At 39.8% G+C, this 563,449-nt stretch overlaps 1 protein-coding gene, 3 long non-coding RNA genes, 1 other non-coding gene and 2 pseudogenes across 23 annotated transcripts, besides 28 other annotated features; 4 read left to right on the top strand and 3 right to left on the bottom strand.

Moving 5' to 3' along the window:
- Window positions 40,608-40,902: a silencer, noted in NCBI's record as "tiled region #12788; HepG2 Repressive non-DNase unmatched - State 24:Quies". NCBI's record gives its function as "represses a minimal TATA promoter and a strong SV40 promoter by Sharpr-MPRA in HepG2 cells {active_cell/tissue: HepG2}" and the evidence as "EXISTENCE:reporter gene assay evidence [ECO:0000049][PMID:27701403]".
- Window positions 62,426-62,618, bottom strand: MTCO1P58 (MT-CO1 pseudogene 58; annotated as a pseudogene).
- On the top strand, window positions 92,690-92,796 carry RNU6-348P (RNA, U6 small nuclear 348, pseudogene; annotated as a pseudogene).
- Window positions 107,379-108,578: an enhancer, noted in NCBI's record as "CDK7 strongly-dependent group 2 enhancer chr3:171206252-171207451 (GRCh37/hg19 assembly coordinates)". NCBI's record gives its function as "activates an origin of replication core promoter dependent on BRD2, BRD4, P300/CBP, MED14 and CDK7 cofactors, with strong dependence on CDK7, by STARR-seq in HCT116 cells {active_cell/tissue: HCT116}" and the evidence as "EXISTENCE:reporter gene assay evidence [ECO:0000049][PMID:35650434]".
- Window positions 125,864-126,356: a transcriptional cis regulatory region, noted in NCBI's record as "candidate enhancer chr3.4898 targeted for multiplex CRISPR interference". NCBI's record gives its function as "positively regulates TNIK gene expression with high confidence in K562 cells {active_cell/tissue: K562}" and the evidence as "EXISTENCE:mutant phenotype evidence [ECO:0000015][PMID:30612741]".
- Window positions 127,321-137,823, bottom strand: LOC102724479 (uncharacterized). Of its 4 annotated transcripts, none has more exons than NR_189068.1 (3): window positions 137,650-137,823; window positions 128,786-128,957; window positions 127,321-128,325 (listed from the first exon to the last, which is right to left on the bottom strand). It is a non-coding gene; the product is annotated as an uncharacterized LOC102724479 (long non-coding RNA). The 4 variants fall into 4 exon arrangements; NR_189066.1 differs by lacking the exon at window positions 137,650-137,823 and adding an exon at window positions 135,684-136,141; NR_189065.1 differs by lacking the exon at window positions 137,650-137,823 and adding an exon at window positions 135,684-136,141 and having other exon boundaries at window positions 127,321-127,464.
- Window positions 128,366-128,415: a silencer, noted in NCBI's record as "silent region_14894". NCBI's record gives its function as "represses an Ori minimal core promoter by ATAC-STARR-seq in GM12878 lymphoblastoid cells {active_cell/tissue: GM12878}" and the evidence as "EXISTENCE:reporter gene assay evidence [ECO:0000049][PMID:35858748]".
- Window positions 135,435-135,935: an enhancer, noted in NCBI's record as "H3K27ac hESC enhancer chr3:171178895-171179395 (GRCh37/hg19 assembly coordinates)". NCBI's record gives its function as "activates a minimal SCP1, AML or CMV promoter by ChIP-STARR-seq in primed H9 embryonic stem cells {active_cell/tissue: H9 hESC(primed)}" and the evidence as "EXISTENCE:reporter gene assay evidence [ECO:0000049][PMID:30033119]".
- TNIK (TRAF2 and NCK interacting kinase) lies at window positions 136,633-538,627 on the top strand. Of its 9 annotated transcripts, NM_015028.4 has the most exons (33): window positions 136,636-137,034; window positions 227,356-227,421; window positions 368,820-368,876; window positions 385,800-385,925; window positions 402,406-402,516; window positions 406,254-406,344; window positions 408,209-408,339; window positions 419,661-419,715; window positions 421,711-421,789; window positions 429,771-429,946; window positions 435,705-435,771; window positions 439,377-439,581; window positions 456,532-456,642; window positions 457,485-457,571; window positions 458,662-458,850; window positions 468,163-468,327; window positions 470,890-471,129; window positions 473,339-473,445; window positions 486,164-486,327; window positions 488,879-488,976; window positions 489,835-489,858; window positions 495,408-495,592; window positions 503,073-503,202; window positions 509,535-509,699; window positions 511,812-511,923; window positions 512,716-512,886; window positions 514,647-514,790; window positions 517,389-517,523; window positions 525,718-525,818; window positions 528,044-528,193; window positions 530,306-530,465; window positions 530,715-530,854; window positions 533,077-538,627. In NM_015028.4, the coding sequence occupies exons 1-33, from the start codon at window positions 136,978-136,980 to the stop codon at window positions 533,158-533,160; spliced, it is 4,083 nt and encodes a 1,360-aa protein (NP_055843.1). In that variant the 5' UTR covers window positions 136,636-136,977; the 3' UTR covers window positions 533,161-538,627. The 9 variants fall into 9 exon arrangements, 8 of the variants coding, with proteins under 8 accessions (NP_055843.1, NP_001155033.1, NP_001155035.1 ...); NM_001161561.3 differs by lacking the exon at window positions 457,485-457,571; NM_001161563.3 differs by lacking the exon at window positions 468,163-468,327.
- Window positions 136,947-137,006: a silencer, noted in NCBI's record as "silent region_14893". NCBI's record gives its function as "represses an Ori minimal core promoter by ATAC-STARR-seq in GM12878 lymphoblastoid cells {active_cell/tissue: GM12878}" and the evidence as "EXISTENCE:reporter gene assay evidence [ECO:0000049][PMID:35858748]".
- On the top strand, window positions 138,870-155,851 carry LOC124906303 (uncharacterized). Its single transcript, XR_007096168.1, has 2 exons — window positions 138,870-139,095; window positions 146,501-155,851. It is a non-coding gene; the product is annotated as an uncharacterized LOC124906303 (long non-coding RNA).
- Window positions 157,116-157,215: an enhancer, noted in NCBI's record as "active region_20815". NCBI's record gives its function as "activates an Ori minimal core promoter by ATAC-STARR-seq in GM12878 lymphoblastoid cells {active_cell/tissue: GM12878}" and the evidence as "EXISTENCE:reporter gene assay evidence [ECO:0000049][PMID:35858748]".
- Window positions 212,472-213,018: an enhancer, noted in NCBI's record as "OCT4-NANOG hESC enhancer chr3:171101812-171102358 (GRCh37/hg19 assembly coordinates)". NCBI's record gives its function as "activates a minimal SCP1, AML or CMV promoter by ChIP-STARR-seq in naive H9 embryonic stem cells {active_cell/tissue: H9 hESC(naive)}" and the evidence as "EXISTENCE:reporter gene assay evidence [ECO:0000049][PMID:30033119]".
- Window positions 249,507-249,556: an enhancer, noted in NCBI's record as "active region_20814". NCBI's record gives its function as "activates an Ori minimal core promoter by ATAC-STARR-seq in GM12878 lymphoblastoid cells {active_cell/tissue: GM12878}" and the evidence as "EXISTENCE:reporter gene assay evidence [ECO:0000049][PMID:35858748]".
- Window positions 253,031-253,120: a silencer, noted in NCBI's record as "silent region_14892". NCBI's record gives its function as "represses an Ori minimal core promoter by ATAC-STARR-seq in GM12878 lymphoblastoid cells {active_cell/tissue: GM12878}" and the evidence as "EXISTENCE:reporter gene assay evidence [ECO:0000049][PMID:35858748]".
- Window positions 271,077-275,086: an enhancer, noted in NCBI's record as "VISTA enhancer hs2120". NCBI's record gives its function as "enhancer in: somite[6/18]" and the evidence as "EXISTENCE:transgenic organism evidence [ECO:0001131][PMID:17130149]".
- Window positions 311,636-311,695: an enhancer, noted in NCBI's record as "active region_20813". NCBI's record gives its function as "activates an Ori minimal core promoter by ATAC-STARR-seq in GM12878 lymphoblastoid cells {active_cell/tissue: GM12878}" and the evidence as "EXISTENCE:reporter gene assay evidence [ECO:0000049][PMID:35858748]".
- Window positions 329,627-329,736: an enhancer, noted in NCBI's record as "active region_20812". NCBI's record gives its function as "activates an Ori minimal core promoter by ATAC-STARR-seq in GM12878 lymphoblastoid cells {active_cell/tissue: GM12878}" and the evidence as "EXISTENCE:reporter gene assay evidence [ECO:0000049][PMID:35858748]".
- Window positions 340,013-340,062: an enhancer, noted in NCBI's record as "active region_20811". NCBI's record gives its function as "activates an Ori minimal core promoter by ATAC-STARR-seq in GM12878 lymphoblastoid cells {active_cell/tissue: GM12878}" and the evidence as "EXISTENCE:reporter gene assay evidence [ECO:0000049][PMID:35858748]".
- Window positions 341,204-341,253: an enhancer, noted in NCBI's record as "active region_20810". NCBI's record gives its function as "activates an Ori minimal core promoter by ATAC-STARR-seq in GM12878 lymphoblastoid cells {active_cell/tissue: GM12878}" and the evidence as "EXISTENCE:reporter gene assay evidence [ECO:0000049][PMID:35858748]".
- Window positions 345,863-345,942: an enhancer, noted in NCBI's record as "active region_20809". NCBI's record gives its function as "activates an Ori minimal core promoter by ATAC-STARR-seq in GM12878 lymphoblastoid cells {active_cell/tissue: GM12878}" and the evidence as "EXISTENCE:reporter gene assay evidence [ECO:0000049][PMID:35858748]".
- Window positions 361,847-362,036: a silencer, noted in NCBI's record as "fragment chr3:170952794-170952983 (GRCh37/hg19 assembly coordinates)". NCBI's record gives its function as "represses an EF-1alpha promoter that drives an FKBP-Casp9 reporter gene in an ReSE screen in K562 erythroleukemia cells {active_cell/tissue: K562}" and the evidence as "EXISTENCE:reporter gene assay evidence [ECO:0000049][PMID:32094911]".
- Window positions 390,172-390,781: an enhancer, noted in NCBI's record as "OCT4-NANOG hESC enhancer chr3:170924049-170924658 (GRCh37/hg19 assembly coordinates)". NCBI's record gives its function as "activates a minimal SCP1, AML or CMV promoter by ChIP-STARR-seq in naive and primed H9 embryonic stem cells {active_cell/tissue: H9 hESC(naive and primed)}" and the evidence as "EXISTENCE:reporter gene assay evidence [ECO:0000049][PMID:30033119]".
- Window positions 390,466-390,645: a silencer, noted in NCBI's record as "silent region_14891". NCBI's record gives its function as "represses an Ori minimal core promoter by ATAC-STARR-seq in GM12878 lymphoblastoid cells {active_cell/tissue: GM12878}" and the evidence as "EXISTENCE:reporter gene assay evidence [ECO:0000049][PMID:35858748]".
- Window positions 407,302-407,351: an enhancer, noted in NCBI's record as "active region_20808". NCBI's record gives its function as "activates an Ori minimal core promoter by ATAC-STARR-seq in GM12878 lymphoblastoid cells {active_cell/tissue: GM12878}" and the evidence as "EXISTENCE:reporter gene assay evidence [ECO:0000049][PMID:35858748]".
- Window positions 409,761-410,288: an enhancer, noted in NCBI's record as "NANOG hESC enhancer chr3:170904542-170905069 (GRCh37/hg19 assembly coordinates)". NCBI's record gives its function as "activates a minimal SCP1, AML or CMV promoter by ChIP-STARR-seq in naive H9 embryonic stem cells {active_cell/tissue: H9 hESC(naive)}" and the evidence as "EXISTENCE:reporter gene assay evidence [ECO:0000049][PMID:30033119]".
- Window positions 422,897-422,966: a silencer, noted in NCBI's record as "silent region_14890". NCBI's record gives its function as "represses an Ori minimal core promoter by ATAC-STARR-seq in GM12878 lymphoblastoid cells {active_cell/tissue: GM12878}" and the evidence as "EXISTENCE:reporter gene assay evidence [ECO:0000049][PMID:35858748]".
- Window positions 435,879-494,899, bottom strand: LOC105374216 (uncharacterized). 8 transcript variants are annotated; one of them, XR_007096163.1, is made up of 5 exons: window positions 494,756-494,872; window positions 489,666-489,847; window positions 489,125-489,203; window positions 452,068-452,133; window positions 435,879-437,263 (listed from the first exon to the last, which is right to left on the bottom strand). It is a non-coding gene; the product is annotated as an uncharacterized LOC105374216 (long non-coding RNA). The 8 variants fall into 8 exon arrangements; XR_007096164.1 differs by lacking the exons at window positions 435,879-437,263; window positions 452,068-452,133 and adding exons at window positions 487,872-488,060; window positions 488,404-488,522; XR_007096160.1 differs by lacking the exons at window positions 435,879-437,263; window positions 452,068-452,133 and adding an exon at window positions 481,830-482,941.
- Window positions 437,607-437,901: an enhancer, noted in NCBI's record as "tiled region #12227; K562 Activating DNase matched - State 5:Enh". NCBI's record gives its function as "activates a minimal TATA promoter and a strong SV40 promoter by Sharpr-MPRA in K562 cells {active_cell/tissue: K562}" and the evidence as "EXISTENCE:reporter gene assay evidence [ECO:0000049][PMID:27701403]".
- Window positions 439,327-439,621: a silencer, noted in NCBI's record as "tiled region #1564; HepG2 Repressive non-DNase unmatched - State 4:PromP, and K562 Repressive non-DNase unmatched - State 14:Gen5'". NCBI's record gives its function as "represses a minimal TATA promoter and a strong SV40 promoter by Sharpr-MPRA in HepG2 and K562 cells {active_cell/tissue: HepG2 | K562}" and the evidence as "EXISTENCE:reporter gene assay evidence [ECO:0000049][PMID:27701403]".
- Window positions 479,690-480,358: an enhancer, noted in NCBI's record as "OCT4-NANOG hESC enhancer chr3:170834472-170835140 (GRCh37/hg19 assembly coordinates)". NCBI's record gives its function as "activates a minimal SCP1, AML or CMV promoter by ChIP-STARR-seq in primed H9 embryonic stem cells {active_cell/tissue: H9 hESC(primed)}" and the evidence as "EXISTENCE:reporter gene assay evidence [ECO:0000049][PMID:30033119]".
- MIR569 (microRNA 569) lies at window positions 490,282-490,377 on the top strand. Its single transcript, NR_030295.1, has one exon. It is a non-coding gene; the product is annotated as a microRNA 569 (primary transcript).
- Window positions 528,095-528,295: a silencer, noted in NCBI's record as "peak4922 fragment used in MPRA reporter construct". NCBI's record gives its function as "represses an SCP1 promoter by STARR-seq MPRAs in K562 erythroleukemia cells {active_cell/tissue: K562}" and the evidence as "EXISTENCE:reporter gene assay evidence [ECO:0000049][PMID:32103011]".
- Window positions 534,793-535,371: an enhancer, noted in NCBI's record as "OCT4-NANOG hESC enhancer chr3:170779459-170780037 (GRCh37/hg19 assembly coordinates)". NCBI's record gives its function as "activates a minimal SCP1, AML or CMV promoter by ChIP-STARR-seq in naive H9 embryonic stem cells {active_cell/tissue: H9 hESC(naive)}" and the evidence as "EXISTENCE:reporter gene assay evidence [ECO:0000049][PMID:30033119]".
- Window positions 546,886-547,095: a silencer, noted in NCBI's record as "silent region_14889". NCBI's record gives its function as "represses an Ori minimal core promoter by ATAC-STARR-seq in GM12878 lymphoblastoid cells {active_cell/tissue: GM12878}" and the evidence as "EXISTENCE:reporter gene assay evidence [ECO:0000049][PMID:35858748]".

Below are 563,449 nucleotides of genomic sequence, written 5' to 3'. Positions count from 1 at the left end.
CATGTGGGGCTTTTGGAGCCAGTATGCTGTATGTCTCAGATGAAGACAGCAATGTGTGCCTCTAGAGACCTCCTCTGCACACAAGCATGTGTCCCCACGAAGGTCCGTTGTAGATTCAGAGTGCATTACAGAGGCGTAGCTCCCTGGCCCCTGCCCAGGCCTCTCTCACCTTAAGGTGTGCTGATACCTTGATGAGGTGAATTTATTTTAAAAGACCAACATGGCATTCGATAAGCACATACTGTGCAGGGCCCAGTCAGGATGCTGGGGTTGCATCAATGAACAAGTCACACCAGGTTCTCCTCCTTTGTGGTACTCTCCCTTTAGCAAATGGAGACTACAAAGCTATTTCCATTCTCAACATAAGAAAATGCATGAAATAAGATGCAATTGGGTGGAAGTGTAGGAATTTTCCCAAGCTAGGGAGAATAGCAAAGACTGATAAATGCTGAAGACACCAGAGTATGAACCAGGAAGCAACCATGGTATGGAAGACACCAGAGTATGAACCAGGAAGCAAAATATTACCAGTACCAATGACAATAATAATAGTTAAGATTTTAGTGGCTTTGTTGGCCACAGCCTCTTCTAGGCACTTCAGATTTTAGTTCATTGACTACTTTTATAACTGGCTGTCTGCAGGTCAGGGGGCCAAACATACTCCAGTGCTCTCTGAACCCCAAGATTGTCCTCTACCTCCACTTAAAGCCCCTGCAGCCTTACATGTAACCCCCAGGCCCATGAGGTGTAAGTGTGGAACTAACCAGCAAGTAGTAGTGGGAAAAGCATGGGCTTCAACATTACTGAGCTCACCTAAAATCTTGGCCTTGCCAATTGCCAGCACTGGGAGCTCCTTGAGCAGATGAACCTCTCTAAGGTTTTCAGCAGCATGGTAATAAGGCCATGGGAGACCTAGCAAAAAGCACAATATTTGGCATATAGTGGGTGCCTTCTACCAAATCAGTGCTAGCTGCTGCAACTGCCTTTCGTTATTCTCTTAAAGTGAGGGCGTCTTGAAGAGAGAGGACACACACAACCCATGACCACATCTTTGGTCTGGATGTTAGGTCATCCAGACTAAACTGCCAAAGAAACTAGAAGAGCTACTCAGCTGAACCCAGCCCAAAACGCTGACCCACAGAATTATAAGCAAATAAAATTGTCACTGTCTTAGCCACTAAGTTTTAGAGTGGTTTGTGACACTGCAATAGATCATTGATAGAGTCACGCTTCTTCAGGGTATTCTGTTTTTCCTTTTTCACATTCTAATTGCTCTACGATCTTCTGCCTTCTGGCTTCTAGCCACTCCACCTAAACTGATCCATCTCTGTTTTTCTAGTCTTTAGTAATATATAAGTGCAGGAAAACAGTCTGTTGCATGATAAGAATGACACCCTTCTTGAAGCGAAACTGCCATGATGATGGATGTTTGATTCCTGCATATCAAGGTGTTCTGCAGCAAGGTTCTTAAATAATACCTGTAGCATAGATGATAACCCCTCATAAAGATGCTTATCTCACCTCCCTCTAGCCCAGATCTCTCCCCTAAACTCCAGACATGCCTGAAGATTAGATATTTCTACCTGCTTTCTTCACGTGCTCCTCAAACTCAACAACACAGCCTATCCAAAATGACAACCATCATCAGTACTCTCTTCCAGTCTGCGGTCAATGCTCCCACAGGGCTCCTTCTGTTGTTCCTTGTATTAAGGAACAGCCCCACCAGCCACCAACTGCCAAACTGGAAAATAATTATCATTCTTGATTCCCCCCTTTCTCTTACCTTCTCCATATCATTAGCCACCAAATCTATCAATTCCACTACCTCAATGTCTCCCAATTGCTTTCAATTATTTTTCCTCCCAATGCCACTTCCTGCTCCACCTTGGTCACCATCACTTCATCTACATTAACTAGTCTGTCAAGTCTGGTCACTCCCAGATTTATTCACTGCAGTCAGAGATATTTTTAAAATGTAAGTCTGGTCATATCTTTTCCAGTTTAAATTCCTTTGAGAGATTTTGTTTTAGGGTAAAGTCCTAGAAAGGTTCTGCAAGGCTCTTTATAGACTGCCCCCTTTTTAATCCTCCAGCTGAATCACCTCCTGCTGCTGCTCTTCTTTTGAGCAATACTCAGTTTGGCTCCTGTATATCCCTTTCTTCTGACTTTCTTAAAGCCTATTTTTTTTTCTCCTAAGTAGCCTTCTTTGACCCCCGCCCCCACCCCACTCTGGCTTAGTATTGTGGCCTCCTGGGTGCTGCCATAGCATGCTGTCCTTTTCACAGCATTCCCACACCATATATGATGCCTGCTACAGTAGTACCCTGAGCTCTAAGCAATGGGAGCTCATGAACCACGACTGTCTTGGGCATTGGGGCACCTCCAGGACCTAATGTACTTCAGACAGACCATATGCATAATAGATAGTTGGTAGAGAAAATGAATAAATCTGAAAAAGAGACGAATGGAAAAAGAGAAGGATAGCAGATTGCTGCACTTGCCAAGATCTAGGAAGAATAGAAGTGTTTAGACTGTGTCACTGCCTGAGCTAGAAAGGTCACATTTAAATTGACAATAAAAAGAAGGCATATAGTAGGGCTGTCTACTGTGGCAACTTCATTCTCAGCCAGCCTCTCAAATGGTCAAGGGCAACCAGCAAGAGGTGAGGCAAACGGGAACCTGTGCTGATTGCATTAATTTTATGTCTTGTTCCATCGACAGGGAATTGAGAAGTGGTAGAGTTGGAGGGGAAGAAAATTTTGGTTTTACACATCTTGGCATTTGACTACATTCTGTCTGATATGTTTTATTTGGGTTCCCCCTAAAGCAAACCTTGAGACAAAGATTTGAATGAAGGTAGTTTAATTAGGATGTGTTCTGAGGAAGCACATGCACGGGAGTGGGTAAGCAAGGGAAGGGCAAAGCCAATAAATGGTGCATTAAAGAACAAGTTACCACTGATGGCAACGTGGCCCTTACCCACTGAAGGCTCTGAGGCTTGAGGAGACTGACACTGAAGGTCACCCCTGGGGCTGTAAACCCCCAACACTCCTGGAGCTTCCCTGCACACAGTTTCAGCTTCCCTGCATGCAGTTGCTGGGCCAGAGAGAGCCAGCAAAGAAGCAGAGAGAAACCCATTCAGGGCAAAGCTGTCAACTTGGTAGGAACTGGCCCCTGTGGCCACAGGTAAACTCAGAGCAGGCTGAGGGTCTATGTGATTGGACATCAACAACACTAGGTTGAATAAACCTTTAATTTTTCACAATAGTTGGTACAGCTGTTATAGAAAATATTCTGGAGTTTCCTAAAAAAAATTAAAACTAGAACACCATATGACCCAGTATTCCCACTCTGGGTATATATCCAAAGGAAATGATATCAGTATCTCAAAGAGAGATCTGCATTCTCATGTTCATTTTGGCATTATTCACAATAGCCAAGATATGGAATCAATCTAAGTGTCCACCAACAGTTGAATGGATAATGAAAACGTGTTGAATGGAATATTATTCAGCCATAATAAAGATAGAAATCCTTCCATTTGTGACAACATGGATTAACCTGGAAAATATAATGCTAAGTGAAATAAACCAGACTCAGCAAGACAAATACTGGGTGATCTCACTTATATGTGCAATCTAAAAAAGCCAAACTCATAGAAGCAGAAGGTAGAATGGTGGTTGCCAGAGGCTGGAGGGTAGGGGCAGTGGAGGAAGTGGGGAGATGCTGGTCAATGGGTACAAATTCAGTTATAAGATGAACAAGTTCTGGGATCCAACAGTCAGCACAGCATGGTGACTATTAGTTACTAGTACTGTACTGCGTACTTGAAATTTGGTAAGAAAGTGGGTCTTAAATGTTCTCACCACATAGGAAAAAATAGGATAATTATGTGAGGTGATGCATGTGTTTATTGGCTTGATTATGATAATTATTTCACAAAGTACATGTATATCAAATCATCACATTCTGTACCTTAAATATATACAGTTTTTATTTGTCAATTACACCTCAGTAAAGCTGGGGGTGGGGAATTTCACAATGTTGTAATTCTTATCCATTCTAGAAGCATGTAATTTCCCTCATGACAGGAATATTCTAACTTTTTATGCCCTTTGTACTGGGCTTATCACAATCCTGAGCATATTGTTCAAGTTATGCAAAAATTGAATTGAAAAGTTGCCACCTCAATCCTCTTCCCCCAAGGCTTCCTATGCTTATGATATTTGAGATTCATTAGGCCAATTCATAAAGCTCAGGGGAGAACCAAAGAAATAAAAGCCGTTTTTATATTAGAGTGATGCAGTAAGAAGTGGATTTCTAAATTTTCCTGTGGTATTTATAAAGTCTCCATCATTTTTTAAAACATAAAATACAGTTAAAGCTGTGATAATGGAACTAAACGTCAGGTCACAATCTCATTTGACAACAGAAAATTAAAATTATACAGTTTTCCCCAAGATATTTGACTATTTCCTTTCTAGAATAGACAAAAGGGCTGGTTTAGAATTGTACTGATAACTCAGGAAGCAAACGTTTAGTGATTGAGAAACAACAAAAAGGGTACTTTTGAAAAGTCTTTGAAAATAAAGACACTATTTTCTGAGCTTCTTTTTCATATCCCTTCTTCATTAACAAGAAACTTTACACTGCAATGTGTTCTCTACATATAGATGCAAGGACCTTATGGTGGAGGCTAAAATCAGGAAGTTCTTGATTAGCAGTTGGAATCACCCTCTCCAAACCCTGCTATTGATATGCTTTTCATTCCTGGAACAGCAACCCAGATCTGTGTCAAAGACACCACCTTGTTTTGAAACTGGTCTGTGGTGTCGTTGAATGCTCCTCTTCTCTTTTACTACCACGCTTTCATATGCCCTCTTTTTCAAAGTCTAAGTGTATTTTTCCAACTTTTTTTCTTAACTAGTTTTGGACCTCTAGTGCAAAGGATTGAGTTAATCACATCCCTCAATTCAAGGCCTAGTAAGATCCCCTCTCTTGCTTAATTCATTAATTTATTTTTTATCTCCATACCATATTCATCTTTCTTCTTCTTGCAATAGACATGCATTTCAACATATTTTACGTATATATTTTCATGTGAGTATGTCCTTGCAAAATGTATATTGTCATTTTGTGAATTTTTATTTACATGAATGATGTATGTTGCATTCTATTTCTGACAATACACTGTTTTTAAGATCCAACCACGTTGATGTATGTAGTTCTAATCTTTTGTGTTTAATCATTGTATTTAATGTTAAGTGATCACTACACTTTGTCCATCACTTTGGCAAAAATTGACACCTGGGTTACCTCCAACTACCCACTACCACAAATACGCTGCAATGAAAATCCTCATCCCAGAACACATGGACACACTGTGGGGAACAACACACACTGGGGCCTGTCGGGCCCGGGCTGGGGGATGGGGGGAGGGAGGGCGTCAGGAAGAATAGTTAATGGATGCTGGGCTTAAATACCTAGGTGATGGGTTGATGTGCACAGCAAACCCCCATGGCACATGTTTATGCATGTAACAAACCGGCACATCCTGAACATGTACCCCAAAACTTAAAAGTTGAAGAAAAAAAAAAGAAAACAAGAAAATCTTTATCCCATAGGGCTGCTCACAACTGGGCAGGTGGCTTCCCTCAGAGTGAGTGATCTAAGAAAGAGCAAAGCAGAAGTCACAGATCTTTTATAATCTAGCTTTGGAAGTCACAAATTATCATTACAATGATACTCTATTTGTTACACCAGTCAGCCCTACTCAATGTGGGAGAAGACTATGCTACAACATGAACACCAGGAGGCAGGGATTATTAGAGTCATCTTGGAGGTTAGCTGCCACACACATTGGACATGAGGCTCCTTTTTTTTTTTTTCCAGATTTCTTGTTTTCCCATATAGATATTTGAGTGTGTGTGTGTATGTGTGTATGTGTGTGTTTCTCTGCTTTTTGCATGAATTGATTATTGTGTGATAGCTCTACTTCCCAGGAGATGTACCTTCCTGTGCTTACAAAAATTCCAAAGCCTTTGTCTTCATATTCCCACTGAGTTCTATTATAAGAATTGTCAAATGGTTGCCAAATGCTGTTCATAAAAAGGAAAGTCATGATAGGTTTTCAACACCTGGAAAAAAAGCCCATCATATTCAAGAACCTGAATTTGATTAAGCCATGATATTTTTGAACACTTAAGCCAGCCTAAACTCTTCTTTCTATTGTTGCACATAGTGGGATTTGTTTCAACTGATTTTATTTTCATTTTTTGAAATATATTCTTAAATAACATGTATAGATTAGTGAGATTGTTGGCCTTTTATTAAAAGTCAAAAGAAGTATAGAAAGGAAAAGCATCCTTTTGACACTTTTATAGGACAGAAGAACTATAACAAAGGATGGTTTTTAAACAAAATGTTTTATTACAAGAGAAAATGGTTATTACAACAACTCTGAAATAATATCACATGAAAAATGAAAATAAATATTCTTTTTGTTTCTACTAGTCTGTGGCCCTTGAGTTTTTCAACACGACATTTTTGCACATCAAATAAAAGGTTAAGGGATATGAATAATAGCAATACAACAGAGAATCAAATATTCATTTTTCATTAGGAAAATATAAAAAGAAAGAATGTAAGCCGATCCTTACCATTTTTAATTTATTGAAGCAAAAATGTCTTTCAGCATGAATGCAGTATTACCATCCAAAGGAGGATGTGCGTGAGCATTGAGAGTCCAAGGGGAAAAGAAAGTCACTCAATCTGAGTGCTTCTCCCGTCATGTAGGCCAGGGAGATGAATTATTTGCTGAGAAATCCACCTGAATTTATAGAGTTACCACAGTTGAGAGCCTCAGCACTGAAGCAAACCACTGCAACACAATTTTAATCTTGGTTACTAATTCCTTTTATTTTGGGGTTCCCAGTGTGTTTGAGGCTCTCAAAGAGTTCCTCACTGCTCTGCCAAAAAAAGCACATGACAGGCCATTAACAGCCTCCTATGGGAAACCTGCCTCTCGGAAAGCTTGGTACGTCCTTCCCAACTTGTGTTTGACTTGAGTGAGAGAGACACAGGCCAAGGGACCAATGATTTATCCACTTCCCAGACCACGCCGAAACCAGTAAACCTCAAGCAAGACTGGACAGATTTCTTTTTGCCTTGCTTGATCTCTCCAGAGATTTCTAGTTAGGAGTGGAAATTTGGAGAAATGAAAGATAATGATATTACTTGAACAGTCATTACAGGCCATGCTTCTGGTTTACTGTTGGGAAAACTGAGGCGAGGGCTTGTGGTAAGGAATACATGAGTCCTTAAGTGAAAGTGTTCTGAAATTTTAAATGCTCATATAATACAAAGCCTGTGCCCAAGGCCAGAAATAGCTTCAGGATTACTTCAGGATTTTTGTCTTAGGCTTGGCAATTCCAGATAGTATACACTGGACCCAGATACCCTGAATTTTCTCTGGTAAATATATCTCCTCTACTTGATAGCAAGGAGTCAGGGCCAGGAAAAGTTTGGACCTCAGATGGGATGGGCTGATGTGTGATGGGTGTTTTCACCACAGACCATATTGCTTTACATTTTTCACTTCGGGATCTTTATTCATCAGGGCACACTAGGGACACATCATAGATATTGTCAAGGTAAGCCTACGGAAGGCAGGCATAATACCAGTAAATACTTCACCCTCCTCCAAAGAGCTGCAAGCACTTCCAAGTATGCTTTCAGAGTAGCTGCTTATGAAAGATCAGACCAGTTGCTACTTTTTTTTTTCACATTTTATGGAGCAACAAACTGAAAGATTAAATGACACAGACAAGGTCTGAATAATGAGTAGAGAGAATGGAACAGAACTTCCGGAGGCTTCACTCTCACTGAGTAAGACCCCACTACGACTTCCCTACGAGGTTGAGAGAGTGAGCCCAGCTAAAGCAGCCTGTAAGCTCCCTCTCCCTCAGTCACATTCTCAGGCTACAAATAACATTAACCATAGCCCTGGTTTAAATGCTTCCTGGCCTTCTCCATTTCAGCTGCAAAATTTCCAAAGATCTGTTTGATTTTCAGATCTTACTTTCAAAGTATTTGGAGAAATTTTTAAACATATACAAATGCAACTCTGAAAAAAAAACTCCACATAAGTCTATTGGCTCAATTAGTCTTTAGACAAAGGTAGTATTGTTTAACAGTTAAGAGAATGGAACTTGAAGTCAAATCTCAGCTCTGTCAGTATTTTAGTTGGTATCTTCGGGCAAGTTACACAATCACTCTAAACCCTGTTCTCATAGGCTTCTGTTTCTCTGGAGAACCCTGACTACTGCATGGGTTGTTTCTAGGATGTTAGTTCTGCTTCTCTGGAGAACCATGACTATTATATATTATATATATAATCTCATAAGAGATTTCTTATGAAAATTAGCTCACATGTTTATGGAGGACAAGAAGTCCTACTATCTGCTGTCCGCAAGCTGAAGAACCAGAAAAGCCAGTGGTATAATTCAGCTTGAGGCCAAAGGCCTGAGAAACAGGAGCTTGGATGTCTGAGAGCAGAAGCTGGATGTTCCAGCTCAAGGATAGAGAGCAAGAATTTGGCCTTCCTCTGACTTTTGTTCTATTCAGGCCGTCAATGGATTGGATGATGTCTGCCCCCCACATTGGTTAAGTGTGGATCTTCTTTACTCAGTCCACTGATTCAAATGCTCGTCTCTTCCACCAACACCCTGCAGACACACCCAGAAATAATGTTTTACCAGCTATCTGGGCATCCCTTAACCCAATCAAGCTAACACTTAAAATTAACAATCACACTACACAAGTATTTATTGAGCACATAATATATGTGGGGCCTATTCTATGTTTGAAATAGATTAGGGAAACCTACAACTAACAATAAAATTACTGAATTGCCATTGGCATCAACAACACAATGAATATTTGGTGTGAGGAGGACAGGGGGAGGATTTTTTGAAAAAAAAAATCTAAAGACCTAATTTTAAATTTCATTTCTCTCTACTTGTCATCTACCAATCCTTTAGTCACTCCCACCTAAACCACAAAGATTTTTCATCTGTTTTGTTCTTACTCTTAACTAGGATCATTTCATGATCCATATAGGCATAGGAACAACCTTGACCTCTCTGTATCTTGAACCCCAACTCCAGTGTTTGTAAAAATGTTTACTCCACTTTTGTTATCCCTTATCCCTGCTCACAGATGTTGCCTAAAGAGACTCAAGTTTTTAAGCTATGTGCATATTTATAATCATGTATTAATTCACCACATCTTTCACAAGGGTCTGCAACATCCCAGGCACTATTCTGAGCCCTAAGGATAAAGTGGACAAAACAGACCAACTTTTGCCCATGGAGTAAAAAGAGACAGACAATAAGGCAGTTAAAGTCAAAGATCACTTCAGATGGTATAAAGTCCTAAAAGAAAGATACTCGTGGTGTAGGGAGAGTAATAGGTTTGCAAGTCCTGGAAGACAGGATGTTATGTCAGTCAGGGTGATGGAGGAGGGTCTCTCTGAGGAAGAGGCATTTCGGACAGGTCTGAATGTTGAGAAGGGGCCACCATGTAAAAATGTGGGTGAGAATGTGTAAGACAGAACAGCAGATGCAAAGGCCATGAGCCCCACAAAGGATGACCTTGTGTGACTGAGGAGCAAGCAGAAGGCCAGTGTGGCTGAAAGTGAGTGAGGGGACCGTAATGGGAAATGACATTGGAGGCCCAGGCCAGGGCAGTCCAGGTAGGTATTTTAAGCCTTAGTTAAAAGTTTGAAGTTTATTCTAATTGTTAAGACATCACAAAAAGATTTTAAGTAGGGGAGTAACTTGATATAATTAAATTAAGAGATCATTTTGGCTGGTATGGAATAAAGGAAGACATAGAATGGAGTTGACAATGATGCTTACTTATCATAGTTAGTGTTTTTTCAAAAGTAGACCTTGAATAATGGACTTGGATGCTGGTAATTTATTTGGAAGTGGCCCCAGAAAGCACAAGTCAGGGAGTGGGGAAAGTGAGTCAAGGATGAGAGAAATGCTAATAGAGAGTGCATTAGTGCATTAATAGGCAGGCTACCACCATGGACAACAGGGCTCAATCCCACTTCAGAAGAATCATGTGAAACACATACTCCTGTAGCTTGAGAAAGCCCTCAGGGAAAGCAACAGAGGTGCTTTGACACTTAATGTAAGAAACTCTCACTGTGTATGGGAAATGTCTACCACAGCTTTGGGGGAACTCAGAGGTAGACTGAGCAGAACTGAGGCTGCCCTGAAGAAAAGAAATTCCGCCTTCAGATAGAAGCTTCAGCTCATGCCAGAGAGTTCCTAATGCCTGTTGTTTCTGATGGCTTGCCCAGCCCATTTCAGACTCGCCAGGCCCCACAATCACATAAGCCAATTCCTTGCAATAAATCTCCTACTAATTACATTTCTCTGGTTGAATCCTAACAGGAAGAAAGGGAAGAAGGAAACCACCATACTCGTTATTTTCACAGCACATTGCCTAAACAGTCATTGGAGAACTGGAAAGGCAGAATGGGAACACTAATGTAACAGAGATAATATCTGCGGAAGTAGGAAGCAGCTACTGCCCCTGGGGCTGGACAAAGAAGGGAAAGATGAGGTTTTTAAAATGTAGAAGCTTGAAGGAGGGGACCTACAAAGTTAGGACCCAGACCTCTGAGGGGGTGGCATGGTACTGCTGGTGACAGATTCCCTGAGGGGGCTTGATAAGGCTGCTCTTTTTTCTTTATGTAGGTGCAGTGATTTGTCCATTTTCTTGGAGGGAATGTCCTGGCATGCCCAAGAATATTGGATCCCTACAAACTGTACATATGGGGAAAACCCCTGGATCTTGGAGAGGGTTTTCTCACACCTTCTGACACATGTTTGTCTTACCAGGTCATCCAGAGAACTTGCCATTTTCTGCTCACCAAGTCTAGTTAATTTAATGTGACCAATATAGTGGAGTACTAAACAATGTTCTGTGAATGTAAAAGAAATAATATCCCTTTGGAATATGTTTTATCAAAGAAAGCAGGAAAGTTAACTTAGTCCTGGGACAAGAAATTAAATGTGTTCTGTCATTCTTCCTATGTAAGTAAAAACAGTTTTCATCCTCTTACCTGTTGGGAATTGAAAAGAATGTATTCGCTAAATCAATAACTGCATACCAAGTGCCAGGGGATGTGCTGAACCGATCAGTAAAGATGCCATATCTGCCATAGCAGCTGTGACGAGGAGTGACAAGCATACAGTGAGGGTGCATCAAGTGCACAAATTTTGAAGAGTACTGCTTGATGAGTATTTACATATGTTTACACCCATAAAACCATTACCCAGGTCAAGATATGGAACATTTCCACTACCCTAATCAATGCGCTTTTCCCCTAATGCTGCTGTCCTCAAATAACTACTATTCTGACTTCTATCATTATTGATCAGTTTTGTCTGCTCTTGACCTTCATAAATTGTTGGGGTTTTTTGCTTGACATATGTCTATGAGATTCATCCACGTTGTGCCTGCAGCAGTAGTTCATTTTTTATTGCTATGTGGGATTTCATTGTATGAATAAACTGTAATTGAATTATCCACTCTCCTGCTGATGGACATTTGGATTGTTTCCAGTTTGGCACTATTATTGATAAAACTGCTATAAACATTCTTGCATTCAAACTGTACGTTAGAAACAAATCATGATAGTCCAGTGCTTGGCATTCCATGCTTCCCTGCATGGGGCTGAGCCCATTCCTGTGGCTTTGGAGAAAGCCCTCAGGCAAAGGAGCTGAGGGACTCAGGTGCTGAAGGTAGGCAACTTGTATGGGAGCTATTCACTATGGTTTGAGGTGAACTCAGAAGTCGACCAAGAAAATATAGGGTGGAGCATCAATAGCATCTGCCGGACAACTCCATAGGGATGTTTTGAGCCATAAATAAAGTAATGTATGTGGAGCACAAAGCATGTAGTAATCACTTAATAAAAAGGGGTTGTTGCTGTTGTTAAACTTATAACCCTAGACTTTTAAAGCAGCAGGCCTCAGGTGGGCACAGTAGAGTTACTAAGAGTGAGCCTCCATAACTTATTCCACATTTGCAATCCTATTCCATTATCCTTCTTTAATGCTGTACAGCTTTGATACTCAAATAATAGTATATGAGCCAACAGCTTCGCTTTCTACTTGGACCGTAATAGAAATCCAGGATCTTTGGCTTCACTGAATCAGAATCTGTAGTTTTACAAGTTTCTGGGTGACTTGTATGAATATTGCATCTGGATAAATACAATAAAGATCACACAGAAAGCTTTAAAACTTACTGATACCAGGGCCCCACCTCCAGAGCTTCTAAGTTAATTGGCTTGGGATGTGGCTTGGGCATCTGGATTTTAAAAATGTCTCCATGTGACATTAATATGCGTCAATGTTTGAGAGCCACTGGTTGAAAAGGAAAAGTGGGAAAAAGTCAAAATCCTTAAAATGCCTCTTAATTTCATAGCTAACCTTAATTAAAGAAATAATATTACTCAAGCTGGGAAGAAACCACTATATGGGGTTGCTCAAAACCTTTTCTATTCATTTTGAAAATTTTAAAATGTCAGGGCATTAAAGGGAATTTAATTCTCACAATAGCAGAATACAAGTTAGACTTCCATCCTGCAGCAGGGCTGATCTAGCCACCAAGGATAGGAAGAGCAGGTTGTTCTGACAGCAAGACAAATATGACTGGAGGAGTGCAGAGGAGTTCCTCTGGGATAAAGAAGACAGAAGAGTGGCAGCACTGAGAAAAAGGGAATTGTACTTGCTAAGGGTGATTAGCACTTTTCTCTTAAAATACAGTTGCCAGCTTTAACACATAAAAATACAGGACCCCCAGTTAAATTTGAATTTCAAATGAGTATATGATTTTGTAACAGCTTTATTTATATATAATCATATACCACATGATTTATCTATTTATAGTGTACAATGGAATGATATTTAGTATACTAATAGATATGTGCAGCCATCATGATGGTAAATTTTAGGACACTTTCATCTCCTCAAACAGAAAACCCATATTCGTTAGCTATCAACCCCCAAACATTCATCTCCACTCCCTACCCAGCCCTAGACAACCACTAATCTATTTTCTATCATTTATAGATTTGTCTTTTCTGGACAATTCATATAAATGGAATCATATAATATGTGATATTTTATGACTAGCATAATGTTTCAAGATTCATCCATGTTGTGGCATGTATCAATGCTTCATTCAATTTTATAGCTGAGTAATATTTCATTGCATGGAAATACAAATGTTCATCCATTCATCAGTTGATGGACATTTGAGCTGTTTACACACATTAGGTATTATAAGTAATGCCATTATGCTCATTTCTATACAAGTCTTTGCATAGACATGTTTTCATTTCTCTTAGGTATACACTGATGTGGAATTGCTATATCATTTGATAACTCTATCTTTAATTTTTTGAGGACCTTTTTACATTCCCATAAGCATGTATGAGGCTTCTATATCCTCACCAACATTTACTGACTTTTTTATTATAGACTTCCTAGAGTGCGTGAGGTAGTATTTTACTGGGGTTTTCATTTGCATTTTCTTTTTTTTTTTAATTTCATAATTTAATAAGATTTTATTAATTTCATAATTAATTTCATAATTGTCATATATTGAATTCTTTTTTATTATTTCATGACCGTGGACATTGATTTCTTCACCAGATCATCAGAAACTGTTGGAGAAGTTCTCGATCTATAATTCTTTTGTTCTCTGCATAATTTTATGGAATCTGTGGTCAAATAGCATTTAATATGTGTTTCCTGGATATACCTCATAAACTCTTGCAAAATGATCTTATCAAATACTTTTCTTGAATATTCTGGCGTGGGTGCTCCTTGGCTCTTCTCTTCATTCAAGTATTTATTTGAGTATTTATTAATTCACCCAGGAGAGCCACTTGCATAGTCTAGTCTTAGGTATTGATACATCTGTTAAATATTTAGGTACCTTCCTTTTCTTTAGAAAGCTTTCACTCCAATAAAGACAATGAATGCAAAACCAACTACCTAAAATGTTGTCTGTTAAGTGCTAGAGATTTAGAGCTATGGGAAGGCCTAACTCTAGCTGAGAACCCACCGTGAGGTTGATAATTTTAGTGAAGTTGGAAGTTGAGCTACGTCTTGACACATGAGCAGGCATAGAGTCCACGACTCGGAGAGAAAATAAGGAGCATTCTGGGTGAGAAGAAAAAAGACATGAAAGCATGAAAATTCATTCATCTCTGAGAAATATTGATATAAGTTCAGTAAAGCTGAGAAATAAGAGGCTGGAATGAGGGACAGGTGAAGCTGAACATATTTAGGTAAAGGAGGTAAAGGTCGGATTATGAATGAGTTTTTTTTTTTTTTTTTTTTGAGACGGAATCTCGCTCTGTCACCAGGCTGGAGTGCAGTGGTGTGATCTTGGCTCACTGCAACCTCCACCTCCTGGGTTCAAGCGATTCTCCTGCCTCAGCCTCCAGAGTAGCTGAGACTACAGGCACGCGCCACCACACCTGGTTAATTTTTGTATTTTTAGTAGACACGGGGCTTCACCGTGTTGGCCAGGATGGTCTCGATCTCTTGACCTCGTGATCCGCCCATCTCGGCCTCCCAAAATCCCAGGACCACAGGCATGAGCCACCGTGCCCGGCCCATAAATGGCTTTTTAATATGAGCTGGTGATTTTTTTTTTTTTTTTTTTACTTTACTATTCAAAGTGATTAATTTAAGAGAGTGTTGGCCGGGCACAGTGGCTCACGCCTGCAATCCCAGCACCTTGGGAGGCCAAGGCGGGCGGATCATGAGGCCAGGAGATCGAGACTTTCATGCGCGTCGGTGTGAAGAGACCACCAAACAGGCTTTGTGTGAGCAACATGGCTGTTTATTTCACCTGGGTGCAGGCGGGCTGAGTCCGAAAAGAGAGTCAGTGAAGGGAGAGAGGGGTGGGGCCGTTTTATAGGATTTGGGAAGGTAATGGAAAATTACAGTCAAAGGGGGTTGTTCTCTGGTGGGCAGGGGCGGGGGTCACAAGGTGCTCAGTGGGGGAGCTTCTGAGCCAGGAGTAGGAAATTCACAGGGTTAATCACTCAGTTAAGGTGGGGCAGGAACAAATCACAATGGTGGAATGTCATCAGTTAAGGCGGGGCAGGGCCTTTCCACTACTTTTGTGATTCTTCAGTTACTTCAGGCCATCTGGGCATATACATGCAAGTCACAGGGGATGAGATGGCTTGGCTTGGGCTCAGAGGCCTGACTTTCCTGCCTTCTTATATTAATAAGAAAAATAAAACAAAATAGTGTTGAAGTGTTGGGGCGGCGAAAATTTTTTGGGGGTGGTGTGGAGAGAGAATGGGCGATGTTTCTCAGGGCTGCTTCAAGCGGGATTAGGGGCGGCGTGGGAACCTAGAGTGGGAGAGATTAAGCTGAAGGAAGATTTTGTGGTAAGGGGTGATGTCGTGGGGTTGTTAGAAGAAACATTTGTCGTGTAGAATTATTGGTGATGGCCTGGATACAGTTTTGTATGAATTGAAAAACTAAATGGAATAAGAGAAGGAGAAAAACAGGTATAAAAGGTCTAAGAATTGGGAGGACCCAGGACATCTGATTAGAGAGTGCCTAAGGAGACTCAGCATAGCCCTGCCAGCAAAGATTATTTATTTACTTCAAGAGTTTAGAGTGACAGTTTGGGGATAGCACCAGGAGATATCAGCTGTGATGGCTTGGAGAAACAGTGTAAACTGGCAGTGTAAACAAGAGCAGGGCATGTACGAGTAGTTGAGAATGGTGAATAGGAGTATGACTAGACAAAAGATAGTAGGGATGACAAGTTTTTTTGGGGGCACAGTCTAAGTTGGTCTGGTGTCGAATGAGACTGGGGCCTAATAAAAAGGAGCATCTATACAGGAGCTTAAATGGGCTCCTGTACACCTTGTAGCATTCTGAGGACAGGCCTGAATTCTGAGAAGAGAAAGTGGTAAAAGTATTGTCCAGTCCTTTTTAAGTTGGTGGCTGAGCTTGGTGAGGTGTGTTTTTAAAAGACCTTTAGTCCGTTCTACTTTTCTTGAAGACGGAGGACCGTAAGGGATATAAAGGTTTCACTGAATACTAAGAGCCTGAAAAACTGCTTGGCTGATTTGACTAATAAAGGCTGGTCTGTTATCAGACTGTATAGAGGTGGGAAGGCTAAACTGAGGAATTATGTCTGACAGAAGGGAAGAAATGACTGTGGTGGCCTTCTCAGACCCTGTAGGAAAGGCCTTTACTTATTCAGTGAAAGTGTCTATTTAGACTAAGAGGTCTAATAGTTTAGTTTCCTGACTCGGGACATGTTGAGTAAAGCTAATTTGCCAGTCCTGGGTGGGGGCAAATCCTCGAGCTTGATGTGTAGGGAAGGGAGGGGGCGTGAATAATCCCTGAGGAGTAGTAGAATAGCAGGTGGAACACTGAGAAGTTATTTCCTTGAGGATAGATTTCCACGATGGAAAGGAAATGAGAGGTTCTGAGAGGCGGGCTAGTGGCTTGTACTATAGCACAGCCTGCCTTTGCTGGAGTGTGGCGATTGGGTCTGGTGGAACTGCCATCAATAAATCAAGCGTGATCAGGGTGAGGAACAGGAAAGAAGGAAATATGGGGAAATGGGGTGAATATCAGGTGGATCAGAGAGATACAGTCATGGGGGTCAGGTGTGGTATCAGGAATAATGTGGGAGGCCAGATTGAAGTCCGGGCCAGAAACAATGGTAATTGTGGGACTTAAAGAGTGAGTACAGCTGAAAGAGCCAGGGAGCAGAAAGTATATGCATCAGGTATGAGGAAGAAAATAGATTTTGGAAGTTATGAGAAATGTAGAGAGTGAGTTGAGCATAGTTTGTGATTTTTAGGGCCTCTAACAGTATTAAAGCAGTGGCAGCTGCTGCACGCAGACATGAGGGCTAGGCTAAAACAGTAAGGTCAAGTTGTTTGGACAGAAAGGCTACACGGTGTGGTCCTGGCTCTTGTGTAAGAATTCTGACCGCACTAACCATGCCTAGGAAGGAAAGGAGTTGTTCTTTTGTAAGGGATTGAGGTTTGGGAGATTAATCGGACACGATCAGCAGGGAGAGCACATGTGTTTTTATGAGAATTATGCCGAGATAGGTAACAGATGAAGATGAAATTTGGGCTTGACTGAAGTAATGGGGGCTGTCTGTGAAGCCTTGCGGCAGTACAGCCCAGGTAATTTGCTGAGCCTAATGGGTGTCAGGGTCAGTCTAAGTGAAGGCAAAGAGAGGCTGGGATGAAGGGTGCAAAGGAATAGTAAAGAAAGCATGTTTGAGATCCAGAACAGAATAATGGGTAGTAGAGAGAGGTATCGAGGATAGGAGAGTATATGGGTTTGGCACCACAGGGTGGATAGGCAAAACAATTTGGTTGATAAGGCGCAGATTCTGAACTAACTTGTAAGCCTTGTCTGGTTTTAGGACAGGTAAAATGGGGGAATGGTAAGGAGAGTTTATATGTTTTAGAAGCCCATGCTGTAGCAGGCGAGTGATAACAGGCTTTAATCCTTTTAAAGCGTGCTGCGGGATGGGATATTGGCGTTGAGTGGGGTAAGGGTGATTAGGTTTTAATGGGATGGTAATGGGCATGTGATCGGTTGCCAGGGAAGGAGTAGAGATGTCCCATACTTGTGGGTTAAGGTGGGGGGATATGAGAGGAAGATGCGAAGGAGGCTTTGGGTTGGGGAGAAGGGTGGCAATGAGATGTGGCTATAGTCCAGGAATAGTCAGGGAAGCAGATAATTTAGTTAAAGTGTCTCGGCCTAATAAGGGAACTGGGCAGGTGGGGATAACTAAAAAGGAGTGCTTAAAGGAGTATTGTCTAAGTTGGCACTAGAGTTGGGGAGTTTTAAGAGGTTTAAAAGCCTGGCCGTCAATACCCACAACAGTTATGGAGGCAAGGGAAACAGGCCCTTGAAAAGAAGGTAATGTGGAGTGGGTAGCCTCCGTATTGATTAAGAAGGGGACGGGCTTACCTTCCACTGTGAGAGTTACCCGAAGCTCGGCATCCGTGATGGTCTAGGGGGCTTCCGAGGCGATCGGGCAGTGTCAGTCTTCAGCCGCTAAGCTGAGAAGATCTGGGAAGAAGTCAGTCAGAGAGCCTTGGGCCAGAGTTCCAGGGGCTCTGGGAGTGGCTGCCAGGTGAGTTGAACAGTCTGATTTTCAGTGGGGTCCCACACAGATGGGACGCAGCTTAGGAGGAATCCCGGGCTGCGGGCATTCCTTGGCCCAGTGGCCAGATTTCCGGCACGTGTAGCAAGCTCCTGGGGGAGGAGGTTCTGGAGGAACGCCTGGCTTCTGTGGTTCAGGCGTTTGGAAGTTCTTGTGTGCTGGAGATGTGGCTGGGGTTTGTCTCACAGTGGAGGCAAGGAATTGCAACTTTTTTCTGTTATTGTACACCTTGAAGGTGAGGTTAATTAAGTCCTGTTGTGGGGTTTGAGGGCCAGATTCCAATTTTTGGAGTTTTATTTAATGTCAGGAGCAGACTGGGTAATAAAATGTATATTGGGAATAAGACGGCCTTTTGACCTTTTAGGGTCTAGGGCCGTAAAGCGTCTCAGGGTTGCTGCCAAACGAGCAATGAACTGGGCTGGGTTTTTATATTTGATGAAAAAGCCTAAACGCTATCTGATTTGGGATAAAGAAAAAGGAGCATTAACCTTGACTATGCCTTTGGCTCCAGCCATCTTTTTAAGAGTAAATTGCTGGGCAGGTGGGGGAGGGCTAGTCTCGGAACGAAACTGTAAGCCGGACCAGGTGTGAGGAGGGGAGGTGATAAAAAGATTATAGGGTGGAGGAGCAGAGGCTGAGGAAGAATTGGGACCTAGCTCGGCCTGGCGAGGAGCAGCCTGGGGAGGAGGGGAGAGGTCAGATGGGTCTGTAAAAAAGGAAGATTAGAAAGACTCAGTGATGCTTGGGGTTGGTACTGAGGGGACAGGCGGGAGGGAAAGAGGGAAGATTTGGGATGAGTTGCACTGGGCACAGAGACCAGGAAGGGACTGATGTGTAAAAGAATGCCTGGACGTCAGGCACCTCAGACCGTTTGCCTATTTTACGACAAGAATTATTTAGATTTTGCAGGATGGAAAAATTTAAAGTGCCATTTTCTGGCTATTTGGAACTACTGTCGAGTTTGTATTGGGGTCAAGCGGCATTGCAGAAGAAAATGCATTTAGGTTTTAGGTCAGGTGTGAGTTGAAGAGGTTTTAAGTTTTTGAGAACACAGGCCAAGGGAGTAGAAGGAGGAATGGAGGGTGGAAGGTTGCCTATAGTGAAGGAAGCAAGCCTAGAGAAAAGAGAGAGTAGAGAAATGGAGGGAAGGGGTTCGGGGGTTCTTACCTTCCAGAAAAGTGGGAAAAGGGGTTGGGGCGCAGAGATAAGAGGTCGGGGCACGGAAATAAGGGATGGGACTCAGAAATAAGGGGTTGGGGCACAGAAATAAGGGGTCGGGGCACAGAGATACGAGGTTGGGGTGCAGAAATAAGCGATTGGGGATTCTTGCCCCCTAGAAAAGCAGGACTTGCCACTAAGGGTGAAAGAGAAGGGGTTGAGGGGTACTTGCCCCTTCCCCAGGAAAGCGGGACTTGCCGCTAAGGGTGAAGGAGAAGGGGTTGAGGGGTACTTGCCCCTGCCCCAGGAAAGCAGAAAAGGGGTAGAGACAAGGAGAGAAGGGGTTGAGGTACTTGCCCCTTCCCCAGAAAAGCGGGACTTGCCGCTAAGGGTGAAGGAACAAGGCAGGCGTCCCTGCGTGGTCTGACACCCTTGAAACGTGGGTGTATAATCAGAGAGGTGTCCCTGCAATGATTAAACACCAAGGGAAGGCTGCCTTCCCAGTCTGTGACTGGCGCCGGAGTTTTGGGTCCACGGATAAAACGTGTCTCCTTTGTCTCTCCCAGAAAATGAAAGGAATTGAAATTAAGAGAAGGGAGAGATTGAAGAGTGGAAAGGAGAAAGTGGTTGAGGGACAGTGAGAGAGGTTGGAGAAGAAAGTAAGAAGAGGCCGCTTACCTGATTTAAAATTGGTGAGATGTTCCTTGGGCTGGTGGGTCTGAGGACCTGAGGTCGTAGGTGGATCTTTCTCACGGAGCAAAGAACAGGAGGACAGGGGATTGATCTCCCAAGGGAGGTCCCCCGATCTGAGTCACAGCACCAAATTTCATATGCGTCGGTGTGAAGAGACCACCAAACAGGCTTTGTGTGAGCAACATGGCTGTTTATTTCACCTGGGTGCAGGCGGGCTAAGTCCAAAAAGAGAGTCACCCTCATTTGCATTTTCCTGATGACTAATGATGTTGAGCATCTTTTAATACGTTTATCGGTCATTTGTTTATCTTCTTTGGAGAAATGTCTTTTCAGACATTTGGTAATTTTTTAATTGGTTTGTCTTTTTATTTTTGAGTTGCAAGAGTTCTTTATATATTCTAGATATGTGTCCCTTGTCAGATACATAATTTGCAAATATTTTCCCTTATTCTGTGGGTTGCCTTTTCACTTTCTTCATAGTGTCCTTTGTAGGACAAAATTTTTTAGTTTTAATGAAGTTCAATTTATCTTTTTGTTGTTGTTCATTGTGCTTTTGGTGTCATATCTGAGAATCCATTGGCAAATCAAAGGTCACAATAGTTTATCTCAATATTTTTTCTAAGAGTTTTATAATTTTGGCTCCTACACTTAAGTCTTTGATCCATTTTGAGTTAATTTTTATATACAGTGTGAGTTAAGAGTCCAACTTTATTCCTCAGCATATGGCGATCCTATTGTCTCAGCATCATTTGTTGAAAATACGATACTTTCTCCCATTGAATTGTTTTTGCAGTCTTGTTGAAAATCAATTGCCATAGATACATGAGTTTATTTCCGAACTTTTAATTATTTTCCATTAATCTATGTCTATCCTTATACCAATATCATATTGTCTTGATTACTGTTGCTTTGTATTAAGTTTCAAAAGTGGGAAGTGAGTCCTCCAGTTTGTTCTTTTTTTCCAAGAACAAAAAAGTTTGGGCTATTCTGAGTTCTTTGAGTTTCCATATGAATTTTTAGAACAGCTTGTCAATTTCTGCAAAGAACCAGCTGGTGTTCTAATACAGATTGCATTGAATCTATAGATCAGTTTGGAGAGTATAGCTGTCTTAACAATATTTAATCTTCTCATCTATGACCAAGGGATGTCTTTCTATTTATTTAGATCTTAAATTTCTTTCAGCAATGTTGGGTAGTTTTCATAATTTAAGTTTTGTGCTTCTTTTGTCAAATTTCATAATGGATCTTGTTTTAGTAAAAAGTATTCCTCATGCATACTTATCCTAAAGTATAAGACGTACTTACACTAAAAAAATTATTCATTGTTTCTATAAAATTCAAATTGAACTGGGCATTCTGTATTTTATCTAGTAACCCTATCTTAAAAGTGATCAAAGAGTAGAATGAAGCACCTGAGCCTAAAGCTATGAAGGGCATCTGGGTATCCAGGGACTGGAAGAGAGACAAAGATAATTAGAACTATACAAAGGCAAATATTTAGCTTATAGGAGGTTATAACAGTTAAGCACCAGCGAGCTATTTTGTTCCTAGAAAGTGTTTCACTTTAAACTTTACTCTGAAATATCGTGTTTCTTTGAAGAAGAAAGCAAACATTTTGAAAATAAGTGCCATTCATCTAAATTCTCAGAAAAGAATATTTTGGTGTTGAGGTTCAAGACAGTAGTAAACCCTGAGCTATGTCTGCTACTGTCATCAAAATTGCCTTCATTCTCCTATGGCCAGAAACTTTGAATTCCCATGAAGCCTATGTGACACTGGTATGATGTGAGCTCTGGCTGGGATTGTTTCACTTTTGAGAAATCATTTTTTTCAGCCTAGTGTATATTAAGAAATAACTCCTTATGTCAAAATCCTGATTGGAGCCTTACCAGAATTAGCCTGTCCGTGCAAAAGAACAGAGCCAGCAAAAATGGAGTCATGACAGAAAGAAAAAAGATATGCAAAGAGCACTCATAGGAGAGAAAATGCACTTCTGGAGTAACAAGTGGCGTAACAGCAGGAACTTTTGCAGAATAGATTGGAGAAAACAAAGCTATCTTAGAAATCAAATTTAAAAAACAGTACTTCAAGTAAACTTGAAGTATCCAGAGATACAAAATCTATGAATAATAAAGGCGCTGATAAAAAGATGCCACGTCCCAGGCAGATCAGGCTGGGTCAAGGACACCACAAGACTCTCAGAAATGAATCAGTAGAGCTAAGCAATGTTCTTTAGCAGGGAATAAAATGAACCCTCTACAGGAATGCTTCTGTAAGTCACACCGACTAAAGATTCTTACTGTATCTTTCGAGAAGGAACATTGTGTGTGGTATAAACTCTCTGTGTATTGTATACATGCTTATACATAATTATGCCTATGTCGACTTGACACTGCAATTTTCTTATATTTAACTTACAGGTATGGAAAAGCATGTCTAAGGGCATGAGATGGATAGCTATTTGGGGCCACATCAGGAAATTCCAGGCAAAAGGCAGTTTCTTCTTTTCCATTAGAATCCAGAAACTTTGCAGGCTCCTCTGGTAGCCACATTTATTCCCATTCTGATGTGGCATCTTCACACAGACCCCAATATCTAGGAGAGTTCATTTCCTTCCCTGCTACTAGGTTTTTTACTTCTTATTCTAATTCAGTGAGGGGGAGTTCCAAACAAAATATCAAACTTTAAATGCAAGTTTTAAGCTATTAAAAAAGTAAGCAAACATTTAGACCTTAATTTCTAAATAAAAACTCTGACAGAAAGTAAGTGAAAATGGATTTGCATCTTAAATAAACCACCCAAATTGTATCTGCCTTTTTGAAAATAGACATTTCTTGAAAATATGTGTAATTGTATTTCTACAGATTAAAGATTGCAGGTAACAAAATTAATCAAGTAGAAAATAATCTTGAAAATTTTGAAAGAGAAAAATTATTAGATGACAATGAAAATGAAGCTGAGATATGCAAAAATTTCAGGAGATCCCATATAATTATATTAATTCTACAAAAAGAGCAGAAGCCACAGCCAAAGAAATAACAGAAGAAAACTTTCCCAATCCAAAGAAAGATCTGAGTCTATAAATGAAAAGGACTCACCAACCACCAGGCAAGATAAATTAAAAGAGATAAACATCTTAAACCAGTGTTTCCAAGTAGGTAGTCTATGGAGTCCCACAATATTTTAGTAGGTTTCTATAAAAAAAATTAGTGTTTTGTAGGTAATAAAATTTGGGATTTAAAAATTTCTTTACTATAAATATTTCCAGAACCTTAATATAATTATGAGATTATTAATCCATGAAAGGGGGACATAAAATATAGTGTTTTTCAAATTAGTGGACCACTGAATTCTTTTTGTCACAGAATGCCTTTTAACCACCTTTTAAAATACACCTTAGGGAATCATAACTTTTATTTAAAAATCAACTTTGTTTGAGAAATATATACTTCCCAAGGAGAAAAAAAAAGATTAGAATTAAAGATAGATAGTGTATTAGTCCATTCTCATACTGTTATAAAGAACTACCTGAGGCTGGGTAATTTATGAAGAAAAGAGGTTTAACCAACTCACAGTTCCATAGGCTGTACAGGAAGCATAGTTGGGGAGGCCTCAGGAAACTTACAATCGTGGTGGAAGGGCAAAGGGGAAGCAAGCACCTTTTTTGCATGGCATAGCAAGAGACAGAGTGAAGGGGGAAATGCCACACACTTTTAAACCATCAGATCGCATGAGAACTCACTCACTATCATGAGAACAGCAAGGGAGAAATCTGCCTCCATAATCTAATCACCTCCTAGCAAGTCCCTACCCCAACATTGGAAATTAAAATTCAACATGAGATTTGGGTAGGGACACAGAGCCAAACCATATCAGATAGCAAAATGTTAGGAGAGCTTATCTCTAGGTGGCGGTCTTATTTCTGCTTTTATTTTTCTTCTTTATGTTTTCCTGTCTTTCCAACATTCTTATAACACTTTCAGAATCAAAATTACAGGGTCTGTTAGTTACATTAGATGATGGAATTAGATATATGGGATAGCAGTTGGAAGTGCTGGCCTTACAAAGCAACTAGGAATGGTAGAGTTCCAACTCAGACCTGGCTTTAGTCTTTGTCCCAATTCCTGTGTCCAATCAACTCTACCAGGGATTGCTGGGCTGCCTATTTACCTCTCACACTGTCTCCCCTCTTGCTGTAAGCCAGAAGGCCTTGCCAATTCTTAGGGGGTACTCCAGACTTCTTCCACAAGGCTAACAAATGAAAATTAATGCAGCAAAAAAACCAGTTATTTGTTTATATTTTATTTTGTTTTTCATTTCAATAGGTTTTTGGGGAACAGGTGGTGTTTGATTACATGGAATAGTTCTTTAGTAGTGATTTCTAGATTTTGGTGCACCCATCATCTGAGCAGTATACACTGTACTCAATGTGTAGTCTTTTATATCTCACCTCCCAACCCTTTCCAGTCTCCAAAGCACATTGTATCATTCTTATGCCTTTGTGTCCTCATAGCTTCACTTCCACTTATGAGTGACAACATATGATGTTGGGTTTTCCAGTCCTGAGTTACTTCACTTAGAATAATGGTCTCCAATTCCATCCAGGTTGCTGTGAATGCCATTTTTTCATTCCTTTTTATGGCTGAGTAGTATTCCATGTGTGGGTGTACACACACACACACACACACACACACACACACACACACACACACATATCACATTTTCTTTATCCACTTGTTGAATGATGGGCATTTGGGCTGGTTCCATATTTTCACATGGGCTGGTTTCATATTTTTGCAATTGTGAATTGTGCTGCTATAAACGTGTGTGCAAATATCTTTTTTATATAATGACTTTTTCCTCTGGGTAGATACCCAGTAGTGAGATTGCTGGATGGAATGGTAAATCTACTTTTAGTTCTTTAAGGAATACTTAGGAATATACCTACCAAGGAGGTGAACAACCTCTACAAGGAAAAGTACAAAACACTGCTGAAAGAAATCATAAATGACACAAACAAATGGAAACACGTCCCATGCTCATGGTTGGGTAGAATCAATATTGTGAAAATGACCATACTGCCAAAAGCAATTTACAAATTCAATGCAATTACCATCAAAATACCACCATCATTCTTCAAAGATCTAGAAAAAAGAATCCTAAAATTCATATAGAGCCAAAAAAGAGCCCTCATAGCCAAAGGGAGACTAAGGACAAAGAACAAATCTGGAAGAATCACATTACCCAACTTCAAACTATATTATAAGGCTATAGTCAGCCAGGCACAGTGGCACATGCCTGTAATCCCAGAACTTTGGGAGGCTGAGGCAGGTGGATCGCTTGAGACCAGGAGTTCAAGACCAGCCTCACCAACATGGTGAAACCCTGTCTCTACTAAAAAAATTACAAAAATTAGCCAGGCATAGTGGCACATGCCTTTAATCCCAGCTACTCCGGTGGCCAAGGCATGAAAATCACTTGAACCTGGGTGGTGGAGATTGCAGTGAGCTAACATCGTACCACTTCACTCCATCCTAAGTGACAGAGTGAGACCCGGTCTCAAAAACAAGAACAAAAACAAAAAGGCTATAGTCACCAAAACAGCATGGTAGTGATATAAAAATAGGCATATAGAACAATGGAAAAGAATAGAGAACCCAGAAATAAAGCCAAATACTTACAGCCAACTGATATTCGATAAAGCAAACAAAGACATAAAGTGGAGAAAGGACACAAAACAAATGGTGCTGGGATAATTGGCAAGCCACATGTAGGAGAATGAAACAGGATCCTCATCTCTCACCTTATACAAAAGTCAACTCAAGATGGATCAACGACTTAAGTCTAAGACCTGAAACCATAAAAATTCTAGAAGATAACATCAGAAAAACCCTCCTAGACATTGGCTTAGGCAAAGACTTCATGACAAAGAACCTAAAAGCAAATACAACAAAAACAATGATGAATAGATGGGATTTGATTAAACTAAAAAGCTTCTGCACAGCAAAAGAAATAATCATCAGAGTAAACAGACAACCCACAGAATGGGAGAAAATCTTCACAAACTATGCATCCGACAAAGGACTAATATCCAGAATCCACAAGGAACTCAAACAAATCAGCAAGAAAAAACCAAACCATCCTATCGAAAAGTGGGCTAAGAACATGAATAGACAATTCTCAAAAGAAGATATACAAATGGCAAACAAACATAGGAAAAAATGCTCAGAATCACTCGTGATCAGGAAGATGCAAATGAAAACCACAAGGTAAGACCACCTTACTCCTGCAAGAATGGCTATAATAAAAAAATTAAAAAATAAAATAGATGTTGGCATGGATGTGGTGAAAAGGGAATACTTTTCACTGTTGGTGGGAATGTAAACTAGTACAACCACTATGGAAAACAGTGTGGAGATTCCCAGCTAGATTTACAAAGAGAGGACTTCAAATAAGAAAACAAAAACCTGGCAAGCAGTCCCACTCCCAGTCTTCTGACATTTGAGGAGGATGGGTATAAAAAGAAGAAGAGCTTTTTCAGAGTGGGTGGCACGAGGTAGCATTAATTAGCTAAAACAAAAATCAGAGCACGTTTCTTTCCCAACCCTATATAAATCAGTGGAAAACCTGTTGTGTTAGTGCTCCCAAACAATCCGACTATCAATTTTAGATATAGTATATGCTCCTGTTTCTGTAGAAAATTTAACTTTCTATCAATTGTTCAGAAAAAATGTGACCATGAAGACCTGATAGTCCTTAGATTAAGGTTCTCCCAGTCTTTTTTTCAACTAACCCTATAAAACAGCCATCTATGTCAGCCGCCTATTGTCAGAGTAATGCCGCTTGACAATTTCAAAATCCAGCAGCTTTCAACAGCAATCCCTTATTCTTGCTTGCGTATCTGTGGGTTGGCTAGAGGTCAGCTGATCTAGGCTGAGCGTGATTCCAGAACTGTTTCATGTGGCGTCTCTCTTCCTCCTCCTCAGACCACCAGGCTGACCAGAGTATTTTCTTCTCATAACAACGGCAGAAACAAAGACAGCAACTGAAAACACAAATGCTTCTTAAGGATTAAGCCTGGAACTGGTACATGGTCACTCTGCTCGCATCCTATTGGCCACAGGAAGCAAAATATTCAAACCCAACATCAATGCCTCTAGTGGAGGAATTCAAAAGCCACATGGTAATGGCTGTGCCTACAAGGCTATAAAAATTGGAGCCAATAAGTCAGTATACCAAAATGTCTAACATGGTTGCTATTCCCTTACAGTATATAGCACCAAGTCAATAGTTATCTGGTTTGCTCTAAGATATCTGTAGCACTCTGAACTCATCTGTATTTCTTTGTTTGCATTCTTCTGGTGACAAACAAGCACATCTAATAACTGCTCCTTCCTCAGATTCTGGTTTTCCTCAACAGAAAGATTTCTGGAACTCATTCTGACTTCAGCCTTCTTAATATACTGCTTGGGTGAATATAAAAGCAGTTCATGGAAGATTCATCTGCCCTGCACCAGATGAAGTAGGAGCCTTCAGTTTTATGGGGGGGGGGGGGGGGAGAAATTCCCTGATTTAAATATTTTTAAACATGCTGTTTTATTATTTTAGATATGATGGCTTTGTTGAATCTCTGATATATTTTCTTGCAACAGAATATGTATCTCATTCCTTTGTTTTCCCAGAGGCTTAATACAGCTCTGGCCATGTGTTCCTAACTACAAATCAAGGTAGATATGCTGACAAGGAGACTTTTTAAAATTGGCAATTACTGCATTTGACATATTGTCTATTACTGATCATTTGTATTCTTCATATTTCCTCTCACAAGGTATTAAATTTTGATTAAACCCAAGGACCTCTGACTGTCATCCATTAATAGGGAGAATTCTGTAGAGTCCTAGACAACATTTTTATATGCAAAATGAGTTAGTAACCTATCATGCTGATTGGTCCAGTGTGGATCCCCCTAAGTCCTAACCACTCCCTTGAGATTAGCACTAAATCTTTCCACCAGCCTACAACATTCTGGGTGACAAGCAATATTTTTTAATGAGGTTCCACTTACACAAACATTTTTATCATCTCTGAAGAAAATTTATACTTCTTTTTGCCAGAATCTCAGGCCAGAAACATCCAATGAAATGATGTAAAAGGTTCTCAGGAATAACAGAAGTCAATGTCACTGTTCCTGGGTTTGTCAAGCACAATCCAATCTTACAAAAATAACATCAGAACTCACTGTGTGCCAGGCCATATGCTAAGTGCTTTCCATAAAGCATCTTAGCAAATCCTCACAACAGCCTTGTGAGATAGGTACCATGGCCTCCAGGGATACTGATGAGAACTTTGACCTTGCAGTCCTTATAGATATTAACAGAGCCTGGATTTGGACTCAAATGCATCTGACCACATAGTTTATTTTTCACTTTGAAATGTCCCCTTCACCTCTATCTTCATGATGGGGAGAGATCATAATGGTACTTCAATCTCCAACCTCAGATGTGTTACCAAGGTCTGCATCGGCTACATATTGTATTGATCCAACATTAAGAAACACCTTAAAAACTGTCATCAAATACTGCTAAACTATCAGAGCAAATCCTGAATAATTTTCCCCATGCTTCTTCTGTGTCTCTGGAAGAATACGATACCAAGAACTCCTTGGTTCCTGGGTACACATTGAATCCGGGGCCCAGGACCCAGATGCCTTTCCCTTAGGCATCTCCTGATTGTTTATTCTATTTTTTTCTCCTCAATACACATAATTCATATAATCACCCTTCTTCCACATGTTTTATTCACTTCCCTGTTTACTAATTAAAGTTTCTTACTTAGAAAAACAACTTCCATGCAAATATTCATAGCAATATTTTTCAAAATAGCAAAAAACTGGAAACAACCTAAATGTTCATCAACTGGTGAATGGACAAATATAATTGGTATATCAATACAAGGGAGTACTACTCAGCAATCAAAACGAATGAAATACTGATAAATGCTGCAACTCAGATAAACCTCAAAAATATTATGCTAAGTGAAGAAGCCAGATGCAAAAAAACCCCACACATTTTATTATTCCATTTATATGAAATTCCAAGAAAAAGCACATCTATGCAGACAGAAAAAACTCTGGTGACTTCATGGGGCTGGGTGAGAATGGGGATTAACTGTAAAAAAGAGAGACTCTTGGCTGGCACAGTGGTTCATGAGTGTAATCCCAGCACTTTGGAAAGCCAACACAAGAGGATCGCCTGAGGTCAGGAGTTCAAGACCAGCCTGGCCAACATGGCGAAACCCTGTCTCTACTGAAAAATACAAAAATTAGCCAGGCGTGGTGGCAGGTGCCTGTAATACCAGCTACTAGCTGTAATACTAGCTACTCAAGAGGCTGAGGCAGGAGAATTGCTTGAACCCGGGAGGTGGAGGTTGCAGTGAGCCGAGATCATGCCACTTCACTCCATCCTGGGTGACAGAGCAAGACCCTGTCTCAAAAAAAAAAAAAAAAAGAATCTTGTTGGGGGGATAAAAATGTTCTAAAACTGGACTATGGGGATGGTTGCACAACTCAGTAAATTCACCAAAAACTATTGAACTGCACACTTTAAATTAGTTAATTTTAGAGTATATAAACTGTACCTAAATAAAGTTTAAAAAATAATCCATGGATAATAATTTTTGATCACATAAAAAACTGATCAAATTCTTTGGACAGTAAGCCAGCGGAAAAATTGATTTTTTATCAGTACACTAAAGGTAGAAATTCCTACCTCAAAGACAATTATTTGGATATCAAATCAGATATTAAAATTTAAGTGTTTTGAAAACTGAAAAACGGTTAATTGATGAAAGATTCCTTAGGTTCAGTGGTGAATGGAAATTATCTCATTCTGTCCTCTAGGTGGTGCTAGAATCTAAAAATGAGCAGCCTCACGGTAAATGCGGCAGCTTTGTACAAAATTACCTTTCTTTAATAGGTGACATCCCTAAAGGGAGTTCTCAGTCCAATTGTCTTTTAGTCCAGAGCCTTCTCCTGAATTAACCTCAGGATAACAGACATCCAACTTCAGTTCCAGTCTTCCAGCTATACTGATAATTTTTTAATTTTTAATTTTGTGTAGCTTCCTCTTTGTCCTGTTGAGCCATTCATCATCCATTTCTTTCCACTTTTATGAAAACTGTAGTTTCCATCAAAATTTACCCTTCTTTTTAATTGCATTTTCAATACTCTTAGTACTTAAGTGGGGATGAGGGAGTTGATTTGTCAGGCCATTTGTAAAATCAAAGGAAAGCCAAATATTGGGAGGCCAAGGCAGGCGGATCACTTGAGGCCAGGAGTTTGAGAGCAGCCTGGGCAACATCGCAAAACCCTGTCTCTACTAAAAATACAAAAAATCAGCCAGGCGTGGTGGCACATACCTGTAGTCCCAGCTACTCAAGAGGCTAAGGTAGAAAAATTGCTTGAACCTGGGAGGTGGAGGTTGGAGTGAGCCGAGATCATGCCACTGCACTCCAGCCTGGGTGACAGAGTGAGACCCTGTCTCAAAAAACAAACAAACACCCAAACATAGCAAACAATGGCCACATCAGTGAAGAAATTCAGCTGAAGTTCCCCTGCCTGCTCCTGCCATCTGTTAGTGGTAGGAACAGCTGATGTGCTATTACTTTGCTATGTGATGTCCAGTTTTATATATATGAAAGTTCATGCATAAAAAGTTGTAATAAGAGCTTTGATATCATGTTCAGGAGTTCAATGTGAGCCTAGCCCTATTTCTGTACCAAAAACCCCATAGATTTACAGACTGTCTTTTTGCCCTTTATCTGATGGTTTCCAAAAGCATTTGGATCAAGCAGGACAGCCAAGAGTCCACAGCACAAAGCATACTGGCCCTGCTGTACAGCAAGAACATAAAGTGTTATTATCTGAGCCCCTGGGCTTCCATATTAAGCTAATGAGTGGCAGGGCTGGTCCCTCAAGGGAGTAGGAAACTTGAAGTTTGTGTCTCATGATATGTCTTGCAAAAGGAAGCTTACAGAAGCAGCATGCAAACATGCACTGAAGAGTTGTGCAAACAGACAGCTCATTACTGAAAATTCCTCACTGGCGAAAGTAATTTTGCACAAGGGGAAGGGTTTGAAAAACAGCTCTTGCCTCCTGAAGCCCTTTCTGTGGTGGAAACAAATCAGCTTTTAAAATACAATACCATAGTGGCTTTAAAAAGTGGTATTTAAGCAGCATGAAAATAGCCTACGAGAAATTAATGCAAAATCAATTCAGGCACATAATTTACATCTGCTGTGTTACCCAGAATGGCTCTCTTCTATAACTGGAAATCTATGGACCTAATTCTGGGATGACTGGAAGGAGTTTTATATCTTTTGGGATGTAGCCAAACAATCTGTCACCAGGAGGAAAATCTTGTAACCCTTAAGGGCCAGCAGAAGCTAGGGTCCTGTTGTTAGAACAAACATACACTTAAAATTAACAGCCAACAAAATAGGTGGTGTTCACAGGTCTAGACCTTTAAATCCAGCCCTGTGCCCAAACCTGCAGTCTTTCCACACTCATCAGGCTCTGTCCTTCCTAAATATAGTTCATGAGCTGTTTCTGCATTGAGAGTTGACAGTGAATGTCTGGAGGAGACACAATCAACACAATCAAACTCATTGCTGTGCTGGACCTGGCATCCTGGCTTCTCACTGAATCAGTGGGCAAACAGAAGTCCCGCAGTGGGTCTTCCTCTCTATTTCCCATCCCTGCGCTGGGTATGATGCTGATTCAGTTCATCAAAACCATGTGAGTTAATTTGCACAAAGTACACTTCAAGTTCCCAGTTTTGAAAGTCATTATAACGAAAGAGAACAAGAAGGAGCATCCCAGGAGTGGGAGGGGAACGAGAAAAAGATGACCTCAGGAAGTCTTGGGAAGTTGTTAGAGTTTCAATAAAAGGGAATTTCAAGGAATAGGAAGTTGGTAAGCGTGTCAAATGCCACAGGGAAGATGAGTAAGATAAGGACTCCATGTGCCCATTAGGCCCAGCCTTGAGGGCAGCACTTGGGGATGCAGTTGTGTGGAGTGAGAGGGGAAGTCGGGGGTTGAGTGATGAGACAAACAGACAAAGGTGCCTGGCTGCCTTCTCTTGTAAAGAGAGATGGGAGGGACATTGCCATGTGGAGGCAATAAATAGGAGAGAAGTTTTTTTATACTGCAAACTTTTTAAAATAATACTGCCTGCCTGTATCCAGTGCTGAAATCATAGACCGGGAATTCTTATCTTGACTGAGGCACCATCTTCCTGTGAATGGAGTCATAGTAGGTTTTCGATACATATTTGTAGGAAGAAGTGAATCTGCAATCTTGGAACTGGTTATATGCAGCTTATGTTGAAAGCAGGAATACTTTTTAATCAGGTTGAAAGATTTCCACTCTCTTCTTTTTTAAGGTTTTGCAGGTCTCAGTTGTGTGACCTGGGACTAGTTGCTTCACTTCTCTATGCCTCAACTTCTTCATGTATAAAAGTGTAAAAGTGCATAGTGTATGTACATATAAGAGTGCATATGGCGGGGCGCAGTGGCTCACACCTGTAATCCGAACACTTTGGGAGGCCGAGGTGGGCGGATCACGAGGTCAGGAGTTTGAGACCAGCCTGACCAACATGGTGAAACCATGTCTCTACTAAAAAAACACAAAAATTAGCCAGGCATGGTGGTGTGGGTGTAATCCCAGCTATTCAGGAGACTGAGGCAGGAGAATTGCTTGAACCTGGGAGGTGGAGGTTGCAGTGAGCTGAGATCGCACCAGTGTACTCCAGCCTGAGTGACAGAGCGAGACTCCGTCTCAAAAGAAAAAAAAAAAAAGAGCGCATAGTTCAGATTAAGCAGATTACACTATTTGTTATTATTATTATTACTTGTTATCCTGGACCAATGGGAGACAAGTATTATCTGTACTATAAATCTAAATAACTTGGAAAATATTTTTGTACAAGGGGAACAGTTTAAAAAACAGCTCTTCCCTCCTGAGGGCCTTCCTGCGGTGAAAACAAATTGGCTTTTAAAATGTAACACCATAAAACATCTTTTAAAATGCCAAATACAATACCAAACAAGTTTTTTAAAAATAAAATGAATCTGACAGCGATGGCTTGCCTAATTGTGCTTGTGAAGGAAAGAAACCACAGCACCATGTCAGGGTCACAGCAGCCCACCTGTACCAGGGCTGTGTGGCTCTGGAGGATGGAGTGGGGAGACAGCTCACCTGTACCAGGGCCACTATGGCTCTGGAGGGCCAGTGGGGAGACAGCCACCATGCTGCAGGAGAGGCCCAGAGGGAGGGCCTGGGTGTGTGCAAGCCCAGAATAGGCCTCTGGTAGCACTCCAGGAAATCTTGACCAACTCCACGGCAGGATCTTGTCAGTGTTCTTGCACCGTGAGGATCCGGGCAAACCCCCAGGGGGAGCCTCCAGGCTGCATGCCTCTGTCACAGTGAGTGACGAGTCCTCTCACCTGTACCCATGATGAGGTGAACTGAGGGAGTTTCTTGGGAAGTACCCTAAAATGAGACAGAGCGGTAATCTTACAGAAGCAGGCTCTGTCCGTGGCATAGAGGCAGGGGTGCTCAGAGGTTACTGCCCTGCCTCGAGAATCAGGTGGGTCTGGTTTGAAATTGTGGCCTCATCACTTAGCTTGGGCGAATCACTCAACTTCTGACCCTCAGCTACTCATCCGCCAAATGTAGTTAATAATAAGGCCTGCCTCCATGTACACCTACGTAATAAACCTGCACGTTCTGCACAGAACTTAAAATTAAAAATCCCAGCACTTTGGGAGGCCTAGGCGGGCAGACCACGAGGTCAGGAGATAGAGACCATCCTGGCCAACACGGTGAAACCCCATCTCTACTAAAAATACAAAAAAAATAGCTGGGCGTAGTGGCGCGTGCCTGTAATCCCAGCTACTCAGAAGGCTGAGGCATGAGAATTGCTTGAACCCGGGAGGCGGAGGTTGTAGTGAGCCAAGATTGAGCCACTGCACTCCAGCCTGGCAATAGAGCAAGACTCCATCAAAAAAATAAATAAATAAAATAAAAAATAAGAAGAAGGAGAAGGAGAAGGAGGACGAGGAGAAGGAGAAGAAAAGAAGAAGAAGAAGAAGAAGAAGAAGAAGAAGAAGAAGAAGAAGAAGAAGAAGAAGAAGAAGGAAGAAGAAGGAAGAAGAAGGAAGAAGAAGGAAGAAGAAGAAGAAGAAGAAAGCAGAAGAAGAAGAAGAGAAGAAGAAGAAAGAAGAAGAAGAGAAGAAAAGAAGAAGAAGAGAAGAAGAAAAGAAGAAGAAAAGAAGAAGAAAGAAGAAGAAGAAGAAAAGAAGAAGAAGAAGGAAGAAGAAGAAGAAGAAGAAAGAAGAAGAAGAAGAAGAAGAAGAAGAAGAAGAAGAAGAAGAAGAAGAAGAAGAAGAAGAAGAAGAAGAAAAGAAGAAAAGAAGAATAGGGCCTGCCTCAAAGATGATGGGAGGATTTGAGGAGCTAAGGCGGGGTCTCAATGTTGGGCCCACAATGGCTATTTTTTTCCTTCAGTCAGCAGCTCTAGCTCCTGCCATCCTCTACTTTTGTCCTTCACTGAAAAGCAACATTTCTAAATGTAACTTCCAATTCCTGATGTTTTGTCAGCTTCTAGGGAGAGTAACAATTCCCTTCCTTGTTCTCACAAAGATCCAGGATTGAAGTTGGGGAGGGTTGGTGATAAAATTGTTTTTCTTCTTTCAAAAAGTCAAATACTAAGTTCATGTGTCTCTTACTGGTTTCTCTTTGACTCATCTTAGTGCCTGACGCAAATTGTGTATTTCCTGTCTCATTCTCTTTATCTGAAAAATGGGCTTTATTTAATCATTTTCCCTCCCTGCCTTTCAGCACAACCTCACTGTTTTGAGACCTACAATCTATAAACTGCATTCAAATGTTCTGCTTCCAATTCTGCCTTTCAGGAGATAGTCTAGATTCCATTCCAGTATTAAGGAATGGGAGAAATCATTCTCCAGTAGTATCATTGGAGAACAATATCATAGAGCTGTGGTTCTCAATTTGGGTGACTTCGCCCCTGAGGGGACATTTGGCAATGTTTGGAGACATTTTTGGTCATCACAGCGGGCGGTGCGGAAGAAAGAGGATGCTACTGGCATTTAGTGGGTAGAAGCCAGGGATGCTACTCAACATTTTGTATTACACAGAACAGCCCCACAAGGAAGAATTGTCTGGCCTAAAATGCCAATAGTGCCAAGGTTGAGAAACCCTGCCATAAAGGATTTCAATGTGTGAATTTTCCTCAATCACTTTTTCTTTTTCCCTTTACATTGTTGTCCTTAGTTTCAGTTCTCATCCTCTCCTCCCTCATCCAGCCTCTCCTCCTCTCTCCTATCAATCTTTCTACTCCCTCCCCTTCTTACTGCTAAGTTATTTTTCATTCTCCCTACCTTCTGCTCTATCATTGTTTAATGTTCCCTCCAAATATTACCATCGTTTCCCATTTAGTGACCCTCCCTCAAAATTCCCAGCCTTTGGAAAATATTCTCCAAATTGTCATTCCAGCTTGGTCACTAAGTAGCTGGATAGCCCCTTGGGCGAGTCGCTTCACCTCTCCAGGCCTTGGCTTTCTCCCTGTAAATGGACATAGCACTAGATGATCTCTACAGCCCGAATTTGTGATTGACAACTGTCTTGGCAATTTGAATGACTAACAATCCTACAAGAAATATCAGCGTGAGAGAGGGACCCTGTTAAAAAAAAAATGCACTAAAAGCTCATTGGTATACAGTTAGAAAGAAAAAGATGTTTATGCAGGTGTGTGAGTATATGGAAATTCAATCCTGCCAAGGCAGTTGAAGGTAAGGTAAAATAAGTAGGTGGCTAACATTTTCAAAGAAATCTATGGAAAAATTAAATAAGCTAAAACAATATTGATTTCAGCCTTATTTATAATAATAATAATTGGAGACAATATAAATAGCCAACAATTGGAAATTGAGAAAAAAATCATGGTTTTTTATATGATAAAATACCATGCAGCCATTAAAAATAATAATTATGATCTTATTAATAACATGGACAATGCTTACATGCAGATTGCAAAATTATATGTAGTGTGTACTCACATTTACTCATACTCATATTTAGTAAAAAAGGGTATCATGACCTGTAGTGAACATATTTATTTAAATTAAATAATTTTGTCTTTTTTACTTACAGGTAATATATGTTTATTTGTAAATAATTTCAAAAACTCAGATAAGAAAAGGAAAATAAAATTATCTGTAATTCCACCACCAGAGTTGACCCCTGAGACATGTTTGCCTTTTTTCATTCATTAAAATAAAAATGGGGCTATACTGCTTTTGTAACCTACATTTTTTTCCTTGTCATTAAATAGTCCTCTGCAAGGGCATTTATATTAGTTGCACAGTATTCCTTTGTATCTGTACTGGATTTAACTTGGGGTGGGAAGATTGGGGTGGTAAATAAACTTTTAAAAAACGAAGAATATGGGTTAACAGCCAGCAACCTGGTGGACCTGAACTATTGATGCTTCTCTTCATTAGTAATCAATGGACTCTACATGAAGCAGATACTTCAGTAATGTTGGCTTGTTAGCACCTATCACAGAACCATACGTTGGCCTGTTTGGGTGGGGACCATGGAAGGAAAGACCTTTCCCTCCCACTCCACCTCCCTATTAAATGGGTGAATAGGGTCTTCACCTTCCCACTAACCTATAACCTGTATATTTGGTTTGATCAACCCAGAGCAGGAGAATCACCTGTGTGTGTTCCCACTCTCCTCCAATCTACCCCCACTTCCTTGCTGCATCTGGTTGAACTGAAGGGGCTGTCCTTTTCCCAAACCCTTTCTCCAGAATGTTGGGGGCAGGGGGCTCCAGGCCCTGTTTGCCATCAGGTTCCCATGGCACAGGCTCAGTCTGAGACGTTCCTCCCTCTGTGATTCAATGCCAAGTCTGCATTCTGCTTTCGTGTCTGGGGATATTATGATACCAGATTTATCTGGTTAAAGAAAAAATGCTTACCGGCTCATTTCTTTACTGGGGCACAATAGCTACTCTGAAAATCCTCTGAGGTTCACAAAAGCCTTATCTCCAAGATCAAAGCCTCAAGACCCGCAAGGATGGCTGCTCTGGTCAGGCCCACCTGATCACAATAAAATTCCACCGGAGTCAAAACTTTGCTTTGTTTTCATGCCTCCGCCCTCTGAGTCCCTGTCCCATCCCTTCCCAGCAGGCAGAAAATACCGGACAAACTAATTTTCCCATGTTCTTTGGAGATTCAACATGATGGCATTTGTAAAGAGAGGTATAAAAGGGTGATGCTTAATCCAAAGACATGACAGGGTGACTGTGGGGCCTTGGGTGTCCCTGAGGGGCTGTTTGACCAACTCGTGTTTCCACAGCTTTCCGCTGGGGATGCATCCTCTTCATTCCCACTGGAAGGGTTGGAGTAGGGAGGAAACCAAAATTCACTGAGCCCCACAATGTGCCAGGCAGGGTCCCAAGTGCTTTCCACATTTATTCCTCACAACACTGTTCACTAGGCATTGTTATCTCAATTTTAATATAGAATCACTGAGACTTCAAAAAGTTAAGTCATTGGCCCAAGGGGCACAGTCAGGATTTGAACCCAGGGCTGTTGATTTCAACATTACATTATAACCTTCCCATAAGACAAGGACTTATATATTTTTAAGAAAGAAAAAAGTGGGGGAGGGCAGCCGAGCGCAGTGGCTCACACCTGTGATCTCAGCACTTTGGGAGGCCAAGGTGGGCAGATCACGAGGTCAGGAGTTCGAGACCAGCCTGCCCAATATGGTAAAACCCCATCTCTGCTAAAAAACAAAAATTAGCTGGGCATGGTGGCACCCGCCTGTAGTCCCAGCTACTCGGGAGGCTGAGGCAGAAGAATTGCTTGAACCTGGGAGATGGAGGTTGCAGTGAACTGAGATTGAGCCACTGCACTCCAGTTTGGGCAACAGAGCGAGACTGTTTCTTGAGACTCTGTCTCAAAAAAAAAAAAAAAAATGGAGGAGGGAGCCTAAATGAGAGACATTCTGTGCTGTGACTTATCTGTTAATACAAATGTCTTTGCATGCAGTAAGCATTTTTACCTGAGCCCTTTTGCCCCAGGCATTGTGTATCCTATAGATTTAAAGGACAAGAAAAGTCTCCTCCAATCCACGTGTGTTGGTTGCATATTGCCTCTTCTGCCTTCCTTGTCCCTTTGCGGTTGCTTTTGTTCAGTCACAAGGGTGAGCCACAGAGCACCTGGAACAGCAGTCCTGAAAGTGTGGTCCCTAGACCAGCAACCTTGTCATCTCCTGGAAACATGCTGGAATTTGATTTCTTAGTTCCACCCCAGACCTGAATCAGAGATTCTGAGAGCGGGGCCCACAATCTGCATTTTAACAAGCCCTCCAAGTGATTCTGATGTGCTAATGCTTGAGAGCCACTGACCTAGAGAATGTCATTGGCATAAATCCTTGGCTCCATGCCCCCCCATCCAGTTTGTTGCTAAGCTTTGAGAATTCTGCCTCTGCCTCCTAGTTGGGCTGTCATTGTCCTACTTCAGGCCCTGTTAACTCCTACCTGCATTGCACCAGTAGCCTCCCCACCTCTCATCCCTCATTTTCTTCCAATCCATGTCACCCTTTGATACCATATCAGCTCTGTGCTCTGATGTTGCCATGCAACTGTTGGAAAAAAATTCCAACTGCTTAGCTTGATATTCAAGATCCTCCAAACTATACATCCCACTTTCATTTTTAATCTTATTTTATACTTACCCTTCCCTGTTTGCACCCTATACTCAAGTCTACAAAACTGCTTACTGTTTGCCACAGATTTGAACTTTCTCACTCTGGGCCTGGAATTGCCTCTCACTCATCCCACCACATCATTTAGGGTCCAGCTCAAAGACTCCTCCATGAGTCTTCCTTGAACATTCAAACTACAGAATCCCCCTCTTCTTCTTCTTCTTTTTTTTGGACAGAGTTTCACTCTTGTTGCCCAGGCTGGAGTGCAATGGTGTGATCTTGTCTCACTGCAACCTCCGCCTCCCTAGGTTCAAGCGATTCCCCTGTCTCAGCCTCCCAAGTAGCTGGGATTACAGATGTATGCCACCATGCGCAGCTAATTTTGTATTGCTTTAGTAAAGACAGGGTTTCACCATGTTGGTCAGGCTGGTCTCGAACTCCTGACCTCAAGTGGTCCACCCCTCTTGGCCCCCTAAAGTGCTGGGATTACAGGCATGACCCACCGTGCCCAGCCAGAGCCACTGCGCTTGGCCCCTTTCTTAAACTTATGTATAATTTATCTTTACTTCTCTTAGGGCTCTTATTAAATTATATAATATGTTTGCTTGTAAACTTGGTTTGTCTCCCTTGCTACTAGGTGTTAAGGAGTGGAGCTGTGTCTTTTTTCATCTTTGCATCTCCTACAGTATCATGCACAGTGGCAAAGCTTAATGCATAGTAGTGAATGAATGAATGAATGAATGAATGAATGAATGAATTGGATAACCTAAAAAAACCTGAATCCACAGTATGGACTCAGTTATGTTGGATTCATGTTAAAAAACTGATTTTCCACCCCTTATTTTTCTATAAGTTCTTATCAAAATTAATGATATTATTGTTATTTTTCTAACAAGGTATTGCCCATTTTATCTCCTTTCAAAACCAGGCCAGTTAGAAAGCACAGATTACAATATTATCAGGGATAACGGTGTCAGTAGAAGCCCATAGTTGCTCCCACAGTATCTGTGGCTTCAGTAGCAAAAAAGGATAAGAAAATTACATATTTTGTTGCTAACCTTCACCTTGAACAGCGTAATGGATAGCCAAACCCTAGCAGTTTCTCTTGCTAAGAATAAGGCAGAAACAACTCTCAAGGAAATGCTTTCTGGAACTTTGGAAGTCCCCAGTTACAGTCATTGGCCTGGCTTGATTCCAAAGTTGGGAAAGAGACTGCTCAGAGAAAATCACCTATATAGGTAGTGAAATACTTCTGCTCCGTTTTGATATCCCCATTCATTGAAGATCTTCCTCCATATGGGCTAAAAAGGATGACAGACGAGCATTTTTCAGGTCCTCAATCATCAAGCATGTGTGTTCAGCACCAAACAGAAACCAGAGCGGCAATCCCAGGTTTACCTTGCAGCAGGAAGCCTGTTGCTATGGAGACACAGATGTGCCTCCAGAGCAGTCATGATTCTGGCAGGTTTTAAATGTCCTTAGAAATCCAAAAGTTAAAGATACAATCTCCCCAATCACAGGCTATGGATTTCTAGCTCTGTGGGGCTTACCTTGCATCTTCTCTGTCACTTCACAATTGTCATTTCTCATGAAAGACTTTGTAATCTTTCTGAGCACTCACTTTTCAAGAGGGCAGTCAGCCCTTTCCCCCTGACCCTCATTCGGGCGGAGGAAGAAATAGGAAAATGGCACCCTCACCACGGAGTTGTGCCAGCTACAGCTTGACCTGAAGTGGCCTCGTCTGCTTCTGCCTCACTAAGCAGGACGATTTTCTGGCAGTGTGCAGCCCTTTCTGCTGTCACCTCAGCCCTGGGACTTGTCTATGATGTGTGCTGGCTCTAAGTGATAAGTCTCTGGGTGATCCTCTGTCATTTTTGCTTCCTTTTCTGCTGCATGAAGATTCTCATAAAAAGCACATGGATTTCCTAGGTCTGTATTTCATTTTGTGTCTATTGTGAAAGTCTTTTCTCTGAATGTCTTGAAGTGTCTGGACACCCTTCCTTTGCAAAAAACTCCATCATCTTCCCTACATCTCAAGATTAGGTTATAAATGGGAAGTTCATGTTGAGGTTGGTGTCACTGTGAGGCGGCCACCTGTAAGTGCCAAAAAGTACTGTTTGGGAGGAATAAATATTTAATAATATGGAAAGATGATCACTATATATTAAGATACAGGTTATGAAATAATTAACATTATAATACACTACATATACTTGCACATAAATATTTGTAAAAAGGGACCAAAAAGACCAACATGAAGTATTAACAATCCTTATCTCTCATAAGTAAGTGTGTTTTTTTTTTTTTTCATTTTTCTTCTAGGTACATATCTTTATTTTCCAAATTTTCTACAATGGACAGATTTTGTTTTGGTAATCAGAAAAGATGAGCAAAATATATTTTTAATTTTCTAAATAAATCAGCATCCCAATAAATAAGTTTGGATTCGTACATCCAGAAAGAAGAAGGATTAGTACATCTGGGGGTGCAGGTATACAGCATGATGCTTTGTGCTTAGCAATACAGGGCAGGTGAGCATGAACTCCTGGGACTTAGCACAGGCCCCACCCCTGAGGCAGGCAAGGCCCAGATTTCATCCCATTTCAGCCAGAGTTGACCCCAAAGAGCCAGTTGGGTAGCAGGTGATCCTCAGGAGTCAGGCACATGGGCTTTCTGCCTTAGTCAAATTTGGCAACTCAAACTATGGGGTAGGAGTAGTAGTGGCCCTCATTCTGAGGAATGGGAAGACCATCTAAGGAGCTGACAGGCGGCCCTGCCTTCCCTTGGCCCTTCCTTCCCGTAAGGATTGTGTTATGTATGCTTTTTGTCAGGGAACGGGCCAAAAAGGATCATTCCCCTTCTCTATCTCTTTAGGAGCAAACAACATCTCCTAGAAAGGCCAGTTATGTCAGGTAGATAGTGCAATACCCTCTGCTCCATCTTCATGGCCCAACTCACTGGAAACCTTCCTCTATTTGGGCTTAAAAAGATGACAAAGGACTATTTTCAGAGATCCTCATTTTTTTTTTTTTTTTGAGACGGAGTCTCACTCAGTCACCCAGGCTGGACTGCAGAGTGCAATGGTGCGATCTCTGCTCACTGCAACCTCCACTTCCCAGGTTCAAGGGATTCTCCTGCCTCAGCCTCCCGAGTAGCTGGGATTACAGGCATGCGCCACCATGCCTGGCTAATTTTTGTATTTTTAGTGGAGATGGGGTTTCACCATGTTGGCCAGACTGGTCTTGAACTCCTGACCTCAAGTGATCCGCCCGCATCGGCCTCCCAAAGTGCTGGGATTACAGGCATGAGCCACCACGCCCAGCCAATCCTCATTCTTTACATGGAACAATTCTAGAATCTATAGCCCAGTCATGGAGATAGGGTATTACCCCAAACCTCCTTTAGCATTAGAGCAATGGAAAGTCAGCCCCACCTGCTCTGAGGAAAGAGACTTCTGGTTTGGTGAAACTCTGAATGACTGAGTTAGGGGCTGTGGATGACCAGCAGCTGGGTGAATTAGGGAGCATAGGTAGGAGTAACAGGAATCAGCGTGGTCCCTGCAGCACCAAGGGACATCAACTTTTTATGGTAGAAGACATTCCTCAGAATTGGGGCATCTCAGGCCATACCACTTATTTATACCAAAGTCAACCCATTCTAAATCCAAACTCCCTTTTAAGGAGGTCTAAACCAACCTTAAAGGGATGTATTATAAAGATGGTTTAATCTCTAGAGATGGAGACTGAGCATTAGTATTTTTATAATCCTTCTGCTAACTCCAATGGGCAGCCACAAGGTCGAGAACCACTACTCTTGATTGATAGCAGATACTCCATTGAATGGCACCAGTAGGATCCTCACCACACCCATTACACCATGAGATTAGAGGTGGTGTTGTTCCTGTCTGTGTGGCCTGCTAGCCAGGTGTAACAGCTCTTCTCACAATTCTGTAAACAGCCAAGACTTTTAAAGTAAATTTCTTTTCTACCTAAATCAGCTGGAGTCATTTACTTTTACTTACACTAAGAACCTTGACTAACACAAACTCCAACCTCTATGTTGCCAAAACCCAATGTCCCTTTTCTGGCCTCAGCTTACTCAGCCTCTCAGGCTACATCGGACGCAATTAATCCATTATTTTCTTTCTGAAGCACTTCCAGAACACTTGGCATTTTGTGAGCACTCCAAATACTTCTCCAACTTCAGTAGTCCCTCCTTCTGTCTCCTTCTGATTCCTCTTTCTGTACTTTATCTCTAAATCATGGGTTTCCTTCTTTTTTTTTTTGAGATGGAGTCTCACTCTGTTGCCCTGGCTGGAGTGCAGTGGTGCGATCTCGGCTCACTGCAAGCTCTGCCTCCCGGGTTCACGCCATTCTCCCACCTCAGCCTCCTGAGTATCTGGGACTACAGGTGCGTGCTGCCATGCCCGGCTAATTTTTTGTATTTTTAGTGGAGACGGGGTTTCACCGTGTTAGCCAGGATGGTCTCGATCTCCTGACCTTGTGATCTGCCTGCCTTGGCCTCCCAAAGTGCTGAGATTACAGGCGTAAGCCACTGGGCCCAGCCATGGGTTTCCTTCTTAACTCAAGGTGATCTCATCCATTCTCATGGTTTTAAAACCATTGACATGTATGTATCTTCAGCACTGACCTTTCTCCTAAACCCCAATCTTATATATGCCTTCTAATCATACACAATATCTGCTATGGGATATCTAATATATCTCAAATTTGGCATGTCCAAAATGAAACTCTTGAGTTCACTCTTAAAACTGTTCTTCCCCATTTCCCCAATTTCAGGAAATGGTTTCACCATCCACCCAGTTGCTCAAACCAAAAATGCAAGAGTCAGACGTGTTTTTTCTCTTTTTCTTACTCCCCACATATAAACTCTCAAGTACTCTCAGTACAAACATATAATCCTAATTCAGCCTCTTCTTTCTATCTTCATGGTTCCTACCTGGTCCAAGCCACTACCAGCCTCTCAAAGCCTCTTAGCTGACCCTCCTATTTGAACTCTTCATTCCACGTTCCAAATAGCAGCCAAGGTGATAAAAAAACAAACAGACAGATATAAGTCAGATCCAATTCCTCCCATGGTTAGAACCTTCTAACAGCTGAGAATGAGATCTGAAGCTCTTATGTAGGCCTATAAGAGCTATGGTATTTCTACCTCTCCAATGTATCTTATATTACTCTCCCTCTCTACCATTGTGTTTCAGTCATATTGGCTACTTCCTATTATTCTAAAATGTCAAGCCGTCTCAACCTCAGGGCCTTTGCAGTTGCTGGCCCCTCTACCTGGAACACTCTCCCCTCAGTTACTTGCATATTCAACTTCTCATCATTCAGGTCCCAGTTCAAATCTCACTCCTTAGCAAGGCCTTTCATGATCACCTGATTGAATGAGTCATCCCCCAACTTCCACCACTCTCTATTATATATATATTTTCTACTTTTTTCATAGCACTTATCACTTTCTGAAATTATCTTATGCATATGTTTGTTTTTCTCACTGGAGTAGAAGTTCCATGGGAGCAGGATCTTACCTGTCTTACCCATTACACAATTTTCTGCACCTAGAACAGTCTCTGGCATGTACAAAGTAAGCTTTCAATATATATTTTTGAATGAATTAATTGACAATTTCCTAGAAAATCGTTTATCTCATCATCTGGTGAATCTAATTAAACATCAGCCTCTCTTCCTGCCTTATGATGTATAGTGCAGTGAATGGAACTTTTCCTTCTATGTTATCTGGACATCCTGTAGCAAATAAGGGTCACTGTAACCAATCAAATGACCACATGGAAAGGGGATGGATCTCCTAGCCAAACTTGGATTTCAGTCCTGTTTTCACCATTCATTCCTTCAACCCAACAGAAGATGTGGATAAGGGGGTGGGCAGCACACAAGCAACAGTTGAAGTCATGAGCATAGATGAATGGAAAAAAGAAAAGACAATGATCCCCCGGGCGATATCAACATGCAAGGGCTGGACTAGGAAACAGTTTCCAACGAAGTGGTTTCTAGAAGCCAAGGGCAAAGCAGTGTGTAGTCAACCCACCAAATGCACAGGAGGAGTCCAGTGAGGTAAGGACTGAGACTGTAGGGTCAAATAGATTATTTTTAAGTGTGAAGGTGACTTCTTAAGCCTGCTGATAAGCTGAAAAGAAAAACTCTGTGATATGGACAATTGATTTCCCTTCAAAATTCATTTCCAACTTCATATAATGAGGATCTGTCTTATCTACTTTAGATGGCTGTCAAATAGCATGTGTTCATTCAGTCTTCTAATACTGGTGGACGTGTAGAGATTTATTGAGAAAAGTACCTGTGAGGGAAAGGGAAGGAAGTTGGAAGAGGCCAGAAAGTCATCAAGCCAAGATGCACGTCCGAGCGCTATGGAGGAAAGAAGAAAGGATGGAAAGTTGGGTTTAAACACCTTACATCACTTTGCAGTTCTAAGAAAATTTCAGCGAGGCCAGTGGGGAGTCCTCAAGTCTCCCAGAAACAGGTCCACCTTAGCATTTCTGCCTAACTCAGTTGTTGGTTCAGAGCAGGCTGTGGGGCACCTGCTTCATATAAACAGATGGATTTTAGAGCACAGCAGCTGAGGCTGGAGGTCTGTTAAGCTCCCACACTCCAAGATCTGCATTTTCATGGCCACCATGTAGGTTAAAAGGTTCTGAAGTCCTTTTTGAAATGGGAAACAGGTGACTAATCCAAGCTGTCATTTTAAATTAGCAAGTGTTTATTGTTGCTTACAAAGAAGATAAGAGAAGGAAAGAAAGTACTCAATTTCTGTACTCAAGTTGCTTACATTTTCTAATCATGTGCTCCTTCACCTAAAATCAGCATGAGACTAGGGTTTAAGTTAATAGAGAAGTATAAATAGTTGAACTCTGGTTAACAAAATTTTGACCTCAGTGCCAATTGGACCAAGTTAATCAAAATAACTGTTATCCATATTTCAGCAAACCTCTTAAACATTCATGCTCCCTGGGGCATGATGTCCACCTAGTAAATGCCCAGCTTCAGACAAAGTTCTTGTTTTTCAAGGCCTGAGTAAATTAGGTGCTAAGAATTTTGAAAACTGTCATTTATCTGGGCCGCTAGGGAAAGTTCACATAATTGCATATAGTACTCCTTTCCTGATAAAGCAGCTTTGCATTTCATTTTCTCTGCCTCCTTGTTTGCTCTAAATCACTGAGGGGGTCAATGACGTTCATCTCTGTAACTACTCCACAGAAGGACAGTCATCTGTGTGGTTCTGATGCATGTTCCGATTGGGGACGAAGAGCCCTGAACACATTTGCAACCTTGAGAACTGCCTTGTGTGACAGTATCAGGGATCTCTATGCCCTAAATCTGAAGATTGGCCTGGCTGGAACAGAGCAAAAATCAGTACTCCTAGTATAGCTGTCCCTCCATCATTGTAGAATTCCTCGACTAGTGTTCATCTTAGAGGCTCTTCACCTTGAAGATTAGTATAACACGGAAAAGGGGGTTCTAGCTCTCTTGCTAGAGCTCATATTTTCTAGATGGTGCTAGCCAATCTGCTTAAAGCTTGAGGCTGAACATGAGCTTCTTTTTCATTTATTTTTTATTTATTTATTTATTTTTTTGAGACGGAGTCTCGCTCTGTCACTCAGGCTGGAGGGCAGTGGCGGGATCTCGGCTCACTGCAAGCTCCGCCTCCCGGGTTCACGCCATTCTCCTGCCTCAGCCTCCCAAGTAGCTGGGACTACAGGCGCCCGCCACTACGCCCGGCTAATTTTTTTGTATTTTTAGTAGAGACGGGGTTTCACCGTTTTAGCCGGGATGGTCTCGATCTCCTGACCTCGTGATCCGCCCGCCTCGGCCTCCCAAAGTGCTGGGATTACAGGCGTGAGCCACCGCGCCCGGCCTTTCATTTATTTTTAACACCAAAAACACATATTAGGTTTTCATTCCCTTGTGTGTACCCCACTCTCCATAAGAATCACTTTTATTTCTAGTCTCAAGGCAAAATCCTTGGATACATGGGGACTTCTCCCAAGGCTGCTTAAAAACTAGTGGTTCTAAGTCAAATCTCAGAGGTTTGCTAGGAGACAATAACAATAGGAATAAGAAATAGAATTATTTTCCTAAATATTTTTATTAATGGTGAATCTGAACAGATGGCTAGAAGTCATACGTAAAATGTACATGGGCAAGAATTTCAGGTTTTGTTTGTGTGATGTAAGCCCAATAAAGCTACAACTCATGGCATCTTAAAGGAAGTATGGAATACCTATCTTCTGTCAATGGCTAAAACTCTATAGTCCTGGACAGATGTTCCCATCTCTCCTAAATCATTGAAAATTTTATTACAAATAAATTAAGTGAAAAAATTTAGCTTTTAACTTCTCTCGGAGAGATTTCATAATGTCCTGAAAAGGAAAGTGTGACTTTAAGAGATGAGACTAGTATGATCTCAAGTACATTTTTAAAAATATACTTATGCATAGAAAAAACTCTCCAGACTCCAGGTTGTGCTTAAATAAAATTTGGGGGTGGTAAAAGTATGGGTGATTGTTATTTACTCCCTTTATTTTCTATAGTGGGTATGACTGATTTTTATTATTGGGGGAAATTAACTATTTAAGAAAGGAGAGTTAATTACTAAACCACAATAATTATGTGGCTTATGGAAGCAACTTCTTCATTTCATAGGCAGACAAACTCTACATTTAGGCAAATTGATCTGTAGTTGGGTCCTCTTCAATTCTTGTCTCATCTCTTTGACCTTAAGGACATACGACTGCCTGGGTGGTGTTTAAGGGAAATATGTTTTTTCAGCTATAAAAGAAAATTCCAGTTGTCAGGGATCCAAGCCTTATAAAAAGAAGGCTTTTGAGAAAGAAGCCACTTTCCCCACCCTCTGTGCATTCCACCGGGTGACCGGGACCATGTTAATGACAGAACTCCTGTGTGCAGACATGTGTGGAGAACTTCCTACAGTACAGGGTTGCTTTGTACGGAGATCCTGTGCCCCAGAGGCTGACGGCAGCTGTGTGCCCTTAGGTCAACATGAACAAATTCCCCTACAGAAAGGGAGCCCCACCAGATAGCTAAATGAAACCAACTCAACTAGGAAAGGCTAGAGCTGCTGTAAAGAGTCAAGAAGTTTGGAAATCTACAGAAGATAATCCTAGAAGTAACTAGCCTTCCTTTAAGACTCCTTTCTAACTTAAATTTGGTGTGGGAGGGGGGACTCTCACTGCATTTACCTTTTCTTTTTCAGCTGTCTTTGCCACATCACTGATCAAGCCTTGCTCTTAATAAGAGCTTCTTTGCCCTGTAGGTGATAGCCTTAGCTGGCCTTTAAGATCAAGGAGACAGAATTAGAAAAAAAGTCAAGGACACAAGCTGTGTGATATCATTTACTATGAACAAGGGAGAGAAAAGGCTCATTCTGTGACTGTAATGGAGACCCTGGCTTTAGGGGATTTACAGGAAGAGGCCTAGGAGATTACATCATCAGCTTCCAGATGGGGGAGTCTGGAAAGCATTAAAAAAAGAACTCTGGGTGGGCGTGGTGGCTCATGCCTGTAATCCCAGCACTTTGGAAGGCCAAGGTGGGTGGATCATCTGAGGTCAGGAGTTCGAGACCAGCCTGGCCAACATGGCAAACCCCATCTCTACTAAAAATACAAAAATTAGCTGGGTGTGGTGGTGGGCACCTGTAGTCCCAGCTACTTGGGAGGCTGAGGCGGAAGGATTGCTTGAACCCAGGAGGTGGAGGCTGCAGCAAGCCAAGATCACACCACTGTACTCTAGCCTGGGCAACAGAGGGAGAATGGGTCTCAGAAAAAAACACAAAAAAATAAAAAACAACAACAAAAGAACTCCAAAACTTCACAGTGTTGTAATTTTTCTCCTACCTGACTGTTAGAGCTTGGTAACCTCCCAAGACCTGGAGTCTCTGGGTATCAGAGGTGGGAGCAACATCAGAGATTATATATCCCAGGGATTCCAAAACTCAAGGTTTATAGGGGCCAGAAAACTGACATAAACAAGTGAAGAAGACTGGATATACGATAATTAGAAAAAGTAGGGGCTATAGCAAACCAGAAAGAATATGCATTTTTAGAAACACCATGTGGGCCAATGAAAACAAAACTACTGGCCAATGTTTTCATGTAGGTTGCCCATTTGTGACGTACAACTAATCCAAACTAGTTTTGTGAATGAAGAAATAGAGGCTCTGCGCGGTAAAGTGACTCACTGAAGGTCACACAGCCAAGTAGTGACAGAACCAATAATGGCCCCCGGACTCTTACGCCAAGGCTCTCCCCACCGTATCATGCCATCTCTCTACCTGCACCTTGGGTAGAAGTTGGGTGACTGGAGAAAGCATCTCCCTCCTATTATGAAAGCTGATGTTGGGAGCTTTAGTGAGATCCAGGGAACTTTTCCCAGTAACTCTACATAGATTCTGGTTTACCTAACAGGTCATGCCAGCTGTAAATACCACTATCATTTATGACTCTCTCATACTGCGAATTTCTTTCTTTGATAGCATATGAAGAGGTTCCCTTTATGGGGTCCCCCCGGGTATAACTTGGGAACCAGTTGTTCCTTAGTCCAAGACTTCAAGCAACAAAACCGTGATCTGAACATCAGTACAAGTTTTACTGCAGTTATCTTTAAATTTGCCCCTAAGATGTTGGAGGAATTAATTATTAGTTGTGAACACTGTGAAAACTGGGAATAAAGGAATCCATGGATTCACAAAATATTATAATTAATGAATACCTATCAATAAACCGTGAATAATAGGCATTCTTCACAGGTTATCAAGCTAAGGCATCATTCATGAGTAAGTACATCAGCTATTTTGCCAGAAATGTTCTCTTTGTAATTTGCTCATGAAAAGTTTGTCCTATGCAAAAAAAGTGCATTTTGTGCTTTTAAGAGAGTATCATTAATGTTTTTATATACCATGAGTTAGTAACGATGGATAATACATACTTAATTTCCATTCATAATTTCTTACCCTTGAAAATTTTTTCAAATTTCCTCGACCTTGGTTTCAAGGAGAATTTTGTCAGATAATATGTGTTTTTAGGAGGTTTCCTCTCCTACTGGTCTTCCATCCAAGAAATCAGTGCCCTTCTGATTTTCCACCTAGGAGAGACTCTTGATGCATAAATATCAAACATCTGCAGAGCTCAGGGTCTACACACAATAAGTGCTCAATAAGCATGTTGACTGAGTGAGTGACTGGCCACAGTTCCCTGAGTCTAGTCTGGAAGCACGGATGACGTAAGCACTCTAAGGTGGGAGGCCACATTAGCTCTTCAGGTAAATGGACAGAATCCCCTCTGGTAAGAAGACTTGGCTGGAGACCTTGATTTCTGAGACTGGGTTTGGATTTCCAGTCAATTTCTCAAGCCCTTTCAGTGACTGGTAGTGGTCTCATTGCTCAGTGATGATGGAGACTGGGTTCATAACTACAGTTCATTTCCTTTTGGACCATGTGTAAAATTTCCAAAGCTATTGGGCCTGAGAACAGAACAAAGCTATTGGGCCCGACACTCACAAACACACAGGTACAGCTTTGAAAAAGTTTAAATCCTAGCCAATAATTACAGCAAATATTTAAGCAGCAATTACACTGTGCCTGTACGTTATCTCATTGAATCCTCACAACTCTCTTAGGAGAGAGATACTATCAGTATGCCTATATTTAGGGGGAGAAATCAGAGGCAGATAAATAATTTATCCCAAATTATACTGATAAGTGGCAAGAGTTGGGATCTCGGTTCAAGTGTATCTGGTTCTAGAATGTGAGCCTTTAATCTCTATAATATATCGCCTCTCATCAATCATGGCTTTGCCACTTATTACCTCTGTAGTTTTAAATGAGTCCCTTGGCCTCTCTGGGACTTGGTTATCTCATCTTTAAAGTAAAGGTAGTCACATCCACTTTGCAGTGTGTACCTGAACAACAGCCTCTTCTTTGCTCTTCCCTCTGACTCTAACTATAAGGTTCAAAGGGAACTGATGTCTTCTTGCTTTCCCATGCCCGACCCCATTCATTGGCCAAAGAATGAGCACCTCACCTAGAGACCCCAATCAGAGTTGCCTATCGCTGTGGCCATAGATTTTTTTTACTCAAGCCAGGACAATTGAGCCCCTCTCTGGGATTTTAAAACATGGCACCAGAGAAGGTGAGCCCTAGGCCCCTGGTAAAGCGGAGAGATGGGAGCCAGACTACACTTCCCTGCAAGTGGAGAAAGCCTGTCAGAGAGAATGAAACCAACATAAAAATGAAAGCAGAGGGAATAGTCAGAGGGAAAAGAGCCAGGTCCACTCCCAAACTCTACTGGCTCTGCTGCCACTTCTCCAGTAGAGTTACGGAGCAAATAAATCCCCATTTATGCCCACACTAATCTGAGTTAAGTTTTTGTTACTGGCATACACACACACACACACACACACACACACAGATTGAGAGAGAGAGAGAGAAAGAGACAGAGCATGGGGCAGGCGGGATTCTGATAAGTCCATAGCATTGGGCCTAAGTAAGTCATATGAGCACATATAATGGAAATCTATTTATAAAGGATCCAGATTTGAGGTATATCTTTGTTTTTTATTTTTTTGTTTTTTGTTTGTTTGCCTCAAGAGAAGACTTGAGTAAGTTATATCACTATTGGAAATGATGTCGTCTAGAGTTTTCAGAACACAGCCTTTGGCTGCAGTGCCATAGATATGATGGTAATATCTTCCTGGCCCATCTCCTCCCAGTATAAACTATTGCTCTCATCATGGGCCTTTGGAATCTTGGCTTTCACCAACGGTGATATTTTTCCAGAGCGCTAATGTCAAATATCAGAGGGGCAGAAATTAAATAAATGTGAAATTTTCAAAAAAGCAGAAGACAATGATAATATTCAGGATTTCTCAAGATCACAAGTGTCAAAGACATTTTGTTCAATTTATTTTCAGTATCCTATTTCCTTAAAGACACTACCAGGATATGTTTTTATTTCTGTATTGTCAGTACCTGGAATTTGAACACACAAAAGATAGTGAGATGTTTCCAAGGGTCAAGCAAGATTGAGAAGTAGTTCTTTTCATCTCAACCACTTAGTATGTTATTTTTCATAACTCTTCCCTGCTGAAGATAGAAGACATGCATTTTTTTGTTGTTGTGTTTTGAAATTTTATAAATAAGGAATTAACCCAGAGAGGTTGCTCTACAGTCACAGAAGTAACATTGAGGGTATAATCCATGCCATTATATTATGGTTATTAGTCTAATAAACATTAGTTTACGTTTATTAGACTAGACTTGTATGTGTGTGATACATTACACACATACAAGTATCTCTTGCTTTCCAGACTATCACTTTTTGAATTTAAGGACCAAATAGATATGTATAAAATTTTAGATCTATGCTGTCCTCTCCTATTTATTCTCCCTTTGCTCTCCATCCAGATCCATTTTCCACCCTCCAGTGCCTACTCTAAGCCCCAGAGGCTGACAACTAGGATAGCATCCCCTGGGTTGCCTTGCCCTCCAGCTTCTAATTGGGCGTGGCCAATGGGAGATCAATGGTGAGCGTGTTTGGGGTATCTATTTCCCTCCTCTACTGTGATAAACACTGTTGGTGCCACACCCACATGCCTGTTTTTGAGCATCCATTTCCTGGTTTCTATGTCCTTTGTTTCTGTTGGCTGACACCTGCAGCTTTCCTCAGAAGCCCACTTTGGGCCACAGAGCCACTTCACCCAGTACAGGTAGACAGCTGGGGGGTGTCTGGAAGCTTATGTCACCTCTGGACATTAGCCAACCACTGAGGTAAGAGGTTGAAAACCAGCTCCCTTGCCTTGAGGTGGGAAAAACTCTGAAGGGTGATGACTCTGATATATGATTTCACGCCAGAGCAACCTCTGGGGTTGGGCTGGTGCTGGGACATTGCTTGAATCTGTAATTTGCAAGGCTTTCCCTCTTTCCCTGTCTTGGTTCCCTGTTTCTCTCATGTGTGTCTCCAGAGAGCACTTCCTCAATCATTCACTTACACGCAAATCCTTGCTTCAGAGTCTGCTTCTAGGGAACCACAACGAAGGCCTCTCCGATATCCATTTCCTTAGAGCCTGGCCACAACCTCAGCAGGGGCCGAGCCCCTCTACAGCCGCAGATCCTATTGGGTGGCCTTGGGAAAAACATTCCTTCTCTTTGTCCCTTTAGGACTAGGGATGTTAACTGCTTCCCATTGGTGCTAGTATTTGGGTTCCTGTTGGTTCCCTTAATCTTGCCCACCACTCTCTAGCTAACATTCTCTTTTACCCCTTTTTCATTAAACCCGTTGAATTAACCATTACTTTCTGACTGGGACCCTGATTGAGAATCCTCTCTGCTCCCCCTTCCAACTCTGCTACTCACTAGCTAAACGTCGAGAACCAAATTGATTCAGATAACAAGGCATCCCTTGCTATCCAAACTCTCTTGTCAAGAATCTCCCTATCTGAACTCAGAGAACCAACGATTTTGGACAGTGAGGATAATTACACACATACTCATATATACAGATGCACATATACACACACATACACACACGTATCTCATATAATTATTTTGAAAGTTATGCTGAGGACACTAAAAGAAGACAAGTGGTAGAAAATGCCTGAAAAATGTGAAATAGATTTCTGTTCTGCCCATGAAGGAATAGCTGTGACAGAATTACCTCCTTGACATATTCCATTAGAATAATGGACAAAATACATGAAACAACTGTTTGCAGTCTTTGGACAGAAAGCAAAGCAGGACTGTAATCTCTGGGAGAGGGGAAGCATATGATGTGAGCCCTCCTTATGACTACCCCAGTTACTTCCTGGAGGCAGTTTCCAGGCTGCAGGGCAGGAAAAAGGAAACCCAAACAGGTATAGCAGTCTCATTGAGTAAGGAGGTGGAGATCAGGTTTCAGGGAGGCCAGGGCAAAGGACCAGAAATGAGGGAGACACACAGACAGAGCACTGTGGAGCTCTGCAGAAGGGCCCCTTCGAATCTTTGACTGCTGCTGACCTGTGCATGTGTGGGGTAAAACTATGACGCTGGAAAAAGAAAAGCCAGAAAGAAGTAAGCTCAGTAATTCTTGGAGTTTACACACGGCTGGGAAATGTTCGCTTTTCCATCAGTCAGAGTAAAGAGGCCTCATAATACACAGGGAATTGGGCTGAGCCCTCAAAGTGCATTTTCTAGTTGAGCTAAATTAACCCTAAAACAAAGCCAGGACCCAGCCTAACAAAGCTCTGGACCCAGCCTAACAAAAGCTTAAAAACAAGGCTTGAAAGAATTAAACTGTTTCCAAGTAACTTAACTGCCTATCAGAACAAGGTCCACACTTATTAAAAGAATTCAACAAAATCTGGCACCCATAAACAACAACAACAAAAAACAAACAAAATTATATCTACAATGGCTGTCACCTAGTAAAAAGTTACCAGGCAAGAAGAAGAGAAAAATATGACCCATAGTCAGGCTAATAATCAATCAATATGAACAAAATTAGAGATGACAGAGATTATGGAATTAGAAAAGACCTGAACCAGTTATTAGAGGTATGTGCCATGTGCTTGAAAATGTAAAGCAAAACATGAATATAACAACAAGAGAAATGGAAGATATTTTTTAACAGACTCAAGTGGAACATCTAGATATGAAAATATATTCTAAATAAAAAATACACTGAATAAAAGTAACAGCAGACTAATACTATAAAATAAAAAATTAGTGAACATAAAGACCCAACAACAAAAATTACCCAAAATGAAGCACAGGGAGAAAAAAATATTTTTAAAAAATTAATAGGCTGGGCTCTGTAACTCATGCCTGTAATGTCAGTGCTTTGGGAGGCCAAGGCAGGAGGATTGCTTCAGTCCAGTAGCTTGAGACCAGCCTGGGAACATAGTAAGACTCTATATCTACAAAAAATGAAAAAATTAGCTGGGCATGGTGGCATGCACCTATAATCCCAGCTACTGGGGAGGCTAAAGTGGGAGGATTGCTTGAGTCCGAAAGTTACAGGCTGCAGTGACCTATGACCACACCAGTCCAGCCTGGGCAACAGAATGAGACTCTGAAGAAAGAAAGAAAAAGAAAGAGAGAAAGAGGGAAGGAAGGAAGGAAGGAAGGAAGGGAAGGAGGAAGGGAGGAAGGTAGGAAGGAAGGGAGTGAGGGCTCCATGACATTTGGGGAAATATCAAGTTGTCTAAAATATAGTAAATGCAGTTCTAAGAGTAGAGGAGAGAAGGAAAACAAATATTTGAAGAACTAATAAATAATAGTTGAAATTTCCAAAATTTATGAAAAGTGGTAAATGTATAGACCTTAGAATCTCAACAAAACTCAAATGGAATAAACATAAAGAAAAATACATAAAAGCACATTATAGTTAACTTGGTGAAAAACAGTAATAAAAAGCAGCCAGAGAAAAGAAACCCCTTTACGTGTCAAGAAACAAGGTAGCATTAGAGCGTATTTCTTGTAAGAAACTATGCAAGCCAGGAGACAATGAAGTGACATCTTAAAGGACTGAAAGAAAAAACAACGGTCAATGTAGAATTATATTCCCACCAAAAATATCTTTCACAACAAAGACAAAATAAAGACTTTTTCATACAAACAAAAGTCAGTAGACCTCCACTGCAAGACATGCTAAAGGAAATTCTTCAGGCAGAAGGAAACTGATGTCAGTGGAGAATTTGGATCTAACAAAGGAGTAAAAAACAGGAAATGGAAAATATGAGGATATACATAAAAACCTTTTTTTCTCATTCTTTAATTGTAGGAGTTTTAGCACATGCAGCGATAAAGCCAATGACAATAATACTACCAAGGACTAAAGAGGAGATAAATGAAAGAATCTCATACCATATGCAGAGTTGAAGGTAGACTATGATAAGCTAAAGATAAATTCTAGAAGCCAGCACAGTGGCTCATGCCTGTAATCCCAGCAATCTGGGAGGCCAAGGCAGATGGATCATCTGAGGTCAGGAGTTTGAGACGAGCCTGGCCAACATGGCGAAACCCCGTCTCTACTAAAAGTACAAAAATTAGCTGGGCGTGGTGGCAGGTGCCTGTAATCCCAGCTACTCAGGAGACTAAGGCAGGAGAATTGCTTGAACCTGGGAGGCGGAGGTTGCAGTGAGCTGAGATCACACGACTGCACTCCAGCCTGGGCAACAAGAACAATACTCTGTCTAAAAAAAAATTCTAGAGCAGTCACTAAAAATAAGCAATAACAACAACAAAACTAAAGAAGCACAGCTAATAAACCAATGGTGGAGATAAAATGAGATCATAAAAAAATAAAGTTAGAAAAGGGGGTAAAAGAGGAAGAAAGAAACAAAGAACAGATAAGACAAATAGAAAACAAACAGCAGCATGACATTTTAAAACCATATCAATTATTACATCAAACATAAATCGTCTAAACACTCCAATTAAAAGGGAAATTATCAGTGTGGATTAAAAGACAAGACAAATTATATATTATCTGTAAAGAACCCACTTTAAGTAAAACAACACAGCTAGATTGAAAGAAATGGATGATAAAAAATGACTATGTAAACATTAACAAAAAGAAAACTATAGTGACTATATTAATATCAAGCAAAGTCAGCTTTAGAACAAGGACTATTACTGGAGATGAAAAGGAACATTACATAATTATAAAGAAGTCAATTAATTAAGACATCACAATAATCCTTAACATGTATTCATCCAGTAACAAAGTTCCAAAATACATGAAGCAAAAACTGATAAAATTTAAAAAATAGACAAACTCACAATTATATTTGGATATTTTAATACTCTTCTATTGGGAATTGATAGAACAAGTTGGCAAAAATCAGCAAGCACATAAATGACTTGAACAACACTATCAACAAACATGACCTAGTTGATGTTTACAGAATGCTTATACCCAACAACAGCAGAACCCGTCACAATTATAGCTCATATTCTGGGCCAAAAAAAAAAAAAAAAAAAAAAGTGGAAGTCTCAATGGGCTAAATAAATAAAAAAGAATTCAAATAATACAGAGTATGTTTTCTGACCACAGTGGAATTATTCTAGAAATCAAATAGCAAGCCATCTGGAAAATCCTTAAATACATGAAAATAAATAACACACTTCTAAATAACCCATAGCTCAAATAAGAAATAACAAAAAGAAATTAGAAAATATTTTCATAGGATAAAATTAAAAATACGACACATCAAAATCTGTGGGATGCAGCAATAGTGCTTAGAGAGAAATTTATAGCATTAATTACTTATATTAGAAGAAAATAAAAGTCTTAAGTCCATAGTCTAAGTGTCCATCTTTTTCTTTGAAAAGATAAATACAATTATGAACTCCTAGCCAGACTGATCAAGAAGAGAGAAGAAATTAAATAACAATATCAGGAATAAAAGAGGGGTCATCACTCTAGATCTTATGGTCATTAAAAGGTAATAAAGGAATATTGTAAATAAATTTCTGACAACAAATTTCATAACCTAGAAGACATGGAGAAATTTCTTCAAAGACACAAATTGCCAAAGCTTAGTAAAGGAGAAAGAAATAACCTGACTAAATTTAACTCCCAAACTAATTTTCTGTAACCAGCTTTACCCTGATACCAAAACCAGGCAAAGCCATTACATTAAAAGAAAACTACAGGCCAATCTCTCTCATGAATATAAATGCAAAATTACCAAAATTTGATCAAACTGAATCTAACAATTTATGAAAATAATACATCAAGACTAATGACAATTATTCTAGCATTATTTACAATAGCAAACTTTAAAATGATCCATCTATCAACAGGAGAATAGCTAAATAAATTAAAGATATTAGTATAGCCAGTAAATATGACATATAGAAAAAAATGACATTAGGAAATGCTAACAATATAACTAGAAAAAGTAAATATGCTATGCTCTCAACACGTAATACAGTGAACATAGGGGAGAAATATACCAGATGTTACAAAGCCTTGTAGTAGGCCCTGGAGGTGCCCTGCCCAGTTGCCTCTTACCCCAACTGCTGAGAATGTTGGCTAATGGCTTCGTAAGAATTCCCTTTGTCGGCTGGACGCGGTGGCTCACGCCTGTAATCCCAGCACTTTGGGAGGCCAAGGCGGGTGGATCACGAGGTCAGGAGATCAAGACCATCCTGGCTAACACGGTGAAACCCCGTCTCTACTAAAAATACAAAAAATTAACCGGGCATGGTGGCGGGCACCTGTAGTCCCAGCTACTCAGGAGGCTGAGGCAGGAGAATTGCTTGAACCCGGAAGGCAGAGGTTGCAGTGAGCCAAGATTGCACCACTGCACTCCAGCCTGGGCGACAGAGCGAGACTCTGTCTTAAAAAAAAAAAAAAAAAAAAAAAGAATTCCCTTTGTCCACAGGAGGCAGTATGCAAACTGATATAAATGCTCAGCCCTCTTGACTCAAACGAACTCTGTGGTGCCACTCACATCCTAGAGCTCCCTGTGGGATCAGGCCAAGGCAGGATTTCAGCTGAAACTGCTTTAGGATTCTTTCCCTGCTGTAACCTACTTTCCTCACTCTCTTACAGGTTTTACCTAAGAGCACTCCCTCAGTAAATCACTTGCCTCTTCTTAGGCTTCTTCAAGGCAACCTGACCTAAGGCAATGCCCAAAAGTGATTCTGGGACCAGACTCTAATGATGGGATCCTGGAATTGGTTAACTCATCATATAGATGACAATGAGGACTTCCTCATTGGTGGTAGGTATTGGTAACTCCTAGCATGCTGTGATAAAACAATTGCTAAAACTTTCACCTGCAGAGAGAAGGGATGGAATATCGGGGAAAGGGATGCACTAGTTTGTGCCTTGTCTCTGGCACTTGAAAGATACGAAGAATTAACTCTTAAGTACTGTGAAATTGAGTAGCTAAATCAAGGCAAAGTGTGAGTGCCAAGGGGACTCCTGGACATTTCCTTTTCCCAGAGGGCATAGTGAGCTGAATGCCATGCACAATTATTGTAAGAGAAGTAGAATTTTAGGAGAAGCAGAACTCTAAGAGAAGCTGAATTCTGTGTAGGGAAGCCCTATGTCAAAGTCAGAGGTCTGATAGGGAAGGTGTGGTAGTCTGAGGCTTAGGATAGAGATATATAGGTAGACGCCCCTGAGAACCTCGATCCACCTGAACATTCTGGGCTTGCAGAAGTATCCCTCCTCCTTGTTTGAATATTATGCAAATGGCTTATAAGATAATGCTTTTCCTCCTCAGGATCTGCCCTTACCTCTCCTCCGGGCATGCTCACTAATAACTAGGTTCTAAGCTAAATGTGACCTGACTAGGGAATGCTGAGTCTGCCAAGGAAGGAGAGGAGTTACATGCTGAAGGAGCTGCAATACCTGGATTACATTTACCAGCAGGAATCAGGAGTGTTTCCGGGAGAAGATCTTGAGGGTGCCATATCCAGGGGAGTAGAGTGTAATATAAAGCTGCATAATAGCTTGCCAGTATGTGGAAAATTTCCCGTAACACTGGATTTAATATCGCAGGGGCCACAGGAGCCAGATTATATTAATCTGCTGCTAAGAAGACCCCTGGAATAAAAAAGGAATGACCCACCTTAAAAGAAGTATGGCATGGAAGAAGGAATCAAAAAGCACAGCAAACTGAGCCAGCTGGAAAGAATCTACAATATAAGACTAGAAAACCAACTGGCTAACAATGTGTCCTGGAAAAGTGTTATGAACTGAATTGTGCCTGCCCCCCAGACTCATTTGTTGAAGCCCTGACCCCCAGTGTGACTGTATTTGGAGATAGGAAATTTAAGGAGGGAATTAAGGTCAAATGAGGTCATAATGTGGGGCCCTAATCTAATAAAACTGGTGCCCTTATAAGAGGAAGAGACACCAGAGATCTGTCTCTCTCTGCACGCATGCACGGAAGAAAGACCATATGAGGACACAGCAAGGAGGCAGCAATTTGCAAGCCAGGGGGAGAAGCCTCACTAGAAACCCAACCTCTTGGCATGTTTATTGGATTTCCAACCTCCAGAACTGTGAGAAAATAAATTTCTGTTGCTTTAGCCACCCAATCTGTAGTATTTTGCATGGCAGAACTAGCAGACAAATACAGAGGGCCGGCCTGGTGCAGTGGCTCACGCCTGTAATCCCAGCACTTTGGGAGGCTGAGGTGGGCAGATCACCTGAGGTGAGGAGTTCGAGACCAGCCTGGCCAACATGGTGAAATCCTGTCTCTACTAAAAATACAAAAATTAGCCAGGTGTGGTGGCAGGTGCCTGTAATCCCAGCTACTTGGGAGGCCGAGGCAGGAGAATTGCTTGAACCCAGGAGGTGGAGGTTACAGTGAGCCGAGATTGCACCATTGCACTCCAGCCTGGGCAACAAGAGTAAGACTTCATCGCCAAAAAAAAAAAAAAAAAAAAGCAGAGGGCCTGGAGGATGCTCTAATGTCTAAGGCAAGAAAAATGATGGTGAGAGAGCCACCAGCATCACTGAGAAGCTCAGTAGTAGCTGTCCTGTATAGCAGGGACATCCAACCCCTGGGCCACGAACCCGTTAGGAACTGGGCCGCACAGTGAGAAGTGAGCAACGGGCAACCAAGCATTATTGCCTGAGCTCCGCCTTCTATCAGATCAGGGATGGCATTAGATTCTCATAGAAGCATGAACCCTGTTGTTAACTGCACACTCAAGGGATCTTGGTAATGCACTCCTGATGAGAAGCTAATGCCTGATGATCTGAGGTGGAACAGTTTCATCCTGAAACCATCCCCCACCACCTATATCCATGGAAAAACTGTCTTCCGCACAACCAGTCCTTGGTGCTAAAAATGTTGGCAACCGCTGCTTTATAGCTAAGGACTTTACAGCACTGGGCTTCCTAATAACAACAGATATAGGGTCTGGGAAAGCAGAAGCCAAATGGAAACACGACCATCAGAGCAAGGACATAAGGCAGGACATAATGGGCAGTCAGGAAGGTCTGATCCACAAGGATCTATGGAGCTGACAAATAGAATGCAGTGTTCCTAGGGACAAGATAGATAGGCAGCTGGTGAGGATTTCTGTCTATCTATAAATCAAAATCTCTTTGTCATCAATTTTCCAATCATGTTTCTTCCAATTTCCCAAACCAATTCTGTGAGTATTTCCCCAGTTCCAGAATACATAATTGGAGTGGACATATTTAGCAGCTGACAGAAACTCAACATCAATTCCCTGACCTAGGGAAAGTCTATTACGGTGGGAAAGCCTATAGTGGAAGCCATTAAAAATGCCTCTACCTAGGAAAATAGTAAACCAAAAGCAATACATTTCTGGGGGGATTGCAGAAATTAGCGCCATCATCAAGGACTTGAAAGACACAGGCATGGTGATTCCTATCACATCCCCATTCAACTTGCCTATTTGGTGTGTGCAGAAGATAGATGGATCTTGGAGAATGACAGTGAATTATATTGTAAGCTTAACCAGGTTGTGGCTTCAATTGCACTTGCTGTCCCAGATGTGGTTTCATTGCTTGAGCAAATTAACACATCCCCTGGTACCTGGTATGCAGCTATTAATCTAGTAAGTGCATTATTCTCTATACCTGTCCACCAGAGGCAGTTTGCTTTCAGCTGGAAAGACCAGCAATACACCTTCACTGTCCTACCTAAGAAGGTTATCAACCCTCCAGTCCTATGTCATAATTTAATTAACAGATCTTGATTGATTTTCCCTTCCACAAGATATCAAACTGATGACATCATACTGACTGTACCTAGTGAGCGAGTCGCAATTACTTCTGACTCTTTGGTAAGATATTTGCATGTCAGAGGATAGGAAATAAATTCAGCGAAATTTCAGGGGTCCTCTACCTCAGTGAAATTCCTGGTGTCCAGTAGTATGGGGCATGTTGAAATCTCCCATGAAAGGTGAAGAACTAGTTGTTGCATTTGGCCCTTCCTACAACCAAGAAAGAAGCACAACACCCACCGGGATTTTGGAGGCAATGTATTTCTTATTTGAGTGTGTTACTCTGGCCCATTTACTTAGTGGCCTTAAAAGCTGCTAGTTTTAGTGGGGTTCAAAACAAAAGAAGGCTCTGCAGCAGGTCCAGGCTGCTGTGCAAGCTGCCCTGCCACTTAGGCCATATGATCTAGCAGCTCCAATGGTGCTTGAAGGGTCAGTAGAAGTTAGGGATGCTGTTTGCAGCCTTTGGAAGGTCCCCCTAAGTGAATTGCAACACAGGCCCTTAAGATATTGCAGCAAGGCCCTGCCATCCTCTGCAGATAACTACTCTCCTTTTGAGAAGCAGCTCTTGGCCTGCTACTGGGTCTTAATAGAGACTAAATGCTTAACTGTGAGCAACCAAATTACAATGCAACCCGAGCTGCCCTTTATCATGTCTGACCCAACATGCTATAAAGCTAAGCATGCATAACAACACTTCTAAACCCTAGGGCTCAGAGTACTGCAGCAGATCATTGGTGTTACTTCCGTGGAGCGTAGCGAGCCAACTAAATACTTTGACGCCAGTGGGAATGGCGATAATTATAGTAGCGGAGGTGAAGTAGGCTCGTGTATCTACGTCTATTCCTACTGTAAATATGGGGTGGGCCCATACAATAAATCCTAGGAAACCAATTGATATCATGGCTCAGACTATATCCATATATCCGAACCCGTTAGGAACTGGGCCGCACAGCGGGAAGTGAGCAGCGGGCAACCAAGCATTATTGCCTGAGCTCCGCCTTCTATCAGATCAGGGATGGCATTAGATTCTCACAGAAGCATGAACCCTATTGTTAACTGCACACTCAAGGGATCTCGGTAATGCACTCCTGATGAGAAGCTAATGCCTGATGATCTGAGGTGGAACAGTTTCATCCTGAAACCACCTCCACCACCTATCCATGGAAAAACTGTCTTCCGCACAACCAGTCCTTGGTGCTAAAAATGTTGGCAATTCACCAAAGGGAAGTGGTACATATGTGAGTGATCGCAAGGAGGCTCTGAGGGTACAAATGAATCACGTGAAAAAGTGACCCAAATTCCCATGGTTTCCACTACTGCCTTCTCTGTCTCTCAGCCTGTACCTAAGGCCATCTGGGGAGTTGCCTAGAATCAGTTGACAGAGAAAGAAAAGACTCAGGCCTGGTTTACAGAAGGTTCTGCACAATATGCAGGCACCGCCCAAAATTAACAGCTGTGGCACTACCTCCTTTCTCTGGGACATCTCCAAAGACAGGAAAATCAATCCCTGGAAGAGAAATACAGTGGGTGGAACTTCAGACTCTGCATCTGGTTGTTTACTTTGCTTGGAAGAAGAAGAAATGTGCCATTATGTACCAATTCATGGGCTGTGGCCAATTGTTTGTCTGGATGATCAGGGACTTGGAAGGAACATGATTGAAAAATTGGCAATGAAGAAATTTGGGGAAGACGTATGTTTATAGACTTCCCTTAATCAGCAAAAAAAAAAAAAAAAAAAAGTGCTCCATGTGAATGCTCAACAAAGGATGATGATGGTTAATTTTGAGTGTCAACATAACTGAATTATGGGATACCCAGAAAAACTCAGATAGCTGGTAATGCACTATTTATTCTCAATCATTGCATTAATTATTCTCAATGCTTATATGGGCACTGAGCTTCTTGTGCTGAAAGGGAAACCCAGGTGGTTTGGCATTTGATTAGAAAGACCAGGCTACCCCAGCTATGTCTGTGAGAGTGTTTCTACAGGAGACTAGCATACAAGTTGGTGGACTGAGTGGGAAAGATCTACTCTTAATGTGGGTAGAAACCATCCAGTCAGCTAAGGGTCCAGATGGAATAAAAAGCTGGCAGAAGAATGAATTCTTGCATTCTCTTCTGGAGCCTGTATGCCCTTCTTTTCCTGCCCTTGGATGTCCAGATTCTCTGGGTTTTGGACTCCAGATTCTCTGACTTTTGGACTCCTGGATTCACACCTTGACTCCTAGGCTCTCAGGCCTTCAGCCTTGGACTGAGAGTTACACCATTGGCTTTCTTGGTTCTGAGGACTTTGACTTGGATTGAACCATGCTACTGCCTTCCCTAGTTCTCCATCTTGCAGACAGCTTATTGTGGAACTTCTCAGCCTCCATAATCAAGTGAGCCAATTACCTGAATAAATTCATTCTTCTCTCTCTCTTTGTCTCTCTCTCTCTCTCTCTCTCTCTCTCTCTCTCTCTCTCTCTCTATATATATATATATATATATATATATATATATATATATATATATTATGGGTTTTGGACTGATTTTATATATAAAATCAGTTCTGTCTCTTTGGAAACCCTGGCTAAAACAGTGAACTCAGCAGAGGGGGATGTTAATAATCAAATGAATGGAATGACCCATTTTTATGGACATCAGTCAGCCTCTTTCCCTAGTTACCCCTGTCATCACCCAAAGCATCTATAAATAAAGTGGGCATGGTGGCAGGAATAGAGGTTACATATGGCCTCAGCAACATGGATTTTCACTAATCAAAGCCATCCTTCTACAGCCACCACGGACTGTCCAATCTACCAGCAGCAAGACCAACACTGATTCTCCAATATGGCACCATTCCCTAGGGAGATTAGCCAGCTACCTGATGGCAGGTTGATTACATTGGATTGCTTCCCTCATGGAAGTAACAGTGTTTTGGACTTGGATTAGACATTTACTTTGAATATGAATTTGCCTTCTCTGAATGCAATGCTTCTGCCAAAATAACCATTCATGGATTTACAGAATGCCTTATCTACTATCATGGTATTCCACACAGAATTGCTTTTAATCAAAGAGCACACTTCACAGCAAAAGAAGTACAGCAATGGGTCTATGCTTATGGAATTCAGTGGTCTTATCATATTCCCCACAATCTAGAAGCAACTGGTTTGAGGGAACGGTGGAATGGTCTTTTTAAGACTCAGTTACAGTGACAGCCAGGTAGCAATACTTTGTAGGGCTGGATCAAGGTTCTCCAGAAGACTATGTTGCTCTGAATCAGCATCCACTATATGGTATTGTTTCTCCTCTAGCCAGAATTCATAGGTCCAGGAATCAAGGGCTGGAAATGGGAATAATACCACTCACTGTTACCCCTTATGACACACGGCCAGAATTTCTGCTTCCTGTTCTCACTACTTTATGTTCTGATGACCTAGAGGTGACTTTATGTTCTGATGACCTAGTTCCAGAGGGAAGAATGTTCCCAACAGAAAAGACAGCAATGATTTCATTGAACTGAAAGTTAAGGCTGCCAGCCCCACATGTTGGGCTCCTTGTGCCTCTGAATCAATAGGTTAAGGAGTTACAGTGTTGGCTGGGGTGATTAATCCTGACTACCAAGAAGGATTTTGGAGTACTACTCCGCAATAGAGGTAAGGAGATTATGTCTGAAATATAGGAGATAACTTAAGGCATCTTTTAGTATTTCCATGTCCTGTGATTAACATTAATTAAAAACTGCAAAAACTCAATCCAGGAAAGACTACTAATGGGCCAGACCTTTTAAGAATGGAGGTTTGGGTCACCCCGCCGGGTAAACCACAATTGGCTGGATGCAGTGGCGCACGCCTGTAATCCAGCACTTTGGAAGGCCGAGGCGGGCAGATCACCTGAGGTCAGGAGTTTGAGACCAGTCTGGCCAACATGGCAAAACTCTGTCTCTATTAAAAATACAAAAATTAGCTGGGTGTGGTGGTGCCTGTAATTCCAGCTACTCAGGAGGCTGAGGCAGGGAGAATGGCTTGAACCCGGGAGGCAGAAGTTGCAGTCAGCTGAGATCGCGCCATTGCACTCCAGCCTGGGTGACAGAGTGAGACTGTGTCTCAAAAAAAATTAAAAAAAGAACCACAATCAGCTGAGGTACTCGCTGAAAGCAAAGGGAACACAGAATGGGTAATGGAGGAAGGTAGCTATAAATACCAGCTACAACCATATGACCAGTTACAGAAACTAGGACTGTAATTATCATAAGTATTTCCTCCTTATTTTGTTATGAATATATTTGTGTTTGTGTATATGTATGTATCTTTTTTTTTTCTTTCCTCTCTTATTCTCCTATCATCATAAGATGTACGGACTTTATATCATGGCATTTAAATATTGGTAATTTTATATCATAATATTTAAGTTGCAGATCAAGAAGAGTAAATATCACTCAAAGATTTTATCTGCTCTTCTGGCAAAGGGGTTAGTGCATTTTTGGTTGTATCAGGATAGTTGTGTCATGTTAGGCAGAATTATGATCTTCTTAATGTCTTTATTTGGAGATTAGGTATAATTTAGGGAGATGTCTATGGGTACCAGGTCGACAGGGAGTGGACTTGTGATGTTTAATTTTATTTGACAATTTGACCGGGCCACAAGATACCCAAATACACATTTGGGTATCTGGGTGGGTCTGTGAGTGTTTCTGGAAGAGGTTAGCATTTGAACTGGTGAACTGAATAAAGCGTAGAGTCCATATGGTCCTCCCCAGCATGGGTGGGCATCATCTAATCTGTTGAAGGCCTGAAGAGAACAAAAGGCAGAAGGAGGAATCTGTCCCTTTCGTTTCCTGCCTCACTGCTTGAGCTGGAGCATGTTTTCTCATCTTCTCCTGCCCTCAGATTGGGATTTACGCTATTGACTCTTCTGGTTCTCAGGCCTTCAGACTTGAACTGAATTGTCCCACCAGCTTCCCTGCTTGCAGATGGTAGATCATGAGCCTTCTCAGCTTTCATGATCATGTAAACCAATTCCTCATAATAAATAAATATCCTATTGATTCCATTTATTTGGAGAACCCTGAATAACACACTCTGTCTATTTCATTTTCCTCTAAAATAGATGAAGAACAGATGGGTAGAAGACTGTTGAGCTGCCCAGTAAAAAGAGAAAATCTCTTGTCCCATTTCCTGACCTGCGCCAGTTCTCAGAACCAGAATGCGTCAATGAATAGGTCAGTTTCCCATAAGAAAGGATCCTGCAACACCACAGCAGGAGATTCAATAACAATTCCTTCAGTCCTTCCCCCAAAGAGGCTTATGACAATTTAGTTAAGAAACCATACCTTGAGGAAAAGAGAATAACCAAGTCTTTTTGAGCGATACAGGGTCCAGTGATTTCCTGAGAAATCTACTCAAAGAATTTTTTTTTTTTTTTTTTTTTTGAGATGGAGTTTCACTCTTGTTGCCCAGGCAGGAGTGCAATGGCACGATCTCGGCTCACCGCAACCTCCACCTCCCGGGAACAAGTGATTCTCCTGCCTCAGCCCCCCAAGTAGCTGGGATTACAGACATGCGCCACCAAGCCCGGCTAATTTTGTATTTTTAGTAGAGATGAGGTTTCTCCATGTTGGTTAGGCTGGTCTTGAATTCCCGACCTCAGGTGATCCACCTGTCTCGGCCTCCCAAAGTGCTGGAATCACAGGCATGAGCCACCGCGCCCGGCCTATACCCAAAGAAGATTTTATTCAGTCTAGGAATTCTCTTCCTAGGTATTTACCCAAAGAAAATGAAACATATATGTATAAATAGCCCAGTACAATAAAGTTATAACTACTTTAGCCATAATAGCCAAATACCAAACAACCCAAATATCTGCGGTATAACAGAGAATATATCTTGGCTGGGCACAGTGACTCTACGCCTGTAATCCCACCACTTTGGAGGCTAAAGCAGGCAGATTGCTTGAGCCCAGGAGTTTGAGACCAGCCTGGGCAACATGGCAAAACCCCTGTCTCTACAAAAATACAAAAATTAGCCAAGTGTGGTGGCCCACACCTGTAGTCCCAGCTACTCAGGAGGCTGAGACGTGGGAGGATCACTTGAGCCTGGGAGGTCAAGGTTGCAGTGAGCTATGATGGTTCCACTGCACTCAAGCCTGGATGATAGAACAAGACCCCATCTTCCCATATTCAATTACCTTTAAGAATTGGCCTATAAAACTCATTCTGAGACAGCCTCTGTCAAGTCCAGGATGGACAGACAACAATGACTACACAGAGTTAGAGAAGCCTAGTTTTTCCTTGAGATCACAACTCTGTTGCCTCACTCCATCAAGCAGCCAGGGGTGTGCCTTGTAATCAGGGAGTAATAAGTTATTCGAAAGCCCTTTTTCAGTGTTCCTCATGTCCCTATTCACATCATTTGAGAGGATAGCTGATCTTCTGAATGCATTTAATTTCTTTCTGAAGGGTGCTTCTGGGCATAGCAGGATAGCTGCAAGCAATTTCTCCTATACAATCAGGGTTGACCTTCAGAAAGAAGAGAAGCAAAATTTTTTCCCTAGAAAAAGAGTTATGAGAGTTCCCAGATGTATAGATTTAGAAACATTTTGCTAGTCTTTGTCAGCTCAGCAGAATATTCTCTTAGTTATAATTGGGGAGGAGGGGGGTAGGGAGATTCTCGTACCTAAAATGGTTAGCTTTTAGGAAGGCCTTCTAATGTATTTAAGAGTTCCCACCTTACTGTAGCACATTTCAAACCATATTAAAGTTGCCCTATTTTTTCTATATTTTCTTACAAACCTCCAATACAATCAAACAGTTGGTCTGATCTCACCTCTTATAAGAATGAAAGGAACAAGCAGGCAGTCAGGCAAGAAAACAGACAGGCATATAAAGAAAGAAAACTACCATCTACATTGACTATAAACCTTCTCTAATCACATAAAAAATGTTTGCCATTGTGGCTCTGGAGCTAGCTACGCTTGACAGTTGCATTTACCCACTTCTGTCAGATTGCATCACTTGTTTCAAATGCTCTGCCCTTGTTAGATACTTTTCCACTGGGAAACCTTTTGTAATGAGAGTAACCTTATTATTAATAGTAAAGCATGGTGACTCATTTTTTGAATTGATGTATGTTGAAAGGACCAAGCACTGTTATTGGAAGTGAGTGGCTGAGTCCCTAGATCAGACAGAACGAACCCCTCCAGCAGGGCCAGCACATAAGCAGAGGTGTCCATTAATAGATGAATGAATTTTTTAAATATGGTGCATACATACATATACATATATATTTTATATATATACATATATAATATATTATATATACACACACACATACACACAATGGAATACTATTCAGCCTTAAAGAAGAAGGAAATCCTGTCATTTGCAACCTGGAGGAAATTATGCTAAGACAAATAAGCCAGACACAGAAAGACAGATACTGCATGATCTCATATGTGGAATCTAAGAAAGTTAAATTAATAGAAGCAGAAAGTAGAACAATGTTTTCCAGGGATGGATGTTGGGGTAAGAAGATATTAGTTACAGGGTACAAAGTTTCAATTAGACGATATCAGCAAGCTCTGGAGATCTATTGTACAATATGGTGACTATGGTTAATAATACTGTTTTATATACTTGAGATTTGCAAAGACAATAGATCTTGCATTTTCTTATTACATACACACAAAATGATAACTAAGTTGATAGATATGTTAATTAACTGAATTGCAGTAATCATTTCACAATGTATACATATATCAAAACATCATGTTGTATGCTTTAAAAATATACAATTTTTATTTGTCAGTTACACATCTGTAAAGCTGAGGGAAAACCACAATGCCTCTCTCCTATAAGACAAATAGAAATTCAATTGATTCTTGTTATTCACAATAGCTAAGTTAAATAAAGTCACTGCAAATACTGAATTAGTGAATTGTAAACCATTGATCCTAGGGGAAATACAAGGCTAGGTTCCTGCAAGCCTCTGATCCCAACATTTTTGTCAACTTATCAGTATATAACCTTGTTTTCTCTTTCTCTTTAAACACACCTTATTTAATATATATTATTGAATTATTAACATATAAATCACAGCCAACAGCACTGTAACGATACCTGAATAAAGCTTATCTAACACATGAATTTTCTCTATATGACACATCACAGCCTTCTTGCACTTAGGAACACTAGAGAGTACTTCAGCAGTATGCTAGGGGGCCATCTTAAACAGCAAAATCAACAAAAAGCACAAAAATGCAAAAAGCATTGCACTAAATAGAGCAAGAGAAAGACACTGTTTACATTATGAGCTGAAACAAGAATGCAGAGTATTGCCTTGTTTGACCTCAGCTGGGAAAGTGCTTGTTGAGCAACTCAAATTTTTCACAACCCTGTGCACATCCAAGAATGATCAGGAATGTGCTATAAGTGTAAATTTTGATGCCACAAATAATTATAGTGAGTAGGTGAACTTACAATATGGAATCTGTGAATAATGAGGATTGACTGTACGTGCATACTTGTATTTTGTACTTTGGGAAAACCTCCTTCGTATTCACTGCATTCTCCTTTAGATTGTCAAGGGGGTGGCTGGTCCAGTGGCCATTGCATATTAGAGGCCTTTGCGTGTTAGTGGTGGTCACATGGTCACCTTTCCCACGACTTCTGGATTTCTTGTCTGGGGCTTAATTTCTTTATTTCAGGGCTTTGATCCCCAGTAAAATGTAAATCTCCATAAGACATGACATTTTAAGATATCATCAGTCACTCTTTGATATGAATAAATGAAGTTGAGAACTTCTGTGGGTAAAAAGGCTATGAAAGGGAGAGTTTGGACTCAGCCATCCCCTTCGAGTATTGACCACCTTCTTGCCACACTGCCTTAGTTGTCTAATAACCTTCCACTTCTTCCTATCACTTCAATTAAGAGGCTTTCTACAGCCACAGCTCCAGCTAGTAACTATCGTGAGCTCCAAGCCACCCTGTGAATGTATCTCTATCAGTTTAAAAATAGAATACATAGAATGGAATTAATCATCCTCCATCCCCGAACCCAGGTCTTCTGACTACTATCCAAGTAAAAGAGACTTCCTTTTCTTAGTCACCCAGCCTAGACATCTTAGTGTTATTTGCAATACCTTTCTTTTCTCCACATTTACTCAATAAACACATACAACTAGCCCCTTCTCTACGTGTCTCTTCTAACTCACCTTTTCCATTTCTCCTGCCTTTCTACAATAACCCTTTGGTTAACCCTCTTTCCCAGCCCTTGTCTATCCCACGTCTTTTTCTTTTCTTTTCTTTTCTTTTCTTTTTTTTTTTTGAGACAGAGTCTCGCTCTGTCGCCCAGGTTGGAGTGCAGTGGTGCGATCTCGGCTCACTGCAAGCTCCGCCTCCCGGTTTCAAGCAGTTCTCCTGCCTCAGCCTCCTGAGTAGCTGGGACTACAGGCACGTGCCACCACACCCGGCTGATTTTTTGTATTTTTAGTAGAGACGGGGTTTCACCGTGTTAGCCAGGATGGTCTCCATCTCCTGACCTCGTGATCCGCCCGCCTCGGCCTCCCTATCCCACTTCTAATTAATCTGTACATCGATGGTGTAACCTTCTGAAACTGGTGCCACTCAGGTCCAAAAGGACTCCTCACTATACAACACATGCAAAAAGTCTCATTCCCTTTTGTGACATTCAAAGCCCTCAATAATCTCAAGTAGCTAACTTCCCACTCTCTTCTCCCTCCTAACCTCGCCCTGATTATATGTGTTGCAATGCTCAAACAAATGCTAGAGTGATTATTTTTCAAACCTCAAATCAGAACACTTACTTCTATAATGAAAGGAGTAGTTGTGAGGCTATTGAGAAAGGATACTTTCAATCCTTATGGTACTGGAAAAGTCTGGGTCTTTTTCTGTAATTCCTCCTCAGTTCTTTCCTGCCTCTGTGTCACCATGTTTTCTGCCTAGAAGCATCCTTTACGTCCTCATTCTCCTCACTCCCATTACCCAGCCTATTGATAGTCCATGTGTTTGCCCAGGCCTGGATCTAATGCACACTCTCCACTGTATGGTTCAATTTCTCTGTACCGTATGCTCTCAAGTCACTTCCAAAATCCTTTATATATTTTCCTTGCATTAAAGAAGTGTGTATGTGTGTGCATATGTGTTTTATTTACCTTTAAGTTCCTCTTAGCATCTAGTTATAATAAACTATTCCTGTGTCTGTTTTGTAATAAGCACTCCTATTACCTCACTTCATTCTCACAGCAAACATCTCATATATTATTGCCATTTTACAATTGAGGAAATTACATCTCATGATGGCTAAGTAATTTGCCCAGATTCACATGGTTAGAAAATGATGGGCCTGGAATTCAAACCCAGGTATCTGTGGCATCAGAGTTCCGCAGCTGGGCGCGGTGGCTCAGGCCTGTAATCCCAGCACTTTGGGAGGCCGAGGCGGGTGGATCATGAGACCAGAAGATCGAGACCATCCTGACTAATAAGGCGAAACCCCGTCTCTACTAAAAGTACAAAAAATTAGCTGAGCATGGTGGCGGGAGGCTGTATTCCCACCTACTCGGGAGGCTGAGGCAGGAGAATGGCCTGAACCCGGGAGGCGGAGCTTGCAGTGAGCCGAGATCGCGCCACTGCACTCCAGCCTGGGCGACAGAGCAAGACTCCGTCTCAAGAGAAAAAAGAGTTCTGCACACACAGGAAGTGCTGAAAATACGGTCTTTTCAAAAATTGCATCGAATCAGTTGCACCAAAAGAGAAGGGAATCATTCTGCAAAAGACGTTAGAATGGAGAAAATTAGTGGCCTGATATTTTTTTTTCATAACAAGGAAGATACCAAACAATTGATTAGATTTCAAAGGTCATTGTGGATAAAGTATGTGGAAAATGAATGAGAGCAGAGAATTAAAAAAAATAATAAAAGCTTTGTTCAAAATGCATTTCCTGTCTCCTTTATCAGACGTGGACCTTTCCCCTTCTGCTGCTTGCTGGGCAGTTGCTCAGATATCACGGCACACACTGAGTCACACACTGAGTCAGCAGCAGCAGCAGCAGCAGCAGCAGCAGCAGTGTTCTGCTCTTTCAGCAGACCACCACAGGGTGCAGGCCATCACCTTAAGGGCCCCATGGGCCCTGGGCTCATCCCCACACCATCCACTTATCTACCTCCACGTCACATACCTATCCCCAGAGAGAGCTGTCACCTTGGATACAAAATGACCTTCCACCGAAGAGGACCAGACAGCAAAACTTACGCTGCTCCATGTGAAGTGTTCTGGGAAAAAAGGCCAATTGTAAAGGGACAGCAAGTCTTAAGTGTCCTTGGAAAATGTTCTCTGTCTCCTCTTGGCGTAGGAAAGGGCCCAAGCTTTTCTTCCCGGCAGAGACTGAAATGGGGAGCGGTATCACAGTTATTACTGCCATTAATATTAATGTACGGATCCCACTTCTCTCACCCATCTTGATGACCTTATAATGGGTTCATTGCAGGTCTGTCTAGTCTAAGGCTTCCAGAGTGAAATTGCTTCATCAAATTTGGACTTTCTTGATGAGATGCCTCTGGCTTCCTTGTGTGATCAGTTCTCATGAAGTTGAAAGCAGGCTGCTATTCCATTTTAATTTCTTTTTCTTTTTTCTCCTCCCCCTTAGGGATTTTGGATAAAAGAGTTTATTAGCTGGCTTGACTGGCTTGTCTTCCCAAAGCCTGAAACCATACTTCAAACTTAGCTGAGGCCCTTTCTTTGTGAGCATGCCAGTTAGGGAAGCACAGGACAGCAGGTGTAAACTCTGTTCAAGTCATCTTTCCTGCACAAAGTTTGAGAACAAACCCCACTAGGCGAGCAAGTGATGTTCCCAACAGCAGAAAACACTGAGAGAATGATCAGTTTCATAGTCTGAATGCAATTCCACAATCTATTTTCCACAATTCTAAAGTCCAAAAATCTCTGAAAAAAATGCTTCTTTTTTAAAAAAAAGCTTCATTAGTTCATCTAGTCCCAACAAAAAATTTTTCTTTTGTTTTGCTTATAGATCTGTAGCAAGCTCATTTGGCAATAAACTCTGAAACTATTCATAATCTGTACAATCTTTATCTCATTTAGTATGAATATTTACATGTTATGCTGCAAAAATTACTATGTTTAATTATAAGGTGTTCCCTGATGGAATGTATGTGTGTGTGTTCAAATATTTATCTGGAATATTCTAAATTTCAAAATACATACATCTGCAAGAATTATAGGTAAGGAATTGTGTAGACCCATAGTATAAAAAAGAATATCCATTTCACTTGGGCAGTTCTTTAAAAATTATAAAAAATCTCTCCTTAATGCCTGTATCAGCCAGGGTTCTCTAGAGGGACAGAACTAATAGGATATATGTATACATGAAAGGGAGTTTATTAAGGAGAACTGACTCACACGATCACACGGTAAAGTCCCACATAGGCCGTCTGCAAGTTAAGGAGCAAGGAAGCCAGTGGGTGGATCAGTCCAAGTCCCAAAACCTCAAAAGGAGGGAAGCTGACAGTTCAGGCTTCAGTCTGTGGCCAAAGACTGGAGATCCTTTGGCAAACCATTGATTTAAGTCCAAGAGTCCAAAAGCTGAAGAACTTGGAGTCTGATGCTCGAGGGCAGGAAGCATCCAACATGGGAGAAAGATGAAGGCTGTAAGACTCAGTGAGTCTGCTCTTCCATCTTCTCCTGCCTGCTTTATTCTAGCCACACTGGCAGCTGATTAGATGGTGCCCACCCAAATTGAGGGTGGGTCTGCCTCCCCTAGTCCACTGACTCAAATATTAATTTCCTTTGTCAACACCCTCACAGACACACCCAGGAACAATACTTTGCATCCTTCAATCCAATCAAGTTGACACTCAATATTAACTATCACAATGACTTCATGAAAGGTTTTATCTCACCTCTATGTCCATGACATTTCTATTTCTTTCTTTCACTGGGTTGGAACTTGCTTGCTGGCTTAAGAAAAGCCACTTTATTGTCATGAAACCGTCCTAGACTATGAGGTGGGAGGCCTGGAAAAAATCAGGCCTTTAAACTTTAAACTTCAGTTTCCTCATTTGTGAAATGTGAATGAAAATTCCAGTCTTGAATTTCTTCCAGGGCAGGTTTGAGACTCAAATTGGAAGACTCTTTGAAATGAGAAACCACCATAAAAGTATCAGATATAATTATCAAAGCCAAGCCACATGATTATTCAATTGATGTCCTTTACAAAATTCTTCCTGATTTAACAAAAAATACAAGCAGACTGGGTGCAGTGGCTCATGCCTGTAATCCCAACACTTTGAGAGGCAGAGGCGGAAGGATTGCTTGAGTTCAGGAGTTCAAGACCAGTTTGGGCAACATGGCAAAACCCCATCTCTACAAAAAATAGAAAAATTAGCCAAGCATGGTGGGGCATGCCTGTAGTCCAAACAACTTGGGAGGCTGAGGTGGGAAGATTGTTTGAGCCCAAGGAGATTGAGGCTGCAGTGAGCCATGATCACACCACTGCACTCCAGCCTGGGCAACAGAGCAAGATCCTATCTCTAAAATAAATAAATAAATACATAAATAAATAAAATGCTTGTTCAGGATCTGAAGGGAATTAAAATTTTAAAAATGCTTCATTAGTTTGGGCTGGGCGCCGTGGCTCACGCCTGTAATCCCAGCACTTTGGGAGGCCAAGACGGGTGGATCATGAGGGCAGGAGATCGAGACCATCCTGGCTAACATGGTGAAACCCTGTCTCTAACAAAAAAATACAAAAAATTAGCTGGGCATGGTGGCGGGCACCTGTAGTCCCAGCTACACGGGAAGCTGAGGCAGGAGAATGGCGTGAATCTGGGAGGCGGAGCTTGCAGTAAGCCAAAATTGCACCACTGCACTCCAGCCTGGGTGACAGAGCGAAAATCCATCTGAAAAAAAAAAAAAAAAATTCATTAGTTCATCTAGGCCCAACTTCATCATCAATTTGTGAGTCTTGAGGTCCTCTCAGTTTTATTGATCACCATACCTGGAAAAATCATGAATATATCTTTGTATGCACCTAAAAGCACAGGAACATGTGTGCTTAGATTGTATTAGGATTGAAATATTCCAGACTAAGAGCTTCTGGTCCTTTGATTAATAAATGTCTTTGGGGCCGGGCACGGTGACTCATGCCTGTAATCCCAGCACTGTGGGAGGCCGAAGCTGGTGGATCACGAGGCCAGGAGTTCAAGACCAGCCTGGCCAACATAGTGAAGCCCCATCTCTACTAAAAATACAAAAAATAGCCAGGCAAGGTGGCATGTGCCTGTAGTCCCAGCTACTCAGGAGGCTGAGGCAGGAGAATTGCTTGAACCCAGGAGGTGGAGGTTGTGGTGAGCCGAGATCACACCACTGCACTCCAGCCTGGGCAACAGAGCAAGACTCTGTCTCAAAAAATAATAATAATAATAAATAAAACAAAACAAAAAAATAAAAAATAAATGTCTTTGGTAATATCAATGGATTAAAAAATTCTTTTCTACTTTAGAAAGAGAGCAAGAATAAGAGAAAAAATTTTTGCCAACAGACAACTAACACAGCTGTACATGGTAATTAATTGTAAGTGGTTTATGTTAGTGGATCAAAGGAACACCCTCAATAAAGCAGATAAGATCCTAGTCCCAGGCTGAAACTGTAGTGGGCAGAAACCAGCCCAACAAAACCAGATACAAAGAGTTAGAGGAAAAGACTAATAGCAAAGGGCAGGAAATCCAGAAGTAAATCCCTAGGGCTTTTAGCTAATTTAGGTTTACCTTCCACAGGGCAAATACTCTCTTTGTTCTCAGAGTTTTAAAATATGCATGTGTGGGACAGATCCATGAGTTAGCTATCTTACAGAAGGACTTCAAGGAGGCTTAGAATAAAATATAACAACAATGATAATCTGCAATTTATTGTCTACCCACTATGTGCTGGGCACTTAAGTACATTATCTCATGTAATCTTCACACCATCTCTACATGGTAGGTATGATTATCATCCTCGTGTATTCTGCCTATCTATTGCTGTTCAACAAACCACCCTAAAACTCAGTGACTTAAAACAATAATTCCTTATTTTCTGTCATGATTCTGTGGGCTAACTGGGCTCAGCTGAGTGGTTCTCTCTTGGCATTTCAGGCAGCAGGTGTAACAAGTAACTGGGGCTACAGACATCTGATGACTTAACTGTGCCTGATATTCTTGATGGCTTCTTTACTTCTCTCTGGCATGAGTAAACATCCTAAGCTGGGGTAGTTGTAATATCTAGGGGCTGCCTTGGTATCTCTTCTTTCTCCAGGTCATCTCCATAGGCAAGCTTGGGCTTCCCCAAACCATGGCAGTCTCAGGACAGTCAGATTTCCTTGTTTTCTTTCTTTCTTTCTTTTTAAATTTAAGTTCTGGGATACATGTGCAGAATATGCAGTTTTGTTACATAGGTATATGTGTACCATGGTGGTTTGCTCTACCTATCAACCCGTTATCTAGGTTTTAATCCCTGCATGCATTAGGTATTTGTCCTAATGCTCTCCCTCCCCTTACCCCCACAGCCTGACAGGCCCTGGTGTGTGTTGTTCCCTCCCTGTGTCCATGTTGTTCTCATTGTTCAACTCCCACTTATGAATGAGAACACGTGGTGTTTGGTTTTCTATTCCTGTGTTAGTTTGCTGAGAATGATGGCTTCCAGCTTCATCCATGTCCCTGCAAAGGACATGATCTCATTTTTTATGGCTGCATAGTAGTCCATGGTGTATATACGCCACATTTTCTTTATCCAGTCTATCATTGATGGGCATTTGGGATGGTTCCAAGTCCTTGCTATTGTGAAAAGTACTGCAATAAACATACATGTGCATGTGTCTTTATAATGATTTATAATCCTTTGGGTATATACTTAGTAATGGGATTGCTGGGTCAAATGGTATTTCTGGTTCTAGATCCTCGAGGAATAGCCACACTGTCTTCCACAATGGTTGAACTAATTTACATTCCCACCAACAGTGTAAAAGTGTTCCTATTTCTCCACAGCCTCACCAGCATCTATTGTTTCCTGACTTTTTAATAATCACCATTCTGACTGGCATGAGATAGTATCTCATTTTGGTTTTGATTTGCATTTCTCTAATGATCAGTGATGATGAGCTTTTTTTCATTTCTTTGTTGGCCACATAAATGTCTTCTTTTGTGAAGTGTCTGTTCATATCCTTTGCCCACTTTTTGATGGGGTTGTTTGTTTTTTCTTGTAAATTTAAGTTCCTTGTAGATTCTGGATATTAGACCTTTGTCAGATGGGTGGATTGCAAAAAATTTTCTCTCATTCTGTAGGTTGCCTGTTCACTCTGATGATAATTTCTTTTGCTGTGCAGAAGCTCTTTAGTTTAATTAGATCCCATTTGTCAATTTTGGCTTTTGTTGCAATTGCTTTTGGTGTTTTAGTCATGAAGTCTTTGCTCATGCCTATGTCCTGAGTGGTATTGCTTATATTTTCTTCAAGGGTTTATATGGGTTTGGGCTTAATTTTTATATAAGGTGTAAGGAAGGGGTACAGTTTCAGTTTTCTGCATATGACTAGACAATTTTCCTAGCACTATTTATTAAATAGGAAATCCTTTCCCCATTGCCTGTTTTTGTCAGGTTTGTCGAAGATCTGATGGTTGTAGATGTGTGGTGTTATTTCCGAGGTCTCTGTTCTATTCCATTGGTCTACATACCTGTTTTTGTACCAGTACCATGCTGTTTTGGTTACTGTAGCCTAGTAGTATTGTTTGAAGTCAGGTAGTGTGACTTTGTTCTTTTTGCTTAGGATTGTCTTGGCTATATGGGCTCTTTTTTGGTTCCATATGAAATTTAAAGTAGTTTTTTCTAATTCTGCAAAAAGTCAATGGTAGCTTGATGGGAATAGCATCGAATCTCTACACTACTTTGGGCAGTATGGCCATTTTCACAATATTGATTCTTCCTATCCATGAGCATGGAATTTTTTCCCATTTGTTTGTGTCCCCTCTTATTTCCTTGAGCAGTGGTTTGTAGTTCTCCTTAAAGAGGCCCTTCACATCCCTTGTAAGTTGTATTCCTAGATATTTTATTCTCTTTGTAACAATTGTGAATGGGAGTTCATTCATGATTTGGTTTTCTGCTTGTCTATTGTTGGTGTATAGGAATACTTGTGATTTTTGCACATTGATTTTGTATCCTCAGACTTTGCTGAAGTTGCTTATCAGCTTAAGGGGTTTTGGGGCTGAGACAATGGGGTTTTCTGAATATAGAATCATGTCATCTGCAAAGAGAGACAATTTGACTTCCTCTCTTCCTATATGAGTATCCTTTATTTCTTTCGCTTGCCTGAATCCAGGAGCTGACATTTTCAAAAAAATTAACAAAATAGGTAGACTGCTAGCTAGACTAATAAAGAAGAAAAGAAAGAAGGATCAAATAGACACAATAAAAAATGATAAAGGGGATATCACCGCTGATCCCACAGAAATACAAACTACCATCAGAGAATACTATAAACACCTCTATGCAAATAAACTAGAAAATCTAGAAGAAATGGATAAATTCCTGGACACATACACCCTCCCAAGACTAAGCCAGGAAGAAGTTGAATCCCTGCATGGACCAATAACAAGTTCTGAAATTGAGGCAGTAATTAATAGCCTACCAACCGAAAAAAGCCCAGGACCAAACAGATTCACAGCCGAATTCTATCAGAGGTACAAAAAGGACCTGGTACCATTCTTTCTGAAACTATTCCAAACAATTGAAAAAGACAGATTCCTCCCTAACTCATTTTATGAAGCCAGCATCATCCTGATACCAAAACCTTGCAGAGACACAACAGAAAAAGAAAACCTCAGGCTAATATCCCTGATGAACATCGATGCGAAAATCCTCAGTAAAATACTGGCAAGCTGAATCCGGCAGCACATCAAAAAGCTTATCCACCACGATCAAGTTGGCTTAATCCCTGGGATGCAAGGCTGGTTCAACATAAGCAAATCAATAAACATAATCCACCACATAAACAGAAGCAATGACAAAAGCCACATGATTATCTCAATAGATACAGAAAAGACCTTTGATAAAATTCAACATCCCTTCAGGTTAAAAACTCTCAATAAACTAGGCATTGATGGAATATATCACAAAATAATAAGGGCTATTTATGACAAACCCATAGACAATATCTTATTGAATGGGCAAAAGCTGGAAGCATTCCTTTTGAAAACCAGCACAAGATAAGGATGCCCTGTCTCTCCACTCCTATTCAACAGACTTCTTATGTGGCAGCTTTCTTCCCCTAGACTGAATGTTCCAAGGGAACTAGGTGGAAGCTGTAAGGTTTCTTATGATCTAGCCTCAGAAGTCACGCTAAGTCACTGCCATCAATTCTAGTGGTTAAACGTGAGTCACAGATCAACCCCAGAGGAGGGACTTATAGAAAGATGTAGATACTAAGAGGTGTGGCTCATTGAGGGACCAACTTTAGAAACTAGCAAATATATATATTTACTTATAGCAAAAAAATATAAATTTTACATCAAATCATGTTACAAAGGAGAGAATTAAAGCTTTGCAAGATTAGGCTACTTGTTCAAGATCAAAGATCTTGCAAGTAGTCAAGAGGGTGTTCAAATCCATTTCTCTATAATTCTACTATATGCTAGTCTCTATATACTAAGCAAAATTATCAGCAGGAAATGAATTAATTTACTAAAACAGTATTTATTAAAGCATTGTACAAAAAAAGGCATGATATATGATTTGCATCTTTTAAAATCTCTAGCAGGCTGGAGTGTAGAGTAAAAATAACATTGGGTTTAGAGGTAGAAGCTCAGTTTGAATCCTGAGTCTGCAACTCCAGGCAATTCATTTAAACTCTTTGAGACTCTGTTTCTTCCAAGGTAAAATGGAGATAAAAAATGCCTTTCCTACAGTATTGACATTAAAAATAAAATAAAACAAGCTATGTAAGCATGATCTTGTTAGTGACAGTTTAACTGAGAAGAAATCATGGACCCATGAAAGGTTATATAACAATGTGAAAGAGGACAGTGCCTCTTCCTGAGATGTGTACCTGTTGAGACTTGATGGGCATCAGCCAAGAGTATGCTAGAAGTGCCTGGCATGGTGCCTCCATGCCTGTAATCCCAGCACTTTGAGGGGCCAAGGCAGGAAGATCTCTTGAGCTCAGGAGTTCAAGAGCATCCTGGGCAACAAAGTGAGACCCCGCACCCACATCTCAACAACAACAGCAACAACAAAAAAAGAAAAAGAAAAAAACCACCATGAAAAAAATGAGTGCACTAGAAGTGAGTCCTGCAATTGCTGAGACATCGTACTACACATTCTGTGAAGCTCCTTCCATCCCTGTACTGTCTGACACTTTATGTTCCTCTGGGAAATTCAAACAATCCTTGACTGTAGCAAGCATTCCTTTCCTTCACATGGTGGCAAACCACCATTTTGTCAGGAACTATATGATGTGAAAGTCCCAAACAGCCAAGTCTTTAGAAATCCACTCCTTAATTTTATTTTTCACCTTGGCTTCTAAATGTTTCATGTGGATAGATCACTTGAGAATGAAATACTGTAGAAGTGCAAGAGAAGTTGTAGCTGAGCTCTAGTTTGAGCTTGAACTCAAGTTAAATTAAACTTAAGTTGAATTAAACTTAATTTGAATTAAACTTAATTAAACTCAAGCTCAAACTAGAGTTCAGCTACAACTGATTGACAAACGGGGATCAGACTCCAGTAACAAAGTCCTGCAGGCAGAGATGGGTGGAGGCAGAGATGGGTGGGGACAGAGGGGAACAGCCCAAGTTGAATCCCAAGTTGGACCAATCAACCAGATCTGAACTATGGGAAGAGGGTACAGCAGCTACACGTGGGAGGTCAATAACTCAAACTCACAAAGATTTTCTGTGATTCTCTGGGGAACAAGCAGTTGGCTTTCAGGACCAGGTGGCACATGAGGACAAAGGAGGATTTGACCCCTTTCTCCTTTCTTTCTGTAACTCCTTGTGGCTGGCACAGAGAAGCCTGTTTGGGTACTAAGGATGTTACATAGGAAAGGGCAGGAAACTTTTGAACTGTGAGAAGTAATGTGAATGCCACCTTGTTTGCATGGATGTGAGTAAAGTCAGGATACAGAACAGCTGACTTTTCACACAGTTGTAAGCTGTGTATGGCAATATTTCTCAAACCTCTTTCCAAGGATTCACTTTACTCCTTTTCCATAGATGCGTGTTTTATTTTTATTTTATTTCAATAGTTTTGGGGTACAAGAGGTTTTTGTTTACATGGATGAATTATATAGTAGTGAATTCTGAGATTTTAGTGCACCTGTGCACCCATGTTTTAAATACTACTACCCATGACCCACAAAACAACTGTAACTTTTAAAAGTTTTTTATATTTTATATTTCAGTGTTTAATTCAGTGATTTTTTAATTATATTCACAAAGTAATAATCATCATTGCTATCTAATTCCATAACGTTTTTATCACACCAAAATGAAACCCATTAGCAGTCACTCCCCATTCCCCTCTCCCCGCAGTCCCTGGCAACCATTCATCAGCTTTCTGCCTATGGATCTGCCCATTCTGGATACTGCATATAAATTGAATCATATAATATATGGTCTTTTCTGTCTGGATTCTTTCACTTATCATAATGTTTTCAAGGTTCATCCCTCTTGTGGCCTATATCTGTACTTCATCTTTTTTTCTTGACAGGATATTATTCCATTATATGAATATACCACATTTTGTTTATCCACTCACCTTCAACTATTTCTACTTTTGGACTACTATGAACAATGCTGCTATGAATATTTATACACACATTTTTGTGTGGATGTATGCTATCAGTTATCTTGGGTATAAACCTAGCAGTGGAATTTCTGGTTCACGTGGTAATTCTGTATCTTAACATCTTGAGAAACAGCCAAACTGTTTCAAATCAAACACTTTAATCAATAATTTTTATTTTTTTCTTAATAAACCTCTAGATATTAATCAGTCCTTCTAAACAGTATGTGATAATTCTTGTTACTATATTGAATTCTTATCTTTTTAGCCAAAAGCAGAGAAATTTGCTGTATAATCTATACAGGCTAATTTCTGGCAAGTGACAGTTTTTTTAAGATTGTTGAAATACTGACAACAGCTTGAGAACTCTCACTAGAGTACCTTTAAAAGTCCACAGGGGTTGAGAACTCCAGGCTGGGAACACAGCAAAGAGTAAAAACAGGTTCTGGAAACTGGAAATATTTTACTATAATTTAGGACACCCCCTATAATTTAGGACACCTATTCTCTTCTGTCTCTTATTCCTCAACTGAAGGCCTTTTTCTCCCCCGCTAAAAACCTCAACAAACAGTGAATTGATTGTTACCATATTTTAGGGTTTCATAGACTAATAAAAAGTTTTTTTAAACTACGAACTTACATGTTTGCCAAATTTCTATTTTGCCAAATAAAACATTACAAAACTATGTCGTATCACTATGATTTTGTTAAAGAAAAGAAAACCCCCCAAAAGTAGACACTAGACTAAAATACTGTTCTAAAATTTTGTTTTAATAATTAAAAAAAAACAATCATTTATTTTTCTCATTTTGTTATAGACTAGTGAAAACTCATGGACTAGAAAGATCAGATAATACAAAGTAGGCATAGAATAATTAAGTCTAGTGGGTGTATTAAAGTTAATATAAGTATAAATGTCCCTAAATTCACCCACCTTGCTCTTGTTAAGGAAATGCTAGCTCTTTCTAGTGAAATTGTTTCTCCTCTAGCCCTTCCTTTCCTAGAAAGCTAGATTTTTCTGCCACATGATTCCTGGGCTTTTATGATTTGATAGTGTGAAAAACTAGTGGGAGAAAGGTCAGTAAGGGATAATTTTAAAAGGTTAAGTTGATCTATATGACAACTGGGAAGGAGGGAGTGAAGAATATCGAGAAAGAAGAATAAAAATTCTCCTGGCTGAGGATAGTTTTCTTTGGGCGAGGGCGGTGTTGGGATAGATTCCAGAATATGCGTGGTGTGGAACATTTAGGGATCACAATATAAATAAATAAAATATAAAATATTACTTGGATAAAACAGGTTTTCTTTACTATTTTTAGAAATATTAAACAAAAAGATTGGAATTCCTTTCTTTAAAAAATATCTAGACTGGACCTAGTGATCTAAGAGTCATACGGGTCATATAAAATTGGATAGCAGATTATGTTCGGCTTTCAGACTATCAATCTTCTGTTACAATTGGCATTTCTTCACATCTTCTCCAAGACACTTTGATTCTATTCTCTGTCTCCTAAGTGAAATTTTCTCTCAGGAAATTTATTTGTACAAAGATAGTATACATGACTGTGTAGATGTGAATAATTATTCTTTCAGGGCACCAGGCAGGTAATTGTAAAGGCAGTCTTTATTCCTTAATTTATTGATTTGTTCATTCATTTAAAAAACACTTTTGACTGGGCGCGGTGGCTCATGCCTGTAATCCCAGCACTTTGGGAGGCCGAGGTGGGTGGATCACCTGAGGTCGAGAGTTTGAGACCAGGCTGACCAACATGGAGAAACCCTATCTCTGCTAAAAATACAAAATTAGCCGGGCATGGTGACGCATGCCTGTAATCCCAGCTACTCGGGAGGCTGAGGGAGGAGAATCGCTTGAACCTGGGAAGAGGAGGTTGCAGTGAGCCGAGATCACATCATTGCACTCCAGCCTGGGCAACAAGAGTGAAACTCCGTCTCAAAATAAATAAATTAATTAATTAAATAAAAAAAAATAAATAAAAGACACTTTTGAGTATCATCTAAGTGAAAAGATTTTGCCTAAGGGATAGCTAGATGTACAGATAAAATTAATACCTGGGCCTTGAGTTTAAAAATGGTTGTCTCCAGACATGTAAACATAAGAAATTAAAATAACGCACAGTAGCAGTATTACAGTCACAGAAATGAGAAGGTGGGGCAGGGAAGCAGCAGAGTTCAATAAAGACTTCCTGGAAGAGGTGACAACTGAATTTAAGAAGGTAAATAAAAGCATATCAGTCAGCCTTGGGTGCCGAGAACATTCCTAGAAGAGAGAACAGGAAAGAGTGAACTATTAACAGACAGTAAATATAAGATGGAAGATGAGACAGGAGAAGTGTTCAGGCGACAGAGCACGAAGGTGGATGTGGGACTTTTTCAAGGGTCTGACAGTCAGTGAGGAGATTCACTCCAAGGGTCATAATATAATTTGCATTTTGAAAGCTCACTGTGGTAAGGCTGAGAAGGACAAATTCAAGAGCAGATTAGACATGCAGAGGCCAATCAGCAGCTCTTGCAACCTTCTAGGTGAGAAAGAATCCAGAGAAGTGATATAAAGACAGTCAATTGGGATTGAGAAAGGGAGAGATCAATTTTGACTGGGAAGATCTGAGAAGACATCTGGGAAGTGGGATTTGACCATCTTTGGCTGCCTTGAAAGAAGGGGACTTCAAAGGCCCAACAAAAGGAAATGGGAACTCCTTGGAGATAGTCTGTATTGGTGCTAAACCCCCAATGTCGACCAGAGATCAAGTCATGTAGCAGACTCTTAGGTCATGTTTAATGGATGAATGGGAAGGAAATTCAAGAGTGTACCAGTTATCTCTTGTTTCATATTAACCCACGCCAAAACTAAGTGACTTCAAATAACAGCCATTGATTTTTGCTTGCCTGTCTACAGATAAGAGAGATAGCTCTGCTACTCTGGGCTAGGCTTGGCTGATCTCACTTCAGCAGTTATCACTCACTCAAGCAACTGCAGTCCCCTGGCAGGTCCATCACTGGCTGGATGGCTAACCTGTTGAGGGAGAGGGTGACTGTGCCACATGAGTCTTTTTTTTTTTTTTTTTTTTTTTTTTTGAGGCGGAGTCTCTCTCTGTCGCCGAGGCTGGAGTGCAGTGGCGTGATCTCGGCTCACTGCAAGCTCCGCCTCCATTCTCTTGCCTCAGCCTCCTGAGTAGCTGGGACTACAGGCACCCGCCACCCCGCCCGGCTAATTTTTTTGTATTTTTAGTAGAGACGGGGTTTCACTGTGTTAGCCAGGATGGTCTCCATCTCCTGACCTCGTGATCCGCCCACCTTGGCCTCCCAAAGTGCTGGGATTACAGGTGTGAGCCACTGCGCCCAGCCTGTGCCACATGGGCCTTATCATCCCACTAGGTTAGCCTGGCTTGTCCCTGTGGTGACACCAGAGCTCCAAGTGAGTGAACGAAAGTAAGCAAGACTTCTGAACACTTATGCTCAGAACTGGCACTGCATCACTTCTGCTCCATTCTGCTGGCCAAAGCAAGTCACAAGACCACTCCAGGTTTAAGGGGTAGGAAAAAGCTCCACTTCTTGATGAAGTCACATTCCAAAGGATTGTGGATACAGTGAGGATAATAATTGCAGCCATTTTTACGATCTCCCACACAGGCAGAAGGCAGAGGCTGAGCAAGGGTTAGGAGCTGGACCACACTGGCCACAACCAGGAGGGTCTGGACTGACAGTGATGACTTATGTACAGGCTTGGTGGGAGCCAGGGGATGTAGTAGAAGACTGAGCTGGATAAGAATGTAGGGTCCAGACTGTATAGGATGTTGAAGGCCAGGCTAAGGATGTTTGGACTGTGTTCTCCACTCCCTGGAAGGCTATCAAAAGTTTTTGAGATGAGGCCGGGTGCAGTGGCTCACACCTGTAATCTCAGCACTTTGAGAGACTGAGGCGGAAGGATTACTTGAGTCTACGAGTTCAAGACCAGCCTGGGCAACATAGCATGATCCAGTCTACAAAAATTAAAAAGTTAGCTGGGTGTGGTGGTGCACTTCTGTAGTCCCAGCTACTCTGGAGGCTAAGGAAGGAGGATAGCTTGAGCCCAAGAGGCTGAGGCTGCAGCGTGCCATGATCATTTCAGTGCCCTCCAGCATGGGCAACAGAGCGAGACCCTGTCTCTATTTAAAAAAAATAAAAAGGTTTTCAGATTGGAAACACCAACCCAGAAGTAGGTCCAGGTTTACTGAGATCACCACACATGGAAAGATCACAACATTCTCAACAATGTGCCACATATTTGCCAGCCCAAGCTATTTTTAGCTACTTCTTTCTCTCCTTTGGAAGTATCTTGATACTAAAATGAATGCAATTAGCAACTTATATTTGTGGGATATAAATGTTAACCCTTATGGAAGAACGAAGTTGCTATTTTCAAAGCACAATCATAATCAGTTTTGAACTTTAAGTACACTCAACCTGTCCCTTGGACAGCCCTTGAACTAACCCAGGTGTTTCCCATCTCTGCTTTGCAGTCTTAGGAAGTTAAGTTAAAAAAAGCTAGCAACAGAGTAGTAGCTCCTGAGTCCTTGGGATGTGGATAAGTGTGGATCCTAAGTCATCTTAAATGACAAAGTCCTTGCCCTCCATGGATAACCTATCTCCATTGATCCTTAAGGTGTTCATAAATGACAAAATAGATATCACCCATGCTAAAAATGGCAGCATTTCAGACAGTTCAGCTCTGTGAGGTGAAGTCATGGGATGCTCCTCTCCTGACTTTTCATGTAATTGATTCCTGTACCTCTTCCAGAGTTCCACTTCTGCAGTGTAAACTTGGAGCCATGACCACCAGGTTTCCCTGCTTTATCACTAAGGTCTAACACTTGGTGCTTCATGACAGTAATGAATACAAGTGTTAATGTCTGAACCAAAGAAAGTGGGTTAAAGAGATTGATAACATTGAGTTTAGTTCTCAGCCACGCCACTTGCCAACTGTGTTTTCATAGGCAGGTTATTACTTAACCTTTCTGAGCCTCAAATTAGGGATAAGAGACTCTACCTCACTTTTTAGGGATGAAAGTACCTACATAGGGTCTACCACATTGTAGATGCTCAATAAGTAAAAGATTGCAATGGGCAAATTGCTAGAGGAAACATCCCAAATTCTGGCAAGGTATGATTCTATCTTATATTCCAAAATGTGCAGAAGAGGAAATATGGAATAAGCCAATTCTATTTGTCTGCAATTGTCAGGAAGGCATCATAAGACCAGTTTTCACCACTGCATGTTCACCTTTCAGGCTCCTACCATCTCACCAAATTCATTTCCTTCTTTGTCTGAAGGTGGGTTTTTAAAGTACAGCCCATATGTCAGCATGATGTTGATTAGATGTCACCTTACATTCCTAAATAAAACGAAAGCATATTGCAGTAGGTTCAGTGTATCTCCCCCAAAATATATGTCTAGACCTAAACCCTGATCTTATTTGGAAATAAGGACTTTGCAGATGTAATAAAGTTAGAATGAAAAAGCATGAAAATTACTATTCATAGAAGTAAAGAGAGGGGAAAAGAGGATAAGCAAGAGGAGAACACACAAGAGATGGGAGCAAAGGAAAGCCATAAAAGCAAATGTGGGTAACAGCTGGCAGTGTTGGACAGATCCGGCTTCCAGCTTAGTGAAATCAGGTGGGGCTGACTTGACAGTTGCTGCAGGGGACAGGTGTCATGAAGTCTGCCTGCCTAGGACAATTGCAAAGGTCATACAAGGTCAAGGCAGAAGCCAGAGCTAGAAATGCCCATGTTAGGCTCTTGTCAGGCATTTGATCATTTTTCCATCTTACATCTCACGAAGACTCTGGGTTTGCTTATGCTTGTAAAGGGCTAGTTTGGCACACAGATGGAATTTCTACCTAATCCTGGAAAGCTGTGCTTCATGTAAGTTTACATTATCAGTCTGTAACTCCCCTCATCAGCCACTACTGCATCACCCTATTCATGTATTACCTATGGGGACTTGGGTTATTCCTTCCTCCCGACCTTTTATATACTGATTGGAGGCCAAAACCCACAGGCAGGCCGGATTCACCAGGGGTCAGGGCTGGATAAACAGAGCAGCAGTGTGGAAGTACCATTGGCCACTCACAGAGAAGCACAGAGAACTGGTGTAGGATCTGTTATTGCAAATAACTGTGGTTCCTTCCCTATTACCTCAGATAAGGGAGATAAAACTATGGCCCACATGCAGTTTTAACTAAAATTTCAACCTGTACATGGCTATTTTTGAAAGACTCGGGCCAAGAGCTGATTCTAAAATGTTATTTAGAAATTATTCTTGAGGTCCCTCTCTGTGCAGCACTCTGGACTAAGTCTATGGGACTTAGAGTCAGAGATCATGACTGTTAGAGGCTCATAATTTGGTGTGGAAGAACAAGCCATGTGAATGAATATTCAAACACAAAGGTGGATGAAGGGGCAGGAAGAGGCCAATGGGAAGGCAGGTGACGGAAAGGTCAGTCATATGTACACAGGTGGTTTTTAAGTGCTCACTCTGTGCCAGGGGCTGGGGAGACAAAGAAGAAGAAGCAATAAGAATAAGGGTCTTCCATTGGGAGGATCAGAGTCAGAATATGTTCAACGTACACAGTGGTTTCTAGCAACGTCTCTCCTGCCCCCTTTATCCACCCAGTTCTCTGTCTCTGATCACTCTAACCTATTATTTTCCCCCACAGACTTCATTCTCTGAAACAATCTTGCTCATTTATTTGGTCACTTGATAATAGTTTTAGTTCCTCCACTGGAATGTTAGCTTCATAAGAGCGTATTCTATACTAGCCCCAATCCCTAGAATGGTGTCTGGCCACTAAGAGTTACTCAGTGAATGTCGACCAAATGAGATGTAGCCAAATAGGAATCACCGAGGCCAGTAATGAAAGGCATTAAGGGCATTGGGTTTGGATCCAGACTATCTGGGTTCAGACTTCGGCTCCTCCATTTACTCACTGTTTTACTTTGATCTAGTTACTCTACCTTTCTATGCCTCAGTTTCCCTTAATGCCTAATATAACCAGCCTCGTAGGATTATTAGGAGGATTGAGTGAGTTAATACACATAGTAAAAAGCACTTAAATCAGAGGCTAGCAAACATTTTCTTAAAGAGCCAGTTGGTACATACTTTGGGCATTGCACGCTATGTGGTCTCTGTTGCTACGACTCAGCTCTACCTTTTGTGTTGTCACACAAAAGCAGGTGTAGACAACACATAAACAAATGTGTGGCCCAATTCTAATTACAATATTAAGAATTATAGCACGATGTAACATAACCTATAAGAACTATAGCACAAAATAATATTCTGTTGGCCAGGGAACTAGAAGTCTTTCTTTTGTGATTCCAAAGCCTCTGAGCCACAGTTTAGTCATCTGTACCATGGAGATAATAACTACGCTTTGCTACCTCACTGGGTTATTTGGTGATTGCATAAGATAAAAGATTAAATGAAAAGTACAAATGTACTGTGTACAAATAAGGCAAAGTGCTCTATAAAAATGGTTCTATAGTGCTGTTTGGATCCAAGATTGTCACGCAGTAGGTAGGTCAGATATTATTACACCCATTTTACAGATGAGGACGCCAGAGACATTAAATGACTCATCTGAGGTCACACAGCTGATAAATGAAAGACCTAAATTGGAACCCAGACAATTTTTATTCTAGCACAGTGTCCTTAACAACACATTCGGACTCCCCACACACTGAACAGAAACCTTATGCTACAGAGTTTCTCTTGGGATTTTTCTCCTTTACCTTTCTTTCACATGAGTATACCATTTCTCTAGGCACATCCCATACCAAAGAATTCCATAAGTCCTGCAGCACTTGTTTCTTGTCCTTATAGTTATCAAGAAATAATTATATATATTCAAATTATATATTCAGCCCACACTTTGTCTTGTCAAAAAAAAAAAAAAAAAAGGAAAAGAAACATTCAGTGGCATGCCTGTTCCTTAATTAGCTTTCATGCAAAAGAGAAAAGTTCACAACGTATTTCTATCCCTATTCCCCTTGCCCTGCAGTACCCCAACACACACATTTGTAAGAAACACAAAAGTCTGGTCAGTTTGTATGTGGGTTGAGTTGTGTATGTTGTGTTACTGTAAGAAACTTACTTGGCCTATGTCTATAATAACAAAGAGTTGAACCTTTGGTTGTTGATGAAGACTTCCTTTACTTTTGATTAGGATGCTGGAGGCCTGCAAGCATGGAAACTCAAGATCCCAGCTTTGAGCTACCATGTGAATAGAGCTTACAACCGTACTGCCAGCTAAATGCCTGTGAGGGAACAATCCACGTGCTAGATATTTTTTAACCTATCAAAATGGCTAAAATTAAAAAGACTACCAATACCAAGTATTGGCAAGAATCTAGGGAAACAAGAACTCTCTTACATTGCTGGTGGGAATGTAAAATGGTATGGCCATGTTGGAAACAGGTTGGCAGTTTCTTAAAAAATTAAACTTACACTTCCCATATGACTCAGCAAATCCATTCCTAGATATCTATCCAAGGGAAATAAAAATATATATCCACACAAAGATTTGTATGCAAATACTCATAGCATCATTATTCATAATAGCCAAAGTCTGGAAACAACCCAATGTCCATCAACTGCTAAATGGATAAGCAAAATATTGTGTTTCCATACAATAGAACACTACTCAGTAATAAAAAGAATGAATTACTGATACATGTAACAACATGAATTAATCTCAAAAACATCATGCTAAGTGAAAGGAGACAGATATAAAATAACATATGCATACAGTTCCATTCATATAAAATCTCTAACAAGAGCAAAATTATGCAGCAATAGAAAACAGATTGAAGGGCTGGGGTGTGAGCAGGAATGAACTACAAAAGGGAATGAGAGAACTTTTTGGGGATGTTGAAAGTATTCCAAATTTTAATTGTGGTGATGGTTACATAACTGTATAAATTTGCTAAAACTCATATAACTGTACACTTTAAATGGATGAATGTCAAGGTATATAAATTATACTTCAATAAAGCTATAAAACAGAAGTGTTGAGTATTTTTTAAGTTCAGTTGTATTTTTCTTTAAAAATGTATATGTTTATTTTAGAATGTGTGAAAGGTATAAAAATGAAAAATAAAAACCCTAATCCCACCTGCCAGAGATAACTACCACTAAGGTTCTTTAATGAGTTAATATTGAAAACACTATTATACCCTGATAGTTTTCACCTAACGTTACATCCTGAGCATTTTACCATTTTAAATTATTCAAACCTATGATATTTAGTGGCTATATAATATTACATTATGTGTGCTATGGTAGTAGATTTACCAATTCCCCTTTAGTAGACATTTAGATATTTACAATTTTTATTCTTATGAAGCTAAATTCTGAAAGTGTAAATAAGGTCCAAAGTTTATGGATGATTTTTGAGGCGCTTGATAAATACATATTTCTAAATTGCTTTTCAGAAATATTTCATAATCAGTGTAAGAGAGTGACTATTGCACTGTTACTTGGCAGCACTATTGTTTTCTTTCTTTATATATTTAAATATTTTTAATTACTTGTATTTCTGGTGAGATTAATTCTTTCTAAGGTACTACCATGGTCATTGGGGCTGTTTACACATATTCCAGTTCATCTCCCTTTGGAAATACAACAGGTTTGGACTCTTCTCTCCTTTTGAAAATTATGCTTGACCATGGGACTTGCTTTGGCCAATGAAATATGAATAAAGTGACATGTCACTTCTGGCCCAAAACTTTAGGAGCCAGCGCACAATTTGCCACATTTCCCTATTTTGTGCGTGTGTGATGATGAGAGTGTGAATTGAGATGGAGCTTCTGTCAGCCTGGGGCCCTAAGAGACCTGGATGACCTTGGCTCCCCAGTCAACCCACACTGGGAGGTAGCATGAGTAAGAAATAAATCTTATTGCATCACTGAAATTCAGGGCTGGTTATCACTGAAGCATAATTGAGATTATCCTGACTGATATGATTCCATGTATTATTGTATAACAATATGGCAAAAAATTGATCAATGTCCTTTCACTTTAGGAAAATGCATAAATTGATATGAGGGCTGTGTGATTCTGAGACAAAGGGAAAACATATGTCTTCATAGCCTATGATTTTTCAATTTAAAAATAATATTGTAGTGCTTGCTTCAGCACCACATATACTAAAATTGGAATGACACAGAGAAGATTAGTGTGGTCCCTGTGCAAGGATGACATGCAAATTCTTGAAGCATTCCATATTTTTTTAAAAAAGAAAATAATATTGTAATGTATTTCTACAAGTAAAGTGAAGAAAGGAAATTATATGATTCATAGGAATAAAGTAAACCATGAGTTTTGTGAAAATGGCACCAAAAATTCAGAAAGAAAGGGAAAAGTCAACTGAGACTCTAAGTTGATTCGTTCCTGTTTTGTTTTGTGTCCTTCTACTGGTGTTACCCAGACAGCACTGCATGCAATGTGGCTGAACAGGTGCAAACTTGCACTGCTGTGATAAGAAAAGGTATTTAGTAGTGTTACACAAGACATGTTATGACAATCCAGCTTCTGCCAGTGAATGGAGCATTTTGTGTTTGGATCCCAAAGAAGTTACTCTTCTTGTCAAAGGAAAGAAGCTAAATTATCCTTCCCAAGGCCACACATAGGCAGAAACATATACAGGATGCAGAAGGTCAGGTAGAACCACAATGGCAGGGAAACAGAGGCTCAATAAGGAGATAACATTCTGCCAATCATATTTGTGGACAGACCAGAAATATTCTAGCATAGGGATTAAGGACCCCAAAGAAGTGACTTCTCAGAACAAGTAGGCTTAAGATTTGGGGCCAGAATCTAAACAGAATCTACAGAACTTGTACAATGCAAGGAGAAAAATACCAAATGGCTAAGCAATCTCACCTTTAAAAATGATAACAGAACTCTCTCCTAAATAGTATTCTTTGTTGGTATACATAAAATGCTATGTGTATATACACATATACATACATATGTATATATACATGTTATGTGTGTATATATATGTATATATATGTATATATACATAAATGTTATGTGTGTATACATATGTATATATACATAAATGTTATGTGTGTATACATATGTATATATACATAAATGTTATGTGTATATACTCACATACATAAATGTTATGTGTATATACTCACATACATAAATGTTATGTGTATATACACACATACATAAATGTTATGTGTATATACACACATACATAAATGTTATGTGTATATACACACATACATAAATGTTATGTGTATATACACACATACATAAATGTTATGTGTATATACACACATACATAAATGTTATGTGTATATACACACATACATAAATGTTATGTGTATATACACACATACATAAATGTTATGTGTATATACACACATACATAAATGTTATGTGTATATACACACATACATAAATGTTATGTGTATATACACACATACATAAATGTTATGTGTATATACACACATACATAAATGTTATGTGTATATACACACATACATAAATGTTATGTGTATATACACACATACATAAATGTTATGTGTATATACACACATACATAAATGTTATGTGTATATACACACATACATAAATGTTATGTGTATATACACACATACATACATATTAGTAGTAGTTAAAGTATAATCATTCTAAAAAATTATTTTGCCTTCTTCGAAAAGTCCCAAGCTTCAGAACTCCTGTGGGTATTGTTATATAGAGATACAAAAGATATCTTGGTAGTTCCCTTATGTGACCACTATCGTCAAGTTTCTGGTGCCCAGAATGGCATAAACACACACATGCACATCATCTCTATGTCCTCACATCTGTCTAAACAATGCACCACTTTGTGCTGTTTTTATGCAGGTAAAGAGCTATGGCTAAAGCATGAGTGATTTGTTCCTTTATTACCAAAATATTTATAGCAGCCTTGATGTGACTTATGTAGAAGAAAATTAAATAGCAAAGAAATTGTGGCCGGGCGCGGTGGCTCACGCCTGTAATCCCAGCACTTTGGGAGGCCGAGGCGGGTGAATCACGAGGTCAGGAGTTTAAGAGCAGCCTGGCCAACACAGTGAAACCCCGTCTCTACTAAAAATACAAAAAATTAGCTGTCCATAATGGCAGGCACCTATAATCCCAGCTACTCAGGAGGCTGAGGCAGGAGAATCGTTTGAACCCAGGAGGCGGAGGTTGCAATGAGCCGAGATCATGCCACTGCACTCCAGCCCTGGTGACAGAGTGAGACTCTGTCTCAAAAAAAAAAAAAAAAAAAGAATAAAGAAAGAAAGAAAGAAAGAAAGAAATTGTAGCAGAATTACAGTTAGAAATAAGCAATAGACTTAGTTTACAAAATTTAAAAATTGGCAAATACAAATTTTACATTTGGGAAAATTATTGGAAAAAAATCTGTGTTCAGATTTTAAACTTTGGTTTCAAAGCCATTTTAATGAGAACATTAAAAGGGAATTTTTATTTTTCGAAAACAAGAGCAGTAGATTACTTATTCACCAAATTTTATATAATCATAGAACATCTATTAGGCAGTACAATTGAGTGCAAAGGAAAAAGAACCGTAGCTCTACTTCTGCGGGAGAAAACAATAAAGAAACAAGAAAGCATGTTCATTTTCTTCTCCTATACGTATATTAGTAAAATAAGACTAATATCTACAGGTCCTGGGAATTGATTTTGAAGCTATGTCTTAATAATAATAGCTAATATTTATTGAGAATCTACCATGTGGCAGTCAATTTACATGTGTTACCTTACTTCATCTTCACAAAAACCTGATCAAGTCAGCTGTGGTAGACTCAATTAATGGTGGTCCACAATTAATAACACCTTCCAGTATTATACCCTCTCCCACATTGACCATGGGCCTGGCCATCTGATTTGCCTTGTCCTGTGGGACATTAGCAAGCATGATACAAGTAGAGGCTGAATAAGTGCTTGAACATTGGATTTGTCTTCTCAAGATCTATGTTGCCATGTAAAAAGCTCAGGCTAAATTACTAAATCATGAGAGGTCAACTGGAGAGAGGCTCTGGAGAGTGAGAAGCCATCTTGGACACTCCAACCCCAGCCAAGCTCTCAGCTGATTATTGTTGAATAAGAGACCCAAGCAAAGCCAGCAGAACCACCCAGCTAAATCCCAACCCACAGAATAATTTTAATGTAATAAATCATTAGGCCAGGTATGGTGGCTCACGCCCGTAATCCCAACACTTTGGGAGGCCAAAGTGGGCGGATTGCTTGAGGCTAGGAGTTCGAGACCAGCCTGGGCAACATGGTGAACCCCATCTCTTAAAAAAAACCTCAAAAATTAGCTGGGCGTGGTGGTATGCACCTGTAGTCCCAGTTACTCGGGAGACTGAGGTGGGAGGATGGCTTGAGCCTGGGAGGTGGAGGTTGCAGTGAGCCAAGATTGTGCCACTGCACTCCAGCCTGGGCGACGAAGTGAGACCCTGTCTTAAAAATAAATAAATAAATGATAAAAGTAATAGGTCATTTTTGTTTTAAGCCACTATACTTTGGTGTGGTTTGTTACATAGCAATAGATAACTGAAATATGACTAATATAATTTACAATTGATGTATATGTTAATTGTGAGCCAGAGAGGTTAAATACATAGTCAAAGTCTTATAAAAAGATTGTAATTCTGGGCTGGGCATGGGGGCTCATGCCTGTAATCCCAGCACTTTGGGAGGCCGCGGCAGGCGGATCACGAGGTCAGGAGTTCGAGACCAGCCTGGCCAACATGGTAAAACCCCATCTCTACTAAAAATGCAAAAAAATTAGCCGGGCGTGGTGGCACACACCTGTAGTCCCAGCTACATGGGCAGCCTGAGGCAGGAGAATCACTTGAATCCGGGAGGCGGAGGTTGCAGTGAGCTGAGATCACACCACTGACTCCAGCCTGGGCAACAGAGTGAGACTCTGTCTCAAAAAATAAAAAAAAAAAAAAAGATTGTAATTCCAAATGTACCACACAAAATCTCGTGTTCTTTCCACTACACTTTCCTAAATTCCAGGCTTATATATCCAAACTGCTTATTTGACATGTCTCCTTGGTTCTCTAATAGGCATTTCAAACATAACAGGCCCCGAACAAAACTCTTGAGCCCTTCTTTCCAAATTTGCTCTTCTCTCTGGGTTCCCTACCTCAGTAAATAGCACCAGCACCCATCTAGTTGCCTAGTTGCTCAGGAAAAAAAAAACAAAAACCTAGGCCGGGCACGGTGGCTCACACCTGTAATCTCAGCACACTTTGGGTGGCCAAGGCGGGCGGATCACTTGAGGCCAGGAGTTTGAGACCAGCCAGGAGTTTGAGACCAGACATGGTGAAACCCCATCTCTACTAAAAATACAAAAATTAGCTGGGCGTGGTGGTGCATGCCTGTAATCCCAGCTACTTGGAAGGCTGAGGCATGAGAATTGCTTGAACCTGGAGGCTGAGGTTGCAATGAGCCAAGATCATGCCACTGCACTCCAGCCTCAGCAACAGAGTGAGACTCCGACTCAAAAAAACAAACAAAAAAGCCCTGGAATTATCATTGACTTATCTCTTTTACTCACACCCCCTCAACCAATCTATCAGGAAATCCTGTCAACAATAAGCTCAAATACACCTCTGAATCTTACCTCTACTGTTCGTTCCCTCCTCCTCAACCACCCTAGTTCAAGCCACGATCACGCCCGACTTGAACGACCACAATAGCATATGGGGAAGAGAAAAAAGGAAAAAAAATGGCACTATAGAGAGCATGGAGGGTAAAGGGACAATAGAAAAATACTTTCTGATTCAACAGTTCTTGTTGTCACTGCCATCCCCAGCACCAGCCCAAACAGAGGGACGTTCTACAAAGTACCTTGGTAGTACTCTTCAAATGGTGGCTATCTTCAGAGAATGAGTCTGGAATCTGGCAGAACGAGGGGAATGTTTTCTCTCTTTACTTCTCTGCCGCAGCTTTACTCATTTCTAGAAAAGCATAGTGAATTGGTGTTTGTGCATCTCATGCCCTATAATCAATTAGAAAATAAGGTTCTACATGTGATTTTGGAGAGATTACAACTGGAGGAGAATAAGATCTTGAGCAAGCTTGATCCCTTCCTCTGTACACCAAAATGCTGCTTTGTATTTTGGTAGTTTACTCCTCAAGAGAGAAGATGTGGGCAGGAGAAGGTTAATTGAGTAAGCAAAACCATGACTTCCAATAGAGAATGTTCAAAAAAAAAAAAAAAAAAAGCACCAGGATGTGTTAGCCCAATAAATAATTCATTGGACTGCCTATTCACAGACTAATAGAAAAATATTACAGAATACCTACATGTCAATCAGTTAGTTAAATAAACTAACTGCAGTTAGTTAAATAAACACTCTATGTAGATGTCACCTGTAAAACCCAGATTTATACATTCATCGTATGTTTTACCCAGGCAAAAACATAATATCTAGTAACTTGACTTCAAAAACTATTAACATCTCATGCCCTTGAAAAGGTTACCTGACATCTTGTAGGCCAGATCCAGGGTTGAATAGACATGTCCCCTGCCACTGAGCTTACAATAGCCAAACATTCAAATGACACTTTAGTTACTTTTGCTGCCCTTACAGAGAAACATTGAGAGTTGTGATCCTTCCGGGCCTGCTGGAATTCTCCTGACTTCAGGGGGCACAGCTGCAGCAGTGAATGCAAAGGCAAAATGTGGATTTGCAAATGCCCCAACTCCAGCTCAGTCAGAAACTCCCATTTTTACTCAAATAATTTCCTAATTATTTGATATACTTAAAAAAAGATGAAAATGATAAGCCCTGCTATCCCAGGAATTGTGCTTTATATGGCCTTTTTTCTACTCAATCTTCACAACAACTTTGTGAGGCAGGTATTATTATTATGACTCTACTTTTAGATAAAACATCTAGAATATGATAAAACTGAGAGCAACAAAAAGCATCATGAGTAATATGACAAATTGACACCACACAGTGCCTGATAAGAGGCAAAATAAGGAATCAAATCACTTCTGTGATATTTTTAGTAAAAGTGTATAAACTGAACTCAATCACCACCAGACCAACCCGAATTGAGGGACGTTCTAAAAAATACCTTGGCAATACTCCAAATGCATCAAGGGCATGAAAGACAAAGACAGACTGAGAATCTGTTGCAAATCAAGGAAGACAAACAAAACAAGACAAACTAAATGCAACACGTAAATTTGGGCTGGATCTTGGAGCAGAAAAAAAAGTAGATTAGTGAGACTATTGGTGAACTTGAGGACTGTAGGTCAGAAAATAGTATTTTATCAATGTTAACTTCCTGATTTTGATCATTTCACTGTGGCATGAAAAATGTTAACATTTGGGGAAACTATAAGAAGGGTAATCAGAAATTTTTTCTTACTTTCTGTGTAAGTAAAAAATTATTTCAAAATTAAAAGTTGAAAAGTGGGGAAGAAAAGAAAGTAAAAGAAATAAACACTAAATGCAGCATCCCAGTAGGGAATCTGGAGAGACAGAGAAGGTGGTACCGTATTTGGGGTGGGAATGAATCTCTTCTGACAGCTGGAAACCATTTGGGGTTTGTCCTTGGAGTGGTTTATCCAGAAGATCAATTTCTGAAGTGTAAAATTCTTGTGACTGACAGGCTGTTGGAGTTGGAAGAGAATGCAGAGGTACTCTGAGGGCTCTCATCTTGCAGAAATGACATCTGAAGCTCAGAAAGGCATGAGGATGATGGGCCCAAGGTCATACAGCTAAAGAGCCAAGATAAGAACCTAGCTTTTCTGGGTCATGGGATACTATTTCTATGCCACCATTCATTTCTGAAAGTGGACACCTCCCGGCTCAAGCCCATAATCCATGGTGTAGGGGCTTTATCCATTAGGCATGTGATTCTACCCACCTGCTAGAGATTTTCTTCTGGAGCCAGATAGTCATTCACTTATTCACTCATTCAACAAATATTTATTGAGTGCCTCCCAATGCCAGGCATTACTTGAATGGTAAATGATACAGCAACTATCAAAAACAAAGTTCTCAAATTCTAGTGGACAGACCGAAGTACTGATCCAGTGTCCACCCTTAGTGACCTGCATGACCTTGGGCACATTCCTTTACCTCTCTAAGCCTCAGTTTGCTCTTCTGTAACACAGAGAAGATGGAATTACTCAAGGATTATTCTGAACATTAAGTAAGATATTGCATCTAACCTTTTAGCAGAATTGTCTGGTGTGTAAGTACTCAGTAAATATTAAGTATTACTGTTAATGTGTTTTTCTCTCCAACCGGGAGCTCTGTCAGTTACACTAGCTTGAGGAGATATCTGGGTGCACTCAGAAATTCTATACTATATTTCTAAACGCATTGAAAACTCACATTTAAGAAGGTGAGTTTTTCCAACAGAGTAATTTTCCATTTCCCACTCCATTTCTTTGTTATTTTCAAAGGTAGATAAACAATAAAAAGAAAGGGCAAGAAAGGCCAACTGAGAAAATTGGTGCTGAGCGAGGAATTCAAATGGGAATTACAATATGTGGAATATCTGATAGGTTTTATCTAGATTTAAATGAGACTGCTCTTGGAGGCTGGTTGCATCTAGCCTCTTCATGGGCATAATTTGAATGACACTTTAGCCACCCCATGATTATTTCTACAAATGGAAGGAATACTAGATTATCTGACATAAAACAAGATAAGCAGAACTTGCTAGTACTGCTTGGAGCAAGCTTCTGGTGCCTTCCTTACTGCTATATCCTAAGAATATGACCATTAATTCCTCTCTGCCATGTTGCTTGTTGCCTGTCTCCCTAGGGTCAGGTCTTTCCAGATATCTACTTTCTTCCCTTCCCTTCACCACCCCCAGCACCAGCAAAAGGCCTTAAACATAGAAAGTGTTAAAGAAATGTATGTTGGCTGAGCATCGTGGCTCACACTCGTAATCCCAGCACTTTGGGAGGCCTAGGTGGATGGATCACTTGAGGCCAGGAGTTTGAGACCAGTCTGACAAACATGATGAAACTCTACAAAAAAAATACAAAAATTAGCCAGGTGTGGTAGCATGCATCTATAGTCCCAGCTACTTGGGAAGCTAAGGCACGAGAATCGCTTGAACCCGGGAGGCAGAGGTTGCAGTGAGCCGAGATCTTACCACCACACTCCAGCCTGGGTGACAGAGTAAGATTCTGTCTCAAAAAAACTAAAATTAAAAAGAAATAAAAAGAAATGTATGTTGGCCCAGTGTGTGGTGACTTATGCCTGTAATCCCAGGAGTTTGGGAGGCTGAGGCATGAGGATCACTTGAGGCCAGGAGGTCCAGACCAGCCTGGGCAACATGACCCTACAAAAAATTACAAATACACTATATATATATAATATATATATATATATATCTCCTAATAAGTCCAATGGTAATCAGAAATACCAACAATGGTATCAGAAATAAAGTCCAATGGTAGTGAGAGACTCTTCAATTCATTCAAAATTCTATCTATGTATTTGCAGATGTTGGGACTGAAGTGAACAGAAAGTACTTTGGTTTTGCATCCTTTCTATGCAACAATTTTCAATGAGAGGTAGAAAAATTTAAGGGTTACATTTCATATGCTCCAGTCACAAACTCTTTAGAGGAATGATGATAATAAATCCAATCAGTAGATTTATCTGGGAGAAGAATTAATGGGTCACATCCAATGTATATATCTTCAAATTCCTTAATAAGCAGAGATGGACCAGTATTTTTTCAGTGTCCCTGGTGATTCTATGGGGCAGCCAGGGTTAAGAATCAATGCTGCAGATATTTACATAGTCAAGTACCCAGCCTAGCAGACTAGGCATTTGCCACTCCCAATTTCAAATTCCCAGAGGAGAGAATTTGTGTGGCTCAGGTTGGGTTAGGTATATACCTCAATCCCAGTTAAGTTGGCCCAACAGGCAGGATCACATAGTGCAAACAGGTTGACTTGGGGTCTCATTCCTGTGGCTAAGGCAGTTCCTACAGAAAAATGGGGAGAAGAGTGTTATTGTATGTTGGACAGACACCTAAATATGTGGCTTGACAGATATATGGAGTTCTTACTACTTGTTCCAGAACAATTGAAGACAGCTTGCAAAGACACAAACAATGCAGGATGTTAAAAAATCCATCAAATTAAGATACCTATGGAAAATAAAAGAGATTGTAGGAGGAATCAGGTGAAAACGAGGTAAGATTAGTGTTCCAAGTTATGCCCTGAAGGCCAGCACACTCTACTAGAAGTGCATCCCAAATTTGTATGTAAGCTTCCTTGCAGCAAACACTAAAACTGAAAATCAGCTACCCAATTCCCAGTATTCATAAGGTAACATACCAGTCCCCAGGAGAAGGGCAGCTTTCCCTGAAGAGAAAAGAGTGAAGGTGAAGGAGCTGAAGAAGGTGACTTTTCAGTCACTGGAGAAGAATTTCTCTTCTTTGGCTTCGTGAGCCCTAGACTTGATCTTCTTGCAGGAAATAGGGCAATGAATTGTTACGACTTCCCTTGCCCAGACCTGTAGCCCAAGGTAAAGTGCAGAGGGCAGGGTGCAACCTGAGCTTGGTGTGGAGTGCCTGTAACACTGATGAAATAGAGAACAACTTCAGCCGAGACTTCATTTTCTTTTCTGAAGAGAAATCTCCTACTTAAAATTTCCCTTAAACCTGCTTCTCCTCCACTCCAACCACAACCCCAACCATACCATAAACTTTCTGGTGTCAAAGTTGGGTTGTTTACTTACACAAGACTCAAGCACTTAACTAGATGGAAACCACATTAGGGTTGATTCTCTTTAAAGGAACTCTGAGGGAGTTTGAAGTTCTCTATGTGATTGACATCAGTCAGTTCACAGAGGAAAGATGAGCATTTATGAGATGGGGATGTGAGATGAAAAGGAAACGAGAAAAGGAAATGAGGTTTGACAGCCAGGGTGCTGCCATTTTGAGTTCACTTTCCAGAAACTTACCCTACTGTTTATCCTCCACCTAAATCCATCTTCCAAACAGACTTGAGTTCGATCTCATTTAATTTAATCAGGAAATTTTCTATTTCCCTATATTAAGTAGGGTCGACATATCAGAGAAATGAACAAACAAAAACCAACTGTGGCAAAGAATGTCTGTTTTGTTGGCAAACAACATGAAGATGGAGATGATTCAGCCATGGGCCATTTGGAGATCATTTAAACAGCTGCCCATGCCTGGGTTCCACTTCGATGGTGCATCCAGACATAAGACTCCTAATCCAGTGCTCTTCTTTCTCCTTCAGCACTCTATTGGGCCCACTAAGCAAGTACTGAGCCATCTCAGGGCACAGAGTAAAAGGCCATGACATTCAAAGGGGCAGGGCCTTGGAATCAAACAGGTCTGGGTTCTAAACCTGCTCTGTTCAATAACTCAACCTCTCTCAGGCTAAGTTTTAACACCTCTGAAATGGAGTAATAATGCCTCCTGTTGAAGTTAGAGATAATGTAAATATTAGCAACAATGCCAAGTATTAGAAATAATACAGCACATAAATTAGAACCTGGAAGGTAAATAGGAGGAGTTCTATAACTGAAAGTAATTATTCAGTCCACCTGCTCATCAATCTACTTATTATTTTTATTGCTTTTTCCTGTTCTTTGCTAGTTCTGAATATAAGCTACTAAGTCAAGTTGGGCAGAAAGAATGGAGTAGCAATGAGAGATTTCACGGTGGCTCATGCCTGTAATCCCAGCATTTTGGAAGGCTGCGGCGGGTGGATCACCTGAGGTCGAGAATTCGAGACCAGCCCGACCAACGTGGAGAAACCTTGTCTCTACTTTTAAAAAAGTACAAAATTATCCGGACTTGGTGGTGCATGCCTGTAATTCCAGCTACTTGGGAGGCTGAGGCAGGAGAATCTCTTGAACCTGGGAGGCGGAGGTTGCTGTGAGCCGAGATCGCGCCATTGCATTCCAGTCACCGGGCAACAAGAGCGAAACTCCGTCTCAAAAAAAAAAAAAAAAAAAAAAGAATCAGCTTCCTTCAGAAAGCCACAGTTCCAGAGGAGTATTCCACATCTCTAGGAAAGTGAACATAGGGGTTCATAGTTCAGGATTCTGCAATGGTTTTGGTGGTAGGAGTAACGGGAAGTGGGAAGTAAGCTGACTTTGCCCAGTAAAGAGAGGCTGTCACTGCAGCCTCACTGTGGATGTTTGTCTTGTAGCCCGTGCGTTGGCTCTTAGGTGCCAATTCGTCCATCTGCCTTCATCAGACTGCTGCACAGCTCTGGTCAAATACCTGTCTTCTACAGATAACAGTCCTCTGCTCTCCAGTCTCTGGAAACAAAGGATTCTAAAGCTACTTATCTTTGTATTCCTGAAATGTGCCTGTGTGACCTTCTTAGGATGCTTTTAATCCCTCGCTTATAACATCAATTTCTTTCTGATTATCAAAGTTATATGTATTCATTTAAAAATCTGGAAAATATATAAAAACTCAAGGAAGAAAAGAGCAATTCCTGCTAACTGCCCCACCTAGAGCTATTAGGCCTGCTGACATCTCCCTGGCCTTTTTTGTACCTAACATACATACATACATTCTTTCCATCCTTCCCCCACCAAATAGAATCCTATGATATATACTGCGGTATGTGCTTTCTTCACACAACAGTATATTATAAACATTCCCCCCATGCAATGAAATAATTTCTTTTTATTCTTGTTTTAGTCTCTTTACATCCTTAGAATCATCATGAGACCATGAAAGCAAGTCGGGAAACCTGGGTCCCAGCTGGCCAAGCGACACTGGGCAACTTATTCAGTCTTCACCTGGATAATCTACAAACTCCATCCCAGTCTCGAAGGTTTATGATTCCAAGCAGGGCACTAATCTTTTTTAAGAAAAACAAATGGACTCTGGATTTAAAAAGACAGACCCTCGGAAGCCCAGGTTTGCTCAAGCTCATATACGTATAATCTATGTAAGAGGAAAAATTGATGACCATCAGTGATCTTCCACAAATGCCAGACGTTATTCAGGAAGGGAAGAAAAAGTGCTTAAAATTCTCCAGTGCTTCTAATGGCTTGCTGAATTTGAACTCTGATCTCTACCATACCGTGAGTCCTTTACAGTTTATTGGACTGGATTATTTATGGCTGTGGAGGGAGCTGATCAAGGACTCTCTTTTTACTTTAGCACTCTGGCTACTCTCACAGAAGTACTATGTGCATTATTTCTGAAAAATGTTTAAAGGAGCTTTAGAATCTTTGTTTTCTGAATTTAAAAAAATGATAATTCCTGTGATTAACTAAATGTTCTTTTTACAGTGCAGAGTTTTCACCATTAAACCTGCATTTTTTCCTAATTCCATTTCATTTAATCACATCACAAATTTTCACTATTTTTAATCCTTATATTGCAAGGATTATTTCCACCAAAATATGTTCTAATTCATCTGACTAGATTATAGAAGGTTAATCAAAAACAAACCAAACAATTAAAAAGTAGATGAAATAACCAAATAGTATTGCCAGGAGAAAATGGGAAAATAAAAGCATATAAGGCATTCAGATAGATAGATAGATGATAGATAGATGATAGATAGATGATTCCATATACTACATATGTAATCACCACATTTGTTGAAAACAGTTGTTACATGCTACGTTTATTTCACATAAATATTTTGGTGGAGTCCAGTGCATAAGATTTGAAATCTGAAGACCAGCTGGATGTGTTATTCTTATCAAACCACTGAACTTCTCATTTATAGTGTTCTAAATTATGCCTTTTATAAATGTTCCATTTATAAAATGGAACAACAATACTGCCCATGAGAATCAAAAGAGAAAGTAAAAGTAAAAGCGAATCTAAACTGCAAAGTGACATACAAACGTAAAGATAAAAAACATACAGCTTGGTTTCTTTTTTCTTTCTTTTTTTTTTTTTTTAAATGGAGATGGGTGTCTCACTGTGTTGCTCAGGCTGGTCTTGAACTCTTGAACTGAAGTGATCCTCCTGCTTTGGCCTCCCATAGTGCTGGGATTACAGGCATGAGCCACCATGCCTGGTCAGCTTTGTTTCTTCCACTCATGATAGGAAAACTGAAAAGTTGCCAATTCCCCAAACTATTTTATTTTCCTTAATGGGGTTTCCCAGGAATGAATCTTTGAAGTTCTCCTTTTGGGTGCCACTTGCTGACTGAGACAACCTCAGAGCCCAGCATCTCCTTGGCAAAAACCCTGTGCCAGTTCTTGGACCTCAGGTAAGCCTAGTGGGCAGAACTGTGAGTTATGCCTGACTGTCTGACCTCGGCTTTACCGGCCACCCTTGCTCAGCTGGGCTACATATTTAACCTCTGGGTTAAATTCTCTTAGATTCCACTCTGGGACAATCAGCCTCACCATCTACTTCACTCAATAGGTTAAGGTCAAGAAGAAGGTGGAATGACAACTGGGAGCAGAGGCTTTTTGTAACACTAAAACATTTTTCCTCCTGACTGGAGTGGCAGGGAGGATCAGGGTGGTGCAGCGGTGAGCATGCTGGAGCCAGGCCCAAGATGCTTTGGCTGATACCAACTGTGCCTACTATACCTCAGTTTTATTATCTGGAAAAAGAGAATATTTTCAGCTGTAAGTGAGTTAATTTTAATAATTATCTCTGACATTTATATGGTGGTTTATAATTTACTTACATAATGTTGCTTGGTTTTATTCTCAAAAGAATGCTGAGAGATAGATAGTTTGATAGTTATTAGTCTCCCATGTTACAATGAAGATACAAGGGCTAAGAGAGATTATGCATTAAAGTGCTCAAGTGGTTAAAACACTTCAATAGCTCCCTATTGGCTCAATAATTTAGTCCAAATTTGATCATCTCTTCAGCTTCAGCCCTAGTCGAACTACCTGTAGTTTCTCTAAGGCAGGAATTCTCTAAGTGTGGTCCTTAGACAGGGAGCCTCGGCATCATCTGAGAACTTGTTAGAAACACAACTACTTGGGCCCCATCCAGTCCCACTGAATCAGAAACTATGAGAGTGAGGCCTTGTAATCTGTGCTTTCACAAATCCTTTAGGAGATTCTGATGCCTGCTGAAATTAAGCCTTAGAATGCATGCAAGGACTGTAAGGCGTTCCATTTTCTCTCTCATCTCCAGGCCTTTAACATGGTGCTCCACCTACATAGAAGGAGCTCCAGACCTGTCTCAAGCTCTGAATGCTACACTCATCCCCATACCCTCACAGCTCACTCACCCCAATCTCACCCCAGTGTCCCTTGAGTGGATTTACTCCTAAGTATCCCAAGTCTGAGAAGTTGTCTCTGGTTTTGTTGACCTCCTATGTGCCCCTAGAGGAACTTGTCCATTCCTCTAGAGAGGATCATTTCTCATGGCTTACTATTAAATTTTCTGTCTCCCTCAATAGGCCATATGCTTCTCGAGGTCAAGCAATATACCTTATTTATTTCTATATCCCCAGGGTCCAGCAGTGTCTGAAACTTAGCAGGTATCTAATAAAAGTTTGCTGAGTGGAGAAATGAATGATTAAATAAATGAATGAAATTAGTCATTGTGGCCAGGTGTGGTGGCTCATGCCTATAGTCCCAGCACTTTGGGAGGCAGAGGTGGGCAGATGACCTGAGGTTGGGAGTTCGAGAGCAGCCTGACCAACATGGAGAAGCCCCATCTCTACTAAAAATACAAAATTGTCCGGGCGTGGTGGTGCATGCCTGTAATCCCAGCTACTCGGGAGGCTGAGGCAGAAGAATCGCTTGAACCTGGGAGGCAGAGGTTGTGGTGAGCCAAGATCGCACCATTGCACTCCAGCCTGGGCAACAAGAGCAAAACTCTGTCTCAAGAAAAAAAAAATAAAAGAAAGAAAGAAAGAAAGAAATTAGTCATTGGGTGACACAACGAATACTTAAATCTGTATCAGCTGACTCCAGGCCAGACAGGACTGTGTATGAAAAGTGCTCAGCATGATACCTAGGTCATAGTAAGTGGTCTATAACAGTCCATTTTCCTTCCTTTTTCTTCCTCTGAGAACATTTTGCACAAAAAATTCGAGTACTGAACAAAAACAATGTTCTATTTTTGACTGATTGACCATAGGGAGGGTGAGGAATGGTTTCCAGCCATCCACCTAAAAGTCATGGTTTTCAAGAGAATCCTCAATCACAAACAAAATCTCTGACCACCACCAATAATAATTTATCATTTACTAGTTAGAAGATAGATGTCTTCTTTTGTTCTCATAGTTTAGTTTTCATTTCAAACTTCCTTTAGCAAAAGTTTTAAAATATTTTGGACAGGTGAAAGACTAGCAGTGGCACCATGATCATCTATATATCTACCATGAGCTCAGGGTTTCTCAGCCTCAGTGCTATGGCATTTTGGGATGGATAATTCTGTTGTTGGGGGCCTTCCTGTGCAATGTAGGATATTCAGCTGTGTACAGTCTGTTTTCACACTGCTATAAGGAACTACCTGAGACTGGGTAATTTATGAAGAAAAAAGGTTTAATTGACTCACGGTTCTGTGTTAACAGGAAGCATGACTGGGAGGCCTCAGGAAACTTACAATCATGGCGGAAGGCAAGCGGGAAGCCAGCATGTCTTACCATGGCCGAGCAGGAGAGAGAGTGAAGAAGGAAGTGCCACACACTTTCAAACAACCAGATCTCTTGAGAACTCACTCACTATCACGAGAACAGCAAAGGGGACGTCCACCCCCATGATTCAATCACCTCCCGACACGCTCTTCCCCTGACACGTGGGGATTACAACTTGAGATGAGATTTGGGTTGAGACAGAGCCAAACCATGACAAGCAACACCCCTGGCTTCTCACTAAATGCCAGTAGTGCATGCCCATGCACGCATACACATACCCTCCCCCTGACTTGAGACAGACAGAAATGTCTCCAAATGTTGCCAATGTTCCCCAGGAAGTAAAATTAACCCTCTTCCTTTGTAGAGAACCATTAACTCTGATCAGTAATTGTTAGCATTTTGCCATATTTGCTTTGTTATACATTTTCCCATAACCATTTGAAAATAAGTCACAGATAAGCTGGTAGTTCACCTCCACACACTTCACAGGCATCTCTTAAAAACAAGGACATCAACCTACATAACTACAATATTATTATATACATAAGAAGGTTTATAAATCTCCAATATTATCTAATACCTTGTCCATAGCCTTTACATGTGCAAGTGATATTAGCCTAAGTTTGGGAATGCAAGACATATTTTACTATCTAATTCTGGTCCTGTATTTGAAAGGCAAATTAATGATTATACAGTCTTTGCTGTTAGGTTGGAACAAGGAATTTGATTTCAAATGGCTTCCCTCAGCTTCAGTGTTCTGGTCAGGAATTCATGATCAAACTACAACATAGGTGCATCAAGACACTTGGTGATTTTAAAAAATAATAAAAATAAAAGTCTTTAAAACAAATGAACTGCTGAGCACACAGGTTGGCTGGCTGCATGCTTTGGTATTTTTAATCCCTAGGTATTTCCATTGTCTCCTTTCATCATTCTCTTTCTGACCTCATTTTATTTCCAGACAGCTTTGATACCTGGTTCATCATTCTGTGATCAGTTCTCATTTGACTCTTCATCTCCTTTGCCCTGCTATCTTTTACTCACAATCCTTGGCAAATTGATAGCCCTTAAAAAATTGAACCATTGCATTCTTCTCACTTTCACCAAGGATCTCAAGATTTGCTGAAGAAAAATCACCCAGATTTATGTCGTTATATATGCCTGGTCCCCATGTTTAACTGGGCTTCTACTGCCTAGAAATCTCATAGTGTTTTCCATATCTGATCTCTACAGTGGACATTTCACAGACCTGTGACCTCTGCCGACTCTCATTAGATGACCTCACCTCCTATTCACTGAGTCCACAGAAGTCATCTGATAAGAAAGTCTTCAACTTCCAACCCACAAGCTCACCTGCGTTCTCTTCTAGCTTTTCTTCCTTGTTCCTGACTTTAAAAAGTTGCCCCTGCTTTTGCCTAACACTCTTGCCTTTTGCTGTCTTAGGGAGCCAGTCTCTTTGTCATTTCTCAAGGGTTTGGTTTTCTCGTTGAATATTCTTCCTCTCTTCTGTTTCTCTAATCATTTCCTGACTACTTGTCTATCTAAACATAGTTAAGTCTCAATCTTTCTTGACCTCATGACAACCCTCAACTATGTCCTGATTTCTTCCATTTGCTTAACAACCAAGCCCCTTCAGAATGTTTCTGAAGGAAAGGTTCATGGACTTCATCAGATTATCACCCCTTTACTCCCAAGAAAGACTACAAACCTCTTCTCTACACGCTCTTCCTGGGAAATCTTGTCCACTCTCATGGCTTCAGTTACCCTCTATATGCCACTGGCTCCTGATACCTCTTCTGAGTTTTCCTTTTTCTGGATTTCCAACTGCACAGACACCAAACTCGGCAGGTTCCAAGATAAACCTGTTACTTTCCTCCACCCTCAAACAAGTTCCTACTTGATTCGTATCTTAGTAGGTGACACAGCCCCTTCTCCATTGCCCAAAGCTAAGACCTCGAGGCATCCTAGATAGTGCTTACCCTTCTTCTCTATATCCAATCAGAACTAAGCATCACAAAAGTTCTACTTTTTAGATGTGTCTCAGATCCACAGGCTTTATCCCTCTGGTGACCACTCCTGTCCAGATGGCCTGGGAGACTATGACAGCCTCATAATCAACCTCTCCGCTTCCAGTCTTGCTCCTCTCTGGTGCCTTTAGCATGAGGCAAACACCTTAATCTTTTTAATGTGTAAACCTAATGATTTCATTGGCTTAAACCCCATTAGTGGTTTGCTGTTGCCCTTAGGATAAGTCCAAACTCTAATGTGCTCAACTTGTCTCTTTATTACTTGCCTACCTCTCCAGATTCATCCTGAGCCCTTTATCCCAGCACTATCCACTCACAGACATAATGTTCCAAATATAATGGACTTACTTCAAGGCCTCAAATGAGCCACAGAGTCCATCACTTTTCAAACATTGCATATTCTGTTGTCTCCACCTGCAAATTCAAGTAAGCCACCAATTGGAGATTACCTGAGACATATTCCTTTGGCAACAGTTGCATATTATACACTATGACAGGCCAAAGCCACCATATAAGTAATAAAATTCCTTATGGTTTATATGGTACTTCATTTGTTGTAGGAGTAATAAATATTCACCATAGAAAATTTAGAAAAAGCAGATATGCATGTAGTTTGCATATATATGTGTATATGTTTATAATGTGCATATATAATATATATACATAAATTTTAAAAATAGGATCACCCTACACAGATTGTTTTTAAAATACAAACACATTTATTTTTGTGCCGAAAATTTCAAGTAAATAATTTAATAGCTCATCTAATTATATGCCCATGAAAATTAGAATAGTCATAAATTACAAGAAATTTCCATGATTTCACATGAGAACTGTTTTTTCTTTTCACCTTATTAAGAACTACCTTCGTCAACCTTCCAGCTACCTTTTGTTTTATAGTGATAAAATATACATAACATAAAATTTACAAGTTTAACCTTTTCTAAATGTACAACTCTGGCTGGGTGTGGTGGTTCATACCTGTAATGCCAGCGCTTTGGGGGGCCAAGGTGGGGGGATTGCTTGGGCCCAGGAGTTTGAGACTAGCCTGGGCAACATGGTGAAACCTTGTCTCTACAAAGAATACAAAAATTAGCTGGGCTTGTGCTGATAGTCCCAGTTACTTGGGAGGCTGAGGTGGGAGGATTGCTTGAGCCCAGGAGAAAGAAGCTGCAGTGAGCTGTGCTTGTGCCACTGCACTCCAGGCTGGTCAACAGAGCAAGACTCTGTCTCAAAAAAAAAAAATTTTTTTTGTGGCATTAAGTACATTCACAATGTTGTACAACCACCACTACTATTCATTTCCAGAACTTTTTCATCAAACAGAAACTCTGTATCCATTAAATAACTCCTCATGCCCTTCTCTACCCCACTCCTGGTAATCTCTACTTTCACATAAGTGTTTTATAATTTGTTTTTTTCCACTTAATTTCCAACACCTTTAACTATTCTCCAACATAATTCTTAATGGTTGCAAAGATTATAATGATTATGTCATAATTTAACTGGCCCCTCATATTTAAATACTTAAGTCCAGTTCTAATTTTTCAATCTCAAAAACAACACTACACTGAACTTCCTTGCCTTATTGTTTCTGAAGAAGTTTTTATCTCTCAAACCCTGTGAGAATTCAAAATTGATCATGCTATCTCCACATTAAAGATGAGAAGACGGAGCTCAAGTAGATTATGCTTTGTCTAGTGTCTCCATACGAGGAAGGGCAGAACTGGAACTAGAACCCAGGACTTCTAACTTGATACCACTGCTCTTCTATCCTGCCTCAGCCAGTCTCATTATTTCTCAATTTGGCAGAAGATGGCAATTAGGACAGAACAGCGGATTGGGGAATAACAAACGTCTGTGGAGCTGTGGAGAGATGGCCACACAAAGCTGCCAAGTCTGGGTTAAGTGGCATGATGGCTGACTTAAGATAGAGGAAGGAGACTGGGTGCGGTAGCTCACACCGGTAATTCCAAGGCTTTAGGAGGCCAGGGCAGGAGAATTGCTTGAGGACAAGAGTTCAAGATCGGCCTAGGCAACACAGTGAGACTTTATCTCTACCAAAAACAAACAAACAAAAAAATTAGCTGGGTGTGGTGGTGACCTCCTTTAGTTCTAGGTACTTGGGAGGCTTAGGTGGGAAGATTGCTTGAGTCCAGGAGTTTGAGTTTACAGTGAACTATATCACACCACTGCACCCCAGCCTGAGCAACAGAGCAAGACTCTGTCTATAAAGAAAAAAAAAGAAGATAGAGGCAAGGGACTTGTGAAATGTTCAAGGTCTACAAACCAAACTGGGATATCACAAGTCAAAAAAGAAGAGAGTGTAAACAAGCTCTGAAAGCTGCCAACAGCTAGGACCTAGGGATTGGCACCGCTCTATCGCTGGTCCCCAAAACACCCTTCGTGGGAAGAACTTGCTAGTATGGAATTCTCAGCCTCTGGGTTCCCACCATGTGCTGTGTGTCTATTTAAAAAATAATACAGTATAATAATCAGACTTGGGGAACTGTTTTGAACAAGTCGAATGGAACACACACACATAAATATTAAGTAGACTAGTTAAAACTCCAGTCTTCTTTGCTTTTTGGCAAAAATAATATAATCTTGGTGGAGAAAACACTAGTATTAAAAGCAGATTGTCTTTGACCTTAAGACAACATTTATTATTATCTTACAAATACAATTTATTTCATAGGAAAAAATCTTTAAAACATCAGGTCCATGGTGGAAAAATAGCAAAAGGGATTCTTTAAAGTAAATTGTTTGCAAATTTTCAATCAATTAATGCTGCCTTTACTCATTTATCCATTTTTCATTTTCATAATTTTACATAATTTGGGTTTCCCTGAAAGCAGATACTGAGATAAGAACTTTTGAGTGGGTAGCTTATTTTTGAGGTGATCCTAGGAAGCAGAAATGTGGGAGCTGGGAAGTTGAGACAAAGAAAAGAGGAAAGCCAATAAAGTGGTTTTTAAGGAGTGGGTTTCCACTGTGAGCAACTGTGGCTTATGTCTGCTGGGCATTGCTAAGGAACTGAGTTGACCATGCTCCAGAATTGTCCCATCAAGGGATGAGAGGCTACAGTGTTTATCCATCAACTTCTAAACCTTATTGACTGAAGGTTCCCTTTGGGGGTCAGTATTAAAGCTACCCTCCTCTCTTCTTTCTCTTGCACTTTTGGGCTCTAGGATCCAGATGAGCAGCCTTCTATGGCTGTGGAGAAAGCCCTGAGGCCAAAAGCAAACAAGCGCCAGGAGTGTGCCCTCAAGGTGTGCACAGGAAGTGTATGGAATGTGCATTGAAGTTGCTCTAAAGTCAGGTGGGCTGAGGCAGGTGGTTGAGAGACCATCAGTGTCTGTACGTACTTCTTTTGTACTTAAAACCTTCTCCATATAAAAACAAAACAAATAACACATCAAGCACACACACACACACACACACACACACACACACAAACACACACACACACACACACACAAATCTGCAGCAGGAGCAAAGCCTTTCCTTTGGCTACTACAGAAAAGCAAATTAGTATTTTAAATATTATATTAAGTTTAGAATGTGAATTACAGAGGAGAGAAACATTTATCTAGACAATTCTTCATTTGGCATCCACTAAAATTTAGGGATTGTCCTTTTCACACAAAGAACAATAATATAAAATTAGATGGCACTCTCAACATCATTAGTCATTAGGGAAATGCAAATCAAAACCACAGTGTGATACCACTTCATATTCACTCGAATGGCTATAATCAAAAAGATGGATGATAACAAGTGTTGGTAAGAATATGGGGAAACTGGAACCCTCATGTATTGCTGGTAGGAATGCAAAACAGTACAGCCACTTTAGTAAAAAGGTTGGCAGTTTCTTAAAAAGTTAAAGTTCCCATATGACCCAGCAATTCCACTCTGAGTAAGAAGATTGTATACATATCTTTATATAAAAACTTTTAACATAAATGTTTATAGCAATGTTATTCATAATAGGCAGAAAGTAAAAACAACTCGAATGTCCATCATCTGATTAATGGATAAACAAAATGTGATAAATCTGTACAATAGAATATTATTCAGCCACAAAAGGATTGAAGTACTGATACATGCTGTGACATGGATGGATCTTGAAAACATAATGTTAAGTGAAAGAAGCCAGTCACAAAAGGTCACATATTATATGATTCTATTTATATGAAATGCTCAGAATAGGCAAATAATCTTTTTTTTTTTTTTTTTTGAGACAGAGTCTCACTCTGTTGCCCAGGCTGGAGTGCAGTGACGCGATCTTGGCTCACTGCAACCTCCACTTCCCAGGTTCAAGTGATTCTCCTTAGGCAAATTCATAATCTTATGCATAAACATTCTGTACTTGGAGACAGAAAATAGATTAGTGGTTGCCTGGGGCTAGGAGTGGGAATGGGTTTTAGGATAAGACATCCCCAGATTCAACATTACAGGCTCTGATACGTTGGGCAATGTATTGAAAAACTCTTGACCTCAGTTTCCTCAACTATATAGTGGAAATAATAATACCAACCAACTGTGGAGATTAAATTGAGCATGTAAATAAGGAGTCTGATAGAAGAGACACATTTAGAAAATGGTAATTATTATTACTTCTGCTACTACTACTATTATTATTATTATGAACAAAGAACACAGGGTGAGGACCAATGCAGCATAAGAGACACAAAGGCTGAAACACACGCCGGGCGTGGTGGCTCAAGCCTGTAATCCCAGCACACTGGGAGGCCGAGGTGGGCGGATCACCTGAGGTTGGGAGTTAGAGACCAGCCTGACCAACATGGAGAAACCCTGTCTCTACTAAAAATACAAAAAATTAGCCAGGCGTGGTGGCGCATGCCTGTAATCCCAGCTACTCGGGAGGCTGAGGCAGGAGAATCACTAGAACCCAGGAGGTGGAGGTTGTGGTGAGCCGGGATCGCACCATTGTGCTCCAGCCTGGGCAACAAGAGCGAAACTCTGTCTCAAAAAACAAACAAACAAACAAACAAACAAAAAAACCACACACTAGAAAGTGGGCACAGAATCGTTGTGGAGAGATTGTCTGTGTTAATAATTTGATCATTCTAAGGCATTGAGGACTGTTTAAATTCAATTCCAGCTATCAACGAGGTAAAATGTGTTTTAAAAATAAATATGGAGAAAAATAGAAATTTTCATGGAGAAGTGAGGGGAGCAGATCACTTCTCAAAGACTGTAGAGAGACTTTACAGACCTCACGGGTAGAATCTCAGCCTTAGAATTAGGAATTATAGCAACAGCTAACTTGGCTAACCATCCCCCTGGGCCAGTACTCTTACAGACATTATCTCATTTATTCCACTTGATAATACCATGAGATAAATGCTATTATATCCCCGTTTTTCTAAATAAGAAAATAAATACTTCGAAGACTTAAGTAACCTTCCCAAAGTCATACGGCTGGAAAGGGGCTGCCTCAATCCCAAGCATGTGGTCTGCCAAGAAAGGGAGGTGCTGGCAAGGAGGAAGGAATGACAACCAAGAGGAATCTTGAAGAGGAAAGGGGTAACCTGTGGTCATTCCATTTAGATGGCCTCATCCAAGACTGTGACCTTCACACCTCCCAGCTGCATTCCCAATGTGTTCCCTGTGTACCCAACTCCAGGGGCACCATTCACAGATAGTACACTGTGAGTAGCGGCAAAGCAGCTGCCTGCTGCCATCATGTCATCATAGGTAGCAAAGTGGCTTATGAAAAGAAGATTGCAAGGTAAGTGTGTGTAGTGGGTACTGGGACAAAAAGAAAAATTGGAAAGGGATTCTGGGGAATGTGATAAGGAGTGAACTAGAAATAAATGAAGGATCAGGTGGCAGCACTCCACTGAGGTCAGGAACAGGGAAAGATACAGGGTTCGCTTCATCAGGAAGGGAAGGAAAAGGGAACTTTGGTTTAGAGACTTTAGGAGAGATACAAAGCATCCCTTAACAGTTCTAGGACTCTTAGAACAGGGAGAGAGAGGGCTGGGAGTTCTGTGTGAGAAGGGACTGAGAAGGTGGAAGGAAGAAAGCCACAGAAAAACCGTGCCCACTGCATAGTTTCACCAGACTATTTCTGAGCTTTTTTGTTGTTGTTGTAGATGGTGAGGTGGAAAAGAAAACAGGTTAGTGATTGGTCCTTTTACTTAAAAAAGAAATACTCAGGAAGTTTTGATGACTCAGTAATGAAAGTGATAATGTTTTTGAAGTGTGAAGCATGTAAGATGAATTTTTTTGTAGTTGTTTTTTGTTTAAATTGGAAATGGGGCTATTTTTCCACCTATGAAAGATATATTTCAATTATGGAAGATGATATTTCTACCCACAAGTCAGTTTGGCAACAATGCATTGGATTTCACCTTTGATTTTGTTTTTTTGGGTTTTTTGAGACCATGTTTCGCTCCTGTCACCCAGGCTGGAGTGCAATGGTGTGATTTCAGCTCACTGCAACCACCGCCTCCTGGGTTCAAGAGATTCTCCTGCCTCAGCCTCCCGAGTACCTGGGATTACAGGCACCCGCCACCACGCCTGGCTAATTTTTTGTATTCTTAGTGGAGACGGGTTTCACTATGTTGGCCAGGCTGGTCACAAATTCCTGACCTCAGGTGATCCACCCACCTCAACCTCCCAAAGTGCTAGGTTTACAGGCGTGAGCCACCGCGCCTGGCCCTTGCCTTTGATTTTGGATGGCCAGGCTCTAAATGTTTCAACCGACCTCTGGTGGTTATTCTCCTGGTATGCCCACTACAGTATAGATGTGCAGTCTCCACCAACTCACCAAATGACTGACTGACAGACAGGACCAGTCTCAAAACCCTATATTAAGGTTTAGTCCCCAGCTAAAGTTATAATAATATTTTTAAATTACGGTAAACCCAATAACCATATCTGAAATTTCTCAGAAATTCTAAAATAGCTTTTAAAAAGATCTTAAAATGGAAGATGAATCAATTCAAATACATTTGAGAAGACCTATTCACGGTGGCTTAAAATCCAATATTTGCATTCATGGTGAAATTCTTAAGCACTTTTCTGATGAACGTTAATGGGATTAAAGCTTGTTCTGGAAATCATTTACTGACCTATCCAACTGACTACTAGTCAAGGATTGAGTGAACTTTAGACGTTCTGTCTTTTTCAATCTGTCCTATATTGAGTATCTTACCAGTCTCTTTTTCTATAAAATAAAGCAGTGAATATTTGAATGAACTTGTTAGGGGCCTTTTTTCTTGCATGATATAAAAGCATTGTGGTAATAAAACTTCCATATATGTTCATAATTAAATGATCAGAAAAGTTTTCTTAAATAGCACGTAACAAAAATAATAATGATTCTTTAAATATCATCTAATACCAGGTCATATTTGTATTTGTTGCTGTATTCAGGTTATCACTAAGCTTACTAAAATTCAGGAATCACAGGCCTCTGTTATACAGAAACTCAATAAGGTAATAACAAGCTTTGGCTCTTTTCCTAAAATAGGAAAATCAACATCCATGATAAAGGCAAGAACGTCTTAATCCATGAGCTCTAAACTTTTTTTTTTTTTTTTTGAGACAGAGTCTCCCTCTTGTCGCCCAGGTCAGAGTGCAGTGGCACGATCTCAGCTCCACCTCCCGGGTTCAAGTGATTCTCCTCCCTCAGCCTCCCAAGTAGCTGAGATTTCAGGCACCCACCAACACATCCAGCTAATTTTTGTATTTCTAGTAGAGACAGGGTTTCACCATGTTGGCCAGGCTGGTCTCGAACTCCTGACCTCAGATGATCCACCGGCCTCAGCCTCCCAAAGTGCTGGAATTACAGGCATGAGCCACCACGCCTGGCCCACGAGCTGTAAAGTTTTCTTAGTTTTGGAATACTTTTGATAATTTTGAAGCTGTGGACCATCTTCCTCAGAAAAATGCACATATGCAGACATCAAAAATGTCCACAATTTCAGGGGGGTTCATGGAGCACTTGAAGATCATGTGAGGGTCTAGGACTCTGGTTAAGAACACATGCTTTAAATGTTCCTTCTCAGTTGGTTGCTCTGCTGCTGTTACTAAACAAGAAGGACGCCATCAACAGGACTTGCACAGGCCGGTCGCAGTGGCTCACGCCTGTAATCCCAGCAATTTGGGAGGCTGAGGTGGGCAGATTACTTGAGGTCAGGAGTTCAAGACCAGCCTGGCCAATATGGCAAAAATCTGTCTAAAAATACAAAAATTAGCAAGGTGTGGTGGCACACACCTGTCATCCCAGCTACTTGGGTGGCTGAAGCATGAGAATCCGCTCCTTGGAGGCGGAGGTTGCAGCCTAGGTGACAGAGCAAGACTCTGTCTCAGAAAACAAAGAAAAACAGTTTGATAAATGTGTCCCAATGAAATTACGAAGAAGAAGAAAAAAAAAAGCAGGACATGCACATACCCTGTTTCTTTAGGAGAGAGCATGTGTCACTGCCACGCACTCCAGACCTGGTTGGGAGTACAATGTACAGTCACATGATGTAGTGGCAAAAGCAATGTACTTGGTGGCAGAATTAGATTCTGCCAGCCACTCTTTCAATACTTTCAGAAAATCCATTTAGCCCTTTGGGGAGACAAAGATACGGCTAAGGTTAGGAATTTGTACTGCACGGAGCTCTAGAGTATTACTACCTCCATTTTACAAATTTGGAAACTGAGAATTAGAGAGGTTAAGTAATGTATCTAAAGTAACATGCAGCTCATAAATATTCAGCCAGGCTTCAACATCAGGCTTGTCTGAATCTAAAACTCATGTTTTTTGTGTTTTTTTTTTTTCCAAATTACACCTTTAGTCTTTAAACCGTGCATAAAATAACCTCCTGGGAGTGGTTAGCTGCAGTAGTTTGAAGGCAAAGGTTATCTTTGTCCCTATTGGTTTTATATATCTGACTCTTTTTCTTTTTCAACTTTTCTTTTAGAATCAAGAGATACATGTGCAGGATTGTTACAGAGGTATACTGCATGATGCTGAGGTTTGGGATGTGACTGAACTCGTCACTCTGGTATTGAGCATAGTACCCAAAAGGTAGTTTTCAGTCCTTGCCCCCATCCCTCTCTCCCTCTTCTAGCAGTCCCCAGTGCCTATTCCTATTTTATGTCCACATGTGCCCATTGTTTAGCTCCCATTTGTAAGTAGGAACATGCAGTATTTGGTTTTCTGTTTCTGTGTTAGTTCACTTAGTTAGCATAATGGCCTCCAGCTATATCCATGTTGCTGCAAAAGAATGGTTTCATTCTTTTTTATGGCTGCATAATATTCCATGATGCAAATGTACCACATTTTTTTTTTTTTTGAGACAGAGTCTTGCTCTGTGCCCAGGCTGGAGTGCAGTGGCACAGTCTTGGCTCACTGCAAGCTCCGCCTCCCAGGTTCACGTCATTCTCCTGCCTCAACCCTCCAGAGTAGCTGGGACTACAGGCACCCGCCACTACACCCGGCTAATTTTTTGTATTTTTTGTAGAGATGAGGTTTCACCATGTTAGCCAGGATGGTCTCAATCTCCTGACCTCTTGATCCACCCACCTCGGCCTCCCAATGTGCCAGTATTACAGGCATGAGCCACTGCGTCTGGCCCACAATTTTTTTTTAATTGAAAAAAATTTTTTGGCTAGGCACAGTGGCTCAAGCTTCTAATCTCGGCACTTTGGGAGGCTGAAGCAGGATGATTGCTTGAGCTCAGGAGTTCAAGACCAGCCTGGGTAACACAGTGAGATCCCATCTACAAAAAATTGAAAAAAAAAAAAAAAAGCCAGGCATGGTGGCACTGGCCTGTAGCCCTAGCTACTCAGGAGGCTGAAGTGGATCACTTGAGCCCAGGAAATCAAAGCTGCAATGAGCCATGATTGTGCCATTGCACTCCAGCCTGGGCAAAATAAAATTTATTTATTTCAAGACAAAGTGTCTTGAAAATAATTATTAAATAATTAAACTAATTAAATAACAATTAAGTATTTATTATATTATCTTTATTAAATAAACTAATATTAATAGATATAATTAATTACATTTATCAAATATTTTATTATTTAATTATTTTTATTAACTAAATTAGTTAATTTAATTTAATTATTTTTATTAATGGTAGCTCAACTTTTAGTTCTTTGAGAAATCTCCAAACTGCTTTCCACAGTGACTGGACTAATTTACACTCCCACCAACAGTGTATAAGTGTCCCCCTTTCTCCACAGCCTTACCAGTGTCTCAAAAATAATTATTAAACAATATTTAATTTAAATAATGATAAAATAATTTGAATAAATATTAATTAATTATTTTAATTATTTAATAATTATTTTAGTTATTTTTGAGACAATGAAATTATTTAATTTCAAATAATTAAAAAATTATTTTTAATTTAATGTTTATTTCGAGACAGTCTTGAAATAAACAAAAATAAACATTAAATTAAATAAGTAAACATTAAATTAAATAAACATTAAATAAATTAAATTAACATTAAATTAAGTAAACATTAAAATAAATAAACATTAAATTAAAACAATTAAAACAAATTTTTGTAGAGTCTCTCTTGCCATATTGCCCAGGCTGGTCTTGAACTCCTAGTTTCAAGCAATCCTCCTGCCTTGGATTCCCAAAGTATGGGACTACAGGCATGAGCCACTACACCTGGCTGATACCATTTTTAAATCCAGTCCACTGCTGGTGGGCATCTAGGTTGATTCCATGTATTTACTACTGTGAATTGTGCTGCAATGAACATACAGGTGCATGTGTCCTTTTGGTGGAACAATTAATTTTCCTTTTGGTGTATACCCAGTAATGGCAGTAATGGTATTGCTAGGTTGAACAGTAGCTCAACTTTTAGTTCTTTGAGAAATCTCCAAACTGCTTTCCGCAGTGGCTGGACTAATTTACATTCCCACCAACAGTGTATAAGTATCCCCTTTTTTCCACAGCCTTGCCAACATCTGTTATTTTTTGACTTTTTAACAAAAACCGTTCTGACAGGTGTGAGATGGCACTCATTGAGGTCTTAATTTGCATCTATCTGAGGATTAGTGATGATGAGCTTTTTTCGTTTGTTGGCCCCTTGTATGTCTTCTTTTGAAAATTGTCTGTTCATGTCCTTTGCTCACTTTTTAACGGGGTTGTTTTTTGATTGTTAATTTGTTTAAGTTCCTTGTAGAGTCTGGACATTAGACCTTTGTTGGATGCATAGTTTATGAATAGTTTCCCCGAATCTGTAGGCTGTCTGTCTGTATACTTCCTTGATAGTTTTTTTTTTTTTTTTGTGAGACAGAGGCTCACTCTGTCGCCCAGGCTGGAGTGCAGTGGCAAGATCTCAGCTCACTGCAAGCTCCGCCTCCCGGGTTCACCCCATTCTCCTGCCTCAGCCTCCGGAGTAGCTGGGAATACCGACGCCCGCCACCACGCCTGGCTAATTTTTTGTATTCTTAGTAGAGACGGGGTTTCACCCTGTTAGCCAGGATGGTCTCTATCTCCAGACCTCGTGATCCGCCTGCCTCGGCCTCCCGAAGTGCTGGGATTACAGGCGAGAGCCACTGTACCTGGCCCTACTTCCTTGATAGTTTGTTTTGCTATGCAGAAGCTCAGGTCCCATTTATCAATTTTTGGTTTTGTTGTCATTGCTTTGGGGGACTTAACCAAAATTTTTTTGCCAAGCCCAGTATCAAGAGGGGTAATTCCTAGGTTTTCTTCTAGGCTTTTTATATTAATGGTTTGAGGACTTACATTTAAGCCTTTAATCCATCTTGGGTTAATTTTTTGTACTTGGTGATATGTAGGCGCCCAGTTTTATTCTTCTGCATATGTATCCATATGTATCAGTTATGTCAGCACGATGTGTTGAATAGGGAGTCTTTTCCTCATTGCTTTTGTTGGGTTTGTTGAAGATCAAGTGGTTGTTAAGTATGCAGCTTTATTTCTGGGTTCTCTAATCTGTTCCACTGGTCTACATGGTATCTGACTTGATAAGAATTTTCTAGTCTGCAGAACATTTGAAAACCATTGCGATTTACTTTCCTGTTCACTTTCTACATCTGTGAAAGAGTATAATGATAATATCTACTTTATTGTGAGGGGTAAGTAAGAAGGTGCATATGAAACTTCTGTGTAAACTGTTGGTGTTATTCAGATAGGAGGTATTAACGTAATTATTATATGACAATAAAATAGAAAATTTTTCTCTTTAAAAATCTTCACTGCAATCAACCCACAACCTTGACAGCATGTTTCACACACCTGAAAAAGCATGTTGGCTTTCAGATGGTTCTTGGGTACTAGCATATAGTTTAGATTTGAAGGCTTTATTTAAAGGGTGGTGTCTCAATACATTTTTTGGATGTTTAACTATTAATACACTTTGCAATATACATTTTGCAGAAGGTGGTTATGAATTCCACCATGCAAAAATGTTATGTCTGTGACCTGGTTTGGGGCAACTTTTCTTTTTAAGTGTGATAGTAGCACTGTAGTTGTCCTGCTTCCCTTTTAAATAATAAACTTAAAACATTTTAGAGTACCAAAAATTTGCAGATAGTATAGAGTTCCTACATACTCTGTACCTAGTTTCTCCTTTCGTGAGCATCTTACATCACTCTGGGACATGTGTCACAGCTAAGGAACCAACATAGGCACATTACTATTAACTAAACTACACAATTTATTTGTATTTGACTAGTATCTTTTTCATTATATCATATCAAAGATACATGCTGTCCACATGACTTATCACTAATGATGTTAATCTTGATCACCTGACCAAGGTAGTATTTGCTGTTTACTAGGTTTCTCCACTGTAAAGTTACATCTCCCCCCATTTCCATCCTCTATGCTTTGGAAGCATGTCACTAAGCACAGCCCATATTTAAATCCCTCCTTCTTTTTTGAGATCCATACTGAAATATTTAGAAGTAAAATGACATGATGCCAAATATATATATATTTTTTATTGAGATGGAGTCTCACTCTGTCACCCAGGCTGGAGTGCAGTGGCGATCTCGGCTTACTGCAAGCTCCACCTTCCGGGTTCACGCCATTCTCCTGCCTCAGCCTCCCGAGTAGCTGGGACTACAGGCGCCCGCCACCACGCCCAGGTAATTTTTTGTATTTTTAGTAGAGATGGGGTTTCACCGTGCTAGCCAGGATGGTCTCGATCTCCTGACCTCGTGATCCGCCCGCCTCGGCCTAAATATTTGTTTTAAAATGGTTTAGGAAAGAAAAAAAGCATGAGGAGGAGAAATAGATAAAAATAAGTATGATAACACTCTAATGGCTGTTGAAACTGGTGATGTATAAAGGGAAATCAGATATACTCTACTTTTGCATATGTTTAGAATTTTTCAAAATAAGAGTTAAAAAATAAAAGAATCATCAAAGGAATTTTCCTCCTAAACTGCAGAAGGCTTTCAGGCTGAGATTTCAAGCAGAGAGATGCTCATATTCCCAGGACATATCCATCAGAAAACAGAGCAACTGCAGGCTGGGCTCGGTGGCTCATGCCTGTAATCCCAGCACTTTGAGAGGCTGAGGCGGGCAGATCACCTAGTCAGAAGTTCAAGACCAGCCTGGCCAACATGCTGAAACCCCGTCTCTACTGAAAGTACAAAAATTATCCTGGCATGGTGGCAGGCACCTGTAGTCCCAGCTACTCAGGAGGCTGAGGCAGAGGTTTCAGTGAGCCAAGATCGTGCCACTGCACTCCAGCCTGGGCAACAGAGCAAGGCTCTGTCTCATGAAGAAAAAAAGAAAACAGAGCAATTGCAAGGCACAACTTGAGAAGGATGGGCTTGAATTAATTTGTGTCACCTGCTAGAGGGATTTAACAAAAAGGTCGCCATAGAATGGACTCATGATTGTTTTTCCAGGCTGTGTCAGTCTGCGGACAAAGACAAAGGGAAGCATGAACTCAACTTAAAAATGTCCCATGTTCTAGGTATTAAGCTAGAGGTAAAAGGTTCTGGTATGGCTTAAAAGGATGAAATAATAGGACAGCCTGATTGCTGAAGAGCCAAGAGCTCTACTACCTTTCTGGAGCAAGGTTGACTCTTGCTTTGGCTGAGCCTGTCTTAGTGCATCTGGGCTGCTATAACAAAACACCATAAGCTGGGTGGCTTATAAACAACAGACATTTGTTTCTTACAGTGCTGGAGGCTAGAAAGTCCGAGATCAAGATGCCTGCAGATTCCATGTTTGATGAAGGCTTGCTTCCTCATAGGCAGCACCTTCTCACGTGTCCTCATATGGGGGAAAGGATAAGGATCTCTTTGGCCTTTTTTATAAGGGCACTAATCCCACTCATGACCTAATCACTTCCCAAAGGCCCCACCTCTTGTCCTAGGGGTTAGGATTTCAACCTATGAGCTTGGGGAGACACAGAAATTTAGACCATAGCACTATTCAACAGAAAAAGCCTTTGGTCTGGTTCTGTGAGAGCTTTGAAGAGTTCCAGCACGGTGTGGCCAGGCTGCCTCCGTTATAAGTGACAGAGTGGAAGACAAAGGACACTAAGCAACTTTTCAGGGTCTTCCTTACTCACTAACTCACTCATAACATCTACAAGTCACTAGCTCACTAACAACATCACTTAATCACTAACTCATTAACATCTACAAAGGCCTAGAACCTCTGCCCAACCAGCTTTAGGATCCTCTTTTAGTTTCTCCATGTCCTAGACTCTGTCTCTGAATCCTTTCCACCCCTCTCAGCTCTTATACTCTCTGTACATCTTACCTAAGTTTCATTATGTTTATTCCTGAGCCCTGGCCCCCCACACTCTGGGAATCTACATGTTAATCAAGCCCTGCTCCCCTCTTTGATGTCAGTGCATCAGAGATCATACTTTCAGAAACACTGCCTAAATTATAAAGGGCAGAGGCCATCTTGATGATCTTTGTATTCAATCCATGTTTTTGATGAATGAATATATGAATGAGTGAATTAATTTACACTCTGTGACTAGATGAGAAAGATGGATCTATAATTAATTTTTATTATCAGCTTTGGATAGAGTATCAGCAATGGGAATCTTGGTTTATTCTCAGAATCAACTAGCCACGTGAAATTATAACAAACATAAAATGTTGACACTTAGGGGACTTAAAAGATTTGTCCAGAATTTTCTGGCTTCAAAGTGGCTCATTTCATCTACCTTTACCAACTTCACTACACTGATTTATTGATTTATTTTTTAAATACACACCACTTTATTGTGGCAATTATGCTAGGCACTAGAGAAAAAGAGATGAGCAAGAAAGGATCCTTGCAATCAACAGCTCCATGGTAGAAAAGAAAGACAGCAACTACAATACGGTGTCTTAAGTACTAAACAAAAGAGAATGCATTTTCCAGCATCCACCTTAAAAATCATCCATGTAATTGCATGATGAGAGTGTGTTAAATTTCTGGAGAGGTTTGGCCTCTATTTTCTTCGGCTAATGAATCCAAACAACTCCCCATTCCTTACTTTGTTCCCTGAGTTCTCTGGCTTTAAGAACCCACCCAGCCAAGCCTCTCAACTCCATTTTTGGCACTTTCTCCCACCCAAGAGCCAGTACCAGGCATGGCAAACCAACTCATTTAGCTTGGAGCTCTCAGGCAGCCCACACGTTAAGGGAAATACAACAAGTTCTGTACTTGTATGGTTTCCTTAAGATAAAAAGCACAACACAAGTGGAAAGAACTTTGAATGTCTGGGACACAATATGGTAGAGTAGAAGAAACAGTATATGGGGAATCTGGTGGGAGACAATACTGATAAATAAGGCCTTGCTTTTTTTTTTTTTTTTTTTCTTTTTTTAGCACAAAGTCTTCAGTCCCCAAAGCCCTTTCCTGTGCTAAGTCTGTGACACTGAGCAAGTCACATAGTGTTTCTGGACCTTGGTTTCCTTATCTGTAAAATGAGGGGGTTGGAGTTGCTTATCTGTAAGTTCCCTTCCAGCTTGAAAAGTCTGATAAGCACTTTTATCTACCCTATGACTTCATGTAAAGGTCCAGTTAGGCTACTCATCCCCTCCCCTAGCTCTAGCTAACCTGGGGTTATGCCATTCAAATATAGGAACATGAAATAAAAGAACTGAAAATTATTTTGCGTGTATGGTGGGGTATGGGACATTTTAATCCTAAAATTAAACAGGACACAGTTCTGTAAAAAAGTTATATGGGGGCTGGGCGCGGTGGCTCACGCCTGTAATCCCAGCAGTTTGGGAGGCCGAGGCGGGCGGATCACAAGGTCAGGAGATCGAGACCATCTTGGCTAACACGGTGAAACCCCGTCTCTACTAAAAATACAAAAAATTAGCCAGGCGCGGTGGCGGGCGCCTGTAGTCCCAGCTACTCGGGAGGCTGAGGCAGGAGAATGGCGTGAACCTGGGAGGCGGAGCTTGCAGTGAGCCGAGATTGCGCCACTGCAATCCGGCCTGGGCTAAAGAGCGGGACTCCGTCTCAAAAAAAAAAAAAAAAAAAAAAAAAAAAAAAAAAAAAAAAAGTTATATGGGAAAAGTGAAAGCACATTGAGATAGCCAGCAGGGAGCAAAGCACCCCAGACTTATGACATAGTCTGCACAGGCCTTGGTAATCAGAATAAATGTCCTTTCATCATTTCAGTTACAGTATGTTTGGTCATTGACTAGGCATGTATGTACTGTTGCAGGATACTAGGTTAGATCCTGAAAATATTGAGGGGAAAGCAAGCTGAAAACTCAATTACTTGGCCAGAATACAATTACATTTAAAACCGCTTTAGGATTTAAGAAGATTAAGCAACTTCCAAAAAAATAGGATAAACAATTAAACTTTTACAATAAATATTGAAGGATTAAAGCTCTATATTAAAATTTCTATGCATACTTGTTAGGAAATTCTCAAGGAATGAAAACAGAAAAATGCTGTTTTGAAAGTGCTTGCCAAATTTTTAGTAAAAATAGTTTTCTGCATTTAGGGAAAGTGTAATACTGGTATTTTAGATAGAGTGTTGTGTTTGCCTTTGAGTTTAAATAGTACCAGATAATTAAGAAAATTTCTCCAAACCTATTTAATACAAAAGAGATGTAATCACTTGCCATTATTATCCCAAAAGCACTAGGCTTTTAAAGAAAACTCTCTATCTACCTATCAATGAGAAACAAGAAATAAAAACAATAAAACCACTGTTTTATTTTTATTTTTCTATTTTGGGATTTACTTCAGGCAGTTCAACTCCAGGGACCATGCTCTTCACCTCAGATCACATTATATGGAAGACAGCACGTGGAAGTTCAGGCTCCTTCAGGCAGTCTGAGGTCCAGCACAAAATTGGAAAGAGGAAGGGTAAGAGGTAAGACCAATTGGAAAATAATGAAGAATGCTACCAATGTACAGAAATAGAGTCTTTGTAAGGCAGCGGTAATGTCAGTGAAAAACAGCAGTAATGTCAGTGAAGGCTGCCGGGGAGCTGGAAGGGTAGACTAATTGGACAAAGGAAAATTGGAGCTTTATTTTCTAAAGAAAAGCTGTTCAAGATGATGATAAATTCTTGGGTGGGCCTCTGGGAGTAACTTTAAGTATAATGAGAAACTAAAGTCATTCTAGTGAAAAAGTTTCAATAATTGAGAATTACAGATTTAGATGGATCTGTTACATGAATGTTGAAATCTACTAATAATATGGTATGTATGATTGTTGCTTTTGGGAAATTATAAAAAGCGTACTTTTTGGCCTGGTCCAATGTTGTTAATTTTCTGTGAGAGATTTGAAAAGCATCCACATTCTTAATTTATTGGGGTTGCTTTGCTTTGTTTCTACAAATTCTGAGAGCTTCTGTCTTTTAATAAGGAAGTTTAAATATTTATACTTATTCTGATATGTTTGTGCTTATGCCAGCTACATTATTCTTTGGTTACAAGCAAAAGTAGAAACTAACTCTCGCTAACGTGAGCAAAGGGGAGAATGCTGAGGACACAGAATTGATGGTAAGGCTTGAAGAATATGGTAGGCTTTAGTTTCCAAAAATACTGCAATAGTATCTTCCATCCCACATGCTCTTCTTCAGTGCAACTTAGATAATCCTCTTATTGAAAGGTGGCATCTCTGCATCCTCCCCTTGAGTCCGGGTAGATTCATGACAGTGGTGGAAATGAAGTCGCATGACTTCTGAGGCTAGGTCAGAAAAGGAAATACAGCTTCTACCTGGTTCTCATGGGATGCTTGTTCTTGCAACTCAGACACTATGCCATGAAGAAGCTCCAACAGACCGTGGAGAGACCCACCCGGAGAGGAAGAGAAGCTCCCAGCCATCAGCCCTGGCTGAGCACTCCTGATAGCCTAACACCACACTTGCTAGGCATGTGAGCAAGCCATTTTGGAAGTGGGTCCTCCAGCCCTACCTCATGCTCTGTGGAGCAAATGAGAATTCCCCACGAAATCCTGCCCAAATTACACATTTTCAAGCTACAGAAATGACTGTTACTGTTTTAAGTCATTGAGTTTAGAGGTGGTTTGTTTGTTATAAAGCAATAAATAACTAGCACAGAGAACCAAGTTTGGAAACGAACAAGATACAAGGAAACAAGGCTTCCTATTCCTCGAACTAGGAAAGAGGAGTGGTCTCTAGTCATACCTTATGGGTAGGGTAACACAACTGGAATGAATTAACACTAATCATTTTCAGCCCTGCCATTCTTCTGAAGTTCCAGGTTTTGGTGAAGGGTCCTTCCACTGTTCCAATTTCAGTCACCTCCTCACCCTTTGTCTACCAATGAGCAGAAAACCTGAGTGACAGCCACAATAATCTGTAACCAAGGGAAAAGAGACAATGATTTAAAAATAAAAATGGATAAAAGAAGTTTGTATTCATTTTTTTAAATCACTGCTGTGACAAATCACCTCAAAATTAGTGGCTTTACTTAAATAACACAAATCTATTATCCTATAGTCAGAAGTCCAAAATGGGTCTTTCTGGGCTAAAATCAAGATGTTAGTAGGGGCCAGGCATGGTGGCTCATCCCTGTAATCCTAACACTTTGGGAGGCTGAGGTGGGAGGATCCCTTGAGCTCAGGAGTTTGAGATCTGCCTGGGCAACATAGTGAGATTTCATCTCTACAAGAAAATTGAAAAATTAGCCAAGCGTGGTGGCCTGCGCCTGTAGTCCCAGTTACTTCAGTGGCCAAGGTGGGAGGATCCCTTAAGTGCAAGAGATCAAGGCTGCAGTGAGCTGTGATCTCACCACTGCACTCCAGCCTAGGAATGCAGTGACAAGTGAGCAAGACCCTGTCTCAAAAAATAAAATAAAATAAATGAAAAGGGCCTGCTGCAGTGGCTCATGCCTGTAATCCCAGCACTTTCAGAGGCCAAGGTGGGAGGATCATCTGAGGTCAGGAGTTCAAAACCAGCGTGGCCAACATGGTGAAACTCCATCTCTACTAAAAATACAAAAATTAGCCAGGCATGGTGGCACATGCCTGTAATCCCAGCTACTCAGGAGGAGAATCACTTGAACCCGGGAGGCGGAGGTTGCAGTGAGCTCCACTGCACTGTAACCTTGGCGACAGAGCAAGACTCCATCAAAAAAAAAAAGAAAGAAAGAAAGAAAAAAAAATGTTATCAGGGCTGCATTCCTTTCTGGAGGCTCCCGGGGACAATGTGCTTCCTTGCCTGATTCAGCTTCTAGTGGCTGCCCATATTCCTTGGTGTATGTGTGCCCCTTCCTTCATTTTCAAAGCCAGCAATGTTATATTTCTCAGTGCCTTTTTCATATTACATCTTCCTCTAACTCTGAGTCCTTTTCTGACTCCCTCTTTTACTTTTAAGGAACTTTGTGATTACTTGGGTTTACTCTGATAATCCAGGAAAATCTCCTCATCTCAAATGCCTTAACTGAATCACATCTGCACAGTCCCTCTTGCCTTGTAAGGTAACGTAATTACAGGTTCCAGAGATTGGAACGTGGACGTCGATGAGGGGCCATTATTCTGCCTACCACAGTATACCAAAGCAGAATGGATACTGGGTGGGCCCCACCACTCTAAAAACTTGTTCTTCATACTACTCATTCTGGTTGATATTTTTTCTTTTCTTTATTTTATTGAATTCATAGTTACTCTTGTTTCATTTTTTTTCCATTCAAGTAGCCTGTACTTTAAACATCCAATTTGTATCCATCTATGTGGTGACCTTATGTTTATTATGCATAATTGATATACTTTTCTGTGTTTAGAGATAGTATCTATATACATCTCCAAATAAGACAAAAAAATCTTAGCATGCTTTTCCTCCTCTTCTTGCCTTTTATCCTTGTGATAACATCATTTAGTTATAGACTATCATTATTTATTTTTATTAACTAGCAATGATGAAAACAATTAAAAATTTAAAATTTTCTATAACAGAAAGTGGTTGGGTGCAAAAAACAGAATACTCCACTAAAGCTGACTTAAACCATGAGAAAAACTTATGTCACACAAAAAGAAATTCAAAGACAGTTTGTTCCTGGGTTAGTTAATGTAGTGATTCAATGGTGTCATGCAGGATCCAGGTTCTTTTCATCTTTTCACTTTTTTTGAAGCTCCTCCCACCCTGGTAGGAAGAAGACTTCTATAGTTCCAGCTATTATATCCTCACACAACCCTGTCTGAAAATAATGTATTAGTTATCCCTTCCTGCATAACACATCAAGCAACTTAAAACAACAATAAAGTTTATTATTTTAATAATATGATTTCTGTGGGTCAGGGATTCGGGAGCAGATTGGTTGGGTGCTTCTAGCTTAGGATCTCTCATGAGGTTTCTGTCAGAATCAGCTGAGACTGCAGTCATCTGAAGGCTTGACTGGGGCTAGAGATCCACTTCAAAGCGACTCATCAACATGGCAGGCAGGTTGCATGAATATCTGTGGGACAAGATGGCTGGCTTCCCATAGAGCTCTGGTTCTTATTGTGGGTGATTTTTCTCACCAGGGGGCATTTAGCAATATCTGGAGACGTGTTTGGTTGTCATAACTGGAAAGTTGCTATTGATATCTAGTGGGTTGGAACTAGAGTTACTGCTAAACATCCTATATGACACAAGACAGCCTTTCACAACATGAATTATCAGGCCCAAAATGCCAATAGTGCTAATGTTAAGAAATCCTGCCTTAGAGCAAGTGAGCCAAGAGAGCAAGGTAAAAGCTGAAATGCCTTGTATTACCCAGCTTTGGAAGTCCTCTGTATTCCATGTTGGAGGGATCCACACAAGGGTGTGAATACCAGAAAGTGAGGCTCATTGGAAATCATCTTGGGCATAGCTACCATGGGAAGGAAGCTTTTCCTGGCCATTTCTCTTGTTTTGTCTTCTCTTCCTTCCTTCTTCCTTCATTTCTTCCGATCTTCCTTCCCTATTCCTTGTTTCCTTTTCTTTTTTCAACTTTCAAAGAGGAAAACCATTTCTTTTCTTTTCTTTCTTTTTTTTTTTTTTTTTTTGGAGACGGAGTTTCGCTCTCGTTGCCTAGGCTGGAGTGCAATGCCGTGATCTGGGGTCATCGCAACCTCCGCCTCCTGGGTTCAAGCAATTCTCCTGCCTCAGCCTCCCGAGTAGCTGGGATTACAGGCATGTGCCACCACGGCTGGCTAATTTTGTATTTTTAGTAGAGACGGGGTTTCTCCATGTTGGTCAGGCCAGTCTCAACCTCTCGACCTCAGGTGATCCGCCCGCCTCGGCCTCCCAAAGTGCTGGCATTACAGGCGTAAGCCACGGTGCCCGATGGAGGAAAACCATATCTATAAGCCCTACCAGACTTCTCTGCACTTCTCAGTAGTCAGTGTTGAATGATATGCCTATGTCTAAACCAATCATTAGGAGAGAGAATAGAATGGGGCTGGGGAGAATCTATATGTTTTACACACATGGAGGGTAAATTGTCAAAATCGGTGTTTTACTAGTAAGGAAGAAAGAATGGCTTTGAGCAGGTAACAGAGTTTGCTACCTTTGTTTATCATTGTCTTTTGTAACACACACTTTGTTTTTGGATTCAGTTTACTCTTTGGTGGAAGACATTCTCTAAAAGTAATTTCAAGGATGGGCAGCAATCTCAACTCTTACATATCTGAAAATATGTGTCATTATTTTGTACCCTCTCTTAAGTGCTAATTTAGTTTGGTAGTCTAGGTTAAAAACAATTCCCTTAGAGGCTGGGCGTGGTGGCTTGCACCTGTAATTCCAACATTTTGGGAAGCCGAGGTGGAATCCCAGGAATTTGAGACCAGCCAAGGAAACTTACTGAGACTCCAGCTCTAAAAAAAAAAAAAAAAAAAAAAAAAAAAATTAGCCAGGCATGGCAGCACGCACTTGTGGTCCCAGCTCAGTTATTGGGTGGTGGTGGGGTTAAGGTAGTTAAGGTGGGAGGATAGCTTGAACTCACTGAGGTCCTGCAATGAGCCAGCCACACACTCCAGTCTGGGTGACAGAGAGAGACTGTGTCTCAAAAACAAAACAAAACAAGACAAAACACCATTACAATGATTTCCTTAGAATACTGTTCCATTGTCTATTAGCATCCATTGTTGCTGATGAGAAGGTAATCCAGTTAAGATTTACTTTTTATCCTTCATGCTCTGAAATCTCACTGTGAGGTGTTTAAGTGTGTTATTTTTTACCTATGCATTTGGCTCAGAGCTAAATGAGAGCTTTTTACTTAAAGATACTGGAATATTTTCTTTTTTTCATTCTTGTTGCCCAGGCTGGAGTGCAATGGCACGATCTTGGCTCACTACAACCTCCACCTCCAGGGTTCAAGCAATTCTCCTGCCTCAGCCTCCCTAGTAGCTGGGATTACAGGCATGCATTGCCACACCCGGCTAATTTTGTATTTTTAGTAGAGACGGGGTTTCTCCATGTTGGTGAGACTGGTCTTGAACTCCCTACCTCAGGTGATCCGCCCTCCTCAGCCTCCCAAAGTGCTGGGATTACAGGTGTGAGCCACCGTGCCCAGTCAAGATACTGGAATATTTTCTACCATTTTTTGAGTATTTCCTTCCATCCATTCTCTAGATCCCTTATCAGATGAATATTGGGCCTTCTGGATTTATTCTCCATGTTACTTAAATTACTTAAATGCCTTGGACTAGGTAATTTATAAACAACAGAAACAGAATTGCTCACAGTTCTGCGGCCGGAAAGTCCAAGATCAAGATATCAGCGGATTTGAAGTCTGCTGAGGGCTCCTTTCTCACAGATGGCCCCTTCTATGCATCTTCATGTGGTGGAAGGGCGAACAGGCTCCCTCAAGCTTCTTTTCTCAGGGCACTAATCCAGTTCATGAAGGATCTGCCCTCATGATCTAATCACCTCTTAAAGGTTCCACCTCTTAATACTATCACTATGGGGGTTAGGTTTCAACACATAAATTTTGGGAGACACAAACATTCAGATAGAACAAATGCTTAGAAAAATATCTGCAGCATAGTATTACTTATTATTCAAATTTTCTATTCATTTTTATAAAGAGGGTCTCCCTCTGTCGCCCAGGCTGGAGTGCAGTGGCTTATCTTGGCTTGCTGCAGCCTCAACCTCCCGGACTCAAGCAATTCTTCCACCTCAGCCACCCTAGTAGCTGGGATTGCAGGGGTGTACCACTATGCCCACCTAATTTTTGTATTTTTTGTAGAGATGGGGTTCTACCAAGTTGCCCAGGCGGGTCTCGAACTCCTGGACTCAAACTATCCTCCCAACCTGTCCTCCCAAAATGTTGGCATCACAGGTGTGAGCCACCACCGTGCCTGGCAGAAATCTTTAGCAAAAAAATTAGGTATCATTGTTGGAGTCTCCTTTTCCTCTTCCTCTTTTCTCATTATCCTGAAGTTAATCTGTATCCTTACTGCCTGTATCCATGCTTTATATAGTTTACTACATATTTATACATATGTAAACAGCATAGTGTATTATTCGGCAGGTTTTCAAACTGCACATAAATGGTGTCAGTTCTCTTAATCCTTCAGATTACATCAAGAAAAAAATCTCAAGTCTTGAATGTTTTTCCTGGTATTTGCTATTCTCTCTTTTAACAAACTAAGAGTAGGCCTTAGGCTAGAAGCCCAGAGCAGGAATTGATGGCTAGCTAGAATTTAATAATACTTCTTTATTTTCCATTATATTTATTTTAATGGTTTCCTCCCCCCTTTTTTTTTCAAAGCAAGTGTTGTTGGCTTTCCATTTAGAGTAGTGATTTATGTTTTCTTTTATATTAAGTGTAAGAAAAAAGTGTTGATTTAAAGAAAAATGTTAAGTAAGTGGTAAAATAGTACAGGCAATACAGAGACATAGGAAAAAATTAGGAAATTTATACTGGAATAGCTGAAATTTGATACACACTTGACCAAAAGGAAAAAGTTCAAGTTCCTCCTTCTCACCTTCCTTTACCAGTTGGAGGTCCCTTTGATACTGCAATCTCTCCTTTTATGGTATTTCCTGCAGCCCACACCCCTGCCTTCCCCTGGCTGTCTCATCAACTTCTCAGGCTCTTAGGAAGCCCTCCTCCATTTAGCACCTGGCATCATACTGCATCTATAACTTTCTCATCTAAAACTAAACTAAATCTGAATGCCAACTTGGCACCCTCGTGGCCCAAACAGCTCACTAATGTCAAAAAAGTTGATCTGTTTGTGATGTTTCAAATATAATCATGAGTATAAAACGAAGGCTTTCCATGGAAAAAATATTTAACTCATATTTCCTTATGTTTGCAGTTTTAAAAAAATAGTTGTTTATAGATCTTAATACTTGATCTTAAATTATCTTCTTTCAACCCTGAGACAATACATTAACCTGTTGTCTAGATGAACGGTAAAAAAACAGGAACACAGAAGAGAAAAAAACAAAGACAATGATGGGAAATAATCTGTTTTTTTTTTTTCATTTCGACGTGGTGGCTTACTGCACGTTACTTACTATGTCGAACCAGATGATTTTAGTAAAAAATGAGTTTAGTAATTTAGTATAACACGTTCAAATGTTTACATACAACGTTTACAGGCAAAAGCTACCAAACTGTTGTGGCCATTGAGATGTTGGAACAATTTTCAAGTTTCATGGTGCATGATCCACAATGCATATGAATACATACAATATCAGTAACAAAAACAGTACAATGTACACCAAAGGTTGTTTCAAAGTCCTCTAATGTCTGCAGTCATGATGAACTAACTGCACTGGCTTTCATTCATTCATTCATAAGACTTATTTTGAAGCTGATCTTCATACTGCATGATTAAGAAACCATCAGTGCAGTGGTCAGAATTACATTCTGCTGTTAACAGAGGAGCAAAGAATGCTTTCAAAGCTACTGCTGTATTTGGAAAAAAGTTCAGTTTTAGTGTTTTCTTTCTAGGTATTTTGCATGGCTAAGGCGGGAGAAGAAGGGCTGCGCGGGGATTGGGGGAAGCGACTTCCCACTCTTGATTACAGAAGGAGAATCATGTATACCACTGTAAAACATCCAACCTTTAAATGAGAAAGTGAGTGAAGTGAAATCGCTCTCACGTACACATCTTCCGCGTTACTTCTTATCCGCCAGCCAAACTTTCTCCATCAATCTGGGTAGGTCTGCCACGAAAACGCAGCCTGAAAGAAATGCTGAGTCCTGAGGCGGCGTGTGTTGCCTCACCCAGTGTTGGCTTTGGAGTTACCTGAAGCCTTCTAGCTACTGCACCCAGAGAGCAAGCTTCTCGTTTCAACTCGGTTGTTTCCGTGGGGAATTGCGGCACGAGCAAGTCCTGGGTGTGGCGATGCCAAGAGAGCGCTCAGATCTCCCATCTTTCCCGCTTCTGGCAAACCTTCCCAGCCCCGAATCGGCGAGTGACCAGCACCCGGGATCAGCCGTCCGGCATTCCGGGGACCGCGGGTGGACCCGACCCCGCCGCAGCTGCAAACTGCCGAAGCGCCCAGCTGGGTGCACTGTGCGTGTGCGCTTCTTCCCTACTCTTTCCGCGCCTGGAGGCGGATCCCCTTCCTTGCACACAAGTCCTTATATGCACCGGTTGCACCAGCCCGCGTTACTCCGGCCCCACAAATAATTAATGGGGGAGGGAGGGTGTCGCTTTTTTTTCCTCCGGCTTTTTCTCAGCGCGAGAGCATTTGAACCGAGGAGAAACCCCAAGACGCGACTGAAGGGCCATTTTGCTGCAGTGCACGAATTGGCCACACAAAAATAGAGCTTGGGTCCCTATGATAACAAGTCAAGGTTCAGGAACAGCCCCTTCGGGTTCGGCCCGAGGAGCCCGCAAAAGCCTGGGCGGAAAGGGTGCGCGCCCCTCCCCCCTCCACGCTGGTGCAGAGGGACCGGGTCAGGAAGCGCGGCCTCTCCCCAGTCCAAGACCACGCCTCCTCCGCCTCCCCACTCCCCCTTCACTCCTCCCAGGAAGCGGTGATAGACAGTTCTGCGTGGTTCTCCACCCCCACCCTCCCCCTGCTGAGTGGAGGAGTTGATGTGTCTCATTATAACAGCCAATGCAGCCGCCATCCACGCACAAGCAAAGAAGCATGTCCCATTTAAATACACCCACGCAGCCCCAGCGCCCTTAGCCGATCGGGGCGCTCAGCCCACACGCACCGCTGCTCGGGGCTTGGAGATCCGCGCAGGCTGGGCTCCCGGACCCGGCGGACCGACGCGCGGAGGATCGGGATCCGGCGCTGTGGGGCTGGGGTGGGCGGGGGAGGCTGGGCCCGGGGCCTCTGGCGCGACACCCGCATGAGGACGCGAGTGAAATAGACCAAGGTGGAATTTCCAAGGGAAAAGCTTCGGGGTGGTTTTGGTCCATTTCTCCAGCGAAGAAGTAGACATGGCGAGCGACTCCCCGGCTCGAAGCCTGGATGAAATAGATCTCTCGGCTCTGAGGGTGAGCAGGACGTTTTCTGGTTTCTTTCCAGTGGTTTGGGTTAGGGTGAATGGGCTCGGTGCGTGGACTGGGGGCTGGGGCTGGGGCAGGGGGACAGCAGCGGGAGAATGCGTCGGGGAGGGAACCTGGATTCCCGTTTTGATTCGGGGTTGCTGAGGTGCTCCTGGCTGAGCCCCTACGGCAGGGGCTGTGCGGTACGTGTCTTCCTCTGGCCGTGGCTTAGGCTCTCCCGAGGGCTCGTAGAGCTTATGCCAGTTTCATCTTATACCGGTGTAAGAGCATTAAAATGAAAGGCGTGTGTGCGTGTGTGTGTGTGTGTGTGTGTGTGTGTACACGCCCCGGGCAGTTGTCTGGTGCCAAGGCGCGAGACCCGACTGTCCCTTCTGCAAAAAGAATGCCAGCGTGAATAAAGGCACTGGCCCCTCACGTTTTCCAGCTACCTGCAAGATGACATTGTGAGGCTGGCTGTCCCCGCGAAGCCGAACCTGCCGCTCCAAGGGGGCAGTTATTGCTATGCTGGTCTTGTAGATGGCAACTGCCTCCCCCTCCCCCTTTTCTACCTCCCGCGCCCGGGCGCCCTCTCAGCGCTCCCTTAAATGCCAGTCTGCCACTCACCTTTATTTATGGCTTTAACTCAGCCCTGCCTGTTCTTTCTGACTTTGTGGCTGTAACGTTTCAGTTTTATGGCTGAACTTAAGCAGGTGAAAGGGATGTGTTTTCTGCTTTTCCTCAATCAGACCGGAACTCCCTGGAGTGTGTGCGAGTGTGTGTGTGTGTGTGTCTGTGTGTGTTTTCCCCGTGTCTGTGGCCAGTCCTTTGTAGAGCACCTCCCTCCCCCCAGCCCCACTGGTTTGCGTTTACCTTCACGTGAATTACCTCAGACGCCGTTTCATTGTATTGACTAAGACATCACTGATATAGAATCCATTTTGCTGTTGTTTTGAGATCAGAATACCAGGAATCCAAGTGCTGCTTCGACGCTTCCCCACCCCCAACTCCCGATCCCAACACACTCCTTTGGGGAAGGGGGCAGAGCTTTCTTGCCATTTTAATTAGATGCTGCCTGCCTGGAAGGGGGTGAGGGGTGGGGATGGTGGCAGCAGCGGGTGTCTGAGAAGGATTGGACACCAATTTAAGGACTGCTTCTTCCTCTCCCGAACCAAAAATAAAATTAAAAAGAAAGCGAGTGCATATACTTGATGTATGGAGGGTGGATGAGAAGGAATTCATGGTGGCTCTCTACAGGGAGACACCAGGATGGATGAAGCATGGAAGTTCACACGCCCTCCTGAGGAATACATTGTTAGATTGATGCTGAATCTTGGGGCCATTTACCTGGATTCCTAGTACTTCTGACATTGCCGCTATCTGCACTGATATATTAAAGTGCTACCTTTGTGATCAAAGTGGTACTTTCTCTTTGGTCTCCTTAATTAAACCTTTTCCTCCACATCTCTTTGAATAAGTCTTTCTCTCTTCGTCTTAATCTGTTGGGCTAAGAGATGAGGTTTCAGCAAGGCAAGTAAGGAGTTGAGAAGAAACAGAGATGCCGTTTGAAATGGGCTGTTCTGATAGTTGGGCAGCCAAAGCTCATTCATGCATTATTACAGGAAGCTGTCTATTTCCCTGGAGTGGAAATGCCACATCAAGAACCGGCTGCCCCCTGCGCAGCGGGGTGGGGTTGGTAACAGGGTGGGTGCATTGGCCAGGTCTGTGGCTTCCTGCTTTACCGACTGTGTGTGTTCATTTGCCCTACTTTCTACGCTGGGAGTTGCTGCCGGCGAGTTAATCAGGTGGATGGATGGCCCCGACTGGGGGTGGGGTGCTGCGAATCGGTCGGAGGTCGGGGTGGGGGGCGGGAAGTGGCAAAGGGGGAAGGGGTCTGAACAATGCGCAGGGCTTGCGGTGATTTCCCTGGGCCGGAATCTCGACCTTGCTCCTCTACTGGAAAGCAGTCTGATGTGATTTTAAGTTGGGCCGGGACTTGTCCCTTATGGGCTTTTTCCTCGGGAAGGTTTTCTGAGATACCAAGCACGGAGCCTGCAGGCAGGGGAGCAACCGGTGAGGGCCCACTGGGCGGACGACTGCGGTTCACACTTGGGATGTGCTTTCTTGTGATCTGTATTTTGAAAATATATCTTTGCACAATTCACTGAAATTGCTCTTTGTGGCCTGGGCTATCAGCTTAGGGCTCTGCTTCTGTTTTTCTGCCTGCTGGGAGGTGTGGAAACAGAGAGGGCAACAGCTAGCTTGGGGACCAGGAACTGCTGGCTAGAAGACTTAGATGCAGATGTGGAGACAGTTATATCCTGGAGGGCCAGGGTCTTTGACCAGTCTTGTGGGTGAGGTGTGTCTGCTGGAGTGGGTCCAAAGGCCACATAGGTAATCTCCACAAATCAGAGGGCAGATCATCTCCACCTTGCCACATTTGGAGAGGTGGCCTCATCTAGATGAGATGTCTCATTTGTTCCTAAGCCCTTGGTAAAGTCTGCCTGCTGAGCCCCTCCTGGGGAATGCCTGACCCCTGAAATGCAGCCAAGGTCAGTGGCTTCTGGGAGAATTTGCTGCAGACTTACCAGTCCCTCGCTGTTTCGGTGGCTCTTTAATGTACACAGTCAATGCTCTTTTTGTAAACCCTGGGCTCAAAGCATTAAAAGCAGATCCTGTCTAGAGAGGCCTTTATCCTTCTCACTTTGGGGGCTTATTGTTCTCAGCCAGTGATTCCAGACCGGACCCAGTCTAAATTTTCCCCAAATAGCAACAATGCATAATTTAAACCAGAGCAACCAATGACAGCACTGATCATTTAAATTATGCAAGATTTGCATGGTTTAAAAGTGAGTGAAGCAGGATCTTCTTTGGTTAGAAAATAGGTACTTTGAATCCAGTTTTAGCCCTGATTTTTAGAGCTCAGAGATAAACTAAATCTTGAGGGATGGGCTGGAATTGTTTTATAGATTCAGAGCTGGAAAGAGAATTGTAGAACACTCAGCCACTCCTTTCATTGAACACTTGGGAAACTGAAGCCCAGAGGCGTGAAGTAAGTTGTTCAAGGTCACACAGTAACAAGGGGAGGGGACAGCGAGGAGCGTGGTTTGAGGAAATAATCTAGATTTCCTGACTCCTCATTCAGTGCTCTTTTCTCTAAGTCACACTTTCTGTGGTGGAATCAGAAATCAATAATACATTTTCTGCCTGAGTACAAAAGAATAGCAGAAAGGAATAATTTCACCAGGGTCAGGGAATTTTATTTATTGAGAATGGCGAAACTACTTCATGCAAGTAAGCTTGTGATACATGAAACCATGGAGCTCTAGGCCACCTTTGGAATTCATCTTGTCCAGCCCTGGTTCAATGCCTACTCTGCAGGCAAACGACTGTCTGAAATCACCTAGGACACATGGTTGTCCTGCACAGGTAACCTCTCTGAGTAACCTGTGTCCATCAGAGCATGTCTCAAGGGGTCAGTATAAACATACATGTTATTCAGATGGCTCTGCATGTGAGGTTTATAGAGTTGTGTGTATGTTTTGTATTATCTATGTGGATACATATATTATGTGTAGTATTATGGATATAAACCGTATCCACGTGGGTGTATGAAAATGTGTGTATACATACATAGGCTACAGCAAACAATTTACTCATTCAAACCTGGGGCTTGAGTCATTCTTGCTTCAAGACATCTCAGTATTAAAAGAGATGAAAGTTGCCACCAGTGTGCTTTATTACATATGAGGCGAGCTCAGCCCAGAAAGCTTTTTGGAGATTAGCATATTTCTGGACCTAAGCACCTTGGCTGTCCTTAACTTGGCCCACAGGGTAAGGCATTCAAGGCCAGGAGTTGGCTGCTGCTGACCTCATACTCTCAGCTTCTGCCAGGACTCACATACACTTTTGTATTTGAACAAAATTAGATGATCTACACTTGTCTTTCCCCTTAGCCCTCATTCCCTAGCCATTCCTTTCTCCATTGAAACCCAGATTTAAGAATTGACCTCATCTGAAAGCCTTGCATACATCCCTTTGCTACACTTTTCATGCTCATGTTTTACTTGGTGTGTGATTTCCTTTCTGCTTCTTTACTAAACCGTGGACTTCTTGAGGGCAGAGGCTAGATCTTGTTCATCTTTGGAGCCATAGTCTCCATTAGTTGGATGAATGAGTACGTGAATGAATGCTTGAATGAATGGAGTGGAATGAACCCTGTCTCCCCAGTTCTATGTCCACCTCTTATTCACTCTGTGACTTTGGGTAGGACATTTAACCATAGTTAATAAGAATCATCACAACTGTTTGCCTTTCTCACATACTGGTTTCAAAATCAATAAAGTATTTAAGGCAATGCTTTAAAAACCATACAGCACTGTACAAATATGCTATCCCATGGTTAAGTAGAATTTAGTGGGAAAATTGATACCATCAACATTTGATTGCAATGATTTTATCTAATAGAAAATTATCTTTCCTGGGCACAGTGGCTCACACCTGTAATCCCAGCACTTCGGGAGGCCGAAGTGGGAGGACTGCTTGAAACCAGGAGTTTCAGATCATCATGGGCAATGTAGGGAGACTCCATCTCTAAAAAAAAAAAAAAAAAGTCAGTGTGGTGGTGTGTGCCTGTGGTCCCAGCTAATTGGGAGACTGAGGTGGGAAGATAGTTTGAGCCTGAGAAGTCGAGGCTGTGATTGTGTCACGGCACTCCAGCCTCAGTGACAGAGTGACATCTTGTTTAAGAAAAAAAAAAGAAGACTAAGAAAAGAAGGAAAATAATCTTCAGAAAAAGATATCAGAAGGTTCCGACTCTTTTTAACAGTACCTCCACAGACCTTAGCTGCCTTTTTCCTTTTGTGTACCAATGTGACCTTGTATGTTTCTTTGATGGCCTGAATTGAGCTTTGCGCCCCCAGTATTAAGCATTCATTACATATGAGGTAAGTGCAGCCCTGAAGTTTTTTGGAGATTAACATATTTCTAAACTAGTATCAACTATCAGCATTGTTCATTAAAACCTTCTTTTTTAAAAAAAGTTTTCTCTCTTTATGTATTACCGATTATTCAAATACAAACACATTGATCATGACTGTGCCTTCCTAAAGTTTTATCTTTTCCCTTGGGAGATAGAGTGGACACATAAAATGATACACTAATGGCCCAGTATTTAAAACTTTCTGGTGAGAGGTCTCATGGGGCTCAAAGAAATCTCGAAACATTATTAGTTCATTACTCCAGAGCACTTAATTAAATTTGGTCTAAAATGAGATTTTAGTAAAGTTGCATGAGTTGATAACAGTATCTCAAAATGATAACAGCATGGCAATTTTTTCATTAGATATTCTTTTTATTTTTCAGAGATACTAAACAGGTGTTTTCTTTACAATGGCATTGCCTCATAAAAAGTAGGGTGTGCTGGTATTTATCAGAACATCAGAGAAATATGCATAATCATTTTCATTATTCATTATTAACTGGAGTAATCTTTAGTACAAAAGCCAGTGTAAGTCATGGTTTGCTGTTTGCATAATTATCTACTTAGGAGGTCATGTAATATTTTGTTGATGAGAGAGTACCCAGTACATTTCTTTCAGGAAATATTCCTTTTTTCCCCCTTATCTGTAAAACTCTTTGATATCTTATAATTTCGAGTCTTGCCCGTTCGGCCTTTCTTCTTTCTGTGTCTCTGCCCTGGAATTAATCTTCCGTGCCCTTCTTGTTTCGACGCCATTCCTTCTCTCAGTGATAGTGGTTCTAAAGTCCACCCAGCCAGGCGCTCCTGTGATTGAATCATGGCCGCCATGCCCAGCTGAGCACAACCAGTCTCTGATTCCCTTCCTGATAGAATCTGGAGTAACTTGAGTCTGAAAGATGCTTTAATGTCAAATTGATTCTTACATTTCTGTGGGGGAAGTAGCTCTCTGAGAACAGGGCCTAAACTGGTTTGTTAGCAGTGTGCTGAGAATTCTAAGAAAATCTTAATGATATTTTTTGAATGAAATGTTATTCTGCACATATAAATATAAGGTCTCTAGTGGAGAGAGAGGGAGGACTTAAGTAGAAAATGTTGGATGAATTCCGCTTGTGATTCCTTCCAGTCTGGTTGGAAGCTTATTTCCCTTTAGAGAAACATGATTCTATCCACTCTTTTTTACATGTCCTGGTTGTCTCATGGGGGTGCCCTCAGTTTCTCAAAACACATTTTATATCACCCCAACTTAAAATTCTTCCCTTAATGTTTATCATATGGGTCCCCTTGTCTCCACTGTTCCCTGCAAGTGCTGTAGTTACTGTCCCCTGGGCAACACCCGCAACAGGACCTCCCCTCCTCCTGTGTCTCTACCACCAGCCTTCTTCTGACTGGTTTCTCGTACACTGTAGCCACGTGAGTCTTCCAAACGCACAGTTTCAATCTGGTTGTTTTTATTCAAGGCCTTCTCTGTCTCCTTAGTCTACAGACTGAAAACTAAACTCTTTAGCATGTTAAGACCAGCGGCAATTCAGAGGGGCCTCCCACCGAGCTCTGCAGTTTTGACGACCACTCCCCCATTGCGGCAGGGAACAATTTCATTCCCCCATGGATGCTCTGTAGGGGGCGCTCTGTCTTAGTCTCCTTTCTGTACCTACTGCCCCAACGCTGAACATTCGCAGACCACCTTTTCCACAGAAGTCTCTGATTTCTCTCAAGTTGTCCCTCCCACTCATAGACTGTCTCAGAACTGACCTCACACCTCTTTCATAACACTCAGAACTTTCTGTCTTGGATTATATTCACTACTAGACAATTCCTTTTTAGAGGCAACGTTTGATTTTCTTAGGGATCCTCACCAGTTTTCTTTACACAGCAGGCGTTCGTTCAACAAATAAATTTTGAATTAACAAAATATATACTGTGCAACCCTTTTAGAAGGGCTGGAGGTGGTGCTATGTAGAGAGAGTATAGAAACCTCAGAAAGGTGGGGCCTGTTGCTGACCATGGCACAATTTCAGGGATCATGAATTACATTATAGTCTAGGTTGCATGACTCCTGGGGACACTTTTTATGTAGAGTACAATTCCAGTGGATGCTAATTACATAGAGTACAATTCCGGGGGCACCAATTACGAGAAATACTATGCCTGGTCCTGGGTAGGTATTCCTATTTCTAGAATTTTTCTGCCAAGGAAAGTGTTCTCTCCATTGTCTTATTCTAAGTTTTGAGAGATTTAAAATACCATGGGTTAGAATTGCAAGGCGTATGTGTGTGTGTGTGTGTGTGTGTGTGTGTGTGTGTGTGTGTGTTTGGAGTGTGTTTCAATTATTTCAACAATCGGATAATACTTATGACTGCTGTTTTGATTAAACAGTAATAGATGGGCGGGAAAGGGTGTGCTTCTGGGGTGGCCCACTGGAAGACAACGTTGAGTTTTTATCTTGACAGAGCTGGCAGTGAGCGGGTAGAGAGAGTTTGGGAGATGGTGAGGTTTAATGAGGCACACAGCTGGGAGTTAGAGCCCAGCGTCATAAAGCTGGCTCTGACACCTTGCCCTCTAAGCTTCAGTTTTGTCACATGTAAGATGAGTGGTTTGGACTAGAAATTGCTGGAGGTGACTTCCAGCAATTTGTATTGCTGGGATGCATATTCCTGGAATATGTAAGGGAACTAGAGGCAGGACTGAGGGCATTTAAATAGCCATGGATTCTTATTCTATCTGTTGGAGATACCAAGAGATTGCAAACTGTGCACCTCAATGAGCTGGGAATTGCCACTGAACGTAACATCCCTTTCTAATTTTTAAATGAGCTATTTTTTTCCAGCTGTCAGATTCTGATTTATAATTTAAAGTGTTGTTCTAGTTTTTGAAGACCGAGTGATAGGACGAAGGGCTGACTGTGACTTCCGCTGGGTACTCCCTTACAGTGTTGCTGCTGGATACCCGGATTTAGACTCTGAAGTAACCCTAGATTTTAAAGTGCTGTCTCTCTAGTTAGTGAAATTAGAACCTTGGCAGTATGCATCAAGTAGGAAATTTGTAGACTTTAACAATACATTGCATATGTTACAAACATTTGTTTGATTAGTGTATTAGAAGGTGCAAGTTTGGGTGCAGGGTAAATTCAGGCCCAGTATTCTGTGATTCTGTGAAATGTGATTAACTGTAGGGGAAGAAATGCACATGGTATCCAGCATTCATTCATTTATTTGTTTGTGTATATATTCATTCAGTACCTGATTATTGGGTGCTACTAGTTGCTGGGGCTGAGCTGAAGACAACATTGGCATGGTTTCTACACCCATGGTTGGATGGAGAAGAGAGCCTGCACTTGTCTTTTACTACACTCTAGCCACACTGATTTTTTTCTGTTTTGTGAATATGCCAAGCTCATTCTTGTAGTTCTCCGTGTCAGAAATTTCACATGGAGGGCTCCATCTTATTATTTAGGTCTAAGGTGAGATGCTGCCTGTATTATTACTTATGTATCTGCATAGCAGACTACCCTCAAGCTTAGTGGCCTAAACAACAATAACCATTTATTATATCTCACAGTTTCTGTGGGCCAGGAATTCAGAAGTGGCTTACCTGGGTGGTTTTAGCATGAGGTATCTCCTGAGGTTGCAGGAAGATTTTGGCAAGGTGAGCTATCTTCTGAAGGCTTGACTGGAGCTGGAGGATCTCTTTCCAAGATGATTTACTTATGTGGTGCTGGATGTTGGCAGGAGGCCTCAGTTCCTCCCCACGTAGGTGGCTCCATTGGTTGCTTGAGCATCCTCATAACATCGTGCCCACTTTTACCAGATAGAGGAATCAAGAAAGCAGAGCAGAAGCCACTATGTCTTTTATGACCTAGCCTTGGAAATCACACACCATCATTTCTGCAATACCCTGTTGGCTACCCAAGTCAGCCCTATTCATTTCGAAGGGGACTACACAAGAATATTAACTAACACCAGAAGGCAGAAGTCACTGAGGGCCCTCTTAGAGGCTCCCTACTAAACAGAGAGGCTTTCTTTGCAATATATCTGTAAAGTAACACTCCCTTCCACCCTGAAACTGTCCAATTCAGTGCTTTATTATCTTTAAGGCAGTCGTGACTATCTGAATTTTTTAAAAATCTGGCTGTCCCAACTGGAGCCTAATAAGTTTTGTGAGAATAGGGATCTTGCCTGCATGTTCAGCACCACATTCCTGGTGCTTTGAACTGTGTCTGGCACATGATAAATGTTGATTGAATAAATATCAATTGTGTGAATGCAATTAATTCATTCATTTAAAAGGGATCTTATTTATTTATTACACCTCATACCTCCAAAAAGTAAGTTGTGGCACCTTCTGATAAAAGGCATAAATAGGATAAAGCCATAAAACCATGTTAAGGCTAAAATGAAAAGTAAAGGGGGATTGTGTTTGCATATCTTTGTCTATATATCTACTTATCTATCTGTCTGCCTAGGGCTTGGTGATTGGTGATCCAATTTACCTCTTTTGTAGGTAGAAATTTGGGGTCAGAGAAGTTACTTGTCTTGTCCAAGGATGAAATTCGAATGCAGTGCTGGGTCCCGTTATACCACGTCCCTCAACTGGATTGCCAACATCCTGGACATCTTAGTGAATCAGTCATTCCCACAACACAAAAACCAGTCTAACAAAGTATGGATACAAAGATGGTTATAAAGTTGCTTGTATGTACGGAACACACTGAAGATAGCCTGTGCTCCACTGTGAAGAAACCAAATCTAATTAGATGGTAGAGGAGAACTCAGCTAAGTTAATCAATATAGATAAGTAGCAATGCTTCAGATGTTGAAAATAAAGGTTACGATTCTATGTGCAAAGAGGCCACCTGTAGAAGCTGGAAATATGTGCTGTATCTTAACCTGAGTGGGAAGCTACGAAGACTCCTGGGGCTCCAGGGCCCAAAAAATGCAGACTGTGAAAGAAAGCAGACTAAGCCTGCTGAGTTGTTAAAAATTTGTTTAATTTTTTTTTTATGTTTGAGACGGAGTCTCACTTCATCACCCAGGCTGGAGTGCAGTGGCACCGTGTTGGCTGACTGCAACCTCCGTCTCCTGGGTTCAAGCAATTCTCTTGCCTCAGCCTCCCAAGTAGCTGGGATTACAGGTGCCCACCACTACACCTGGCTAATTTTTATACTTATAGTAGAGACGGGGTTTCACCATGTTGGCCAGGCTGGTCTCGAACTTGTGACCTCAGGTGATCCACCCTCCTTGGCCTCCCAAAAATTTTGTTTAATTTTTAAAAGGCTTTTCTGGTTCTCATTGTAAAAGCAATGGTCATTGCAATGGTTTCTGCATGGTCAGTGCAGAAAATTTGGAAAATGGAGAAAAAATAAAAAGAATTCTCAAATTATTTAAACTTATGATTCCTAATGATAACCACATATGCACTTTGGTGTATGGCTTAGTAGTTTTTTCCTATGCATGGATAAATAGATTTTTTTTAAAGTGGAGATAATATTGTACATATTATATGTAACCTATTTTTTAAACCTAATAATTAGCCTTTTCTCATGCTATTAATCTTTTTCTATGGCATAACTTTTAAAACTCTTTTTCATGGGGAATTTAAACTTAAAAGGTAGACAGATTACAGGAAACAACAGATGCTGGGGAGGACATGGAGAAATAGGAACGCTTTTACACTGTTGGGAGTGTAAATTAGTTCAACCATTGTGGAAGACGGTGTGGCGATTCCTCAAAGATCTAGAACCAGAAATACCATTTGACCCAACAATCCCATTACTGGGTATATACCCAAAGGATTATAATTCATTCTACTGTAAAGGCACATGCACATGTATGTTTATTATGGCACTGTTCACAATAGCAAAGACTTGGAACCAACCCAAATGCCCATCAATGATAGACTGGATAAAGAAAATGTGGCACATATACACCATGGAATGCTACACAGCCATAAAAAAGGATGAGTTCATGTCCTTTGCAGGGACATGGGTGAAGCTGGAAACCATCATTCTCAGCAAACTAACACAAGAACAGAAAACCAAACACTGTATGTTCTTACTCATAAGTGGGAGTTGAACAATGAGAACATATGTACACAGGGAGGGGAATAACACACACCGGGGCTTGTCAGTAAATGGGGGGCTAGGGGAGGGATAGCATTAGGAGAAATACCTAATGTATATGATGGGTTGATGGGTGCAGCAAACCACCATGGCACATGTATACCTATGTAACAAACCTGCACGTTCTGTACATGTATCCCGGAACTCAAAGTATAATAATAATAAGTAGACAGAATATTGGAATGCTCCTATATTACTGATAGGAATGTAAAATGGTACAGCCATTTTGGAAAACAGTTTGACAGTTTCTCAAAATGCTAAATACAGAGTTACCATGTGACCCAGGAATTTCACTCCTAAGTATATGCCCAAGAGAACTAAGGACGTATTCATGCAAAAAAAAAAAAAAAAAAGTGTACATGAATATTTATAGTAACCTCAAATAGGAGACAACCCAAGTGTCCATCAACCAATGAATGAATAAACAAAATGTAGCATAGTATATCCTTACAATGGAATATTTATTCTACAATAAAAGGAAGTGCTGATACACACTGCAACATGGATGAACATTATGCTATGTGAAAAAAGCCAAACACGAGAAGACACATGGTTGTATGATTCCATTTATATAAAATGTCTGGAATAAGCAAATCCATAGAGATAGAAGGTAGACTAATGCTTGCTGGCAGGGAGTGACTGCTAACGTCCCAAATTAGATAGTGCAGATGTTTGTACAACTCTGTGAAACATACTAAAAGTCACTTGTACACTTCAAAAGAGTAAGTCTTATGGAATGTGAATTAAAGCTCAATAAAACTCTTATTAAAAAGTAGATAAAAGGGTTAATAATCTCTCTACTGAACAATTATCCCCCATAATGAATCCTGTTTCATCTGTACTCCTACCCACCTTCTCCCCCATATTATTTTAAAGTAGCATATTATTTCATTTATAAATATTTCAGTAGTTTGTGTACTTAAAAAATACATAACCATAATAGTATTATCATGCCTAAAAAATTTAACGTGTAATAAAATATTCAGTCAGTGCTCAACTTTCTAATCATGTTTTTAGACTGCTTAGCATTTTGTTGTGGAGATGGATCATAATATATTTAACCAGTTCCTGTTGATGAAGCTTGAGGTTATTTCTAACTTTCCAACTGATAAATAGTGCTTCAATAAACATCCTTATATATAAGTCTTTGTGTGCATCTCTGTTTCCTTAGGATAACTCCTTAGAAATTGAATTTAGAATGAAAGTGTATGAATGATCTCTAAGGCTCTAGATATTGCCAGATTGGCTTCCAATTTCTTGTGCTGTAGGTGTGTAGCATTTATAAATGAACACATAAGACTCTGAAAAATCAATTAGTTTACCAAAGATCGTAGAGCTACTAAGTGGCTGAGCTTACGACTGACTGGCCCAAAGCCACTGCCAATAGTGACTCACATAGCCATCATTTGATTTATGGACCTTGTCATGACATCAGAATTATCTGTTGTATTATCACCCTGAGGCTCACAGACTTCCCAGAAGCCTTTGGTTTAGGGCACAAGTTGTCTTTCATGAGCATAGTGGTGTTTTAAGAGCTATTTCCAAGGTATTTCTTCCTTGTAACTTTGTTTTGTAAGATGACCAATGTCAGATTATAACGTGTTTTTTTTTTTTTCTTGCCTAAAACCTTAAAAACCTAATATGGTAGCTATTTGGGGATTAACAGTGACATTCTTGTGGAGTGTATCTAGGGGATGTTTGTTTGTTTATTTATTTATTTATTTGTTTGTTTGAGATGGAGTCTAGCTCTGTTACCCAGGCTGGAGTGCAGTGGGGCGATCTCTGCTCACTGCAACCTCTGCCTCCTGGGTTCAGGCGATTCTCCCGCCTCAGCCTCCTGAGTAGCTGGGATTACAGGCGCTCGCCACCACGCCCAACTAATTTTTGTATTTTTAGTAGAGATAAGGTTTAACTGTGTTGGCCAGGCTGGTCTCAAACCCCTGACCTCAGGTGATCCGCCCGCCTCAGCTTCCCAAAGTGCTGGGATTACCGGCGTGAGCCACTGAGCTTGGCTTGTTTACATTTAAACTGTCATTCTTTCTGGAAAATTATCCAGCAAGTGTGTTTGGAGGATGTGTGGAATCAGGCTCAAAGGTTTCAGTTTTTTAAGAATTGGAGACAGCTGACTCTGTGATGATCATAGAAGATAGCAAGGTGAGCTACGGCCATGATAGAATAGAGACTATTCTCAAGCCTTAATCTGCCAGACAATTGCTAAAATCAAAATCTTAAGTTGTGCTTTCAGTTTTTCACATAGGTAGATATTTTAAGATTCTAATGGAGAAAATAGAAGATAGAACAGGAAACCACCAGAGTAAAAAGCTCCGTATTCTGGACTATAATCTACTTTCAACCTGGTTTATAAGTAAGAAACTATTAAAATTGACACAACTTTATGGTAGTTGGTCTTGCAGAGGGCAATTTTCTTGATTTACTACAGTTTATAACCTAATCCTCCATTTAAAATGCCTATAAATTATTTATGTCTAGGGTAAAAATCCAGGGCTTCACATGAATATGGTTTCATCATTTCTACCTCTAGGTATTTTTTTTAAAGCTGCCTGTAATCAAATGATAGCAGTGTGGTGGGTGGAACAGGTTGTAAGCAGTAATTGCAAACTGTATTTAAACAATAATAATAATATTTAGCATTTATAGAGCACTTTATATCTTCAAAGTACTTGCAAACATTATCTAATTAAATACCCTCTCTGATTATAATCTGGATACAAATGCACTTAAACTCAGGACAGGGTCATGAGAAAAGTATGCATTTGAAAGTTGGTGCTAGCTATGCTTTAAAAACCTATACAATGATGGGAAAGTTAGAGTTCAGATTCTGTTGGACTGTTTTTGTGCATTTCAGTTCAGCCTGATGGCAGAATTAGATCATATCTGCACTCGATGACTCTGCTTGATAACTTATCACTGAAATCTGAGTGTTGATCATCACACTGATCCTTACAGTTGCTACAACACGAATAACATAAATAAGCTTTAAAATGAGGTCCCTCTCTACATTTCATGCCCTGGCTTCAGATGAAACTGCCATTAGTAAGTGAAATGAAGTGGCATAGTGCAAGGAAGAATGGCTACGCATTGTGGTTTAGTAATGTCCATCTGAGAGTAATAGATTTAACTGCACCGTAGGATACATCATAAAGAAATGCACTGGAGAAATGAAACATCTTTAGTTTGACTGTATTAACTACTTCTTGCTGTTTTGGATATGTGTCTGTGTATTGTCCCCTCGCACGTATACCCTGTGTTGCCAATTTAGATGGTGTTTGGAGCAAGGACCTGTGCGGCTTACTCAGTAGGTAGTAGAGAGTTCTGCAGTTGGTAGATTCTCAGTAAATGTTATCCTGCATGTTGTGATTTTCTAAAAGCTAGTTGACAGTTTAACTCCCTAAGTCAGCAGTTCTCAAAGTGGGATCCTTGGACCAGCAGCTTCAGGATCCTCTGTTAGGCCCTGCCTCTCTCAACTTTTTTTTTTTTTTTTTGGAGACAGGGTCTCACTCTGTCACCCAGGCTGGAGTCCAGTGGTGCGATCTCAGCTCACTGCAGCTTCGACCTCCGGTTCTCAGGTGATTCTCTCATCTCAGCTCCTGGGGTAGCAAGTACTACAGGCATGTGCCACCATACCTGACTGATTTTTGTATTTTTTATAGAGAAGGGCTTTCCTACGTGATCTCGGATTCCTAAGCTCAAGGGATCTGCCTGCCTCAGCCTCTCAAAGTGCTAGGATTACAGGCGTGAGCCACCATGCCTGGGCTCGCTCAACTATTGAATCAGAAACTCTTAGGATGGGGACCAGCAACTTTTGCGTTAAGAAGCCCTCCTAGTAATTCAGAAGCATGTGGGAGTCTGAGAACCACTGGCCTAAATGTTTAAAAGATAGTTTCCTTGGCTGGGCATGGTGGCTCATGCCTGTAATCCCAGCACTTTGGGAGGCCAAGGTGGAAGCTTCACTTGAGCCCAGGAGTGTGAAATCAGCCTGGGCAACATGGCGAGACCATATCTCAATAAAATAAAATAAAATAAAAAAGAAAAGCAAAATATATTCATGGAAATTTGGGTATGCCTGAAAATGTTGCAGAATAGGAAATAGTAAATTATTTATGGTAAGTGCAACTTTTTCATAAGGCATATGACCTCAGAGAAATTGTGGACAGTACACATTCTTAGGAGTATGGAAGTTAAAATTTTTTTACTAATATTTGCATTTGAATTGTTTGTAAGACTCAAAGATACTTGAAATTGAAAAGTCTACAACTTTCAATTGATAATTCTGTACTTTGCATTGTTCTTTGCATTGACATGTCTTTTTCTTTTTTTTTTTTTTTTTAGCAAGTTTATTCAAGGTGCAGAAAAGCCCCACTCCCTTGATCAACAAGATGCATCCTTCTGATGTCGATTTCCTGTTTTTCCCTATAGGCCTGTAGGGATTGAGTTTGAAGCCCCAGGAGGTGCTGACATTTGCTTGGAAACTGAAAGAAAGAATCCATATTCACAAATTCTTTCAGCCCTACTTCTGTTAGAAGCCTAAAATCTTCGAGTTATTTATTTTTTGAGACCTGGGAAATGGAATGTATATTTGGAATCTAGACAGCAGGTTGAAGATTTCCTTACTGGGAAATCCCACAGACTTTCTTTGTAACAACAACTTGTAAGCATCTCTTACCTAGCCACAAAAGTGTCCCATGTTGCTATTTAATCCACAGTTCTTAGATAAGCACATTGCTTATATTGCATGTCTGTTTATATGGAGGAAAAGTTGATGGCAAGTATGGTTGTTAAAGCAACTTTATATACAACTGATAGTGAGCGTGCATGAAAATTTTATACTCATTGCTGGGGAAAATGCTTTTAAAAATGTAAATTTGAAGACCTCCCCTCATAGAAGAACTATTTTGAAGGAAAAACCGATGGTTAGACAATCATCATCAGACTAGATATAAAAAATACCTGGTTAAAGATTATTAGGTTTTTCCCAGTATTGACACTTAGAGGGATAGCTCCAGTTTTCTCAGAAGAGGTGTTAATATCATTAAAGTATCAGGGAATTGTTCAAGCATTTTATTTTTATTTTATTTTTTGAGGCAGGGTCTTGCTCTGTTGCCCAGGCTGGAGTGCAGTGGCTCAATCATGGCTCACTGTAGCCTCAAACTTCTGGGTACAAGTGATCCTCCCACTTCAGCCTCTTGAGCTGGGACTACAGGTGTGTGCTACCACACCCAGCTAATTTTTTGAAATTTTTTTTTTTTGTAGAGATGGGGGGTCTCCCTATGTTGCCCAGCGTGGTCTCAAACTCTTGGGCTCAGCCTCCCAAAAGTGCTGGGATTACAGGTAGGAGCCAGTGTGCTGGGCCCTGTTCAAGCCTTTAAATCGGGAATACTAACTGCTCTAGATGGGACAATGAATGACATCATTTGAAAACTTCCGTCTGGAACTAAGTTTGGAGCAGTTTCCTTTCTAGTGGTGGTGAAATCATAGACTCTGTCTAAGAAAGCTACAAATTTGAAATGGCTTTTTCACAGCCTGTTTATCTGATTCCTCCAACGCTTGAGATAATATATGTTGCAATTGGCGTGGTTGAAAGGGCCCTTTGAGTTTGGGAGTGCTGCGATTTTTCAATTGAGCTCCAAGACTTTCAGAGCATGGATACTCTGGGTAGCAGTGGAACCAGGTGGTTCTGTTGCTGGTGTCTTACTCTGGAATGGTTGACAGAGTCAAAACTAAGCATTTGCTCTTCCTAAAAGGCCTCTGCTTCTTCTGTCTTCTTTAAATTGGTAGCTCCAGCACCAGTTAGAGAGTACTCAGTTTTCTTTCCATGCAAACAAATAAACAAATAAAGCGCTGTAGTGCTTTCTAGAGCCAATACCCAGATGCTATTCAGGGAAAGAACATTGCACAGACACTCTGTTGTCTGAACAATATGTATATTCTCTCTGGGAGTATTTTAAAGATGTAACTTGTGCTGGTATTGTAGCCATCATTTCTTGAATATAAACAGCTTTTATTTTGGGAGAAGAACAGATGTAAAAGTGTGAAATATAGAAGTTTACACATTTTGGGGGAGGGGGAAAGGGAAGAGGAACAGTATTTCTTTAAAATCATGGTAAACCAATCTTAGTTTTTCCTTTGTTTTCTTTGAGTGACTGAAAATTAGCATGGGAAATCTGCTGGAACCTGACCAGCTGGGTACCTAAACCTCCATTTCACTGATTGCACCAGAAAAAGTGCCAGTGGATAATTATTATAGGTCCTCATCACTGGAAACAAAAAGGGTCCTTCTTCAGGAGGAAGCCTCTCTATGAAGAGAGGAAATCGTAGACATTCAGTGAAATATGTATGATACTTAAAATAAATCTTAGAGAGATACAGAGATCCGAGCCCCAGATACAGGGTTTGCTTTCTAGATTGAAAGAGTCTGTTGAAGGGGTTTGAAGGCTGGGTGTCCCTCTGTGATCTCTGAACCAAAGCTCTTGCCAGTTCAGTCCCCCAACCCCCTTTAATTAGTGTGTATGTTTGCAAAGAGTACCTGGGGGTATTCAAAGCAGCAGGGACATTCCTGTGACTATTAAGTTCTCTGTCCCTTTGAGGCCAGGTCTGTTTCTTTTCTTTTCTGGAAGCAAGGTCTCTTGTATCTCATCACTTGATACAATGCAAGTTGCATCAGATTTAAAAAAATAATCCCCTGTCCTTCTTTCCTGTTTCCTCCGTGTGGCTGCTGCCTTCTATAAGTTGCTGCTGGTTTGCAGGATTCACAATCAGGATTTTGTCCCTGTGGAGATTTTGTTTAGTTTGCAAGGAACATTTTTATTTGAGTTGCATGGTTCCTTAATAACTCCCCTTTGACAAATATTCTGGTTAAAATTTCTATGATCATTATATTTACTTGGTTGTTTAGTATCGCATTTTTATACTGAATTATTTCAACCATGTTTTCAAATGGACAGCTCTCAAAATTTTTTAAGTACATTTAAGTGAAACTTGGAATGTGCATAAGTTGTGAGATCATGTGAACTCTGCACTTCACAGACTTGATAAAGTCAAACCTTTATCCAGGGGATGCTTCCTCCACAATACATGTAAATCTGAATTTAAAAATATACCTAAGAATATGCAGAAACTGGAACTCTCATACATTGCCGGTGGGTCTATGAAATAACTCAGCCACTTTGAAAAACAGTTTGGCTATTTCTGAAAAAGTTAAACTTACTACACGACCTAGCAAGTCCACTTCTGCGTATGTACCCAAGAGAAATGAAAACATAGGTCCACACAGAAACTTGTACAGGAGTGTTCATGAGGAGCATCATTCACAGTGGCCCAAAAATGGAAACCACCCAAATGTCTATCAACTGATGGATAGGTAAACAAAGTGTAGTGTTTTCATACAATAGAATACTATTAGGCAATAAAAATGAAGGAAGTACTGAATCAGGCTGCAGCATGCATGAACCTCAAAATGTTATGCTAAGTGAAAGAAGCCAGACACAATGATTGCATATTGTATGATTCTGTATATATGAAATGTCTAGAAAATGCAAATCTACGGAGGTAGAAAGTAGATTACTGGTTGGCTAGGGTGGAGAGGAAAACAGGGAGTGCCTGTAAATGGGCCGGAGGGATCTTTTTGGGTGATGAAAATGCTTCAATATTGGATGGTGGTAACCTGAGTGAATTTTATGGTATGTAAGTACCTCAATAAAGGTGTTAAAGTATAATATGCCTGAGACACTGCTTCATAGTTGACCAGCTCCACACACCGTGAAGGCAAATTTCCTAGTCAGGTCTCTGTGATATTTCTAGGAAGGCCATCTCTTCAACACCTGGAGAGATAGATGGGTTCTCTGATCCTATCTTCTGCTTTCTACGTATTTTCGTGTCATTCTTTATTCTGAAGCGCTTGTCATATTTTACAAACATAACGATAATCATTTCCTTCAAGATAAGGTAGCTCAAATAACTTATTCCTCCTGTAGAGAAAGGACTTTGGGGCCAGGACTGGGAGAGCTATTCCTGTCTAAAACCATTCCTTACTAACTCTTTCTGTTTTCTTAATGTTCCATGCTTTTCTCACCTCTATGCTGTTATGCACACTGTTCCTGCTGCCTGAAACTCTTCCCAAGCCCCTATCATAATGTGCCATTTGTTCATTTGTTAACAAATTATTTGGTTGTCTCCCTCCACACCCTCTTCCTGCAGAAGAGACTATAAGCTCCACAAAGGCAAGCTATGTTTTGTGTATCCTTGTATCCATTTATTAATGAAATGAATGCCTGCTCGTGACTTACAGCATAGGCTAAACTCCTTAACTTAGCAAGACCTTCTATGATCTAACCATTCCCTATTTTTCTACAGTATCAGTAACTACCACCCCATTCCACCTCCATACACTTTATTTCCTCCACTGTTACCCCTAGAGCTCAGCTCTTTTGTTCCCACAAAGTTGGGGAATTCCTTTTCTCAAATGATCAGAGCTCCTTTTAGCATGTCATCTTCCTGGAATCACAGATACCAGGTGTTTTTCAAATTGTAATGGGTTGTGGAGTGAGTTTAATGGGTTGCAATCAGATTTTGAAAAAAAATTAGAATAGAGTAGAAAAATGTTCCTATGTTTACTGTTACTGTTACTCACCATTACTATGATGGCGAGGGAAGGAAAGGGGCAGTAATCAAGGAGGAATGAGTTGCTGGAAACTGCAGTAGCCACCATGGCCTTGAGAATACCCTCTAGGAAATGTGGAGAAAGGAAGAGGGCTTAAGAGTCTGCAGAACTGGGTGGAGGCTCAGCTCCAGTAATCATTGTGGTCATTCGCCCAGCCTAGCATGGTCTTGGCTATCATAAAAACAGAGGGAGAGAAAAATCATGGACACTGTCATATTATGTACAGGAAAACTGTGCAGGCTTCTACCATGTGCCACAGTGAGGTTGAGTAATGGGGAGAGTATGGCCCTTCCCTCGGAGCAGCTGGGAGACAAGAGTAGAATGTTCATGAAACCAGTGGAAACTGAGCACATGCTGAGCTTCTGAGGGCTGTGTGTGCTAGGTGTTGAGTGAGGGCCAGGTGGGTGGGTGGCACAGGCCAGTGGCACATGCTGGCCTTGGTTAGGGCAAGACTTTCAGCGAGGAATTTGTGGTCCAGGATTTGGTCCTAAGCTTTGCAGTTCCAAGAACTATACTGAAATGTGGCTAGGATAGAGTCTCAGGTCACACCAACATGTGGATGTACCTGACACTGATCTGGAGTGTAATTTATATAATAATAATAGTAATACACATGCATTTAGGCTAGTCGATTGAAGCAGTGGGAGATGAGAAAGAACAAAATTTAATACCAATATTTATAGCTAATATACTTTGTGACCACTGGCCACGTGTCAAGCACTGGGTTAATTATTTTAATAAAAGTCTAGTCTTATTAATGCAGCCACATCTTGTGATATATACTATTCTAATTTTATAGATGTGGAAAGTGAGGCTTAGGTTAAGTGATTTATTGAAAATGATGGAGCCAGTTTTTGAACCTAGTTTGGTCCAATTTTTTTTCTTTTTCTTTTTTTTTTTTTGAGACAGAGTCTTGCTCTGTCACCCAGGCTGGAGTGCAGTGGCACCATCTCAGCTCACTGCAAGCTCCGCCTCCCGGGTTCATGCCATTCTCCTGCCTCAGCCTCCCAAGTAGCTGGGACTATAGGCATCCACCACCATGCCCAGCTAATTTTTTGAATTTTTAGTAGAGACAGGGTTTCACCATGTTAGCCAGGATGGTTTCGATCTCCTGACCTTGTGATCCGCCTGCCTCGGCCTCCCAAAGTGCTGGGATTACAGGCGTGAGCCACTGTGCCTGGCTAGTCCGATTTTAAAACATGAAATGTAAGCATTGTGCTATTGCTGCTTCCCATTTTCTAAATAAATAGTGGGAATGCTTTTCTAATGGTAGAACTACTGTCTGCTCTCTGGGGAACTGTACTTCTGATTTTGGAGGGACATAGGACTCTGAAACTTTGATTAGAAATGTGCTTGACAGGGTTGGAATGAGGCTGGGGTTGAACCTGGAGCGTGGAGTCCAAATTCTGATCCCACCACAAGTGGTGGTTGGACAGGGCTGGAAACCCACACACTCTTCCTTTTGTTAACCTGATCGAGCCACAAAACCCCTGTTACTAAGACACTTTCTTATGAAAAACATATCAGGGAGGTTTGGTTCATCATCTAGGTCCCCTGGTTAATGTTAATCCTTACTTTTGTTTTTCTGCCTTGCTCTGTTCACACTTTTTATCACCTGCATCTCTGTTTTGCTTCAGAATGATTTGTCCACAAGCCATTGGTGTATTTAAATTATAAGCTTCTTAAGGGCAGGAACTTAAGACACTTTCTCAAGTGACTTGTTTACATTTGCATTCTGCAGTGTGCCTAACACGTAATTCACCAGGACGTGTCTTCTGGGAGTCATCGTGTTTGGATCCTGCATCCCCACTATAACTGAGTGGACAGGCGACTTGCTATGCAGTTGTGAAAATACAATTTCATGTGTTTTTAGCCTTTAAGAGGAGGGATTGTGATTCTGGGAAACCAAACCTTAACAAAGTGCAGGACCCCTGGGAAATGGAAAGACCTGTGTCCTAGGCAGCTGTGGGTCTTAATGCTTGCATTGTTAGAAACCTCCTAGGTGCTATGCAAGGGGAAGAAACTGAGAGGGCCCTGAGATGGTGAAATGGCCTCTACTCATTGCTCTTCTATCTCCCCTTTAGACTTTAAAGTGGTTCATTAAGACAACAGACTATAAACCTCTTTATAAGTACAGGCTCAATAAATGAGACACAGGTGAATTTTTATTGGCGACAAGTCACTGTGCAGGTGCAGCAGTTATATTCCCATGTCTGCTCTATGCACTCTAAAAAGCACTGTCTGTGGGGCAGCTTCCCCAGTGGCTAACAGGAAAGTATGGGAAAAGACATTTTGCCGCCTCATGGCGTGGATAGCTAGCTAGCTGATTAGCTGGTTATCAACTCCCCGGATTTCCTCAGCACCTGTCATTAGTGGCACATTGTAGGCCCTCAGATTTTTGTTTAAGTCATCTGGAGCCATCTAATTCTGCTTTTAAGAAGCATGTGAGCAAGAAAGATTCTTTCTAACACAGGGCATCAAATGAAGTTCAAACATGGCCTTGGCATGGGTGACAGATTATAGGTGGATTTCAGTTACCTGATAGGAGTTGAGAATGATGGAATCTACATGGTGGCAGATTTACTCTCACCTCCCTGACTGTTGGCAGAGAAGGGCCTGCCTCTGGCTGGTCCAATCTAATATGGAAGGAGAGGATGAGCTGTTCTTCAGAGGCTACAGGGTTTGAATAAATGCAGCCATAAATCCCAGAAGCAGTTGCATGTATTAGCTTAGACATAGGTCTTGGAGGCACAGGGTAAAAGCCTCCCCTGCCTATGCTTGCATTTGTGTGTTTCTTCGTTTCATTTTTAGCTTCTAAATATTGATTAGCTTTAGTGAGTGCTCACTGGCTCTTGTGGTTATCCTACAGCTATAGGGGGATAAGGCCCATGACAGTTAAATGGCATTCCTGGAACAGAGCAAAGTGGAAGGGGTGGTCAGGTCTGCAAAATGCAGTTCAGCAGCAAATGCTATCCCGATGTCTCCCACGTTCTCTACTGTGTACCTCCTACTAAGCTTGGGTGCTTTTTTCCTTTACAAATGCAGACTGTTGCACTTTACAGTAATCAGCTGATATGACTGCAATGAACTATGACTTCACTGGATAGAATCTTTGAAATCAAATGTATTAAATTGACTCTTCCTTTCTCAGATAATAATGAGTAGACATTCCAGCTATAAAGAAAGAATTAATAGATTCCAAGCTTTTATAGGCTTTGGGGGCAGTAATAAAAAAAGAGAGGAACTGGCACAGATGCCGCTGTGCTTGATTTCATTCTTTTTGAGGGGTGTTAAGGTTCTTGACAGCCTCGCCAAATGATCCAAGGGGGCAAATGCACTGGCTCTGTGTGAGGCTGGGGATGGGGATGAAAGGTAGATACACTGTCTGTTTGATGCAGATTTGTGCTGCAATGTTCAAATCTTCAACCTGTTCTCAGTCTTTTGAAAATCAAGGCATGTAAATGAATGATGATAGCCTCTAGTGTCTGGTTAGGATTCCCCAGATGACACCTTGGCAGAGCATTTAGCCAGAACGTTTTTGGCACCTCAGAGAGTAACGTGTATAAAAGGTGACCATGAAATAATTTGGGCTCATTTGTGAGCTTCTGGCTTATCTCATTTGTTTTCAAAGTCACAGGAAGGAAAATGACTTACGATTACATCAGGGGTTGGACTCTCTGGATTTGAATCTTGGTGCTATAGCTTACTAGCTTTGCAGCTTGTGACAAGTTATGTAAAATCCCTACACTTTTCTACACCTATGAAATGGAGGTAACAATAACAGTACACATAGGACTATTGCTGGAATTAAAAAGACATATTTTATGTTAAGTATTTATGACAGTGCCTGCCATGTTGCAAATACACAATAAATGTTCAATACATTCAACATCAGCATCACTCTTGCAAACAATTTGAGAGCCTACTCTGAATCTGGTGCAGTGCAAGCAACTGGGTATATGTAGGTTTACAAGGTATTAGGTTCTGCCTCCAAGAAGTTCAAAGTGTAGTGGTAAAAACAGATGTAAAAATAGATAAAGAGTATTGTCAGAGCACCAGGGTAGATGGCTAGCTGTATAGGAGTGGGGAAGATGGAGGGAAGTGGACCAGATGGAGGGAAGGTCAGGAGTGGGAGTTTCATGGAGCTGAAATAACTTAAAGCAATTCTCAGTGATTCCCAATGCTATGATGAGAATGCCATTGATGTAAAATATTGATATAGATTAAGTCTGCATGTGTTGTGTCTTAGAAGTAAGCTTTGTGTTCCTTCCATGCTTTCCTGCCCTACTGCCCCCACTCCAGAACAAGCCATATCACTTCATGTCTGAGTTGTTCTGTCTGTCTTTCTTGCCTGTCACCCTCTGATTCATTTCTCCCTCTTCAATTTTTCTGGCTTAGGATCTGGAAACTTTTTATATGTGAAGTATTATTTATTAATAAGCAATAATGTGTGTTTCTTGCTTTGTATGAAAAACCCTAAAAATTGCTAATTAACAGTATGGAACTGAAAACACAGAAAATGCTATGTAAGCCCCCTTATTTCTGTCTTAGGAAGTCTATTAATACAACATATTAGTAGACCAAAGGACATTAATTATGGGATCATTTCAATGGATGTCAAAAAGGTATGGGGTACAACTTAGCAGTTATTTTTGATTAAAAAACAAAGCAAAAACTATTTTTAATAGACTAGGATTAAGGACATTCTTTCTTAACTTGATAATATGTCTAAAACCAATAGTCATCCCTGTACCTATCCTTTAAACACCAGAGACTCTCTGTGGTGCACACTGTTGGTTCCCTACCCGGCAGTCATCCCCATCCTTTTTCTTTCTCACAGAGCTCTGGATGTGTTTTGGTGTTTACCTTTCCACATTCTCAGAGGAAGTTGACCTCCACTTCCCCAGCATGGGGGAGGTAGAATAGATTAAGCCAGTCATTGGGATTCCATTCTTTTTGTTGATGATTGGCTTAAGCAAGTCATGCAACACAACCTGTCCAATAAGAAGGCCAGAGGAAGCCTCACTGGGGGTTCCTGGGAAGGCTTTCCTTTCTTTTACAAGTAAATATGTAAAAAGATATCTTCCCTATCCTGGACTTGGATATTATCTAAAGACTGTGATACTTAGGTTTGCTCCAGCCATCTGACAACCATGAGGGGAAAGCCAGGAGAATCACAGAATAAACGTATCAGGTCCCTACATTATTGAGCATCTGAATTAATCAACCCTGGAACTGGCCTGACTCCAGTCTTCATATTATATAGATAATACAATTTCCACATTGTTTAAGCCACTCTCAGTTGTGTGTTTTTTTTTACTTGCAGTTGCAAACATCCTAATTAATGCATGTTCTTTTTAAAGTGAGGGATGATATCAAGGTGTCAGGAATCAGATAATAACCAATAATAATATATAATGTAATGGAAATGTTAGCCATTGAATAAAGGCAAGACATAAAAGAAACAAGAATTATAAGAGGATGAGGGCCAGGCACAGTGGCTCATGTCTGTAATTCCAGTGTTTTGGGAGGCCAAGGTGGGAGGATGGCTTGAGGCCAGGAGTTCAAGACCAGCCTGGGCAACATAGAAAGACCCTGTCTCTAAAAACAATTTTAAAAAATTAACCAGATATAGTGGTATGCACCTGTAGTCTTAGCTTCTCAGGAGGCTGAGGTAGGAAGATTGCTTGAGCCCAGGAGTTTGAGGCTGCAGTGAGCTATGCTGGTACCACTGTATTCCAGCCTGGGCAACAGAGCAAGACTTTGTCTCAAAAAAAATAAATAAATAAATAAATAAATAAGTAAAAAAGAGTTACAAGATGACAGGGACAACCTTGTCATCATTTACAGATGATACCTCAAAAACTTAGAGAATCAACTAAAGATATATTAGAACAATAACAATTCAGCAATGTGGCTGGATACAAAATAAATATACCCAAATCAATAGTATTTTTGTGAGCCAAGAAAAACAATCAATTACAAAATATATTTGAAAAAAGATACCCTTGGCCAGGCATGGTGGCTCACACCTGTAATCCCAGCACTTTGGGAGGCCAAGGCAGGCAGATCGCCTGAGGTCAGGAGTTCGAGACCAGTCTGGCCAATATGGCAAAACCCTGCCTCTACTAAAAATACAAAATAATTAGCTGGGCACCTATAATCCCAGCTACTAGGGAGGCTGAGGTACAAGAATCACTTGAACCCAGGAGGTGGTGGTTGTAGCGAGCTGAGCTCATGCTTCTGCACTCCAGCCTGGGTGTCAGAGTGAGACTCTGTCTCAAAAAAAAAAAAAAAAAAAAAAAAAAGGAAAAAGAAAAGAAAACAGATATTCTTAATAATAATAAGTGTAAAATATCTAGAAATTAATGTAATAAGAAATCTGCAGGACTTATATGAAGAAAAAATTAAAACCTAACAAGGGACATACTAAAGGCCTGAATTAATGCAAAAATATCTCATGTTTCTGAATAGGAAAATTTAGTAATATTATTCCCATATTAATATGGAATTTCAATAAAAATATCAAGCAGGAATTTGTTTTAGGATCTGAAAAAATTATTTTAAATTTTATTTGGAAATATCAGATAAGAATAGCTTTTTAATCTGCTGTTATAATTTGTGTTTTTGTTGCACACGTGTATGTGCATGTGTGTGTATGTCTGTGTGTGTGTTCTGTGTCTGTGATGCAATATTTGCCGCATAAAAGTTTTAACAGTTATACACAGTAGATTTTGATTTTTATTAATATAAGCACTCTGTTTCAGGTAATGACTTTTCCTAAGAATTACATCTGGTTTCATAAGGTGTTTTGTTTGTTTTACTTTGTGTTTGCTCAATTATGTATGATTTTCCTTTTCTTTCTATAATTTGTCTTGATTTGTTTTTGCTGTATCACTTGAAAGCAGCATATATAGTAAGATTTACTTTTTGAACCCAATGTAAGAGGTTTCTTTTAAAGGAGGAATTTAAACCATTTGGTTTTACAGCCATAAATGATGTGTTTGATCTCTTCTCATTTTATTTATTCTACTTTCTTTAGTGTTTTCTTTGTTTTTCTATATAGACTGTTTTCAAAAATCCAATTTGAATATATACTTAAACCTGTAGTTCTCTAATTATGCAAATTAATTAAAAAAGGAATCCTTTAATGTCCCCATTACATAAAAAAGAGTCAAGTTAAATTTTATTTCTCCTACACTGACCTCATCCTTCCAGTGTTTGTTAATTCAATTTGATGCTATAGATTAAAAATACATTATATTATCTGATATCAATTTAATATTATATGCTTCTTATTTTTTGTTTTAAATTAAAATGTGAAGATATTAAGTACAACTCATTGTTTTTCAAGGATGCTTTTAGCCTTTTGCATTAAATTGGTCATTACATGAAATTAGGCATTTCCTGCTCTATTATATTGAGTTCTTTATTTTGAGTTTTTATTCACTTAGCTGGAATGTATACTTGGAATAGATTTTTATGAGAATGTTATACACGTGCAGTGTTTTATGAGGCTTCACATTGCTTAAAATGTTTCTTTTGCCTTTTTTAAATGAACAATAATTTGTCAGGGAATACAAGGATTTTATCATAAACTTTTGCTACCAAACTTAGATGGTTCATAGGCTAATGGTGTTTAATATTGTGAAAGAGAGGCTTAGGGCTAATTTGATATCTATTACTTTGTAGTTAACCTGATTTTCCGTCTGGTTAGTGCTATGAGTTTGGGAAAATAATGGAAATTACTTTTTTAGGCATAGATATAGGGTTTGTTTTCAGTTATTTTGCTTAGTACTCACTGTAGTTTTGCTCCTGGGAGCAGGTTTTTGTCCACATGTGAATATTTATCTTTACTATTTTTATTTTTGGTTCTGTTCCTTACTATTGAATTTCTTCCTACTTAGTTTGGATCTCTGTGCTGTATGTTCCCTCTCTATCACCTTTTCCTTATTTATTTTTGTATCCGTCTTTTGAAATTGCATCTGGTTGTGATCATGTTTGTCTTTCACAGCATAGGTATTATTTTCCACAAGTCGATTGTGTTCTGTATTGCCTCCAGCTTTCCTCTTGCATCTTAGGCTTCCTTGTATTCTTTCTTTTCATTTGTGTCCTCATTTCAATCTTTTCTTCTCTTTTGGCTATTGCCTCTTGTCTTAAGGAGGCCATCTTCTCTTAGAGTTCTTTTGGTTTGGAAACACTATTAAAAATGCATACTAAAATTTTTATATATTACGTTTTGCATGTTTTCTTCTGAGTTGTCAAGATACAATACAAAATAAGGAAAATCAATCATTTCCCAGTGTCACACAGGCTTATTGTTGTGTTTCTGTGTATGCATTCTCAAAAAGAGGTAATTAACTAGTCTTGGGATTTGCCAAAAGGCAGGATGTAAGTTGCCAGCCTGGGTGGCAGCCTTTTGGTGGGTGACTTGAGCAAACTCTAATGTTAATCTTCATGTGTTTGAATTCTGTGTAGAATGTACTAAATTTCTCTGTGACTCAGTTTTCCTATCTGTAAAATGGGAATAATGATTTTACCAATTTCATAGGGTTGTTGTGTGGATTAAACAAACTGATATATGAAAAAAAAGACGCAAAAGCAGTATCCTCCTAAGTGGAGAAGTAAGTTACTGTACTAATGCATGCATAAAACAAAAATATGGTCCTAAAATTATTTTTAGATTTTAAAACTTAATGTAGGCTCATTAAAAAAATTGAATATTACAAGAACAGTAAATAGAGAGTAAAAAGAACATGTAAAATCTTCACTCAGAGGAATTATCAGAGGAATCCCTGATAATATTTTGGCATATTTCTCTCCAGTATTTCTGTTTATTAGAAAATTATATTAAAAAGAATGTACTTGTATGGAACCCTGGACATTTTGGCAATAAAACTCTAAAGACGCTAAATATATAAAAATACGTCAAGATCTATCATAGCAGCTACCACTGTATTCTGTTTGCAATAGACATGAAGAAAAAGTTTGTTGATATGGGGGATAAATGGAGCATATTATACTATTCCAAGACCTTTTTATGTTAATCATTATTTTCCTTTTTATGTAGGAGACAACATTTTCATTTTGGGCTCTTCTTTTGTAAGAAAGTTCTTACAAAAGAAGATTCTTTGCTTAATTAATTTAACCTTTCTGAAATATAGGTTTCTAAAGAGCCAAAACAAGCAGGACGGACCTATGAAATAAGTGCGTAATTCATTATTACTGGGTTTCTTCAAAGCATAATGTTAAATCTGGTTCAGCTTGGTGTGGCTCTACTTTTTATCTTCTGCAACATGCAAATTGATTAAAATTAAGGTCTACTCTTCTCTTGGCAGGAATTTTTATTTAGCTATCTTCTCCTGTATTCACCATGAAGGTGTAATCTGAAAACTCAACTATATTTCCAAAGTTGAAATGTAAAGGAAATGTAAAAGAAGATTCTCATCCAATTAATAAGATTAAGCTATTTAATATTAAATGATTTATTACTAAATAAAAACATTTATTTTTGTTATTCATTTAATATTAAATTAAATGATTTTAAACAAGCTCTTGATTAAAACAATATTAATTTCATTTCTTTTTTTTTTTTTTTGTCTGTTTTTTGAGACAAGGTGTCACTCTGGGCCAGGGCTGAATGCAGTGGCACAATCTTAGTTCACTGCAACCTCAAATTCCTGGGATCAAGCAATCCTCCCACCTCAGCCTTCTAAGTAGCTGGGACTGCAAGTCCACACCACCACTCCGGGCTAATTGTTTTATTTTTTGAGAGACAGACCCTCCCTATGTTGCCCAGGTTGGTCTCAAACTCCTGGCCTCAAAGGATCCTCCCACCTCAGCCTCCCAAACTGTTGGGATTACAGGGATGAGCCACTATGACAGGGCTTATTTTCTTGGTTCACGTTAAAAAACAAAGTATTTTCATTGTTTAGCGTAAAGGCATTTTGTTTTTACTTTTGTTTTTTAAAATTAGGTGTAGAGGTAAAATTCACTTGATGTATATTGCGATGAAACTACTTGAAACAGTATTGCAAAACTCAAGTTTCTTGAGGGATAGCTATATGCTAAATACCGTATTTGGTGTTTTGCATATTATTTAGTTGACAAGATCAAACAACGTAAGGCGGTATTTCATGTCACTAGTTTTTAAACTTTAGCGTGCATAGCCTTACCTGGGGAGCTTGTGAAATTACAGGGAGGTGGGCTCTATCTACCTCTAGAGATTCTGAATCAGTAGGTCTGGGATGGGTCCCCAAAATTTGCATTTTAACAAAATGATGCTGCTGCTGCTGCTGCTTTCAGGATCACATTTTTAGAATCACTGTGATGAGCCACACAGGAGTGGTAAGGACAGCAAATTGCAGGGTGTTCGGGGGAGGAATGCTGCAAACCACTCTTGGTTAGAATGTATGTGAAAGGCTTCTGGGGCGAGGTAGGATTCCAGCAAGACCTTGATGGGCAATTAACATAGAGTAGAGAAGAGGGGATGGAGGAGAGAACAACCAGAGAGGGAATTGTGTAAGCAGTGATATGGAGGTAAGAATGTAAAATGCTTGTTTGAGGGATGGCAAGACCATCTGAAAGGAAGAAGTGATTCTTGCTGTATTAGGGAATAAGATTGAACAGGCTAATAGGGGCTGGATTTTTGAAGATGTTTAATATCTGGTTGAAGAGTTGTACTGTACTTTGCCTAGGCAAGGAACTGGAGGTGGGGTAATCTAAGAATTTCAAAGGGGAAAATGTACCTAGTAGAAAACATATTTAAAAGGAAAATAGAAATAGCCAAAATCAGGCCCTAGCTAGTATTCTTTTGCTCTCTCTCCCTTCTTCTCTCTTAACTTCTGAAGGTTATGTGGAGCCAATAAATATTATTTATTAGATGAGTGACATGGGCACAATAGTGTTTTAGAAAATTAAGCTGGTGGCATTGTAGAATGAATTGTAGAGGGCAGAGGGAGACTCTAGTAGATATCCTAGGCTTGAAGAGGTGAAAGTTCTTATTTGGGGATCATGATACCCTTAAAATAAGTAGGGCAGTTAAAATAACGCAGCTTGCTTTGTGGAGGGATGGTTAAGATGGAGTGTTTGGTTTTGGCTTGGTGAACTTCGTAGGGCAGGATGACTTCTAACTGGAATGTGTAGCTCGTGGTTGTGGATCTAAAGCTGGAGCTTGGGAGACAGGTGGAAACTAAATATAGGAATACAGTACTTGATGGAATGATAAATTCATTCATTTGTTCAATTAACAATGTCTCAGTCACTGAACTGGGTGCTAGAGACCCTATAAACAGTCATAAAGACTATGAGTGTAAGGTCTTGGCAGTGTAGCTTCAGGGGGACAAGGGACAGAATTCAGAGGATGCTGTGTTTGAGAGAAGAGAAGAAAAAGGAGGAGACAATGAAAGAGAAAGAGGAGGCTATGGAAGGAATGATCACAGCCATCACATGTAAATCAGGATGTTAGATCTCCCACCATGGAGAGAATTTGAGGAAGGAGGTAATAATGGGCAGTGCCAAATGCTGCAGCACAGAATTGCAGCTACTGGCCTGGATGACTAGAGTATGCTGGTTGCCCTGCGGGAGTGCTCTTTGGAAGCAGAGTTATCTGTAGTGGAATGGGGTGGGGGTGGGGGCGGAGCCCTTGAGAAAGTGAAGACCCTGGATTCAGAGCAATTGTTCAAGAAATTTAGTGTCGAGCATTAAGAGAGATTAGGACAGCAGAAAGCTAACATGCTTTCTTTTCTTAAAGTGAGGAAGACCTTTGGTCGGTTGACCACAGGGGGCAGGAAGCAGTGGTGGGGGAGAGATAAAGCTATGACCCTGCAGTCTTGCTTATCTCAATACAGAGCTGCTCCATTTTTCTGGTTTCTGGGGGCCTAGTCCTTGGGAGTAACTTTGACTCCTCTCTTTCTCTGCACTGATCATTAGATCCATCAGAAAACCTTTTTGGTATTTTATCTTCTTGAAAAATATAGCCATAATCCAACTACTTCTCACATCTATGCAACTATCAACTTTCTCCTGAATTATTGAAAGTCTCCGAACTCATCTCCCTTCTCCTTCCTTGACCTTGAGTCTGTTCTCATCCAGTGTCTAAAGTGATCCTAATAAAGCTTAAGTTGGATAATGCCACTGCACAAAATCCACCAGGGTCCCCCTCTCTTTTATTATTCACTAGAGTAAGTATTGAATTCCTTGCAGTAACCTACAAGGCCCTGCCAAACCTGACCTGCTCCCCCAGCCCCCAGCACCAAACACACACCCTCCTCATTCCTCAAGCTCAAGCCCTCCAGGAGACTGCAGCGTCCTCTCACGTAGGAGTGCTCTTCTCCAAATACCTGCTTGGTCTTTCTCCTCTTTTGGGTCTTTGTTCACATGTCATCTTTTAAGTGAGACCTCCCAGGACACTCTTTTATAAGTTGTAACTCCATGGCGCTTATCACCTGACTTAAGTATTTTATTCCTGTCCCTGCCCACTAGGCTGTAAACTTCACAAGGGTGAGCCATCTTTCCCTTGATTTTGTTCGTTGTTATAGTACCAGTGGCTAAAACGCCTTTTAGAAAGGTAGCACTAAGTGAATTTTTAACTAATGCGAGAGAAAGCAGGCATAGCCATTGAGGGAGACAAGGCTTAGAGGGTAATAATAATAGCACTTTTGTTATGCACCCTGCTCTGTGGCAGGTGCTTTAATATGTTGTTGTATTTAAATCTTATAACTGCCTTGCACGGTGGGCATTATACTCCATTTTACAGCTGAGGAAACTGAGCATTGGGCACATGGTTAATAAGCGTATAAGCTAGTAGATTACAGAGGCAATCTAATATGCCTAAGAAAAGGGGATCAAAGGCAGAGGATTTAATCTTAGAAGTTAGGAAGGATTTTTCTCAAATAGGAAGAAAGGAAGAGAAGAAACATAAGAGCTGAGATGGAAAGGAGAATGTGCGAGGAAATCTTTTTTCTGATGACCTTGATTTTTCTTAGTAAAGAAGGAAGCCAGCTTTTCTGCTGAGATGGAGAGGAGCTGACTGGGGATTTCAGGAGGGCAGGAAAGGTATGAAGTAGACCTATCTGGGCAGTCTGATGAAGATATAGATTAACAGTGGGATTCCTGAGATGTGTTTACGGCCCAGCTAGAATAATACATCAACTAACAAAAGGATGTTAGCAATAGATGGTGTCTTTGTGATCAATTAATCCAGCTCCCAAATTTTATGCTTTATCATTCTGTATCCCTTTCGTCTGTGATCTACCAAGACCCTGGGCACTTCCACTTATCTTGGACGATCTTACATCTGTTTTCCATTTGCTCATTGGTTTGTTTATGATCATTTTTTAGTGGTATTTGTCCAGGTAGGCAGCCATTCAACACCTGAATCTCGCTCTTCATTGACCTCTCCAACTCCAGCGACCTTAACCTCTCCTTTCCTCTGTCACCTTTGCCTAAGGCTGGACTTCAGGAGACTGTGGCCTTACCGGGAAAGTAAAGACGGGTTGACAGTGGCAGAGTGTGGTGAGAAGGGGCTAAAGGACAGGTGCCCAGGAGTGGAGAAGCCCTGGAGACTCTGGAGAGGATGGGGCTCCAGTTCAAAAAGGAGGGAGGTTGAAGCAAGGTAGACCTGAATAAAACTCATTCCTGTTTAAAATAATTTTGTATACATTCCAAGATGATTTTATATATATATATTTATTATACTTTAAGTTCTAGGGTACATGTGCACAACGTGCAGGTTTGTTACATATGTATACATGTGCCATGTTGGTGTGCTGCACCCATTAACTCGTCATTTACATTAGGTATATCTCCTAATGCTATCCCTCCCCCCTCCCCCCACCCCACAACAGGCCCCAGTGTGTGATGTTCCCCTTCCTGTGTCCGAGTGTTCTCATTGTTCAATTCCCACCTATGAGTGAGAACATGCGGTGTTTGGTTTTTTGTCCTTGCGATAGTTTGCTGAGAATGATGGTGTCCAGCTTCATCCATGTCCCTGCAAAGGACATGAACTCATCATTTTTTATGGCTGCATTGTATTCCATGGTGTATATGTGCCACATTTTCTTAATCCAGTCTATCATTGTTGGACATTTGGGTTGGTTCCAAGTCTTTGCTATTGTGAGTAGTGCTGCAGTAAACATATGTGTGCATGTGTCTTTATAGCAGCATGATTTATATTCCTTTGGGTATATACCCAGTAATGGGATGGCTGGGTCAAACGGTATTTCTCATTCTAGGTCCCTGAGAAATCGCCACACTGACGTCCACAATGGTTGAACTAGTTTACAGTCCCACCAACAGTGTAAAAGTGTTCCTATTTCTCCACATGCTCTCCAGCGCTGTCCAAGATTATTTTGATGTTTAAAAAGAATGCATTTTTACATGCATGGTGCTGTCATTTCTTCCTTTTTTTTTTTTTTTTTGACAGAGTCTCACTCTGTCACCCAGGCTGTAGTACAGTGGCGTGATCTCCCCTCACTGCAATTTCTACTTCCCGGGTTCAAGGGATTCTCCTGCCTCAGTCTCCCGAATAGCTGGAATTACAGGTGTCTGCCACCATGCCTGGCTAACTTTTCTGTATTTTTAGTAGGAACAGGGTTTCACCATGTTGGCCAGGCTGGTTTTGAACCCCTGACCTCAAGTGATCCACCCTCCTCAGCCTCCCAAAGTGCTGGGATTACAGGCGTGAGCCACCATGCCCAGCTCTTCCCTTTTTTTGGACAAATAGAATCCACATTGTTCATAGTAAAATATTTTTAAAATGTGGAGGAAAAAATTATTGTGGGGATATTTGCTTCACAGAGTTAAACGTAAATACTCTGCAGGAATGGGTAATAAATATAGCATGGTAAATAAATCTGTAGATAGTCTATCTAATTATGTATACTTTTCTGTATATTTAGCCATAGGGGTGTTAAAAAGTTGGCATTTGTGTTGCTGTGAACTAATGTTACTATTTATAACATTACTAATGTTTAGCTGAGAAGAATTGTTAGTTTGTACACCAGTCTTTCAGTATTTGGCAGCTGGCTTAAATTGTGGCTTTTGATATTTGGACATGTATATTAAAAACAAGTATTAATTTCATTTCTTTGCTCCAAAACACGCAAATTAATCATGCATAAATTGAATGGGAGTGCATATAAATGCAACATACCAGTTTATGCGAACTCAGAATTTTAATGTAAAGAGTTCGGTTTTAAATGATTTGGGTGATTGTAGTCATTCCCTCTATTTAGTAACATGTGCCCAGTTTTTTTTTTTTATTATGCTTTAAGTTTTAGGGTACATGTGCACAACGTGCAGGTTTGTTACATATATATACATGTGCCATGTTGGTGTGCTGCACCCATTAACTTGTCATTTAACATTAGGTGTATCTCCTAATGCTATCCCTCCCCCCTCCCCCCACCCCACAACAGTCCCCAGTGTGTGATGTTCCCCTTCCTGTGTCCATGTGTTCTCATTGTTCAATTCCCACCTATGAGTGATAACATGCGGTGTTTGGTTTTTTGTCCTTGCGATAGTTTGCTGAGAATGATGGTTTCCAGCTTCATCCATGTTCCTACAAAGGACATGAACTCATCATTTTTTATGGCTGCATTGTATTCCATGGTGTATATGTGCAACATTTTCTCAATCCAGTCTATCACTGTTGGACATTTGGGTTCATTCCAAGCCTTTGCTATTGTGAATAGTGCCGCAATAAACATCCGTGTGCATGTGTCTTTATAACAGCATGTTTTATACTCCTTTGGGTATATACCCAGTAATGGGATGGCTGGGTCAAATGGTATTTCTAGTTCTAGATCCCTGAGGAATTGCCACACCGACTTCCACCATGGTTGAACTAGTTTATAGTCCCACCAACAGTGTAAAAGTGTTCCTATTTCTCCACATCCTCTCCAGCACCTGTTGTTTCCTGACTTTTTAATGATCGCCTTTCTAACTGGTGTCAGATGGTATCTCATTTTGGTTTTGATTTGCATTTCTCTGATGGCAAGTGATGATGAGCATTTTTTCATGTGTCTTTTGGCTGCATAAATGTCTTCTTTTGAGAAGTTTCTGTTCATATCCTTCACCCACTTGTTGATGGGGTTGTTTGTTTTTTCTTGTAAATTTGTTTGAGTTCATTATAGATTCTGGATATTAGCCCTTTGTCAGATGAGTAGATTGCAAAAATTTTCTCCCATTCTATAGGTTGCCTGTTCACTCTGATGGTAGTTTCTTTTGCTGTGCAGAAGCTCTTTAGTTTAATTAGATCCCATTTGTCAATTTTGGCTTTTGTTGCCATTGCTTTGGGTGTTTTAGACATGAAGTCCTTGTCCATGCCTATGTCCTGAATGGTATTGCCTAGGTTTTATTCTAGGGTTTTTATGGTTTTCGGTCTAACATTTAAGTCTTTAATCCATCTTGAATTAATTTTTGTATAAGGTGTAAGGAAGGGGTCCAGTTTCAGCTTTCTACATATGGTTAGCCAGTTTTCCCAGCGCCATTTATTAAATAGGGAATCCTTTCCCCATTTCTTGTTTTTGTCAGGTTTGTCAAAGATCAGATAGTCATAGATATGTGGCATTATTTCTGAGGGCTCTGTTCTGTTCCATTGGTCTGTATCTCTGTTTCGGTACCAGTACCATGCTGTTTTGGTTACTGTAGCCTTATAGTATAGTTTGAAGTCAGGTAGTGTGATGCCTCCAGCTTTGTTCTTTTGGCTTAGGGTTGACTTGGCAATGCGGGCTCTTTTTTGGTTCCATGTGAACTTTAAAGTAGTTTTTTCCAATTCTGTGAAGAAAGTCATTGGTAGCTTGATGGGGATGGCATTGAATCTATAAATTACCTTGGGCAGTATGGCCATTTTCACGATATTGATTCTTCCTACCCATGAGCATGAAATGTTCTTCCATTTGTTTGTATCCTCTTTTATTTCATTGAGCAGTGGTTTGTAGTTCTCCTTGAAGAGGTCCTTCACATCCCTTGTAAGTTGGATTCCTAGGTATTTTATTCTCTTTGAAGCAATTGTGAATGGGAGTTCACTCATGATTTGGCTCTCTGTTTGTCCGTTATTGGTGTATAAGAATGCTTGTGATTTTGCACATTGATTTTGTACCCTGAGACTTTGCTGAAGTTGCTTATCAGCTTAAGGAGATTTTGGTGCCCAGATTTATATAGCTATGCAATAAATACCTATGCACATGTTGACACAATGTCACGTATTGACTCATTTGCACATTGTCTAAAATACCTGTAATTTTAGCCATGGAAGGTAGTTAAAAAAAGGGAAAGTTCAACCTGGGCTTAAAATGGCAATTAGAATCACATATTTTCACTGGAGAAGGGATGCAACAGGCTGCATAGTTCAGCTTTTTCATTTGTGCAGATGAAGATCCCAGGGTTCTGAAGATATCCATTGTTCAAAGCCACCGGGCTAGGAAGTGTTAGAGCACTAATGAGAACTCACTAATGAGAACTCCTTTGTATCAATGAAGAGAATGTTTGGTTGATTGAAAAATTTGTTTTTAACACAGTTTTATTGGACTATGAGCTCTTCAAGGGTCAAGGCTAACTTAGGGTCCCATGGTATTCATCTTTGTATCTCAGTGCATAGCACAGTTTCCAGTACATAGTAGGTATTTGCTGAATGCATGATTTCCAAAAGTAAGTTTATTTTTTCCATTTTGATAATATTTAAAAAATACATTAACAAAACAAAAAAGGCATTTTGAGAAAGTAGAGTTTAAAAAATAAAATTAATAAATTGAGTTAAAACTGAAGCTAGTGAATTGGTTTTCTTGACCATATAAATATTGTCTTTATGTTTACAGTTGGACTTACTAATTCCCAGAAATAAATGGCCATTTGTAAACAGTGTGTTTGGTTTGAATTCATATGTATAAACATGTGGTGTGTGTAAGTATGTGTAAGGGAGTTTATATTTTATTTATGTATGTCTTTTACTACTTTATTAATATATATTATATTTTACTTAACATTTCCAGAGAGTGCATTAAAATTAATGTTTCCTGAGACTTAATCTTTCCTGAGAAAGGATCTATCCAATGGTTTAGTCAAACTGACTTTACAGGATGTTCTGTAATTGGTGGACACATTGCTAGTTCCTTCTGTATTAATCATGTTATTTAATTCAGTGTCACAATAATATTATTTGTTGTCTTTATTTACAGACAAAGCACAGAAAAGTTAAGTCTCATTTACACAACTGGTCGGGCGTGGTAGGTCACACCTGTAATCTCAGCAATTTGGGAGGCCAAGGCGGGCAGATCACGAGGCCAGGAGTTTGAGACCAGCCTGGCCAACATGGTGAAACCCCGTCTCTACTAAAAATACAAAAATTATCCAGGCTTGATGTCACGCACCTGTAGTCCCAGCTACTCGGGAGGCTGAGGCAGGATAATTGCTTGAACCTAGGAGGCGGAGGTTGCAGTGAGCTGAGATTGCGCCATTGTAGTCCAGCCTGGGTGACAGAGCCAGACTTCATCTCAAAAAAAAAAAAAAAAAAAAAAAAATTACACAACTAATCAGGAGCAGAGCTAGGTCTTCTTATTCAATGTCTCTGCTTTTTATCCAGCAAACCAGCCTGGCTCCGAGGTTAGCATCTTCATATGTTATCTTATGGTTGGAGTACAGCTGGAGGTGAGAATGAACAAATTTCAGGAATATATATTTTTAAATAGCTGAGAACTACAGTGTACAACCACAGGCACCCACACCCAAAAGGGCTGGTGGTACCATGACTTCAGAAGGAAAGTATGTATCCAAGTTGGATCACAGCTCCCTTATACACAGGCCCATGAAGGGGCTATGGAAAGAGGGGCGTGAATTCTAGAGGATAAGCTGGTAGACTCTTTCCCAAGAGGACTCATTTCAGATGGGTGAATTTATCACAATGGGTCAGTTCTGCCAGTCAGGCTCAGGGACCTCACTTTGTATTTTCTGGGGTATGTGCATGTGTGTGTGTGTCTGCAGGGAGTGGAAGGCAGTTTCTACATCTTGTTTAGAACATTGTGCCAGTTTATTAAATTACAGTGAGAACTAGAACTATCAAAGGCACTTAGTTTATGTAGAACTAATATGCATTTTTTGGTCTAGGTGATAGAGAGACTTAGTTTACTGTCTAACCTGGTCTTTCATATCTTAGTGATGGAAGCAGTACAAAAGGGTAGGATTTGTACTGTAGTCCCCCTTATCTGTGGGTTCATTTTCCACAGTTTCAGTTACTCACAGTCAACCACGATCTGAAAATATTAAATGGAAAATTCCATAAATAAACAGTTCATAAGTTTTAAATTGTCCATCGTTCTGAGTAGCATGATGAAATCTCAAGCTGTCCCACTCTGTCTGCCCAGGACGTGAATCAGGCCCTTGTCTAGTGTATCCACACAATAGATGCTGCCCTCCCTTTAGTCTACTTAGTAGCTCTCTTGGTTGTCAGACCAGATTGACTGTTGCAGTCTTGCAGTGCTTGCGTTCGAGTAACCCTTATTTTATTTAATAATGGCCCCAAAGTGCAAGAGTAGTGATGCTGGCAGATTGTTATAATTGTTCTATTTTATTATTAGTTATTGCTACTAATCTCACATTGTGCTTAATTTATAAGTTAAACTTTACCATAGGTATGTAGTATAGGAAAAAAATTGTGTATATAGGGTTCAGTAGTATTCTTGGTTTCAGGCATCCACATATTCTCTACAGATAAAGGAGGAGTCTTGCACTCATAGCTATTCTGTGGTATAGCTGGGAATAGAACTCTCATGTCCTCAGCATTTGGCCCAGAGTTCTTTCCACTGGTTTTGGATTGGAACTGGGCCTCAGAAGTGCTGGAGAGGTGGGCCTACCTTGAGTGTAAAAAAACTCCTTTTTACTGCTTGCCTTCATGTACTGAGCAGTTTTATTGTTTATTCACATGGAGAGTTGGAATAGTGGTAACATTAAAGTAAACATAAACTTAAAAATCAGTTTAGGACTAGATGCTTGAATACAAACTCCTATAGGCAGGGACCAACTCTGTTTCTTCTGCATATCCCAAAAGGCTCCAGAGGCCCAGGGACAGTTGGGCCTGTCTTACCAACACTTAATGAAACATCGGTTGAAATAAAAACCCTCATAAGTCAGGCATGGCTAAGTCGATCAGTCAGCAAATATTGACTGTCAGCTCCGGGCATGAAATAGTTTGATCACTTGGACACTGGTATCTCCCTTGACTAAAGATGCTAAAAAGCCATCTTGGTTTTAGTGACATGCCTCTTCTCGAGTCACAAACATGTTCATAGAACAGCAAGCTTATAGGTAAGTGGCACTGACTCTGTTGTTGGATATTGAAAAATGAGTGCTTCCACTTCTGCAGTAGCCACTAAAAACTTGTGGTCAAATTCAGTGCCTGAGCTTTGAAATCAATTCAGTTCAAAAAACAGATGGGCTATTCTTCTGATGAAATGCTAATAATATTCAACAATGACCATTAGTTATTAAGTGCTTAGGATACTTGTCGGGCACTGTGCATTACCTCGTTTCATTTTCACACCAACTGAGAACAATTGCCATGCTCTCCCCACGTCACAGAGTAAAGGAACTGGAGGTTCAGAGACTGGCCCAAGGTTACACAGCTAATGAGTGGGAGCACTGGGATCTGAGCCCAGGACTTCCTTCAAAAGCTCTTTGTTTTTTCATCCTTAGGCAATCATCTTGAGCCTTGTCTATTTGTTTATTATTTTTTAAACAGTTTTCTTGTGATGGAGAATACAATTCACCCATTTGAAGTATTCAATTCAATGGATTTTTGTATATTCACAGAGCTGTGCAACCATCAGTACAGTCAATTTTAGAACATTTTTGTCACCTCCAAAAGAAACATCATTCCACATTTCCTTCAACTCTATCCCCATCCCAGCCCTAAACAATCACTAATCTACTTTCTGTCTTTACGGATTTTCCCATTATGGACATTTACTCTAAGTAGATTTATACAATATGTGGTGCTTTGTGACTGGCTTCTTTCACATACCATAATGTTTTCAGGTTTTGTCCACGTTGTTACATGTTATAAAATGAATGTTTGTATCCCCTGTAAATTCATATGTTGAAGCCCTAACCTTCAGTGTGACTGTATTTGGAGACGGGCCCTTTGAAGAAGTGATAATGGTTAAATAGAATCAAAAGCTTGGGCCCTAATCTGGTAGGATTAATATACTTATAAGAAGAGACACCAAAGAGCTTGCTCTCTCTCTGCCATATGGGGACACAGTGGAAAGGTGACCATTTGCAAGCCAGAAAGAGAACCCTCACCAGAAACTGACCCTGCTGGACCTCAATCTGGGATTTCTAGCTGGACCACGATCTGAGATTACTGTAAGACAGTAAAGTTCTGTAGTTTAAGCCACCCAGTCTGTGGTATTTTGTTATGGTAACTCTAGCAGACTAATACCTACCAGGTATTAGTAGTTTATTATTTTTTATGGCTGAATAATATACCATTGTATGGATATACCAATCTTGTTTATCTATTCATCAACTGATGGACATTTGGCTATGATCTCCCATCCCCTCATTCTCCCTACGCCACCCTAAAGCAACCACTAATCTACTTTCTGTCCCTGTAGATTTCTCTGTTCTGGAAATTTCATACAAGTGAAATCATATAATCTTGTGACTGACTTTTTTCATTTAGATTGTTTTCAAGGTTCATCCTTGTAGTAGCATGTATGAGTATTTCACTCCTTTTAATGACCAAATAATATTTCACTGTGTGGAGACTGTAAATGTTGTTTATCTATTCATCAGTTGATGGACATTTGGGTTGTTTCTACCTTTGGGCTATTATGAATAATGCTGCTATGAACATCTGTGTACAACTTTTTATGTGTACATACATTTTCATTTCTCAGGAGTAGAATTGCTGGGTCATACGGTTTGGCCCACGTTTTAGTCTCTAAGGTTTTGTAAGTCCTTATGGAAGTTGCCAGGGTACTCAAAATACGTAGAGGTAGCAGAATACAGAAGAATTACCAAAGGGTTTATGCCGTATTTTTGAAATTTGATAATTATGTTTCCCCTTTCTGCTCCACATAGGAACACTCGATGGAATTATAGAATCTTAGAACTGGAAGGCAAGTGAGAGGTGACCTAGTCTCACTGTTTAATTTTAAAGATGAGGAAATCAAAGTTCAGAGACTGACTCACTTCCCAGGATTGTACAGCTGGGTCATGGCTGGACCCAGACCACACATGTAATCTCTTTTTCTCTCAGGCAGTATTTTCCACTGGGGTAACCTCTCAGAGAGGGAGCAGTTCTTCGGAATGAGGCTCAGTTGCTGAAATAAAGATGCTTCGTATATTGTTTCCCACTGGCTGAAGTCTATCTGGAGTTCAAAACTAGGTCATGGTAATTCTTTGGGAAATGCCATGCAGCCTTAGAGAAAGCTTGTCTTTCAAAGCCCTTTGATTATAGGAAGGGGTGAAGTCCCAGTGAGGTGGTGGGCTTGGGGATTGTCACAAAAGGGTGCTAGTAAGTATTAAAGAAACATACTTATTGAAGTTCAGTGAGCAATCTGATTTCAGCAAAGTAGAATGTGACTGTCTCAGAGCCTGATGATCCAGGAGGCTTACAGATGTCAAGATTCACAAATAGAAATGGAAATTTAAAAAGCTAGGCATGAGATGAGAAGTCAAAAGTTAAATGATTTTTAACTTTTTTTTATAACTATAAGTTATAATACCTTTCACAATACGAGAATCAATTCAATAAGTTCTAAAGAAATAAGTAACTATAAAAGTTCTCATTGAAGAGGGTTAGTGAAGATGCATTTAGTATGAATGGGGAGAGGTGTATAAATCATGATACTGGGATGACTTCCCAAGTTACTTGGTGAAACAAGCCTTTGTTAGCAGAGATAGATAAGAGTATTCAAAACAGCTTACTAAATGCTCTTAATGGCATCTCAGTTTCAAATAAGATATGCTACTAATTTATTGAGTCACTTATTGAATATTTTATACATTGAAAGAACATCTTGATTTCATAATTTCTTCAAAACATATTTTGAGATGCAAAGAGTAGTTTTATTGTTAAACATTTCATGAAATATATAAAATTATTGGCAACTGAATGCAAGTTCCAAAATCTGAAAGATGTACAGTGCCTCAGTACATTTTGTAGCACAGAGACATTCAGGGTCATTTAAAAATTGAAGCAAATAAATAGTCATTATGTGGTCTAAATTAAAGTACAGTAATTTCGAAAATTCAACAACCCATTTATGAGCTATGTACTCTATGTAAGCCATTGTTTGCTTCTTAGAAATGCAAAGATTAACCAGGTATCATTTCTACTGCCAGGGAATTTACAATTTAGTGGCTGAAGCAGCATTTAATAAGAACTTTATTGGCAAGAGAAAGAAAGAGAGAGAATAATAGAAGCGTAAAGGACAGGCCTAGGAAATATAGTTTTCATAATCATCTTGTAAATAAGGATTTATAAAGCCTGTCTCCTCCAATTAGTATTAAAGATGCCCTGTGGAGGCTAAGCCCTGCTGAATTCAGGATATAGATATTACTGTGATGAGATGTATGTGATTGGAGAAGGACATGATATATATGGAAAATGCTTAATGATTACTTGCAGGGGTGAATAGTGATAAATTGGACATTGGCTTTAAATATTGTAGAGTAAATGGATGTAGCTGATGAAGCTTTTGTAAACTATGCCATCCATATTCAGCTTTCTCTAGTTTTTCGATTTTCTAGCTTCCCCCTGCAATCCAGGATCCAACTGAGTCTTTTTTTCTTAATCTAGTAGAGCCTCTACATCTTATTTGTTCTTCCCGATACTAACATTTTTGAAGAGACCTGTCCAGTTGTCTCGTAGAATGCCCTACATTCCGGATATGTGATGATTTCCTCATGATTACATTCAGATTACATATTTTTAGCAAGAACATTTCATGGCTGATGATGAGTAGCTCTAATTGTATCAGATTAGGGGCACATGATGTCAGGTTGTTATTCCCTCAGTTGCCAATTTACTGTCATATCTGCAAAAATCCAGGAAATAACTTGGACCTTCTTCTCAAAAAGATAGCCTAGGACATTTATCTGTCAGTTTTTGCTTACTCTGAGGCATGCGATGAAATTGCCTTAGGCAACGAGAGACCTCTTGCCTGGGGGGTAGAAGGGGAATGTTGGTCATTAATTTTTTCTTTCTTTCTTTTTCTTTTTCTTCCTTTCTTTCTTTTTCTTTCTTTTTTTTTTTTTTTTTTTTTTTTGAGACAGTCTCGCTCTGTCACCCAGGCTGGAGTGCAGTGGTGTGATCTCAGCTAAACCTCTGCCTCCCAGGTTCAAGTGATTCTCCTGCCTCAGCTTCCCGAGTAGCTGGGATTACAGGCATGAGCCACCACGCCTGGCTAATTTTTGTATTTTTAGTAGAGACAGGGTTTCACCATGTTGGCCAGGCTGATTTCAAACTCCTGACCTCAGGTGATCTGCCCGCCTCTACATCCCAAAGTGCTGGGATTAGAGGCTTGAGTCATCGTGCCCAGCTAATTTTTTTTTAATCAACTGATTGGCATTAGGTCCAGTGATGTAACTATTGTAACAGTTGTTGGAGTCATGGCTGTTCCAATCCTAGGGGTTCTGTACACTTGTTCTTTGTCCCATCCATGCACTAATTTTTTTTGTGCATTTATCTTAGTTGTGAGATTTGTTTTTGTTCTTTTGGCTTCATGTATAAGAATCTTTTCAAATTGGAAGAGGTAGAGATTTTAAACAGGGAAATTTATAGGCTGCATTCCTTTATGCAATAGGTACTTATTGGGAGCTTCCTATTGTCAGTCACCTTTTCAAGTGCTGATGATACAGTGGTGAGCAATACAAAGCCCTGCCCTCCTAGATCTTACATTCCAGTGCTGAAGACCAGTTATAAATAGATGAAACATTTGTAAAATGTCTAGTAGTGGTTAAGTGCTATGATGAAACAGTAGGGAAAGTGGTTGCAGAGTGCGTCTGGGGTTGTTAATAAGATTAGATGGTTTGAGGACCTCTCTGAGGAGGTGATATTTGTGCAGAAATGTGAATAAGGAAAGGGAGCAGGCCATGCACTGAGAACCACCCATGAATAGGTACTGAGATGGTACATACTCTGTATGTCTGAGAAAGAGCCAGGCAGCGGGTTGGGCAACTGGAGGGCAGTAAGGAAGGGGGAGCCTGGTAGAAAACTGGTGGAAAACTGGACCAAGGAAGACTGTCCAAGTACAGTAGAGGCTGAGTCTGGTATCAAGGAATCCCAGCAGGCTGATGCTGTGTACTCCTACTCTACTTCTAGGAAAACAGGCTCGAAAGACTGAAAATGGCTAGTTTAAAAACAGAGTTTCAACTGAGGTCTTCCACTTAGTCTCAGGTAGTATAGAACTGCATTAAATACCATTTGACAGATTTGCTTTGCATTATATCTCCAAGGTGATACTATAGATACTTTAACCAAAACACAAATTAGCAGTGGGTTACACACTTTCCAGCTGGGTATCTCTTTGTAAAGATATGCGAATAGTTTTAAATCCTGTGGTGCCATAAAATGAACACTGAAGTAGGAGTTGGAAGATCTGAATCAATGAACTGGCCTGTGGGAAAGCTCTTGAACCTTCTCCAGCCTGAGCAGTCCCACTTAGCACACTGAGATAAACCCCCTGGTTATCTGATTGGGGCTGCTGGAAGCATGCGATGAAGGATGTGTATGAACGTGCTTTATAAACTATGATGCATCCAGCAGGTCTAAGGTATTATTATCATTTAGACCTTTGTTATAGTTTTGCTAAACAGATGCAGTCTATTATCTAGCTCTCATTTGGAAGGGGAATGACAAATAGTTACTTCAAGGTACAATGCTTCTTAAAGAGCAGAATCTGATCAATGCACCTGAAAGAACCTCATGAATTACTCAGCTATTCTTCAAACCAGCATATCTGAACTAAGGGAATGATCACTTTTCATTCCCATTTAAAGCTCCTGGAAATCAGCATGCTCTGTGTGAGACCCTATCTGGGGAATCTTGAGTTTCGATGCTGGCTTAATAAAGTAGAAACAGCTTTGTGCTTCTTGGAGAAGTGGAAATTTGAGAAGGATTGGTACGTCTAAGTTAGGCAATTGGTAAAGATTCATCGAGTCTCTAACATAAATGGGTGGATGGATGGATAGATGGATAGGTAGATAGATTATTAATAGATAGCTGGTGCTGTGGGGGATTAAAAACGTGTGAGAAATGGGTAGTGATAATAATTATAGCTGACATTATTGAGCACTTATATATTACCAGGCATGAATCCCCCCTTCAAACAATGTGAGATAACTACAATTATAATCCCATTTGACAGAGAAGGAACTACGATTTGGAGAAGTTAAGTAGCTTCCTCCAGGTCATACAGCTAGAATATGGCAAGGCTGGGATTTGACTTCAGATCTGCCTGACTGCGAACCTGTACTCTTAACCATGTGCTCTCTCAAGTTGCATATAGTATCCTTGAGGAGGGAGGATTTTTCTCTAAGGAAAGTTACATAGTAGTAAATTATGTAGAAATGAAACTGAAAAGTCTGCACAGGTAGGAATTCAGTAGAAAAACAAAATGGATTAATGGGGGCCAAATTGGTCATGGGAGGTCTGCTGGAAGAGGAGGTCCTTTAGCAGGGTCTTAACAGACTGGTAGGACTTGAACTGGAGGAAATGAGCCAGTGGGTGATGCTGAGAGGATCCGGCCAGTGCAAAGATGCAGAGGTGGGAATGAGCAAGATGTTTATGTTCAGGGACAAGCAGGCAGAGAGGCCTTGTCCTTTATAGAAGAGTTCCTGATGAGGCATGGGGTGGGATATGTGTGTGTGATAGCATTAGAATGGAAATTACTGTGAAAGGTAGAGGAAGGTAGGCCAAAGAGACTGGATTTTATCCTATTAGCATAAAAAATCCTCAGATGGCTCTGAAACCAGCTAGTTATTTAATCAGAGCCGTGTCTGAAGGACTTAATTTGGAATCAGATTTAAGGACCCATTAGAGTTGCAAAAGATTGAATGTAAGTAAAAATATGTATGCGCATATGATATTATCATGTATTTGTGTATCTCTAGTTAAAAATAAAAGGAAAATGCACATTGTTTCCCTGAGTTATGAATACTGCATATGCAAAATCTCCCAGAATTATGCCCATTCCGTGTTTAAAAAGAGGAGTTGAGGCTCTGGAGAGGAAATTCTCGCCAAGGTATAGTTTGCCTGCTTGGCAGAAAATGAGGTGTGCATGTTCCTGATGCTTCCAGGTTTCCTTCCCATTCTTGTGTTTCATTTTTGCTAGCTTGGCTGTGTTCCCTCTGGTCTGCATAACAAAAAAATAGTTACCATTGATTGAAAACCTACATTCTGAGAGTTCACAGCAACCAATTATAAGAATTAGATGGTATTATCCCTATTTTGCTGGCAAGGAAACTGAAGCTCAGAAAGTTTAGAAACTAAAGTCACATATCTAGCACAGTAATTGGCAGAGTTAGACTTAGATATCAGTCTTGTTTAGTCAGAAAAGCCCTGCTCCTTCTTCTATACTTTGTGTGGTGGTTAGGAGTATAAACTTGGGTGTTAGCTCTTGCTTTCTAAGTGCTCTTGGGCAGGTTATTAAAGTTATTTGTGTCTCATTTTCCTCATCTGTAAAATGCTGATAGTCGCAGTACTCACCTGGCACATTATAAGGGCTCAATTAATCTCTTTTATGATTTTTAAAAATGATTGCTTTCTATCACCAAGTTGTTCTGTTGGCTGTAACATTCTGGACCTCAGAAAAAGACTTAAATTTTGGCACAAGGAAAGGAGGAACATCTTTGAAAATTCATTTCAGTTTGTGCACATTAATTTGAAAACTCTAATTAGCTATCTATTTTTTCCCTGGGGTTTTCTTAACCCAGTTTCCACGTTGCTGCTGCTCACCTCTTCCTCTCTGTGTACCTGTCAACAGTGATCACACACTGCTGCTCTGGGGTGGACCCTGTCTGCCTAATGTTGGTTAAGCAAGAAAGAACTTGATGTCTGCCTGTCATTCCTGCCTTCTCTTGAACAGGGACGAACTGCCTCTTCTCCAAGAGAAAGGGTTATTAGACTGGCCATACCTTGTTTTTGGACTTTGCAGAGCAAGGACAACTCAAGTAGGATGGTTTGAAGTTTCTCAAGAAGCCCCTCAGCAGGCTTGAAGACCTGCTATAAGAGCAGGCACCCAAGGCAAAAAAGCCACCAAGCAGTCATCAGGAATGGGTAAAGAAAGGATTCAGACAGAACCAGTTCCTACAGGGCTTGGTCACCGTCTAAAATGGAAAACTTCTCGCCCCATCCTTTGTGTGTTCTTCTAGGGCCTAGAACACCAGAGATATTCATTAACAAGTTGCTGGCGGGGATCAGCTTCGGTGTAATTTCTAAGTGGGGCTTTCCGGGAGCTATGTCTTCCTTGCCTGACTTTAATGAGCAGTTTTATATGCAGATATATTCTTTGGTACTAGTAGTATTGATTTCTCATCCTGATTTAAAATAACCTGAAGTTTTCCTGCTCATCTGAATGAATATTCACAACAGGAATTAAATCTGTATGTCCAGGACTGCATAATTATCTATTCATTTCCGCTTGGAAGACCAGTATAAAAAGGTGAGCCATGAAGTCTTTCGGTGACCAAAATTTGGAATTAAACCTGTTGCACCTCCATGAAAATATTAATAGCTTTTTTTTTTACCCAGATGACATTATAAAATACATGCAATAAATTTATATATTTGATGATTGCCAGTGATCAAAGGCAACTCTTTTTTAATTTTTTCTAATAAATTCCCCAAACTTGGAAGATAGCAGTGAAATGAAAACACACTAAATAATTAACTAGCACAGTTGACCAGCACCACTTTCAATCTCCCAACATTAAGATTATGATTTCTCAGCCAGCCTGGTCAACAGAGCAAGACCTTATCTTTACAAAAAAATTAAAAAATGAAAAATTAGCCAGGCATGATGGTATATGCCTGTAGTCCCAGCTCCTTGAGAGGCTAAGGTGGGAGGATTGCTTGACCTCAGGCATTCGAGGCTGCAATGAGCTATATCATGCCACTGCACTCCAGCCTGGGTGACACAGCGTGAGGCCCTGTCTCTAAAAAAAAAAAAAAAAAGATTATTGATGTTTTACAGGAGTGGACATCTACATGTGCACAAATCTGATCCACTGGGGCTCATTCTGCCATTAGCCCTGTTTGTGATGCAGACCATGCAAGGCAATCTGAGTGTAGTGGATTAATGGTGGCTTCCAATTCAATTCTCCTGTTGAGAAGTGGGGTCTATACCTCCTTCCCCTTGCATCTGAGTGGGTTTGATGACTGATTTGACATATAAAATATGGCAGAAATGAGTCTCTACCAATTTTCCAGGCAAAGTCTTTTTTTTTTTTTTTTTTTTTTTTTGAGATGGAGTCTTGCTCTGTCGCCCAGGCTGGAGTGCAGTGGCGCGATCTCGACTCACTGCAAGCTCCACCTCCCGGGTTCATGCCATTCTCCTGCCTCAGCCTCCCGAGTAGCTGGGACTACAGGCTCCTGCCACCACGCCTGGCCAATTTTTTGTATTTTTAGTAGAGACGGGGTTTCACCGTGTTAGCCAGGATGGTCTCGATCTCCTGACCTTGTGATCCGCCCGCCTCCGCCTCCCAAAGTGCTGGGATTACAGGCGTGAGCCAATGCGCCCAGCCCAGGCAAAGTCTTAAAGAGACTGCAGCCTTCATTCATATCCTGAGAAACCAGCTGCCATGCAAGGAGCTGATTACTCTGAGACCTCCATGCTGTGAGGAAGCTGAAGATACTCATCCAGAAAGGCTGTATGGAGAGAGGTGTCAGCCAGCCTTCTCAGGAAGGTGCCAGACATGTGAGTGAAAAAGCCTTCAGATCATTCCAGCTTCAGCTGCAAAGTAAAAGCTACTAGAACCATGAAAGATAATAAAATTACTACTTAAAGCCACTAAGTTTTAGGGTGGTTTGTTTTCTAGCATAGCAAACCAGAAGATGCTTTTGAGTACTGAGAATTGTGTATTTCTCTTTTTACAGATAGGTGCTGGGACCTCTGTAGTTTGATGTTATCAAAGTTCTTTTAGGATTGGCAGAGGGCCAAAGAACCCTGTATAAATTGCTGCTTCTCTTCTGAATTCTAATTTTTATTTAACTTTGCCTTGCTTGTTTGTACAAAATTGTGGTGAATATAAATTTCCCTTTCTCTGGCATAATATACATGCAAAGCAAGTGTTGCATAGGCCAGAAGAAACACTGGGATAGGTAGGAAAAGCCTACAAATTGGCAGAAAAGACACTAAAAATGATTAGAAATTAAGAATAGTATGGTAACCCATAATATACTGCTTGCACTAAAGATGGAGAGAGACAGAGAGAAAATTTAGTCTTGATTATTTAACATTTGGCATCCTAGATGAAATGACAATTGAAAATGATTAGATGCACAGGATTCTCTGACACCCATGTGATGTATGTGGTGTCTGGGGAGGACGGGAATGAGGTTTCATTCCAGGCTTTGTTTCTGCCCAAACTCATCATCTCAACAATACAGGTAATGGGGGTTATAGAGGCCTTGTTTTGGTCTGTTTATTTTGAACAATTTAAAGTTGGAATTCAGAGTTTACATAGTTGGGAGTTGAAGACCATATACCCCTGTAGTGTACCCATGGCCATTCTAAAAATCAATAAATTAGTCAATAGAAACACATATCAGCTAGAGTAATATTCATTTTTCAGGTTTGGTTTTCTGCTTATCTTTTTATTAGTGGTCAGTGGTAGACTGAGGTCACGTTGTTCCTACAGATGGTGTAAATATCGTTTATCAAATACCTTCCATGTGCCGGACACTTTGCTGGGTGTTGAAGATTGTTAGGCAAGTTTCACCCCAGAGAAACTCACAGAACTTTTGTTCTTAACACTTGTTTTTCTTTATCTTACTACCTGTTTTCCACATATTCAGCTCCTTTTGGATCTTTGCAAGGATATGCAAATATCAAGTTGCTTGTTGCTAATATTTGTCTTTAGCATTTCCAATTCTGGTTTTCTCAAATTTTACCCAAGAGTATGAGCACAGAAATAAAAGCATTAATTAAATGCACAAAATGAAAAAGAAAATAACTATAAAACATAGTTCATCCCCCCTCAGGGACACTTTTATATTAGTGTCCCTGAAGGGGGCTGAACTATGCTTTATAGTTAGCAGTATACAGGTGGGGTAGAAAGAAACTCCCTGAGAGATGCTTTTTACTCTTATTCCCTGATGTGCAGTTGCGAGTGAGGTGTACCGATTGGCACTAATAACAATATCTCCTAACATTTGCATAGCGATTTAAAGCTTTCGCATACTTTATCCTTTGTCAGTTTGCAGTTGAGGCGCCTGATATTTAGAGACGCTTAGCTTGCCATACCACTGGGGTTCAGCCAGAGGGAAAATAAGAAGAGGTGAAAGAGGGTGGTTTGTGTTGTATGTCTGGTAGGTATCAGGCCCTTTAGCATGGCACTTCATTTAATCATCACAACAACCTACTGAGGTGGGTAGTCCCATAAACAAGCTTATCTCACCATTGAGGGAATTGAGGCTCAGGAGGATTAAGTGACATGGCCGAGGCAGTCAATGATGCCAGATGCTGAATTGGATCCAGATCGGCCTGCTTTCTGATGTCTTCTGACCTGCATAGAGAATCTTGGTCACCTGACCCTAAGTAAAAGTCCTTCATGGCGGAATGAATCGGATAGCCCTTTCCTCCAGCCACCTTCATTTGGCAAGTCTAGGCCCTGGCTCCTGTTGCAGCTTCCCTTCATGGCTAAATGAGCCACCGGTATCTTTCATTTCCTAAAAGCTTATTAAATAAGATTTGAAAGTCAGGGCTTCCATAAATAAAAGATCCTTTTTTGCAAAATTTTCCAGATTGAGCGGGGGAAAAAAAAGCCCTAATGTGGTATTTTATTTGTCTATGTGGACTTTTTTTCTTTTCATTTATTTAATAAAGACATAGAATCTATACAAGGTACAGAACATAAACATTATGTGAGAGATGTTATATTTACTTTCATCACCTTTTTTAGAAGAAGCTGCCACCAAAATGGTTTTTTATGGAAATTATATCTTGTTATGAGTCCCATTATACTGTCTTATGATTCCCATTATACTGTCTTATGATTTTTTTCTTTTATCTTCAGCCATTTATGGACATTATTATCTCAGAATGTGTGCCTCAGATAGATGTGTCATTGTGGGTTATGAAAGCTGACTCAGAACCATGATTGCTGAAGGGATTGAAGACGGGAAGCAGCCACGAGGCACCTGAATGTCTTTTTTTCTGGACTGTTAAATGATACTTCTGATTCTTGAATGAGCCTGATGAGATAGATGGGCGCCTGTTGAAACTCTGAGATTCTTGTGTGTGTTTCATTCATAGTGGAAGATGCTGTCGTGTCACAAATAAACTTAGGGTGGCCTTGCATGTAGCAAGAACTTCAAAATACTTGTTAGATTAAATTTAAACTTTTAGATGTTTCTGTTCCTCTGGAAAATGGAGATATAATTTCTGCTGTCCAACTAAAGTGTTTGTCTGGTGCTGATTTGCAGAGGGTAGGTGTTGTCTTAGTGGCCCCTCCTGTCTGTCTGCCAACTTAGAACAGGGGCTGGGAGAGTATTTATCCCTCAGTCTGTTTAAAGAGCTATGAGCCCAGTGAAAACACATCATTTTAATAGTGGTAACCAACTGTCCTCCAACCCCATTCCAATTAAAATGAGAAGAAATGGACCAAAGCAACAAGGCAATTTCTATTTTACAAATAAAACGTTTCTAAATTTGGAGCGGATAACTCTGGAAGGTTAATAGAATCTTACCATCACTGAAGGTCATCTAGATGGATGTTTGCATTTTCTGTATGATGTTTCTACCAAGATTGTCATCATCTCTTGTGCCCACCTTCCCCTTTTCCAGCACTGACCTCTGTCAGAAGGCCTCCCCAGTTCTCTTCTACTTCCTTCCGCCATTTCTTTAGCTCATCAGCTCCTTCGACTTTTCCTTCTCCACTTTCACCCACATACCAGTGGAGAACCACCGGACCCCAGTCCCCAGCTCTCAGTGTCCTTCAAGCTCCTCTTGACCATTCTCTCCCCTGATTACTGCTGGAGGGGCTTCTTCCTGTCCCCTCTGCCTCTCCTCACTCCCATTCCCCCACTTCCCCAGGCAGGCCTGAGGGGCCTTCTCTGCCCCTATTCTTCCCTTCTTTCTTCAAGGTACAGTCTCACAGAGTCTACTGTGATCTTTGTCAGCAAATCGCTGTGTTATCTTAGATGTTCAGTACTGAATCAGTGATTTCAGGAATATCACACTTCTGGGTGCCTCTACTGGCCATCTGTAAGATGGGGACACATCCTCTTTCTCTGGGCAGTTAATTCTTGGGCTCTTTACTAGAAAGTCTTTCAAAACTGTGTTTGCTGGGTGGGTGAGGTGGCTCACGCCTGTAATCCCAGCAACTTGGGAGGCCCAGGTGGGAAGATCACCTGAGGCCAGGACTTCACGTCCAGCCTGGGCAACAGTGAGATCCTGTCTCTACCAGAAAAATAAGAGATAATAATAACTGGTGTGGTAGTGCATGCCTGTAGTCCTGGCTACTCAGGAGGCTGAGGCAGGAGGATGGCTTGAGCCTGGGAGCTCACGGTTACAGTAAGCTATAATTGTGCCACTGTACTCCAGTCTGGGTGACAGTGTGAGGCCCTGTCTTAAAAAAAAATAAATAAATAAACCCCAAACCCCAAATGGTGTTTGCTCTCAATATGGAGGGTGCCCTGCTGCATGGCCTCCGAGCTCTGGGTTCTTCTCAATTCCTGAGTCTGTAACTCTGTTGATATGACTAGGTAGCTCCTGCAATGTGCCATGGCATCAGAGTTCCATCATCTAGGGAGGCAGTAGAGTGGACTAGCCACAGGATTCCGAGATTACGGAATGTGTGCTGGCAACAGGGACCACCACTGAACCCATGGTAAGTAGGTGCTCTGGTTTTTTTTTTCACTTCTAGCTCTTCTTTGATCATTAGATATCTAATTATTAACTCAACATGTGTTTGTTTTTCTGGTGTTATAGATCCATATATGCTTACCTACCTATATTGTACCATTGATCATACATTATCATAGAATATAGGCCACATGGAGTTTTACTTATAGCTGTATCTCCTCCCGCCCTTTCCATTTTTACCTCTGTAGAGGTTGATTCTTCTGGGGACTTAGACAGATGATTTCTTTGATAGTTCAGGCTTTTCCCTAAGTTCTTACTTGCCCTCAACCTGGCTACTTTTCAGTATGCACATGGTTTTTGAGGTAAGACTGTGACCCTTTTGGTGTCTTACTAAATTATTTCATGACTATGAATTTTTATATTAAATAGTGTTTCTTACCAAGATATCATACTCTTACTTCTGGAGATTAAACTTGGTTGAAAATAGAATTTTGGGATGCTCTGTAGAAATTTTAGACTAGAAAATTATCAGTCTTATGCATTGGCTATTGGTCATAAGCATCATAACCTCCTATGTGGAATAGAATAATTGGAGTCAACTTCTTATCACTTTTGAAGTTGAATAAAATGAATCTATTTTCTCCAGGCTGTTGTTTAACTCGGTGTGTTGCCTCTGTATGATTTTTGTTGTGATTTTTTTTTTTTTACCAGATTTGGTGATTGAGAGTTGTCTTGTTTCCACAGAAATATTATTAATAGAATAGAAAATTGATGATTTATTAAATGCCCACTACTTAGGCAATTAAAATATTATTTAGTTTGATAGAGGGACAGTTACTTGCTTGTTTCTATATTTTGAGGTCATTTTTACCAGTTGATCAAAAACTTACATAGGGGTTGCTGGTTTTCTTTACAGAGCTAAAGAGACATTTCATTGTTTATCTAAACAATCCACCTGCCAGTTTTTCTGGGGGGTTTATTTCTTAGTTAAATCTACTGGGAGTTTTCCCCGACTTGAGTTTGACTGCTTGCGTTCAAATCCACACTGTTACTTACTAGTGTGTGGCCTTAAGTAACACATTGCTTACCCCTTTCTCTGCCTACATTTCCTCATCTGTAAAATGGATAATGATTGTATCTACCTAGAAGAACTATTGGGAAGACCACACAAGCTAACCTGTGTAAAACCCTCAGTCACCTTTATTGATTTTCAAAGTGTACCATTTTGAGGACCATTATAGTTGACCTGTCAGTTTAAAAATAAGATGCTGGGTTTCAAATTTATAATCATCGTGTTAAAGATTTGAATCAAGCTGATGTGTTATAGGCTTGGCATAGAGAAAATACTGTCTAGAGTAAACATCACAGCTGAGTGGAGAAACCGCCAGACTGACAACCAGAAGTTCTGGTTTCTGCTCCAAGTTCTGTCAATTATGAGCTTGGAAAAATCACTTCACTGCTCTGACCTTTAGACTCCCTATCTGTGAAAATGGGGAAAATAGTATTTTCCTTGCTGAGCTTACATGACTCTTAAGAGAAGTAATTAGCCTTTGTCAATGAGAGAATATATAAGAACTTAAAAAAAATTAAACTGCATACTCTGCAGTTGTGAAGCAGGACTTTGACTGAAGGCTGGCAGGGATTCTAGATTCCTCAGATTTTCTCTAGCTCGGTTAAAAAAAAAAACAAACTCAAGGCACAAACTATCTTTAGTAACACCCAAGCATTTGGAAGATCAGATTGTTCATGATTTCTTAATGAATGTGTTATAAAGATTCATTAAATTAATGAACTGATAAAAATTAGTGGCAGTGATAGGGAAAAAAATTGACAAATGTTAATTTTTAATTTTTTTACTTATTCCTCACAGTGGTTCTCAGTTGGGAGTATGAGCTTCTGGAAATGTGGAGGAGGGAACATTTTTTATTGCCTCAGTGACTGAGGAGTCACACTGACATTTGGTGGACAGTGGCTAGGGATCCTTACTCCTCAAAACGCACAGGGGAATTTGAGGAAGAACTGCATGGTCAAAATTCTCATAGAGCCCCCATTAAAAACAACTTGTTAATACATCTGATTTCTATACACTTATATGGGTTATACTGTAGGTACATAGCCAGTACTATTTTTTCTAGAAAACAAGTGGCTGTACTTCATGCTTTGATAAATTGAAGATGCTTCTCCCACTTCTCTTATCTTCACTGATTTTATTTTCAAGGCTGTAGCCATATCCTGTGACCTCTTTGCCTCTAATTCTCTATAGATGTGTGCAATACAGAAAGCCAAGTGTGGGTCAGCAGTTGATGCTGTCAAAAGAACAAGTAAAGCCTCTGGACACTGTTAGCAGAAAACAATCTTAGAACTTTATTTTTATTTGATTTTGAACAGGTAGTACTTTCACATGGTTTAGAAATTAAAACAACATAGAAAGTGTACTTTAAAAAACCTCACTCTATTCTAGTTCTACTGTCTCCATTATTCTCCATCTCCTGTAAGTTGCTGTCTTTATTAGTTTCTTATGCTTCCATTGTTTCCTTGTGCAAGCAAATGGATCTATTTCTATTCACCCCCTTTTCTTTTCTTTTTTTTTTTTTTTTTTTTTTGATACGGAGTCTCACTGTCGCCCAGGTTGGAGTGCAGTGGCACGATCCCGGCTCACTGCAACCTCTGCTTCCCGGGTTTAAGAGATTCTCCTGCCTCAGCCTCTGGAGTAGCTGGGATTACAGGCGTGTGCCACCACGCCCAACTAATTTTGTATATTTAGTAGAGACGGGGTTTCACCATGTTAGCCAGGCTGATCTCGAACTTCTGATCTCAGGTAATCTGCCTGCCTTCGTCTCCCAAAGTGCTGGGATTACAGGCGTGAGCCACCGTGCCCGGCCATTCACCCCCTTTTCTAAGACAAAAGCTCTTGTTTGCTTGGTTTTCAGCGTACTCATCACTAGTGTAGTTCTACACTCTTCCCCAGGTGTGGGCTGTTCTCTTTAACGTATTTAGCCACAGCAGCTATTCATCTGTTTCATCTTGTTGGGGCCATTTCTTCTGGAGCCTCTGACCAGCCCCAGGCTGGACTATCTGTGCCCTAGGCCTGCCATACTGGGATTTCCTTTCACCGTCATCCTTTTCCCTTTTTGTGCTAGCTCCCATTTCCTGGATCCTCTTTCTTTGTTTACTCCCTTATTTTCATGGAGCACATTTTTCAGTAGCTTTCAGAGAAAGGAAGGAAAACTTTTAGACAGTGCATATCTGAGCATGTCTTTATGGTGTTCCTACAATTTTTAAAAATACTTTGGCTGGGCAAAATAATTCTGGGTTGAAAAATATACTTTACTGTTAGATGAGTGATTATGCAGGTCATATTTAAGTATGTAAACTTATTTCCTCCAAAAAATGGGAACATTAATTTATTTGAGCTGGATATGCTTCAAAATGATTCTGTCTTTGATGGAACATAAGGACTAATAAATAACATAGAAAAAATTCCTAAATTTTGGAGAGCTAACCTTTGATTCTGGTACCATGTCTCTTCTACCAGAAGTTAAGGATGTTTTTTTGAAGCTGGAGGAAGGGTATCTTTTAGTCAGGTGATTAAACCTTGATGTAAGGATATTATAGACATTGTTCACTATATCACGGTCAATCTATGAAGGAAAAAATTTTCACACTTTATTAACAATAATAGCAGTATTTCCCTTGGTTTTGGAAACTGTGAGTACTGTTCCTGTTTCCCTCTTTAGTCCACTGCCAGGTGGTTCACAGCCAAATTCGAGACCCACAACTAGCATTGTGAAAGGGACCTCTTTGCCTGTGCATTGGACACCGAATACATTTTTCCTTACCCTTTACTTCTCTTTAGACTGGTTGCCTTACTTTCTTTTCTTAATTTTGTTTTGTATGCATCTTTGCCAACTTCCACAAATCCTTTTTGAATGGATGGAGGCAGCAGTAATGGAATAAAGGTTCAGAATGTCTTACCTTAAACAGCCTCACATGGGCTTTCTAAAGAGAGCATTATTTTCCATTCAATTTCTTAAGTCTTTTGTGCTGCTGTATTTATAGTAAAAGTGGTACCAGTTATCGTTAGTCATTATTGCAAGAATGCTCAACAACTAGCTATTCAAAACTAAGTTAATGGAAGCCTACAGAAATATATGATTATTAGCATTTCTTGTTTGAGGGGTTTAACACCCCACATAGCTTTCGAATTTTTCCTCTGTTAATTGAGAAGCAACTGCTGACTTCTATTTGATAGATTCCTAAGAAACAGACGTGATCACTTTGCTTGGTTCCAGAAATAAATAACAACAGTGGTTGTAGCAATGACAATAACAGCTAACATTTATTGAGCTCTCATTTTGTGTCAGGCACTGGACTGTGTTTAAATGCATTATTTAATTCTTCCAACAGCCCTATGAGGTTGATATTAAATTACTTCCTTGCTCTTTCATGCCAAATCCCCCTGAAACTCCCACATATAGATTAATCTGACCATCTGCTTCTCACTTGCTTTCTACATTTCTGAACCCTCCTGGGAAAAATCACTCCACGATGTACCTTGATGCTCCTAGACATTTGATAAAGTGTTGCCCCTCCTCCTGCCCCCACATGCCTTGTTCTGAGCAGTGCACAGAGACTATTTTAAGACTTCACTGCTCCCTAAGCCCTCTACTTCTTGACCTTACCTCCTAGTTGAGAGAACCCTGAACCCTCTCCTTCCTCAGTTTCCTGCTCTTACACCTATGAAGCTATTTCCTACCATCATCACCCTTTCCTCCTTTCTAACCAGTGATCGTTAGACAGCATTGTGCATCTTAATTACCTGGGAGCTTTTAGAAATAACTCAGCCTAGTCCTCGTCCTGAAGAGGACCGTTCAGTAGGTCTGCTGGTGAGGTGAGGAGGAGGAGGAGCCCAAGCCTGTGTTGGCTGTAAAATTGCCACAGGAGATTCTGATGGGCTCCCTGGTTAAGAATCACTGGGTCAGGTTCCAGAAGACAAAGTACCTCTTTCATTCAAGGGTGATCCCTCACCTCTCCTAAATGAAAATTCAGGAGAGAAGGAAATATGGAGCTCTGGTTCCCAGCTTCTTCTTTTTTTGTTTTCTTCAGGACTAGATCTGCTCTCATTATTCCTGTCTCTCCTCAGTTTTCATTGACCCCCTTTTCCCTGTATTCTTCACTAGCTTCCAACTAGATATGTGTTTGTCTCAACCCTGTGAGCACTGGCCTGATTCTCCTGCTATTCCCAGGCAAACCCCTTAAAGAAAGATTATAACATCACTCAGGTATACACACCACTTTGTTATTCTGACTTCAGTCCTCCCTGAATCTGGTAGAGATCATCAGCACCAGTAGAAGCCAAATCCGAAGGACGCTTTTGGGATCTGTCTCATCTTGGTATCTTTGGGGGCATATGGTGCTTAGGAGACTCTTTCCTTGTCTTTGTGACACCATCCACTCCTAGTTGTCCTGCTTAATTTCTTTCATGTGTTAAGTGTTTCCAAAAAATATTTTTCAGCAACATTAAGAATAATATGGAACTGTATTTACAAAAAGGAGGATGTGGAAGAATATTCTTGGGGAGGAAATGTCTTTCTGGCTGGGGTCTGGATCTAGCACTTTATTTATTTATTTATTTATTTATTGTGAGATAGGAGGGTCTCACTCTGTTGCCCAGGCTGGAGTGCAGTGGTGCAATATGGCTCACTGCAGCCTTGACCTCCTGGGCCCAAATGATCCTTCAATCTTAGCCTCCCAAGTATCTGGGACTACAGGAATGCACTACCATGCTCAGCCAATTTTTTGTAAAATTTTTTGTAGAGATGAGGTCTCACTATGCTGCCTCGGCTGGTCTCAAACTCCTGGGCTTAAGCAATCCTCTCGCCTTGGCCTCCCAAAGTGTTGGGATTACAGGTGTGACCTACCGTGCCTGGCCTGAATCTAGCATTTTCTATGAGGAAAATGAGAACACCAGGGGAAATTTGGCATGATTTCTTGAAACTCTTGCAAATCAAATTCAGAAAACTAGATTTAGGTCTTAGATTTTTGTCCTAGATGGCAAGGGAACTGTGGGCCCAGAGTATGGTTTCTACCAATTTAAGAAAACCCATCAGGTCCCGGGTCCACTCTGAGTCTAGGGCAGATCTGGGGCACCCAGGGTGTATATTCCTGTGAGAGCCTTACTCCTGCTGTGTCCTGTGATCCTGACAATGGGCCAGCTTCCCAGAACATTGGTGGACAGCTGTATGCAGCCCAGAGTAGAACAGCTCGGCAATAATAACTTTTTACTCCTTTCTGCTTTGATTTTTATTACTTCCCCACCTCCTGATTTTTCCATACAAAAGTAAAGCATACTTGCTACAGAAAACTTGGAAAATACTGAAAGAGAATGGAGAATAAAATAAATTTTTTATCACTATAATGTCACTCAGATATACATGCCACTAAACACGTATATTTTCTTCCAGTCTTCTTACTTTTGCAAGCACACATATATATGTTTTTATAAGTAAAATTTGGATCAAACTGTATATAGTGTTGTTTATTCCTTTTTTGTTTTTTGGTAATAATATTTATTGCCATAAAAAATTCTTATCAACATAATTTTTTTATCGGTTGCCTACTATTCTCTAGCATTGAGATAGTCATAATTTATTTAACTAGGTCTCTGTTGTTTAACATTTAGGCTGTTTCCTATTTGTACTCTTATAAATAATGCTACATTTAATAACCTTGAGCAGAATTGCTTGTGCATTGCTGGTGATTTCTTTAGGACATGTTTTTAGATGCTGAATATTGTTGGATTTCTGGGTGGGACCAGCACTCTTGTGATTGTTTGGCCTCCAGCTAAACCTGCCTCTGGGAGGGAGGGAGGCTCAGGGTCCAAGGGAATTTGCCTGCTCCTGTTTGCATCTACTTGAGCTCTTTTAGACTGCATGTTGAATTTCAGAAGGAGGCATCAAAGCATTTCTCCAGGAATCCATAAATGGCAAGTCCTGCCACAGGTGAAATTGAGCACATATGCTTCAGAATAATTCCCTATTTGATAGAGACTGGTTTTGAATTTTCTCTATTCTCTGCATGCTTTGGAGAAATTCTGAATTATTTCAAAGAACAGCAATGGAGCACCTACAATTTGTCAGACATTGTGCTTACCTCTGAAGTTAGAAAAGTAAGTAAGCTCTCAAGGGGCTCACTTGCAGTGTAGAAGACAGAGAAGTGACCTACTGTGGGTGAGAAGTCCCCTGGGAGCACAGAGAGGAGAGCCTCTGATTCTTGGGGCTAAGGAGGCAGCAGAGGGCAAGAACACCTGTGCTGCAGAGGTGAAGTCTGAGCTGAGTCTTGAAAAATAAGAATTATTTCTTTCGTACGGAGGGGAAAAATGTTCCAGGGAAAGGGAATAGTGTGTGCAAAACTGCAGACTTGCGATGGTTACATGACACGTCAAAGGAACCATGAATACACTCCCATAGGTAGAATGTAGGTAGAATGCCCCTACCTCAGTGACATACCAGGTGATGGGGCTGCATAGACAGTTATCCTTTCATTCCTGGGGCTTGAGCCCAGTTGTTCATTTACCTCAGTGTGCCTTATGAAAAAGTTTAGGTAACACTGATTTGGTACATAGTAGAAGGACAATGGGAGCTGAGCTGGAAAGTTGGACTGGGTACAAATTGTGAAGGGCTGTGTGGGCCATACCAAGAGGAGTTTGGATTCCTTTGTCAGCTGTTTAGAGATAGCCAATCTCTCTGTGAAACACTACTGTGCAGGTACTAAATAGAAGATATGGATTCCCAAGTTGCTTAAAAACACAGAAGCTGGTGTTCTTTTACGCTATCCCAACAATTTCGTAACATGTATTTTTCCCCCTAAATAAAAATGTGATGCTATTAGCTCTGTATACTGACCTGTTTCACACCTCTTTGGGGAAAATATTGCAATGTTGGAACTACACAGTGGAAACTTGCAGTTGTGAAGTCTGTTTTGAGCTGGAAAAAGGTGACAGTCTAAGGAGGAATGATTTGAAAAGTGCTAATAGTAAAACATCAGTTATTTTGGTATCTACAAAAGTCTGTGCTATTTACTGTGACTGGTGTGAAAAGAATCAGTAAATGGGAAAATTGTGTTTTGGCCAACATAAATTAAAAGTATGCATATCACCAGCCTGTTGTATTTTCTTTCTCCAGCATTTCTTATTCATTAAATATCACTTCATATCTAAGGTCTAAGAATTCTCCAGCAGTGTGGTTAAGAATAAGATAAAAATGTTGAGATTCCCCAAGGGATATTAGACAGCAGTTTCTTTTATTATTTGGTTTTAGTTTGTTTATTTTGGTAAGTGTTGTAAATCTAGACCACAGAAATAAGCATAAAAGAAAAAAAGCGTGTATGTTGTATTATAGAAATAGTTTCATTGATAAACTCTACATACTAATATCTAATGTATTTGGATTGCCTGAATGTGTTTGGGTTTTAGGAAATTATAATATACAAGCCTCTGTATATGTGTATGCATTTTCTTTAAGATATAAACATATTACAGTGATATCTCTATATTTCAAATGTAAATTTTTTTGGTAAGTTGTCATTTTGTAAGTTCGATTGTCAATACAAAGAGGTGTTTTATTTTCTCTCTGTTCTTAACTAATTTCACTTCAAGATGAGGGGAATGTGGAGTTCACATGGGTAGCTGGGCAGTCAGCATGTTTTCATTCCAGTCACGATAGGATACTGAGAATTTCTGCTTCCTAGGTCCTCCTAGTCTACATCTCTCTGAGCAATAGTTTACTTGAGTCAAAGACATTCAGAAATACTGTGTTAAAATTCAGAGGCGTTACTGTGTTGGCCAACTTTTTAACCCCCCAACATAGCTAATGTAAAGGTGAATAATGTACTCCTTGGTCCGTCACCTCACTCTGTCCATCAATCTGTCTGTGGCTAACAAAAGGGGAGTGTAGCAGACTGTAGAAAACAAGACAAGTGTTGAGTAGGAAAATCAGAGACAGATGCCCTTCGCACTCTTGTATCAAAGGCTTTAGAGACTGGCACATCAGACCAAAAGTGATTTGTGAGGGTGTGAATAGATTTTCCAGATGCCACATTTCAGAGGCTTTCAGATGAAGCTTCTGCTCCTTAATCTCTTTCCTTCTACCCCTTGCCTGCTTTCTCTTCATGCCAGTGTATTTCTGGCAATTCAGACTCTTGGTGAGAAGTAGATTTAATTTTTATAAACATACTTGCTGGAAGTCATTGGTCTGAAAAAATTGTCTGTACCTAATGCATTGATATTTCTGTAGGTCTTCAATATGAGTCCATTTTTATATTCCATCTTTAGTGGTTTCATCATTGAAGTTGTCAACACAGACACAGTAGACTGAATCAACATGAAAAATACCTTAAAAATGGTAGTCTGAGAGTCAAAAGAATCAACTGAGAATGGCTAGGAAGTGGAAGAGCCTTGTTTCTACTAAGTCTTCTCTTCTTGCTACTGGCTTTCTTTAACTGCTAGAAAATTTCAATTCTTAGAAGATAGGATTTGCACACCTATGAATAATTGATGTGTAACTACTTATGAAGAGTTTTCACTGGCATTGAGGGCCTGCTGTTGGCTGAATAGGTTGGTTTAGCACCATAAGTCACTGACATACTTTTAGCTTTCTGCCACCTGGAGATCAGTATAAAAGCTGGTGAGTTCAGCTTCTCAAAAGGTTAAACAATTGCCATATAACCAGGCAATTCTACTCCTACGTATTGTGTACCCAACTGAAATGAAAATATGTCTATACAAAAAGTTGTGCACAAATGTTCATAGCAGCGTTATTTGTAATAGCCTAAAGACAGAAACAATACAATGTCCATCAACTGATGAATGGAGGAATAAAGTTTGGTGTCTCCAAACAATGGCATGTTGCTTGGCCATAAAAAGGAATGAAGTAATGATATATGCTACTATGTGAATGAACTTACAAAACATTATGCTAAGTGAAAGAGGCCAGTCACAAAAGGTCACATATTGTATGATTTCATTCTTATGGAATGTCCAGGACAGAGAACTCCGTAGAGAAAGTAGATGACTGATTGCTTAGGGTTGGGGGGGCAGTGGGTGGGAGGATGAGGGGTCTGAGGAGTGGTAGCTACAGGGTATGGGGTTTCTTTTTGAGGCGATGAAATGTCCTAAAATTTATGGTGGTGATGGTTGCACATATCTGAGAATACACTAAAAACCATTGACTTGTAAACTTTGATTGGATGATTGTATGGTTTATGAATTATATCTTAATAAACCTGTTTTTTAAAAAGCAAGGAGTGAAAAACACGAGAAACATAAAATTCAAGACATTACCCTGGGCTATGAGAGGAGGGTACATCAGGGAAAGACAGTCAGATGATTTCCAAGTGGTAACGTTCTGTTTCCTAAGTTTCCTAAGCAGGGTGGTGGGTACACGGATGTTCACTCCGTTCAATTTATTATTATTTGAACTGCACGCATATGTCACAAATGCTCATGGTATCTGTATTTCATAAGTTAAAAATAACTGTAATCTAAAAAACCTGGTTAATCGTAGAAAAGATATCTTTTCAATATACAGTTTTCAAATATCAAATGTCTTTCTATGGATACTTACTGTTTTATCTTATTGTCATTTGTCATCACCATGCCTATTTCCTAGTACTTCTTGAGTGCCTGTGTCCATTTCCAGTGTCCTATGCAATGTAATGGGACATATAATGTAGGCTCTGTATTTAACTGGAGAAGAGATGTTATTAATAGTTGTAATAATTGCGACCATTTTTGAGGGGCCTGTTAAGTGCCAAGCACGGTTAGAGGAGCTTTATATGCAATCTTTGATTTGAGTCCTATAATGACCCTATGAGGTGTGCCTGATAATCCCTGTTTTACTGATGACAAAAGGAAGGCTTGGAGAGATTAAGTAAATTGTTCAGAATCAAAGAGCCAGTTAGCGAGGGATAGATCCGGAATTTCACCCCGTGTCTGTCTACTGCCAGAATCTGCTGTTAACGATTATGCCATATTAGCTTTTACTGTGCCAGTTTTTCCTGAACTTCTAAAACTCATATCTCCCTTTGATAAACTTCATAAAAATATCATGTCTTTTCCCCAGTTGAGAATCTCAATCGTTTTTTCTTTCTCCATCAGCCAAGATCACCTTATCAAGCCGTATATTGTTTAGTTTATAATGCAGAGAGCATTTGTTTTCTAGGTATAAAATTAAACCAAATATGTGCTCTCAAATGACGTATTTCCCCGGAGTTTTAGACATGTTCTCTCCTCCCCCTGCAACACACACACAGCTCAAGAATCTTAGGTGCGAGACTGTTTTGCCAATCTGAGAATCCATTTTTAAAAAGGTGCTTCATAGGCAAAGGCAGTATTTGATCAATGCCAGATGGATAGAATAGCAGGTAATTTTCAGTGGAGCACAAATAACAAAATTATAGAATGGAAAGAAACTAAGAAACAATTTTTCTTGAATTCCCATTTGTTTTTTAGACAAAACCCAAGAGTAACAAGAATTGAAATCCTGTTTGGTTGCTGATGATCTCTAAAAGCTAGGTGTCTTATGAACTGAGGATGAGATGTCATAAGGTTTGTTCATCCATCCTTTCAATTATGTTTTGATCTTCAACTCCATGCCAGGCAGTGTCCCTGGGGTTTTTCATCAGAAATGTGCAAGGCACAACCTTTCCCTTTGTGGAGATCTTGGTCTTTTGGGGGACATAGATCAAGAGCCCCAAATTAGAGTGTGGTAATAATATAATAAAGCATAGGAGGCTGTGGGACCTCAAAAGATTGACATTTACTTCAACCTTGGGGATAGAAGTGTCAGAGAAAGTTTTCAGGTAGTCAATACTTGAGCAGAATTCTAAAAGTTATATTGAGTTCAGAGAAATTGGTATATTGAGGAAAATTTATAATTTGGCAGGAGACAAGGGGAGATGAGCTGCCAGTGTTGGTCTGGGACATGTCATGAAGGACCTCTGACTCCATGCTTACCCATAGGTAAAGGGAATTCATTGGCTGGTTCAAACAGGGGGAAGGGTCACAGGACAAGATTTGCCCCAGATAAAAATTACTCTGGTACCAGCCTCTGAGGATGCATTTGAAAGAGGAGGACAAGTTCAAGGGAAAAGATGGCTGTACTCATTTGAGAAGTTTTAAGCATTTCGTCCATGGCATGTGCAATTGATTGTAAGATGCTATATTATTTTATATACTAAAAGAAGAAAACCAGAATCTTAATTTTCAGATGCATCCCAATTCCAGAAATGTCAAAATGTGAAAAAATATGTATTTTAGACTTGATGAATTGCAGTAAGTACTTAATAAATATCGGTCAAAAGAATGCATGAATCTTTTCTGTCCGTGTCCTGTGTAGATTTGGAATAGAATAAATACCTGATAAATGAACATGACATTTGATTTCTAAGTTGTATAGCTTCCCTTAGTTTGACAAATGAAAATTACGAAAGAGATCAGTTACTGTGTTCCTTGAAGGCTTGTCCTTCTGTTGGTATTAACAGTCACTCTTGATAGCAAGAATTTTGGAGAAAAAAGGTTTGAGAAATGGCTGAATGAGGAAACTATGCTATGAGAGGGTAACGTTATTCCCTTTGGATTTCAGGCCTAATAGTGAAAGCTGTGTTTGAGAACCTACTGGCTGCTTGTAGGTCCATCATATGGTTCAAGAGGAGGAGTTTAAAAACCAGTGGTAGGGTCATGGCATGATTGAAAAGAAATATCGAGGGATAATTTAGAGATCTGCCCTTGGGGGCACTTTTAAAGGGAAATTGCTGTTTGTAAGCTGCTCTCTCCTGCAGCAGCTGGGTATTTCCTGAATCTAGGGCCTTTCTTGTCTGTTTTCCCCCTATATTTGCTCAGTGGGATTCCAGCCAGGAATGTCTAAGAGACAAGGGCAGCTGGGTCTGCACTGACCGCGAGATTGTATTTTGCTTCTGCGGCTGTTTTGCTTCAGCTTGCACCATTTGGGGGCACTTCTACAGGCAGAATGCAGCAAGCACTGCCAAACTTAGATAGATTCTTTGCATTCTCCATGTGTTCGTACTTGTGCAACCTGAGAAAGTGCACTGAGCTAGGAGAGAGTGGGCAAGGCAGGTGGTGGAAAGTGCTGTCTGCTCTTAGACATACTGAAAAAGTGGGCCCTTTTACAGTGGTTCCTAGAAATGCCTGCATTGTAAAGGGAGAAGGCTCATTTTTTTTTTATTTTAAAATGTGACAGAAAGCTTGTGGAAGTGCTTTCTTTCAGATAAATGGTTATTACTACCAAGGATTATTACTCTTTTTGCCCAGAAAATAGTTGAAAATTTCCTCACTGATGAGACAAAGTATGCATTGAATACACTGAATACAGTATGATAACTGTATTTTCTTTCTTTCTTTTCTTTTTTTTTTTTTTTTTGAGACAGAATCTCGTTCTGTCACCCAGGCTGGAGTGCAATGGCACGATCTCGGCTCACTGCAGCCTCCACCTTCTGGGTTCAAGTGATTCTCCTGCTCAGCCTCCTGAGTAGCTGGGATTACAGGCATCCCCCACCACACCCTGCTGATTATTGTATTTTTAGTTGAGTCAGGGTTTTGCCATGTTGGCCAGGCTGGTCACGAACTCCTGACCTCAAGTGATCCACCCACTTTGGCCTCCCAAAGTGCTGGGACTTCAGGCCGAGCCACTGTGCCCAGCCTGTATTTTCTTAATAATAAAATATGATCAACGCTGATGGTCTTTGGGAAGATGAAGGAAGTGCTGTTTTCATATGCTGAAAGTGCTACACATTAATTATGTCATTCTGCCTTTATCTGGTCTTGCTGACTCCATCCCTCTCCTCCCCTTTCTCATAGCCACCAGTTTAGACATTGTGACCAGATTAAATTTCTGGAATCACCCTTTTCAATATACAGTTTTCAAGTTTCAAATGCCATTCTCTGGATCCTTATTGTTTTATCTTATTGTCATTTGTATCACTGTCCCTATTTCCCAGTATTTCCTGAGTGCCTGTGTCCATCTCCAGTGTCCTATGAAATGTAATGGGGCATATAATGTAATTTCTTTTTAATGAATTAGCTGATTTTGTGAGGACTTGAAAGGAGATTTTGAGCAATTTGTTAAAATTCTAGTTATTCTTCAGCAATTATAGAGTTTTGGGAACTTCTGGATTATGAAGTTCTTTTCTTGCAGACATTAGCAGGTTTTTCTTGGTGTCTAGGTTTTTCTAAGCATTGTCCTTTACATCTTATGGTCATCAAAAAAAATTGTCCTACAGGTGTCTTGTGACAGAAAACAGAAATAAATATTTTTGGAAACTGAAGGTTGGTTTGCATCTGTTCACTGATCACAGTTATTGTTATATACTATAGGAAAGGGTAAGACTTTTTCATCCACTATTTTAGATTCAGTACTGGGGGCCTACAAGTTAACTGAAAAAAGACAGATTAACAAGAGAAAAGAACAGATTTAATTACATACATATGCATGGAAGTTCACAAAGAAATATAACTTAAGGAAGTGGTTAGAATTGGGGGCTTATATATACCATCTTAACAAAGAACAATAAATTGTGGCAATATGACAAGAGAAAAGAAAGGGGTTTTGGACTTCTAGGGGTACTTATTTATGTGAAGATAAGTATATGGGGAAAACTAATGAAAGATAAGATTTATTACAGTCAATTTTGTTTATGCAGATTGAAGTCAGTGCCATCTTCAGCAATAAGAGTTGCCTCCTCTTCCTGGTATGGGAGAGGAAAGAGAGAACATCTTCACTGAGGAAAATTTATGCCCTGACTTTAGGCAGATACAAGGGGAGTAGACAGCTTTATATACATCTGATGTTTGTCAGTTGCCTTTAGCTCAAAATAATTCTTATGCCATCATGGCATGTTTTAGACTGACAAACATTGATCCCCTTCGGTACAAACACTGTTCCTCTATTACACACACACATGGAGATGATAAGACAGACAAAAATAGTTTTTGTCTTTTGGGCTTACAGTCTAGATGAAAGACAAATCATCCCAGCGAAGGTGATTTATGTGAGATAAATGCATCTCACATATTACAAATGGTAGATGCATCCTCTGGGAAGATGTTAATTAGTACTGGAAAAGTGCCTCAACTTATTCTCAGATCACTCAGGCAAGTCACAGCTCAGCATTTGTTTATTCTGTTATGAAATGGAGGTGAATATACACTTGCCCAGCTTGTGTTGAAGGACCGTTGAAAGGTCACCTAAGATTCTAGATATTAGAGTCCTTTCAGATGATCAGTGTTTGGGCTCCCTTTCCTATAAATCACACATGCACAAAGCATAGTATCTAGTTTTAGCAGGTTCACAACATCCATGGGCACAGGTTAAGAACTGCTGGATAAAATATAGCTCCAGTCCAAGAGCAGAATAAGCCAGCACAGTTATCTCATGAAGGATAGGTGTGAGGTTAATATGCACCCTCTCTGCCAGTCAGAGAAGCAGCTTGATGGCCTTGAACTTTCAGCTGAAAGCTAATGTACCAAGAGGTGAGATCACCAACATCACCCAGCATCATGTTCTTCCTCTGGAGGCAAATGCCAAGTGCAGCATGGCAGTTATTCAGCAGCTTCTGTGAACCTAACCAAGGCATTTAGTTCCATTAATTGAGTGGCTGTGTGCGAGACCCTGTGAAATAGGGGCTTTTCATAGGCATTTGCAATTTGTAAACAACTGCTCAGTCCATGAGGGAATGACGGTGAGAACGAAAGGCCTTAAAAAGAGATCGAAGGTGGTTACTGCAACCAGAGGTACAAAAAGAGGCTGTAACCTTGCATAGTTATTATTTATTTTCTACTTTCAGTCCTACTTGTGCTGCATTCAAACACGGTGTGGCAGTAATTAACACTGAGTGAAGGTTTGACAGTTGGGTGGCATTTTAATAGCTAAACGAAAGTACCGAGAGTAATTACCCGGGATCTCTTCCATATGGCTGATCATGCACTTGCACTTTTGGGCAGAAAGAGGCACCTCACTCACTAGGCTTTGCTCCCCTTTGGTAAATTCGTGCCACAAAGGCTCAGAGGTCTCCTCACATGTTCCCTGAAAATCAAATGTGTTGATAATGGCTTGGCAACTGAAGGTGCATGAGAACCTTAATTACTTTGGTAGTCAGGACCACCTTGTCACACAGCTCCAGAGGAACCAATCAAGATGTATTTGCATCATGTTGTATTGTATATGAAGGGTGCCTCTTGGGGTTGTGTGCAGAGGCACATCAGGTTGCCAGCCTCAAAATAGATGTAATGGGTTGGCAGAAACAAGGGGCTTCTCCAGGGAAAGGTTGTCAGGGAATTTGTTGTAAAGTTTCAATAATGAACGGCTTTTATGTCTTGATGCTCTCTGCTTCACTATGTGGCTGCCATATTGCCATTTCATTGGAAACCCTGATCAATCCCCTAAGTACATGCTGGTAGGAGTACCCCTGTGGGCTGGCTGCACTTCAATTTTAACACAAACATTGGCAAATGGAGGACATTATCTTCCTAAAAGAATCTCCTGTGGCCACATACATGGCACAGAACAGGCTACTCTATGTTCCGTTAAATGATTCATAGATCCCCTAATGATGGGTTTAATGGGCATGTAACATCTGTCCATTAAGATTATGTCCTCCCAGGTGCTCTAAAGTTTCCATAGCAAGTGCTCTACAAATGTTGGTACCTCGTGGTGTCTGCTTCTTGAGACTGGGGTCTTGACTTTTTATTCATAGATCTTTAGTGTACAGTACAGAACTGGCACAGAGCAGGCACTCGGAAAATATTTTTGGGAATTATTAATGTGCAATTGAAAAATCTGTTTATGGTTGCTGACACAGACTTGGTGAAATGAGCTTTTTGTATCAAAATTTTCTAAGTAATAGTGTTAGCCAGCACCAACGGACACAGTTTCTGGTACTTCCATTGCAGAAGTCACATTCCCATTGTTTTCTGGGCAGTAGGAAAAAAGATGGCATTTTTGAGGACCTAATAAGTACCAGGTGGTTGTGCTAGATCCCTTGTGAACAGATTGGAGATTGGGCAAATCCTGACTTTAATCACTTATTTGTTGTTTTGGGGCCTCAGGTTTCTCTTCTATAAAATTAAAATACTAATGTCCACCTTAGAGAGTTCATGTCAGGATTACAGAAAATGCATGTAAGTGCTTAGCACATAGTAAGTATACAAGAAATGAACACTGCTATTAATCAACTCCTTTGTGTAACACTGAGAACTTACTGTCAGTTTTGATACTGTTAAAAAACTAGAGATACCAATAACATTCAAAAACTGTATGTACTTCAAGTAGCTTGCAGTCTAGAGGTGGAGTTAGGCACTTAAACACATAGTTACAATACATGGCAAGTGCTATAGTCAAATACTGTTAGAACACAAAGGAGAAGCAACTAAGCTCTGCTGGGGAGGAGGAAATGGGATTTAGGAAGGGCTTTGTGTACACGATGCTTACTCTGATTTGAAGATGGAAATCAGTTTTTAAGGAAGTTGTTTGTGAACAGACTAACTGAAAGCAGTTGAAGTAGAACACAAAGGTAGTGTGTGTGTGTAAGGATGCCTATGTGAGTGCTGAAGCAGTAGGGAAGAAGTCACCCTTTGTGGGAGACACAGTTCATCCCCAAGACACTAGGAAACTCAACAAAGTAACATAGATTGCTCAGTCACATAGCTAATGCGTGGCAGGACCTGAATTTTAAACTGAAATGATTTCTACAATGACCAGTGCTCTTTGCATCTTTTTATACCTAATTTTAAAAATATGTAAGTTACTACATTTTAAAGTGTTCTTTGTATTACTTCTTAGAGACCCCTAACCTTTTCAGAAGAGTATCTCTATTCAATAATGTGTGTCAATGGGAAGTTGTTATGTTTTATAAAAATAAGATTCTAAGCCAGGCCTTTCTGTGGTGGTTGTTGGACATCTCTGCCCAGAGGAAATTGATTAGGAGGGATAAGATGGCACTAGAACTGGAAGCTGAGGGCAGTCATGCCAGCTCTGGCCCAGGCCAGTCTTTGTATTGAGTACTTTAGGATATATGGAAATCACCAAAATACATACAGGCTGTTTAATTATTTTGTATCACTCCTGGAGATGGTCAAGTAAAATAAACACATTAAATAGTCAATTAGTTCACTGGCAGCAATCTTTCTTTGGAAAGATCTGCTCCCCCCCGTCCCCTCCCCCCACACTCCTTGCTCACCTATATTTTTCTGATAGTACAGTCATTATTTCAGTTCTGTTGGAGTCCAAGTTCTGAACCACTAGGCCATTTTAACTGCAAATTTCTCCTGAGAACATACAATCACTCTATCCCCACCTGTAAGATACCGCAAAGGGGAGAACTAATGTTTCCTGGCCAGTGCTAATTAGAAACTTCATATGCCTCACTCCTAGTGGTTTGAAATTCATAATCCTACAGGTGGCTTTGATTTAAGCCAAATAGTTCTGTTCAAGAGAGAAAGATTACTGTAATGACGCAGATTTTTCACTTCAATTGTTGTCATTATTCTTAATTCATTATTTGACTTAATAATCAGCTGCACAAAATCCATCTCTTCCTAAAAATATCCCCAGACACATACTCCTTAAGTTTCTTATCTCATAAAAGCATTTGAGTATAGTGACTGAGAAGGGCACATGAGAGGGATTTTGAAAGAACTATCCCTAGAAAGATTTGAAACAAAATGTGGAAGATGTAAGAGCCGATGTCAGGTTTTGGAGATGTGGCTGTAGGCTTGCTTTAGTTACACACACTGGCAAACACTGGTATCTCAATGTAGGAGACACTCTATCTACTAGCATTATGTAGTTAGCATTGCACTATAGTATGGTTAATGACTGAGTGGAATTCAGTAATTAAGAGTGAGAATTTCTGCACTAATAAAAGACACTTACCTCTACTGCCTCTCAAGTAGGCCTTCATTTCTGAACTTTGAACCACTCCTAGAACAGGGAACTGATAGTTTAATTGTTGGGTTGCTTATGTCTGTTTCCTCATTCTTCTAAATTGAAGCTGCCCTCTTAATGATTAAATTATTTTTTCAAACTTTTAAATTGTAAAATATGTACTGAAAAGTGCACAAAGCAAACATGCTCAGCTTATTTAATTAGCACCAGTGTGACCATCTCTCTATTTAAGGAATAGAATTGCTCTATTATTTGCCTCACAGAAAAACCTCCCTAATCCAGAGACCTGGGAGGAGCAGGGACATTTTATATTGCTGAAAGGTAAGACAATAATAATTTTTGAAGAATCTTATTCCCTTTTAGGTTTAGACAATAACTGAGAAACCCTGGAGTGGCAAAGTTTTTCAACAGAGGTCCTGGAACACCACCTTTAGCAGAGAACACTGGCTTTGATAGAGATGTCTAATTGTAATTAGCAAGTGACTGGATGTGAATGATACTTGACTGAAGATTTTTAAAAATGAGATTTCCTTTTTTATGTTATTACTTTTCTTGAAATCTATTCTATATGGACAATAGACAATTAAACTTCTGTTCAGCTCTAATTTCAGTAATTGCAAATTCTGAATGAGTAGAGGTGAAATAAGAAGCATTTATTGTGTTTGAAAATTAGGGCTATAAATGGTATAGGTGAGCAATACACTTCTGAATGTCTTTATCAAAACATCCCTGTGGGTAAAGAAGAGGAAACTGGAAACCCTAGAGATTCTGGTGGACTGACTGAGAAACCTCCACTGCAAACCAGAAATTTGTTAGCATCTTTGTGTTTTATTTTTAAACTTGATACAAACTTATTCATGTTTAATTTAACATATTAAAAAACACCACGAACACCAAAGTTTTTATGGAAAATAGGCTTTCCAAAAAGATATGCCGTGGTTGAATGCAGCTTCACAGATTCTCTGGGACCCAGCTGGTACTCTCAGAGGAAGGTATATTTAATGATGTGAAGATACATGTATTCATCTCTCTCCGAGTTATTTATTTATTTCACAAGAAAAAGTAAACAACAACTTATAAATATTTTCTTGTTGTTGATCTTGGTAAAATTATTTACTTAACCAGCATTTATGAAGGTCCCCCTGTAGCCTAGGTACAGTGCATGTAGCTAAAGATATTAACATGAATGGAGCCCAGCTTCAGCTTTGGAAGGAGCAGGAGCATAGCTGAGTGGGGAATACGGATGTAAACAAGTTATTACATCAGAGTCATTTATGTATTTGTTCATTTGCCTGGGAGAAGTGAGGCCTCAAACAGCATTTTGTTCAAAAAAATGACTGGCTTATATTCTTTATCGCATGCATGTCTGCCATTTTGTCATAGCCATGTGTGTTCAATACTTGAAATCCATTTGCCTTATGAAATGCTTACGGAATCCTGATTTCTAGAAATAATTTAAAGTTTGCTGAATGCATATGCTGTCCTATAAGTGATAGGATTGTTTTATCATTTCTGACAGAAATGATACATGCAATTAACATGTGTTCTTTTAAAATAATACTATTAACAAAGCAAGTTTATCCCCTCTACTGATATCTCTGTCTGTGTACCCAAATCCTGCAGGTATTTTAAAGTCTAGCTTGGTGCCCACCTTTTCCATTCAGCTCCGCTTGACTGTGTCAGTTTGTATCGATTTCCTGCCTGTCTGAACTCTCTTTGCATTTATGTTATGTTCTGCTTGTCTGACTTGTTAGAGCAGAGATCCCAAACTCCATCCTTTCTCCTTTCTTGAGCAGGGTTCTTGAGAAATGGATGATGGAGGTTCCTCCAGCAAATGTTTCCTCTGTGTTCCTCGTCAGAGTGGCTGCCACACACCTCCGTCTAGTCTCAGGCCTCTGCCCTGACAGTCGTGAGACTCCCTTCTGATTTCTCTCTTAACCCCTAGGCTGAGAGGGCCCCAGGTTTGCTGTGAATTCCTTTTCTTCTAGGGCCCAGCTGGTGTCCCCTCCCACTCCTATCCCAGTATTTTCAAAGCAGTAGATACCTCAGTCATCAGCCCACTGAGAAGGCAGAGCTACTTGTCCCCTTTGGCTCACTCTTCATTCTTTCCACTAAAACTCCATCCTCAAACCAGTGGCCTTAATGTACCGTTTTGACCTCCGTGTGCCCTTCATGTTTGGCCACCTTTGAGTGTGAGCTCAGTTTGTGATGGGTATGTTGTATTTTAGTGTTACTTGATAAACACCGACTTAATCATTTCTTTGTATTTGGCAAAATTCCTTCATTCTCTTTAGCTCATTTTAACTTTAGAATAACTTTAGTTCAACTCTGAGAGGCAAGCAGGCTGCCTTTATTCTTATTTCTACTTGATAGGAAAAGACACCAAAGGCTAAAAAATATTAGTGGCCTTGTTCAATGTCAGAAAAATTATAAACGATGAAGTCATTTTCAGTCATGTGCTCTTCTAAAACACAGTTCTTTTGCTTCTCTTCATTTATATTTCATGTATTTTAATCTATTTTTACTAATCTGACATGTCACTTGAGGGCCAGCTCATGCCATAAATATCTGAATCCTTTAAAACACCAAACAGTTCAACTTAACCAAACATTTATTGGATATAAAGTGTAGTCATTTCCTCATTTAGTGAGAGTCTTTATGTATTAGACTCCCCGTTGGATGTTTTCTATGTTTCCCCTCATTCTCATCATATCTCTGCTGGGTAGATTTTATCAATACTTTGGTACCATTAATATGCATTGGGATAACTTGGGAATCTTATTAAAATGTTAATCCTGATGCAGTAGGTCTGGGCAGGGCCCAGATTTCTGCATTTGTAACAAGGTTCCCAGATGAGTTGGATGGTCATGGGTGCAGTCTGAGTAGCATGCTGTTTATAGGTGAAGAGACTTTGGCTCTAAGAGATTAAGTGATTTTTCAAAGATAACACAACTGGAAGTGGTAAAGCCTTATTCAAATGCTGATCTTGCTCCCTGGAGAGTTGCCTTCCAAGTGCAGTAAGACAGATACATTCAAAGCGATCTTTGGAATGTACTTTAATGTGGAATTTACTCTAATGGAGTGTAATGGGAGGACCTTAGGTAGGAACTATGATTTGAATCTGATCTCAAAAGACTGGTAAGGCTTTGACTGACAAAGATGGGACAAAAGGACTTTTTGGATAGCAAGAACAAAAAGGGAACAAGGACACAGAATGCGGGAGTGTACAGAACATCTTCTGGGAATGGTGAGCTGGAGGCTGTAGCTGATGCCTGGGGAGAGGTGTGCTGTAGCTTTAAAGGGAGGCTGAGGTTGGATGGGAGAGCAGAGTAGACCGGGGAACCACTGGGAGATTTGGAGGACAGTGTCTGTGATAGCACATTGTAGGTGCTCAGGAAATGTGCACTGGTTGATTGAATGTAATCTAGTTTTTAGTCATCTGTTGCCCATGTTGCACCATTGAGATCTCCACAGAATTCTGTGGCCTGGCTGAAACGCCACAGAATTACCCCAAGATGACCTTTACTGTTGTTTATATAGAGCTTTCTTAATAGTCTCTTTGCCTTTGGCAATATAGGACATATTACTTTTTCCTCCCTTTCCAAATTTTTTTTTGGCTAAGAAAATGCTGCTTTTGCACAGACCAATAATACACATTCTTCTTAAAAGAAGCATTGTTCCTTCAGTAGCAACTTGTAATGGGAAAAGTGGAACAAAGACAAAATGCAATTCTGGTCTGAATGGAGACCAGTTTTTCTTTGTGTGAATAACCAGCATTCCAGTCAGGTTGCCACAGTGATGCTGAGATTATAACTGTTCATGCCAGCAGTCAGAGAACGTTGCCCAATTAGTTATTCTCAGCTGCTAGGTTACCTTGACAGTGGCTCAAAAAGCAGGTTTTGAGTTCAAAGACACTCAAAAAAGAGCAGTCGAGGACTTGCAATTCTGTTGCCCTCAGTGGGGTGCAGAGACCACAAGCTCCAGCATGCTCTGGTTTAGGCCATGTAGGTGTAGTCAGCCTTGTGAACGTAGGCACCTTGTAAAAATTCTGGTCTTTCCTTGCCCCCTGTATCATCAGCCAGCTTTGGAAGGGATTTTACTGTTTCTGGGAGCTGCCTTCAGATATTGCACATGGGAGACAGTGAGGAGAATGTATGTTTTGGCATTGGAGGCTCTTGTAGCCTCGCTTTTTTTCTCTTGTGAGCAATCTACTTCACAGGATTGATGCAGAGATGAAATAAAATAACCTTTGCAAAATACCCTGCATAATGTCTGGGGCATGGGGAGACATTCAGTGTGAAGCAGTTCTTCTCAAATATTGTTTCAAAAGTTACAAAGCATTATACAATATGATTATTATTATCATCAGTTTCTGGTCTTTTCTATTCTTTCAGTCAGAGTAGAGTAGGATAGGATATGGTAATGAACACTCTTAGAGGCTTTATATAACTAAAGTTTATTTCTCGACCATGCCACATGCCTAGAGTGGGTCAGTAGAGGACTCCATTCATCAGCTATCCAAGTACCAGACTAATGGAGGCATCATGTCCACATATGCTTCCACAGTCATCACAATGATTTGAACTGTCAGTCACATATTCCATCTGGAAGTGGAACATCACTTCCATGCACACTTTATTAGCCAAAGTAAATCATGTGGCCCCAGCCAGCTTCAAGAGGGGTAGGGAAGTGCCATCCTATAACATGCCAGCAGGAGGAGAAATAGAACATTTATTCAGGCCGGGCACGGTGGCTCATGCCTATAATCCCAGCACTTTGGGAGGCTGAGGCGAGGGGATTACCTGAGGTCAGGAGTTTGAGACCAGCCTGGCCAACATGGTGAAACCCTGTCTCTCCTAAAAATACAAAAATTAGCTGAGCATGGTGGCATACGCCTGTAATCTTAACTACTTCAGAGGCTGAGGCAGAAGAATTGCTTGAGCCCGGGAGACGGAGGTTGCAGTGAGCTGAGATCATGCCACTGCCCTCCAGCCTGGCTGACAGAGCGAGACTGTCTCAAAAAAAAAAAAAAAAAAAAAAGATGTATTCAACAACCTTAGAGACTGCCACCTCTACCAAAGAGCAAAAGGCTAATGGAGAAGAGTCCTTTAAAGAAGGAATGTTAGTTAAACATAAATGAATAAAAATATCTGAACAGTAAACTTCAAAGTAAATCAATTAGATTTCAGCTGCTTCAAACAGAAAACTCAAAATATTAGTGGGTTAAGGAAGATAGAAGTTTGTTTCTCTTTCAAGATAAAGAAGTTCAGACATAGGCAGCTTAGCGGTAGCATGGTAGCTCCATGATCGTCAGAACCATAGGATCATTTTATTGTTCCGCTATAACAATCTTAGCATAAGGCTTCCATTCTTAAATTCACCTCAGGATCAGAAATGGCTGTAGTGTTCTAGCCATTACATCTGCATTCCAGGCAGCAGGAAGGAGGAGGGAGGAAGACAGAAGAACCCTTCTCCCAGCTAAGTCAGCTCCATTTGGGCAGCCCTTCTGAATGCCCCACACAGTAATTCTGCTTACATACCATTGGCCAGAATTTAGTCATGTATTCATTCCTAGCTTCAGTGGGACAAGGGCATGTAGATTTTGAGCTGGGTGCATTTCCTCCCAAATAAAATTGGAATTTTTGTTAAGGAGCAAGGGGAGAATGAATATTGGGTGGCATTGATCCATCTCTGTTACAGTAACTTAAGATGCAAGCTTTAGTTAAGTAGGAATGACACAGAAAAGATTGCTCTATACACTGTCATTTTCCATTCTATGCTCTGCAGAATATCAGTGCTTAGAGGAGATACAAAGCTTCCTTAAGGAGTGTTCTGTGGCCAGACAAGTTAGGAAAATATGAAAAGCTTTGCCCTGTCTTGGAGATTCACAGGGTACATTAACACATTAAAAGCTTTGAGAGGCCTTGCAGTAAAGAAACCCCTAACCTGCTAATCTTTTTAACCTAGTGTTCCCAAACTTATTTGACAGTGGAAATTCAACACCCATGGAAATCTGGAGGGACAAAAGGACTGGCTTTAGCTTCTTGAGTCTGCCAAAAAGCTTTTAGATCCTTGAACAGATGGTATAAATCCCCCGTTCCAAAATGTTATCTGCCTTGCAAAACTAATAAGCAAGCAAATAAATTTGTATGTCCTTCACGGTGGCCTAGCCATAGATATAAAAGCTTGAAAAAAAAATAGATGCAAATGAAGCCCTGTTATTAACATCTGTATGAGATTTATAAGAGTTGGTATTGGTCAGCCATCTGTACCATTACTGGTGACACCAAGTGATGGACTAAGATTGGTTTGTACCTCTGCCAGATGACAGGTCCCTGCTCCAGGTAGCTATTATTGGGCTCCTGGCTGTTCCTACATGGCTCTGGGCCATCTCACCCTTCTCTGGAAATGGGAGAGTAACAGATGATCTAATCAACCAGCCAATATTTCCCTACTCATAGAAAAGTCCTGGGCCCTTGGCCGAAAGGCATTAACCCTGCCCCTTTCAGTGTGCACAACTCTTGCCCTCATCAGAGGTTCCCTCTGCAAAGGGCAAAGAAGGAAGCTCACTGTATTGTGAAGAGGGGTGGGGACAGGTAGGCAGCTGGTAAAGGGGGCCTCATACTCCTATTAGACTTAGAATAGAGTTAGGTCCCTTTTACCTAAAAGTTTCACCTCTGCCTGTAATCAACTTCATGGTTGCTTATAGGTGTAGGAAGAACAGTTGAAAATTCTTTCAAGCAAATAACGTGTCATTGGTCTGTTGTAAGCAGGTGGTAAATGAGTATCTCTGGGGGAATGGTCCCGTTAAGGCTCTTCTTCCAAAACAGAACCTTGAATTGTTTCCTAATCTTTCTTTCTTAATTATTTAGGTAACCAGCTCTTGTCTTTAAATCCATCTCCTGCAGTTGCTATCTTTTTCTTCATCTAAGTATCTTCAAAAAGGCAAAAGGCCAAAATATTTGCTAGTCTGGTTCCCATCATTTCCACCTCGTTTTGCTGGAAATACTGGAAAGTTACCCTGTCCTGACAGGTCTGGAAGGATCCCATGTTTGCAAATCTTTGTAAACTGTATGATACATTTTCCCAAACAGCTGTATAATCTCTGCAACAACCTGATGATGGGAGGGAAGGGACCAGGTTGAGCAGGGGCTGGGGTTGGGGGTGGTCATGTGCATATTGACCTTTAAAGCAACTTGCGTGTGTGTGTGTGTGTGTGTGTGTGTGTGCGCGTGTGTGTGTGTGTGTTTTGACCAAGTTTCGCTTTTGTCGCTCAGGCTGGAGTGCAGTGGCGTGATCTCAGCTCACTGCAACCTCCACCTCCCTGGTTCAAGCGATGCTCCTGCCTCAGCCTCCTGAGTAGCTGGGATTATAGGCGTGTACCACCACGCCCAGCTAATTTTTGTATTTTTAGTAGAAATGGGGTTTCACCATGTTGGTCAGGCTGGTCTCGAACTCCTGACCTCGTGATCTGCCCGCCTCAGCCTCCCAAAGTGCTGGGATTACAGGCGTGAGCCACTGTGTCCGGCCTGCATGTATGCTTCTTAAAAGACTTTTTTAGAAGAGCTGAGAAAAATTACAGGAGGTGATGGAGAGAGCTATCCTTCTCCAATATCTGTCTTGTGGCTTAGTACCCTGAAGAGTTTTCTTAACTTGCCTTATGGAGTTGGTGTGCCTTTCTCTGACTCTGAATGTGTTAGAAAACAGTCTCTGAACACACAGTTGGGGCTTGTGCATTCCTTGTGTGCACAAGCAGGTTTGTAGTCGTGACTTGGGAATTTCAGGTCAAGAAGCATGAGAAGGGCTGGCCAGTGAATCCCAGCAGCTGACAAAGGATTAAAATAGCTGTGCTATGCACCAAAATCAGAAAAAATATTCAAGTCAGTGTTACAAGAAGTCCTTGGATTGTTCTCTTTTTAGTTTTATATTCTTAGTTGTATATACTTATTTATGCAATGTAAGCTAGTAGACAATAATCAATTTATGTAGAATTATTTGTTTTCATCTGTAAGGAAATAATTTTGAACTGAGCTAACTGTGAGTATGAATATGCTAAGTCTGTGAACCGAGAAAAATATATTTTGAAAATATTATTTATCTTTTATGCTGATATATATGCATGTGACCTACTAAATGGACTGTCAAACTGGCCATGTGCACTAAATCTTCTTACATCATTTCTGGAAATGAATGAAATCGATTTCTTAACCCAACTACCTAGATTTTGCAAAAGAACAGCAGGGCCTGCCCATCCTACCTACTGTCCCTGTTTCCTTCCTTTCCAGGTCCACTTTTTGAAAGGCAATGGGTGATTCCATCGGTTTACTAAAGGGTGAAATCAAACAGAAGGAAAAACTAGAAGTCAAAAGACATAGGTCTTCATTTAACTCTGCCACTAACTAGGATAAGACCTCAGATAAATCACCTAAACTATCTTGCTGGAGAAATCTATAACTGCATAAGTATATAGAGCCTGTCTGGGCCTCTCTTTGCTCTTCTGTAAAATGGGTAGAGATATTTTATTGATATGATCTCAGAAATCCTCGCTGCAAATGTCACAGACCTTACCGCATTGTGGCTGTCGGTGGAAGAAGTGGTGATGTGAGGACTTGCTCCATCCAGATAATATTTATTGAATATCTCTGATGTCCCAGTCATGATCGAGGTATTGGAGATACTGCAGTGGACAAAACCAATAAGAGTTATTCATTCTTGGAGTAAAGAAATTATTCTTTCTTGAGTAAAGAATTTTTAGCGAACACTTTTTAAGCACTTACAATATGCTAGATGTTGCTTTACACATTTTATATATATTAATTATTATATCAAGTAATCCAGCAAAGTGGGTACTACCATTATCAGTATTTTATAGTTGAAGAAACAGGCATAGAAAGATTAAATAACATGCCCAAAGTCATATGGCTAGAAAATGGTGAAGCTGGGATTCGATTCAGGCTTTTGGCTGTAGAGTCTGTGGTTTTCACTATTATGCTATACCGCCTCTCACTGTCAATTAATTGGTTAGCTTAAAGTAATTAGCATTCATCCTAGCTAATGGCAAAGTAGGAAAAAAAGAAACTAGCTTTAGATAGAAATCTGAGAGCCTGTTTGCTCTCCCTCTCTGGGGCTTCTGGCTCTGATAAGAGGCAGGGACACCAAGCAACCATGGTATAGAAAACTTCTATGCTCCCAGCCATTTGGCTCATTGTGGTTTCCTGTCCTGAGGTCACTGCCCATTCTCTGGCTCTATTGTTAACCCACAAGGCCTTCAGCATCCCCGTAACCCCAGGTTAATTTCAGCATTGGCCATTTGTAGAGAAATGAGTAATAATGGACTTGGATTCAAAATACCTGGATTTGAATCCTGGCTCTACTATGAACCAATGTTGTCATCACCTTGGGAAACTTCTCTTAATACCACCAGCAAGAGCAGTATGTCTGTAGCCATTATTTATTAAGCACTGCCATGCATTGTGCTAAATGCTTTATATATGTTGTTTTGGATTCTCAGAACCATCTTCCATGACAGGTATTTTTACCTTTACTTTACAGTCTGGTCTTGGCTGCTGTCTCTACCACTTACTGTTTAATCTTGGGCAAGTTACTTAATTCCTTGACGCCTTAGTTTTATCATCTGAAAATTGGGGTTAGTAATACCTATTTCTCAGGTTGCATAAGGAAGAAATATGAAAATGTATGAAAAGCATTTAGGCTATGGCCTATCCCAATGACAACGATAATGCCTATTATAGCTTATTGTATAGCTTAAGGTTTTGCAGTGATTAATCCGAGGAGTGATGTTTCAAATCCAGTTCTAAAGGCCGACTTTGTGAGGACAGGCTGGAGCTGCAGGGTCTTGAGTGAAGCAGCTGAGCGGGGAGGGTGATCTAAAGCAGTGTCACTGCTGGCTGCTGCACATTAGCAGGTGAAACTAAGCAGACTGCAAACCAAACAGGAGGTGAGGAGGCTCCAGTCTCCCTGTTCTGAGAGATGAAAGCCAAACTGGAAGCTACCAGTATCGAGGGTTAGTTCCTGGAGGTTTGGCTGTGTTCTGCCAGTAGCCAGCTGATCATTGAGGAGCTGGTATTAGTAAGAGGATACCAACACTAGCCAGGAACAGCTCTATCGGAGCAGTTTGTGTCCTGGAATCAGCCTACACTCAGGACAGCCCTTCCCAAAAGACGATGCTTGACACAGGGAGCTGGGGAGTTACCTAGAACATTCATACGCAGGATGCGACATTGTAAAAATGCAGGCCAAAGGGCACTTTCCCAAATTACAGATGAAGAAAACTGGAATATGAGGGGTGAAAGAACTCTAGTAAGGAGTGGAATCCAGACTTGAACCCTAATTGTTTTGGACCAGTCCTGTGATAGGTTTGCATAGTTTAATTTGTCCTACACTGATGATCAAGTAAGAAAAATCAACAATCAGTATTTTACCTACCTATAGCCATATCTCTCTCATCTATCTATCTATCTATCTATCTATCTATCTATCTATCTATCTATCATCTATCTATCTATCTGTATATATTTATGTTTTTTACTTGAATTATCTATTCCAGTTGAGATGACTTCTTTGGGCCAGCAGGTTAATGAAGATATGCTTCTGGGCTATATTCCAGATCTCCTGGATCAATACTCTTGGAGCACCTTTTCTCATATGCTGCTTGTCGTTATGATGATCTAATCACTATGTACGTGTAGTAAGTTGCTCATGTCTGCTTCCTTCCTTAGATTGGAAGCACCATGAAGCAGGGGCCATGTACCCCACTGCCTCTACCTTGGACAGTGTATAACACACAGTAGGTGGCGAGGGAGGGTGCCAGGTAGCAGTCAGGGATTAAATAAATCTTACTGTGTAAAGCAAGACCTTTGACTCTGCAAACCTCTACTGCTTTAGAAGAGGGGAAGTTAAAGTAAAAAATTACCTTTGAGGGAACTTGCCTGGCTGTGAGTGCAGCATAAACTAGAATCTGGGGGTTGTTGAGTCAGCACAGTTTCCTAATGCTGTACTTTCGAAGATGATGTTGAAAAGCCTGAAGCCTCAAGATAAATGTGGAGAGTTCTCCTACTGTTCCTGTTTTCTTTGTTCTGTTTTGCTTTTGTAAGCATATGCTTGTCAGTTAGGGCTGAAACCAAACAAAACAGCTGCTAAATATGGTTCTAAAAGAAATAACATTTTGGTCTTCTTAAGGCCCGTAAGTTTAGAGTAAGCACAGTCGTTTGGCAGATGTCAATAGGGAATCCGGGGGTAGCAGTCATTCTGGGAGCACTATCAGCCATCCGTATTCTGTTGGGTGTATTTTACCCTGCCAGAGGACTGGTGGCCTCAAGTAAAAGATTCTGTCACAGAACGGCTGTGTCTTTAAGAGGCGTTTTGGAGGAGGGGTGTCTAGAGTCTGTGTAGGCCATTTGCTCATGATCCGTGTCAATTTCATTTTCAAAGAAGTGGGGAGGCATTGGAAAGAATATGTATCATCTTTTATGATGTGAAGGAAATAGTCATCCTAGTTACAGACTTAAGTTTGCCTTTTTCAATCTTTGGGATTTAGCCCAGTGGTGTTATTTAGTGTTCTTATAAATCCAGTATCATTCAGAGGACCTGGAGGAATTAAAGCATAACCTAGTGGCAGGGAATATCAAACCCTAGATCTTAAATCTCTCCTCTCTGCTGTGAAGCTGGGCTTGAGCCTGCCAATGCCATCTAAATTTCATCAGCTGAAAGAAAGAGTATTTATTTCAACATCCAAGGAACCCCCAAAACTTAATGCGCCTTCTCAATTGTCTAACTAATTTTTAAAGAGACATACATTTTGTCCATAAATACCTGACTCTGTTTGCTAAGCATGTGGTGGGTAATATTATTGGTTGAAAAGCAATAGGTTTTCGTTTACTGGCCAGATTAGTTTTATTGGCTTTTTTAGTTGAAAATCTATAAAATGCGGACTGAATTTTACTGTGGCATATTCTTTGTTTATTACATGAACTCATTTTCAAAGATGAAAAAGAAAAGGGAGGAAGAAAATGAATATTTATTAAAGTCCTATTACATATCAGGCCCCAAGCTAGTCTAGACACTCACAGTTCTCATTGTATCTCCCAAGGGAGGTAATCCTGTCCACATTTTAAAGATGAGGAAACTGAGGTTCAATGCAGTTCTGAAACTGGCTCAAGGTTAGAGAGCTACCAGGTGGTAAACCAAGGGCTGGGGATTATGGTTCCATGAAGCTATGATATAGTGATTAGGAACTCAAGGTTTGGAGTCTGACCATCTGAGTCAACATCCTGGCTCTGCCGCTCATTAGTAGTGTGACCCTGACTAAGCATTTAATCCCTCCGTGCCTCCATTTCCTAATCTGTAAAACAAAGATAATGATAGCATCCACTTGATAAAGCTGTGATAAATGAGCTATTCATGAAAAATGCTTAGAATCGTTTCTGACACATAAGTCCTCATGAAATGTTCACTATTACTGTAATTTTTATTGTCATGACTAACCAAGTTTGCTTTTATCAGTACTGGCTGAAAAATTACATTTTCTTTCAAGGAATAGTCTACCTTTTGATATGTAGTTATATTTCATTATGAAATAATGTAAACTACTCTACCTTAGAATTAAATTCTCTTCTCACCCTCCCAGCAAAGGTTAAGATCTGAATAAAGGCATGTGTGGCCAACAGGGATTCTTGACTTTGGTAAATGTCAATGATTTGCTCTTTTCTCCTTGGTGTATGTAACTTTCTTCCATGCTGCTCATCCTGGCTTTAAGAGCAGCTAAGCAAACACAAGAGGGAGAATTAAGTGGATTTCTTATCTCTTAGCTTTCCTGTCTTTGTAACATGATTATTAGGTACAGCTTCCTCTCCTTGCTGCACATTCTGTTGGCCACATTCTGACAGCCTGTCTTCTCAATGCACGTGAGGCACAGTTTACTACAACAGGCTCTATGGATTTTATTTTTTTAAGCTGGGAATACTACAGGGGCTTTTACATGTGACAGTTTTGTCCATTTGGGATTGGGGTAAGGAGGATAGAGGGCACAGTGGTAAAACAACTTGTCTAGATTTAAAAGAAATGATGTAAGTTTGCTAGACCTTTGGCTCTACATTCTGATCCCATTTTTTGTGATTTGCACTATACATGTCTTGAAGAATTGGGAGTGGGACATCAACCTTATTCAGTAAATAGTTATATCTAGCAGTTATGTATTGGACAGCATGCTAAGTGCTGGAAATACCAAGATAAATATGTTACAGTGCTTGCTCTTGAGGCATTTGTAATTCATCAAGGGAGAGAAATGTAAGAGAGGCTAGCACTATGTGAAAATGGTTATCATAGAGCTGTGCACAACATATTGCGGCTGCAGAGAGAGAGAGGCAGTGACGCTGATTTAAGAAGGGCTTCAGAAAGGAGGCAGCAAGCTGGGCTTTCAAGGATGGGCTTGCCTCATAAAGAAAGCAGAAGGAATAATCTTGGCAGATGGGCAGTATGAACCAAGAGCTGAGTGTGGTATGTTAGGGACATGAGGGACATGTGTTGGTTATAGTACAGAATGATGGAACACAAGGCTGGGAATCGAGGCCAGGCCTAAGAATGACATGACCTTGACTTTCAGTTTGAACCGTATCTTGTATTATTTTAAATCATGGAGTGTCATGATTAGAAATGTCTGTTTTAGAAAGATCAGTATGGAGAATAGCTTAGAAGGAAGAAAGAATTAACTAAAAGCAAATGGTCCCAGAAAAAGATGATGAAGCCTGTTGTGTGAATGGAGTGGAGTAGATGGATATGGTGGACATTTGGAGATAAGATCATTGACACTTAGTGAACAAAATTAGGGGAGTGGTGGACAAGGGTGGAAACTTAGGGGAAGGTACCTAGAAGGTGTGAGCAGAAGAAATATTATAGAATCTGTGAGAGAGACTAAGAGGTATGATAGAAGATGGTGGAGGGATATATTTTCAACAGGAGTAGTGATGCTCAGGAGTATAAATGCCTCAAAAGGGACAACTAGGACAGGACTGAGAAGCAACCACTATGTGTAAGAAATTGAGGTTCATGGTGACCTTTTGGGGAAATTACTTTAGAGGTACTCTAGAATGGAGAAAACAGCTAAATGCTTATACTGTTCAAGCTGTATCACAATTCTACAAGGATGTAACTAATGATGAAATGCATTTGTGTGAAAGACTATTCACAAACATTCAGCTCTCCAGGCGCTTGGATTGGGGGAAAGAGAGAAGAGAGCCTAGGGTCAGTACTGAGGTGTCACTGAATAATACCTCTGACTTCCATATCTAGGGTTTCAAAGAGCCCCCTCCTTGCAAATACCATGACTCATGCTATTTTGCTTTGTTACTCTCAGGATACTGTAGACTGTAGATGCTTATAGACTTCTCTTTTGATTCCAGACTGGTTCTTATTTCTAGCCATGGTGCTTGTAGTGTATGTTGTGGTATGTCACACAGAGCTCAGTTCTCCACTGCTGAGGCACTCAGTTGTCCACCTTCTGGGAGTGTAGGTAGCTAGGGATGACGTTCATCTGAAAAATGTCCTCAGCTGAACAGTGTCAGTTCACCTAAGATTGTTACCTCTGGGACGGGTATTGGGGGGCATCCCACATGCAGTGACTAGTCAATGGAGATGGGATGCAAAGTCCTGATGCTTCCAGGTAGGATAATTCTCCAGGGCTGTCCTAGCTCCAGCACTTCCATGGATCAGATGAAGTTTTTGTTACCACTACATTTCAGTTCAGCTCTTCCTTTGGCTCAGTCCAGTTCTTCCTTTACTCCCCGGCAGGTGTTGATTCTGAGGCATACCCCAATAAACTCACACAGTATAAATCTCAGGGAGTCTCAGGTTTTATTCCTGGGGAACCCATCTGATATGATGATTCTTTCCAGTTTGGTTGCCTATGCAAGGCCAGTTGCCAGTAGAACTCTTTAGTTCCTCTGAACTTTACTTCTGAGGCCCTTGGATGTGTCCAGCAAAAACCTTCTCCTAGCAGTTTGAACTAAAGGCTCAGCATTAAGCCTCCTTGGTTTTGATTGGTTGGGACATATACCCAAGAATAGATTATTCAAGGAGAGAAAAGAGCCTCACAAGTCAGCTGTCCAGATCTTCCTGAGACCTACCTACTAACCCCAGCTCTGAGAGGGGACCCTGAGGCGAGTGACCTTTGGATGTAGAAGCTGATTCCTGCTCTGCACCTGTTTGTGCTCCTGCCCTCATCTCACATCCCTGTTTGATTCCCAGGTTCCTTGAGGCAGCCACTCATCACTGTCCTGTATCTCTTCTCTTTCTGTTATTTTTTTTTTAGTTAAGAAAAATGAATGTTGAAAACACAATTGAGCTATTTCAAGCAAATGTAGGACTTCTCTCCAAATATGTTGCAGAAACACCACCAAGCAAACAAACTACTGGGAAGCACAGCTTAGAAACAAACAGCAGCTGCCACCATTTATGGGCTTTTTTTTTCTTTTCCTCATTTCTTTCTAATTCCATTTGTAATAAAACCTGCTGCTCTAATGGCCTAGTAGTTTAACCAACAAAATTTTTCTTCCCGATCCTGAGGCCTCCCAGGTGGCCTTGATGGTGTCTTCTAACTATGGGGTGTTGGTCGACTCAGAGCTCTAAGTCCCTTAAGAGTGTTTTCCGGTTTTGTGGTTCTGTCTGGAACCACACCTCCCAGACCAGGTGGGGCATAACTGGAACTTCTGGACTTCTGGATTTTTCAGGACATGAGCATGGAGTGTGGTTTCTTGCCCTTCTGGCTTTGTAAGAGCAGGTAATGTAGTGCTAACTCCAATCTTTCTCAGTGACTAAGTGCTTAATCTGTTGGGTGCTTTGTTTGCTTTTTGTTTTTGTTTTTATTTGTTCTCTGTGTGGAATCTTTGAAGGCACCTACGCAGGGGCTTTTCTTGAGTTTGATTTACCACAGATTGGACTTTAAAGCATCCTGACTTGTCAGATCAAACTCATTTTTCCCTTTCCCCAGAATAGCAGATAAACTCATTTTCCCCTTCCCCCATTTAAATCCTGCTGGTGGTGTGGAATTTCTCAGCTTAAAAGTGATTACTATTAGGTGTTAATAGATTTCCGACTACTTGAAAGGCATTGTGCAAAGCCCACACTTATTCTTCACAAGAGCATGGCTAGGTAGATGTCATCCCTGCAGACCCAGACAATATGTTGCTTTCTCGGGGTCTCCTAGGATCACACAGCTGGTCAAGGCACAGCTGGTATTTAACCCAGGTCTCTCTGAATCTGAAGTTCAGGCTGTTCCCTCCCTGCCTCTTAGCCACCCATTGTAATAATATATGGCATTGCTCTTATGTAAGTGTCCAGTAGAGACAGGCCAAAGGCGCAGTCTATTTTTATTTGTTCCTAAGAATGTTTTTTAAATTAAGTGCCTAAAACTTAAAAAATAGGAGATCTCACATTAAATACAATGTTCAGTTTCTCTTGAAAAATCTTTAGACCTGGCAATATTGTGCTCATATGTTGACAAGACAACAAGTGGCTCCAGCTAAGTAAACTCCACCCCACCCCACCCTACCATACCATACCCTACCTCCCTCAAGGAGGCTCGGGTTGCCCAGTTTGCCACAGGCCCCAACTGGACCACTTTACTTGTTTATGTTACTGGCCTGGCCTCTGTAGACATTTAAGTTTGTGACTCCTAGATTTATGCCTTTAAAGAAGCAATTTCTGTCCAGTTAGGAATCAGTAAGGGGTGAAAGTCAATTTCTGCCTCTGAATAGAATTTTATTGGCTTTGATTTTTCTTTTCAACTTTTTGGGATAGTAATTCAGTTATAATAGCAGTAATTTTGGATATTTATTGAACGCTGTAACATTTAGCTGACTCCTGGGGTTAGTGGACAACTGATTGGTGGTAAGAACTTGAATAATTCTCCAATTTAGTTTGCATTCTAAATCCTGCAGTTACTCAGCAGGTACTGCAGGAACTGGAGGCTATCCTCAAAAGTATATTTTGTAGAGGCAGTATTACAGAAGAGATGAATCCAAAGAAAAACTTTCTGAGAGAGGTAGTTAAGTTGACTCTATTTTCCCTTGGAAACTGTTGACTACCATAGGTAAGATTGCCCCACAATGCACGAACACCCTTCTTAGCTACCAGGGCTCACTCAACACAATGAACAGCTCGGATATTTCAAAGAGAAATACCCTGGAACATTAGAACCTTCTCAGGATGATGAGTCTTTCACTTTATCTTGCTGTAGCTCCTGCAAGTGTGTTTTTCCATTTAACAGTGAGAAATGTGTTACTTCTTTTTTATTATTTCACTTGAAAAAGCATCTCCTTTTGCCTGATTTAAACACATTTCATAGAAATGTAAAATGGAAAGAAAATAGAACTTGGCTAATTTCATAGCTGCAGCTGACTTAAATTTTAAAATTTTGATAGTATTAAATGTTAACACATGAGAGCCCCTGAAGCTAAAGTTGTTATTTATTTGCTTAATTTAAATAAGTATTTGCTTTTGATTAAGGCAATGCCTGGAATATTGTTTTGAATTTTTATTGTTTGTTTATTTTCTTTCAGGACCCCGCAGGGATCTTTGAATTGGTGGAACTTGTTGGAAATGGAACATACGGGCAAGTTTATAAGGTAAGTACATTGAGTCTGAGAGTGGCTTATGTACGGTTTCAGTTCATGAATGACAAATTGCAGTGCTGTCTATACTGGCTCATAAATGGCTCCTAACAAATTTAAAATGAATTAATATACTTGTTGATTGACTCTCCATCTTTTAAAATATATCTGTGGTTATGTTGCTTAAACTGGATTCTGTGATTTGGGTATTTCCCTTCATTATATATTACTGTGTTTGTATGTGACACATGAATTCTGATGGCACATATTTGAAGCTCTTCAAGCGTTCAGTTTCCTTTACTTAATCACTGCCAGAACTGGTTTTTGAAAGAGAAAAGAATGCCATCTACTTCAGAAATTTAAGCTATTAAACTATTACAGCTGGAAAAGTAGATGTGTTATTGGCCTAGGACATGAATTAAATGAGTGGAGTGAACAGTGTTGGAAGAAAACTGGGTTACCTCACAAAGCAAAAGCTTAATAGCAGCGACGAATTTTAGGAAATAATTAAAAGTTAAACTTGAGTTGAGACTGAGCTGTGGAATAAGAAGTCTTGCTTGCCTGTGTACTAATTTCTGCTTACAAATTCACTCAAAAAGTGTTTTTAAAAGGTATTTTCCCCAAGTATAATCTACGAAAAATGGCTGGTTGAAAATGTGAGTTGATTCCTTTTCTGATTGTCAAAAAAAAAAACAAAAAAAATGAAAGTGAACTGTTTTTGGACTGAAACTTTTGGGGTTTCATTGAATGAGCTATTGAAATGCCATCAAAACAAACCAACTGTTTCCTCATGATAATTTCTAGGGAAATATCCATCATTTTCCCTAGTGGCAGCGATATGGGATGGCATTTCCATTACAAATTATCTCGTGTTCTATTTTTAAAAATTCCTCCTGAGCCCTAAACTTCTCTCAGTTAATTAAATTTATTATAGAAATCATTCAGGTTGTAATATTTTCAATTCTGCAGAATGTCAAAAGTATTATTTATAGGGTATTCTCGAGATTCTAAGTGGATACACATTTATATGTTTATTTACGAGAGGTTTCCTTTGGTGTCCAGGGGAAAATTCTCCCTTGCAAGAAACGATTATTTCCTAAATTGTACACCTTTTACCATTAGACAGAATGTAGTCTACCCAACCTGCTCACTTGACGTTGATCCTGTCTGACACAGAAAGAAATGTGTCTCAGCAAAGGCTTTTAAATACTTTCAATGAAGATAATTAGGTTGGAAGATTGTGTTACTGCATTTTGAGAAACTGGATTGAACTTGTGAAGTAACTAATGAATTAAGCTCTGACTTAGGTACAAAATTACTTCTGATTTGCTGTCAATATGAAGGAGCAACTCTGTAGCATGCTGTTGGTTTTATGGTGCCATTTCTTAGAGCCTTTCCGTTTCATTATGTTTCCCACCCATAGAATATACATTTGGGAGACATTTCACAGCTTGGTACACTAATTCAAGAGGTGAAACTCTGCAGTCTTATAAGAGGAGATACCAAGAGATTCAATTAAGGATGAGAATATTTGGAAAATCCAGAATTATCCATAATTTCTTGTTATTTGAAAAAGGCAAGGAAACAAATGGCAAGAGGTCTCAGATCTTTTTAGAGAGGGAAGATATTTAGCAGCTAGGTTGTCAACATTATTATTCTAAAGGATTCCATTCTCTTGGTGGTTGATACAGTACTATGGCACCTTCCAAGTTTAAGGGAGATTCTGCAAAGAATGGTCATGGTGAATGCAGTGAACTTTGGGACAGGAGATTTGCTCTCTTTTACCAGCCCCATTGTTTTGTAGCCACCACAGCTTTTCTGTGTATTAGTCAAATGAGAATGTAGTTAGAGATGCTTTGGGGCCTGGCCAGGTGCGGTGGCTCACGCCTGTAATCCCAGCACTTTGGGAGGCCAAGGCAGATGGATCATTTGAGCTCAGATTTCAAGACCAACCAGGCCAACATGATGCAACCCTGTCTCTACTAAAAATACAAAAATTAGCCAGGTGGTAGTGGCATGCACCTGTAATCTCAGCTACTCGAGAGGCTGAGGCAGGAGAATCTCTTAAGCCTGGGAGGCAGAGGTTGTGGTGAGCCGATATCTTGCCACTGCACTCCAGTCTGGGCGAGAGAGTGGGACTCTGTCCCCTCCCCCCCCCCCCAAAAAAATGCTATGGGGCCTTGTGTTGATTTACTTAAAGAATTATAACTCCCTACCTACCTATTTAAGGGTTTGGTTTCTAGGCAACCAGACGATGTTAGGTGGCACTGCTCATGAGCAGACCCTGTGTTTCCTGAGGCCACTAATCCAGTCCTGCTGTCATTCTGAGTTCTAAAAGATTAAAGTTTAATAAAATAGCAAAATACGAGCTAAAAGATATGTGAGCCTAAGTAAATTACATTAAAAAGTGATTGCACTATAGATTATGCAACTTTTATGGAATATGTATGTTTCTAAAATACTGTAGGTATAAATAGAAATGTTATAGCTCTAGGAGGAGGTCCTTATACATAAAATCATATGATAAGTATTTTCTTTCTGTTAAATACTGTATTAGTCTGTTCTCCCGCTGCTATGAAGAAATACTTGAGACTGGGCAATTTATAAAGGAAAGAGGTTTAACTGACTCACAGTTCTGCCTGGCTGAGGAGGCCTCAGGAAATTTACGATCATGGCAGAAGCCACCTCTTCACAGGGTGGCAGGAGAGAGAATCAGTGCCCAGTAAAGGGGGAAGCCTCTTATAAAACCATCAGATCTCATGAGAACTAACTCACTATCATGAGAACAGGATGGGTGAAACCGCCTCCATGATTCAATTATCTCCACCTGGTCTCTCCCATGACACATGGGGATTACGGGAACTACAATTCAAGACGAAATTTGGTTGGGGACACAGCCAAACCATATCAAATGCTAAGCCTTTGATTTTAATTTTTAAAGTCTCTCTTTTGGCATTCCTGGTTTTCATAAAGTCAGGTATAATTTTATGAATAAGTATATGGACATAGCCCTTATTTTATGGAAAAATTTATTATAAGTTTCTTTTTTATAAGCTGCCCTAAGAGAGTCATAATATAATTTTGTTTACAGGTAGTTTTAAAGAAACATACTTAATATAATAAATAAAAAGTATATGTAGGTATTCAGAGAACACCTTGAAATATATCTGCATGTGAGTCAGGTACATCTAGATATAGAAATATAAATATTTTATATAAAAGCCATTTAATAATGTTTAGTTTTTCAAAGTTGCTTCTAGTCTTACTCCCAATTTTAGCTTATTCCTGTTTTGGGCAAGGTTAGATTTGTTTATCTTTAGCATTTTAGTCCCATCTAATCAAGTAGTGATTCAATGTCTGTTTTTTGCTTTATTTACCGAGGAGCATAGGTAAATAATAAAGAATAGTGATTCACTCTCAGGACTTTTAATGAGGAAACCATCTCCTTCTGTTCATGGCTGCATTAAAAAATAAACCAACAAAAGGCCACATACCCATTTACTAAAGGTCTTGGCTGTTTATTGGCATGCCATCTATTGGGAACCTAATGGAATCTGGACACATTTTTGTTAAAATAGAGTAATTCTTTTAATAAATTGAAATAATTGTTTAATGTTTACTGGTAAGATACCACTACAAATTAGCCACAGGTTTTAAATAAATGTTGGTTTTTCCTGTCTCCTAATTTGCCCTTTTGAATATAGATTGGTTATTACGGAAATGAAGACATATTTTATCCCAGGGTGATAATGTGAATTAGGAATATGAAGGATTCCTCAGTATTTCTCATATTTCTTTTCAATACTTCTTAAGGTTGTAAAGTGCAAAGTAGGGAGGCCGTCGTGGTGGCTATTGTGCTTAAGAGAGACAGATGCTGTGAGTGTGTATATTTCCAGCATGCTATAAGAGTCTTCATAGTCCTCATTCTGAGTTCTCTGCCAGCTGGCTGTTCAGCCCATCCTTCATGACCTCCAGTCATGTGGAACTCATTACTTTTCTGTCAGTCCATTTTCCTGCAGTTCCTTTGAATGTTATCACATTGTGCTGAGATCCTGCCTTCTTAAAATGTTTACCATTTCAACCCCATTTCATACCTCTAGAGCTATTTAAAATTTAAAATTAAATATTCTTTCACAAGAATGTAGAACTTTTGGGCCGGGCGCGGTGGCTCACGCCTGTAATCCCAGCACTTTGGGAGGCTGAGGTGGGCAGATCACCTGAGGTCAGGGGTTCAAGACCAGCCTGACCAACGTGGAGAAACCCTGTCTCTACTAAAAATACAAAATTAGCTGGGCGTGGTGGCACATGCCTGTAATCCCAGCTACTCAGAAGGCTGACGCAGGAAAATCACTTGAACGAGGGAGGCAGAGGTTCTGGTGAGCTGAGATCGCACCATTGCACTCCAGCTTGGGCAAGTAGAGCGAAACTCTGTCTCAAAAAAAAAAAAAAAAAAAAAAAAAAAAAAAAAAAAAAGAATGTAGTCCTTTTGTGTAGTCCTTTTGATATTTGAAGAAAATTTCTCCGTTCTTCCTCCAAACATATACTTACATCTCCTGTTGTCCAGGCAATGTAGCCTCAGTTGCTTGATTCATTCTTATGGCATAGAGCTGAGGCCCTTCATTATCCCCACGAACTATTCTGTCACTAAAAGTCGTGTTTTATGCTTGTAAATAGTTTTATATTCCATAAAACCTTTTGAATATATTATTTAATTTCTATATTAGAATGAGCACCTTGTTCTCACTTCAGGGTCTTTAAAGTCATAGTTCCCTCTACTTAGAACACTTTCCCCCAGCCCTCTCATGGCTGGCTCCTTCTCCTTCAGGTCTCAGCTCAAATGTTACCTTCTCAAGGAAGCCACTTTTCATCCCTGTGTCTATTACAGCTAGCCACTGCCTCTGCTTCCCTCTGCCATAGACTTTCTTTATTACATTAACCTGCTTTATTGTTTTTATGGTATTGCCACTCTCTGAATTATCTTACTTCCTTGTTTATGTCTGTATTTAGCAATTTAAATACATAAGTCAAGGGAAAATTAAGTCAGAGACCTAGTCTGTCTAGGCCATCACTATCCCTAGTCTGGCACACAGTAAATGTTGACACTTCTGGGGCCCAGAATTGAGCTATGTTTTCCTTGATAATTCTTTCTATATTTGTTCCCAGTTTTAAATTTTTTTTAGCATTTTCATAAAATGTTAATCTTTGTACTTTAGAAAAATATATTTGCACAAAAGCAATAAACAAAATCCTCTACCTATTTTTTTTTTTTTATAATGGGATGGGGATGTGGATCTTATGTTTAATGAATTACCAGTAGTCTGCAGAAGCAAGACTATGCTAGAAATTTACAAAATGAGGCAAAGCAATTTTCTGGGGTCTGGTCTCCTGGCAGAGGTCCTCAAACTTTAGTATGTAAAATGAATATTTGGGAAAGGATTTAAAATGTAGATTTCCCGGCTCCAACTTCTGAAATTTTGATTCAGTGGGTCTGGGGTATCCTCTTTGAACATTTAATAAGTATAAATGCTCATTCTGTTGTTCAAGGTCCTGGGACCGCACCTCCAGAAACTGCAAAAATGATTGTATGTTATCCTGTTATAGGTCACTTGAGTGAATGCTAATCCTATACTTTTTGTAATCATTTATTTTAGGATTTCCATGCTGACTCAAACTTACATAAACTGAGAAAAGCAAAAATCAAAGATCTTGCCCTGAGATGTGATACCCGCCTGTTTTGGCTTATTCAAAGATTTGACTTTCAGTGTTTTTATTTGATATGCTTATGATTACAGTTTAAAGCTGAATAATTTAACTCAAGACCTGAGAATCAATATTGTCAAAACTGACCTTATATAGCAAAATCTTGGCCTGTTGGGTGGAGATTTTCTCAAATCTGTATATCACGATCTCTTCATTAACCTTCTGTTAAAATAAGATAAAACATTTCAATAGCAAGTTTATTAATAGTTTATTTATGGAGGTGATTCTATAACATTATCCTGGATGCACTGTAGCTTTTCATAGCCTGCTGCAATGAATCATGTATTATACTATTCACTTATTGTTTGGCAAGGAGTGAGTATGGGAGAATGGTGTGTTTTATAGATAATAGTGGCGTTTGTTTTTTAATCAAGAATTTCTAACATAAAGAATACATTCTTTCACATTTGTTGAGTGCCCATGAAAAAAGCCCTGTGCTTTGTATGGGAATAATGCAGAGCTAACTGAGGAGGTTCCTACTCTTAAGAAGTGCGTAATCAGATTATCTAATTAGGACTGAGTGTTCACTGTGCACCAGAGGTTTTTATGTATATTGTCTCAGTTATTCCTCATGGTGGTTATGGTCTCATTTTACTGGGGAGGAAGAACATTTATTAAATCACATTATCACTGTAAGGCAGGGTTTCTCAGCCTCAGCACTCCTGAGATATGGGGCTGGATAATTCTTTGTTGTGGGGGCTGTACTGTGCATTGCAAGATATATAGCAGCCTCCCTGGCCTCATCCAACTACAAAGCAGCAGCACCCCTAAGTTGTGACAGCTGAAAATGTCTCCAGTTTTTCCTGTGTCTTCTGTGGGGGTAAAACCACTGCTCTAAAAATCACACAGAATGGCAAAACTCTTAACATTGAGGTGCAAGTGGGGATGGTGAGAGTGTAGACTATTTAGGAATTAATGCTGTCCAGGCAGAGTGGGGACCTGAATGGGCACAAGATGTGGGTTTGGAAAAAGCTTAGAGGCTTTGGCATTTCCACTGTATCTGGGAGTGTAATTGAGCATTTTTATAAGTGGAAAGAGTATAATGAAAAGGACTTTGGAGCAGGACTGCCTGAGCTGGATTCCTAGTCTGGTTTTGCTCTGTTCCAGTCATGTGAAGATAATCAACTTACCCTGTGAGCCTGGATTTCTTTATCTTTTATTAATAGTACAGATTAGAGCTGTTAATGAAAACTCAAGTATAAAACATTAATATGTGGAAGCATTCAGCTCAGTGCCTGACACATAGTAGGCACTCAATAACCTTTTCCTCTTCCCAAACACATGTGCCAGTTCTTCCCATGGTCTTGCTTTCATAGAACATTTTATGACCTAAAAGAAACATTCATAGAGGAATGAAGTTAGAAACACATGTCTTTGTGCTCCACATTCTACATTTGATTTATTGGTTTTTATGTATGCTTAGAATGGCATTATTTGTATTAAATATTAGGATGGTGCAAAAATAATTGTGGTTTTTGCCATTAAAAGTAATGGCAAAAACGACAATACTTTTGCACCAACCTAATACCAGTATTACTTTTAATGGCAAAAACAGCAGTAACTTTTGTGCCAACCTAATACAATTCTTACATTGTATTTGGTGATATAATTGCCACTTGGATATTATATTTGGTCTTTAGTGCTTAAAAAAGCCAATGTCTCAATAATGTGTAAAGAGAAGATAGGTTAATAGAGGAAACAGGAATCAGTTGCAGCACTGTGGAACTTTGGTGGGGTGAAAATGGTTTCTGAATAATTTTATATTTCACAAGTTTTGGAGGAGAAGCAACAGTATTTCTTCTTCAGGTAGCATAAGGTCTCAGGAGAGAGTCTTTATTGTGAGATTAGTGAAGGGGTGTGGAGCAGCAAGAACCTCATTTAGATATTGAGGACCCGTTGTATGGTTTTGGTTCTACCCTTAACTTGCCTTAGCTTTGAGCTTGCCATAGATCTATTTGGAACTTCAGTTGTTCTCATCTGTAAAATTAGAATATAAAGAAACAGTTTTCATGATATAACCCATGAAGCTATCGTGAGGTTGAAATCAATTAATGACTATGAAAGTATTTTGTTAAATATAAATTCCTATGTACATGTAAGGTTTGATTACTGCTATTGTCATTTATTACAATAGGAGGTGGCAGATTCCTGTTATCTTGGGGTCTGGGGAAGTTTATTCCTATGTTGTTATTTCTCTTCTTCATCCTCAGGCTTTATTATCTGTTCTTAAAGTGTAGTTTTGCTAGAATTAAAGGTAACAATTTTACTTCCATTCTCCAATAAGTAGGAGAATCATTCACCTTTGAAATATGTTGGCTTGATGAATTTTTCATCCTCATAGATCCCCAAGTTGTTTGCATCTAATTTGTCTGAAGACCATGCCACCTTGTGCTATGATCTGTTGAGTATAATGAATTAGATGGTTGTCATGTGAACATGGAGGGAAGACCTTCGTGGGTGCCTGTGTGCTAGATGCCATATGGGTGGGTCGATTGCTCTACTAGGTAGTTGAACCTGTAGAGTTGCTACCAAAACTTGATACAGGGACTGTGTGGGATTTCTTATTGCTACTAGTGGTTCGCAGCCTTCACTTTTTATAGAAATCATCTGGATAATTTTGCAAAACTATAGATAATTGGGCCTTTCTTTAAAAATTTGATTTTGGTTTGTCTGATGTTGGGCTGGGGAAGGTTTTATTCCAGACCTTCCCAGATGCTTGCAATGCACAGCCAGGATAGAGAGCTGCTGGGCTGAGGCTGTCTGTAGTGTAAGTGCTCTTTTGGGTATCTTTGTCTTTGGAGATGAGTCTACCCCTTTTAGCTCTATCTTGGGGTTTTGTTTACCTTTGTTTATTTATTCAGTGTCAGCCTTCATAAGTATCTAACAACTGCCTGGCATTGCCATCAGGGCATGGTTTATAGATAAACATGTGGCATGGTCCTTGCCCTCCAAGGGTTTGAAGTCTCTGGGTGGAGAGACATGAAAATAGATCACTTCAATGTTGTATTCCATGCACCACAGCAAGAGTATACAGAGCAGAGCCAAATCTGTGGGGGCTGTGGGAAGACCAGGAAAGCCTTCATATAAAGGTGACTCTTGAGTGGAGTCTTAAAAGATGAATAGATGTATGTGGAAGGGGAATTAAGTAGGTACTCTAGGGAGAGGTAGTGTTACCAAAGGCTTGACTGCTTTTGATGGCCTGGGCCAGGGTCAATAACCTGAGGTGAAGTAGGGCTGGGAAGCCTTTAAGACAGACATGGACAGATGGCTCTTCTGGCCTTGAGTCTTGGCCTTGAGACTCATTAGCTGTGTGAGCTTAAGCAAGTCATTTAGCTTTTCTGGGCCTTGGTTTCATGTATAACGAAGAGGTCTGGCTAGAGGGTCTCCAGAGTTCCTTCTAGATATGACATCCTTTAATTCTAAGTAGAGCACTAGTCTGGATAACCTCCACAAGTTGCTTCCATGAATCCACTTACAGCCTGTGCTTTTCCAACTGCAAAACTGTTACAGCAATACTCTAAACCATTAGCAAAATGATTTATACGGAATGCCTAACATTATTAAGGTACCCATGTGGCCTGGTGGCATTGCTTGGTGTAGTTGATGTGTTGAAGGATGTAGACACATGCACATTTTATACCATTCTCTCATTAATTCAGAGCCGCAAGGTTTTAGCAGGTTCTCACTGCCTCAGTGAATGATGATACAAAATTTCTAATAGTGATGAAAAGAGGATGAGATTTTCTGTTAGGGATGGACATGGATTGGCACTCGTGTGCTCAATTTTGATTTGAAGTATTTAGAATGCTTTAGTCCAAAATACTTTCATTCCACCTCATATTGTATCAATGAGTTGCCAAATAACTTGATGCACAACCCCCTCATGACTTGTAGTTTTTAGATCTCATAACACCCTTAATGACTTCGTGATTATAAGGCACTTTCAAGTAATTAAACCATCAATAGTTACTATTCTGGGTTATTTGTAACCTGTAAAATGAAACCCCGCCAGGATTACAGGCACAGAATTTAGGGCTCTTCACGGTTTTTAACTATTTTGTACATGGGAAACATTTGAGACTCTTTAATAAAAAGAATAACCAATTAACTGTGGTATTGAGATTGTATTTCTTATCTCTGTAGTTTAACCTTAAGTATAATTTCATTAAATCTGCTTGGATATTTTGCATATGCAAAAAGAAATATCTGCTGTTCGGCAAGCAAATATATGCTTACTACTACATAGGAGCGTTGTTGGTGGTGAGGGTCTAGAATGGGGTCATTACAACCTCTGCTGCTGGGTGCAGTGGCCTCTGATATTGCTTCGGATCTTGGTCCTGTTGCTCACTTTGCAAGGAGAAGCACAGAACTACTGTGTCCATTTTGTTCCTCTCTACAACAAAGGCAGACAAGTGTAGCAGCTGGTTACACAATTTTTCTAGATAAATTACAAAATGTCTGTTACAACAATCATGATAATAATAACCATATCATCTTTGTGGACAGCAGGGAAGAGTTAGGAACTCCATATGTGAAGAACTCAGTCTCCTTTAAGGAGAAGGTGACTTCTTGTTTTAGAAAACTTGCCCGTTACTGTTTAACATCTTCGAGTTGATACTTCGAGTATGGCTTGAGAAATTCAGTTTTGATCTGTGCATCACATTCAGGGAGGTGGTATGAGGCTCCTAGCTGAATTTATCTTACTGGAAATCTTTTTAGTGGTACCTCTTTCTCTTATCGTAGAACGTACATACAGTAATTACCCCCTTAGCCATTTTAAGTGAGCATACAATTCAGCAGCATTAAGTACATTCACATTGTTGTGCAACCTTCACCACTACCCATCTCCAGAACTTTTTCATCATCCTCAACTGAAACCCTGAACCAGTTAAATATTAACTCCCCATACCCTACTATCCCTCACTCCACCCCATGCCCTGATCTCTGTTTAAAAAAATACTGTTAGTAAACTTAAAACTTAATTATAGAGGTGGTGGTTTCCTGGGTCATGTCCTGCAACACTGGATCTGCAACAAGCTTGAAATGGGTCTGCATGTCTGTCTGTCCTTACGTTGGCGTTCCTCCAAGGTACCTCACCAACAGCCCACTTTATTATCTGCAGGTGACTGACCGCCCCACAACTGCAGGGCTGCATCTTGTTCTAGGAAGCTGAAACCAGCTGAAGCCCTTGATTTTTCTACCCTGTTTATATCTAAATAAAACGATCCTTCTCAGGTAGAAGTCCACAAAAAATACGCAAGCATTTTGTATGAATCCTAAAAGAATATTGTGTATGTTTTCTGATATGGTTTGGCTGTCTCCCTACCCAAATCTCACCTTGAATTGTAATAATCCCCGGTCAAGGGTGGGGCCAGGTGTAGATGATTGAATCCTGGGGGCAGTTTCCCTCATACTGTTCTCGTGTAGTGAATAACTCTCAAGAGACCTGATGGTTTTATAAAGGGGAGTTGCCCTACACAAGCATTCTTGTCTGCACCATGTAAGATGTGACTTCGCTCCTCATTCACTTCCGGCCATGACTGTGAGGCTTCCCCGGCCATGTGGAACTGTGAGTCAATTAAACCTCTTTCCTTTATAAATTACTCAGTCTCAGGTATGTCTTTATTAGCAGTGCAAAAACAGACTAATACATTTTCTATATTAAAATGTCTGGGCTGTGGTTATTTTTATTACAATTTTACAAATGAGATTTCTCTTTACCTTAAATGTATCAACTATTTTTTAAAGCAGCAAAACATTTTTCCCCCACAGGAAACTCCAGTATTTGACACAATAGCAGGATGTTCTGGGAGGATAGTTAGGATCTACCTCATGGAGCCGTCCCTTTGCCGACACAACACTCCCCGATGCACCTCTACCTCCCTCCACAGAGTAGCCCCACACTTGGAGCTCCAGGGAGCACAGTTCTACATCCCCAGTCACAGGTTCCTATGACATGACCTCTGCCTCCCCCTCCAGCCTCATCTACGGCCCATCCTGATTCCCACTGTGTCCATCTATGGTAGCACATTGCGGGGCATTCGTGCACACTGCACACGGTGTCTGTTTATCCGTGCTGTGCCCTTCCTCACCCCCTGTTGGCTAGCAACCATACTATATCCTTAACACTTGGTTCAGGCAGCACCTGCCCAATGGGGTTTGATGGTTTTCCCTGCCTCTTCTCTCCGTACTCTGACCTGTTTGTAATCCTCTGTCTGGCTGTCTCCTATTCCAAACTGAGTCAGGGACATTACCTTACTGTTTCTCTAGTACCAATACAGAGTAGGTAGTTATAAATATGTACCAAAAAAAAAAAAAAAAAAGTACAGAGGCTGAGGCAGATGGATCACCTGAGGTCAGGAGTTTGAGACCAGCCTGGCCAAAATGGCAAAACCCCGTCTCTGCTAAAAATACAAAAACTAGCTGAGTGTGGTGGTCTGGGCCTGTAATCCCAGCTACTCGGGAGGCTGAGGCAGAAGAATCACTTGAACCTGGGAGATGGAGGTTGCAATGAGCTGAGATCATGCCACTGCACACTCCAGCCTGGGCCACAAAGGGAGACTCCATCTCAAAAAAAAAAAAAAATTCTGCTGAGTTTGGAATGCCCTAACTCAGTGAGATATGTTTAGGTTTGCTTCATCTCAACTGTTTGAGTATATAAATTAAGGAGACTGACACAAAATATAATATTTAGTAGCCAACAGCAGTTTGATACCTGATAAGTAAAAACAGTGTCCGCCTACCATCTAATATGACAGAAGAGAATAGGACAAAGAAAAAAATTGTTTTCCCTTCTTTTTAAAACTGGCTTTATGATTCTAAGGCTGTTTTTGTGGCTAAGCACAAAGAACCACAGCTCATCTGAACTTTTAAATAGCCCATTGCACACTTTTGATATCAGAGATGGGTTTTTGGAGGTTGTTTTCCATCTTCTACCATGTCTTTGGGACTGTAGAGTTAAACGTTGACATCACTGATATCAATCATAAAACATAAAACAATGGTTTTGAAACCTTCATATTCATTATTTCATTTGACCTTCACAGTAACCCCATAAGTTAGATAGAAGAGGTATGATTAACCTTGTCTTAAAGGAGAGAAATTTAGGTCTGAGAGTTTATAAATGTCTTCCCTTGAAGCCCCCAGGTAAGTAGTAGAGCATGACTCCTGATCGAGTCGCCTAAATTATCTTACCTCCACTCAGAAGTTTCCCAGGAGGAAATTTGTGTATAACATCTCCTTAAATGTTTGGCAAAGATTGGTTTTGCCCTGCCCTTCCATTGCATGTTTAGAATATTTTAAGTAGATTCTTGATAAGTCTGAATTTATACTATAGAGCAGCGATGCCATAGCCTGTTTCAATATATAGTGCTTCTCATCTTTATAGCAAAAATACTAAAAGGTGATTCATGGCTTGGTGATTACTCATTGATTTCTTAGTAAATGGGGACACTGTGTTTTTGTACAACAAACACAATTGTGTTTTCCCAGAAAGATAAGAAGTGGATTCTTTTCCACCTACAAAAAAGGAAGCGGCATACCTTGGGCTACTTACATTTTACAATATAAAATACATCTGTGTTGATTATTTAAGGGAGTTGGTTGCCTCGTTTCTCAGAAAGGAGGAAGAAATTTCTAGACTTCTTAAAAAATCAGCTCCAATAGCCAGGTGCATTATGATTTTTTTTTCCCCCCAGAAAAACTCTATATTCAGACTGGAGCTTGATAAATGTTTGTTGAAATGAATTGAATTGATTTATTCGCTCAGCTTCAGTTGTGTGATTTTGTGAGCAAATGGATGAATCTTACTGCTCTGGAGACCACGCAAATATTTGCCAGGTGTATAATTTGTACTTTTCCTCTATTCCAAGCAGGGGGAAGGCCAGTTACCTGTTACCTGGTGTGGCATTGTAGCAAGTTGCTTACTCTTTGCTTTTATATTTCCTCCTTTACAGGGATGCCTAGGTTTGTGTGTTTGGGGTTGAGGGTGGGGAGAGACAATGAAATAGAGGATGGAAAGAAAGAATTTCTGGGTATTGTAGAGGAGGATGACCTGGCTACAATACCGAGATGTAATCTCTTGGATAATTTGCATGACTGCAAGTTAGGAATACCTGTGACTCTCTATTTCCGTTTCCATTAAGGATCACATTATTCACTTTTTTCCTTACAGGTTTTAGTTATATAACATCAGTAACCCAGGAATGCTAGAGATGCCTCTATCAGATACTTTCATGACAAGTTTTAGCCAGAGTTATCTCATTCTTTCTCTTTGTCAAAATAGTGAAAGTTAGTGAAAACAGGACAGTGTGTCCTCTTCTTTGGGTGGAGGCAAAGCTGATTTTATATTCTCTTCAAAAGAGTTGCAAATTAGGCAGATTCTGATTTCTCCCCAGCTAACACTTCTGGTGATTTCAGCTGGAGAAAATGAATGTTTTGTGGCCTAAATGTTTAGTACATTTTGTTCTACCATTTTGTACCCACTTGTGAACTTATGAAGAGACACTTCAAATACTTCAGAACTTCAAAACCTTTCCATTCCCTCAAGAAACCTATCACAGAAGCCAATCACCAAAGCCTCCCTCCTGCTCCATATGAATATGCCCCTCTGAGAGTGCTTCAGGGAGGAGGTGCCTGAAGCCAAGCCCTCTGAGGCAACCCCAGCTTTCATGGTCTGCTGTAGGATGGGGAAATGGGATGAGCAGATGATTAATACGGAGCCATGGCTGCTCTGTCCTTGGGGTTCCAGTTTATCTGTTGCTCAGAACAAGATTTGCTTGAATAAGACGAATGCCTACGGTTAATCAGCTGAGTAAATAGTCATAAATTAAGATGTGACCAAGAATCCAGTGTTCACAGGGGATGGGGGAAAATACAAGACAGAAAAGACAAAAACAAAAAAAAGTCTGCTAACAGAACCCAAAACAGAATAGCAACATTGAAAACAGAACGCTCTTTGAGTATTGTTTTCTAGTCTAGAAGCATAGGAGATTTATGGCTACCTGATTAAGTTGATGAGTAATACTATGGTCAGATGTGCTCTTTGAAATTTGGCCTAAGTACTATGCATCATGGTGTTACCTCTCTCTGAAATCTATATATTTGTGAATAGCTAAAAGTAAGATAGGTATTGACAATGTTTTCTTTCACAGCCCAATCACTACTTAAATTATTTCTCCCTCAGCAGTCTTAATCTACATTCTCAGTGTTGAAGAAACTCCTTAGTCTGTGCAACAGTCTCTAGGGAGTATCTTTGCATTTCTAACAATCAACTCTGGAGATTAATTGGGATTATGAGGCCCATTTGCTCATAATCATAAGATTTCAGTGTCTGACTCAGGATCTTGTTTCTCAGGAAGCCCAAGGGTAAGGACACAGAGAACTCCTAGGCTTTAGTCTTGTGTCAGCCGAGTCCTGCTACAAGCTGCCCTTTTGGCCCTCCGAGGTCCTGGAGGTTTTCTTTTGAAATTTCCTTGAGGAACACGGCTCAGGTAGTGGACCAGCTCAGGTGCTCTAATTTCAGTGTGAGTCTGTGGGCAGTTGCACTCAACTACTTCTCCGTGGCTGGTGTCTGTTTCCAAAGTAAATACAGGGGAGAAAATCCCCTTTTTACAATCAGCAATTTGGGTTAGAGCAGAAGCAGTGAAAGTGCCTAATGCTGAAAATTAGTTTTTTAAAACAAGGATAGCTATACAAAGGTGTGTAAATCTACATATATATTACATATATATAATGAATTTGGTGTTTGTGCTGAGTTCTATGCTTTACTGGGAGTGAGTTTCTAAATTGTTATCAGTTCAAGAAAATTTTTTTTTCTTGGTAGCGCAGTGTCACCCTAAGACATGAATGTGGTCTTAAGGGCTGATTTTGCTAGAATAATGGCACTTTATACTAACATACACCTTTTGGGGGCATTTGGAGGGTAGAGGATATCTACAAAAAATTCTCCAGAATAAACATTTTAAGAAATCATAGATATTAACTCTGAAGAAGTACCAGGACCACAATCATTACTGCCTACTATTACTAAGAGAAGAAAAAATAAGTTAACTTTTTAACTCAGCTTGGATGAAGGCTGGGCATCCAAAATAAAAACTTTGATTTGTAGGCAAAACACCCATGTGGAAGGTCACATTGCAGAAGAATATTGCTGTCTTCCTAGACTTGAACCTCAGAGGTTAAGATGAGTTCAGAACTCTTGATAGTTTAAGAGCCATCTCTTTATTTTTTTTAATCCTGAGTCATCTCTTGTAGTCAGGTGTTTCATAGATTTAGTATGTGCTTTGGTTGGCAGTTCTTGTCTTTACTTGTTAATGTGTCTCTTTAAAAGCTCAAGGACCGACCTTGTTCTGTGCACAGTAAAAGTAGCAATAGTATGTAATCCCGTATGTATAGTATATGTATAGAGTAACTATGCCCATTATAGGAAAGGCTCGGTAGCAGGCTTCCGCAACATCATAAAGTAAGCACTTACTGCTTAGTATCCCTGCTTTACAGATGAAAAGTCTAAACCTTGCAAAATTTAACTTACCCTAGGTCACACTGACAGTAAGTGGCACAACCTGGAGTTGAACCCACAACCTTTTGACACCAGTGATTGAAACAGATATAATTCATTGGCATAATGAAAGCATGGTGGGGTCGACTGCTCAGTGCAAGAGTTCAGTCATCTAACCTTTAATTTAAAATTTTCTGGTTTAACTGAAGACTACTATTTCTAGTTCTTAGGATCCTTGTAAAGTAGAGCAGCCACCTTTAGTGTTGTTTACATGCTTTGTTTCTCATATCTGACCATTCTAAAAAGGTAGAAAAGAATTATTCTGCTCACAAATGACCTAGTAATTCTGCCAATATGTTGAAATAAATGTTTTTTAAATTATCCTATTTAGGAGGAGAGGTGACTTTAAGGTAGAAACCCAGCCAAAATATGTTGCTATTCTAGAAGGTTCTTTGGCTTGGGTCAATCAAATAACTTTGATGTTACTTTTGCATTTCTGAATACATTAAAGCCTCATTAGTTTTCAGAGAGGAGACTTGGGCAAAACTTGACCTTTTAAAGTACCTTAGAAGGAGGCGTTTACCAAGCAATTTAAGAGTATAAACAGGAGTTTAAGAAGTTTGTTGAAAGCTTCTGTCCTTAAGTACCCTTGGGTATCTTAAGACTGTTTATTCTTGTTGATATGCTAATCACAAGTCATTCTTCAGTATTAAAGCATTTCCTCCAAGGAATTAATACTTTCACTTAAATAGGGTTCCTGCATGTACTTGGTTCATTAAACTGTACTGTAAAGTAGTTCCTTATTTACATAGTGATACCAACCCTTGCATCCCAAATACACTGAGTTGGAGAGGCTTTGCAGAGTATTAAACACATTTATGTCAAACATTCGCCATTTTGGAAAATCTGAAATTATCAGTTGCTTATTCTTTGGATAAATAACACAAAAGAACATGTGGCTAAGTCACAAAGGGGATGCCTTTAAAGTTATGTATGGAATAATGGTCTCCCTCCATACTTGGGGTGTGGTAGCCTTGTGGAATCCAAAGGCTTAAAAGGTGAATAGATTTTTCTGAGGATTGTCTGGAGTTTTTAATGCCACATGAAGATATGGAAAATTTTATGGATCACCCTGGATGAGAACCCAGGATGAACCTTTCAAAAAATCAAACACTTCTCTTTGAAGCCCAATTTTGCATTTGTGTATGAACTAGACCCTTGATACTCCAGGTGTGGCCTGCTGTCCAGCAGCATGATCAGCACCTCCTGGGAGATTGTTGGAAATGCAGAATCTCAGGCCTTTCCAAACCCACTGAAGCAGAATCTGCTTTTTAACGAGACTCCCAGGTGATTTATATGCCCATTTAACTTTGGGAAGCATGAGATTAGGCCATCTCCTTGGTCCTGAGGACTAGAGATAGCTTGATTAGTGGAATGCCTTTCCTTGGCATAAATCCAGGGTTCAGGATGGGCAGGGTGCCTGAAATGCACCATTTAACTTTTGTGTTGAATGGTTCTCCTGGGAACTGAGAGGGCTCAGGCAGGGCCTTTTTGCCCAGTGTGGTTGGTTTGTCATATCCCACAGAGATGAATCACACATTTGGATAAGTGAAGAGGAGAAGGGAGATCTCAATTCTGGCAGTAACCAGGTTACATGATGCAGAGTCTGTAATACTTAGGTGGAGGGTACATGAAGATTTGCAACATTTGGCTACTACTATGAATTGGAAATTTTCCTCCCAACTCTTACAAATGCAATGATAGCCCTGAAACTCTGTCCTTCAAGATATTTTGGAACTTTCTCTGGTGCTGTTATTTCATATTAAAATGAGAAAAAGAACAAGAACATGAGAATAAATGAATTCTTTTCCTCTCAAAAACAACATCCAATCAAAATACCTAATGAAAAATGAAGATGACACATAATGCAATTTTTGTATGAATAGTTCTTTTGATTAATTATATAGAAGATCTAAGATGACCTTCTTTCAATGGTTGAGAGATCTGTCAAGTGTTTTTACAGTGATAGGATAGAGAATAGTCACTCAGACACACATATACACACCTCCTATATCTGCATGCATTCATACACACACACACACACATATATACATATATATATATATTTTCTCTATGGTTGTTGGGGAAAGTAAATAACATAGTTTGCATGAAGAATACATAGGGCAGCCCAGCCATGGTGGCTCAGGCCTGTAATCCTAGCGCTTTGGGAGGCCGAGGTGGGTGAATTGCCTGAGCTCAGGAGTTCGAGACCAGCCTGAGCAACATAGTGAAACGTCATCTCTACTAAAAATACAAAAATTAGCCAGGTGTAGAGGCACGTGCCTGTAGTCCCAGCTACTTGGGAGGCTGAGGCACGCGAATAGCTTGAACCCAGGAAGTGGAGGTTAAGAAAAAAGAATATATGAGACAGATTAAAGTGTCCAGCAAGTGTTATTATTATGGGAAGCAGCAGGTTAAAAGCATAAAGTTTGGGGTTGTATCCCTTGGGACCAGAATCTTGGCTCTACCACTTATTGGTAGACCTAGGCTTCATTGCTTAACCTCTTTGTGCTTTGGTTTTCTCTTCTGAAATTTAGGAATAATAGTACCTAGCTCATAAGGATTAAATGAGATAATACATGAAATGGCATTTAGAAGAATTTTAGGTATACAGTGAGTACTCAAAAAAGTTAGTTTTTATGTATGCAGTATACTCTGTTATCTGAAATTCAGTTACAGGATTGAGTTTCTTTGGGCATTTTTTTTTTTTTTTTTTTTTTTAGCAACAGAGCTTTAAACTTGTTATATGGAAATCTTTCACTTCCTCTTCCTCTTAATTGCAGTAGTTAATTTTCCTCATGCTAATTGGATTTCAACAGGGAGAAGAATTAACAGAAAATATTTGAATGTGGCATTATCAGATGTAGTCATCTAATATCTTCAAATGTCATAGAGAGCTTTTTCATTCTGGGTGTTGAGATTAGTTGTAAAGAGCTCTAGAAACACCTCAGAATCCTGGATCAAACAGCCTGGTTCCTAATCTAGATTCAGATTCAACAAATACGGATTGGCTACCAGGTTTGTTCTTGGCTACCAGCTTTGTTCCAGGAACTGTTCTGGAACAAATACAGAGGTTAAGACCATAGGTTTGGATCTAAGCAGATCTGAGTTCAAATTTTGATTCTGCTTATTAGCTGCAATATTTTGTGTAAATATTGTGTAAGGACAATGGTATAGACAATATTGGCAGAGGCAAAAGAACTAATTAAGAATCTCATTCACCCTCCTCAAAAACATTTGCTATAATGTTGTATTTTATGTCTTGTTTGTTCTGTAATTCTTCTATATGTTCATTGAAAAATATATAGAATATTTTCCTTTGGGTAGCCCATCTTCTAGCTCCCTGGGAAAGATTTCATTGGCCACTAAAAACAACTTAAGATCTTGCTTTGGGAGTAGATAAGTTCATTCACTCAGATTTAACAATTTTAAGACATACAAAAAAAGCCCTCGAATACTACTTTTAGAAGATCCTGGATACCATTGGCTGCTGCTTATTCCACAATGAATGTATGCTCGGTGTAACTAGAATACGCAAGAATGGATAGCTTTCAAATATTAGTGGGGAAAATATCCTTTACATCAAAACATGACTGAAATGGAATGGATTACAGGAATGTTGGAAATACTGGGCTAAAACATTATTCTGACTTTCCATCATCCTGTTTTGACAGGACCCTAGACAGGCAGTTTTGGGGAAATGTGTCAAATTTGTGTTGAGCTAGAATAAACAATCTAATTGTGTGACACTGCCTCTTGGGAATCAGGAGTCAGCTTCTTCCTCACCCTGAAGTGATTAGTTTATGCCCTGGAGCTGTCTGACCCTTGTAAAATTATCCCAGCTGGTAGGACTGCAGTGGCTGATCTCATTTTTCTGTGAATGTCTTATTCTTGTGGGAATCTTTATCAATCATCTGCCTCTCTTTGTACAATACAAGAGTTATTGTAGGATTGTTTCATGGGCTAGTAAAAGGAGGTGCTTTGTACCAACCAACAAATATTTCTTGCTCTCTTGCCAGTGTGAACCACTAATTCTGAAAAATATGATATGTGATTTAAAATATAAATAAGCACTCAGACCACTATCCAAAATTTCTAATTTTCCCAGTAGATTGGTGGTGGAAGTTCTGGTCATGTTTTACTGTTTTTCTTGAGAGATGAAGGTAGTTGATGATCTATATGGAAACTTTTTTGGGTGTTATAGCTGAGAGTCTGAATCCTAGTATTTCTAGGATTCTAGGATATCACTAGTTTTCAGCCATTCAGCAATACCAACCTCTTTTTTTTTTTCCAAGTTCATCCTAGAACTTGCAGTCTTTTTGCTTAATATTTTTCATTAAAGTATTTTATTTACTTAAATTTTTCAAAAAGAAAATTCGTTGCTACCGTAAATGAGAAACTCAATATTTTCAGCTATATTTAAAAATATAGTACATACTTTTTAAATTAAAATATTTGCCCTTGTCTCACTAAATCATGTTGGTATTTGGACCACTATACTTTAAGAAATAACACTTTCATTTGTGTTTGAGGCTTACCAGCATAGCAGAGGAGAGGGACTCAAACACAAATGAAAGCACTACCCGGTGCTGTAGTATGACTGTTGTAGGCCCTCCCCATTTTTGCCTCCGTGGGCCCCTTTCTCCAAGAAAAATAAAACAACAAAAAGTTAAAAATTAGGCTTTATAACCTCATTGGTGTAAGACAAATATTATATGTTAAAACATTTTCTTTGGCCTAAGAATTAGTTTTTATCTTCTAATTTTAAAATAAGAATAATTTTTTGTTGACTGCAAAAAGTACTGTAGGCTCTAGGTCCTGTGCTGTCTGCATCTAATGGATACGTTCGTTGGCCTGTAACCACCCCATCCTCTTCAAGAGATCTAAAGGCTTCACTCGGTGGTGGTGTGGAAACCACAAAAATGAAATGTATTTGGAATCTTCTGTTATATCCTTAAAATTTAGATGGATTCTCTTTATGCCACATGATAATCATTGTTGCGTCAGTTTAAAATTATGTTAATGAAATTACTATAGAAAGGTTGACTTAAACAAAATCTATGGTTTCCTGCTGCTGTAATACTTGGCATAGAGCTGAGTGCCCCAGGGAGTACTTGTGCTCTGGTTTGGAAGCACAGGCATGAGGCATGTTAAAGTAGAAAAGCTTTTCTTTTTTTCCTTTTAAACTTGTGCTCAAGAGAAGAAATTGGGTTTATAATGGATTTACTTGTTGTCAAAAACAAACTATAGATATCATCCTAGCACTGTGGCTACCATGCACAGACAACCTTAACAGTGAATAAGTAAGTCCATGCAGATTCTTTAGAAGATGGTAGAAGAATCTACACAGCACTATTTGGTTTCAAGCTCATTTGTAAGTCTTCTTTTCTTAGAGCCTAGTGAGTGATTTACACTCTCTTAGCTATTTCTAGCAAAGAGGAAGAACAGTCACTCTTGATGAGTGACTAAAACTGCTGCTTTTACCTCCTTTTTAAGAAGTCACTTCCCTAGGTTTCCTTGGTATTAAGAGGGGGATGGCTTTCCCCTTTTGTCCTCTCATTACTCTCTTATCTAGGACAGGCTATTATAAAAGCTTTTTGTTTGTGAGATCAGTTCTGATTTCTAACTTCCCCACTCAAACCGAAATACCACACTTGAAGTTCCCCCAAATTGCTGCTGCTCCGATGACTCCTGGGTATTGTACGCTAAATTCAAGGATCTTTATTTAGGTTCTTTGCTCTCTTGAAAAGAAAATCCTAATGAGTCACCCAGTTTGCTGATTGCTTTGTAGGTGTGACCAGTTAAATGCAATGATAGTGGAGTTGAAATAGAAGAAGTCATTTGGGCTAGCTCATTTATCCTGAATCTAATGTAGCCTGTTGGCTTCTCTTTACTTGTGTGTGTGTGTGTGTGTGTGTGTGTGTGATAGGCACTTCTCAGCTGAGGGCCAGCTCTGCAGGCACTTAGGACTTGTATACCAGGCATCTAGATGCTACTTAGAACTAGCTTGGCTGTCAAAGAGAAGAGAGTGTGCTCTATGTGTTTGGTGCCTGAGCTAGGGTTTTGTCATTTTTCTTTTCTTTTTTTTTTTTTTTCAGCAAATGAACCAGTGAGTGAAGGGCATTATCACAACTCCAAGAACCAACTAGGAGTCACCCATGACATCATCTCCTGAATTTCATCACCAAGCCCAGCTGATCCTATTTCCTAAATGGTTCCTGATTTCTCTCTTCTGTTTTCTGTCTCTGCCACCACTGTCCTAGCACAGGCATTGCACATCTCTCATATGAACGCCTGCAGGACTGTCCCTTGATGTTATCCTTGCAGCCCCTACATTCCTACTGTGCAGCCAGTAAAGTCATATTAAAATGCTTATTTGATCATGTCTCTCTCCTGTTTAAAACCTTTTGAATGATTTCCCATGTGATCAAGAGTAAACTTAGCCTACAAGGCCCAGGATGATCTGAACACAACCTTCTTCTTAGTGCTGTTCTTTCTCACTCTCTGGGATCCAGACATACTGCTTTCTCTTTACACAGAAAACCTAATTTGCTTCCTCCTGCCTCAAGACCTTTGCACATTCCTGCTCCTGGAATGTTCTTCTCCTGTTATTAACTCCATGTCACTTTCTCACAAAACTGTTCTTCATCCTCCAGAAGATCCCAGGCCCCGTTTGGGCTTTCATACCCCCGGCACATTCTGGTGGGGTGCTAAACTCAGATTATAGTGATACACATTGGTTGAATAATATATTTATCAGACTATAAGCTCCATGAGGCCAGAGACTTGTCTACTTTGCTTACCACAGTATTCCCAGTAACTAGCACAGACCTACCAAAGACTGGCTGCTCAATAATTTAAAGAATAAGTAGAGTGCAGTGCAAGGATGACATGCGCAAGGTGTATATGAATAAATAAGGAATCATACTTACATATCCAAGTCATCAGAAAATGTTTAATTATGGACCATATCTTTAATAGGGCACAAGGTTACATAATACAGCTTCAGTGATTTTTCTTCAAAAATCATAAAATCAGTGTAGAGACTTGAAGGCATTTATCTACAGTGACTCAATTCTGCATAGATTGTTAAGCTTTTAGAGTAATTAATGATCAACCACGCCAAGCAGAGTCTGACTGCAGTGCCCTTCTTCCTGCTGTTTCATCTGCCTGTGATCCTCTTCTCCAGACACCTCTGTTGCTTGTTCCTTCACTTTCTCCAGGTCTCTACTCAAATGTCATTTTATTAGAGAGGCCTTCCCTGACCACCTTATAGAAAATAACACCCCACCCTCTCCATTCCCTGTTCCCCTTACCATGTTTAATTTTTTTCCCGTAGCATTCATCACCATCTACCATCCATCCATCCATTCATCATTCATTCATTCATTTGTTCACTTCAGTCTCTTTTCACTAGACTGTGCCTTGTAGATAAATAAGGATTCTGTTTTTGTTGAGTACTCCATCCTTAGCACCTAAAACAATGTTAAAACAACTAGATGATACTAAAAGCATATTTTTTGAATGCATGAATGATCATAATGAAGAAAAGCTTACTATTTTATCCCCTTGCAACTAAGGAATAAGGAAGGGGAAAAAAAGTCCATTTTCACCTTTTGACCTCTTCTTGCCCTTCACCAAAAACTGAGTTCCCTGGTGTTTTTTCTCTCATATGCTGATGTGGTGCAAATAGCCTAGGCTTGAGGGTGAGGGTGAAGGTCGAGTTCCCACCCTATGATTGTATGCTCCATTGCAGCTCTTGACAGTCTATTAGAAATCCATAACCATAGATACTTCTGCTTCTAGGGCTTTCTTTGTGAGCCTAAGATTTAACTACCAACACCTATGTTGTCATGTGGCAAAAGTAAAGAAAAAAAAAAAACTCGGTGTTTTCACCTAAAAATAACAGCTTGCTCTTTGTCAAGTGGCAGCCTATTGCCTGCTCTTGCATTGAGTCCTTCTCCAGGCAAGATGTAATATAACAAAGGAAGAGACTGGTGGTCACAAGCCAGGACATTGCAGGGCTCATTAATTACTTGGAAAATGGTGCCTGGGCTGCAGCCAGAATCCCAAACAAAAAAGGAAATAGCTCCTGTTCTCTAATTGACAAGTTGATGAGTGAGGTAAGAATGAAAATCATTTCAGTAAGTAAAAGGGGGAAGAAATCAAATGGAAGCAGTAGTTGTGTTGAAGAACAAGTATACAATTAAGACATATTCCCAACCCTGAGAGGGTTGATTCACATCAGTTGAGACCATAGATGTCACTGTGTGCTCTAGGCCATGAGACGAATTCATTATCTCTTATAAAGGATAGGGAACATCAATTTAGGGTAAGTGTTGATAGTGTTGGAGCCTGGGCCAAAGTAGATGATATATATATACAAATGAGTTATTAATCTCGGCAGCTCCTAAATCATTTAGTCCTTATGAGAACTGTGTTGCAAATATAAAGAGAGTTAAATATTCTCACTCCAGAAAATAGGATCTATAATTTTGGCAAGGCTAAAAATTCAAAGCCATCTTAGTGAATTTGTTGTAATTAAATGGGGATCGTTTCAAGCAGGAGGAGTCAGTTAAGAAAAACGAGAATTTCGTAATGTTGTAAAAAGAGGTAATTTAAGAAAAGTACACTTAGTGGGTTAAACACTGTTCCATCTTGGTGTGATTATATTTTGGAGCAATGTTTATAGAACTTAGCCTGTCACTTTCACAATTCTGAGCTGTGCAAAATAGGAAGGTCCGGTCACCTAATACTTAGCAGAAATAAGGTCATCAGTACCTTTCTTGTGTGATATTAATACAGCTTTCCAAATTTGAATGACCATAACATATCTGTCCCATAAAAACACTGCATTAGGAGAAAAAGGAAAATGAAAACACACACACCCCACTGCTACTACCATCACCCCTACTATCACCTCAGAACCCCTACAAAGAAGCAAGACTTTCTTGTGGTTGTTCAATAGCCTATAAAAAATGTAAAGAATATTTATTTATGGAAAGAGACAGCTTTGGAGTTTGCAAGCAATCTCAAGGTCAAATCTTGTCCTTTGGGAAGAGGTAACCAGAATTGCCCACTGAGGGTCAGATGTTTGTAACTCCCAGAAATGTGAACGTAAAATGAATACTAAAGCTGTGCTGCAATCATATAAAGAGAAATGCAAACAGGGGCAAGATATGGGATGGGGTTTAAAGGAAAATTATTTGGTTTTTTGCTTTTTTGGGGAGGCATAGAAAAGATGAGAAATAAATGAAACTTTCTAGGAAGAGACAGAATTTAAGAACTAAGTTGAGCAATGGGAAGGAGGGAGGAAACACATTCAGTTTGAAATGTTGATTTCTGCTCAGACTAGACTGTCGAAGGCTTGGTTTGTAAATTGGTTGAGCAGAGTCATATGAGGAAGGAACTCCCCCTTTTGTTTTACTGAAACAAGTGAGTGAGGCATCTAAACTCATTTATGCCTTTTGGGTAAACCACCAAACACCTCTTTAATAATAACCTACTTGGTTGTGATGATACATTGATTTGGAGATAAATCAAAAGAATCATTGGAGAAGAAAGACTAGAATTCTCCATTAGGATATATAACTCTAGAGGCACTTTGAGAGGCAGGAAAATATGAGATGTGGTATAAATAATCTCTGCCTGGAAACCATGCAGCAGGCTTAGTCTCAATGCCCATTCACCTAGAGGTTGACTCCAGAGAATCTGCAGAACAGCATAAGTGAACAAAGGTTCTGTTTCAAAGAATTGCAAGCAGGTGCTGTGGCAGTCATTGATACTGTTCAAATAGTTCTGTACTCCCTCCATCCTGGGCACATTTAATTACTGGTGCCAGATCCTTCAGGCTTCTCTTTCCCCAGTGAAGGTGACCAACAACCTGAGAGATGGTGGCTGCTCAGGGAGCCTTGGTGTTTTGTTTTGGAATTATAAGTAAGATTGATGCTTTATTGAGATTTCTCTAGTTTAGTCTCATTTTATTGGGATTTCACTAGTTTAGTCTCATTTTCATTACATCATATTGAAGTAACATACTATCAAAATGAGTTATCCCTGTTGAGGCTGATGCAGCAGTGACTGTCAGGTTTCTCTACTGTAAACGGCTCACCCCTCTCCATGCTGTATTCTTTGGCAGGTCCCTATGTGCAGCCCACAGCTAAGAAGTGGGGAGTTAGACTCTACCTTGAGGGTTGTATTAGTCCATTTCAACATTGCTATGAAGATATATCCAAGATGGGTAACTTATAAAGAAAAAGAGGTTTAATCGACTCACACTTCCATGTGGCTGGGGAGGGCCTCATTATTATGGTGGAAGGCAAAGGAGGAGCAAAGGCATGTCTTACATGGTGGCAGGCAAGAGAGCAGGTGCAGGGGAACTGTCCTTTATAAAACCATCAGATCTCATGAGACTTACTCACTATTACAAGAACAGCATGGGAAAAACCAACACCCATGATTCAGTTACCTCCCACTGGGTCCCCCATGACATGAGGGGATTAGGGAGCTACAATTCAATATGAGATTTGGGTGGGGACACAGCCAAACCATATCAAGGATAGAGTAACTGCATACATTATTTGAATTCTTCTGCATAGGAGATTTGTCTTTTCTGCCCCATTTATTCATTCATTTATTCATATCAATATAGATTCATGTGTATTTTATTTTGTACATTGGGTTATATTCTAATACAACCTTATGTATTTTGTTGCTCAAATTTTTCCAGCTTTGGCCATTGGAAACTCTCAGTTGTCTGCTGTGCCCCTTTGCCACAGAGACACCTCCCTCTTTTTTTGTTTTTTTGTTTTTTGAAAGGAATCCTCATTTTCTGGTACCATAAGGTGCTTGAGAGTGATGATTTCTGAGTGATTGCAACAAGCAAAGCCTTTCTGCCAGCCTGTGGAGAACACGTATTCCTACTGAGTAAACAAAACTCTGTTGAGCCACTGAGACTCAGGTTGTTTCACAATTTAATCTAGACCAGTGGTTCTCAAAATATGTTCCTGGGACCACCAACATCAGCATCTGCTGGGAACTTGTTAGATATACAAATTATCTGGTCCCACTTTAGACCTGAAGAATTGGAGACTGTGGGATTGGGACCCAGCTGTTTGTGGGTAACAAACCCTCCAGGTAATTCCCATGCACACTAAAGTTTGACAGCTTTAAAAGCTTTATAGTTTCAGATCTAGTCTTCGTAATTTATATGAGTAACATAAAGAGGCCAAACTCAATGGATCTTTTGGTTATATTTAAATTATTATATGTTGTTCCACAGCAAAACATTAACAAAGTTACTTTAAACCAAGATGGTTGGTTTTCTTCATAATAAAAATGTAAAACATCTTGAAAATACATGGATATGAAGGAATATTACTTTGGGATGGGGTATAGGGCTTGCTGTACACTGGGTCCATTTTTGCAAACTTCTAGCAATAGCTCTGCCAACTTCAGGAGATCTCTGTTGGGATCAAATAAGATGGTGGATTCAACAGTGCTTGGTGAGCTGGAATGAACGTATGGATTATTTTTGAGTTAAGCCTCTCTCCTATTAGACTGTAACTGCCATAAGGATAAAGACTAGGCTACTACCACTGCGTAGACCAGTGCCTGATACAGGGTATGTGTTTAGTGAATGTTTGTAAAATGATCACGTTATTTTTTGGGCTTTTGTTTCCGCATAATGCCTTGGGCTTTCTGCCACATCTGCACAGCACTTGTACTATTATTCTCTTACTTAAAAAACAAAAAACAAAAAGCTGAGATGAAATTTACATACAGCAAAATATATGGCTTTTTTTTTTTTTTTTTTTTTTTTTTTTTTTTTTTTTTTTTTTTTTTTGAGACAGAGTCTCGCTCTGTCGGCCAGGCTGGAGTGCAGTGGTGCAATCTTGGCTCACTACAACCTCTGCCTCCTGGGTTCAAGCGATTCTCCTGCCTCAGCCTCCCAAATAGCTACGATTACAGCCTGTGCCACCAGACCTGGCTAATTTTTGTATTTTTAGTAGAGAAGGGGTTTCACCATGTTAGCCAGTCTGGTCTCGAACTCCTGACCTAAAGTGATCCACCTGCCTCGGCCTCCCAAAGTGCTGGGATTATAGGCATGAGTCACTGTGCCCGGCCCAAAATATGTGATTCTTAAGTGTACATTGTAGTGGATTTGATACAGGTACTTGTACTATACTAACAAAATAGATTTATTTAAATTGACTCTTTTTGTCCCATTTACAACTGCATTAATAGCCATAAGCTCATGGTTTTGTAGTCTGTTATATATTTTCCAATGAATATTAAAATCAGTAACCCCTAGCTACCTCTCCAATAGCTCTCTTCTTCCATCCTTTCAGAATTTTGTTCTTGGAGGAGAACAGCTTACTTATTTCCAAATTTGTAGGCTTTTTTTTTTTCCCTCCCAAATACCAAGAGTCCTCAGGTCATTGTGTTGAAACAGACAGAGGAGTGACTTTTGGACCACAGAAGAGTTTGAGAGATTGTTTCAATTGGACTGCCTGTTTTCTTGTTTTTCTGTTTTCCAGGACAACTTTGGAAGAAGCTGACTGCTTTGAAATCAATTCGGTACACTTCAAAAATTAACTTGCTCCATAGGCATTTGTGGTACACCAGTTAAACACAGAGTTCTGTGTTAGGCACTAAAAGAATATCCTTAGAAAGCTAGCTGATAGGTAGCCTTGTGGGAGAAAGGAGTAAAGTCCACGAGTAAGTATAATCAACAAGGCACGATGCAGGGCACTTCAGAAGACTTGAGTTGTGTGCCATGGGATCAGGCAGTACCCTACTTCAGTCTGTAGATTTGTTCACTAACTTGAAATGGGAGTAAATTAAAATTCAAACTGCACTCATCCTGTTTATGTATTCGGTTTACTGATAATCACAGGTTAGTAATTCAGATCTCAATGGCTGAGATGTTTGGGCTAAGTATTGTCAAGGGATTGTCATATCTGCTTTAGAACTGGTTTACAATACTACACTCATTTTATTTACATTACAAAAGTAATGAATGCTTATTGTGGAAATGTAGAAATATGTAGAAAAATGAAAATGAAAATCCTTAATCACTCATAGTCCAACTGCCTAGAGACTATTGCTGGCCTTTTTGTTAAAAATACATTTTCCCATGGTTAGGATCATACTTCATGTAAAGTATTGTAACTTTAAAAATATTAGCATTTTTTTCATGTCATCAAATATTCTTTATAATATTTTAATGGTAGAATCGAAGTAGATTGTATGTATCTACTGTCCTTTACATGACAGTTTTATCATGCATTCCAATTTCTTGCTGTTATATCTTTGAACATAAATCTCTATGAATTTTTCATAATTTGTGTATATAATTATATGGACACTATTTCTAGATATAACTAGGCTCAAACCAATTAACACAGCCTAATAAGGCAGAGGCAGACTGGGAGGGGCTGGAAACCGGCCCATGAGCTGGTGTATGCCAACAAACACACCTTGCAGGTGCTGCCAGAAGGCCTCGTCTGGCAGCCAAGGCACACAATCTGAAAATTACAGCAACAGACCGGATTCTGGTAGCACTTGGCATCAGGACATCCAGAGAGCTTGTGGAGTTTCCCAAGAAGTCTGCTTAGATGTCTTAAGACTGAGAAAAGAGGGAGGAAGTCTAGTGAGAAGCAGCCTGGCCATCAGCCAGCCTGGGATTCAGCTGAAGGACCTCGGTCTGTTCAACCCACAAGCATTGAGGGGCTACTGTGTACCAGCACTGTGCTGGGAGCTTGGGATACTTCCACAAACAGACGCAGATCTCTGCCTTCATGGAATGCATATTCTAATGACGAAAAGCTTCCATGGATGGGGACTGACAAAAGCGAAGTGGCATTCTGGTTCTAGAGGAACTGGATATTGAGTATATTCAAGATAGACTCAGGTAAAGGGAACAAGGCAGAGGCCAGTGATCAGCACTGGCTTCTCTAATGAACTGAGCTGAATATCAGAGTGGACACATGGCTAGAGCCACACTCATGGCAAGGATGACTTATCAAGTCTCAGAGTAGAGCCTACAAGTGCATCTTTCTGGCCTAAGGCCATATTAGTCCAAACAGTGAAGATTTGCCTCAGCCCACACATGGCAGGTTCAGGGCTGACACCTGAATTTTTACACCTGGTTGTAGGAGATGGGAGGTAACTTAGTGCCAATGAGTGAAATGGAGAAAACAGAAATGTGTATTTAGCCCTCTGACTAGCATGTATTATATTAGGTTGTTAATAAAGGTTTGTTAAAGGGATGCATGAATTTAGGAGAAAAGAAAGACGAACATCATGGGGAAGGCATGGGAGACAGAAAATAATACTAATTGATGTAGCATAGTCATTATGAGCTTGGGCAGAGTCAGACAGTCCTAGATTCAAACGTTAGCTCTTCCATTCTCTGTCTTCAGTTTCCTCACCTGTAAATTGGGCTAATAATAGTACCTTCTGCACTGTACGGTAGTTAGGCAATTCCTATAAAGAGATAAGCACACTTAGGGCCGGGCATGGTGGTTGATACCTGTAATCCCGGCACTTTGGGAGGCCAAGGCAAGTGAATTCCCTGGGGTCAGGAGTTTGAGACCCTTGGGCAACATGATGAAATCCTGTCTCTACTAAAAATACAAAAAAAAAAAAAAAAACAACTTAGCTGAGCATGGTGGTACATGCCTGTAGTCCCAGTGACTTGGGAGGCTGAGGCACGAGAATCACTTGAACCTAGGAAGCAGAGGTTGCAGTGAGCTGAGATCATGCCACTGTACTCCAGCCTGGGCAATAGAGCGAGACATTGTCTCCAACAGAAAAAATAATAAAAAAGAGTTAAGCACATTTCTTGGCACACATAGTAAGCATTCAATAAATTTTAGCTAATAAAAGTAATGTTTAATGTTTGGCTTTTGGGGGATATTAACATATTACACATTCTCTGGTGAGGTTCAGCTTTCTTAACGTCATGAACCTAGAAAACTGGGAAAAATTACTTTCATAAGGATGGTGGGATTTCATATATACACACACCCCTATACATGTCACTTTTGTTGTTGTTGTTACTGAAATGAGGGCTTCTCCAGTTTAGAAATGAGGCAATGAAGAGTGGAAGGATTAACATAAATAATCTTAAAAAAATTGTTGGTTGATTGGAAATCAAAGACTTGGAGTGGGGAGCCATAAGAGGAAGATATCTTCCCGCAATCCACATTACCATTATAATTACCGAAATATAGGTCCACGTAGAAGAGCCTGGTAAAATTAAGAGATTCAAAGGTACGTAGTTTCGATTAAGCTGCTAAATAGCTTCATTCTTCAATCGTGGTTAGAACAGCTTCTCTCCCTTCTGCTTATGCTAGGATGGTATAAGACAAAAAGATCTAGAGCTAGGGTTCTCTATCAGTTTCCTATTTTGTTTGGGCTTCTGCTCATTGGAGCACTATTTATCCTGAGGGCATTTGTAGTTCTCCCTCTGGGCAAAGTCTAGAAATCTTTTCTGCCTCCTGAAAATCTGTTGCTTGCATGGTAATCTTGAGAAAATATTTCTAGAAGTGAATGAAATGGCCAGGCACTTCATTTAAGCAGATTATCTTCTACCTTCTTTGACTATGGAACTCAGGCCTGGATAAATATTCTATTAGGAAAGGTGTGATCACAGAAGATCCAGTCAGCAGGTAAGAAGTATATGTAATACACATCTATCGTTATGGATAAGGAACAGTAAGTGGGAATAAGGGAGCAGAAGTTTCATGGAAAGTCTTGCTGACCAACCTCAAGAATGAAATATGGCATTGTAACTATATCCGCCCAAATAGGATGCCCAGGCTTAAACCGTATTTACATGCAAAGGCGTCCCACAGTGCCCAGTATTACTGTTTCTTTATTCAACGTTTGGACCTCATGTCCCTTCCTCATCTTTGCTTATCTGAGGTCTTTTGCTTTCTCCCTGTTCAAAACCTGCTTTCCGTTCCTCTTGCGACTTCCTCTGTCCAGGAAGCACAGACTATCACTCCATTCTCACTTGGAGGCTCTTACCTTCTCTCCTTCCAGCTAAGGGGTATTCGTGTCTTTGTTTTTCTTCATAGGAACTTCCTGCCTGGCATGAGATTGCCATGGATGCCTGGTGGCCAGGCTTGCCTTTGAGCTGTGATAATGCTGATCTCCTGGAGTCCTGTTAGTGCACAGCACACTTTTACGTTCTCTTTCATGTTTGGTTGGCACAAAGTGCTCTGGGGTGGGCAGTAGGTACTTCATTATCCTCATTTTATAGTCATGAAACTGGCTTAGAGAGGTGAGGCTGTGGGGAAGAGGTGAAGCTGTGTCAGAATCCAGAGGCTTCCACAGGGAAAGGAGCTCTTGTGTTTCTCATCCCCACTAGGATTCCAGGGAGCATGAAGCTCCCTGCCAAAGGGCTGTGCTGTTAAAATGAACAAAAAGGAAAGTTGAGGTCTTACTTTAGAGCACTGCATTAGAGCAGTAACCCTACTTCTACCTCACTTTGCTGACCTTAAACATGATATTTATTTGGTATCACAATTGGAACTGGAAAAACTGGCCCCTTCAGGGATCTATCACTGTTGGTTGGTAAGTACCCACAAAACTTTCTAGTGCACCTGGAAATGCTGATGGAGATTTTTCTCACTGATCCCAAGGACACTTATTAATGGACTTTGCCTACCTCTCAAGCAGAGCCATGATCTGGAAATAAGCCATAAAATGTATGTCATCAGGTCCCTCCGAGGGGACTATGGTCTTTGTTCTTAGACTGTTAGGCCTTTCCTCAGAGCTGTTTATGCTTATTTTTAAAAAATTGTCACAGAAGCTTGACTTATGTGGTCATACAGCAGGTTACAGTGGCACAGAGATAACAGCATATAGTAGACCCTGAGAGAGAGGAGGGAGACAAAAACACTGAAAATGAAACACAGACCTAATTTTTAAAAGAAAGGCACACAGTCAACTGATAGGAGGTTAAGAGTGTGCTCAGTTGTTACAGCACAGTATCAAGGATATTTGGAACAAAAGGCCTTAAGTTAGTGTGAAAATGGTTAACTTTAAGGAGTAAAGGAAGTGTGTAATTCATCTTAGGAAATTTGCCGTGGAAAATGGAGGAAAACAAAAACCCATTTTGTTAGTTTTGACAAGGTTATTAACGGATATCAGTCAAAATATGTTGGAGAAATTTAAATGAGTAATGTAGATTTTATTTCCATTACTAGATACTCAGTTCACCAAAGAAGCTATCTGATTGGCCTGTAAAGGGGCTGTATGAATATGTAAAGATACTTAACATCGGTCATCAGGCAAATGCAAATTAAAATTGCAACGAGATACACTACGCACTGTATGACTAAAGTTAAAAAGACTGACAATATCAATTGTTGCCAATGTTATGAAGCAACCGGAACTTTCATACCTTGCTGATAGGAATGTAAAATGATACATTCTAAAGTGCCACTTTAGAAAGCACTTTCATAGTTTCTTATGGTTATTTATACACCTACCAGATGACCTGGCAAATCTACTTGCAGGTATTTACCCAGGAGAAATAAAACACACGCCAGTACCAAGATCTGTATTGAATGGTCATAGGAGCTTTAGTCATAATAGCCAAAAGTGGGAAATGATCTACATACTTATCAAATGGAAAATGGAAAAACAAATCTTGCCACATCCATATAGCAGAATACGACTAAACAATAAAAATGAATGAGCTACTGATACATGCAACAGCATGAATGAATCCCAAAATTGTTATGCTAAGTGAAAGAAGCCAGCCTCAAAAGGCTGTGTACTGTGATCCCATTAATATCACATTTCAGAAAAGGCAAAACTATAGGGATGGAGAACAGATCAATGAACTAGGATTATGGGGAGGTGATGTGACTACAAAGGGGCATGAGAGAACTTTTTAGGATTAATTGTGGTGGTTATGTGACTGTATACATTTGTTAAAATTCATCAAACTGTACATTTAAGATGGGTGAATTTTAACATAGATTATACCTCAACAAGAAAAAACAAAATTTGGAAATTGCATTACTAAATTAATAAACAACCTATGCATTTTCTTTTATTTGTCCAGCCTTTCAACAAAATTTTCTTGCACGCAAACAGTCTACCAGGCACTGTGCTTATCCCTGGGGATAGAAATATGAATAAAATGAGATCCTTGCCCTGATCACTTTTAGTTCCAGACCCTTTTGCATTAAAAAGATTCTCCAAGCTAATAGAAGGTTGCTAGTGATTGGTTTTCAGGAGGAGACAATTTTTTTTTTTTTTTTTTGGCAGTTGGGGAAGGAAGGGTGCATTGTTTATTTGTATCTCTGAAGACTCTGAAAGTCACTTCAAATGACAGTGATCTGTTGTAAGCGCTAGTAGAATAATAGATTCTGTCATCAAAGGGATTGGCACAGTTTATGGTAAAAAAAAAAAAAAGAAACTTATAAAGATCAACTATACAGGATTCAAGTTTTTAAATTTAATACAAGCTACCTTCCTTTCATACTCTGCTTTTCCCTAAGGAAATTACTGGAGTGTTTGAAGCCCAGAAACTTGCTGTAGTCCCTAGAAACAATGTGGTGATGTCAGACTTGGGTGAATAAACAGTAGCACCTGTTCAAGACTTCATGAGTCTTTTTTCTCCCCCTCTAGTCTTTTTTGGCACAGCCTGAGGTTAGTTAATCTTTAAAAGAAGGAAAACGGAATGAGCCAGAAGGTAGCTTGATTCTAGACTATTTTTAGAAGGCTCCTCCATGCTGCTCCTGAGTGCCAGGTTTTTGAGAGCCTGGCAGGGCAAGCCATTGCTGGATGCCCTAATGTGGCCATGAATCAGCTCTAGGTCCTCGCAGGTCTCTGATGGCCACCAGTCCTCCCGGAAGATGCTTTCTGTGCTGCCCTCTCTTCTCTGTCATTCTCCTCCATCTCCCAGGCATCTTTTCCAACATTCTGTTCCACTCACTCCATATCCTCAGGAAGGCGCCTTCCAGTTTCTACGGTCACAGTGCAGAGGATTGTGTATGTGTGTGTGAACAGAGAGGAGAGAGCGAGAGAGAGCAAGGGCAAACAGGCAGGCTACTTGGGTGATTTTCCTAAAAGCCAAATCTCACATTATTCTTCCAGTTCTTAAAACCCTTCTTTCCATTTTAATTTGTTCTAGGACAAGCACCCTGGTGTCTGGTGCACAGTCATTGTGATCAGCCCCACCCACTGTCCAGTGCTGTACTTGACACTTCCCACCCCTCAGTCAGATACTTTTGTTGGTGGGAGGTGGTTTAGGAGGGGTGATGATAACAGTGGTGGGAGAGCTGGTGAAGAAACAAGGCACTGGTACTTGAAGACTTGCTCTCAGCTCCTGGAACAGGCTCCTGGGTTGTCCAGTGTGGTTGGCCAGGGAAGGAAAGGAAATGATGATTAAAAGACAAATACGCAGTTGGAGAAAAAAACTGCCTTTGGCGGGAGGCGCTCCCTGTGCTGTATCTGTCGAGTAACTGAGTGCTGAGCACGATGGGGAAAGGGAAAGGTTACTATCTGGGGCCTTGCTAAAATCTTTGAAAGACCTTGTAGTAGGATAGGGGTTGCAAACTGATGGCCAGAGGGCCAGGCATGTAATTCTCATGAGTGAAATGGCCAGTTTGCTCAGCCCAAAGGGGACAGCCACTCCTCATTTTCCAATTATTGCCGTGGGAATGGGGATCCAGTGTTGTAGGTTTTTTTTTTTTTTTTTTTTCTTTCTTTTTGAGACATCTGAGTCTCTGTTTCGCCCAGGTTGGAGTGCAGTGGTGCGATCTTGGCTCGCTGCAACCTCTGCCTCCCTGCAACCTCTGCCTCCCAGGTTCAAGCGATTCTTCTGCCTCAGCCTCCTGAGTAGCTGGGATTACAGGTGGCTGCCACCACGTCCGGCTAATTTTTGTACTTTTTAGTAGAGACGGGGTTTCATCATGTTGGCCAGGCTGGTCTTGAACTCCTAACCTCAGGTGATCTGCCCACCTCAGCCTACCAAAGTGCTGGGATTATAGGTGTGAACCACTGCGCCCGGCCTGTTGTCAGATCTTAGATTCTTCTTCTTTTTTTTAGAAAAGCTAGACTTTATGTAAAAGTTCCAAAATATTCATATTTAAAATTAAAAAGAGACACACACACACACTCCCTCCCACCCCCAACACCAACTATTAGGATCAAACAAAATATTTTCAAGCAGAATATAGTTCGAAGGCCATCAACTGGGGCCTCTTCCCTAAGAGTTGTGGCTGTAACATCAAAGAACATCACTGTGCTTTTGGCATTTGGGGCAAAATAATTTTTCTTTTTGTGGCACTCACTGTATATCACAGATTTCTAGCATTTCCACCCCCTAGTCCCATCCAATATTGCTTTTCTGTCGTTCTGACAAAAATGTCCCCAAATTTTCAAGTAACTTATAGGGTCAGCTGAGGTTTTCCCAGTTTTAGTATAGATAATACCCAAGCATCTTTGTGTTTCCTTTGCTGGGAATAATCTCCGGCCAAATATAACACTTCAGTTCTTGGTAAAAGCTAAATTTCACATCATTCTTTTATGTGTCTAGCCTTTCTTATCCTCAGTCACCCTTCCTCTGATTTCTGTGGGTTTTGTTTGGGTGAATGCACCTGGCCTTCAGGTTATAGCTGAATCAGGAGGTAGTTGGCTGGCAGAAGGATTACCTGGAGACAGTTACACATCTCACACCTTTCTCTGGCTATAGCAGCCCTGACTCAACAGCAGATATTCTGTCCTGAGGTTCTTCCCAGGAAGTGCCGTGGTGTGTGAAGCTGGCAGCGTTCCGGCCATTTTGGAAGGTTGTCATAAATGGTGGCACTGCGAGCTGAGGTTGGGTGATGCATGCTCTTTAAGAAAAGGCTAATTTTCTGGAAAGAAGTTTGGCTATGCCTAAAAATGTTCATCCATCTCTGAGGAAATAATGAGAAATATGAAAAGGCTTTATGCACAATTATATTGTTTGTAAAACTAATTCCAATAGCCAAAAACAGTAAACAAGTTAAATGTTCCACGTAGGAAAATGATTAAACAAATTTTGGGCTAGCTATATGATGTAATGATAAGTGGCCTTTTAAAACAAAGTTTATGAAGAATTTTTAATGGTAGGGGAAATACCATATAATCAAAAGATGATAGGATGTATTACTCATATACACACAGTTAGATATAGGTATGCCTATTTTTATAGGTGATTTTCCGTCTTCTCTATACTTTTCCAAATAGTCTACAGTAAAAACAAATATTGCTTTTTAAAAAAATAACTTTTAATTTTAGATTAATTTACATTAAATTAAATACAAAAGTTGCAAAGATAGTAGTGAGTTGCAGTTACCTATCCAGATTCCCCTACACTTTTATTACTTTTAAAAATTAGAATAAGTTACTTTAAAAATAATATAAAATGGGGTTTTCTAGCATATATTATCACGAGATAGCTTTTCATAGTCATTTAGGTATATTGTAAAAGAGGCGTTCAAAGAAAAAAATTACATTATCAAAAAGGCCCGTGTGACTTAGACTATATTTATTAAAAATGCTACATTTAACTGAGATCTCATGCATTTCACACATCCTGGATGGAACACTGGAGCGTTAGAAAACCCTCTTTAAATCATTTGTCCTAAAGTGATTTAAATGAATCCATTGCTTATCATAGGCTTGCTTTTGGATTTGATGCCAAAATAGACTTGTATTTGAGACCAAAGAAGTTATTCATCTTTCCTCCTTGAGCTATATATTTAGTTATTCCTTCTCAGACTTCCTTAGCCATATAAGTCAGTTTTATATGAGTCTATAATGGATATGAGTTTTAGATGCAGTCATCTGAAATTGAATTTACCAAGTAGATGCTATTTTAATACTTTGTTTTGACTGATCAACTCGCCAAAACTGGAAGCTAAAAATAATACACCTTGTCATTTTAGCAAGTCAAGCCATCACAGAAAATATTAAGAAATGACAGCAACTGGTATTTACAGGGCTCTCTTTGCCATATTCCTAATTGGGAACCCTTTAGGAAAGGGCCAGGGAGTGGCTGTGGATCTGGGGTAGAAAGTGGCCTGTTTTTGAATTTATGGAGTAGCGCACTGTCAGGGCCCCTTTCTTCACTCAGAAATGAAAGGAGCTGGTTCACCAGAGGGTGTGAGAACTCATTAACCACCCCCAGTGCTTCCCACCCAGCAAGGGATCAGAACATGTGCTGCTGTTTCAGAGCATCACAAAATCTTGTTTTCATGTGAGGATTTCAAAGGCTTAGATTGTTCAATTTGAAAATTTTGTCACAGAAGCGAAATGGGCACCTCTATAACTCGTGGTGGTGTTATTTTGTGGGAGGACCATCCATGTCTTTTTCCCCTATATTTTGAAATGAGGTCAAACGGACCTGTTCCATCCACTCACTTGGCATTTACTCTTCTTTGGGTGGGGCCCCTGGGAGTGTTTTAATTCGGGGTCGTAGGGTAAGAATAGATTAACATGGCATGACAAATTGGTTTGCTACAATCATAATTCGAAAGGTAGGTCAGGGTCTGAAGGGCAGAGTAGTGGTTCTCATTGGGGTTGGGTTTGGAGGATATAGTGGGAACAGAAGGATCATATGTAAGATTCACCCAAGAAGGTTTTTGGCCGCTAGGTTCCCCATCTGCCTGGTTAAGAATCCCCCAACAATAAAATGCCCCTATACCTCCTCCAGCTTACAAGGCAGAATTCCTGTGATGTGTAGGGCAAAACAACCCCCTACTCTTTTGTTATTAGTATTCTGCTGCTTTCTAAGTAAATGTTCTTAACTAAGAGAAAAATCTATACACTCTATCTCTAGAAGGCCAGCTGGAGAGGGAGAAGAAAAGAAAATTAAGAGACAATTTGGTTGGCTATCATTAATCTTTGTTTAGCCTTATGGGAAAATAAGCCTTCCTTCTTCTATCTTTGTTAGCAGGTAGATTAAGTTGGTTAAAGAATACTGTAGTCCATGAAAGAAAAGACAATGGCCTTTACAAAGGTATTCCAAAGCAGCCGAAAATATTTTTTTTCTTTCAGCTATTTTGCTGTCTAAGACTCAATGACACTTGACTGATTTGGGGTCAGTATCTAATAAGCGCATTTCCCAGATGAAAAACCAGCACAGCTAGGCCTTCTCCACAGAGCCTATACCTAGGTCTATCGAAGGAAGAAGATCATTCAGAATTTTATTTTTGCAAACCTTCAAATGTTAAGATCTGAATAATCTATTTAGGACAGTCAGAACTGCCTAATGGAAGTTGCATAATTGAGTAGAATTAAAAACCGCTTTCCTTCAGGTCCTCCCTCCTTTCCCCCATCTGTGACAACCTTTGACATTGCACAGATTTTCAAAGTCGTACTGTAAGATTAGTGCCAGGGTTCTTTCAAAGGAGGCTTGTAAGTGAAAAATCTGTTTTCGCATCCCTCAAAGCTGGAAGCCATAAAGAAAAGAAAAGAATATGCTTTTAATGAAGTCTTTGCAGGATCAGCTCCTTGCAACTTCAGTTGTTCATGTGAATCAAAAATAGCAGAAAGTAGGTCATATTGTAAAAATGAATTAGGCTTCACTTCACATTTTATTGACTTTACTAGGCTTTTTTCATTCACAGTGGTTGATTGTTAGCTAATGACTGGCATAAATAAAAAGGCATTTATTCTCTTATTTTCCTTATTTTGCCATCTACTTCTTTAGAATATCAGTGGGGCACACTATGTGCTTAGGGATTTAATTTTTTCATGTATCATTTTCACAACAACCCTGAAAGCTGGAATTTTTATGCTCATTTTATATGTGAGGGAACTGAAGCTCACAGAGTTTAAGGTAAATGACCCAAGGACACACAGCTCATTAGAAAAGATCTGCAGTTTGGACACATTTCTCTATCTGGAGGCCCTGCTGTTTTCAATTACATTCTTTTGATTTAAAAATATATATTTTTGATATATATTAGTGGGAAATAATTAAACTGAAGTAATATTGCCAAATCTTAATTGCCTCATGAGACAATGAAAAATACTTACCATGGTATTAAATAATTTTTTAAAATGATAATAACATTTATTTGAGCACTTAGTAGGGACCAGGCATTATGAACGAGTATAGGAAACAGCAAATACACAAATAAGTAATAGTTAACGTGTCAGATAGTGAAGCTACTACAGAGAAAAATAAAATAGGGTGTAAGGAGTGTGTGTATGTGTGTGTGTGTATATAGCAAGGGATTCTTGCTTCAGAGAAGGCATCAAGAATAGTATGAAATTTGAGCAGAAATTTCATAAGGAAAGTGCAGGAGCAGGTCTCTCAGACATCTGGATGAAGATTACAGAAATAACAAGTACAAAGGCCCTGAGGTGGGTGGGGTTGCTGTGTTTGAGGAAGAAGGAAGTGGCCATCTCCACAGCGCCCTCCATTGTTTCCTTAGTGACTTCCTGCCACAGCCACCAGCTCTGTCATTTGAATGCCTTTGTCCTCAAGGGGCAGAGAGACTCCCTTAGAGGGCATGAGGAAAGGCAGGCAGAATCCACCCCCACACTGGAGAGGGTGGGGAGCCAGTTTCATTTACATATTTAAATATCTTCCTCACAAGCAATAAATCTCAAATCATTTTAATTGAACATTTAAATCCTTCTCACTGGTAGGTATTTCAGGCATTCGGCTTTATGCCAATTATTGCGTCATCTTAAAAGAGAAGCTTTTAAATTTATTAAACCCATTACACTTGAATATTTGATTCCTGCCAAAACATAATTTAAAATCCTCACTTTAAAATAATTTGGTAAGGATTAGTAAACCTACCACAATAACCTAAACTGTGTGTCTGCAGAAATATCACCCAGTCTCTGGATAGGGGCAAACTGGTCCTTTGAAAGGGACTTTTCATGGTAGCCCCACGCAGGCGAATCTGCAGTGTCCCAGTCATCTGGGCTGCTGCAACAAAAATATCATGAACTGGGTGGTTTGAATAACAAACCCTTACTTGCCACAGGTCTGGAGCCTGGTGAGTCCAAGATCAAGCCTCCAGCAGATTCAGTGTCTGGTAAGGGTCTGCCTCCTGGTTCATAGATGATCCGATTCATAGTCTTCTCACTGTGTCCTCACAAGGGTAATGGCTTCTCTGGGACCTATTTTATAAGTGCACTAATCCTATGAGGGCAGAGCCTTTGTGACCTAATCATCTCCCAAAGGCCGCATCTCCTAATACCAACAGGTTGGGAATTAGGATTTCAATGTAAGAATTTTGGGGTGCAGACACAGACATTTAGTTTATAACATGCAGTTTGTCTAAGAAGTGGCCTGGCCTGAGTCTTGGAGATTCTGATTCAGTAGGTCTGAAATAGGGTTCAGGGTTCTTTTTCCAAACAAGTGATTTTTTTTTTTTTTTTTTTTTTTTTTTTTTTATGAGCCAGGTTTGGGAGCCACAGATCTGGTATAAAGTTGATATTGGCTCTATGTAATATAGAACAATGGAGTGGAGCAACAGTTTGGTCTGGCTAAGATGATGAAGGGGCACCCGTTACACCTTCCTTTATGCAGCTATATTAGTTGAGGAAGGCTAGGCTATGCTGCGGTAACACATTACACACCCCCCTTTGCTCCCACCCCGCCCACCAAAACTCAGTGGTTTAATATTTTGTGGTCTGTGGCTTTCTCCTGCAGACTCCAGAGCTACTGTTCTGGATGAGCAGCTTTCCTCCAGGCAATGCCACGGGCATCCTGGTAACTTTTGTCCAGTCACACTGTGTCCCCTAGGGCCTCCTCAGAGTTGCCTCCAGAGTCAGCTGAAGAGAGAGCGTATCCATCTTTGTGGGGTGTTTTAGCGGCCAGGCATAGCACTGTCCAGCCCTCCAGCCCATAGGCTATTGGGTAGAACCAGTCCCTTGGTCCCTCCTAGACATGAGGGGACCGGGAAAGGTAGCTCTCCTGTGTGCTCAGGAGGCAAGAGAAATAGTTGGTGAACACCCACATGGCATTGGCTCTACAATTGTAACCCATAGTGCACTGCCTGATGCAATTTTTTGCAGGTCACCAGTGTTTTTCCACTTGAGTCTGCCTGATACTACAAGCCACTTCATACTCAGGATCATTTACCTCTCTGCAACCCTGGTTCAGCTTAGCATGAGGAAGAACCAGTTTGGTTGAACTAAGTCACACTGAGGTATAATTGCATAACAGACCCCCTAATTGTCCCAGAAATCATTTTTATCTTAAAGTAGGAGTCTCATCCCAGGGATAGCTTAGCTTTTGTCTTTTCTTTACCATAGATTCTCTAAAAATTTAACAGTTTTACAATGCTTCTTGCATTATTGGCAGCAGGGGTTTTCAGGGGCAGAGTAGGGTAGGCATCCTGTAGGAGTAGATGATTCTAAGTATGGTGCTTGTGAGTTGGGGACTTTCTGGACAGTCTAAAAATATAAGCAGACTAGGTATGAATCCTAAGAAGAGCACCCTCAAGGGCAGAGGTAGTTTGCTCCTATGGTAGCACAAATCCTAAATACTCAATGTGAACAAATAAATTAAACAATATTATTACCTATAATTGCACAGACTGGTGTTTCTCAAAGGATGATTTCCAGACTAGAAGCATTTGCATTATCTGGAATTTTTTTTTTAAGTGAATTGTTAGGCTGTATCCCAGACCTACAGATTTAGAAATTCTGGTGCAGCAATCTATGTTTCAGGACAAACTGTTAGATTTAAATTTTAGATAAAACTTTGCAGCCCACCAGGTGATTCTGATGCATACCAATGTTTGAGAATCACTGGGATAGATTTTACCTGCTGATTATCATTTTATCAAAATCTAAGTAATTAGGGAACCTCAGTGGGAGTTTTTTTCTTTTTTTTTCTTGTGGGAGAAGGAAATGCACATAAGCCTTTCAGGACACTTGTTATATACGCTTCTGTCGTTTTAGGTTAAATGGCTGCTGCTTTTGTGTGTCTGTCTATAATACTCTGTAACGAGAATCAGTATCTTGAAAGATAAAGGCAATTCAAAGATTAACAATTATTTTTGTATATACTACATAATAAAGCCAAAGAAATACACTAACAAATTTTAAAAACATTTAAAACCAATGGTTGATTCAATGCCTTTGTAGTTTTCCTCTTGGTTTTACTGATCACTTTTGGTAACTTTCCTCTTTTTCTATTCAAGGTTCTGGGTGGGGTAATTTTTAGGGGCTTGAAATATATAATCTTGATATTGGAAACATTTCCAATTCTCCTCTTCCCTGCCACATAACATGCTGTCTTAGTGAACACTTCTAAACAAATTTGAACCCACGAAGACCCAAGGGCATCATTATGGACCTCAGTTGTTATGAATTCTGGATAGAGCAGATGAGGCTCGAGAAGAGTGGGCACAATTCTGCAAGGGCTCTGGGACTTGTTTTCTGACAAAAGTCCCTGATGTCAGCAAAGTTTGTCTCTTTTTCATTCAAGAGGTAGAAGCAGGTTCCCCCGAGTACTATGTACCTCCTAGCCCTTGTGCAAACATCAATTAATGAATCAAATCCCCAAATAAACCCTTTCCAGAGTGGTCCTCTGGCATATCAGAAAACTGTTATCGGCTCCCCGAAATTCTTGATAGTTTACTGACCTTGGCTGTTTGTACTGGCCACAATTAAAGTTGCCAGATAAAATACAACACCCTCAATGAAATTTAAATTTCAGATAAACAATAACATTTAAGGATAAGTGTGTTCCATAACTAAAAGTATGTAATATTTTATTAAGTTGAATTTAGAATTAAGAATGAACATTTGAATTTCAGATAACAGATAATTATACTCATTATAAGTATGTTCCATATTACATAATAGTTACAGGACATACTAACTTTATCTAAAATTTAATTGTGTTTCCTGAAGTTTTACTTGTTAATTAGTTCTTATTAGCCACAACTCATGTGACTATGGCAAAGGGATATTTGGAGGCTACTCAGATGTCCAGAGCTTCTTAATCCCTAGACGTAGCCACTAGTCAGCAAAGGCATTTTGCCTTTGGTCTCTGTTTATAAAACCATCATTACTTTATAATTGCCACTCCACTTTTGGATGTCCTCTCCTTTCTCCTCTGTTGGTGTTTGTCTTCCTGGTCTCTGTCCTGTTTGCAGAGAGAAAGGCTTTCCTGTTAGAAACAGCACCAGCCAATCTGAGTTCTTCTCTTTTGTTTTATTTATTTATTTATTTATTTATTTTGAGACAGTCTGGCTCTGTTGCCCAGGCTGAAGTGCAGTGGCGCCATCTCAGCTCATTGCAAGCTCCGCCTCCTGGATTCACGCCATTCTCCTGCCTCAGCCTCCCGAGTAGCTGGGACTACAGGCACCCGCCAGCATACCCAGCTAATTGTTTGTATTTTTTTTAGTAGAGACGGGGTTTCACCATGTTAGCCAGGATGGTCTCGATCTCCTGACCTCGTGATCCGCCCGCCTTGGCCTCTCAAAGTGCTGGGATTACAGGCGTGAGCCACCGCGCCCGGCCCTGAGTTCTTCTCTTTAACAAACTGGTCTCTTTCTGACGACTACGTAAATCTTTCCTTTTGGAGCTAGATGATATTTGGATATGTGTGGGTAAAAAACAACAACAATAACAACAAAACTGACATTTTCGAAAGCTTAGCTACCTGCAGTCCTCTTCTATGGTTTTTTGTATTTGGTGAATAATAGAACCTTTTTAGTTCTCAGAGTTCTTTGTGTAGGTAAGGGTGGCCCATCTAATTACCAACAATTAGATGAACAAGAACACCTGACCCTCGCCAGCTCAGGTTCTAATGAGAAACCAGTGCAGATAGTGTCAGATACAACAGGGCTCACTCAGCCATTTGTATGAAAATAACAGAAACCTAGTAGCAGCCATGTAAAGTCATTTTGTTCTTTCTGTCCTAGATTCCAGTTGCTGCTTCTCTCTAGAGACCTTTTATGCTTGTTTAGTTCTCTATGAAGTCAACAGGAACATCGGATACCAAGGAAGCCTGTAAGAGTGAGAGACTCTGACCCAATTTAAATGTCCTCACAGAGTTCAGTTACTCAAAAGAATTCAAGCCTTAAAAGCACAGAGCCTTGAAGTTACTAGAGCTTTACCCAAATGCTCCATAGGTTCCTGGATTGCAGAATATTGCTGAAATCTTGGTTTTGCCCTTCCTCCCTCCTCTCTTTCACATTTTATTTGGGTGACGTTCTGCTTGGGAATGACCAGCTGTCACTGCCAGTAGCTACTGGGATTACATTGCAGCATGGGCAGGGTGTTTTCGTTTTGTTTTTTAAAATGCCAATGGATATTTACTGGAGCTACTGTAGGGATTGGCAGTTTCATTTCTGTTTTCTGTGGAGGGGTTTTGGGTATAATAGTTGGATTAGAAACACTAAGAAAATCAAATTTAAACTCTCAATCTATTGATGGTACCAAGCACTAACCATTTGACATTAACTGGAAGGAGATACCATCTTAATCAGAGGCTAAAATGCTCCCTTTGCTCTAGATCATAGCTTATGAAGAGCAGAGTTTGAAGACAGAGACAGTCAGGTGGTGTCAGTTTCTGTCATTCTCACTTGGATTCCTGTGCAGTATCTTCACACTGTTTATTTTTAAAGAATTTTCAATCTGATGATACTGAAATTACTTCAGATCTTCTCTAATCTCATCCACCCTTCAGACTGTGTTTAGTTCCCCTGATATGTACTTTCATAGGTTCGCGAAATTGTAATGAACATATTGGGGTGGGAGTTCTGGAGGGCAGAGATGATGTCCATTTTCTTGACCCCGAAATTGTCAGTGCCCAACACTGACCTCGGACACAGTAGGTGCTCACCAGATAGATGAATGAATTAGATTCTAGGGCAACGTAATCCATGCGGTGTAATCCACAAATCACTCTTATGGCAATACATTACAAGTAATTTTTAAGCCTGATAGAGTTTTCTGAAGGTCTAGGAGGGGCATACGTAAGTTACCTATGTGTTGGGTTATGTGAAGGGACCATTTTCTACTCCTGCCCCCCAGCATACTTCTGTCATCTTTACCCACTGAGTGTCAACATGGAATATGAAGAAAGACTTTGCAAGTAAGATGTTAGGAAAATAAATTTCATGTGCTAAAACAGATATTGGCAAACATTTTTGATAAGGGCCTAGAGAGTAGATATTTCAATCTTTCTAGAAATACGGTCTTTGTCACAACTAATCAACTACCGCTCTTGTAGCACAAAAGCTGCCACAGACAATACACAAAGGAATGAGAATGGCTGTGTTCCAATTAAACTTCATTTATGGACACCAAAATGTAAATTTCATACAACTTTCCCATATCATGAAATTCTGTTCTTTTAAAACGTTTTCTCCCCAAACACTTACCAGTGTAAAAAAATTCTTAACTCACTGGCTATACAAAAGCAGGTAGTGGATCTGATTTGAACCACTTGGCAGAGTTTCACAACCTTGCACTTAAAAAAAAAAAAAAAAAGAAAAGAAAACAACAATAATAACAACAACAAAAAAAACACTAATAACAAAGCCAAAGCTTTGGTGAGGAAAGGGGGCACTTTCATTTTATCAGCCTTATAGCTTTCCTGAGCACTGAAATGAGGGACATAGAGCCTTTTCTTAGTGGCTTATTTTTACACCATTTTGTGTTTTTCTGTATGTTTGCCTACCTGCATATGTGCGTATATGGTAGAAGTAGACCAAGTTTTCAAGTTACGTGTGACATATTTTCATAGCAATTTGGAATGATCAAAGGAAATTGTAGAAAATACAGTATGGTCCCAGTTATTTTTTTAAAGAAAACACATTATACTACAAAAATGATGTACTTTATATATGCTTGTAAAAGGTTCTGAAAGGTATTTACTAAATGTTAACAGTGGTTACCTGTGAAAATTGGGAGTGTCATTTTTGAAGCAGGGGAGATATTGATCTTTTTCTGACTTATTTGACAATTTTAAATGAGAATGATTCTTGCTCAGATAATTTCACTATTTGTGAAATTAAAATTAATTAGTAATGTATTGAACTAAAAAAAAGATATTTATTGAAAGAAAACACTGAGCCTGCTTCTGTGAATCTACAAAAAATCTGTGATTTTAATGACATTGTAATTTTTTCATATTGACCCTTAGTGAAATACAGCTTTTGGAAAATCCCTTCTCTATGAGAGCATTGCTAAATAAGGAAGTGTTTAGGTTTTGTAGGAGTAAAAATAGCTTCTCCAGGGATGTTGATATTTAAAATAATGCAAATGTACAATAAAATCCCACAATCTAAACTCTGGATTCAGCCCATATACCCAGAGTTTTAGAATACATTTCTGACTAAAACACAAAAGACCTTGAAAGCAGGTGCTGTCTTTGTCCCCTGATACCAATGTGTTTTAATAAGGTTCCACCAGATTTTCAAAGTCTTTGGTTAAATTGGAACTGACATTTATGCTAATTAGCTGGGTTTGGGAGTGAAACAGGTAAAATTGAATTACAATGGGCTCCAAACTATATTTATTTTTAAAATAGTGGCTCTGAGGGATATTTGGTTCTATTTGTCAGTTATTTCATATCTCGCTACTTTCTATCATTCCCTTCCCGCCTGGTGTGTTAATCTGGTAATCTGAAATCTTTTTGTCTGCCTGTAACATAATAGGCTGTTTTCCTGTAGTCCATCTGTCTCCTACACGAGGTGAAAGTACTTTTCAGAAATGGCTTGGGTTGATATTATTAATCTTTATAAGCAGAGAATTCCTTGAATAATTTAACAGCCAAATGGCATGAGGGGGACTTGGTATAAAAATGAATTTTCCTGTCAGCTTTAAAAATTACAGCGTGGCCTGCCTTTTATCTGTGCAACTCAAATATCAAAACAATGGATGTTTATGCTCTTTATACAGTTTTCTGTTTTGCATTACCTAAGACCTAAGACGATGAAGAAACATTTAGACAATTTTGGTTTACTTTTTTTTTTCTGCTAGAAAACCGCAATAAGTTAATTAGCCAAAAGAAAGTCCTTCTTGTTCTCTGAAACAACAGATGCTGCCTTTGACCTTGGAATTTAAGGGAAAATCTATTTTTGATTACATGTCTTGAATTTCTTGGATTTGCCAGTGTTAGGGCAGCAGTTGTGATTGAGTGCTTTTGAAAGTATATGCATGATTTTCAAAGAAATCAGTCTGCACAGCTGTTGCTAAAGAAATCGTTGTTCTCCGTCCTTCCAGTTCATTACTATATAAGGTTTTAAAAATTATTTTTTCCCCCTACTTTTAATTGGAGTTATCCTAGTTACAGATGTCACAGCCTCTGAGCTACTGGTCTTCCACCCGACACCCTGCTTCGTTGCAAAGGCCTAAGGTTGGAGTATGCTGCATTTGATTGGCAGGGTAACATTGTTCCTCTATGCTGGGATGGGGAAATACAGCCAGTCCTGTGTTTAGGCAAGCCAGCAGGAGTGGGACTATTAATAGCCAACTATGTGTTTTCTCTCAGACACAGCCTCTTTACAGTGCTCTTTGCTTGCCTATCTTTTGGAAAGTCATGTGAATGCAGCAAAAGCTTTCTAAGAAATATGAGGGCCAAATGGCATTACTCTGCGTGAAGTATGCCCACATGGGATTATTAGTATTTTGTTAGAAGACCATTTAGCAAGTTTGTTTGTTTCTGAATCAAAATCCATAGATGCTCATTGAACATTTTTTGTTTTTTTCCATAAATCATGTATTTGAGAAAGACATCTTGATGATGGGAAACTCTTACCTTGGAGAAACAAAGAATCAAGTAGTGACTTTATCCTCTAGATAGTACTGAAATCAGAAGTACTTTTTCCCTTTAAGTGTCATAAAACACAATTACATTTCTTTCCACATATTTTCAACCTGAGCAAATTGACAGACCAGGTCAGCTTTTTTCCTGGGTCATTTTCCTGTGTATTTTCTTTTTATCTTCTGGATGTAATCTTTTATTTGTAGACCATTTTAGTGAAGCCCCTAGTAACAATTTATTTAATTTTATTAGTCAATTTATAGGCAGAGGGCAAGACACATTAGAATATCATCATGGGTACTAAATTAGAAAATTTAAATCAAAATGTCTATGTTCTTTGAGCTATGCCTGCTAATTAAAGAAGAGGTAAACTGCTGAAATATAATAGGCCAACGTGGAAGGGTCCAGAAGAACCATGGAGGACCCCCTTTCCTCTGGCTTGATCAATTATAAGAGAGCAAATGGAAGAGGCTATACAACTTTCTCCAGAAATGGGTTATTTTGCAGGCATGAGCAGTCAGGTGCATATTGAATAGCCACAGATTAAACTCTCCTCTCCTACGCTTTCGGGGTCATCCTTCAAGATGCTTTTAGCTAACCTCCAAGATTGGGTGAGGGCTGATGCTCTAAATTTCAGTGTTTAGAGACTGACCCTTCCTGTAAGGAGGTACTTAAGACATCCTGTCTTCTCAGATGAATGCTTCTGGAAGGCAACATTGGAATATCTATTAGAATGATTTGATATACAACAAGGTTATGACCTTTTGGAGAATACCTCAGTCTCTTCAGGGCATTTTCCTTCTTAATTTCTGGTACCTTAAAAAGGTCTCGTTCCTTTTGGTTGAATGCCTTGAGAAACGTAAGGCTATAAAGGAATTTTAACAAACTTGATTCTCTAATCAACTGCTCATAAATCCATTTTATTGCTTCAATTATGCAAAATAAATGTTTAAAATTTGTCTGTCGGGTCAGCCAGTTACCCGGTCAACTAACCTCCTAGCCAACCTGCTAACCTCAATGAATATGTTGCTCTGAAACTCTTTTTTTTTCCCCCAAATCTTCCCAAAGCTATTAAAAAATACCAAGGAAGGATGGTTAAGGCATGTTTTATTAGCCGTAGTAGTTAAACTTGTTAATTTATCAGTAAGGGGAAAAACACTCTTTGTAATTTTAACTTGTCTTCATGCTAAATTCCTTCCAGACTGTGGTTAGAACTTAACTGCAGAATTTTTGCCCAACAATATAAACATTTTCTATAAAACTATGGAAAGTTGCCCATTCTGGAAAAAATCTAAAGTACAAAGGATAAAGCGTTTCTCAAGATAGAATTTCATTTCTGGTGTTTTTGCATGTAATTTTAAATTTTATTTTATATTTTATTTTGAGACAGAGTCTTCCTCTGTCACCCAGGCTAGAGTACAGTAGCAGGATCAAAGCTCACGGCAGCTTCGAAATCCCGGGCTCCAGAAATCTTCCCATTTTAGCGTCCCAAGTAAATAGGACTATAGGTGCAATCATCTTTCCCAGCTACATTTTTTTTATTTATGTATTTTAAGTTTTATGTAGACAGGGTCTTGCTATTTTGACCAGGCTGGTTTTGAACTCCTGGCCTCAAGTGATCCTCCCACCTTAGCCTCTCAAAGCACTGGGATTACAGGTATGAGCCACCATGCTGGCCGGCATGTAATTTTTAATACTAAGTCTAGGATAAATTTTCTTTTGCACTCATTGGGATATGTGTTGATACATTGTTAATCTTTGGAATCCCACTGGAATGAAATGTGTTTCATTAGTGCTTAAACTAAGATGTGTTAATTTGAGAGTTTATAAAAGGAGGTTTAAGCCTAGTGCATTTTCAAAGTTGCTTTTTTTCAATTAAAAAAATTTTGATATCTTGGCAAAAGGATAAAATCGATAGACCATGTAAAGAACTGCATTCAGTTTTAAAATAATTAGGTTTTGAAGATTTATTCTACTGTCTTTTATGAGTAAGAACATGTCTAGGGGTTTTAGGAGGATAGGTTTAAACAGGTTTACAATATTTCCTTATAAGAGCTAGATTATGTATACAATAAGAATTAACTTAAGAAATTTTGCTTTGAATTTCTCCAAGATTTTCTAGGGCCAACCAAGCTTATTCTCTTTAAACAGAAATTTAAGACCATTAGTAAATAAAAACCTTAATATGTTTTGGAAAATGATTACTTGGACTCAGTATTTTTTTGTGGTGTATATGCTTTGGCTTGTGTTTAAATTATGTTACGCCTGTGTTTTGATCAGGCATTAAATAATTGAAACACTCATGTTAAATAATTATGCAACTGTCTGATTTAGAAGGCTGGAAAGCAGCAGCAAACCTGTTTCCAGAGACATTTCAATCTATAGGCCAGGTTCAGGCTAAACTATATAGTATGACTCTCCTTCTTTCTACACTGAGGTATAGAAGCAGCATAGGGTTGGGGTGGAGACAGACCTAGTACAAATCTAAGCCTCTTGTTTATGAGCTATTTAACTTCATGTAAGTTATTTGAGCCCCCTGAGCTTTAAGAATTAGATGCTTTCTAAATGTCAAGCACTATAGTAGTAATAAGCACACACGTTTCCTTTCCTTAGGATGGTTACTGTCCCATGGGAAAGGTAGACACATGGGCACAATTTCAATATATTCTCAAGTTCCAAGAAGCATACTCAAAGTGCCATGGAATAGGAACACGCTGCCTAGCAGCTCACTCCTTTTGGGCACACATTTGTCTGATACAACTACGTGCTAGGACCTGGATACCAATGTGAACAGAAAAACACAATCCTAACCCCTCTATTGTCTTATAACCTAAATAACAAAGTGATGACTGTAAACTAGAAAGTCTGGGGCCTAACTTATAGGGTTCGTAAGGGTGAAAAGAGCTTTCTTTCCCTTTCTTGTCATCTTCATTCTGTTCACTCACGCTCTGTCCAGATTCCCAGTCTCCCATTTGCCTAAGCGGGCAAAGAGGTAGTTGTTTCTCTTGGTTAACAGTTCTATATAATGAATCCCTTTACAGATGAGTGACTGAATACTTCTTCCTAAGAATAGTTGCATTATTACCGAAGACTTTTGGTGGCACCAAGACCATAGTACATGTCTCTCCATTTGGCAGCATTTCAGCCATTGAGCAGTCCTCCATGGATAGCTGGAGTGTCTCTCCCACATCCCACTATCATGGTGCTTGGCTGCTATCCAGATGCCTGTGATGAGTGATGGAGTCCCTGGTGCTTCCTGGAGAGAACAACAAATGGTAGTCTTGCACCACCTTGATTGTTAATATACTTGGTCTGTGGACTTCCCATGCTCAAACCTAAACCAAAGAACCTGGCCTGACCCGGAACAACTGCTTTGTTACAGGTGAAAGTCCTTGTTATTACTTTGGTAGTTAATCATCTTCCCCTGGGCCTTAAACTCCAGGTCATTCTCTGGAGAAGAAATTTAGGACCTGTGATATTATCCTATTTAAGTACTTTTCAGATACGATCTTTTAATTATAAAAGATATATAATTATATATTTTATATGATATATATCATATAATTATATATTTTATATGATATATATCATATAATTATATATTTTATATGATATATATCATATAATTATATATTTTATATGATATATATCATATAATTGTGTAATTATAAAATGTAATCGCTTGTATATAGTTCTTAGTTCCTTAGGCAAATCAAGTAAATAGTAGTTGCATGGGTAAATATAAAATACGCAAATACTCCTTATAGTAATATAAGAACTATCATTCAGGCAGGAGGACACAAAAGATCAATGTATGAACCATTCCTATATATTTTTTCCTTTTGAAGCACAGGTAGGAGCAAATCATTTCCCTTCTCCACAAAGCTCAGTGGCTTCTTACTGCACTCAGAATAGCCTAGTTTATAGGCCTCTGTGAGCTGCCTTTCTTCCCCTTTTCATCCAAAGTGTTTTTAAATCCCTTTAGATACTCTTTGCTCCAGCTTGCCTGGGCTATTAACTGTTCTCCCGAAGACCATACTTTATGTCTGCAGGCCTTTGCTCATACTGTTTGGTCAGCAGGGAATAAATTTTACTCCTTATTCATTTATAAAATCCTACCGATCCTCCAAGGCTGAGCTCAAATGCCTCCTCTTTCATGAAACCTTCTATATCCCTACTAATCAGAATCAATTATTTCTTTCTCTCTATTCCTCCTTGTTGGCCTATTGTGTGTACCTTTATTGCCTGTATAGGCTTTTCTCATTTCTGCTTGTATCTAGGTAATTCACTCATCTATCCATACATTCATTCAACGATTATTTCTTGAAAGCTTTATCTTGTACTGTGCAAGAAGATGGGAATGTAATGGGAAGCAGAAAATGGATGCTGCCTGTGCTCTGGGAGCTTACAGTCTTCTGGCAGAGATGGGTGATAAGGTGATAAGCACCAAACCCACAAAGCTAAAACTGCAGCTATGGGAAGAGCGGGGAAGACAGATTTATGGGTCTCTGTCTCTAGGCTGTAAACTCCTTGACGCCAGTGAGAGCCTCTTTCTTGGTTAAGAAGGCAGTAGTATAAAACAACTGTGAAATGCCCTGTGTCATGAGTTTGTATCTCCCCGAATATATGAGGAAGTCCTAATACCCAGTACCTGTGAATATGACTTTATTTGGAAATAGGGTCTCTGCAGATGTAATGAAGTTAAGATGGGATCATACTTGATTAGAGTAGGTCCTAATCCAGTTTGACTGGTGTTCAATAAGAAGAGGAGAAAAGACAGACACAGACACAGTGGGGAATGCCACGTGAAGATGGGAGCAGAGATGGGAGGGATGAGTTTGTAAGCCAGGGAATGTCAAGAAATGTTGGTAACCACAAGAAGTTAGGAAGGAGGCATGGAACTGTTTCTTCTTCAGAACTTCCAGAAAGAACCAACTCCCAATGACACCTTGACACCTGGATTTCAGACTCCTCACTTCCAGAACTGTGAGAGAATGCATTTCTGTTATTTTAGGCCGCCCAGTTTGTGGTAGTTTATTATGGCAGCTCCGGGCAACTAATACACCCTTCTGGAGAGAAGTTCATGAGAACTAATTTAATGCACAACACCATGGTGCACTAATGTGTGGGTCAATGATTGAATTTGGATGAAAGAATGAATAGAGTATTGTGTTTGCTCTCTTCAGTGGTAAGAGATCAGGGTGAGTTCAGGATATTTGTTCCATTTCAGTTGTCTATTAACAGGAAAAAATGTGGATTCACAGTTCACGTCATCATCAGTTGAGAAGGCTGGCTGAATAATGGCCCGTGTGGTTGTCTTTAGAAATAAAGCTGTGTTTTTGTCACTGTGGCCAAGGGGGATATAAATAAGCTAGTCACTAAATGTTAAAATGGTGGCAACTCTTCCCTTTCTGCTTTCAAAGCAGAATCTTAGTCCTCACATCTCCTACCCCTGCTTCCTCAGGCAATTCGTGTTTTTCCCTCTGGTTGAAAGGCTCACTTCAGGATAAAGCAGGAGGGGGGGTTTGTGGTTGTTGTTACTAATGACTTTTAGATCTTGTGTTGCATTTTATATTTTCAGAACATTTTACAGTTGTTGATTGAGTTCCCTAGCACTCAGGAATTTGTGATATTAAAATGCTTTTTGTTTGCAAAGGACAAAGATGTTCAGTGATACTTGAAAGCTACACTAATCAGATATTCATGAGTATGGGGTGCGGCCTGACCTCCCTTCTGCCTCCTGAATCCTTCTCCTCACTCTAGATTCAGGACAGTGCCACCTCTATAAATGATCCCCTCAAGCCTCATAACTCTCTATCGTTTTATTGTGTTTTATTATTTATTTATTTATTGTTTGTGTGGGTTTTCCCTAGTAGATTATGAGGTTTTGGAGGACAGGTAACCACACTCACCCAGCAGGCATGCAGGAACTATCTCTTGAATGAACAAGCGAATTAATGAGTGAATGAAATTACTAGAACTGACTTAGGCCAGGAATTTCTCATCTTTTAGCAGCTACTTCCCATTTTATACATCCAAGATCATATCCGTGAAACCACAGTGAGTCTTTAGACAAATTACAGAGAGGCAGAAATGGGATGGCAACATCAACTTGGAGAACCTCTGGATCAGCCATAGGCTCTACATGGATCTTCTGGTCTCGCTGTCATGGAGGATTGAGTCATATTTTCAAGGCTGTCCTCTTGAGACCACTGCTCAGAGGTGCCAGTCAAAGGTCTCAGGGTCATAGGCAGAGGGGGAAGGCCAGATAGGCCACTGTGGCTCTGAGTATAGAGGGATAAGGCTAAAGTAGAGGTTCTCATAATCCAGAAATCGTCTCTGATGCTGGAAGTCTTCAGCTGCACTAAGAGATGTGGTTGTAAAGGGACTCCAGCAACAGAAAGCATAGCCATCCTCACCTCTTGAGAATGAGCTTTGTTTTGCTTATGTTATTTTACTTTTCATCTATATATCTGCGTGCTTATGAACATCCTGTAATATGGCACCAAGTATTAAACATTTATGGAGCAACTGAAATATTCAGGATAGAATGTTTAAATTAGCGCTGGTCTCTGCCTTCCTTCCTGCCTGTGTGTTTCTCTGTTTTGTACCCTAGCCCATTCCGGCAACGACTATAGAGCATCACACTTATCAGATGATGTCATACCGTGCCCGGATGAAAGCTAGTTCTCAAGGCACTCAGATCATGGCACAAAACAAAGAGGAAAGATGTGTCTTTAAGTCATTCATTTAGCACTATAACTGCATTTTCAGAGGGAACTTCTATCCATGTTTATTCTCAAGATTGAAGGACTCAGTGCAGCTCTCGTGGTGACAGATTGGCTCTTCTTGTGTGTTTTTTCTCTTGCTGTTTAGACGTAAGGACCCCTTTTCTCCCACCTCAACATGGCTACATGTTTGTTATTTCATGATAATTTTTAAAAAAATCATAAGTGAACCTTCACACTGTTAGAATTATTTAATTGTAAGTGAATATCTTATTAGAATTATTTTTACCTGCAAGACTACTCTTTTATGTAACAACTGTCTAATGACAAAAGTGGTAATTATATACTTTGCTACCTACAAATGATAGGAAAACAGAGTAAGCTATTTCTGGGGCCCTCTCTGCCACTCATTCTGTGAGGCCTCCATCACATCACCTGACCCCTCACATCCACAGCTTTCCTAATCTTTAACATGAACAGGTTGAAGTTGAGGATCCCTAATTTCCCTTCCAGATCCACTGTTCTGTGATTCTAGGTATGTGTAACCCAGCTATTTAAAAAAAAAGAAAGAAAGAAAGAAAGAAAGAAAGAAAGCTAAATGTTGGTAGAGAGTATCACAAAAAAATAACAAAGATACACTTTAAAAAATTGGTCAAGCTGCAATCCTTAGAGGCAATATTCCTGGTTTTGAGTTTATAAACTACCTGCTGGTAAAATCTCTTCAGTAGTTTCTACACATTTGCATTCTTCCTTCGTTTTCAAAACACTGTCTCGGTGACTGCAAAGTGATTCCCCTGATGTATAATCTCTTATTCGGCGTAGCACCCTGGGAGGATGCGAGATCCACGTGGAGAAGTTAAGCACACACAGATCTGCAAGGTCAGAAGTACATTAAATGGCACGCTGTGGTCCAAGACTTTCATCTTTAAGCATCAGTAATTGCCATGAATACTCAAGGAGGTGCCCTGTGTGAGAGCTGCTGGATTTGAGCCATAAGCCATAGTTCAGGAATATGAATCTTGTGAAAGCCAAAGTAGTAATATTGTCAGAGACACACAGGTAAGGCCATGAATGAATAAACTGGACATCGTGACATTCCAGCTGAAAAAAGAGCAATTTATTAAGTTTCAGCACCATAGATGAAGGAAACTGGTAAATTTACTGGATGTATTTTAGGAACTTAAAAATTGATGATGAAACAGGAAAGAGACCCCAGCTAAAAGAAAACTTCTGGCACAAACAATTCAAAGCACCCAGTTAAATAGATCTTCTGACCCATTGGATACCCACCAAGAACAAGGCAATTTGGGCACATCCAAAGTGGTTTGTGTGGGTAGTCGTTAAAACCTGAGTATTACTTCAATTATCTGAGACCTAACGGAGGGCAGTTATTCTAAATAGTCAGGCTACCACCCTCTAGATGCAACTGTTTTTTTTAAGTTTGAAAACGGAAATATTTAAAATAATATACTACATATAGTTACATAGAACTATTTTCATATAAAAATAATATTTTTCTGATAATTTTGGAAGAATTAGAAAAACACAGAGCTCGCAAATGGATCATCTCACTATCCAGAGATAACTTTTATTAATCTTTTGATGTATTTCCTTCCAGTCCCCCCATATTTTAAACTTATTATATATTCATTTGTGGACATATTTTTAAAATCAGATATGCCAGTCTAGCCCTTTTTTTTTTTTTTTTTTTTTTTTTTTTAATCTGGAGCTGCCGTTAGGGACAGCTGAGGAAGTGCAGAGCAATGCCACAAAATGTCTCCCCTCCCTTTTTTTCTCCACAGCCCAGATGGCTAAGATTTGTGGTGGGTGGGCAGGCGCACCCGCCCCCAACCCCCGAAGTCACATGTACTCTTGGTGGCTTTGGCACTTCCTGACCTTGCGTGTATGTTTGCTGCTGGAATCCTTCACACTCTTGCCAATGCGGCTATAAAAATCTAGGTGGCTGAGTTTTTGCTTATCTGAATTACAGGAAAGTTGATGATGAAAGAGGGAAATATTAATGATGGGTTTTGTTCTCTAAATTCCTTTGTAAAGAAAGGATGTGATTTGTTCTATTCTTCCACTCACATAACTTGTTAAAATAATGGGAAAGCCAGGAAAAAAGTGTTTGGAGAATGATGGTGAATACTTTTGGGTTAGTTGGGCTCAGGTGACATGCTTGTTTTCTGGGGGAAGGTTCTCAATACTAAGAGATTACTTCCAGGTGGCAACCCAATGTAGAAAAATCAGCGTGTGCTCTGGAATCAGACAAACCCAGATCTGAATTCTGGTTTTTCTTCCCTCTTTTGTGTCATCTTAAGCAAGTTACTTAGTTTCCGTGAGCATCAGTTTCTTCATCTATGTACTACAAGTGATGGATGCATACTTCTCAAATGTTTAGGGAGCTTAAATGGAAATATACTTGGAGTTCCTAGCACACAGTAGGTGCTTACTCGTGAGCTTGTTCCTTCTGCATTTCCCAGCTGTTTCTGGAAAGTGTGCTGTCATCAGCAAGTGAGTGAATAATAATTGTATGCTAATATTTACCCACACAAATACTTCGCGCAAAACTATTCGTATAATGTTAATCAGTGAAAAAGGTTCTCATCATGTATTATGAGTTGAATTTTCTTTCCCGTCTATTAACAAACTTTGAATGGGAAAGCTACTGAATTGAATTTTTTTTCTCTCTCTCTCTCTGCTATACTGTGGGGACATGCTTTTATATTTGCAAATAAAGCTCACATATATCTTTTTATTACATTCTCACCATCCCACCAGAATTTTAATGAGTAGGAGCGGTGAGTGGAGATTGAGATTCAGGGGCCACTTGTGTTTGAGCTGACAAGATATACACATTTGGGGAAACAGAACATGATCTGAATTAACTGGGAAGCACATGTTTCATAAGTGCTTGATATATTCCTGAAAGAAAATTAAAAAGTAAATATTTTTGCTTGTTGCAGCCATTCTAAAGAGTGTGCTATCAGCTTTCTTTTTGTTTGTTTGTTTGTTTTTTAACTCTGCTTATCAACATGTAAGGTGAGGGACTAGTAGACTTTGTATTATAATGCTTGAAAAGAAAAGCTTTATTTAAATATCAAATATGAACATGTAACAAGAGATTGCTTAACAACTGTGTAGAATAGGAAAAAGAATTGGAAAATTTTCATACAAAAAGTAAAAGAAATTGAGGGGAGGGAAACAAATGAATCCAAACTCTTATTTTCTTTTCTCTGTTAACTTTCAGGAAGGCCAAAATGAGATTTAATGTACTGTATGAAGTATCTTGTAGCTTTGCTGTTTTGTTCATTTGCTTACCCTTTTATCTCTCTTAAATTTTAATTTCTAAATCTATAGCCCTACATTCATTAATTGATTTGGTTATCAAACATCTTTTCTGTGCTAGTTTTAGGAGAAAGAAAAATTTCCCCTAAAATTGTAAATTTTGATTTACAATTGTGACTGTAAATCTCATAATCTTGGTGGGTTGCAATCCTGTAAACAAAAATGATGGCTCAGCAGCTCTATAAGAGGCTGCATTAGATTCAGTATGAGCCCAGTCCCACTGTTTGTGGAGGGAGAAGATGCAGTCCAGACAAGTCCATAGCTTCAACTGTGAGTCATATAGTTTGCCAGGCAGAGAGCTATGGGAGGTATTACCAAAGAGGCAGTAGCATGTGTCTTTTATCATGGATCATTTCAATTTTTTAAAAAAGTAGGTATGTTATAAATAATAATGAAAAATGAGTAAAGAAGTAAAGGTGGTAACTAACATGGGAAGAAGTTAAGTAATAGGTAAGGAAGTGTGTGATTAAGAGCTCCAGTGAGTGGCTGTGATGATGGGATTTCAGAAAAAGGATTTCTTTGCAAAAGCAGAGAGGAAGAATAGCAGATGGTGAATGAGATAAAGTTTTTCTCCCCAAGAGGACAACTAGGAAGCAAAAATCCAGAGAAAGGAAAAGTCTGGGCTACTGGTGAAAGCTGGACTTCAAGAAAAATAGTTTAAGGATGTTTAAGTTTTTTAGTTTTTAGACACCCAGCTGCTTGTGTGACACCACATTGCAAAGTTATTATTTAGTAATATTTTGAATGAAAGGTCTCTCTTCATAAAACCCCCACCCTTTACAAACTATTAGTCTCAGAAACCCTTTACATTCTTAAAAGTTACTGAGGACTTCAAGAAGCTTTTGTTTATGTTAGTTATATCTACCAATGTTTATTGTAAGATCAGTAATTGGGAGTTTATTAAATATAATGAAGCATTTTTTTAAACTTTGATTTTGGTTCAGGGGTGCACGTGCAAGTTTGTTCTACAGATAAATTGCATGCTTCAGGGGTTTGGTGTACATATTATTTGTTCACCCAGATGGTAAGCATAGTACATGATAGATAGTTGTTTGATCCTCACCCTCCTCCCATCCTCCACTTTCCAGTAGGCCCTGTTGTCTGTTGTTCCCTTCTTTGTGTCCAGGTGTACTCAATGTTTAGCTCTCACTTATTAAGTGAGAATATACAGTATTTGGCTGTCTTTTCCTGTGTTATTTTACTTGGGATGATGACCTCCAGCTCCATCCATGTTGCTGCAAAAGACATGGTCTCATTCTTTCTCATGGATGCATAGTATTCCATGGTGTATATGTACCACATTTTTTTTTTCCAGTCTACCAATGATGGGCATTTAGGTTGATTCCATGTTTCTGTTACTGTGAATAGTGCTACAGTGATCATAACATGTGCATGTGTCTTTATGGTAGAATGATTTATATTCCTTTGGGTATATATGCTGTAATGGGATTGCTGGTTCAAAATGGTAGTTCTGTTTTTAAGTGCTTTGAGAAATCACCGAACTGCTTTCCATAGTGGCAAAATGAATTTACATTTCCACCAGCAGTGTATAAGCATTCCCTTTTCTTTACAGCCTTGTCAGCATCTGTTGTTTTTTGACTTTTTAATAACCATTCTAACTGGTGTGAGATGGTATTTCATTGTGGTTTTGGTTTGCATTTCTCTAATGATTAGTGATGTTGAGCATTTTTTCATATGCTTGTTGGATGCATGTATGTCTTCTTTTGAAAAGTGTTCATGTCCTTTGCCCACTTTTAAGTGGTGGTGTTTGTTTTTTGCTTGTTCAATTAAGCTCCCTATGGAGTCTGGATATTAGGCCTTTGTGAGATGCATAGTTTGCAAATATTTTGTCCCATTCCATAAGTTGTTTGCTTTCTTGAAAGTTTCTTCTGCTGTGCAGAAGCTCTTTGATTTAATTAGGTCCTATTTGTTAATTTTTGGTTTTGTTTGAATTGCTTTTGGCATCTTTGTCATAAAATCTTTGCCAGGGCCTATGTCTAGAATGGTATTTCCTGGGTTTTCTTCAAGGATTTTTATAGTTTTAAGTTTTACATTGAAATTTTTGATGCATTTTTGAGTTGATTTTTGTGTGTGGTGTAAGGAAGGGGTGCAGGATGGCTAACCAGTTATCTCAGCACCATTTATTGTATAGGGAATCCTTTCCCCATTGCTTGTTTTTGTCAGCTTCGTCAAAGATCAGGTGGTTGTAGGCGTGTGTCTTTATTTCTGGGTTCTCTGTTCTGTTTCATTCATCTATATGTCTGTTTTTGTACTAGTACCATGCTGTTTTGGTTACTATAGCACTGTAGTATAGTTTGAAGTCTGGTAATGTGATGCTTCTTGCTTGCTTCTTTTTCCTAGGATTGTTTTCACTACTCAGGCTCTTTTTTGGTTCCATATGAATTTTATAATAGTTTTTTCTAATTCTGTGAATAATGTCATTGGTAGTTCAATAGAAATAGCATTTAATCTGTAAATTGCTTGGGATAGGATGGCCAATTTAACAATATCGATTCTTCCAGTGATAGATTTTTCAAGTACAAGAATATATAAACATTTCATTAGCTGCAGAGTGATAACGTCATCTCGTGGCACATAGCCTCTGGAAAATTTCACTGTACAATTGTGAAGAATGAGAATGAAAAAGTCTTATAACATTATAGTATTATTATAAAGATGTCTTGACCTCATGGACCCCTGAAAGGGTCTCAGAGATCCTCAGAGGTCCCCAAACCACTTTGAGAACCATCCCAGACCATTGACAGGAGATGTTTATACTCAAGATTTGGGATGATTGTGCTGATTCTTTCATTTAGTCAACTGTCAGTTCTTTTTCCAGGATAAATAGGCTTATACGCAGTTTTGAAAATGAAGGCTGAATTTCACAAATCACTTGTGGTCTGGAATTGGTACTACTAGTGGTAAAAAAGTAAGAAAACTCAAAACAACAAAGAACGAAATTCAATAGTTTCTAATCTTTCAGTAACTATTTTGCACAGATTAGGTTAGACTTCTGAGTCAAATGAATGAAGAGAATGCATATTAATCATATATCACAAGGAACTTCTTGACCCCTTAGAGTAAGTGAACATGGAATGTGTGTGCAGTTTCTAAACATGGAAATATGTAAGAAGAGGCCTTCCCTTGAAGTCCTGGTTGACATGGATGAGGCTGGATGCAGGGTTTCTATTTGATGATCCTGAGCCTGGCATGACTTTCAGCTTTTGAGATTCTGCCCAGAGTGGTAGCACAGAATGGCAATTTTTGCCACCACCAGCCTGTTTTTACTACTCTCTCACCTCACCACCACCCATAAAATTTAATAGAAAAGAAATAAATAGAAAATAGGTTTTGGAAACGTATGTGAAGGACGATTTGGTATTAGGGCTGAGTGTTTTTAGACTAGCTACCTTTTTACTATCAACCTCTGGCCGTGGCCATGAATTTCTCGGTCTAAATCTTTTTTCTGAAGATGCACAGTAGACAAGCCTCCCTAAAACATGAAGCATGCTGTTGACTTTGTTCCCGGGGCTTGTGTCTGCCAAGTCTGACTAGTCAGTTCCCATCGCTGCTGGCTGAGGTTTTTCCCATCACCACGGCAGCAGAACACACTTGCCTTCTCTCTTTAGATGGTTTGTTATTTTAAGAAAAGCCGAGCATGGAATCGCTGGGAATCATTGCTGCTTCTGACCACAGAGAACACGTTTTCCCTACTGGTTGTTTTTCTTTTCAGCTTCCTGGGGCTTTAGTGGTATTTACATTTAGGCCCTGTCATTTTGCTTTTTCATGAAAGCCCATTTGAATGAGGCACTTGGAATCCAAATATAATTTTGTTGTTGTTGTTCAAAAGGAATCCAAACGTTTAAGAGTCTCACCATTGGTCACTGAAATGGAAAGATTAAAAAATTTCATTTGCTTAGTTTTTCTTCTTTAAATTTGGTAAAAGTCATTTTGCATGCCCTGAGAAGCGCAGCTGGCATCTATAACCTGCCTTCCTACTTTATAAAATGTAATTTTGTACTCCCCACTTTCAGATCTGTGATGCAAAGTTGGTGAAAGAGTCCCGAATGAATATCCATATGAAATATTTTCTTTTTCTTTAATTTAAATTTTAACTTTTACTTTAGCTTCAGGGGTACACGTGCAGGTTTGTTACATAGGTAAACTCATGGTTTGGGGGTTTGTGTACAGATTGTTTAATGACTTGAGTAACTGAGCATAGTACCTGACAGATTTTTTTTCTGAACTTCTCCCTCCTCCTAACCTCCTCCCTCAAGTAGGCCCTAATGTGTGTTGTTCCCCTCTTTCCATCTATGTGTTCTCATTATTTAGCTCCCACTTATAAGTGAGAACATGTGGTATTTTGTTTCCTGTTCCTGTGTTAGTTTCCTAAGGAAATGGCCTCCGGTTCCATCCACGTTCCTGCCAAGGACATGATCTAGTTCTTTTTTATGGCTTCATAGTATTCCATGGTATATATGTACTACATTTTATTTATCCACTCTGTCATTGATGGGCAATTAGTGATTTCATGTCTTTGCTATTGTGAATACTGCTGCAGTGAACATATGCATGCATGTGTCTTTATGGTAGAATAATTTATATTCATTTGGATATATACCCAGTAGTGGGATTGCTGGGTCGAAATGGTAGTTCTGTTTTAGGTTCTTCGAGTAATCTCCACATTGCTTTCCACAATGGCTGAACTAATTTACATTCACACCAGCAGTGTATAAGCGTTGCCTTTTCCATGCAACCTCACCAGCATCTGTTAATTTTTTACTTTTTAACAGTAGCCATTCTGACTGGTGTGTGATTGTATCTCATTGTAGTTTTGATTTGCATTTCTCTAATTGTTAGTGATATTGAGCGTTTTTTCATATATTTGCTGGCCACATGTATATCTTCTTTTGAAAAGTGTCTTTTCATGTCCTTTGCCCACTTTTTAATGGGATTGTTTGTGTTTTGCTTGTACATTTGTTTAAGTTCCTTGTGGATTCTGGATATTAGACTTCGTTAGATGTATAGTTCAGAAATATTTTCTCCCATCCTGTAGGTTTTCTGTTCACTCTGCTGATAGTTTCTTTTGCTATGCAGAAGCTCTTTAATTTAATTAGGTCCCATTTGTCAAGTTTTGCTTTTGTTGCAATTGCTTTTGGCCCAGATGAAATATTTTCTTTAATGGGAAAAGAGTGTTTCAGGTCCTCAAATGTTCCTGCACTCATTGTAGCCTTTTCCTCAGTGGTCTGGTTGAAGAAAATGAAAGAAACAAATAATATGTGCTATGTACTGGCCGCATTAAAGTCAGGTTATGCTTTAGCTCTCTAAGTGACTAGTGCTGTTAATCTAGTGTTTATTAGCACTGTTTTCAGGCACCCTTCTCACTTAAAGCTTGTCTGTGGCCCCATTTTCTTTACTTTTTCCTTTTTTTTTTTCCCTGTGGCAGAGATTTTCAATTTCTTTTTTTTTTTTTTTTAATTATACTTTAAGTTTTAGGGTACATGTACACAACGTGCAGGTTTGTTACATATGTATCCATGTGCCATGTTGGTGTGCTGCACCCATTAACTTGTCGTTTAGCATTAGGTATATCTCCCAATGCTATCCTTCCCCACTCCCCCCACCCCACAACGGTCCCCGGTGTGTGATGTTCCCCTTCCTGTGTCCATGTGTTCTCATTGTTCAATTCCCACCTGAGTGAGAACATGTGGTGTTTGGTTTTTTGTCCTTGTGATAGTTTGCTGAGAATGATGGTTTCCAGCTTCATCCATGTCCCTACAAAGGACATGAACTCATCATTTTTTATGGCTGCATAGTATTCCATGGTGTATATGTGCCACATTTTCTTAATCCAGTCTATCATGGTTGGACATTTGGGTTGGTTCCAAGTCTTTGCTATTGTGAATAGTGCCGCAATAAACATACGTATGCATGTGTCTTTAAAGCAGCATGATTTATAATCCTTTGGGTATATACCCAGTAATGGGGTGGCTGGGTCAAATGGTATTTCTAGTTCTAGATCCCTGAGGAATCGCCACACTGACTTCCACAATGGTTGAACTAGTTTACAGTCCCACCAACAGTGTAAAAGTGTTCCTATTTCTCCACATCCTCTCCAGGACCTGTTGTTTCCTGACTTTTTAATGATCGCCATTCTAACTGGTGTGAGATGGTATCTCATTGTGGTTTTGATTTGCATTTCTCTGATGGAATGGCCCCATTTTCCCCCATCACCATGGCTCCTCCTCTGCTTTCCTTGTGGGGCTTTCACATTCTTGGCACCTGCTGACCTAGCAGCAGGCATTTTTCTGCCACTTGTCAACTCTCATCTGACTGTGGCCACCTTGTTTCCCTGCAGACATCCATATGTACTCTTCTGGTCTCTCTTTTTACATAATTCCTCTCACCTCTGTTCCTTCACATATTCCTCCCACCCCCACCTCCTCTCATGGTTCAACTCAGGTCACCCTTCCTCCCCCGGGCCTTCTTCAGTGGAAGTGAATCCATGTTGGCTGTCTTGTTCTTCAGCGCCTCTGCACATATCCAGTCTACACTCTATAAAGGTTCCTTGCCTCGGACTATCTCACCTGACTCACAGTCATAATATAGGTCCTGGTGTTGCCTTCCTCTGAGGATAGGACCATAGGCTAGCAATGATATTTTTCTTAACACCACCAGAAAACAGGTGGAGTCAGGGGGCTATGTATAGAGTGTTTACTCATACCTAGTAGCTTTTGAAGAGTTGATCCTAGAAGAATAGTGAAATATACATGTTTGACAGATTGGAGATGCAAAGGAAAAAAGTCTGAGTTGAGCCTTGGGATGCTCAGTTCTAAGGTTTTTATGTGAAGGCCATGCCATAAAATGCCCCAAATTCTTGATGGAAGGGCAAGCATTTAGTAATATAATTGGAATGTGTTGAAGTGTTACATATTCTATATGCATATGTTTACATATATAATAATTTTCTGTATTTAGTGAAACAAGGATGTGTGATGGGCTGTCAAAAGATGTTTTTTACTTATGTTAATCAGTTCTACACCAGTGTCAGATACTTTGATACCTGAAATATGTGTTTCAAAATTTCAAATAAAATTTATGACATGAAGATATCATAGATTATTAATTGAAATCATGCTAATGTCATATATTAGGCCATTTAGAGTCTGGAATTTGGGGAAGGATGGAAATGAATATTCAGATTCTCTGAAGCATAGAAAGAGGCAGGGCTGACTGTCTCCAACTTAAATTTTTTTTTCCTAGTAGTAACTGTCTATTTACTTTACACTATAATTGAACAATAAAAGGTAAGTGAAGAGTTGTTTTGATTCTGTTTAAGTTTAGGAGGAATATTATTTTTTACGTGTGTGATAAAAACTTTATTTTGCTTGACTTTATAAATGTTGGGTAAGTTGGTGTTAGCTTCACTGGCTTTGTTATAAGCAATTTTGTTATTATATAAAGTAATTACTGACAACCTATAAAGAAAAAATAAGCACATTATAATCTGAATCTGATTTTGCATTGCGTAGACACAACTGGAAAGACTGTTTATGATAAGGAAACCAGATGATTTGAGCAAGAGAGACTTGGGCTGGATGTGGAGCAGATGGTGGAGGAGATGGAGACCCTCAAATGGAAATAGCTCTATATTTCCTGCAGGTGCAAAGGGCTTTATAAAAGGGCAATGAGAGAGGGTAGAAGGTTAGACCTTGAGTTCTCATTCTTTTATAAACATTTAACACCTTCTGATTTTTCTCTTTAGATACTAAAACATTATTTACAAAGAATTAATGACTTTCCTTTAAAACATATAATGAATTCATTCATAGGACTTCTGCCAGAATTTAAGGCCTATGCTCTGGACTATTCAGCAAAGAATTCATAATTCAAAAGAAAATTTTAAAGTCTAATGTTCGGGTTCCCATTGGAGCCAAGGTTTGGTTATGGACCAATGCAAGGATACAGGTACACTTACCCACATTGACCCAAAGATGCACTGACATTGCCCCTGAAGTTGATTACTGAGCACTTCATAGTATTTGAGTTGTAGATTTTGTGCTATTTTACTTTGGTCTATATAACAAGTGAGAAGTTATCCACTTTCTGAAGCATATTTATTCTAAGTCTATAGATACACTAAACAGACAAATCTCTTTGAGTGTGGCAGTTGAAGTGTCTTGATCCATTCCAAACTAGGAATGCACCTCCTGGACTGTCCTGTCATTAAGATGAGGCCTGACCCCTATCAGAGACAGGCTTGTGAGGCCAAGAACACAGGCTTCATCCAAGTGGCCCCTTAGCATTGCCATTTTCCATGACCCACAACTGTAACCCAAGCTCAGTCAGCTGCTGTTTTTCACCCCCACTCCCCTCCACCCCTTTTAAAATAGAACATTTCAAATTAAGCAGAAGAATTGTGAGAGTAATACAATGTACACTGGTAGGCTTTGCATCTAAATTTGACAATGTGAACATTTCGCCAATTTATTGTTTTGTGTCTCCTCCCATACGTATGTATATGTATGTGTATACACAAATTTTTTCCCCTGAACCATTTGAAAGTAAGTTGCAGACATCATGCTATTTCACCCCAATGTACTTCAGCATTATCACTTTAGAACAAGAACATGTCACAGTACCATTAAATACCAAGGAATTTGACACCAATACAATATGCCATTTAAACACAGTCCCTTCTAAGATTTCTCCATTAGTTCAAATGATTACTGTATAGCTGCTTCTTTTGATCCAGGATCATGCATTGCCTTTAGTTGTTCTGTCTCTCTTTAGTCTTCTTCAGTATAGAAGAGTTCCCTACATTTATGTCTTATCTAATAATGCAGTGCAGTGTTGAAAAGTCCAGGCTAAGGCTGGATGTGGTGGCTCACGCCTGTAATCCCAGCACTTTGGGAGGCTGAGGCAGGCGGATCACTTGAAGTCAGGAGTTTGAGACCAGCCTGGTCAATATGGTGAAACCCCATCTCTACTAAAAATACAAAAATTGGCCAGGCATGGCGGTGTATACATGTAGTCCCAGCTACTCGGGAGGCTGAGGCAGCAGAATCGCTTGAACCCAGGAGGTGGAGGTTGCAGTGAGCAGAGATTGTGCCACTGCACTCTAGCCTAGATGACAGAGCTGAGACTCCATCTCAAAAAAAAAAAAAAAAAGTCCAGCTAGTTGTTTGATACAGTGTTCTACATTCTGTATCTGTCTGCTTGCTTTCTCACAGTTAGAACACAGTTAGATTCCAGTTAATTACTATTGCCAGAGCACCATGTAGGCAATGCTTATCCTTCTTGTTGCATCACATCAGGAGTCACATAATGTTTGCTCCTCCCATTCTTGGTGGTACTAAATTGAAATCCTTGGTTAAACTGGTACCCACTAGATTTCTCCATTGCAGAGATTTCTCCTTTGCTTTTTTGTAATTAGTAAGTAATCCATGGGGTAATATTTTGAGGACCCTGTGACTCTCCCGATCCAAACCTTTACCCAAAGTTTTTGACATCCATCCATTGAGAATTCTTGCCTGAATCATTTTTATTTTGATGGTTGCTGAAGACCAGAGCCTTTTAATTGAACACTAATTGTTACTGCAGGAACCAGGAAAGAGTGGAAACGGAGCTTCAAGGCAGAAACCGCATCAAGGAACCAATTGAACAGACATGTGTCCTATTCATCTTTGTGCCCTTTCTGCCTAACATCATGCCTGGCACAAAGGAAGGTCTAGAAAAACATTGTGGTTGAGAAAATCATAAAAAGAACAGTACTTGACGATTTCTTTTTAATGAGGTCTAACAGTATCTGCTTAGAACATTAGGATATTTCCCTCGGAATATGATGGATATTTGAATATTTCATCAATATGCACTGTGAGTTTTATCAGCATGCAGCATTTCTTCTGTCACCATCATTTATATTGAAAGCACAGATTTTTTTTTCACTCACAATTCTCTGCCCAGAATCATCTTTAAAACAGCATATTTGTAGGTCTTATAAGGAAAGGATGTTCTCCTTTCCAGAAATAATGTCAGATGCATACATTTTTCCCTTTCTCTTTCTGAGAAAATTTCTTCCTTACAACCTTCAAGATATGTCATGATGATTCTCACTCTCAGTAGGATATCTGTAAACTTGCAAGAAGCAAAACCATACTCCTGTTCTTCCTGGCCCCATAGGGCATGACCGTGCTGTGTGAGTGCCAACAGAGAATGCTGCTGTGGTTGCACCATTTTCATAGGTACATAGGTTTGCCAGCCATAAAGTTACTTATAAATGTGCTCATATCTAAAGACTCATCACCCAGCGTGTATTTTTCTGGACCTCACTCCCAAGTCAGAAACATTACCCGTCTTAGAGAACTTTGAGTTTGCATCTAAAGATGGAACTCCATTTATCTTTGTGAGACTTCTTTCTCACACAATTCCTGATGTTTAGTAGTTTGTAAATGCATTTGTGTACCATTCGTGTTTATTAATATTCAGGAAATTTAGTGTTAGCATTCCTGTTGGTTATTTAATTTGAAAGATATCATTCATCCCTGTGATAGGTGTTTCTGGTTCCCTGGAATAGCAGAAGTATGAAATGCCATAAATTGTCTCCTTGTACGTTAGGTGTTGACTTTCTCTCATGGGTTCTTCCAAAGCCTGTGGCTACCACTCAGCACACTTAAGACTCTGTCAAGAAGAGGTGCTACCAAATATCTTCAATAGGGCCTGGATTGTTGGAGCCTCCTAACAACTCAGTTTGTAAACTTGATGCTAGCTTTATTAAAATATGGAGGAAGCTGAAGCAGTGGGAAACCTATCTGACTTGTTTTTTTCTCCAACTTCAAATCAGAAAGCTATAGTCCTGGTTGGCCCCATTTTGTTCTTTCAGGCAAAAGAAAGATATCCCATCAGAAAACCATCTAAGCTGAGGCTGAGCAACAAATAGTTATCATAAAAGTCACCTTTCATTGTATCAAGTAGTTAAGCAATGCCCAAGCTGCAGTGTGGTCACTGATAGGGCAGCTACCATGTTGGCTCTCCACACTTCCATAGATCCGTCTGGCAAGGCAACAACAAGCCCAAATGAATTCAGAGCTTTGTTACTTACACAGACAGCAAAATCAAGATCAGTATGCCATCAGCTCCTTGCCTCCCTAGTCCCACACACAGGATGACACCAAACTGGAGAGGCCAGAAGACAGGTGGCATGACAGGTGGGTCACTTTGCCCTAGAGGAGCCACCTCTAAATTACAGCCAAGTAGTTTTATTGGCACAGAAGCCTGCGGCTGTGCCCTAAGGGGAAGGGGGTTTGCAAGATGCAAAGTCCTGTACACAACCAAAACAAGGAAGATGGATGGGAAAGGTCTTGTGCAGTCTCCCACAAAATCTGGAGGTAGATGAGAAACCGCCTCACAGGAGCTCCCCACAAGGCTGCTTGTCTTCCTTCATTTCAGGAGGAATTTCAGGGCATCCCACCAAGACTTCGGTCAGACTGTGGCTAAGCTTTGCCTCTATGGCCTATAAGGGGATGTGCAAGGTCACCATGGTGCCATGATGGAGCCATTCCTTGCATATTGCCCTTCTCATCTATCAGCATGGGAAGAAGTTTGCAGAAATGAAGCATCCAGAGTTTTGTGAAGCTGGTTAGGTGAAAAATTAAGGCTTTTAGACCTTACACATTATTTTTTTCAGGATAGGATAGATGTGCTGCAGGAACAGATAATCCAATTTCTGGTGGCTTTACACACAAAGGTTTGTATTTTGTTTATTGTACATATCCAGCAAGAGTTGGTAGTAGTGTTGTATTCCACACAGTCATTCAGGGACCCAGGCCCATGGCAGCAGTTTCACTATCCTATAGCCACAACATCTGCAACTCATGTCCCCCTCAGTTCACCATGATAAGAAAGGACACAGCCAGAAGATCATGTGCCAGCTCTTTTACACTTTGGCCTAAAAGGGACACAAATCACTTCTGGCCACAAGTTACTGGTCAGAACTATATCACGTGATCTGACATAACTGCAAGGGGCTGGAACATGCGAGGGAACAGAGGGAATATTTAATAAGCATTTTTGTTTCTGCCACAGACATATATTTCCCCAAAGTCAAACTATCAGTCTGGCTAAGTATTTTTACAAGTGAATATTCGCAAAAAAAGTTCCATTTGTTAATGCTTAACATTTTACAAACTGCTTTCACTGTAATTGCCCTTAGAAAAAGGTTTGGGGGAAGGGGCATACCTAAGGCTAAGACCATGAATGACAGTGTTCCTGACCTCAGAAACTACAGTTGCTCCATGTACAGTACTTAGATAGAAACCAACACACACTTTAGCCTGTACTGATTTTGGTGGGGACTCAAAGGATCATTTTGTACTTGTTCATATTGAATGGAAACCAAGTGGTGTTTGGAACACCATCCTAAATCATCAGAGGCACTGTGCTATTCTAGAAGCAGTTTGCATCTACTATTCCAACCCCAGATCTATATTGTAAGGAACTAAATCCCTTTCTTGGAGGAAATGAAATGGTGTTAGTATTGCAGGTGCAGATTTTACTCTCCACATAAGTCAAAGTAGAGATTTAATTGCCACTCTTTAGAAGTGCAAAACAAGAGAATGTAATAATTAGAACTGTCATTATATACTTTTTCTTTCTCTGATGTTGATATTAACTGGTTTTAAATAGTTTCTAACCTTTACTTTGATATAATTATTAAATTTTTAACATAAAACTCAAATTTCATTTTTTACACTTAAAATGCTTTAACAGATCCATGTTAAGTTAGCTGATGAAGATATGTGAAAGAAGTAATAAAATTATATTGTTTAATTTTTCTCAAAGACATAGAGGAAAACTGTCTCCAAATTTTATATGACCTATCAGTGATAAAAGAGACATCAATATTTTGTTGGGATATAATTAAAAACTGATAATTTGGGGGAAAACTTTTAAACAGCCTTTCCCCAATCTGTACAATTTTGACGTTATCATGTGCAGCCCTGACAGGAGTTGCCAATAAAGTTAGTTTTATTAATATCACTTGAGGGAAACCAGCAGTTTCTATTGGCACAGTCTGAGCTCCAGCAGGAAGTCATCTCTTTTTCTCAGTGCATTACTTACATGTGAAAGTTGGGGTGGGGGTGCAAAAGAAAGTATATATTGAGCCCAACATATCGCCTTATTTGTCTCCCCTCTCTATGGGCATGGCATCTGTGTTTTGAAGAGTCAATGGGGGAGAAAACAGTTGTGTTAGTGCTTGAAATAGGATGCAGTACATTCCCTCTCTTCTTGTCTTCTCTTCCTTCCGCCCCCGGTCTTTCCCCTTTTGGAAAGGGGAGTTATCGAGAGACTGAGATCTCAGAGCCAACACTGAAAACGACACCAAATTATAGCTGTGTCCAGATACCTAGGATCTTGACTGGCCTTATCATAAGAGGCAAGGACTGCGGTAAACTGCACATCAGGGAATTTGATTTCTTGGTAGGTTTAAACAGCTGAAGGTAGAAGGAAAAAAAATTAAGTTCTTCCTGTTATATTATTAACTTATGAGAACAGCGAAATCTAAAAGAAATTGTTCTGCATAGTTGAAAGTAAAGATAGAATACTCAATATATTTTCTACAATTCATCTCTGATAGAGGAGAAAGTTGTTTTGTGAGGGAAAGCCTTGGGGAATTACTTGTGTTCTAGATAAAAGTGTCATTTAAGAATTTATTATGGAAAATTTCAAACAATCAAGAGAGTGGATAGAATGAACTGACTTGTACCTTACTTATCTTCAATAATTATCAATATTTTGCCCATCTTATTTCAGTAACTCTACCACCACCCCTTTTATTTTTTGAATGAAGAATTTTAAAGCAAGTCCTAAACATCCTGTGAGGTAACTTGCTCCAAATCTCATAATGAGAAGGTGGTGAATCAGGATTGAAACCTTGGCAGTCTGGCTCCAGAACCCACAGTCCATGGAAAGAGGACAAGTCAGCTGTGAAGATCGCTTAAATGGATTTGTTCTTAAAATCAATGTAACTAACAAGCAAGCAGACATTATCTGGGGAACCTCCACTCCAAACTGTCTTTGAATCTAGGGGTTCCATTTTTAAAAAGGGTGTGTTGGGGGGAAGGGTAGGTTCAGGATTTAGTATCAGGTGCCCTTTTTACTAGAGTAGCATTTTATGGGTGTACTCATGAAACACCAGTTAATTTGCCTTGGCTGCCTCTCTCCAAAACATATTTATAGAAATTAATATCTACCCAGGCACTTCTGCCAACAGTTCAGGAATTTAAAATAGTGGGGGTCAAGCACAGGTCGTGGCTGAGAGAAGGCTGGAAGTCCATGAGTTCTACTGTGATCTGACAAAATATGAGGAGTTGACTCTTTAATTATAGCATTTTGGGAGTAACTAAAGGTTTGACACATACTGTTCTACATTGTTTAAAAATATACTGTTTTTAGAGTACATAGAACAGAACTTAAATGACTGCTAATACCTCAGTGACACTGAATCAATCATTTGAATTCAGTTACATGTCCTGAGCCAAAGCCTAGTACTCGACCTTGCATTAGGCCCTCTGTGATCTGTGGGCGTCAAAGAAAGATCCTGGGAGGGGCATGTCCTGCTTTTAAAGAGCTGGCACTCTCTCTTGGGTGAGGGGTGGCCACGGAGGAACAGGCCAGATATTCAAGAAGTGGGGTTGGTGGAGTTGCCCCCCAGCCAGATGGGGCTACCTCCCTGGTCTGTGGTGGCCACACATTGCTAGGACACACTCAAAACAATACCGTGGCCTCCAGGCAGCCACAGTGTAAAATGTTCTTAATTTCCCTGGAGAGAAGGAAGAAAGAGCTTTCAATTAACATGAACACTGGCTACTTTTTCAAGTTACCTAATTGAACTGTCAGAAAGCAAAGACTTTGTGGAGAGGGTGAGAGGCAGGATTGGTAAATTGTGATTACAAAGCTGCTGGGAAAGAAAGGGCAGTTGGGGGACAGGAGATGTGACAGCTTGGAGCTGCAGTGGGCACCCCAGATTCCCGTGGTGGAGGTCTACTGAAATGGATAGAACACTTTGGAGGACTGCCTGTCAGTCTCTGCATTTCTTGGGGAGGGGCCTGACCATGGGATCTGGAAGGCAGGCAGGAAGGAGAGATGCTAATATCTTAAGTCATCCTTATAAAACAAAGAGAATTTTCTGAGAAATGATGGTTCCTTCTTCTCCTCTGCTTTGAAGAAACATAACCTAGTGCATAGTTCCCCAAATCTTAGGGCAGTTACCTAAACTTTATGCTCATGGAAACCCAAAACACTTTTTCTCCTAGGTCAGACCCATTTCCTGGCCTGCTTCACAGTGAAGTGTGGCCATAGACTCAGTTTTATCCAGTAATATGTGAACAGAAGGATATATATCTCTTCTAAGCCTGGCCCATCAAACTGCCCACACTGTCTGCTATTCTTTTTTTTTCCTCTCTCTCTCTCTCTCTCTCTTCCCTGGCCAGACCTATTCAAAGTGATCTTGAGATCTCTGTTGAAGATGGCAGAGACTTTGTCATCCTTAATCTCTGAATGAACACATGGATAACTACCACAAACTAGAAACACCCAAGTAGCGTTATTGGCATTTTCATGAGTAAGAAATTCTGTATGTAAGCTACTGAGATTTGGGATGGGGATACATCTGTTATAGCAATTAGAACTATTTACTACAATCTTTCCCCATTCTTATCTGTATATGACTTATACTGTCATTCATTATTATTATTATTATTATTGAGATGGAGTTTCCTTCTTGTGGCCCAGGCTAGAGTGCAATGGCGCAATCCTGGCTCACTGCAACCTCCGTTTCCCGGGTTCAAGTGATTCTCCTGCCTCAGCCTCCTGAGTAGTTGGGATTACAGATGCTCACCACCACGCCTGGCTAATTTATGTATTTTTAGTAGAGATGGGGTTTCACCGTGTAGGCCAGGCTTGTCTCAAACTCCTGGCCTCAAGAGATCCACCCACCTCAGCTTCCCAAAGTGCTGGGATTACAGGTGTGAGCCACCGCGACTGGCCTACTATTATTATTTGGAGACAGAGTCTCACTCTGTCACCCAGGCTGCAGTGCAGTGGCATGATCATAGCTCACTGCAGCCTTGATGTCCTCAGCTCAGGTGATCCTCTTGCCTCAGCCTCCTGAAGTATCTAGGATTACAGGCATATGCCATCATGCCTGGCTAGTTTTTTTTGTTTTGTTTTATTTGTTGTTGTTTGTTTGTTTGTTTTGAGACAGAGTCTCACTCTGTTACCCAGGCTGGAGTGCAGTGGCGCCATCTCGGCTCACTGCAACCTCCACCTCCCTGGTTCAAGCAATTCTCCTGCCTCAGCCTCCTGAGTAGCTGGGATTACAGGTGCTTGCCACCACACCCAGCTAATTTTTTTTTGTATTTTTAGTAGAGACAGGGTTTCACCATGTTGGCCAGACTGGTCTTGAACTCCTGACCTCAGGCAATCCGCCTGCCTCAGCCTTCCAAAGTGTTGGGATTACAGGCTTGAGCCACTGCGCCCAGCCGGCCAGTTTTATATTTTTTATTTTTTGTAGAGATGAGCTCTTGCTGTGTTGCTCAGGCTGGTCTGGAAGTCTTGGTCTCAAGCAATCTTCCCACATTGATCTCCTAAAGTGCTAGGATTACAGGTGTGAGCCACTGCACCTGGCCTATTATTTTTCTTTAAATCAAGTTATTTTTTATGAATTTTGATTTTAAAAAGTAAACTTTATGTCATTATCACAAATAAAAAACAATATCACTACAAATAGAAGGTAACTCTAAAAATACATTGAGTGGAAAAAAAATGTTATTCATTTCTAGCTAGATGCTATTTCCTGGAGAAAGTTCTTTGCATGAGACCTGTTGTCTCTGTGTTGAAAAGGGGAAACTAGCCACTATTAGAAAGGTGTCAAAGACATATTACCACAAAACTGAGATGCATTGCTTGGCAGAATCAGAAGAGTTGAAAAAAATTGAAAATAATTTCCCCATAGTTATGTGATTCCATGCTATTTAATGTTCTGTCTCAGTCACCTTAAGTCATCTGGTTTACCAGTGGTGCACATCCTACCCTTGGGAGTGAAGACTTACTAAATGGAGACCAGGTTTGGCTGGAGGCTTGAGGATGAGCTGAAATGCATAATAGAAGATACATTGTGAATCTTGTAGGCGTGGAGTAAAATGAGACTTCTGCAGGCACAGGAAGACTAGCCAACCTATAGTTCATCATTTCAAGTTTGATTCTTGATATATAGATAAAAGATTTTTTTGTTAATCAGGATATTTGTGGTTTCCTCCTCTAGTGTGTTGGAATAAGCTTTGAACACACTAACCTTTCCACAGATAACAATAAACTTGGGACAAAATGCAAAAAAGCAACTACTTGAAGGTTTTTGAAAGTGAAAAAAGTAGGCAAACAGGTTTTGTAAAGCAGTGGGCACCTGGAAAAAAGGACTTTAGTGGGGTGAGTTGTCTGTTTTTGCAGAATGACACAGGGCAGCCGAAGTTGTGATTAAAAACTCCTCACTTTCTTGTCTGAGTGGCAAGAAGAAAGAGTCTAGGGAGCCTGTGGCCATTGGCGAGTGAGAGGGGAAAACCAGAAAGGAGAGAGTCAGACAAGGAGAGCCCAAGATTGTGAGTATAAACTCTGCCCAAGTCTCTGGCTGATTCTTTTTTTTTTTTTTTTTTTTGAGATGGAGTCTTGCTCTGTTGCCCAGGCTGGAGTGCAGTGGCATGATCTTGGCTCACTGCAAGCTCCGCTTCCCGGGTTCACATCATTCTCCTGCCTCAGCCTCCCGAGTAGCTGGGACTACAGGCTCCCGCCACCACGCCCAGCTAATTTTTTGTGTTTTTAGTAGAGACAGGGTTTCACCATGTTAGCCAGGATGGTCTTGAGCTCCTGACCTCATGTTCCGCCCGCCTGGGCCTCCCAAAGTGCTGGGATTACAGGCGTGAGTCTGGCTGATTCTTGAGCCATACATGTGTTGGACAAAATCAAAGCAGCACAGTTAATGGTAACAGAGCTGGACTGAGATTTGATCTGTTGCCTCCTGCACACAAGACAGGGTTTGCAGTTTAACAAAACTAATTGCTTGTTAAAATAAACATTAACACTGTTCAAAGGAAAATAATAGAATCCAGAGTCTCCACAACAATATTCATAATGTTTAGGATACAATCCAAAGTTACTTTAGCTACAAAGAACCTGGAAAATGTGACCCATTCTCAAGGGAAAATGGATAGAAGCCAACCTTGAGATGATCCAGATATTGAAATTATTAGAAAATGATTCTAAAGCAACTCTTATAATTGAGATAAAGGAAAATATTCTTGTACACATAAGTGAAAATATAGGGAATTTCAGCAGGAAAATATAAAATATAAAAAGGGACAAAAGGGAAATCTTAGATCTAAAAATAATATCTGAAATTTAAAAAATCCTCTGTATGGGTTTGATTAATAGCACAGTAGAAGTAATGAGGAAAGATTCAGTAAACCTGAAGATAAATGAGTAGAAAGGATCCTTGATGAATAACGGAGATAAAGGATTTTAAAAAGTGAACAGGATCCTAGACCTGTGGGACAGAATGAAAGCCTAGTATGTGTTTAAGGTTTCAGAAGGAAAGGAGAAAGAGTGGAACAGAAAAAATATTGATGAGATAATGACCAAATTTTTCCAAATTGAATGAGAAACACAAATTTACAAATGCAGAAAGCTCAGTGAAACCCAGATAAGATAAATACAAAAATGTCACACCAAAGCATATCATAGTCAAATTGCTAAAAATTAAAGAGAAAATCTTGAAAGCAGTCAGAGGAGAATGGCACACAACATAGAAGGTAACTGATTTAAATGATCATGGACACGCATCTGGAGCTATGAAGGCCAGCAGAGAGTTTAACAGTATCTTTAAAGTTCTAGAAGGTTTGGGGGAATGCAATCCTGTCGAACAAGAAATCTGTATCCAATGAAAATGTCCTTTGAGAATAGAGGCAAAAATATTTTTAAATAAAAAGAAATATAAGAAAACTCACTATCAGCAGATCTGCACTACAAGAAATGCTAAAGAAAATTTTTAAGCTGTAGGGAAATAATATGAGAGGGAAGCCTGGCTATTTCAAGGAGTAATGTAGAACATCAGAAATGGCAGATATCTGTGTAAATAAAAAATATTTTGTTGCCTCTCAATTTATTTACAATGCATATGATTAATAGCAAAAACTATAACATTATCTTATGGGATTTATTATGTACATAGCTGTAATGCATATGACAGCCATAGCATAAAGTACAGTACTATGGCGGTGGGAGGATGTGTTAATGGAATATATGGTTAAGGTTTGCACGTTTTCTGTGAAGTGGTGCAGTATGAACTCTAAGTAGATTGTGAAAAGTTAAGGATATATATCCTCTAAAACAACACTAAAAAAATAATGCTAAAAGCCATAGCTAAAAAGACAATGGGTAAGTTGAAATGGAATTCTAAAAAAAAATAGGTGGAGTGTTTATGGTATGGGTAAACTAACATACTAAGATCGTTGATCATTTTGGTGCTATGGGCTTGTCATGGAATTCATCATATCTGATTTATGCTTCCTTCCTTCCTACTTATCTGGCTGTTTTCATTGAACTGACTCGTTCCATAAAGTCTGTTATAATTTGCCACACTTGTTTTCTTATCTCCATAAATATGTGAGCTTCATGCTTATAGTGCTGTACATTCAGTCATTATGGTGATGAGGATTTGGAAGTTTCAGATGGAGAGAAAAATACTTAATACCTATCTTCTGCAGAGATTGTCTTTTCTTAAAGATAAGATTCTGGCAAATTACAAAGATGACTGTGGGAGGCTTAAAAGTAGCCCATGATATGTTAGTAGCAGGTACATGGAATCTAATGTTCAGCATATTTGATTTTTCTTAATAAAATTCATTTTGACATATAATAATAATTGCCATTTCTCACATATCTATTGTGTGCCAGGCACTCTACTGAGACCTTAACATGTGATATGTCATTTAATACTCAAAATAGAGTCAATGAGAAAAAATTATTTCCCTATTTGCAGATGGTAAGTAATTTGTCTTAGATCAAATAACCCTCTCTGTAGTTAATGATGGTGGTAGGATTCAAATCTGGGTTGGCTTGGATTTGAACCTCTTCCCATATGTCACACTTCTTCCTGTTAGATGTTTACCAAATTTAAATGTTGACATCTGCTTTGTCATCATCATTCAACCATAGGTATTTTTGAGCACCTGGGAATAATAAGTTGCAGGAAGATGCATGATCGACTGTTGATGGTTAGAGTAGTACGTGCCTTCTCAAGAGCCCAAAGTGCTACAAGCTGTTTTTCCCATCCTCTTCTACTTCTATCCTAAAAACATTACCTACCCTACTAAAATCTAGTACCATTCATCAAAATTATTCGTTTTTTCCACTGTGCAGAGGAATAAACTGAGGCCCAAATGAATCGTATTAGAAGAGCTAGGTGGGAAACCATAGCCTAGGCTCAGACCTAAACCGAGGCCTTTCTTTACACTTTTTTTTTTTTTTTTTTTTTGAGACGGAGTCTGGCCCTGTCACCCAGGCAGGAGTGCAGTGGCGCCATGTCGGCTCACTGCAACCTCTGCCTCCTGGGTTCAAGTGATTCTCCTGCCTCAGCCTCCCGAGTAGCTGGAATTACAGGACTGTGCCACCATTCCTGGCTAATTTTCATATTTTTAGTAGAGACGGGGTTTTGCCATGTTGGCCAGGCTGGTCTCAAACTCCTGGCCTCAAGTGATCTGCCTGCCTCAGCCTCCCAAAGTGCTGGGATTAGGCATGAGCCACCTAGCTCAACCAGCCTTCTCTTACACTTTAAATTTGAATCCCTATTCTAAAAATTTAGTGGTTTAAGACATGTTTTCTGAAGTGTTCCAGAACTGAACTGCTCCTGGCAAAGTCAGGATAGTGAGAGGATAGGAATAGAATCTATATGAGCCAGTCACATTTTTTCCTGTCTCATCTCTGGAATGTCATGGCAGGATATCAGATCAGTAGTGACATTTACAGGAGACTGAACATTTTTAACTGGAAAGATGAAGAGTTTTTAAGACCTTATTAAAACCAAACTCCAATTTAACTTAGAACCATAGCCTTTTAAAGGTATGATAGAATCTTAGAGAACATAATTCTCATATTCTCTTTTTACAGGTTCTTTCAAAGGCCAAGAGAGGTTGAATATCTACTTTAGAGGCAGGACACACAATTAGTCTTTGCAGAACCAGGTGTTCTAACTTCCAATTTGGGACATTCACCATTTTTTCATTCTTACCCCCACTTCATCTACTTCTTGAGCTAATGAGCTATTTGTGAAGCTTCCCTTATGCCTCTTGAACTGCTTCTGCTGCTCTCGGAAGTGTGCTTAGAATGAGAACATATACATTATAATTTAAATTATTGGATCAGTTGAACAATTCGTCCCTGCAGGTCAAATTCTTCAATTGTGATCAATCCCTATGAGTCAAATTCAAATTTAATTTTTTAAATGTTTTTTTTCAAAAAGATTTCATTTCATTCTACTTCTCCAAATAGATAAATGTTTATTTCAAGAAACACTGCCAAATATTGTTAGTGCTTCAAATCTGCCAGCCATTGACTTTTTTTTTTTTTTTTGAGATGGAGTCTTGCTCTGTCATCCACGCTGGAGTGCAGTGGTGCAATCTCAGCTCACTGCAACCTCCACCTCCCACGTTCAAGTAATTCTCCTGCCTCAGCCTCTCAAGTAGCTGGGACTACAGGCACACACCACCACACCAGGCTAATTTTTTGTATTTTTAGTAGAGACGGGGTTTTACCATGTTAGCCAGGATGGTCTTGATCTCCTGACCTTGTGATCTGCCCTCCCCAGCCTCCCAAAATGCTGGGATTACAGGCGTGAGCCACCGCACTCGGCCAGCCATTGACTTCTTGAAGCAGCATAATTTGTTGTCCGTGGCTCCTGAATGTTCCTCATGCCACCAGCCCTTATGGTGGATAGTACAACACCAATGTATTCCTTGGAAATCTGGGATCATCTGGAAAGTTCGTTTCTGTGGGTCAGACTTTTAATTGATTGTTCAACTGATCATTCCACCCAAATATTTTCTTTTTTTTTTTTTTTAAATTATACTTTAAGTTTTAGGGTACATGTGCACATTGTGCAGGTTAGTTACATATGTATACATGTGCCATGCTGGTGCGCTGCACCCACTAACTCGTCATCTAGCATTAGGTATATCTCCCAATGCTATCCCTCCCCCCTCCCCCCTCCCCACCACAGTCCCCAGAGTGTGATATTCCCCTTCCTGTGTCCATGTGATCTCATTGTTCAATTCCCACCTATGAGTGAGAATATGTGGTGTTTGGTTTTTTGTTCTTGCAATAGTTTACTGAGAATGATGGTTTCCAATTTCATCCATGTCCCTACAAAGGACATGAACTCATCATTTTTTATGGCTGCATAGTATTCCATGGCGTATATGTGCCACATTTTCTTGATCCAGACTATCATTGTTGGACATTTGGGTTGGTTCCAAGTCTTTGCTATTGTGAATAATGCCGCAATAAACATACGTGTGCATGTGTCTTTATAGCAGCATCCTGTTTTGAAATGACTAGCCTGGTTCTACCATTCACTTCAAGCATCATTTGAACAATTTGGCCCTTTATATATCAAATAAATGTAAAGGAAGGAGTTCACTGACTTTGATGATCTTAAATAGTTTTGTCAGTACTGTAAATACTGATCTCGAATAAAATACTAAATGAAATTCAAGACCTTAGTTGACCTGCTATTGCACTAGATTTGTTTGGAATCAAAACTTATAGTCTTTTAAAGCCATATCACTGTAAAATAGAGTAAAATCTCCAGTAAAGTTCTAGATTATTCATAACACATAGTGGAAATTGTTAGGAGACTTCCATGCCATTACTCCAAGTTAAAGCCAACATTCTAAGTTAAAGCCAAGTATCCTGTTGGAATCCTGTTGGATTCAGGTTGTGCACAGCTGGGGTGACCTTCTTAAATGTTCTTATTCTAGAGTTTGCATTAAAAGCAAAGGAAAAGCTGCAAAAATAGTTGATTAGATACATCTGAGTCCACATTTTAGATATATTGAATTTGAAAAGAATCAATGATAAAAATAGGACTTGACAACATAACTAATAGTTGAAAATTTTCTTAACAATGAAAATGAGAATTTTTGTTCAATTTTGAGGGTTTTTTTTGTTGTTTCTGTTTTTGTTTTGTTTTGAGTTTTTCAGTTGGCCTATGGGAAGAAATATTTGCAGCAGCATATAATACCCAGAATAATCTTGAACTTGCCCTGAGGACTGTAGGGAAAACCCCTACTTGCCTTAGCATGTTCTTGGAAACAATACCACAAAGTGATTTATGTTTTTCTATGAGAACAACATTGTGAAAGCAGCATCTTTTCTGACCAAAGACTTGGCATCATATAAACCATCTTACCAACAGTACGCCATAAAAACAGATATGAATACAAAAAGTAAAATTCTAGCATCATAAACCTAAGTTAAAGAAGGTTTAAATTGCTGTAGCAATTGATCATTACAAGAGGACTCCCTGACTATAACAGCACACAGAGCTCTTCAAACTACAACATTGTGTCATAAATGAGATTGTGTAAATAGAAGTACCTTGCATAACCCTGGCTGGTAACTGGTATCAGGTAATGTTGATTGAGAACAAATATTAAATATCTGTTTGCTCTCCAAGGTGACATTTCTGCCTCTAAAGTTTTATGTTTCAATTTACAATGTCTACTTCTTGTTTGTTTGTTTTCTTGAGACAGAGTCTTGCTCTGTTGCCCAAGCTGGAGTGCAGGGGCATAATCTCAGTTCACTGCAACCTCTGCATCCTGGGTTCAAGTGATTCTTGTGCCTCAGCTTCCCCAGTAGCTGAGATTACAGGTGTGCATCAACACACCCAGCTAATTTTTGTATTTTTAGTAGAGATGGCGTTTCACCATGTTGCCCAGGCTGTACAATATATACTCTTATATTCTTAGACTATGAAAAATGACTTAAATTGTGGAGAAGTATGGGAAGACCTTCTTCTTCCAGAGATACCTGAATAGATCCTTCCCTATTGAATTTCCATGTAACGAGTCAGGGCATTCATGAATTGTCCTATTTTCAGTTAGTTTTCTAAGTACTATAGTAGGGACTCCTCAGATATCTGTTACAGTGGTGGATGAAGAAGGAGGAGAAGGAGAAGTTTTTAAAGTATAATAGCTAACCTAATCTTTTGTCTCTTCCACCATCTTTAGTTAATTCAGATGTTCTCCTTCAATGGCTCATCATCAGACATATACCCCTCTCCCCTCTCTCCCCAGCAAAGGCTAACCAGGAAATATGGAATAGTATTTATTTTGCCATAGGGTGTACTAGACATCTCCCAAGAATGCTAAGATAGGATAAGGCTGTATCCTCCTGATCCTTCAGGATGAGCAGGCCAAACCATCAAATGATCAAATTCCAGAATAGCCAATTTGCCCCGAAGTGATTTTGGTAAAGAATCCATTTGGAATAGTATTTCTCAACTCTCCGACTACATCAGAATCACCAAGGCCTGGGGCCTGCCCCAGACACTGATCCAGTTGTTCTGTGGCGAGATGGCAGTTAAAAAAACACACAAGAACTTTCAAGTGATTGTAATATACAGCCAGAGTTGAGAACAATTGGGCCAGAGCTTTCTTATCTGCCAAATAATGGAAGGCAGAATGGAGGAATAGGGGTTAATTTTATTAACATCTAATAAATTGATTTAAAATGAAAATGGGTGCCTCTTAATAATAATAATACTGATTTGGTGTTTATCATCTTACAGGCACTGTACACACATGAACACATTTAAACTGTGCCACAGCCTTCACTGTATAGGTGAGAAAACAGTCCTGAGTGTCAATTAACTTAGTCATAACAATATAGCTGCTGGCATTAGGATCCAGCTCTACTTCGGAAAAGCTCATCAGTTTCCACTCTACCACACCACCTCTACACTTTTACTTTCTCATCTACGTTTTTCTTTGAGGAGATGCAGTTAAAGTCAGGCAAGCTAACATATATTACCACTGATAACAAATTCAGCAGCCTAAGTATTGCTGAGGAATTTAAGTGGCTGATGTGTTTGTTCCAGTCTTGGGTAGAAATGATACATTATCAACAATTTATTTATTTATTAACAATTTATAAAGAAAACAGTTTTATCAAAAAATTATCAGCTTGAATTTTATGAATGAAGACAGATGATTCCTGTCCATGGAAAATAAATAGTCTGTATCCTTTAAATAATTTAAGGCACATTTCTTGCTAATATTCTGGGTCCACCTATGTCTTGCATTGAAAAAGTATTTACCTAATATCTTAAAGCAGGGCTATGATAACTTAGTTCTCAAGGAAAGAAGGTTTTAAAAATAATTTTCTCTGCTCTCCATTTCTCTTACTGTAAGCATGTGGCAAAGTCTTGGCATCTGCTCAGAATAAATTTTCTGCTTCCTTTCTGTCTTTTAGTCAGCGCACGCTTTCTCTGAGTTCTCCCCCTTACTCCTTCCCTGCTTTAGTAATCTACAGGAAACCAGACCTTACTAATTTGAGTGCTTGCTCTTAGAATTACTTATTACTGTATTAATACATATTTGCTAGAGTTTGTGGAGGATTTGTATTGCTCTAGGTGCTAATAAAAATGTGTAAAAGACAGGCCCCTTAAATAATGTGCAATTTTGAGGGAAACAACAAAGGCAAAAGGATTTCTTTGGGACTGGCTATTTGCAATAAATTGCTCATTTGATTTTATTTTTTATTTTTTTTTTAGCATGCAGGAGGTTTATTAAGAAATGCAATGACGGCAGGATTGGCCAGAGAGAGAAGTCAAGACATGATGCATTCTCAATGGAATGCCTCAGCTGACCATGTGGGGAGTTCTAAAGACGGACTGATGATTCAGAGTGCCCCATGTTGATTTATCAGTAATTTGTTTTGAGCTGCCCTGGAAAGCGGGTGTGAAGTTGGTTGAGAAGGCCCCAGATTTCTCATTTTAAAATGCTGCATGTGAGAGGACATTTTTCACAAAGAACTACTAAATTAAAAAATTGGGGAATAGAACCCTACTATGAACGGAGTGTGTTTCTTCTATTCAGGCACATATTTTTGCCTAATATCCAGATGCTGTTTCCAAAGCTATTTTTTCATGAAATTGTGTTGCTCTAGAATGCTCAATGGTTCTCAAATTTTAGTGTGCATCAGAATCTTAACAATGAGGGGCTAAGACACAAATTCCTGCCCTCCTCCCTGCCGCCCCCCTCCAGAGTTTCAGATTCATAGGTCTCGGTTGGGTCTGAGAATTTGCATTCCCAAGCAAGTTAACAGGTGATGCTGATGTTTCTCAGGGGATAACGGGCAAATGGTGAAACCCAGAAAGTTTTGTTTCTAGATATGAGATCCCATTGTCTTTGCCAATGAAGCTGTGCTGTAACTCCATCTTAACAAGTAACCCCAAATTATACCCACCTGAAAGACCTTTGTGGGTTGTGGAAAACCTGGAAGATGGCTGAGAGACAGTACCCTCGAAGTAGTTCTGAGGAGATTGTTCTGCTTGTATTCCCATGCAGCGCCATCACTGCCTGACTTCCTTATGTGTGTCTGATTTGAGGCAGTTCTCTAGGAACCAGTTCCTGGTGCTGCAGTGCCACTGGCAGCTTCCCAGGGCTTCCAGAACCCTAGTGGCATGGTGGGAACTCCTGTTCCTCACCCGACCTCTCCACAGCCCTGGACCTGTAAGGTTTCTTCCAGGCTACATGGAATTAGATTTCCACTTTTCCTTGGTTCACAGGGGGCAGGAGCCAGGTTGGAACGGCTGCCAAGGAGACTGTCTTTTTTCAGAGCCCTTAACTGGCAGTCAGCAAGACCGAACTCCTCTGCTCCTTGGTGAATGGTGATGCTGATTATTTGGAAGCTTTAGCACCAAAGTTTGAAATTCCCCTAAGTGAATGGTTTTGGCGATCCCCTTCCTTTAGTTATACTATTGGCTTTCTCTCATGTTCATTTAGGTTGCCAAATCTTCTGTATAATCCTCATCCCCCATCAAAAGAGAAAAAAGAAAAAAGAAAAAGAGTAGTTCTATTTTTGTGGAAAAAGAGGAAAGAATCCAGGAAACATTTCAGAGAACTGTATGTTTTCTTAGTTCCTTCTCTCCAGACACGAAATCCAAGGAGTATTTGGTCAGTTGCTAACATTACATGAGGGGCTTTTTTTTTTTTTTAAAGTAGGTATAAAATTTAACTTCTCTGCCCACCTCCTGACAAGAAACTGTGGAAAATATCCAGTTTACACAATTTGAATAAAATTATTCCTTGATAAAGGTCACGTTTTCTTATTCATAAGAATCTTCACAGGAAGATAGCATGGAAAGGGACTAATAGGTGCCCAGGTTCCACTCTGATTGTGCAGAGAATATAAGGCGGGCCCAGGCTGTAAGGAGCCCTCCTACATCATTCTGCTGGTAGAATTAACAGCAGCAATTGCCCAGGTCTGTTGTAAGATTAGGATTCTGCCCACCCTCTGGAGCTGCCACCATTCTGCCTTCTCTTTCTTAGAGTTTTGTATTCTAAGTTTTTACTTTGAATCTTGAGAATAGAAAATAGTTTTCAGTCTCTTGAGATTTTACATAGTTTGTCCATGAGCTTCAGAAATGAGTTCAGTGTAACTGCTTAGATACCTCGATTTATCTTTTTCAGTTTCATTTGTTATTTTTAAAATGCTTTAAGATACGATTAAGAGGCCGGGCGTGGTGGCTCATGCCTGTAATCCCAGCACTTTGGGAGGCCGAGGCAGGTGGATCACCTAAGGCCAGGAGTTCGGGACCAGCCTGGCCAACATGGCGAAACCCCGTCTTTACTAAAAATACAAAAAAATTAGCTGGGCGTGGTGTCAGGCACCCATAATTGCAGCTACTCAGGAGGCTGAGGCAGGAGAAGTGCTTGAACCCAGGAGTTGGAGGTTGCAGTGAGCTGAGATCGCGCCATTGTACTCCAGCCTGGGCAACAAGAGCGAAACTCCATCTCAAAAAAAAAAAAAAAAACAAAAAACCATTAAGAGAATCTGCAGATAGTTCCTTTGGCAGAAATGTTGGTTAAAAAAAATCTTCTGGCTGTGCACCAAGTCAGTGACCTATAAATACTCTGTGCTGGCTCTTCTTTCTCCTCTTTGTGATTCGCTGGGATACAGATCTTGGACTAATGCCTTGAAGAAAATGTTATTTTGATGATAAGCAAATATTTCAATTGATTCTAGAATTGAAGACACTGATTGTGGACTGGATGATTTCTTCTAGCCCAAAATTCATTCTCTAGATTAACCTCAAGTCTGCTGTAAGTGGGGGAGAGGATGCCAGTTCACATTATCACAGTTACCATTATTATTATTATTTTTTGGCCAAAATCAACCTTCATTTCTTAGTGTACATTTCTATAGTTACTAATTCAGTCAGGCTCAACTGGGTTCTCTGCTTCAATGCTCATAAGGCTAACTCAAGGCATCAGCCAGACTGGGCTTTTTTTCTGGAAGCTCAAGTAAAAAATCCACTTCCAAAGCTCATTCAAATGGTTGGGAAAATTTATTGTCTTGTCATCACAGTTTAAAGATTGTACTCTACAAGGGTAGCAAACACTATCCTCGTTGACCTTCAGGGTTGGGACTGTGTGACTTGTTTATATATGTGTATATTTGTGTGAGAGAGAGCAAAATAATGTATACTTGGTACGGTTTAGTGTTAACTGTTGGGATATCAGAAATATAAATAATACTTAAAGTGTACTGCCCATTCCTTGTGGAAGAAGCACCTGTAAGCACTGTATGTACAGTGTATTCCTTTATTTAATCCTCACAAAAGTCCTATGTGGTAGATTCTATTACTATCCCCATTTGTAGATTAAGAAACTGAGACTTAAATAAGATAAATAGCTTGCTCATGATTTCACAGCTGATAAATAGCAGCACCAGAATTGAACTAACCTCTGTCTTGAAAACAAAGTTCTTATATACTGTGCTACCCTGAGGAAACTTCTAGTTGAAAAATTGTGGTCTCATATGGTCAAAGCTTGTTGACTGTGTAATGCCATTTCTCTTCCTCACCAACTTTAAGGTTTTTTATATGAGAAAGGGCATGGGAGGCTGTCACCGACCTTTCTTCTCTTCTATTACAATGCTTTACCTTCAGACTGCCATTTTTTTTTTTGAGGCCAAAGAGAAATAGAAAGTAACTTCTATCCAAGCAAAACCTGGGGACCCTAGATCTAGTCCATCTCAATTGAACCAGAATGTTTCCTACTAATAGATAAAATCTATTTTTGTTTAATACTATGCCATTCCATAAAGACATGATTATTCCTTAGCTTCTCCAAAGGGATACTTACTGAAAGTGTAGCTGAGACTGTTTATTCAGTAGGTTCCTAAGCACCATCTGCTTTACTGAGTGTTCTAGATTTTGTCTAGGTTATTCCTGTAGAGCCATGGTCAGCATTATAGTAACATAACAGCATATATAGTAACATATAGTAATAGAGAAATATCTATTTTTACTTTATCAGTAATAAAGTATTAGCTCTGATTTATGGTAACAGGATAGTCTTAAAGCTTATAGATCTGATATTAAGAACATTTTATATAATGTTATATATCAACATTGTCTTTTAAAGTGATGGATGCTTTTATTTCATCTTTTGGTTTATCTCTGAAAGATCATTCTTTTGGATACAGTTTTTTTTTTTTTTAATTTAGAGACAGTTTAGACTTCATAGTGTCATGATAATTTTCAAGTTGGTATCAACAGGAATAACAAAAGGAACCAAGATTTGAAACATCTGTAAATAACAATAACTTTTATTGACCAACAATATAGTATGTGCCAGGCACAGTGCTAAGCATGTTAGCACATTTCCTTACATCACACTATGAGCTGTAAATATTGTCTCCACTTCACAGATTTTAAAAACTGAGGTTCACAGAGGTTAAGTGCCTGATCCAAAGACACATAACTTGTAAGTGGTGGACCCAGGAAGCCAGAGCCTGGTACAGGGTATTCTGTTGCCTCTTAGAACCCAAGATTTTTCTCACCCAGTTCAAAAATTCTCATCTACAGTGGTCAGCAGCTGTGAGAACTGTTGAGTCTCAGTCAAGACTCACATGATTATCTGGTTCCTAGGCAAGGGTTAAGGCCATGCCAAGAGATGTGAAGCAGAAGGATGTGGCAGATTGACTGGTGTGATATGGGGTGTGGTGCCCATCCATTCATGAGTGCCACATAGCCGGGAGGGAACGTGCGAGACATAGATTCTAATTCAAAAGGGAACAGATTCCAGATGGGAAAGTACTTGGCTAATTGTATTCAAGTTAGCTCACACTTATAGAACTGTAGAACTGTAACATTTCCTGAGGGCAGGAGTGGATGGATCTTTTTCTTTATGGTGCATGAACTATTAGTAGGTATGTACTGATACCTGGGGGAGTAAGATAGATTCTGAAGGAGTCTAGAACCAGACTACATGTGTTTGAATCCCAGTTTTACCTCCTATTAGCTTTGTAGGTTTGGGCAATTTAAATAATCTCTCTGTAATTCAGTTCATCTCATCTGCAAAATGGAGATGATCATAATACCCCCATGTAGGGTTGCTGTATTAAGTAAATGATAGGTGTGAAATGCTTAGAACAAAGGCATTTGTCATCATCATCATCATCGTCATTGCTATTGTCAAAAAATGTTAAGTGCACTTAATAGTTGCCTTGGATAGAGCAGCTCAAAGCCCTGACCAAATTATGAACCATTTTGAGAGTCATTAAATTAGCAGTATTGGAAATGGATGCCAATAGCCAGAGTTGGCAAGGGGGTGGCTATGTGGCACAATCATGTATTTGCAGTGGGAGGGCAAATCGGTATAATTCTTGGAAGATCAGTTAGGAGAGCTGTTATCAAATATCCTAAAAAAGTATAAGTCCTTTGACCTAGGAGTTCTGTGTCTAAAAACAATTTGACCAAAAGCCTAAACTGTCTACAAGGATGTTAAATGAAGATATTAAAAATATATAGAATTTTATGTTTATGGACATGGAAATATTTGAAAACAAAGTAAATAGAAAAAAGCAAACTATAAACACTTTATAGGAGGATCTCATTAAAAATATGTCTTGGTAGATATCTTCAGATGACTTTTGTTTTAGTTTATTTTAAAGCTAGAAGTAATAGATTAACATCCCACTTTCAAAATTTGTTTACCTTTAGGTTTTTTTTTTCTTTTTGCTAGTTAGACATGATTTTGTCCAATAATGTCTGCATATAAACTCTTCATCCAAATACCAAGAATTAGGAAATCCTGCTAGAAGACTTGTTCTCCCCTAAAAAGAAGAATTGTGTAATGCTTCCTCATCAGCCTGCCTGAGGTATGCAACAGGCTCCAATCAATAATAGTGCTCAGTACTGTACAATTTCTCACTAACTTGGGGCAGTATCATTTAAAAATATCCCCCTCCACCCTGAAATTCTGATACAATTCTATACCCTCTAACATCTCATATCCACTGAGAATCCCAGATATGGAATAAAAGTTTTTGTCACAAGCATAAGTTCTTTTGACAGTCAAGTGGTTTCTGTGCAGAAAGACCTACTGTGAACTAGCTAATGCTAAGAGGTATGATTGTTTGATATTAATTCTTAATACATAATTTAGGCAAAGTCACCCCTTGTCATTTGGGAGGATACTCCTGTTTTTTAATGGTTTCCTTAGCAGACTATCACTTACTTTCCTATTTGGTCTTCCCATGAATTGGATTTACCTCCAGGTTATATGGCAATTTAAAGGATTGTGATGAGAAAGACCAAGGTCATGGCATTCAGACTAGTGTGGCTTTTTTTGGTTTCTTTATGTTTTTAAATTTTTTTTATCTTTTTTAAAAAAATAAGTATCTATAGGATATCTTTGAATGCCCAGCTGCTGAGTCTTTGGCCTAGAATGCTGAATACTTATGTTGATGTTGATAAGCTTCATTCTCATATCCACATTGAGAAACAAGCAGAAATTCATTGTTATGTGAGCATGTAAAGGCTGCTCTTTTTTGGACAGCATGTAGCAATTAAAAGACAAGGGCTGGGTTCTTACTGTCATCTGAAAGGTTAGGAGAATTCTAGTCTCATGACAGACTTTTTCCATTATTGTGAAAGGGAGAGAGGGATCTTGTGCATATACCCAACTGGGGCCCACAAATCCCCTTTTACATGTCCCAGTCAGAAAACATTAGACACTAGGTCTCGAGGCATGTCATGTTCGTCCCCATCGGGTGAGCTATATGTGCATGAGAGAGGCAGCCCCCAACTTAGAACCTGTTTTGTTGTGTTTGTTTGTTTGAGACAGGGACTTGTTCTGTCACCCCTGCTGGAGTGCAGTGGCATGATCATGGCTCCCTGCAGCCTCTAATCCTGGGCTCAAGCGATCCTGCCAACTCAACCTCCTGAGTTGAGTAGCCACAGGTGCACAGCACTGCATCTGGCTTGACTCTTTTTAAAAAGTCAGCTTGGCTATAGATAACATTTTCCCAGAAAATTAGTGTTTCAAATCAGAGATCTGTAAACCTTTTCTATAAAGGGCCACATAGTAAATATTTTAGGTTTTGCAGTCTGTAGGTCTCTGTTGCAACTACTCAACTCTACTGTTGTAGCAGAAAGCAGACTTACACAATATGTGAACAAATGTGTGTGACTGTGTTCCATTAAAACTTCATTTACAAAAACAGGCACTGAGCAGGGTTTAGTTTGCTAACCCCTGCTATAAACAATTATTCATTTCCTAAACCAGCCCACAGAAACTCCTCTGGTAAGTTGCTGATACGTTGTACATTTACAATATTATTTTCTCTGAAATTTGTTTTTTTTTTAATCAAAATAGTGTTAGGCCTTGTCTAAAAGTAACACATTTCTAATTAATACTTCCCGAACCTGTTCCCCAAAAGCAACTACTTTTTTCTCTTTTAGCTATTCTGAATGTTATCTTCAAATCTCAATGAAATAGGCTTTTATTGTTGTTTCTTAATTTATTAGTGTCTTAGTCTGTTTTGTGCTGCTATAACAGAATGCCATAATTTATAGAGAAATGAGAATAACTTATAAACAATAGAAGTTTTTTGGCTCACAGTTCTGGAGCCTAGGAAGTTTGAGATCTCAAGGTCAAGGGGCTCTATCTCATAAGGGCCTTCTTGCTGCATCATAACATGGCTGAAGGCACCACGTGGGATGAGAGTATGCACAAGGGAGAGAAGGGAAGGGGGCCACGTTTATCCTGTGTCACCCACCCCTGAAATAATCACTTTAATTCATTCGTGAGGGCAGAGCCCTCATGACCTAATCATTTCTTAAAGCTTCCACCTCTCAACAGTGTTGCATGGGAGATTACATTTCCATTGCATGAACTTGGAAGGACACATTTAAAGTATAGCAATCTAAAGCATAGACTTTCTGCTAAAATAGATAGGAATTTAGTTTTCCGATATCCTCACATGCCAATTTCTCCGAACACATGATATAATTTGTTTTTTGTTTCTCTACTTTTTACTGCAATAAACATTCATAGTTTAAAAGTTTACTTCTTAAGTATGCATCTTGATGAATTTTTTATTACCAAACAGTATCTTTTAGATTCCCTACTTTGTAAAATTAGGCTCTTGGCACCCCTGCACTCTCCACTTCTTTTTACTTTTATATAATACAGATCATGATATTTCATTTTATTTTGTAAGTACATTTAAGTCTTTAAGCTTTATCAAAAGGTTAATTCTAAAAATTGAAAATCAATAAATATTATTTGTGACCTATTTATAGTGGAGCTAATGATCATTATAGTTTAATTTTCTTGTTCGTATGGCTGTTTGTTTTTATGGAATTTCCAAATGCCATTTTCCCTTATGCTTTTGACCCTTTAATCACAGCTTCCACTTTTGACATTTTCCGACATCCAAGTTCACTTTGATGGAGTTTTTTCCCAGCCCCTCCTCCACAGGTTCCTCCATCTTTCTGCTCCCTAGGCTTGATGCTTACCTGTCACTCTGGAAGTTCCTCCTTCAGATCCACTGGTTCCTGAAAACTATCCTGTCTTCATTTCAGGTTCACTCCTTCATTTTGGTTGTACATATCTTCAATGATCTTCCTATAAAAGGGTGTGGAGGGGCTAACTTTTCTTAGTCTTTGAATGTTTAAAAATGTTTTGTTCTATTTTCATCTTTGGTTGATGATTAGGATGAATATAGAATTCTAAGATGAAAATTATTTTCGTCCAGCTCCTTTCTTCAGCATTTGTGGAGTGGGTGTTGAGAATGGAGTGGAGGGGAAGAGTAACTTCTCAGTAGGAACTACATTTGTCTGCAGTCTTCAGGCTTGCTCTTGAAAAGTCTAATACCATTCTAATTCCTATTCCTTTGTAGAGGGCCAGTTTCTTTATTTTCCTCTATTTTTTTAATTTTTTATTATTTATTTATTTATTTATTTTGAGACGGAGTCGCGCTCTGTCGCCCAGCTTGGAGTGCAGTGGCACGATCTCGGCTCACTGCAAGCTCCGCCTCCCGGGTTCACACCATTCTCCTGCCTCAGCCTCCCGAGTAGCTGGGACTACAGGCACCCACCACCACGCCCGGCTAATTTTTTTGTATTTTTAGTAGAGACGGGGTTTCACCATGTTAGCCAGGATGGTCTTGATCTCCTGTCCTCATGATCCGCCCACCTTGGCCTCCCAAAGTGCTGGGACTACAGATTTTCCTCTTTTTATATGGAAACACATTTTATGATAACTTCAAATTCTGAAATCAAGTCATAATTTTGTGAGAAATTAGAATCTTTTCTGATTCATCCTTCTATTTAATTTTAAAAATAATTTTCTATTAGTAAGATTTTTTCTAGTTTACTTCTTCCATTTTCATAGCATTCTCTTCTTGTTTTATGGTTATAATATTTTCTTGGCTCTCTTTTAAATTTTTGAAATTCTTTTCTATTGCCTGTCTTATGTGTATTTCCTTCAGAACTATTTCCTCCATTTATTCATCTCATTTGTATTCTTTCTTGTTGGAGGCTTTCTTCATATAACTGGTAACCATGATTGGCTATTCATAATTAAGAGTGAAGCCATTAAACAGCTGCCTTGTGACTCTCTATGTGGGCTTTGTTTTATGATATTTGAATGAGTTGGTGTCTGAATGTGCTTTTTCTCTGAATCTTCCAATTTCTTTTTAAAAGATTGCTCCAAATTTCTTTTTGTATGTGTGTGTGTGGTTGGGGGTAGGTGGTGTCTGGGTTGATGGAGAGGAGGAGAGGGAGGAGAAAAAAGAGAGATTATTAGTTGGCAGAATGGAGAGGGGCATAGGGTAGGGGTTAATGATTGGTTGCCTCACATACATGATTTCAGATAATTTGTTTTTCCTGCCTCACAGCTCATGCTCATTCTCTGGCCTTCGAAGAATCTCAAGTTTTGCCCAGTTTTGCAAGATTAATTGGGTCCTGCCCATAAATTTCTACACTGTAGATTCTTCTGCCCTGTTTCATTAATTATCACCCTTCCATTTTGTCTCTTTTAGAAAGAGGCTTATTTGGACCTCCTCAGGATATTATGCCATTTTAAATTTCTTAACTCAATTTAGTGAGGTTGATTAAAGAAGAGAAGATCAAGATCAACTTGTGTGGTCAATTGGTAGTCACAATATTGTTTTCTACATTTCTATTTTGAATTATTAGACAATATTTTATTCTGCTGTCCATTTTATAGCTGCATATATGTTGGCCTGCCAATTTAACCTTCATCTATCTGAGAATTACTTGAAACTCAGGCTGCTAGGACCATATTTCTATCTTATATTATAACATTTTTATATTACTTTACTTTTCTTAACTTCCCCCTCCTGGCTTGTGTGATGCTTGGCTGAGACTCAAGGGGCTGTAGAAGATATCTTCTCATTCATTATGCAGCCAGTAGCTATGAGTTGCTTCTGAAGTGGTTTCCAGTCCTTCCTGGGCTCGGTCTCTATAAGCAACCTGAGAGAGAGTGGCTCAGTTTATCTATAACTCTGACAATAAATTGTATTTTGATAAGTTGGAGTAGCTTCATGTGATGTTCCTTGCTTTTCAGCCCTGAAAAATCCAGACATCTCAGATTAATTCTTGAGAATTACAGAAAATTGGAATGAGGATGTTCATGTTTCTTGTGTGCCTTTCCCTTTGTTAAGCGTTTTCCTTGTATGCTAAAGAATGCTCACAGGTTGGTCTTCCTCTGGGATAGAGGGCCCTGGGGCTCTTGTTTCACTTTAAACACAGAAATAAACATTTTTGAAAATGGAAGCTAACTCACTTTCTCACTCCAATTTCATATTGCTCCTTGTGGATATATGTCTATATTCTGTAAGATGAGGTAGAGAAATCAGGATATTGGGGTGACAGTGCTTAATCTCTTAGGAAAACTTATGTCTTCATTGTTGTTTCAGGCTTCTTCATGAAAGTTTAAAGTAAATCAGGCTGTTAATTCACAGATATTCTCACTCTAATGTCCCTCCTGGAAAACCAAAACAGAACAAATAGTTTGCAAGGTTCATTATCAGTTGTCATGACATCTCTTACCATTTCTATACCACTTTCTTAAGGCTCTATTCACATTTTTATTTTTTAAAAAGGTCGGGTTTTTTGAGCAACATAAAACTTTGAGTCTCAAGTTTTGAGACTCTCAGAGTTAAAAAGTTATTAAGCTATAGGCTGTGGAGAGGGGGCAGATGGAAGAATAGGACTCGCCAGTGATCATCTCTCCACAGAAACATTAATTTGAACAACTATCCATGCGTGAAAATACCTTCTTAAGAGCTGAGGAAACCAAGTGAGAGATCATAGTACCTGGTTGTAGCATAATATGAAAAGATGCATTGAAGAGGGTAGGAGGGACAGTTCTACATTACTCACTTGCATCACCCCTACCCCAGCCCCAGGCAGCACAATGCAGAAAGATACTGTCCACTTTGGGAAAAGAGAGGGAAGTAAGCACAAGACTTTGCCTTGCACCCCAACACCAGGCCCACTACAGTAAAGCCCAGAACCAGGAAGGCCTCCATGGCCCAAGACTATGGCTGGTACCCACAGATTGAACCTCCAGACTCACCTTGGCATCAGGTGGGTCCCTGTAGCTCCAGGCTTTAGACTTTTGAGGCAGACTTGATCTCTGGTCCGCATCTCTAGTGGGCTGACTCTAGCACCCCTGGAATTTAGACAGTTGTCAGCAGCACAGAGGTCTCAGTGGCCTGGGTCTTTCAGCTTGCTCTGGTGCTCCCCTGGGCTTCTAACTTGTGTGAGCGCCACACTGGCCCTAGCAGCCATGGGCTTCTGATCATACATCAGATGTCCTGACCAGAATCTCTGGTTGGGCTGTTGAAGGTGTTCCCAGACAAAGCCAATCTGTGAAGACTGGAATATCTATTTATTCAAATGCACAAACATCAGTACGTGGCCATAAGGGTACAATCAGGGAAACCTGACCTCACCCAAGGGACAAAATAAAGTGCCAGTGACTGACACTAAGAAAATGGAGATATATGAACTGCCTGACAAACAATTCAAAATAATGGTTTTAAGGAAATTCAGAGAACCTCAAGAAAACACAGAGGAACAACTCAGTGAAATGAGAAAAACGATAAGTAACCAGAATGAGAAATTTAACAGAGATTGAAATAAAAAAAATCAAATTCTGGCACTGAGAAATACAATGAAGGAAATGAAAATGCAAGACAAAGCATCAACAGCAGAATTGATCAAGTAGAAGAAAGAATCTGTGAATTTGAAGACAGGTTATTTAAAAATGTACAGTCAGAGGAGAAAAAAACAAAAGAAATGAGAAAAACATATAGGATTTATGGGACAGCATCAAAAGACCAAACGGACACTTCAGGGATTTTCCTTCATGGCTCCCCAACTGTCTCGATGTGTACGGTGCCATCTTAGGAAAGACCCCTTAGCAATTCATGGCTGAAGAGCTCTAGCTCATAATTTAAATGTGAACATTTCTTTCTCAGGCCTGGCTTCTGGATCTTGGAATTCTCCAGAGATTGATACTGCAATTGCCTTCTCTGTCATTGAAGCCCTTGGTACCCACACCTTGCCCTGCAGACCTCAACAGGAGGACTTTGTTAGTCCCAACACCAGTCATGGCTCCAGTCGGGTGGGATGGGGGAAAGTCAAAGACAGTCTGTAAGTGATGCATGTGTTTGCATGGTGGCCAGGAACCAGCAGAGGAAGCTAGTTTGTCTATTCTTTTCTCTCGCTGTCATCACGTAGTGCCTTTACCATCTCCGGGTGGTGGCTATAATCATATGGACTCCTTCTATGGACCCAGTTTCCTGAACTTCCCAGAAAGAAACAATTCAACAATTAAGTTTAACAAATGTTTTGGGTGCCTGTTGTGTCAAGGAAAGCACATAAAGCAGACTTTAATTCTTTAAGGGGTTCAGGCAAGAATCTAATGCTCAAAGGTAATTCTGAGAATTAAACATAATTGGAACTTAGTTATTTAAATCTAATTTTTTTTGTAAACAGATGTGAGTCCTAGCATCTTACATGTCAATTAATTTTTTCTTTTAAATTCGGGTTTGAAAGTTATATATAATAGGTTGTAGCACACTGTTCTAGGCACATTTCTGGATTTAGACATGATTAAGACATGGTCCCTTTCCTTTAAGAACTTAATACATATAAATAACAAAAGTCAAAACAGTCATAAATATTTTAATAAAATAGCTTTCCCATAAAAAGTGCTCTGGGAACACATGAGAGGTAGAGATTAATTTTGAGAAGTGTTTTTATGGAGGAAATGGCATTTGGTTTTAATCTTGAAGAACAAGTAAGATTTGAACAGATGGACATAAGTGTTTCCAGGGTGAAGGCCCATCTTTAGCATAGGCTTGGAGACAGGACACACAAGGTGAGTTAGAGGGTGTGTATTGGATAGGTCATGGAAATGATGTTTGAAAGTTGTCTGGATCTTCTTGTAAATGAGTCTCGGTACCAGGCAGGGGAGCTTGAACTTGATGTTTATGATCTTGGAGTGAAGCCAATAATTACTATTTTCTTTTTAAAAAGTATCTGGCTCTTAGAAAATTCTAAGAATAATGCAGAAGTGCAAGTAAATGCTAGAACTATTAGAGTTGGCAACACAGGTAGGAAACGTGCGCAATTAGAAAAGAATTGTTGCAGAACTTGAAGACTGAGGTTTCAAACCCTGGCACAGTAAGAATAAGCTTGTCCTTAGGGTAAGCCAGAACCCAATCTCTCCCTCTCAGATGTAGTGAGTCTCTACCATGTATCAGGCAGTGTACTCAGAGGATGCAGAGTGAGTGAGAAATATCCCTGAATTCAGCTTAGCAGTAGAGCCAGAAAGGTAAACAAATGAGTGTTGTATTAAATGCACTTGCAAAGTACCATTGTGAAATGAAATAACAGGAACAATAATGACTATCATTTAAAATCCACTTGTTATGTGCCAGACTCTGTTGTAATCACTTTACATCTGTTAACTCATTTAACCTCTATGAAGCAGGAACCTTTATTATCCCCATTATGTAGATTAAAAAACTGAGGCACTGAGTGTGAAGTAACTTTCCCAAAATCATCCAACTAGACAGTGGTATAGAGGTAGGATTCAACCCCTATTTTTTGTGGCTAACAACTATACCTGTCAGGAAACAGCTGGGGCAGTAGGCAGGGGTGAGAGAGGAGTGAGAAAAGATGGGGATGGGTATTTCAGGAAATGAAATTAACACATGTAAAGGCATAAGGAGAATTTGAGAAAGATAGTTGGCGATTAGAGACGAATTTTACTTTGGGTCTGATTTCAATTGCTGGTGTGATATTTAGGTGGGAATGCCTCACTAACGATGTGGGTATTTTTGGAGAAGTCACCAGGCATTTTCTCTCTGGCCTCTTTCCTCTCCATGTTAACAGTCGCTCTATAGTGGTGCTCCACATACATTCCATCTCTGTATGAACAGGGAAGTAGCTGTCAGTGAGGAAGATGTAGTACTGTCTTCTAGCCTTTTCCTAAGTGGTCCAATTGCTCATTAAGAATCCACTCCAACTTAGTAACCAAACAGTATTGTAAATATTGATACTACGGGGGTATTCTCATGACCCAGTTGCCCCCAGCCCTTAAGGAACTTAAAATTTAGTGAGTGACCTACCCAACTGTGGCAGTATCTGAGTAGCTCCTTCTAAACTTAGAAAGATGGGGTTAACTAAGGATAAATAATTATCTTCACAGTTTCCAAGCAGAAATTGAACTGCTCAAAGTAAGTGTGTAAATGTGGGTGTATATGCATGTGTGAATATGTGTGTGGGTGTGTGAGTTTATTTTCTATTGAGATGGAGGAATCATAGGTAAGTATGACTGATCTCATAGATGAAGAAGTAAAAAGCTTCCTAGTTATTCAGTGTACTTAAACTTCTCTGAAACTTATTTTAGGTTAATGAAGGAAAATATTTGAGGTTCTTGCCTTAGAAGAATTGCCTTAGTAGTCCCTCCCCTAAAATGTTTTTATTCTGACCTTGATGCAAGAGTCAGTAAAGACCATTTCAGCAGTGATTGTCACATATCACCTTCCCTCTAAACATGAAGCAAAGTGAAACTATAATCTCTCCAGCATAGGCTGTTTCAGTGGTCTTTCATGTAGGAAGCTCTGAAGTAACACCAGCCCCAGCTGTGCTTTTTGGGATAACTATTTCATAATAAGAAAGAAATCATATTTTGAGACAACAGCAACAAAAAGCTGATATTGTGTCTGTGGTTCTGTTTTGAGTGCCACCACTGAATTAAAGCTATCCAAGGAAATGAAACATCGAGGTTGGGGGAACATTGTGTGATGTATGTTGGCTGAAATACTAAACACTCCAGTATAACATCAATATATAATTTGTATGGTTACAAATATTATTGGCATAAATAATTCATGCTGCTGCTTTGTATTTACTTGATTAACAGCGTCTTTGTCATTTTTGTCAGTCATGATGCCATTGCAATCTTGCACATTGTGTTTAAAGAATACTCGGGGAAATGTTTCAACTGTGTGTCTGGATGGTATAATGTATTTATTCATTTAGTCAGATGAAATGAAAGAGAGAGTGTTTAATATGCATGCCTGCATTATACTAGCTACTCTCTAAATAAATTACAGACAGTATTACTCCCTTTCATTGTAAGAAAAATTATAGTTTGATTTTTTTCAAGTAGCCAACATGCTGCCATTTTGTACTTTTAATTACAAATTTTTGAGGTTTTTCAAATGAGCTTTGAATAATCCTGAATATTTTTGTATTGAGATGTCAATAGGAAAACTTTGGTAACTTGAGTGGGCTATATCAAGTGAGAATTGAATTACTCTGCAAAAGAAGGTAAAATAAGTTTTCTACTTGTGGGTGAATATACTTCTGGAAAGTATAAATTCTTGTGACAGAGCCATGCCTTTGAATTTGCATCACTCCATGTAGCAGCCGTTGTTTTGGCTATGGAAGTACTTCCCAGAGCTGCCAACTGTAACTTCACTGGCATTGTCTATTTTGTCCCTCTTCCAATTCTCTTTCCTACTTCCTGGAGCCTGGACCTCTGGCCTGTCCAATGCCTTCCCTTGCAGCACACCACCCAGCCCTTCTTTCTTTGATTACCTTTCCCTCTGTCTTTCTCCCAAAAGAAAACTCCATTCCTACAGCTAGTCTCTGCTTGAGGTTAGATTTCATGGGGTGATTGAAGTAATTCATGCTCAGGTTTGGATGACTGGTATCAAAGAAAACCAGAGCTGGACATCAGTTAAAGCAGTACAAAGAGATTTTACTCAGGACCTTTGCAATATAGGGAAAGAGACCTTAGTATAGAACAGGGTTCAATTCTGAATACACCAAGTGGCAGGGTGGAGATTTAAAGCCAAGTAGCAGAGTAGGGAGGTCAATGGATAGAAAATTACTAAGGGAGTAGGGATAATTCTTGTTTACTGGCCTCACAGGATTCTGGCTGAAGGCAGGCTAGGATGATCAGATATTACGTGGGGGATGATGGGGGCTGAGGAAGATGATCACATAGCAAAGGTGAGGGATTCTGCCTAAACCAACTTGTCAGGACTCTTGCTAAAATTAGGCAACATAAAGACACACACGGAAGTCCAAAAGTCGAGGCCTGGTTGGGAAGAGGATTTAGAAGAGCCTGACTAAAAGTTTGGTCAATGAGAGACTGTATCACTGGGAAGCATAATATTCTATGAGGAGGGGTTGTATTTTAAATGAGGAGCAAATCAACTCCCAATCAGGCTCAAGTTTTGAGACGGTTTTCCAGAAGGACTCCTCAGAGTGTAGTCTTGATGTGGTGCAATGGAAGGGTCATGCTGAATTTCTTCTGATGAAGAATGAAAGGGTGGCTGAGGCTCTGGGGCCATCAGCAAGGCTTGCAATTGGCAGGGAGTGGATATGAGGTCTTTCTTGAATATTGTTGAATCCGTAGGTCCTAGTACAGACCCTGGCATAAATGGTGGGAGCTCAGTAAACCTGTTCAATAAATGAACGAGTTTCACAGATGAGGAAGCTGACACATGGAGAACGTGGAGAACTTTGCTCTGTTTCCTTTCACATATCAGTTAGGTAAAAAGTTGCCTTTATTTCTCCTGCCCTATCTAAAAGGCTGTAGTCACTAGATAATTGCCAGTCCTTTGCTCATGGATGGCACTGTAATTTATCCTTACGATAAGATGTTATTAATAGGCTGATTTCCATATAAGTATTTAGTCTCTGGAATCAGAAAGATGAGGACAAAGCATTTTACAGTCACACTAGCACATTTTTGAACTCACGTCCATTTCCCATGACTGGAACATTCAGCTTATGAACATGTAGCCAATGGAGAGAAGGATAAATCAGACCTGGGAGTCTCTGAGTTTTGACTTCAGGCTCCTTTCAGTCTTGCCAAGCTGCTTTTCTGAATTAAGTATATTCCCTTTGCTGTATCTTGTTTCATTTTGGAAGAGACTGGCCCTTTACTTTCTCTCAGAACCTGCTGAGGCAGGAATTCTTTGGTACTGTATTGAACAAAGCCAGGTAAAGAGAGCAGCCCTTACACCAGCAGCTTTGGCTGGATTTCTGAGAACCTCTTGGCTCTTCTTAGCAAGATGTCAATTCTGTACTTACCAGTTCTTCTACCGTGACTCAGATTGAGTGAATACTACTATAACCCTAAGATGGTTAGATCAAAAACTCTCCTGTAATTTACATTCTGAATAATAATTTTTAAATGAATCCTTTAAAAAAGTTAAATGCATCCTAAGAAATAGAACATGGATTTATCTGTGCCAGTTTCTTATCAAGAGGAAAAAATTTATAATGCTGAAAATGCCATTTGCCTTGTCTAGGCTTCTCATTATAAGAGAGGCATTTTACATGGCAATCTGAGAGTGAAATGTTTTTGGATTTTACACTGGCCAGGCTGTTCTGAACAGACTCTGAGTGAAAATAGTCAAATATGATAATCATCTGCTTTGGAGAACAGAAGGAAGCCGGTTTAACTTAAGCTGGACTGATTTTTTAAACTTGGAAGACACTGACTTCTGGTTTCTCAAGAAAGGCCAGAGGAAGGAAGTGTTTTCAAGGCACTCTATAATTTTTTCAGATTGTTTTACCAAATTTCTGCTTGGTTCCTTTTGTATAAAATGTACTCTATTCCTGCAAAGGCTCAGGTTTTCCCATGGAAGCATGCAGATTTCACAACTCTGTTGAATGAGATAACTTGGCAAATCTCACAGACGTGCAGTGGAGCAGAGTGACATAATGAGGTCTGAAGACCCTAAGTAGGCGTTTCAAATGCATAAAGAGGAGCCCAGTCATTCTCTGTGTGCCCAGGTGACAGCCTGGGTTGGGGGCAACCTAAGGAAGAGTCATTCCTCTCTACTTTGAGAAAAGATGAAAGGAAACTGAGAGGGAAAGATTCCTCCAGAAGGTGTTTGCTTTGTTTTCCCACTCTTATGTATTAGACCCTAATGTAGGCTTTTTTTATTTAAAATAATATTGGAATCCTTTATCTCCTTAGCAGTTACCTCCTGGGAAGGGTGGTGAATGACAATTTAATTCCTGGAAATGTTAGCAGCTTACAATACTTTTGTTTCATTTTCTAAAACTCAAGTCCACAGTCCTTTGTCAACAATGATCTCAACTGTGGAAGAGAAACTTTTCCTTTCCTGCTATTTTCTTCCTTTTTCTCTTCTCTTTCCTCCTATCTTCCCCCCATCTTTTCTTCTTTCCCTCCTTTTTTTCCTCTCTCAACCCTGACAGCTTCCTGGGCCCGTGCCGCATTTACATCTGCCACCTTTTGATTCTAGATTGCATTTGGAAGTATGCTGGGCCATGTCATGTATCTGAATTGGAGGTGCCATGACAGCCTGGCCGGCTATGTCTGGGGACCCCAGGAGCCATGGGATAACTGAACAGCCAACTGCAGATTCTTATTTGATAATTCTTTCCCTTCTCATGATTTTAAAAAGGAAAAAAAAATAATGCTTATTTAAAGCAATCACTAGTGACTCAGATCAACCCTCCTTAGGACTCAACCACTGTCCAGTCTCTTTTTAAGATTCCACTTTCCCTCTGTTTCCCCAGTAACCTTGATTAATTACATTAATATTGGCTTATCACATCCCTGGTAGCTTTCACAAAATGAATCACCTTACAAAGATAATTTTAATTACCATTCCCTTGCAACCTTTAACCATTCTTGCATATGTATTTTGTTGGTAGCATCTGCTTGAATTGCAAATGCAAAGAAATTAAACACTTTAAGAGTGGCTTTCTTCCAGTTTTGTTTTTCACCAGTTTTGAAATCTCTGTCTGCCCAAATTAATGCAGGTCTGAGACCACTCAGTTCATGTAACTACCTGTTGTGTCATTAAAGACAAAAGAATCCAGTTCCACTGAGAAGGCTCTTCTAGCCTGTGGCTCTTCTAAAAAGAAGTCAGTGTAGGTTTTGAAAATGAGCATCCACACATCTTTAAAATGATCATTGTCTGCTTAGAAATCCTATCCAAATTGGTCCTAAGTCACAATTCCTCTAGATTTTCTCCTATTATTTGAAATATTTTCAGTTTTTGATTCTTCAAATGGCAAGCAGCTGTGCCAATTTTCTTGGATTTTGTCATTTGCCAGCTTTTTCTTTTGAAAATACACTCATGCACCATATTCTGCTTCCTGGTGCCTACATTTGGGGAGTACCCGGGTTCACTTTCACATTCTCAAATTGCATGAGAAATAGCAGGATTTTCCCTTCTTCTAGTAGATGCCTAATGAGCACTCATTTTGTGTGCCATGCCATGCCACGTGGAACTTCTGGTCAAGGTGTTCCGTAAGGAAAGGGTGACTGTTCTCAGTAGTTGGCAGCCTACTGGGCCTAATACAGCAGCCTCTGAAGGGAGCCCCGCCACCCACTACCTCTCTCATGGCAGGGGTCTGAAATACCATGGGTGAACTCGGAGAACATTCCACAGTGTTTCTGGGCCTCTGTCTCCTTAACTGTAAACTTAGTTCATCTAAATGTATCTCCAAGATCCCCTTACCATTGCAGGGCTATCGCTTCCTTCTTCTGTGTTAAGAGATTATCCCCCTTTAAAACACAAAATTGTACTTTAAGCTGTGCACATTCATTGATTCCACAGCAGAAGCAAGCTTATAGAATTTCTAATTTGAGAGCTTCTGGAGAGTGTGAGGGAACCCGGGATGGGGGCCTTAGAAAGCACCTGCAGACAAATTTCCTTCTGTTTCACACTGCTCCCAAGTACTGACCAGCCTGACCAACATGGAGAAACCCCATCTCTACTAAAAATACAAAATTAGTCGGGTGTGGTAGCGCATGCCTGTAATCCTAGCTACTCGGGGGGCTGAGGCAGGAGAATCACTTGATCCCCAGGAGGCGAAGGTTGAGGTGAGCCGAGATAGCACCATTGCACTCCAGCCTGTGCAACAAGACCAAAACTCCGTCTGAAAATAAAATATATATATATGTGTGTGTGTGTGTGTATTATACGTGTATACAATTTGGTACGCAATGTCTATATGCAATGATGTATAAAACATACAATTCTTTTCCTAGAGGAGTGAATAGTGAATAGTAAGTTCAGTGAGGGTCATAGAAAAGTGAAAATATATTACAGTATTTCTGACAAGAGCCATTATTAGAGGAAAGCCCAAAGGAGTATGGGAGGCCAGCCAGGTAAGGGGTGTATATATATATATATATATATGTGTGTGTGTGTGTGTGTGTGTGTGTGTGTGTGTGTGTGTGTGTATGTATATATATACACACACACATATATATACACACACACACACATACATATATAAAATAAAATCTCACAAACTCCGTAGCATGCCTCAGGTGACCTGGTCCCAGCTTTTACCTCTCTAGCTTTACAGCTCCCTGCCTCACACCCAGTACTCCAGCCTTATTAAAACATTTGTGTTCCTGCCAGTGTGCCAGGCCTCTGCCCGCCCTGCCCTCCATAACCTCCTCCAAGTCTCAGTTTAAGGGTTGCTTCCATAGGAAGCCTTTCCTACACCACTTGCTCCATCCTAGGGTAAGCACCCCTTACCTGGCTGGCCTCCCATACTCCTTTGGGCTTTCTTCTAATAATGGCTCTTGTCAGAAATACTGTAATATATTTTTACTTTTCTATGACCTTCACTGAACTTACTATTCACTCCTTTAGGAAAGAATTTTTCCTAAAGGAAAAATTCCTAAAGGAAAAGTATGTTTTATACATCATTGCATATAGACATTGCCTACCAAATTGTAGGTGTTCCATAAAAATGTGTCAAATGGATAAATGAATAAATGGAGATTTTTTAAAAGGCAACATCATTGAAATTTGAAAACCCCCTCCTTTTTTTCTCTCAAAATTGTTCCTCTCTGTTGACAGAGTTGCAGTCTGGTACAGTCAGTGTAAACGTCTTATTTCTCCTAATGCCCTTCCTTAACCTGCTCTGATTCTTGATTTATTCCAAAAGTTAAATTTGAAAGCCTTTGGGCATGCAAATCCCAATTCATATCCTCCTATGAACAAAACTCCCTATGAGTCTCTGGTCACCTGGCAGAGTTTTTTTTACAAGTAGCATCACATATGTCAACACTGGCTCTACTAACTAAAATAGCACTAAAAGGTGCCTTGGTGAGAATCCCATACTTTTTGAGCTGGAATAGACCTTCAAGTTTATCCCAACTTGCTTGTTTTTAAGGCTGGGAATAGCCTGGTGAATTTTCAAGATGACAGCAGTTTTCAGTTGGAAGGCTTTTAGCTTCTCTTTAGGCTAGCTTACCTGGACAGTCAATATGGCTTTATAAGTTCTATGTGTCAGATACAGGCATGATAATGTCCAGCACTATGAAAAGGGCTGTCTCTTTCTATGAGTGTTTCATCAGAAGGGAAAATTTTCCAGACACCTCCAATGGATTTTTGCCTCCTACTTCATTGACCCATACAGGTCACAACCACCCCTTAAACCAGTCACTTGCAAGAGGGCTGGGATTATCAGGATAGACCAGGATTTAAACAAAAACCAGAAATAGTGTGGTTTTATTGAGGCATGGATATTAGAACAAAATTGAGGTTCCCTCATCAAGGAAGAAGGGAAGAATTTTTTCTGGTAGGCAACTGACTGCTTAGTAAAAAACGAACTGGCATTTTTTTGCAGTTCTTCATAAGTATATTAATACAACTGCTTTCCACAGTGCTTTAACCACAGAGCTTTGCAAATGCCACTCCTCTTGAGAAGCCAGGAAAAACTACTCCAAGATTAGGAATGGGCAGCTTTATTTCTCACTTGTTGCTTCTGTTCTGAATGCCTGAAAGAAGTTGCTTCCAGACATTGATCTTTTATCTTTCAGAGTATTTTAAGGAGCTGTGTAGAATTTTTGTTTGATTTATGGACTCTGGGGGACAAGACAAATTGAGATGTGAAACACCAGCTTTTGTTCTTTCTGTCAATCTAATCACTTTCAGATGAAAGTGATGAAGAATGACATTCAGGCTGATATCACAGAGGAGGTGGAGTGGGGTGGGGTGGGGTGTGATGTGATGGGAGGGGTACATGAGGACAGGCAAACACTAAATCTGGTTGTTTTATTAAAAAGGTCAGTGAAATCAAACTGAGCAGACAGTTTTTCTAAACAAAACGAAGGGAAGGTAAGCCTCTAGGTCTAGGTCAGTCTGCCCTCACTCTAGCATGGTTCATCAGCACAGTTGTGAAAACTCCCTTGGAGAGGTGAGCAGAGTGAGGCCACTGTCACTATCTTGCTCCCAGTGACCCCCAGAGTGGCTAACCACTGACCCCGCTGCTGGGTTAGGATTGAAAAGGTTATAAATAATAGTATTCATATTTGATCCTAGTTGTTCATAAAACCTGGCGTCTTGTTATCCAGGAAACAGCTCAAATGTCACCTCTTCACAGAGGATTTTTCTACCCAAACCAAAGTTTTGTGTCTCCTCCCGGCAAACCATCCAGCCCTTGTGTTTTCTCTCCTGTTTGATTCTCTGAATAACACACATCATTATCTGAAATGGTCTGCATTTGTTTATTTATTTGTTCAAACTTCATTAGAAGAGGGTGCCTCGCCCATTGCTGTAGCCACACCACCTGAAGCAATGACCCATAGGATTGGGTGCTCAGTTGTTGAATGAATGAGTCATATTTATACAAGGAAGTCATACTCTGTACAGGAAGACAGGAAATTAAAATAGATTTCTTTACACTCGGAATTATGACATGGCTGTTTGCCTTGATTTTATCAAAAATGATATTCATTTATCCATCCATCCATCATCCATCCATCCAACCAACAAACATTTCTTGATTACTTACCAGGAATTATCATTCCTGCTGGGGTTCTTGTTTGAAAGTAGATTGACATTTAGTAGGGAAGACAGGCATGCAAATAAGTAAGTGGGAAGTTGTGACTAAAATTATGTATAAGGAGAAGAGGAAGCAATCGATTTTGCTTGGGGAGAAATATCAAGAAGACTTGAACACAGAAAGTAATGCTTGGGCTGGATCATAAAATATGTATGTCTGTTTACTAAGCAAAAAAAGGGAAGGCAATCAGCATGAGCAAAGGTGTAAAGATGTGGCATAGTATAGAAGGGTGGGAGAAATGCTATAGCCACAAAGGGCAAGAGAGTAGCCTTGTATGGGTGAAGGTGGGAGGAGAGGCATGGCACCAAAGCTGAGGCTGGAGACCAGGCAGAGGACCTCAATCCTTCCACACAGTAGGCTTTTGATAGAGGAAGAAAGGAGAGCCGACAAAATCTCTTTGAAATGTGACTCATAAGCTTTTAAGTAATCTGTTGCTAGTGGTGATAGGTTTTTATTAAAATACCTAATGTAAGATAAACCTTTATATAAGAGAAACTTTAGGAAAATATTTGAAAATAAAATTTGCAATATTTCGGTAATAACCCTCGTTATCTTGTGAGAAGTTACTTAGGAATAGCTTTAAACAACTAGCTTTGGAAAAACATCCTATTTGACCCCAAGGAATTTTGTAAAGCATTTTAGCCATTAAAGGAAAGGAAGGTTCTATTGAGTTTTTAAAATGGGCTGTGTGAGCCCATTTGTTTAAACTAAACACTGAAGTGTCTTAGGTTTTAATGAGCCTAACTGAAAATTTAGCTAAAAACAACTCATTGGAAACCAGATGGTGCAGCCACCATTGTGAGCTGAGCTCAAACCCCTTGTTTTCTCAAGAGCATGTCAATTTAGCTCCACAGAACTCATAGTACAAAGATGCTATTAATTATGGGAGCCTCTGTACCCTAGTCACTCTCTCCATCCACCCCGGCCAAATCAACACATCCTTCCCCTCTTGGAAATTAATGCTTTCATTAAAATGTGTGTGTCTCTTGGGGAGGAGGTGGGGATGGGAAGGGATGCCATTTCCCCAGGTTTTCATCTGTTAGGGAAAAAAGTTATTCAGTGACACTGGGAAAAGCACAGTAAGGCAGACTTTATTCAAGGTCATTGGGAGAGGCACAGGAACCATTGCAATAGCATCTTGCAGCGGGAGAGAAATAATGGCCTCAATTTTGAATACAGCTTGAGCAAGTGGGAATTTATAGCCTAGGTGCTGTGTGGGGGTTAGCAGGTGGAAACCTACTAAGAGGAAACTTCAGGATTAAGGGGGATTCTGGCTAAGCAACCTAACAGGACTCTTGCTGAAAACAAGCCCGGGTGATCAGACATCACCTGGGGCATGGTGGAGGATGAGGAACATAATCAGATAACAGGGATTATCAGCTATTGAGGATAGGTGGTTCTAGCTAAACTGACTTAGCAGGGTTCTTTTGCTAAAACTGGATTTTACAAGGAAGTGCATAGATGGGCCTAGGAGGAGATTCAGAAGGCTAACTAAAGGTTGGACAAGCAAAGGATTGTCACATCCTCTTATATGGCACGCAACAGCCAAGCTCTGCACTACAGATTAATACCTTGAGGGCTTTAGTAAATGAGGGCAAGAAGAGGGATGTAATGGATCTCTTGAAGAGCACTGGGTGAGGGACAGACAAGGACAATGAAACAGACAATGACAGAGTTCAGAATTATGATTCCATGATATTATAAAGGGTGCCTGGCTTATTAAGAGGTTGTGCTTTTCAGTTGTGGATACCACTTTCCAGTTTTTTGCCTTAATTTCTATTAATTCTTTACCGTTGGCCATGAGATTAGCCAGGCAATTTGTTTTCTCCTCCCTCTTTTTGTATAGTAATCTATTGGGTTATTTCTTTCCATTTGTGAGTGTTAAGGTCTTTCCAACGTGAGGGTGAAGCAAAATGTAAGGCACTGGAATCCTTTCCACCTTCTTTGTTCAAGGGCTTAGTGTTAGAGGCTCCTCATATCTTCAGTGGTCCTGACTGGACTCCTGTGAGGGGTCAGCTTCTAGGCCACCAGGCAGAGTGTTCAGGAATAGTTATCAATTGCCAATAGACAACTGCTGACTCTTACTTAACCCTAAAACCTGAGTCTTATCCCATCAGCCGTGGGTGCGTTCCTAATGGCGACTCTTGAAAGATTCATGTGGCTGCCTTCTGGTTAAAGGTTATGTTTAAATATTAGGTCTGTCCTTCCAACTTTTTGTCAACACTCTGCCTGAATGTAAAGTCCAGGTTTGAGATTTATTCCCCCAACATTTATAAAGTACACACTATGTGCCATATACACACACACATACACTCTCTCTCTCTCGTGTGCATGCTCTCTCTCTCTCTTATATAAAACACACTGTCCTTGACTTTGTGGGATGTAAGCTGTGCACAGGAAAATCACAAAATGTAGATTATTACAGCACACTACAAGGTTGATAGACCCATGAATATTTGTAAGGAGAAGTCAAATTTCAGTGGCGTGTTTGCGTGTGTGTGCGCGCACATGTGTCTGATTATTTTATGTGTGTACATGAGAGAGACTGAACTTCTGAGCAGTCCAAGGAGTAAATTAATTAAATTGGTTACTGGGATTATAATGAGATTATCATCATTGAATTGTCTTAGCTGATACTTCACCAATAGGATAAACCCCACTTCCAGAGTTTCTTAGAGGGTCAAGTGAACAGGAAGAAAAATTATGGGAACCAGGTGGAGTGGGCAGAAGGAGGGCAGGTCCTGGCATGGTGTCCCTGGAAGAAATGGAGCGAAGTCCTAAATTGGGCCTGACTTGGAAGAGCTTCCTTTTTATCTATTTTAAGTTGAAACTTGGCTGACCCTGACCAAGAGGAGTCTGGACTTGGCTTTTCTTTACTGGTCTCGTGGGTTCCTTATGTAGTTGCTACAGGCAGTTGTGAGGAGAGCCTGTTGGCATTCCTTTCTTTGATTGACATGGGGCATTGGAAAAAGGTGAGGGGAATTAGAAAACAGCTAGAAGAAGAAACAAATGAGTCATCCTCCCATCTCCTAGGCCTTTATTACTTGCATTTTCTCTCTGAAAGTTGATTCAGGTCAGTAGGGAAATCATTAGTGAGATAGTGTAGCTCTTTAAAGATTTCTTACTTATTGATGCTGAAGGCCCTTTGTGATGTGCATTTTCTTTGTTCTATTCCTCCACAGTGGTAGGAGTTCTAGATAAAATATTAATCATAAAGGTTTTTAAAAATCATTTCCAATTGCACAGAGATATTAGGAGTTATGGCCACAAAGCCTTGGTACAGCTATATTTTACTGCCCACGTGTCTTCCCAGAGATGACACATACGCTTTTCATTTTGCTGTCATTATTCTTCATGAGATCGCAGGGCATCCATCATCACTGTGGTGGAAAAATGAAGATGAGGGACAAAAGCACCAGTCTCTAAGCACAAGATGATGTGTTTGTCTGTAGTGGCTAGGGACAATCTCCAAATGCAGGAACCATAAAAGGCTCTGTGACTTGTACCTCAGGAATGAGATTCATCAGCAATGAAATCAGAATCTCAACAGCAGTTTGATATTGAGGGATTTTGAGAAGCTGTGTCTCTGTCCGCATGTGTGGAATTCCATCCCCACGGGCAGTGTAATGCCATCAGAATCTGAGCTGGGATGAAAAAGTAGCCTGCTCTCCAGAAAGTCACATCAAGTGTGGCTTAGTTTATGGCAAAGATGAATGGGGTGTTGATGTCCCAAGAGAAGGGGATCTTGGCGGACAGTGCTTTTGGCTCTTTGTTGCTGGTGGGAACCCCAGCTAGGCTTTGAAAGTGGCATGGGTTCTCAAGTACCTGACATGTTCTTCATGCTTTTATTGACGTTAGAATGTTGTTTTCCATTCTGAGAAGCCAGATCACAAGGACAGAGTGCTGTGATGAGCATAAATACTATCAAACAAGGTCTACAGCAACAGCAATAGTTATTATGTCATGAACATCTGCTTTGTATTTCACAAAGACTCTGTCCCAGTTCCTATCTGAGATGGGGAGATGTTATTCTCAGATGAGGTGACTGAAGCTGAGAGTGGTTAAAGTGTCAGGGTCACATGTCTGGTAGGGTTAGAGCTGAAATTTGGACTCCTGTAATGCTAAGTAAATTTGCATGCTGCCATGATGGCCAGTTACATGGAATCATTTAAACCTCTTTTTACATTAAGCCTGTGGAAAATGAATTCCCAGTTCTAGAGTACCGCCTGCCCTGGTTCTACAGCATGGTTCCTTGCTTCTTCTAAGTCTCTAGGACCTTGGCAGAGTAGCATACAGTGGTGAGCAGTCTTCTTTTGAGATGAAATGGGCCCAGGGCTGCCTCCTTCATGACTTCATTGTTCCTCTCTCGGCCTGTTTCTGTGCAGCCGCTTGTCATGTCAGTTCCACTTTAAAACCAGAGTAAACAGTTCTTAATAGGTGCTTTTTAAGTTTAAAGAAAGATGGAAAGGATGTTCAGACCTAGGGAAGTAGACCTGTCTCTCAGCAGGTGAGTTATTCTGCTCCTGATGTTTTTATACCAAACTGAAAATATACAGTCACACACTCACCCCTGGGGAAGTGCAGAGGACTCTCTTCATGGGGGGCCAGTGTTACTCTTCTGTCCTGAGTGAGCATTCAGTTTATTTTGATCCCTGGCCTCAAACTCAAATACCCTACTGCAGTCAAAAAGAAACTCCCAAGTCAGAATGGGGATGGTCAGAATTCATCCATTCCTGCCAGTGGTAATAAATGGCTTCTCTTTTGGGTCAGTAGGAAGTAAATTGGATGACTCCTCAGCTAGTCACCCTTTGTAAAGTTCTTTCTGACCTTGAAGCTTAGAGGAAATTGGCTGGAGGGCAAAACAGTATTTCCTAAAGTGTTTATGAAGTAGCTCCCCATGATTCTTCATGGCCAGCACTCTGTCCTTTGTATCTGTGGCTTTGTTTTTTAGTGTTCATGAAGTATTGGAGAAAAGAGTTCCCCAGGCATCTCGTTTGGTTAAGAAGATTGCATCTCCCCATTGGGACATCCTGGCTATTTCCCAGCAAAATGCTCTGCCTCCCTCGACTGTACCACATAAGCTAATTAACCTCTTTATCGATTCTCTTTCTCCTTATTTTAATTTCAGCTGGTATTTCTCTAGGCCCTGGGCCTTGGGAATTGTAGACTCATTTGTTGAACTTCTGGCAGTGTGAAAATTTCTAATAGTTTGCTTTCTGTTCCCATGCATAGTGAAGTAGGCATCAAAGAAAATAATTGATGAAAAAAAACAAGGCTTGGAAAAACCCCGAAACAACAGCCATGCTCAAAAGAGGGAAGAGGACCATTGGGTACTTATTTTTTTTTTCCTTGTTGGGAGCTGTTTTCCTTCTTTTCCCTCTGTGTGGCAAAGTAGTAAATGGTCGTCTTATTAGCTGCTCAGAATACTTTATTCTATAATTCTATATGTTTCTGTGGTTCTATACAACTGCCTTCCTTTGAGTTCCTCCTGGAGAACTAGACCCCTTCCCCCATCACCACTAAGCCATACCCACAATCAATATAAATCCAAGGAGATGGGATGAATTTCAAAACCATAGAGGGCCTAGAAAGTAGAGAAACTGTTGTGGCATTTACGGCTCTTCAATGTCCTTCCAAACAGAAGAATGTTTCTGAAACACTGAGCAGCAGCCACACCTGGGGTCTCTAAAGGCACTCCAGGATATGAACCATGACACCTGATAATGTGCAACAAAATGAGCTTTGTTCTTTTGGGCCTGTGGCACAAAACATTCCTTTGCCCGTGTTCAGGCACCTCAGCTTGAATTCATTTTGTTTACTGACTAATCAGACAACTTTGTATTTATTCTCTGCTGCTTTTGAAGAGGTGGTATAGTGGATAAGTACTTAGGCTACCTTTTTTGGAAATTTGCCTCTGCAAGATGCTTTAAAATCTGTTGATGAGCAGGTGATGTCTAGGTAGTGAATAGAAAAATCGCTTTAGCTTATATCCGGAGTTTGCAAAACAGGAAACTTTCAAAATGATTTGTAGTTTGATTCTGAAACCATCTTAGCTCTAGCTAAGATGGTTGTAACCAGACAGCATTTGTCACCCAGGGAGCTTTAGAAAAATCTACTGTTTCCTCATGGGGAGTAGAGGGATAGATTTTCAAGAATCTTTTTGGTTCATTTGAATGTGGGATTTTCCATAACCTAAAGTAATGATTAATAGTTTCTCTGCTCATATCAGGTTTTGTTGGCCAGATGTTTCTTTCAAGAACTTCAATCCTTTATTGTCTAAATTGAATCAGCATCAGATAAAACATATTGCAACCTCAAAGTCCATTGCAATCCAGCAAAATAAGATGTGGTTATGAACCAAAATTAGAGGAAGAGGCTAGGATGGCACTGAAAATTCTAAGTGATTTTCAGATATGTTAAAAATGGCTTTCTCAAAATTTTGAATCTTTGGAAAAGCCATATGATTAATCTACATGCTAAATCCCTTTTTATTTTACTTCTCAGAACACAATTCCCAAAGCCATTACCATACTCCAAATTATAACGTTTATCTTGCTTATTCAAAAACTGTGAAAAATCAGATCATATTTTCTGAAAATAGCTTTTCTGTACTTATATTTTGCATATCACTTCTGATTATGAAATTGAATTAAAGGAACGAGTCGCTATTGTGTTATCTGCCCACAGATTATTGCAAAATGATAGATAAATGCTGTACTACTAGGATTTCCATTTAGCCCTTATATGTTAGCTGTAAAGGGAGGGATAGACACATGTATCTGTATTAGTAGTTGGGAGTCTTCATCCAGTAATGGAAATTGGATCAGTAATGATCATTGTTTTCTGCCCCAAAGAGAGGCTTATAGGATTATTAATATGAATACTACAAAACATCTGGGTGATGCTTGTATCTAACAGTTTATCTTGGTGATGTATATCCAGAAACTGAATTTACAGTTGCAGGCAGGAAATCTGGGTTTATATTTGAGACTCTGCTTTATATGGGGAAGGGTGAGCAAATATTAAAACTCTAAAAACTGCATTCTCCACTGCTCTAGGTAAAGCCTAAAATTCTGTAAATTAGTTGATCATTCCTTCATCTTGTAGCAGCCTGATAGAGGAAGAGTGTGGTGTGGTCTTTGGGGTCCGAAGAATTTGGAGAATGGTCCTTAAGAAAATCAAATTATCTTTTTAAGACTATTTGGGGTTTTATTCTGTAAAATGTCTTTAGTAATAGACACGCTACATTAAGATCAATATAAATGAGGTATGGAAGGTCTTTGTTCTGTTGTTCCACAAGTACTGGAAGTTACTATTTTCTTGCTAAAATAAACATTCTTAAGAAAAAAGGAAATTTAATATTAATCATTTGCACTTTGGGATGAATTAAGAATTTAAGAGCAGATATTAAAAACACTAAATGTAAAGAGGGCTTTAAATGGCTGGTTGTCTGAGTCATGTCCAGAAAAATGGATCCTGAAAGACACACTTCATAATTTTGCTAGTTGTGTGTTTTTATTTAAACTCTTGAAGGACAGCTAGTTACATTCTTTGTTTTATTGATTTCTCTGGAAGTTTTAATATGTAGAATAAAGACATTTCCTGCTGTTTTCCAACCTTCAAGAATGAATTTTTAACTTAATTTTGTGAGTTTTGCTCTTTAAGGGAAAGAGTGGCTAGATTTGTTTGATCAGAGTTTCCCTTGGGGAGGGTAGAGAAACGGTGATCTGTTCAGAGAGGATTCGGGAGAAGGTAATATGTTTGTTACTTCAATTTATTGTAGGGTCTTGATGGTCCATGCAGCCTAAACTTCCTAGCCGTGACATTTGAGATAACTGGGGGTGGGGTGGGGGGGGGACCTGTCTTCTGATTTCTTTTCTTTTTTTTTTCAGGCAGATCTATGAGAAAGGAGGTGAATTCAGCAATTTGGTCACAAGCTTAAAGGGAGGGTTGGGAGGCAGAGGAGCAAGTTGAGACCTCATCACAGGTTTTGCTTTTAGCTGGATTTATCAGACAACCATATGTGAGAGTGAAAGAATTAAGCCAGAGTGAGGGGTGCCTGAAATCAGAGACCTTTCGCACCTCACTGAGGCTGCAAGAGGGACAGCTTTGAAGTCATGGTTTAATATTCCCAGATACTTTAGTTATTTCTTTTTTTTTTTTTTGAGACAGTCTTGCTTTGTTGCCCAGGCTGGAGTGCAGTGGTGTGATCTCGGCTCACTGCAAGTTCCGCCTCCTGGGTTCACGCCATTCTCCTGCCTCAACCTCCCAAGCAGCTGGGACTATAGGCACCTGCCACCACGCCCGGCTAATTTTTTTTTTTTTGGTACCTTTAGTAAAGACGAGGTTTCACCGTGTTGGCCAGGATGGTCTCGAACTCCTGACCTCGTGATCCACTCGCCTCGGCCTCCCAAAGGGCTGGAATTACAGGCACGAGCCACTGTGCCCGGCCCTAGTTATTTCTTAAAGTTGACTAAGAGTGGTTTCCTTCGGCCCCAAAAAACTATGCATTCTAAAACATGAAATGCTTCTCTACACCCCTACTCCATTTAAATTTTCTGAAGTGCCCATTTTTCCTGTCTTACATGGTGAAATCCTAGCTGTTTATTTTTATGTTCTTCAAGATTTAGATGGTGTCACCAGGAACCGAGTGCTCTCCCCATTCCACTACCCCATGATTTTCTTACAAAACCCAGATTAAGTTTCTCCCAGATAAACAGATAAAACTAACCTAGCTGATTTCTTATATCAAAGTTAACATTGTGAATGTCAAAGAACCAATGCTATGCAATGATGTAAAATATCGCTCTAATTTAATTCCCACTGGTAGGCCACATGTTTGCTTCAGTATTTTACCTTCTAAGCTGGGAGAACAATGCAGAGATAGCACAGCTATATTTTAATATGCATGTTACCCACCTTGAATTAACATAAGGCAGCTTCCTAATGCTATAAAATGGAAATTTATGACACTTTCAGATATAATGTCGTGCACACGATATGAGTTTTTGGGGTGGTTTTGTTTATTCCTCTCTTCTCCTCCCCTCATTTTTAATTACATCTGCCTATATAAGTGCACAGTTAATTTTCATCGGCTGCCCATATAGCTTGAGTTTTCTACTTCTTGTGTTCGGAACACTTATCTATAGTTAAGTTTTGAGGCTTAAAAGTCAGTCATTTATTTAGCACCTACTGTATGCCCAACAGGTTGTAACTAACTGGTGAACATAGGTAAAATGGAGGCATTTTCTCACCCACAAACTGCTTGCAATGAAGATGTATTTATAGGGGAGGGGAAACAATGGCTGAAGGTAACATAGGAGATTGTTTTGGCTGTTAAGTAAAGAGATATGACACACACACACGCACACACACACACACACGCATACCAGATTTTATCTATGCAAATGAACATTTACCTTAGAGAATTGCACGTATTTCCTTCAAAAATGTTGCAATTGCCCTATAAATTTGGGAGCTACTTTCTTTTGGTGATGAAATACACAAACCACAAAATTTCTTTTTGGTCTGTTATCATATTTACTTTCTAACAGTTTTATCCAACTCAATCTTTCACCTTCCTTACCCGTTTAGAATGATATTAAATGTAAAAAATTAAATATACTTTTTAACAAAGATGAGCCATATTATTTTTCTATATTCAAAGGGATGTGATGTAGGTAATTTCAGAATGATTTAAACATCAATGGTATTAGTGCCTAGAGACAACATTCATTTTGAGTACAAGTTTTGCTAGTTTTGCTAAATAAAATTGGGTACATTATTTATATTAAGTATCAAATAGTGTATGTGTGGAATACAGGTTCTTGATAATTAGGCCCCAACTAAGTGCACATAGTCTGTGGGTCTAAGTTAGATGAAAAATGTCCTAATAAGGAGCACCTTGCAATGGCCCTTGCTCTGTGCTTCAGCCCCAGCCAACTTGCCCAGGACAGAGGAACTCATCCCAAGACTGTGGCAGGAAGGTTGATAACTATTATGGCAGTACCTGTTTCTTACTTCTGGGCCTAGCTATCAGTTCATATCATCCAAGATCATTACCCAAACATGTAGACATCATCTCAGGCCTCTAACAACACAAGTAGCCAGCCTCATTTTAGAACACACCAGAGGACTCTTGACATTCTAAATTGTCATCTTTTAATGGACTCATCCCTTCTTCCTTCTTTAGGAAGTTCTCATATCTGTGTCCCGGTCTCTGTTGTCTGTTCCTGCTGTTCTCTGCTGTCTGTATCTGCTGTTCTTCCCAGACCACAGGCAGGTTCCAACATGTGCTTTAATTTAGTCTCATCTCTCATAGGATGTTGCCCACCTTTAACCTGTCTGGTAGTTGATGTGTGTACATGATACCTTTTGTTGGGTTATTCTGGTTTTCCTTCTGCTGTTTAGATGAGAGCTTCAGTCATTCTTTGGTCACTCAAACACTTTCAGACATAATAACACACTAGGCTTGTGACCATTTGGTATTTGGGGTCTTTGAATAATGTACACTGTATTTTGACAGTGGTCTGGGACACCATCAATTGATAATTGTTGCAGCAGAGGATTGCAAGATAAAAACAAATCTCTGTCATGAAAGTCAGAAATCCCAAATGTAGAATAATAATGGAAGTTTGTAGCATTTTTAGAGCACTATATGGTTTACAAAACTTTCACATTAGCTATTTTAGTTCTTATAACGGCCTTAAGTATCATTTCTCTGATTTTAGTGTGGAAACTGAGATCTAAAGAGATCTGAATGATTTCCTCATGGTCACACAGCCAGTGAGTGACAGAACTGAAGGTATCTGACCACAGGGCCTGTGTTGTTCCCACCTCCCACAGCTGAAGGAGTTGGAGTTCCTACTTTTCTCTGAGCTAGCTGCATGGCTTTAGAGAAGTAGGATGGAAGGGGTTAATATCAGTGGACATGAATGTCTCTAATATTCTTCATTTCTAATTTTTTAAGTCTATCAGGTTTGGACACGAAATTTTTAAAGGGCATGATTTAGATTTCTAGGAATCCCTGTTTCTGAATATTTTGGGGGACTAGGGCTTAGGTTACATCTTGGAATTTTTAAGGTACTGGAGCTATTTAACCCAAATCTCACTACCACAAAGAAGCTGTCCATCCATCAACACCATTTTCCCAGGCAAACAAGACTGGGTCAGTCTCTCCAAGGCCTGTCCCATGAAAATTAGAGGGTGCTGGCATTACCAGAAAGCAAAGCTTCCATCCAGGTATGGATGAGCTACTTCTGAGAAGGGAGTAATCAGTATGGACTGAAGTAAATGGGAATTCTTCCTGAACATGTGCCATCAAGCTATAGAGCAGAAGTTGGGTGAAATTTGAAAGGCGGAGTAACAAAGGCAGAAGCATGCAGGCATCGCTAAGAGCTTGGCCTTACCAGCTGGCTGACTTTGGGACTGTGCTTTGCTCTCTTCATTAGTATAATGGGGGTGGTAGTAGCACCTACTTCACATGGGCAATGTGGGGATTAAATAGTAATCATGTAAAACCTTAGCCTGACAAGTTGATATACAGTAAAAGCAAACTATTAGTTACTAGCTCAGTAAGAAACCAGGATAGCTAGGAACAGTTAGGGAGTCTAGGTAGGTTGGGTTGGGTGGGTTGGATTGGTTCCAACTGACAGGGAAAGACGCTACTTGCCTCAAGAGTGGATGAAATAAATAGCTATGGAATAACTGTATATGCTTTCCTGCAGGCTCCTCACTTAATATATATCGTACAAGACAGTAATAGCTAATATCATAGGCAGCAAATTTGACATTTGTTCATTTGTCTTTTTGTAATGAATTATTTGAGGTGAATTATGCTGATGTGTACCACCATCATTCCATTTGAATATGTGTCTTAATGTATAATGTCCTAAGGGCTGCCCAGGACTGGTGAGCAGTAACTCACTGCAGGAGGCCCCTAATTTGCCATTTCCACACCACTGCCCCATCCCTCCAGCCCCCTTAAGTTGGCAGCAGGCCACTCTGTCTTGTCTAGTAATGGTGATGGAGAGCCTGAGTGATTCTTAATCAAAGAAAATGACAACTCCATTTACATTTGTACAGATCTGATATTCACATTTGGATGTATGCCTAAAGGTACCTGGGTTGAAAATATGTGGTGTAACATTGCTTTATCTTCCTAAATCATCCTGACACAGCCTTGGACTTAATAGGGAGTGGGACCCAGAATTATGAAATAATAGCAGACATGCCACTGGAGGCTGAAATTTATGTTTTATGAGATAAAGTGGTTCTTAACTATTTTTGTTGCCATGTTCAATAGCTAGTTACTTTTAATGTTTCTATAATAAGAAAACAGTATGCAAAGATACACTTTAACAGAATTTCATAAGCTCCTACACTATGGGTAATAACCAGAGTTCTGAAAATAAAACCGTTACTTTCACTTGCATTTTAAGTCAGATTGATAGCTTTCTTTCATTTATAACGTCGTCCTAGTCTGAAAGCAAAATCACCATTTTATTATTTCTTATTCAAAGGCTGAAAGAAAAAGGTACCAAGTAAAATGATTTTGTATGACAAGGTCAATAAGACTTGGCAGCAAAGACTTGGATTGAAACTTTAGCCTTGCCATTAACCAGCTGTGATGTTGAATAAGTCATCTAGTCCTTGTCTCACTTGTAAAATGGTATAATATTGATACTATAGTTATATTGCTATTACCTGGAATGACACCCCACTCTTATTATTCACAACCTGGACTTTTTATGACCCAGGTCTGTTTTGCTTTTAAAATCTTAAATGTACAGCATCCCAATCTTAGACCACAGCCTTTGATGCTTCCAGCCTGTACTCCCTCACACCCTACACACCTGTTCTTTGATGTTGACTAAGCCCTCGGGTCTTTTGTCAGTCTCTCAGTCCCCATGAAACTTTAATAACTTGTCTCTCCAGCCTTGGGCCTCATGATTTCTTAGTTTAATCATTTTTAGCCAACATGTACTATCTCCTTTATCCTTTGTTCTTCCATAATATCCACCTTGCAGACCCCTTCCCTAAGGTCAGTCTAGCTGTTTATTTTTCTGCATTTGGGCTGCACAGCTCAACTCAGCACTGCTTAATAATCAACTGTGTATGTACCTGCTCAGTTCCTTCTCCTGTTTTCCCTGGAATAGTTGCTCCCAATCTCCACCACTCTCCTCTCCTCCCTTCCGCTGCCCCTGCCTTCATTGTTCTCCACAGGTGACCTTCTTCTATGCCTTTTAGAAAAACTGGAGCCATTGGACAGGTATCCCTTATTGGGTAAATATCCCACAGGTCTCCCTCTGCCTTTCTTCTCAAACTCATCTTCTTCCCACATTCTTACCTTCTTTCATCCTAACTCAATGTAAAGCTTTTCCCTCTGTGTGAGAGGACTCCTCCTGCTGTTTCTGTTGTCTCCTCCCTTGCCCAGAATTGCCCCTTTCCTCCCAGCCTGCAGTCATCTTCAGCGAGACCTCAGGACTAGTTTCATCTCTTTTCAGACCAAGCAACTTTTTTCTACCCTCTTTGCCTCCACATAGTCACCTCCCATTTTTTCCTTCACTCTATACAAACTGATGTCTGTCCCTGCATTGCTGTGTAAGGTCCCAGGGGCTTCATAATTGCCAGATTGAATGAGCTCTTTTTAGTCTTTATTTCACTTGGTCTTCTGTAGCACTGGCTCTGACCATACCCTCCTTTTTGAAACTCATCACATCCTCCTTCCTGAAACTTTCTCTTTCCTTGATTTGCAGTCATATTGCTGCTTTCTTTTTTCCCACCCGCTGGTTGTTTTTTCTTGGGGTTCATTGCAAGTCCTTCTGTCTCTGTAGACTGACTTGACCTCCTGAAGCCCAGTCTTCTCCACTGGACTAATGGACACATCTGTCTGGATGTCTACCCGGCCCCCGAAAACCTTGTTATGTCCTTGACTGAAGTCACTTCCTGCCTTCTTCATGTTTTCCCGAGTCTTCTGTCTCAAAGAATGGCACTCTTACCCACCTAGATTGTACAAGCCAGAGATGTTATCTTCCTGGAGGACTTCTGTTTCTCTTTCAATTCTCCAAAACACCATCTACATGTCCTGTTGATTCTACTTATTTATTCTTTGGATCTATTCTCTTTTCACTGCCAGCCTTTGTTTCAGATCCTGACTGGATTAATCATCTCCAAATCTTGGTAGAGGACAGATGAACTGCAATCCTGGATCTGAGTGGTAGCGGGTAGGAAGGTGGGCAAGGAGTGGGGAAGATGGTGACAGGGTGACCTTTCTGGAATCCAGTCTGATCTTGTAACTCCCAAGTGTAAACTCTTTAACATCGTACTCCTTACGTGACACAGGAAGCTGTTCTTCATTGGGACTTTGTCTTCTCCAATTGCATATCCTGCTATTTTCTACACACATGTGATGTCATAGCCATACACAGACTTAAGCCCTTCCTCATACATTGGCCAGTGCCTTTACTTGTTGCTTGAAATGTCCTTCCTTGTCTTCCCCCCAGTCTTATTCTTCTGATCTTTTAGGACTGAATTAAAGTCCTACTTTTGCTACCATTTCTGTTCAGCCCAGTCTGAGTTGGTTGCTCTGTGGAACTTTTGGCCATCTGCGCATCATAATATCAACTTCTCAAGCGGCCAGCCTCCTGCAAACCTTGTATGTCCTAGACTGAAGTCACCGCCTGCCTTCTGAAAACTCCATTTTGAGAAATAATAGCTGAAAACTCAAGATCTTGAGGGAAAAACTAGTGCTAGAAAGACTAAGATTGTAAGTGAACTCTGAAAATATTTTCAATCTAATGAAAGCTCTTAGAAATATTTTTTTTGTTTGCTAAAAGGAAGCAATAAAGAAAATGCAGAAGTCAAATGAGATGCTGCCTATGTTAAATAATAGATACTTTCAACAAGTCATCTAACTTCTTTGTGCGTTTCCTTATCTGTAAAATGAGGGTAACAGCATAATGGGCTGTGATGAGTTAATGTGTGTAAAATGCTTATAACAGAACCTGACATAGTAGATATTAGCTATTAATAATAATTTTTCATTTACCAGCTACAAATCTTACAGACTATCTATTATTTCCAGCCCTCCTATTTTTGCTGAGGTGATTAGAATCTGTTTTGTTTTGAAGTATGAATAGAAAGGCATTTTTTTTTTTTTATCTGGTTCTCTACCCAAGTGTCAGTGGGATCTAATTTATTACTCATGGTTGTGGAGCCATCTTAGTTTCCACTGTTGTCTCAAAGGTGTATCTTTTTCTTTGACTTGAGAATGGCTTTGGGATTCTATCTAAGCAAATTAGGCTCAGGGAATAAGGCAGAACAATCCAACCTTTCTCACCCTCTCCTGCAGCACACTCGTCTTCCTCCCTCACTCACACATAGCTCCTTTCCCTCTATCTGAAGCTGCACCCTCCAGGCCTTCTTTGCTTTCCTTCCTGTGTGTTTTCAAGGCTGCCCTACACAAGCATCTACTTCCGTTCTTCATCTGCTCCCCTCCCCCAAGTCTGTCTGTCTGTCTGTCTGTTTCTCTCTCTTTCTCTCTCTCTTATTTCCAATAGGATTTGATGTTGATTTACTTAAATCAAAATAGTCATAATACCGAAAATGTATAACAAAAGAAAGTCATGATTATAAGTTCCATGAGGGCAAGAAATAGCATTTTATTCAGACCTGCATTTGAGGCATTCAGTAGTGAGTAAATTCTTGGACAAAGGAAAGTTACCAGAAGCAAATGAGATGATCTATAGAAAAGAAATATGTAAACTGTAAAAATTAGTACACAGATTTTTAAAATCAATCTATTCTTCCCCTCTTCCATTTGATAATGGTAACACCTTGATTATACCAAAATCTTGAGGATCTATTTTTTTTTTTTTTTATTGTTAAAGTATCTTAAAAAGATGTCCCAACCTTCCTGGGTAACTCTGGCCCTTTAATCACCTTCACAAATCTACTTTATAATAAAATTTAAAAATTTATGGTTTAAATGTTGTTTCTTTTATTTTTAGTATGATAAGGTGATCAGCTGTTCTGGTGACATTCATGTATTTGTATGTTATTACATGTTTTTTTATCAGCCCATTCCTGAAGCTATGAATGTCTTGACAGTTTTACCCAATTGTGCTGTTTATCAAATCATTTCAGATCATGCTCAAAGCATTCTCTAAATTCTCTAACTTTGATTTAGGTGGTGGAATTTGTTTTAATTACATCCTTACCTAAGTTGAGTGTTGAAGAATGAAACTTCAAAGTCTTTGTTTTATAGAGCCCAAGTCCCTACACAGCTGGCACCTTTATACACAATGGAGATAGAAGTACAACACGTCTGAACTACTGCATCCTTTATTCAGTCTTCTTTTTTCCAATCATTTGCTTTAATACTGTATTTCTTGAGGGTTTCTAAGAGTATTGGCATCCAGGAAGAAATTGCTCATGAATCATTATTGGTATAGTTAAATGCAAAATAGCAGTTATGAAGTTTATACAAATCTTTTTCAGTAGCTTCATTGCTCCTTTTTCATAATCTTGTAGTAATTTCAAGCCTTTTGTTGAAATCTAGACAAGCCCTATGATATACTCCTTATTAAAATTATTAAATTTAAATAATTTTAATAATAAATATATAATATTTAAAGAGAAGCAGTAAGTTGTCATCCTATCACTATTGAGTTGATTTTTCTAATAAAGTATATCAAATATGGGTGTGTCAATTAATGAAATACAATAATGAAGTTCATTTCTATCTCACCTTTGTAACATAGAGGCCGATGGATTAAATTTCGAGTTCAAAAACATGATAGTTTTCTTAATAGTATATTTACTTAAAGCCATGGTAGAAATAGTATGTGACCAGATGAAAAGTATGTACTGGCTAATGTATTAGCCAGTACAAAATAAATTGGAATGCAGCAAATCCCTTTTTTGCTATCATTTATTAAGCTCTTTGAGAAAAGTGGTTTTTTCCCCCAGAATAAGTGAGTATGTTTGAGAAGTATTAGAATCCTGATTTTTTTGAGTAAACGAGTTCTCTCTTGAGAATAGTATAGCACTAAGTAAGCACAAAGTTAAAATTTTATTTCTGGCCGGGCGCAGTGGCTCACGCCTGTAATCCCAGCACTTTGGGAGGCCGAGGTGGGTGGATCACGAGGTCAGAAGATCGAGACCATCCTGGCTAACATGGTGAAACCCCGTCTCTACTAAAAAATACAAAAAATTAGCCGGGCGTGGTGGCGGGCGCCTGTAGTCCCAGCTACTCGGGAGGCTGAGGCAGGAGAGTGGTGTGAACCCGGGAGGCGGAGCTTGCAGTGAGCCGAGATCGCACGCCTGCATTCCCACCCCGGCGGGCGACAGAGCGAGACTCTGTCTTAAAAAAAAAAAAAAAAAACTATTTCTGTCTCTAAAAAAAACAAAATTGCAGTCCTCTTCAATTGTTTTCTGCACTTGAGCTTTTTCTCGAAGGACCTTACAAAGTAAATTAAGGAAGAATACTCTGGATCTAACATCGATGGTTCTTTCTCAATGAGTTAATAACGGTGGATTTCTTTTCTCACGATTTTTCTTTAATTATTATGTTTCCTAAAACCACATATATTGAAGATTTTCTTTTAGTGGTGTCTTCCCCCAAATAAGATGCCATGAGTTGATCTTGGCCATAATTGATTTGGAGAAAGCCTCTGAAAATGGAACCAACAGGGAAAAATAAAAATACATATTTTTATAAACCTTCCTCTAGGAGTAAAATCCATTAAAAATGAAGCTAAATTTGTTGTGTGAGAAATGTAAATAATTTAATAATAAAATCGACTTAAGACTCAGGTCCCTCAGAAATGAAGACAGTGCTTTATATATAATAGCTGCTCAGTAAGGAGTCTATGAATTTAACTTTTAATTAACAGGGCTACCAACAGGTTCAACCCCAGAAGATGCCACTTTTATAGAAAACAATGGGAAGGGTGCTTTTTGGAGTTGTGTAACAATGTGGCTTGTGAGTTGGATAAGAAGGTGTTTTTTTTTTTTAATTTACTATAAATATTATGTTCATTTTATGTGAAATTAGATTTTCTTCATAAGACCTTTCTTTGTAAAAACTTGACCACATATCAAAGGGCACTGAAATCCATTTCAACTTACAGAAATGATGCCCTTTCAGGAAATTTTTATTGGCTGCCCTTTTCCTTAATAGTGTAATAGTGTATGTATTTATGATATGTTGTGAATCCCTGGGCAGGAGTTGTCAAGGTTAGACAACTCCACTGAAAGTGGAGTTCGAAAGAACTCACCTTATCCGGACACTCCTGTTTGCATTTCAGTTCTGGAAGGGAAAACAGGCATAACAAGTATTTCTATTTCTCTTCTTCATGAAAACCATGAGAGCTAAAAAGATTTGCCTAGAGCCTTATTGAAAAATTGAAAACTGATCAAATTCTAAATAGAACTTATGTATTTTTACTCCTTTAGCTCCACTGCATTTATTATTTCCAAAGATTTTTTTATGGGTTCTGAATTTGTTTCCTAAAATGTATTCTTCTCAAAAAGATTTTTTTATGTTTAAAAATGTAAAAACAGAAATAACATGTTTAAGAAGTATAATTCAATCTTTTAAAGCATCATATGTATAATTGCTACATATTTTTCAGTACTCAAGCCCATGAACCGTTGAATGCTCATCAGTGGTTAATAAATATTGTGTTATTATTGGCATTAAATTACCATCAGTGGTTTATTAAATCTAAGACAGATTTTCTGGTTAAGAGTTCCTGGGATATCATGAGGTATATTTTAATGACTAAATCCAGCAATTCAGTTATTTTGCTTATATGAGCGCCAATTTTATTTTCTTAATGTCCCTCATGCAGACAGAAGCCACCAGTGAAATAAACCATTAATGTTGCAAACACAAGACTGCTGAGTTAAATGATAAAAAAAAAAAAATGCAGATTGATACTGATCTTTTGGATCCTAGGCAAGTACCTAAGACCCAACCAATGTGATTGAAATCAGATACTGGCAACTAGGTTGAAATTAGACTTGATATTTTCAGATCAGGTGCTGTTAGAAGAGATCCTGCTTATGAGTCTTTGACCATATGCCTACACCTATTTCACAATTGAAAATGAGGAAGAGGAGGAAGGAAGGCAATTTTCGTGTTTTGTGCAGGTGTCCTTAGCTGACTGAGGTCTTAACAGTTTAGGCAAATTTTCCGTCTTTCCATATTTATGTCAGGGAAAGAGGATCAAATGTTCTCTTTGGTTCAAAAAGCACAGCCTCATTCTTTTTTTTTTTTTTAATTTAAGTTCTAGGGTACAAATGCACAACATACAGGTTTGTTACATATATATACATGTGCCATGTTGGTGTGCTGCACCCATTAACTTGTCATTTACATTAGGTGTATCTCCTAATGCTATCCCTCCCCCTTCCCCCCACCCCACAACAGGCCCCGGTGTGTGATGTTCCCCTTCCTGTGTCCAAGTGTTCTCATTGTTCAATTCCCACCTGAGTGAGAACATGTGGTGTTTGGTTTTTTGTCCTTGCAATAGCTTGCTGAGAATGATGGTTTCCAGCTTCATCCATGTCCCTACAAAGGACTTGAACTCATCCTTTTTTATGGCTGCATAGTATTCCATGGTGTATATGTGCCACATTTTCTTAATCCAGTCTATCATCGATGGACATTTGGGTTGGTTCCAAGTCTTTGCTATTGTGAATAGCACAGCCTCATTCTTAACTGCTACCTGTAAGGTAGATCTGTTGGCTGCTGCTAGCAGAAATATATCTTAGAGATGCAGTTACCTCTGCTTCTATACTTTATATTGCTAATATTTAAATAAAGCATATATATTTACAGAAATAAATCTTCCTAGGTGGAAAATATATTCTGATTATCAGGCATTTTAATTTACACTTCTGTTCTTTATTCTTTAGAGAGAATTTAAATAGAATTTTAAAAGAGAGAGACAATATCTTATTGTTTGCTTGACTTATATGCAAGGCCAATATGAAAGGAAAATACAACCTGGAAAAATCTTGGGTTTTTTGAGCCTCAGTTTTAAAGTCTGATAACAGTACTTGTTCTATCAGAGTTGTTATGCCTTCAAGTAAGAAGTGCTATGAATTTTTAAAAAGAGAACAGAAGTGCTGTAATCCCAGCACTTTGGGAGGCTGAGGCAGTTGGATCACCTGAGGTCGGGAGTTTGAGACCAGCCTGACTAACATGAAGAAACCCTGTCTCTACTAAAAGTACAAAATTAACTGGGTGTGGTGGTGCGCACCTGTAATCCCAGCTACTCGGGAGGCTGAGGCAGGAGAATCTCTTGAAACTGGGAGGTGGAGGTTGCGGTGAGCCAAGATCGTGCCGTTGCACTCCAAACTGGGCAACAAGAGCAGAACTCTATCTCCAAAAAAAAAAAGAAAAGAAAAAAAAAGAAACAGAAGGACTTGGAAAAGTGTTTCCACAAAGAGGTTAGGAATTCATTCATACAGCACATATTGATTGAGTACCCACCATGCGGGCACTGATCTGCTACTGAAGACAGAATAGTGAACAAGACAAAGAGAAGCCGCTGCCCTCAAGACATTTCCCTCCTAGAGCAGGAAATGCCCGATACTCATGATAAATAAATAAACTGTATAGTTTGTTAGATGATCTGTAAAGCAGGGAAGGAGGATAATAAGAGTTAAAGTGGAGTTGAAGTTTTAGATATAGCAGCCAGAAAAAGACTATTGGAGAAGAGTCATTTGAGACTCTTTGACCCATTCAAGTCAAGACCTGAAGGCAGCGAGCATTCAAGTGTGGCAGAAGGAAGAGACATGTAAAGTCCCCATGGTACATTGGAGGAAAGGGAGAAGGAAACTAGACCTGCAATGTGGGCGAGTCGGGGACTGGGGGGGAATAGTAGGAGAAGAGAACAGAAATGGAACCTCAATCACACTAAAAGCACTGTGATAACACCATTTACCCAGCCACTCTACCAAGTGTATCTACACATGTAATTTAATCCTTACTGCAACCTAGTGAGCTAATTGTTTTGTATCTGTTCTACACAGTTAGAGGTTCTAACTCTAGACCCACTAATTAGTCCAAGGGAACCTCATACCTCTTTCAAAGCCTTTCCTCGTAACCTCCACGTCCTCTATAGGGCCTGCAGAGCTCTAGCTACAGATAGTCAATTCTCTCCTAGACTATGTGAAATACCTGCTCGAGAAGAGAAGATTTCCAAGAGTCAGCAAGATGCTGTGCTTACCCGTCTCACGATCCCTGATGAGTCGACCTAAACTGGAGGCATGAAAATGTGGTGGAAAGAAGAATTTCACTGGAGTCAGGGAAAACTCACCCTCCTTGAGACGAAGCTACCTGATAGGTCACAGTTGGATCGCAGCTAAATTTAACTATAAATCAATGCATTTACTAACTAGTCAGCTACCCTCCCATTCAGGCCTACCCAGAGCTTGGGGCAGATCATATTTACTTAAAACAGCCCTTGTTCTTTCTCAGTGTGTCATCATATTTCACCCCCGCCCCTCCCCCAAGATTTCAGACAAAAGTGTTCTCAGCATTATTGTCCTGATGGGAGAGTACAGGTTTCTGAGAGGCACTTGACTACTTACTCCCAGCAACTAGCTTCCCAGGGATGGATGTGTTTGCTGACAAATTGCTGTAGTCTGTGATGGCCATCACTTTGAAGGATTATGAATATGTAAGAGCCATCCTGCATTTATAAAACAACTTTCAGTTTTCTAATGTCCTTTTTGTAATATGCAGGTCTTTGCTCAGAAATCACAATCGCAAATGCAGTCTGTGCTGACACAGAAGACATCTGTTGGAGGGGGAGAGATATTTTCAGCCTTTGCGGAGATCTGGGTCTTCTGCTATTGCAGGTGGAACAATTAATAGGCCATAATTATTTCTTTCATACACTGTGGAGAGTCTATATTTGGATGTTATTCTTTGACCATCTTGAGTTCTTTAATCCTTAAGTATCTAAAAGGTGGTGAATGGTGTCAGTGATATAGAATAATGCTGCTCATTTATTTTTTCTAAAAAATTGAATTTTGCTTTCCTTATTTCTTGGAAACAGATCGCTTACAGCAATTGCAAGATTCCTATATCCCTGCATTTGAAGAACTTATGTTGGATAAAGGCAAACACCTTTATTCTCTTGTCATTGACTGTTACATTTTTAGCTTAAAACTTCACATGACTTATATTTTAATCAAACAAAATAATATATTTCTGAATTGAGTACCTGATAACTTAAAACTATAAGTAAACCTTTAAGAAGGAAAGAACACGTAGTATGAAGAGTTATTAAGATGTAAATATTGTTTTAAAATGAAAATAGGATATTCTTTCTAAAATTAACATAATTAGCCAGAATTGTGTCCAGTTATAATAAACCAAATTCCATTTAGTCCTAATAATACTTCATTAGGTTTTTTAAAAATTTAGAATATGCTGCTTAAATGGGAAAGTCTTAGAATTGGCCACTCAAAAGCCAGTTGAAAAGTGGTCTCAGAAGTCACTGGGTATAGTATTGCCTGTGTTCTTAAAGAACATACATTTTTGGGATTTAAGAAAAGATTTTACATGTAAGATTCTACTAAGCAAGGAAAGAACAATTCGTCGTCTGCTGTGCCTCCCTTAAGCCATGGGAGATCCCTGAGGTCAAGACCTTATCATTTGATCTTTGTAGTATTAGTGCCTATTGCAGAATCTGACATTTCATAGACTCCAGCATTCATTGAGCACCTATGAAATGTCAAATTCTTTTAAAACATGGTTTCTCAACCTTGACTCCATTGACATTTTAGACCCAATTATTGCTTGTTGGGGAAGGGTGGTGTCCTGTGCATTATGAAGATTTAGTAGCATCCCTGACCTCTACCCACTAATTGTCAGTAGCTGCAGTCATAACAATCAAAAGATGTCTCCAGACAACATCAGATGTCCCCTGGGAAGCAAAGTTGCCCCGCTGAAAACCACTGTTTTAAAGGGTTTGAGAGGGAGAATTTACATTTTTTGGGATTAAAAAAAAACTAGTTTTTAAATTCTCTCTCCTCCATATGTATATATTTACAATGTAGTATATTTGTATATATACAATATTATCATTTTTAATTTTTTTTTTTTTAGAGATAGGATCTCACTCTGTCCCCCAGGTTGGAGTGCAGTGGCACAATCATAAAATTCAATTTTTTTGAATTTTATGAATTTTTTTGAAAGATTATGAATATGTAAGAGCCATCCTGCATTTATAAAACAACTTTCAGTTTTCTAATGTCCTTTTTGTCCTCTCACCCTCCTTCCCAGAGAACAATATGCAGGTCTTTGCTCAGAAATCACAATCGCAAATGCAGTCTGTGCTGACACAGAAGACATCTGTTGGAGGGGGAGAGATATTTTCAGCCTTTGCGGAGATCTGGGTCTTCTGCTATTAACCAATATGGACCAGGTTCTCCTTTTGTAATGGGACTGTTAAAGAATGTTGCTGTCTCCAGTCAGATGACGTCAATGGGGATGGTAGGTTTACTTCTAGGTAGATCTAGTTTAAGTTTAAAAGGAGTGCAAGTACATACAAGAGCATACTGCAGCCTCAAACTCCTGGGCTCAAGTGATCCTCCCACCTCGGCAGAGTAGCTGGGACTACAGGTGCATGCCACTAGGTCTGGCTAATTTTTAGATTTTTTATAGAGACGGGGTCTCACTATATTGCTCAGGCTGGTCTCGAGTTCCTGGCTGCAAGTGATCCTCCTGCCTTGGCCTCTCAAAGCACTAGAATTATAGGCATGAGCCACCACACTCAGCCTATATATGTTTTAGGTATATAAGTTTTAGATATAATTTTACCAACATACATGTTATGTGTATGTATAATAAACATACACATTCTTACAGAGGAGACATTTGGCTGGGAGTGCTCATTGTAGTCTTTTTTTTTTTTTCCGTGGGAATCATTATGACTCCAGTAAGTTGCTCACTAAATTTCATCTGTCACTGTGTTCCCGTTCAGATACAACTAAAGCCTATTGAAATTGATTTTTGTGTCAGTAACAGAGCGGGGATTCAGTAAGAACCTGAAAGCTTCCCTTTCATTACTAGTCTTTTTCCCCCATATTACTTTAGATTTGGTGGGCCCTAATTATATTCCAGTCTTTTCCCTGCTGACATTTCTTTTGTTTTAATTAAAACTGCTGGAGGTTTGAGGACACCGTGGGAGAGGGTTTATTCATCAACAGCCCAAATAAAGAGCCAAATGGGTCCCGATTTGTGTTACTGCCACCCCAAGAATGATAGCTGGGAACACTGTGGTCCTTTGCCTTTGTTTTTTCTCATGACACCAGTGTGGTCCTTTTTCTTTCTGAACAGGAGACTGCTCCTGCTGCTGCTGCAGAAGTCTATTAAGTGAATGAGACAGGACTGTGGGTGGACTGGCTTCCTATTGAAGCCATACATTAGGCAAAATGAAATGCAGCATTGCCTTTTTATTATTATTATCATCTATTTCCCCCAACCCCCAGCCTATCGTGTCTGTGGTCCAAAGCCAACCCTGCCCACTCCCAATCACCTGGTTGTAAATCTCAGACAATAGGGGCCAGCTTCGGGCTGCATTTGGCAACCCTGTGCAGGGCCAGGGGAGAGGATGTAATATATCTTCTTTATCTGCAGCTAGGAGGTGGGATGGAGTGAGCAAAGAGTCTGCCAGAGGTCCTGAGGGGAAAGACAGAGTTGCCTCATAAAGTAGTCCTTAGAGAGGGAGCTATTGATTTGAAATCTTTAAAAATGAACCCTGTTTCTCCAAGAACAGTTGCATCGTCCTACCTCTAGTTAGTACCAGCTCGGGAAAAGAGGAGGCAGAGGTGAAAGGATGTTGGCAGGGCAGCGTCTGGACCTTGCTTTTCTCTTGATGCATCTTTCTCTCCCTGACCCTTTCCTCTGGTAAGCTGTTGATTATGACATGCAGAATGCTAATGTCTCTAGTGAGCCTCCAGGGCCTATTTCAGTGACCTAGTTTTCTTAGTTAACACTTGGAAAAGAAAACAAAAACAGAACCTTGTTGAGCAAAACACTCACATCAGATCACATAGCTTTCCCCTCCAGTTAGGACACCGTAAGCCATTCTTATGGTCCTCTTTTTTCTTAAGCTTCTGACACGCGGAAGTAGACATTTCCCCAAATTCTATCAAGATTCTCCCAGGTGTAGCCCCTGATGGATCACAGGAATCTCTGTTCATTGTGATTTGTGGCAATTTACAAGGTTCACTAGGCCTAGAAACTTGATGTTTTCCAGTGTGATTTGGCACCTACCCTTTACAAGACGCTGTCCCAGGCAATGTTAGAGGATTAAACAGGTTTAAGGTGGAGTTCCTGCCTTTGAGGGGCTTTCTGTTCTAGTATGTAGCAGCCATGTGCCTGGAGGACTGCGTTTTAAGGGCATTAGGGACTTAGGGCACCCAGAGGAGAGAGAAGTGGGTTCCAATACAATTCACACAGGCTATTTTAAGTTATTAAGGGCTATACACCCTCACATTTAACTTTTTCCAGGTTGCATCAAGAACCTTTTTTGTGTCTTCAGAGGGTTATTGACCCTTCTACTAAGTTCATGTATGTAAAAATACTTTTTCCTGGATTCTCAGATTTCATGGAATACTAAAATCTCACTCTATAAACCCCCCCCCCACCAAAACAAAACAAAACAAAAACAACAACAACAACAAAAACATATGGTTGTTAACTTTTAAAAGTTAAAAACATTTCATTAATGGGCATTTTAACACCAAAAATAAGAATCCTGCTTAAGTTGAATACCTCTTGTTTTCTGAAAAAATCACCACTGGGTCCTTATTTTTCACCTTTTACTGGAGTTGTATGTAAACTTTACCTTGGACTAGTGTTCAGGTACCAGGGTTTTGAATGATGTTTATAGCCCCAGGTGCCATTCTTGGTTCAGGGGATAGGGAAGGCTATTGTGCTGTGTGGGGAGGAGTGGGATATTTGGAGAGGCTGAAGAGTTGGCTGCATGTACATACTTTGTCGCCATCTTTTGAGCCCCCACACCTAGGGGGGTTAGTCCTCCCAGAAATGAATGTATGAAAGCCACAGATGAGATTGGGCGTGGTGACTCATGCCTGTAATCCCAGCACTTTGGGAAGCCAAGGTGGGCAGATCACTTGAGGTCAAGAGTTCAAGACCAGCCTGGCCAACATGGCGAAACCCTGGCTCTACTAAAACTACAAAAATTAGCTGGGCATGGTAGTGGGAACCAGTAATCCCAGCTACTTGGGAGGCTGAGGCAGGAGAATCACTTGAACCCAGGAGGTGGAGATTGCAGTGGGCCGAGACAGCGCCACTGTACTCCAGCCTGGGCAACAGAGTGAGACTCCGTCTCAAAATAAATAAATAAATAAATGAATAAATAAACAAATAAAAAATTTTTAAAAAGCCACAGATGATTGTGGTAATTCTGTGGTATAAATTAGATGAGAGCCAGTGAGAGCTTTGGTTTTGTGCTCATTTTTTGGGTTGAGAGGAGGTTACTGGGAAGTGTGTTCTTGGCGCAAGGCCCTGGCCCAGAGGCTGGCTCGTCTGCTTTTGAGTTCTCGTCACCCCTCATCTTGTCTGCCTCGTCACTGCTGTCACTTCAGCTGTGCGTGTCTTTCCTGGGTACAGGCATTAGGCTCCCTGCCACGGAATCTGCATACATTAACTATTGTCTGCTAAAAATTGTGACTATTTGATTTTTTTCCCTTTAAGCATCCATTTTGATTTATAAACTGAGCCAAGCTGGCAGCCAGGAAGACTGAAGAATCCTAGTTTCTAACAAAGAAAAATGAAACCCAGTCTCTTCTTCCCCACTTCATGTCTGTGAGCAAGTCTCAGCTTTCAGTTGGCCCACCCCTGAACAGTCTTGAAAGCAATCCATTTTCTGTCACTCAGAGGTGCCAAGCAAAGGAATTCACAGTGAGTGGTGTTGAGATGGAGAGTAATTGCTTGGGCACCATCCTGAGTCGGTACCTTGCTTTACCTCTGCCACAAGTCTGGGAGCCATAAAGTCTGAATTACAGTTCTGCACATATGGAGAGCAGGGTTTTTAAGCCACCAACGAATGGCACATGTAGGCCAAGGAAACACAAAGGCTCCATTTAACCTGGGGAAGACTTAGGAATGGACATCATGCCAAGTATGCTCTGTGAACATTCATGTTACTTGATCATAAGGATCTTTGGAGTCTTTTCATAAAGTTGTCTTGTCTACCTCTTTGCCTCAAGACATGTTGTATCAAGGAAAGGTAGCATTCCTAAAGATGTCCAGATAGATATTAACTAACCTTTAGTCTCAAATGGGAGTGGAAAACCAGAGTTCATGTTTGCCATCATCATGACAGCTCAGAAGTAAAGCTAAAACCAATTTCTGGTTTCTCTGTGATCTATGGAAAGGGAAAGTAAACTGGTCTCTCTGTAGAGTTTAAAAGAACTTCATCCACTTAAAATCATCTTCCAGGTTTTTATTTATGAGCAAAATAATTATAATTCCTGCTTACAACCCCACCCTATCTGGTCCCATACACTCTGTGGCTGGGGAAATGTGGGGGTAAGGGAAACAGATGTAGATATGTGGATGGTACCAAGAACCCAAACGCAACCCTCAAATTTCATGCCTTCATTCAGTCTGTTTTTCAGCAAATATTTGCTGAGTGCCTGCTGTGCCAAGCACTATGAAGGCACAAGGGAAATACATATCCAATCTATTCCCAAGTCCTCTTCATTTGGCCTCCTGTCCATTCCCACATTCTCCACCCTTTCCATCCTAATCCAAGTGGCCATCATCCTTCACCTTTCTCCAGGAAGGAGCATGACCTTGGGTGAGGTGGCTCTTTGGCTAAGGGCCATTCCCAGAGAGGGACCTGACAGAGTTGTCAGGTACTTCAGTCTGTACTCGAGAATCTTGGTGGCACACTGCAGCATCTATGATTGATACACAGATGATAGATAGATAGATAGACAGACAGACAGACAGATAGAATAAGAACAGGTGAGCCATAAAACAACAGCTGCCATTACTACATATTCTACATTCTGCTTTTTTTTTCCATTTTGATTTGATTTATTTTCATGGTTCTGGTGATGCGTGTTTTGAAAAAAAAATCACAGTGCTGGTTATGATCAGTGGGGTTGGGATAGTATTCTGTGGAAACACAAAGGTGGAGTACTCATTTGCAATTAGGAAATTGAAGACGACTTCCTCAATAAAGTGGAGATTAAATCTAAGGTAGATAGGAAGGAGAATGAGCCACTCTCTACCTGTGTGTGAGCTTCCTTTGGCAGGAGGATGAAGACAGTGGGGGGAATGTCTGAATTTTCAACAAAGATGGTTTGCTTGAGTGCTTTGCCAGAAATAAATGTATGTGGGTGACCTAGAAATGAAAGTATTCTGTCTTCCAGGCTAGCCTTAGGCTAGCAGCTCAAAAACCCTCTTGCTCTTCCTTAGAAAATAACAACAATAACAAAAGTGAAGCTTATGTGGCTGTTAAAACAAAACTGTTGTTTTCTCTTGCATTCATTTTAGGGAGGAGTTGAAGGAGTAGGGTATTGTATTAATCGTACTTGAGTGATTTGGATTTCACCTCGATGTTGAATTATTTTACATAGAACAAGGATCAGCATAGTTTGTTGCCTCAAAAGTGAGGGAGAAGAAGGGAAGAGGGGAGCAGAGTAGGTTCTTAAGTGTGTCTGAGGACCAGGCTGAGCCGTGACCCCAAGGCTCTGCCTCCCTTGTTTTGATGCCTTTCTTGTTCCTTTCTGGTGGATAGGCTTTTTATGCTTTAGGACATTATCTGACATTAGGCTTGGGGTCCTATCAGAATATCAGTTTTACTTTTCTAGATTTAGCATGTTCACTAGCTTTTGCCATTATTGGTTATTTCTGTAGGAAAAAAATAATTCAGTTCATCCTTTTATTAAAAAATGACTCAGCAACTGCAATCTGATAGGACATTTTCTCTAATTTTCATGGAGAATTTTTTTAAACTCTTTTATCTCCTTTTAGAAGTTTTTTCTTTTCAGAATTTAATTTTTAGTTCTTGGTTGCACATGTGGTTTTTTTTTTTCATTCATACATTTGTCCATTTTAGAGATGGGATCTTGCTGTGTTTCTCAGGCCAGCCTCGAACTCCTGGAGTCAAGCCATCCTTCTGCCTCAGCCTCCCAAGTAGCTGGGTGTACAGACGTGCAACACTGCACCAGCTTGAAACATGTATTTTAGATCTAAATTTAGATGGTGTCTATATTTGTATTTTAAATTTCTCTTATAAGGAAAAATAAATTAGAATTGGGGTACTGTTACATTTTCCCTTCAAAATTCTATTGCAATAACATCCCCTTCGTTGCACTGCCCCCAAATTTAAAAAATAAATTATTAAAAATCCTATGTGAAGCAAAGATGACTGGTTCGATATTTAGTTCCAGTTAAGTAAAATATTAAAAGTTTGTTTTAAAAATTATTTTAAAAGTTTGGCGATAGAAATTTGTGATTTAGGAGCTGGATGGTAGAAGTGGGATGGAGGAGAAAGTGTCCTAAGTTTAGCTGTGAAGTTTTGGCCTGATCTCTAAAAGGAGAGGATTGGGTTAGGCTCTTAGGGGCCCCTTCCTACTCAATTCATTTCTGATTTTATAAAGTTACCTCTTTAAAAACTGTCTTACAATGACTGTGCCTCAGGTTCCTAGTGAGCTTTAGGTCGGCTGACTCCCTGCCATTCCCTCCAAGTCTGCCTTAATCTGGATCATAACTTGGCCTGATGTTCTCTGGGGATAGAAAAGGCAGCTCATGCTGGGCAAGTTCCTTCATGGCCCTTTCCTGATCAGCAAAATGTGACAGCTCAGCATCCTTCCTGCTCTAGCGCGTGGGGATACCTTTGCCTGGGAGTGATCTGAGGCTGCTAATTGTTCCACCTCCAGGATCTCATGTAAGCCCAAACTGCCATCCCAAGGTGTATTTTTCAGTTAGCTGTCAGACCCACTGAGAACTGCTGTTTCAGCCGGGAAATGAAATTTAAAATTTAAAGTGTTGTTTTCTTTTCCAGTGTTACCTTCCATCATTTTCATAGTGGCTACTTAAAAAAACAAAAAAAAAAACAAAACAACAACAACAACAAAACAAAAAACAGTAGCAACAACAAAAGCCAAGTATACTAGGTTTTTTAAAAGAGCTGATATCTTATTTATTCCAACAAGAACTGCCCACTGCCTGTGTTCGAAATGTAACACACGTCACTTTTATCCCGCCTCATCTCTGGCCTTGAGCCAGTACCATGGGCTGGCTCAGCCCTAGGCTGCTGATGGGAAGAACTAGGTGTTGAGGTGTCCTTGTAACAAATTATTCACTCAAAGAGGATTTCCTGCTTCTTAAGGACTTAAAAATCTACTGCAAAGTCTCTCAAAGTGCATGCTGGCAGACATGCCTCAGGGACTCCCTCAGGAATGAGGGGAGTCGGGAGGCAGAGCAGACTAGAGTTGGGCAGTCAAGTCCCTGCTTGAACCAAGGGAGTTCACTTAAGGTTTTATTTGGGGAAAAGGTTGGGCTGCAAATGGAGCCACAGGGGAAGGAAGGGAGAGAGGAAGGAAGACCAGAGAGGGAGAGAGGGATATTAATCCTTTGAGGTCCTTGGAATAATACACACAGGGACATGTTCATTGATAGACAGAGGTGACGAGGAATCGACAAGTGAGGTATCAGAGGACAGAGTACTGTAATTGAATCTGGAAAGAGAGAGTAAGTTGTCTGAGGAGTCAAGAAGGCAAAGGGCATCCCAGACCAAGAAAACATACCATCTGAGAGGCAAGAAACAATAAAGTACATTTACAGAAGCGCAAACAGTTTGTTCTCAAGGTCCACAGAGTAAGAGCAAGTGGGAGCCTACCAAGGTGGTATGGCAGAAAGGGGGTCAGCTCTTGGAGGGCCCTGCAAGCCGTGCCCAGTGGTTTGTCTGTATCCTGTTACAGGTACCATTAAAATAATTTCAAGGCAAATCAGCTATATAATATCAGACAGACCCTCTGTATTTGCCTACGTTTCCCCTACCCTCTTTCAGTGTTTTAGCAGATGAACAGCCATTATTTAAGACATGATTTATAGCCATTACTTTAAAGTCCACTGTTGGTTACAAAGCTGTTGATTCCTTTGCAAGGGTCATCATTACGGCATCACAGACTCAAAAGAGGACGCTGTTGCTACTTCTTCCTTGTGCAAGATTGACTCATGGTTTGCAGGAAAGGTAGCGTTGCTGCTCTGCAAGAAAGTTAGTGTTCCTGGTTCTGTAGCAGTGGCACTTCTCTCCCTATCAATCTTGTGGAAACTAAATTTCTAAATGCTGCTTGGGATGGAAAGAGTTGGTAGTGCTGATACCCACTCACTGCCCTCTCTACTAACCACTGAGCCCAGTCTCCCCACGTTTTGTAGATGGGGAAATGAGGGCCCAGACACAGCCGGTGGTCATGGGCAGAGCCTGGACAAGAACTGGGCCTCTGGGATTCTGGTCCAGGGCTCTTTACAAGGTAACACGCCATCCTCTCCCTCGATTTCAGGAAAGTGGAAATAAGTGTGAGGGGCTGTGTCTGTGACCATATTGGATTACTGACCTACTGTCCCCTTCTTTGTGCTCTTTCCCCAGTGAGGAGGAAAAAAAGGGCAGCAGAATGGGGGTCAAAAGCGGAAGGAAGCACCATCAGAATCAGAGTAAATAGATTTTTAAAGCTGAGATATGTGAGAAGAAAGAGGACAGGCAGAGTGGGCAGAAGTTAAAGGGCCAGAGGAGTGGGGAAAATTAGGTTAGTAAGGGAGAAAAGTAGTAGAAAAAGGGAAAGGATTTAAGAACACAAAGATATAGGTGGTCTCAATTACAAAATTGACCCACTAATGTTTTCTACCACAACTTTTAAAAAATTTGATCCAACTAAACTAGCACATTTTCACCAACTTCAACTACTGAATCTGAATCACACTAGGCCAATCACTTTTTCCACACCACAATTATACATGCCTCCTTATCTGTTGTTAATTCATAAACATGCCACAGCATCTATGGGGGAGGCCCTTACTATTCCAGGTACTGGAAATACATCGATGAGACATGGTCCTTGCCTTTATGAAACATACAGTTCAGTAGGGAAGACAACATTTAAAATTCACCAGAAGACAGGACCATACATAATTACGGCCAGCATCTGCTGACAGCTAATCTGCATATGTCACTGTCAAGTACTTTGTATACATGATCTCATATCGTTCTCACTACAATTCTATGCATTAGGTATTATTATTATTTCAGTTTTTGAGATGAGGAAACTGAGGCTTGGAAGGTTGAGGGGCTTGCCTAAGGTCATGCAGCTAGGTTTTGAACCCAGCTGATCTTAGAAGCTATATTTTATTGCCTGATAGCAGCAATAAGTAAAATGTATTTTGGAAGCTATATATAAAATTCATGTAAAAGTAGTGAGTATGACCATCTTTGCTGTTGTCTGAGAGTCACATGTAGACATTGTGTTTTCTCAAGGAGCAAACAAAGAGAAAATAATTCTCTTCTGAGAGTGCCCCCTTGGCGCTCCCTACTCGTTTCTGATTTTGCCACGTGGTTGCTGCTTCACTGTGGTTCTAAAGACCAAAAGAGCCCACCTTGGGGAAGCAGTTCCTAATGTTCAACACTGTCTCCTTGATCACAAATTTGGATTGATTGCTATCTGTTTTAGTTTAGGCTCCCTTTTAAGATAAAGATAAATGAACAATCTCAGGTGAATTATAGCAGAATCATATCCAGTTAAAACCATCACAGGATATTTTAAGAATGAAAGAAACCAAAGTTTCTTCATCTACCGAGTGTTTTCTAACAGAGAGATACTTGTGTATTCTTCCACGCAGGCCTAGCTCCCCTTCGACATAAATCCTCCTCTCATATAAGCTCTTGTCAAATGCCTTGGAGAGGAGTTAGAACCAAATTGTTCAACATTGCATTTTTTATTTGACTTGACACCCACTGTGAAAATAAACAAAGTGACTGGGGACGTTTTACAAAATAAACACTAAGTAGACATGGTGTTTCTGTGTGTGTCTGTCTTTCTCTCTCCCCCCATTGACATAGTACAGCACTGATCCAAGCAATTTTTCTTTATTGTTGGAATTGAATGCTACTATTCATCATCAGAACTAAATCTTTTGTTATTATTTTTTCTTCACAGGGTCGTCATGTCAAAACGGGCCAGCTTGCAGCCATCAAGGTTATGGATGTCACAGGGGTAAGTGTCTTTATTTTGCCATCTCAATAGCCATGCAGATGCTCCTTGACTTATGATGAGTTCACATCCTGATAGGCCCATCATAAGTAGAAAATATTGTTAAGTTGAAAATGCATTTAATACACATAACCTGTTGAACATCATAGCTTAGCCTAGCCTACCTTAAACATGCTCAGAACACTTACGTTAGCCTACAGTTGGGCAAAGTCATTTATCACAAAGCCTATTTTATAATAAAATGTTGACTATCTCATGTAATTTGTTGATTACTATAGCAAAAGTGAAAAACAGAATGGTTGTACAGGTACTTGCAGTATGATTTCTACCAAATGCATGTTGATTTCACACCACTGTTAGTCAAAAAAAATCGTAAGTTGAACCATTGTAAATGAGGGACCATCTCTATATTTGTAATAGAGAAGTTAATGATAGAAAAAAATTGTTTTCTAGAAAAATAATCTCCCTAAATATCTAATATCTTTCCCCACTTGTGGCTAACATAAGGAAGAGTATGCAGTAGCTGACTGAAGAGATCATGGGTACATCACTCTAATTAAATTTGATACCTACACACTGCCTTATGTAGTTAGAGTGAATACTGTTTGCCAATAATTTACATAAACACAACCACAGATATTTGCATATGAATGCAGAACAAGGATGTGAAGGTATTAAATGAATAATACTGAGATTATACAGAAGAAATGAGTCTTAACTGTTTTCCCAAAGGTCTGCCTACCACTGGAGTAGACAGGAGCTTGGATGGCTCTAAGATCCTAGTAGGATATTTAACATGAATATTTCCCAAAACAAAATATTACTGACCAAATAATCACAATAAACACAAATTCTTATCATTATAGAGCAACAATGAAACAAAATTTCTGCCTGGATAATCAAAAGCAATCTAAGAAATAGATTTTATTTTAAATACAATCTAATGTTTTCGATCCTTTTGCTAAGCCTACTTAAAATATTTTAATGCCTTTTCAAGAGTACACAGCAAAAATCTGACTCGAAAGGATTCACTGGACATCAAAGGCATGTTAATAATTTTCTGTTGTCCTGGGGATTTTTCTAAGATGTCTGTCTGCTGTACATGAAAGCTAAAAGACCAAAGTCTTCCATTCAGCCCAGAAGTTGATTATTCAATATAAATAGACATAGAATGAATGAGTCACACAAAAGAAAATAAGAAAAACAAATAAGAAAAAAATAAATAAATAAGAAAGACACACAGTATGTCTGTATGTCAAACTTCAACCCATACCTTTTGGGCTCACTTTGTTACCTTAGATAAGTATATGTTATGTGATAGTTACCTACCATAATACACGTTTCACTAATTATTGTTTACACCACACATTGTACTGACTTATTATTGATCTAAATTCCTCTTTAAGTTGTATATATTTTTGACCAGTAAAATATTTTGTTCCTGTATTTTTGTTACCATTTAGATAAAGTACTAATTCTTTTTATTTGTCTTAAATATATTATTTAAGTTTTAGGTATTACAAAAGTTCAAATTTTTAGTCCCAATTAGTTTATTAATTCACCTGGCCTTTACTGAATAATAAACTGTATGTGCCTTATATTAATTCAGTTTAAGAAAACGCTAAATAACAGAGGATTAAGCATAATAGAAGTGTCTTGCTCTCATGTTAAAGGAGTGTAAAGGTGGACAGCCTAGGGATGTATGTCAGTGATATGGTAGAGTGAAGGATGTTTTTATCTTTCTGCTCCATCATTCTAATGCATGGCCTCCACAGTTAAGGTTGCTTTATGGTTCAAAATATTTATTGGATTTCCACTGATCACACTTTATGGCAGGCAAAAAAGGGAGAGCAGGGGGAGCAGAAGGGTACAAATGAGCCCCTTCCAGTGAAATATTTTCTACTTCCATACAACATTACTACTTACTTCTGCTTTCATTGCCTGTATCTAGCTGCAAGGGAAGCTAGAAAATGTAGTCTTTTATTCTACTAATGTGTCTACTTAAAAATCCAGATTCTATCAGTCAGAAATGAAGGGAGAGTGGATACTGGAATGGTCGATTAGCAGGATCTGACACAAAAATTAAAATCAGATACTATCAGTCTCTACATAGAAACCCATTATAAACGTGTAAACATTTTACAAAGCTCCAACCACAGAACAAATCAGAATTTGTTTTGCAATTCAGCTGAAGTCATACTACTGTATTTTCCTTGGATTGAATAGGATCTCTGCATAATGAGATGAGCTTGGCAGTTTAACAATTAATGGTTGTGGAAGGAGTCCAAGACATTCATGCTGTATATTAAATTCTATTGTGTGGTTTTGAAGAACTACAGTTGAGAGTTCCACTGATGTCATTAATCTTGGGGCATAAAATGTGTGTTGATGTTCAAAGTATGACTCTGAACAATTTAAAGCCTCACAAGTAGAACCAGAAACTACTCAAGAACCACTATTGCTAGACCACCTTGCTTGGAATTAAAAGTTACACAGTTATTTTTCCCAGAACATGTATTTTCAGCTTAAGGAATGTCAGTTAGTCTTTCTAAACTGGGTTTCATTAAGCATCTAAGCTCTACAGAAGATGATTTGAGAGACTGCCTTCTCAGTTCTTCCAAGGAGGGTACAGAGGTAAGGCCATTTTACATGCAAAGGAGTGTCAATCCATTACATAGAGTGGATGCTTTATAGTATTTAGGCTTAATTCTCTTGGGGAACTCCTATTGAGGAGGGCTAGATAGTTTTTCTGTGATTCAGTCATGTCATTGATGATTATTTAACCACTGACTTTTAACGAAGGCAAACATGGATGCACATCAGGAAATGGTTTTCTTATTTTTGTGGTGTCTGATGTGGCATCAAGAGACTTTTGTATCACCCCCTTACACATCACAGTCAACATAAGATTTCCTTTGTGAAACTCACGTGGTGCCTTTAGAAGACAGTCTATTCTATTTTGCCATGTTGTCTATTGTGTATTACAGAATGCTGTAAAAGCTTCTTACCAATTATTATAATTGTACTCATTATGGTTGCTCTGTTAAAAAACTGAAATGAATTCTCAAAGGTCGTCTTTGTTAATTACATGCTATGACCTACTACAAAGTTACTATAGTTTATTGTTATAAAACTGATAAAGCCATAAGCTTGACATCAATTTTTAAATTATTGTTTTTATTCTATATCACTTCCTTTTTGGTATAAAACAGCCATTGAGAGAACTGGATATAATGCTTATATCCTTCCATTTTTAGAGCTGAAACACTTCCAAATTTGCCAACATTTGCTTCAGAATTTGTGCTTAAACTCAGAGTAGGCCTTGAAGATCTTATAGTTTGAAATCATTATGGAAATTTCCCCATTTTGTCACAGTCTGGGATTTACCTCTCAGCTGGATTTTTGCGCTCTAGATTGACCTACGGCATCTAGGAGGAGCTGGACCCTCCCAGGTAGTGTTTCTTAAAGTGGACCATCAGCATCAGTGGGCAGTCAGCACCTCTGAAGTACTCATGAGAAATGCAAATTCCTGGGCCTGCTGCAGGATTTCTGGGGTAGCCTCAAAATCTGCCTTTTCTGTAAACTCCTCAGAGTGTCACACACATCAAAATGAGAGTACCACTTTTCTAGGGTCTTGTATTTACTTCTTTCTGGCCACCAAGTGTGAAGGAGCTATGGTTTTTTGTGGGGTTTTTTTTTTGATAACCCTGTAAATAATCCCCATTTTCATTTGGATAAAAATTCCTAGTGTAAAGTAGTCCCTTTACAGTGACACCCTGAAGTGCATATAGGACTTAATGAAATACTAATATTGTAAGCTTTTGCCTTTACAATGACTGGTTGTGATTACACTACTCAGGACATTTGGGGTTGTAGTACCAAACCGCCACTCAAACTGAATGAAGCTGAAAAGGGAATTTACTAGCTTGTATGAATTAAAACAACAAAAACCTCAGCAGGATGCAGAGAAGTCACCTAACATGATCAGGATTTTGTCTCTCTCCATCTGTGGGCTCTGCTTTCGTCCCAGCAGCAGCTGCAGGCTCATGTTTTCACTACCTCATTGCCATTGGTCCCAGCAAAGGTGCCAGTCTGAATATCAGTGGTCCAGCTTGGACCATGTCCCCATCCCTGGGCCAATTCCTTACTCTCCAGTCCACGCCTGGGCTGGATGCCTGGCTCTGGAACCTACCGCAGGGACTGAGAGTTGGAGAGAGTTGATTTCTCAAAGAAAAACCTGAGAGTTATTATAGAAAAGAGTGGGAAAGATGCTGGGTGGGCAAAAACAGGAGAATTCTATGACTATAATATCATATATTATAGTGAGTGTGTTCAAAACTGATTTGGTCCTTAAGTAAAGTGTTTCTCTAATTACATTTTTTATATTCCTATCAAAAAGAATAATAATGGTAGCTAACACTAAGTGAGTGATTACTACGTGCCAGAACTCTTTAAAATACTTTCTATATATTAATTCATTTGATCCTTTCAGCAGCTAACCAAGCAGGTTCCATGATTAGCCCCATTTTAGGATGTGAAAGCCAGGCATTTTAAGTATCTTGCTCAATGTAACATGGCTGCCAAAGGAAGGAGTGAATATTTCAGCCTGAGCAATGTAACCCCATCCTTTAAGTCTATCCTCTTAACCACATTGTTTTCAGTCTTCAATTCATGTAGTGTTTAATTTCATGTGATTCTTTTTTCATTGATTTATTCAACAAACATTTACTAAAATCTACTTTATGATAGGCACTGGAAATTTAAAGATGAAAAAAATGGTCTTTTGCCTGCTCACAGTAACACAACCTTGCCCTAAATATTTATAAATAAAGCTTATACACTTTATAACAAGGCTGTAGAATGTGTAAATAACGTTACTTGTAAAGTTTGTCGGAACTGTGAGGAGACAGTCCTCACTGAGGAAGCCCAGGAGGACAGTCAGGTGAGGACATTCCAGCCAAGAATACAGCCGGTGCCAAGGCATGAGGCTGAGAGGGCATGTTCTGGAAACTGCACATAGCTTAGTTTCGAGGTTAAAAGTGCCAAGAAGGCGTTGATACAAGATGAATCTAGACACATTAGGAGGGGCCAGGTCATGAAGGAATTTAATACTGTGACAAGGAGTTTACAAGGTTTTTAATTTTTAGTTTTCTCAGTAGAACACTTTGATCAAATAGACTTAGAGAAAAACCCAATACATAAAAGAAATGTAAGCAGGTTTTCTTTTCTTTTCTTTTCTTTTTTTAAACCAAGGGTGGGAGACCGTAAGTCCTGGCTCCTTTCCTCAAACTACTACTAGAGCCAATGCAAGAGCCAGAAGTTGAACAGGAGAGTAACACCGTAGGATTGCCTACTAGGAGGATCCATGCTAAGCTCTGCTTCACTGAATTCCTATTTCTGTCTTACTGAATTTCTGTAGGTGAAGCTTATGACCAGCCTCCATCTCTTTCTGAAGAGTAAGGAAGTGGTCTTCTCCCAGTAGTAGACTGTTTTGCCCATTATTAAAGGGCTCAGTGAATGCTTGCTGAAATTGCACAAAAAGAAAAGAAAAATCTTTTCATCTTGGGTTGTTTGGAAGAGTAAGGTGGACACATTGTTCCAAGTACATTTGGTTCTTTCATCCCAAAGGGAGGCAGTTCAGTGGCATAATTAATAGTATGCACATAATATTGTTAATAATAATAATGACGATAGGCACAGGCCAAAAAGGGGCTAATACTGATTGTTTATCATGTCCCAAGCATTGTACTTAGTACTTAAATGAGTACTTAGTACTCATTTAATCCTTAAAACAACGTCCATTAGGAGAATACTGCTGGTATATCTATTTTACAAAGGAATTGACAGCAGAGAGCCCAAGAAACTTGCCCAAGCCTCATGGATAGTAAATGGCAGGGTTGGAATTCAAATCGAGCCAGTCAGGGCATACCCACACTCTCCACAGACATCTTATTATAGGATGAGAAATGAGAGAGTATTGCCAGAGCATGGCCTTCAGATTCAGAGAGAGCTGGGCTTATATTCCACTCATCTCCTTACTGATTGTGACCTTGGGCAAATTTTAACTTTTCTGAGCCACAGTTTTCTTATTGGTTAATGTTGCAAGCTTGTTTTGGGACTTAAATGGGATATATCTTGTACCTGACACATAATAGGTCCTCAATACATGATTTTAATGGTTAGTGCCAGTAAGGTACATTGAATCACTGAATAAGACAGACAATAGGAATGAAAAGATTTTAGTGTGCATTAAAATCCTGTAGTTGTATATTTTGATGACAGCCTGATCTGTGAACTACGTGCCAATTTGTGTTAGTTAATTGCTGATATGGGTAAATAGTTTGCACTCACCCTATCTTTACCACCTCAATTACAGAGTTGTTAGCCTTACCCTGAATAGTATGTAGCTGAAAAAAAATGGCTTACTAGAGCAGGATCCAGGAAAGAAAGTGAAGCTAGATTCCAGAGGCTGAAGGCTGAAATCACAAGATTTCATTCATTCATTTACTTGAGAATGAATGAGTGCACTGTGCTACGGAGTCATCCAGTGAACAAGACAGACATGGGCACTATCTTCTGGAATCTTATATTTTAGTACAAGACATTTAGCAGTTAAACAATAGCAGTCACAATTCTGATTAACTTCCAAGCAGTGTACAGAGTATGAAGAGAGAATTTAAGAAGAAACTGACCTAGCTGGGTGGCCAATAAATGATTTCTGAGAAAGTGACAGCTATGTGAGATCTACAGGACGAGTAGACCTTCGTTAGCCAAGTGAAGGGGTAGGGGAGGTGCACCTCCAGATTTGGGAGCTTGACCTTCAGGTGATGTCAGCAAAGCTTGGGGATTCCCATCTGAAGCTCCTTTGCCACAGAGGCCCTCTGGACAGCTCTTTGGGACTTTTACTTTGGAGCCATTTATGTAGATGTCTTTAGCAGACAGAACAGTCTGATCAAGCACATGGTCAAAACTTTCAACAGAGAAAAGATAAACAAATGGCTTTTTTTGTCTTCCTAATACCCTCCACCTTTGGGGCTATTTTCAGTGCTTCAATTCTGTATGCTATACAGCATGTAGAACTTGGAAAGCTTCTAGGGTTCTAAAAATGAACAACTGAGCTGCCCACTCCATGCACACTTTAGCATCTGTCCTCTTCTTGCATACAGATTAGACCCTTTTGGTGGCTTATGTGTGTCTGGGTCTCTGCGCATGTTCATGCATGCTGTGTGTATGGCCTGGATGTTGGGCTTGTTGTATGTGTATGCTCACATGTTAGATACATTGCTTAAGTGCAAAAAATAGGCCTGGGGGCTACTGTCTATACCTCCAAACTAATAAAGGTGAGCAATAGTTTTTAAAAATATTTTTTACATCATAATAGTTTATATTCACTGGTCCTTTTATTTGTGTACCTCAAAGCACTTGATCAAAATTATAATTAATTCCCTTAGCCCCCTAGTGGGGTGGAGATGCCTGTAGATGACAAAATTGGCATACAGAAACTGGGGTGCTTGGAATCACTGACGGGGCTGTTCAAAGCATGATTTCCAATCAAGTTCCTCAGTAGTGGAACACAAGGTCTCCTTCTGCAGGTCCGTCCTTTCCTTTATGCTGCCAACACTTCCCACCTCATATTCATTCCCCTCTTTTGACTTCACTAGGTCTTCTCTTGTTGAGCTCTGTTGCTCTTCTTTGATTTGACTTCCTCATCAGTATTTTGAATTTCTATTTAATGACTTGGGAAGTTCAGCTTTTATTTTTATTCATTTATTTTTCATTATACTTTAAGTTCTGGGGTACATGTGCAGAACATGCAGGTTTGCTACATAGGTATACACGTGCCATGGTGGTTTGCTGCACCCATCAACCTGTCATCTACATTAGGTGTTTCTCCTAATGCTCTCCCTCCCCTTGCCCGCCACCCCACGACAGGCCCCATTGTGTGATATTCTCCTCCCTGTGTCCTTGCGTTCTCATTGTTCAACTCCCGCTTATGAGTGAGATCATGCAGTGTTTGGTTTTCTGTTCTTGTGTTAGTTTGCTGAGAATGATGGTTTCCAGCTTCACCCATGTCCCTGCAAAGGACATGAACTCATCCTTTCTTATGGCTGTGTAGCATTCCATGGTGTATATGTGCCACATTTTCTTTATCCAGTCTATCATTGATGGGCATTTGGGTTGGCTCCAAGTCTTTGCTATTATGAACAGTGCCACAATAAACATACATGTGCATGTGTCTTTACAGTAGAATGATTTATAATCCTTTGGGTATATACCCAGTAATGGGATTGCTGGGTCAAATGGTATTTCTAGTTCTAGATCCTTGAGGAATTGCCACACTGTCTTCCACAACGGTCAAACTAATTTACACTCCCACCAACAGTGTAAAAGCTTTCTTGTTTCTCCACATCCTCTCCAGCATCTATTGTTTCCTGACTTTTTAATGATCGTCATGCTAACTGGCATGAGATGGTATCTCATTGTGGTTTTGATTTGCATTTCTCTAATGACCAGTGATGATGAGCATTTATTCATATGTCTGTTGGTTGCATAAATGTCTTCTTTTGAGAAGTGTCTGTTCATATCCTTCACCCACTTTTATTTTTCCTTCATTAAAAGTTCTTTCTCATTTGAAGCCTACTGACTTTAATAAGCTTTCAAGGCCAGGGACAGGAACTGTGCATTATCCATCTTTGCACCCCATGCAGAGCTTGCTAAGGTTGAACCTGGCACTGGCACTGGCACCTAGTAGGTGCTGCATTATGTGTTATATATGTGTATTATATGTATATCATTATATATATATACACATCATTATATATAAAATGATATATATCATTATATATATACACATCATTATATATATAAAATGATATATATCATTATATATAATATATATTATAATTATTACTAAATTATATATTACATATAATTATAATAATATATATAATTTAGTAATGGGTTTGCTGGGTTGAGTAAATGATTATTGAATGATTATATGAATATGTATTATATATTTTATAATATATATTTATAATTATATATTTATATAAAATATATATTTATAATTATATATTTATATAAAATATATATTTATATATTTAATATATTATATTAAATATAATTTAATATAATTAATACACTAATATAGTAATATTTTATATATTAATATGTAATAATTTAATATAAATATAAATATAAATATTTAATATTTATTATATATTAAATATATATAAAACATATAAAAATATATATTTAATATAAATATGTAAATATATAATATATAAAAATAAAATATATTTATATTAAATATATGTAATATATATCAAATATATATTTATAATATATAAAAATATGTATTTAATATATAATATGTAAATGATATGCATATAATACATGTATATAATATATAATGCATATATAGTGTATACAATGTAAAAATCTATGTAGAGTATAAATGCATATTTATGTAAAAATAAATATAAAAACAATATTAAGATTAGAAAGCCAGTTGAAGGAAAAGCAAATTGAAATTACAGGGCCACAGAGAACTTGCTAGTTATTTTTCCCAATAACCAAAGCCAAAAGGGGGGAACATTATAAAGTACACTGTTTATACTATCAGAAAAAAAAAAAAAAACTCATTCCAATTCCTGTGGGCTGTTACCTGAATTGTAAATCTAGGATCCTTGAAGATATAAGCCACGCCATTTATGGTAGACTTTAGCCACATGAGTGACATTATTGCTAGGTTTAAAACTTGTTTACTTCTGGGTTACTTGAGTTTGGGTCTTGTTAATTCGTGGTTTTCTTGGGAGTCATGCCTCAGTGCAGGCTTGGGTATGAGAAAGACATATGTCAACCTTTTGTTATCTACCCCTTTAGGGAACTCCACTTCATTGTAAGAGAAAGCAGGTTAGCCTACTGGCAAAGAAGAGCCCTGCACAGTGTCAGTCTCGTGGAATATCCTAGTTCTGACACTTCATGGCTCTCTGACCCTGGACATATTGCTTAATGTTCTTTATTCTACATCTATAAATGTGGATAATGCCACTTCTCTCACAAAGTTAGTGTGAGATGTAAATATATTAATCATTATTTATAAAGGGTTTCAGAACAATATGTAGAACACGGTATTCTGTGCCTATTGTTGTTATTATTACCAGGTCTTTTGCAGACAATTTTTATTTTTCTCTTTATGGCACCAAAAGCCTCCAAAGTAGACCACATGCTACATCCTCTCCAGCCACACGACCTTGGCAAACACTTTCTCTGCCAGGAAAATGTTTCTATCCCAATCACACTACATCACATTTTCTCTTTTTTTCTTCCCAATTGGGTAACTTTCACCTAGCCTTAAAAACTCAGCTTAAACTTAGGTTTCTTGAGGTTAATTAGATCAGCTACCACATACTTCTCATGGTCGTAATTTTGCATATATCTCATTCTTTGATTCATATCTGTGTCTTCCACTAAACTGTAGTAAGCTTCATTGTAGCAGAACTTGAATCTGTTATGCCTATTGTAGTATGATTATATTATTGACATTTACAATTATGACTGGAATATAGTAGGCACTTAGTAAATAATTCTTTTTTCTTCTTTACTTTTTTTTTGCAACTGTTATTTTAGACTCAGGAGGTACATGTGCAGGTTTGATGCTTGGGTATGTTGTGTGATGTTGAGGTTTGTGACAAATGATTCTGTCACCCAGGTACTGACCATAGTACCTAACAGTCAGTTTTAACTCTTGTCCACTTCTCTCCCCAGTCTAGTAGTCCCAGTGTCTATTGTTCTCATCTTTATGTCCATCTGTACCCAATGCTTAGCACCCATTCATAAGTGAGAACATGCAGGATTTTGTTTCCTGTTTTTGCATTAATTTCTTTAGGATAATAGCCTCTAGCTCAACCATGTTACTGAAAAGGACATGATTCCATTCATTTTTATGGCTGCATAGTATTGCATGGTGTATGCATACCATATTTTCTTTACCCAGTCCACCATTGATGGGTACCAAGGTTGATTCCATGTCTTTGCTATTGTGAATAGTGCTGCGGTGAACATGTGAGTGCAAGTATTTTTTTGGCAGAATGATTTGTTTGCTTTTGGATATATACCTAGTAATGGGTTTGCTGGGTTGAGTAAATCATTCTTGAATGAATTAATTTAACTTAGAGTTAACATATACAGCAAATCCAGGTGCTGCCTGCAGAATGTCCTGGCAAAGTCCTATCAATGCTAAAATGAAGAGGTAGGGACTTAGACAACTCGTTGGATGACTCTGGGTCTGTTTCCTTAAAACTATTTGATGTAATAGATTTATTACATCTAATTATTTATTACAATCTATTGTAATTATTTATTACAATCTAATTTATTACAGTCTGTTAGATGTAATCGATTTAAGGAAACAGACCCAAAGCTGCATAACTTGACCCTGAGATAATTTTAGGTGATTTACATGTTTAATTCTCATTTAATTTTAAATATATTTTAACATATAATAAACTGTGATTTAAAAAGCAGACCTCAAACTGTATGTTATACACCAACTTTGAACACACTGGAAAACGCCAGCCTGTTAATTTGTGCTGCTAGGTTACCCTATTCATGTGCAGAATGGCATTGATTGTGAAGATCCTACTAAAATTTCAAGGCATGCTCTTAACTATTTCAACTATTTATCTTAGGAAATGCAGATTTTTCTCCATCCTATAGAACTGAAAGAAAAATGAAAATTAATAAGATATTAGAGTTGATGTATAACTTTAAATTTCTTTCTAATTTTGTATTCACTAGAACAACTTCTTGTCATTGACTAATTGTATAAGTAGATATTGCTTTAAACAAATAAATGTTTACTGATTTTAAAAATTTAGTTTTTGTCAGCTATATATTTGCATCCTGAAAAAAACTTCTATTGCAGGGAGGGATTTCACTATTACAAATTATTTCAGAAGCTTTTTAAAAACCACATTCTATATCATAGTGACGATCCCTTCAAATTCTCGTAGCCTGTGATCCTTTAATGATAAAGTGTCTCCTACTTTTTGCCACATTCAGTCAATGCTGAAGGTGAGAATGACAGATAACACAAACACCTGCTTAATGGCAACAGCTGCTGTGAAAGCAGTGCAGATGAGCGGGAGCAGAGATGGTTCTAGCCAGTGTCCACACATCTATGGGATAGTGGCATTTATGAATCTATACACCTTATACTTCTCTCTAGACTTCTTCCTGACTAGTCTCTTAGACTTGCTGTAGGAATTGCATAGTTTCATTCCTCTGCCACGGATTGAGAGTTAAATGTTGGGCAGACTTTATTACAGAGCATATAACTAATATTAAATGTTTTATTCCATTTTTAAATGCTAGCATATCATAGGCACTTAAAGTGTGTTCCCCTGTGTAATAAATATGCAACTTAAAATCCCTTCTTTATTCCTTGAAATCAATCATAAGCAAATATTATTGTATGCTAACAAGCTCCTTTAATTGGAAGACCAAAGTCAGGGTTCTCTTCTGCCCTGGCTTAAGATGCTCTTAAACGCTTCCGATTAACGACTTTGGTTTTGGACACCATGGATAATTGCCCTTCATCTGACTAGTAGTTTTCTGTAAAGAATTAAGAATACTGGCTTTGGAGTCAGAGAAATCTGGTCTTGAATCTGAGGTTTAACATTTAAAGTATGAGTGAACTTGGGAAAGTTACTTAACTTCTCTGAGACTCATTTTACTCGTTTGTAAAATAGGATCCAGCTTCATAGCTGTTCTGAGTGCTCAATAAGATAGTTCATACATACCTCCTGGTACACAGTAAACATTACATGAGGTTTTGGCTTTGGCTATGTTTTATGACCACATGATGACAATCATGTTGCCATCAGAGGTGGTCAGTGGCTTAAAAGCATTAACTGGAATTATCTATTTCCTTGCATTTGAAAACTGCCTATCTTCCCATGATTTCTCATCTTCTAGAAGGTCAATCCCGGTTTCTCACATGGGGGTTGAAGGGTTGGTTCTCTGGCAAGCAGTAGGAGAGGGCCAGTCTCAAGGCATAAGTGCTTTTCGGGCCTCTGCTTCTTCATCCGATTTGCTAATGTCCCCTTGACCAAAGCAAGACATGTGGCTAAGCCCAGGTTCAAGGAGAAGAGAAATGGACTCCACCTCTTGATGCAGGTGGGACACATATCATGGCCATTTTCTTTTTCAGTCTACCACAAACACTAAGCAATAAGTAGATCCTGTGATCTTGAGAAATAATATTATCTTCTTTATATTAATACTAAAGCTACATTTAAATAAGCACTTAATCATTTCTAAGCCCTGAGAAGTAGCTTATATAGGTATTCTTATTCCTATTTATAGCTGAAAATGACTGACATTTGGAGAGTTTAAATGCCATGGCTGAGGTTAACATAATGAATATGACTGGATTTGGAAGTCATCTGATTTAAGTAATCCTTCTTCCTAGAGTACCGGACTTGGCTTATTGAAGTTACTCTTTTAAATGTGTGATAATTTGGTACCACTACTTTATTTTTCATTATTGCCCAGTGGTCATTAGTTTATCAGAGGGCTTGATCCTTGTGCTTAATACTTAAGATTTGGAAATAGTACATTTACAAAATAATTTACAAATAGAGGCTATTCAAATTCTCGTAGCCTGTGATCCTTTATGATAAATTGTCTCCTACTTTTTGCCACATTCAGTGGCAATTCTGCCACTGTGGGTGGCAATTCTGATAGGTGCTACAAAGGAAAAGATACATGATGATTCATGGGGCTATAACTTTTTCACTTATAACTTTTTAGTTTAATTCTAGCCTCCCTTGCTCTCTTTGCATTTTTGGAAAGCATTGTAACTCATCTCCCTTGATGGGCCATATTGTGAGAGGCTGAACTCTTTGTGACATGGTTAAATGAGTTCTTGTCTCATCTAGTAACGGTCTTCCTTCCTATTTCACTGAATAACTTACTGCCATCTGTGCCCTAGACTAAAAATCTGGATAAACAGTAGGCCCAAAGGCCTGCTAAATTGCATGCTGACTTAAAAAGTTGCGTAAGATCAAGGATTTATATTTTAGAACTACCTAACCATGTCTTACAGTGGTTCCATAACTGTGTTTGGAAACAGTGCAATTTAAACCTAAAATTCAAGTGATTTACATTTTGGCCTTCCTGCCCTTTTATTTATTTATTTTTTGGTTATGTAGATTAGTAATAACATTTACTTTGTAGTACACTTTATAACATACATCCGTTATCTAAGTACCACAAAATGCTGGGACTTATAATATCTTTATCTCATTATAAATGAGAAAACTTAGGGTCCAAAAAGATAGGCAACTTTCTTGGGATTCTGCAGCCAGAAAGGAATGGTACCCAAACTCAACATGCACCCCATCTGCCCACCCTCTTCTTTCTGATCCCAGACTCAATGCATATGCTGTCCTTATTGTCATATTGCCTCAGTTTACCTTTGCAAAATGATGGAGAATGTACTGACTTTATTCTGACCTCCAGTACTATTTATTTTGGATTTAATTACATAGTGCCTTCTGTTGTTATTTAACTGTTTTATAAGCTCTTATTTTCTTAATGACATGGTGAGCTTTTTATAGGCAGTCCCCCCCTCCCCTGTCTTTCCCACATCACCCACTATCCTGCTAAGAATCCAGGAGGCAAGCGGTAAATACTTGTAGAAGCAGCCTGATTTCTCACTAAGAATGACTGATGCTAAGATTGACAGGCTGCAGTTGGAAAGTGATCCGTGTCTTTTATTACCTCACGTAGTTGCCTTTTTAATGGAAGCAGCTGTCGATGCTGTGCTGCCCACAGAAACCCTCAGGTCGTTTTTCTCCCTTTCTATTTAGGCTTCCCCAAAGTACATCCGCTCACATCCTACATTCGTCCACAATTATTTGGCCCCATACAGCAAGTTTAAAAATAGCCAATGTGCACCATAGTAAGACATTGGAGGTGCGCTGTAGGGACCCTTCAACAAGTTGAGGGCTGGCGAAGGTCATTCTCTTCACGACCTGCAGTGAAGGCGTGGGGAGTTTCTGATGGCTGCTAAGAAGAATAGGTGGTCAGCAGTGTGCCTTCCCCTGTCTCGCCCCTTGACTCCCTTCCCCACTGTTTCGGCCACATGCTTCTCCTTAGCTCAGCATCCCAAGCATATATTCTATTTTGAGATTACCTAGTCTTCAGCTTAGTTAAGCCATGTGATATGTAACATGCTTTTACTTCTCCTAGGTTTGCAAATCCCCTTTGTTTTTTCCTAAAGCTTATTTTAGTAAATAAGCATGGTCAGCAAATGTCAGCACTTCACTATTCTCCTCACTCTATTCTTACCTGTTCCTTCTAACATCACTAATGCTGCTCTGGGCATTGGGCTCTTTGTAGTTATTTGTTCTTTTAGTTGCATTTATTCACAGGCACTGCTTGGTGCTAGGGATGTTGTAGAGAACAAAACAGGGAGGATTCCTGAGTTTACGGTTCTTACCGACTGATAAGGAGAGGAGACCTTAATCAAATGATAAATGTGGGTGGCAATTCTGATAGGTGCTACAAAGGAAAAGATACATGATGATTCACGGGGCTAGAACCAAACTGGGCAGATCAGGGAGCTTTGCTGGGGAAGGAACTGTAGAACTGAGATCTGAAGATCTGGAGAGGAGAGCTTACAATATAGGGAGAAGAGAGTCGAGTAATGGGACATACCTCCATACCAATGTCAACAAATACAGCAGGTATGTGAAGGAGTGTAGGGGCTATGACCAGATGCAGTGGGGGGACTTGACATTGCCTGAGAGAATTAAGGAAGAGATCCCTGGTGAATGTCGATTAAACTCAATCAGGAATGGTGAGTAGAGCTTATGTGAAGAAGAGGTGGGGGAAAGAAGACAGCACACGAGAGACTGCAGGAAGTCCCAGTAATGCAGAGACACTGGAAGGAGGCAGTGCAGCCGGAGTGGAGGAGGGTACAGACAGGGGACACCATGGGTAGTTTTTCAGGTCATGATAATGTCACATCTTGCACTCAGGGACAGTCATAGCTTACTGCTGCACCTAAAAAATTATCCTGAGGTAGAAACTTTCTCCCCCAACCTCAACAATAAAACACTCTTCTGCAGTCCAACCAATGTGTATACACATCAAGAAAATAAAATTATGGGAGGTCACCATCTCCACCAGCACTGCCAGGACCTCTGAAAAGGGTCCAGGTTGGTGGACTCCAAATCAAAATTCATAGTGAATGAAACCTGAATATTAAGAAACTAACTCTGTAAGAGAGTTGTCTCTTTTTACATCCTCAGTACCACCACATTTCCCCCTTTCTTTCTAAGGTGAGTTTCCTGAAGGTGAGGTGGGTACTCCTGCTTTGTGAACTTCCTTAGATCTAGAGAACTTACCTTTGCTCCTTTTCCCATCTGACTTTCATCATCTTCAGTCAGGTACTTCAATGAAAGGAGCCTTCAAAGAAAATGAACCTAACAAAATTTAAATCTGAGCGCCCACGGTTTTAATATCTTTCATTTTCCTCAATCTTTCTTATACCAGATAGAATCAGTAATAGCTACTTGATGGATGTAGTTCCCAGAGGCCTACAGTGAATTTTCTCTCGATAGTCTTTCTACCTTGATCTCTTCTAGGTGAAGAGATGAGGGATTGTTTTGGATGTTTTTGTTTTGTTTTCCAAGAGATTGTGCTATGCCAGTTTGCTGTACAAAAAGAAGAGTCTCTTGGACAGCCAATGTATTATGTTTTAGAATTGTTCTTTGCCCTCATATGTAATAATTATGCTCATTTGTCAACAAGGAAGAAAAAACAAGAAAAAATTTAGATGGTGTTGAAGAACAGAATCCTACTAACAACCATAGATTTTCATGACAGAATTTTTATATTGTTCTCATACAGGATGAAGAGGAAGAAATCAAACAAGAAATTAACATGTTGAAGAAATATTCTCATCACCGGAATATTGCTACATACTATGGTGCTTTTATCAAAAAGAACCCACCAGGCATGGATGACCAACTTTGGGTATGTACTGCCGTCCAAATTTGCTTTATTTACATAAAAAACAAACACGGCCAAATGGTTCATTTTTCTATCCTCATGACAAAATTTGATTAACTCCTTCTTTAACCATTAGCCCCCATGATGTCCGTAACATATTGTTTTCAGGGTTTTCTCCCATTTCCTTGAATATCTGTCTTTTCAGGATCTCTAAATGTTCCTTCTATCCCTTAATATGGACCATCCCCAAAGCCAATTGTTAAGTTCTCTGTTTTTTTTTTTTTTTTTCACTAATTGACAACCTTTTATTGTGTTTTATTTTAGGTGCCTTGGTATTTACATTTTATGAATTGTATCATTTATTTTGCTTCTTTGAGTTAGGTATTATTCTTTCCCTAATTTCTTGAATGATGCAACTAAGGTTTACAGAAAAAATGAATAAACTGTTCCAAAGTCTACATAGCTAGCAGGGATGGATCTAGGATCTAACCAAGCTCTATGCGATTCTCTGTCTATCGCTGATGAGTGGGCGACTGAAACATAAACTTTAACTCTGTAAGTAAAATACCTAATACAGTGTCTGGTACCAAGTAGGGACTCTGCAAAGGTTGTTTTCCTTTCATGTTTCCCCTAGTCCACTTAGGTATGTGCCACAGTCCTTTATCTTTGACAGTCTAAGAGGCAGCTCTAATTGGCTGTCCCACCAATGAGTTTACTGTGTTTGATACCAAAGCCTGTTGCTGCTGTGCGGAGCCTTCCTGGTTTCTGTCCTTGGAACTTTTATTCACTTAGTCCTTCAGCAAGATTATAATGCTGTATTGGTTTGGCCTTCCCTTGCCAATTTTATAATTACCTCCCTAGTATGGGCCCATTCAGTGGAAGCCTGGACTTTACAATGGCCTCCTATGTGTTGATCTACTTTTCTTTCACTCTTTCTTCTTCCCTCTACCTTCTGTCCTTCCGTCCCTCCTTCCCCGCTTCCTCTCTCTCAATTTCTGTTCATCCCACATGTCGTTGTTATATTAATGCTTCTAAAAATACCTTTTTAACCTCTTACTGTCTTGCTCATTTTCCAGAGGTTTTGTATGTGCCTAACACACAAAATTTACTGAATTAGCAAGAGCCTACTATATGCCAAATACTGTGCTGAGCTGTGTGGATCCAGTAATGGCTATTTCATGGAGAATTCCCAAAGTACTCAGCCTCGGGCAGAAGTAACTATTTTAATGCATCAGACATTTCCAATCCAGTGGGGAAGACAGAATATAGACAGTGAATGCAATCAGTGACCAAAAAAGATATAAAAATGTTAGCTCATAAAACTAACAAGATTTTCATGTCATTTAATATGAGTACTCAATCTTTGGAAATGAAAAGAACCATTGGGATTTTTTTTTTCCATAAGGCTCATCTCCAAATTTAAAAGAAAAATTATTTGGGGGTAAACACATTTTATATAGTTTATATAATTCTAAAAAAGTTACAGTAGGTTTTAATTGTGGCCTCTAAATGTATAATAGATGTAAATATGAAGATTCAACATATAAAAGTAGTGGGAGAAAATAAATATGACTGGATAATCCTAAAGAGAGATATATGACAACAAAGGGATACACCATAAAATATAATTTTGATGGACTTGACTATATACATGTTTTAAATGTCTTCTTAACAAAAAACATAAAGTAAAAATGCAAATAACTAAGTAAAAATATTCATTTTATAATATAATGAGCAAAGAATTTAGCAGCCTTCAGAGATGAAGCATTTTTATAAATCAATAGGAAAAACATGAAATTACTAATAGCAAGATTGAGTTAAGGAAATGGTTACAACCAAAAAAGTAAGCAATATCAATTATCAGTAAAGTTGTATTAAAAGCCTATTCTTACTAACAATAGAAATCCACAAGAAAAAAATAGATACCATTTCTTGCCTAGTAGGCTGTCAAAGATTTTTTTTTAATTATAATGTCTAGAATGGACACTCATACCCACTGCTCATGGAATGAACACTGGTCCAACTTAAGGGCAGTTGGCATACACACACACACACACACACACACACACACACACCCCTTCCAAAGCAAACACCTTACTTTTGACTCCCTATTTTCACAGGCAGGAATATGTCCTAAATCAGGTCACTTATTTAGGTAACTACATAAGGATGTATGTAGAAGTTAACCAATAGGGAGTCACTTACGGGACATTGCAGACATTTAAAATGATGTAGCTCTGCATTTATAAATGGATAAGCATTAACAATTTTAGTAGGGGCTGGGTGCGAGGGTGGCTCACGCCTGTAATCCCAGCACTTTGGGAGGCTGAGGTGGGTGGATCACTTGAGGTCAGGAGTTTGAGACCAGCCTGACCAACATGGTGAAACCCTATCTCTATTAAAAATACAAAAAAATTAGGTGGGCATGGTGGTGGCTGCCTGTAATTCCAGCTACTCCAGAGGCTGAGGCAGGAGAATTGCTTGAACTTGGGAGGCGGAGGTTGCAGTAAGCCGAGATAGTGTCACTGCACGCCAGCCTGTGTGACAGAGTGAGACTCTGTCTCACACACACACACATACACACAAAAATAAAATAGGACTTTGTAAAGCCTGTTGAAGAGGTTATAATTAGATATAGTATGTTTTCATTTTTGTGGAAAAAATACGTAGTAACTTGGTGGGGATATCTGATATAATGTATACTAATTGTGTTGAAAATATTTGAGGTAGTAATTTCAGTAATTTCATTTTAAAAGCATTTTTCTTTTTTACATCTGCTTTTTTTTTCTCTAATCTTTCTCTTCAGTACATTTTTTTTAGAGACAGGGTCTTGCTCTGTCCTCCAGGCTGGAGTGCGGTGGCACCGTGATAGCTCACTGTAGCCGTAAATACCATAGCTCAAGCGATCCTGCTGCCTCAGCCTTCTGAGTAGCTCTGACTGCAAGAGCACGCCACTATGCCCAGCTAATTTATTTATTTTTTTGTCTCACTTTCTTGCCTAGGCTGGTCTCAAACTCCCAGTCTCAAGCAATTCTCCTGCCTTGGCCTCCCAAAGTACTGGGATTACAGGTGCAAGCCACTGCACCTGGCCTGAAATTTCTCTTAAGTTCAGCATCTGAACCCTTTCTGCTGCTGCTTTTGTTATTGCTACCACCGGGCTGTTCTTGCTCCTCATAAAAGACTGTCTGCTCTCTGAGGGCAAGGATTGTGTCTTTTGCTTCCCTCTGCAGCATTTGGAAGGCACTGGGTAATATGCTGACAAAATCATTGGTTTATGAATGAAAATTATATTGTTAGAACAAAACCTGGTTGCAACAGGTACTTTTGAGAGCTCAGATTCCCTGAGGCCTGCAGATTCAACAGGATATGATGGGGTGGCATGAGTTAACATATCTTTGTGTTTCCAAAGGACTTCTACATTGTCAACAATTTAGCATTTTAGCAGTGACTCTGAATTGCCAGAAGCTGCAGCAGATGACACGTAGAGAATGATAGCTATTATCCTCCAGCTCATTATCAGCACCCTGGAAGTCCCCCTTGCTCTCCCTCTCAATCACTGCCACCTCAAGGAAAACGGGTATCCTGACTTTTTTTCTCCCAGTTGTATTAAGATATAATCAACAAATAAAAACTGTATATTGGCTGGGCATGGTGGCTCATGTCTATTATCCCAGTACTTTTGGAGACCAAGGCTGGGAGGGTTGCTTGAGCCCAAGAGTCTGAGACCAGCGTGGGTAACATAGTGAGGCCTCATCTCTACCAAAAAAATTAAAATTTAAAAAAAAAGAAAAAGAATTTGTATATTGTTGGTGAGGATGTAGAGAGAAGGGAACCCTTGTATGCTGTTGGTGGAAATGTAAATTGGTACAGCCATGTGGAAAATACTACAGAGGTTTCTGAAAAAATTGGAAATAGAACTACCTTATGATCCAGAAGCCCCACCTCTGGATATATATCCAAAGGAAATAAAATCAGTATCTCAAAGAGGCATCTGAGCTCCTGTGTTCATTGCAGCAATATTTAGAATAGCCAAGGAATGATAGCTATTTTATAGTTGTCTGTAGAAAGGTGTTTTCTTTGGTCAGGGCTATGGTTCTCAATTTAAAAAAAAAAAGCATTAATGTAGATTTATAACCATCTCCCAGCATATCACCTGAGCTAGAACAGCTATTTCTAGATGAGCCACACCTAGCTATTAATTTCATTCATTTTGTGAGATGGGCCAGATAGAAAAGTTGGTTTTCATGTTAAGTTGAATTATTAAAATTGGGGTAATTGGGGTGTTTATTTACGAATCGTTGGTTGAGGGAAGGAGAGGGGTGGTTAATAGGGCTTGACTCTTTTTCGCCCTTTTGCAGATCCTGAGATGTTTTAAGTTGGAAGAAGAATTAGTCATGATAAACTTTGCTGGGTCCAGTGAAGTTAATTGACTTTCCCCGGGCCTCAAAACTCATTAGTGGATGATGCAGGACCAGATTGCAGACATCCTAAAACATAACACTTTAGCTTGGTTGGAAGTTCTGTGAAAGCCCCCTGGAAGTTTTTGTTAAAAACTGAGCAAAATCTTCAGTCCATTTTCAGATAGGTACTTGGAGAAAGCAGCACACCTGCTGGCATCTGCATGGTGTTAATGGGAGGTATTGTACTCTGGAAATGAGTCACTTCCCACTAGTTCTCACCCTGGCCAATTGCTCTTCTCATGGAGATGGCTGTTGTTGCTGGGAACCAAAAGCCTGATGTGTATGTGTTCATTTATTTACTCCCCAGTCATTCATTCATTCTTCCATATATATATATATATATACACGAACATATATATCTCCATATATTCATTTATTTGTCTGTGTGTACATACATATGTATATGTATATATTATCATATCATCATATATATACATGGCTAGTATAGATACATATATATACTGGCTAGGCACAAGGCACTCTTCCAAGCACTCAGGATATAACAGTGAACAAAATTTATGAAAGTACTTATTTTAATGCAGCTTACATTCTTGCTGTAGACTACAAACAATAAACATAATAAATAAGACAATTACAGAGGATGCTGGAAGCTAGTAAGTACCTGGTGGAGTACTAATTGGGAATGCAGGTAAGGGTTGCAATGTGTTATGGACTAAACATTTGTGTGCCCCCAAAATTCATATATTGAAATCCTAACTTTCAATGTGATGGTATTAGGAGGTGAGGCCTTTGGCAGGTGATCAGGTGATGAGGGTGGAGCCCTTATAAATGGGATTAGTGCCCTCATAAAAAGAACCCAGAGAGCTCCCTTGCTGTCTTTCTGAGAAGTTAACAGTCTGCAACCTGGATCCAGATCATTCAGGGCTTTGCAGGCCATTGGAAAGACCTCGGCTTTTACTCTGCATTAGGTGGGAGAGCCATGGAGGGTTTTGAACATGGAGTGAGGGGGATGGGATCTGACCCACATACTGAAGGGGTCACTTCAGTTGCTGGCTTGCGAATAGACCAGATGGGTCAAGGAGAGAAACAGGAGACCAGTTAGGAAACTGTTTTAGTAAGTGAATCCCCTTCCTGAACTTGATGAAGGGGGGATCTGCAAGTAGTGAGCACTTCCAAACTGGACCACATGGGGAGGAATTCTGCCATCACATTCAACTTACCCCACTTCAATTAAATGCAATTAACTGCAGGTAACAAAATGTGGAAGTTACAGCTCCTACATTCTGCCAGGTTTGAAGGACAAAGGGCCTAGCACTCGTCAGACTCGCGTCTATGCAGAGGGCTGCTCTGACCATCCCTTCTAGCAATTGTCTAGTAGCTTCTTTCTTACCAAAGATGAAGATAAAAGCTATGAAAGGCCTCATAAGGGCAAGAGCGTCATTTCTTTTCCTAGTTGATTGATGTGGTGACAAATCAAGAAAGAACTAGGAAGAAGAAAGACAGAAACATAATAGTTAGGAAATTAATATCAGATTACAATATTGGTGGGAACACAGTCATAGAATATAACAGTACATACTTATTCCAAGGCCTCTGACTCACTAAATTTGGGGCATTCTCTGTTAATAAGAACAATGGTAGGAAATATTTATCACCTGCTTACCATGGGCCAAGTACTATGCTTGTTTACTTTGTCATATTATCTTATTAGATTTTTGCAGCCATTCTGCAAATCAAGTATTATCCCTACTCTGCAGATGGAGGAAACTAGGCTCAGAGAGTCCAGAAGTTTGTCCAAGGTCTTATAGCAAGTCCGTGATGAAGCCAGCATGCTAGCTAACCCCAAGCTGTCTGATTCCAGAATCAAGCCCTTAAACCCTACACTCTTCTCCTTTGGTCATGAAAAATAGTTCTGATATCAGAAGCTGATGTTCTAAATAGGATTGAAGATTTATGTTTAAATAAATTTAGTTTAACTTCACCTTTAATCTGTACTCCTCTATTTACCCAATATTCAAAGAGCAAGTAAGACCTGTTAGCTACTAATAAGAGTGCTGTAAACTCTAAGAAATACATTTTGAAAAGTGCGTTAGGTGCTTTGGGAATGTTTTATCAAATAATTGCAAAGGTCATAGATAGTTGACTCTTCAGACTAGTGGCATTTTGTTAGGATTACGTTTGTATAAAAATATTATGAATTATATAGAGGCATGGCCTAAAGCAACTAAAAGCAGCACTTTCTAACATTTATTCTCTGTATTCAGACTACATGAAATATTCCCCAGATATTTATTTTGCTATGGCTGGAGGACAGGTTTGCATATATCCCACTAGCCAATGTATGTCCTGTTTCAGGTGTCTGATTGAATTATAATCTGTACGAATCCTATCAGTCTTGTTGTAGAGATAAACTCTTGTTTAGCACTAGCTCTTTGTGGAAATACAACTACTTCAGATAATGGCCAAGTAATTCTCCTTTATCAACTGCTCAGGGTCTGATCCGGAAATCAAAAAAGGGAGCCCTTTCAATAAAGATTCTGATCTCTCGGAAACAAGGCAAGCTCTGACACACAACATCTCATTCTGCTGCCTATCAGTGATGAGAGGCTCTCCATTTTGCTGCATGCCATTCAGACACTGGGAGGGAGGGAGAAATACTGTTTAGTAAATTAACTAATTTCTCAAAAATTACAATGTGAACTCACACATATTTTGCTGTCTTTTTTGATACCACCATAATACAGGGCTAGAATATCTCGTAACAGGAAATAAATTTGTAATCATCTTCTGAAATGTAGGGTGGTCAAGTAAGATAGCAGATTTTTGCCCTGTAGCGGCTCAATAATCTATTCATCAAGTTTTCACACGGTACACTTGCAGAGCCAAGACTTAAGAAATTATACCGTGTGCGTTTTAAGGACAAAGATTCTGACAGCCTGGGAATCTGGAGACCCAGAGTCAAACCTCGGGAGAACCAATGTGTCTGGCATTTGGATTCTACTTTATAAAAATGATAATATTAGACTAGTTCTTAGTTGGCAAACTGGCAGCCTAGAGGCTAAATGCTGCCATGATAAATATGTTGAGTTTGGTTCACATAAGGTGGTGGTGGTTTAATTATGCCAACATTAGAAAATTTGAGCAGTTTCACAGAAAAGTCTGGATTCTTGAAAAGTTTTGAAAAATAAAATGATCTAGAAATATTGGGCCTGAAATTTCAAATAGTAGCAGTATTTTAGAGCAGTGTACCAGCTGTTTAGAGGGCACATATCAAATTTGCACCAGAGGCCCCAACATCCCCTGTTGTCTTCCATACATACTCAATTTCATGTATTCACATTACTTGCCCAGCCCCTGTGTAAGATCGTCTCAGAATAAGATACTGGGATGAACTAAGAAACAAACTCATTCAACTACCCATGAAAGGTCCTTTTTAGACTCTGCATTGATGTTGGCCACAACTCCTAAACCTAATTCTGCAGTATTTTGGATTTACATTGTTATAGCGTCTTGGCTTGGTAAAAATAATGCCCACTTCAATTTTGATTGTTTTAACATTTAAATGTTAGGTACTGCAGATAATGCCATTAAAAATTTAACCACCCTTGTGTGACGTGGAGGTTGTAGGAAAAAAAAAAAATTAACCACTCATAGCTGAATCCTTTGAACAGTTAAAATTTATCTTTTGTTAATGCTGTGTATCAGAAATGAGGCTTTTAAAACTTGTTTTGATTAGTGTTTGTTACTTTTATAAGTAAACAGCTCCTTTCCTTCATATACAGAGCCTACGTCACTTGTCTGGAGGAGTTATTTAGTCTTGTTATTTGTGAGCAGAAATTTTTAAAAGGTTGAATTTGGCAAATATAGATATGCCTAACATGGTAAGAGGAATGATTGTAAACAGTCTCCCAGTTTCAGAGCTGCCACATTGCAAGACCTATAGAGACACAAGGTAAGTTACGTAGATACAAACACAGATCTGAAGCTACACGTAACTTAATACCTTGCAACTGGTGTGTGTTGAGCTTTAATAGAGCTATTTTATGAATTAATGGGTGATTCTTTGATAAGAATGTGCAATTGATCTCTTCTTTTGTCCCAAAGAATTTCATTTGAACTTTGTTTAAACTTCTTTTCATCTAAGCAAAAGGAAGACTTGATATGTACCCAAAGTTATTTTGCTAATGGTCCATACAACCCTTTTGATTCCTTTTTTTAGATAACTTTTGAGCCAAAGTCTATGTTCCTATTTATATTGTGTTTCTCAAAATCTTCAGCAATCAAGATGATTAGTCCTAAATGCTCTAAAGCTAGCAATTTATTTTCTTTTCCTATTTTCAACCTGTCTGAAAACTGGCTCACCATTCCTCACCCCACATTCTTCTATTTGGGTGTAACATTCCGAGATGCAGAGTTGCAAATTTCTTCAACCTTAAAGTTAGCTTCTATGATTGGATCTTTGGACAAAATTGACATGTAGTGACTTACTCCTACCAAAAAAAAAACATATATATATGCAGAAAATTTTGCATTCATACTGTGGAATTTGAGTCCAGACACCAAATACAAGATGCAGCTAATGTCCGTAACGTTTCTTTAAATGCTATCGTACTGACTCTGGGTTGTCTGTCTCTTGAGACATAGGCGACTTGAGCATTTGTAGTGGGCCTGTCCTTTGGGCAGACTTGTTGTTGCTAAAAATACTAGTTGGCTCGGTATATTCAAACTGTCTTTGCCATGTTCAAGGTAGAGAGTTGTTCACTATCCAGAAGCTTTATTACAAAGTCTAGGACACTTCCCATCCTTGGAACTCATCTTTTTGTCTTTGGAAGTCTTAAAATTTATAGTTCAAGCATTCTCTTTCCCAGTCGAAAAATATAATTCAGAAGCCAAGAGTTTATATATAGATAGATAGATAGTACATGCTAGTTTAAAAATGAATGTAAAAGGCCATTAAAGTTGCTTTTTAAGGTTTGAAATCCCCAAGCTTTACTTCAATTGATTGAAATGATACATGTATTCAAATGTATACCTACCAATTTTTGTATTTTGTATTTCTATACACACATTTTATATTTTGAGACTTAACCTACCTTTTGCACATAAAGCAGCCTTCTGTACCAAAGTTACTGAGTTTGGACTTTGTTTCCACCATCATAAATCATGCAGATGAGATCTGTGGTTATTTTCAGCCACACATGATGAAAATACTCTGTGCCTCATTGATGTTTCTGGGTTAAATCTTTGCAGAATTGTGTTCTTGGAAGTTTGTTCTTCCTATTATTTATTTTTATTTATATTTATTTATTTATTTATTTTGAGACGGAGTTTCGCTCTTGTTGCCCAGGCTGGAGTGCGATGGCTTGATCTCGGCTCACCACAACCTTCGCAGCCTGGGTTCAAGCAATTCTCCTGCCTCAGCCTCCCGAGTAGCTGGGATTACAGGCATGCACCACCACGCCTGCCTAATTCTGTATTTTTAGTAGAGATGGGGTTTCTCCATGTTGGTCAGGCTGGTCTTGAACTCCTGACCTCAGGTGATCTGCCCACCTCGGCCTCCCAAAGTGCTGGGATTACAGGCGTAAGCCACTGTGCCCAGCCCCTATTATTTTCTTAGGGTGCCTTTTAAACTGCTTGGTGCAAACCCTTCTCACTTTAGGAAGACCTTAATCTTCCCGCTTGCACCTCTTCCTGCCCCCTGCCTCCAACCCCTCCTTTTACCATAAAAGAGAAGGGATCTGTTAGTAGTCATTTATTCTTGTGGGTGACTGACTAGTGACATTTGGGAGGAATTAGTTCCTGTCAGGGTATTCTGGGTAAGTATCTGCAATTGTGAAATAACATCCTAAGAGTTCGTTTCTCATTACAGGAACTTAAAACCAATAAACTAGCAAGGGAGTGAATACTTTAGGGACCCCAGGAATCATCCAAACCTTTGACTGCCTTTGAGACTAAATCTTTTAAAATTCTTTTAGAGGTTATTAGGGCAGGAAAGGGAAGTTTAGAAGCCACCACATCTGGTGATTCCATGCTAAAGGCCCCCTGTCTCTTGTGAAGAGATAACCTCAAGCGCTGACTCAGTATTCTGAAATGTCTTCTGGAATCAGCTGAGGCTGAGGACCCTTTACTTAAATATTGTCCTGGAGAGGGGAGAAGCACAGGAAGGCATACTAAGTAACCCCTGACCAACCTCTATGAGAAAACATCCTACGAGAAACATGACAACTGACAAAAACTGCTGACAATCAACCATGCAAATTGTGAAGTGTCAGAACTCTTTGGCTTTTAAAAATTAACCTTTGTTATTTAGATAGTAATAATTACCCATGTCTAAATAATCCAAGCAATTCTTTTCTCTAATAAGTTGGTTGCTCCACACTGTGCTTTTTTTGGACACCTCCTCCAGGCTCAGGCCTAGTCCTCATCCTGCCCCCAACCACCTTCAACTTGACCTTCCTTCTTTCTTCTCAAGTGGTATGCATGTTTATTTAAGTTTCTGACCCAGTTATTTATTTAGGCGGTGTTGAGTGAAAATTTCAAATGTTAGATTCCTTTAAAATTCCTCCACCCCCTATCACCCCTGCCTTCCAAATAAAAAGATCCATTGCCCTGGAATGCACCACTGTGTCTTCTTGCTGTGTGGTACAAATGTAAAACAAAAACAAAAACAAAAACATGTGTCTCTGGTGCTTTTTCATTAATAGAGGTTTTAGAAAAATGTGCCCAGTGCCTTTTACAAATATCTTTCAGCCCTGTCTCTTCACCATCCAAGTGAAGTGGACACTGGGGAGGTATTGATGCTATCTTCCATGTCAGAAACTCTTTCTTTTCGCATTTTTATAAATGCAAAATAGACCAAAGAATAGAAACATCATAAATACATCTTGAGATTTTTGGCTGCTAGCAGCATTATATCCATAGTCACAATTAATGTTCACATCAAACCTGTAAGGTTGATGCTTTTATTTTGTATTTTATCATAGTGGTAGTGGTGGGGAGAGAGACATTGCTAAGCCCAGGGTGGTTAGGGAACATACCCAAGGACACATAACTAGTAATTGAGAGAGCAACGTGCTTTCACCCTGCTCAAGTTACTTAATGAGTGTAGACTATGGATAAAGTGCAGACTGTAAGCTCTATTTCCAAATACAGAAAAAGGAAGTTAGGTGAAGAAGAATTAACGAAGCATTTGTAAATCGCTTCACCCAGTGCCTGGCACATGGTAAATTCTCAGTAAATGTTAGAAAGTATTATTATCCCAGTATAAACTCTTTGAGAACTTTCTTTCAGGGAGAATTTTAATGACCCATTATTTCTTACTAGTGAGATGTGAAGTTATTGACTTATCACTGCTGAGCTTGGCATGTTGAGCTCTGTTTCTGTTTATTAATGTGATGAGGTTACTTATGGGGAGGGAGGATCCCTGCTGTGTGGTGGCGGTAATTATCAGCATTGCTGTGTGGCTGTAGGAACCAATTGCTAGCAAGTGCTGTTTTTTTTCTTTTTTTTTTTTAAATCCCATTATATAATTTAACAATCATTTTGTTCCATAGTGAGAGGAAAAGAATTTAGCAGCCTTCAGCTGGAGCTGAATGGGAAAGCAAATTATAGAAATCACTGACAGTAGTGCCTGGCTAGAGTAGGATTGTTTCCTACTGAATATTTGAAAGTATGTTGTCCAATCTAATTTTGAAAGACTCGAGTCACTGGGCTTCCATTGCCTTCCTTGGGAGCTATAATTACATGGCCTAATAAAGCTCAGTGGTGGGACATTTTCCCCAGCTGATACAGGAGCAATGGATGTATTCACAGGAGGCCTGGTCAATGTACTTTTCAAAATGGGATTTAGAGAAGGGACACAAACATGTTTTGCTCACTCGGGAAAATATTCATTTCCTGCTATCAAAAGATGTTTCTTTGGTCCATCCTGCTGGCATTGAACCCTGATTTGCTATATAATGGGACTTTCTTTAACTTTGTATTGTGGAGAATCCTAAAAATACACAAAAATAGGCAGAACAGTATAATGAACACCTATGCACCCAAAACTAGCCCCAACAGCCTTTAATCAGTGGCCAGTTCCACCCCATCCACATGTCCATCTATGTTGCCCCTTCTAGTTATTTTGAAACAAAACATGTCATTTTTTAAAATTTTGGTAACATAAACATAAAATTTACCTAAATTTTAACTACTTTAGAATGTATAACTCATTATCATTAAATATAGTCACAATGTTATGCAACCATCATGAGTATCTAGTGCCAGAACATTTCCATCACCCCGAAAGAACACTGTGTACCCATTAAGTAGTCATTCCTGTTACCCCCTACACCCAGTCCCTGGCATCCACTAGTCTGCTTCTGTCTCTATGGATTGCCTATTTTGGATATTTCATGTAAATGGAATCATACAATATATGGCCTTTTTTGTCTGGCTTCTCTTTTTTTTTTTTTGAGACGGAGTCTGGCTCTGTCACCCAGGCTGGAGCACAGTGGTGCAATCTCGGCTCACTGCAAGCTCCGCCTCCTGGGTTCAAGCCATTCTCCTGCCTCAGTCTGGCTTCTCTTTTACTTAGCATAATGTTTTACGTGATTCATCCACATATCATGCATCAGTATTTCATTCCTTTCCATGGCTGAATAATATTTTATTGTATGGATATCCCACATTTTGTGTACCTGTTCTTCTGTTGATAGACATTTTGTTTTTTTCTGCTTTTTGTCTATTGTGAATAGTGCTACTTTGAACACTCATGTACAAGTTTTTGTTTGAACACCTGTTTTCAATTCTTTTGAGTATACTTCTAGAAGTGGAATTGCTGAGTCATGTGTCAATTCTGTGTGTAACTTATTGAGGAACCCATTAACTGTTCACCGCAGTAACTATACCATTTTACATTACCATTAGCAATGTATAGAGGTTCCAGTTTCCCCACATCCTCACCAATACTTGTGATTTTCTGCCTTTTTTCTTCTTAAATTAACATCCATCCTAGTAGATGTAAAGTGATATCTCATTGTGGTTTTGGTTTGTATTTTCCTAATGACTAATGACATCAAGCCTTTCTACATGTCATTGTTAGCCATTTGTATATCTTCTTTGGAGGAATGTCTATTCAAGTCCTTTGCCCATTTTTAAATTGGGTTGCTTGTCTTTCTGTTATTGAGTTGTAAGAGTTCTTTATATATTCTGGATAGTAGACCTTTATCAGATATATGATTTGCAAATACTTTTCCCATTCTGTGGGCTGTCTTTTCACAGTCTTGATAGTGTCCTTTCATTCACAAATGCTTATAATTTTGATAAAATTAATTTTTTCTTTTTTTTTTATTTTGGTGCTTGTGCATTTGTTGTCATATCTAAGAAGCCATTGCTAAATCTAAGGTCAAGGAGAGTTACCCCTATGGTTTCTCCTGAAAGTTTGATAGTGTTAGCTCTTATATTTAGGTCTTTGATCCATTTTGAGTTAATATTTTTGTATAGGGTGTGAGGTAAAGGTTTAACATCATTTTTTTGCATGTGAATATCCAGTTGTCTCAGCACTATTTGTAGAAGAAACTGTCATATAATTTTATCCATAAGTATTTCAGCATTTTTCTCTAAAAGATAAGAACTTCTTTTTACAAAACTACAGTACCATTATTACACTTTTAAAATACTGGCCAGGTGTGGTGGCTCAACGCCTGTAATCCCAACACTTTGGGAGGCCGAGGCGGGCGGATCACAAAGTCAGGAGATCGAGACCATCCCGGCTAACATGGTGAAACCCCGTGTCTACTAAAAATACAAAAAAATTAGCCGGGCGTGATGGCGGGTGCCTGTAGTCCCAGCTACTCGAGAGGCTGAGGCAGGAGAATGGTGTGAACCCAAGAGGTGGAGCTTGCAGTGAGCCGAGATCGCGCCAGCCTGGGTGACACAGTGAGACTCTGTCTCAAACAAAAAAAAAATTAACCAGATTTCTTGAGTATCATCAAATATCTAAGTCCGTATTCAGAATTGTAATTATCTCAAAATGTGTATATCTTTTTTTAAAAAAATTAATATCTAAATAAGGTGCACCCATTGCAATTTGTTGGTGTATCTAAGTGTTTTTAAATCTATAAGTTTTCTTTGCGTCTCTTTTTTTCTCCCTTGCAATTTATGTGTTGAAAAAACTCTTTGTCTTGACTAGTATCCTGGTCTAGATTTTGTTGATTGTATCCTCATGATGTTACATGTTCCTCAGTCCTCTGAATTTCCTGTAAATCAGTGGCTGGAGCTAGAGGCCTGATCAGGTTCAGATTTCTGTTTTTATTTTTGGCAGTACTACTTCCTAGGTAATATGCGTTCTTATACCAAAAGGCAAATTCTATTTACTTTTTTATTTATTTATTTTTTTCTATTTACTTTTTAAAATGTTAACAGTCATTGATGATCACTGCCTGAGTCTGCTAGCTTATTAGGAGGCACAAAATGGTGGCATTCTTCTACTATGTCTTCTTCATTTATTAGATGGAATACCTACTTTTTTATGAACAGAAACTTTCCCTCTTTTATTATTCAACTACCCAGTGGTAAGATTTGTATTAAAAAGGCAGTATAGACTCTTCAGTCTTTCCTTTTATTTGTCAGCTCTTAGTTAGTTTGTTATTTTTTTCTAACAGTGCCAGTCATATTCTTTGGGTGGTGGGGGATGACCTTGTTAAGGCATTTAATTAAGCACATTTAAAGTGTTTCTACACATTACAGCTATTATTCTTATCTATGCTCAGATTATCCCATCTTTCACCACTGGGAGTCTCTTGAAATTGAATCCTTTTTGACATGATTTTGTGGTCTTTGATAGTTTCTGGGCTATTACATATTGTAATTTCCCAACTTTTATCTGGTTGGAATGTAGTCTACTTGTGGCACTTCCCAAATTTCCCTATAAGCACTTATAGGTCTTGAAACTTCCTTGGCTTCTTGGAGAAGGTGGGAAGGTTTCCCTAGCCGTTGTGGAATCATAAGAAGACAAGTCAGAACAGGCTTTGGAAACTCACTCATGAAATGAGTTTCATGAGATTTTATTTAGTTTCTATTAGGTATACAAAGAAAAAGAAAATATAATTTCTGCCTGAAGATTTTGGAGCCTGATGAGGTATCTTTTAGGACCTGGAAACATAGTGCTGATATCAGGAATGTAGATTTGGACAAAGCCAAAGCCATCAATGTGGTTTTATTGTGGCTCCATTTTAGTTCTGTCTCTACTACTAAGTCAGGAATTGATTGCTAGTTATTCTGAATTCTTTTCATATAATTATAAAAAATATATAAGTACCTAATAAGGTGATCTTTGTTGAAGATATTTTTGAAGGTAAAAGTCTGGAAATGGATGTGTTTTTCTAAGCCTAGAAAATGCATGTAAAAGCACATAGATGGCTTTTTTCTCAAATGGTCTCTACATCCCCATTGAGTAAGGGTGATGTTTATTTTCTGCCTATTTTATAAGTTGCTAAGTAGTGTAATGAGTTTATATTTATAGAGTGCTTGGAGCTTTTGCATGAAAGGTGCTAAATTAGAGTTTATTGTTTATTGAATTTATTTGATGTGTCCAACCTCCTGGGAACATTCGCTGAAGTTAATTAAAAACAGATAGTTCCCACACTGACAGCTTACAGTGCCACTTACAAACCAGTAACATAAACAGTGTGCACTTTTGTAACCCTAAGTTGGGACACCTAGAGAACCACAGTTCTTTCTGATAGGGGAATAATCCTACTTTTATGTGAAAATTTGACTGCTGAGTTAAAACAGAGATATTCTCAATTTTGTCTGAGTCACCTACCTACTCCCATTAAAAAAAAATACTTAGAATATGGAGAGTTTCCTCAATTTTCAAATATAACTTACAGGTTGAAAAATTTAAAAATAATGTTTCCTTTATATCATTTTGGGAGTACATGAAGGTAAAAGCTTGTGTTTTATATATTGTTTTATGATAACTTTTTCTTTGCAGGAATGGCATTCCAAAGCAGCCAATTGCTTGTGCTTTCTTACCCCAACTTAATGGAAGCAGTGAAGCATCATTAAAATAATGGCTTGTTTGCTTCCTTTGCCAGTTGGTGATGGAGTTTTGTGGTGCTGGCTCTGTCACCGACCTGATCAAGAACACAAAAGGTAACACGTTGAAAGAGGAGTGGATTGCATACATCTGCAGGGAAATCTTACGGGTAGGTTACGAGTGGGGACTGGCCCACCTCCCAAAGTCTTCAAGCAACACATGATATCTTATGAGGGATTGAATTTTTTTCTGACTTTCTAGTGAAATTCATAAGCATATCAAAAACCCTTTAAAAGTTTATCCTATCAGTGGTGGTGGTGGTGGTAGTGGTAGTTTGGTGTGAAGGTCTGCTCTGATGGAAGTGAGCGCCATTCTGGAGATAGGCCATGAGCATATTTTCATTTAGGTTGACATTGGGTGATTTCTCTTAACAAGGGATTCATTTTCAATGCTGTTTCCAATTAGAAACCTGATTTTAGATCATAAAGACAGTGTTCCACTTAGGAAATGAATTATTTTATGAGATATTTTAATCACTCATTTAAGTTATCTGTTTGTGAAAGTTCACAATTAATATATTATCCCTAATGGTGTAATACCTTCCCACCATATAAAGTTTATAAGGATTGTGTGACTTTAGTCATTCCTATACATACAACCTAGTTTAACCGATTTTACCTTTAAAAAAAATCTTTGTGACCTAATCACTTAAACTAATCAAAATAGCTGAACAAGACTGCCTGTTTGCCCAGTTTTCCCACACATCCCCCAATCAGGAAATCTAGACAATAGTATCATATTTGCTGAGCTGAGTTCAGGAAGAAGAAAGTAACTGGGCATATTTTAGTTCATTCAGACTAGCTTAATCATCCCTTCCTACTAATATGGAGGTTATTATATGTCTACTGAGCATTCTTATTAAATCTTCCTGGCCATTGTTATTTATTTATAAGCTCTGCCTTCTTAATTTAAGGCAACAAAAGTTAAAACTTTTTTACTGTGTGTTCAAGATATGCCTTTGAGAGATAGATTGTATGCTTTGGGTGGATGGATGAAATGGATAGAAGTTAAAAAAGAAGGAAGGCATAAGAAGACGATGTCTGTTCATTAAATGCAAACCAAATTAGGCAAAAGGCAAATAGAAAATGGAATTTTAAAATTATAACATTGATGTGAATGACTTCTATCCTGAAAACTACAAAATATCACTGAGAAATATTAAAGAAGACCTTAATAAATGGAGGTGTACATTATTTCACAGATTACCCAATATTCTAAAGACATCATTTCTACCCAGTTTGATCCATGGTTTCATTGAACTTCCAATTAAAATTCCTATAGGTATATTTGTGGAAATTTATAAAGCTGATTTTCAAACATTATATAGAAATGCAAAGGGCCAAGAATAACCAAGGCAATCTTGAAGAAGAAGAGCAAAGCTGGAGAATTTATGCTACCAGTTATCAGGATTTATTATAAAGCTACTAATAAATTAAGACAGAGTAGTATTGTTACAAGATTAGACAATGGCCAAAGGAACAGAATCAAGGGTCCAGGAACAGACCCACATCATATGGATGATACCTGGTCTGTGTCAAAGGAAAGGGTTCTTTTATCAGTAAATAGTACTTGATCAATTGAATATCCATAAGAAAACATGAAACCTGACACCTGCTACATACCATATTCAAAAATTTATTCCAGCTGGGTTATAGATATAAATGGGAAAAATATAAAAATTAAAGCACTTAAGAAAAAACACATACATCCATGGCTTGGGATAGGCAAAAATATAAATTATATGTTTTGTGTTCTTAAACAGAACATAACACAAAATTTGAGGGGAAACAAGGAGGCCTGGCTGCTGATTTCCTTCACATCTGACGTTTATCTCTGTTTTGATGTGCCATTGTGCAAACTTACTTTGAATTTCTGACTTAAAATTTTGCTCATTCAGATAGAGCATAATGGATTATTTAGTCATCCTGACCACTCAGTGGCTGCCAAGAACCTGTCAGGTCTCTAGGGCTGGTTCTGCCCAATATGCCTTTCTGCACTGCTGGGGAACCCTACAGAGGATCAGTCATTTGATCTAATCTTCATGGTTCTAAAAGCAGCAGGGATGTTTCATCACATGAGCATCTCTCAATACCTTTCACACATTCTCAATGTGTGGAAACAATGGCTTTCCTCCTTTTTCCAGTATATTCTCCGAAATGATACCAGCATTTCAGACATGACTCACTGGAAGAGACATTTGATCACCCAAAGGTCTCTGGCCACAAGAGGTTTTGGAGGTGACCTCCATGCATTGTATGATCTCATTAAAAGAACTTTTGGCTCACTTCCATGCTCTGGTATCTGCTTTCAACCACTTCAGTAGTGAAAGAGGGAAAGGGATCTTCAGTCCCTCTCTTAAGGATTTATGGGGTACATAAATTTTGTGAAAACCACACATTTAAACCCCTGATGCCTACCCTGTGACAAACTGAACAGATAAGAAAGGCAATTTTTTAAGACCTAAACCAGTGCCTCAAACCCTTCTATAACATGGTTTATGTTTTCTGATATCTCTAAATGTATATGTGGGTCTTTTTGGACCTCTGTACTCTCATGCTGAATTTCTTTGACAAGAGAATTCAGATATCTAGGTTTGTTTCTTTTCCTGTCAACCTCATTTTTCATACCATGATTTTGTTGTTGTGGAGAAGATGAAAAGCACAAAAAATTAAAGGTAATAAAGAACACTCGGGGACCCGATACATTGAATTATCAGGTGTTAGCATAAAATAATTTGCTTTAAGACTCCATTTTTAGATTATTTTAGATTATAATTTATCTGAAAAATATATGACTACTTTAGAGTAAGTCTGTAGGTTAAAGAATTCACACCACAAAGAAGCCAAAAACAGAGTAATTCATGAAGAAATGGAACACAAACAGGTTTAGTTGTCACTGAATAATTCTCACATAATGAGCACAAAGTCACAAATAGCATAAACTAGCATAAACTAAAAATGACAGTGATGAATGCCAACAAAAGAAATAGAAACTGTATTCCTTTTTAAATGTAAGGCACAATGGGTAAAGCCAATGGGAAATTTCTTGGCTGGTCTGAGAAATATTTTACTTCGCTTAATTAAAATTGTATAACAAGGCCGGGTGCTGTGGCTCACACCTGGATTCCCAGCACTTTGGGAGGCCGAAGTGAATGGATCACCTGAGGTCAGGAGTTCAAGACCAGCCTGGCCAACATGGTGAAACCCTGTCTGTACTAAAATAAATTAGCCTGGCGTGGTGGCAGGCACCTGTAATCCCAGCTACTCTGGAGGCTGAGGCAGTCGCTTGAATCCAAGACACAGAGGTTGCAGTGAGCCCAGACCACGCCATTGCACTCCAGCCTGGGCGACAGAGTAAGGCTCTGTCTCAGTCAATCAATCATTCAATGAAATTGGATAACAGAATGTAAATTTTAACTTTTAAATTCAAATATCCTGCAGGGATTCAGTTAAATCAGGTTAGTTTTCTGTACAGAGACTGTGTAGATGGTTCTATTTTAAACTGTTTAAACTTCGCTTTTCACAGTAGTATTAACTGAAACTCATGTTCATGTTGGAACCGTATAATTACTTGTGTGGTTCCCTGATACCTGATAATCAGATCCAATATGCAAGCATTTCATTAAACACAGCACCATGCATTGCAAGGACTGCCTGGGTACTTTAATTTATATTGATGAATTGCCTACAGTTAGAAGAGCACTATGAGCACATGAAAGATGTGATTATAATTCTGAAAAGTATGTCTGGGTGAGTGTAAAGTTTTTGGATCCTTAACAGTCAAAATAATTTATTGGCATCTTGGCTTATGTTCCTATTAACCCTTCTTAACTCTCCATCACTCCAGGGGCTGAGTCACCTGCACCAGCATAAAGTGATTCATCGAGATATTAAAGGGCAAAATGTCTTGCTGACTGAAAATGCAGAAGTTAAACTAGGTAAGAGCAGAATCCTGTGAGCCTTGGAATTGCAGGAAGTGATGAGATTATATTAACAGCTCTAAAAAAATTAATGTTAATTTGTCACCGTGGATTTGGAGAGCATTGCCCTAAAAATGGAAAGGAAAATGTTTCTTTGCCTATTTTAAAAAATATTTTCTCAAGGCATTCTGAGGAATGAATTATATATAATGTGGGAACAGAACCACTTGCTTAATCAATATATAGAAATAATTGAGATTTTTTTGTTTCAGCAGAGATTAGAAGTGACAAACTTTGAAATGGCCTCCTATATCTTACAGTTTGTTTATACTGTTGCTGCTATAACAGAGCACTAGGACCCAATTTTTTTCCATTAAAATATACACAGGCATATTCAGAATAATCAATTCCTGCTATATTCCCATAGGTTTAAGTTATATTTACATTGATTTTGTTATTACCTTGGGCTCCCGTGCAAAGTGGATACTTAATATTCTACTTTAGGTGCATACTGATTACCCCCACTTCCATCAGTGGGAGAATCCTTCTCTTTGGCGTATCTGTTAGAGCTCTTTCCGCAACAAATCTGGGACTGCCCAAATAGAGAATTACCACATGCATTTGACTGCTTGATGTATATGAGTAAGAGCATGAATTGACAAATATCCAGTAGGATATGTAACTTGTCATCTAGAAAAGAATCGCTGTCCATATGATTGTATATTTTCAAAGAGATTTAAACATCTTCTATGTTTATATCCCAAACATTTGCTCTTCCTTTTTGTTGAAATATATGACTTCCATTTTTTTTCTTAGTTAACATTTGGGACCAAACTTTCTCACCTCATGAATATTCTCTTTTAAAAACAAAAGTATACATTATGTAGGCTAAGCAGTTATATATGTATCAACTAGATAAGCTATCCTGAGAGCATTCTTACTTCACTAATTAACAGTTACTTGTTGAGTATATATTATATGCCAGGCCCTGTACAAGACAATTTTCTATAGATTATCTCTCATAAACATCAGAGCAACTCTGTGTAGATGTCATCATCCTCATTTTACAGATTAGGAAACCGAAGCTCAGAGAGGTTGATCTACTAGCCCTAGGTCATACCACTAGTAGCGGCAGAAATGAGATACAAACTTAGGCAGTCTGACTCAGACTTTTGCTTTTAATCACTTGTCTTGTATCCCCAAAATACTACCCTTTCTGACAACCAAGCTTACTTTTTTTTAACACCTATTTTTGGTCCCTGTGAAGCCTTGGTGTAATCAAATGTAATTCTTTGTGCCTTCCTCATGGGTACACTTCATCCATTTCTCATGCAGTTTAAAAACATATTCACAATATAGAAAAGGTAGAAGCAACCCAGGTGCCCATCAACAGGTGAACAGATAAACAAAATGTGGTCCATACACACAATGGAATATTATTCAACCTTGAGAAGGAAGGAAATTCTAACACATGCTGCAACGTGGATGAACCTTGATGATATTATGCTAACTGAAATAAGCCAGTCACAAAAAGACAAATACTGTATGATTCCACTTATACAAGGTAGTGAGAATAGTCAAATTTATAGAGATGGAAAGTAGAATAATTGCCAGGGGTTGGGGCAAGGGGGAATTGGGAGCTATTGTTTAATAGGTACAAAGTTTCAGCTGGGGAAGATGAGAAATTCTGGAGATGGACAGTGGTGAAGGTTGCACAACAGTGTGGATGTGCTTAGTGCCCCAGAAATGTACATTTGAAAATGGTCAAAATTGTACACTTTATGTTACTTATGTTTTACCACAATAAAATAATTCACATTCATTTTATCGCTATCTAAAACCTATGATCACAGACTTTATTTACTTGTCTTTTCTTAAATAGTGGACTTTGGAGTCAGTGCTCAGCTTGATCGAACAGTGGGCAGGAGGAATACTTTCATTGGAACTCCCTACTGGATGGCACCAGAAGTTATTGCCTGTGATGAAAACCCAGATGCCACATATGATTTCAAGGTATGGCTTCTTTGTCGTGTTTCAAAACTATGCCTACCATCTTATCCTGAGTCTTATAAAGTCTTACATGCCCTTATATTTATGATTTATGTCACCCAAAGGGAGAACTGAAAAACATTATTTGAGTTTAAGACCTGTAAGACATTCAAGTGAGGATCTTTTTAATGAATTCACCCATCTTATCTGATGGCCTGTTTGTAAAAAATAAAAAAATAAATAAAAAGTTTAAATCATTTTCTATATTTTTTTAAATTTACTCTTGCTTCTTATTATTGGAAAATAGATTGGATTTCCATTTTGGTTATGGTTTAGATTTTTGGAAGAGTATATATTCTGATAGCTTTTTACGTTAAACTAAGATGTGAGTTTGTTGTCTTGGGTCATCTTTTTCTGATTGAGAATAATCTGACTTACTTCTACAATGCTCGAAGTATAATTATCTGGGGTTTCTTTTTCATGAGAGGGAATCAGATGGAATATTGGTGACTACTTTATGGTATTTCTGTCGTGTGGCCTGATGTTTCATAGAAATTTGATTTGTGACTTGTTACTTTATATTATAAACTAGAAATTTGCTAATACATTCAAAGCTGTGTTCAAATAGATTTCTCCAAGAAGCCCTTCTCTTTTCTATTCTGCTAGCCAATAACCAAACATAATTTTGCATTATTGCCCCTCAGGTTTATTGTCTGGACTTTCAGGTGACACGGCTTTCTAATGAATGGTGACTGAAAGTCAAGGCAATAAAATTAGGGGCAATGGGATCTAGGAACTGTGTGTGGGTTTCCAGGCTGTGCATTAGGTAGAGAGACACCCTGTGGTCTTTGTGTACATTACAGGACAACTTGGGCAAAACTTGATCTGCTTGGGCTGGTTTCAGAGGTGCATGGACTTTTCACCAAAACACTTTAATGATCCTCTGTAAATACTCTTATCTAACAGATGAAGAAACTGAGGCCGAGGTCTGCAGGTGCTCACCGGGTTAGCAATCCTCTCAGAGTTAGCACTTGAATGCAGGTCTCCAAACTTTCTGTTCAGAGCCCTTTCCAATATATTACCTTGCTCCTCTGTAATGTACTTCCATATAAATCTCCAATTTATCAATTGAACAGTATATTTGAAGAATATTTCACTTTTAAGGAATATTTTTAGTTCTCGACATGTGGGGTTATTATTGAAATCAGGTCTCAAAGATGCAAACATTGCAGCGTTTTTGAGGCCCCGTATCTCAGTGTTGACAGAAAATTTGCCTCTTTTGGGAATTGCAAGCTTGAAGGTCTGAAAACCTAATAATCTCCCATAAATTTCCTCCTTCCTTCAAAGTTAGTCACTGTAATAACCTGACAACAATCTGTCTGAAAACAGCTGCCAAGTTAAAAATTAATCTCCTGCCAAAATGTCATTTTTTTAAACTGCTAATGATAAGCATATTTAAATAATTCTGTTTGCAAATCCCTTCAGAGAAGCCACTACAAAATATACATCCCAGGCCAGATATGGGTATCATGATTAGCTACAAGCAATTCTTCAAACCATAGTTATACCTAACAAGTGCTAACTAGTCTACATCTGGGCCACAGATATTCTAGATTACTATGTAACATAGCATGGGGAAACAGCGTTTGCAGCTCTTACAACCTCAGCTTAATCTTTTAAGTATTGTGACTGACTGCACTATATATGGGACTTTTGTTATGTAAATAAAGTGGGTGCCTACAACTGACTTGTTTTCAGTAGGGTATCTAGAAGAGGCTTTCCTTCTGGCCAAGCCAAAGCTTGGAATTAAACTGATATTTTGGTCCTCTTTCCTCAGATTATGGCTAAGGAGTATAGTTTAAGATCACTGTAAATGGTGTGAGACCAGTGCATAACTCTAGGTATGGGCAAATCCTGTTGTATGAGTAGCCACAGAGGTCGTCATGCTGCACAGTGATTTCAGAGGTACTGGAAGGCTCACCTGGCTATAAAAGTATCCTGAGACATTAAAAAGATTGAAGATGAATGTCTGTGTGTTTTTTTAAAAAATAAAGAATCCTGATAGAATAGGTTCAATGGTGTCAGTCATTTAGACCTTAGTGCAAATTAGTTTAACAGGATTGTCAGGAATGTAGGTTGTGCAAGAGGAGGAAAAAGTCATGGCAGGGATATGAGCTTCACTGGTTATATGCCATGGGTAAAAAGAGGAGGATGACAAAAGAATGAATAAGGAAGACTTTTCTACAGAGGACTTTATAATATTGAATTATTTTAGGTTTTTAAAAAAATTCATAGTGGTCTTCAAAGACATCTTAGACAAATCAAATAGTAAATAATAAATAACAAAACCAAGCCATACCCTGTTGGGGTATAGTGGAAGGTTTGGGGATTCTTTGCAGATTTATTTAATCCACTTATACAGTTTTACTGTGGGCCAGAGAAGATGCTGATCTTTAAATAACCTTACTACTTCTTTCTTGGCACCATATATCATCCCCTTTTCTGTTCAGTATCCTTAGGAATGTAACCTGTCACCAGGGGACAACTTGACAATATGCTGACTTTCAAAATCATTTATTCATTCACTCAGTGCATATTTATAGACTATCCATTGTGTATAAGGAGTTAGTCAAGCTGTATCTGTACATGCAGTTTCTGATAGAAGGTTCATTTGAGACCCCATCAAAGCCCGAGGATTTCACTGTGTGTTTGGTGGTCCACTTGGCCCAGTGGTGTATCCCAGCCCCAGAAGCTTGATGTCAACACTTTGGGCCCTCATGTGCTATAGCCACTTTCAGCCGAGAGTGTGTATTTAGAATAAAGGATGACTTGGCCACCGGACTTTATTAGATTTCTTACCACAAAAGTCCTTTCTGTAAAATAAAGACAAGAAGAAAAAGAAAAAGAGTATAGCTTAGTTTTGTTATTTGATTTATTGTTTATCAATTATTTTTTGATGTGTCTAAGATGTCTTTAAAGACCACTATAACTTTTTACAAAACCTAAAGTAACTCAACGTATAAGGTCTTCTGTAGCTTTTTATTGCAGAGTCTGGTTTTGTGTGATATCTACTGGGCACAGTAAGTAACTCACTGAAAATAGACCCTCTCCTAAGGAGGAGTGCCAGAATCTCATTTGCCGGGTGTGCTGGCTTTCCCCTGGAGGCCCTTCCTTTCTTGTTTTCAGAAATTCTGTCAAAACACTTCAAGTGAAAGGAAAGGTTTCATTTCCCTGATAAGTATGTGGGGCAATAATGAAAGCTTTCCCGTTTAATAATAAGCATTCAAAAGATTTGAAATTAATAAAACTGTTCAAAATGCCTAGGCTGTTTAAATTGTTATTTTTTTAACCTACTTTGAATTTCATTTTGGTTGGATGGGATCTGCTAAGCATTTTATAGTCCTGTGTATTTATTACTTTAACAGAACCACCCACTAAGAAATTTCTGTGGCTGAATGCCACAGTATAGTACACATAATGTAGTCTTATTCACCCCTCCCACCCCATAGACACACACACACACACACACACACACACACACACACACGGGAAATCTATAAAGAACCTGGAAAAACTTAATAGTATTTACTTTTGAATAGGGCATGTGGATGGAAAACTTACAATTTTTATTTTCTATATCTTTCTGTCCTGTTATGTTTTTTGCCATAAACAGGCCTTGCTCTTATATGAAGCCAATGAAGTAAGAGATGCACAGTGAAATGGCTTACCCCCTTATCCCACTCCCCACCAGATTCCTGTCCTCAGGCCTGATCTGTGCCAATGTTGTTTATTATTTGCCTAAACTCTGTTTATGAGACTTTCATATGGGTGCTGCAGATTATTTGCAGACATGGGTGTCTCCTCCAGCGTTTGGGTGAATATTGTGCTCTGGTTGTAGAGAAAAAGTACTCTTTTCCCCTGTGTCACAGATAATTGGCATTATTCAGGCAGGGTGGAAATACTTCTTCTAAGTAAGAGTTTCAGTTGGAAATGAAGTGAGCAACCTAACTAGTGGTAGAGTTTCCGCCGTGCAGGGTGTCACCTGAGAGGACAATATTCAGATTGCAGAATGATGCATTTACACTCTCAAACAAGTCGTGGCCTCTGTCTACTGAGATTCAAACAAAGGTCCTTCCCTATTCGATCAGAAGGAAGATGACCCAGATAGCATGTTAGTGTCACCAACAGGAAACTGAAACTCCTATTCAACATATTTCTGTGGCTCTCTGTTCACACCCACCTATAAAGGATTCCTTAGTGAAACGCAGCCAGTACCTCCTCCACGCAACATGCTGATACCCAGGGGAAGAGAGTGAGCTATTCTAATATTTTCCCTTTGGTCACATAACAAGTGAAAATGGACAAAAAACTAAAGATTTCTGTCCTCAGTTTGTTTTATGTGTGAAATGGGATTATTAATAACTATCTCCACTTCAGTGACCCTAACTCACCACCTAAGTTCTGTATCTAGATAACATAATATATAAATATATAACATAATTAATAAGAGTCAGTCCTTTGAAGTCAGACAGGACCAGTTTAGACTTTGCCTCCTATTTGCAAATTAACTCAGGGGAGTTATTTAACTTTTTGTAAACCTGCATAAAATGGGAATAATAAATTGTTTATTCGGAGGTTATAATAGAATAAAGTGAGAATATATATAAAGGGATTAATACAGTGTCCACCACTTGGTAAGTACTCAATATATAGTACTTAGTATATATATTATAGATAGTTTTGTGTTTATGTTATCATATGGAAGTATTGCTATTTGGGGCCTTTTTTTTTTTTTTTTTTTTTTAAGACGGAGTCTACCTCTTGTCACCTAGACTGGAATGCAGTGGCACGATCTCGGCTCACTGCAACCTCTGCCTCCTGGGTTCAAGCGATTCTCCTGCCTCAGCCTCCTGAGTAGCTGGGATTACAGGCGCCCGCCACCACGCCCAGTGAATTTTTGTGTTTTTAGTAGAGACAGGGTTTCACTGTGTTGGCCAGGCTGGTCTTGATCTCCTGACCTCGTGATCTGCCCACCTTGGCCTCCCAAAGTGCTGGGATTACAAGCGTGAGCCACTGGACCCGGTGGGGGCCATTTTTTACCCCTAAAAGGCAACAGTTTCATACGGTTCAACCTCATATTTGTGTTACACACCTCTGTCTGCTTACGTTGAGCCAGAATCTGCTTCTCTATAACTTTTACCACTCAATTAAGATGTTGTCCCTAGGGACCATACACACAATGCATCAATTTCTTTTTCCCACCTGGAACATTTCAAAAGAATAAACTAGTCACAAATAAGTTACCCAACAAAAGACGATTTTCTGCTCTGTGATACAGTATGCTGGCTGTGCCCATTATTAAGCTATTGTCTGTCAACTGTGGACTGCCGTGCTGCTCTCTGCTTTGTGATAATGGAGCTAGGAGTCAGCTGTCCTCCCTTCTGTTTGTCCATCTGACTTCTTATCAGGCTCTGCCAGCAGGGAGCAATAGAGAACGGGAGATCAAGTCTGGAGGAGGAAGGAGGACACACGTTTTCCTGTTTGCTTCCTGTAAGCTTCTTGTTTATGCCTGCATGGTCCCTGTGACCTCTTTGACCACCACTGAGTACCAGAGCTCCCTGTCATCTTACCTGACTCTGGTTTGCTGGTTGAACTGCCAGTTGATGATATCTGGTCCTAAGGGTCTATCTGTACCCACATTCGTTGAATACCCAATGCAGCATGTACTGCATTGTATATTAGGCACTTTTTGCATATTCTTCCTTATTGAATTCTCTTACCAGTCCTGCAAGACATGTGTTCTTTTCCTGTTGCAGTTCTTTTCATGGGCTCAGAGTTGTTAGTTGTGTCACAGTTGGGTCTGGCTGCAGACCATAGGCACCTTCTACCTCATGGTGCACATTGGGGTTCTTGTCTTGTGCCACACAGCCTCTCATTCTTCTGTGGCTGGTTCAGACATCTAAACGTGTTGCTTTTCTTCACTGTGTTGAGCAGCCCAGCCCCAGAAGGAATGCTTTCTTGTTCTGTTCAAGTTGCTTGTGTATCAGCTGTTCCCCACTCCCACCCTTTCCAGCAGCCAAAAGTTCTGTCTTGCCTCTGCCTTCCCAAAGGCACTAGAATTTGTCTCTCTTCTGTTTGTAATGCACATAGCGCTAGGGTATTAATCATGCCACAGGCTAGGCTGCACAACACCTCTGGAATAATGAATTATCCAGCTTCTGCCAAAATGAGTCACACCATGGCCATGAACGAAACTTATCTCTTTCTGACTCTTTCCTCATCTTGTTCTTCCATCTTCCCTTGCTTGTCTCCTGTGATCTGTCTTGCCAGTGGTAATTGGAGCATTTTCTCCTTTACTTAAGTTCTGAAGTGTCTTTGGGACTCGCTAATGTATCCAACGGCTAAACAAGGCCTGTCAAGGACATTTATGGCTTTCTAGCATGGGCAGTTGAGTGTAGCTTACAAGCAACTTTGGATATATATGACCAGGAATATAAATGTTCCTTTTGGAAAACAAGAGAACCCCAGCCAAAAAAAAAAAAAAAAAAAAAAAAAAAATCCTAACAATGATATCAAATGAAGGCTTAAGGAAGCAGCAGAATTGACTAGGTCATGTGACTTAGCAGAGTATGCACAGGTATTTGTGGTGATATGACCTTTGGTTTGAAAGGGGTGTTCTGGTGGCTTAGGGAAAGGCTGCCCAAGAGGGATTCTGAGGTGATGTGTACTAAATAAAGTACATATTTTTTCCCTAAACCTTCTTGCTTCCTGTGGAATAAATCCAGGATTACCTAACAAATGAGACCTCTCCATTTCCTTACTGTCAAAGTATGTTCTTCAAATTACTGCTGTATGTGTATTATCACTTAGGAATGCTTTTGTCTGTACTTACGTTTCTTATGTCACCAGAAATCTAGAGGTAGGCAGTTCAGGGTTCATGTGATGCTTCACTGATACCTTCAGAAACCGAAGCTCCTAGCTTTCTGTGCTGGCATCATTAGTCTGTTGGCAATAACTCATGGTTGCAAGATGGATGCTGTAGCTCCAGATATCATATTTTTATTCAAGGCACTAAGAAGTGGGAAAAAGTTAGCAAGACACTAGCTATATTTGTCCCTTATTTCAGGAAAAGCAGAAGCTCCCAGAAGATGTTTGCTTATGTCTCATTGGAGAAAACTATGTCACATCCCTAACTGCCATCCTTAGCTGTCGGGGAGTCAGGATAGGCAAGTGTGGCTTTGCTATACTCTGAAATGGAAGCAGCAACAAAAATGAGGGTTGAAAATGACCATTGGGTTAGCCAATAAACAATTTCTGCCACAACTAAATGAAGGGAAATCATAGAAGACTAAGTTGGGCAGGCAAAGGCAGTGTCACCTGACAGTGGAGAAGAAGGAAATCAATATTCTTGAGCCCTACTCTGTGCCAGATTTTGTGCTAGCAGCATACCTGATCAATACATGCATGCCACGGTTATTTCCATTGTGCAATTGAGAAAGCTAAGCTCTGAGCAACAGTCTGCATGTAGCTAAATTGGAAACCTCTATTTGAATTCGGATCTGCCTGTCTTAAAAGCCTATTCTCAGCTGGGTGTAGTGGCTCATGCCCATAATCCCAACACTTTGAGAACCCGAGGTGGGAGGATTGCTTGAGCCCAGGAGTTCAAGACCAGCCTGAGCCACATAGTGAAACCTCATCTCAATCAATCAATCAATACCTGTTTCTTTCTTTCTACCAATCCATGTTGCCATTGGGAAATTGAGGCGAGTTTTATAGCATGAAACTGGAGTACCTCACTGAATCTCAGTACCTTTATTGAGTTGCCAGCACCTTCAGTCACCTATGGACAAAGTAGGAATCTGAAGTAATTATTTTATGGATTAAAAATGCATTTTGATAACAAAAATGATAAGGGGAAAAATGGTGAATACTCAAGTCCTTAGATTGTGATGCTAGTTAAAAGAGAACTGGCCTAGGAAGCAGAAGACCCAGCTCAGTTTAAAACCAGCTGCTAAGTTGCTCTTTGATCTTGGGTAAGTCATGTTCCCTCATTTGTGAAGTGAAAGGTTTGGCTAGGTGATCTGCAAAGAGTCTACTAGCCCTAGAACACTTAGGTTTTGCTACGTTCTCTCATGTATCTTTCATTTGTTCATTCATTCAATAAATATTTATTAAGGGCCTACTGTGTGCCAGGAGCAGTTCTAGGTACTTTGGATACATCAGACAACAGAACAAAGATCCTTGCCCTGTGGCTCTTAGGTTCTTATGTATGTGTGTTAGAGGTAAAGGGCACAAGCAATCAACACAAAACATGGTAAATTAGTGATGAATAAACATGTCGTATGTTAGAGGTGGTTAGTTCTGTGGGGGACAAATATGGGGAAGGGGCATGAGCAGTGCTGGGGGGAGGTCCCAGGGGTCCTCGTTGAGAACACAGGGGTTGAGCAGGCTTTGGGGAGGTGAGGGAGTCAGCTAGCACATCACTGCTGAGGTGCTGCAGGAAGAGGTAACAGCTTGAGTCAAGATCCAAAGGCTGGGCCTTCGAGCATTTTCCTTCTTCCTGACCTGAGGCCTGGCCTTGAGTTCTTCTTACCCCAGAACCATCATTTTCTTTCACATGTATTGGTTTTCAACCCAGCTCAAAGCTTTCTGGACTTGAAAGCCATTTAAATTGGACCCTTCTGTTGCAGTTAGGGCCATAGAGCCTGGCTGCCACCTTCTTACTTGTGTCTTATTTCACGCTATAGAAACTCTCAGTTCCTAGGGATTTGGGTAAAATGGTGGTAGAACTACCAAGGTCTGGAGATACTAGAGTCTTATCAAAATAGCACAGGGACCTTAAGAGCCAACCCACCATTTCCAGACTATTATTGCTGTGTTTCCTGTTTAAAGCCTCCTGAACAGCAAATGATTCAGTGTTTCTCTCATGTTCCGAAATGATTATCTTTGTCTATCAACCATAAAACCCCAGGTACAGGCCGGGCACGGTGGCTCATGCCTGTAATCCCAGCACTTTGGGAGGCTGAGGCAGGTGGATCACGAGGTCAGGAGATCAAGACCATCCTGACTAACACTGTGAAACCCGTCTCTACTAAAAACACAAAAAATTAGCCGGGCATGGTGGCAGGCACCTGTAGTCCCAGCTACTCGGGAGGCTGAGGCAGGAGAATGGCGTGAACCCAGGAGGCGGAGCTTGCAGTGAGCCAAGATTGCACCACTGCACTCCAGCCTGGGCGACAGAGCGAGACTCCGTCTCAAAGAAAAAAAAAAAACAAAAAACCCAGGTACAATAGAACTGCGTTTTTGTCTTTACCAGTTATTGCTCCTGAGCCAACTTGTAATAGATGGGTTGAGCCATCCCCATCAGCTCCGGAAATAACCTCACTAAGCGAGGCCAAGAGCCTCTGGGAGACTCAGTCACTTGCTAGGCCAGAGAAACACGGGGTGCAGATTGCGTTTAATGAAAATCTTTGTGTACATCTTGAAACATAACAAAGAGAAGGGACAAGAGTTGACTTTGTGAGTTGTGTTGTATGCAGAGAGTTCCTTGGAGTCTTAGAATGATGGTGTTGTGAAGGTGCATTGCTATTCCCAGTTGAACTGAGAACTGGTAACATTGAAAGAATCCCCCTTGCTCCTAGTGTGAGGTTACACATGTGCCCCAGCCACCTGCTCTCAGGTAGACTGCACTTTAGGCAAGAGGCTAGACCCCCTAGAAAACCCCCTCCACATTGTGCAGACCTCTGCCCAATTACTGAAGAGCCCTGAGTGTCATTTCACAGGATATTGAGAAACTTAGTTCTGGGGAGTGACTCAGCATGAAGGTTATGAATTTTATGAAGCTCTCTTCCAGTTACATCTCTTTTTCATGTGGCCTTGACATTTGTTTGATGGCAATAGCAAGGAAACTTACCTTTGATCACTCTAATCTGAGACAATTTTGAAAAATGTACAAAATGCATGAGGTATTTAAAATGAAATATCTATATTAGGATGTGGGCCATTGAACCAAATTTGATACTAGATTTTCTTACCAATCTGCTGTGAAACTGAGGCAGCAAGCCTCTTCTTGGTGTTTTCTAACCAGGTTTTCCCCATCTCTTGATATTCCCCCTCTCATGCAATATTTAGAGACTACTGAGCCACAGACAGAGTATGGGAGGAGAATATTGTTAGAGATGGAGATTGTACAGGTAGAAATGGAGGCATTAGCCTAGAAAATTCTGTTCAGAGAATAAAAGTCACTCTGAGCATAAGAAATAATATAAAGGTATACTGGCCTCTATTGTTACATACTAGTCTACTCACAAAATAGGCAATAATTGTTTATCTTTTCAACAAATACTTTGAGTACCTCCTACTGTGCCCAACTCTGATCTAAGCACAAGAGAGACATCAGTGAATGCCATCATCAAAAAGTCTCCCTGTCCTCATCTTATTAGGTAAAACCATATGAAATTGCTGTTTTTCTAGTTAAACCAATTGAATATAAATAACACCTACTATCTGATCCAGCCATTCCACTCTCAGGTATTTAACTAAAAGAAATAAAAGCATACACCCTCGGATTTGTACACCAATGTTTGCAGCACCTGTATCTGTAATAGCCCAAACTAGAAACAGTCCAAATGCAAAAACAGTGATATGTCCATAGAATGGAATACTACACAACAATAAAAAGGAGTGAGATACTGATATGTACTACAACATGGGTGGACTTCAGAAACACTATTCTACGTGAAACAGATCGAATACATAAGACCACATATGATGTGATTTCACTTATACAAAACTTTGGAAGTTACAAACTAATTCATAGTGACAGAAAGCAGATCATTGGTTGCCTAGGGACAGGAGAGTGGGGATGGGTTCAGGCAGGAAAGGAAGGAGGCAAATGAGATCTTTGGGGGATGATGGGTATGTTTACTGTTTTGACTGTGATGATGTGTTCACAGGAGGATCCCTACGTCATACCTTATCAAATGGTGTACTTTAGGTACAGTTTATTATATGACAATTATAGCTCAATGATGGTGTTATAAACAGTCAAATAGCAGCAATTTCCTATGGTTCAACCCACAGATAAGTTTCAGTAACGAATTAATTTAAAATTGTTTATATTCATTTTTCATACATTTATTGATAAGCTGCCATGTGCCAGACACCATGAGTGGTACTGTCAATGAAAAGTAAGACTGTTTCTGCTTTGAAGGTTAGTGGAAGAAATAGGTTTGTAAACAGAAAACTGAATGACTTTCACAGGAAGTTCTGAAGCAATTACCAGGTTTAACCAAGTTGTCCTTTGTTGACTGAATTTATGTGTGTGTCTGCCCCTTCTTTTTCAGAGTGACTTGTGGTCTTTGGGTATCACCGCCATTGAAATGGCAGAAGGTGCTCCCCGTAAGTACCCTCCTCTGGGGTGAAATCTGTTGCTGGTCTGCTCTGCAGGTACTGAAGTTTCCTTGCCAGGAGCTGCAGTTGCTTTACTTCCACTACACCGAGCCCTGCATGGATTCAAGCTGGCATATTTAGAAAGCAGAGTCATCTTAAATCAACCAGGAATCCATTCATTTCAGAGCAGTGGGAGAATCCTGTTTTTATTAGAAAAAAAAAAAAGGAAGAAAAAGAAAGCATACTTTGGGGAGTCTTGTTTGTTTTACAGATTCTGTACATCATTTATTCTTGGACTACTCCTCACCTGACATAAAACTGTGACCAACTCACAAGACTATAAACTCCAATGTATGAAAATCCAAAATTAATTTTCAGTGCACAGGTTATACAAAGACTCCACTCAATGGCTATCACTCCTCTTAAAATACTGATGTTTAAAATTTTAGATTTCCCTGCTATTTGAGACAGAGTGGCTAGGGCTCCAGCAGTCTTGAGAATCTCAGTTCCTTGAGATTTGGAGTATTGGCCCCAGCAGAGAGTCTCTGTCATGAGACTGTGCCTCACAGACTTCCATATAGGAAGTGTAACTGATTGTCAGCCCCAGCTGCTGCAATGGCAGCAGGCCGCACCTTTCAAGGGCCACTCCCCGCCAGTGACCTAGCACAGTGGGGATACTAAGGCAGGCCCTTTCCTGGAGGACACAAGATTCCTTTGTAGGCAACTTTCACCCAAGTAATCCCCTATGACTTTACAAGACCTGCAGGACAGGCTGGGACCCTTCCACCTACCTTTTCTCCCTCTCTCCTTCACTCAGGGTCAGACTTGCATAGCAATCTGATGACTTCCCATACTGCCTGGCTCCTTCCCTGTTTCCATTCACATAGTAATTTACCCAGTAATATCCTTGGTGTCTGCATCTCAAAGGACTAGGACAAAAATAGGCCCTTTATTTGCACGACAGGTCATTATACTTATGACTTTTACCTTCGGGTTGTCATCGTTTTCTTACTTCCCAGTCTAGAATTGGTAGAACTCATCTGTAGCATGATTGATTTGGAGTGCTGGTTGACAAAATTGCCCTCATTCACAATGCTAATAGGCATGTGTGAATCAGAAAAATAATATATTGCAGTCTTAAACCATATTATCATTCTTGATGAGTGGTAGACAGGGCTAAAAATAAACTTCTGCCCACAGAATCCTTTGGCTTTTAGGGAGCATATATTCTTATTCTAGCTACAAAGTAGAAATTCTCCCAGATGTTTGAAAAGTAAACTAATAAAATATTTTATTAAAATAAGAACATATGAGTGCTTTCACTATAAACGATAATGTCATGTTTACAAGATGAGATCTTTTTATAACTTTGTTTTTCTGCCAGACTCTGTGTGACTTAATCCTCTGGGCTTCCTGGGGCCAGTGAATTTAAAAACAAAATGAAACAAAACCCGTTACGAAACCTGAAAAGCCATTCGGGATATCTGGAAACAGAGAAAATGGGGCTCTGGGGCTGGTGTTTTGGACTCCAAAAATCTGTGTAGATAACAATTGCATTTGGATGAGCTGTCGACGTGTAAGAAATAGACGGGATAATGAAATGCCTTTTATTTATGGCTTAGGCTTTTACTAATTAAAAATAGCTTACCATCTCCATTGTAGTTGTCATCTGATGGTATTTACTTTAAATGTCAGGTGGTCATTCACAGCAAGGATGGCTGGTTGTTGACCCTTTAACTTAGTTTCCTTAAATATGAAGTAAACATGTATTCACTAGAAATGTTAGCAGTAGCTATGTGAACCATGTTGTATTTTATGAGACTCCTGTAAGTGGATATTGGATCTTTCAAATGCTCAGAAGCATTTGGATATTCTGACTTTGTGCTCACTGGTGGTGTGTAAACTGAGTGGGTCATTGGGCAGCCATTATCTGCACAGCCAAGACGGGCTTGGCCTGGGTTTGGCCTCCTAACTGTAGCTGGCCCTTGTTTTGGTCTCTTGCAGCTCTCTGTGACATGCACCCCATGAGAGCTCTCTTCCTCATCCCCCGGAACCCAGCGCCTCGGCTGAAGTCTAAGAAGTGGTGAGTTTGGTCTTCGATGTTTCGCAGATCTAAGGGTGAGGTTTTCTTGTGATTCTATTTTGGATTAGCTCTAATCCCTAGGTCCTGCTGATAGAATGAGACTAACATGTATGATGACTTGGTGAATTACTTTCCATATGCTGTCATTCATCTTAAAGTATATATTGAGTATCTACTGTTTGTACAGCAGGTCTTTATTCCCCCACCTTTAAGGTAAGAAATTATTAGCCAAAATGGGTAAGTGAAGCCAAGTAATAACATGAAAGCTCTTTGATCTATAACTCCAAGTCATATCTTTCCTGGCAGCACAGAACAGCTTATCAGAGAGGGTGATAGTTTAGAGAGTCAGCCTGTTAGATTGGCTGATTTCTCTTCTATTCCTTACAACAATCATTCCCTAAGTGCATATACATACCAGGTAATGTTTGAGATTATTTCTCTGGCTCGTGTATGAGCATTTGCAGTTTTTTTGTTTTTACTACTGTTTTCACATATGGCAGGTGATACTGGCTTCTTATTTGGGGCAGCGATTTAACTTTTCCTTTTGATAAACTTACATAAAACAGTGGCTTAATTTAAAGGAAACTACTACATGAATACTAGTATGAGTGGTGTGAGGGTACGGCAAAAATTATGTTGATAGGATATGACTGACTGACATTTGGGAAACAGTTCTACAGGTTAAGCCAGATGTTGGATGTTTGACTTTTTGGGGATAATTATATAGTTGGGATCTTCCTATCTTATTATTCCATAACCAAAATTCATTGCTTCCTCCTTTCTTCCTATGGAAATGGTGTATCCTCCCTGATACATTCTTGAATCTCGGATTACTCATGGTCTGAGGTCAATTCCTGCACTATTTGTGACCTCCTATCCTTTTTCTAGAGATAAGTCCTGGGCAGTGAGACCATGAGGGACAGGATCCTTCTGCCCCTTTCCATAGCCCTTCATGATCAGGCGCTTGACTGGGGTCCTCATGTTTCCCACCCACCCACACACAGGCTCACCTCTACCATACAGGGGGCAGCCTTAATTACCACCAGTCATCTACTAATGAGAGCCACCCTGGTGGAACAGAGGAAAGGGCACACTGCACAGAAAGAGGGAAGGAAACAGCCAGAAAAGAGATGGCAGCCTCAGAATTGCCGGGCCCTGCGAGGGGAGTGAGAGTTGCTATTGGTAACAAGGAGGCAGAGCGTTCCCTGCTCCTCCTTCCTCTGCAGAGGGTCATTGTGGTGCAAGACAACCCTTCTCTCCCCAGCAACAGCCCTCCCATTGGGTGTCATACATCATGTGATCGGCAAAGCACCCCAACACCCTGCTTCCTCTCTTCTCCCTGGATCAGACTCCCGGGGAGAGGGACTGGCGCAGTTCTCTTCCCTGGAAGTGACAGTGACACTACAAAGCCCTCTGCTAGGTTCCTGCTTGATATCTGAGCTGAGTCTGGTGTATACAGTGGGCTTTACTTACCCTGTTCCCTGCCCTATCTTCTCCTTGTCTCCCTTTACTGCTGCAGGACACGTATTCTGAGCTTTTCCACAGAGGAGGACAAACTGGCCCTCCACAAATGTATTTGGCTGTCACACTATGGTCATATACCCTGTTTTAAAAATATGTGTATTAATTGGCAACACTTAAAAATCTGTCAATTGAGCATTACATTTAGATTTCTGGCCTTTTTCTTGCAAAGATGCAGTGAACTGCCTGCAAAGATGCTAGCTGCTGCTCCCATTTAGGACAAGTGATTGTCCTTCTCCTCCAGCTGCCACCTCCCCCCAACTCAGAAGCTGGTGTCAGTTGGTTAGTATACATCTCCTGTTTTCTTTTCTTTTCTTTTCTTTTTTTTTTTTTTTGAGACGGAGTCTCGCTCTGTCGCCCAGGCTGGAGTGCAGTGGCACGATCTCGGCTCACTGCAAGCTCTGCCTCCCGGGTTCACGCCATTCTCCTGCCTCAGTCTCCTGAGTAGCTAGGACTACAGGCGCCCGCCACCATGCCCTGCTAATTTTTTGTATTTTTTTTTTTTTTTTTAGTAGAGACAGGGTTTCACCGTGTTGGCCAGGATGGTCTTGATCTCCTGACCTCATGATCCGCCCGCCTCGGCCTCCCAAAGTGCTGGGATTACAGGCGTGAGCCACCGCGCCTGGCCACATCTCCTGTTTTCATCTTAACCATGGTCTACACCACCCCTTTTTGTGACCTACCTGACCCCACAGAAAAGTGAGTGAACAGCCCTTGCCCTACAGTGTCAGTTTTCACCGACTGAGACCCAAAAAAGATCAACGGTGTGCTGACCTTGTTTGAGAAATACAAACTTTTAGGACAATGCAGTCTGATTTTTCGGCTTCAAACCTTTGACAACAACTAATTTTAATAATGCTGGAGGGAGCAGGAGAAGTTTGGAAACACTGAGAAGTCCAGGCCAATTTCATCTCATCCTGCCACCTTGCACACCTTTCCCTGATGTGTAAGGAAAACTGAGTAGGAAAGCTATGGGAACAAGTCCCATATTGTCAGACAGGGAAAGGAAAAGTAACCTGATTGCTAGAGAGAGACCGGGGAAACAAAAGCCCTGATAATGTGCCATTTCACACTTCGATCCCAGCCTTTGTAGAGGTGGTGGTGCAGCCTCCAGGCACATGATACTTGACAGCAGACATGGCTCCCATTTCTCTGCAATACAATTCCACCAGTTTTTAAGTGAAAATATTTAAACACTTCAGAGTATTTTATCTTGAAAGCGCAGGTCCAAAGTGATTTGAAGTAAGTTAGGGTTTACTTTAATAGACTCTAGTGTTTGAGAGGAAATGAAACATTTTGTTTATGTTTTTTATTTTAATTATTTAAGAGGAAAAGACTCCCTCCCCCGACCAAGAGACAAAATTCCAAAACATTCTTTTATTTCCAGCTATTCTCTACCTAAATGAGTTACCGGGTTAAATGCCTTGTTCTCAGTGTATATATCAACACCTGACCAAAGGGGGCGCCATTGTTGAGACAGGGCCATGAACTCTTCTCATGGCAAACATTCAATAAAGCATCATTTTCAACATGACTGAGTCTACAACATACAAGGCATAAACTGGTCTCTTAGTGTGAACTTTTTTTTTGTTTTTTAACTTGTACCTTCAAGATTTGAGAAATAAAGGCAGTGGCACTGCTCTTTCCACTGTCATCGTGGAGGGAAAGGAGACCACCACCACTCACAGGAGCCCAGTTCTTCCTTCCCTATTGGTATGATGAGGAGAGGCCTTTGTGGTATGGGATGATGAAGTTAGGGCACCACTGAATGTTCAGGCAGCTCAGCCATTTAATAATAAGTTGTCTGGGAGGGTTGTAACCTTTGTGGAATCAGAGGAAACCAAAGATACTCTCACCCTCTACCTCCATATCAGCACCAGCAAGTGAAAAGCAAGACTGGGATACCCATTCTCTCTTCCTGTCTCTTGTGCGTGCGTAGATTCCACTCGCAGGGGTAAACCATCTCCTTCAAAAGATTTTCTCCTACCTTCTCTTGCCACCCTGCTCATCCACACTCACCTGCCCTCGCAAGTATACTCAGTGTCACTGCTTCCCTCCAGGACTTTCTGGAGAAGGATAGGAATGGCTCCATTAAGTATAAGACAGTGAATCTTTCATGTGCCCTTTAAATTTGAAGAGCCCACACAGGCAAAGCAGCACTCAGTTGAGGTCATTAGAAAAATCATAACTGCTTATATGTACAAGCTCCACTGGTCCAAGCCACTCATGCTTCAGATGCAGGTGTGCAGGCCCAGTGAGGCTAAGTGGTGTATTTGCACGAGTTCTAGCCTCCTTACTGGGAGAACCAGCCTGGACCCAGCCTCCTGCTTTTGCTCCAAGGCTAAAAATCACCCCCGTTATTTTATGAGGCACCAGTTCTGATTCTTGGTGGGTTGTCAGACTTTTGAGATAGGACAAAGTTCGTGTGTGTGTATCAGAAATTCCTTCTACTAGACTGAATATTCTAGTAGTAATGTGACTTTGAACTTTGGACTTTATTAAAATCCAGCTAAAAACTATTACACAGACTTTAAAAATTAACCTGTTTGTGCAGGCTTCTTGGAGATAACAGCCCAGTTGACTCCTCCTGCTAAGCTATTTAACCCATACGTGAAATAATTCCCTTAAAGAACTCTATGTTTACTTAGTTCAACAGAAATGAGGATTTCTTTTTTTTTAGAGACAGAGTCTCATTCTGTCACCCAGGCTAGTGTACAGTGGTGCAATCATAGCTCACTGCAGCCTCAAACTCCTGGGCTCAAATGATCCTCCCACCTCAGCCTCCCCAGTGGCTAGAACTACAGGTGCATGCCACCATGCTCAGCTACTTTTTTCTATTGTTTATAAAGAGACCGTCTTGCTATATTGCCCAGGCTGGTCTCGAACTCCTGGCCTCAAGCAATCCATCCATCTCAGCCTCCCAAAGCACTGGGATTATAGGTGTGAACTACCGCACCTGGCCAGAAGTGGGGATTTCTGCTCCTAAGTCCTAAAGGCGGATGCTGTGTTCCTTAAGTCCAATGATGCTCAGAGATTGCTGGGGGCAATGTCATCATAGTCATCATCATCATAATAGCAAACACATATGTGGCATTTATGATACCAGGCACTGTTCTCAATATTTTACATGAATTAATTCACTTATCATAACTTTTTTTGAGATAAGTACTAATAATATCCCCATTGAATGCAGCCAGGGAAACTGAGACACATAGAAGTTAAGTAATTTGTCCAAGTTAGTAAGTGATGCAACTCAAAGTAAAGGAAGAGGGTAGCTTTTGGAAATAGGGCAGGGCCAATGCAAATTTTAGGCCAAATTGCGTTTAGGGAGTCTGATGATTACCAAAAACTTTTAACCCAACTGATTATAATAGCTAATGTAACAATCTTTCCAGCATTTTGAATTCCCCCAACACAATTTAACATATAAACAGGTTCAATCTGGGAAGATAAAGTATTTAGTGACTCTGATAGTAGAACTAGTATTATCAGACTGTAGGTACCAATCATTACCATTTATTTCTCCATGCCAACCCTTGGGAAATCAGTTTTACTAACCTTAGGTGTTTTTATTTTATAAGAGACAGAACTACATTACTATCAGCAGAGATTCAAGCAATAAAGTTATATAAATGTACTTTAAACTCATTAGAACACTCAGCAAACAGTGAGGTAATATTCAACATAGGTGAAGTGTTTTCACTCTTAAATAAGTGTGTAATTAAGCATATTGATTCTTTGGTCATGCTAACTTAAGACACTACGAATCCTTCTTTGAAGACTCATTTTAAGTAAACATTATTTTCTCTTCAAAGGGTGCCACTTGAAGAAGATATGAAATATATTACCAGCTTTGTAGTTCTGCACAAGTGGGCCCATCTTTTAGGCCCAAAGTTATTCTCTTGAATATCTCTGAGTTTTTTCTCCCAGCAAGGCATACTGGGAAAAAGTACTCTGTTTAATAACTAATTTCATTAAACTTGAACACTATTCCATTCTGGAGATCTGGAGATTTCTCTGACTGTTATTTTAGATGCCAATATCAGGGAATAGACTGTACAGTCTATTAAATCTGGATCTTACTTTTAAATTGAATGTGATTTCTTTTATTTATCAACCTCTAATTAATAGTTGGTTGAGTACTTTATAAAAAAAAGCACTTCTGGCAGGTGCGGTGGCCCATGCCTGTAATACCAGCACTTTGGGAGGCTGAGGTAGGCGAATCATCTGAGGTCAGGAGTTTGAGACCAGCCTGGTCAACATGGCAAAACCCTGTCTCTACTAAAAATACAAAAATTATCCAGGTGTGGTGTCATACACCTGTAGTCCCAGCTACTCAGGAGGCTGAGGCAGGAGAATCACTTGAACGTGAGAGGCAGAGGTTGCAGTGAGCTGAGATCATGCCATTGCACTCCAGCCTGGGTGACAGAGCAAGACTCCATCTAAAAAAAAAAAAATAATGATAATAAAATAAGCACTTCCTTCTAGTTGCCAGCAAGAAAAAGAGAACTGCCATTTATATTCCTTATAAATATTTCATACCTTTCTGTCTTAATTTTTGTTTTCATCTTTTTAATACTGATTTTTCTACCTGGAAAAGTACTGTATGGAGTTTGTTTATATCTTCATGCAGGTCAGCCTCATTCTCTTCAATTCATTCCTTAGGAGTGTCCTTTATTTCATTACATTTTTCTGGCAAGGTTTCTTCTTAGATGAGATCATATTTATGCCTCCACAGATTTATTTGATTGATCTGAGAAAGAGAAGAATATCCGCTCTCCAAACCTCCCTTTCTGTCCCTCAAAAGTGCAGACTTGAAGGTGGCCATATTGCAGCTCTTGTCCAGAACCTTCATCACGCATTCACTCATGCACCAAACACACAGCTCAGGTAGTGTGCTCATGATGCAAAGATGGCTCAGGCACGTTGATGCTGCTGATGATTTTCAGTGGGAAGAAGCAAGGATATGCATGGAAGCACTTAACAAGGAGGTGCACAGAGTGTCCTGCTGTCACTATTTCTAGTCCACAGTGTGGCCAACGCTGATTCATCCTGGGGCAACCCCAAGCACAGTAGGCTACCTTTATTTCTAGGTAAAATATTTTAAAAGCTTGAATGTAGCTTAGAAATTTAGAGCGGAAAAAAAAAATACCAGTGATTCAGTACTTTAAAAACATGGAATAAAGTGAAAAACTGCTTTGACCAGGGCAGCACTAGAGAGTGGTGCATACAAAAGTGCCCTGTCATGTTTGAGTGTTGAAGAACATGCTCTCCATTGTGTTCTGTGTGGTGAGGGCACCTCTCAGGCCTGGAGAGTATGTATGCAGGGACTGCCGGGCAAAGGCTCAGTCCTGGGATCCACTCCTGTATCTCCCCTGTGCACCACAGGAGAGCAACAGAGAGCACAAAACAGATCATTCCTGCTCTGGGCAGGACAGGAAGGGTGACCCGAGTTTCATCAAGGTCTCCTGGAGTGCCTTGGAAAAGCATGCTATAGAGTCATAAGCTTAATTATTGATGACTCTGAACAATTTCTTGGAACTTTCAGCAAGAACATGCGTGCTTAACTCATGAATCACGGCTGAAGTCCACCATTAATTTCTGCCACATTGTGGCCTTACTGCCATAATCGTAGGTATGGTATCTCTCGCCAGCTCTCCCCTGCCAGGTCTCTGGCGTGGGGTTTATCTTTGAGGAAATATTGCCTTTCTAGAGGAAGATAAATTTGCATCTGGGTGTGAACTTAATTCTTTAAAGTTAAATGTCTAAGTCCTTGAGTTAACGACAAAGGTACACATATACTTATATGTTCTTATTCCTTGGAAAGCAGCGTTCAAAAGTGATTCTGAAACTACTGGTTACAAAGTTTGCCTAATCAAAGTTCACTTCATCATATAAAAATCTTGCTCATTTCTACGAAATGCACTCCCTGTTACCTATCCAACCTTGGTTTTACTTTCCTCCAGCTTGCATCTTCTGCCTTATTTAAGTGGCTCACCTCAGTGTCCCCCAACATACATTATTCTCATCCTAGCCTGAGTTTTTCACTGTCATCCTACATATCTGAACTATCCTTTCCCCAGAGTGATTTTCTCCTAATTTTTAAAGGCCCAGCTATGGTTTCCTTATTCCAATAGCCCTTCTAGATGTGATTCCCATAGGGGTCTTTTTCTTCCCTGCGTCCTTTTGGTCTGCTATGTAATGTTACATATAAATTGTGCAAAAATGCTTTCATGTGCATAACTACCTTCTGCTACCTCAATTGCACGTTGATGATGATGATGCCTTTGAACCCATTATGCCTAATATAGTGCTACAACTGTTTTCTGATTAGTGGATGATCCCTATGCCAGCCAATTGGACCTTAAAAAAAGAAAAAGTCCCAGCATTTCAGAAATTACACATTTGCTTTTCTTTGGATCGCCGTTTTATCTGTGGATTCATTTCTTTTGTTTGGCAGGTCAAAAAAATTCCAGTCATTTATTGAGAGCTGCTTGGTAAAGAATCACAGCCAGCGACCAGCAACAGAACAATTGATGAAGCATCCATTTATACGAGACCAACCTAATGAGCGACAGGTCCGCATTCAACTCAAGGACCATATTGATAGAACAAAGAAGAAGCGAGGAGAAAAAGGTTAGACGCACATTTGTATTTCAGCAGCAGAAACAAAAGATGGAGTGAATCATGGGCGCTTGATGTATTTGGAGGTGACTATGGGGATTTCAAATGGGCCTGCATTATTCTTTAGTGCGAGGGGCTGTCTCTGAGACCACAGCCTCTGGGCATCAGTGGCGTGAGACTATTGAAGTAGAATCTTTCATGAAAAAAATAGAACTGCAAGAAACATTACCTCTGCCAGGCACTGAACAAAGTCATGTTGAATGATACTATGAAGTACTTTAATATGACAAGTGATTTTCTTAATTCAAATTAATATTCATGTTTAGAAGACTAAAACTCTACAGAAGACAGATAACCTAAAGAAAAAAATTCATCTAGTTGACATTTTTCTGTACTGACATTCTTCAACATTTAAATTTATGTGCTCTGAGGCTCATTTCTAATTCTGTTATTTAGAAGTCAGAAATAATTTTTTTATAGTTGCAGTGATAGAAAAGATCATTAGGTTGCCAGGCTTGCTGAATGGAACATCAGATTTTTGAGCTGAAGGTCATTTAACACACTTCTTTATTTTATATATGCAAAAGCACATCTTTGTGACTCTAGCTCTTATATGTCACTGTCTCTTCACTGCATCATTGAAAGAACATGAGTCCAAACTTGGAGTCTCAGGCTGCACCCTACCTTTTTGAATGGAAGCTTACATTTTTAACTAGCATAGAAATGGTATGCTAATACTGTATATTAGGGAACATTGAGGTGAGCTGCCAAATGAGACAAAATGCAAGCCAAAGAAAAGTGAAACTAAGGTTGGATGGGTAAGGGGAGTGCATTTTGTAGAAATGAGCAAGATTCTTATATGGTGAAGAGAATTTTCATTAGGCAAATTTTGAAACCAGTAATTTCAGAATCACTTTTGAACTTTGCATTCCAATTAACAACTCATGAGTCATAGCTAAGGTTCACCACTAATTTCTACTACATTGTGTGCTTGCTGCCATAATCATCGGTATGGTATCTCTCACCAGCACTCCCCTACCCTGTGCCTCTCTGGCATAGGATTTATCTTTGAGGAAACAGTACCTTTCTAAAGGAAGACAAATTTGTTCTTGGAGATTGACTAGCATATTGACTGCGCCATGACCAAGGTAAAAACTTGCATGGTCTGGAGCAGGTTTAATGGCTAGCTGAGGTAGGGCAAGTTAGAGTATGGGAAGAGAGAAATGGAGAGGACAGCAGTGAGGGCTTTCTGGGTAGACAGCAGGAGGGGGTTGCTGCTGGGAGGATAGCAGTGAAAGGCAGTGTGAGGCTGGAAAGCTGAGCATTAACAGTGTGGTGAGTGGACAGTAGAGAGGAAGACCAGAGACTGAGGATGGGAGGGGAGGCACATGGTGATGTGCTTGTTCTTGCTTCCTTCCTCTCCATTTCTCTCCTCTCTTCAGTTCAGAGGCAGTAGCGGAGGGTAGCCCACAGACAGGACAGAGGCTGCCTTTCTGTTATTTGCATTTCCTTTCTTCTTTGCCTCTGCAGTTAATACCCATAACACAAGCTGGGGACTAGCGGTGGGGGCGGTGAGCAGTATGAAAGTTGAGACTGGATTGGAGAGGTAAGATCAGCAGAGGGCTAAGGCAGGATGAGAGAATCTCAGTGAAGGTTCCAGAAAGAGTTCCTTTTTTTTTTTTTTTTTTTTTGAGATGAGTTCTAACTTTGTTGCTCAGGCTGGTCTCAAACTCCTGGGCTCAAGGGATCCTCCACCTCAGCCTCTCAAAGTGCTGGGATTATAGGCATGAGCCACCCACCCAGCACTTTTTTTATTTTTTATTTTTTGAGACAGGCTCTGTCTCTGTTGCTCAGGCTGGAGTGCTCACTGCAACCTCTATCTCCCGGGCTCAAGTGATCCTCCCATCTTAGCCTCCCAAGTAGCTGGGACTACAGGTGCACACCACCATGCCTGGCTGATTTTATATTTTTTTAGATTTTTAGTAGAGACGAGGTCTCACTATGTTGCCCAGGCTGGTCTTGAACTGCTGAACTCAAGAAATCCTCCTGCCTCAGCCTCCCAAAGTGCTGGTATTATAGGCATGGGCCACCAAACCCAGCCCCAGGGAAGAATTCTTATGCAGCTAGCAGGGACTTGAAGGAATGTATGATCAGCTTAGACTATCATACATTGTTGTGAAGCTAGGCCAAAACGGTGGCTCATCTGCAGTTAATAAGATGTCAATTAGACCCTAAGGAGCTGGGAGGCCAGCCCAAGCTGGAGGAACTAGGCATGAAGAGAAATACATAGGTCAAACTCAAAAGTTCCAGGACTGATTTTTCAATTGCTCCTTGTCCATGGTGGTCTTGGGCTACTCCATGAAGTCAGAATTTTTAAGGGCATATTTTAGGGCAGTGTGTCAGACATGCAACCATTAAATGCTAACTTCTCTCAAAAGGACATTTTATTATACGGTGAATATATAGCATAGTTTAAGTGCTCAGACTGTTTTCAGATTCATATTCTGGGTTCAAATTCTAACTCTGCCCCTTATCAGTTATGTGAACATCACTCCAGTTTTCTCATCTTTAAAATAAGATTGAGAGTATACTACTAATATCTACTGCCTCAAATAGTTGCAAAGATTAAACGAGGTAATGCATTTAAAATGCTTGACATAATGTCCAGGACATAGATGCACTCAGTAAATATCAGTTATTCTTATGTAGGCAATTACTTATTGACCCATACTTTTTCATCACTTACTCAGAGTACTTTGTGAGAACTCATGACCCATCTCCCTCTGGGGCATAAATAAGAGTGATTGAAGCCTGTGCCTCAGGTTGTTTCCACATTTTGTGGGGCACAAACTCTGGAATGTGACTCAGAACTCACCATGCCATGAAGATAGATCATTTTTAATGTGTTTGTTCTCTGCAGAGTGGAAAAGTAAGATTCTTGGGAATAGGTATGTTCAAGAGTTATGTAGTAATTTAAGGAATCTAAGCCTGTTTAGGCTTAGGGCCACCAGAATCACAGTTCTAGTCTCCTTTTTGTCTGCTCCCCAAGGAATGGTGTTTGATCAAATGAGATCTAATTCCATTTGTTCAGTTTAATCAAATGACTTAGTTTGCTCTAATATTACTTTTCACTTTCTTAGTTGTTCTATGACCAACTTTTGGTAGAATCAATCAAAGCAATTCTATTTTGCATTATTTGTGATTTTTTTCAACCTGATATTTTTTCCCTAACATATGCTGACACATGCCAAATTTAACCCAGTAATATAAAAGCAGTCAAAAGCAAATTTTGGTGAAGTATTAAATATTAAATTGAGAAGCCTGACAAATGAAGGATTTACCCTAGAGAGTAGAAGTAATTGGAATAATTGTGTGCTTCTTTTCCTTGCTGTAATTTCCTTTATTAGATAAAATTTCTGCATTTTTACTTTGAAATCTGTTTATTCATTTTGAAAAAGTTTGGAATATTTCATTTTTAGGGTGGAGTATTAAAATGCTTTATGCAGGTTCTTTATATTTTGGTGAACTAATATTTTAAAAATAAGTAGCCTGAAAGCTTCATACATACCTAAATGTATGAAGCTAAGTTGTGATTTTAAAAATACACTTGAACTCATCAAACTTTTGGCTTTCCTTCATTATCTCTTTAATGGCTAGTGTGAAAAGCAAGGCATGTTTATCAAATCTGAGCATTCTCACTGTGTGACTGCTGCCTCCTGGTGGTAACATAACTAAATTGCAGTTTCAGTTTCTTTTTAGGGATGTGCAAATGTCTTCAAGGTTGTAATTATTAACCTACAGCTATGAAGAGATAGGAGTAATGTGACACCTTCCTTTGCTTAAAAGCTCCTCCAAGGGTTCCTCATTGCCAATAGGAAAGTTCTCAGCATGGCATTTATAAGAATCAGTGAGCCATTTCATCCCTGCCAGCCTTTGTCCCTCCATAAGGTTTTCTCACACCCAGGCACCTAACTACTCACAGCTCATTGTTTCCTGAACATATTATGCACTGTAATACTGCCAGCCTTACTCATGTGGATATGTTGCTTAGAGTGTCCTTTTCCCACAAGTGCCAGCTGCTAACTGCCTGGAGAAGGGCCACTGACCTTCCAAAGCCCAGTTCATTTTTTCTCCAAAGACTTCAAGTCTCTTCCTCCATTATGACCAGTGGCACTAGCTGTTCCTTTCTTTGATATCTCATTGCTCTTTATATGTACTGCTATTTAGCATATAATATGTTGGAAAGAGCACTATTTTTTAAGTTGGAAAAGTTCTGGATTGAATTCTAAATCCAAATCCTAGATTGACCTTTTATTAATGAGATAACATTGGTTATATTACTTAACCTCTTGTAATTTCAGTATTCTTGCTTGAAAAATAGACACTAATTTGGAGGGTTATTATGAAAAATAAATGAGAGAACAGAGTAAAATATCTAGCAGTAGTGACTGGTGTGGGAGATACCCACTAAATATTCCTTCCCTTTCTTCACAATCATGAAGGCTCTGATATTTACTCATCTCACATATTAGATTTGATCTCTTCCAAAGCAAGCCTCAATCTTATTCATTCACACATGTAAACTGCTTCCCATTTTGCTGAATTAAAGGACTGTCCCTAGTGGATCAATCAAAACACATTTTAAATATAGATATACATTTTTTAAATTTTAAATATATATTTGAGACGGAGTCTCACTCTATCACCCAGGCTTGAGTGCAGTGGTGCGATCTTGGCTCACTGCAAGCTCCACCTTCCAGGTTCATGCCATTCTCCTGCCTCAGCCTCCCAAGTAGCTGGGACTACCGGTGCCTGTAACCACGCCCAGCTAATTTTTTTTTGTATTTTTAGTAGAGATGGGGTTTCACTGTGTTAGCCTAGATGGTCTCGATCTTCTGACCTCATGATCCGCCCACCTTGGCCTCCCAAAGTGCTGGGATTACAGGCGTGAACCACCGCACCCGGCCACTATATATTTTTAATAGCACCTATTGTCAAAAGTTTCTTTGTTGCACTTAGCAAAATAGTCTAAAGACAGTTTGCAAGTCCATGTAAGTCATAATAAAATCCTACTTTAAAAATGGTTAATACCATCAATAAGTTACAAAGGGCCAATGGGTTTGATATGGGTGGCTTTATAGTGGGAATAACACAAACAAATTATTATTATTATTATATTATTATTTTGAGACAGGGCCTCGCTCTGTCGCCCATGCTAGAGTGCAGTGGCACGATCTTGGCTCACTACAAGCTCCCCCTCCTGGGTTTGCGCCATTCTCCTGCCTCAGCCTCCCAAGTAGCTGGGACTACAGGCACCCGCCACCACGCCCGGCTAATTTTTTTTGTATTTTTAGTAGAGACGGGGTTTTGCCATGTTAGCCAGGATGGTCTCGATCTCCTGACCTTGTGATCCGCCCGCCTCAGCCTCCCAAAGTGCTGGGATTACAGGCGTGAGCCACCGTGCCCGGCCAAACAAGTTATTTTTAATTGAAATTAAATTAATAAAAAAATTAAAAAATTATTTTTTAATTCCTTCTCATGTGAACACTAGGCACTGGGGACAGATATCTAGAGTCAGCCGAGACAGCCTTGAATGTGGTTAATTTCATATACTTATGGGAACCATTAAATCACAAGCCTGGAGACCGTTCCAGCGCTGTGTTAACTACAACTCTTTGGGTGTCTATTTATTTATATATAAGAGACGGGGTTGGGCTTTACTGAGCCATAGCATCTTTTTGTGCACTAACATGCTGGGATCTTTCTTCAGATGAGACAGAGTATGAGTACAGTGGAAGTGAGGAAGAAGAGGAGGAGAATGACTCAGGAGAGCCCAGGTATGAGAGCAAAAGCCAAGTCTTCTAATGTTCACATTCTGAATTGTGCTTGTGTGAAATTCACTTTCCTTTTGATTTATAGGTTCGTTTTTAAGAATCCACCAGGGTGGTCTTATTTAATTTATTGCCCATGAACATACTCATTAATTTGGGAAAATTTCCCTAGGCAGACCATTACGAAAATGTGGAAATCAGCATATTCTTTATCTTGTCCCCCAAGATTTATGGTCTCTATCGTAAGAGCTTGTTTTCTTACATATGTAACACGTAGAATGGGTAGAAGGCTAATTATCTGGGCAATGCAGGACTAAAAATACTTAAAACTGCAACTTTCTAGAGACCTAAGTGGTATTTTCGGACTTGCGTTATTCAGTTCGTTACTTCACACCTTTGAGAAGCCCATTCGGGTAGCCACTGTCCTTGTCACATGCCTTGGTATTTTCATTGCAGCCTAATCCAGGAGAAAGTGATTTTCAGAAAATCAAATTATATGTAGAGATGAACTCCAAACAAATACTTTTGGGCCATTCCTGTTGTCACCTGTTGGACCTCAGAATCCAGGGCTGTTTTATTGTCATGCCTACATTTTGAATTCCACTTGACTTTGATTCTGACTTTCTTCTAGTCTGTGTTTATAAGTAATTAAGGTTAGTGTGCTTGCACTGCCAGGATATCTCTTTGGTGAGCGAATTCAGCTTGTTGAGTCAAGGAGGGCAGGCCCACATCCCATGGTGCCATGCAGTATACATGTGAAGTAAGACTTGGGGGGAATTGCACAAGCAGAAGACTCATTGAGGTGTGGCCTCCCTCCTCAAGCCATCCAAGGAGTGGACCCTAATGCTCCAGAAGGATCAGTTCCTGTACCACTGAGGGAGAGCTTTCTGACCAGAAAAGGGGCCAGCTTAGCCACCACTGCTAGAATGAGCCAGATACCATGTGTTCTTTTTTTATGCTAACTCAGACCTACTGAGCTGGATTCTTGCTAAGCTTCTATAAGAAGATGGAACTGAGCTTTCAGAGCCATCCAGTTTTTCTCTCTTCACCTGCCACAGGATTCCTCAAGGTCAAAGACCGAATACTTCTTTCCTACCATCTGATACATAGCATGTTGGCCGTCCCCGGTTTAGCTGCATAAAGAAGATGACTGCCAAGTAGTGACATAGAAAATGAACATTCCTGAAAGGCAGAGGACCAAACGCCCTGCTTTCAGAGAAGTTGTACACCAGTGTTCAAAAGCTTACCCAAAAGGTTACTGTGTCAGCCTTCTGACCACTTTCTGTAGAACTGAGAAACCCTGTCTTTCTAACACTTGCTAAACTGCATATTAGGAGTCACTCAACGAGCCAGCCCAGCCGTACCTTAACACTTCCGTAATTATAACATGTCATTATATCATGCTGAAGATTATGTTCCAAGTCCTGTTGTTGTTGTTATTATACTTTAAGTCCAAGTCCTGTTTTTATGGACGTATCTAATTAATCTTCATGAAATCCTGAAAAATAGAAAAGGACAATGGTTATCTCATTTTAGAAATGAGGCGACAGCCTAAGGGTTGCACCCAGGTCACACACAGAGTTAATGGTTGAGTCACTAACACAGCTCAGATCTTCTGACATTGATTCAATATCAATTAATATTAATGGAGCATCCTCGTGTGCATGGGAGGCTGGGTTCCCAAGTCCCTCCCCTCTGCACAGGGCAAGTGGCCTGTGTAGATAAGCACCATCGTTTGGGGTTTTAGAGTTTGACACAAAGGCTCTAAGTTTTAGAGAAGGCTTGTGAGTAGACGCCAAGCATTGTCTATGGAACATCACGAACAAAGCCTTTTTATGTCTTTTCATGGCAGTATCTCACACAGCACACTAACTACTCTCCAAAACCGATCCTTGGTCCTCTTGTTAACTGCCACGAAACTTGCTCCTCCCTCAGCATTCCTCATTCCTGTTCTCGTTACCACCGTCACCCAGCCACCAAGACAGAACCTGCAAGTCATCCCTCACTCCACATGTCAGATCTGTCCACAGGCTTCGTGACCTCTATCCCCAAACGCTCCTTCCCTCCTCCACCCGCTCTGCTCTCGCCCTGGGTGGTGTCCCCACCCCAGAACCACTCTGCAGCAGCAGTCCGGCTTGCTGTGCTTGCCCCTGTACCCCTCGCTAGGTCATCCATTTAGCAGCCAAACCCATCTGCTCATGTTGCTCTTCTGCATAAAACCTTCCCGTGCCTGCATGGCTGTCGCGGCCCCGCACCTATCTCTCTGACCTCCTCTCATACCCTTCTCCCTCTCATTCACTCTGCTCTGGGAAGCCGGGCTGGTGTTCAGTTGCTCAAAAATAGGGTGCACCCCTGTTTTCCTCTCAGGCCTCTAAACCTGCTTTTCCCTCTGCCTGGAACGTTCTTCCTTCTTCATCAACTGCTTCCTTCCCAGAGAGGTCTTTCTGACCACCCATCTAAAGTAAGGCCTCAAAGCTTACCTCAGCTCCCAGCCACTGTCACTGAAACAATTACAATTTTAGTCTTCTATAGAGCCTATTAATACCTGAAATTATTTGTCTGTATGTGTGTCCCATAAGAAGATAACTTTAAAGGGAGAATTTATCTAGCAACTGCCGTATCCTTAGAGCTTACTACAGTGACTGCCACATAGCAGGTGCTCCGTAAATATGTGTTTAATAGATTTATTTCAAATGGAAGCTTCCAGAAAGATTAAAAGGGCTACGTTTGAATAAACAGAAGTCATTTCTTAGCTCCCTCTTAGGCTGCTGTGCAGAATCAAGGAGTCTGTAACATTTAGTTGTTCACCTGCGAGCAGGGCAGCCCAGGACCACCAGCGAAGTAGGTAGAACTTATTTATGTCCTCTCGATCTCTGTCGTATGCACACACATTCATGTACAACCACCATTTTACAGAAGACAAAACTGTTACCTAAACAGAATCTAGGAACCAATGAGCTGGGTTGAAGTCCTAGCTGCACCTGCTGTGGCCAGAGCCAAACCAAGCCCTTTAAGTGTGGTACAGTCAGGCAAACCCTGACTTGGACTCAGCAGGCTTGGGCTCAGATCCTGGCTCTGTGTTGACCTTGACTCAAGGGTTTTCCATCGCTAGTTCATCGTGGCTTCACAGGAGCAGCCTGGCCTCTGCCTCATGGGGTTTGGTGTGAGGGGGTGGTGTGGGTGAGGCCGATCTGTGCTTGTCTGAGTACCCTTGTTGCCCACCATTGTCCATTTTTATTGAAAATAATCCAGTCTGGGGCTCATGGCTTGCACACTGGCTAAAGTCTTTAAAAACAAATCTTTGCCACGTCCCAAGGATGAGGGAGTGGTGTGGACAGTCCTGGAGAAGGTGACAACTCTGAGAATGTGACATCCCTCTATGGATGGAGGCAGCATTTGTTGGCCACAGTCGTACTGAAAGGGAGGCAGGTCTCTTATCCTGATGCTGTTTCTTTGGGGTGAATGATTGAATTAGCGGAGGATCTAGGAGCCTGTGCTCTTCTTTCCCTGTGTGTGGGTGAATCATTTGTCCCGCTTTCCTCCTCCAAGGCCTCTTGGTAGCCATGGCCCCTGCCCCACGTGGGATCCTGATCACTCTCTCCTACCCACAGCTCCATCCTGAATCTGCCAGGGGAGTCGACGCTGCGGAGGGACTTTCTGAGGCTGCAGCTGGCCAACAAGGAGCGTTCTGAGGCCCTACGGAGGCAGCAGCTGGAGCAGCAGCAGCGGGAGAATGAGGAGCACAAGCGGCAGCTGCTGGCCGAGCGTCAGAAGCGCATCGAGGAGCAGAAAGAGCAGAGGCGGCGGCTGGAGGAGGTGAGGACCTGCTCGGGCCACCTCTGACCCCAAGCCTCTCAGTTGTGGTCACTCTCCAAGCATTCCCTGGGGGCCCACATCCCACCTGTGAGCACACAGAGCTTAGAGGCACAAAGGGGTTGACTGCAAGGGCAGATAAGTCCTGAATGCTCTTACAAACAAAAGGCTTCCCTTGCTTTTTGTGGTGGTGTGGTCATTTCAGAAAAGCAGGTGAAGGCCGTCACCCCTTCCTGTCTTGCCCATATATCACCTTCTCAGCACCTTCTCAGCTTTACTTAAAGTCACAGTCCCTCCCTCCAGCATGTCCTATTTCCCTGCCCTGCCTTATTACTTTTACACAGCCCTTAGCACCTTCAAATATAGTCTACATATACTTTTACATGCCTGAATGTCCCTACTGGAATTTAAGCTCCATCAGGACAAGGAGATTTTATCTCTTTTATTCCCTGATGTATCTCTAGCATGTCGTAGGTGCCTCATAAATATCTGTGGAATGAGTAATATATGAATGAATGGGTCAGTAGTTGAGAGGTGAAATATAGGTATTAACTAGATCACAGTGAATAAGCAGATAAGTGGAATTTCAAGTATGGAAGAGTAGGACCTGCCTATTGATGCTCTGAATGCTAGGAAGAATGTTTCACAGATCCTTTCCCAGACATCCCTTAGTACCCAGGGCCTGTCCTCCAGCCTGTGGGCAAGACCTGCCTTTAGCAGCAGATACTGCTTATCTGTGTGGGAAGCCATACTGCTAGCCACAGTTGGCTGCATGCCTTGTCCTGGGCCAGACTCTCACCTTGTGGTCTTACAGACATTTGTTAAAGCCTCCTTCCCAGAACTTTGCCCAGATATCTCAGGCCTCCTTCCTCTGCCAGATAAATCAAAGCCTCTAGACAATTAGGAAACCGAGAGAGCATATCTATTGGGGAAGTTGGGCAGCAGATGAAAGGCGCACTAACTGCACGGTAATGGGATAGTAATTTTACAGGTTTCCCGAACACCAGCTTGCTTCTCATTAACGGGCTTGCAGCAATTCACTTGCTTTGCCAGGTGGCCACTGAAGATTTAGAGGGTGGTGAATTGCAGTCACCAGCAGCAGATTGCTTTTTAAATGGTACATCAAGGTCCAGCCTCCCTGGTTTAAATCAGTAAGGGCCTCAGTTCCAGTTTGCAGCAAATCCCATCAACCTCATTATGTCCTTCAAATATCAGTATCAGACCAGCAACAATAATACCCAATGGTTACAATTATTGAGTGATTTTAGTAATGTCAAGTACCAGGCAGGATGCTTTGCTTATAGCCACTATCTCATCTACTATCATTATCTCTTTTCCTGTATTGATTATCTCTCATGCAAAACTCATAATCCCCATTTAACAAAGAAGAAACTGAGGTTCAGGGAGGGAAGTAATTGGTCCCATGTTGCAGGGTACTGTGTTTAGTACTTTACACGAATTGTCTCATTTAATCCTCACAATAATCTCCAGTCTAAAGATAATGCAGCTGAGTCTTAGAGAGGTTAATAACTTGTTAAAGGTTGAGAAGAAAACCGGGTTTCAGATCCAGGGGATTGGCCTGCAGAGCCTAAGCACCAAGTCACTGCATGTGTTCTGTGTCTCCACTGATAAGTCAAAGTTGGTATGCTTTTCCACATCCCTCATCTGGCCTCTATGTCTATAGTCTTTTATCCTGAACATTTAAGGAGTTCTGCGCAAGGGCACAGAATCTGTGGCCAACAGATGCTCGCCTTTGACCTGGGTTCTGTCTCACGCTCCCAGTCAGAGCTATTGCCAAGGCCTCCTTTGTGTCTCTTCTCTTGTGGCATTTGCTTGAACCTCTACCATGGAGCAAGTCAGAGTTCAGCTCACTGAGGCATGTGCAGCCAGAGACACACCCTGTCAATCCTGGCTTGCACAGAAGACGTCAGCCAGCATGCATGAGGGCACAAGCCTTTTGCTGTATGTACCAATGGGCATGAGCCTTGGCTCCATACCAGAAGCAGGAATGCTTCTGGCCACAGAGCATTGATAGATTATTCCAGCTTTCTCTTTTGATCCTTCATCTTATTCTATAGCGCAGTGGAGAAGAACAAGGAATACTAAGTACTCAGAGAGCTGTAAATTCTGAACCCCTTAGTCATGACATTCTCTCCCACCAGGAACTCTTCTGCTGTGTCCTGCTCCTGCCAGGTCCCCTTCTATGTCTGCTTCCCTGGCCTTTGGTGACCACTTGTGTTTCTGGTGTCCTGAGTAGGAACTTGGACTACATTGTCATATAGAAACTGTTAAAGCCCATAGTTCAGCTTGAGTATTTCACTGCGAGTCATTTTTCCTTTTGTAGGAAAAACATTCCCACTTAGCTACCCCTTTGGTCACACAGGACTATGTAGCTTGTAGCTTTTGTATTTTGTGATCTCAAATGTCACCTCCCACCAGAGGGTTTCTAAGGAAGCCCTGCATGTCCTTTACTATTTATGAGTAACCATGTGGATTTGGCTAAGCTCTAAATCAGTGTCTGTATATTCTTAGAAGGACTTTGAATATACACTGAATGTTGTCACTGATCAGCTTTATGAAAAGGACGTGGCTTCAGGCCAATTAAATGGTGGAGAGAAGACTCAGCTTTTGACCATTGTTGAAGTACAACCTATAACAAAGTTCCAGGAACTTGATTAAACCCAGCTAAAGTGAATGAGTCCATCAATGGTGAGAAAAAGTACAAGGAGGACCTCTTCTAGTTTTACTCAGCTCAATAAAAATTTCTATTACTTGGCATAAACAAAATACATCTTGTTTTATTCTGTATCATGGAGTTAGGATCCAAGAATAATGGGAGCCTTCAGGGGTCAAGGCTTCTACTCTGGTAATCTTGAGCAAGTTTGTGGTGATGTTTGATTCTGCTCAAGAGTTCTGAAATGATATTAGTGATTTATATATGTGTTTCAAATTGCTGAGCACATTCTATACTTTCATTTTGGGGAGCGTGCCTGTAAGTCACAGGAATGAATCAAATAGACCCCAGAAGCACCTGCTCCCTGGTAGTATGTTTTATTCTTTCAAGACTCTTTCAGGACACCAACATTCTCATGTAGTGCCCTTCAAGACCATCCTAACATTGTCCAGTTATAAAAATAACCAGTTCTATCTGGCCAAAAAATATACACTTTGGCTCCATCCCATGAATTTTTTTTTTTTTTTTTGAAGAGATATCACCTGTATCTTATTGGCCAGTAATCATGGAGCATTAATGTACAAAGTAAGAACCTGGCAGCCTAAAAATGTCAGCCCTCTCTAAGCCTCTAACTTTTTATTGTGACTGAGGCTTTCAAGGATGTTAGACTCAATTGTTGTTGTTGTTTTTAAGCATGAGGTTTTTAAGCATAAGGTTGAATTAAAACCTTTTCCTGGGGTCTGTAGGTCATCATTTGACAAATATTCAGTGAACACCTCTGTTGTGTGGGCACCATGTTAGACACTAGAAATACAGTCTCCCATTGTGACGATTAGATCTGTGAGGGAAACAGGCACTAAGCAAATAATCAGCCAAGTAATCATTTATCATCACAGCAATGACTGCCGTGGTGGAGGAGAGTGGCATGCTAAAAGAGCGTGCCACAGGGTGGGAGCCTCACCTGGCTTGGTCAGAGTCCCGCTACAGGAGGGAGTGGGGCACGGAGAGATACCAGGCAGGGAAGCCATGGCACAGTCATGCAGGGCTTTGTAGACCATGTTGATTACTTTTGAATTTTATTCTAAGAAGAGTGGGAAACCATTGATGTGTCTTCACTAAGGGAACAGAATCAGATCTGCCTTTTTCAAATGAAACTTGGGCTGCTGCAGTTGGTGCTGGAAAGAAGCAAGAGTAAATGGAGGAGACAAGTTAGTCTAGGCCAGAGAGTGTGATGCTTTGGACAGATGATGGTGGAGTGGGGATTGAGAAAAGTGGACACATTTGAGACAAATGTAGCCTGTGGACCATGCAGGATGTGCAAGTTGATTAGACATCAGGGATGAGGAAGAGCAGCCAACAGTAATAGTAGTAGTACAATCCATGCAGTTGGATTATGGTAGAGATGGCCATAGAAGAGGGGTCAAAAATAAGAAAAATAGGAATTATTGGTTTGTGGTAATAAAAGTACACATGAGAAGAGAGTGTAGGCCTGAGCTCTAAGAACTCAGAATAGACAAGGAAGAGACAGCAGAGAAATTTGATAAGGAAGTGGAAGGAACACCTGGAGAGTTTGATGCTATAGAAGCAAAGATTTAGTATGCAAGCATAAGGATGGAGTTAAAGGGGCCAGCTCTGCAGAATGCTGCTCAGAGGTCAGGAAGACAATAGCATCTTTTGGTTTCAAATGACAAAGAGGATATTTAAAACATAGTTTTGGCCGGGCGCAGTGGCTCACGCCCACTGTAATCCCAGCATTTTGGGAGGCCGAGGCAGGTGGATCACGAGATCAGGAGATCAAGACCATCCTGGATAACACGGTGAAACCCCGTCTCTACTAAAAATACAAAAAAATAGCCGGGTGTGGTGGCAGGCGCCTGTAGTCCCAGCTACTCGGGAAGCTGAGGCAGGAGAATGGCATGAACCCGGGAGGCGGAGTTTGCAGTGAGCCAAGATCATGCCACTGCACTCCAGCCTGGGCAACAGAGCAAGACTCCGTCTCAAAAAAAAAAAAACAAAAAACAAAAAACAAAACACATAGTTTTTGTGTAGTACTCCCTAGAAATTCTTTCATTTCCTGTCTTTTCTGGGAAGGGAAGCAACCTGCCCAGGGAGTCAGTAGATCTGCACTTGGAGTGAAAAGACGTCAACTTCTGAGGGTCACCATGTACTACTACTACCTGCATGCCCTGGCAGTTCTTATTCTCTCCACACCTCCACTTCCTGAGCTCTGCAGGGAGATCAGTAGCAAAGCTTGTTCCCACCACCAAAGTTTTCCTGAGGATTAACCAGAAAAATGGATATAAAAGAACTTTATTGACTGCCAAAAGCTGGACAGACCTTACTTTTGAGGACTGGTCAAATTCAGCTTAAATATTTCTAATGAGACCCACCTTATGCTTGTGTTGGAATTCTTCCTAATTCCATGCTCATCCATTTGCTATCAGCTTTTTGTTCACATTCTCTGTTACCATGCATTCTTCCTTTTTTCTTTTTTTTTAATTAATTTATTTTTTGAGATGGAGTCTACTCTGTCACCCAGGTTGGAGGCACGATCATCTCAGCTCACTGCAACCTCTGCCTCCCAGATTCAAGCAATCCTTATGCCTCAGCCATCCGAGTAGCTGGGATTACAGGCATGCTCCACCACGCCCAGCTAGTCTTTGTGTTTTTAGTAGAGATAGGGTTTTGTCATATTAGCCAGGCTGGTCTCAAACTCCTGGCCTCAAGTGATCTGCCTGCCTCGGTCTCCCAGAGTGCTGGGATTACAGGTGTGAACCACCATGCCCGGTCACCATTCACTCTTCTCTTAGGGTAACCAAGCCCAGTCTCAAAGCAGCTCAGCTGTGCAAGCTGAAGCCCAAACCCAGAGAAGCCGCTGGTGTGGAAGGTTGTTCTTTGGAACCTTAGTAGCTTCTTCCAAATGCTCCTAGACAGCCTCCACCCACAAAAGAGTGGTGAGGTGGTGGGGAAGCTGCAAGTTTCTCTAAGAATCACAGTGCAGGACAGCATATTGATGCTCTGGAAAGTCCTGGGACAGCAGAGCATTTGGTAAAATTCAGTAGAGAGTGAAATTGTATTTTGGTTAACAGCATAGACTCTAGAGCCTAAGACTGCCAGGGGTCAAATCCCAGCTTTCTTCCTTATTAGGTGTGTGACCTGAGTAAGTTCTTTAACTTTCCTGTTTTACAGTTTCCTCATCTGTAAAGCAAGAAATAACAATAGCATTTACCTCACAGGGCTGTTGTGAAAATTAAATGAGTTAATTCATACAAAGCCTGCCGACATCACTAACACATAGTGAGCCCTCAATAAATATGAGTTGTTCTTGTTATTGGTGTAGGTGCCTTTGACCAAAGTCAAGGAAACAAATTTCCAAAGTTTGAACTCCTTTATGTGCTACAGTAAAACCTTTTTGGATTTATTAAAATAAATGTAAATAGGTAAGCTTCTTTCTATGCTTCGGGAAGAATATTTGTTATAATACTGGGAGGAATTCAGTTATATCATTAAGAGCAATAAATGTCTAATAGTTCTTAGATGGCCAGCTTTAGGTTCGTGTAGAGGTAAAATACACTATCTTTACAGGCCAAGGCCAAGGTTTAATCTTAGCTGTGTGGTCTTTGGCAAATTACTTAACCTCTCTGAACCTCAGCTTCCTTACATGCACATTTGGTAAAATAATATTTACTTTTCATGATTGCTGAGAAGTAAATGAAACCATAAATACAGAGGACTTGGCACAATGCCTAACACAAAACCTGGATTGGTATTCTTGGGTGAATATTTTATTGTTATTTTGGAACTGATGATTTCAAAGTATAGTACTGTTAATTTTGTTTTTCATTTTAATGGTGCTGTCTATAGCTAGCATTTCCCCATTCCCTGTCTTCCTTAATTCCTTAATGTACCTTCCCTGTTTAGTGTAAAACCTTGACTTTTTCATCCCCTTTTGAAAGCATTTTTCCAGAGCACATTTTCGTTATGTCTTACTGGGCTGTTTATCTGCTGGTGAGTTAGCCTGCAGTCCTGGCCTTGTCAGGACAAGGAGGCGGCCCATTCTTTGTCCTTTTGCGGATTTCTTGTTTAGTAGGGTCAACTGCCACCTTGGGAAGTCTCCTTTTCCCAGTGAAACCTAGAGAACCTTCCCCTGGAGAAACTGCCTTCTGATGGATTATCTTATCAGTATTTCTTGCTGTCATTTCCAACACTGTAAATTATGATCCCATCATTGCCACCAAGTGGCTGCATGAAATTTCATTTCCTAACAATATCTAAATAAAGTTCATAAGGAACAGAGATCTTGTGCTGAGTGAATAACAAGCTTCTTGCATCAGGGAAATAGTACCTTCCGAGTGACCCTTTCACCAAAAGGGTGAGAACGTGGCAGTTCAGTAAGACACTGCCTGGGTTTGAATCTCAGATCTGCCACTTACTTCCTTTGTAATTTTGAGCAAGACATGACTTCTCTATGTCTCAGTTTGACCATTTATAAAATGGGATGTAATACATACAAACCACTTAGAACAGTACCTGGCACTGAGTAAACACCTGAATAAGTTCAAGGAGAGTGTTACATGTGAAGGGAAGAATCTTGCTTCTCATTACCTGCTTTGTTATTGCTGCCCTGGGTCATCTCTTTCCAGGGTGAGGCCTTGAAGCTGAATGAAGCCTAGGCAAGTACAGTGGGCACAAGAAGGAGACAGGAAAATCGTGTGGGTTTTTTACCAGTGCAGCATTTCTACCCACTGGACCACACTCCCAGGCCCCAAGCCAGAGGAAAGCACTGTGAGCAAGAAAAATTAATTCCCCCATCTCAGAGCCTGGAGTGTTAACACATCAGCACTGCTGAGAAGTGGTCCTTAATTCACTTAATCATTAACCACAGGTGTCCCAGTGTGTCCTGTGAGCAGTGGCTGGCTAGTTGGAGGCAGCACAGCTTTTTATTCCTGGATGTCATTAGCATCAACACAAGATTGAACACTTTCTAGCTGGGCTTTTGCTCTGTTATTTCAATAACTGAACAGAAATTATGAAACAGCTGGGAACCATCCTGGCAAACCAGATGCTCATTGTCCAGGACAAAGCGTGCCCATGAGCTTTGGATAATGGTCAGTAATCGCATGCACATGTAAATCACACTTGTGTTTCAGGGAGCCGTGTCATCTGCATGGATATAAGGAACCCCACCTCCCAGTGGATCGCAAAAGGGCTTCTTGTTCTAACTTACGTGTTGTGCCAAAGGAGTTCTGACTTTGTCCGCTTTGTCACCTGGATCCTGTGATGGGAGGGATTTCCTGCCACAGTGCGGGAGTTGGGCTGACATCCCTATTTTGTAGTGTAAAATGCTACTGAAATCTGGAGTCCTTTTGCCCAGGCTCCTGCCTACGCTTTTAAGACATAGGAAGGTAGAGTACGCTAGTGTTTTATACTTAACAGCATTTCATACTGAAAAAAAACCTGGAGTTAGGCAGTTGCTGATCCTTGGTGTATCTAGAGTACCTTGCATGGAAGGTAGGGATGGCTTTTTAGTGCCTGCATGCAATGGACATCACACAGACCTACCCTCCGTTGTCTAAGGTCTTCACAGAACCACCTTTATTACATCTAGTCTGTATGTTTTGTGTGTTCACAGTCTTCTTAGTTATTCCTAACCATAGAACTATGACAACAAAATAGTTTCACATGAAATCTTATTTCACATGACATTTAAATTGAATTGCTTTTATTTTGATTCTTGTTTTCTTTAGTAAGTGGTTTTATAGAATCATAGAGGCTGGGGAATATTAGGAACCTCAAAAGTGATCTCAGCCAATTCTTCTCTCAAAGCAAGAATTCCTTTTGCAATATTCTTCAAACAGGGTTATCTAACCTGTTTAACATATAATCTTTCCTTGTATGTCCGTGGGCTTGAGGCAGCACATTCTATTTTTGAACAACTCCTAATGTTGGAAAAGTTATCTTTTCGTTGATTCGAGTTCTTGTGATATCCCTGCATTAATACAGGTTGTGCCAAATAAAACTGAAATTCCCTGCATATCTGCCCTAGAAATGTGTGAAGACATTAATAATGTTTTCCCACAAATGTTACCAGTTCCTGCAACCTTTCTACGTATAAGTTAGCATCTTTAGTATCATCTCGGGAGTACTGGAGTGGCCCTCTCTGTAAATACTGTATTAATAAACTGGTTTATAACTGGCTTGTCTTCATAGGACTCAGTCTGAGGGTCTCATACTAAGGCTTCAGAATGATGACAGTAGGAATTTGGGGGTTTCATCTGCATTTGACTTTCACACTAACATTCAGAGTCGTAGGTACTAGGGATGTCCATTAGGCCATTCTTGCTCCTCTGTATGACACCTGGGAAATCCCGTGTGACTGTTCTCCCAGGAGAAACTGAGGCTCAGAGACACTAAGGAGTTTGTGAATAATCACATTGACTAGCATCCATGGAAGAGGCAGGATGAGAATTCTTCTGCACCGCTTCGTGAAGCTCAGTCTGTTTAGAACTGTCATGCCTCTTTCAGTGTCCGCAAAGACCAGCTTGCACACATGTGCTTGACAGTGCTTAGCCATGGGGCTGTCTGCTAATCAAAAGTTGGCCTGTGAGCACAAAGAAAAGGCTTCACTTAGGCAGTTAATTTTTCAGGAAAGCTCTCAAAGGGTAGGTTGGATAGTTTATCTCTCATGGTGTAAAGTAGGTGTAGAAAGAAAGGAATGAGTTATATCTGGCCTGTCTAGCTTTCCCAATGTTCTCTGATTACTATTTCTGAGAACATTGGGAAAGCTATGGTAGCTTTAAGGTAGGTAACAAGTTAAGGTAGGTAACAAGTAAAGATAGAAAGAGGGGAAAATGGCAACTTTAAAAAGCATTAGACAGTATCTTTTACTTTGTACACACAGATGCTTCTTGTGGACCCAAATGAGGCAGCATGGCAAGAGTCAGGCATGGAATATAAATCCTGGCCTCGCACTTACCAACCGAGTGAACTTGGGCAAGATATTGGCCTGGATGTGCCTCAGTTTCCTTAACTGTCAAATGGGGGTGATGACAGTATTACCTGCCTCAAAGGGTTCTGGTGAGAATTAAATGAGTTAATATGAGTACAGTGCTTGGCATCATAGGCTGCACTACGTAAGTGTTCTTCATTATGCATATAGTTATTATTATTTTTGTTTTTATTTCATTGTCATATAGTGAATTCAGAGGTGCCAGACTGCTTCCTCATCACTCTTGTGTCCTTACATAAAAAAAGGTTTGGAACTCCAGTTTTAGTCACAAGGAATCATGCCCTTACCCTATAGTCATTGGTTTGCAATGATCTTTCCAAAACTAAAACTTTAGCAACGTTAAATGGGAAAATGGAATGCCCAGAAGCTGGAATACCTCTCATCACAAGTATAGCTCCCGTGAAGCTTATACAGAATGGTCCTATTTAAAGTGAGGGGGCATGTGTGATGTGCAGTCAATTCAAAAGACCACACTGGGTCCTTTCATTCTGAGTGTCTTTGAACAGAGAGCCCCTGGGTGGAGGGGATGGTTTGAGGTACTTCCCAAGGAGCCTGACTTGATCTTGCACCAGCCGTTTTCCTGTCCTCTGGAGGCCAACTCGGGTCTTCCACAGTCACAGTAGGGTTTCCTCTCACCGCTTTCAGGAGGTCACCCAAGATGAAAAGCAACAGGAGCTCTCCAAGGGCAAATAAGAATTCTGCTTCGTTTCACTCTGAATGGTTAGATTTTTGCTTTGCAATGTAGCATAACCTTGCTCAGACTCTTAGAATGAACAGATTTGCAAGATTACTTAATCTATACCCTCATTGAAAGTTTAGCTGAAGGTGACTTACTCAAGGTCAAACAACATTCACTCATTCGTCACTTTTTTTTTTTTTTTTTTTTGAGATGAAGTCTCACTCTGTCACCCAGGCACAATCTCGTACAGTGGCACGATCTCAGCTCACTGCAACCTCCGCCTCCTGGGTTCAAGCAATTCTCCTGCCTCAGCCTCCTGAGTAGCTGGGATTAGAGGCACGCACCATCACACCCAGCTAATTTTTGTATTTTTAGTAGAGACGGGTTTTCACCATGTTGGCCAGGCTGGTGTCAAACTCCTGACCTCAGGTGATCCGCTCGCCTTGGCCTCCCAGAGTGCTGGGATTACAGGTGTGAGCCCGGCCATCAAACACATATTTACAGAGCGCTGCTACGTGGTCTTCAGTGTTCGTATTGGTGGCAGTGCAGGACCAGAATCTAGTCTGTTTCCAAACCATTTTATTCTTTCCCCAAGCCCTGTTGCCTCTCTTGCCTACCCCTCTATCCCAATGACACGTTGCATTGCAGCTATAGGATATTAATTCTCAGATGTGGATATCACTTGGGTCCATATAATGGGAAATATGATGTATATAAAAGATGGACCAGGGCCAAGATTTGTTTCTCATTTTTTGGCTTATTATGACTTTTCCTCATTCCAAAAGGAGGAGTTAAGGTGGCTTAAAGAGATTAATACAGCAATTAAAAGTAAAATAAACAAGAAGACAATGTAGAAGGGAACATAAAGTAGAACGGAGAAAGAAGATGCAGGCAGGAGCGGGGTCAGTGCACAGAATGCCTGCACAACATGGCATCCAGCGCTGTTGCCCAGGGCGGTCACCAATCTGCTCTGAGGCCTGACACATGAGAAAAGAGACAGATGTGAAGTGGTTGAGATTCATGTTGTCCATCAGATAAGAGTAAACCAGTTACTCAGACAAGCTTTCTGAGATCACACTGAAAACTATACACTTGCCTAGTAAGTAGTGCAATGAATAATGTCTGAGGCAATATTCCTGGCATAAATGCAGTGGTTAGCTTTATTCAGCTATTTTGAAGACATCATAAAATGCAATTTTATGGCATTGCAGTTCATCAAAGTCACTTCTATGAGAGCTAGAACACCCTGGTGTAGGTGCGTACTTTTCTGCTTATCTAAAGTAATCTAAGAAGAGCATTTAAACAAAAAAAAAAAAAAAAAGGAAAGACTGACTCCACAGCCCTTGTGAGGAATATGCATGAGGATTATCTCTTAAAACTAGACCTCTAATGACAATTCAGAATTTAAGGGTTGAGGTGATATTCTCTGCAAAGAATTTAAACAGCAAAAATTCTACATAGCCAATTTGGGATAAATGCATTACCTTTGAGGGCCCCCTGAACAGGTGGGACAAAATTACTATTCCCTCATTAAAATTAACTAACAAATTCACATGCTTGAAAGTGCAGCCACACAGCCTCCACCTAGAGGTAGCGTGAGGGGAGCATTCATAGGGAGGATCAAAACTGCCCCCAATAGATCCCCAGATCCAGCAATCCCACCACTGGGTGTATAGCCAGAGGAAGGGAAGTCTGTGTGTTCAAGAGATAGCTGTGGCCGGGTGCGGTGGCTCACACCTGTAATCCCAGCACTTTGGGAGGCCGAGGCGGGCGGATCATGAGGTCAGGAGATCGAGACCATCCTGGCTAACACGGTGATACCCCGTCTCTACTAAAAATCCAAAAAATTAGCCAGGCGTGGTGGCGGGCGCCTGTAGTCCCAGCTACTCGGGAGGCTGAGGCAGGAGAATGGCGTGAACCCGGGAGGTGGAGCTTGAAGCGAGCTGAGATTGCACCACTGTACTCCAGCCTGGGCGACAGAGCAAGACTCCATCTCAAAAAAAAAAAAAAAAGAGAGAGATAGCTGTGCTCCTTTGTTTATTGCAGCACTATTCACAATAGACCAGATATGGAATGAACCCAAGTGTCCATCAGTGGATGCGTGAATAAAGAAAATGTGGTACTTACATACAATGAAGTACTATTCATCCATAAAAAAGTGAGATTCTGTTGTTTGCAGCAACGTAGATGAACCTGGAAGACATTATATCAAGTGAAAGATTCCAGGCACAGAAAGACAAATACCATATGATCTCACTCACTGGTGGAATCTAAGATGTCACTCTCATAGAAAGAAAGAGTAGAACAGTGGTTACCAGAGGATTGGCAGGGGGCAGTGGTGAGAGACTGGTCAATGGGTGCAAAGCTATAGACGAGAGGAATAAGTGCTGGTGTTCTATTGCATAAGAGGATGGCTGAAATTCACAATGTATTACATATTTCAAAATAGCTATAAAAGGTTTTTGAATACTCTCGTCACAAAGCAATGGTAAGTGTTTAAGATGGTAGATATGCTAATTACACTGACTTGATCATTACATAATTTATACATGTATGTAAACATCACATTGTACCCCATAAATATGTCCAATTATTACATGTCAATCATAAATATTTAAAATAAGAACTTTTAAATATTTCATGCCTTTCTCTAATGTCTAAAATAAGAAATTTAAAATATCTTAAAATAAAAATAAAAAGGAATTGTCCTAAAAAGAAATCATCCTTGGCGAACATCAACAGAAGACAAAAGGGACATGAAGTCCCTGATTATCTACTCCATAGAGTAAGGCAACAATTGTTAGGGCCTGGAAAACTTTAACAGTAGGTTCTATCCATCATCTCCCCACCGGAAAAAAAATTAAGAAACTTATAAGAAGCAACTGAATGTCCAATTTTAAGGAATATAACTTTTAGCAATGCCTACAAGAAGACATGGATGAAAATATACTTCTAGGCAGTTCAATATAGGTGGAGAATCTGCCAACAGTTTTAGAGTAGTTGGTTTCAGCCATTCTTTTCTGATAGCAGGACCACTATCTTCATTATGTATAATTTGAATAAGATCTAGGAATGCTATTTGATTCTCCCCTTTCCCTTTTTTTCCAGTTTAGACTCTTATTCCCTTATTTTTCATGCCTTTCTCTAAGATGGCAAACAGGTACATTCCAGTGCCAACTGTAGGTGGCTCTTTTTAGAAGAACATTCTCCAGTTCTGTCTGTGTTCAATATAAAAGAATGTTCCAGCCAATAAGAGCTACTTAAGAAGGGCATCAAAGAGTAAAGGTCTGGTACAAAGCTCTGCAGGGCTCTCCCCTCTTCTATTACTTAGCCAGTTTGCAGTATTCAACACAACAAATATCACTGGTGGCTGGCCTGATATGGAAACAATGGGAGATAAAAACAAGTGGAACAGAGATCTTGCCCACACACGGCTTTCAATCTAGATTGCAAAGTTGGTAAGATATACTCAAATAGCCATACTATAAGGTATGGAAAGGTAGCCATACCGTCAGTATTGACAGGAGGAAAAATTCTACAAAGAAATTTAAGAGGATACTGTGTTGTCTTTTCCCTCAAGTTTCTTACTATGTTCAGCGCAACAAACTCTTAGGTGCACCTGCCAGGTGCCAGGCCCCCGTCTGAGGGGTTGGGGTACAGCAGAAATCAAGCACTGGCCTTGCCCTCAGAGAGCTGCTTCTAGCAAGAGTCATCAGAGCTTTGTAAAGGTGTCTGCCTGAGGCCAGGGACTTGGTCTTGCATTGATATGTTTTTTTTATATCCCCTCCCTCATACGGCTCCATGCACAGGAGGAGAGAAAGCAAATATTTTTTCAAGAATGGCATTAACATTGAGACACAGCAGCTGGAAATTGGCAGGGTGCCCTCAGAAGGTTGGGAAAGCGATTTATTTTTCCAACCTCACCACAGGAACCAAAGCCCTGGCAGATGCCTCCATGTGTTAGCGGCTGCTGATCCGAGTGAGATCATTATTAATTATTAGTTACTTTTGAGTGTCTTTCTCAGAAACTACAGAGTACTTGGGAAGCCCAGACGCTCTTGAGTTGCAATCAATACTGTATACACCTTGCACAGGGACCTGAGTGGCATGTAATTATAAAACAGTATTGATTCCTGGCAAAGGGGTTCAAAATGTACAAATCCTTCACATAAAGATCAGCTAACTCTTCAAAGGGCTTGATTATTTTCCTTTCCTTAAGAAAGAGACGGATGGTTGGAGTAAGAAATTTGAAATATTAGCTAAATTAGTGCTATTTCCTGCCAGGATCCAGATCTGTACACATAATTATTTTATTCTCTGTGCTGGCACTGATTCACTTTGGTTGAGTATTGGAAATGTCTCTGTTTTGGGTCTGTAATCCAAATTATTCAGTCAGTGCCTATGCTGATGTTTTCTACTCGCATCTTCCTGTATTATTTTTCTGTAAAACAAATACTTGCATGTCTGGGACTTGCCTCATGCTGGTACCCACCCCACTCCTACTTTTCCTGCTCTTCTCTATCCCATCGTCCACTGTGCCCCTTGGCCGGGGACTTCACCTGCCCTCCTACAACCTGTCGTCACCAAATCCTGCCTATTTTATTTTGGCCTAATTCTAATTTCTGTTTCTAAATTGGTGTCCACTGAAGTCCTATTAGAATGACCAGCAACCTGTATAGTTGTTAGTCTTTATTCCTCTTGGCTGTGTCTCCATCCTCAGCAGTGATTATAAACATGGACTCTCATCCCGCCTTTGCTGAAATCATCGATGCCCTATCATTTTATACCTAGATCCACAGAATGGCCTTGCACTGCTTTTCAGCTTCTAGTCTTGCCCCTTTTCATGGATGATGGGGAGGCCTTTTGAAAATGCAAGTCTGATCAAGTCATTTGGCTGCATGAAGTCCTCCAATAGCTCTCCTTCGCCTGCAATCCAAGATGGAAAAATCATTGTTGATCTGGAAGTGACAGAAACTGAGTCTTAAGAGACGCAGCTTATCTCCCAAGACTCAGAGGTTATTGGAAGACAGCAGGTCCGGAGGATTGCTGCAGGAGCTCCATCGGGAAGGTTTCCACATGGGCTTCTCTGGCATTCTGAATATCTGTGGTTGGTTTAGCTGGGGCTGAGACACAGAACTTGTGTAAAAAACTATCTCCCTGGTTGTGTAGAGCTAACTTATCAGTGTGAGACAGTCACAATTTATTCCACTCTGGGTACCTCATGTTTCCTAAGCTATGCAATGAAGTCTTGTTGAGAATGTGACAAGGAAATGGTCCCCCTGGTATGTCCCCTCTGAACTTCATATATGAGGAAAAAGAAATCCCAAAGCCAATAAAGGATCTGACACAAAGGGCCAGCCGCCTCTCTCAAAAGGTGCACTAATGCCATGATGTATGGGAAAAGACTTGGTAATATGTGACAATCCTGTGCCTTGCACAGGATGTTTGGCATCACTAGCCTCTCATGGTAAATGCCAGTCATGCTCCTCAGTCATCAGAACCAGCAAAAATACTCCTCACATGTCCTTAGATAGTTGCAAATGCTCCAGAGAGGGGTAATGGCACTGCTCCTACTTGAGAACCACTGGCTCCTGTAACTGCTTGGCCTAGTTCTAACTTCTAAAATGTTCTCCTTTCCTGAGAGTATAATGAAGAGCCAGATACTTTGTGATCTTTCTATCATTCCTCTGGCTTCTTGGACTTCCTTAATGATTGAGCTCAGATGCTGGAGTCACATCGTCTGGCTATGAAATCAAGCTCTGCCATTTACTGGGTGTGACCTTGAACAATTACTTAATCTCTCCGTACCTCAGTTTTCTCAGATAAAATGGAGATAATAGTGACATCCACTTATTTTTGTGAAGATGAAATGAAATAAAGCATGTAAGCTGTTTATCACACTGTCCACTGTTGGAGGCATGGTAATTGTATGAGGTGATGACGATGATTGACGATGACGATGATGATGATGATGGCTCCCAAGCATAAGGGTCTTATTCGAGCAAGAACTTGAAATTGACACTTAATAATGAATACTCCAGAAAACACAGACAGGCAGCATGATATATGAGAAAAGGTAGCAGACTAGGTGGGAGTCAGTAAATCCTAAAGCACCCTCTGCCATCAATTCTGTATGGCTTTGAATATGTCACTTCACCGCTCTGATTTTTACATATCTATGAAATTTTTGTGTTACATGGTGTTAAACAGATTGAATGACTTAAGCATTGTGAAGTAATTTCATAAACAACTTGATGATATGTAATAAATAACCTGTTTTGCATTGGTGTTTTCTACGCCTGACTTGAAAACCCTCACCAGCTGTGGGGAGAACACACTTAACAGGAACGTCTTGGTGAGAGTCTACTTACATGGTAAATGGAAGTATGTTATGCGTGACACTGAATCTCTCTCTCTCACCCGCTCCCTGCCAGTGTACCCTCCAACAGCCCCGGAGAGAAGAACCTTGGAGCATTTAGGCATATCTCATTAAAAGTTCATGTCTGGGGTTCAACAGCTTTTCCTGCTGGCTCCCTGACACCCCCCACCGGGGCCTGTTGCCTTCATGGTTGTCTGCTTGTTGCCCCACAGCAACAAAGGCGAGAGAAGGAGCTGCGGAAGCAGCAGGAGAGGGAGCAGCGCCGGCACTATGAGGAGCAGATGCGCCGGGAGGAGGAGAGGAGGCGTGCGGAGCATGAACAGGTACAGCTGGGACCAGGAGCCCCACTGATGGCCCCCCGGGGACCCCAGCACCAGCCTTCTCTGGGGTGTGGGTCACCTTTTCTGAGGAATGCTCAGTTTACATGGGTTTTTACTCTTCCTCAAGCAATTATGCTCACCTATTCAAGAAGTCAAATGTACAACCTTGGCAATGCCCACCTATTCAGCCTTGCTTTCTACCCAGACAGAGTTCCCTGACATACCCGGATCTTCCGATTCTCCCAACCCTCGGTATCTGATTTGAAGGTAGCACTGAAGCATGAAAAATCAGCCAAGTCCCACTCTTTCACTGCTTCAGAAGAGCTTTTCTACTCATGCCATCTCTGGTCTTTATGACTTTGAGTCATTGATGCAGGCCCATCTCTCTTTGCTAGAATCACATTCTTACAGCATAGTGAAACTCTGCAGGATGGTTCCATTACAAAGACAGTGCACGATGGCATTCAACAGTTGTCTTATTCCTGCTGCTTGCACAGGAGCCTCTGAACTTTATAGCATTGTTAATTCCAGGTAGTCCATAAAGAGAGGAACCTGTAATGAAAAGCTTTAACATGTAGCTGGGCTTATTAAAACCAAGTAGTAGCAGTAAAATGCCGAGACATCGCAGTCAGCTGTTGCAGGTAGAGGGGCTTGTGCTTTTCATTATGTTGAAATGCATTTGCTTCCATGTGACATACTCTTCCTGCTTTGTAAGAAGGTATTTGGGTATTTTTCCCCTCCTTCCTTCTACACTTTACTTAGCGGCTCTTGTCGCCTTTGAAATTACTGGTTCATTTCTCTCTTTCTTTCTGTTCCTCTGAATTCTCTGCTGCCTACCTCTCCAGGAATACATCAGGCGACAGTTAGAGGAGGAGCAGAGACAGTTAGAGATCTTGCAGCAGCAGCTACTGCATGAACAAGCTCTACTTCTGGTAATGAGAAAGCCAAGAACCAGCTGACCTGCTCTGTGTTCATCTTGCAAGTGTTTGTGTGTGTGTGTGTGTGTGTGTGTGTGTGTGTGTGCGCGCGTGCGTGTGTCCTTCTAACATACCAGTCCAGAAGAGGGGATCTTCTAAGCCTCAGGGACCTCAAAAACCTCATAGAAACTTAATACATTTTCTGATTGATTTTGCTGAGTCCTAATATATTTAATACAGTTGTTATGCATTCTTTATTAACTCCATTTATTTGTACAACTTGAATATAAATCCAGCCTTATTATAAGTACAAACTGCTTTTGAGACCTACTGTGTTTATTGCAGAGTAATTTTTAAGGCCATTTGCGACATGCTGGAATACAATCACAGCAAAATGCACCTCTCCCATAAGAACCCATCAGCTCTACAGTCATATTTCATTTACAGACTATTAGCTTTACCCTTACGATGGGAACATTTTGTGTCCCTTGCTCATGCAGCTTCCACTTGAAGTACAGTACTTTTTTATTATTATAGCACTGCTCTCCAGATGGGCTTTTTGGTGTATTTTTTAAAACTGAACTTTTTATTTAATGGCATTCTGATGTTTTTTAGCCTGTACATAAGCTTGCTAATGGCCTTTGTAGGTCCAAGTTTTATTAAATGAAAGATGATTTAGGCACTATCTTTGGCTGCTTAGTTTGTACTTAATTGTACATGTTTGAGTGGTTTAATTACTAGATCAGGAAGTGGGTGACTTTTTCTAGGAGTTGTATGCCGACCATTTAAATGTCCTCATTATTGCCATTTTGTCACTTGTAATTCATCAGGGACAAGTCATTTTGTAATTGATGGGGTTCGGTAGGGATTGCCATTTTAAAGCAATAGCGTTTTCATTAAATGACACATTCTTGTGTAGATACTAACACAAGGCAGTAGCTTATTTCTGTGGCACATCCTGACATCCTTCTGTCATTCTGTTGGTATTAAGATCCTTTGTTATTTAGCATTATTTTGCCTCCATTGCATGCTTATCTGGTACTGGCCGATGATTTCTATGTGATAATTTGGCCTTTTCTTTGCTCCTCTTTCCTGATCTGGACAGGAATATAAGCGCAAACAATTGGAAGAACAGAGACAAGCAGAAAGACTGCAGAGGCAGCTAAAGCAAGAAAGAGACTACTTAGTTTCCCTTCAGCATCAGCGGCAGGAGCAGAGGCCTGTGGAGAAGAAGCCACTGTACCATTACAAAGAAGGAATGAGTCCTAGTGAGAAGCCAGCATGGGCCAAGGAGGTAAGTAAGCAAGGGTAGCCTCACCCTGTTGGCCAGGCTTTTGACTCTAATGAGTTTGTGTGATAGAAGTGGAGAGTTAACCCAGTGCTGCAAAGTTGGAAAACAATTCATCATAAGACACATGCTTTGCTTTTGCAAGAACTATAACATTATTTCTGTAGAGAAATGGCAAGATACCTTCCTTCATTTGTGAGGTTTTGTTTTTGTTTTTTTTTTTTTTTTGTATATCTTTGTGGTTGCAATGGACTTTTATAGGAAATAACAGAAGATAGAAAAAACCTTTTTTCTGTTACTCATCCAATTGAATTTGTGGCATGGAGGATTTTTAGTGACCTTTTTGTTGAATAATGTGATTAAGGATTTATAGAATTCTAGGAAGAATCAGTTCCTGTCCATGCCTGGACCCTGTTGCTGATCATTAACATTGTCACTAACATAACTTTGTTCACTGTGATACTACCAGCAGATGCACAGTTGACCTCAGACTTGTGGTGGTGGTATTCACTTTTAAGATCAGAGGTCATTAGTGTTTCTTCTACACATACTTCCTTCATTTGCTTAACTACTAGACTAAGAAAGGATTTTCAGGAACTTAGCACTATGTTGAGCTATTTTAATAAAAACTGCTTGGATGGGAGGGAAAAAAGGGTGATAGCCAGACAGGTAAAGCAAACAAACAAAATAACCCCAACCAAATCAGCAACCTTTCCAGGGAGTCACTGTGTGAGGTCATGTGCATAACACGCTGGTTTTCAGTTCAATCATTATTTCTGGCATCTAGTGATTTCCTTTATTTTATGGTGATCATAGCTGGTCATTTAAAAGGATGTTTTGGAGTTATTTTGTATTTTTATCTAGAATCTTTAGATATTGATAGCTCACGCTTTTTTCAAGTTATCTAGAATGCAATATTACTAGAACCAGATTTCTTACATAAGATCCTATTTTTATGAAAATAATTCTTTGTATTTGTCTAACCTATCTGACATATGTACAGAAAATACTTGACATAATGTTGTCCTAATGTTAATGATAGTGGTTTATGGGAGCAGAAAGTAAAAAAAAAAAAAAAAAAAAAAAAAGGATTTTTAAAAACTTTTTTGTACTTTTACATATTGTTTAAATCCTTTAGAGTGATCATGTATTTTTTTGTGAAAATAACTTTTTTCTTTTAAAAGTTAAACTAAGTGTGTGGAAAAATTGTTTTGATTTGTGATGAAGAATTTTTTATCACTTTCCCTTACATCTGTAAACATGATCCATATTTACCTATGTCTCTAACATCTGCCTCTTTCTCTTAGATCAGTAATTCAATTTTGTGATCCTACTCCCAGGTACAGCATCGACCCCTTAATAATCCACCTGTTCTTCCAGCTAAGCAAAATCACTATGCTGCTAAACAGCAGCTGACATGCTTCTTGGCTGGCAGGCATGCACCACCTTCCTCTACTGCTAAACCATTTCCTAGCCATGCCAAGTTGAAATCCTCAGCTAAGCCAGACCCACAGCTCCTGACCATGGCAGGTGTTCAGACCACTGAAAAACTAGCCTCTACAAAGCTAATGTCAGTAGCACCTGCAGGAATTAATGATTCCAGACCAAGACTCCTGCTTGAGCATCACCCATGGGAGAAAGATGGACGAGCTTGTCCTATTAGACTTGGTTTGGAAGAACAAATGAAGCCTCAGGAAGTCTTGAGGACCATAGTGAGATCTCCAAGGCACTCTCACTCCCAAGGATGTAGCCCAACTCGAGAGTTAGGATCTAAGGTCATTTGTGTGTCTTCTCCCAACGTCTCCAAAGTGACAAGCCCCGAGTTGTCCATTACTGCAATTCAGGAGGGCCTTAGAGATTCATGTAGACCTTGGGGCAGGAAGAGCATGAACTCATGCATCTTTACAAGTGCTTCTACTTTTCTAAGAAATGCTGCATCGCTAAGCGACCTCCCCTTGATGCATGACCACTTGGCTTTCAGTGTTCCCAGCCCCAAGCATGAGTTTAGGAGAGGGACACCTACAGATCCCATTGGAAAAGATCATTATGTTGTGCAAACCATTCCAGAATTTCTTCTTTCCCCTAGACAGCTCCCTCATGCACAAATGTACCAGAAGAGGGGGAAAAGCATGAAACAGTTTTCACCTCCTTCATTCAGCCTCTACCCAGCACCTTGTGATTTGAACTTGTCTACCTTGACTTCACTGTTTTCCAGTTGCTATTTGTCCTCATCACTAAATTTACTGGTCTGTCCTCTCTATTCAGAACTAGTTCATAGCTCCCAAGCTTTCAGGAGACATGGCATTCCTGGGGGCAGATCTTTGCAGATGTCATCAAGGCACTTTTCTAGACCTCTTAATTCCCTCATGCTTCCTGGTCAGGCTCCTAGCAGTAAAAGAAACACAGCATTTGAGCATGCAAACAACATGCCTGAGTCATCAAGCACTCCTGATGTGAGGTTTCCCAGTCACCATAAGTCTGGGCCATCTCTGGTGGGTGACATCTTCCAAGGTCCCTGGCTTCCTGGCATCTGGTGTGCTTCCTTTGGGCTTCACGCATTTCCACAGATATATGGGAACATTCTTTGGGGATTTCATATTTAGTCCTCTGCTCCTGGGTGTGGTTAACATAATCCAGCTTCCAACTAACCGTTGTCTGTTCATGAAACAGTTCCCAAGTCTTAGAGTGGGTGATCATATTTTAGAAGAAAGATGAAACATTTAGTTGATAGAAGGAGAGTGACAGTGCTAAATTTAGGACTGGAGCAATCGATGTACAAATAAGAACAAATAATTGTCTGCCTTGGTTTGAGTCATCATTTTTAACACCCACTTCTTAGTAGGAATAAAAATCAGTGCAAGGATCTTTACATTCTTGATCTTTTAATGCTTCTCATCAGCAGTGTATGAACTTTTTATGTAAAGCATTATTTACAGATGTCTTTTCTCATATTAGGAAGGCAGGGGCTCAAAGTGACCAAGTAGTAATACACGTTTCAAAACTTTAAATATGAACATAGCTTATCAGTATCTTAACTATCAAGTTATAAGAAAACCTGGGTTAAACCCTCTGGAAGTAAAATAAAAGGATGCCATTTTCTTTTTTTCAAATGCACCCTCTGTGCCCATGCCACCGTCTCCTGTTGTGTAGGGTCTGGACTATTTTGCCCCATGTGCCACTGAAGGTATCACCTAGCTCTCTTCCACCTACTGCAACCTCTTCTGTAATCTGTTCCAGCATTTGTTTTGTAACTCAGCTCTATGCCGTCTCATCAAGTTTTTTTTTCTTCTTCTTTGCTTACTTTTCCATCTACTTCTCCTCTTCCTCATTCCAAATCGATAGTCCTTTATCAGCAATGTAATGCTCTTATACTGCTTTGTTCTCTCTGTTCTTGTTTCTTCATTTTGTAAAACACAAGTGATCACTGCATTTCTGAGTACCTTTCTGATTAATATGTTGGATATTGTAGAGCAAGTGAAAATGCTCAGTCATTTGCAAATCTTGTTGAGCTCTTCTCTCCCTCCTTTTACTGAGTATTCTTTCTGTCCTGGATGTCACATTGGCCTTGATTTAAAAGAATATGAATGTCTCTGCATTAAAAAGACAGCTTGGAGCCAGGCACGGTGGCTCACGTCTATAATCCCAGCACTTTGGGAGGCAAAAGCAGGAGGATCTCTGGAACCCAGGAGTAGTTAGAGACCAGCCTGGGCAACACAGTGAAACCGTGTCTCTACAGATAATAATAAAAATTAGCTGGGCATGGTGGTGCATGCCTATGGTCCCAGCTACACCAAAGGCTGAGGGTGGGACTTGAGCCTGGGAGGTTGAGACTGCAGTGAGTCATGATTGCACCACTGCACTCCAGCCTGGGCAAAGAGTGAGACCCTGTTTCAAATAAATACATAAATAAATAGACAGGTTGGGGGCATTCTCACTGCTTTCAAATTATCTGCCATTTCTGAGTTGAGATGGATGTCAGGTATGTACTGTGAAAATATCAGTATGATGTTCTGTTGAACATCGGCAGAATTTGAAGGTCTTCTTCCTCACTTTTTGGATGATGGAGATTCCTTTTTCTTTCTTCTGCTCCTTAAATGGCATGTGATTTTCTGGGCCTGGCAATAACTGTGTGGGCTCCCCTTCCTTTTCCATCCCACATACTTAAAAAAAAAATTGTACCAAAGCTCAGCAGTGAAAGAATGCTTTGTTTACATGAGTATTGCATGAGATTGTATTTTAATTTTTTTAGCACTCCATCGTGTTCTCTTTCTGTGATATATGCCAGTCCTGGAGTGTTTGTTTGCAAACATCAATCTGATAAGGGCCAAAATATCTCTTTATTTCCATTAGTTCACTGGACTTTGAAATCACTGTGTATAAAAACTCCTTCTCCATCCGGATTTCTCTGCTCTATACCTAAGTGATTTCTTTTTCCTTTTATATTAGTTAGTTTATATATAAAGTTCCCAAACTAGCATTTAGAGAGTTTATATCTTTCCTCCATTTCTGCATATCTCTCTTATGATTAAATATAGGAGAGACCTGGAAGGAAATAGTAAGGAGTATGTTTGAGTTCAAGTTCTTCCACTTCCTGCCTGCCTGACCTAGGGCGTGTCTCCTGCCTTCCTGAGATGCAGCTTCCTCATCCGCACATCTGCCTCACAATTGGGAAGCTCATGGGCAATAATGAATATGCACGTGCCATTTAAAGTTACATACTACACAAATTCAAATGAAATATGGTATTCAACATATTCCTATTTTGTTTCCAAGACTGTTGTAGCTCATGAGGAACAAGTGTTCTGTCTCTTGTTTTGGTCTGGATTTCATATGACCAATTCACTGGCGTCGCCTATCTCTTCACCCACCTCTCCCAGGTGATAGATAAGCACTTCTTTATTTCCTATATCAACTTTCTAAGATTTTGCTTCATTACTTTTAAGTATGTGCTCCATTCACACAGGGATCTATACGTTTTTCTGGAATATTAGTAAGAAGTTGATCTGGGAAAATAGTCCAGGCCCTTAGAGTCAGACAAGATTGCATCTTAAGCATTCCTTATGAATGAGAGTCTCCCCCGTTCTCAGAGGTGACCCGGAGCAGGGGCATCCTCAAACTTGCTCAGTAACCATCTGCCCATGTGGTTTTGCCCAACGATATTACTCAGCTCTTTATGTGACTAGTGAGTACAGGGTCAAAGTATCTAAGGAGCACTTAAAAGTTACTTACTGGCTTCTTTCTCTTTCTCCAGCATTGCCAATAAACACAAAAACCAAACTGTTTTGTCCAGTTGGGGAAAAAAAGAGAATACCCATATGATTGTGTTGAATTCACCATGTATTAATTCTTAAGTAAAGCCTTCTGAGACCTTCCTAAACCCCGTGGACTCTACATATTATAAAATATTATTAGAATGCACCCATATGACATAGTAAATATATATTTGCTGTCAACAGTTTTAAAATTACTTCTATAAATGTTTTGAAATTCTCAGTAGATGTTATTCATTATTGTAAAGTGAGACACTGTAACCTACAAATTGTTTTAAAATATAAAAAACAATTTGACAATTGACATTGATACAGTGTTTCTCTTTATTATGTTTTAACTTTTTAAAAAATTTATTTTGAAATTGTTTTGGAAATCCTGAAATTAACAAATTTATTTTTAAGTTGTCTATATTTGTATAGCCTTTATATATAGCAGAGGCCATAGACATTACTCCTATCCTAGGCAGTGGATAACACAGACCTGTCTAGAGCAGAATTTTATTTCTGAGACCACAGTTATTTTTTTTCTCTCTATATAATGCTATAGTAAATAGTATAGCATTTTTGCAGAGGTGATCCAAACTTCTCCAAAGTTATTTTAGTTTTCATGTTGAAACGATTTTTTAATAAGAAAAAAATACTTTTATAGTGAAGTTGATCAGTCTGTGCTAACCTTCTCTGTATTTCTGATAATTCCTTCTACTGTGAAATCATTTATAACAGGTATCTTTTGTTGTTATGGTCTAGCACCTTCACACTCCATACCTGATGGTACTGGAACACTTTCTAATTGGTGCTCCTGGCATTTTATGTCTTCTTGGAAGCAGGCAGTTGGAGCAGAAACTTGGCTCCTAGACTTTTTTGAACATCCTCAGGCATTGAAACATATCTTGTTGTTCCCAGTTTTTAATCACATGTATCTTTCTTCTAGATGGGAGAGGTTTTGGAGGGAGACTTTCTTTTTTTGTCTCACATATTTATCTCCTGTTCAGTCAGCAGACATAAGTTGTGATAAACCAGGGAACAGGCCTTTGTCTAGTATGAAAATAATGAAAAGGGCCTGCCTAGATACCCCATCCAGCTTTCTCTCTGTCCATCTGAAGGTATTATTAGGAGAAGTGCCACTTCCAATGTTTGATTTGATCCTTTGCTCCAGTTCTTAAGGTGATTCTGCAGTGTAAAGACACTTGGGCGGCATTATCTTCCTAAAGACTTCAGGACTAGGTTTTCTTGAGACAAAGTACGTAATGAGATGCCTCATCGTTACACCCTTTTCTTAGATTTTCAATTTTCTTTGGACAAACTTCAACCCAGGAAATTTCAGTACACTGGAGCCTTCCTGAAATAATTTTCAAAGTGTAACAATTACTTATGCCATATATTTTTAGAATGGTACCGACTGAAATATACTAATGATAGAATTTAATATGTAAACTGTTAGAAAGCATAAGAAATTTTTACTAGAAGTACATTAGCAACATCTATACATGACTAATCAAATCCATTCATTGCCTGTGAAAACCAGTACCCTAGTTTCTGCCCTGTTCATTTCTTTTTTTTTTTTTTTTTTTTTTTTTTTTTTTTTTTTTGAGACGGAGTCTCGCTCTGTCGCCCAGGCTGGAGTGCAGTGGCGCGATCTCGGCTCACTGCAAGCTCCGCCTCCCGGGTTCACGCCATTCTCCTGCCTCAGCCTCCCGAGTAGCTGGGACTACCGGCGCCCGCTACCACGCCCGGCTAATTTTTTGTATTTTTAGTAGAGACGGGGTTTCACCGTGTTAGCCAGGATGGTCTCGATCTCCTGACCTCGTGATCCGCCCGCCTCGGCCTCCCAATGCCCTGTTAATTTCTAATGATAGCTTTAGGGCCCCCTGTGGCCTGTGATCCTATTAGCAGCAGGGATGCTTAGACTGGGGCCTTGTTGCTGACACTTCCCAAAAGAATTCTTTCTTTATCTCAAAAATGGTTTCTTTGCCCAAGATAGAGTCTTTGGGGGCAAACTTTTCTACTATTGTTTTTAATGTGCTGTCCCTTAATGTACATTTAAAGCTATCAGTGTATTTTAGAGCCAAAAATAATAATTACAAGTATTCCTCACTCTGCATATATTTTGTTCCTGAATTTTGGGTGACAAGTGGTTTGGATAGTGGGAATTCAGACACTGAAGGATGCTTATGTATGACTTATCTATTAATGATCTACCCTGAAAATAAGAAAATGGATAATATTTGACCAATTCCAGTGGTCTAGAAATATTAACCTTCTTTCAAAGAGTCTGGCATTTGGAAAAGTGATATATTGCATGCCTTGATCTCAGTTTATCTATTGCTGTCTTTGTGGGACTTTTTCTTCTTTGTGGTCTTATCTCAAAGCTGGCTTTGTTCTTTTGCTCAATGCAATAGCCAAATAATTATTGCTGATGTAATACTTCGCACACATGCACACACAAAGTACACATGTTCTGGTTTATATTCCTGGCTTTTTGCAGCAAATCTCATTTGGTGTGTGGTAAGCTTCTGGGACACGGGATTTCAAAACCAAAGCCAATTGTATGTACCCTGCACAGCCATGGTGGGGGAAGAGATGTTCAAATTACTCCTCACTAGAGGCAGGAGGGCTGTTTTTCATTCTGTAGCTTATCTTATTGTGTTAAAATATGTGAGGTTAGTATGAGTTTAAAAACAGACTTACTTTGTATATTTGATTGAGTCTGCCTCTAGAAAGATTCAAAATGGGATAGGGAGGATGGGGGAAAATAGCTCTTTCAAGTTTTTATTTCAAATCAGGCAGTAAAATGAATAAAGACTTTTAGCTGCTACATAAAAAATATGCAAACAGACATGAATATTGAACATCTGCACGTGGGTTCTTAAAATGCTCAGTGAGTCAGCAGAAGAGAATTAAGGGCTCACTGTAAAGGCCATCAGTGTGGGGAGAATGGTTGCATTGTCCTGGTGGCTTTGGGAAGCACAACAGTCAAGTTGGTCCTGAAGAAATAAAGGACAGGACACAGTAGATCTGGAAGAAAAGTCATAGGCTTCTTGAAGTTGTCTAAGATCTTAAGCCATATCTTAGAGTGCGCACCTTGTTTATCTAAGTTTCTCTTTAAAATTGCCCTCCGAGGCAGTCTTTCTGCTGTAAATATGTACTAAAGGTAATGATGACCTGTTTAGAAAGGGCATTCACTGGCTCAGCATTTCCCGTGAAGCCCTTGGGATCTGTTATCTGCTTTGGGCTGAAAGAGACCCTGGAAGAAAGGGAATGACAAGGAAATGAAACAGCCTGAGAGAAGACAGGGTTAGAGGGGAAGAGAAAGGAGGAGAAGCAAGAATGAACACCACATGTGTAGAAACAGGGAGGAAGAAAGGGGAGAGCAAGACAGTGGAGTCCAAGCTGGACATGAAAGAATGAGATGGGGCAGTGTATTTGAGGAAGCAGGAAAGACAACTGGAAAGAAAGACCCCTAAAGAGAGAAAAAGAAAGTGATACAGGAAGCCTATTTGAAACACGCCACGCGCATTAAGCAGGCAGCCTGGAACACCCACTTGTCTATCAGTAGGACACGTGAAGAAATGCAGGGTGCATGCACTCAGCTTCATCCTCTTGTTCTTCCTCTCATGTTCCATGAGTCAACCCAAAGCAATTTTCTATGTTCCCCAAGCCATCTAAATGCATGCTACCATTCCCTTTGATTGTCTAGAGTGCAAACTGTCTTCCTCACTGACCCCATGGCATTGCGACCAATCAGTAAGATAATATCACAATCAATACAAGATAAACTCTTAGCAGGTCACGAATTCCCTGCTAACCGAATAACACTAGATAATGGGTAATGGAAGAGTGATGGCTTGGGTGTTCTATTTTGTTGTTGCTGTTGCTAGTGTTTGCTCTTTGCAAACTCTTGATGCAGCACAGAGTTTTGTCTTCTTAAAATCAGTTGATCAGAGGATTCAAATGGCTGTGCAGGTGACTACAGAAAATCCTTGCTAGAAGGTGATCTACTTCTATACATTGAGGCTGTCTTTTTTTTTTTTTTTTTTTTGGGTTGTAGGTAGAAGAACGGTCAAGGCTCAACCGGCAAAGTTCCCCTGCCATGCCTCACAAGGTTGCCAACAGGATATCTGACCCCAACCTGCCCCCAAGGTCGGAGTCCTTCAGCATTAGTGGAGTTCAGCCTGCTCGAACACCCCCCATGCTCAGACCAGTCGATCCCCAGGTACAGTCTGCCTCCATTCCATCAGGCATTCCAATAAGTTGCACAAGAAAACCTATTATTAAAAGCCTAGGGAATTGTAACATGGATTCAGGCACAGGATCAAATTATGACCCTTAATATAGAATTTATAGTAAAATAGGTGGCCCCACTGATTTTTAAGAGTAGAAGAACAGGTGAGAAAGAAAAAAGCATCACCCTTAAACTTGAGTCAACCACAAACTCACTTCTATTTAAATTGGCCTCTCTGGGGACCCATAGGAGTTCCTGCAAGGTGAGAACAAGCATTCTTTTAGTTGCAATTGCCAAAACTAGAATTCATAGAAACTTTGAGGTGTGTGTATGTGTGTGCATTATATATTTTTTGTTTTCTTGGGACTTTGGCATGAGCCTGAAACTGAAAAAATTAAATAGACTTGGTTAAGTAAAATTACGTCTTCTAAGCCAGTGGTTCTCAAAGTGTAAATCACTGGACCAGCAGCATCAACCATCACCCAGGAACTTGATAGAAATGCAGATTATTGGGCCCACTTCAGACCAACTGATCAGCAACTCTGGGGGTGGGGGAGGCCTGGCAGTCTGTGATTTAACAAGACCTCTAAGTGATTCTAATGTACTTTAGAGTTTGAGAACAACTATTAAAAGCTATAGGGTAAAGAAAAAAGATTACTCCACTTTTAGGAAAGGAGGGGGTTTCTGGAAGTTCTGCAGGACTTTTAAGTTATATATGCCAAAAATGAAATATGAAGTGAAATAGATTAAGGAATTCCATGAAAAATAATGTAGTTTCTTCTGCCAAATGTCTTAAATTTCTTCCAGGCATCCACCTGTGTTAAGACTTCCACGAAATATTTTAAGGTCACCTTTGAAATATGTAATGCTGTTTGAACTGGAGTTTAAAAGAGTAGTGATAAAATCAAGTATTCTTTGTGTTTTCAGTTTGCCTTTAGTAAATAAAGTCCAAGATTTTTCAGCACCAGGCAGCTTGGCATATCTTCCTCTTGGCTGTTTTTAATTTGTATATAATTCTTTCATGCCTAACCCTCAAAAAGATACATTTTTTTACAGGAATTTCTATTTTAATGTACAAATATCCTCTTTTAAAACCCCTAACGTTGACCTTGGAAGGTACTTTGGCCTTTAAAAGGGGAGAAGAGAGGGAAAATGTACTTGATGAGAACAACCAGAGTGAAAATGTAGATATTTTGTGACAGTTAATTCACTTAAGCTTTCTTCAGGTGCTTCAGTTTGGGGGTTGTGTGGTGTGGTTTTTTTTATTTTTTTATTTTTTGGCTCTTTTAAAGTGGGTTTGTGTTTTATACTAGATATTTTTTTAAATGGGCTTTGTTTTAATATTATTATTTATTTAATGATATTTAACATTAATATAAATCCAGTAGGTTCTATTCTGGTTGAAGCTTAACATTCAGCTAAACTGGGCTTTGAAGATTTCCTCTGAACTGTCATTAATAACATTCCAGCACTTAAATTTAAAACCAAAGAGGATTTGACAGGTCCTTGCACAAAACAGATATTAAACTAATGTTTGTTGAATTAACAGTGTAATTTAGAAGGCACTGTAGATTTTTTCCCCAACCAGGATTTATGGGACACCTTCCCCATGCCAGGCACAGAGCTAGCCTAGGGGATATGACGATGAGCATGACAGACATAGTGCCTCTCTCTAGGGAGCTCACCTTCGTGAAGTAATAGGAGACACGCTTAGATAAGCACTAACTATGAGGTGTGAGCAGTGCTATGGCAAAGTGGTGCCCTGCACTCTGGATTTTAATGATTTGTCTTTAAGAGCCACAACTTCGCTGAAAGACTGCCTGTCTTCCCTGCGTGAACAGTATCACCACATGCCCAGTTGGCCTAGTTGAGATACTTAACTCAAAAAGTTACATCCTGGTGTCAAGAGATAATACGACAGCATAGATGGTAAGAGCCAGCACAGGAGAAAGTAGAATATCATAGAGGTTAGGTTTATGAGCTATGGGTGTAGAATGCCTGGTCCAGTCCATGCTCCAGCAGGTGTTATCTGTGCAATCTAGGGTATTGCTAAACCTCTCTACACCTTACATTGCTCCGGTGTAAAATGAGGGAAATGACTGTATCCACCTCAGGATGGACTCAGTGAGTTCATAACAAGTAAGATATTTAGAGCAGTTTTTGTTTTACAGAGCAACACCCTCTAATGTAAAAGTTAGGGGTTTTAAAGGAGGAATTTCATAATATTAGCAGAGAAGTGCTTATAAAATACATTGCATTGCTGGTCAATAAATATTCACTAAATATACAGTAGTTATTGTTATTATTTCACACATTCCACTGACTTAGCGTTCCCAAGTAAATCATTTAACTTTGTGCCAACCCTACATATCGTTCCAATGGAAAATTTTGAAGAGCTGTTAAAAAACATGCTATATATAGTTGTGATAGACTCTCTATAGTCCAATTTTTGTGCCCTTGAACTTTTTTTTTTTTTTCCTTCAGCTCACTGAGGTACTGGCTGATCTCTTTTTTCTTCTAATAGTGCTGTTTTCATGTTGTTTTGATGCTTAGATCCCACATCTGGTAGCTGTAAAATCCCAGGGACCTGCCTTGACCGCCTCCCAGTCAGTGCACGAGCAGCCCACAAAGGGCCTCTCTGGGTTTCAGGAGGCTCTGAACGTGACCTCCCACCGCGTGGAGATGCCACGCCAGAACTCAGATCCCACCTCGGAAAATCCTCCTCTCCCCACTCGCATTGAAAAGTTTGACCGAAGCTCTTGGTTACGACAGGAAGAAGACATTCCACCAAAGGTAATATTTACTGGGGTGTTTTTTTTAATCACCAGCATCACTGATGATTTTTATTACCACTATTCCAGACCTTTCGTAGTAGTGGAGAATGTGATCATGCCAAAGCACTTCCCCTTCTCATGTTTGTTTTGGTCCCTCTTCATTCCCTGGCTAAGACTTGGATTGCCATTTACCATGTCTGACCTTTATTTCCCCCGCAAGAAAACTGAAGTCAGGTAGATTGAAGCACAGATCCTACGTCCAAAGTTAGAACTCTCAACACCAAGTATTCCAAACTGTCATTTTGCTATCCATATTAACAAATAAAGTAATGGATATTTCATTGATGACTGAATCTACATCAAGACAATTGAAAACTTCCAGATAAAAAGTAGAAAATCCATGTATTCCTATTTTTAACAACACAAAAGTGAAGCCAGATTTCAGGGGTTCAGAAGATAGTATTGTTCTTAGGATATTTTAGTTGGCCCCATTTTAAGGAAAGCTCTTTCTAGGCCAAGTCATAATTTATTTCCATCTTTAATTAACTACTGAGGAAAAACCTTAGGGTAAAATGACCAGCCATTCCACTGGACAGAACAGCCCTGAGTTTGGGTTCTTTTGTTTTCCTATACCAAGTCATTACTCATTCCAAGAAATGTTCTAGAATGTGGCTGTGTGCATCTAGCTACAAACAACCTGGAAGTATTTCAAAATACTAGAGACATTTTTTGCATCGGATTCTTCCTGGCTCAGGAATCCCCCTTTTCCTGAGATTAGCATAGAGGCTGTGACAAATGGAATGTTCCACAATTTGCAGAAAATGCCACTGTTAATTCCAGAAGAAAAAGAAGCTTTTACTCAATTACAAATACATTTCCTCATCTTCCTCTTAAAAGGATATTATAACAAGAGTCCCATTATTTTGAAAATAAAAAAAGCTGATAATTTTTTGAGATTCTTTGTGGAAGCAGAAATGCCATCAGAAAAAAAAGGGTACATAGGGAGCAAAAGTCAATATGAAAAATAAAGTGGGCAAAGGAGCAGACACAATAGATGGAAAAGCTGAAAACTGAATTTATTGGTCCACTCTCTAAAAATACGCAGGCATACATGCATGAACCTGGGAGAAAATTTTAGATGAATTCAAAAACTTAGGTTTTAAGAATTCGTTAGGCTCTTCTGTCTCTACAACTATGTACATTTATGGTAAGGAAAAGAAAAAATAGTAATAATTAATTTGAACAGGTAGTAGCATTGATTTGGTCATTCTGCTTTACTTTACTGACTCATCTTTATGTTAAAATGAATAATAAAAATTAAATTTTCAAAACAAAGGATGACACTTTACACTGAAAGTAATTTTCTATACTAGGATTCATAATATGATTCTTTTAAATAACGGACTCCTTTGGTACACTTAAAATATTTAATTTCATTTTAAAATGTCTGTTTTATAAATTGGGACATACTTCAATTCTACCTTAGGTTTCTGCCAGATAAGCTAATAATACATTTTCCTCAAGTCTTATTGGTACTTACACAGCCTTTTTGAAGATCCTTCCAGTATTTTCAGTATTAATTCTGCTTTGTATTATGTTCTATTATGTTCACTAATTGACCAAGACACAGTGCTTTTGGTTTTTGGTTTTAGTAGGTAATTGCAAATCAATTAGAAAGTAGAAACATTCAAGATCTACTGTGGTAGGTTCTCTGAGCTCACCAACATATGACTTATGTCTTAAGCTCTATCCTGATATTCTAGTTTCTCACCAGATTTCATGATTTCCTTATCTGTTTATTGTGATGTAAGCTAAAAGTGGAACTTGCTTCATCTGGGTGGCTCTCAGCTGATGCAACTTCCAATGAGTTAATGATACCCTAAAGAAATTCCTGGTATTTACCACTTTTGCCCAACCAAGAGAGGTCAATTATTTTTAGCTCAGTGTATCAAAATTATTAGCTTTACCTATCTTTAAATTTGTTTTTAAGATTGAGGATGACCCTCTTTAATGGTTCCCAAATTTGCTCATTGTTTTTTGCCAGTAGACCTTTGTTTGATTTTGTTTAGGGAGTTTAATATTTCTTCGAGGAATGAATGAAAGATAGTTCTTTACTGTTTCGGATAGTTTCTGTGGCTTCTGGCAAATCATTGGAAAGGAGGATTTTCTGACAACAGGCTATGGAAGCTACTTTATGGAAAATATTTCTGAATTCTGGTTTCTTCCAGGTGCCTCAAAGAACAACTTCTATATCCCCAGCATTAGCCAGAAAGAATTCTCCTGGGAATGGTAGTGCTCTGGGACCCAGACTAGGATCTCAACCCATCAGAGCAAGGTAAGAAAGGAAGGTGGTTATGGTAAAAGAAGAAACTCCTACCCACCATTGTCATTATTGCTTTCCTAGAAATGCCTGTGTTCTTTTTTCTCTTCAGAGGCAGGTTGACTTTCCATGTGCACTATAAACGTTGATGGTCCAGAACACATGCCTTTTATTTCTTCAGTAGCTTTTCAGAGAAATCAGTATTCAGTGGGGGGCTCATGAATAAATTAATTAATGGGGCAACCCAGAAACCAATCAGATGTACCTTAGCGGACAGTTTTTAAAATCTGAGAGTAAAATTTGCAAATATGGATCTGGTTGCAATGCCCTAAAGCATTACTTCAGAGATCAGTTTAGAGTCAGCAGAACAAAATGACCTGTTATGGCCCATTTCGAGGTGATTTTTAGCATCAGGTCAAGAAACATGCCCTGGGAACCATTGAGACATTACAAAGCAATTACCATGGAAATAGTGACCATCTTCAGAGCTTCTCTAGCTTGGCAGTTATAGAAGAACTAGCTCTTACGAGGAAGTTGCCTCTTTGGCATTACAAAGGTCACTGAAATACAGTTATGCTTCCACTCTTGCTCTGTGTCCTCCTTCCAGAATTTCCTATCAATAATGTACATTCCTACAGTCAGAAAGTTGCATCCACTTCCACTGGTTGGTGTAGAGGTCTCAAGAAGCTGGAAAGTAAACAGTATCTTTAGTGTCTGAGCAAATTTTTTGTGGTAACAGATGCTGTTTGCTGTTATAGTTCATCAAGCTTCCCTCAGATTTTTCATGATGAATACATCACTTTTTAGGATCAACTGAAATAGCAAATGGCCTCTGCTAAGGCTATAAAAAGGATGTGATTGGGCAGGCTGTTTTCTTCTTCATTGTGTTCATAATAAAAGGACCCTCCTTTGCTAGTAAGAGAGAATGACTGGAAATGAAGCTTATGATTACATGCACATATCTTTAAAATATGGAATGCTTTAAATCATAAAGTTTTAATTTTCCTCTTCACATGAAAAGCCTTAGGGAAGGGGTCAGCCCAGCAATAACATGAAACTATACTAAGAACATGAATTCCTTTAGGGCAAAGATGCTAGCCCATTCTGTGTGGAATTACCAATTGCAAGAGGCTCTGAATGAGCCATTTTTTTTCCAGTGACTTGTCTGATTCACACTGAGCTGGTATTGCTAAGCAGCTAAGCAGCACTGAGGAAGACTAGAGCCACTGTGACCAGGCAGCCAAGGGAACGTTAGTGCTGGATCGCCAGCCTGAACTTTATCAGTGCCCCTCTTCAAGCAGTGATAAATCCCCAATTATCAGTGCTCCTGCTTCCTTTGAACCCTGCCCCCGGGGGCTCTGTTCATTGGATCGGTTGCTTAGAATTTTAGTTTCTTTAGATCAAGTATTATTTCAACTTTAAGTATTTTTCCTTCTGTCAACCAAAAAGAGAATTACCATCATATAGTCAAATAAAAAGCCATTTCCATTCCCTCTGAAGTGCTATTTTAGTGACATTAAGGCCTAAGATAATTGGTATTTGATGGTCAGTGGTTTACAAAATAATGAGCCTTTTCTCTTGGAACCACTTGGATATTATACTTTATCCAAAGAATGCTGACTTTGTGAGAGACAGCTAACATTTTTCTATTTAGAGAGGAAGGGAGGAAGTGAGTTAAGAGGTCATAGTTCCTTCCTATAATGAAAGACAGAGATTGGGGGTGGGGGGTGAAGAAGCCTCTTCTCTGCATGTAGGACAGTCCTACAGAACACCCCTTTTTATGCTATCATGTATCTCCATGTGGCCAGCATTTAAGGTGTAAATCAGATTTGCGGTTCTAGATTGGATTGCATTTTTAAAAGCTTCAAGATTTGTTTTATTTACAGTGAGAGCCACAGCTTTAGTTCACCTTTGCTGCACAATATAATCACCATAAGTTTAGTGACCTAAAAGAATAACAGTTTAATATTTCTCATGATGCTGTGGGTTGGCTAAGGAGTTCAGCTGCTCTCGCCTGGGCTCACTCGTGCAGTTGCACTGAGCAGATGGTTCTGCTGTACCTCTTGCTCCACGTGGTCTTCCATTCTGGGCTTCTTTACCCTTTGGTGATCTCAGAAGAGCATCTCAAGAGAGAAAGCTCCAATGCACTAGTACTTTTGAAGCCTTTGCTTGCATCATCTTTGCTGATAACCCATTAGCCATCACAAGTCACTTGGCTAAGCCCTGAGTCAGTATGGGAAGGAACTACACAGGGGCATGGACACTGGGAGATGTGATTTGCCAGGGGCCATTACTGTGACACAGACCTCTCCTACTCTCTGTTGGTCCTAATGAAGTCCGTATAGTTCTTTTTGTGCCATTTATCAGACAACCATCCATCCATAAAGCCACTTTAAAAGGTGTTGCTTTTAAATAACCTGTCCTTTACAGTGCTTCCAAGCTTTCCTGTACTTGGTCAATATTCTGTTTTTCCTCCTAGTCTTTTCTTTGAAGTGATTCCCAAGGGTGACTAGAAAATTAGCAAAGTTAAAATGGATGCAGTAAAAAGTACACAGCTAATAAGGGACAGATTCAGGATGTTTTGTTACTATCAGTTTTTAATTCATTTGCTAAGTTCAGCAAATATATACTGAAGCTGCATGTGGCCCTGGGACCCAGTGACTCAAACCAAAACCGCCTGACTCCAGGGCGCAGGGGTCGTAATATACCTGCTGCTCTCTGGGACTACGGGTACTAGTAGGGGCAAAATTATATTTCTTGCCTCACTTTCTTATTTTGCTTTGAATTAACTAAAAGAGGCAGAACCTCTCTCTTCTTCTGTGGCAAACTTAGGGACCACAATTTTAAGACAACAGTGTCTCAACCCAGAAGGAACCTGGACCCCCAAGTCACCACTTAGAGAACCATCAAGGAGACCAGTTCTACCTCTGTATATTATGATGTGAGTGAGAAATAAACCACTGTTGTGCTAAATCAATTTTTTAAAAAAAGAGGCCGGGCGCGGTGGCTCACACCTGTAATCCCAGCACTTTGGGAGGCCGAGACAGGTGGATCACGAGGTCAGGAGATCGAGACCATCCTGGCTAACACGGTGAAACCCCGTCTCTACTAAAAATACAAAAATTAGTCGAGCATGGTGGCAGGCGCCTGTAGTCCCAGCTACTTGGGAGGCTGAGGCAGGAGAATGGCGCGAATCCGGGAAGCGGAGCTTGCAGTGAGCCGAGATCACACCCCTGCACTCCAGCCTGGGCAACAGAGCAAGACTCCATCTCAAAAAAAAAAAAAAAGAAAGAAAAAAGAAAAACAAGGCAGAGCCTAACGGTTAAGCAAAAACGGTCAGTTTTTGCTTCCTGCACTTAGTAGTAATGAACTCCAGTTACTAAGTGCAAGATGTTTTCTAGTAACTGCAGAATGTTTGATGTTTTTTGATCATTTGGGACACATATGTTTAAATCAGTAAACTATTTAGTACCCTGAAGAGAAGACTCTTGAATTAAAATGATCAGTATGCAACGGTATACCTGTAACTTGAGGACAAAAGTAAAGCTTTTACTATTTTGAATATCCTTCCTTCTCCCCCAAATAACTCCCTATTATGTCACTCTTCCACTGTCTGTATGCACCATACCAAATCCAAAAGAGCCCTATGGAGAACACTTTTTTTATATACTTTAAGTTTTAGGGTACATGTGCACAACGTGCAGGTTTGTTACATATGTATACATGTGCCATGTTGGTGTGCTGCACCCATTAACTCATCATTTACATTAGCTATATCTCCTAATGCTATCCCTCCTCCCTCCCCCCAACCCCACAACAGGCCCCGGTATGTGATGTTCCCCTTACTGTGTCCATGTGTTCTCATTGTTCAATTCCCACCTATGAGTGAGAACATGCAGTGTTTGTTTTTTTTTGTCCTTGCGATAGTTTGCTGAGAATGATGGTTTCCAGCTTCATACATGTCCCTACAAAGGACATGAACTTATCATTTTTTATGGCTGCATAGTATTCCATGGTGTATATGTGCCACATTTTCTTAATCCAGTCTATCATTGTTGGACATTTGGGTTGGTTCCAAGTCTTTGTCATTGTGAATAGTGCCTCAATAAACATACGTGTGCATGTGTGCTGCTTTATAGCAGCATGATTTATAATCCTTTGGGTATATACCCAGTAATGGGATGGCTGGGTCAAATGGTATTTCTAGTTCTAGATCCCTGAGGAATCGCCACACTGTCTTCCACAATGGTTGAACTAGTTTACAGTCCCACCAACAGTGTAAAAGTGTTCCTATTTCTCCACATCCTCTCCAGGACGTGTTGTTTCCTGACTTTTTAATGATCGCCATTCACTGGTGTGAGATGGTATCTCATTGTGGTTTTGATTTGCATTTCTCTGATGGCCAGTGATGATGATGCATTTTTTCATGTGTCTTTTGGCTGCATAAATATCTTCTTTTGAGAAGTGTCTGTTCATATCCTTTGCCCACTTGTTGATGGGGTTGTTTTTTTCTTATAAATTTGTTTGAGTTCTTTGTAGATTCTGGATATTAGCCCTTTGTCAGATAAGTAGATTGCAAAAATTTTCTCCCATTCTGTTCACTCTGGTTGGCTGTTCACTCTGATGGTAGTTTCTTTTGCTGTGCAGAAGCTCTTTAGTTTAATTAGATCCCATTTGTCAATTTTGGCTTTTGTTGCCATTGCTTTGGGTGTTTTAGACATGAAGTCCTTGTCCATGCCTATGTCCTGAATGGTATTGCCTAGGTTTTATTCTAGGGTTTTTATGGTTTTAGGTCTAACATTTAAGTCTTTAATCCATCTTGAATTAATTTTTGTATAAGGTGTAAGGAAGGGATCCAGTTTCAGCTTTCTACATATGGCTAGCCAGTTTTCCCAGCACCATTTATTAAATAGGGAATCCTTTCCCCATTGCTTGTTTTTGTCAGGTTTATCAAAGATCAGATAGTTATAGATATGTGGCATCATTTCTGAGGGCTCTGTTCTGTTCCATTGGTCTATATCTCTGTTTTGGTACCAGTACCATGCTGTTTTGGTTACTGTAGCCTTGTAGTATAGTTTGAAGTCAGGTAGCATGATGCCTCCAGCTTTGTTCTTTTGGCTTAGGATTGACTTGGCAATGTGAGCTCTTTTTTGGTTCCATATGAACTTTAAAGTAGTTTTTTCCAATTCTGTGAAGAAAGTCATTGGTAGCTTGATGGGGATGGCATTGAATCTATAAATTACCTTGGGCAGTATGGCCATTTTCACGATATTGATTCTTCCTATCCATGAGCATGAAATGCTCTTCCATTTCTTTGTATCCTCTTTTATTTCGTTGAGCAGTGGTTTGTAGTTCTCCTTGAAGAGGTCCTTCACGTCCCTTGTAAGTTGGATTCCTAGGTATTTTATTCTCTTTGAAGCAATTGTGAATGGGAGTTCACTCATGATTTGTCTCTCTGTCTGTTATTGGTGTATAAGAATGTTTGTGATTTTTGCACATTGATTTTGTATCCTGAGACTTTGCTGAAGTTGCTTATCAGCTTAAGGAGATTTGGGGCTGAGACGATGGGGCTTTCTAGATATACAATCATGTCATCTGCAAACAGGGACAATTTGACTTCCTCTTATCCTAATTTTTTTTTGAGACGGAGTCTTGCTCTGTCACCCAGGCTGGAGTGCAGTGGCGCGATCGTGGCTCACTGCAACCTCCACCTCCCAGGTTCAGGCGATTCTCCTGCATCAGCCTCCCAAGTAGCTGGGACTACAGGGGCCCACCACCAAGCCCAGCTAATTTTTTGTATTTTTAGTAGAGACGGGGTTTCACCCTGTTAGCCAGGATGATCTCGATCTCCTGACCTCGTGATCCACCTGTCTCGGCCTCCCAAAGTGCTGGGATTACAGGTGTGAGCCACCGCGCCCGGCCAGAGAACATATTTTTAACTATATACATTATTGAGCAGGTACAGCTATGCAGGCATCAGTTGGTCAAAAAAGTGTTATTGGGCAATGCCTGCAGTTCCTTGCCTTTTGCCTGATTCAGGGCAATTTATTATTTATTTCTGTATTTAATGAACATCTCTGGAGCACACATACACATATGTCTCATATATATGTATTTACTAATTTAAGCAGTGTAACAACTCTGTGAGGTGTTGACTGTAATCACCACCATTTTACAGAAGGAGAAATTGAAATTAACATGTGTCCAAGGTGACAAAAGTAGTAAGTGGTAGAGCCAAGATTTGAGCTCTGATAACCTTGCACCAAAGTCTACATTCTTAAGCACCATTCTGTGCTAATTTGTTTAGCATGGGTGCAGCTTGCTTTGCTGCCTCATTTTTTCCCAAGGCAAAAGAGCCCTTGATTTCTTGACTGACACAGCACCATTTTGTCCCCACCTTTCTCACCATGTGCTTCAGTGAGTCTGTTAACAGCTCCTCTTGATCCTATTGTTATTTACCCTTATGTTGCGATATTTACTACCTTTTCGAAGTTGTTGTCTCATGAGACCCATTTATATTGCAAACACTTCCCTTCTGGAGCTAGAACTAGTGTCATCACATGCTTTTTATAGTTCCCTTCCTAGATGGCTAAAGTCTGGGAGATAGCACAGTCATCCTGACCCCATGCAACTGTTCCTTGTCCTTCCTTCTCATGCATATGTAGCTGGGAATTGCTCAGACTGCAATATCAATAGGCAATTCTCACCTGCTATGTAAACTCCTAAATGCCTCATGCTGTGAAGGTGATCAGTTAAGTTCAAATCAAAATTTGATTGGACCATTTTAAAATACTGTTTTTAAAAATCAGGTACTTTCATACTTAACATTGATGTATGTATTCTTTCTAAAGCAAATTAAAATTTGATCAAACAATTACATTCTGAATAAGATTCAAATTAAGTCAGAAATACCCAGTCAAACCCAATGACTAAATGATTAATTTCAAAAAATAATTCTCTGTCCCATCCCAAACCTATTTTCTTATGACTCATTTCTTCTCATTGGCTGTGTCATCAAAGAACAAAGTAAAGTGAAATTTGGCAGTTGGCCAGTTAATTAAAGACTTGGCCCAAGTATTTGGGCCACAAAATTACTTTGTAATCCCAATTTTCTGTTTTGACTTTTTATGATTCAAATGAATGGAATAATTGCCACATTTTCACTTTACTGTGAGTTTTATAGACCTAGCAGCATTATCTGCAGGATGGCAAATGTCTGAACTAAAAGTTAGCATTTAAAGAAATCCATTTGGATGTTTTCAGGTTTTTACACATTCGGATCTGAATAGGCTCAGTTAAGATGTGAACAAGGGATATCTATTATTTCATGGGATTCTTCTGAAATTGATCCTCTTAAGAGCATTCATCTCAGACCCCACAGCCCCAAGGCCAGATCATTTAATACATAATGAAGGAGAGAAAAATGTGAACAGCATGACATTTTCTCAAACTACTCATGTTTTACCAAAAGAAAAGGTAGAAAAGGCATTGTAAAGTTTTCCCTATTTCTATGTGTGGTAACATAGAGACTAAATACTTCTTTCAGTCTCCAGCAGCAAAAATAGCAACCTATTAAGATCAGCACCCACACTGGTTAGCTCTGGTGAGGAGAACTTGTACTAATGAGGCCCTGGTCAGGGATTTAATGCCCATGGGATCCAATTAGCTTCACACAGGATGAGACTCTGAGCCCAGTCAGGATGTAGGCTCATCCCAGCTGCTTCTGCTAATGCCCATGCTCTTTTTCACACAGGACATCACTGCCCAGGCCTCATCATCTGACTTGGCAGCAGCCTCCTAACTAGTCTGCCTGCCTCTCTCCTGGTCAGTCGTTCACGTGTACTGTGGGAGGTACACATTCTCCTCTAGGCTTTAAAGGCCATGGTTATACAACTCACCCTTTTCTTCTGATCACTCCACTCTCCCAGTGTTTCCTAATACAGATTTGGTACTTGATTTGGCCAGTGTCATCTCTGCACCCACATGCATCAGGAAAAACAACCCAGCCCTATGTCTGCTCCGACTGTTCCCCAGCCTTCCTGCTACAACACCCAGTCAAGTTCTTGCTCCTTCATAACACTGCCATCAACCATACCAGTCTGCACTAATGGTTCCCCAAACTCCAACAATACTTAGTCTCTTTCATACACAACATACAGTTTTGCCATGCTCCCTATTGTCCCCTCTGCATAAGTCTCATCTCCATGATTGTGTTGTAACTTGACTGTATGCCCTGTGGCTTGTGCTTCTCCTCCATCCCTAATCCTGGTCCGGTAAGTTTCACAAAGTTGGTGCTTAACACAAAGGTTTTGGCTAAATAATCAAAGGAGTGCTACATTAGAACAAGTAGCTCTATCCTGCTACCACACCACAACCACCAGGGAAGAAAACTCAGAGCATTTATCACCAGCTACCCTCCTCTCAAGAGATTTTTTATTTATTTTTTTGTAATACAAAGAATACTACATTACCGTTCCACAAAATGAGAGCAACTCCAAGAAACCTTAACATGCTCATCATTCTTAAATCTGTAATACAGTTGGTGAGCAGTACATTTTTTAGAGCAAGTTTTTTTGGAATTATTTAATTATGCATAATAATTTTTGACCACTATTGTTTAATAAAACAGGGCAGTGTGGAAGAATTCGCTATTTGGGAATTAAAAGAGATTATTTATTTTAAAAAATGAAAAATTTGAAATGTAGATTATTTCAGAGCTATTACACATTTATCATTTTAGACATTTTCTAAATGAAGGGTATTTCCAGTATGGATCCAAATCTATTTTAGTCAATTTGATATGAACAATTGTCATAAAAATAGTTACTTCACAAAGGAATGCCATTATTGGAAGTTTTTCTTAAGTTTACCAATGATCACTCTGCAACTGATTTTACTGTTAAGTTGACTTAGCAACCCTTTTACCACAAAAGTTTCAAAGATAATATGATTAGGGTCTACATTTATATGATCATATTAATGAATCATGAGAACATATTTATTTGTACATACGTTTTTCACTGCATTTTTCCACAGTCATGGTCTATTTCTACTCAATCAAATGTTTTTGACAGATACATTACCACAAAGCAAGATTCTTGAGTTTTCAGAAAGAAATTAGTTGGTTTAATTGCTGCTTATAAAGTTGCCATTGTGACTGGGTTACTGGTAGACTAAACTAAAAGTATCTCAAAGGAAGGGGTCATATCCAAATTTATGGGAGAAACATCTAACATCCAACACAGTACAGAGTGCCTGATACATACTTGGTACTCTTAAACTGGGCAGAGCAAAGTTAAAGCATAAAATTACATTTTAATATAATATCTCACGGCATTAAAATCATAGCTGTATGATAACTGTTAACAAAGTCTGTTTGGGGAACTGAAGATGTTAGGAACAGAGAGGAAGCTGACATCAGATGTTTCTCTTCTCAGCATCTGGAAGGCGATAGATTTGAGCTCTGAGTTTCAGGTCTCCCTAAATTATCCATGCCCAGCATTGTGTAAATCTAACAGAAAAATAAAATAAAAAAAAGCCTATGAGTTATAAATTTCAAAGAAAGAGCTTTATAGAAGCCTTGAGAATGCTGCTTTTTTTTTTTTTTTTTTTAACAAAATCGTAAAATCCTCAGCAGCTGCCTCCCAGCACCACTGCTTAGATGTCTCCTGTTTGGGTACAGCTCCCCTGATGGCCAAAATTGGCCTAGGTGGTCCTGCCTCATGCTTCCATATGGCTCTGTGCTCAACGCAGGCAAAGCATGTTGAAATGGGCTGTGTATATCCAGCTAAGCTCACAGAGGGCACAGGCTGTGTCCCGTTCATTATCATATCTCAAATGCTTGACCCAGTGCCTGGTATAGAATAACTGAGTGAATGAATACTGCTTTTTTTGGTGGGAATAAATATATGAAGACAAATACAGTAATATATATATATATTTTTAATGGGAGTAGTAGCCTACCAACAAATTTGGTCTTGAATTTGCTTTTTTTTTTTTTCGAGACAGACAGAGTCTCGCTCTGTCTCCCAGGCTAGAGTGCAGTAGCGCGATCTCCGCTCACTGCAAGCTCTGCCTCCTGGATTCACGCCATTCTCCTGCCTCAGCCTCTCAACTAGCTGAGAATACAGGCACCTGCCACCACGCCCAGCTAATTTTTTTGTATTTTTAGTAGAGATGGGGTTTCACTGTGTTAGCCAGGATGGTCTCGATCTCCTGACCTCGTGATCTGCCTGCCTTGGCCTCCCAAAGTGATGGGATTACAGGCGTGAGCCACCGTGCCTGGCCGAATTAGCATTTTATAATAATTATCCAAAAATCGTCTACCCGTCGGTAATAGCCTAAGCATATAAAGACTTCCTGCAAGAAGATAATAAAAAAAAATACAAAGACTCCACAAGCTACATGAACAAAGGATTTAATTAAGCAATTCACAGAAGAGAAATTACAAATGGCAAACAAATATGAATAAAAATTCTTCTACCTCAGTAGTCACTTTTTAAAACTGTACCTAAATAATGAGATACAATTTAGTATAAAACCTTGTATGGAGTGAAATGGACCATCACATTTACTTCAGTGAAAATCTGTCATACCTTTATACACTCATACATATGCACACACACATGCACACACCCCAAACTTAGGCCTTTTCACCCAAGAATTCTAATCTCAGGAAATAGAAATGTGATTGGCTATTTGTGTACAGGGAGATTATTGTTTCACTGTTATGTGTCACAGCAATGTATTGGAAGCACCTTAATATTTAACAGCAGAGAAATGGTCAAGTAACTCATCTATATAATAGACAATTAATGAAGCTATTACACAGCATAAGAATATGCTCACAATGCAGTTAAGGGAAAAAAGCAAGATGCAAAACTGAATATACACTATGCTTCCATATATAAAAAGGAAAAAAAAAACTGAATATGCAGTATGCTTCTATAGATAGATACAAAAGAAAAAAACCCCAGCAACTCTCATTCTATTGTTTCTGTGAGTTTGATGTTTGTAGATTCCACGCATAAGTGAGATCATGTACAATAGTAAAATATAGTTGAGTATCTCCTGGTGCAGAGATTATGTGTGTTCCTTCCTTATTTTTTCCCTTTTAATATTTTTCAAGACTTTTTACAATGAGCACAGAAAAAAATGTTTGTAAGAAAGCTTTCTTTGAAGATTCACCATCCAGAGCTAGTATTTTCAATGTGATGAACAAGAGTTCATCCTGTACACATCCAGTAGCTGGTCAGGAACTCTACAGAGGAAGGCATGACTGTCATCTTCTGTTGACCCCTTCCTCTCAAGGTCTTGTAAGTGCTCTTTTTACTTCCTTGCACTGGGGACGGGACTATGCTTGTGTCTACCAATGGCAAGATTTTGTCCCCCCTAGCTTTACTGAGGTATGATTGACAAATAAAAAGTATATCTATTTACAGTGTATAACATGATGTTTTGATATATGTATACACTGTGAAATGATTACTAAAATCAAGTTAATCAATATATCCATCACCTCACATAGTTATCATTTTTTTCTGATGACATTTAAGATCTACTATCTTCGCAATTTTCAAGTATACCTCGTTATGATCTGTACTCACCATGGTGTACAGTAGATTTCCAAAAGTTACTCATGCTGTCCAAGTGAAACTGTAACCTTTGACCAACATCTTCCCATTCTCTCTCCTTCCTAGATCCCCTGGCAACTATCATTCTACTCTCTGTTTCTATGAGTTCGGTATTTGTAGATTCCACCTATAAGTGAGATCATGTAGTATTTGTCTTTTTGAGAGAGAGATATATCACATTTTCTTTATCCATTCATTCTTCAGTGGACACACACTTAGGTTGATTCCATATTGTGGCTACTGTGAATAGTGCTGCACTGAGCATGGGAGTACAGCTACCTCTTCAATGTACTGATTTCATTTCCTTTGGATATATATCCAGAAGTGGAATCTCTGGATCCTATGATAATTCTATTTTTAGTCTTTTGCGGAACCTTCATACTGTTTTCCGTACTGGCTGTACTATTTTACATTCTCACCAACAGGGTACAAGGGTTCCCTCTTCTCTGCATCCTCACCAACACTCATTATCTTTTGTCTTTTGAAAACAGCCATTCTAATAGGTATGAGGTCATATCTCATTGTGGTTTGGTGGGGTTTTTAAATTTATGTTTTTATTTTTTGAGACATGGTCTCACTCTGTTGCCCAGGCTGGAGTGCAGTGGCGTGATCATGGCTCACTGAAGCCTTGACCTCCTGGGGTCAAGTGACCCTCCCACCTCAGCCTCTCATGTAAGTGGGAGGACAGGCACATGCCACTATGCCCAGCTAATTTTTTTGTGGAGATGGGATCTCACTATGTTGCCCAGGCTGGTCTTGAACTCCTGGCCTCAAGTGATCCTCCCACCTGAGCCTTCCAAAGTGCTGGGGTTATAGGTGACAGCCACTGTGCCTGGCTCATTGTGGTTTTAATTTGCATTTCCCTGATGATTAGTGATGCTGATCATTTTTTTCATATTCCTATTGGCTATCTGCATGTCTCCTTTTAAGAAATGTCTATTCAGGTCCTTTCCCCATTTTTAATTGGGTTATTCGTTTTCTTGCTATTGAGCTGTTTTGAGTTCCTTACATATTTTGGGTATTAAACCTTATCAGATATGTGATCTGCAAAACTGGCAAGGTCTGGAGAGTGTAACCAGTGTGCTCTGTCACTCACACAGCAACCCTGATCTCCGGAGAACTGAGCCCATCTTGGAGAGCCCCTTGCAGAGGACCAGCAGTGGCAGTTCCTCCAGCTCCAGCACCCCTAGCTCCCAGCCCAGCTCCCAAGGAGGCTCCCAGCCTGGATCACAAGCAGGATCCAGTGAACGCACCAGAGTTCGAGGTAAAACTTTCTCTTACCTTTACCTGGCAATACTGCCTGGGAGGAAAGCTGTGGACAGGGAAAAAGGTTAGTTACTTCCTGACTCTAGTCCAGGCATGGCCACCACTGTGTGATCCTGAAGAGCCTGTCAACTGCTCTCAACCCCAGTCTCCTCGGGAGTGGGCCACTGTCCCTAATTGTGTGTGTGCCATCAGTATGGACAAAATCCTTTCTAATCTCAGATACCAGTGTTTTCCAGGGAGATCACCAAATATCAGTCTTATTTGAAAATACAGTCACTTACCAGTCACCTGAATTTCTGTTTCTGTTTGATTGCCGGTTTTTAGAGTTTCATGTACCCACAAATGTCCTGAACGCATTGCACCAATTGTCCTGTTTAGTATTCTGAACATAGTTCATATACACAGTTCAGAATACCATGTATTTCTCAAAATGAAATTCAGTAAAGACTAATGTAGAATACACTTGAAGGAAGGAATAAAATCTTTGACTTAAAAAGCATATTTAGGCCGAGTGTGGTGGCTCACGCCTGTAATCCCAGCACTTAGGGAGGCCAAGGCAGGCAGATCACCTAAGGTCGGGAGTTCCAAGATCAGCCTGACTAACATGGAGAAACCCCATCGCTACTAAAAATACAAAAAATTAGCCTGGCGTGGTGGTGCATGCCTGTAATCCCAGCTACTCGGGAGGCTGAGGCAGGAGAATCGCTTGAACCCAGGAGGCAGAGGTTGTGGTGAGCCAAGATCACGCCATTGTACTCCAGCCTTGGCAACAAGAATGAAACTCCATCAAAAAAAAAAAAAATTGTTGACTCCTCTGGTTATTCCTATTAAGTAAAAATTAGCCTCTCTAAATATTTAATTCAAATTATTCATCATTGTTTAGTTTCCAGTAATGGGGAGGCCTATGAAAAACATTATTATTTCCAGGTGCTGATACATAATAATACATTGTTTCTAGCTAGTTAAAATTCACTCCTTCTGAATCAACTTCTTCAGAAGATAATTTTGCTTCTAAGTGATGAAGACCAGTACTTTAATTGCAATTTGACAAATATTAACATACTTATAAGTTTCTCTGTCTGATGAAAGCCTCATGAGAACCTTCAGTTCTTTTTTCTTTCTTAGACTCTTTATTACATACCACCTCCTAATACCCTTAGTTTATCTCCTAACACCCTTTCAGGGTTTTAAATAAATCACTCTATTTCCATTTTAAAAAGCTTGATATCTAACATGTGATTGATGTTCACGTCTCTGGATTGGGATATGGACTAGCCAACAGCTGCCTCTATATGCATTCTTCTGATTAGTGGCACATCTCAGAAGTATCTACTGTATGTCTTTGTTGCCTTGATCGAAATATAAATTTCCTTAATTTAGAAAACTACCAGATGTAGTGGCTTACGCCTGTAGTCCTAGGTACCCGGAAGGCCGAGGTAGAAGAATTGCTTAAGCTCAGGAGTTCAAGGCTGCAGTGAGCTATGATGGCCCCACTGCGCTCCAGCCTAGGTGACAGAGCCCCATCTCTAAAACACCTAAAGAAAGAAAACAGCCATTCTGTTATCTTTTTTCTATTTATAGGCAACTTCATATTCTTAGAGCAAATATTTAAATAAACCAAACTTAAACGCATACCATTTTAATTCTCTGGTCTGGTTCAGGCTTACTTTTTATTTCCTTCAGCCCCTCGTTCTTCCGGATTAAAAGGGCTGTTGTATCCCTGGTATGTCCCTGTCCAAGAAAGACTACTTTTTAAGAAATAAAAACCACCTCTCCTACCCTAAATTGCATCTTCTCTATCTGTAAGCTCATAGACTGCAAAGATGCTATTCACTCTGCAGCTGTCAGGGTCCCCTTGACCTTGCTCTGTACCTCCAGCCTAGGGCCCTTCTCCTATAACAACCCCCTTCTTGCCCTCACCTCATTCTTTTATTTTTAAAGGGCTGAGACCACTCCCATCTCCAATTAAAAACCGTTCCACCAAATAAAATAAATTTTTTTTCCCTCACAAAATTTCAACAAAATAACCTATCCTGATTGGACAAATGATAAAAGAAGAAAACAAGCATAGAACCTTAGAGGCTCATTTAGCATAGTGACTGAGAATAGGACTTTCAGAAATCAGAACTCCAGCTCTGTCTATAATTTCAGTGTGACCTCCGGACAGTTGTGTCATCTTTGTAAATCTGTGTTCTGTAAAATAGGAGAATAGTGCCATATCATTGGGTTGGAGTGAGGATTAAATGAGATAATTGACATGGAAAGCATTTAGCACTATGCCTGACACATAAGAAGTGCTCTAGTGGTGATAGTACTTGCTACATTTCTTTTTTTTTTAATTGTTACTAGTGATTTCCAGGTCACAAGCCTAAATGTGTTTGCCTGAACATTATATTTTTCATGGATGTTTCTTGAGGATTTGCCCAGGTGAATGACGTGTCCACTGAGTAATCTCAATGTGATGACACATCACAGATAATTCATTCAGAACTTGAGCCAGCACTTTTTGATGGCCATCTCTTTCTTGGTCCTCTGTTTTTTTCCTCTAGCCAACAGTAAGTCAGAAGGATCACCTGTGCTCCCCCATGAGCCTGCGAAGGTGAAACCAGAAGAATCCAGGGACATTACCCGGCCCAGTCGACCAGCTGTGAGTGCTTTTCTCTCCAAGAGTTTTGAACTCTTAATTTACCAGAGAACCCACAGGATTAAGTAGTTGGGGATACACTCATGATGCAAACAAAAATTGTTGAGATTAGTAAGAACGGATGCTAGAAACATCCCGAAGAAAGTCATACCTGATTAGGAAAGAACCGAAGAGATCTTGGATTGACTCCTCTGCCTTTGGCTATTTGCTGATCATTAGCAGTCCTTTAACTATAAAACAGGAAGAGAAACAACTCCTATCATTCCATAATTTCTACTCAGCAACTTTGGCAAAAAGATGTTGAAAGTAGCAGTTAAAGAGACTTGGGTACTTTCTATGAACTTCTCTAATCTCTTCTACTCTTTCCCCATATTATTTTCCACATGAATTAATATTACAGTTTTTCTGCTATTTTTCATGCCTCCAGGACTATATTTTCTGGACCAAACTTTTTAAGCAGGGTCCAACAGGCGTCGTAACAACTTAGCATCCAGCTTCACTGCTGTAACATGATAGACCCCCAGGTAGCCTTAAAGAGGAGTATGGAGGCTAAAATTTGAAAGTTGAAAATTAATTTGGGATGAATTACTATCCATTTTTTCTATTTAAATCTCTTGAGAATCTTTTCTGTAAAATGAACGTGAAGCTTTTTGGTTTACTCTTTTTTAACATCTTAAAGTAACGACGTATACCGAGAGTAATAATGAAGGGATTTGCATCATTCTGGATTGACATTCTCTTCGCCCTTTTGTATTTATCAGTTGCGTACTAACAATTACAATTTTGTGTCTAATCTGCTGCCTTTCTGCTGGCTTTTCCTCCTTCTGTGGATTCTTCTGGATTGGGTTCCTCTCATTTCAGAGCTACAAAAAAGCTATAGATGAGGTTAGTATTACCTTTTCTTGGTCATGCTTTCACAAAATGTAAATATTAAACTTATTTCCTAATGTTGACATTCAGAAAGGTGGCCAATGGGAGCAATCAGCTGGGAGGAGATTTGTAGCAATCTGCTGGGAGGAGTGCCCCTTCAAATGGAAGCCAACTTTAAGACCCTCAAACCTACCCATATAGCTTCAGAGACCTTCCTTCTAAGCTAAAATGTCACTTTTCCAATGTTCCAGTCTGGCTAATGACAAGTATTCATGCTTTATTAATGGCAGTTTCTCCTTCCAGTATCTTCCAATAGCAAACCTGTACTTGCCAGCCTTGCTAGGGAATGGCTCTCAGCAGTTTTACTAACAAGAAAAGAGACATCATTCTAGGACACTCCAAATTTAGAGTGTGTGATTTGTGAACAAGGAGTTAGTAGGTATTGTTAGATTAATTTTGTGGGACATTAACAACAGCATCAGAAGCAACATCAGCTTTAGTTAATGAATCCTGGAAAGTTAAGTGACTTTATTTCCTTGTCTGTGGAGACGTTTTCCATTAGAAAAATATATGGCTTTGTCAGTTGTAGGTAGCTTGCTAAGAAGGATGACTGCCTTACTGCTATTTGTCAGACCTGCATGAATACAGCAGAGTAGAATTTGTTTTTTTAAGATCCAGGCCTTGCAAAGAGTCCTAAATGCATGGAATCTAAAGACTACCATCATGGCTTTAAAGCTGTAGCTCTGCTGAGCACTACTTTTGTGAAATTTAATGGAAAAAGCACTGGCTTTGAGGTCAGCAAGCTGCATTCAAATCTTGGCTCCCCCAGTAAATAACTGGCTGAGACTAGTCTCATAACCTCACTGGGCCAGAGTTTCCTCATCCATAAAATGAGAATAAAAACACCTCCCCATCCCACTTACAAGATTGTTTAGGATCATTTAAGGTAATGTGTGTGAAAGCATTTTATGTGTAACATTGCTGCAGAAAGCCAAGGGTTTGATTAAGGTTTGGGCCAGAGGCATGGAGCTATTTTGGCAGGTAGGAGAAGCATGTTTCCATGTATCTGGTCTTCACCGAAGAGCCTCACTTTTTCAGACTTATGGCCACCTCACCACCCAGAGTGACGAGACAGTTATGATCATAGTTGAAGGATTGTTGCTTATAAAAGAATGAGACTCCGCATGTTTGCGGTGTGTGGATGGCATTTATAGAAAGGGAAGAGGAGAGTGTGTTTTTAATTGCTCTGTGCCGTGGCCTTGCTTGCCCCTCTCTCTCATAATAGTGAGAAGGGCAGGGATTATCACAACTTTTGTCAGTTTTCTCCCAGAACAGGTAAAGAAAGACAGTGAAGTTCTGGTGCTACAGTTGCCAATAAAATGGCTGTGCATGTGCAGAACTCAAGAGGAATTACATGAGTTCAGAAATTGGCTTGGAGGGGCCGTCATTAAGGAAAAGGCTCTCACAGATTTCATCTGATTAACCCAGAATATTTTAGGCTTTGAAAAATTGCTCTACTTTTTTTTGGTGTACTGCACCACACTGGACAGAGATGAGAGGGGGCAATGGAGGTATACGTAATTACAAATAATTGAGGGGGTGTGAGCTGCATACTAAAATCTCTGGAGCCATGTATGGTTGGAAAAGCCCTCCAGGTGACTATCCTGATCTCTTGAGTATCACTGATCCAAACCACTAAAATAAAGCGGTTCTACCTAACCCAGTGGCTCTCAACCACGGCTGATTCCTCCACTCCTCTTCCCTTAGGAGACATTTGGCAAAATCTGGAGACAGTTTTGGTTGTCACCACTTCAGAGTAGCAGGCAGTGGTACTGGCATCTTGTGGATAGAGCAGAGGGGTGCTGCTGCCAAACATCCCGTGGTGCACAGAGAACTCCCTACAATAAAGAATTATCTGGCCCAAAATGTCAACAGGGCCATAATTGAGAAACTTTGAACTACACCTTTCTCCCTTCTCCATTCATAGGTTTTGGTAGGGCTTCCCTCTCAACGACTGTTTTTGCAATTTAGATAACTGGGATTGAAATGAAAAATCTGAAAATCACTTTTGAAATATTGTCGCTTGTTATTGCTAATGATTTAACTTTTTATAAAAATTAATTTGGGGGAGTGTACATTAATGTGACATTGCTTTCTAATGGAATATGAGATTTTGCAGCATAGTCTATTTAATATAGTCTTTGAATATAGTCTTTGAAAATAAATGGGTTTTCTCTGTTGGCACAATTAAATATGTGACACAAAGATTATACACGTAAGAAAACACTGTTTTTACCGCTGTTTTTTATTAGTATGTGGGCATCAAAAATTTCAAAGCACATCAATTTAGATTGGATGGAAGGTGAACAATAACTAGGGGTTCAACCCCCTTTTCCCTCAGATGAGGATATTGAAACTAAGTGGCTTGCCCAATGTCATATCTTTAGAGTTCCTAAAAAGAAAATAGTTTAATACAAAGAGAAAAAAAAGCTAAAAATTTTTAAACAATAGTTCAAAAATTGAACTAATATTTATTTGAATAAACTATATTGTTTCTAAAAAGGGACCTAAAAGAGCGCCTTTTTAGTCAAGATGTGCATAATAGTTAACCTTTGTTGAATGAAAAATTATATCTAGTTGATTCTAAAAACTGTTAAGCCTCGTAGCTATCTTCACATTTACTCTGTAGTCAAAAAATCTTACCATCTTGCCATATTTCTTTTTTAGCTATATATTCTCAAATATTTTCATGCTAAATAGCACTTATTTTGTTTTTTAAATACTTTTTAGCTCCAGGCTTGTGACAGCCAAGTAATAAATTACCAAGAAGGCTCATTATATGGAGAAAATTTGTATTGTCAAAGAATAAAATATATGAAAATAGAATTGAACCCAATGGTGTTAATATTAGATTGTGTTTATTTCCTATAACTTTGCTATTATAAATTTTTCAATACTGGACGGATAAGAAACAAAACTTCAGCTAAACACATAGGTTCTTAGCAATGGAAGATTAATTTTCTTTGACTACAGGTATTACTTTGGAATTATTCATTATTTTTACCTTTTCATAGGGATTCTGGTATATGTCTCGCCTCCAAACTGTTAATTGAAAATTTCCTTTAAGTTTAATTGTTATTTCTAATGTTTCAGGGCAGAGAGCTTTTTAGTAACACAGAAGCAAAAAATTCTAATTAAAAGCAAAATTATTAAGCAGTTCAGAACTTTAAAGTGTTTCTAAATACAATGTTTAGAAAAATGTATGTCATTTTAACAAGTGAAAGTTTTTTTAAATCAGTAGCCTGTGGACTAAATATTTCTAAAATAATTTTGATTTTTTAGAATTTCTTTTGTCTCGTTTTGAAATGTCAGAGAAAAGGAAAATAAACCTCTGGGGAAAATGTATCATTAATTAAACCATAGCCAAGAGTATTATATTTTACTCAGAATTATTAACAATAGAGATAAACTCTTTTAAACCATATTCTCTCTTTAAATTATATAAAATGTAATTCTTAATAACAAGTAACATTTTAAATGCTAGCTGTATTCTTTGATGAGACTTAACACAGTCCTAATATATAGATGTCAGAATACAAAATAAATTTATCTAATTTTTCATTATTTCACTGGTTTGGAGGATGATAATATCCTTTTCTTTCATAGCCTTAACAAATATCTAGACTTTATTTTCCCATGGTACTCAAGAATAGCATACCCTTCACTTTCTTCTTCATTTGATAAAGATAAGCATTGACAATTGCCAGGAGGAAATAAGAAGTAAAAGTTGAAATTCAGATATTAGCTTTTCCTATTTTGGCTAATTGCCAAAGAAACCAGAAATTTGCATAACATTATACCTATGTTATGGTTTTCCTCTTCTTTTTATAATATGCATTACATTTAAACAGAGTTGGCCTTCTAAATACAATTCTATTTTCACTTTCACAGATGGAGCAAATACATTCACCGAGATTGAGGCATGTGCAAATGTGCAAATGTGCATGTGTGCAAAAGCCCTAGCCAAGTGTGTTTCTGTATGTAATGCAAAGGTTGAATTTTTAGCAGCTTCCATATTCTAAGGGTTTCAAATCAGGTGTCATCAAGACAAATTTAAAAGCCATTTTGCTTTCCCTTTGATTTCTATGAAATTAGAAAGAAATGACCCTTCAGTTAACACTATGAATTGCCTAAATTTCTAGACCACGTAAAACACCTAAAGTGTTTCCTTTCCTAGTGTGAACCAAAATAGTAATGCCTGACATACAGGTGGCAGTAGAGAAACAATGTTTTGTTGTATTCTCAAAATAAAATTATAATTTAACTATACACATTTATCACAGCTTTTCTTTTAACCGATTAGGATGGATTACCCAATGTCATCACCCAGGTTGCTCTAATCCTACATCAGGTGAATTGGATGCATACATTTCTGGATTGAAATAAAGAGAGAATATGGCCATAGAAAACTGTGGGATTTAGTATTTTTCAATGAGTTTCTTTCTCCCTAATCCCCTGTCTCTCACTGAATGCTCTGATTCCCACATGGGTCACTAATATAGGGAGAAATGGTAAGACTGATGTCAAATTGCTTTTTCCCCATTTGCATGCTGTGTGCCATGGGCAGTTTAACCCATGCAAATTAGAGCGGCCATGCTTTTGCAGAACTGCTTCCCTCTGCATTACTCTGAAAGCATGTAAAATAAAAGGTAGTCGGATATTCAGCACACTGCCTGCAGTATGCCTGGTGATTAAATACCACATCATCACATCCATAAGGCTAAAGGTTTCATCATACTCATGGAAAACTCAAAATTATCTCTTCCTTTTGGTATTTGCACATTCATTTTAGTGTTCTTCACCAGGATTTCTGCCAGATGACTGGAATTTAAAACAAAAGAAAATGAAACACCTATCATTTTGGAAGAGAACTCTTGTTGTTGTTGTTCCTCTTGATTAATTCAGTTCTGTGGCTGTAAATTTCAGTGGCACTAGACTTTAGGATGGGCCATGATTTGATGTGGTACCTCCATTCTCCAGGGAATGATGACACACCAAATGAGTCACTGTAGTAGCTGGAACCTTGGGAGTTGCTCTGTTCTATGGCTGACTGATGGTAAATTTCAGTACAGCAGCAATCATAAGAGGGGAAAAGCCATCACTGTGGCTTGGGCAGGAGTCCCAGAATACTGGGGCACAATTTCTAATCCCACATATTTTCCCATTAACTCTGGGGGTGACCAGCTTCACCTTTCCAAAACAAAATGAGAACCCAATGTTTGTATATATGTGTACATACACATATGTACACATATATATTCAGGACTGAACAGTCTCAGTCTAGCTATTGGTTTTGAAAAAGTTTAAATTGATTTCATCTTTCTTTTCTAGCTTCTACACGCTACAAACATCATTTTCTTAGTTCCATGCAGTAACTATGTTTGTCACAGTTCTATATAGAGCTTTTTTTTTTCTTGTTGCTTAAGCTGGAGCACTGACTTGCTGAGAGATGTAGCTTTGGTCGTATCTACCACTCATATGCTGAACAAATTTTTCTTTCATAGGATCTGACGGCATTAGCCAAAGAACTAAGAGAACTCCGGATTGAAGAAACAAACCGCCCAATGAAGAAGGTGACTGATTACTCCTCCTCCAGTGAGGAGTCAGAAAGTAGCGAGGAAGAGGAGGAAGATGGAGAGAGCGAGACCCATGATGGGACAGTGGCTGTCAGCGACATACCCAGACTGATGTAAGAGAACTACTTTTAAAGTGTAGACCGGGAGGGGACTAGGTTTCCAAAATAAAAGGACAAAAAAATATGAGTTAAATGTAAGATTGTATATGGGTCTGTGGCAAGATAAATTGACTTTCGGGACTTGGGTTTTTGTTGGAGCATAGTTCTATAATTATCTCTATCTATGGACACAATCACTTAGAATATGTAGCATTTTTGGACTGCATACACTTTACCTATCCATTGCCAATGGATTGACTATCCTTTCGGCGACTCTTTCTTGTTCTTTTCATCTTAAGGGCAAACAATATCGACAACCAGACCATTGATACGTGCCTTCCCCTCTAAAACTGAAACACTGAAATCATGGGCAATGACATTTAGGGATTAAAATTAACAACATAAAACATGTATTTCATTACCACCACTGCCACCAACAAGCAAGGAGAAATGCACAAGCCAGCATGCGTTACCATCCCAGCAAAAGAATCAGGACTCAGATAATCATGCAGAGAAAGTTCCAAAATATACCCCGTTATGATTTTCTACTTTATTCCCTTCATGGCTTCTTTTTCTGGATCCATTTTTCTGTGGTCTGTGTCTTTGCCACATACTGTCAGTCTCTTTGCAGTTCTCTTTTTATGTATTTACATGTATATTTATATGTACCTACATTTTCTTTAGTAATTGTAGCCTTTTTCTTTTTTTTTTTTTTTTCAAGGTGAGGAGAAAGTTCATTTTTTTTTTTTCTTATTGGAGTGGATCCCGTGAAAGAACCTACCCTTATCCCCTGTTGCTTCCCCAGTTCCTCCACCTAGTAAGCACAAGGTGTTTGTGCCCTGGTCTCCTACAACTTTGATAGAATGAGATGCTAATTTTTCCATCTTCACACTTCAATCACCTCTATTTCTTTGGCTCAGCTACTAGCATTGATTATCAGTTCACACTCACTCTATATAAAAAAGAAGCCATTTCAGGCCACAAATTATTGTCCACTTCAGCAGGGACTGGAGAGGCAGGGCTGGCCAGTCTAAAGGGAATGTCATTCACTGATTAACATCATTACATACAAGCGATTCTAAGAGGCAAATCTAATTAACGTAGCTGAAAAATCCATACTGGTTATTTTGCTGTTGATGACCCAGTTGCTGACAGCTCTAAATATGCTAAAATATGACATTTTGAAACAAATTGCATTAAATTGCCTTTTTAAAAGTAAATAAAATTGTTCTAGAGGCAAAATCACTAATCCAGAACATTTCTGCAAAACATGCTGGCCCTTTTAGTTTTTGTCTTGACTCAGAATTGCTTAATTCTTCTGACAGATGTTTTGAACTCCTTTTAAGCACTGAGCATGCAAGCATCAGGATGAGAGAAGATTATGAAATTAAAAGGTTGCTAAAACTCTCACTATGTGATAGCCCTGCTGAAGGCTTTAAGAGATCTGATAAGTTCGTACTTGGATTTTGTCTTCCAAAAGTTTATATGCTAGTTGGAGAATGACAAAATTACACATGGAAAACTGCAGGCTAATATAAACATTTGGAGGAACAACCAAAGATGTTCATTAGCATTTGGGTTTTAGGTCCCCTATCATATTTTGCAAGGCTATTAATGGTGTTCACCCTCCTACCTTTAAAGGCAAATCTAGGACTTACTCCCCACTGTAGAAACACCCACCTTTCTAAAATTTCCTGAATAGACCACGCTTCACTTCTGTCTGGCATTTCCTGTTCCTTTAGAAATCACCTACTCACAGCCCCGCCTGCATAGGTAGAGCCTGCCCCCTCTTCTGTGCTACCGCTGTATGTTGTGTGTATTCCTGCATCTTCATGTAGTGCCTTGAATCAGGATTGTTTGTTAGGTCTTTGTCTCCTTTTCTGGACTATGATATCTTTCAGGGTAAGGGTTATGCCTTACTCATCTCTCTTGCTCTTAACACGTTCCATGGTGTCTGGAATACAGTGGGTCTTCAGTGACTATAATTTACATTTAATTGCACTGAATTTGAAATTGCAAGTTCTGACTTTGAAGAGTGTATAGCCAATTCTATACAAATAACTGTCAGCAAGATTAAAAAAAAAAAAATCCTGAGGTAATATTAGAATCCCAAGCAGGGGGAAGAGTTGAAGTAAAGACACAGAAAGTTGACTTTGGTGGGAATGTATGGTGTATACGGTGGAGGGGAGTCTGGACTAGTGAAATCAGACCAAGAAGTGTGCTCTTTATATGTAGCCATTGGAAACCATTGAACGTATCTTGAGTTCAGTGTTATATTTGAGGGAGATTATTTCAGCAAGACGATTTGAAAAGGGAACAGACTGGAGACTGGTAAAGCAATTCAGAGGCGCTATTACTATAATCTGCATAAGAAATAATGAACTGAGGCTATCATGGAATGCTGATGGTGGAGGCAAGACTTGACATGGTTCTTAAGGGATTGGTAAACTTTAGATAGATGGAAATGATTGTTTAAGAACATTTAAAATATGTGATTATGTATGTGAGAAAATAAGGGTACGAAGGGTACAAATGTATGTGTGTATGTTTACTTCAATTTGTAAATATATGTATTTTTATATTGCATATAAAATATACACAGTCTGTTCTACAATGTGATGATTGCATGCCTGAGAAATTTCATACTATTAAAAGTTCATTATAAAACAATATTTAGGAATTGAGTATTTGGGGGCCAGAGTGCCTTTTATATACATTCTTATTACCTTTATTTTTTGTTAAGGTAAACCTCTATATTTTGTGCCATATATTTTTAAAGCAGAAAACAAAAATATATTGTAGCTCAGTGCCCACCATGAAGTAAACACAGAGAAGCTTCTCAGAAATGGAGCACCAGCCATTTTGACAAACAGCTGTGGTTTCTGATGTTTAAAACAATAGCTTTTTTCTATGCACTGTGCTGGTTTTGCATTTATTTTACAAGATATAACTTATGAGAGTGCACTTAACTAAGTTTGTATTCCCCAACTAACCAGTTGCAGTATTTCCCAATTCCTCATGCATAGAAAAATAACGAGTGGAGGGAAATACACCAAAATTATAAAAGTGATTACCTCTGGGTAATATAATTATGGGAGATTTTTATTTTATGTATATCCCCAATTATATGATGGGCATGTACTACTTTATAATCAGGAAAAAAATAAAAGCTTTATAGAATAAAAAGAATGGAAGGAAAGGCATTTAATTTGATTTGCATCACATCAAGCAAGCCAAAGAGGCAACCTTAGGTATTAGTGTCTTCCCTCAAATACCAGCAAATGCTCCAGTAGGGAAGATTTCTCCACTGTAAAATGACTCTTTTATTTCCGCTTTTTTCTATGCTATACCTTTGGAAGGAAGCCACTATGCACAGCCCACACTTGAGGAGTGGGGAATCATGCGTTCCCTCCTGTAGGGTAGAATAGCTACATAATTTATTTAGAATTCTTCTGCACAGATTTGTCTCCTCTATTTATTAATTTATTCCATCATTTATATCAGTATAGATTCATGGATATAATCTTTATTTTGTTGCTCAAATTTTCCAGTTTTGACCTTGGGAGCTCTTTCAGTTAGCTCCTGTGCCTCTTTGACTGACATGCCTCCACCTCCCCTTGCTTGTTTGTAAATTCCCATTCCAACAGTCAGAAACCTGGCTTCTGCCATCAACTACTGTATTAGTCCATTTTCGTACTGCTATGAAGAAATACCTGAGAGTGTATAAAGTTATAAAGAAAAAGAGGTTTAATGGACTCACAGTTCCACATGGCTAGGGGGGCCTCACAATCATGGTGGAAGGTGAATGAGGAGCAAAGGCATGTCTTACATGGCAGCAGGCAAGAGAGCATGTGCAGGGGAACTGCCCTTTATAAAACCATCAGATGTCCTGAGATTTATTCACTATCACAAGAACAGCAGAGGAAAAACCCACCTCCATGATTCAATTACCTCCCACCGGGTCACTCCCATGTCGTGGGATTATGGAAGTTACAATTCAAGATGAGATTTGGGTAGGGACATGGCCACACCATATCAACCACCCATTTACTTAATTGTGCACATCCAGTATTTTTGTATAGTAGTATCAAATTTGTTAACCTGTAACCTCATGGGAAACAACTTTCTCAACTAGAATGTACACTGTTTATTGCTCAGTTCCTCTTGCCTTTAGTATTACAGACTCCACTCATTTCCAAGGTTACTTAGATCAATGCCTTTTTGCCACATTTCTCCTCACTGAAGTTGTTCATACATTTGTAATATGGTGAGATTCTCTTATCACAGTTTTTAACATTCTTTCCTGGGAGCTTCTGATCTCCTCAATGATTTTTTAAAATTTATATACATTAAGTTTAACTCTTTTTCCTGTAAAGTTCTATGATATATCTGAATAGATTTTTTGTTATTCTATGATAACCACCCAATTATAAGAAAATTATTTTGGCACATCCTAGTAAACCCAACTTCATAAAATTGTAAAACTTAACATTGATTGCTCAAGATATTTTAAATATCCAAATAATATCCTGATAGCCAATTACTTATCAATTCACAGAAGAGCTATATTTTTACAATAAATCTGAATGAAATCTCTGTTAGACATTAAACAAAGCCCTTGACCCAAGATCTTCAGCGATTTAATAAACATTTATTATGTGCTACCTGCATTCCAGGCACCATGCTTGGCACTGAAAATACCAACATTAATGAGATCTGATCATTGCAGGACTGTGTATTGAATGCAGTGGTAGAGATGCACAAAGGGCAATGTGGAGGCAGAGTGAAGAGCCACCTAAACCATTCCAGTGAGGCTTAAAGAATGAGTTAGCCAGAGGGAGGCAGAGAATAGAAAAGAATCTTCCAGGTAAAGAGGGCAGGCTAAAGTCACCAGGGATTTTCTAGCATAATGTACATAGGAAACTTTTATAAGTTAAATGCTGGTAGAGTTAGGAGTTGGGGCAGGATTTTGTTAAAAAAAATTAGGTTAGTGAGACAGGCAAGAACTAGATAATGGAGAGCTTGTAAGCCACAGTAAGGAGCTTCAAGTTTATCCTGTGGTTGACAGGGAGCTACTGAAGATTGAAAGTAGAAGAGTGATTCGGACTTGGTCAGATTTGTGTTTTGGAGGGCTCACTTTCACAGCTGTGAGGAGTGGATATGAGGGGGAAAGGACTGAAGACGGGGTGGCCACCAAGAAAACTGTTATTCAGGTAACAGAGGAAGCAGGTCTGACTAGGACAGGAGAACTTGATTGTACAAGCATCAGCCTGGCAGATGCCACCAGGCCAACTGAGCCCCTGACAATAGCAAAGAACCCCTTTCTGATAAATAAGAAAAGTGGCTGCCCTCATGGAAGACTCTTGATAAGTACTTCATTGATTTATTGGCTTTATATCATTTTGTCCCAAACAAGTACTTACGGCACAAAGGAAGAAAGAAGAGCAAGAAAAAAAAATGGAAGATACACACAAGATAAACAAATGAGTGAAGAAATGATATTTTGAAAACTGATTTACCAATCTATCAAAATGCCAGGAATTCAATTTTTTTTTCCATGTCTCTGAACACTATTAAAAGCTCCTTTCTAGGAATGACATGTTGAAAATGAAAATGCCTCTTTGGAATTTCTTCCCAAACACATCAGTTCTAGCCCACATTTAGATTCATTCAATCCACTGCTCCAGTTTAGTAATTGCAATGGAAGCTTCTTACTATACATTTTCTCGTCTGGACTCCCCCTGTCATTTTTTCACCTGTCTGTTTTGGATAAAAATCCTTGAAATATGTCTTTCTCTGCCCCAGAGACATCATAAATCTGGTGTATTTCTTGTTTCTTAGATGGAAGTTTCCAGTAATTCTTTGGACTTTCATAAGATCCAAGAGGCCAGAGATATTTTTAAATATATAAGAAACAATGAAAATAAAAGAAAAAAATGATTAAAGTTGCAATTAATATGCCTAGAGAGAAATAAGCCTTGATAACTTTCCTATTTTTAGAAAACCCACTTTAAAAGAGAGGCAGATGCTAAAATAGGAGAACAACAAGTATCGCATTAACAACCAAAATCCTTCTTCCAGAAGCCATGTTGTACCAACCTCAACCTGTGGTGTGTGGTTCTCAAATCCCCTGAGCTCCTAAACCAGAGAAATTCTGTGTCATGCAAATGAGGCACTCCTGATAGAGTGAAGCTCACTATGAGCAGTCAGTCATCACTTTTTGAGCCCTGGCACTGTGCTCTGTGCTACAGGACACAGGAAACATCAGTCTGTGTTCTCAAGGAGTATGCTGAGATCCTGTTACCTTCTCTCATTATACTGTAAACATGATAGCAAGAAAAGAACTGAAAATAAATATACCACCATGCAGGATGATTACAGAGGCTGAGTGCTGTTTAAGTTAAACCTCCTAGTTTATGGATGCCCCAATAAGCCAGAATGTTCTTAGTAGATATTTCTTCTTTATAGAAGCATAAAGCCCATGGATCTAATAATCATTTTTTGCATTCCTAGTATGTGACAACTCTAGGCTGGGTACTGGGTAATAATAATGAACAAAGAGACAAGGACTCTGCCATCACAAGCAATGAGAGGGAAGGAGAAAGGGAGAATTCAAAAGATAAGATAATTGCAAATTGTGATGAGAACTATGAAGGAAAAAGGGTGAAGAGAAAAGAAGAGGGGCTGTTGGGACAAGACATAGGTGATAAGAGCAGACTTCTCACAGAAAGCATCATGTAGGATGAATGAGAGGGAACCAACCAAGGCCAGAGTGGAAAGAACTTTCCAGGCAGAGGGAACAGCATGTGTAAAAGCAGGTCAGGTTGTCTGCTGCCCAAAGAAGGAGGGCAGGGGTCAGGGGAGATCATGCAGAGCCTGGTGACTCCTGGTGCCAACTTCAGTGTTTTTTCCAGGTAAAGCCAAACACTTGCTCAGTCTGGCTACTGGGCAGAGAATAGGTCAAGAGGGGATGCTGCAAAAGTGGGGCCAGTCCAGACATCAACACACATTAAAATTAATATGAGATTGGCAGGGCGCGGTGGCTCACGCCTATAATCCCAGCACTTTGGGAGGCCAAGACGGGCAAATCACGAGGTCAGGAGATCGAGACCATCCTGGCTAACATGTTGAAACCCCGTCTCTACTAAAAATACAAAAAAAATTAGCTGGGCGTGGTGGTGGGCGCCTGTAGTCCCAGCTACTCGGGAGGCTGAGGCAGGAGAATGGCGTGAACCTGGGAGGCAGAGCTTGCAGTGAGTCAAGATCGCGCCACTGCACTCCAGCCTGGGCGACAAGGCGAGACTCCTTCTCAAAAAAAAAAAAATTAATATGAGATGTACTTAAGACCACTGACATGTACACTTAAAATTGGTACAATGGTAAATTTTATGTTATTAATATGTATATTTTACCATAACAAAAATAATGAATATGGACAGGAAACAGATATTTCCTAAAGATACATTGCCATGAATGTTGTTCCTTCTCATCTCAGACCAACAGGAGCTCCAGGCAGCAACGAGCAGTACAATGTGGGAATGGTGGGGACGCATGGGCTGGAGACCTCTCATGCGGACAGTTTCAGCGGCAGTATTTCAAGAGAAGGAACCTTGATGATTAGAGAGGTAAGTTGGTATAAAAACTGTGTAGAGGAAATGCCATTTCTTCAGTGGTTTTTACATTAAAGCTTTCACAGAGAATGCCTATGGCATGTATTTTAAGTATGGGGAATTCTTGGGGGAGGGAGGACCTGTGCTTCCAAATAGTTGAGTGATTTTAATTGTCTGCTGCCTTCTTTCCTGTATTCTTCTAAGCTCTGGCAGTGTGACTTAATTATATTATTCCAAATTCTTCAGCAGGAGCTATGCAAATCAGAATATAGAATTTGGGCCTGAGGATATAAAATTGCAAACTTAGATGTTTCCTACAACAGGAAAACAGAAATGAATGGTCTCTCTGAATAGCATCACTGGCCTTGTTATGTCTCTTCTCCCCATGGTTTTATCTTAGTGGATTTCGTATAAAAAATGCTCAATAGTTCCAAGAAATGATGATATCATCTTATCTTGTTAAATTAACATTAAAACAACCGTTAAGTTATTTTATTGAAATAACAAAGAAATAGGCAGATCTACTTCAAAAATGTACCTTGGAACTTTGGTTGAATTTTTTTTTAAACTCTAGGAACATCATTTCATTTGGGGGGTGGCACATGTTCCCTTTCATCTGTCCTTCTGACATGCAGTAACTCCCCACTGTGTCCATGCTAACCAGAAAGACCCTGACAAATTGAAATCCGTCTTTTCCTCTTTTTCACTTCATCATCACCATGCAAGTTTGAGTGCAGATATTTACTTGGAAGGAAAGAAATGGCTGAGAACATTGGGCAAATGTTACCTGACCTCTCCCTGCATCCATCTATAAAATTTTATAAATAATAGCATACAACTTATAAGATGGTTGAGAATATTGAGTTAGTAAATTAAGCATTCAATAAATGTTAACTATTTTATTTCACTCTCTCCTCGGAAATGAATTCTCCTTTTACTTGTTATCACCATCCAGTCCTCCCTCTGAAACATAAACATATGTCATCTGTTTTTCCTCTTCAGCCAGGACAGAGTTGGGAAACTCTAATAGCAGACTTTGCTCTCCAAAAAGGCAAAGGGCATCTCACTTTCGTAAGAAAGAAAGGAACTGTAGTTTTGAGATGAATAAGGCCTTTGAAATAATAATTAGCAGTGGGGCTATAACTGGAAGACTAGTTCACAAAGCAACTTGCTAGAATTTCATTTTATGTCCTTGTTGAATCTTTCAAGTAGCCTTTAAAGAGTCCTTTCACATATGCCTGAAATGAAAAATGGACTTGGCTGCTGAAATTGACATTGTGTAGTGCTGGCATATAAATCTCTTCATGTGGTTAATGGATAATTTCAATGGAAGTGTAGAAGGCTTCTATCCCTATAACTTACCACTTAGGAAAACATGAGGGAGAACGTTCTGGAGTGAGTTGCTGTTTGACTCCAGATAAAAGGACTCCGATTTCTAATGTGGCTTAAAATTTGCTTGAGTCTTTATGACAGAGTCAATACCTCCAAGTAGACATTTGGAGCCACATTTTCAGTTCATTGCCAGCCACATCCAAATGGCTCCATGTTATTTATAGCACTCCAGTATTCTATGACCACAACCTGTCACTTTGAAAACAGCATTTGCAGCCGGGCGCGGTGGCTCGTGCCTGTAATCCCAGCACTTTGGGAGGCCGAGGTGGGAGGATCACGAGATCAGGAGATCGAGACCATCCTGGCTAACACAGTGAAATCCCGTCTCTACTAAAAATAAAAAAATTAGCCAGGCGTCGTGGCGGGCGCCTGTAGTCCCAGCTACTCAGGAGGCTGAGGCAGGAGAATGGCGTGAACCCGGGAGGCAGAGGTTGCAGTGAGTGGAGATCGTGCCACTGCACTCCAGCCTGGGCGACAGAACGAGACTCTGTCTTAAAAAAAAAAAAAGAAAGAAAGAAAGAAAGAAAATAGCATTTGCCAGTGTCTTATAGGAATTTGATCTATTAAGGAACCCAAAATATTTTTGTCCTCTCAATTTCCAATTCTGCCTTCCTCAATGTGGGTTTTTTAAATAACAAACTGTATTAGTTGGGGTTCTCCAGAGAAAGAGAGTATTTACATATGTAGAGAGAGAGAGACTGCTTTATTATTATTATTATTATTTTTGGAGATGGAGTCTCGCTCTGTCACCCAGGCTGGAGTGCAGTGGTGCAATCTCGGCTCACTGCAACCTCCACCTCCTGGGTTCAGGCGATTCCCCTGCCTCAGCCTCCCAAGTAGCTGAGACTACGGGTGCACGCCCAGCTAAATTTTTGTATTTTAGTAGAGATGGGGTTTCACTGTGTTGCCCAGGCTGGTCTCAAACTCCTGAGCTCAGGCAATCTGCCCGCCTTGACCTCCCAAAACGCTAGGATTACAGGCGTGAGCTACCACGCCCGGCCGAGAGACTGCTTCATTATGAGGATGTAGCTCATATGATATGGAGGCTGAGAAGTCCCATGATCTGCCATATGCAAGCTGGAGACCCAGGGAAGCTGTTGGTATAAATCCTAGTTGGAAGCTGGGTGAAGATGAGATGAAATGTCCCACTTCAACCAGCGGAGAAGAAAAAGAGGGAGAAAATTCCTTCTTCCTCTGCCTTTTGTTTTGTTCAGGTCCCCAGCAGATTAGATGATGCCCATCCCACTTGGAAAGGGCAATCTACTTTACTGAGTCTACCAATTAAATGCTAATTGCTTCCAGAAACACTTACAGACATACCAGAAAAAATGTTTAACCGAGGCACCCCATGGTCTAGTCAAGTTGACACATAAAATTAACCATCATCAAACCTTGAGCTGAAAATTACTAAAAGTACATGTTTAAACAAGATAAATGCAGGTTAAAGTTTATCCCTGACAAAATAAGAACATAAAATAAAAACTCATTATAATAAGATTTAGCTTATAGGGTGCTATTAGTACAGTTCTCCAAGATGAACTTTAGGAGAACTCACCCAACTTGTCATCTTGTGGAGTGGACTAGATGGTTCTATAAGAACATACCACTCTAACACTCATGATCCTGTCAGATGCACAAATTTCCCCTTGTAGTGCATACCCTTATCCCTGTGGTTCTACCTATCCCTGTCCTATAGCCCCACAGGACCACTTTTTACTCGGTTCTAGAATACACCACACCAGCTGTGAGCTGCCATTTGTCCATGGAAGCTCATCTGCTGGAAGAGGTATTTTGTATTATCCACTGCTACCCACACTTCACCAAAAGAAGGTCCCTGTTCTCAATCTTCCTTATCTCCTACAAGCCTCTACTGGGACTCCATGGACCTTTGTACACAGCACCTTCCTGGTATCTTTTCAGCGTTGATCCTCCTCACTGAACCAGAACACTAGCTTGTCATCATGAAGGCTCTTTGGGTTACAAGTAATGAGTAAAAGAACCCACTTAATACAGAGTAAGCAAAAAAAAAAAAAAGAAAGAAAGAAAAGAAAGAAAAAAAAGAACATTTTTTAAGTCGGGAGAGGGTAGGTATCAGAAATAGAGGAGTAAAGGAAGATTTAGGGTATTTCATGGAAGGAACCCAAAGGTAAAAGTGAGCTGAGCCTCTTTGAAGGACTGGAACAGACAGGAGCTCAGGCAGCTTCTCATGTGCAGGTCTCTGGCTCTCTTGCTGCCTGTCTCTCCTTACCCTAATCTCTGCTTTCTTCCACATTTCTCCTTTGCTCTTCTCTCTCTTTGTAGAGGAGCTTTCTCTCCCTCTGCATGCTCCTGCTTTCACCTCTCCACTTCCTCCATTGCAAGATACTCACCACATCCCAGTTCAACTGCCAGCAGAAACTGATCCATGTCTCTTGGGCTTAATATTAAATTCCAGTGGGAATCTGGTCCCTCTTGGCTCAGGCATCCACCCCTGATTCAATCAGCTGTGACCAGGAGTAGGCCCCCTAATACAACAGTGCAGCCCAGAGCACCTGGGCTCTGCCATAGGACAGCTGGGTTCAAACCACTTAGAACCCGTGTCACTCAGGGCAAGATAATTGATGGAATGTCATATATAAAGTGTTTAGCACAGTACTTGGCATGTGGTGGTACACAGAACATCTTTGTGCCAATCCCCACGGGAATGGTGAGAGATAAAGACGAGATATTATTGAGGTTCTGTTAATGAGGTTCTTAAGGCTGTTGTACATCTGTCTTTGTGTTTCCAGTACAGTACTTGGCACACAGAAAGTGTTTAATAAGAAGGTGCTGGTGGAGTGAACAAAAGGGTGATGACTCAGAAGTGGGCAGATTCAGAGCATACTACTGGATTCCTTTAAGCTTCTCACTATCTGAGCCACTTCCCCTTGTTAGCCTCTCTGAGTCTCTCTTTGATAACCAGTGTGTCTGCATCAGTTTTTGGCTTGAGAAAGAGTGCTGCTGATACAAGAGAGGCCAAAAAATTCCAAAGAGATGACATGTGATTTATGCTAAAGAGAGGTTTGGGGAAAATGTTTAAAAGCTTTTCAGTATTTGAACAGAAGTTAAAAGAAAGGAGAAACTGCCCAGTATACATAAAGTAGCACACAATAAGATGTATTAGGACTGAATTTCCTAAATGTCATTTAGAAAAGGAAATGCTCAACTCTGAGAATAGGCACTAATACACGCTACTGATGGCCACTGTGACAAAATGAATCCAGAAAATGTTCCTCTCCAGGACAGCTCGTAGTCCAGGAGCAGGTTGCCAAGAAACACAAAGGACACTAGGCTTTCCAGTTATCTCTCAAGCTTCCTGGAAACATCAATTACATGCACCATTACAGGAGCTTGGGAGTCTGTTTCATCTAAACAAGAAAAAAGAAAAGAAGTGCCTCCTTTCACTTCCAGCCAGAGGCAGGTGCAGAGAGCTGTAATTGCAAATCCATGACAAGCTCCAGAAGTAAAAAGCTAGGCTGGTGAGATGGTCAAAGAAACAGCATGAAACCTTGCACATGCCAGTAGAATGCTTTACACTTAGTAGGAACTAAAAAATACTGTGTTGATGAATGAATGAAAGAAAAGGCAGAGAGGGAAATCATCACTTAATCAGATCTGCTCTAAGAATCCTCAATGAGCCAGTTGCATAAAAGTTAAAAAGTGCAACACTAGTCAGGCCTACAATGTGGGCACTGGCTTTTGGAAACCAGAGTTGTCTTTTAATCTTGCCTTTCCTCCCTGGGGTTTTTTTGGCAGAGACTGCTCTCCAGAGCAATGGCTTCCAAACTTGTTACATCACGTAATCCTATCAGTAAAAACTGTACAGCGTGTCACCTAATACAGTGTATTTATTCACAAGTCATACATTTTTTTCTACTGCACTGACATTATATACATTATAAAATACCTTTGGCCGGGCATGGTGGTTCACACGTGTCATCCCAGCACTTTGGGAGGCCAAGGTGGGTGGATCACAAGGTCAGGAATTCGACACCAGCCTGACCAACATGGTGAAACCCCATCTCTACTAAATACACAAAAATTAGCCGGGTGTGGTAGCACATGCCTGTAATCCCAGCTACTCAGGAGACTGAGGCAGGAGAATTGCTTGAACCTGGGATGCAGAGGTTGCAGTGAGCCAAGATCGCGCCACTGCACTCCAGCCTGGGCAACAGAGTGAAGAGTCCATCTCAAAAAAAAAAAAAAGAAAAACCTTTAAAGGACATTAAAAAGGGATATTAGAGGTGATGTTTCAAATGCTTTGCTAGTTATGACTTTGTTACTGCCTACATCACAAAGCACCATAGTTATTTATTGAGACATAAACATTTATGATAGTTGTAAATCCATATTTTCAAATAGTATTCTAGATCATGTCAATATATTTGGAACTCCTGTCAGATCTGATTAATCATTGTTTTGACCTTGTGAATGACAAAGAGCCCTGTGAGTTAAGTATGGTCTCTGCCCTTTCTTGGAGTACTCCACACACACTGCTTCTTTTCAGCAACACTTTAGGTCGTTTATCTGTTGTGTGGGTTTGTTTCATTGTAACCTGGTAATATGATCTGTAAATATATATAAGTGGCAGGTGCATACAGCACAAGTACTACAAAAGAGTTTACAAGTGTGGGCCCTGCTCAGTCCCTCCCTTTTTGTAGCGTCTCCCTCTGTACATGGGACTCCCATGCCATATGTGACCACTGTCTGTACCTCATGCAGGAACGTAAGGCTTCAGGCTCAATCCATAAACTAAATATTGGCAAAGCTTAATTTCTTTTTTGTTTTCTTAAGTAAAATAGAAATGTGAATATCACCTTCTCATGCCCTAGTGGGTTGATTTGGAGCCCCGTATGCCTATGCTGTGTGAGGGCTGATGTCACTCTGTGGCCTTTTTCCCCCCTCTCTAACTCCTCCCACGTGCTGTGCTCCCTCAGACGTCTGGAGAGAAGAAGCGATCTGGCCACAGTGACAGCAATGGCTTTGCTGGCCACATCAACCTCCCTGACCTGGTGCAGCAGAGCCATTCTCCAGCTGGAACCCCGACTGAGGGACTGGGGCGCGTCTCAACCCATTCCCAGGAGATGGACTCTGGGACTGAAGTAGGTGCTGGGCAACAGCTGACATGACAGTTCTGCTGTCCTTCCTGGGGTTCTAAAACCATGATCTCTTCAAGAATGAGGCTTCGCCAAGCTCCTTGAAACTTGTTTGGTTGGTTTCTACCATAGAGCTACTTATGCAGATACTCAAATAGAGAAATCATGGAAGCAGAGCAGTGAAAAGTTCTCAGATATCATCTGAACCAATACCTGTTTCTACAGATGAGTGTACTGAGGTTCACAGAGGTTGAATGACTTGTCCAAGACACACAGCTGGTTTGTGACAGATCTAAGACCAGAACTGGGACCTCCAGTTCTGATGGAAACTTCAGGCTACACAGATTTCAAGGCCAACAGTTGAGGTTTATATTTGTGTTAATTTAGTCAAACTAAGTATGACTTAAGTAAAATGAAGTTTAAATGATTTGTTTATGAAAAATAAAATTTAATAAATAGATAAGTTCTTAGAGTGTTCATCTTTCATAAATTCAAAATTGTGTGAGAAGAAAGAAACCAAGCATTACCTTTCCTGTAGAGAAACAGCCCCAGCGAAAAGTCTGAATAAACACAATCTGTAGGTAGTGCCCATAGACGCTGATGACTGACACCAGTTGGATGAGTTCACAGTGTGTAGTCTTGTTTCATTAACAGTCTTGTCAATCACACGTAAGGCCCTAAATGTGTTTATAAAGCACATGTACTATTATTTTTGACATTGTCCACACACTAAGTTTTTATGATGCACCCTTTGAATTCTAAAGTTATAGAGTAGATGAGCTTTGCATACCCCAAGGAAAAGAACACAGTGATATACTGCAAAGCACAGCATCCTATTGTAATTTCATGCTGTGTGGGCATTTTCTGCCTGAACACCTCTCTTGGTACCAAGGAGGACACCATAAGATTGAACCCTGGTTCAAATTCTGCTGCTGCCCCAGCTCTATGTGGAAATGTTAGTGCCTGCCCTACCTCTTTCACAGACATCTTCCAAAGATCAAAAGAGAACATGTACGTGAAAGTGTTCTATTTGGTAGGGGGAATTCAACCTTGAGGAGGATGAAATGGTTTTGATTTCATAGGATGGAAAGAAAATCTTGAATTAAATCAGATTAGATCTTTGTGGTTTTCTCCTTATATGTTTAGAGGTCTTGGATGGTGGTTTTATTTTTAAATAAAAACCTAACAGTAAAACTAAAGTGAAATAACCTTTAGTTAAAGATATTTATCCAAAAAAGATGTGCTTATTATGTTGAATACAGATGTGTTTATGATGTTAAAGGACAAGAATAGAAGAAATGGACATGACTGACATTGCAGCTTATTCAGCAAAACTCAAATTTAGAATATTGTGACATAAAACCCTGATATTGAGTTTACTGTTCCCTCATCTCCTTCTGACATCATGTTTTCATGGTGCCATTCAAGCCCAAGATTCATTTTTTAAAGTAAGCCTTCAAGGTACATTGCTCACAAACGTAATATCCTCATGAAGTCCCTAAATAAGGATGTAAATGTAATTATTCTTTTAAGGAAACTATCGTGGGAAGGAAATATCTTCAATTCCAGCATAAAATCATCCCTGAATTGAGGATTTTAAAGCTTTTGGAGCCAACACCAATTCACTTGCATCACCAGGCCAGAGTAGAAGGGCTCAAAGCTCTCCTCCCCAAGAGAAAGCCCCTTGGTTTGACTCTGTTCAGGATAAAGTACTGCTGTATAGGCTTCCTTACTTAGTTTATTGCCAATTATGTCAGCTTTTCATATTGATCAAGTAGTCAATATAGGAGGTTGCTTTTACTGAAAGGGAGAGGTAAGCTCTGTCACCACAGTGATCTTACAGATTTTAAGGTGCCACATGTGGTCCAAAATGTAATTTTCTCACTACAATTCTTGCAGTCTGATAATTAATGAAGTCCTACGAATGCACAATGACTAGTGAGTAACCAATACCAGAAGAAGCTGGAGACAGGCACGCACTGACTAGAGCACTAGAATGTGAACACCTGAATACCTTGAAGAATCTGTGATCGTTTTACAGCCCAAGCACAGTATTGTTAGCATTGTTATTCCTGCAGTATTTATCTGCTCTTCTTAATCTTCTTGCTTATTGATTAGTATGGCATGGGGAGCAGCACCAAAGCCTCCTTCACCCCCTTTGTGGACCCCAGAGTATACCAGACGTCTCCCACTGATGAAGATGAAGAGGATGAGGAATCATCAGCCGCAGGTAAGCAAGAAGGGCCCTGTGTTTAAAAAACAGCTTCGTCTTCCTTTCTGGTATGACCTGATAAGGAAATTAATCCTCAGTTCAGTAGTTAAGCTGATTACTGCTTAGGTCCTATCTTAAAAGGAAGACTTTTTAAAATTATTATTTCTGTAGGACTCCTAAAACAAATGTATTACTTTCCATTTTTTTTCCCATCTCTTCTATTTCGTTTCTGGTAGACCCAGGGGTACATAGGGACCCTAGGAAAAGCTGTTCCTCAGTGATCTCTGAACATAACTAAATGTTTCCCCAAAACAATTTCTGGGTACAATGTTTTACACACATTAGGCACTTAATAAGTGTATGGTACATTGTGTTGAGTTCTAGGTGTGTGCTTCCCACCACAAAGATCAGGCTGATTTAAAGGAGTCTTGCTTTCTAATCTTCTTCAAGTAATTAATCATCAAAGTCAGCTTAGGACAGTTTTTCAACTGATAAACTGCAATTTTAAAAAGTAGATCTTTTTTGCCTATATACAAGAGTGGGGATGGTGTATTTAATTTGGGACTTTCTAGACTCTGCAAGTAGTGTCTATAAGCCTGTTTTTCTAATGAATAAAAGATTCCTTTGATGAATGACTTAGACTTTATTCTACTAAAACAAAAAAAAAGTGTAAAATAAGGAGAGTTTCAGAGTTTCCTTGCCTTTACTATAATTCAAACCAAACAAGGAGAAATCATAGTGTTTTGAAGCCCCATCTCCATAAGTTATCTTTTAAGATGTCACTGACTTCTCTGATTCTTTTTCTCAAAGCTCTGTTTACTAGCGAACTTCTTAGGCAAGAACAGGCCAAACTCAATGAAGCAAGAAAGATTTCGGTGGTAAATGTAAACCCAACCAACATTCGGCCTCATAGCGACACACCAGAAATCAGAAAATACAAGAAACGATTCAACTCAGAAATACTTTGTGCAGCTCTGTGGGGTATGTTGGTGCTTTTTTTTTTTTTTTTTTTAAATAACCACTCATTAATGAACTGACCCTCAAACATTAAAAGCCTGTGGATCTTGTCATCAAAAGAACACTGGTTGAATCCTGGGTATTAGAGACCTAACTTGGGACTATCTTGACCTCAGGAGAAACCAAAAGGAGTTTTATATGTAGAAATAGCTGATACGCTACTAGCCAGGAAGACGAGATTAGATTCAGAGCAACCTTGTCACACAATAGTGATAGGCTAAAGCCAACAAGAGAACTAGCTACCACTGAATACATTGAGTGGGCAAAGCAAAGCCTATAATGTGATCAATCAGAGGCGATTTGTGTCTGGCACTTTGTGATATACCCCACGTTCATTCTCCATGATCCATACCACATCCTGCAAGGGGAATATGAGCATAAATAATGGCATAAACCTTTATTTCAAGCTGAAAAATCAGCCCAGAGTATTTTTGTGAATTACTAAAGGTCATAACCCTAGCAATAACAAGATAAAACTTGAAAAGAACAACAAATAATTTAATGAACTTTCCCTTTTAGTTTAAAACATCAATCTGCATTTTCTCGTGAAAAAGATCTGCAGGTTTTAGCTGACCTCAAACTCAGGAGAGGCATGATGAGATTCTATCAAAGTCTTGGTCTGTGTTACTATAAACATCTCATACAGATTAAGGAAGGACATGTCCCCTGTGTACCCACTGAAAATACTAGGCTTGGATTGGGGAACCATAATTTTAAAAGGCTGAAAGCATTTGAGATGTTAGCGGGGAAGAGTGTGAAGCCTAGGAACCATTTCATGATAGAGGCTCTGTCCTCTGGAGAAGAGACAGAAGAGAACAAGATAGCCACATTTAATACTGAAAGGATTAATATATGGACAAAAAAGCAGACATTTGTGTTGATCAGAAGATAGAAGTACAAGACGTAAGAGAAGTTAGAGAGTTACATGTTCATGAATAAAGTACACTGCACAATGAGCCTCTCAATGTGTGTGTGTGTTGAGGGGTGGATGATACATTTCCCTAGCCATAAATTTTTAGGATTACAACTACCCAGACAAAGCCACTTATGTGCCTGTGCTTCTGTAATAGGGATTACTGCATGGGTGTTGGGCTGCACTAGATTTAGAGACCTGAGAAGTCCCTTAAAGTGAGTATGTCTGTGACTCTCCAGCTATTAACACTTCTCTTGAATGGGTTTATCATTTCCCTAAAAAAGAGCAAAAACTTGAGGGTATGGGGCATAAGATAGTTACATTTTGATTCAAGAAGGAGGAAGGGCCTTTCTTCCATTGGAGTATGGAAATGGAAATTCCACTGTATATTGAAGGTGGGTAGGCTAGAGACCACTGCATAGGGGTGGGGGTGAATCTTGGGGAAGAAGAGAAGTGATTTATAGGGAGAGCCAAGAAAGAAGTGGTTTTTCCAGGCAGGGAATAAAGGCAAATTATGCTAGCTTCACATCTGTGCCTAAGGCTCCTATTGACAAGGACTCTCTGCATTAGGTAGTAAATAACTAGATGTATGAATGCTGCTAACTTTATAAAAGAAAACTGTAATTTCATTACCAGAAGTACAATGATTTAATTATTATGTCAGAGCTTCTACATTCATTAGTTTATATTTACCTACTTGCCCATTAGTGTATATTTACAAGTCACAGTTTCTTAAATTTTATAGGGACTCTCGATGCAGAAGATTAAAGTTCATGAAAAGTCAGTCTTAGGGTGCTTCTTAAATTTACAGGTGTAAACCTTCTGGTGGGGACTGAAAATGGCCTGATGCTTTTGGACCGAAGTGGGCAAGGCAAAGTCTATAATCTGATCAACCGGAGGCGATTTCAGCAGATGGATGTGCTAGAGGGACTGAATGTCCTTGTGACAATTTCAGGTATGTTACTAAGATGATGAGTCCCCCAGGTCCATACAGCGGGAAAGGGATCCACCTCATTTCTGCAGAAACAGTTAGTTCTGCCCTTCCCAGCTAACAAACAACACAATAAAGTATAGCAGTATAGCCAGAGTGAGATTGCCCACATTTTGTAACACTGGGAATTCTGACCTCCAAAAAGAAGTCTCTCACCTCTGCATTAAATCTGAATTAGGCAGAGACATACCACAAAGGCTATATATTTATAGCTCTTTACCTCTGTCAGGACTCAGCAAGGATCTTCGGATGTTTTTAAGGTTTCTGCACTCCAGTTATTACCACATACAGACAGAATATCAAAATGCAGGCTTCCTAGAGGGACATTTAGTAAGCAGAAATTTCTTGGTCTCTTCCCTCAAAAATTCTCTTGCTTATAGCCCACTGATGTTTTGGCAGGTGCAGCTGGCACACTGGGTGATCAAGTCTACAAAAAGATTTGAGTGTGGGAATCATTACTGCTATGCTCTGTAGCTTTCTGATTCCCAAAAAGAGCCTTATATAGGAAAAAAAAAAAAAGATGGAGACTAAAGTGAAGGCCTTGTAACAAGTTAAAAATGCAACCTAAAAGAGGGTAGTTTTGTTGAAAGTTTTTTTTCTTTTTGGTATTTGAAGGAGTTTAACGAGTAACACCCGTCACTTCCCCTCTCATTCCATCTAGTATGGAACCAACTTGCTACTGCACTTTATAATCACCTAGGGAGATGTGAAAATCTAGGCTGCACCCCCAGACCAGAGTCAGAATCTCTGGGGGTGGGGTTTAGGCATCAGGAGCGTTCATAGTTTCTGATGTGTTTCCATTGTACAGCCAAGTTTGAGAACATGGATTTATGCTCAGCCATTGTTTCACGAAGAGACAACACAGGGATGCTGGTTTGAACTTTCCTCAAAGTTCAGCTGTACTTCCATTTTGACAAAATGCTTTTGCTTGTCACTAAACTTCCTCTTTCTTTTACCTTTCCACTGAATGCTCAGTTTCATCTCTTTTTATTCTCCCCAAATAAGGTTAACCAGGTAAATTCCTTTTGTATTGCCATTTGAGTTTAATCCCATGTAGTCTTTTGTTCTGGTTAATTGCTGTCCTGATTGCTATACTACCAAATCAAAATGAAAACTGCATATCTGCCAAAAGTGGGAATGCAACCAGAAAATTCACATTCAGACTTCATTATGTTGTTAGTGGCACATCTTCATTCTTAACAGTGTAAGAGTTTCCTTTTCTCATGAGGCACAGATAGGGAAAGGAGAAAATGAAAATAGGAGCAAAAGATTCTTGAACTAACCTTGGATTCATATTGGCATAGAAAGGAGGAAACACTGGCTCTCGTGTCCATCCTAGCTACTGTGATCAATGTGGATTCTAGGCCTTTGGTTACAAAATTGAATACTGACCACACAATGATTCCCTTAGTTTAGGTGATGAATGTGCTCTCCTGTCAAATGCATGTGTAATGCTTTACTAAGTTCTCTTCTGCTGGTATATATTCATCTATAAAATATAAAACATTTTTTTTGGGAGAGGCCGAGGCGGGCGGATCATTTGAGGTCAGGAATTCCAGACCAGCCTGGCCAACATGGTGAAACCCCATCTCTACTAAAAATATAAAAATTAGCTGAGCATGCTGGGAGCGGCACCTGTAATCCTAGCTACTTGGGAGGCTGAGGCAGGAGAATCGCTTGAACCCAGGAAGCAGAGGTTGCAGTGAGCCGAGATCATGCCACTGGACTCCGGCCTTGGCGACAAAAGTGAAACTCATGTCTCAAAAAAAAATAAATAAATAAATAAATAAAACATTTTTAAAGCCTAAGATAAAGAAAAATAAGTATCCAAAAAATAAAACCCATAGAGCTAAATTTATCATTAGTTAGGAAGAGTCATCCCAATGGACATTTTATCTGGTGCAAATCATCAAATGGAGTATATCAAGTTTTGCTACTTGTGTACTCTTCAATATTGTCTAAATATTTTATCATCCTATGAATTCTTTATTCCAAGATCACTTTACCAAACGGAAATTTAAGTTTTCAAGTTTGCATCCTTTTTTTCCTATTTTTGTTCAGTATTCCTTTCAGTGACTTCAGCACCATAAACCTGCCCAGTATAATTTTCTGAACCCATATTATCCTCTTGTTTGTTATTAGGTTATACGGTGAAGGAAAGGCAGGTGCCAAAATGCCCAGTTGCCAACACTTCTTCATGTGATTGATCTAGAATGTTCTGGAACTCTGATCACTCTGTTGAAGAGTTAGCTCTTACTAAGTTCAGCAGACACTGCTTTGCATTGGGAAGAGAGAGTAAGAGCACATGCTCAAATAAGAAACCACCTGAAGATAAAAGACATTGTAATTCTGTGATGTGTCTAAAACACGTAGAGCTATTTTAACCATAAGTTCTGGCAGAAACACCATTTTAATGACAAAGTGCTGGGGACACTGGTTATTATGCCTTCATACACACACACACACACGTAAATAAAATAAATTAGAAATAAATGGAGGTGGGGAAGGAAAAAGTGAGAGCTGTCACAGCAATTTGAAATTAAACCTCTATTATTTCAACAGGAAAGAAGAATAAGCTACGAGTTTACTATCTTTCATGGTTAAGAAACAGAATACTACATAATGACCCAGAAGTAGAAAAGAAACAAGGCTGGATCACTGTTGGGGACTTGGAAGGCTGTATACATTATAAAGTTGGTAAGTCTCAAGACATGGAATTATAAGTTTGGTCTGTTTACTCAATCAGACTTACTTAGTTAGGTTTCACCTAGTTTTTTCTATCAGATTGATGATGCATGTGTGACCAGCTTCAGATGTTGCTGGAACCTTCAGCATTATTTATATTTTTTAAAAGCCAGATTGATGAAATTGAAAGAGTGCATTCAGAATAAAGTCCTAGGCTCCAGTTTGAACATTTATATCTACTTTCTTCCAAAGACTCATTAAAATGACAAGAAAAGAATAAAAATGCCATAAGCCTATGAGGACAGTGGGACCAAGAGAAGAGAAGAAATGTCGGTAAAATCGAAAGAGTAGCTGAGTGACTGGAAAAAGACCTAGAATACCAGGAAATTCTGAATTCTGAATCTGCAGTGAGGAAAATGATCAAAATCAATCCAACAGAACCTGGAAAGGCCCAGGAACTAAGGCCCCAGGGGAATCTCAGGTGGAAGTGGAGGTGTAAGGTGGGACTGAAAATAGAATTGTTAGAAAATTCATGAGCAGCAAGTCTTCCAGAACCCAGTCTCCACCTCTGAGTAATTAGGCCACTACCTTCCTCTGCTGCAACAGAAGATGAAAGGTTTGCACAGCCAATATGATGCTGGGAATACTTGTGAAAACACACACACATACACATCCCTCTAACCCCTACTTAGCTCCCAAATAGCCATGCCTATACTCCCTGGGAAGAGAATGTAAGAAATGTCTTTGGAGAAACTAAATGGCCAGAAAGAAAAGATGTACAGGTACTAACATTTGAAGTGCCATGAAAAAAGCTTGCTGCCTAACTACCCTAAAGATAAGCCTGTCTATACCAAGGAGTGGAGAAATTCACAAATATGAAGGAAACCTAAACAAACAGAAAGAAAGGACGTTAGAAGAAACAGGGATAATAAGGAGTGGAAGAAAATGTAAAAAGAAAGAAAGGAAGGAAGCAAGAAACTATAATAGCTTTACAGAGATTAGAAAACTTCTTTCTATAAAACAAGAAAAGGGCTGTTAAAAAAAAAGGTAGAACAAAGTAGGGGAAAGTCATTTAGAGACCAAGAAAAAATTTTGCAAACTAAAATGTATTGGCAGAAATAAAAAATGTAATAAAAGTGTTAGAAGATAAGGAATTCTCCTAAAGAGTAGAACAAAAAGCAAAGCAGAGAAAATATAAGAAAATAAAAAGATCAGTCCAAGTGGTTCAAAATCTAAGTAATAAGAGTTTTAGAGAATATGAAATGAAAGTATTGAAGAAAGAATATAAGAAAGGTATCTAGAATTAAAAGCCTTGAAATCCCATATTAAGAGGATTCACTGAGTGTCCAGCATACTAAATGAAAGAAAGACTCACAAAAAGACATATCAACATGATATATCAATACCTGGGAAATGAGAAGGCCTTCAAAACTGGCAAAGCTGTCAGAATATAAGTAAATAAATAACAAACAGTTTACATACAATAGACCCAGAATAAGTGTGGCCTGGGACGTCTCAGCAGCAATATAGAAGCTTAAAAGACAATACAGCAAGGCCTTCCAAATTCCCAACAGAATTATTTCCAACTAGTATTTTATAGCCCTCCTGTGTTAAGGGTTAAGGAGATATATATATATGTGTGAGTGTGTGTATGTGTATACACATATACATACATACATACAGCTGTATATATGTATGTACATACATATATACACATACATATGTATATATATGTGTATATACATATGTAGAGAGAGAGATTATGAGGAATTATTTCACATGACTATACTATACAGGCTGAAAAGTCTCAAGATTTTCAGTCAACAAGCTCATTCAGACCCAAGAGAGCCAAAGTTTTAAGTCCAGTTCAAATCTGAAGGCCTGAGAACCAGGAGAGCTGATGGTGTTGTTCCACTATGAGCACTGGTAGGCTCAAGACCCAAGAAACGCTGATGCTTCAGTCCAAGTCTGAAGGCCAGAAAAGACTGATGTCCTAGCTCAACCAAGCAGGAAGACTCAGCCTTTTTGTTCTAGTCTGGTCTCCAAATGATTGCATAAGGCCCACCCACATTGGGGAGGGCAGTCTACTTTATCACACATGATTTACTCCTGTCTTAAAAATTTACTTTTCATGCACCATTTCTCAGGAAGCAACTGAAGGATGTGTTCCACCAAAATAAATAACTAAACCTAGTAGTCCAGGAAGATGACGAAAATACCCAGAATGATGGTGAAGGGAACCTGGGGTGACAAGTCTGCCACAGGCCTAGAAAGAAATAAGTCCTGGCAGAGTGGGACAATGCAGGGTTCCAGGAAAGATGCCTCCAAGAAAAATAAAATGGTATAAATAGATGACCTGCTGCGTTTGACCATGTTGAAGGGCATTTATCAGCAGAAAGTTTACATGTGCTTAGAGAGAGATACATAGAAAACAAGTATAAAAAAAAAGGGGGGGGGGAACAAGAAAGGAAATGTAACCATGGTATACTACATACCTCAGTCATGAACAATAATAATTTTAACACTCAATATTGATTTAACCAAAAATTTAAAATACAGCTATATTTAGAGTTTACAGAAGTAAATCGTGTGTGCATATGCATAAGAAAGAGAAGAAGCTAGAGAGAGAAGGAAATGATGTGAGAAATTAAATCCTTTCCATACTACAAAGTCAGTAAATAATGTCTGTGACTGAAAAAAAAAAATCAAGGAATAACATTATAATCATGTTATTTAGAAATCTGGAAACAAATTGCTGAAAGAAGTAGTTGAAAGAGTTGCAAGCGGTTGTTTTTATGGAGCAGGAATCAGCAGGGAGGCAGGTACTTGGTTTTCATAAGCCCTAGAGTTCTTTGGCTTTTTAAAATAGGTACCTGTAAGACTTGTTCAATCCATAGCTGATAAGAAAATGTGTGGAGGCTTTTAAAATGTGTACTAGATAAAATACATTAATTATTTAACATAAAGAATGACAATAAAGGAGCGGCGGAGGAACTTTAGACACCTTCAGTTCAAAGGAGTCCATGATGTGGTCTCAGAAAAGTATGAGACACATTTGAAATTTTAACCAGTCAAGTGGGTCCAATCATGTGTGATGACATAATGTCGGCTGAAATCTAATCAAGTGTATCAAATACAGAATGTGGAAACAGAAGGGGCATGCTATAAAGAAGAGCTCAGAAAGAAAGAACTTCAGTGTATCACATTTTGCCAACTAGAAAGGGGACTCTATTTTGAAGCAGAGTCTCCACCTGCCTTTTCTCTAATTTCATTCCAGGTGACCTTCCCAGATAACCTTGACACAATATTAGGAAGTGTTGGGGCTGGCTAGTGAACCTGAAGGTTTGGTGCCTGAGAAGGACATGTTCCTCACTTAATAACATGTCACTCACAGTTTTACAAAGGAAAAAAAAAAAGCCCCTGACCTTACAACATTATCTATGTCTTACAACATAGATAATGTATGTATTGATAAGTATAAAAAGCAGCCTTTGGGCCGGGCACAGTGGCTCACGCCTGTAATCCCAGCACTTTGGGAGGCCAAAGCACGTGGATCGTGAGGTCAGGTATTTGAGACCAGCCTGGCCAACATAGTGAAACCCTGTCTCTACTAAAAATACAAAAAATTAGCCAGGCATGGTGATGGGCACCTGTAATCCCAGCTACTCGGGAGGCTGAGGCAGGAGAATCACTTGAACCTGGGAGATGGAGGTTGCAGTGAGCCGAGATGGTGCCACTGCACTCCAGCCTGGGCAACAGTACGAGACTCCATCTCAAAGAAAAAAAAAAAATAGCAGCTTTTGGAAAAAAAAAAAACGTTTAATGTCTGTAAACGTATGTGGCCAGAGCCACATCTACATCTCACCGGCACTTAGCACAGAGCCAGGCCCAGGGAAATCAGTTAAGAAGTATTTGTTTTTTTAAAAAGGAATGGATGTTCAAAGGACATAGCTTTATTCATAAACCAGACCACATGCGGGAATGTTTTTCTATAGCAGGCTGGGCAGCAGTGCAAGCTATTTGCTCCACTGTACATTTTTGTTCAGGAATCAGAATTATTTGGTACTTTCTAATAGGGATACCCTGGAATTCTAATTTTTTCTTGTCCTCAATCTGATAATTTGGCAAAGTATAAAACATACATCCCATCATTCTCACACCAAATAGAATTCAGATTCATATGCATATTTGGTTTTCTTTTGAAAATAGTGAGCTGCTTTCTTTGAGAACAGGTCATGTTTTCAGGGGAAAGCAATAGAAACAATTTCAAAGCTGTTTCCTTTTGAGTATTTTGCCTTTATTACTTGGCATTTGTTAGTCCAAAGATTTCTAGTGATCAAATTTTGTGTCCATAAACTAATACTGTATGATTACAGAGCAATAAAATTCATTGCAGGAAATAATGCAAAATTTCTGAATATTATCTCTTGCATATACCTGACAAGTGTTTTTCAAAAACATCAGGCTACAGGAATCCTATTTGACCTGCACATCTACTGTTGGCCCTTCTAACATTTCTGACGTCTTCCTTCTAATCATTGCCGTCCCTTCATTGTCCTAACATCAGTAGGCTGATCTATATCCACACATCTAAAGTAAAATTTAACCAGGGAGCAATATCTGGTAATTCTCTATCAGAAAACTTGAGACCAGCTTAATTTTCAGAAACACTGTTTGCCTTAGTTATCCAAAGAACCACTTGTAGTTTCCACTTAGCTTCCCCTATGAAATTCCAGCCACAACAGCACTGACATCTTCTTGTAGCACGAGTATTCTAGTATGTTCAAATTCTTGTGAAATTTTAAAAATATAAAATGAGAATAAAAAAGAAAAGCAAATTGTATATCCAAGAGTCATTTAAAATATTTCTTGATTTATCTGAGCCTATATGTGCTTAGATAAGTTTTTATTTTCAAGATGATTTTAAATTTCTTTAAAAATATAAACTTATTTATTTCTTCTTTCACCCTGAAAATCAGCAAAATCTGAAGGGATTTTTTTTTCTTTTCTTTTTAAAATTTATTTTAGATCCAGGGGGTACATATGCAGGTTTGTTTCATGGGTATATTGCATAATGGTGAGGCTTGGGCTTCCAGTGAACTCATCAGCCAAATTGCGAACATTATACGCAACAGGTAAATTTTCAGCCCTTAACCTGCCACTCCCCTTTTAGAGTCCTCAGTGTCTATTATTTCCAGCTTTGTGTCCATGTGCACCCCATTGTTAGCTTCCACTTATAAGTGAGAACATGTGTTGACTTTCTGTTTCTGGGTTATTTTACCCTAGGAGATTGGCCTACAGCTCCATCCACGTTGCTGCCAAGGGCACGATTTCATTCTTTTTATGGCTGCATAGTATTCCATGCTGTATATATACAACAGTTTCTTTATCTAATCAACCATTGATGGACAACTTGATACCATGACCTTGCTGTTGTGAACAGTGCTGCAATAAATGTACAAATGCAGGTGCCCTTTTGATTTAAAAAAAAAAAAAAAAGTTATTTTCCTTTGGGATTTACCCAGAAGTGGGACTGCTAGGTAGAATGGTAGTTCTATTTTTAGTTCTTTGAGAAATCTCCATACTGTTTCCCAAGGAGACTGAACTAACTTACATTCCTACCAACAGTGTATAAGCATTCCCTTTTCTCTGCAGCCTCACCACCATCTTTTTTTTTTTTTTTTGACCTTTTAGTATTAGCCATTCTGACTGGTGTGAGATGGCATCTCATTGTGGTTTTGATTTACATTTCTCTGATGTTCAGTGATATTGAGCATTTGTTCATCTGTTGGTTGGCTGCTTATATGTCCTCTTTTGAGAAATGTGTGTTCATGTCCTTTGCCCACTTTTTAATAGGATTTTTTCTTGTTGAATTGTTTGCATTCCTTGTAGAAATTTGTTGGATGCATAGTTTGCAAATATTTTCTCCCATCATGTAGGTTGTCTCCTTACTCTGTTGATTGTTTATTTTGCCACACAGAAGCTCATTAGCTTATTAATTAAGTCCCATTTGTCTTTTTTTGTTTTTGTTGCATTTGCTTTTGAGGTGTTAGTCATAAACATGTTGTCTAGGCCAATATCCAGAAGAGTTTTTCCTAGGTTTTCTTATTATAGTTTTGGGTACATTTAAATCTTTAATCCATCGTGAGTTAATTTTTGTATATGGTAAGAGATAAGGATCTAGTTTCATTCTTCTGCATATGGCTAGCCAATTTTCCCAGGGTGTCCTTTCCTCATTGTTTATGTTTGTTGACTTTGTTGAAGATCAGTTGGTTGTAGGTATGTGGCTTTATTTCTGGGTTCTCTATTCTGTTCCATTGATCTGTATGTCTATTTTTGTATCAGTAACATGCTTCTTTGGTTATTACAGTCTTACAGTATAGTTTGATGTCAGGTAATGTGATACCTTCAACTTTGTTCTTTTAGCTTAGGATTGCTTTGGCTATTTGGGCTCTTTTTTGGTTCCATATGAATTTTAGAATTGTCTTTTCTAATTCTGTAAAAAACAACATTGGCAATTTGTAGACTGCTTTTGGCAGTATAGTCACTTTAACAATATTGATTCTTCCTATCCATGAGCACGGGATGTTTTTCCATTCATTTGTGTCATCTGTGGTTTCTTCATCAGTGCTTTGTAGTTCTCCTTGTAGGGGTCTTTCACCTTCTTGGTTAAATGTATTATCCTAGGGGTGTGTGTGGGGTGTGTGTGTGTGTCTGTTATTATAAATGGGATTGAGCTCTTGATTTGATTCTCAGCTTGAGCATTATTGATGTAACTGATTTTTGTGCATTAATTTTGTGTCCTGAAACTTTACTGAAGTTATCAGCACTAAGAGTCTTTTGGAGGAATCTTTAGGGTTTTCTAGGCATAAGATCCTGTCATCAGCAGAGATAATTTCACTTCCTCTTTTCCAATTTGGATGCTTTTTATTTTTTTATCTTGCCTGACTGTTCTGGCTAGGACTTCCAATACTATAGGAGTGGTAAGAGTGGAAATTCTTGTCTTGTTCCAGTTCTTAGGGGGAATGCTCTTAGCTTTTTCCCATTCAGTATGATGTTGGCTCTGGGTTTGTCATATATGGCTCTTATTATTTTGAGGTATGTTCCTTCAATGCCAAGAGCTGTGGATCTTTTCCTAGGTTTCAGATGAAGAGATCAGCAAAAATAGTCTAATAAACACTTTATGTCATGAAAAGTTATAAAGCAAGTAACTGGAAACTTAATGTCATTTAAGTATATTAAAATTTTTCCTACCTAGTTTCTTTAGGACTCAGAATATTCTGTTTCTTGAGATATTTTACCAAGAAACTGACTGCCATGTGTACCAACTGTGGATTACGAATTCTCTAAGAATTAGAATCCACACTTAACAGCAAAAGATTCAGAAGGCACTTAAAGGATTGTTCAATTTCTCAAGGTCATCACCGTAAACATTGCTTATTATTCTATCAGAGACACACACGTAGGTAAGAGTAATGAAGAGAATGCCAGACAACAGTCTGTTCTTCCATTTTTCCATTCAATAAGCATTTATTGAGTACTACTTTGTGTAGGCAAAAGCATTGTGGGGACTCAATCATTTAACTAAGCTTCTGTCCATAGAATTTACAATGCTTAATATTCCATCTTTCTAAAGAGTAAAAGGATTTGTCAGTATTCGTAGCCCTTTAAGCCACTAACAGAACCCAAGACTCCTAACACCCCCCTTTCGTTAGAAGCATAAATAAGCAATTATTTCACTTGGTAATTGGAATTCAAATATAAATAATAAGCAAATGGCAGCCTTTATATCTGCCCATTTGCTAATTTTTCTACCATCTTGCCATATCTGCTCTCAGCTACTTAAATATGGGTGAACGTAAAAGCCAGGCAAGCTAACATGAAGGAAATTATGCACATTCTTATTACAATGAATATCAACATCAAGACCTAGTGTTAAAGACAGTCCTAAGCAGTTATATCTCTGGATGATGAAAAGTCTTCAATATAAAGCAAAAGCCATAAGTATTCTGCCAACCAAAGTTCGCTAAGGGAAGCTAAATCAGTATCTATGAAAAAATCCCACACCAGGAATATCACCTTCATGAAGCTGACACCCAACATCAATATTTAAATTTACATATTGTTGCTTATACATTCATTAATATTAATACAAAGAACTTGAGTAAATTGATGTACTTTTTCACTCATAATTTTTCTATTACAGTTAAATATGAAAGGATCAAATTTTTGGTGATTGCCTTAAAGAATGCTGTGGAAATATATGCTTGGGCTCCTAAACCGTATCATAAATTCATGGCATTTAAGGTAAGCAGGGATGTGATTATCTAAAATGTGCTTTTTAAAAATTTTCCGTTTCTACCCATTAATAAAATAGTCCATATAGACCAATACCAATTTTCATATAGATAATAAACCTGTTTTAAAAGTGTAGGTACTCTAGGGTTTATTGTTTCAAAAGTAAAGACTGAATATTTGTAAATGCTATAAAATTAGATTAAAATTTGGGTATGCCCTCCTCCTTGAGATCTATGAATCATCATCCTCAAGAGGCATTTAGAATGGTTAGTAGGCATAGCATTGATTATGATCTTATGCAATGACATTTGTTATAAAGCCACCTAAACCAGGGTATTCCCTGATATTTTGTTTGAAAAAGGCAGACAAATGGCAGCACTGAATCTCAGAGTTAAACTGAGTCTCTTTTAATCCTCATAAATCTTTCTGAATGAAGTCCCTAAAACTCAGGTGATGCTTATATGTCCCCAGTGCTAACTTACAGAAATGACCTAGTTTCTCTGCATTCTTCTATTTTGATTGCCTTTTCATTTTTTTACCTTGTCTAAGTCTGTACCCACCATGGTTGGATTGGTCACTCATGAGATTTGCCAGGAGTGGGATGGGGATATGCTAGTCCTGTTGACCCCAGCTCATGAAGCTGACACCCGAATACCAGGAGGACCAGTACTTACAGGCACCCAGATGTGTTCAGAGCCGCATAACCTATCCATAGCCCAAGTGAACTTATCTTCTGTTTTCTCTCACTCTCTCTCTCTGATCTCTCTCTGTCTCTCTCTCTCTCAGCTTATGTCTGTCTACTTCTTTATGTCTCATTGGCTCTCACTTTTTCTCCCCACCTTTATGACTGTTATCTCCATTTGGCTCCTTATTATTTTCTGCCACATTCTCATGAAGGGCAAAACTGCCCTTGGAACACCATGTAGGCCCACTTCAGAGCTGAATCACTTCTATCTTGTTCCCTTAGGGCAGATGGCTTCTGATGTGCTCAAGAAAATAGATTCATTAATGGAAATGGGCTCCCCTCCATGACCTCACTTTTATGGAAAAAAATTGGAATGCATTAGGTTACTAATAACAAGGGATAACTCCTAAAAGCCAAAGTGGTACTCCTGTTCTGCCAAAATCTATCTCCACAAAAGCTTTTCAATCAACATCCCATTCCCATTCTTGCTCTGAAGTTATTGCCATTATTTTATGACCCAGAGACACATGAGAGAGTGCAAAATGTTCTTTCTGACAGACCCTATCCAGCCCAGAAAGAGGGAAGAGCAAAGGCAAAGACTTGAACAGGAAAGAGTGGAACTGGCAAGAGGCCAAGCCTTCCCATAGGACAAGGACAGGACGCTAGAGCTTCCCATGCTGTCAGAATGGTGTTAGCAAAAGATGAGAAGAGAAGGGTCTGAGAGGTAGCAGTGGCATTATAGTTAAGGCAATTGTAGTTTCACAAATGCTCTCCCAGATCTCAAGGCCCAAAGGTAGAGCGTGGTTAAAAAATAGCAAAGGAAAATGGCAGAGGAACACTTGACAGTTAGTTGGGGCTTGGGCTCTGGATTCAAACACAGAGAACTTTGACAAACTTGGCAAGATCTCTCTTTTTGCTTTCTAGTTAAACCCAAATAGTCAATGCAAGCCATCAATCTTGTGATGTTCCACTCCCACCTCTTTCTCTACCACCCAAACCCAAGTCTCAGATTCCAACATTAAGAGAAAGTGCCAATCTTATGCCTACTCATTCACTGAAGAAAAATCCAAACCAGAGCATGCCCATTAATACTAAACAGGCTGAGAAAACAGCCGGCCTTGGCTGTCCCTCCCAGGCTGTCTCTGAAAGGGTAGTTGCTGTGGATGGGCCTGGTTGCCACATGGGAAAGAGGGGGGCCAGAGAGGTGACTGGGCCTTCTTCAGAGGACAAAGGCCAGAAATAAACAGGAAAAAACAGCAATACCCAGGCACCAGGTTTTTAATATACATTACCACTATCAAAATTTACACCTGTGCACCAACTTAAACTTCACTGCCCCGAAGGACAAAGGGTAGAGAAAGGGGCACAAATGGATGCTAGACCCTTCCTCCTAGGGCCAGAATATCAACAGACCTAAAACTGAAAGAGAAATTTTCTAGTTTTTCACTTTAATAAAGTTAGAAGTTAACTTCCTCTAGACAGTGGCTAAAGGAAAAAAATTAAGATGCCTCTTTGAGTGATGCGGATACTAATGGGGTGATTTTTAAAGTCTTTTGCAGATCTCCAGCACAAGCCTCTGCTAGTTGATCTCACGGTAGAAGAAGGTCAAAGATTAAAGGTTATTTTTGGTTCACACACTGGTTTCCATGTAATTGATGTTGATTCAGGAAACTCTTATGATATCTACATACCATCTCATGTAAGTACTCAGAAGTAGACTTTCAAGGGCTCTCTGTACAACAGCCTGCATGTAGAAAGAGATTTGTTTTGCATAGTTTTAGTAGAAGTCATGCACACTTTACTAACCAGCAAATGGACTTTCGTTCTTCATTAAGTATACTGCTTTTAATAACTAAAATATATAAATTTAACTAATTTTTATGACTTCCTAAAATTGGGGAATACATAATAGAAATCATTTGGCATTTACATGTTGTCTCTTTGGACTTTAGATTAAAATGAATATGACATATTTCTTTCAAGGGCATGAATTATATTCGGTAGACAAGTTTCCACATTCAGTTTTTGAAGGGAAATTCGTTCATTTTATGTTAGAGAAAGCCAATGGTCAGGTACTAATTTATTGGAGAAAATTCTTTTTTTGCTATTTTTAGTTCCTCTCTTCAGCTTGAGGGCAGTGTGGTACACTGGAGTCAGACACAGTGGCTCTAGCATGTATTAGCTTTGCAGTAATGGACACAGTAGGCAGCCTCTCCAATCCTCAGCTTTCGCATCTGTAAAATATGGATAAAAAGACTTATCCCATAGGATTATCATTAGTATTAAATGAGGTAATGGATCTAAAGCAGTTGGTACAGGGCCCTGCAAATTGTAGATCTTCTTATTAGCCCTAAAATATTCATATTACTATCCTGACATATTGCTTGAAACATAACTGTTAAAGGGAAATGCTGCACATGGATTCACTTATTAGGATTAAGTGTAGTGTAAAGTGTGTGTCCTGTGTGTAATCCCAAGACTAACACACAGGAGAAACTATTTATCAGGAATGTTTGAAGCTACCGCTGACTGGTATTTTGAGAGTTTTAAGACTTTATTCTAATGAAACGCAATAACTAAAAGAAGTTGTTTCAGTATATTACATACACACACACGACTGCCATTCATTGCTGCATTATTACCACTTTTAACTCATGTGGATGTGGGTGAACACAAGGACTCACAGCTCACATTCCTGGTGAGGCAGCTAAGGTGTAACTATGATAATCCTCAACTCTCTTAGTCCAATCTGTCAAGCACATGTTGGGCTGCCATGGCATTCTCAACTAGGGGATCACAACAACATCACATTTCCTTTCCTAGAACAAATTAATATACACTTATTTCAATAGTGATTTTTTTTTTTTTTTTTTTGGATACGGAGTCTCGCTCTGTCACCCAAGCTGGAGTACAGTGGCGTGATCTCGGCTCACTGCAAGCTCCGCCTCTCCTGGGTTCACACCATTCTCCTGCCTCAGCCTCCCGAGTAGCTGGGACTACAGGTGCCCACCATCATGCCCGGCTAATTTTTTGTATTTTTAGTAGAGACGGGGTTTCATCGTGTTAGCCAGGATGGTCTCGATCTCCTGACGTCGTGATCCGCCCGCCTCGGCCTCCCAAAGTGCTGGGATTACAGGCATGAGCCACTGTGTGCGGCAATAATGATTTTTTTTAATGAGTGGTCATTCTAAATATTTTTTCTAACCAAGCCATGAATTATTCTGGCATTTAGACACCCGGATAAACAATCCTATATATATATTTTTTTTTCACAGATTATTTTGGTAGTTCATTTTGACCCCACTTAAGCTATCTCCATTAGATTCAGCTGGCTTACATTCTCCTCATCTTCTTTTGGAAGTGGTTGTGCTAATAGAAAACACATTAATTTCAACGTCAGCAAGATATACACAAATCCCAACTCTACCAACAAATACTAGCACAACTTTGGTTAAGACACAAAGCCCTTCTGAGATGCAGTTTCCTCATCTGTAAACAAAGCTATCTACCTTGGGGAGCTATTGTAGGTACTAGAAATTATATATGTAAAGGGCCCCATGACTGGCACATAGTAGGTGTGCCATAGATTTACATGCTCTTTTTAGGAACAGGTAAATTGAATTTTTAATCTAGTGACTAAGTTTGATTTACCAGGGTATTTTACAAGTCAGTGGTTAAATTAAAGCAAATTTCAGTCTTTAGGGTGACAATGAAAATAAACAAAAACCTCTTTTTTGCAGTTGTTAGAGATGAATAGTCAAGGTGTTTTATTTTTTAAAAGAATAATGCTTGGCTTTTCTTTGTCTTCTAGATTCAGGGCAATATCACTCCTCATGCTATTGTCATCTTGCCTAAAACAGATGGAATGGAAATGCTTGTTTGCTATGAGGATGAGGGGGTGTATGTAAACACCTATGGCCGGATAACTAAGGATGTGGTGCTCCAATGGGGAGAAATGCCCACGTCTGTGGGTAGGTTAACCATTCCTTATCTCCTTCAGCAGTTACACCCCCCAAATGAAACGAAAATCAAGAAATGTGAAACAACCATTTGATTCCACAAAAAAAAAAAAAAAAAAATCTGTGAATAACTCTTGTAAGACTTGCTTTGTCCATTTATCTCAAGTCGTTTGTCATTTTTGTGGTTAAGATGTGAACAGATGCTGTGAGTTATTGCCCATCTAATGTTTTTAATGCAGTTTTGGAAATTCCTTTTGACAGCCTACATTCATTCCAATCAGATAATGGGCTGGGGCGAGAAAGCTATTGAGATCCGGTCAGTGGAAACAGGACATTTGGATGGAGTATTTATGCATAAGCGAGCTCAAAGGTTAAAGTTTCTATGTGAAAGAAATGATAAGGTAAATCCGTTTCAACATTTGCATTAGTGTTTGCATTTTAAGAGACCACCAGGTACCTGTGAAACCTTCATTTTCCTTTATACTGATTTGAATCACATCTGTGTTAAACAATCAATATTATCTTGAAATGGCATTATTTGGTTTGATCCATGTGAGCACTCAATATATTATTCACATGTCAAAAACTACATAAAAACATTTAGAAATTTCTTGTAAACCTCTTAGAAACCTTTGTGGCCTAAAGGCCTTTTGATGACTCAGCAGACACCCCAAATTCTCCTAAGCACTTAGAGCAGTTGGCCCATCATTAATCATCTCACAGTGGGTCAACTTTATACTTCCACTTTTAGACTTTTCACAAAGTCACTTTCAAGACCTAACCAATCACCTTATATTCACCTTTAAATCCAAAACATTTGACGTTTAGAAATATAAGCTTTTTAAAAATGTCACCCATTCCTTAAGGAATGCACAATCACAAACTCAACTAGTGCCATGTCTTGTGTCATTCCAGCCATGTTTCTTCTGAAATGTCATAGGTGAACTGTTTTCCAGTGAAATTGGCTGTGTCCGTCTGGCATGATCAGTGACCTCAGAGGGGTATTCTGCAGCAGTACTGCTTCTCCCTTACCCTCCCTGTAGAGTAACCCCGAGGTTTTAGTAGCTAAGCCATACTGCATTTGTGAATTCATCCTTTGTGGCTGTGGCCAACATAGAAATGCTGTCCCCAAAGCCACAGACATAAACGCCTATAGAAAAACAGTATGATGGGTTGAATTTTTGTATATCCCTTTGTCCACCCCAGTTCCCCAAAGGTCAGGTTGGTCTTAGTCCAAACCTGGTGATGTGGGCCTAAACTATATTCAACCCTGGCCCACTACTCTGACCTGATGTGGTCTGGGTGGACAGTAGCTGCAGGTGGCAAAGATGGTTCCAGCCATTTAGATTTCCCAGAAAACAAACATAACCTAGTAAAACTCCAGCTCCCACCCAGTCTCTAAGAATCAAAAAACCAGGAGTGATCTGGGTATGGATACCCACATTCCGATTGAAAACCTACCCCAGCAGGGCTGTTCCAAGCCATGCCACACCCTTAGGAGTAGGCTGGGGCCACACCAGTTGTCTGCAACCCAAGGTTTACAGCCAGGGGCACACAACTTGGAGGGAAGAGCAGCCCTTTCTTTTCTTCATTGTGGTTTTCCATAGGCCCTCTCTGTCCTTCTCCGTTTTGATTCATTGACCCTAAGAGTAGCATTACTTTCATATGCAGCATTAGGTGAATGTCAAGCATTTCCAGAGACCTCCCTAAGAAGTTGTTGTTAGCATTCTTCTGAAGAAGCTGTAGAAATGAAGTAGCAGAGACTTTAGACTAGTGACAAAAGCAACTACCTAACAAAAGTTAGGTATTGACTGACTGAAGGGCTAGGCCATAGCCCAAAATATTACTTTCCTGGGGCAGTGGTTCTTTAACATTAAACATTCAGCTCAAGCAAGCAGTAACCCAAATTTTTCTCACGTTTGTCAGTTGTTTGATAAAATGACTTAACAGACTCAGACCTAATGGACTGTGGTTCTCCTCATTAATGCTATGATCTCATTTGCCCTGGGATATGCCACCATCAGCAGAGAAACCATGCGTTAACTCTTGAAATGCCAAAATGAGTAGGCATTAAATACCTTGCCCTATCTGACCACACTATTTAATGTTTTTATCTTAAATTTAAAAAACTGAAATCTGAAACTGTATGATAGTCAGTAGGCCTAAAACTCCCCCTTGACTTTGAGAATTTGAAGGGATTCCCTTCCATCCTGAAGTCTACTTTCTTGTCATTTAAGGGTGAGAGAAGGGAAGCTTCTGTGCCTTTCTAGAAATTAACAAAGAACCTGTTGGGTCCTAGACCAGAAATCCAGCACGTTATCCTAGCATGAAACTCCCTTTTAAAAAGTGAACACCCAAAGAGATGTTACAAATGAAGATATAGCCCCTTCAGCATCTCTGGAGACCAATACCACAATAAGGAATAATAACAACCTAGGAATAAAGGCAGGAGTTTTTACATAGGATGCACGATATCCAAAGGGACTTTATAAACACAAGCCATTGAGTCTTAAGACCTGACACATGGCAAGGATAGGACATGTGAGAGAAAATGGATGGACGGTTGAAGAAAAGAGGGGAAAAGACCATGCAGTTGAACTAACTTCTTTTTAATTTCAAACAGGTATTTTTTGCATCCGTGCGATCTGGAGGAAGTAGCCAAGTGTTTTTCATGACCCTCAACAGAAATTCCATGATGAACTGGTAACAGAAGAGCACTTGGCACTTATCTTCATGGCGTTATTTCTAATTTAAAAGAACATAACTCATGTGGACTTATGCCAGTCTAGAGGCAGAATCAGAAGGCTTGGTTGAACATATCGCTTTCCCTTTTTCCTCTCCCTCCGCCCCTCCCAGTACAGTCCATCTTTCAATGTTGCAGCCTGGTTGAGAAGGAGAGAAAAAGGTGGCAGGAATTTCCAGGAGATCCCCAAGAATGCTGCCTTGTCTGTGGACAAAGATGGACCATGTGCCCTTCGGAATTAGGGATAGAAACAAATATTGTGTGCTCTTAACGATTAAGCTGTGTTATGGTGGGTTTTCAGGTTTTTACCTTTTTTCTTTACCCCTTTACTCTGCAAGAATGGGGAAAGAATGCATACTGCGAAAATGAGTCTTTTAAATTCTGTCTGCCTACTAGTTTTAAGTATATGGTATGTTGTAAAATTTCCAATGATGAGAGACAGCACAATAAATGTACCTTATCTCCTTAGGCTGAAGGCCATAACTACATAGTGGAGTAATTTAAGAACTCTCTTGCCTTCACCAACCCAAAAGGTTGCTTTTTGATAGCAACTGGCTAATGAATTTTTAAAAAGAGAAGAAAAATACTAGTTTTCCCCTCTTTTGGGAAATAGATTTTAAATGGCTAAACTACTAGCCTTAAAACTACTAGTCTAATAAAATCAACTACCACTTTTGTGAATCTGACAGGCCACATTTTTATATGGCCCTTTACAGAATGGAGTGTGTTGAACAGGATACTAACGCCATTGAGTTGAGCTGGCCTAGCGATGGAGGGACACTCTAACACAACTTTCCCTCAGCTATTATGCAACAGATCAGGGAAAAAGATGGGATGACAGATGGGGTCAGACAGAAAGAGCTTCTGGGAAACAAGCTTACATAGTCTTTTTTAAAATGCACAAAGCCTCCCAGCTAAGAGGTCACTTGGTTTGGGCTTCATTAGGACTGAGACTTTGTTGAGTTCTTTCTGGGACTTGGAGAGTGGATGATATTCAGGCTCTGAACATTCCCAGCGCTCTCCCGAGGGTGCCACTTTCTCAAGATGAAAACTGTGACTGAAAAAATTAATAATAAATGTTTCTGAGCTGCCTGTGTTCTCCCTGTGTGGGTGAGAGAAGGGACTAGACTCCTAAGCCTGCCTCAGATACAAGAGGCATCATTGGCTCCAATTTTAGAGAACTTGAAAGCAAGGCTTTGGACAAAATTTTGAGACCCTAATCACTTTACCTTCCTCCAAATTACCCAACATACGGTAAACAACATTTGTGCAGAAGTATGTATGTATTTAGTTCAGGTTGACTTGTGTCCTTATAAACTCTTACTCAAATGATTTGAACTTTTATGCGACTGGGATTTTTTTTTTCCAAAGCTACAAGCATGGCCGCCTGTGGTATCGAGGTGTTGCAAACAATATCTGTGTTGCGCTTCCTGTTTTAACCTACCTCGTTTTGTTTGTTTTTGTTTCACTGTTCATCACAGCAGTGTTATCTCCAGGAGACATATAGAGAGCTCAACCGGCAATCTCAGGTGCATTTAACATTTTTAAAACGAAACAGTAGTTGACCAAATTTTTCTTCTTAAAAAATTGGAAGTGGGGGGAATCCAATGACAAAAACTAATGTGGCTTGTTTCTGGAGAAAATAATTACTGTAAATGGAACAACAACAACAAAAAAAACTACGATCTTACTGACTTTGCCTAAATACACAAGCAGCTGATGTACTATTAATGAGAACGAAATACACATTAGGAAAATGGAGCCATTTCAATCTAGTGGTTTGGGCAAGATGGGGAAGAGAAGGGGAAACATTCTAGTTTCTGGATTACATTATTATGCCCCTCCTGAAAAGGTGGTTGTCATTTGCATTTATTTAAAGCAGGTAATATGCAGGAATGTAACTGAGGATTATCTTCAGGCAATCAGCAAGATATCCTCCTCATGGTCCCTTTAGCTCTCAAAAGCAATGAAATCCTCCTGTTCTCATTTTTACTGCTGTGGTTGTGCTGCTGAACAATACTATCTTCTCAAATTCCATGCCACAAATTCAGCAATAACTTTTTGGATTGAATTTAACAACTACTGTAATTGGATGCTGATGTGGACAAAATATATTGATTTCGATTTCACTCCCGAATGTGATTGCCACCAGCTCTTTATATTGCTGCTGTGGTATTTTAAACCAGAAGCTTCTTTAAATTATGTTGCAAACTGATCTTTGTTTTTATGTTTTGTTTTGTTTTTATTTCTAAGTGATAAGTTTGAAACACACAGCTTTAAATGATTTTTTTATTGTGGGATTTTGGGTACAGTTAAGAAATAAAAGGGAATCATTGTGTTTAAACATAAGGTAGTTTGTGAATGTATTTTTTAAAATCTAGAGTCATTGAAACAAATCATAAGAAAACAATATTAATGCAGTCTTGTTTACAGTATGTACAGTGACATAACATAGAACATGAGCTTTTCTGGTGCCAACAACAATAAAACACACGTTAAACATCAAGCCATGCCTTTTATATTTTTGTACTAATATTTTACACTGAGTACAAGGCAAATCCAAATTTAAATGGGCCCCCCAGAAATCTGTGCTCTTTAAAAGACAGATATTTAAAGAATTCACTGAAGCTTTTATCTTCAAAAATAAATTTTCCTCCAGCAAGACAGACCCCAGCCCTGACATAAGGAGGCCTAGAACATGCAGAATACGTCAGAATGGTGTCCTTGTGGCTCATCCAAACTTTCTGAATTGCCTTAATTCTTTTTGGGGGTAGGGGAGGAACGGTTGCTTTTCATCCATTTTTATAGCATCTCAACAAAAAAAATCTTCAGTTCTGATCTTTTTATAGGTGATTTTGTCTCTAGAAATTGGCTCATTTTATTTTTATTTTCCTACAAAGAGAAACTGGAGAAACTGAGCCCTCCCCTCAGAGTAAGTTTCACTAGATCTGCCAGTTCTTACTGCTCTAAATTAATAATCATCCAGTAAAATCTACTGAGCCTGCCCACACCATAGTCTGGGTCTGGGGTCTGGCAGGTGACCATCATTCCTGGGTGCCAGTCAAAGATACTGTAGCATGGATTCCTGCATCCAGTGGTGGTAGGAATGGATGACCAGTGAAGTTCCTTCAAATAATGAGGCTCTTCCCCCTGCCAGTTCCAGCCAGACCACTGTCATAACACACAATGCAAATGAAGACAGCCTTCACTAAGTTCCACATAAAATTGAACAGCTCTATTTTAGATAGATCTCATTATTTTTCTTGGAGACTTCTAAACAATCCTTCAAGAAGACCTAGAACTATTATTTTTATTAAACAGGGTATATTAAGTTATGGGTGAAATCTCACAAGGTCACCTGGACAGGGGCTCCATTTTTCTAACACTTTGACATTGTTTTCTAGGGTGCACTCCTAATATACTTTGCATCAAGTACATGTTTTTTAAAAACACCTTAGTTCCTGGTTGTCAAAACCTACTAACAATTTTTGTCTGTTCTTGTGACTCATTGGTAATTGGTGTCTCTGGTCCCTCCTGTCCAGTAGATTATTAGAAAGATGTGAAATTCCAGCCAGAACCATTTTGGTTTTATCCACTGCCAGGAAAGGAAGGGGCTAAAGTCTCACATTCCACGAAGCTTTTAAAAAAATGCTTTCCCTACTACTATGTGTACCAGTTCCCGTCACTGTATTCTTGAAACGTGGAAGAGCTCTTTGTGTTAACAGTGTGTGCTGTCTTTGAAAGTCTGCTTGAACAGGCATCACTTGCATTTGTGCTGATTGCTTTAAGATGTAAGATGTGCTACATTATTTTTAAGAAAAAAAATAGTTATTGATAAAACTTTTAATTTTAACCTACTGCAGGAAAACATGAGAAAATCCACAGCATGCTGATAACAATTCTGAATGATGCTACTATGCTCTTTATATTCCAGAATCACCACTGGTACCATGTTCTGATCATTTCAACAGTCTCTAACTTGTTAGTTACCTTTTAGTTCATTCTTCAAAATTTAAATCTAACCAAATCAAGCAAAACATAACCAACCAACCAAAAACTGACCTCCCCTGAGACTACATAGTTGTAACATAAATCTAAAATCCAAAAGTCTAAATTTGATTTAATTTACCTGCTAATATTTCTCATAAATGCCACTATATCTCCTTGGTCACTATATATCAGGAACCCTAAAGTAAGCTGTCCTTTCATGGATCTTAAATAAATTGGGTGTAAAATTGATCACTTTTCAGGAGTCCCAGCAAAGAAGAAAACCTCTTGAGAATTTGCAAGTTCAAAACTGACAATTTGTATATTCCTACCAAACATTTTCTAGGTTGTTTTTATTTCTACACCATTATTCTGGGAATTCTTCCATTGATAACTAGAATATTCAACAGTTTGCTTAGCATTAAACAGTGTGAGATCATAACCCTGTGCTTTGGACTTTATTCTTCTAGACCTGCCATTCCAGGAAGTGCCAGAATATACCAAAATAAAAATCCCCATAAAAGCATTTTTAAACAAAAATCCCTGGGTAATGTTTGAGTTATTTTAAATCTAGATCAAAATCTTGGATTCTTCTGAGTCCATGATGACAAATGTTTGGATGAAAAGTAGAAAATACAGTTAAAAATAAAAATGTCCTAAAGTTTACAGATTTTTGAGTTTGTGTACATATCTTCAAACTCACTCCTTGCATGATAGGGTTTGGTTTTAATGGTTTATTTTTATCAGCACCAAGTTGCATTGCACTATTGAGGCTGAGCAAATGCTGGTGGAAAGGTGAGTTTTCATTTCTGGCAATGGATCATTATTTGTACACTGTAAATATCATGCCCAGCTACCCCTTTCCCTTATCTCTTCCCCTGGGATAAATGTTAAGGAATAGTAATACTTATTATGGTATGTTTAAGAAACCTTGGACATTACCCTGAATCAAAACTTCAAATGTTAGGTGGCAGCAGGAAACAAAAGATTACAGCTTGAATGAAATTTTAAAATTGAATGTTGTAAAACTATTTTTGAACGTTTTAGCTGCCTTATTTATGTTAATATAACTGTAGAGAGATGCCAAATGTATAATATCAGAAGGGAAAACTACGATTTTGCTGTGCCTACAATTGTTTACATTTTTTAAATCTCCAGTTTTCAAAAGTATTTTAAATTGTCAAACATTTGCTAAAACTGGATTATAACCTCACCTGAGAATGAGAGAAGAAAATCTTCCTGGCATATTTTCCAGTCTGAAACTTTTGGTTACTTTCAGGTATTTTTTTTCTTGCATACAAAAATCATTGAGAAAGTACTTTCTACAGTTATTCTAAGCAGTCATTAAAAATGCTTTGATAGGTTTCCCCACATGGTAACTACCATGTCCTGGAATATAATATGCTATCTTTGTCAAAATATGAATAATAAAACATTAATCGTAGGATGCCTCCTTGTTCCTCATTGCCACTTCCAAACTATTCTCCTTTCCTCCTCCTGAACACTCATTGTTTTGAAGCTGTTGACATCAGCCTCCCAAGTCCCTACATTACCCTCTTTTACTCCTTCTCATTGCTCAAGAATTTTAGGTTTTGGCTCACTGTTGCTCTCTTTACCACCACCCTGTCATCATTCTTGATTATTTCAATATCCACTTAAGACAGTCCTACAAATACCCTGGCTTCTTGGTTCCCTGATCTTGACCAGTGAAACTTATCATTGCTAATTACTACATCAGCTCCTTAAGTGATAGCAGACAATTCTTATTTGCTCTAGGTAAATCCCATTCAACCTCACCAAATAAAGATCATTGCCCCAGAAACCGAATCCTCTCTTCTGCATCCCCTATTCTATTTCACTGTATTTTGAGTTTAATTGTATTCTGCAGTGTATCTCGCTGTGTTCTGTATGCTGCAGTATCTCCGGTCTTCAACACCCTCCTTGGCCCCATTACCCTGTCTAACTGAAACGGCCCAATAGTCCCATAGACAGTTGTTTTTGGATAAACATAGAAACTGACCCTTTTGCTGTTAAAGCTTGAAACTTGTATTTGTTTTCCTTCAGGCCTCTCAAAAAAGTATCAAAGAACTGGAACTCAACAGATCATAGCACCAGATGCCTTCTTGCCCCTCCTTAGTTCCTGTTTTCTTACACATTGTTACATTTCTTCCCTGCTATATAAATGCCTAGTTTTGGTCAGTCAGGGAGATGGATTTGAGACTAAGCTCCCATCTCCTTGGCCGCAGCACCCGACCAAACCAAAGCCTACTTTCTTGGCAATACTTGTCATCTCAGTGATTGGCTTTCTGTGTGGCAAGCAGCAGGACCTAGACCAAACCTAGTGTTTCGGTAACGTAACTACCATCTTATTTATCTGTTTCTCTTCACAGAAAAACTCTCTAGGGGGAACTGTGTATACTTACTGTCCTAAATTTCTCTCCTCCCTTGGTCTTTTGAACCAACTCAAATCAGGCTTTCATCTCTACCACAGCAGCTCTTGCTAAGGACACCAGCGACCTCCATGCTTTCAAATGCAATGGTTAGGTCTCTGGCTTCATGCTGCTTGAGTTATCTGCAGTCTTTGACATAGTTAATAATTACTTCCTTCTTGAAATGCTTTCTCAGTTCTGGGGCATCTTTCTCATGTTCTCTCACCTTCCTGGCCACTGCTTCTCAATCTCCTTGGCTGACTTCTTGGAGTGCCCCAGTCCTAGGCATCCCCCTCTAAGTGATCTCTCCCAGTCCTGGGGCTTTAAAAACTATACACTTACAACACCCACATTTTAATCTCCAGACCCAACCTCTTCCCTGAATGCCAAATAAAACTGGCATACAATTTAACTAATTTCCTATGAAGCACCTTCATTTGGATGTGTCATTGGCATCTCAAACTTGACATGTTCACCAATCAATACACAGTATTCCTCTTATTCATGGTTTCATTTTCCTTGGTTTTAGTTACCTGCGATTATCTGCAGTCTAAAAATATTAAATTGAAAATTCCAGAAATAATTCCTAAGTTTTAAATTGTGCACCGTTATGAATAGTGTAATGCAGTCTTGCTCCATCCTGCTACACCCCACTCAGGACATGAATCATCCCTTTGTCCAGCGTATCGATGCTGTAAACATCACCTTCCCCTTAGTCACTTTGTAGCCATCTTGGTTATCAGATAGACTGTCATGGTATCACAGTGCGTGTGTTCAAGTAACCCTTATTTTACTTAATGGCCCCAAAGTGCAAGAGTACTGTGCCTAATTTATACATTAAACTTTATCAGAAGTATGTATAGATAGGAAAAAAAATAGTATGTATAGGGTTCAGTATTATCCACAGTTTCTGGCATCCACAGTGGGTCTTCAAACTCCCCCTCAGATAAGGGGGTACTACTGAACTCCCATTGCAATCCTCCCTGTGCCAGTAAATGGCAGCTCTATTCCTTCACACCAGAAAATCTCGTTATCCTTTATTTTTCACTTTCACATACCACATCGAATCCATTTCTTTTTTAATCCTGTTTTCCCTAGTTTCAGAATATATCCACAATCCACTCTGGGTCCAAGCCACTTCTTGCCTGATATGATGGTGTTAAAACATATTCCAGGTTATGCTACTTTTCTGCTAGTCCCTCAATGCCTTCCCATCTCACCTGGAATGTCAACATCCTTACAGTGGCCTAGAAGGGCATTGTGATAATCTGTCCTACTTTTGGCCCCACCTCAGCCGCCACTGCCACTTCTCTGACCTCATCTATTTCTTTTGTCACTTTGCTAAAGTCACACTGGCCTCCTTCCTTCACCCAGAACACCCTCAAAGCATGTTCTGTCTCAGAGTCTTTGTCCTTGCTGTCTCTCAGTCTCAAAACTTCCCCCATATGCCTACATAGCTGACTCCCTCCCTTCAGGTCTCTGTACAAATATTCCTGTACTGTCAGAGACCTGTGTCAAATAACTTCTCATCCCCCCACTCATTTTCTGCTTCATTGCCTTTCACAGTACTTATCACCATATACTTTGCTTACTGGTCCGTCTCCAGTGCTTTGAAGAATGCTTGGCAAATATTAGTCACTCAGTAAATATCTGTTGGATGAAAGAATGAATGAAAATAATAACAGAGCTTTGGAATTTTTTAAAGGGTAAAAAACTATATGATTAATTTCAGTTTCAAAAAAAAAAAAACACTGTCTCCAAAGTTTATATCATAAAAGCATAGGTTTTATGTCATATAGAAAATAGAAAACCCTACAGATTTTCTTTCCTGGAAGGCTATTGTGGATGGAAGACACCGGGCTATGACCCTGGCTATACTTTCTTGCTCCATGAATCATCCTAACAGGCCAAGTTGCAGGAACGTAAGAAGGGCTGTCATATAGAACCATGAGAAAAGCAGTATTTCAAAACTCTTACATTTTTACAGATAATGATCCATTTTAAGCTATTGGCATTGCAATAAATGCAGTTATTGGATGTGGGTGGGGATTCTGAATTTTGTTTTCTGGTCTAAATGTTTAAAAAAACAATTTTTTTTTTCTGAAACAAGAAATAAACAACAGTGAAAGTATCCTCCTGCCAAATGCAGCTTGAAGACAGCCTAATGACATTTGGGTCTTAACAATCTTCCAAGGACAACAATTCTGCCTCCCTGGGAAGCCTCTAACATCTGTATATATTCAGCTCCACTGAATGTTGCATGAAGTTTCATTGTAGAAAATTGACACATGCCTTCTGATTAATCTGTTGTTTCACTCAGTCTTGTAAAGGGCACACCCTGTAGTTTCCATTTGTTCAATCATGTATTTTCCTGCTCACTTAATAAATCTTTTTAAAAAATAAAGAAGGAAGATAACAAAATGATGTCATATGAAGCAATATAACAGTGAAAGAATTTTTTTTTTGGTCCTCATTACTTTTTGTGTCTTTTCACAAATCTGTTGAGATTAAGGATAGTGTGTAATTCATGCTAAATAGCTAGGATCAAGGTCTTCACCTTTCCAGGACCAAAAGCATTTTGGAGTTCCATGGTGCTTAGTTACAGATTCCTGAGGTCCTGTTGAAAAATGCAGGACATTAGTTTCAGGGATAGATGGAAAATATGAAAAAGATGCTAAGAAATGGGACAAGGTGTCACAGTCATTGTGAACAATCTAGATTATCACAAACTCCAGTTAAGATACAAAAACATTTTCAAAGTGAGTTCTCTATATGTGAAAAAAAATATTTTAGGGTGTTGGTTTTCTTTAAAATTGTAACTCAACAGCTTAAATACATGTTTTTATATTTTCATAAGCAACTAAATCCATGTTCTATGACAATAACAATTTGATATAGGGTTATCTCCCTCCAAAAATTAGTCATCTTCATGTCCAAAGTTCAATGTTAATTTACCCATAGTCATGAGGGCAGGGATCAGCAGCATCACGGTCTGATGAACATTTTCAGCACTGTACCCAGTGCTCCATGGATCTCAGGTTATCTTTTATTATTAAACCCATTTAATAAGAGAGATGGCAGTTGAAAAATTGAAGGATTTAGAGCTAGAAGGCATCACTGGAGCAGAAAGAAACAGCATAGCCTTCAGGTCAACTTGATACTCTTCCCCCATCTCATTCCTTCTCACTAGAATAGCCACATTCATAATTGGAAGCCTAGCCAGCTCAGGCCAAAGTTATCATTAGTCCAAGGAAAAATGACCAAAAAGGACAGCATAGTGAGTTTTGTATAAAAGCTCATTTAAAGATCGTCTTATTTGGAGATGGTGTGCCCTCATTTTAGTGTTACAATGTATTTGAGAGCTGATGCTGATAATAAATGGCTATTTTATTAAATGCTCTAGTTTGGCAAAATTAAAAGTTGACAGTTTTGTTGTTCTTCACAAGATTTGGGGTTGAGTGGGTGTATTATTAGTCCATTTCATTACTACTGATAAAGACATACCCGAGACCGGACAATTTACAAAAGAAAGAGGTTTATTGGACTTACAGTTCCACGTGGCTGGGGAGGCCTCACAATCATGGTGCAAGGTGAAAGGCACGTCTCACATGGCAACAGACAAGAGAAGAGAGCTTGTGCAGGGAAACTCCCATTTTTAAAAGCATCAGATTTTGAGAGACTTACTATCACGAGAACAGCACAGGAAAGACCTGCCCTCACGATTCATTCCCTTCCCACCAGGTCCCTTCCAGGACACATAGGAATTCAAGATGAAATCTGGGTGGGGACACAGCCAAACCATATCATTCTGCACCAGGCCCTTCCCAAATCTCATGTCCTCACATTTCAAAACAAATCATGCCTTCCCAACAGTTCCCCAAAGTCTTAAGTCAGCATTAACTCAAAAGTCCACAGTCCAAAGTCTCATGTGAAACAAGGCAAGTCCCTTCCACCTATGAGCCTGTAAAATCAAAAGCAAGTTAGTTACTTCCTAGATGCAATGGGGGTACAGGCATTGGGTAAATACAGTCATTCCAAATGGGAGAAATTGACCAAAACAAAGGGGCTACAGGTCCCATGCAAGTCCAAAACCCAGCAGGGCAGTCAAATCTTAAAGCTCCAAAATGATGTCATTTGACTCCATGTCTCACAACCAGGTCATGCTGATGCAAGAGGTGGGTTCCCATGATCTTAGGCAGCTCCACTCCTGTAGTTGTGCAGGGTCCAGCCTCCCTCCCAGCTGCTTTCATGGGCTGGCATTGAGTGTCTGTGGCTTTTCCAGGCGCACAGTGCAATCTATTGGTTGATCTACCATTCTGGGGTCTGGAGGATGGTGGCCCTCTTCTCACAGCTCCACTAGGTGGTGCCCCAGTAAGGACTCTGTGGGGGCTCTGACCCCACATTTCCCTCCCACGCTGCCCTAGCAGAGGTTCTCCATGACAGCCGCACCCCTGCAGCAAACTTCTGCCTGGGCATCCAGGTGTTTCCTTATATCCTCTGAAATCTAGGTGGATTTCAAACCTCAACTGTTGACTTCTGTGTGCCCACAGGCTCAACACCACATGGAAGCTGCCAAGGCTTGGGGCTTCCAACCTCTGAAGTAACAGCCCAAGCTGTACTTTGGCCTCTTTTAGTCACAAGACGAAGGGCACCAAGTCCCTAGACTGCACACAGCAGAGGGACCCTTGGCCTGGCCCACAAAACTATATTTTCCTCCTAAATCTCTGGGCCTGTGATAAGAAGGGCTGCCCCAAAGGTCTCTGACATGCCCTGGAGACATTTTCCCCATTGTCTTGGGGATTGACATTTGGCTTCTCATTACTTAGGCAAATTTCTGCAGCGGGCTTGAATTTCTCCTCAGAAAATGGGATTTTCTTTTCTATTGCATTGTCAGGCTGCAAATTTTCTGAACATCTATGCTCTGTTTCCTTTTAAAACTCAATGCCTTTAACAGCACCCATGTCATCTCTTGAATGCTTTGCTGCTTAGCCAAATACCCTAAATCATCTCAGTCAAATTCAAAGTTCCACAAATCTCTAGGACAGGGGCAAAATGCTGCCAGTCTCTTTGCTAAAACAACAAGTCACCTTTGTTCCAGTTCCCAACAAGTTCCTCATCTCCATCTGAGACCACCTCAGCCTGGATTTCATTGTCCATATCATTATCAGCATTTTGGTCAAAGCCATTCAACAAGTATCTAGGAAGTTCCAAACTTTCCCACATGTTCCTGTCTTCTGAGCCCCTCCAAACTGTGCCAACCTCTGCCTGTTACCCAATTCCAAACTCACTTCCACATTTTGGGGTATCTTTTCAGCAGTACCCCACTCTACTGGTACCAATTTATTCTATTAGTCCATTTTTACGCTGCTGATAAAGACATACACAAGACTGGGCAATTTACAAAAGAAAGAAGTTTATTGGACTTACAGTTCCAGATGGCTAGGGAGGCCTCACAATCATAGCAGAAGGCAAAAGGCACATCTCACGTGGCAGCAGACAAGAGAAGAGAGCTTGTGCAGGGAAACTCCCATTTTAAAACCATCAGATTTTGTGAGACTTATTCACTATCAAAAGAACAGTACAAAAAAGACCTGTCCCCATGATTCAATCACCTCCCATCAGGTCCCTCCCACAACACATGGGAATTCAAGATGAGACTTGGGTGGGGACACAGCCAAACCATATCAGTGGTGGAGACTTCAGTTTTCTTGTTGAAATTTTTCCTAGCTAGTAACATCTAAAAATATATGGTAACAACTGCTGTAGAGAACTTTTACAAAAGTCCAGACCTTATTTCAGTATAGAAATATACTGCCCATCTCAAAAATTGATAGGAAAAAACCCAAGAGCATCACCCAGCACTGGAAACAAAGCAGACACCCTGCCTAATGTCCATGATTTATATTTATTTTGCTGGCTTCATCAAGTAAGTGGAATTTAAGAAAGCTCTATAGGCTTTAGTGCCATCACAGTGGATATGCTGTGAAACAGACGACACAGCGAAACTCAGAAGTCATAAGCTAACTGCATCCTAGTCACCTCATTTACCAAAAGAATTCATTCCCAATTTTTAAAAGTATGATGAGTTCACCTCCTATCTACCTCAGAAACAGAAAAGCAACAAAAAGTTTAGTAACAGTTTTAAATAAAGCTGCATTTTATAAGCCACATTCATTTTTAAAATAATTACTATACATATGAATCATTTATTTAGGCTACAAACAATGCCTGGTATACAGATGGGGTGTTGGACCTCTTGATATATCACCCAATCCCTGGTCTTAGACCATGGTTTGGAAAATTTTTAACTGTCAATATTTTCCCTGAGAATCCCCTTTTTGTTTTGGTTGTGTTTTATGGCAACGTTTTAATGTGGATAACATGTTAATGGTCATTGTTTCAGCTCATTTTAATATGGCTGCCCTTATCACCTTTAGATGTCAGAGAATTCAATATCATCATCGTATTTTTTTTTTTACCTGTTTATATGCCATCTTATTTTTTAAAACATTTGAGGCAGCTATAATCTGGCTTCTGAGGAGCCACTAAAGCAGTATGTACTATCTACGTGAAGGAAAGCAAAGTAGCCATTTATCTATCAGCTGTCTATTCTATAACAGGCCTCATACTGGATGCTGAGGCAGAAAGAGGTGATGGAGAAACGATCTCCCTAGGTTGCAGGGGACATGAGGAAGGCAGGAGACATGAACAGAGATAATGACAAAGAACAGAGTCAGTCATTTGATAGAGGATTTCAAGGATTGCATGGGACAAAAATGAAGGGATATGGCCTTCATAAGACATTGGGAGAGGAAAAAAAAGAGAGAGGCTTTCCAGCCTGAGGGAGAGACTTGAACAATGGCACAGAGGAGTGGAAGAGCATGTGGGTACAGAAATGGGAAATCATTCAATATGGCTAGAGAAAGTGCTAGTGGAGCAGGAAATTTGACTACATGAATGTTGTCAAAAGACAACATTACAACAAATTTAGTTTAAAGATCTTAATTGGCTTTCATTATCAGTTTTAGAATTGGGCAGCCCTCACTCAAGACCAGAACAGGTTCAAAGAACTCTGGGCCTGCAAACTGGTCAGATGACATTATGGACAGAAAACAACAGTGACAGCTTACCAAGTGTTTTTCCTTACTTGAATCAGCTGGTGGCCAATCAGTTGAAATTAAACTGCTGTGATTGCCTAAGATTCAGCCACGTGTTACAAGAGTATATTCCTAAGATAGGCCTTCAGTCAATCTATGTACAAAACCAGGTTTCAGTTTGCCATGTAAAGCCTCAAGCACAGAGGTATCCTCAGGCTTAAACTCAATTGAACAACGTATAGCATTCTCTCTTGACTCCTATGCCCAACCTCCTGACATATGCCACAGGGCTTTCCTGATTCAGCCGGGCCTGACCTCTGGTGGGCAACGTTTGTAACACCATTTGTTAGGAATGGCCAAAATTACCATATGTTGGTATGGTAGCTCCCCACCTCACCCCCACTCCCCAACTTCTTTCCCCGTGAGTGAATCATTTCGTGCATATAATTCTGGACATCTTTTTAGTTGCTTCCTGTAGAACTAATCCTTCAAATGTCCTTACTGAACCTCGGCTTTGATGCATGAAGCTATTGTGTGGTCCTACTAACCTAAACTTTTCTGATCATACGAATCACCTGAGTGCTTGTTACTAAGGCAAACTTCTCGACCATCCCCATCCTGCTGTGAGCAGGAATGTCATTTTGATGCCCACAGTCCTAGACAACCCGCAATCACAAATTTGAAGGAAGACTACACGTCTGGAGTTTTTCCTTCTGCTCTGAACAATTCTGCATTTTTCCAGCCTATATAGACATCAAAAGTGTGTCCAAACAACCACCTCTTTCTCATGTTGTACAGGCATCTTAGTGGCCATCGTTTGTCCCAAGTAGTGCTTTTAGAAGAAAGGCTAGAGTCTGCTGGACCAGCCACTGGGGCCATCTGGCCCACTGACTTTGCTCCTCATCTACACTTAAACCTCCTGGATGGGCTTCATCCTGCGGGGCACACCCCTCCTGGCAGCTGGGAGCTCTGCTGTCCATCACAGGCCTGAGTTTCCTCAGAGATTCTATACTGCAACATGTTACCTCTGCTCAGAAGACTGCTAAGGACACATGACACCTACTTGCTCTTGTAGGCAGATCATTTTCTTCTTTTTTTCTTGAAATATCTTTAAAAAAAAAAAAAAACCTCCCTGAAAGGCACATTTTATTGCTATCATTTCTGCCTTATTTTCATATACTTTGCTTACTTATATTGCTTTTAACTGTTTTTCTTTTTTCATGTTTACCCCCTTTTGATTTTCAAACATTTATTTTTACCATCCTTTTTATTGTCTCTTAGTCTTAGGTTGAGATAAAATTTATTACTACTTATTTACTAACACTTATTTTTTATACATGTCTTCTTCTGATTTCTTTTGGCTTAGCTATTTACTGTTTTGCACTTGCTTTTGCCTTTCTCTCTTATTTGATAGCTGTCAATTCCTACTTCTTTGTGACTTTGAATTCTTCATACTTCACTTTCCTTATTCTTTGAGTATTTTATGCTTAAATTTCTCAACTCACCTTTGTATGTTACCTGTTTTTAACCCTTTTCCTCTTTTTATTCACATTTTATCTATAAGTTTTTGTTGTTGTTGTTGTTGTTGTTGTTGTTGTTTTTGAGACGGAGTTTCGCCCTTAGACCCAGACTGGAGTGAAGCAGCACGATCTTGGCTCACTGCAACCTCCGTCCCCCGGGTTCAAGCGATTCTCCTGCCTCAGCCTCCTGAGTAGCTGGGATTACAGGCACTTGCCACCATGCCCGGCTAATTTTTGTAGAGACGGGGCTTTGCCATGTTGGCCAGGCTGCTCTCAAACTCCTGACCTCAGGCGATCCACCCACCTCTGCCTCCCAAAGTGCTAGGATCACAGGCATGAGCCACCGCACCCACCCTATCTATAAGTTTTTAATCTATACTTAAGTTCTTTTTTACTCTTAAGTTTTTGGTTTGTTTCATTGGTTTTATCTATTCCTTGCATGTTCTAATTATGCTTTAATCAGGTATGCTAATTATTTTTCATCATATTTTAAATTTTTTCTCCCTAATTTTAATTTTAATTTAGAGCTCATCCTGTTTAACTGCTTCCTTTTATGAATGGAGACATGGAGACTAGGAGAGAAATAACTTGCTCAAGAACTTGGGTTGGGGAGTTGTGGAATCTAAATAAGAAGCCGGCTCTTTTGATTACCAGTCTAGTGTTTTTTCTACTGAACTACTCCAATAATAATGACTGGATGAAGAATAATGACTCTTCTTTGAAATAAAGAAAACCTGAATAGCATCTCACCAAAGAGCATTTAGTCCCTAAGACATTAAAATCAAGGGTGTAAATGTCAGTGACAGCACCCTGGGAAAGGCTGTTCCTTGGCCTTTAACTAAAAGAAAAGGTGAAAATAAAGTGAAAAAGAGAAAGTTAAGAAGTGGGACATTATTCCTGAAATATATGGAAGAATAAAATCTTAAGTCAGAGCTTGATGACCCTAAACAAATCGCTCTCCAAGCATCTGTTTTCTTCTTTCTAAAGTAGGGGTAATGAGATCATTCCTGCCTGCCTCACAATTGTGCTGTGTTTCCAGATCAGATCTTTGTAAACTTCGTACATAGTTGTTCTTATAATATGCCCATAAAATCCAAGGGAAAGTTTAGAAAATACTTACGTAAAAAGAATATCATTGTTAGTTTTAAAACAAGCTTGTCCCACCTGCAGCCCCGAATGGCTTCGAATGCCGCCCAACACAAATTCATAAACTTTCTTAAAACATTATTTTTTTTTTTGCGATTTTTTTTTTAGCTCATCAGCTATCATTAGTGTATATTATGTGTGGCCCAAGACAATTATTCTTCCAATGTGGCCCAGGGAAGCCAAAAGATTGGACACCCCTGTTTAACTAATGTACAATATATATCTAGAGAGAAAAATAGATTATAGATATAGATATACACCCATACACTTGTTGCCTATGCCACTCTCAACACTCATAATCATACTGTCCCTTCTTCCCCTTTTTAAAAAGCCAAATTACTTTTTATTGGCTGTCTGTTGTTTGATGCATATTTCCATCTGGTACTTTTGTGTTTATATTCCTATTATATACATTTTGACCTGTATTGAACTGCTTCCTTAAGCTTTAATGGTTAAAAAAAAGCAATATATAAATCAATATATATAATCTATAAATCAATATAACTGTACCTCAATGAAAGAACACCCATCTTTAGACTCAAATTTAGCCTAACCTATCAAGTTTCTGTGGCAAAGCCATGGTTTCTTCCCTAACCTGTTTATTCGTCCTACATTCCCACTAACATTCCAACTATAGCCCTAGCGGGAGTTAACAATGACAATCAGACAAAACATTACCTTGTGCATCTGGCATTTGAGATGCTTTTCTATTTCATTACCCAATAAACTTTTCAAACAACAATCTTTCAGTGCTTTGGCATCTGGAGCAGTTATCTCCTTGTCAGAGCTGGCTCTGCAGTAGCAAATTAATGGATTATAATGCTACGTGAATTTTCACTTAGCAAGAAATCTGTAAGGACACTGCATGAGTTAGGTTGGGTGCTCTGTCAAGGGAACGAAAGATCAGGTATGCTTTAATGTTAGGGCTGTGTCCTGGCTGGGGCTATAATCACCACAGATGAACTAGAATAGAATGTCACTACAGATACTTACCTATGGGAACACTCAGAATTTTTTTTTTTTTTTTGAGACAGAGTCTCGCTCTGTCGCCCAGGCTGGAGTGCAGGGGCGCAATCTCAGCTCACTGCAAGCTCCGCCTCCCGGGTTCACGCCATTCTCCTGCCTCAGCTTCCCGAGTAGCTGGGACTACAGGCGCCTGCCACCACGCCGGACTAACTTTTTATATTTTTAGTAGAGATGGGGTTTCACCATGTTAGCCAGGATGGTCTCGATCTCCTGACCTCGTGATCCGCCCGCCTCGGCCTCCCAAAGTGCTGGGATTACAGGCGTGAGCCACTGCGCCCGGCCTAGAATATTTCTTTTTCTTTGCCCTTTAGCATAAAGCCACAGACCTACCCCCTTACCCTTGCTGTGTTCTTTTACTATCCTGAAAGCACAACATTGCATATCTACAAGGAACTTAGAGCGCTCAGAGACCACAGCCCCAAGTGGCCTTCATTTTTTTTTTTTTTTTTTTTTTTTTTTGAAACGGAGTTTCACTCTGTTGCCCAGGCTGGAGTGCAGTGGCACAGTCTCGGCTCACTGCAAGCTCCGCCTCCAGGGTTCACGCCATTCTCCTGCCTCAGCCTCCCGAGTAGCTGGGACTACAGGTGCCCACTACCACGCCTGGCTAATTTTTTTTTTTGTATTTTTAGTAGAGATGGGGTTTCACCGTATTAGCCAGGATAGTCTCCATCTCCTGACGTCGTGATCCGCCCGTCTCGGCATCCCAAAGTACTGGGATTACAGGCATGAGCCACCGCGCCTGGCCAATTTTTTACTCTAATTTGAATCACTGAAAAAAAGGAAAGGACTGCTTCCTCTCCCCACCATCCACCACAAAGTACTTGATCAAATCCACTTGCTCTGCTCCAACAGAGGAGGTGACTTTAAGGTGTAAGGGAGAGGGAAATTCTATTTTGTCTTACTTTTACTAGTCTTGCCACTGACTCTCAATGTCTCTGAAAAGAGCCAGAATGCCTGAGTCAACAACTTGTCCACCACCGAGTTGCACCATCTGCTTGTTACAGTACATTCCTGGAACTCCTCTGTGTCTGACAAACAGCTAACACAAGAATCGCTTCTCCCTGACACTGCTTCTTTTATTGGTGACCTATTGGTCAACAACATGGACCAACATTGTTTGTTAAACCTCAACAATAACCTCATGATCTTCGATCCCACTTTTTATGTCAACTTCATAAGCCTCCCTCAGCACCCTGCAAATCAGCAGTAACTGGTATAGAAGGCAGTGGTGGAAAATAGCACAAACACTATCTGAAAATGATTAACCCACAGACATTAAAGACACACAAACTCAGAAAGATGACCTGCAGAGCACTTGTGGTCATTTCGGCACATTTGATTGAAAAATGGTTAGAGGCCGGGCGTGGTGGTTCATGCCTGTAATCCCAGCACTTCGGGAGGCCGAGGCAGGCGGATCACGAGGTCAGGAGTTTGAAAAATGGTTAGACAGAGAATCTTAATAGATTTAATTTAAACTGAGATGACTCAAGTATTGCAAACAAAAATTTTCTGCATGAAGCAGCACCATTCAATTTAGATTGAACCGCCCTGTGATTACTTAATTAGGACAGTGTTTGCTGAAACACTGCCATAGATACACGTGTCAAAGGAATTTGCCACAGATTGTCAAACCTCCACGACATAATAGTACAAATCCAGGGGACTGACCACTCAGTAAGTGGCCCCTAGCTCCTTTAATGAAAACTGCCTTTATTGCCAAATATCATAAGCTCCAGGACAAAAAAAAAAAAAAAATAGTAGAGGTCGCCTGGCTAGTCACCCCAGAGGGTCACAGGACCCCATATTAATTTTTGGAGAGGATGTTAAATTAAGAACAAAGAATCATGGAAACAGAGCAGAAAAACAATAACAGCTGATATTTACAGGTAATTACTATGTGCTGGGCTTTGTCCTAAGCAATATATCCCCACTATCATATTTAATCCTCACAGCAATCCCATGAATCAGATGCTATCCCCATTTTGCAAGTGAGGACACTTAGAGATTATTTACTTTGTTTTACAGATAAAGAGCAGAGTGGTTAAGCAAGACTTTCCCATAATCAAATAGCCCAACCCTTGCAGAGGGAGGACAAAACCAGGTCTCTTGACCCTAGTCTAGTGCTCCAAACCCTCGTGAATATGAACTCCATTTTACAAGATGCTTTGGGTTCAGAAGAGATATAAAACCATTCTAAGAAGGGTACACTTCTTCCTTTCCAAAGCCATAGTCCACAAGGTAAGGGAGTCAACCAGAATCATCTGGCCTGGAAGAAGGAGTAACACAGCTGATCTTTTTCTCATGCTGTCTCTTAAACAAGCAAGGGTGCTGGGAAAGGGTATTCAGACATCTGAGCTTGGACTGAGGAATTGGACATCACTTGTATACAGACTTCATGGCGTACTGAGAAGAGCAAACTAATAGGAAGCTTCTTGTGAAGTAATGAAATAAAAACCTCATCATAACAGAAACCAGTGAAACAAGTCCAGAAAGTTCAAAGAGGATGGTGAATTGGAAACATACTCACCAAACCAAAAACAGAGATGACCTCTGAGGATGCATCTTGTCAAGGGGGCAACAGAGGTTCATTTTAGTTTTATCTGTACTTTATAAAATTTTCCCAGTGAGAATGGCCTCATGTATTTGTGTTTAATTTGCTATTAAAATGAAGTAAATATTTTGGAAAGGAGAAGTAATTAAAAGGTAGGAACGGCACCTACTCATATATAAGCTATTAGGTAGTTTTCCATCTGGTACCTGTAGCCCCACAGTGGGTCAGTGGAAAGCTGGAGTCACCACCCCTTTCCATGACAGTCGCAGAGACCAGGGTTGCTTCCTTTGCCTTGCACCTGGTGGACAGAGGTCTGCCTTTGGGATGTGCTCAAGAGGGCCCACAGAATCTATAGTCAACAATAATGTAGTGTACACTGAAAAATTTGTTAAGAGGATTGACCTCCTGTTAAGTGTTCTTACTACATTTTTTTTAAAAGAACATGATAAAATGCCAGCAGCTCTGTAATGGCACTAATCAAATAGTAATTTCTGTTTCAGAAGTTGGTCATTTATTTTGCCAGTCTTACGTTCAAATTAGATGAAGTTTAATATACTGTAAAATTCAATGTATTCTGTCCTTTTCAATAAATATGGCATGTGTGAAAATAACTAGAACGCTTAAAATGTTAAGCAATCTATTTTTTGTGTGTTTCTTATGTAAGTTATGGCCCAAGAGTTTAAACACAGGAATAGCAAACCTTTATTAAGCTGTGGCCCTTAATAAAGGCCACATTAATTGCTACATTAATTTTCTTCTATTAACTGTAATTGAGAGGAAGGCAAATCTTCCCCAATGAGTGTTGTAATTTGTGACTTAATTTTCAATAAAGCTACACTGAGACCATGGGGGAGAAAAAATTTTCTTGCTTCTCTTCCCATGTAATATGCCCTCTTTATATAGAACATTATAAGACTTAATTTCTTAATTTGGATTTGCATCATTTACCAGATCAGCCTTAGGTTTGTGTCTTCTGTGTATGTATGTATATAAGTATATATGCATTCATTCAGCAAGCCAGCAAGCCAGCCAGCCAGCATAAGACTCAGAAAATACTTTTATATCCGGAGATGCATGTTGTTCCTTAGAGTAAAGAAGAGTCAAGTCTTTTTATTTCCTTATTTTTCCCTTGCTGTAATCATCACTTCTCTTTATATTCTGTCTTTGCATTCTGCATCTATTATTGTATTATTCACATATTACAGCTCCTGGATTTCTCATTTTCTAAATGTTTTCACTTGTTTATTTTTATTTTGTCTATAAGATATAACCTCCCATTTAAGCCTTCAAAACATTAATAATTATTTAATTTTTATTAAAGTAGATTTACATACATTAAAATCACCAGATTGCTTTAAAAAGAGAGAAAGAGAGATCTCAGGGGCCTCTTATGTAAATCGGGTTTAGTCACCTTCTATTGTCTGAGTCTGTCCAGGTGACCACTAAGATAGCCAGAAGAATCCATGAATTCCTTAGTAATCCACCTACATAGTTCCAATGAATTGACTCAATTCTAGGTAAGTTTAAAATGAGGTGGGGCAGGGGGGAAGAAATAAAGGAAACAGGCCTATTTATTGGGGGCCACAGACAGAATTGGTATCAACAACCAGCTCCATGTTCTCCCCTCTTAGTTCCAGCACAGGACACTCTAAGGTTCTAGCAGGCTCCCCACTGCATGGATGTGGCTAGAGATACAGCTCATGATGCTCTCGGACCACAACTTCACCTCCCTGGACCCCTACCAAGGTTCGCTGCTGGGGGAACTCCAAGAGGTCAGTATAAGTCCCAGAGTGTCACCTACACGAAACAATATGCCAGCATCAGCAGGCTCTCCCAGAGACCCAACCTCCATTCTTTTTGGTGTCCTTTCTCTCTCCCCTTCCACCCAGTGCCCCACCCAACTCACATTCACACTACTGTCAGACAAGTTATCTTCTCTTTACCAAATCCTATCCCTCAAGTCTACACATCAAAGCTCACGCTTTAGTTGTTATTGGCTTATTTATCCCTAAGATCTACTCTAAGAAATCAGGATCTATCTAATTGGCCGGACCCAATGGCTCACATCTGTAATCCCAGCACTTTGGAAGGCCCACACCTGTAATCCCAGCATTTTGGGAGGCCGAGGCAGGCAGATCATGAGGTCAGGAGATTGAGACCATCGGTAAAACCCCATCTCTACTAAAACTATAAAAAATTAGCCAGGCATGGTGGCACATGCCTGTAGTCCTAGCTACTCGGGAGGCTGAGGCAGGAGAATCACTTGAACCTGGGAAGCGGAGATTGCAGTGAGCCCAGAGTGTGCCACTGTACTCTAGCCTGGGTGACAGAGCAAGACTCCATCTCAAAAAAAAAAAAGTAACAAAGAAAGAAAGAAAAAAGAAAAGAAATAAGGATCTAATTATTATTGGCCCAACTGGCTTACATTGCTTAGACTTACAAAGTTTAATTAAGGCTTGCATTTGAAACATTTTGTTGCCACTAATTTATCTTTATTCAAAAGCAGTGTCTTCTAAAACTGTATCATCTCAAGTGCACCACTTTAATGCATTCAATAAAGTCCTCATTTTATCTTTCCTCATGGAAAGATATCATAGGAATTCTTAGCGTATGAGTAGCTACATACAACAGGTAAATTTCTGTTTGGATTGTGGGTGAGACTGGGAAAAGAGGAAGATCTGGTGGAAAACATGTTCATGATTTTGTAGTTTAAACAATTGTCTATTTCCACCTATAATGATCAAGAATCCAGTTATTAATTGTTTTGTAATTCAGATAACAACAGTATATAAATGCATAGAGAGCCAAACATTCACTGTGGTGTGGATCACATGAAGGATAATCTTTATAACTGGCTTCCAGACAGTAACAAAGATAGTGATATATAGCAGAAAGATCTAAAGTCATACATGTGGGCTTATATGGAACTTTGACACTATCTAATCATGTGACATTGAACAAATCACTAAACTATTTTGAATACCAGTTTCCTCACCTACAAAATGAGAATAATACCTATTTCAGAGTATACTGTGAGAATCCCATGAGATAGCATTTATTATAAGTGTGAAAGTCTATAGAATTATTAGTGTTATGAGAATCATCATTAACATAACAACACACGAAAAACCATGGTTCTAGTAATTTGTTTCAGTGCAACTACACTGAATCTGAAAGACTTGGACTTTCAGGAATCTTTTACTGCATGTGGGAATACCCAAGTGAATGTGGATGGGAGAATCAAGATTTTTGTATTTCACATCACTTGTTCTTAATTCCCTGCTTAAAAGCTTCCTACTTTTGTTTGAAATAAGCCTACAGGCTCCCTTAAAAATAAATCCACATCTGCCAGGCCCGGTGGCTCATGCCTATAATCCCAGCACTTTGGGAGGCTGAGACAGAAGGATCACTTAAACCCAGGAGTTCATGACCAGCCTTGGCAACCTGGAAAGATCCCTTCTCTACAAAAAAAAAAAAAAAAAAAATAAGGTGTTTCACTGCCCAGGTGTGGTGGTGTGAGCCTGTAGTCCCAGCTACTCAGGAGGCTGAGATGGGAGGATTACTTGAGCATAGGAGTTCAAGGCTGCAGTGAGCCATGATTGTGCCATTGCACTCCAGCCTGGCTGTCAATCAGTCAATAATAAATAAATAAACCCACATCCCCCAAATTAGCAATAAAGCAAGAGTCCCCACATGAGGTGAGGTGGCTAGAACTACAGCACTAACTCAAGTCTCCAAAAATTCACCATCCTGACACTGGACCCTCGGCTTCTCCCTTTAGCCCTGTGGTGTGGGCATTGACTCATCTCTTAGTTCCCCCTGGAAGCTTTTCTAGAGGAATAGGGATAACAGAAGGAAAACACACTTAGTAAATAACATGGACTAGAAAATCTAGATTATAAGGTATGAATCGTTTCTAGAATCTATAGCCCTAGAGCCATCCTTGGAGGATTCCAGGGAAAGAGAACATGCTCAGACAATTCCTGCCTTTAAACACCCACCCCCCTCAGATTTTCTCCTTCTTTTTGTCTTAGGTTCACCTGTTCTGGGAGAATCCAAAATAATCAACTCACCATTCACTTATGGCTTTCATTTGCTCTGGCAACACAAATCTCCTGGTCTTGGATGGTAAAACCATCTGGATTGGGTACCAACTGCACCACCTCAGAAGGAGGGAGCAGCAGCCTCTCCAGTTTGTCACAAAGCCAACATCTCTCTCTTACTCTGTGAGGCTGAGGCCAAGTGTCAGCTGCCTTTCATCACCATATGTGTGCTGCTGTTTTACCCATAGTAAAGAGGAAAATGAGATGGAATGTCTCCAATGAAATTAGGAAAACAAAAGATAGACCAAGAAAAGCCTTGCATTTTAAGAATAAAAGCATATTTCTTTGAAAAAGCAGAGTATGTGTAGTCGTTTAATAAACAAAGCATATCTCTGTTGAAAGAATATAGTGTGTAGGCATTTTAATCCTTTATATTACCTGCCTGGCCTTGTAAAGCAATTAAGTTTGCCAACATTTTTGGAAAGTTCTATGAGCACAGGGGTTGTGTCTATTTCCTTCCCAGTTGTCACTACAGCCTACAAGAACTGGTACCTAGGAAGTGTTCAATAAATATTGGTGGCTGCTATGGTTGCCGTTAACTGCTCCAATATATTTCTGTCAATTTCCACTGTCAATTTCCCATTTCATCTCCCATAGGTTACCATTTGGGAAAATTTGAGGTGCTCTTAGCATAGGCTCTAAAACATGGATCCCCATTCCTATTAAATGTAAATTCCTGAAAGACAGGAATCTTATGTGATTGGTTCACTGCTATCTCTAGTCCTGGCACATAAAAGATAATCTATAAATATTTGTTGAAGGGCTGAATGGATAATCGCAGCTTTGCCAATGATTAGCCATAGAACTTTGGGACAGATCCTTAAATGTTGTCCCATGGTCTTCTCTGGGAAATAAGAGTACTATCTTACTCATACGGTGTTATGGGGATAAAATGACAATGCGTGTGAAGTTCTGAAGTATGGTAGGTGCTCAACAGTTTAGAAAGAGGTGGTAGGAATTTGGGTGTTGCTTACTTTCCATCTCCTGGCTCCTTGGTGAAGCTGCCACTGGCCTTGCTGGCTGTTTGTCTAAGTGTTGAAGATAACATCAGAATCTTTCACCGTTGGACAAATGCTATAGTGGGAGGATGCTGAGGTCCTATAGGCTCTTCCAAGGTTTGAAGTTGCTCATTAGTAACCCCTCAGTGGGAAGTCTGTACTAATTAATTGAATCTTCTTTCCCTTCTCTCACAGTAGGCAAGAGATTGTGTTTTAACTGCTTCCTGAGACAAATTCTGTCATTGATTAAAAAGGAAATAAATACTGTAGTTTCCAATATTTTGACCAGGGTCAGGGAATTCCTGAACCATCTTTTCTTCAGATCCATTTGCTTTTCCAGTGTTCTTATTGAAAACTTTTAAAATGAAGGTGCCCTTTAATGAAACGTAGCCTACATTTAGTACTAATAATAACAGCAGCAAATACTTATTACAGGCCTGGCACTGTTCCAAGCATTCAAGACACTTTACATGTACTAACTCATTTAACCCTTATCATCCTATGAAGGAGGCACTGTTAGGTGCCCTATTTTACAGATAAGGAAACTCTTATCAGAGAGATTTTTAATTAGCTAAACATGATGGAACTGGGATTGAAACCCAGACAAACTACTCCATTATAAAGTAGAAAGGGATTCTGGCAAATTTTGTATATTGCATAACTATGAATTAACCAACAAATGTAACACTCCCAGGAAACCCCTGAAGTCAATAAGTAAATCTTTTATGAGCACCTACTGTGTGTACCAGTAAGATCACAGGGGCTAAGAACACAACAGTGAGCATAATAGATAGAGACTATTCTTCAAAGAACTTATATTGTACTGGGGGTGGGGAGAACAAAAATAAACATGGAAACGAATAAGATGATCTCAGATACTAATAAATGCAATGAAAAAGTCACAGTAGGGTAATTATGATAGAAGTGACTGGAGAAAGGGTGCTGTCTTAAGCTAGGGTGGTCATAGAGGCCTCTCTAAAGGGCAAATATCTGAATTAAGACCTAAATTAAGACAATGAGGCATTCATCCTGGAAGAGTGTTCCAGACAGAGGGAAGCTAACTGGGTATGCAAAAGCAATGGGGAGTCTGCAGCAAGATGAACAAAGGTGAAGGTAGAAGGAGATATTAGAAAAGTAAGCAAGGAATCAAATCGCTCAGGCCTTGTAAAGTTAGGCATTTTGATTTATTCTCATTTATATAAAAAGCAAAGAACTGTAAGCAGGGAAGTGTTTCCTAATTTATTTTTTTCAACATCCTCTGACAATTATGAGGAAAATAAACTGAAGGGAAGCAAGAGTTGAGACAGGAGAGGAGTTAGAAGATTATTGCGATACTCAAGGCTTTTGAACTAAGGTGATGGTAAGATGTGGTCAGATTCAGGGTATATCTGGAAGGTACAGTGAACAGAACTTTTCTGAAGGTATAGTGGATTGGCTGTAGTACCTGATTTGGAATAATTGTTGGTGCCATTTAACAAACTAGAAAAAGCTTGTGAGGAAGCAGTTTCAGGATAGAAAATGGAGGGAGCAAGAGTTCTGTTTATTTATGATAAAATTGTGATTGTACCTACTAGACATTCAAGTAAAAATGTTCAGTAGGCAGTTGGTATCTAATCATCTAGCACTGGCAGGGAGATTAGTATTGAGCTCACAATTATCTACTTCCTTAGCCCATTGTCCTTCCCCTACATATTATTGCTGCATATGATGTACGAAAAACCAAAGAATGAAAAACAACAACATCTCAATTCTTCTATGAAGAAGCTGCACCAAGAAAAGTTAGATTCAATGCCATAAAGGTTTTCTGTTTGTTTTATCTTAGTTTGGTTTGATTTGGTCTTTTGTTTGTTCATGTTTGATTTGTAATTAATTAGGTTTCTTTCCCTAAAAGGCTTTTAAAAGTGGATCAAGGCTTCCACTCCTGGGAAGATGGAGTAGATATATTTTTCCCTATTTTTTCATCTAACTACAACTAAAAACCCTGGATGTTAATATAAAATAAATAGAAGAAGACTATGAAAGATGGAGAGTAGAAGTCTGACTAGACTCTCAAGACCTGAGGAACAGTGGTGAATTCCCTGCGTTTCCTTTTTGCCTCGTATATCCTAGGCTTTGAATTGAAGAATCCAGCAACCCGGAAATACTAATTGGGCATAGACAAAAAAATCCCCTCAAAACCTGCTCTCCCTAGCCAAAGGACAGGGAAAGGGAAAATTTAGCAAGGCTGAAAACTTCTAGCCATAACTGCTTTATTCCATCCAATCACCAAAGAAAATATGGTGGTTCTTCCCCTACCTATCAAAGACCAAGTAAGGAGCCTAAACTTCCACCCTCATGAGGCTGTAGCAAAGACACCCCAATATCTCTGCCAGGGTGGTGTCCAACAAGGGAGCCAGAACTTTCATCCTCATTCGGATAAGGCTCCCCTCCGATGATATCAGTGGAAACATTGTGGGGAGCCTGGGCTTCTACTCCCACTAAAAGTAACAAAGCACCCCTATGTCTCCCTCAAGAATGCTATCAGAGAAGGCCTAGTGGAGAGTCAGGAATTTCACCATTGTCCATCAGTACTCAGGCTATCCCCATTACAGTATCAGTGGAGGCCACGTGGGGAGCTGGAAGTCCCACCCTTGCCCAGCATTAATGAGGAACTTTCCCCTACCCTGGGTGTCAGTGGAGGCTGAATGGACAACCTGGACTTCTAACTAAACCTGGCAATAACAGACAAATCCACAATCATAGTTGTAGACTTCAACACCCTTATCTCAACAAGTGATAGAACAATTAGAACAAAGAAGTAAAAGAAATAAAAAATATTATCAATTAATGGGCTCTAATCATCGATAGAACATTCTACCCAACAAAAGCAGAATACATATTCTTTTCAGGTGCTCAGAGAGCATGAAGAACACAGAGGTAGAAGTGAAACACTGACTCCAGGTGGACCTTGAGAGAGCAAAGGGTGGCAAGGTCTCCTGGCAAGCTTCAGCAAGAGCCATTGCTGTATATATTGTATATATGATCTATATACAAAGATAAATCATATCCTGGGACATAAAACAAACCTCAACAAATTTAAAAGAACTGAAGTCATACAGAGTGCTCTCTCTGACTACAATGGAATCAAACGAGAAATCAACAACTAGAAAATCTCCAAACACTTGAAAATGAAACAACACACTTCTAAAATAATACATGGACCAGAGGAAGTCTCAAGGAAAATTTAAAAATACAGTAAACTGAATTAAAATTGAAATATAACATGTCAAAATGTGTGAAGCAGTGCTAAGTGGGAAAATTATAGCACCAAATGCATACACTAGAAAAGAGGAAAAGTCTCTATCACTTACTTAAGCTCCTATCTCAAGAACCTAGAAAAAGAGGTACAAAATAAACCTAAGCAAGCAGAAGGAACTAATAAAGACAAAAGCAAAAATCAATGACATTGAAAATAGAAAAACAATAGAGAAAATCAATGAAACAAAGAGCTAGTTCTTTGGAAAAAATTAATAAATTTACAAAATTCTAGAAAGACTGACAAAAAAAGAGAGAAGACACAAATTACCAGTATCAGGAATATAACAAAGTATATCACTACAGACCCTGCAGACATCAAAAGAATGATAACAGAATACTAGGAACAACCCTATATATAAGTTTGACAACATACACAAAATGCACCACTTCTCCTTTAAAAACAAAATACTGCAACTCATCCAATATGAAATAGATACTCTATTAGTCTTCTAACTATTAAAGAAAGTGAACCTGTAATTTAAAATCCACCAAAAAGAAATCTCCAGACTCAGATTGTTTCACTAGAGAATCCTACCAAACATCAATTTTATACAACCTCAAAAAATTAAAGAGAAGGGATGACTCCCAAATTCATTTTATGAAGCTAGTATTACCCTGATGCCAAACCAGACAGTTCTAAAAAAGAAAACTATATACCTCATGAATATGGTTGTAAAAATCCTTAACAAAATATTAGCAAATAGAAGTCAGCAATATATTAAAAGTATATATCATGAGCAAGTAGATCTTATTTCAGAGAAACAAGTCTGATTCAATATTTTAAAATCAATCAATGTAATTCACCATATCAACAGGTTAAAGAAGAAAAATCATGATCATATCAGTTGATGTGGAAAAAGCATTTAACAAAGTTCAAGTCTCATTCATGATTTGTAAAAAACTCTTAGAAAAAAAAAAAAGAAAAACCCTAAACTTGATAACGAACATCTACAAAAAACCTACAACTAACATTATACGTAGAAAGACTAAATGCTTTCCCCTAAGACTGGGAACAAGGCAAGAATGTCCACTGTCATCATCCGTACTCAACCTAAGTGCTAAATGTTGTAGCCAATATTACAAGGCGAGAAAAGGACATAAAAATCATATAGATCAGAAAGGACAAATAAAACTCTCCCTATTTTTGGATGACATGATTGTCTACATAAAAAATCCCAAGGAATCTATCAAAAACTTCTAGAACTAATAAGTGAGTTCAGCAAGGTTTCAGGGTACACAATGAACACATAAAAATGATTTTTACTTCTATATTCTAGCAGTGACTATGTGGATACCAAAATTAAAAACACAAAATCACTGAGAAAAATAAGAGTTAAGTGTGTAAACCTAACAAAACATGTACAAGACTTGGTATGTTGAAAATTTAAAAAACGATCAAAAAAATCAAAGGAGCAGGGCGCAGTGGTTCACCTGTAATCCCAGCACTTTGGGAGGTTAAGGCAGGCTGATCACTTGAGCTCAGGAGTTCAAAACTAGTCTGGGCAACATGGCAAAATCATGTGTTTCGACAAAAGAATACAAAAATTATCCAGGTGTGGTAATGCGCACTTGTGGTCCCAGCTACTCGGAAGGCTGAGGTGGAAGGATGGCTTGAGCCTGGGAGACAAGAGGCTGCAGTGAGCCCAGATCATGCTACTGCACTCCAGCCTGGAGACAGAACCAGACCCTGTCACAAAAGTGAAAGAAAAACAGGAAAAAGGAAAGGAAAGGGAAAAGAAATCAAAGATCTAAATAAATGAAGAGTATGTTCATGGTTTGGAAGACTCAACACAGTAAAGATGTCAATTCTCCCCAAATTGATATACAGGTTTAATGCAATTCCTATCAAAATCCCAGCAAAACGTTTTGTAGATACATACAAGTTGTCTAAAATTTATAAAGGTAAAAAAAAAACTTTTTCAGAAAAAAAGGAATAAAGTGAGAGAAATCAGCCTACCACATTTCAAGACTTATTATATATAGCTACAATAATTAAGACTCTTGGTATTGGCAGAGGGATAGACACATAGATCAATGGAACAGAAAAGAGAAACCAGAAATAGACTCACATAAATAATGCCTAGCTGATTTTAGCAAAA

The sequence above is a fragment of the Homo sapiens genome, chromosome 3 (assembly GCF_000001405.40).
Source record: "Homo sapiens chromosome 3, GRCh38.p14 Primary Assembly".
Classification (NCBI taxonomy): domain Eukaryota; kingdom Metazoa; phylum Chordata; class Mammalia; order Primates; family Hominidae; genus Homo; species Homo sapiens.
Note: the sequence above shows the minus strand (reverse complement) of the source record. Positions and strands in the feature narration are given on the sequence as shown.

Excerpts from the sequence above, each read along its gene's own strand:
- TNIK (NM_015028.4), top strand. The coding sequence starts at position 136,978 with ATGGCGAGCGACTCCCCGGCTCGAAGCCTGGATGAAATAGATCTCTCG. Across the intron at positions 473,446-486,163 it reads TCTCAACCCATCAGAGCAAG|CAACCCTGATCTCCGGAGAA; the intron begins GTAAGAAAGGAA and ends TCACTCACACAG. Across the intron at positions 514,791-517,388 it reads TGTCCTTGTGACAATTTCAG|GAAAGAAGAATAAGCTACGA; the intron begins GTATGTTACTAA and ends TTATTTCAACAG.